The sequence below is a fragment of the Serinus canaria genome, chromosome 1 (genome assembly GCF_022539315.1).
Source record: "Serinus canaria isolate serCan28SL12 chromosome 1, serCan2020, whole genome shotgun sequence".
Classification (NCBI taxonomy): domain Eukaryota; kingdom Metazoa; phylum Chordata; class Aves; order Passeriformes; family Fringillidae; genus Serinus; species Serinus canaria.
Window position 1 is genome coordinate 94,847,904 of NC_066313.1, and position 406,662 is coordinate 95,254,565.

General features: G+C 38.9%; 1 protein-coding gene across 5 annotated transcripts; it reads right to left on the minus strand.

The window, feature by feature from the left end:
• Positions 1–87,471: 87,471 nt before the first annotated feature.
• Positions 87,472–329,038, minus strand: MID1 (midline 1). 5 transcript variants are annotated; one of them, XM_030235021.2, is made up of 11 exons: positions 229,985–230,242; positions 184,608–185,323; positions 131,624–131,719; positions 119,288–119,395; positions 115,878–116,026; positions 112,444–112,571; positions 104,221–104,364; positions 95,777–95,938; positions 93,576–93,783; positions 91,599–91,964; positions 87,472–90,958 (listed from the first exon to the last, which is right to left on the minus strand). In XM_030235021.2, the coding sequence occupies exons 2-10, from the start codon at positions 185,265–185,267 to the stop codon at positions 91,616–91,618; spliced, it is 2,004 nt and encodes a 667-aa protein (XP_030090881.1). In that variant the 5' UTR covers positions 185,268–185,323; positions 229,985–230,242; the 3' UTR covers positions 87,472–90,958; positions 91,599–91,615. The 5 variants fall into 5 exon arrangements, with proteins under 5 accessions (XP_030090881.1, XP_050834051.1, XP_030090880.1 ...); XM_050978094.1 differs by lacking the exon at positions 229,985–230,242 and adding an exon at positions 328,919–329,038 and having other exon boundaries at positions 87,472–91,964; XM_030235020.2 differs by lacking the exon at positions 229,985–230,242 and adding an exon at positions 195,497–195,588 and having other exon boundaries at positions 87,472–91,964.
• Positions 329,039–406,662: the final 77,624 nt, after the last annotated feature.

The window sequence follows — 406,662 nt, forward strand, 5'->3', positions numbered from 1 at the left end:
AATCTGGTCAAGTGGAAGGTGTCCCTGCCCACGTCAGGTGGGGTGGAACTGGAGGATCCCTTCCAATCCAAACCATTCTGTGATTTTCTGATTTCATTCTGTGCTGCACCGAAAGCTCGGGGTGTTTAGTGATCCACTGCTCCAGGCTCTAAATTTAGCTGCAGTATTTATTAATCAGAGTTAGGACAGTGAGCAGGGATTTGACAGCTCCAGTGGGCTGGAGCAGCGGGGTCCCGCTAGGTGGCAATCCAGCCCTCGGCAAGGCAGCGGCGGCAGCGCCAGTGCCACCAGCCCTGCTCAGGCTGACAGAGGCCACCGCTGAGTCCTTGCTGTGTGCTGACTTCTCATCCTGGCAGGAATCAAAGCTGTACAATTGTTTGCTCTAAATGTGTAATTTTCCCTATCAATTTTCGTAGATGTGACAATTAAAAGCGATTAAAAATTGTATTTATTTATGTATTTATTTATTTTAGCTATATATATTCTATCAGGAAAGGGAGAGGAAAGAAAGAAACCTTTTCCTTTGTTTGGAATATTTGGCAGGGCTAAAGCACAACTGTCTTCTTTGGCTCCTTAAACCACATATCACATCTGTAAAAACATAGTGGCAAAAGGAGGAAAAAATAATCTGCAATGCTTTCCTGGTGGTTTCTATGAGGCTTTCATGTAAACAATACATTTTCATCAATTATGCATTTAGGTCACAGGAAGAGTTGGTTGAAGGAATTCTTTTGCCATTTCATTGTCGCTGGCAGGAAGAAAATATAGCCAAGCTGATGGAGCTAGAAGAAACACGGTTTTGTTCTTCTGACCTGTTAATTTTCTTCTGCACTTTCTTTACCATCATTCCTATTTGCTTAAGTATGTCCTTCAGCATAGCAATATCTGTGTAGGGAATGCACAGAGGCCCTTTGAGCATGGAAACGTCTTATTTGCAATGGGAATTCTAAAACATGTTCTTATTTATGTTGTTTACATAAAACAACATTAAAGAATTGAGTAAAATGCCTTCCCTGTAAAACATTTGGTCAGATCTGGAAAGCAGCATAAGCTCCTTGGTAGCATTACCATATGTAACCTTTAGGCTTCTGTGCAATTTACAACCCAATGTTACATCCTTAAATATCCTTTTAAAAGTATAATGAGAATTAAGTGCTGAGAAACAGGTTTCACAGTAGCTACCACACAGAGCAGGCAGCAGCTGATATTAGCTAACAAAAAATGCCAGAGAAGACCTTAAGACCTTACCTCTTCCCTATACTGGTAATCACAGACATCTCAGAGCACTTGCTTTCTTTTTTTCTTGTGAAAAATGCCTGAGAACTTGTGGAAATGCTTCTGGTGCTGTGGTGCATCTTCCATGTGCTTAGAAAGGTGAAGAGGAAACACAAAATCAAGGGTCAGGGCTTTTCACTCCTACACCTAAGGAGGCTGACCCCATCCTGAAAACCCTGGCAAAATTAACACATAAAGGCAGGAGGGAGAAAAGAGAGATTGCTGCAATTAGCAGGAGAAGAAAACTCTGCATTCCCATTCCTTCTCCCATCTCTCCTTATGTATTTTATTTGCTTTTTTCAAATGTACAGTATATTACCAGCCTTGGGAACAGGGACAAAAAGGAAGTCTCCCACCTCAGAAGTAAATGCCACTGCAGTTAGAGATTTCCTGTGCATACTGTGGCCAGCACCACGCATTCCTGTGGCCCAGCTTCAGCAGAAAAGGGAAAAGTCTGCTTTTCTCTCTGTTCCTTCCTAACCTGAAAGTCAGGGCTCCAGACTGAGGAGGATCATAGAGCCAGGTGATGCTTTTCCAGTGCATCACTTCTTCCTTGGGTCATGCACCTGAGAGTAAGTAGGTTTGACATTCAGCAGTGCTGGAGCACCAGCTCAGGCTGGGTGACAGAAAGCTGGCTTGGCTAAGACAGACCAAGTTGTCCCACATGCTGGAGGCTGTGTCCATGAGCTGAGGGACTCATGGCAAAGCACAAAATGCTTGTTTAGAGATCTATGGATGGTCTGAAATATGGCCTTAACAGTAGTCAACTTGGACTAGCAACAATCCTCTGTCCTAGAAGTGTGGGGAAAAGATTAGCTGAGAGTAACTGCTGTGCCCACAGAGCAAGAATACCCTGGGACCAGGGCTGGTGTCTTGACATAGCACACATTGCCCTGTACCTGCTTGTTTGGATCAGCATATTTGGCAATGAGTAAATTGCTTCCTGCTGACTCTGAGGGATCCAAAGAGGGGTGATGGAGAATTTGTGAAACATCGTTTGGAGTTGTCAGGGACCAAAGCTCCTTATCACAAAAGAGGTACCTTTACAACCCTGGTCTGAGGTGTCTCCTTGCTGAGAATGAAATACCAAGTATGCCTCTTTAATCCAGAGCAATTTTTATTAATTTGTTTTCATTTTGGAGGTGAAGAGCTAAGCACTACTTCAAAGGTTAAATTTAGCATATTTGTACTATATATGCATAATAATTTCAGATATTTAAATTGATTCTCAAAATAGTCTCACCACTAAGAAGAAAACCTCCTAACTGCCTTAAAAGTAAAATAAAAAAGGTAAATTCTGCTATAATTAAAATTACACATGCAAAAGTTAGCAGTTCTCCTATGTTTATGAAATAAATCTGTCCTATGAGATAGGGAATTTGGAGGCAGGGCTCTTTCATGCCTTCCTCTTAGATGTGTCCTGTTTTCCACAACACTTAAGTATGCATTTCACAGTATGAATGTGACTTTGGCATTGGAAGGGCTGCCAAGGAAAGTGGTGGATGAACCAACCTTGGAAGTGTTTCAGAAATGACTGGATGTGGCACTCAGTTCTATGGTTTAGTTGACATGGTGGCAGTGTTCAGTCAAACATTGGACTCCATGATCTTGGAGGTCTTTTCCAATCTTAATGATTCTATGATTCTGGAGAAACCTCTAGGACTTTCATCTAAAGCCTCTGGTTCTGTAGCTTGCTGGACAGTAAAAATAAAAAATACAAACCAAAAGTTTTATCTGAGACCATCTGCTAATCCTGGTATTCTCCCGAGAATGACCCCTACATCCCTGGACTGCTGACTAGCCTTAGAAAGAAAAGCTGGCATTTCCGAGAGTAAAAGTCTTCATTTCCTTTACTTTTCTTGCAAATACAAAAAAGTGGATCATGTTGAAGTAAAGAAAATCTTTTTGTGACATTTTTGTGAGGAAAAAGCACTCCAAAATATTGCAGTCTACCCCCACCCAAGAATGTAGTTTTATTGCTCAGTCAAAAGCATAAGTCATTTCTACAGCCCCTCTTAACCCCTTACAGGCACTTAGACTCAGATCTTACCATTTCTTCCAAGGCTGTATCTTACTAAATTGTGGGAATGAAGTCTTGTCCTTTGTTAGAGTACTAAGCCATCCATTTACTTTGTAGGGCCTAAGATTTACAGCCTGTTTATGAAAGATAAGAAAAATCAGGCTTTGAAATTCCCACTGACAAAGTTTGCAGTAGAGGAAATATTAGCTTTTCTCTTTTACATATTCTTACTAGGAATTAATTCTGGTTTACTTTGCTCTAAATCCTGTTTACTTTCTGTTTTCCAGCATTGCTAACAGCCAGAAATTACCTTTCACCCTAGAACTGTATTTTTTCTATTTCTGTGCAATAGTATATATTAAAGCATGTTAAGTGCTTTTAAGCTATAGACTGGCAGGTACTATATAAATATTTATCTTTGTTATGATTGCTTAAAGCAGAAGACTCAGAGGTATATAAAAGAAAGAAATAAAATAGCCTCACCTTTTGCCCTTAGTTTTCACATCTATTTCAGTTCAGAAAAAAAAATCCCTCACAGAAAGAAAATATTCAAACAGCCTTGCAGCAAAAAACAAAGATAATTTTACTTCATGATGAATTCCCACATTTGCACTCGCAGATGATTTAATTTTGAAATGGCCTTTGAAACAGTTTATCCCCAAAAAAATGTAGCTGAAGGGGTTCATAACAAAACACCCTTTTTTATTATTTTCTTTGCAATCAATCCATATTCTTTCTTGCTTTTGTTGAAGTGCTGTTTATTCAGACTAGGTGAGCTGGTGGGATGGTGGAAATGGGAAGGATGCCTGTCTTTGGGAAAAAAAAATCTATGTGACACTCAGCAGAATATGTATTTTCTGGACTGTTCTTTTACTATTGTTCCAGGACCACTAAGGTTTACTTACAAACCCAAAAGTTTCAGAGAGGCCAGGTGCCTTATATTATAGGCTTGAGTGTTCCTTCCTGACTGAGTTGCTTTTCCCATTAGAGATTTTTGTCCCATTCCCATTTGAGGTTTGTTTCCTGTTCCTTTTCATTTCACCTTAGCTTTTCATGCAATGACATCCAAATAGAAAGAGACAGTCATTGCCATGGTTTTCACTCTAAAACTGAACTTCCTGGCTTTTATGGCTCATAATCAATCCCATAATGTCCTGTGATTTCTATGTATGAGTGGCAAGAAGTAAAAGGGAGTTTATTTTGCCTGTATGCAGACAGGCCAACTTTCACACATTAGGAGTAGCAACTAATCACCCACAACATTTCCTAAAGTTTATGGTGCTGGCAGACAGCTGTTTTTGTTCCAATGTGATGGTTTCTTTGCAGACTCCTGCTGCCAGCAGTGTCTCAACCACTTTACTAGTGCTCCATGCACCACACATCCTGGACTACTGCCTTTAAAGCTCCTTTCCACTTTATACAAACAAAAGCAAACTAGTCTGCCAACAAATACTAAGACTGACACATTGTTACTGTAGCCATATGCTCTGTGAAAGGGAAATTTCAGTTAGCAACACCTAGAACTGAAAGAACAAAATGATAGTATGGAGGCATGAACCCCAGCTCCTTCAATAAAGATTTTACCCTTTTATTTTGTTTTGATTTTCCCCCCTTTTAAATCTTGGCCCTTGGAAGGATGAAAATTCACTGAAATTACTACTCATTATATAGGAATTTAAAAAAAAGAAGTTACCTATATTCACTGAAAGTTAACCAATGTTACTGTAAATGCATTTGTTCCACGTATGGTGTAAATGTATACAAGTGGGGCCTTGCCTAAGCAATTTTTGATAACGATATGTAACAGCCTTTTAGTATTTGACTTGATTAACATGTAGCTTAAGAGACTGAGGAAAGCATCCATTTGATCTCTGCAATGCTTTGTCCATAATCTCCTATCTGCAAACTTGTTCTGATGCTCCTTGTCTTCAAAGACTTCAAAAGTATGTTCTTGAAGCTGAGAATACACCCCACTGCTGACAGCCCAAGTGGCTGTCTTTAAACAGAACTGGTGTTGGAAGATTGGCATCCTATGCTGTGGATGGTGTGAGGCTGAGCCCACAAAGACCAATCAGCCTGAAGATAAAACCTTCTAGAAAAGAAATACGTGAAAACCTTAAGAAATTCAGCAGAACTCTGAACTGCAGTCAATTACTAAATACAGGAGAAAAAACAAGTGGATTGAGGAAGGAGAAAAATTCCCTTTATCCAATCATTAAACAATCATCTCCAACTAATGAGGTGTAAAACTGAACATTTGAAGTGGATTCACTTTCCTTCTCTCCCACTGATACAGACACATTTGCAATCATGTATATTTGTTCAGTACAGTCATGCTGGTTTTAACTTCCATCTAATTATTATTTATATGATAATAGTTTCTAGGAGCCCAGACACAGAGCAGAAGGCTGCTGTGCTAAATGTAGAACACTTGCAAAAAAATTTATTGAACCACAAAGATGACAGGAAATCCACCCAATAAATTCAGTGTTGGTATGGTAGTTGCTTCTAAATAATCTCCTACCAAAAAAAAAATACAGTAGCAAGCATAATTTACTAAAAATCAAAAGCCCTCACTCTTAAATGTTGCATGATTTGTTGGAGAATCTAAATGCAAGTTACATTTTAAAATTCATTGAAAAGCTTTAAGTATTTTTTAGAAACCTTACAACCACAGGTTCAATAAGTAATGAGTGAAGACATTACTTTATTTGTCTTTTATGTGAGCAATTGTGATTGCATGGAAAGAAAAAGATCAAGTCCCAAATGCAGGAATTTGGGTGAAATTCTGTGGGTCCTCCATTATACAAGAGCTCAAACTTCAGTTATAATGACTTTGTGTTACTTCTAAGGGACATAAATTTAAAGAAACTGAAATAAATGAATAAATACTGCTTCTTTTGGAAGGTATCTAATGCAAAAAAAGAAAACATTGTCCCAAAAGACATGAAAAAGCACTTTTCTCAAGCACTTCTCTCAGGAAAGAGCTGCTTGGCTCTTGCAGAACTGTTGGAAAGGATTATCAGAAACTACTTAATTAGACATCAAGGGATGTCCTTCCTCCAGTGGAGTTTAGATTGGATATTAGGAAAAAATTTCTTCACAGAAAGGTAAGCACCACATTGGAACAGGCTGCCCAGGAAAGTGATGGAATCACCATCCCTGGAAGTGTTCAAAAGGCATGTGGATGTGCACCTGGGGGCACAGTTTAGTGGTGAACTTGGCAGTGCTGGATTAATGGTTGGACTCGATGATCTGAGAGGTCTTGTCCAACCTAAATGGTTCCATGATTCCTCAGGTGGTTTCTCCAGTGACCCAAAGGCACTGGTACAGCTCCTGCCATGCTTCTTTCCATGACAACATTGGATCAACTGCAGTTGGGCAATACCCACTCAACTTTGAACAGCTTTTGGTCCCAGCCACATCCATCACAATGTAGGGCTATGGTGAGGATGGGCTTGATAATCAGGCAGGGGGAAGAAAGAAGACACATCCTAGCCATGTTTTAACTGCTAGCCACAGGATCAGTATAACCAAACTTGTAGGTGCACAGCTGGCTAAATGCAGCAGGCACTGGGAACCACTTTGGCATCAACTAGAGTCCTGTAAAATGCTTTAGTGTATTTCTATTGGGAATGGTGCCTGGTGGCTTGTTTTAGGACTCAGGCCACATTAGGCAGAGCATCACTCTAGACCCTGGAGAGATGAATCCCCTCCAACAAGCCCAGCAAGTGCAGCCTCAGCAGAATTCTACTGGGTGTGATCTGTCTCTGCTCCCCTCCCAGGCTTTGTTTTCAGCCAGTGGGCTGATTTTCCCTTGCCCAAAGGAAGACAAACATCTCTAGTGGTGCTACCTCTGAAACCTCAGGGGAACCCCACTGTTAGCTGTCTGTCTGAGGAAGGTCACTGTGCCTCAGTAGTGGAAACATGGGCTCAGAATTAAAGGCAAGAGTAAAGCTGAGGCCCTCCTATGGGGCCACATAACAACATCCATCCTATGGATCGGCACAAAGCAGGGGTACAGGCAACAGGTAACCCTTGAGAGGGGTTACAAGGGGACAGGTAACCCCTGAGAGGCACCCTTCATGTCAGGCCTCTGACCTGGTTGTGCCTGTGCTCCTTGGATCCTCTTGAAATCAAAGAGGCAGCAAGCCTCTTCTCTGAGCTATCTGCTGGATGCTGTGCTGTTTCTGCTCTGGCTGCCTAGGGAACCAGCATCCCCTGCCTGGAAACATAAAGGTCTTAAATGCCTTAAGTAGATCGTGTGAGAGACTCCCTCCTCTGCTCCACCTCATCAGAGAGTTAGCAATTGGTGGTAACACACACAGGTGAGAGGAGAACAAAGGAAATCTGCTTTATTTCTGGAAGAAGAAAAAGAATGCTCTATTTTTCTTTTAAAGCACGCAGGATTACTGATTCATTTATTCATAGTACTTGGGTTTTAATCTGTCAGGGAATAATGACCCATTATTTTATACTTATGGGAAATGACACTTTCTAGTACCTGGTATTTGCAGCTGTCAAATTATATATGTCAGCATCTGTCACTCTCCAACATTACTTTACGAATCAGTTTTGCATATCCCAATGAGCTTCTACTAGAATGGAGAAAAATATTAACACCTCTTCTGGCAGCTGTACAGACTGACTGCTTTTTTGGCATATTAACTTCTGCTCTGTATAGTCTTACCATATACAGCCTAGGCTGCATTGTTACAAAGGTTGTAACAGGCCTATCAAATACACTAATATACATATTTCTGCTTCAATGGACTATTTTCCTTTCCTAATTTGACTGACTTAATGAAAAGTGAAAATGACAGTGTTAAATAACAGAGAATCACAGAGAATTACAGACTCAGTAAGGCTGGAAGGGAACTCTGGAGATAATCCAGTCCAACCATCCCCAAGGTAGGGTCACCTAATGCAGGTGACACAAGAACATGTCCAGGTAGGTTTTAAATGTCTCCAGAGAGGGATATTCCATGACCTCCTTGGGCAGCCTGTTCCAGTGATTGGCTACCTTCAATGAAAAGAAGTTTCTCCTCATATTGAGGTGAAACTTCTTTTGTTTTAGTTTAAGGCCTTAGCTCCTTGTCCTGTCGCTGGGCACCACCGCAAAAAGTCTGGCACGATCCTCTTGGAGCCCATCTTTGAGATATTTAAATGAATTAATGAGATCTTCCCTCAGTCTTCTCTTCTCCAGATTAAACAGGCCCAGTTCCCTTAGTCTCTGCTCAAGAGAGATATTCCAGACCTCTAATCATCTTCGTGTCTCTCTGCTGGATCCTCTCCTGTAGCTCCTGGACCTGACTTGGAGTATCCAGTTTATAGCTGATCCATACACAGAGGCAAACCCTTTTGTAGATATTCTTTACATGAGCTCACAGAAAGAACCCTTTACTTTGTCACAAATTCTTCATATTTTTCTGCATTGCAAACTGATACAAACTTTAAAAAACAATTTATCTATTGCAACATAGAACAAAGTTTACCTGGACACAATATATCACCACCAAGTGGGTAAGCACGCCATTAGCACAAGGGAACAACTTTCCTGTAAGGCTCATTGCATCACTGTGATTCAAGCAAAACAAAAGCCAGAAGCCAGACAAGTCAAAGAGCAAGGAACAGGTGATGCTGCTCCAGGGAGGAAGTATATTTTTACCATACTAAAAGGCATATTAGTATTTTTTGGTTTCTTTTTTATTTTATTTAAGAGAGACTCCAATGACAGCTCATATTCATCACTAATGAGCTTTCCAGGACTACCCTGGCTTTTGGGCTCTTCATGCAATCCCTGGACCTATCTTAGAGACATGAAACTATCCTCAGGCTAGAAACTTGGACAGGGGCAACATATGGGGCTTTGGTCTAGGCCTTTGCTGTGGATGGACCAATAACCTGTCACCTTGATTTTAGGGAAGATGACTGTGGTATATTGAAGCAACTGTATTTTTTAGTATTGAGTTGTGTGCATTCTAATGTGGTGTGTTAACTTTTCTCACTGGAATTTCTGTGAGGGAGAAGTGTGATTTCCTCAAGCAAGTCATGCAGAGGAAAATTCCTGTTGAACTTTCACGTTCAGACACAGCTGTTCCTTGTATCAGATACAAAACCTAGGTAACTTCACAATCAGTTTGTGTATTTTAAAGAGGATCCTATTTGCTGGGAATCCCTACTCTGATGCATGGGATTTACCAAATCTCAGTACACTATTGGCACTTTACAAGTCTTTAAGCCTATGTGTTTTCCATGGCTAAACATGTGGAAGTGCTCAAGGCCAGGCTGGATGTACCTCTGAGCAACCTGGCCTAGTGAAAGCTGGCCCTGCCCATTCCAGGCCACTGGAACTGGATGATCATTATGGTCCCTTCCAGTCCAAACCATTCTATGGTTCCATGACAGAAACACAGAGTTAGCAACAAGTAGGACTGATCTGCCAGAAGTCTATTCCCACTGTGCTTCTTTTGTAGACCTACTTTTCTACAGTTCAAATAGATGAAAACTGATACACCAAAAAGGGATGAAAGTTACTGCACCTTTCCTTACACCAAATTGAACTTCGTATCAGCACAGCTGAGTCCCAAAGATTTCATAAAGTTTTCTGATGATGAAACTAGTGGATGCCACCCACAGGCAAGAGAAATCTCAGGTAGCTGAGAACCGAAGGACAAAGTAGTGAAACTCATCATCCTGCAGAAAGTCCCAGAAACTAAAGCTGGCTTCTAGTTCCAGTTTCTCATACCCACAAACATCTGTGTCATTACACAATACATTTAATCACAGAAATCATTTAAGTTGTTCCCTTGGTCATACCATTTTAATAATTGAGCAGAAAATCAACTCTGATATGTTTCTTTCCCCATAGTATTACATATGAAACAATATATGTCTGTGAGCTAATAGCCAAAATGGAAAGCCAAGACTAAGAGAGAGCAATACTACAAAGGAAAATAAATCATTGATGTCATTAGTTCACCAAGTACTGCTATTAAAAAAGGAAAATGATTTTCTGAAATTCTTCTGCTGTTTCCCTGGCCAAAGCTGTTTATCAGATTCAAACTGGATATATGAAATTTCTTTATATCCTGAAAGTAAAATTTTTTCAGCAAAATTGATATTCTTAAACAGCATTTCTTGAACTACTTAAGGACTCATAGAATTGTCTGACATATCCTAATAACAGTGATTCCAATTATTTGTTTTGGAGGTTGATTTACAAAAAAAATTTTCCCTAGCCTTTCATTTATGCTTGTATTGAAAAAATAAAAAATAAGTATTCATAGTGACTGGAACATATTTTAGCAATATTCAGATATTAGCCATGGGATTAATCTGACTAAACAGATACCTGCACTGTAGATGTATTCTGTCTCCCAACCAATCAGCTTTTGTTTCCTCAATGTAGAAAGGAAGAGAGGTATTACAGCACAACCCTAAAGGCAGCATCTAAAATACAAATCCAGTGAATCTCACCACACATCCACTTCTCTCTGTTAATGAATGAAGAAACATGATGAGCTGTAAACATCTAATCTGGGACAGAAATCTAAAGTAAACTCAGAGGAATTCTAAGATCGGAAAATACAAAGATTAATGTGCATCGGGTTACCCTCGTGTTTATAGGTGATCAGTTCTGTACTTATACAGAAACCTGAGTACTCAGGGTTCCTTTTTATGGAATACTGTGGGCAGTAGGGATTATGTGAGCAGCATGTTTAACAGGGAATAACAAAGTTTCTAGATCAATAAAAATAAGTAACAAGAAATATCAACAACAGAGATGAGCATAGTGGATAATTGATCTCAGTTGGCAAAGGCTCAAATTAAAGCACTTCAGTGAAATCACCAATAGTAAACCATGAAACCAGAGCCACTGACCTGAAGCACAGGCTAGAACTAGCATCACAGTATTTTTACTCTTCTAAAATGCTTAAAGACAGTCTTTCATGTTTTAGCCATTTGGACATTAATTCACCACGTTTTAGAATGCCTACAAAACCTTTTTCAATTGGGCAAATGACCAAAGTAAAATATAAACCAGCAGTGGCTAATGTAGTTTGTGTGGCATTAAAGAACATGCATGATAAATTTTGGATTTTAAATACAATGAACCAGTCATTTAAATTTAATATAAGCAGCATAATTTAATTCTGCTTCATTAGCTTATATAAACACAATAAAATCTGTCAAATGCAAACAAAGGATCTCCTAGAGGTGATATTTTAATTGTAATAAAACTGTCATCTAGATTAATAGGCCAGCAGAACAATTAATTTCTTCATAGAAGTTAACACCATTCTAGAAAATGAGCTTTAGCTTTAATTTCTCCTGATGCCTTTGTGCTCAGGAAACAAGAACTTTTCTTGCAGTAGAAACAATCTGCTCCATAGCCCATCAGAAGAAAAAGGAGATGGGGTGAAGATCTGGGTTACAGCACGAAGCTCTGCTCCTATTGCTTCCTTTAGACTGTTGCATTTAACATAAATGAGCCTTTAGCTTAGAGATGGGATTTAGGGAAAGATCTTTTAAGCTAGCCAAACATCATCCAATATGCTTTAGCCAGGTAGGAGGAGGGGGTTTTCCCTTATGCCCTCTGCATGGACCAGGGCACCACAAATGCACACTCAGAGTCACCTGGAATATTGCCTCCCACAGGAGTCCCTGTTCCCTCAGATGGGGGGTAAGTTACCATTCAGCAACACACTCACTAACAAAATTGTACCTGCATTTCCTTCTGGTTGCCAGTGGAAAAAATACATTGGTTTTAGGATTTTTTTCTCCTTAAAACCTTAATACAGCTTGTGGCTTATTTTAGTTGGCTGAGAAACAAACCACTCAGCTCTTCCACTGATTGGCTTTAATTGCTTCTCTAGATGCCTTTCAGCTGGTGACTATGAAATATTCACAAGTGATAGAATCTAATTCCAGCTGGGACAGTTGACTATCAGAGTCTAATTTTATTGGATTTACTTCGCCCTCTCTCGTCCATATACATTGGTGCTGCTTTTCCATATTTTATCGCTTCATCTGAGATCCTTTGTAGTCTATAGAGGGGAAAAAGCAGCAAGAGCCTCTTTCATCAGCCTGTTGTGAAAGCACTATCCTGCACCGAAGGGAAAAATCATCTTTCGCGTTAAAGACTTATGTGAAATTGTTTACCTTATCCTTTGAATTTTAATCCCTAAAAGCATTTCTTTCCTAAAAATAGAGCTGCATGCTTTCTAAGCCATTTAGCAGCCAGACAGAAAAACACCCATGTGCCTTTGACTCTGTTTTATTAATATCACACTTAAAAAAGAAATATCTCTGTGCTCTTCTGAGCGACAGAAACAATATAAAGATTTAACAGGGGACAAGAAGCATCGTAATTTCTTTACCAAAGAAAATAATCTGCCACAGATTTTGTGGATGTATTTACAGTTCTTCAAAGCTACTTTTTAAACTGTGTCAGTCCCTTGGATTTCTTCATCCTGGGCTGGCTATCTCTGCTGTATTCAGGGGCCAGTGGCTGCTCTTTTATGTGACTAACTAGGTACCTGTTCCTGCCAAAGCCATTACCCAAAACTTTAATAGCTGAGAAGAAACAGTGGGAGCCTAAATTTCCAAAGGTTGTGATTTCTAATACTAAAACAGCCTCAACATTTCTGACAAGGCCCTCCTGCCTCTATCCCAGAGCCTGCACACTTGTCCCCCAGCTGCAGGGAAGGCTTGGGTCCTGGAGCCAGTGCTGCTCCCTGCACTTGGGGAGGCCAGGGGGGGTTGTTTGCAATGTTGCCCATGGAACAGGTTAGACACATCCTGATGACTGGTATAGCCCCCTGGTGTTTTCTCTCCCTCCCTCAATGCCTAGCCCTCCTTGTCAGGTATTGGGTCTTGGAGAAGAGAGAACATCCTTCTTCCAGTGACCCATGTGTTTTTAACAGAAGAAATGTTCTGGAAGACAAAGTGCTGTATTGGCCTTACTAGAAAAACTAGTAAAGAATTCTTTCACATATGTTAGACACTTAATGAATCAGAGAATGATTTGGGTTGGAGGGGACCTTAAAGAGGATCTAGTTCCAGCCCCCATGCTGTGGGCAGGGACATCTTTTATTAAACAAAGTTGATCAATGCCTGGCCCAACCTGGCTTTGAACACTTTCAGGGATGGAACATCCACAACTTCTCTGTCAATCTGTTCCAGTGCCTCATGACCTGCACTGTAAAAGATTTCTTCCTATCATCTAATCCTAAACCTATCTTCTTTCAGTTTGAAGCCATTCCCCCTTGTCCTGACACTACAAGCCCTTGTAAAAAGTCCTTCTACAGCTTTCTTGCAGGCTCCCTTCAGGTACTAAAGGTACTACTTTAAGGTAAGGTTTCCTTGAAGCCTTCTTTTTTTCATGATAAACAACTCCAAATCTCTCAACCTGTCCTCATGAGAGAGGTGCTCCATCACTCTGATCACCTTCATGACCCTCCTTTGGACCCACTCCAGCAGGTCCAACTAAACCAAAACACTTCCACATCCCTCTGATTTTCATTATTGTGGTTTTCTTGGCCCCCAGAGGACACCTGAAGAATCAAAATTTAAAGGCCAGTGTATTAAAATATCTTACAAGGTTACCAGATCTCTAGCTACCACCCTTATTTTGTAGATGAAGGTAAACACAGTTTGTGCAAATTATAAACCCATAAGAGACAAAGACAATTCTAACAAGTTCAGGATGATGGGTTTCTGTCCTTGAGAAGCACAATCAGCCAGGTGGTGGGCACAGTGGAGTGGGAAGATGACAGCTCCACACCACAGCCAGCCATTGTGCTTCCCCAAAAGCCCTCTCTGGGCTCACCTCCTGGGATGTTGTCTGTGCTCATGTCAGCACTTGCTGGGCTGAGAGGCTGGAACAGGGGCTCAGGTGTTCCTCCTGCTTATCCTGCAGCCCCAGCAGGCACCAGAGCTCCAGCATCACCCCTGTCACGGCCCCAGCCATTCCCAAATGTTTCTGTGTTCACAGAATCCAGGCTAAATCTGTAAGCCATTACAGATAATTTCAGCCTCCAGGGAAAATGTAAAGGTTCTCTCTAAACCGGTCACATTCCAGGTTGAGCTGGGAGTGCAGGAGTACACACTGGCCCATGCCTCTTCCTCTGAGGTGCCTTCAAACATTCTCTACCTGGGGCCGGTCTGCACAGAGAAGTGCAGCCAAGGCCAAGACATCCCCTTTTTGAGGCAGCTGAGTCCCTGAAACAGGTTGGGATCACAAAAGCCCATGAAGTACTCTAACAAAGTCCACCTGGCATATTTTCACATTGACATGATTGTATAGCTTTAGGAAGGGAGTTTGTTTTTAGCTGGCCACTTCAGACAGGAACCTGTATAAACACAGTTCTGTGCAAACATATGTACAGTCTGTGCAAATATTAGGATACTATGCATGCAAACAACCATATCATTCACTTCTCCTCAAAGTAAAAGGTCCCTGGAGCAAACATTGACAATTGCCTTTGTGAGAGCATGATGTCATTTTCTCAGTTGAATTTAAAGGTAATAATGAGCTGCAGTAAAACTTACCTTCCAAAGCTTTGGTTTCAAAATGTATCATCACAGAGACTGTCAGACAGTGGTTAGCTTATATGCGACTGGAAATTGTTTAATACAATAGAATATTTAACAATACAATCAGCTAATGCCTTGCTTTAAACTTTATGAGAGTACTACCAGCTGAAATAAGTTGGTTTAAGTAATTGATATAAAACTATGGAAAACATTTTCCCCTTTCTTTGTGCTCTCCTTTGTTTTCCTGGAGTTTAAAATTACCCTGTTTGAGTGAGCCTTTCATTTAGCAGGAGAGGGATGGAATGGTTCCTGCACCTTTTTGTAGCAGGAAGTAGTACTGTAAATAAAAGCAGCTATAAATTCATTATAAGTGGTTTAAGTTTGTCACATCAAGCTCATCCTAAAATAGCTGTCAGTCATTCATACTCCTGTTGGCATATTACAGTTTTATTCATTGGGAATCTTTAAATGCTCTCTCACATATTTTTGATTTAATGCTAGAATGAAACCAAGCAGTAGGGCAGCAACCAGCCATTTCCAACTGGTTGAAATTCAACATGTTTTTATTCTGATCACTTAACGTAACTTCAAGTCACTTGAAGCACCTGTATAATTAACAGTATGCTTGGCCCTGTTAGGAGGAGTACCAGCAATGATGCCTTAAAGCACTAACACTGGTATTTGTATCTTTTTTTGGCTTTAGAGATGTATCAAGGTCTGCTAAATGTATAACGAAATCCCTACATGCAAACACTTACGGTTCTCCTGTTTATCAGAACCAAGGACATGGGGTTTGTTCTGCAGCTCAGGAGAAATGTCCCTGGCTGTAGCACCCTGGCTATTATGTATCTAGCAAAGAAGAGATTTTTCCTGTTGTAGGACCTCCTGACTGAAGTTAACAGACTGACTTCTTGATCAATATTAATGAGTAGTCTCATCTCTTAGCAGTAGAGAATCATATTTTTGGATCTTTAATGAATGCAAGATATGATGTAAGAGCAGCTCCCACTAAAATAAGTTGAAATTTTTTGTACAGATATCACTGGATCAAGATTTCATCAATATATCACATGTAACTGCTAGCAACAGAATTGAGAAGCAAAGTATTTCCCTCTTCTTTGATAATTTGTGAGGTTATGGTTTATTTTCCATCTAAAAAGGAATTGGAGAATCACATTTACGAAAATTTCCATTGTCCAGTAGCCTGAAGTATTTTTCTTTGGGCAGGGAGCAAAGAAGAAAAAAGGGAAAAAGGAAGAGTAATAAAATGGAAATAGCAGATTTGGTTCTGTTATAGATGCTTAATAGAAAAATTTCAACTTTGCACATGTTCATAGAAATATTTCAGTTTCAGCTGACTTCTGAATGGTTCTCTGGCTGCATGCAAAACCAAATTTAATGGCAAAACTTTCGTTTATGCAAAGGGAGTACAAGAAGGAAACGTAGGTCAAAACCAACAAAACCTAGCTAATATTTCTCCTGTTTTGTTTCACCCCCACCTTTTCATGGCATAGTGCACAGGAAAACTCCTGGACTCAAACCAATCCTCATCCATCATTTAGGAAATGCATGAGCAGGAGTGCTGTGGGAAAATGCAAAGGTCTCTTTTTTTACTTGTACTTGGATTTAACAGATGGGATTTTCCTACTGGATAAGCCAGTGTAAAAAAAAAAAAAAAGCCAACAAAAAACATGGGAAATCTGGGACAAAGTCACTGGAAAACATAATTAAAGAGCACAGATGTATCAAATATTGGGTGTGCTTATAGTAAAGGGCAATGCATTTTTACAGCTTGAGACCTGGGGATTTAATTATTTTCTTAGAAGCCAATTATACCAATGTAAATTGCATTTTAATTAATTCATACATTTTTCCATGGAAGGGTTAGAAAATTCTTTAAAAAAAGTTAAAGGATATATTTAGGAATTTTCAGTTGTTCCAAAATTTTTCTTCTTAATCCAGGACTGGACACACTATAGTTTATCAAATAAATGAATTGAAGGCAGCTTGTGTGTGTTATGTGCTCTGCAGTAGTCAAATGACTGTCAAAAAGAAAAAATAATGTACTTGAAGTAGAAAATACCTTTCTACTAGAGAAAATTAAGGTTCATATGTCACTGAAGTTTATTAAAGCTGGGCTCAATGCCATGTTTTGCCTTGATCCTTCAGATTCCAGTAAAAGATTGATTTTTTCCCCCCAACAATTAAACTCCCCTGCTATTCTTACAATCATGCAGAATGATATTTGTTAGATTAGTAATAAATTGCTTACATTTTTTTCTGAGTATGAGGTCAGTTGATTTTGTAACACTAAGCATTTTCTTTCTTTTCTCTGTCATGTATTTTTGGCTGCTTAAGCCATAGAGAGGCATGTCCTGTATTTGTCCTGTAACAAATTTGCTATTCTTAAGGAAAACCACACTGGCTGTGTTGGAGGTAGAATATGTGGACAGGGGCCACTATTCTGTGGCTTTAGCTTCAACTTTTTCTGGTCATTGCATGCAAAGACAAAAAAATTTGCAGACAAAGCTATTTCTGTGTAAAGCTGAGCTATTTCTCTTTGCATGGAGAATAGAACAAGGCCTCAAGCAGAAAACTCAGCAGTGCTGTGTAGGAAGAAGTTGTATGTGATTAAATGAATGAATGCACAGTTTATTTTTTCCCCTTGTGAAGAGCTACCTGCCATAACCCTTTTACCCTTTAGCTTTATGCCCACTATTCTTGTCTTCCTCTTCTATGCTTTTTTTTACCATTTTCTTTGAATGCTTCATTGGAGTCCTTAGAGGAGATAATTCTTTTGGGCTTGCTCCCTGGGAGTTGCCTGTGATCAGTGCAAGAGGGACAGAGAGCAACAACCCAAGAGGGCAGATCCAGCAGGTCCTAAAACATAGGTCCAAGAGAGGTGGCTGAATTCTCCTCTAAAAGTTTCTGGCATTCATTTAATCAGATGATGAAAGTTTAAGCCAGCCCATTTTTAGGCATATGAAGATGGTTCCCACTTGGACTAAGCAGTATGGGCATAAATAACCTGTCCCAAACTAGTGAAGTAATTCATCTGGGCTTTAGCCAGTCTGAGATACAGAAGTCTGGTTGTTCTAGCAGCTGAGAAGAGCTTCAAAGAAGTTATTTCCCACTTAAATTTTTCAGTCAAATTATGAAGGCTTACAAATTAATAATTCCCAGATGGCATGAGAGGAGTTGCTAATAAAAAATTCTTTTTTCTTCTTCCTTCACCTCTGTAGATTCAAGTAAGACATGGATAGTCAGTTCAGACTAACCATCAGCATCTAATCTTTAAACTGACACAGTTAGATCCATTCTTCAATCATATGCCTAGCTGCAAGAAAGCTTGTGAGCTGATTTGGTGAGTCCCATATGCATAGTGACAGCTGTTTTCTCTCCCGGACAAAATCCATGAAGATAGAATCATTGGATCATTTAGGCTGGAAAAGACCTCTGAGATCATCAAGTCCAACCATTAACAGAGCCCCTGCTTGTTCACCAATAAACCATGATTACAACTGCCACATCCACATGCCTTTTGAACACTCCCAGGGATGGTGATTCCACCACCTCCTGAGCAGCCTGTTCCAATGCCTGATCACTCTTTCACTGAAAAAATTCTTCCTAATATCCAATCTAAACATTCTCTGGCAGAGCTTGAGGCTGTTTAGTTTTGACTTGTCACTTGGGATAAGAAACCAATTCCCACACCTCCTTTCAGGAATTGTTGAGAGTGAGAACATCCCACTGAACCTCCTCTTTTCCAGGCCAAACAAGCACACCTCCCACAGCCACTCCTCATAAGACTCACTCTCTAGACCCTTCACCAGCTCCACTGCCCTTCTCCGGACTCGCTCCTGCACCTCAGTGTCCTTCCCAAATTGAGGGACTCAGAACTGGACGCAGTGTTCAAGGTGTGCCTCTCCAGTGCTGACTACAGGGGGACAAGCACTGGCCTGGTGCTGCTGATCACACTGTTTCTGGTACAGAACATTGGCCTTTTTGGCTACCTGGGTGCTGGCTCATGTACAGCAGCTGTTGATCAGCACCCTCATGTTGTTTTCTGCTGGGCCACTTTCCAGCCACTCTTCCCCCAGTCTATGGTGCTGCATGGTGTTGTTGTGACCCAAATGCAGGACCTGGCACTTCAGCTTATTGAGACCCATACAATTGGCCTCAGCCCACTGATCCAGCCTGTCCAGATCCTTCTGCAGATCTCCCTACTCTCCAGCAGACTGACACTTCCTCCCAACCTGCTGCTGTCTGGACTGTCTTCAATACCCTCATCCAATTAATTGATAACGACATTGAACAGGACTTTTCCCAAAACTGAGCCCTGGGGGGCCACTGATTGGTCTGTGGTGGGAGTCAAAACTAACTGTGTGGAGAGCTCAATGTTTTTTCAATATGTGCTGTCAAGCCTTAATGCAGTCCAACATTTTTGGCCTCTGTCCTGCTGATGGGCAGGTAAGAAATTTCATGCCTTCCTGACATCAGTAGCTGCTGAAGAGGCTGCTGCCCTCTCCTGCCCTTCTCTGCAGCACCTTGCATGTGTTGAGAATTGTGGCTGCACACAAGGAAAGCATTGCTGTTCACACATCTTGGTCTTTGGCTGCTTTCTTCCAGTTAGCGTAGTTGTAAACGTCTTCATTATCTACACACACATACAGAAACTGCAGTAAAGAAATTCCTTCACAGACCAAGTACCAAGAGACCAGGGGTGAAGGACTGAGCTGCTTTGTCTCATGGTTCTTCTGAGCTGGGGGTACTTGAACTGTGAGAGCTTGAGCTGGAGAAAGCCCTGGAGATAAACTTCTGATCTTGCACGGGTTGGGATTGCTGGCTAGGAGATAGCAGATGCCTCTGGCTGGAAAGTGCTCTCCTAAAGACTATTTCAGAATCTTAGGTCATTGCAAACCTTCCATTTACATTCCCTGCCTAAAAGTCTCCCATATGAAATATCTAAGCCTTGCATTAGTAAAGCAGACCTGTGTATAGACTGGGTGCTGAAATTTTCATCCAGAATCTGCTTTGTCTTGTGAATTTTTAATAGCTCATTTACAAAATAAAAGTGGGGATATCAGCTGAATTCCTTGGGGGTTTTTTCCTTTCTTTCTTTTTATTATACAATTCACATGGCTCCAAGACAATTAAAAGAAGACAGACAGAAAACTCCAAAAATTAACACTGCTGCAAATACCAATACAGTCTTCAGTGACTTGAGCTGTGAGGCTCTTCAAGGCATAGGCATATTCTCTTCTGAAATGTATATGTGAAAATGTGTATGTATTTCTTCCCTCCTTAGACAAGTTATTCCCAGCATTGTTGTTTGCATTAAAAATTGTTTTCCTCTTCCTTTGACCATTTTTTTTTTGCATAATCCTTTGAAATAAAGAAATCAGAAAAAAAAGAAAGAAAGAAAAAAAAAAGGAAAAAATTAGAAAAGAATATTGGTAAGGGCTCCTGTTCTGTCATCTGGGGATTATTAGTTTACAAACCCTCAACCTTTGACCTGGCATTTTTGCTGAAGTCTGAGTGAAGAACAAGCTCCCTTTGAAGCTCTCCACATCATGTCCCAAGGAATGCAGGATCGCCAGTGCTCTGACTGCTGAAAGCCTGGATGAGTTATTGTAGCAGGTTTCACTGCCTCATGGCGGGGGCAGGGCTCTTTCCCCCTATGAACAATTAAGAGGGATCCATCTCATCCATTTTTTTCCCTTTGTAAAAGCTGCCTATCTATTCTCAGCATTCATCAAGGAACCCTCCATGGAGACATGCAGGCACCCAGAGAGAACATTTCAGCTGACACAATAGGATGTGCCTGAAGGTGATTATTTTTCTCTGCTGAATGCGGAGAGACACCGTACAGATGATGTCTGATCAGACAAAATCAGCCAAGAAAAGATTCCAGTTTATAGACACAATTTGAAAGAAGGCCAAACACTTAGTTCTTCAGTGTTTGCAATACCTCTCTGTTACCCAGCACTGCCACATTCAGCACTCCAGACAAAGGACTTTGAGATTACTTCTCCAAAAGAAATATATTCATCTGTGTGTTTTTAGCCAAGCTTGGTATAAACCGTTTAAAATATAATCTCGGAGTTTATTTCCTTCTTGTTCCAAATAAGCAAAGAAGGCTGAAGGAGTCTCATTTCTTATCATTTGCAAAAAAACTGGTGAAATCTTGGTTTTCTAAACAAAATTGCTGTTTCACAATTTCTGACACATTTCACAAGAATTCACAGTACTTACAATTGTCTTGAAATCATCCAATATTCAAGATTTTTCTTTTTTTAAAATGAGAAAATAGTGGTTTAGCCATTATGATTGCAGAAAAAAGGTAAAATATGCATATGACTGAAGTGCACTTTAAAATGTAATAAATGTTAGAATAACCTATGTTAATTACATTAATATGTTCACTCTGTTCCATTCCATTTTGTTCTGTTCAGCCTTACTCTATTCTACATATTTAAATTAAGACTCAGCCAGGAGGTAATGTGTACATGTTTTCAGAGCAAGGAATAAATACATTAAAATAAGATCAAGATCACAAGCAGGGCATAGAAAAACAATCATGCATGAAGAAATGAATGTATTCCACAGGAAATATGCAAGAGAAACAGCAGTTCCCCCGTTGCTTCAGTGTGTATCCTATATGCTATTTAAAGGACCTAAATTTTCCCAAAAATACAGATGTCAACAAGCATACTTTTCAGAGATATCTGCTTCATTCCTATGAGCTATTGAAGAAGGAAAAAAGGTATTGAATAAAACAATGAGACCTATTGTTTGGAATAGCATTATCTTTTATAGTCACTTTATTACTGGAAAATTAAAAATTTGTACTTGTTTTAGTCTTTCCTAATTTGAAAAGCACTAAATGGTTACTCTCTCACAAGGACCTAGCAAGTGTATCATACTCTTAAAAACTGGAACTTACTGAATGTGAAAGGAAAGTCCTTTTTTGGAAAGAAAACCGAGTACTTTGGAAAGCAAAAGAGTACTTCCTATTTGTTCCTGCTTTACTCTAAAGGGAATCCTAGTTTAAGGCACTACAATATATGAAGATAGAAGACACAGGGGCAATGGGCACAGGACCAGCACAGCCCTGGATGAGGCAGGAGCGAGGCGTGCACAGACAGCTCGGGTCGCTCCCTCGAGCTGGGACACCATGCAGCTCTTCCCTCCCCACAGCTGCCCTCCCAGCAGCTGTCAGGTGGAATCAGACTTCCAATTTGTAGCACATTCTGAATGACAAATCATCATATGTTTTACCCAGGAGACACCCCCAAACCAGACAGAAATTCCCCAAGTTGCACAAGACAACTTCACTAATGCACTGAGGCTGAAATGGAGACTGCAGACAAATGTGGTAAAAGAGGAAAAAAGCTTAAAAGGAAGCACATTTGGGAGCACTAACAAATGATACAGACATGACAATGAGTGCAGCTGAACACTTTTTAACCAATGGAGAGACTGGGAATAGTAGCAATGTCCCAGGAGACAAAACCCCCACCTTATCTACTAGGATAACTTGGTATTAATATAACTTTACTATAAAATCCAAATAAAAACTGAACAAAGTGGTGACCTGCTATGTTTGTGCTTTTTGGGCAAATGTGCAGTTCTTATCAGAAAGGGGAATAAAAGGCAGTAGATTCAAAGAGAGAGGGTTTTGTGGTAGGTAACTATAATGTATTGATTTTTTTCTTGACCTTGGCCCTTTGACACAATAGGTAGGAAGATGCATGAGAGAGTGAAATTTGATGGCTGGGTTATGCTTTCTGCCATTACCACCATTGCTTTAAAAAGATAAAAGACATTAAAGACTCCTGTCTTTGTTTTACCATTAAATGAAGACTGATGATGGCTCTAAGGTATGATATGGGTAATGTGGATGTGTTGTCTGGAAGTGATTCTGGAATTGGAATTCATCCTACCTGACTTGAAATGCCATATGAACATTGGCAGTACCTGGGTTGCTCACATATTCCTCTTTTCACAGTCAGAGAAAAGAAAAAGGCACTCATGGCTTTTGGCTCTAGTAGCATGTATAGAAACATACCTTTTGAAAGGAATTACCTATTTCCAGATGCATTTCACCTGTTCAGCCCTTCCTAGGTAAGACAGCAAGATGAAAACTCAGATGCAAACATCTGCATCTGGTCAGATAAATCTGCACATCTTATTGACTGAATTTCCAGTGTAATGTGAAAAAAAATGCATTAATGTCTGCAAAGAGAGGAAAGGGTTTAGAAGGCAACTGGAATTTTCAAATATGCCTACCTCATTTAAGAGTACACAAAGCAGTGTACTGGAAAAAAGTCTTCCTTCTGGAATAAGGTACTCAAAATTTTCTCAAACACCTTATTTTATTGTGAATACAGATCACATAAAGAAGAAACAAATCAGTGGCTGTTGTGCTCCTGAATAGTTTATGCAATTTTTCTTTTCAAAAGTCTACCAATTCTTCTACAGGCATTTTGTTTGTTTGCTTGTTTGCTTGTTTGTTTGGTTTTTGTTCCTGACATGTTTCTTAATAACTTTAATTTGTGATTATTATCTCAGTTTAAAACCTGGAGTCCCAATGGAGCAGACAAATGGTTGGTGTAACTCATAGGTTAATGTTGCATACATTGGACATGGTCTCTGAGTGTGGAATTTTTATTGTGACATAGAGAATGCAGTTCTGCTGCTGTGCCTGCCCTGAACTATTGGATGCAGATCCTGGTGTCTTTATTTGCCTTTTCACGCTTGTCACGGAACCATTCCTGTCCTACACTGAGACTTCTTGCAAGAGAAATGCACTTTAAAACATGACACTCACCATTAAAAAGTAATGTACTTTTTACAGTCCTAAAGGAAGTCCCAAGAGATTTAGGCTACCTTTTCTTCTCATCTCAAGGCAGTTTTGTTCATATCTTCCCAATAAACTTTTTTTGTATAATTCTTTGCTTAATATGACTGTACTAAGAAACAGATAAAAATCAATATGGACTGGTTTGAGCACAACACTTAATAATATGAAAGAGTTAAAAGCAATGGAAGAAGGAATTTAAATGGAAGAGGCCAGGTGAAAAAGAAATACAGTGCATCATGCACAGAGAATGTGTTCATTGGAGTAGTCCCAGCTCCAGATCAAAGATATGGCAATAGTGGCTGGAAACCGTAAAGTGTTTTCAGCAGCAAATGTTTCACAAATCCATGCAGGGACATTTAGGACGTTCTTTTTCAGTATCATATTAAAAGAGGAAAAAATACACCAAACAAAAAAAGCCCCTTTAACACAGACTAGAAATTGTTAAACCTCTGATCAAGATTTCCTATATTCTATAAAGTGCTAGAAGGCAGTTGTTTCAAGTACAAATTCTGATGTGAAGGAAAAAAAAGAAAAAGAAAAAACTTGGAATAAATGCTGTCTGCTGAACAGCAGCCAAAAACTGCAGCAGGAGACTTGGTATCAGAAGCATGAGGAATCTCAGATGGGTGCAGAGCAGATCAAGGGAAAAACTTTGAAGCAAGACCTTGTGTCTGTTCACTGTGACCTGGAGTTGCCTTTGGCAGAGGGGGGGAAGAAGTCCAAAGCAAGAACCTGGGCATGCTGGAAAGGTTTCTAGAGTAGGACATGGATAAGGCCTTAGCAGCTGTGTTGACTTTGGCTGTGTGTTTATATGATAACTAGAAATTAATAAACCTGTCAAAAGAAAGGCTGTGGAAGACTAACTGAAAAAGTCTGGTCTTGAGGTTTATACTAAGCTGCCAAGGTAACTTTGGGCTACTGGAACCAAATGTTAGGGAAAGGGGACTTATTTCTGAAATATATCTGCTCTAGCAATGGGCAAAATATGGATGAGCAACCCAGATGAAGGAAAATTACATGCTCTACCAAAGCATGAGAACCTGAGTTTGAAAACTATTACTTAATGGTATTTCAGATTTTAAGTCATCTCACCTAACTTGAGAGAGACTTTCAGGGGCAGATTGTCACTTCAAAAAAATAAGAATTTAGTACGGGAAAAACAGCTGTGGGAGAGGAAGACAGACTTGGATAGTGCATCAATGGAATTTAGATTAAACATATTTAACGAGGTCAAACAATGAATTTTTTATTCAATTGATGTAGAGTGAAATGTATTATCCTGAAATGCTCAGCTACATCCCTCATGGATATTTTTCAGCAGTTTCTTCCAGCTGCTCTCTGGAGCTGAGAAAAAATCTGTATGCTGAACTATTTGGACACATTCCCTTGAAAAATCCCAACAAACATTTGAAAATCCAGTAAATTAAAGTCAGCATCTTTCACCTGAAATTCTTCATATCTGATGAGTATTTGAAAACTAATATAAGGTATGGTTTCTTGGTAGTTCAGACCAGAGTTATATCTGGTCTGCCATCAAAAGTTGCATTTTTTATACCCAGCACCCACTTTGCACATTTGGTTTTGCTATGACTAAATAGGCTGGAATTATCTATTTTGCAGGAAGTTCAGAAAAAACCCAAAAATTTCCATGAAAAGACTCTTCAGTTTCTGGCCAGCACTAACAGTATGAGCTCTGCCACCAATTATCATAAAGCTTGTCTGCCCAGTTTTCTTCTGGCTCATTTTGAGATTTGACCTCCTCTCCATTTTCTGCAAACACAGGTCAGTAGTCAGATGTCTGATACCACTCTGATGTTGGATCTCTTTGCTTACAGCTTTACTTCAGTTATAAGGAGCATGTGCACATCAAAAATGTTTTGAGGTGCCAATAATCACCTTTGCATTTGTCTTCACAACCCTGTGGAGATAAATGAACACACACAAAACATTACCCCAACCAGCCTGAGCTAGTGGGGACTAAGCACAGTCACTATACAAATATCTCAGCAGAGACCATAGAGGTTTGGCAACCTATTCAGCCACCAGAAGAGGCCAAGCCCCTGCTTCAGGAATAAAATCCTCACATTCAGTAAGAAGTCATTTAAAAGGTAATTTTTTAAACCTCAAAATTATCTTGCTCAGCTCTGTTAGTTTCAGCAGTTAGGGGTGGACTAAGTTCACTAAGTTCAGAGGTAGCTATACCGAAACTCCACAAGAAGAAAACCACTCACATGAAATTCAGAGACAACTAATGTCAGGAAATCTTACAGTGATGCTTGTCCCATGAAGATATATGACAAGACTCTCCAGTCAAAGAAGACAAAATTTGTGGAATGAAAAACATCCAAGCAATACTGTATTTGCTTTGCTCTTTGGAAGTCCATCTATTGCCTCTGCATCTCCTAACTTTTACAAAATAAAAATGAAGTTATGCATAGTTTACTTTTATACTGGTTTTGTGATTCTGCTAGTAAATAACAATATCTCTTTTCAGAGAAAATCTTATTTGGATTTTGATGTATTAAATACTCTGTAGAGCAACTTGCTAAGATTCAGTCTGATGACTCAGCATGCTGTAAAAGAGCTGTCTAGGAGTAATGTCTATGAAAGGTATCTTTACCCTCTATTTTTCATATGCCTTCTTTGCTTTCTGGCAGGCAAGCACGTTGGCCAAAACAAACCTTATAGGCTTGACAATGAAAGTCTCTCCAGATTCGACTGGCTCTTTTTAATGGAGCTTGTGCAAAAATTTGGTGTTCAAAACTACAGTTTTTTTCTCCAACTGCTTGGTCTGTTTCCAAGAGGCCAGTGGCAGGGGAACAACATTAGGACCTGCAACTACATCTCCCTCATGCAGTGTTTATACAGACCATCAGTCTTGGCTAGAAATTGATGTTTTTGGTAAAAGAACACATTCCTTGAGTCTGTGCCTTTCCATTAATAAAACCAGAGCATCTTCACAAGTACTGTACCTTTGAGTGAGATTCCTCTCTCCTGACTCTGGATAGAGACTGAAGATATTTGCCTGAGAATACTGAATTGTCTTAAGCTTCATTTACAGTCAACAGAGAAATCATCTGGGGTGTGATTCATCTGGCTTTTTTGAGATTTCACAAAATGATGAATTGCACTTAGATGAACATCCTTCTTTCTACTGACTGCAAAGTGAGCCTGGAATGTTTACCTGGGGTGTTATTACCCAGTGCTATGCTTGTATCATAAAAAGAGGGAAAGCAATGTCTTGTTGGAATAATGCCTTATAATACAAAGGTCGATACTGGAACTTCAGGTCTCATAACTAATATTTCTGAGTGCAAGCCTTACATAGAGGGCTTGGTATTTCTGCTGCCTCCTTTTAACTTGTTTATTGGGTCACTTCTAAGAGGTTATCCGTTGCAACCTCTCTTTTTCTGACTACTGTTGGCCCAATTGTACAAAACGGTAGGATTTGATTCATGACCTTTCTTGACCTCTCATTAGGATTAGAGCTGGGCTCCAGCTTATCAGCAACAGCCTGAAACAATTTTAATCAGTGTTGACCCCCCTCCCAGCCAAGCAAGCAACCCTATTAAAATTAATGAGATGGCAATTCTGTGAGAACAGGCAAGACTGACTGATGGGGAAGCTACCTGATGGCAGCAGAGTCTCTTGGCAAATCAGACACACTCAGGTGTCTTGTCAACTTTGCACTCACTTTATTTTCCCACATGAGCCACCAGAAATAGACACTTCTGCTTCATTCCACCTAGCACTCACTTCCTCTGGGTGAACAACTGCCTGGAGCAATCCAGTCCTATTGCTCTCAAAGGACCATATAGGAATCATGCAGCTATGCCACAGTCATGTAATTCTGACAATCTGAAAGAACAATTTGTAGCACAGTGAGACACAGAGAAAATGCTACAATAGGAGGTGGAATTTTCCTTATTAAAAAAAAATCAACAACATTTTTAAGCTGTGTATTTTTAAAAGCAGAATGTTGATTGTTTATGCCTGTTGATAGTTCACATTACAGTAGTATATCTGCTACTGAAGAAGGTTTGTAAAAATCCTGAGGTAGCAGCGGCATCTCTGGAGAACTGCATTTAAACACTATGTTCTTCTACTTCTCATTTGGTCAAGGTTGTTTTTCTTCAAAGCACATAACAGCAAGGGATTTATTTTCTCTTGAGAAGTAAGAAAATGAAATCTCATAGAAATTCAATCAGATAAAGAAGAAAAATTAGAGTGAAAATTTTTCAAATTCCCATAGATGCTTCTCTGACAGTTTCTTTAAAAAATAATTTGGAAGGATTTCTTTTTTGCACGAGAAGGGAAGCTCTGTCAACACATAGATGTGTTTTCTAACCATTTGGAAATGTTAGGAAATGGACTACAGACTCCATGCATACACAGCCCAGATTTACTTGCTCTGTTATGTCTTCAGTGGCTCAGTTTTCCATCTCATGGGGTATCCTACCAGACAAAAGAGGTCATTTTCAAAGAAGTATCTGAAAGATTCAAGTTCATTAACTCTTGGAGTGAGGTGGGTTAACTTGACTAAAACTAGCAGAAAATGCCTCACATGTTACTCCTGTCTAATTCTGAGCCTTTATTATCTAAAACCCCAGCACATACTGAATGTTGGAAGTTCATGTTTCTTGGCTGATGATAAGTGCCAGTGATTGGAGAATTCCTCTGGTTAGCATCAGGGACAAAGCTGGTGATCTCTGGTTTTCTTCAGCCCTAATCCTTTAGCTGGTCAGGAAAGCTATTTAGAAAAGAAAAAGAAAAAAAATTATTATTATTTATTATTAATAATTATTATTTATTTAGAAAGCTTTAGAGAAGAATACAAGGAAGGGGGACAGAGGCCTCTGTGCTATGCAGCTTTCACATCCTGAGGGAACAATCAGGTAGGCTGCAGGGGACCCTTGAAAGGGTGACATTCACAGCATTATTTTCAGAGCTTTCATGCAGCAGACTGATTCCAAGGCAAACTAGTGGAGAGCTGGAGAAGTAACTCAGAGCAAAAACATTTTATGTTTCTTATCAAACACTTCAAGGTTATCAGAAAGAGTCTCACACATTTGTGCTGTGGGGCTCCATTAAGTGAGATTCCTTCTCCAACAACCCCCAGTGTCCAGAAGTTTATCTCAACAGCTTTTTGCCTGACATTCTAGGTAATTGCACATGACCTAAAAATGGAGAGTGGTGGGGTTTTTTGTTTGTTTGTTTTTAGGGTTTGTTTGTTTGTTTTTATAATTTTAAATTCAGTGAACAATAGGGTTTGCCTTAAATTTTTGAGATTCAGCATCTTACTTGCAGGAGCTGACATTAATTTTTAAATTCTCTGTGGTTTGGGTTACCTTTATGTTTTGTGCATAGGCAGCATAAAAATTGTGCAGGAAGAGGCAAAAATGCAGCTATGGGTTTGTTTTCAATTTTTAAATAAGCTGGAGCATATTTAGACACCAGTACTTTCTGAAGTTGTCTTAAAAAGAAACTTTCTTAAATATTGTAGCAGGTTTTATATTATTTCTGCAAACTCTAAAGAAAAATACCCAAGAACTCTGACGGATGCTGTGACCCTGCAAACTCCCTCACAACCATTACACAGGCAGTTCCACCATCAGAGAAAAAGTATTCTTCAGTATTTCAGACAGAATATTTAGGAATATTCTGGAATATTCCAGACAGAATATTTAGGAATATTTAGGTTCCACAAATGTCACATTAAAAATACTGCAGCTCCATTTGTTTATGATCCATGGAGTAAGCTGGAGCAACCAAACTCAACCTTGATGACAGAAAGAACAGGATGACAGAAGTCACTCCTGAACATAACAGCCTGGGAAATTCCTTAGGAGCAGGCAACAAACAAGCAGAGTCGTGTTTCTTCAATCAGGAAAGATAACAGGACAGCTATAGATAAACATGGAGAACCCAGCCAATCCTGCACAGCATCTAATAATAGTTTGCTTCCTTTACCTGGAGACAACAGGACTGTGTTCTAGAGGGATAAAGCATGGAAGGGATGGAGGCAGAGGGTCACTAAAGCCAGTTTGCTCTATGTTTTATATAATCTCCTTCTTCCTTATGTCTTCCAAATCTGGTTGAATTTGCTTCCTTCAGACTATCTGATACAATCTGCCTATCATCTATATTCTCTCCCTTTTAAAATTAAGACAACTAAAAGAAAGGAACTAATACCCTGATCACTGGGGAGTGGAAAGAGGAGACCTCTGCTGTATAATTGATCTTGGCTTTGTACCAGACCTTTTTCCAACCATCACAAGACTGAGGTGACATGGCCTAACAGAATGAATTCTCTCCCATTGGAAACTGAGCAAAGTTGTTTTGGGAAGGAAACTCTGCAAACAGCACTGGTGACTGCTGTCATTAAGTTGAGCATGAATGTGGAGAGCTTGTTGCACTGTGACTGGGACAAGGGACTGTGAGTGGCTGCCAAGTCACATGGCAGCAGCAGATTCCTCCTATGTCCCTTTTTTACCATTCAGTAAAGCCATCACTCAGGTGTAAGTAAGAAACACTGCTGTGAAGAGTCAAAAGAGAAAGAAGGATGCTAAGAGCAGAGAGCATACCGAAAAATCAGTGAGACATTTCATGCCTGGTTATGTTTCTTCAAAAAAACCCTGCAACATGTCTTTAAACCTACAGGACTCACAGCACAGCTGATGTTGGGAAAAGATATATGTATTTTTGACAAGGCATGCTCAAAGAGCTGTGAGAGAGAGCTGTGGGGTGCTTGTGACAAGCTCCTTCCTGACAGCACCAAAAATTTTAGCACTGCAGCTTCTAGATAGTTGCTTTGACAGAGGGAAGCAGAGTCCCATGGTCACCCCATTAGTGCCTTTCAGAGCCAGGGCAAGACAGCTGAGATTCTGTCAGCATCTGTTGCACTGACACTACAGGAGATTGCAGTGGTAATAAGAATCAACACTGAATATCTTAGAATACAGGAAAAGAAAGCACAGAGTGGTTTAAAATCTTAACATCAATTTGGCTGCTTGGTTCTGAACCAGTATGTGGGTGAACGCAGTCACGAGGGAAGGAGAGCGTGCTAATCAATGCTCTGTTGCTAGTAACTGTTAATAAAGGAAAACCAGAATATTTGTGTTGATTTTTGTGATTAACTCTTACTCTCTTCTTGAAATCACCAATTTCCTGGAGATTTAATGTTCCTGAAACCTGGATAGTTCACTCCGATCTTTTCGAGTAAGATTAGGAGTGGAGGGAATGCATAAAAAGAGTCAGTGTTGATCTGTAATGTCATGTAGTCTTACTGCCTTTCAGTGTCTTAGGAAAAAACCATTGTAAAATATTAAAAGCAGATTGCTTGGGGTTTTTGTTTCATTTTGGTTTTGTTTGTTTTTCTCTTTTTTTTTTTTTTTCCAGTTTTAAGTGCACTAAGTTAAATCATAGTGCATTGGTTTGGCACAGCCTGGTTTTGAGTATCAGGGCGGCCACAAAGATAGCTCCTGTGAGAAGCTGCTGGAAGCTTCCACCGTGTCTGGCAGAGCCAAAGGCTCAGAGCTCTGAAGATGGACATGCTGCTGGCCAAAAGTGGCCCAAAGAGAGAGCCTGGTAATGCCTCTGTGATGACATTTAAGAAGGAAATCAAAACAAAGTAAAAAGTTTTTTGCTTCTAGTCAGAGGAGGAGATGAGAACATGCGAGCAAAAACAACGTGGAGACCCCAAGGTCAGTGGAGAAGGAGGGGCAGGAGCTGCTCCAGGTGCCAGAGCTGACATTCCTCTGCAGGCCGTGGTGAGAACGTGGTGAAGCAGCTCTGCCCCTGCAGCCCCTGGGGATCCACGGGGGATGCAGAGATCCACCCACAGCCCGTGGGGATCCACGGGGGATGCAGAGATCCACCACAGCCCCTGGGGATCCACGGGGGATGAAGAGATCCACCCACAGCCCCTGGGGATCCACGGGGGATGCAGAGATCCACCCAGAGCCCCTGGGGATCCACGGGGGATGCAGAGATCCACCCACAGCCCCTGGGGATCCACGGGGATGCAGAGATCCACCACAGCCTGTGGGGATCCACGGGGGATGCAGAGATCCACCCACAGCCCGTGGGGATCCACGGGGGATGCAGAGATCCACCACAGCCCCTGGGGATCCACGGGGGATGAAGAGATCCACCCACAGCCCCTGGGGATCCACGGGGGATGCAGAGATCCACCCACAGCCCCTGGGGATCCATGGGAGATGAAGAGATCCACCCACAGCCCCTGGGGAGGTGCCCAGGCCCGAACGGGCGGGTGCCTGGAGGGGGCTGTGATCCAGTGGGAGACCCGGTGGAGAGAGGGCCCTGCTGCCAGGCTGGAGCAGCCTGTCCCTGGAGGGCAGCACCCCGTGGGAAGAGAAGCCCACATCGAAGCAGTTTTGGGAGGACTGTGTGCCCGTGAGAGGGAGCCACCCTGCATCAGGTGAGACATGGCTGCTGCTCGTGAGAGAGGACCCACGCCACAGAAGTTCACAGAGAGCTGTCTCCTGTGGGAGGGACCCCAGGCCTCACAGGGGAAGGATTCCTCTCCCCGAGCAGTGGAAGAAAATCTCGGTGATGAACTGACCAAACCCCCAGGCCCTGTCTCCCTGTGCTCTTGGTGGGAAGGAAGGAGAGGCTGGGGGGAAAAGGGTGTTTTAAGGGCTTATTTTACTTCTCATTATCCTCTTCCGATTCTGTTAGTAATAAATTCATTTTACAACTAAAGTTAAGCCTGTTTTGCCCTTGAAATATTTCTCTTGGTCCTTATCTCACTCATGACGCCTTTGTTAATTTTTTTTCTTCTCTCCCTCCTTGCTGCCCCACTGTGGTGTGGGGAGTGTGTGAGCCAGCAACTCTCGTGGGCCTGGTGTTGGTCCTCTGTCAAACCATGACACATAGCATATATCTCACTGAATTTTCTTCTGCTTTATGGTGTTTATGATTTTGGTGGCAATGCAGTTATTTGTATCGCAGAATTAGCTCCAAACAGAACTTAAATTTTTTAGTTCAAAACTCAGACTAGAAATTTGACATTAGTTATCTGTAAAGATGTCTTCAGCAGACAAGAGAAACACACTCAGTATTACCATTTCTCTGTCCTCTAAAGGGTGACCTAATTGTAAAAGGATAGCCAGGTGCCCACTCTGAGCTGAGAACTTGTGTTACCTCTTCACCTGAGATGGGCATCTACTCCCTTGGCCCAAAATACTGGTTTTTACAGAAGCCCTGATGTAACATCCGATTCCAGAAGCTTCTTTTTTATATTATTGAACCCTTTCTTTGTTTTGGTTTCTTTAGAATTTAGCTTCTTTAAGGTATTTGTTCTTTGATTTTGTCACCTACTGTCATTCAGCATGGAAAACATTTTCTCCATGAAACAGTAAGGAGAGGTACTTTGTCTTCTTCCCTTCCCAACACACCCTAAAATCTGCCATAAGTTCTGGCTTCATGTCCTGACATCACAGCCTGGAAAGTCTCAAAGCTGTTAAGGTTTGAGAAGTCAGTGATCCTGAGGATCACTCTTTACTGTCAGGCAGGTAATTGTGTTAGAAAAGGAGAGAGTGCTTGTAAAGACTCTGAGCTTATTCTCTGGGTACAGGAGCTCTGTGGAAGGCTTTTTTTTTTTTTTTTTTTTTTTCCATAGGCAGCACATCCAAATGTTTGATTTTATGTTTTTCTTTGTTTGGATGGAGGGAGATGTAGAGAGATATCTGCCCAGCAGTTCCTTTCCTGTGATGGCCAATTTTATGTGACTTCTGTGTGTGATCATGACAGAGACACCTTCAGCCAGCCAACATGGTGGGACAGCTTCCCCAGGAACTGTGGGAGTGCTTCGTGCCTACACTCACATTGTATTCAAAACTCTTAATCAAAGAAGAATTTATCTTGATTAAAAACAAGTGGTTTGGAATCATAGGCAGTAACAAACAATTTAAACTCATGTTTGAGGCCCAGAGATAGAACAAAGAAAGAAAATACAATGAAAAAATTGTATATACTCTTGTATTCTTTCTTTTATTATTTAGCTTTTTGATTTTAAAAAAGACATTGCTTTCTTAAATTAAAAGGATTTTAGCACATGACAGGATTTAATCTGAGTTTACAGAACCTTTTATGAAAGATTTAGATGCATGTTGCTAAAGGCTGAAGAAAACATGAGGCTTAAAAGCAAGTTGAACAGGAGGAATGCATCAAAGTTCTTGCAGTCTCCTTTAGTTTTCTATGTCTAGTCATTAGTTAAATTCACTTTTTTACTTTTGAAACAAAATTTTCATATAGTTTGAGACAATTTAACTCTCTTGAAGAACAATTCAGTGCCATATGCAGCACAATGCAGAGACAGAGAAATAGATTTTTAATGTCAATGAACTCTCATTTTGTAAAGATTTGATCTTCAAAGTGATCTGCTTTGAAACAATGGGTCTTTATTAGCAATGACTGGTGATCACACAACATATTTTATATATTTATAGAGCTGTACAGCATGTTGCATTAGTGACCATATAACTATGGGATTGGTAGGGATTATAGTCCCTAGTTTGTTACGTGAGGCAACTAAATCCTAGAGATGGTAAGTGACTCATTCAATATTATATACTACACAGAAATAAAGTTTGCCAAAAGATTTTATAATGTTCTAAATGTGAAGGATCAGTTCTGTTAAAGGTAAGTATCATTTTAGTTATCCTAAGAAACAGTTAAGAAACTGGTCCCACTACCCATTAAAAAAATTATACTGAGTACATAAATTATTAAATCAACCTGTAAAACCAATGGTGTGGATGGTAGAACAGTAGGAATGGAAGAAGGACTAATTCATGCGGCATAAAACACTCAATGTTATAAAATCCTACCTAGGACTTCTATAGAAAAAGGTAATGAGATCCACCAGAGACATTCAATCCATGAAACAGCCTCTGCCAAATAGGTGCCTTTGGTCTGAATATGTTTGCAGAGTAAAGTTTTGCAAGTAGTAACAAAAAACTTCCTGAGCCCACAATGTTTATAACTATCTATTCTGAGAATCATTTCATAGCCATAATTGAAACAGTAGATGCAATAATTTCTAGGAAAGCATGCTCTTTGAAATACCATTGTGCATATGAATATCTAAAATGATAAAATAGAAAAATTATCAAACTGTCAGTACATTCAATAAATTAATGTTAAAAGAGTAACAAAAATAGTTGGCATTAAGGAATTTAGTCAATTTATAAGCACAAGAAAAAGTACAAACTCAATGTCCCCAATGTATTAATGTTTTCCAGATGCTGACACTACGTCTTTGATGACTAGACAAATGTTAATTCCAACACAAGTGGCCAACCAATGAAAGAATACAGAAGCCATCCTATTAAACCCGGCCAAACCATAGATGCAGTGCTGACAAGAACATATTTGCTAAGGGAGAATAAAAGGGCCTCAGAGGAAGAGCCAGGAGTTATGTCTCCCTTGTGATAGGCACTGTATACCCTTGTAATAAAGAAGACTGTCTGCAACTCAGCAGTCTTATGTTTCATGCAGCTTGGCTGAACACAGTGAATAATAGGTTACTTTAGCCTTGTGAGGTTCCAATTTTGTACAATTCTTGGAGATTTTAGGAAAAAATCACTGCCCATTTAGCTGCTCATATTAAGAGTTCTGCAGAAGCAAAAGAAAAATTATGCAAATTAATTTTAAATTTTGAAAATAGTTTATATGGATACCTTCTCAAACAGAACACCTACCTGTAAGGATATAACAATACAGAGTTAACATATATGAGGAGGGCCATAGTCCAGTTTTATCAGGCCTCCATTTTGCCAAGATCAAAAATCTTAAGAACAAACTAGTTTATTTACTTCACACAGTACTTTAAAAGAAATGTGAAACTTATTGCCACAGGATATTGTAGAAAATGGAGTCAAATATGACCAGAAAGACAATGAATAAATCAATAAAAGATAATATGTAACCATGAACCCAGGGTAGGTCAAGATGGAAAGAAGGTGTATAATGGCTCAGGTCACTTGTGAGAAGATGGTTTTAGATGTCTGCTTTATGCATGGTTCAGAGTATGCTGAAGTGTACATTCCTGTTTAACCACTGGAGAGCCTTAAGCGACTTCTGAAGATTGTTCAAGTGCCTGAAAGCAAACTGTGCAAACCCACTGGGATAGATTTTATCAGCACAGAAGATCAGTGTTTTTAATGTTTTATGCCCATGTGGCCAAATGGAGAAGCAACAATTGAAAGGTCTTGATAAGAAAATCCTTTAAGTTCCTTGTTTCACCCTCCATGTACCTCACTCTCTAACAAGAAAGAGATATGGAAGTAGCCTTGGCCCTTTATCACAAAGTGCATGTGCTAGTGTCTTTATTCTGCAGCCCATGAAAGAGCCTGTATAAATCGAACTCTTTAAAAATTGTGTTCATAATATAAAAGTCTACATTCTTACTGACATTTTTGCATACAAAGACAATTTCAAATGTAGCTGCATTGCAGTTCTTTGTTAAAACATGAACTTTCCTATCCATTGTAGGAAAATGCATTTAACAATTTGCTTTTTGCAATAATCACTGATTTAGGTAAAGCCTAATATTGCCATGAGTTTCAGTTTAAAATATTCTAAATATTCTTGCTTTCCTTTTTTTTTTTTTATAAAATATTAAGAATCTTTTATTCTTTCGGTGAGTAGTCAGAGTTTACAACTAGGTTTGAAGAACATCCCCACTTTTTTTGAGAAACACCTGCTTTTTCATTTAAGGAGCTCAAACTGTAGTCCAAGTTAATCAGCATATAGATTTGGACATCCAGATGTAGGACATGTTAAATCACTGTGGTTTTTAAGTATACAGGAAATCCTTTTGCAGATGTTCAGTGCATATGGTACTTATGCAGTTCAGTTTAGTTTTCTTTCTACTCTTTCCCCCAAACTTTCTCCCATGCTTTTTGTTTGTATTGTTATATGCCACTTGGATGGCAATGCCAGGGACTTTTGAAGACCATTTTGATGCATAGGTGCACAGTTCTGCATCAGAGGACAACATTTATCCAAGATTTGTGGACAGAAGCAGTAGACATGACACATGGCAGCTTCTTTCTTTTTTTCAGCATCCGTGTAGAGTACGAGAACCCAACAGCACCTAAAACAATTGCATGCCTACATTCAGCAGCTGAGTCCTGCTGTAAGTGTTGGTAACATGTACACCAGTGTACATCTACCTCTGAGCTGGGTGTCTAACTCCACGTTATAGTCCATGGTCAGGACTAGGCAGGACTCCTTCCGCTCTAAAGCTGGCATCTAAAATGCAGAGAGTCACGCCCACAAGATCTGTTTCTCTCCCTTGACTATGAAAGGTGTAAACTCCAAAAGCTAGGTAACATGATTTACACCTCAATGTCCACATAAACTGGTACATTCTGTGAAACCACTGGCCAAGTCAAGTTTTACTTGGTATGAACACATAAAAAATGGTCCTGCATTACTTTGTTTTTATTTAAAATTTTGTATGATTAATTTTGGTAATTCAATTCCTTTACTTCCCCTAATTATGGGAAATAAAATGTTTTCCCCTTTTTCATTCACTTTTTCATTTGGGAAAATGCATTTTTCAGGAGTAAGGAAGTAACCAATCCTAATTGTAAATTATATAAATATTCAGAGTTATTTAACTACTCAGACTTTCACAATCAGTATTAAATTAATGATAGTTTCTCACTACTGAATTTTTCTGTATAATAATATGTTTATATGACATGATGCAAATAGGATTCTACATGGTCTTTACTGGGGAGTATATTCTGCAATTCCTAGGGTACAAGTATTTTACAAACATTGTAGTCTGCAAATGTTTCACAGACTGAATTTTTGTGAGATCACAGAGTAACTGATTATATAAAAGAAGCTCTAATGTACTGCAGCCTTCAGTGCTGCTATATGAAATACGACACACACTTCATGTACTGTATATGAAACATATGCCTGTTCCACCTAAGAATTCAGAGCACAATGCTTTAGTGGTAAACACCTGTTGCTAGTCTATTTAAAGTATGACTATTGGTATCAAAGGATCTGAATCCCTTTACCCTCAGGTGAGACTGTGACATGCTGCTATCCCCATTTTAGTGAACAGGCAGACATCACAGCACAAGCTGGCAAAGTCCCAAGGCCAGAGGTGAAATTGAAGCCAATATGGGCACTGGAAAATTTATAGACTATCCAAACTTGCATCATACATAATCTGAAATTTACTGAATATTTATAGTCTTCTAAATCTCTTTATGACATTGCAATAATCTTAATCTTTGGTACTGGTATTACATGCAAGATAAGGCTTACTATTTAAATTTAATGGTCATCACAATGTATTCACAAAGGAGAAATTTAGAATTGCTCATCTTTTTAAAACAAGTTTGCTTTGTATTATGGGGTTTAATATAAGAAGATATTGAAGTCTATTAATAATGCTGTAAAAAGAATTATTTGGTTTGTATTAGTCTGAATAGATTTGGTCAGGAAATCAGCAATGTTGCAGTGGACTCCCTTTAGGAGCAAAAGGACAAAAAGCTCAGCAGGTCAGCTGGTTTGAGGATGTTTGATCAGTTTACCAGAAAAACTGGCTGAAATAGCAGAGGATCAGACTCAGTAACACAGGAGGCCTTTACTCCTGTGAGAGACTGAAATGTTAATGGTTAATAGCTCAAACAATTAGCCGTTTGCAAAAGCAGCAGAGTGCTCTGCTGATGATGTTCAGGGTAACAGGCCAGGCAGAGGGCATGAGCATCAGAGGAGACAAATCAACCTTTAGCTACCAGTTGGGTTTTAAACCAGGTAAAGGAAGAGGCTGATAAGGTGCCGATCCAGTGAGGTGTGATAGTGCTTTTCATCATGCCAATGTCCCCCTTACACAGGCAGCTCAGGTGTAAAACTGCCCCTTCACCCTGGAGAGATATTAGGACATTCACACATAGGACTGGAGGTATTCATCACTTCTCATGGGCATAACTTGCTCAGATATGTTGGTGTGAGAGGCAGCTGTCATGTCTTAGAAGGTCTCATAAACCATCAGACTCCTAAAGCACCCTTAGGCTCATTTCTCTGGCCTTCCACCAGAGGACTGAGTATCATCCACACACAGTGTGGCACCCCCCAGGGCAGGTACTTGGGCATTCCCACATAAATCTAAGAGTATATTAACCCACTGAACCTGGAGTTTTGTGGGCATCCCCCACCCCTGATGGATCAAGGGAGCAAACAACACTGACCAACAGACATCTAAACTGCAACAATCAAGCCTTGTTGCTGGATCCATGGGAGGTGATATGTTTCTAGTCTTATACTTTCTTTTTCCTTCTTTTTCTCTTTCTTCTCCCATCTTCTTTGCAAAATACATTGTAAGGCAGACTAAAAATTTCCAATTTTCTAGTCAATGCCTTAGTAAGTGCATTGTTTTGTATGGATAAATTGGCTACGTTTAAGTTTTAAGTTAAGTTTGCTAAGTTAGATTTAGTGAAGTGCCTTTCTTTGTTTAGATACTGCTGTAAAATTGCCTAAGTATCTTGTTCTACCTTAATGTTCTTAAGTTTGTAAATAGAAGTTTGTTATTGAAAAAAAAAAAAAACACCAAAAAAACCGAACCCTAAACCTTCCTCTAAATCTGCAGAGCAGACCCAGGCATAACGACTTGTTTGAACCTCCACATTTCCTGTCATTTGATGACTTTCCTTTTTAAACTCCTTAAAGGAGACCTCTTTCATTTTTCTTTGTAGCTTTTTATTTTTGTTTAAATAGGGAAATATTATATTTAAAAGTTTAAGGTGGGCTTCACTGGACTATCTTTTCTTGATTTCTTGCCTTACTTTTTTTGGCATCCTTTTTCTAAGCCAATATTTGTCTATTTCTCATTAACTCTCTCAATTTCATTTAATAGCTTCTCCTTTTAATTTTCTGCATTACTCATTCTTTCAAAGCATTATATATCTGGAGGAGCTGAAATATAATGCAGCTTCAGTGAAGCACTGCAGATTTGAGAAGGAGTTTGCAAAATTAGGAGAGTCACATTCATAAAGAAAATCCAAGACAAGACATTTTTATTAAAACCAAGCCTCTGGGATTTTAATTTTTTTTTTTTTTTTAATCCAGGAGAGAGAAGGATTTCTGGTAAAAATCAGAAGTCAAAGACTACGACTATTTAATTTTTGTAAGGTCAAAAATAAACAAAATCTCCCAGAGACAGACTCAAAACATTGGAACCTTATCCATTCGTGCAGCTTCCCAGCTTCATGTGTTATGAAGTCAAGCAGAGACTCCAGAGCAGGAGCTCCTGTGACAACCCACAAAGTCCTGATCTTTCTGAGTAGGTGGAAATAGAAGATGGGGGATCCAAATGAGTCTATTTGAATGAGAGTCAGTTTGAATGAGTCTGTTCCAGATTCTGTTTCTCATTTACTATTATTTACTATTGAAGTGGTGCAAACTAGAAGAAAGCTCCTTAATGCAGTGTGATAGACATTGGAAGGCCCTTTTTAGATCATTGTCCATAATCAATGAACACCAGAACCTTTTCTAATGTAAGGTAAAGGCAAGAAGCCAACTGCAATAAAAACAGGGTCCAAGCCAAGTCTGAAAAGAATCAGCTGAACCATTGTGCACCACTCAATTCTTGGATACTGCCCTTCTCATGCATATGAGTTGTGCTGATTCTCTGATCACAGCAGAGATCTGACCTATAATGATGCAGAATTTCCACACAAAATATGTGATTATAAGACCTAATGGAACAAACTGCTGAGCAAAATCTGTTGCTCATGACACATATTCAAGAAAAGTGAAAATAGGGTCCTTCATGTATTTGGGAGCAATTCAAAGGAAAATAATAAAAAACCTATGTGCTAGACTTAAGATACAAAAATTGAAAGTTGCTGTAAGAGAATGGAAACAAAAACCTTTAAATCTGGCAGATTTCACTTTTTGTTGTTTTTTGTTTGGTTTGTTAGGGGTTTTTTGTTTGTTTGTTTTGTTGTTTTTTCTTGAAAAGTGATTAAGTGATTTTAAAAAGGGATATTCTAAACAATATTTAAAAATACATCATGCATAAAAAAAATAACACACATGCTTAGAAATCCAACCCAACAGGCCCTGTCCAGGCAAAGGCCCATCCACCAATAGAGTTGTTCTTGCCTTAATAAAGCATGTTGGACTGACCTCTCCTGACTGACATATGGCAGGATGAATATCAAGATTAGGGCATCAAAAAAGGGATAGCATTAGCAACATGCATGCATGTGGGTAAATGTTTAAACTATTTTAGATGATGTAGGGCCTTTTGCTTAGGCCTGCTTCTCCAGAAGTTTTTCCATTGCATCTGTGTCATGCCTGCTGTTCCTTTATAGCTATGATGCATGCCCTGCCATGTCTCAATTGACATGAGGCACCTACCTTTGGGCCAACGTTAGCAACTGATTTTTTTTCTATAGCTCAGACATAATCACCTCAACAGGTTTTAATCCCAGGCTGAATTCAGCCTCCACATTGTCCAGTACATCACTGGAAAAGAGCCACGGGGACGTCACCTGTGTAGTTCTAACAAAATAAATCAAGCAAAAGAGCAGAAACATAACTTAGCAGTAATGAAAGATAAGAAGTCATCTGGGCAAATTGCACTAACCTGCAAAAAAAGAGGTGATGAGAGGATAGTAAGACAAAAACACAAAGCAGAAAGAGCATTTTGTTGATATTTTTTCCTAAACCACATATGAGAGTGCAATAGACTGGTGGAGTTACAAACTTCTGCTCTTGAAAGAAAAGCAGGGGATGGAAGCTCAGCAAGAGTCAGAGGAAACCTGACCCTCTTGCTATTAGGCAGGAGGAGGGGAGTGGAAGATGCCATGGGGAGCAGGGGGAATGGAAACAGGGGTCCCTGCTTGGGGTGGCCAGAGAATCATTTTCCTCCCTCCCTTTCCTAGGTACCTTTATGGAGTCTCTATGAGGGTCTGGAGCTCAAGGGTCAGGAAGGTCTATCTGGGAAGTATGCCCAGAGCAAATCAGTCAAACAAAGGGCTTAAAAAAAATGTCTGTTAAGAAAGAAGGGTAGCTGTAGGTGAATCCCTTCTGCAGGGAATGAGAGTTGTCTATGCCAACCAGACCCATTGCACAGGGAAGTCTGCTGCCTCCCTGGAGCTCAGGGAAGAAATACTTTTAGGAGACTCCCTGGACTGATTTGGTTCTCTGATTATTACCAATTCTGGTTGTCCAGGTCAGCAGTGATGGGGTTGAGGAGAGAAGTTGTAGGACAATTAGAAAAGACTCTGCAGCACTGGGATGACTGGTTGGAGGGACAGGAGCACAGGTAATGTTTTCCTCAAACACTTCAGTAGCAGACAAGAATGCTGAAATGAAGAGGAGAACCCACCTGACCAACAGATGGCTTAAAGGCTGGTGTCATGGGTGGAATTTTGGCTTTTACAGTCAAGGGTTGGTTTACATGGCACCAGGCCTGCTGGAAGCAGATGGCTTTCCTCTGTCTAATAGGGAAAAAAGGAATCTAGCCCATGAGTTGTCAGCACTGATTGAGAGGGCTTTAAACTAGGTTTGAAGGAGAAAGGGGAAAAGACCAGGAGATGAGCCTAGGGATGACATGCCAATGTTGGGGGTGAAACCAATAGCCCAGCTAAAGTGCATCCACAGCCATGCACACAGTATGGGAAACAAACAGGAGGAGCTGGAGACCACTGTGCAGTGGGAAAGGTAGGAAGTAGTCACCATGACGGAAATGTGGGGGATGACTGCAGTGGATGGTTATAAGCTCTCCAAAGGGACAGGCAAGAAAGGAGAGGGAGTGGCTTGGCTCTGTATGCTTGGGAGTGTTTGGACTATATAGAATTCCAGGATGGTAATGACAAGGTTGAGTGCCAATGGGTAAGGATCAGGGGAAAGGTAACAAGGTGCACATCCTGGTGGGGGTCTGTTAGAAGTCCCAATCAGGATGAGGAGCAGATAAAAATTTTATAAACATGCCAGATCACAGTTGCTAGCCACTGTTGTGGGAGACTTTAACTTGCTGGACATCTGCTAGAAACTCAGCTCAGCAGGAAGGAGGAAGTCTAGGAGATTCCTGGAGTGTGTGGAAGATAACTTCCTTACCCAGCTGGCCTTGCTGAACAGGAACTTTCACTGGAACTCAGGAGAAAAAAAGAGAGTTAATGATATTTTGAAGAGAGGGCAATGTTTTTATAAGTACATTAACAACAAAAAGAGGGTAAAGGAAAATCTCCCTCCTTTACTGGCACACAGGGAAATGCAACTCAGCATGAAGAAAAGATGGAGGTACTTCCTGCCTTCTTTATCTCAGTCTTTGACAGGAAGACAGGTTATCCTCAGGACTGGTAGACAGGGATGGGGAGCAGAATAGACACCCTGTAATCCAGAAGGATATAGTTAGTGACCTACTCAGCCACTCAGAAATCTATGGGGCCAGATGGGATCCACATGAGGGTACTAAAGAAGCTATCAGAACAACTCACCAAGTCACTCTCTATCATTTATTGTCAGTTCTGGCTCACTGGGGAGGTCCTGGATGACTGGAGGTTGGCCAATGTGACAACCATCCACAAGAAGAGCCAGAAGGAGGATCTGGGTAATTACAGGCCTGTCAGCCTGATCTTGGTGTGGGGAAGATTATGGAGAAGCTCATCGTGAGCGCCATCACATGGGACATACAGGACAGCCAGGGGATCAGGCTCAACCAGCAGAGGTTTGGGAAAGGCAGGTCCTTTAGGAAAGGCTTGACCAACCCAATCTCCTTTTATGTGATCTACCTAGTGGATGAAGGGAAGGCTGTGGATGTTATTTACCTGGACTTAATAAAGCCTTCAATACTGTCTCAGGGCATTCTCCTTGAGAAACCTGCAACCCATGGACTGGTGCATTCTCTGCTGGGCTAAAAAACCAGGCCAAGACCAATTGCACCAGGCCAAGACCAATTGCAGAGGTTCAATAAGGCAAAGTGATGGGTCCTGCACTTCAGTCACAATAACTCCATGTATAGCTACAGGCCTGGGGAAGACTGGCTGGGAAGCTGCCCAGCAGAAAAGGTACTGGGGGTGCTGGTTGACAGGCAGCTGAACATGAGCCCTAATTGTGCTCAAGAAGGCTGATGGCATCCTGGCCAGTAAATAGTGCAGTCACCAGGACTAGGGGGTCAGTGATTGTCTACCTGTACTCAGAACTGGTGAGGCCCAACTTTGAGTCCTGTGTCCAGTTCTGGGCCTCTCACTACAAGAATTGAGGTGCTGGAGAGTGTCCAGAGAAAGACAATGGAGCCAGTAAAGGGTCTGACACAAGTCCTATGAGGAGCAGTTGAGGGAGCTGGGGTTGTTTAGCCTGCAGAAAAGGAGGCTCAGGGGTGATCTTATGACTTTACAAACACTCAAAAAGAGGTTAGAGCAAGATGGGGGTTGACCTCTTCTTCCAGGCTCCTAGAGACAGGACAAGAAGAAACAGCTCAAGCTGTGCCAAGGGAGGTTTAGATTAGATACCAGGAAAAATTTCTTCACTGGAACTGTGGTTAATCATTGGAACTGCCCAGAGATTTGGTGGAGTCAGCATCCCTGGAAGTGTGTAAGAAACGACTGGATGTGACAGTGCTATGATTTAGCTGACACTATGTCCTAGGGTGACGATAGGATGCTTGTATCCCCATTTGTGTGTGCTGTTTATGGTGGATATTATGTTCTGTGCCTTCAAGATTGGCTCTGAAGAGTGAATGTTTTGTTTTGGTTTCTTATCAGCCACTCCCCCATGGCCAGCGGGACATACAGATGGGACAGTAAATAATGCTGCTTTTCCTTTTCACCTGGCTTTTGCTTTGCTCTTGCTTCTGCTTTGCTTCTGCTTGCTCTGCTTTTTTGCTTCTTCTCATTACTTAGTTTAGCTAAACAGTCCAAATTTCTTCCTGGACTGTTTCTCCTTTCCTGTTTTGGACCTACTTGAACCTGCTCTGGACTGGGACCTGGGAAACACGGAGAGTTTGCACCCTGTGGCTGCAGCAGCTACCCCAGCACTGGGACTGATAACAGAGTGACCACCGCAGGAGAGACTTTCTGAATTTGTCATCTTTTTCAGAGTGGTGAAAGAGTGGTGTCATCTGGTATTGTTCATTTTGTGTTGAACCGGTTGGGGGGAGGGGCCGTGTGAGTTTGCTTTCTGGAGGGGCCCCCCTTTGGGGATTCTCTCCCAAATTTGTCCTAAACCAGGACACACTAGTGTTTAGTCAAAGGTTGGGCTCGATGATCTTTGAGGCATTTTCCAACCCTAATGATTCTATTCTATAATGATAATTATATTATATTATATTATAGTAGATTATAGTATATTAGATTAGTAGATATATGATATTATAGTATATTATATGATATGATATTATATTAGATGATATTATATTATATTATGATTATATTAGATTATATTATATTATATTATATTATATATACTATAATATTATTATAATTATAATATAAATTATATAATATTATATTCTATTATATAATTATATTCTATTATATAATTGTATTCTATTATAATTTTATAATTTTACAAGGAAAACCTTCTGTGAAAGTATAAAACAGAAGAACTGAAGACCGGGAGACTCTCATATTTTCAATGTTTGGTATATTATATCTGCTATTTGGTTGTGTAGACTAGTCTGAAGACCAGGTGGCACTTCTGATAAAATTTCACATAGCACTAGGTCCCTAGTTATTCATAAAAGGTCACAGAAACAAAGGTAGGTTGACTGAAGGAAAGTAACAGAGATATTCATGTAAGGAAGTGTGCAGGACAGATGCATGAATATTATTAGAAAAATTCATGGTGTGTCCCCATGGTGAAATGAGCAGCAGGTGCAGGGTTGCTGCAAGGGAAATTAAACAGGCAGTTTGAAAGGGCAGATAGATAGCATAGCCCTGGGACACATTCATAATAGCAGAGGAGATGTGAATGTTCCCTTACCACATGCAATTACACTCTGCTGATTTGAAAACAACTGATTTTATTGTGAAAAATAAAGTCATAAGTGGCCAGAGAGCCAAAAGAACACTGTTGAAAATTTCTGAGTACCTTTTTTTTTTTATTAAATGGAAGCGCCAGACAAGTTTGGAGGTATTAAACCAGGGCTTCAGGAAAGGCATTATTCTTATCTTGTGGGACAGGAGCAGTCAAGAGTTCTAGTTTAACAAAACTCCCAAAAGCTAGAGGAAATTTTTTTTCTTCATAGAAAGCAGTTATTGGAAAGGACTAGGAAGATGCGAATAGCACTGGTACCTCTGCAGAACGAATACTTCAGTGTAAGTGTTTCTTAAATGTTTCCAACACATTAATCCTATAAGGTGGTAAATGAAATCCTTTTTTAATGAAGGCCAAATACTGCTTCCCAAGAGATAAACTGAGAATAAATTCACTGATCTCAGTGGAGCTAGTGTGGATTATAGAATCGTGTCATGAAATGAAAGTTCAGTTTGGCTCTTTCTCAGCTAAGCAAGGGAAATGTCAACTTTATAAATGAAACCAGCCGCATAGCAACAGCCTGGTTTCCCTTATCCAGCACAGACTCTGCTTCTAATTTCCATTTGTATTAAGGAAGTTTTATTTGGGTCATTAAGCATTTTTGTATCAGCACATCTGCCTTTGACTACAGAAACCAGCGATATGGCTTCCAAAACTAGCAGTAAAGGAAGAAAAAGGAAGATCGAGGAGAACAGCTTTAAAACATCGTAAAATGTGTTAGTTATTACTAATTATTTTAATCCATATATTAACTGGCTGAAAATACAAGATGAGTTGCAAGATTTTATAAATACATCAAAGACTTCTAGTTACATCAAAAGGCATTCACATTCTTTATCTATTATGCTTAGGGCTTAAGGTTTCCTATTCAAACCAGTTGTCATTTTTTCCTTTGAAGAGCAGATGCTCTAAAAGAGCATTGATACTTCAAAAGAATGTACCTTGTACATCAAGTAACACTTACTAAAAATTTTGTCTTCTGTTCTCTCTGTATTTTGCAGAAGAGGAACATGGAACTTACTAATACTTTTTGTCAAAAACTCCATCACCATTATGTTAAATAGAAAATGTCTCATCTTTTGCTCCCCTCCAGTCCATCCTATACTTGTTTGAGAAATAGGAAAGGTCTGTATTCACACTAAGCTGGACAGAGGAGCAAGACTTCATTGCCCTTACACTAGTTTGTGTTGCTAAGCCTCACACAATAGGTGTGGGGAACTTCACTGGTGTGAAGTCACACTGCACTTTTAGTTCTGGAATGACTGGTACATTGGAGAAGGTAAGAATCACCTGAAGCTGAAATCAAACCAATGTTTTTGAGAAATTTCCCACAAGATTTCAGTGAACTTTGAATCATTCCCCCAAATACCTCATAAATCAAGCAAAAAAGAGAATTACATTGTAGAAATGTTACGAGATAAGGGTAAATATGATGCTTTTTTTCATCAGAGAATACTAAAATGGCCATAGATTTTGGAATACAGAATTGCCAGGGAACATAACTAATGAGTGGGAGACAATAAACATGTAGAGAAAGTTATATGACTGTACAGGCAGAGCAAACCAAACCAAAACTTGACAAATGGGCAATCCTTCTGAAGAAAGGTTGCTACAAAAATTGTGGACCAAAGTCATCTTAATTTAAGTTAAAATAGAGGGCAATGCCCACAGAGTGGCTGTTTGGTTTGGATGTTAGAAAACCCTGGCAGGCAGGATGTATGAAAAATGTAGGAGGGCAGTCGAGTGCTGGAACAGGTGCATGGAGACACTGTGATAAATCCCTCTCCAGAGGGATGTGACAATGCCAGGTCTAATTACTGACAGTGGCCCAGCTACTTGAGCTAAATGGTTCCAGAGGCTTCCTCCAAACAGCGTTTCTACAATTGCTTTGGTGACTGAAGGGCAGCATCTGCTTAGGATTACCATGTGTTTTCTTGGAATGGATCTTGCTTAAAGTATGGCAATACTTTGTTCACATTGAACGTGAAAGGGCAGGTCAGGTGTACTGGGGTGTGTTTGTAATCAATACAAACCTGCCACTTTATTGGCATTCTGTTCCAAATTTGTGTAGTAAAAAGCTTCCAGTCAGCATTTCCCAGTGTCCTTGACACCTATGGAAAGGTTTCAAAAGGATTTTCAATTCCAGGAATTACACCTTTAAGTACAGATGGGAGCTGGTCTTCTAAGCACTAGCAGTTTCTCCAGCCACCCATAATAGTGTATTTCTTACCTGCTGTACTGATTATTCTGGAGAAATTGCTAATCCTAAGAGGGAAATGATCATTAAAAGGAAACACAGGTATTTCATATTTGTTAACACAGGTATTTCATATTTGTTATCAGCTTTTATTTATGCCACTCCAACTTCTTATTAGAAAAACTAGCTACCAGCTTCAACCCTCTGCAAGAGTTACCTCATTTTTTGCAGCTCTAGCCTAGAGCAGTCTGAAAGATATTCAAAGTGTATTCAAAATGTACAACATATCCAGTAATTAAAAAAAAAAATTACAGACAGGATTACTGTGAACACCTAGTGTAATGTAAATTCTTCACTGAGTTAATTTCTTCTTGAAAATGATGCATACATTTCAGAAGAGCATGCAGTCTTGATTTTAAAACTGCTGCTGTTGTAGAAACTCACATTATTCTAAAAAACTGTCCAGGAGTTCAACTATTTTGGTGAACTTACCTCTATTTTGTACTGTATTTATAATTTGATTTTATTTTCTTTCATCTTGCTTTCAGTGTATTTTGTTATATCAAATGTTGTCTTTGTGTGAACAATGTCTAAACATTGCCGCTTAGGTTGGTTTTCAAAGAATTCATAAAAGCACATGTTAACAATATGATATTGTGTCTTATGTGCTTGAAATTACACAAATGCTTTAAACACTGAATAGGAAAGACAGTTCAGGTTTCTCTTCTCTCTATTATTGCAATTAAATGAAGATCAAACAAACTCGACTGAGAAATGAAATCCATGACAAAAAAGCACAGTACATGTACAAAAAGCCATTCCCATGAGTTTAAAATGACATTAACACTGGCTGGCTCATTGTTAATTTATATCAAAGGCAATATTTATATCAAAGGCATCCGGGGCAATTCAGTCAATAGGAGATCAGAGTTTTGTCCAAGCTATTTAACTCTACAAGTTTAGAAAGGGAGGATCCCAGTGGTACTTCTCTTCTGAGTGATGAGCAGAGGTTTAACCTTGTGACTCATAGCAAGTTTAAAGCAGACTGTGTCCCCAGATCCCCACTTCTCACATTCCCACTCCCACTTGTTAAGAATAGCATGTGTAAATAGTAAGAAAATAAATGAGCAAATGACTTGGTTCATGTTCCCACTAATGTATGAAAAGAGCTATGATTTGTCTGTATAAATGTATTAACCAAGGAAATCCCAGGGTGGAAAAAAGTGTTATTTGGGTTAAAGAACTTAGATAACCTGGCTGTAACAAAGCTTGTAGTGATAATTAGAACACTTCTAGACATTATTACAGTGAAGATCCATAATAACTTTCTACTTGGAGGCATTAAGGCAAAAAAAAATCTAATTAGCTGAAAAATTGAGCTTGATCAATTATAAACCTATGGGGTTACATGATGTGATTGCCAGCAATGACAAGGGACTGAAATTATTGAAGTCTCTCTGATGCTTTGATTTTTACTGGAATAGTTCAACCCTTCTCAGTTGTTCTCCTGCCTGTGAGAGAGATTGCACCCTGTGTACTCATGGTATTGGAAGAAAACAAGACTGACAGTTTTGCAAGACATGTCAGTTCATTGCATCATGTTCCTCTTTGGTTCAAGTCCTCCAAAGAATTAACTCTATCATTCTCTTTTCACAGCAAAGTATGCACCTCTCCAAGACTGCTGTGAGTCTCTAGAATTGTGTTCAATAGGTTGGTGTAAATCTGTAGGTACATTTCTACTCTGCCTCACCTCGTCCACTGTTATGATGATCCTCTTGGATCTCTTCCAACTCAGAATATTCTGTGATTCCATGATTCTGAAATAATGACATTGCTCAAGATTTGCAGAGATTTCTTTCAGCAGCGATTTCCCCCACATTTTCCTGATGGAAAGTAAAGTTCCCTTTCCTTTATTTCATTGCCATGGGTACACATATTCCATTTCGGCATGTTCAGAGTATGACATCCCATCACCTGTACCTCTTACCTTAGACAATAAGGCCAGCTGCCCATCTGCACCTTCACTGGCTCAGGTGTCCTCCTGCAACAGAGCTCCTCTGAGCCTCAAGGATTCCAAAGATCCCTGTGACCATGTGTTTTCCTGATATTGTCTTCCATAGGGCTTATCAAACATGTTAAAGGTGACACCAAAGAGGCAGACACAGCAGACATGACATTGACATTTTGTAAGTACTTTGGAACATCTCAGAGAAGATAAGACATTCCAACCTGACAAAACCTTTGGCAAAGGACATAGACACAAAATATCCTGTGCCTCTTCTAAGTTCACACATGTGAAAATGATAACCTGTGGCATATTTAGTAGTTTATATTTACTCTCTCACTTCTACCTTATTATATGGAGTCACACCCATAAATTTTCATTAAAACAAGGCCATAAAGGAGTACAAAAGAGTGGCTGAAAAAAGTTTTATCCCTCATACTTTCCTTAATTTGAGGACACTGCAACTAAGATATTTTGAGATAGGACAGAATAGGAAATTTGTCTTATTATATCTTGTTGTATTTTAAATTGGGATGGAAAAAATTACCCTGGAAAATGCGTTGGGTATGGTATCATTCAAATCTGCTTTAAACAGGATCAGATAACTAGGTAGGAAAAAACTACCTGCAATCTGTAAAGCCTTGTGTGTAATTACTTATCATATTTTACCCCATGAAATAATGAGGTGAATCACCAAAATAGTAGACTAGATGCATAAAATAAAGCAACAATTTCTCTTTAATTGATTATGCCTTATTTTACTGCAAACAGCTTGGGGTTTTTCTGTTGGCCACCTCTAATATTCTTTCTCCAAGCTTGTAGAATCCATTCATTTGAAGGGGACATAAGCCTCCCTAGAGTCATGAAGTTGAAGAGGTTACAGAATTTAATCAGCTTGTTTACATTATTTATTTTTTTAATTTTTAAATTTTCTCTGTCATTCTCCCAGGGCATTATGGCAGTAAAGATTTTCCAGATAAAGCTGCCAAGCCTGAGTTTTCAAAACTTCTCCCTTCACAGCTCAGGATAAATTCCACTATGGTTTTACTGAGGAGATTCCAGATTAAAAGAAGAATCATTTCAATGTGTAAAATCTGTAATGGAAAAAGGGCTGAACTTGATGTGGAGTTAGGATATGTCCTTGGTTTTTTGGTTGGTCTGCATGGGACATATCTCAGACACTATCCTCCTGGTGCTTAGAGCTCCACTGTTATGGAGGCTCCTGCTTCCCAAGAAGGCTCTCCACAGAGTCCACACGCCTTTCTTACCTCTCCTCCCGCAGCCCTCCTGGACAGGCAGTGACTGGGGCTGCCATGCAAGATTTACCCAGGAGATACTGTTATTCTTTTTCCTCCATATCTAACATTACTGACTGACATGGCAGAGAAGATTTTGGGAAGACAGGCATAGGGGAGAACATACAAGTGTGACATGTAGGGAGCTCATGGGAAAAGATAAAGAGCCCCTTTTTGGCTCCTAAAGTATAACAAGAAACTAAGCAAAACAAACCAAGAAAGTGTTAGAGAAAGTCAGAAGAATTGTACTCCAAAAGTAGAATTGCAGTCTCTGATGCAGAGATTTGGGACTTCACAGTGTGTAGCCCATGACTGGGCTAACGTCAAAACCACGGCTGTTTGTGGAGTAACGACCATCTGAGGAGCAGCCTTCTAGTGCTGCAAGCTGTAAAAGCTGCAGATGTCAGGAGTACCTTAAAGGGAAATGGCCTTAAGAATGAAGTGTTTGGAGAAATCTTGTTGAGACATACCACACTGAAGATAAATCAATGCAATCATTCCTGGAAAGCCTGGCTGACAAATTTCCCTATCGCATAGTTTGTGGGGATAGCATAAAATGTTTCCTGCCTTACTGATGCAAACATTCCGGGTAATTTCAGTAAGACCCAGGCTAAATCTTGGAATGAAAAAAATAGGATTGAGCCAGGAGTTTCCTGGTGCTTATGAAAATCCCCCAGGAGTCAGAAGGAAAATAATAGCTGTATTAAGGTAGCCTAGAATGTGAGAGATAATGCTTGATATGGACTTTTCAGGGGAATTTCAAAATTGATTCAAGAGGTTTCTGATTAGATTCACTCGCTGCAGAGTGCAATTCCTACAATACTGTAGTGATTTTGGCTGGATAGGTTTTCCTCCATATTAAGAAAACAGCTTTCTAAAAGACAAAAATGACACATGAATGAATATGGCATACAGTAATTGAAAAATGATGTGTCTCAGTGACCCATACATGAAGCTGATGTGGCTAGACTTATTTACAAACTGTTTTAGGACTTCAGCAGAGATGATACAGTTACTTATCACAGATAATAAATACATATATATACTGAGAAGGAGTTTAGATTCAGCTGCAAAACTACTGAACTTCTCATGACAGCATAGATCTTCTGGAAAGTTTCTGTGTCTTCCAACCAGTGGTAAACCATAGCAATGCTTAAGCAAAGGGGCCAGCTGCCATTTATCCCATTTAGGGAATGTGACTATCCATACATATTGAAAGTATTTTTTTAATGCTGAAAGTGTAATTCTTTCAGGACAAAACCACTGTTCACAAAAAGTTATCTGTTTTGAGGCAACCTGGTGCCTCTAAAATGCAAGTTGCCAGAAGTTGCTGGCAGTGAGCTGGATGTAAATGAGAGCTGAGGGGAATTCCTGGAGGAGCTGGGCTCCAAAGGGGCAGCATGGAAAGAGAGCATCTGGTGGTGGGAACTGTGACCCCAGTCACTGTGAGCCACACATAGGGAGCCATCCCCCAGTCACATCCTTTCAAAGGAGAAGATCAGAAATTCCTGTTATGAACTTCCTTTAGGGCTTCAGTAAACACTGAGACTTTTCTTCTCATCCTGTTGAATACACTGCAGAAACAGAAGATGTCTCAGGGCCCCTTGGGAATGCTTGTTGGCTATCTGAGCACAGACACAGGATTATATAGCTGTGGGTATGGAGTCATTGCTCTGATCAGTTTTATTTTATTGGTTACATGTAAGGTTGTGTCATGCTGGTTGCTCAGCTGAAGCCACACAGTAAGAATTAAAATAGAAAAGATGCAGCATTCAGGACACAGTGTCCAGAGGTAATTATTTTGGTCCAGTCAAAACATGACATTTTTCCTAAGAAATGAGGAGGATAAAGACAACGCTTTTCCCCACGGTACCTTTCTGTGCTTCTGCTGCAACAATTGAGTTAATCTATCACATCTGCTGTGCATCCTAACAAGGGAGGGTAGTCAGGATCCTTACCCAACTCATCCAAGAGCAAGAGGCCTGAGATATTTCTTTCTATATCTCTGCAAGCAAAATCTTTAGTATGGCTGAGGAATGTGACTGGACTGTGACTTACATCCTAGACCTTTTCTTTTTATCTACAAGCAGTCAATATGGGAAATTAGTTTTAAAATTAGCTAGATTAGTTTTCTAGCTTTCCCATTCCAACAGCCATAATAGTCTTTGTTTTTTTCACAGAATTCCTAACCTGAAGACCAGTGATTAGTGTGTACCCCACTGGCATTTGTCTATACATCCAAGGCACCATCAGGCAAGGAAATAAGAGCGTAATCCAAAATTAATCAATTAAATGAAAAAGGGTCAGAAACTACTGTAAGTTTTTTTTAGTAAGCTTGAATTTTGAAGATGAGAGTTTGAATTTTTAGGCTTTCAGGTTACTAACTTTGACTTCTGGGAAAAAAAAAAAAAAAGAATCTAACCCTCCAAATAGTTTCAACCTAAGTAGAAAAAGAAATTTTTGGCTCACAGCTTCTAAAAGGATAATTCAGCCTAATCCAATCTTCAGGAGTAACTAAAATTGTGATGCCAAATTTCTGTTTCTAACACAAATTGTTTTGTTATGCCAAAAATGTGTCTTGAAGAATTAATCTGCCTGAGGTTAAAATGTTTACCCTGATTTACAATGTTTGGTTAAAAAGGAATTTAGGCCAATGACAAGCAAAGCAGGGTGTAATTTAACTTAAAAAGAAGTTACTATAATGCTGAAAACCTCTCTGAGAGACTTTGGATATATAAAAGATAAAGGGAAATGCTGACAAACCAGAACTATCACAATGCCAGAGAGTAAAATGGTCTTAAATAATGTGCATATTTGGTGAGGTATTCTTTTTATAATTGACAGTGGAAACGTGTATACTTTGCAAATTCTAATCATGGCAAGTGCTGCAAGATCAGCAAAGGTTTATATATAACTTCATCTGCATAAAGCAACTGCAGTGAGCTACATCCCATCTAAAATTAATGAATTTACAGATCAAACCCAGTATTCAAACACATGTATTTAAGTGCCTTCCCTTCTCTCTCTCTCTGAGTAAGGTGTTACAGTGTGTTAAACCCAGTATCTAGAATTACTTTTCCTCAGCTGAATAGCTCTTGAGGTCCAGGGAAGGGGGAAGTTCAGCTGCCTGAAGAGACCTTTTGAGATGGTAAATATTTCCTGTACTTAGATATTTTCAATTATTCTACACAGCTCGAGCTGCTGCTGCAGAATATCATGGGCTCAATCTGCCAGTCCCCAGTGGTGGCAGCCTTGGGTGCCATGGGCCATCTCACTTGGCACTGACAGCCTGACTGGGTAACTGAGTCTCACCTTTTGTTTACTGGGGTTTGCAGGGGCTCAATTCAGTTGTATGAACAAAGGTGGGCTTAAAATAGGCTATTTCAGAGCACTCAGGATGTCAGGAGAATCTACTCAGGTGCTACAAATATGGGTCAGACCTCAGGGGACAGCCATGCTGTGCTGGCCAGGCAGCAGCAGAAAGGCAAAATGTCTTACCTAGGTCATTTTAAAAGGCACTGGGTGCTAAGCTGGGGCAACTGAATGGAGCTGTCAATTTTCATTAACTCTAACAGGAACACAAGAATCTGGAACTGAATTTCTGTCTGTGTCTTGTGTTTAAGTTGGTTATCTAAACTCCCTCCATGACCAGCAGAGAGATGTTTCCAGGGTCACTTGCCTTAGACGTTTATTTCAATGTGGAACAAATCTTTATGCAGAAAATCCTCCTCACCCACTCTGTGTTGATCAAATGGGGGACCTATAGGAAAGGCTGCAGGAAAACAACAAAGGGGAGATGAAAAAAAAAGCCAACTACATTGTGTAGTATTTTTTCAGAATGTCATTTTATTAGTTCAGATAAGGTCTATTGAGTTCACTGGAAAATCTTTTAAGTTTTAATGAAAACAATTGTAGGTCCAAAGAAACTTCAGGTCAATTAATTCAAAAGAGGTTTTATGCAATAATACACCAGTCTATTCTGCTTTTATAGCCCACCTGTTTTAAGTGAAATAGTTGGTGGGCCTGTATTTGCAACACAGTGAATTTCTGGGCAATTGTTACAGGACCATATTTCAGTACCTGAATTTTTTTGTCTTTTATGTTCTTAACCTAGAGATTAAATTGACCAGTTCTGTTCCTCTACATTCACTGTCATTGTCAGAAAAAGCAGGGATATGTAAAGTCTCCTGCATGAGCAGGTCAGTTCAGAACTGAACCTCAGGTTATTGCTGCTGCCAAGCTATAGTAACCTTTTTTCAAGATTCGTTCTTCCCTTAAAAGAATTTTCAGGACAGAATCTGTGTTTCCACCTTCTAAAACTGAAATTTGGTATGGGAGTGGTGTTGCTATTTGTTTATTTTGGATTTTTTTAACTGAGAAACCCAGATAATTTTGTGACTGCTTCTGGACCACAATTTGATTACAAGTCTTTGTAAGAGGTAAGAACCATAGCAGAAATTGAAGGAGTTGTCTTTGGTTAATGTTGGGTTTTTTTTACACAGAAAAAAAAATCCAAAAGAAAAAGCTGCTTGCGGTGGAAAATACAATCTCTGCCTCTCTCTCTAAAACACAGATCTAAAAATTGTTATTCCAGCTCTCTGGTATTTGAGTAGCTGCACAGTTTAGGCTGAATATTGTCTTTTAGCTAAAACATACAGTTTCTAGGTGCCAGACAGCTAATAAAAGAAATTGACTTATACTGCTGTACTGAATTAAATTAAATTGCTGTGTTAACTAATTTTCCTCTGTACTCCAGATTAGATTGCTATGGATTTTCCATAAAAATACTGAATGTCATCTGTATTTTAGTACTAGTCCAGACTCATCCTGACTCAGCTGTGAAGAATTTTACTGTCAGAAAGACCTCACACTATTTAATCAAATGTGTTCACAAAACACAGTACTTCAAGTGACTTCTAAGTATGCTATGGTCACAATAGGTAAATAGCACACATTGTTTGGGTTTACATACATTTTTAATGCTATTTATCAGAAAGGGGTATGATATTATTTCACAGGTGAAGGGCTTTCAGTAGGTTTTAATAAGTTCAGTGTTACAATTTACTGTGAAATTGTAATTGTTTCATGCCAAGAGCATAATCACTGTGAGAATAGGAGTGGGATTTGATAAAATATAAATTTGAGGGAATAAATTGTACATGGAGTTAGCAGTAGGGCCTGGCTAGAAATGAGCATCTTAGCTTTACCTTTTAGGAAAAGGAGAATACTTAATTTTGATTCAGAGCAGATTCATGTTTCAGCTAAAACTTCAGGCCTCCTTTTGATCCATTTGAATATGACAAAGGACTTCACTGGGTAAGACAGCAGCTGAAAATAAACCCTTCATTATTATTTGCTTTCCCACAGTGATCACCCAGTAACCAGAGAAAGTGCCTTTGCAGGCTGCACTGCAGGCCAGGAGAACAGGGCAGCCCATCCCTGGCTGGTGTGAGAAACAACTGCTCACGTGGAAAATTTAAAAAGGTTTATTAAACCTTAACAAAAATACAACAAAGGACTACATAAAGAAAAAGCTGCAGCACTAGGAACTGCCCCTCATGCATACGATGCAGCCAGTTTGTCTTCAGGATGGATGCTCAGTCTTTTATACCCCTGGGGGTTGCATCAGCCAGCCCTGGCCCCTCCCAAAGTCTGTCAGTCAGCTCTTCTTTGCCATTTACCAGTGGAGATTGCTTTCTTGTGACTTCATTGCAGGTCAGGTGTTACCATGCCACACCCCCTGAGCACCAAGCTTTTCCATTCCCCCTGCCCCATGCAAGGGACACATGTGCACACCTTGTTTTTACCTGTGCTAGACCACCCAGGCTGTCTGATGGTCACAATACAGGGGGGGAAAGGGAACCATGGGGAGAACAGAGGGCATCTAAACTACAATAGCATAGCTATTCATCACTAAAGCTTTTCTTAATATTCACACAATAGTTATCTTTTAATTGTGAGAGCCAATCATCTCATTATCCAGCTGTAATACTGGGACCTCCTCAGGGGAGAATCCATGGCATGGAACACCAGCCCTGAGGAGGAGCTGCCTTGGTGCCTTTCAGGGCAGCTACCTGAAATTGCTCTTGGCAGCACATTTCACAGGGACCAATAACATTTAATTCCCAATGTGGACAGCACCAGCAGCTGTGCAGTCATGCTCAGTTACATCCCCTCCCCTTTATGAGTTGTGCCTGTATTGGCTCAGTCCTGAAATCTCAGTTTGATGTTCTGATGTGAGAGCAGAAGCTGAACTGAATTGTGCAATGCTGAAAGGAATACCCACAGTGTGCCAGTTTGCCAGATTGCTGTGTCCTACCTCAGCCTTTCCTCCAGACAGGGTGATTGCATTCTGCTTATAAAAATAGCCCCTAAATTTGTTTTAAACTCACTTTTGGAAACATTGCCCTTATGTAATAATAATTTTGCAAAACACATGTAACTGTGTTTGAGCCCCAAGCACTATCTTTTTGTCCCTGAAGGTTGGATTTCCAGTAGTTGAAGAGTAAATCCCCACCTCCATACCTGATATATTTCAGTTTATCATCAGTTTTTCACTTGCCAATGCATATAAATGAAGACCTAGGGAAACCTTTTCAGGATGCTAATGGGGAACTGTCTGGTTTGGCAGTGCTAGCAGAGTGCAAGGCCAGAGCAGAAAAGGAGGAAATTAGTCTTTCACCCTGGGAAAGCATTGCCTACTGATACAAGGAGCCATCTAATCTCAGTAGCCTTTTTAAACAGTTTACATGAAAAGAAAAAAAAAAACCCCGAAACCCAACAAACAGAGGGAAGAAAGGAAGAAAGGGATTTCTGTTGCAAATTGACAGGAATGGTTGTATTGAGTTTCTGCCGATAAAATCTCTCCACAGCAAAGAGTTACAAGGAACAAAAGAGGCTTTTAGAAGAAGAGAAATGAGGACATAATGATAGGCTAAATATGCAAGCAAACTTCTCCAAACTTACCTGAGTATTTATAATTTATCTGCATAAGCAACACATCTACATGGGTTTTTTCTCAATTATTTTGGTCAGGTTTTTTTACCTGTATGTGACTCAGCTATTTATGAGTGTCCAAAAGAGAGATTGTGCTCTACAGTCAGAGATAACTGAAACCCACTAGGATGTTTTAAAAGTGAATTTAAAAATCTGGGTTACTATACCAGCAGTCTGTTAGCAAGTGCAAGTTAGTATAAGACAGGCCATACAAATAACATTTATATATAATAATGCAAGTGTTTGTCTGTCCTGCAACAGCAGTATGCAAAATGGAAGGCATTTGAGAAATCCCTGAAATAAAGAATAATATACTTAATGCCAATAGACTGCAGAGAAGAGAGAAAAACTTCTAAATGATCTTTTGGACATGAAATTAATATTCAATGGAAAATGGTAAAACCCTGAAGTTTAAAAAAATACAAATCTAAAATATCTTCCATCTTTCTGGAACCATTCAGGTCAGAGATATCTTCACTTATGAATATTCATCCACTGACACTCACTGGGTCAGTAAAGCAGTGAATATAATTTGATAAACTGCATAAAGGATAACACACAAAATCTGAGAATGTAATTATTGACTATTATTTCCTAAAGCAGTGAGAATGCCAAAGAAATATGAGAAGAAGACTTTAACCATTCAAAAAGGTACATCATGACCTGGGATATGTAAACTAGATGTTCTGCCCCCAGGAACATACAGGACCCATGATTCCACAACATGAAATCTCTGGCAGCAATATTGGCTGCAGGTATTCTCATTATTATCTTTTCCTGATTTTGCCTGCACATTTTCTTGAAATCCAGTGGGGAGCCAATCATTCAAAGGTAATGGAAAGTTTTTAAGGTTTGGCTTTTTTTGGTGGGATTTTGTTTGTTTGTTTAACTTCAGAACAGCTGTACAAAGACCGAAGCGTGAGCTGCTACTACCAATTTTCACTTTGTATTAGGAAATCTATTAGCTTGTATCTAAAGGCTTGATATAGCAAAACTGTTGTCTTATTGAGAGCAAAGACATTGAATGAAATAAATGCATTAAAACTGGTAAAACTGGTAAAAAATAGGCACCCAGAAACATTCTAAAGATTTGAATACTATCTTGGTCCTTTGCCCTCAGTCAACCACTTTACATCCTTAAATATGCAATTCCAGTGAATGCTTCTTCATCCTTCACTGATAATAGTTCTGAGTTTAAAATTACTTTTAAAAGGGAAGTTTTACATTCTTTATGGCTCCAAGGATTGGTGTGAGAACTTCAAAAGCTAATTTTATGCTTTCAAGAAAATTCCCAGCATACAAGAGTCTTCCTTGCCTATTGCAGTGTGATGTCGCCTACCAGATGTATTTCGCTCATCAGAAATGTTTCTCTAGGCTTCTACCCTGCAAAGCCAAACTGACCCATTGCATCTCAGAGCTTGGTGTTGCCCAGTTGTTTTTGGTGTTCTGGGCATGACAAAACTGGACCAGTAACCTGTTTAGAAATGCTCCTTTGGAAAACAAATTTCCTCAGGGGCAGCCAGCCATCTTAAAGCCTTATCTAACATGACAAATGTGCAACATAAATAATTTTCATAATAATTGCAGGGATTAGAAAATAATTATTATGTTCAAAGAGAAACGTCTGGAGATAGATAAAACCCATGTTTATTGACTCTGGATTTTGGTAAGTTCTGTAAGGGTTTCCTACTGTTAAATTTCAACTAAAAAGCTGTTGGCTGTCAATGGGGATGCTTTTCTTCTAAATAGGATCATGCACAGACACAAATTCCTTTTCATCTATTTTGTTCCAAACTGGATGATCCATTGCTAAGGAACTATTCCCAGCTGGTGCTTATGATTAACAAACTTTATCCAGGTGTCAGTTTTACCACAGTTTTTTTTTTTTTTATCTTGCAACTCCTGACTGCCCATCAGAGTCTTACTTCTCTTCTGTATGGAGATACTTTTGACTGTTTCTGGGTCAAGGTCAAGCAGAATTCTTGCCTGTAAACACATCTATTTCCTGAAGAGAAATACAACATCCTCCTAATGATATAGTACTTCTGAATGCTACTCAAGATTTTCAGAGAACTACTGGCTTTCTAGACAAATTCAGTTACATCTTATCTGTATTATTTTTCAATAAACAAATGGGAGTTTATATTCTTTCCAGAGCTCTGTATTTTTTTCATATTTATGTATTAATGTTACTCTCACTGTCTTTATTAATTGTCATCTTTCCAATAGCCATTAATTCTGTACATGCCACAAACATCTTTTTGCAAGGAGTTTCAAATATAGTTTAGAGATACACTGCAATGTATAGAAAAGTGCTTAATTTGATGAATTATTCATTATTTATTGCAATAATTAACTCAGACAAGTGGAAAAGAGAAGATGCAAATGCAGACATCATGATAAATAGGTGGTATAGCATACAAGAGGTACTAATTCAAACTCTGAAACAATGCAATTCAGATGTGAAATGAAGCAGAGACAATATATAGTAAGGAGCAGATGGAATTGATGTATCTCAGAACAAATCATCATAGGAAACATTTGGAAATGATCAGGAAAAACAAACAAAGAGGTTGCCTTAAATCAGAGAGTTTGCTAATCACAAGCTATTGATTAAAAGAAGCTGGAAAACAGAACTATTGTGAACAAAAATGGTAGACAGTCCAGATCATCAATAAAAATAATAACATAAAAAAGCTGTGGTACCTCTACACTCTGAAAATGAATAGCTTCTCTGAAGTATCTTTGACACATTCACTGAGAAGATATTCCAGGTCTTCACTCTACATTTCAGATTATGTTCTGAAAGCCAAGCATCTCACATATATGTAACACCTTACATAACTTCCTGCTTTGGGTCTTCACTGATCCTAGCCCTGTCTCCTCTGTGGTTCTCAGACAGGGATTTTCTGAATGATCCTGGAATGTACACAAAACTTTTTTTTTTTTTCCTTCGGCTGTATGTCTCATTATTTTGAAATTCTGCATGTTTTTAGGATGCCTAGATGAAAGATACTAAAGGAATATATTCAACAGAAGACATTTTATATGAGCAAAGAAAGGTAGCTTTAAGTAACAACTATTTTAAGATTTATATATAATTTAAATAGTCGAGTCAAATAAAACTAATTAGGTCTCAGTTATTATTTCGTTTCTTTACCAAATTTATAGTTCCCACATGTGAAATTTGTCAGTCTTATGAGAATAGCCAAAATGGCCCTAAGTACCTTGGGTTTAACTTGAATTTAAATGCTCTGAAGTGCCTATTTTTATAGAAATAAAATCTCTTCAGGGTTAGCTTATTTTTTCAATTTGACATTTTTTTTTATATGTAGTATTTTAGTCCATATGCTTCAGATCTCTTTTTCTAATTTAGCTTTAGTAAAGTGGCAAGTATTGGTCTATAAAACTTTACTGTAGGAAAAAAAGTCTAAGGAAAATATTTTCAGCAGCAAAGAACTATGAAAAGTCTGAGATAGGTACCACAGTCTGGGCCAGACATTGTTGTCTTCATCAAAATTTGTTGTAATGGGAATGGAGAGAATGATATTTTGGATCACATTGATATTCACATGACCAGAGTTCATTTCAGTTTGCTTTCTAAGTTTACTGTGATGCTCAGGGTTACTCATCTGCCAGTGATGTGTTGCCATATAATGGAAGCAGTAACAATGCTGTGAAGAAAGCTACCCTGTGTCCAGCAGTTTGTTACCAGGATCCTGTGCTGGTGTAGCCTCTGCTGCCCTGTGAGAACCATGTTTATTAGCACTGTGCATTGAGACACACAATTCAGCCATGGCAGGAGAAATTAGTGGTTTTGCTTGCTCTATCAATCAGATTGTTGTTCAAAACCACCACCTGTCTGGAGCAGTAGGGTAGCTGTAGGTAGTTAATGTGGAAGGTGAAGGGTGTCTGATAAACACAGCTCTTTCACAGGAGAATGGAATAGTTTATTTGGGTCTGTATTTTTATATGCTTTTACTTTAGTGCTTTTCTTATCTTCTTAAAACCTTTACTGGTCATAACAAGAAAGGGGACTGGGATTAGGAAATTTTACAGCTGCATTTTAAGAACTTCCTCAACCAGCATCTTCAAGAAACTGTTCCAGAGGGACTTTGGAGACACATTTATTTCCAGATAGTTCCTGTTTGCTCTTGCTCTGATTGGGTATTCCCAGCAAGGAATGAGCTTAGAAAAGAAGAAATACAAAACTAATTTAGTTCAGTGAAAGAGACTTGGATGTTCTGCCAAAGGAAACTGTAATAGAAATTATTTGTAAGAATACTCTAAGCAGGAAAAATCCTCCTAGAATTCACTATAATGGATGTGTCCAATGCTGAGGTGCTAGTTATACCTTTATCAATGAACTACACAGAAGATAAGGAAACAAAAGGAAAGAATTTTTTGTACCCTTTTGCTTCAAAATCTGTATTAATAGATTTATTCACTGTAACTGTTTCTGTTGTCTTGGTCTGATGTACACAAATAACATAAATTATTTCTTTTAAGATTTCTGGGAGGGAAGGCAAATGTTGTCCAAAATATAGGGAAGAAAATGCAATGATCCTGGCCATTCTGGTCTGCAAATGATTTAACTGAATGTGGTACAGGCATTTAAATTCAGAGAAACCATTTCTGTGGTTACTGCATTCACAGCCAGTATTGGAAGTTTTTCTCTGTTCTTTTCTTTATCTCCAGATTCCATCTAGTTATACTTTGAGAAATGCTAGAAAATTGAAGAATAACCCATTATTATTCTTTCTACTTTCAACTAACTGTCAATCAAATTTCCCACACAATTCTCCCTGATCTTCTTCCTGCTCCCATAGAAAGTATTTGGCTTGTTAAAATTTATTTTTTTCCCTGCAACATTGTTAAAACATGTATGATTCCATCCTTTCAGCTTGTAATGACCACAATTCCAGTTGAAGGTCATTTTGAAGCATTTTTTTCCAAAAGAAGGAGCATGGTGTTATTTTCCCAACTATGCATTGGAAAAAACAAGTTTATTCCAAACTAAATAAGACCGTACTACAACAAAATGTTTTTTCCACCAGATTTTCTCTTCCATCCTTATCCATAAAGAATTTTTTTTTTTCAGATAGGGAATCTTATCTTTGCTTCATTTGATTCACAGTTCTATAAGTATAAATCTAATATATAAAAGCAAAACATTTCTTAATGCAGTAAAGCAGAATACTTATTTTTAATACTTTTTATTTGTAATGTTTTTTTCCTTGAATCTCGATGTCAGAATTATTGCCTGCTCATTGAGCAGTGAAATGCATAAAAGGTAAGACTTATGGCTGCCTGGTAGCAAGATACTTCTCTCCTACTGCTTCATGAGATAATGATTGCTTATTAAAAATGTCTATAATGGGAGGTGTCTGCCTCTGAGGAGAAAGGGAGCTGGCCCTTAGTTCCCAGACTGTTGGAAAAGCAGATACATGTGAAGTGGAACATCCCCAGCTCTGCAACTGAGTTTATCTGAGAAAGCAAACCTCAAGCTTCAGGTATGCGATGTGTGGCAGCAGCCCTGAGCAGACAGTGGTGTCCACTCTTGGCAAGGAGAAGCTGATTTGCACCAAGGCTTCCTGGGGGATTTTCTCACTCACAGCCCACCTTTTGCAGGGTAGCACTGCTGGGCATCACCCTCTGTCCACGGAGTGAAGAGGCAGAGGGTCACTGCTCTGGAAGCTACTGATGCCATGGGACAGCAGGGAGTTCAGTGTGGCAGCCCCGAGGCACTCAGAGCTGGCACAAAGGAAACCTTTGGAGAGTAGATCAAGGGCTGATTTTTGTCATGCATTTCTGACAGAATTCCTCAGATATACTATTCTGCAGCTTGCACAATAGAGGTTAGGGTCTGTGCCTGTGTAGGAATGATGCTGTTAGAACATATCCAGACTTTATGTTTTCCCTTATTCTTTGTTGGGAAGCTGCTCAGAGGGGAACAACGCTAAGCTGAAAGCTGAGCTCTTTTCTTAGAGAGCTGAGCATGTGCAGACAAGCATAATATTGACTGTAAAGAACTCACTACGTCCATTACCACGAGAAAAATCTCCTTCCCATGTCTTTTTCAGGTCTCACAATTGCAAAGGAAACCCAAGTCATGCAACAATAAAAAATTAATGTACTATTTACCTGATATTCACCATTATATGTCATCAAATACAGCATTACACTCCATCTCCAGACCTTAAATCTTTAATAAATTTGTAGTTTGTTGATTTTTTTTTCTCATTACAGACAGAATTTTACATCTCTGTTACTCTTTGGTTTAAAATGAAAAAAAACACAAGCTTGTCTTGCCCCAGATTAGGACCACATTTTAACTCTGTCAGACCAACAGGCGCCTATTAAAAAGTCAGCATAAGCAGAAAATGAAACATCTCTGTCACTTCTCAATAACCACCAAATAAAAACCTTAACATATTTTTTTTTCTAAGCCTTTGATGCAGCCTGATATGTGCTGATACTATCTCCTAATCTAAAGAGAATCTTTTTACTTGCCCCATTGCTGTCACTTGGGAGAGGAGCTACCACTGGGACACAACAGCCTCTTCAAGGGACCATAGGAGAGTGACTCTGCTGCTTTATTTAACAGCCTTCCTGAGGGCAAAAGTCAATGTCCACTGAGCGTATGCTACCTACTGGTCTTGGCAGATTCTACATAAGGAGACAGGCCACCAGGGTAAGGAGAGGTGCTACAGGCAGAAGAGGATGCATATGTTGATATGACAAATTTGATTTTGAACAAAGGCAGACTCTAAACACAAAACCAAAAGCTTACAGATGGATGGTTTTACTGATGCAATGACTAAGTACAGGCAAATTTATGAGATGTTATGACATGTTTTTTGTTGAAGTAAAAGATGTGAGTGGTAGATAAGAAATTATTATCAGGAACAAAACCTAAGTTCCCAGCTCAAGGTACTGGGAACCTTTACCATGAAACCAAAAGAAGGATAGAAACTGTCATGGCCAATTAAAAGAGCCTCCTACTGCTTGTGTTTAATGTTAAAAAATCATGATACATCCACAGGGAGACAGCTGTTAGATGCTCAGAGATACTGTTACTGACCTCAGTAGGAAAGGTTAACATGGACCATGAACCTGAATATCATCAGTGTGCTTGGGATAATGAAAGCCATATGGCACAATCAATGCTTCAAGGAAGTTTAATTTTAATGAAAGATCTGAAAGGCTCAGGACAGAGCCCTGAGGCTCACTGACACTCAGAGAACTTACAACTGAAAAAAGCTTGATCAGCACTGGAACTGAAAGGGTGGTTTTAGAGTAACCAAATCTCATTCCAGCCCATGGAGCTTCTCAGACAACTGCTGAAGTGATGCCAAAGGCAGCTGTTCAGCTGAACAAACCTGAGGAAAATCTGAGGAATGTCACTCAAGATCCTTGTTCCTTACAACAACTGTCCAAAAAATACAACTGCACCTTGTTATACGCTAGACAAATGGTCAGTTTGAGCATATGTTAAAGGATGTGTGGAAGAAAAGACCATAAAAAAATAAGTGTACATTTTAATGAACTATGGGAGACACTAAAAGCTTGGTTCCAGTCATAATGAAAGCTTCATATCAGGCTTGGAATTCTGGTGGGAATCCAGAATGACTCACTGAACTAATAAAACTGAGAGTTTTCAATGTGGTTTCCTTCTCTAACAGTTGAAACTCTTAAATTAGGCTCATCAAGCATGAATAAACAATCTTTTCCCACCCTAAGAATTAATTCCCTAGCTGCTGGTTCCTTACCTGACCAAAGCACACATTACATTGTGTTACTGACAGACAATAAATGTATGGACATAGTAGCTCTGGTTTGAACTCTGTTGCAGACCCCCAGCAGGGACACTTTGGGTGTTTTTACTTCTATGTTAAGAGTCACATAATTTAAGCTATGCACATTGTGTTGCATTCCTGAGCATTCAGAAGGTCAATAAACTTTTTCTTCTGCTGAGGCCTATTTCTATGACTGTGCTGTTCAACTCTGCCACTAAGATTTTTTAAAGGCTCTGAGGTCAATAGAAAGCAAGGCTGAGCTACACAATTTAAAGAGGGTTGTATGGGGTACAGTCATTAACAGATAAGGAAATAACTAATTTGACTGGACCTTAATTTCAGTTCACTGGAATCTCTCAGATATAATATTTTCTGTCAATGACTTTCAAAGATCATGACACGCTGTAAGAAAATTGCTTCAGAAATACTATTTCAGTATTTCTGATAGGATACAAGAATCTCTGTAAATCTCAGAATCCCAAAGTAGAAATAAAAAATAGCACCATGATTCCTTGGATATACTGTTCACTAATTAACAACCATCCTGTTTTGGAGAACATAACAGGCAATTGCAAATTCAGTGTTAGACTTGCCATATATATTTTCCATGGATAAATTTAGTAGGTAAGATTTTTTGTAAATTATTGGTGCTGTGCATCTGTTGTCTTTGTTTGCTTGCTAATTAAGATTTTGGGGCTTTTTTCCCTGAACAACTCAGAAAACACAGATGAGATATTTTTCTTATATTTGTAAATCGGTAAGGAATCTTTCAGAAAAAAAAAAAAGTTTTAGATAATAGCAATAAGAAAGTTTACAGTTTTAATGTAACCTAATATTACTAGAATGTTCTCAGGAATATTGCAGTGGTGACTGGATTGGTAATACCTACTGTATCATCATTACACCATTTGTACACCATTATAATACATAATAAGAAACAAGCTGCAAGCAAGCCCTGCAGTTTGGCTTTCCTGACTGCATGCCAGCCCAGTTTCTGCAGAGAAGGTGGTGAGGGGTTCCTTTCTCTCCAGGATCCAGTGTATAGGGTGCTCTCATTAGATGTGCCAGCTGCTCAAACAGGAAACACCTGTGATTCCAGAGCCTTCAGTTGGCTGTAGGAGCCACATAACCACTACTCCAGTTGCCCAAAGGAAGGAGATTATTTCAGGCACTAAATGCCCTTTTCCCAGGACACCTATTGCAGAAGTATCTCCTTAGGCAAATACAGACACTGATGCTCTGCCAGACAGGTCTGTCTTTGGTACCACAGTGCTGGCAGTGGAAACTCCTGTCTGAAAGCCTAAAGTGACCCCATACAGGGTCTAGGTCCCTTCAGGCCTCTAAATGAGCTCTGTAAATTTGGCTGTGGGCTTTTGGGCACTGTGGTAACACCTGCCACATCTCTGTGGGTCCCAAGCTGAATGCCTTATCGGATGTTTCCTCACACGCAAGGCATATTTGTGTGCATGTGCATGCGTTATCCTTTATTTGATCCCTTATTTATATGCAAAAGTATCTTCAATATAACTACATTTTAAACCTGCTCTTCATAGAGCAGGTTAAAAATGTAGTTATATTGAAGATACTTTTGTACAGGCAAAAGAGCAAGGACAAGACTTTGAGCAGTGTTTCAAACAGGTTAGCTTGAGTCCATTTCTCTGTAAGCATACATAAAATATATGATGGCATGACATGAAAATGCCAGCACTTTTAGAGAGGGGCTTGTCAGATGACCAGAATGGAAACTGAACTAGTTATGAAGGTCATGTGCAGCTAGCAAAGGCAGCCAAAAGACACAGCACTTGGTGCAGCAGATGATGCAAAGGAGTGCACGAGAGGAGGACAGAAGCCCTTTACACAACATGGCACAAGGCATGGTCCCAGCACACCATGCCCAGGTGGTAGGAAGAGCAAGTTCTTACATGCAGCCCATGTGCATGGGGAAGGCTCTAAGTCTACAGGGAAAGGAGCTGGGAGAAGACGTCAGCAGGATGCATGGCCTCAGGGATGATGAGAAAGAGGGAAAATTGTAGACTGGCTTTTCTATACTCATCCCTGGTGAGACACCTCTAGAATGCCAGGTCCAGTTCTGGGCTCCTCAGTATATAAGGGATACATGGAGACTCTGGAGTGAGCCCAGCAAAGGGGCTACAAAGGTGACTAAGACTGGCATCTTCCATTTGAGGAGTTGTTGAGAACTGGACTTAGTGGTCTTAAAGGTCTTTTCCTGTGGGAGCTCAGCACATCACTCCTGATGTCCAGAGCCATCAAGAGAACCCTTGGGGGGCTCGGGGGTCTTGAAATGTTGCCAAAAGCACTTGGTGGCTTGATTTTGATCCATCTAGGGATGCGCCACCGATGTGTGAGGAGATGGAACCTGTGGGAATTACTCGGGTGTGAATGGCGAAGGGAAAACTTAGTTATAGGGTAAATTACAGATTTTGGGGTTTTGGTACAGGGGGGTTATGGAGACAAGATGGAGGAAACAAGGCATGTCACAAGACTCTTCTTTCTTCTTCTTGTCGTCCATCTTCTGCTGTGGTGTTGGCACTTGGGGATTGGTCTGGGGTAAGAATGTATCCGGTGACGAGGGTGATAGGTATTGGGGATAAAAAGTAAATATGATATATGTAGTTTTTGTTATAAAAGATGTGCCCGCCTTTGGGGAAGGTCAGAGTGCCTTTGGCTGCCGTGCTGTCAGATCCCAGTCGGGCAGAGAAGGGACTTTATAGATAAGATATAATAAGCAATTCTGAAGACCAAAAAACCTAGAGTCCAGACTCATCGTTTGAGACACAGCCTGCCAGAACCATCCTAAGCGTGTGTGGGAGCAGAGACGAAGAGCCGAACCCCAAATTTTCCAACCAAAAATATTCCATGATTCTATGATTTTACTCAGCTCAGAGATGAGAAAGCCCAGGGAATCTTGTCCTTGTATGTAAATACCAGTTGGGGGAGTAAAGAAGGAGGAGCCAGACTCTGCTTTGTGATGCCCAGTGACAAGACAAGAGGCAGTGGGCACAAACTAGAGCACAGGAAATTCTGTATAAAGATAAGAAAATACTTTCTTCCTTTGGATGTCATCTGGCACAGTTTGCCCAGAGTTGCTTTGGAAACATCCAAAACGTGACTGGACATGGCCTGGCAGACTCTGCTCTGAGTGGAATTTTTAGGTAAGATGAAAATGCTCCATTCCAAACACCACTGCTCTGATATACCTACTTAAGTCAAATGATATTATTTTTTGGAAATATGGTAATTGAAAAAATGTCTGCAAGAAAGCCTTATGACACAGAGCATTAATTTTGCACTTATCATACCTGTGTTTGCTGATGTATGTGTTATTTTTTTGCACAAATGGAAGCTGATGTATGTGTTATTTTTTTGCACATATGGAAGCACCCATGCATAAATTGCTGCTAACAGGAAGTACTGATATGCTCACAAATAATGCAAACACACATAGGCATGTCTTTAAATATTTATTAGCTAATTTCTTATCTTGAATTTGTAAATTATCTAAGAAAATGGCACTCAAGCCTTCTTTGGTGTCACTTTCCAATGATAAATAAAAATATTTGCTAGCAATAATGAAGGGCCATACAACAAAAGATACCTGATAATTATCTCTGGTGCAGCAGTCTTTTTCTTTTTTTTTTTTTTTTTTTTTTTTTTTCTAAAACTGAGTGATATTAAAAGCTGCATTTTTGCGTATTAAACATTTTCTTGTTCAGTGAGAGATTCCAGTCAATACCCCATACAGAGGTTAGGAAAAAAAAAAAAAAAAGAAAAATATCTCATGCAATTTTTAAAGGATACCAAGCAATCCAATCTCACTAGGAAGGGATTTCTCCACCAGCTAAGAAAGTATTCATTTTTGGGTCAGCTTGTCTGCAGCTGAGGGCTTTTAATATTTCAGCTGAGTTCACCAGGCAGTGTGTTGCCACAGTCTTTAACAATTACCAGAAGGAATGCAGGAACAGACAAAGCATCTGTTTTTCAGCACTTACCTACATAATAGCATTCTGAAAAACACAGGTATGTGCAGCCCTGAACTCTTACTGCAGTATCTAGGACAGAGAGGCCGAGACCATGGCTTTCTTTCCTCTTTATATCCCTTTTGCTATTTATTTGCCATTTCTCTTATAAAGTATTTTTGGTTATAGCCTGTGCTCAGCTAATTTTGTTTGCTTCTTCTATGTTGCAAATACTTTTTTTATTTCTTGCTTCTCCTATTCTTCCCAGTGTCTCAACCTGCTAAACTTTTGATTTTTATCTGCTTCTGTTGCAACACCTATTGATTTTTGACCATGATTTTGAAACCTTGCTGTGACCCTTCTCTTCCTCCCGTGGAAGGGATGATTCAGAAACAGATTAAAAGCTGCTCTCTGCCCAGGTGTGTGTCCAGAGTCTCTGTATGAGGTCAAGACAGTAGCTGTAATTAGGGATCTCCAGCATAAGGAGCACCGCAATAAAAAATGTACTATAAAAGTATTTGGGGAAAAAAATGGATACTTAAAAACTTCCTTGAAAAGGGAGTCCTATGGGATAACAGAACAAAGAGACAGAATAAGGATGAAGAAAACATGTCTGTGGAGAACAGAAGTGCCTGCAGGGACATGTTTTAAGAAGGAAGATATGTGAGTGGAGTAGGAACTAACAAAAAGAATTATTCCCATCTGCCTTTCCTCTGATGGTAAAGAAAGGTCAAAGATATATTCTTTGGCACATTGTTAGAAGAAAAGTAACTCAAAATTAGAGGTGAAAATTATGGCAGATTTACAACATAGTTATTAAAAAACTCAATCAAAGCTGTGAAGAGCCACAGGGTAACAAAGAAGGGCAGCCATTGCTGACAGCAGCTGGATTTACTTTTGCTAAAAAGGAATGCCTCTTGTTCCTGAGCACAAGGCAGATTTTTTTACTTCCTTGTGCCCTGTAGCTCAGCTCGCTGGAAGAATTCAGGATTGCTTTGCAGTCATTTCAATTAAGATTTTGAACTTGCTGAAAATATTCTTTCAAAATAACAAAAAGGTGTAAAAGGTGAAGGAAATTTTAAGAAAGCTTTGGAGTTAAAAGTGTAGTTTTAATTCCTTATGATGTCTATAATTTCTTCTGTAATTACAGGTGGTAGAGATATAAAGACGACTATCAGCTAAAGTTATCTAGAAGGCTAATTGTCTCCTGAAATCACACAAAGAAAACTTTTGCATATGGCAAAATCCTGGCATGTTCTTTAGCTGTCCTGTCATTAGTCCTGTTATCCCAACGATGTACCAGCCTAATTTGGTTTTGGTATGTTTTCAGATGCAAATATAAAAACAATGGACCCAGACTTTGGTCTTTCATGCTGAGGCTGGGTTTTTTTTATGTTTCACACCAATTGTTGCAGGATGTCCAAGGAAGCTGGTTGGAGAACAGCCCTGTTCCAGGGTTAATACTCCTGATCCAAGCTGCCCACAGGAACAGGCTCAGTTATCCTGCCAGAAAAACTTTGTACTCTCCCAGCAGTGCCTGGCCCCAGCAGGGTTCTTTTCATGGTCCCAGGAAACACTGATTCCCGGACAAATTCTTCATCCCTTCTGCAGCTCTTTAACCTCCCATTGCATGACTCCAAGCAGGGATTCAGGAGTCTTGCCAGTCTTGGTATTGCCTTGCTACATAACCCACCACAAAATGGGGTGATCTCAGTTCCTTGGGTCTGGTCTCTTTCCTGAAGGTGAACACAGCTTTGCTGGGAACACCAATGCCTTTCTGTGCACATTCCATAGCTGAAATGTTAGGAAAATAACTAAATACTTTTTCCCTTCTGATTTTTTGGCAGTGTGATGACTAGGGATGGATACACCATCCCTAGAAATGAGAAACTGTGGACTGTAGGGAACTCTATACATGACACATCTATGTAAAAGCTCTCTTTGTCCCTGAGATTGTGTCTGTCTGCTTGTCTGTCTCTCTGTCTGTCTGTCTGTCTATCTATCTATCTATCTATCTATCTATCTATCTATCTATCTATCTATCTATCTATATCTATCTCTATATCTGACTCTATCTGTGATCTGTATTTTGATTTCTCCTTAAGTATAGCATGACCAACAACCAGTAGAGGCCAGTTACAGCAGACATTCGAAGATTGAGTGCCCTTGAACCAAACCTAAGACCAACCTGCAAAGAACTCTCAACATATTTTGCAGAAGAAGTAAACTAAATGTGACAGGAACTCACAGGGGCAGAAAACTTTCAGTTGGTCTGGTAGGTATTAACCACCTCACTACCCCAGCATAATGAAACTCCATTAAGCAAAATGAAACTCTAGAAGCCCCTAGGATTATGTGAGCTGCCTTCTACAAAGCAGATTTGTCTTCTCCCTGACTGTTAAAAGCCAGAGGAAAAACTACTGTCTGCAGCTATGGAAATGATCAACATCTCCAAAGAAGCTTGTTTCTCAGGCTCCCTGAAAACAGGCCTCATTTCAAAAAGAAAAAGGAAGTTAGAAAAGCTACATCCCACATTTCCCTGTCTCCAGTCTGGGAAAATTGATGAGTGGCAGAGTATGCAAAGCACTTTACATCTGCCATCATTCTTTGTAACTGGGTTGACTTGGTTCTCAAGGAACTATGATATTATTGAGGACAAAAACATCCTAAAGTTCCTGTTGTTTGGCTATCTGCAGCTTCAGAACAACAGAGCAGAGTCACTGCCCCTGGAGGAATTGGCATTAGTGTGGTTTCAATTTTAATTACTTAACAAAAGCCAGTGATACATGATGGATGTCTTTCTACCATAAATGCTCTTTTTTTTTTTTCATCTTTTCAAAATAAAAAAATGTAATTTGTGCTGTAAAGTGATATCAGACCCACAGAAAGCTGATGGTGATTTGACATAACCAGTACTATCCTAAGATTGCTTTTCTTTCAGAGAAATTGAGAGATTTAGAAAAATCTAGAGATTTAAATCTAGACATTTAGGAAAAGTCAGTGAATCAGATTATCCATGCCAGACTTCATTGATGTTATCTGGAAAAAAAAGAAGTAACTAGCTAAATACCAGACTCTTCTATTTATAAGGCTGGATAGAAGCAGATGTATTTGACATTTGTGTGGACAATTGATGTCAGTGTGCAAAATGCCTTATTTTAATCACCAGGAATAAAATTAATCCCATCTAGTTTAACATGATTCAAAATAAAGTTGTGAGTTTGGCTAATCATCCAGACTCCTGTATTCTGTGGAGATTTATAGACATTCATGAAAGGTGATTCATTCCACCCTGGATATTCAGTAGCAGTTGGAATAATCACTCTTTAGAGGTGTCTGTCCTTTTCCCTTGGCTATAGCAGAAAGCTAAGTGCTAGTTTAGGCTAAATGATTAGCATTTAATTGGAAGGCAAGATTAATCCCAGTTCATTTTAAAAAAATCCCTGGCTACAACAGGCTTAATCCTGTCCCATGAATTTGGAAGCATACTTTACTATTGCCTAAAGGTGGAAATGAAGTGTGTTTGAAGCTATGGAACACAAAGACAGATTTCTGCCTAGTACTGAGTTACTGGAACCACATTAACCCTTTATCCCAACTTTCTCCCTGGTTCCAATTTGCAGAGATGATTGGTTTGAAACCTGGATTTTACTTTTCAGTGGTGACAATTTGCTGGGTTTTACAGAAATGCAAAGATAGCCAAGGCAAAGGCCTTCAGTGACAATAAGCCTTTTTTTTTTTTTTTTTATTCCCTTACTCAGGGGCTTCATGTGGAGAAGGATGATGATTATCCTTCTTTTTCAGAGCATAAGACTGAACCACAGACATTAAAGCCATGACCTATCTTGCAGGTTTAGGATTAAATATTATTCTAGACTGAGACAGGACTTCAAAAATTATGAACCAGTTGGTTGCCTGATCAAGAATATCATATGAAAATGTTTGCATATCACTCTACCTTCTGCTTCTAGCCTTTTCTTCCTTCCACTCTTGCCTTTCATCTTTACCTCATACACAATTCTCAGAGTACTTTTACAGTTCTGAATTCCCTCCCAAATTCTTCTTCCAGTGAGAAGCCACTTTGATCACGATACTAAAATTAATTTTTCTATAATGGTACATTAAATTGCAATTGTGTAGTACTGAGTTTGGATCACAATCCTTCCTAATTTTCTTCTGGTGCTTCCTACCATCGTTATGCAGCAGCAGCAGAAGTGAATCACTGACCCTTCCTAGGGGAGAGTCATATAACACAGCTTCAGGTTTCTATTACTGAGTTTTATAACAGTATTAAGGTAAGAATCTGCTGCTGACCTGATATGCAGGACAAAATCTTGCCACTTAATAAAGCTATCAAACATTCTGGATTTTTCCCATGTAAGACATCAAAATTACAACAATAGCTGAACGTCCCTGGCACTACAAGGTAGCATTTAATGCCATTATACAGAATAATGCTGTTTGTCCATAGATTTTATAATCCTGGAAGATGCTGTGTCTGGAAAGTGGTTTCATGGCAATTCAATATGTCCTAGATATTGCCATCAAAGATTAAAGATCACTCTATCAACAGTGCTTGTTAGGGAAAAACACCTGGTGTCTATGCAGCAAAGGTTATTCTATTTCCCTTTCACAGTAGAGGTTTTCAGTCTTAACAATGGACTAGCTTCTTATAGCTGAGATTAAACCTGAGAATATGACAAGCAGAGCAAGGTGCTCCTCTGTTTATTGAATTATCTGGTGATTTAAAGAGAAAGATAAAAAGATAATTCTTCCCCCAATGTTTCTCTTTTTTTCCCAAAAAATCATATGTATAATGCCAAATTCTAAAACATTATTCTTCTAAAGATTTTTCCACTTGAATTTTTCAGGTATACCTGTCTCTCCAAAAAAAGCAATTTTTAATTTGTTTAAATCTTGAATTTTGTGTTTTCACATGCAGCTGAAACTAGATTAATTAAAAGTGGAATTAAGGTAAGACTTATTTTTCAAATCCATTATTCTATTACATTAATCACTGCAACAATTTCAATATAAAGACTCTCCTACTGAAACCTTCAAAACCACCTCTGATTGGCCCAGAGACACTGGAAAAAAAAGAAAAAGAAAAAGAATATTAGCCTTCCTTAATTTAAACAGCTTCTCAATGAAAATGGTGAGATTGATAGTAACTAGAACACATTTAAGAATGTTTGTAATGTTCTAGCACTTCATTATTCATGGCAATCACATGCCTTTCCAGTTTTTAGCATTAAGTTATTCTCAAACCAACTTTGAATAATTTGTGAGCATTTTGAATGCATTTTTCTTTAGCATTTTCCATTTTCTTTTCAAGCACAAAAAAAAAAAAAAAAAAAAAATTTCTCCAAAACAGACTGTGGAGTCTTGTTGCCAGGACACTTAAGAACATGTGAGTTTTTTGAAATCTGTTTTATGAAGACTTTGCTTGTGTTTGACTTACATTGATGGATGAGATGTTAATTGGTTGGAACATATGGATAGAGAAGACCCACACTTGGGAATGTCTTCTGTAAGCCTGCCTCAGCTGGAAAGTGAATGGCTCTTCTAGCATGGGAGTTACAAAAAAACAAATGCAACTCCCTGCTTCCACTTTGCCTCCTAACCTTGTACATTAACTTGGGAAAGTCTGGAGTTAGCACAGCTCTAGACACACCAGACCACAAGTGGCTTGGATATGGCCAGATACAAAACTGGGCTTTTGCCAAAGAGGACATCCAGCAAATGATGGTGTAATGGGTCCTTGCCAGGCAGACGCTCCCTGCTAGCGCTGATGGTGACACACTGATGTCACTCGTGTTCATCCCACACGTGCAGGGTCCCCAGCTGTGGGAGCTGCCTGGGTGGTGCTGCTGCAGAGACAAGGGGCTGCTGCAGAGGGGTCTTCCCTCAGGGTTCTCCAGGCTGTGAGCAGATGGGACAGCCAGCCAGGGGTCTGGCTGCATCCTGAGCAGAGCAGGGGGTGCAGAAAGGGCCCTTGGCCTTTCTCAGGCAGAGCACCTGGTCCCCCAGTGAATGCAAATCCATCTCCTGGCCTGCAACATGTGTAGAGCAGAGCAGCAGTCCTCTGTGCACCTCCAGTCACTGCAGTAAGAGAGAGCTGGACTTCAATTAATAAATCACATGACAGAGGTGGAGGAATCCGTGCCTTCTGCTTTATACTTCTCCATGTATGATAAAAGCTGCCAACTGACTTCTTCTGTGTAAGTAAAAATAACTTTAGGTTTTTATTTCTTTTTCCTTATGCATATTCTTTTCTGATTCTAAGATTCTCCATTTGCATCACAGTGCTATCCTAATTCCCAATGTTATGAGATTATTTTCACATGTTCTTTTTTCTTCTGAGATTAAGCTAGTGATTCATTGTATCCACAAAAGTCCTTTTCTAAACTCAGACCAGTATTTGAATCCCTTTTTCTTTGCTCCCTGACTTTTAAAAACTTGAGAGAGCACCAGTAGTTCAAATGCAAGTAGCAGTGCTGGGAATGGTTTCTGACTCACTGTAATTACTGGAGCAAAGGCAGTTTAATTGAGATACTGATAAATCTGCTCCAAGGAGTATATAGCAAAGGGAAAAGATTCTCCTCCTCCCTCCTCCTATATGTAAAAATAACCGTATTCTAAAAGGGCAGGAACACAAAAAAGAAAAAAAAGGGCTTTTTTTTTTTTCTCTTAGCCTGAGCTTCAAGATGATATGCCCAAGAGGGCCTACCAAAAACAGGGAACCAAAGTTCAGCTGTAGCATAAAACTGAACAAGCCTAGATTCCATTAAAATGACAAAATTAAGGTCAATTAATTTAGGTCAGCCAAGGAATGACCCAGTTGTTAACTATGGGCCATTTCCTACATCTAGAGTATCTGACCTGCTGCTCTGGAGAAGCCAAGTCTCCCATAGATTCTGTGGCACATATGCCAGTCCCTGTAGCTATCTCCTAAGCTCTGGGGTTTCCCAAATGTCAATAGATGCCAATGCTTAGGCATCTTAGTCACATACATGTGGGCATTTAGGTGTCTTAGGCTGGAACTGGACATCTCATAGAATATCTGTATCCTCTTTCATCTCTCTGGAATCATGGGGTGACTTTTTTTGTGGTTTAAATTGCATATAAAGGTGAAGAAAGCATTTAGCAGTTATTGGAAAATGAATCACACCATTTTTTTTAGAATAACAGTCATCACTGCCAGCCCTTTATGTGCCTTTTCTTGTAAAATAAATTGGCAAGCACACCTAGAAAATAGCTTCAAAATGAGTGTAAGTTAATAGGCATTTGTCAAGAACAAATATATCTGACAAATTGTGTTTCCTTTCCTTACAGCAGGGTAAGCAGAAGCAGGGAGAGCCAAGAGGCAGTACTTGTCACATAGTTAGTTCTCAGTGAGGCTTCTGGCACTGTGACCTGTGGGCAATTTTACAAACAAACAAGGGAAATGTTACCAGACTGAAACGAGCACAAGCAGGTATAGGAGCTGCTGGGAAAACTCTGCTCAGAGAGAAGCTGTCAGCAAGTACATTGTCACAACAGTGGCACTGATGGCTGTTTGTCAGAGGAAGAGAAGGTTCCTCTCAGGCTTAACATTTTTCCATTAGCTCCCAGCCACCTCAAAATGTGGAACAGAGGATATGCTTATTATTTTTGCAGCTGATGCAGGTTGTAAATTCACTGCAGCACAGGACTGAAAACAAACATGATCCTGATGAGGTGGGATTAAATCCACACATGTTCCTGACAAGGTGAAGACAGAGTGGAGTTACTCTCCCGAGTCCACGGGGGTTGCAGAGGCTGTGAGGGGTGTGTTATTCACCTTTGACGTGGTGTCATGAGAAAGGCAAGCACCATATTAGGGTTTGAAGACTTGAATGATTGTTTTTATCCTTTTGCTCCAAGCAGCTGATAAAGTCTTGGACTGAATTTTGTATTCACTTTGGGACATTGCCTGTCACCGACATGTTTTATGAAAAATCCTTTCCTTAGGATTTTTCCCCTCCTGAGAAACTGAGAGGCCTCAGGAACAAACTGTAAACAATTCTTATCTGCTGCTGTGGAATGCAGCAGGGAAAATCTGTGATTGGCCTCCTCATGCTGTTTGCAATTAAGAGCCTATCACAGTTCACCTGTCCGGCCGGGCTCGGTCTGAGAGAAGACCTTTGTTTTCACATTCCTATTCTATTCTTAGCTTAGCCTTGTAGTGAAATCCTTTCCTCTATTCTTTTAGTATAGTTTTAATATATTATCTATCATATAATAATAAATCAAGCCTTCTGATACATGGAGTCAACTTTCTCGTCTCTTCCCTCATCCTGTGACCCGTGTGAACGAGAAAACAATTGCCCTTGTAGCAAAAGCAATGTAGGATGAATTGAAAAGAATCCATAGGGAAGCAATGCAAATGATGAAAAATCTCAAAAAACATGACTTATTGGAGAAGACTGAAAAAAGACTGGGGACATTACAGCTACAACAGAGAAAAAAAGCTGGGGAGGTGGAATTGGTCTTCAGACACAGCAAGGAAGGCATTGCCTGACTGCCCTGTTTGGGTGCTGGAAGTTCAGCACCTCCCCTGACAAGAGCAAGGATATTCAGCATTTCCAGCCCTTGGGGCCTGGCCTAGCCCTCTTGGGAGAGCTGATGGGACATCAGAACAGGACTGCAATAATTGTAGGCTGACAATTTGCCTTGACTAAAGTGATCATAAAACACACTAATTCAAGTAACAATTAACTATGTATCATGTCATGCTTCTGCCAGGAGAGAAGTGTACCATTTATAGATCCTGTGTCACTGCTGGCTCTTATACTTTATATATATATTTTTTTTTTCAATAATAAAAGGTGAATAAATAGGTGTGGTTCTTCTAGAGTGAACTTGATGAGTAGTTCTGAGCAAGTTTAGATGGGTATCTCTGAGGCAAGGCTTTGGGAATGTGATGGAAAGCTGTCTTTCAGTTAAAAGTAATTTTTTAATACTGCTACTTGGAATTTATGACTCAGAGATAATCCCGAAACTATGTTGATTCAGTAAGAGAAAAAAATCCTCTAAACTTCATTTCACTCATCTTTCCCACAGCACATTAATCCCAGTAAAATCCCTCTTTGTTCTCTCCTTACCTGTGCATCCTTGCAAATTTAGCTTTGCTGTTATTTCCCCTGACTTCCATAGTTCTACACCACAAAATCATTTTGCTTCAGAATTGTTTCAGTTCCTATGAAGTTATGTGGAGGAGAAAGCTTGTTTGAGAAGGGGTGAGGGGTTTTGTTTCAGGAAGTCACCTTGATCTAATGTGAAGGTGTGAGGCTGGTAGCCCTCCCCTTCCCTTTGCCAGCAAGGCTGTTATCCTTGATTGTAAAAAGTCAGAAAGCCACCCATTGGTGGTCTGTTGTTTTTCCTCACTATAGTCTTCCCTGTTTTCCTCAGGGTTACCTCTGGGATACATTTCTGGACACCTGCCTCCCTTTGAATATGCCCTGAGATCTCCCTTCAATGGGAATTCCTTAGCAGGGCTATGATTCAGTTATTTGTCTGTTGACAATTATCTTAAACTGAGATTAGATAAGGTTTAATTATCACTCCTGGTTTTTTTAAGATCTATTCTGCCCAAAATAAAATCACTACTGAAATTCACCGGTTTACTTCAGCAGAAATTAAGCAGTAGAGTTAACATTCTTTATTACAAAAATCAAGACACATTCATACAATCCAAAACTTGCTAATAAATTGCTATTTCTTTTCATAGCCACAATTTCCTTAGCCCAGCAAAAGCAAATCACTGACAGATGGTCAAAGCACCATCTTTTATAACCCAAATAATCTAGATTACACATTCATTTTTATATATCCCACAATACATCTGTAGTATCTTATTCCAATAACTAAACATCAGTTCATTTACATTTACATAAATTCCATATTTTAACACCATTCAGAGCACAATAACTTTACAAAGATTTTGTCAAATTCCTTTTGAATTACAGTGAGTGTGGTTACATTCACCAGCTTCTTTGACAGTGACACCTCACCAATGCCTTGGCAGAACTTCCTCATCCCCCAACATCAAACATCTTCACCACCCTTCAGACACATTCCATTCCAGCAATTCAGCACAAAACCATCTGAATTTTACCATCACTGCTTCTGCCACACCAGCCCACCAAGCTCCCAAACCAAGAGGCCCCAGTACCTATCAAGTTACACAATTTACCAAAAAACTTTAGCTGTTTCAACTAGAGACAGAAAAAAGCATCTCCACATTCTTTACCATGCTGGTGGAAGAGCCCAGATTTTATGAGGAGATAGGACTAATTCCATGCTTCTATGGATTGGGAAATACCTAAGGATGTAAGGCCTTGCTTGCACATAAATTAAGATTGTAGGCAGATGGAGATTTAGGTACCAGAGACAGAGGAACATTTTTGTTCAAATAATTAAAATTAACAGAAGTAATAAATCATGTTGGCACAACCTGTAAAAATAAGTTACAATTTAAAAGCTGTCTCCATTTAAATACTCATCAATGGTACAAATCCAACAGTAAGAAGACTCATTTTACTGAAGGTTTCCATGTTGTGCTGTTTTCTGTTCCCAGTTCTTTCTTTCTTGATTTGTATTTCTGTTCCATCATTTTCTGATGCTGCTTCCAACTCCCAGACCCCTAAGCAGTATGAGCCAGTGCAGTTTCACAAGCTAATCCCATATTCTCTGTGGATAGAAATCCTCACAGAGTCCCTCCAAAGCACACCAGGCTATCTCAGTCACCCTTCACCATGACTTTAACCCCACCAACTCTCTCTGTGTCTCACCTTTTACAAAATATTTCCCTAGTTTGAGTGACTTTCAGACAGTTTTCCTTATTTGACCTTCCTGGATTGTTAATCCTTTCCCCAACAGAAAGTGCTTCCTTCAGAAACTTTCACCTTTTATTTGAGAATTCTTTTTTCTATCAGCCTGAAGAGCATCAACAATCTTAACTTCAAAATTTCTTCAGCCTGAGTCATTTCCTTCCCTTTTATGAACAAGCAGTTAACAATACTTTGCATGTGAAGGTTTTTCTGAACTGTGCACTCTATTAACCTGAAGAATGAAGCAGACCTCACCACAGCATCATTGGATAAATACTCATGTTGTTTAGAAATAGATAAAATGAAACCTCAGAAAGTGACCTATACAATACAGAGAGGTGAGTCTAAGCTAAAATCCTGGAAAAAGGGATATTTACATCCATCTACAGAATATTTTTTTCTTCTCATTTTCTGGAAGGCCGCCATCCAAAACAATCTACCATGAATATCAAAAGGCTTTCCAGTTATCCCTCAGAGAACCATCCCCATTTCCTTTGCAGAAGATTTAAATAAACAACATAAAAAAACCAAGTATTTTTGACCTCAGCATCCAACTTATGTGTTAAAGAGCCAACGCTTCTCAGCTATATCTTATGCATTCTTTTAACTGTTGGCTATTTCTCTGTTAGAAGACAGTTTTGCTGAGGAGCTCTTGGTTCTTTAACACAACAAAATCATTTGGCCCAGGATATGCTATTAATGTGTGGCATTTTTCAGCATTGGGTAAGCAAATCAATTTAGAATCCAACATACCTGTGCATAGGATCAGTGCAATAGAGGGCATATGAGCACATAAAATCTCAAGCCAGTTTGTTTTGTAGGAAAATAAAAGTTTATTTATTCGTTGATGCTGCCTGAATGGCTGTTTTACTGAAGCATTATTATAAATGTCTTCTTTTGAAAAAACGGGGCTCAGTTGCTAGAACACTCCTTGTTGAGAGATGTCTTTGAGAGATTTATTATGACTTTGACCTACAATATTTCACCTGATTCATATTTAAGAGGCAAAATGTAGGCTTCACCGAGGCCAGTGAAAAATTGCCTTCGTACTTCAGCATAGTAAGGATTTTAAGACAGGAGATGTCTATAAATTCTTGTATTATATCCAAAGAAATGGATTCTCTCTGTAATCACCACTATAAAAATGTCAATATTCCATTTTCTAAATATATAGAGTGGTAGTCACTTGATCTGACTTTAGCTATCTAAAAGACAGATACCAAATACACTCTAGCTGTCTGTGACTCCTCATATGACCAATGGCAAAAGTTCAGGCGTGGAGTGAGATTCTCCCTGTTCTGAGTTAGGAGGCTAGAACACCTGGAATGAACATTTGCAGGTGCTGTTTGCTTCCCATTCCTTATGGATGATGCCTAGAAAACATGCTTATGCCTAGGTGACTAATACTTGCTCGTTTAGACTGAAGTGTGATTAATTTCACACACAAAACTTCCTCTCGAATCAGCAAGGTTTCTTTATTCCTCTTTCCATCCCATAAAGTAAACTTCTTGATTTCTATAGACCTAACTGTTCATAAAAGGGCTAACTGAATTTATTCTTGTACCAATTTTAACTTTCATTCAGAACTGTGTCTCTCCTTTCCTGGGGCTATCCCTAATCATATATTTAAAAGCACAGCCACTTTGTTATCTCTATTCAGACAGTAATGGCTACACTGCCACATTTACATCTCCTCTTATCACCTAAGCTCTTCCTTGGCTTTCTCTTAAGATGAGCCTTTATCTGATCCTGTGTTATTGAATATCATATTTTCTTTTAGACCAGAATTTTGCAGTCTTCCAGATGAGTGTCTACCAGGCTCACTGCACTGTGGTATCAATGCTTTCTGGTTTTACCTTCCTAGGTCTATTTCCCAGGGATGTTCTTTCTGCCTTTAACTTTTATTTCTCTCTTTCACTGTCTGAGTTCCAGTCATGATAAATCCTTCACTTTGTTTCTATTAATCTGCAACTGTTCTAAAAGTAGCAGATTAAAAATATGTCAGATATGTAAGTTGTAACAAATAAAAGTTTTGCACACTGAGGTTTTTTTGGATTTCCTTTAGTTTTTTTTTCTTTGTTAGTTTTTGCATTTTTTCGCTATGACAATGAAGATCAGTGGTATGAGCCTTCGTGCAATGGAATTTGACAATTTTTTCTTCCCACTTGTCAAACTTTTAGGAGAATGAGAAGAAAAATTGTGGGAAAATGATTTTTCACTCTTCAAATGAAGAAGAAGTTGCTGCCTGCCTACAAGAACTGCCAATTCTGACATATAAGGAGGCAGCTTTCCATGCTTCCATGGAAACGTGGAAAAATGTATCCATCCTCCTCATGCAGACCTTCCTATGAAGATGAATAACAGTTAAAATTTTCCCTTTCATCCTTTTGGACATGCCCTTAGAAAATGTGCCATCCTTATAACCTGTCCTGCAGCAGATTTCACTTTCTTTTCCTGACTGTGGCAGAAGCAGGAGAAGCTACTTAAGAAATGTCTGGACCTTGTTACTGGAGCCAGTTCAGCCTCTCTTTCTGTGGGGTAAGGTTCTATCCCAGAGAAGCCTGCTTAAAACTTCATACTGTAATTCTGTTGCCACACAAGATGTGGCCATCCTGTGCCTTTACTGTTCCTGCCATGAGAGATGTCAGGGAAGAATTAGAGATGGAGACCTTTGGGAGCTGGCTTGCTTCTCCTTCTACTTGTGGGGAAGCAGGAATAACTGGGACAGTGGGGACACTGGGGTGAGTTGTACCCATATACACCAACCAGACCCTCAGCATGATTTGCAGAGCTTTTGAATTCCAAAAACAGATAAAAGTTTGTCAGGATTTAGGGCTTCTCTGTGCATGATAACCAGCACGAGTACGAGTCCTTGAAAATATTTTCCTTTCCCTATACCAAGTAGCAGCTTTGTAGCTGATTGATCACTTTTTTTTTTTTTTTTTTTTTAATGCTACATGTTTCTACTGGCACAGTTAAATACACATGAAAGCATTCATAACTTGATGAGTAACTGCCAGCCTTAAAACTGGTTAATGGCTTATGCAGACTTCAAGATTATTGAGAATGCTGTGCTTGTTCATATGAAATTTCTTCATCCTGAGAGATTTCCAAGAAATACTAATATGGAGCGGTGACTTCATAAAAATGGAAAGACAAATCATTCCTGTTTCATCCCTCCCATGGAAGGAAGTAGGAAAATATGAATTATTGATAGTGAAGAAATAAATTTTTTCTTCTCTTTTTGTGTATGTAATTTAAAGGTTTATCCTAATTTCCTCATTTTTCACATCTTTTAGAATTTGCAGCATAACTCAGGACACTTTCTTAATAATAAACCCTCTTTGCCTAAATATATGCAATGTAGTAATTCTATGACTACCCTGTTAGAAGGGAAACAGTATTATTCTATTCTGAACTCAATCTGTACCTGTTCTGGGTCCTAAATTGTTCCTCATCTCCACTCTCTACCATAACCTGTTGACATTACATCAGCAATGTTTGTTTTAAAAACATTTTTGTTTGACTAAAACCTAATATGTAAAAAAGCCCCACCAACTTTAAGAAATGTTCAAGGAGCATGTGGATGTAAACTGATGGAAAAATTGAGACAGAGGCCACAGTCACCAGAAGAAATTAAAAGAATATGTTACTGATTGTATAAAGGAACAAATCTCAATTTGCTCATTTCTAATTCTGGGTTGTGTGTGCCACTGGTTGTAAATATTAATGCAACAGAGGCTTTTCACATCTTCCTATACCTACAAATCTGAATGAATCTATTTCATTCTGTGGCCATCACTACCTACTTGCATGAACAAGACAACAGAAATATAGATCAAACAATCCACTACTGGTGGAAGATGTTCTTACTATGTTGGCACCACCTTCACACCTGCCACAGGGAGGACTTTCTTGCTGTTCCATAAGGGAATAAAATCCCAATAGCATAAGGGATTGGAATCTATGCTTCCCAAGAGAGACACTAGACACATACTTCTAGGCTATGAACTACTGTTAGTGAGGACACACAACTTAGTAATAAAAAAGAAACCCCAAACCCCCAAACTGACATTAATGAGGTTGAGTATATAAATTACTGCTATTAAAGGGAGCTGGTTCCAGGGTTATCCTAAAATAATCTGCTATCTTTCTGCTTGTGCTCCTTAATCAGGTCTCCTAGTGCTGTTTTAATTAGAGAGAAATGCTATTAAGCCCAGCATAATGAAACCAAATAATTCAGTAATTGTAGAAGAGTGACAGGTTTATCTGCATTCCTTCTTTAAATTATGCTTCAAAAATATTCTCAACATTCAAGTTACCATATTGCATTAGTATTTTGACTTCTCGTTTAATTTCTTGTCCACATCCTGTAAACGGTAATTCTAAAAAAAATAAAAAAATAAAGCCAACTTTTTGAAGCTCACACTTCTTGCCTCTCTAATATTTAAAAATTAAAAATGAGACTGAAAACAAAAGAAAGGTAAAGAAAGAAGAATATCAGAGAAACATTTTCAAGTGGAATTGTCCATTTTCTAAGTAAAATAAAAAAGAGGGTGAAGTAAAAAATTGCTAATGAAAACTTTTCCCATCCTGTCATGTAGACAGGATCCCTGCCTTTTAAAGGTTTGATGATAAACTATTGTAAGGGTTCACTCCTAATTACTGTCTGTCCACATGTATTAACAAGAAATGAGGTGCTATTCCTTAAGAGGAAATATCTCCATGAATTTAAATAACTATATCAATTAGGACAGTTAAAGGAAGCAGAGTTCTAAACTTTAGCTATTATCCCTTTTTAAATGGAAGTCCAAGAACAATAGTCTAATGCCAGGGCATTATATCATAACTTGTGTATCTCAAGATTTTATTAAAGTAACACAGCACCTGCTAAGAGAATTGTTCCCACACTTGGAAGAAACAGGAAAGCATTGCCTGAACAATTCACCCAAGAAGAATGTTACTAAGCCATACATTTTAAAAGAACCAGACATTTTAAAACACACCTGTGCTGGCCATGGGAAATAGCTCATGAGAAACTGCAGTTTTGCTAGCAGCTAAAGTGCTTTCTCCAAAGACATGATTTACTGGGAAGTCTGAGCTGTTCTCACAGGGGCTCCTGCTCCACTTGGGTTTGACTCTTTGGAAAGTGAAGATTCATGGACTTGTACCTACCTCTGTGTAAATCAGGACTATCTCCTTTGAAGTCAGCAGATGTAAAAATCTGTGTGAATAAAGGAGGATCAAGGCCTGAGGCTGTCATCCCTGCCCTGCTGCTTTTATTCAGGTTAGGCTTTCAAATATGTAATTGCAATATTATTTTTCCTGTCATTTGGGAATGTGGGTTGAGGCTGAGCTGGAACAAAAAATGAATAGGTGCAGGCTTGCTCTGCAATGCTGTAGCATGGTGCCAAGGAAGGCAGTGGTGCCAGGTTTTCAGCTGCCTTGTCACTCTGAGTGATCTCTCTCAGCATTGTTCCAGAACTCCCTCTTTTGCTTCTCCATCCCTCTCTCAGGCAGCAGCACTAATGCCACTGGTGATCCCACTGTAGCAGAAGATTTCACGACTTCCTAATATATTGTTGCACTTCTAAGCCAGAACTGCCTCAACAGTGATGGTTTTCTAGCCCATATCTTTCCTATATCACCCTTGTGTAATGTGTATGTCCCTCACCTTTAACTGGTATCATAATTTGTGCTGGAGTTCCTTACTCAAAACAGGATGAATTCCACCTGAGAAAGTTACACACTTGGCCAACATCTTAGGCATCAGTCCTCATGCTGGAGGGGAGGCTGTAAAGGTTGTGATTGCAGCTGAGGTGTTCAGCGACCTGCCAGAGGCACATGATATGGCAGGGCTTGCTAAAATTAGTAACATGATGAATGATTGTATTATTTACAGTCTCATTAACTGGGCCTGCACTTGAATCAGAAAACCAATTAAAAAAATTAAAGCAACAGAATATTCCACTCAAAGAGTGGAGTTAATGCAAAAGCCTACCTCAGAAGAAAACACTTGCACCTGCACTGTTCAACTCCCACATGAATGACAATTTAATGTGTTCTGGCACAGAGATTTGATTTATGTACACAGATGCCCTAAATGTCACAGTCCAAACCAAGGGTCTAGCCCACACTGAAAGCATTGTTAACATCATTGCTCTTTAGTCTCCTAATTTTTTACTATATCAAGTACTAAATCAATAGTTAAAATGTAAAGAGGGTTTCTTTAATTTCAGAAAGCATATTAAATACAAATAGCTCAACATCAGCACTTGGAAGTGAGTGGGATTTTTCTCAAGAAAAATGTGGAGAAGACAAAAACATTGTGCTCATTTCTATATGGCAAGCAACTCTGTAAGACAGGAAAATACTGTATTTTACATCTATCTCAAGACACACTGCCAGTATTCTAAAAATCAGCATGTGAAAATTCATGATAAATGGTGTCACAGTTAAACTCCCAGCACACCACTCCATAAGCAACTTGTGCACATTTTTGTTTATCACCAGCTTCCCCAAGCTGCCCCCCTCAAGGCTTTCAGGCCAGGTGTGCCCTGGCCAGTCACTGAGGTACTGGTGTGAACTTCCTGCGTGGGTCAGCTCTTCTTCACTCCTCAACCACAAACTAAAACAGCCTTCCCAGCTAAAATGAAAACCCTCAGTTTTGGTGACACAGATGAGAGCCACTAGCAATCCTCACTTTGTTTCTTTTCATGGACTTATCTGAAAATTGCGCTGCTGCAACTAAAAACAGAATCTGCTAACTACTAGACATCTGTTTTATAAGAAAAAATTTAAAAATAAATATTTACTGTATCACTAAATAATATTTTAATGGTATCTCCCACAGTCCTTCATGGTGCTATAAAGGCTGGCCATCTCAAAATGAACTGGTTAAGGAGGTAATTTTAATTTGTGCTCTCAATAGTGTCCCATTGCATTTTCTAATGTAAAAAGAATATAGTGTTTGCAATTAAGACACAGGCCTAAAACAGATGATGCACACTGGTGTTTAGTGACCTACTATTGCTAAAATAATGAAAAATGTGTTTTCACCTGTACTTGCAGATTTCCTTTCCTTTCCTGCTTTTCCCAGTGTACCCAGACCTGAGAGACTGTTACGCGTCTTACCCCTGGGACCCTCTGCTAACTGAGAGTCTCTTTGTTGAGCAATTGAAAAATGGGATACCCAAAACTCATAAAAATAAACTAATGGCAGAAAAACAGCAACCTTATTGCTCTCTGAAAGCCAACAATGGGAAATACAGTAGACTGGAGACAGCCTACTAAATAATTTATGACATACAGCCCGTTTCAGAACAATTTTTTTTCCCTGTTAGGTGTGCATTTACACATAAAAGTCACACACATGGAAAATCTTATCTGGTCTAAGAGAAAAATAGTCCCCCACCCTTCCATTTCCTCAAGCTCAACACTACTGTGAGCTGCTACTATCTTCTAAAGAGATTGTGCTATTGTTTGCCCTAATTCTGCTGAATCCCAAATTGGGTTTTAAGTACACTTTTGAAACAATCATTATACCAACACAGGCTTTATCTACCACTTTCATTGCTTGCATCTCAGCAGATTATTCCTCAAAAATCTGCATTTGTTAAACACAGCATTACACAATGTTACTTCATTCCTAGTCACAAAACTTTCAAAAAAAGGGAGAAGTCCTCATCTAAGACCACATGCTACATTAAAATACCATATTTTGTGTTTATACAAGGATTACTTGTTCCCCCAGATTTCAGTTCATTACTATGGACCATGCAAAATGCCACAGACCACAGAAGCTACATTTTCAAATGGAAATTTTTATTGATTAATCAGGCATTGAATCAAGTATTGTAAAATAAACAGATTTTGTTTGTTAAAAAATGTCCAGAAGAATACTATTCATAGCAAACTTGTTTCCTCATTGTCATACAGAATACGAAATTTTCCAAGAAACAAGAAAAAAGGAACACCTGACTAATTGCTGTCACTTTGTCTGTGTATATACATATGTGTGTGTATACACAAATTACACACTGTACTTGTGCATATGCTGGTGTGTGAATACCCATACATATGTGTACATATATACACAAACATATATGCACAGAGTACTGACTGAGTTAATAGGACATGGGAGAAATGTGGCTTAGCTCCAAATGAAGTATTCTGTGTTAAAATAAAGATGGTACAGCAAGGTCTGTAGATGAAAGACCATCCTTTTTCCATTGGCCTAAACCACAATCTGTCTTTAGGCTCATGCTCTATCTTTACAATGAAAATATGTCAAATCATTTGGGACCTCTCCAAATTCACGGTATTATTTCCATCCAGCTCAATCTCTGCCAACATTGTATAAGCAAACACTGAGCAGTGTTTTCAGTTTATCCACTACTGAAATCAGCTTCTAGATCTAATATTTGTTGCAAAAGAGAAGACACACAGCCTTGCTACATGTACTTTGGTAATTCACTCTTTCCTTTTAGGCAGAAACTTGGCAATAACCCTAGAATAAAAGTCCTTTCTTCATGCATCCTTTTATCACTGCTTTGCATCAGATATCTTCTGTCAACTCATTTTCAAAATTTTCATACCATCTCAGCTAGCTCCCAAACATCTCAGGCCAGGTCATCTGGGCATTGTATATCAGATTGTACCAGTAGCATGGTACTCAGATTTAAAATGTGATGCTTGGGGACTGATTTACTTTTTCATTTTTGAGGGTATACGTTTCTTGATTATTAATGACACTATGATACACAGTGAGGTTCACTATATGTACACACTTTGTCTTTTTATGTCTACTTGGGAAAGATCAGTGGCTCCTACCTGTGAACTATGCCCAGCTGAAAGCCATGGTATCAGCAATGTACTGCCAGATTTTTCTCCGTTTAATTCAGCAGTTAGCAGGGCATGTAAAGGGAAATCAAAGAAACATGGAAAGGCATTTATTTTCTATTAAAAAAACCCCAAACAAATAAACAGGCATGTACATATTCTCCTCATCTTGTTTATAAATTTTTGATATAATCATAAGGCAAACTGTAGTAGAGCTTTGTACCTGGAGAATCAGTATTTAAAAAATCTGAAGCTGAGCTTGGGACCATTTTAGTTTGGACCCGTTACTGAACAAAGTGCATTAAAGCATCTTTTTCAAAAGACACCTAAAGCATGGTTATAAATTACAGAGCAAATCTTTAAAGCTGATATTCAATTTATCTTTTCTCCACACAGGCAGATATTCACCACTTGCATAGTAACAACAAAACACTGCAGGAAAACCATTCTTTTAAAGTTGTCATATGCCTCAATCATCTCCCAAAATGATCATTTGTACATAAACACTGCAATAATTACAAAAAGCTTTTATCTGTAAAGGGAAAGAGAAAAAAAATGCACCTGATTCAGCTCTGAGATAGAGTACATAGAACCTCTATTGCCTTCACTGAAGCTCTTCTACCAACACCAGGAAGAACACAGGGTCTCCCTGTGCAGATTTCTACGGCTGCTGAAAGCTTACTCGTTACTTTTCATTCACAAAGTGAACTGTGCTTTCCCAAACAACCTGGGACAATGATAATTGTGAGCAAACTCCAGCTGCAGTGTTTCTCCATACAGCACATGCAAAACAGATTTCCTTGCTTTGTTATAGACACTACACAGTGCATGACAATGAAACATTTGTATTTCATTTAAAACCAATGGTAAAGTGGCGCATGTCTCACTTCTGAGTAGTTGGCTGGGCTTGCTATGTTGAACCTTGTAAAATCAGCAATAAGCATTCACATGTCTGCCATCAGAACCGTGACATCTTCTATTACAATCAATCCTTAAATGATGCCTGCCGTGCTGTATCAAATTAGTCTACAGTCAGACCTTGGATTGGCTGTTCTCCTCCAGTGCTGCTGATTCTCAGGGATGGTATCGGTCTTCCACATCCTCAGTGAGTCTATAATGCTTCCCAAAGATGAAAGTGAAGCACTGGTAGATGGGAATAGTGCCATCAATAAAATAAATCACCAGATGATTTATCCACTCACATTTCTAGGAGATACTCCACATGTTTTTTATGAACAGAGAGAGCATTGCCCTGTGAACAGAAGTAAATTAAACTTTATTCTTTTGCTGGGTTGGTGAGCTCCACTTCCTCGCTTGCTTATTTTTGTTCTTTTGGTCTGCACATTCCCATGTGCAAAGTAGAAATTGAGAGCTCTCACACTCAACAAGGCTGGTAAGGAGAGAACTAATGTTGGTACAAGTAAAACCTGCAGTATACTGACTTGTCCACTATGCAGTTTTCATCTGTCCAATTTTCTTCTATTATCCACTGTAAAATAAAATTATTCAAAAGGCTAATGAAACTTTAATTAACAGGACCACCAATGTGCAAAAAAACCCCGCCCCCAAAAAAACAAGAAGTCACTTCCCAGATGTCCATACTAGGCTTTCACTTTTCTCTTTTTTTTCATTTTTATAAATAATTTATAAATCTTCCTGTAAGAGATGAAATACAAAAACCAACCAAACAAAACCAACTGGAAAAAAAAAAGTTCTAAGATATTAAAGCCACATCTTGTCCTTCAGTACAAAATACACAGGAAGAGATTTTCTTTCCTTGTCAGTTTTGCCCAAATTTGGCAGCATTGTCTGGGATGCCACGTGGATCCGCCAGCTCTGGGTGAGCTCCTGGTGGCCCCGCCGGGCCGCCCTGGGAAGATGTGCCCTCCTACCTTTTGGCTTTGGGCAGTCACGCCAGCTGCTCGGAGGAGTCTAGGTGGTCAGGGATAGGCAAGCCAGTTATAATGGTCAAACATTTATTCCACACCGTGAACGTGGGGCACACTGGCTGGCCAAATGTAATGTCAAAAGTGTAAAGGTGTAGGGAGTTCAAAGCATCATAAAAGGCAAGGGAACCGTTGTCGTAGTCCAGCAAAATCCCGACCCGCCGGAGGTGAGGCGCGGGCTCGATGGGTATTTCTTTGCTGTTGTGCCGCACCACCCACGTGTTATTGCAGCGGCAAAGCACCCAGGAGGCAGAATTCTTTCCAATCCACTCGTGCTTCGGTGCTGACTTGTAGGAAATACCAATAGCATACCTGCAAAACAAAAGAACATCTCAAGGAAACAAATGCTTCCTGCCATTTTGTCTCTCAGTGAAGTCAAATGTTAGCCCAGAGGACTTGCTGGAATGCCCCTGCCTCTTACTGCCGTGAGTTAAGCTCTAATTAAATGATGTTTCACCACAACATCTGCACAGGCTTAATTAATGCTTTGTCTCTTTTGGGTCTGAGAGGTCAGGGAAATTCATGGTATTATTTCTAGTTTGGCAGCTATGGAAATTTTTTTGAGGGCTTGTTTCTGATATTGAAAAGGAAGATTGTTGAATACTCAGCAACTCAGGGTTTAAATCACTGGACCTCAAATTTCCATTTCCAACAGATGAATAGAGAGGAATTCATTGATTTTAAAATACGCTGCTATCTGTCAGCTAATCTGATCTCTCCTTGCTCCTTTAATATGTGGCCATGAAGAAGGAATGCAAGAGTAAACATCAAAGGACACATGAAACATCTCTCTCCACGCTCCCTACCCCCCATTTTGCCATTTTCAAATATGTTTTGCCAGATGTTGGTGTGGTTTTCAGATTCAAATGAACATTTTTGAGACTGGGTTTCAGGCCAAGTTAAGCAACTGTAGGTGAAGACATTTGCTCTGCAAACCATAATTTATGGCAAGATGTGCAGGGCAGAAGGATTGTGAAAATATTCTCATTAAAGGATACTGAGGAAAAATACCTGATTTGTCATGTATAACAGAAATGTAAAAGTTCCTCACGTTCTAGAGACACTGCAGTATTTGTTGGACTTTCAACCAACAGAGATTAATCTGCCATAAGGTTTTTTTCCCTCATTCCTTAGCACTGGCACAGACAAACAGCATTTTACTTCTTTGAGACAGAGGGAAATACCTGAAGACCCCACTGATTTTTCCACTCCATTAACTTTCATAGTGATGCCTTTGAATACCAAAGGATAACATCTCTTCCATTGACTAAAGGCCCTCTGAAATACACCCCTGTATGACACAGAGGATCATTCAGGAGTGAAGGAAAGCAGTCTTCTGTTTCCTGCCCCTTGCTTCATTCCCTGGGGCACAGACCTACAGCTCTGCTGCTTCATGTCCCCTTCCCAAAAGCAAATCTGACCTCTGCCCCTGTTAAACTGGATCATCAAGTTGTCCTCAGTTTTATTTATTTTTCGTAGTGAAGGACAGAAAATCTTATACATTTAGTAGAGAAGTGATCACATTTACAAAGTTATCTATGTAAACAAGATGAAAGTTTTTGATCCCTCTAATTAGAAAAAAATAATTATTAAAAATACAATTAATAATTAATAAAATATAATTAATAAAAATCTTAATATAGACTGTATGTAGGTTTAAAAAAACAACCAACCCCAGCTGTGGAGTAAAAGTCCTGTGAAGGCTACTAAATACAAAGATGCATAATCTGACAGATTTATTTCTGGACTCCAAAAGTGCTGGAGATTGGGAAGCTCATCTGACAAGCTATTTGAAAATACATGCTTGGCCTGCTCTTATAGAATTCCTGATGTCTCTGCTCCTGGTCTCTGTCAGAGAAACTGTGCCAGCACCTGTGTGGTGGGAACCAGTGCTTCTTTCCACATCTATTTTTATATACGTACCACGTGCTCCCGCTTATCACCACTTCCCAGTAGTGCCGCCCGCTGTCGATGAACACGTTGCCAGCTACGCCGTAGCTCCCCTGGCTCGTGAATCGCTCTGGGGTGTGACTCTTTTTGGATGAGGTTTCATCCCGTTCCACTGTCAAGTTATCATGAGACACTTTCAATTTTCTATGAGCAGATTTGGGGTCCAGTTTAAATGGCTGACCTGGAGATGCAGAGACAAAGATGACAGAAGAATGGTTTGGCTTTGATTTTTAAAAGGAGAGTGGATTAGCAAGCCTCTAAGAAGCCCACAGGATTACATAACCATATTAATTTCCTCCTCTCAAACATTCTTGAGACAGACTAACCTATCCTGCTCCCTGCAGTAGCTAGTTTCTATTGCATTGTCAGTTTACTGTCAACTTCATTGTGCACTAACTTCCCCGTATTGATAATCCCTGAAAAGAGCCCTGCATAATCATCGTGTCCATTATCTCTGACCTAGAGGTAACCAGAATCCTCTAATTCTTGCATGTAATTGAAACCAATATACATGCTAATAAAGGTCTGAGGGTTGCTTTTTTCACAGCATATTAGATTTAGAATAACTTGTGTTCTAATAATTCTCTAGGGGCAAGGCTCCATAATAACATCTTCATCATTCCTACAAAAAGTATGTTATCAAATCCCACAAAATGAGTTTGAAAATAAGAACAACTAGACTTGTCTCTTTGTTCACTGACAGCTTTATTTGTTACAAGCACAGTCAACAATTCAGGATTGCTTTGGAAGGATGCCCATGTGGTGCTGGATACTGTGCATTAAAAGGAAGGAAGTGAACTGTAACTTGGTCCAAATAATATGGTGCAATAACATTACTCAGGCTGTTGCTCTTGGCATGTATCTTCGGCTGTAGCACAAGGTTTGTAGACAATAACAGGAAGCTTTTTAGTAAACCAAACCTTGTAGATATATAAAGCCCACCACAATTCTGACAGGCTTGCTCATTGTGTCAGAAAGCAGAATGCTCATTTACCTCCACCAAGAGACAACTAGAAAAGTACAACTCCACAAGTGGTCCAGAAAAGCACTTTCCTCTTCCTACTGGCTTTCATATCAAGGGGAAAAACATGTAATCAGAAGATTTGTTGGCATGCACAGAAAATTTAAATTAGATCTCTCATGAAGCCTGTGTGAGGCATTGGCGCATGTACATAAAATAAGATGTAGACTGTTCAGGGTTATCTACTTTTGCAATGTGCATTCAGCTACATATTATGACCAAACTTAGAATAAACCCATCGCAAAGTACTTGGGAACTATTTCTTACTACCTGACAGCAGTAACAGCCTCCTGCCTGCCTTTCTGACTCCTTAGTAGCCTTTGTTCCCTTGAGCAGAATCTGAAGGATGTCTCTCTGTACTAAATTGTATCTGGTCACATCACACAGGTTAATAGCAAAGAGGACGAAATCAGAAAGATGTACATGCCATTCTCATCAGACTCCTTCTTGCCCCTCTTCAAGCATCCTCCCCTACAATAAGCAGGTTTCAGAAGATGAATAAATTCCAGTGTTTTTTTCCCAGCCCTCAGAACTGCCCATGATGGCTACATGACTGAAGGATTAGCTTGTGCAAGAGGAAAAAACAGCTGAAAACTAGTCTTAAAAGTGCTATTCTACATCTGCTAATAATTTGAGTAACCATTGTTTTTTTGAAGTGGGATCTCTGCTAGTCTATCACCTTGCTGAACTCCATAAAAAATGAGGGGGTTGAAGCTAAGTTTTCCAATGTCCTAAAAAAGAGATAATTTTGGAGGATAAATTAGACTAGCAATTATCTTATAAACACTACAAAAATAAAATGTTTTACTGCAAACATAAGAAAAGTTTTTGCTTTGTAGAGGAAAAAGAATAGAGAGGATATTAAAACAAAACCACGAAAGAGTATTTTCAACCATTTCACGTATAGTGGTTTCATTCCTATGTGATATTTCCAGCGACCAAACTACAGATGTATCTCTCAAAAAAACCCCCAACATATTTTCTGCTCTAAAGAAGACTAAGGCAACCTTGAATTATATTAAATAAGTAGCTTTCATTTTGGAAACCACTTTAAAAAGTTGAACTTCTCTGTCCACTTGTATTTTCCGAAGATCAGACCTAAAAAGGAAGGCCAGAAAGGAGAGGACTCCGTGCATCCTGATCTGTTACTCACTGTTTGTCTTGAGCTTGCCAGGCTCGCTGCTGCGGCTGCCAGCCTGATTAATGGCCTTGACAATGAAGATGTACTTCGTGCCACTCTGTAACCCATGCACCGTGTAGTGGTTTTGTTTGATATTAGGAACAATCATCCAGCTGTCGGCTGAGTTGCATAAACCTGCAGTTTTGAACAGAGCACATCAGTCATAGCACATGAAACATACAGAGGGACATATAGAGCATTCCCAGGCACCCAATGACCAATATGAGCTCTGCATCTGTGCCTTTTAAAGCGTTGTTACATTTACTGAGCCACTGCTCAAAGCCGCTAATTCATTTTATCAACCCGCAGCCAAGGCACCTTTTAAATTCTTGCCATGTGAAGTGAACCATAAAAAGTGGGCATTTAAGAAATGGCTCAGTGGAGACACTAGCAGTCTGAGATTTTTCATATCCCAGCACAAGGAATTCTTTATTGCTTAAGAAGGGGAGGATTATGGAGATCCCATCAATCTACTGTTTGGATTAATGAACTCAGTTTAAACCTCAGAAAACGAACGTGAGCAGTAAAGCCAGGAGGGCTGGGGAGGCACCTTTGCTGACAGTCCCCAGGTATGCATTCTTCAGAACCTGAAGCAAATCATGGGAGGCCAAACAGGGTAGAGCATGGGCTTCAGGGAAACCTTTGGCTCTTGCACTTCAGACTTTGCCAGAAAGTAATCTAAGCCAGTAAATTTAATGGATGCAACTTTTTGATTTATGTCCTCATGCTGAGATGCCAGCTGGGAAAGAGATGGAAAATTTTCCATTTATAAACTTTTTTGGTTTATATTTGGTTTACATTTGATGCCTACCACACAAGTATAACACACAGGAAATAAGTAAAATAAGTCAGTACCAAGATCATAAACAAATCAGGAAAATACCCTATTAAAATGAACTTTTTAATCTTCATAAGTTTTTCCTACTGTGATATAAATGCAATGGCAGTCAATCACCCATACATACAGTTCCATCACTGTATATTTAGAACAGCTCCTGGTCTAATGGATTCCCCAGCCTCTTATTGTAGATGTTTACATAAAGAAAAAAATTTTACATTTATGAGGAGTATATATCTATTCACAACATTTTATATGGTTATACAGCCAGAAATAGACAGATGCAAGTGGAAGTGTAGGGATGTGTGCACATATCCAGGGTTGGAAAATGTAACAGAGAAAGGCTGACAGACTTCTTGGCCTCTGTCTTTACTGGGCACAGAACACATTATGGAAGCTGATGTTGTTTACAGACAGCTTTCAGCTTTTAACAAATGTTCTAACAGCAAACTACTCATGAAGACAATCTTTTACAACTCAGTAGTAATTCATCTTTTCACATGAGAAAATTTGAAAACTTTAGTAAAATAAAATGTAAAGGCTACTGGTTACAAAACTTGAAAGAAACAGATCTGTGATACAGGTTTTCAAACTCATAGACAATTCATGGCCGTACAGTGAGATTCCTTCCTAATGTGATATGTGCTTTTCATAAAGATCATTAGAAACATAATTTAAATTCCAAATTTCAATCTAAGTATTATGATGTTTGTGTCTCAAAATTCTCTTGCAGTACAAAGCATTTTGTAGAGGCAGGTAGAACAGAGATTCATCCTGCTGTGCAAATGGGTAACTATGGGACAGTTTCAGGTTAGATTTATACTATCTTGCCACCTAATGAAAAGCTACAATGCCTAACTTATTTTTCTGTGCTCTGAGGAAAGGCAGAAAAGAATAAGTAGTTTCTTTCACTTTCCCAGTTGTGAACATCCTTCCAACTGCAAATGCCTCTTTTTTTCTTGTCCACAGAGGAAGCCTAGGTGATCAGCATAGGTGAGATCTCAAATTTCAGATATCTAAAATGATGTGAGATGAGTCACCCTATAGATAATTTATATAGATATATATATACGATTGTATAGAACAATTATCTGCCTTTTTCACAAAGAGAAAGAACCCACTTTATACCCCATGGTAACCCCACCACTTGTAGTGAACTGCTTAAGGCAACATCCGTCCATGTCTTCTCTCACTGAACCTTACACACCAAATTACTTTTATTTTTTTAGGCTGTGTGTCAATGGGTTTCCTATGAGGAAGAAAGAAAGTAAAGGAAGCAGCTTCCTGACATAAAATATTTCACTGACTATTCAGAGGAAATCTCATCTTTTCCCAGTTTGCCACAGATATTAATTGCACACTCCTGTACCTGAACCAACACATTGACTTTGCATTGAGACTATCCCTTACTGGTGTTATTGCAAAATAAATTAAAGTATGTTAAAATAAAACAAAATTAAGCACTGGTTTTGAAAGAAATTTAATATGATCAAGGAGTGTTTAACTAAAATGCCTCTGATAGGATATCAAATAACATATGACAATAAGCAGGATGGATATAGACAGTGGTCCTAGAATGTCTTCTCCAAGCACATGCACACTTTGAAAGCAAGTTCTGTAGTATGTATAAGCCATACATAAACTGACCATCATGCAGACATAGAAATGCCTAGAGTTTTGCTAACTCATCTAGAAACTAGTTTTGTATTATTCACTACAACTCTCTAATGGGCACATATTTTTAAGACTTTCATTACACTTTCCATTACACTTTGTAAGGAGCAATCAGAGGCTGATTGCTCCTCAACAAAGTATAAAACTTTGATCCAAATAAGTAAAGGAACTGTTGCATTGCTATGAGTCTCCTCTCGTGTTCATCCCCTCCTTCTGGGTATGTGGATTTATACATACCAAATAATCACTGAAGGCCTTACCTACCCTAGACCTTCTGCACAGTCAATAGAGAGATCCATTGGAAAGTTAACATTTGATGGCCAAGGTCAAAATAGAGTATTTCATTTGAATTCTATTTCATACAGGAAAGATTATCTCCAAATGTGGCCATGACCTACCTCATGTTCTAGAGGAAAGCTCTATCCTCTTTGATGACAGAATAGGTCTTAGGTTTCTTTTCTTTGTCCTTCCACTCTTAGGCATCCCAGACTACTAATGTGCAATAAATGCTGGATGTGCAGTGACTGACTCGGCTTTTTTACTTGACAAACCTTGTTGTCTTAAAAAGCTCAGCTCTTGCCTATGCACCAAAGGGCCCAATGTGTTCTTGTGTTTTCTGACTGTAAGCTCTTTGATAACAGGCTTTAAATTGTACTTTGATTCAAAAATCCTGGGAATGAAGTACTGATGATGCCAAACTACAAGTCCAAACTCCTTCAAAAGGGAGAATAGTTACTCGTGGCAGCCAAGTTAAGCATTTACTTATGAAAGAATAATTTGTCACTGCATCAAAGGAATTTGTCTCCAGTTATGCCCTGTCAGGACAGCCTTTCTTCTCTGAATACAAAAGAATATGATTAAGGAAGTTCAGGGAAATGAGCAAGCAGCCTGATCACACTGGCATCCAGGGGAAGTGTTTGCCCTCTCAGTCCCCTGCAGGTGGCAGCAGGTGAAGTGGAAAAGTACACATCTCCTCACTGGTGCAACAGCAGGAGCCAAGGGTCTCCTATTGTACCCACTCCTAATCCAGGCTGCATTCAGGTTTCTTGTTTCAAAAACCCAGGGCTTTTTACAGGGTTATGCAGATGGTAAAACAATGTATTTTAAAACTGTAGCCTACAAAAATGTAGAGAATTTAAATTACATCCTGGAACGGTGCAGTGAGCACAGTGACGTCCATACAGGATGTGTGAGTTTTCAAAACAAGTTTCTCAGAGTCTGGAGGCAATAATTTGTAAAGCTATTTCCCTGGTGTTGGCTGTTGATGCACTTTAAAAAACAGATGGGAAAAATCCCAAGGTGTAAATCCTCCTAAAATTTACACTAATAGATTTTAATAAAATATATTTTCTTGAAAACTGGAAAAGGAGCACAAAAGTCATCGGAAGGTTATTTAATCTCTTGAGCATTTTAATTATTGTAAAATGTTTTATTTAAATAAATTATTACCAATTCAAATGGGTAAAGCAAATAAGTTGGTGAAAGTAACAAATAGCTCTCCACCACCACTCTTCATTCCCATCTGAAAAAAAATTGTAGGATTTCTGAAAAACAGATATTTTTTTTTTTAAGAAACACAGTCTTTTTATACTTTTAAAGATGCAGAAATTTTCCTGGTTTTATCCCAAATTTGTTTTTGTGCCATTAAAAATTCTCACTAAAATCTCTAGTAGAAATCTGAAGATTGTAAGGAATCTTATTACATTTTATTTTTATCAAAATAAAACTTCCAGAAAGAGGCAAAGTCTAGAATATTAAAAAATATTTGGTGAATCATAAATTCACTATTTTTCATGGAAGCTTGGGCTCCTATTGTCTTAGGTCCTTCCAAAAACTTTTATCCTCTCTCAAAGGAAGAGAAGTCCAGTAACAATCAAAAGGTTCTGACAGTAGTACACTGTATCCTTCACAGAGTGATTTTTTAGAAATTAGACTATATAACTAATTATCCCTGATTTCTTTTACAAGGTAAGAGAGAATGATTTGCTGCTCTTCATCAAGAAGGGAGAGATGTAATTTTCTTGAAGAATCTTGCATCAGAGCTAGAGAAAAATTTGAACCATCCTGAAACACACTTTAACAAATCCATGATGTTAAAAAAGGGCATACTCAATGAATACTTCAAAATCTATTGAAATGGGATAATGAAATTATAATGCATGTTAGTTAGCTCGTGACAAAGTAATCTTAAAAGCTTTTACTGTATTCAGATTGCAGGTGATTAGCTGCCTCTCAGAAATGCAAATGTACAAATGGTATAACTCTGAGGACAACTGCTTTAGTAAAAGCCTACTTAATCTAGAGCTCCCTATTGCTCTTATGCACAGAGCAGGTCTGCCAAGCATTCAATAGCCAAGAAGTTTGGCCACATTTGGAAATAATCTTTCCTGTATGAAATAGAATTCAAATGAAATACTCTATTTGGACCTTGGCCATCAAATGTTAACTTTCCAATTTTTCAGTTAATAAAAAAGAATATAGTTGGTTATGTTGGATAGAAAGTATACTAAAAAAACATAGCATTGCTTGTTTTTGTTACTGAATTCTTAGCAATCTCTGGATGATATATGCCTCTGGTGGGGGAAATGTACTGTGAGTGGAAAGTGCAGTCAGGCTGGCTGTGTGGTTTAAGAAACAGATTCCAAAATAACAGCCTCCATTAGCACGGTAGGTGGGTATGTATGCAAAGTGATTCCTATTGTCTCCAGGGAAAAAGCTTGTGGGTTTAATGCACTACTTCAGCTACTCCCTGGTGGCTAATTCATAGCTAAAAAACCACGGAACTGAAGTCAATCTATGAGCCTGTTTACATTATCTGCTATATGCAACACACAATACCAATGGGAATTTTTGGGATGTGACAGAGAAATAAAAATACAGTTATGTGCAACAGCATGCATATGCCACAAATTCGAGGAAATTTTTGCTAACCCAGAGTCTAAAACTGGATTAAAAAAAAAAAACCCAAAACACAAACCTATCTTCAGTTCATCAAAATTTGAAGGCTGCAGTGCAGCACCTGTTAATGCCACTTAGAGTGAGAGCAGCTCTCTGTGTGCAACAGCACTACCAAGGTACACTGTGATATTCCAAGAACAGCCTTGGAAAGCCATTTGTAACAGGTGTGATGTGAAATCCTTCTGCGGGATCAAGAATAGAATGTAACAAAGTGAATAAACATCAGAGGAGTGTTCTGAGGATGGGATTGACAGGGCAAGAAGAAACAATCTCAAGTTGAAGCAGGGGAGGTTTAGACTGGATATTAGGAAAATTTTTTTTCATGGAAAGGCTGGTCAAGCATTGGAACAGCCTGTCTGGGGAAGGGATGGTGTCACCATTCCTGGAGAGATTGAAAAGTCATGTGGATGTGACATTTAGGGCCATGTTTTAGTGGTGGACGGCAGTGTTAATGGATGGACTCAATGATCTTAGAGGTCTTTTCCAACCTAAGTGGTCCTATAATTCTATGATGTTAGTGGGTAAATCTCCAATACCAGTGTAATTTGAAATGACCTGTGAGAATCTCATATTTTAGAAACCCAGACAGATTTATAACATGTTGGCAGGAAGATCACCATTGGAGGGGTTCAAATCTATATTAAATAATGGAATTTTAAAAAAGGCTTTACAGCATTTAGAAAGGACTTTCACATATACTTACACATGCATGTATTTAATGTGGGTTAACATTATAGCTTTAAATTAAGCCAGGAACTGCATAGGAACTGGCTCTGTTAAAAAAAGCCCCAAAACAAAAATCCAAACAAAACAAAATAAAAACCAAAAATACCACCAAAAAAAGGAGTTATTTTTTCATTTCTTTCTACTTTCATTTAAGGTCTTCAGAGCATTTTGTAAACAAAGTTTCTTACAGTGTTAATTTGTTTACTCTTCAAAGCTTTAATTAACTATTTTTGCAAAATGATAATATGAAAGTTCAGACTGCATACCGAGCACCTCATGCTATGCTTGACAATTATAGTGCATCCCTGAAAGCAGACTTATTGATATGTGTTTTTCAGATCAAAGCTTTCACCTCCACATGGGAAACCTACACTACAGCCTAAAATAGAAATGCCTTGTTATTTATTCACTAGTAAGCAAGGAGTAAAATCCCACATCCCAAGGCTGTGGAAATGGCACACCTTTTGCTGCTGCCATGTTCATACATAATGCCAATAATTGACTTGCACAGCATAAAGCCATAGATAAAAATGGACTAGAAAACAAGCAACACCAGTTTATCATTGTCGTTTCTGCTTGGTAGTGATTTATCAGAGAATGTTTTCCTTCCTTATCTACCTTGCTTCAATTTTTGAAAAATTACTATTAGACTTTTTTATTATCTAGCTTGCTCAGATGTAGAAGCATGTGTTGAAATTTATTTGGTCTTTCCAACAGCCTTAAATTTTGCAGTGTGTACTTCAAAACAGACTCTTAAGGGAAACACTAAATGGAGGTTTTGACAAAACATTTATCAAATTCTCAATAATCCATCTTCTTTTTTCAGTCAGTCCTGAATACTGTAATACATTCACAGTATGCTACTTTTAAAAGGTATTAAGATGCCAGCACATGAATCCTCAGATTTCCTTTCAGATGGCTTCGAAAATAAACTCCTGCTCAGTGCTGGAGAAGATGAGGTGCACACAGTAACAGAGGAGTCAGTGGGAGAGTTTGGCTCAGTACTCAAACTTGCCATCGACCATACCATTTCTCTACTGACATAAAGCATGCAAACATGCCCACATCATCAAAGTATCTCAACAAATTTTCTTCTGACAAAACAGTTTTGCAAGAAGAAAAGCATTTCTGCCCTGTCTCACAACTAAGCCTATCTAGCTCAGTGCATGGCCAGGGTATTTGATGGTGGGGAAAGATGAGGGTGTACAAAGGTTTCAAGGAACAGGGAAAGCACACACTGATCATTTCTCACCTTGCTCTCCCAGGCATCAACAGCTTACAGCTCTGGCACTTCCAGAGCAACTTCATTGCACTTCATTGCTCTCAGTGTATTTTTCTTGCATGATCTGTCCAGGCATCTCTTGAACTCAAAACCACACCAACCCCCTATGGTGATGGGTTCCCTATCTAAATATGTGTTGACTTGAACAAACTCCACATTTTGATTGATTTGGCTCATTTCAGAATCCAAGTCTGTGTCAGCTAGTGGTATTTCCATTAAATATACAGCAACAAGGAAGAAGTTGAATAACTTCTCCAAATTCATAGTCAATGACCCCAATGATTGCAGAACACCAAATCCAGAAATGTTGACTTCCTGACCAAAGATTAGACAACACATTTTTTTTCTGTGAGGAGTAGTTATTTTACAATAAAGCGATCCAAAATCTAATTAGGTAAATTCAGCCATTAAAAAGTCACAGACTCAAAACATAGAGTGTACTCATAAAAAATGTGTTATAATACAAAATATACAATGTTTGTTAATCTCGTTTTAAATAAAACCAAGTTAGCTTGTTGTTCCACTGATGTTTTCCGACTTAGCCTGTAGTTCACTGAGACCTCTGCTTTGTAGCCTTGAAGATAATAAAAATCAGAGGGAAGGACTTAATCTGTATTTCAGACAAAGGTCCAGATGTCAAGTTTATATAAATGACAATGGGGCTGCACTTCCAACTAATGACCAGTTCAACACAGGCTCCCATGTGCCCACTGCCTGATTAGTGCTGAGAATAGAACTGAGATCTTTGAACTTGCTACATCTGCAAAAAGGGACTTGGGATGCCTTTTATTGGTTTGGATTGAAAATTTTGGCTTTAAACCTTTCTAGAAAATAATTTTTCCCTTTGTTCTTGACATAGGAGTGTATTTATCTTTAAAGGCACTTGGTTTTCATAGAAACCATGAGAGAACACCAAGAAAAGAGAAGGTTTATACTCACTAACAACGTTGGCTTGTCCAGTGAAGATGGTGTACTGCAGCTCGTAGGAAACCACACAGAACTCATCGTCTGATGTCCAGTGCACAGTAATGGTATCATAGGAGGCTGTGCAGAGCTCTTCTCGAATGGTGGGTGGGTTGGGAGCTGTGAGATACAACACAGCAGGCACAGTCAGTGAAGTGTTCCCCCTCTCCCCTGAGATTAGGGGATGTAGTTGATGTGTGAGATTGTAGAGGTACCACCCAACAGACTTTTCAACAACTTTTCGCTAATTCCAGTGCTAGCTTTGATTATCAATTAACTGCTAGGAAGGAATTCCTAATAACAACATAACAACCTAGGAACTCCAGATTTTGAAAATATTTTGTAGTAAAGTAGCTTTAGTTCCAGATGCCATGGGACAAGTGATGTATCTGTGTCACATTAGATGGATACAATGACAAGTTACTTTTTCTAAGATTGTTCTGATCATTTCACCTAACTTATCAAAATTTCATTGAAGCATAGCAAGAGGCGGGGGTCAACACTCTTCACTGTTGTTTTGAAAGCAGTTTTCCCAGCCTATCTTACCAGAGATTGCCATTAGTGGTATTGTGGTGGTGCATCCTTCCTGGCCCAGCTCTAGGCTGCACTATGATCTGTCATTCATTAGCAACAGGTATTTTAAAAGTATAATTTTAGGGAAGATGCCAACACTCATACTTTCATGCCAAATTTTCTCCTCTCTCCATTTTTATTGATTTTCTAGCTATCCTTTCTAACATAAGTATATAAAATATCTGCTGGTTATAAAATTCACATTTTGCAGCATTAAAAAAGGAGTTCTTATCATAACATAATGACTGTATGAATATTACAAGCAAATAGTCTCCCAGGAGCCCTCTGTCTCTTTTTTTATAATCAACAGGCAAAATTTTTGTGTAGCAAGATGTACAATCTTTTCCCATATTAACACATGAGTTTGTTCTAATGACCTATTTAAAATGAAACTTGAAGCAAATTAGTGGGGTCTAATTTTCCTGTTTGCAATCTTTAAAAAGCCAAACACCTAAGTAACAAAGAAATGAGTCTCTCTTCCTGAGGGATGTTCCTGCATGCTTGTCTCAGTGGGAGCTTCATTCCAAATCATCTTCCCTACAAGCCACATCATGAAAAGAGTCACAAATCCTTTTGCTTTAACAGTGTTTCTCCCAGCTGTCACAGAGAGAAGAAGGGGAGCACTCAAGCTGAAACAACCAAATTATGCCTGAATTAAAGGAAAAGGAAGGCAACTATGAATGTTTGCGGTTTGGTTTTGAGTTTCTTTCTCTATCAGCTCCTTAACCTCTGATAGCCACAAATAATAGCCTCAAAAAAAGTCCCTCTGAAGGAATTCCACCTTTACTTTTGCAAGATCTTGTTTTTGTGAAACATCTATTTTTTTCCATCAAGAATTTTTATAGATCATGCCTCTGGCTTACTGATGTGTGTTCCCAAGGATTAGAGTGCAGACAGGTTCCCAAGCAGCCTCTTTTAACCAAGGGGCTTAAGGAAAAGTTCAAATGTGTTTCATGATATGACCATGGTTTGATCTTTTTATGATCATGAATGAATCACAGAAGCCTACCAATGCTTTTTTTTAACTTGTCAGAGAAACCCTTGGGACAGAAGGGCACTAATGAAAAGAAATACAGATGAACTCATGTAAGAAGAGCTATCTGTGAGAAGAATATAATCAAAATGTGGGAGAAAAAATGGTCCACAGTTTTCTGAAAAGATTAATGATAATATCAGCTATTTTCCAAAAATGTATCCTGTAGAACAATCACTGGGGGTTTTAATTTTTGTTTCTTATTTCTAGCTGGGGCTTCATTTCAATATTTTGCCTGTCCTTCAATGGCTAAACAAAAACTGGAACAAGTGCTAATAACAAATATATAAGTAGATCAATTATTATTTGTCTGATGGTGTTCAACTAAAGTTTTCTTCTGTCATCTCCTGCACCCAACAGCAAAGCATTTTACTTGAGAAATGTATTTGTTATTATTTCAACACAAAAAAGAAAAAATAATTTATAGAAAACAAGATATACAGAAGGTTTAATTAATTGCAAACTGCATTTCAATAACACCTAAGAATCTTCAACTTCTTTGAAAATGGCATCCTAATTTTGCTCTTCATGGGCACACCTGGCCTTATAGCTGAAAATCTACAGGCCTTCATGTAATGAAAATGTCTGAAAGAAATTTTACCTAAGACATATTTTCCCTGGCTCTTGTGATTAACCCACACTTACCTGAGACTATACTGCATGAATTCAGCTCTTTGGCAACATTCATGTCATCAACCACTCAGAATAAAACAAATCCACCTGCTTCACCTACAGAAAGGCAGACAACTCTACATTCAGATGTTTTATTATGACAAAATAATGTAGCTGTCCGATGGCCAAATTCATCATTCCACAGCACACACTCCTTTAGAGAGTGTAAATTTGTAATGCAATTAAAGAGATTGACCTCAACCAGTTAGCTTCATTCAGTACTGCATTTGGCAGTGTGTGATTTGGTGAATTATTGAGTTCACCAGTACTGGTGCAGGGCTCTGTGCCATGGGAACCTCCTCAAAGATTCCAGGAATCTCAAGGCTGTACCAGCAGGTTCTTCTTCCTGGCTCAGTTGTGCTTCACCACTGCTCCAGAGGGGAAGCCCAGCATGCTTCCAGCACAGCAGTGGAAGACACAATGCACTTCTCCATAGAGGATCAGAGCACATGTCTGGGAGTGGTAACTGCTTCAGACCCTCAGACTGTCATTCACCAGTTTGTGAATCAACACTCTCTCACAAGACAGAAGAATCATTGCTGAAGGCTGTTTTACTTCATTTTAGCTCAAAACTGAGTAAACACACTTAAAAACTCAGTAACCACACCTAAAATGCCTGAAAGGCACCAATATTAGAAATGCAGTTCCTTAAATTTGCTCTCAGGAGTAACTGATCTCAAGAGCATAACTACTCCCTTTCAACCCTTTCAGCTAAAGGCATCTTTCTTTCCATGTCATCTGCATGGCTTTTGCTCTGAAGCAGAACTGATGGCTCACAAGGTCTGCACACCTGAGGGACACTTTAGGGACACTGCCACTTCTCCCTGGTGAATTCCAGCATTAATGCAGTGCCTCCTGGATGTCTATTGAGCTACTATCTAAATCTTCTCAGCACAAGGTCACAGACATTGACTAAAACAACCTCAAATTAATTTTGTTTGCTCAGTTTCTCTCTCCCTGCTGTCATGCAGTGACTGACTTTGTAAAGATTCCTTATGGATTTTGATGCTGAGAATCAAGACCTAAAAGAAGACTTAAGTAATCTGCTTGAATTAATGGTGCTAGAAATATCCATATTGCTGGTATGACTGTGAGGGAGTTGCAGAGCTGCTCTGAACCTCTCTTTTAGATATTCATCACTGATTCCATCTTGTATCATGACACTAGGCTGAATCAGCATGGAGGAACTGGAAAGCACAGTTACATCCGATGTGGATACAAATTTTATGTATTATTAACTTGTCATGTGTGAGTTGGTCATACATACAAACCATCTCAACCTGGTCTTTTGGCAGACCAGGACTGCTCAAAGCCAACAGAATGAGAAGAGATTACATGAGCATTGTCTGGAATTGGTCTTTGATCTTTCAGTGCTGAAAGGGTTAAGCAGTAAGACAGGTTATCAAGAGTTTCCAGAGCAAAGTTCTTTCTCTGTGAAAAAATTGCTGGCATATGCTAGGCAATACATATTTCTTTTTGCAGTTGTAGGTGAAGTGATGGATGAAAAAAACTTATCATCATTTCAGATAGGATTTCTGAAGTAGGGCAAATTGCAAGGTCAAAGAATGGATGCTCCTGCAATTGATTTCAAAGTATTAGGACACAAAGCAAGCATTTTTGATTCACAATGGACAAAAAGAGTCCTTATGACAGTAATATTGTGCAGAGAGTTTGCAAGTCATAGATATTGCCTGGGTCTAGCTAGATACATGTCTAGAGAAAGATGGTTTCCAGATGAAGAGCTTGAGCAACTGTTAAGATAAGAATGCTTTCAAAAGACATCAAGGCTATATATAGAGAGAATAGAGCAGTCAGATGAAGATTAAAAGTATTGTTTTAATATACTGAGCTTGATATCTCAATGTCTGGCTGGCAACTTTCAAAAAGATACCAGAGATTTTATTTGGATAGCAGAAGCTTTGGGCAGACATCTACGTAAATGATAAGCACAAACTAGTTAAATTTATTTCTTCAGTAAAGAAATAGCCTAGGAAGAAAGAAAGATAAGGTTGGGGATATGGAAATTGAAGAAGATCTGACAAATATTACACCGGGAAGAACCAAAGGAGAAAAAAAATCTCCAGGAGACAGCCAAGGTCAATTGTTTCTAAAGCAACTGACAGCAGAGATAATGAAGCTGGAATTTAGGTTTTGACATTTTGTTCAGAAGCAGTACAGATGACAGTCATAAGGTAGGCTTCTTCACTTGATTCACAGCATAGATCTCTGGCTAGGATGTACAAATGGTCTTCGTTTTACTTAACTGTGAAACGTGATAAAAGTAAAGCCTAATTCACTCTGTCACAAAGGGTTCGGCTTATGATCTATGAAAATTCCATCCACCAATCTGAAAGGAGTAATATAAAGCTTTCTCTGGAGTTTCTGGACAACAGTAGAGAATAATCAAATGCATTTTACTCTTGGAATTATATATATGTGTATATATATATATATATATATATGTATACCTATATCTCATGTATACTTATTTACATATATTTACATAAATGTATTTTAACTGTCTGCATAGGTTGCATTTTCTGCTCAGATAATTTGAACATGTGCTTTGCATTTTGCCACTGCAGCCATATGCTATCTATTAATGTGAAGAAAAGCCAGTTAGAACTGTTTTTCACTGGGCATCAAGGATAAAAATGATTGGTTAGGAAAAAAGAACACTAAAATGCTTGATATGTATGCAAGTTTCCTTAGACTGCATTGTGAGCAATTTTTAAGACTGTGGATGAGTTAGGAAAAAGTCAGAGGAGGACCTGTTTAAATGACACAGTCATCATGATGGATCACAGAAAATATCTTTGTAGCAAGACAACCCCTCATTTTGGTACAGAAATAACCTTTGCTTTCTGCAGTGCATAGCAATTCAGCTGATAATATTGACATATGATGTACAAAGGGGAGAAGACCTGAGGGATGCAGGAACAGACTGCTAGGCAGAATTAACCTCATATAACTTCACAGATCTAAACCACAGCTATCTGCATTTGAACAAGTGCATCTATCCTCTGGAGACAACTGGCAACTCCAGAATGAAGTCAAGTACCTCAATGCATGTTCCTCAAAACGAGATGGTTATTTCTGTCTTTGATCATAAAGGAAGATGAGACTGATTATTTTAGAAGTCAATTGCTAGATTAGGGTGAATGAGTCAGGTTTTTTGTTATAATCATTAATTTCCTTGGATTTTCGTAAATTTAGGGTGAAGGCTCAACATGATGGCAAAATTCCTGCAAATTTAGAGAGAGGCAGACAACATAACTTTTCACTGGCACTGTGTGAGAAGCTGAAATTGCTCTTATCACATTATTGTTGTGTTTTATTTACTTGAATATGTGTTAGACACTGATTGTATTCATCTGTCACACAGTGACAAAGAAATTCCTTTCAGATATAATTTCTCTTTTAGATGTGGAAAGAATCCCACAGCCCTGTCAGGCAAGAGTGCTGCTGCCCTGTGCATCCCCCCAGTCTTGTGATTCTTAGTATTAATCTATTTGCTATTTATAGAATCAGAGAATCAGAGAATACTTTGGACTGGGAGGAACCTTCCAAGGTCATCCGGCTCAATCTCCAGACAGTGAACAGGGACAGGTTGCTCAGAGTTCTGCCCAACTTGACCTTGAATGTTCCCAGGGATGGAACCTATACAGCCTCTCTGCTCCAATGTCTCACCACCTTAATTTTAAAGATTTTTTTCCTTATATGTAGTATGAACTTACCCTCATTTGGTTTAGATCCATTACCCCATGTCCTTTCTCAACAGACACTACTAAAATGTTTTAAGTGCTGAAAGACCACAATGAGATCTCCTTGGATCCCTCTCATCTGCAGGCTGAACAACCCTAACTTTCTCAACTTTTCCTTTGAAGAAAAGCCAGAAGCCAGTCCTCTGCTTGGAAAAGATAGTGGTTGGCAATGAGGAGGCTGCACCTCACATTCTCTTGAACTAACAAAAGTATATCCTCTGAAAACTGAGACAAGTGAATGGACCCAGGAAGTGTTTTCCAATGCTTTTCTAGCAGTGCTTTGTGCCTTTCATTACAAATTCTTGCTGCTAACAGCAGATGCTTAAAGACGCTGCAGAATAAAAACCTACCACATCTCTTCTGTTTTCAATTGAGCTGGAATGAATTGTTCTAATTCTGGCATTGAAATCAAAACACCCTAAATTACAGTAATTTGTTTCTCTTTGTGAGTCATTGTACACTCTGAGACTACACATTACTCAGGCTTTCAGTAAGGGTCTAATCCTGTGGGCTTCCTCAGGCCAAAGGCGAGGTGGGGCTCTGCTGTGTGGAGATCCCACCCCACAGCTCAGAGCACAGCACACACTCTCTAGCTCCAGACACAGCCAGATCCTCCAGTTCTGTGATGGGGAAAATTCACAGCACATGAGAAAACATCTTCCACTGCTGAGCCTGTGATGTTGATTGCTTGAGCAGCTTCTGATTGCTCTTAGGAACTCTGCCAGGCAGCAATCTGCTGCAGCAAGGAGGCAGCCCCAAGGGAGAGGGTAACACCTGGAGCATCCATCTCCTGGGAAATAGGGTTTGGTCTCTGCTCTCCCTCCTTTGGCTGCTCCAGGCTGAGCTCCAGCTGTTCTTTCACTGCACTCTGCTGCAGTGGCTTTTAATCATTTCTTAAACCTACTTCCTCACACTCTGGTGGTAAAGAATGCAAGGAGATGAGGTGGGAAATGCATTCCAGTTGTTTGAAGCACCCAATGCCCCCTGGGGTGTTCTGGGGCCATTGGAGGTAAAATATTCAGGATTAAGAGGGAGAGTGTATTTGGTTTATGTATCAATGTTTTGGAAGTGGCTGGACTGTAAGGATTATCTCTGTCAGGAAAGATCAGGAGCCGACTCAGTATCAGACACAGTCAGTTCTAAGATCCATCTGCCACTGTCCAAAGCTGAGCCCATCACTGGTGCTGACAGTGCCTCTGTGGTAGCACTTTAAAGAAAGGGGAAGAAAGGCTGTGCAGCAGTGGGGGCAGAGAGAGTGAGAAAATGTGATAGGAACAGCCCTGCAGATGCCAAGAATGGTGAAGAAGGAGGGAGAAGAGGTGCCCCAGGTGCTGGAGCAGAAATTCCCCTGCAGCCTGTGGTGAAGGCTGTGGTGATGCAGGCTGTTTCCCTGTAGCCCACACAAGACTACAGTGAAGGAGATGTCCAGCTGCAGCCATGGAGGACCCACACTGGAGCAAGCTAGAGGAAACTGCAGCCTGCAGAGAGAGTACCACACAGGATAAAGGTTTCTTACAGGAACTGTGGCCCATGGAGGACTCACACTGCAGCAGTCCACTCCTGAAGGACTCCTCTGGCAGAAAGGACCCACTCTGGAGCAGTTGCTGGAGAATGGCACCCTGTTGGAAGGGCCCATGTTGGAGAAGTTCATGAAGAGCTGCATTCTGTGGGAGAAAGCCCATGCCAGAACAGGGGAAGGGCACCAGGAAGAAGGAGTGGCAGAGATGATGTGTGATGAACTGACCACAGCCTCCATTCTTCATCCCCACGTACCACTTGGTGGGGAGCAGGTAGAAGAGCTGGGAGTGAAGTTGAGCCCAAGAAAGATGGAGTGGGGAAAAGTTTTTTGTTAGATTTACTTTTATGTCTCAGTGTCCTAGTTTTACAATTAATTTGCAATAAATTACATTTATCCTCCCCTAGCTGAGTTTGTTTTGCCTGTAGCAGTAATTCTTGAGTGATCTCCTTGTCCTTATCTCAACCCATGAGCTTTTCATCTTATTTTCTCCCCTTACTGAGGAGATGGAGTGAGAATGGCTTGATGAGCACCTGGCAACCAGCCAAAGTTACAACCACAGGGAGAACTGAAGAAAATCCTATCACTACAATTTTATGAGGAATATATAATAGTAGCACCTCAAGAAAAAAAAAAAGTACCTGTAAGGTAATCAAGGCATTCCAACAATTTCTTCTCCCTGGTAAAATCAAGTGCGAAAGTATCAAAAGTATCATTGAGATTAATTTCAGGAATTAGAACCTGGGAGGATGCAGTTGCCATGGAAACTCTGTAACGAAAAGAAAAATGTCTTTTAGCACTCAGAACACAATGTCTTTTATATCAAGGTAGACTTGATCAATATGGTTGTTATAGCTTCTCAAAGTCTTGATAAAATATACACATATTTTAATTATATGGTTTAAGTTAGGAACTTCTCCTGCCACTTTTATTTTTGACAGCAAGATCTCCAATAATTTTTTTTTTGTACTGAACTTAGGCCTATCATGCAGCATCAGATGAGATTTTAACAAAATATTGGCCATGCAACAGTATCCCCTGAATTCTTTTTAATCACCCATGGAACCAAAGAAGAAGGAGCTCTATAATTAGCTGTGTTTAAGCAATCCTGACAGATGCTGAATCTCTCCCAGCCCTTGTTTTCCCAAGCAGTTTCTTGCTCCAGGCACGCCTTGGCACTGCTGTCCCAAGAGCTTGGTGCAGTCCCTGCAGCTCCTCAGCTGCTCACCACAGCACTGCTGCTAACTTCAAAAGGCACAGGAGGGAGATAAAACAAATAGATGTCAGCATGGTTTATTTTAAAAGGCTTTTCCCTACAAAGCATGTGTGCATACTTATATTTCCTCCAAAATGGAAAAGTTTCCTCACCTGCCTCATTTCAGGAGCTACATTTACATTTTCTCTGTCCAGATGTACTAATATAAAGAGATTAACTTTCACAAGAAAAATGCATTTTCCAGTCCATTCAGCCTGGTTTCACCAAATGCATATTTCTGGAGAGCTGGATACTGGATGTGTTTACAAAAAGTTTGACTGGTTTAAGGAGAGAGATCACTAAACCTTATGCTATACAACAGAAATTGGGCAAATATTTCAGTTTGGAGATAAACAGACAACTATGCATGCAATCTATGTCTGTTATCTGTCATTTATGAAATCTCTGATCAAAATATTTGATTGCTCCAATTTAAAGTTTTCCCATATAATTCTTTTTCTGTAGACTGGACTGAAATGACTCCAAGGTTTACTGAGGACTATTTTTTCACATATTTTTTGTGTAGTATTTTAGGGAAAGACAATAAGGAAAGTCGAAACCAGAGCTGTACATCTCATTGTCTTCAACATAGTTTTCAAAAGCTGAGCTGAGGAGGTTTCCTGGTAAATATTCTTGTTATACAGTTTCTGTTGCAGCTGTGAATGTAGAACTCAGTTTAAAGTAGTTCCTAGGACAGATTTTTTTTTGTAAATTTTTTTTTATATCAGCAGGCCTTTTTGGACTGCTGTAGGGAATATGCAAAAAGTGCTCTGCATTTACATGTGTTACAATCAGTTTTTGGTGAGATCAACAATTCAAAATTTCAGACACCATGTCTCCATATTAGGTTCAGAGAATTGAATTTTGTCCTGTAATACTGCCTACTGTTGACGCTGTAAACACTGACACTGTACTTGATTGGAAAGGGTTTTTCTAGGATAAATGTATTTTATCCACTGCAAATAATGCACAACTTAATCATCAGAGTGAATGTAGTGAGTTTGCTTGTGCAATTACCTGTTGTGCTTACAACAGAAAATATTTTACGGCAATTACTTTGAAATGTGTGGATGAAGAAATGCAATGAGCATGATTTCAGGAGACTTCTTTAGCTGCTGGAGCTCAGAGCCCTGGTGAGGCTGTTACATGAGCAGTCTAAAAGCAAACAAAATGTTGCTCACCACAGGAGAGCTAAGAGAGTTACTTGTGAGGAATAATTTATAATTCCATTTAGCCTCTTTTTCCATTTGCAATTTGTCTGCAAGCACTTGGTATCTTTTTTACCCTTGATTCACTGCTTGGAATGATTCTCTGATTTTCAGGGTGTTCCCAGCCATCTCATTGCAGACAGAAATCTGTGATAGCCAAGAATTGTTTGATTGGGCACATATGTCAGCTTGTCTCATTTCTGCTCTCCCAGTGTCTCTCCTGTGAAATTATTGTATCTATGATGCAATTGTTCATGCTTACAAGTTCAAAACAGAGCTTCTCTGAATATTCTGTGGTAGTCAGTTAGAAAGCCCTGTGTCTCCACAAGTTTCTGCCCTACTGCTGCTTCTGCCGAACACTGAAAAAAAGGCAGAGCCCACCTTCAGCCTTTGATACTCATAGTTTCACTACTGCCTTCAACTGGGATGCCACAATGTTGCTTGGTGACAGAATATAAACCACAGTCTGAGAGACAGCATATAACCCACTGCCTTGCCTGGCTTTGTCTTTTTGAACTGATTCTCTGTTCTCTGAATCTGTAATGGGCAACCCAGTATTGCTGGATTATTTATAAATTGGTAATCAGCTTTGATGAAGATTGATGCAGCACACCAGAGTAAGGGAAAGACTTTAAAAAATGTGTAATAGGAGCAGGGAGTTTCACGTTTTGAATTTGGGGAAATTGTCTGGAAAATGTGAAGATATAATGTGAACCCAGAAATAAAAAAATAATTATTAAAAAAAAGCTATTTTAAAAAAATTTAAAAGAGCGTACTTTTGATGTCTTTCTTTTTTTGTCCATATTCTCCTCCCTTTAAACTTTTAAAATTTTTAAAAAAATAATTTCTGATTGCTAAACAGCTGATATTCCAGCAGAATATTTTTTCTTCAGAAAGTCCTGCTGAAATTCAATGGGTATGTTTCAGCATTCACATAGTTGCACTGAAAACCAGACCAAATTTTCTGATAGCATGGTCCTTGTCTTTTGGGTCCTGGATACATCTGGCATGCTGAAGAGGAGCCAGGATCCTGAAAGGAATAGAGATTCCCTGCACCCAGGAGCCCAACACAACAATTGATGTAACTTCCTAACCTCCTGGACTATTGAATCTTCATCTCTTCAAGATGCACGGTGGAGGTTCACAAAGTCACAAATTTCATTATCTTTTGCTTTCTATTTTATAAAGAATATAAATCCATTAATATCATTCCCAGTTTCTCTTCTAATGAATGCACTGACTGCCTGATTTCTTTCCCAATTCTTTCTCAGAATTTTTCATGAAGCAGGAATTTCAGTTATAAAACCCATTTTTAAAGTGTGTTTAAAATCAGACATCTGCTTGGCAACCATGCTAACTCTTTCACTTGTGCATGTTGTTATCATTGTAACTCTTAATTTGCCCCCTTTTTTGACTGCTCCCTTTCTCAAAGGGATGTTTAGATTTAGCACTACAGTAAGGTTCTTTTCAATCTGGTATAGCACAAAGTTGCATTTTGGGGCAATATGTCAACGACCACATCTCTGATGTGACAAGACAACACAGCAGCTATGGCAACCCATCTGCCTTAGAGTGAAGTTTTTCCTTTTATTGGGAGGAGCATCTCCCTTACCTTTCAGTGATGTTTTTGGCAGTTTGCAGGAAGCGAGCGTGGTCGTTCTCCTTCAGTGACTGCTCAGCCTGAGAGATGAGGGACGTCGAGCGCTCGATGCACTGCTTGCAGTTCGCAATCTGCTGAGCCAGTTTTCTCAACCTCACCACCTCGAGTGGAAGCACAGGAAAGCAGTCATGTCTCTAAGGTCACAAATCATGGTTGGGTTTGCAATTCAGAGGTAAATCTGGGCTAAAGGAGGAGTTAAGATGAATGGCTTTGGTGACAAGCTAAGTGGTGAACCCCATCTAGCCATGTAACATTTTAATAAGGGACAGGCACAGTCTTTCTGCCTGAATATTTTCCACATGGAAAACAACGGGGGAGAGCCAAAACAAGCACAGCTGGCCTATTTTCCAGCAAAAGGAACGTCATTTCCTGGTAATTTCTGCTTACATGATAACTAAGGTCTATTTAGATAACCATTTCCCAGAAATTATGAGATCTGTGTTAAAGGCTACTTATAGATTAACTAGATTTTTTTCTATTAATTGAGTTTCATAAAAAAAAAGAAAACTGAAAATAAAAGTTAACAGAAAAAGACTGTTCAGTTCTGTTAACAATAAGTGCCTGACCTCATTATGTGCTTTAAGTAAAACAGGGTGTTTTCTTGTTGGATATTTTTAACTGGACAAAAGCACAGTAGTGCTGGAGTTCTGATTATTATTACTGCAAACATATGTGCTGGAGATAAACACAGTAGATGTGACTGTATGCATTAGCAAAAAGGTTAGGGAAGGGTACAGTCCTCCATTTAAAGATAATGTTGGCTAACAAAACTTTCAGGAACTACAATAGTTCCTGAAAGGTCTGGGAGTCCTTTCCTTTGTTATCACATCAGGATCATAGTTTGAACAGGAGTAAGAAAAAGGAAGGAAATTAAATAACTCTGGAGTTTAGAAAGGCACATTAAGACCCAGTTACATGCAAAATGAGGTAACTAACAACCAAGTGGGTTGGCAGAAATGTCCAAATTTATAATCAAGATAATATTCCCAATCTCAGGAATTAGGGCACAGGCTATGAAGTTGTTGATTTGACTTTTAGATATATTTGCATCCTAAGCAGTGATGAGGGTATCTTAGTGCAGCTATCTAACAACAGAAACAAGTAGGAATATAAACATTTAAAAAACTCTCCAGAAAAAGATACTGGTCAAATGATTTGTGTCATGTCACTGACATGTTTTATGAAAAATCCTTTCCTTAGGATTTTTTCCCTCCTGAGAAGCTGAGAGGCCTCAGGAACAAACTGTAAACAATGATTATCTGCTGCTGTGGAATGCAACAGGGGAATCTGTGATTGGCCTCATCAGGCTGTTTGCAATTATGGGCCAATCACAGATCACCTGTCCGGCCGGTCAAGACTTTGTTATTCATTCCTTTTCTATTCTTAGCTTAGCCTTGTAGTGAGATCCTTTCCTCTATTCTTTTACTATAGTTTTAATATATTATCTATCATATAATAATAAATCAAGCCTTCTGAAACATGGAGTCAACTTTCTCATCTCTTCCCTCATCCTGGAACCCTTGTGGACGTTACCACAGTGTCATGTGATATTTGTATGTCTTTAAAGATAGAAACAGCATAGAGAAGAGAATGCTGGGAACACCCAGATTTTGGTAATGCTAATGATTTGATCAGCTTCTAGGATGAACTAATGCTTGATTGATTCTTTCTTTTATCTTCAAGAAGAGGAAGATGATAAATTGAGAAAAAGGAAGAGTGTCATCTCACTCAGTCCCCTCCTATTTCTGCAATGGTAGGAATGACATCTGCCCTAGGATTGTTTTACCTTGTTGATATTTGCTTCTTTCCTGTTACATGTTCTGTGGGATTTTATAGGGGTTGGGTGATAGGTGAGATTAAGTGTGGAGCTGCACAGGGTGTTCAGACTTGTGTATAACTGAAGCTGCAGCCCTGCAGGCACAGCTAGAACTTAGTATGTGTTTCCAGCTCTGTAGCCACACCTACAGTCCTGTAGAGAAATTTGTCATGCTCTACCTTCCAGAAAGACTCTGGAAAGCCATAGGCCCTCTTCAAGGAAGATACATTGGGTAGAACTTCCTGTGGCTTTTCACATGGGTCTCTTGAGACCTTAAAATGTTTCAACATATATCACATTTGAATCAAAGCATTGCAGACCTCCTCTGGACCTCCACTGATATAACGATCAGCTCAACAAAGCAGAACAAAGAATGGGGACAGATTCTGATAACTGCTCTATTCAAATAAATTGGAGCCAATTGTATTACAAATCTTCTGTGCTAATGGAAATTAGAATAATTTTTGCAAGCAACAGAGTTTTTAAAAGCAATGTGTATAATGCACAAATCCAGACGAATGGTAGGTTTTCTACTTCATTGGTAGCACACCTGGTATCTCTGCATAGAGGAAAGGAGTTGAAACAAAAATAAAGAAATAAAGGCCATCTATTTCAATTGAAGGGAATTATATTTTGTTAACAGCACGACGAAATTCAGGTTTTTTCACACAGTGTACAGGACCTGTGGTTTCAAATGTGTTTAAATTAGCCCTTGTCTACAGAGTTTTCATTTCAAGTTAATTGGAATATCTTGACATCCACATGAACCATTTAACCTGCTCTTGACTTTATTCCTTTCCTGAGCTTTTCCCACACAAGAAGAATGAATATCTGACTTAGTTACTTTAGGAGTTAAACAGTAAACACCATGTACCTAGAAAATAAAAACATTAATTAAACTGTAGTGCATTTCTGAGTTAACAATTAGTAGAAAAATACGTTGAAACTTAGGTATCCGAGATTTTTCCTGCTCAATGTGTTTGCCACTAATAATCATGGAACTTTGGGAATTAGAAATGCACACCTAATTTAATTTATTTCACGCTTTTGAATATCTTTTTTTTGTAAATAACTTAAGACTTCATATCCTCATGAATGACAATGACTGGAACAAAATATTAATGGATAGTATTTGAATAAAATTTAAAGTACCTAGAAAAAAAAAGATAATTGTGAGACATGATTCTACATGCTGTAACATTTTGTGAAAGTTAAAAGTTTGGGGTAACTACTGTCAGGCACATCACAGAGTGAAGGAAACATTAGGTGGCCATAATTTTCCATTTACTGATCATGACAAAATTTCTGGTTTTATCCTTAAAACCCATAATCACCTGTAGTAAGAGAAATACCAAATAAACAGTTGAAGTCTAGAGTTCTAGTCTTCAGGGATTTCATTCTTCTTTACATGAAAGTATCAGTCAGTAGCCAAGAACTACATAAGGACTTTTACAAATTTCTATCAATAATATCTGCAGTCAAGAAGGCTGCAACCAAAAGGAAACAATGTTGACCTACTTGTGATCTAAAGAAGAAAAGCTTTTACCTTTCCTTCTTTGATTTTGGTTCCAATTATTTGCCGTCTTTGCTGGATTATTTCAATGAGCTGGTCACATTCTTCCATCAGCTTGGTTTCTTGCCGGGATGCATTTACCTATGAAGCAAAACCTTATGATTAGCAAAACTTTTTTTTGACATTTTCCTTTTCTATCTTCAAACTTAAAAACTGCATTTTCTAAAATATTTGGTTTGGCATTTTTTTTTCTCCTTTCTGTGTAAAATCTGTGTTATTTTCAGTCCCCTCTTTTGGATTTTGCGAAGTACTGAATTGAGTACTGCAATGTATTGTTTGCAGGAGGCAGCACTTGCAAATAAACAATCAGGTGTTTCTAGCTCAAGTGAGCAAAGTCTGGTTTGGTGAGTATTGGGTGGTGTCAGCTCTAACACACCCCAGTGAGAAGCGGGGTCTCTTCAGGAGGTGTTTCACACATCGCGGTTTGCAGCCATACGAAGCTGCAGTGAACACCAGCGTGCTCAAGGGCACAAATACTGGATCAGAGAGTCCATCCCCTCACTGCTGCTGGTGCCAGCATCTGATAATAAAGAATGTCAGGAGGAAAGAAGTCCCAACACATGTGATGACTCCCATGAGTGCTTTCTCATCCCCCAGCCATTTGTAGCTCCGTCTTCTTGAACCAGACATGTTATACATCATTACTAATATTCAGAAGAATTAAATAACATGGATTTATTTAGTGTCTCCTTCACATCCTGGAAACTTTTGGAATCTGTATCATTCTGCAGAAATGAGCACCACAGCTTAACTCACAGTGAAGTGAACAACCGGCTCCTTTCAGGAAGATTTGAAACTATCTCCTTCCAGCTGCATTTAATGATCCAAAGTCCTTTAACTGGAAAGGGAAGTGAACTACTGATACCATATATATCCACATACTGGTTCCTTAGAGATTCAAGCTATCAAAGATCCACGTGACAATCCCTAGACATGTGTTGACTGTCTTAATTATTCCTGCTTTACCTCAGCATTGAGTCAGATAGAAAATAGTTAGATAGAAAATGCTCATGTAGTATTCTAGAGGATAAATATATGAGGAAATGAAATATTTTTAGAGCAAAACCCCTCACAAATATTAACTTTCTGTAGAAAATGCTGACTTTTGTTAAAAAAAGAAAGAAGAAAACTTGTAATAGGAAAGTTTGGGTTCTCAGATGAATATGTTCTGTTTCTGAAGCAGACTGATTTTTTCATTGCAAAGTCAACATTCTATACAACCAGAAGAAAGTACTTCCCCTCCAGCAGTTGTATGTTTAGCTTACATGTATGTGTAAAGAGTCAGAAAAAAAGTAAAATGTTCTAATCATGTCTAGAATATTAAAAAGGAAAGAACTTATCTCAGAGCTATGTTTCCATTTGCACTTTGCTAAAAGAGGGTAAGAAGGTAAAACAGCTTTCATCCCTGCTAATTGCCTCCACAGCCATGTCACCTTTTCTACTGGGATAGTAAGAGTCAGTGGTGAAGAACAGCAAGGATTACTTTCAGGTGACAAGTAACTATATTGCTAGCCTTGGTTGTTTTTTCAGTCTGATGAGCCCCATAATTCTGCATCAGTATTGCTTTCTTTCCTTCCAACAATGTGTTTAAACATGCATTTACCTGTAAGCACATTATGGAGCTCATTAAGCTTAAGCAAATGCTGATGTATCTAAATTTGGAAAAGAACCAATTTTACAAATAACCTTCTTTTGTGAAACACACAGCATCCTCCAGGTAAAGACAGGACTGTTTATAAAGATCTGCTTTCATCAAGGTCTTGGATTATCTTTCTCAAATCTTCATAAAATTAAAGTTTGTTTGCACATTTTAGAGGCTTAATTATTAACTAAGACATCAAGATTATGAAGAGAGAATATATTTGTTTCTGGAAGGGGTCAGATGTGATTGCAAATGCTGGTGAAGATGTAGAAGGTATCCCTGTTATGCTGGTTTAGGTGCCCATGGTTCTTGCATTTTCTATTTGCTCTGCCTGGCTTCTCACCACAGTCCATGAGGAGAGAGAGCATGAAACAGCTCACCCAAAGCCTCTAGCAGTGCCACTGCCTCTCCACTGATAGCTCAGGTAACCTAAAAAAGTTAGTCAGTCTGCTCCGTCCCTCCTATTCCCTTTGTTCTTGTTGTCCCAGTACCTCAGCTGCATCACACATCTTACTTTGGCATGAAACTCTGCAGAGCTGCTTTCAACCAGCTGTACCATGCACTGGTTTCCTGGCCCTGACTTAGGTTTACTACTGGATTGAAATTCCACCAAAGAGCAGGGATCCTAGACAGGCTCAGCCCAGGGCAGTGATCACATCACTGCATGTGGGCACAGCTCCTGTGTCAATACCAAGGTCGGCCCATGCCACAGCCAACTCCAGCACTTAATTACAGGAACACTTTTGGCACTTCATTATGGTAACACTTGATGGGATTTTTGAGTAGCTTCCACTCAAAGTGTTACTTCTAACACCACTTACATCACCAATTTGCTTTGTCAAGAAGATGTAATTAATTTTTGGGATAACTGTCATGAAACATAAAGTTACAGGAAGGTTAAGTCAACATTGTTTCATTTAATACTCTGGTTGATTTGAATAATAATGTATTAATTGGATCTTAACCTAAAAAGCTCTAGACTAAGAAAAATAAAATGCTTGGAAAAAAATCTCTGGATTTCTTTATGCACTGAGTACAGACTTCTCTTTTTCTTTGAAATCTGAAAAGTATACTCTTTTTTAACTCCATTTGAAGACATTTCCAACTTTCTAACTTGGACAAGCTTGTTAAAAATGAAAATAATATTCCAAAATTATATTACACATCTGAGCTTTGTATGAAAAAAAATCCCTCAGCATTTAATCTAGGGGCTTTTCTTAAGCTGAAATACTCCTTAATCATTTTTTCAGCCCCCAAAGCCTCTGATTCAATAATAACTTTATAATTGAGCAGATGCCTAATTTTAAGTGCACTACATTAGCCGTGGCCCTAAAGGAACTATTTGTGAGATTACCATTAAATATTATTTACTTGTGTGTTCCCAAGGAGTCATGTGTCAGACCAAAGAGCCACAGTCATGGACCAGGGCTCCACTGTACAGGTGCTGCAAACACAACAGAATGAGGCTTTTCCTTCTGCTTGAGTCCTTTGACAAACAGCAGCCTTGACAATAATTTCCAGCCGGGCTGGCCAAGGAATGTGAGTTCTGTCTGGTGAAAATATTTGAGGTTTTACATTCAACATTTTTTCCACATTAAAAAACAAACCCTCTTTCCAAGGAGTTTGTTAAAAGAGACTGATAGCTGCCTTATAAAGTCTGGTGACTGTGTCACACACTTTGTGAAAGTTTACAAATCATAGAGAGAGCTGACTTCAGTCTGGGCTCCCTCCACCCAAGATGAAGGCTGATTCTTTAATTTGAGGTATCTGTTGCCTGAGAGTTTATGCTAGACTTGGTGACACCTCTCTATGGAAAATTTCACTTTGAATACAATTAGTTTTGGCATCAACAAGTTCCTTAAAAATCCATGTCCAGAAATACTTTGAACCTAAAGCTTTCTGCTTTATTGGTATCTTTTTTATAAATTTCTTTTCCACGCCAGGTAAAATCGACTAGGAGGCCTTATGATTTAGTGAGAACTATGACATCTACAAAGAAAAAGGACAGATTCCAGTTCTCCTGATTTTGTAGGGAATTTATTCCCATTTCTTTAACACACACAGACCTCAAATAGTTTACTGAAAAAACCCAACAACCTCACAAATTCCAGGTTTCTTTCCAGGTTTTCCAGACATATGGATAGGGACTGTTGCCCTTTGCCTCAGGAAGTAGGTGTGGTTAAAAAAAGAAGAGAAATGGGGGTTCCTCAGATGTCTGCCAGGGAGCTGGAAACAGCAAGCCCTCTCAGCCCAAAGGGGAGAGCAGGCCAGCTGTTCCCAGCTCCACAAGCTGAGAACTGATTTGGAAAGTGTTCTGCTCTCTGTGGAGGCTTCCTGGGCTTTCATCTTCAGAGACCCGAGTTAAATTGCAGCTTAGCTCACAAGAAAATGAATGTGGTGGTTTCAAAGTCCCCAGCAGATGTTTGGGAAATCACAAAAACTAGAGAATGGCTAGAGATTTGAGGTTACAGTGGAGCTTCTATGGTTAATTTAAAGGCAAACAGAATCAGAGGGCTGGATCATACCCATGAAAACTTCCTCAACTAATACACTGAAACAAAGGATTTCTTTAGTGTCTCAGAAGAATTTTCCTTGCAATAGCAAAACTCTTCCTCTGAGATTCCTTCTAGGTGAGGCAAGTCTCCCCACAAGTGGAAATCTTCATGTGTCTTTTTGGCAAACTATCTCTAAATGACAAGCAAAATAAGACATCTTAAATTAGAGGGGGTCTGCTTTTTGGGACTATGCTCTCCATGATAAATTCATCAAAACCAATTTTCATTTCCTATTCATCAGCTGATTATGCAAAATGGAAGAAAGTAGGTTGTAGAAAGAGTCTGATCCTTGGAAATTGAGGAATGAATTTGAGTTTCAGCTTCATGATTTAAAAATGGTTTAAATTTCTTAAAAAAATAAACTCTTTGCAGCTGTGGCTGTACAGGTAAAAGAAGAGGTATCAATTTTTCTTTATGTGTTTGAGTTGATAGTTATAGAATGACTATATACTATGGCTATAGTTATATGTATTCACAACAATTACTGTATACTCAAAAGAAGACAAAAATATCAGAAAAATAAACTGAATTATTCCACTCAAAACCTGTTGAATCATTGCCACATACTTCACTTTTTATTTGAGCCTGAATTTCTTCTTGCACCAAACCCAGAAACTGAGATGAAAAAAACCTAACATTTTTACATATAATGGCTGGTACCTATTTGCTCTAGGAAAACTTTCTTCATTGTCATGTAGATGGGGAGCACATTTTCTTGGATCTAGTGCATTCCCTAGATGAACTAAAGGATTATACTCTTCTAAAGAGAGAGGCCTGTTTATTTTACTCCATGTTGTAAAGTGAGTAACTTTTCTTTATAGAGCCAGAGTACACTGAAGTATTATTTTAACATCATCCATATGTAATTTATTTATTTAATGGAAATACAAAGGATAATCATTAACGAACATTTATGAAAAAATTTCTTCCCTTTCTTTTTATGGCCATGAGAGTCATGGATTCAAACTTCCTTTATTTCATGTGTGATGTTATGGGTTGTTCAACTTAGTCTTCTACGGAGCAGAAGCAGAACTCTTGGGAAATAACTTTTCAGGTTTTTCCTAGTCTAAGAGTACATCTGATTTTATCTGTGATGACAAACCATGCCTTTGGAAATATGTGATATTAATCAGCTTGCCATCTGAGTATAATTTTTTTTAGTTTGAAATGGTGTAAAAAAAAAAAAAAAAAAGGTCATCTTCCATTTCAAGTGTGCCAGAGGCTTTGTTTTTGTTTGCATTCCACATCTATCTCTAACCAGGAGACCTGTGTTTAGAGGCAGTCTCAGAGCAGGTTAAACAAAGGTCAGTGCAAAAATATGCCATCTTACTCTGGCTACGTAGGAATTCTGTGAATGAAGGATTGATTAGGTCAGGAGAGCTAAACCACTTTGGGTCCAGCAGATAAGATTATCTGCCCCAATCCTGACTAAAAGTAAACCTTTCTTAGAAGACTGAAGTACTCATTTTACTTACTAAAATATTGTTTTGAAGTTTTTTGTCCCACTGTACTTTGAAGCACATTGGTGAGAAACTAACCAGCAAGACACCTAGAAGTCCTCTAGTGACATTTACAATTTCATCCTAAAAGAAAAAAAACCCCAGAAATTCATGGGGAAAAAAAATTTCTAGCAATCTAATTATTTTCACTCATTTTTTTTTCACTTTGTTAGACCTTTCTTTAAACCTAAAAAATGAAAATACTTCTTAATTGAGCAATATTTAATTATTTATTATTTTAGTTATTCCATATTGAGCAAAATATTCCACTTCATGTGTTTCACATAGGATAGAAAAACAAAAACTATCAAATAATCACTGAAGTTCAAAGGATTGCCCATCCTTTCATGATGTTGAAACCAGTGTACTTGTAAACAATAGTTCAATACCTAAAACTATCATCCAGGATCCAGGGTCTTTAGCTTAGTGTTTAACATGCTCACAAGAGGACCAGTGCCTTTGGTCTCCCTGCTGCTCTAGTTGCTCTTTAGCTGTTTAGGTTAGGCAGAAAAAGGAGGAATTCAAGGGTATTTTGTCCCCATGATGATGAATGACTCAGAGATAGAAGGATCCATAGCTTGACAACATTTTGACTGAAAAGTTACAGTCTCTGATAGCAGGCACAAAATATTACCTGCTGCATTAATTTACCAGTTTATAGTGAACTAAGCTTCATTTACAAGTCTAAGGTCAAAGTCTTGCAAAAATATCAGTCTATCAAAAATCTGAACATCTGACTATGAGAGAAAGGGAGAGGGAGCAAATCAGGACTGGCCACCTTAGCAAGCAGTGAAAAACTCTGCTATTAGTTTATATACAGTCTCTGTGACCTGTTACCATAACTACAACTCCAATTTACAGAAGATACAAAACAGTTGTAGGGGCAATAACATATTCCAGCTCATGCCTAATCTCTACATAAAATGTATACATAAATGCTGCAGTTCCATATTTGTATAGGACCAATTCTACATTTAATTAGTAAGTTTTGAAATCAATTTAATAATTCTTTAGTCAAATAGTATTTGACTATTAGGCTCCAGCTTACTAGGCATGCAACTTAGGACATCCTGGAATGAATATTCTGTATCACTATATGGTATGCAGCATATTTTGTCAGTTTTTATTTCTAAAGTTTCTCTTTTCAGAAGCTACATAAATTTAAGACTCTGATGAAAGCTTACCTGAGATTTCCATTGAATGAAATCAACTTTTATGAGAGTGGAATTAAAAGTAAAATGAAAGTAATTAGAAGTCAAAATAGATTATGCCACATATTCAATCAAGATAATGTTAACAGAGAAAGCATCTTGTACCTTCTCTCATTAGAAACTGTCTTAGAAAAAACAAATGATGTAAACTCCATCTTAAGGTTTTATGCATGTGATCAGGTTTGCTATTAGTATCTTACTGAGAGTTAGAACTCCTAATTTCCTTCAACTCTTATTTTTCTGCCTATTTCAAAAATCAAAAAATACCATTTACTTTTAGCACTTAAATATAGCAAATAAATGTAGCTGCTGAACAAGCATCTTCACAAAAATGGAAGATAGCAGGGCAGAGGAAAAAGCCAATTTCTGTGGAGTTCCTTTCCACGTTATCTGCCAAGTTATCACACATATTCCACAAGGATGGTAAACACCTAACTCATTGCTCCTTTCCTAGGAAAAAAATCCCTAGCAAAGTAAATGCCTTATTCCAAAGACTTGGTATTACTCTGCAGGCCATTTACTGCAATTCAGACACCAGGATTTATATACAGGCTTTCTAACTAAATTTTCCTATTGAGAACTTCTCAGTTTACTTGAGTTTTGACAAAAATAATCCCAAATCTCAAGGAGTGAGTACCATGAAAATTTGTGAAAACAGAGTATTCAGTGTTTTTTATAGTGACAGACAAAGCCTCTTTATTTTTCAAGGGTCCTTTGAGAACTGTATTGACAGCTGAGTTTTGATTTTGCTGTCTCTCAAGGAACAGAAATGCCATGCAAAAATTGATGGAGACATTTTGTTGCAAAAGTTGAATGAGCTATCTTGTCGCTAAAGTCTTTCTAGAAACTCAACATTCCACTATTATTAAATTTTCCTGTTTGGCTCATTTCATCTTTATCAGCCATGCAAAAAAATAGCAACAGCAAGATTTTTTTAGGTGCTGCCATCTTCTCTTCATTGGTTTTGCACTACTGCTTCACACTGAAATGTAAAATGTATGTGATAAGTGTGAGTGCTGAGAATCTGTGCCACTGAAATAAAGGTTCTTTCAATGAACCACTTTTTATTCAGGTGATTATATAATATGACTATAAAAAAAACCACCATTTAGTGCTCACAAACCCATTTTTTCACTGGGAACTTTACACTGAGATTTTGCCGGCAGCAGATCTTTAGAAGTGAGCTAGAAATGGAGCATTTCTATTACATACAAAGAGCAAAGGATGCAGCACTTCGAGGGTTACACAACCAGAGGAAAACGCCTCCTCCTTATGCAACCCAAAATTATTTTACAGTATTGTCCAGAATCTGCTTCCTATGACGTTTGGCGAATTCAAAACAAAACAAAACAAACAGAAAGACTGAGATACAGATGCTACAAAGTTGTCTGCAAGCAAAACCTATTTCCTTTCTCCTCCCCCCTAGATAATTGCTCCAATTTCTCCTCCAGCTGAGTTCAGATTATGTTTCTGTCTAACCGACGAGAAGCTTTATGGTATTGACGATATAACAGATATTTAATCATGCATTTCCTAAAAGAGATGAGAAAAAAACCCAAAACCAAGACTCAAATTGCTTAGAAACAAAGTAACTGGCATAAGAGGCTCATGCCCAAATTTGTGCCTTATGTCAGTGAATGCTACGGTCTAAAAGACTTCTGCAGAAACTTCACACAGTCACAGAGTGGAAATTATGACAAAGAAGGAAATTTTCTATGTCACAGCACCTGCACAGGATGCAGCCCCCATCACCTGGCATGTGGCAGGTGTGCCAGGGAGGTGGCAGTGCTGCAGGGCTCACAGGCAGGGCCACACCTGCCCTGACCCAGGGACACCTGGAGGTGGGCTGGTGTGGCCACAGGGCTGCTGCCACCCAGAGATTCATCCTGGGCTGCCAATCCCAATTTTACAACACTGTGTTTGGAAGATTTGTACAAGGCCCCTGCAGAAAATTTAAAGATAAAATTATCCAAGACAGTTTTTAACGCTTTTAAAAAAGGTTTCTACAGATCCTATCAGAAGGTGAACGCTGTGAACTAGGACTACAAAGAAATACATATCCAAGTAGTAGTCATTCCCGATCCACTCTCTCAGTTAGTGGAGAAAGCTCTGTTTTATCCCATGGATCAGTTTATCATTTTATGCAGCCCACCCTGCTGCTGTCCCAGGGGAGGCAGCCCCGGGTGCCTTCCCTGCAGAGAGAGTGGCAGAGCTGCCCTGCCAGCTGCCCTGGGCAAGGGGGTGCTCTGCAGAAAGCAGCCAGGCCAGAAGTATGAGGTTGAGGATTTGCCATGGGCTCTAAGGAAGGGAAAAAAAGCTTTCCTGATTACCAGCCTTCGGGGTTTCTGCAAAACCAAGTAATGACAGACAGGATTACAGAGGAAGGGAGAATGGAAAGACAGAAAAATTAGTGTAAAATGAAAAACAGGTTAGAGATGTGTCTGAAAGATGAGTAGAACAAGTGTGTGAGTGTGCTGCTAAACAAACTGAAAGGTTTGGGACAGAAAAGAGTGTTAGAGTCTCAAGCAATCACATTTCAGGGTGTGGTTTCCTTTGAGAAAATGGAATTTTAAAAACTGTTGCCATAAGTAAATAAACTAATCAATGTTAGGCATGAAAGCAGACATTCAGATACTAAAATTATTATTATTATTATTATTAATTTAAAATTCTTAATATAATATCTTAATTAAAGCAGTAAAGAATACAGGTTTAGCTTGATTTATTCACAAAGATTTTCTCGCTGTTATGACCAGAATCACCCATAAGAATGCAAGACTGGAAGAGAACTTCTTGAGGCTCCCAAGATCAGGTCCTCCATCAACATAAATCCTGTCATAAATTTATAAACTCCATCTAAAAATAGACAAGATTCATGTCTCCACTGCTGTGATGAGAGGCCAAACCAGATACCCCTCCCCAGTGGCTGGAAGGCCTCACGCTTCCAGCTTATCAACATCACTGATCAGTCCTTGTGTACTCATGGAGGAAAAACAATGAAAATAAGTGTTTCAGAAAGAAATAGGCATTGGTTTTAAAAAAGAGAGAGATTGGGATTGGCCTTTGCTCTGGATGACAGTACAGCTGGGCAGGATGCATGGCAGGATGACTAATCTGCCATAAAGGTGGTTCCTGGGAAGCCACTGACTGCTCACTTGAGATGAGCAACATCTTTGGGACAACGTTTGGTTTGGCTGGCAAGGATCAATTTACTCAAAACACACAGAGCCTGCTTTCCGTTCGTTTTTGGACACATCAGCTTTTGCTCCATATCAAACCAAAAAAGACATTTTTTTTTCATTTATCATGTAACATTGAATTTTTTTGGCTTATGACATGATAAAGGCTTAAAAAATATGTTACTGTTTATAGCTACAAATAAATGTTAGTGAGCTTGACTTTTAAGTTTATATCAGAGTAAAGTCTTGGTAACTTTAATACAAGGAATAATAATAATTTCCTTTCCTTCCTTGTTTTTCGAAGTTCAAACTATATCTGAAACTGAAAGCTTATTTCTTTTTTTTTTTTAAACCAGTTTTAAAGCCCCCAAAACCTAAATCAAAATGATTTCAAATTAGGTAAGAAAAATCAAAGTAGGTTACAAAAGTCTTTAAATTTACTACTTATATTTTTATATGTTTACAAATGATGTGCAATGTATTTTACATTATTACCTGTAATAAATCTAATAATGAAAAAGAAAGCATTTGCTGTAAAAATAACTTCCTTTTCAGTTTCAACATTTCAGTGGGTTCATATGTCAAAACTAATACAGTATTGAACTTTCCCTAATATTTTGTAATTTTAAATTTGAATTGTTAAGGTTTTAGCCAATATAGTGTTTCATTTAATTTTTAATTCAGGTTCCTGTATTGGGTTGAATTTCTCTCCTGAACAACCAAGAAGAGAAAGAATGCATTGACTTTTCAAAAATCTATCTAAGTCACATTTTCTCCAGTGCCAGAGATATGCACATCATATCTGAAATTTTCACAGGGCTCTGAGAAACAGAGATAACTTCAAAGTTTACTTCCCCATCCCCACTTGCCCAATTTCCAGCACGGCCGAGGTCCAAGGTTTGACTGAAGCTCATTTCTTAATATTTAGCTAATTTAAATGCTAATTAGACTAATTTGATGAATAAAACATGGTAGGAATTAATTAACAACTATGTTGTGATTGCTTTATGTCTACAGAGAAATTTTCTAACACAGGACTCCAGGGACAGCAGCGCATCTGTTACCGGTTGAACAAGTCGGATTCTTTGTAACACTAAACTGAGAGCTGGTAAAATATTGCAGAACTGCAGAGCAGACTGAGGAGCAATTTCAAGTGTTTCAGATCTAGCACATCTTGGACACAGGCCACCAGTGAAGAAGAAGAGGCTTTATGCTGTCCTGAGCCCATCTGCTTCACGGGGTTTGCCCTGAGCTTTAGACGCAGAGGAAGAAATTGTGCCTTATCTGACTCTCAATACCCACTAAAGTCATTCCAGCTGTTCTGCCTGGTGTTATTGGTGCCTTTATAAAGGAATTAAACCATTCACCTAATGTCTCATTCTGTGGGTAGGCTTTTATGGTTTTATTGAGCTCTGTGAAGCTGGTGAGGCTCCAGAGAAGTGGAGCAGATACAGAGATAAAATAATCTCTTTAGAAGAATTGCTTGGCTTTGGTTGGTTGGTTGGCTTGGCTTTGGTTGGTTGGTTGGCTTGTTTCTTGAGTTTGTTTCCTTTTTTGTTTTGGTTTTGTTTACTTATGCCTTTTTTGGGTGAACTTTTTTTCACCTTTTCTAGGGGGGAAAGTATAGGTTCAGATCCCACCGTGTTAAAGATTTTTTTTTTTATTATCAGAGTGGAATATGTAAGTGGAGCAACTAAAAGACTTGTAAGAACCTGCCTTCTTTGGAAGATAAATGTATTTCATATAGGACATTTGAGTACAGATATGTATTTAGGTAATTAATTCCTACTAAAAAGAAAAGAAAATTAAAACCAGCATTAAATAGAAACCTAAATGAGGTTGGGAATCTGGGTGTTCCTATTTTTTGCCTTCATTTTCGACCTGTAAATATTTCTCTATCTCACAAAGGATCCAGAAAGACAAATGTTACAGGTAATAAGTGATGTGTTCAAGGAAAGTAGCAGCGGAGGCGATAGAAACACACCATAATTAAAACAGGACAGAAAGGAATGTAAAGGAGGTTATCTATATTGAGAATAGCACTTATCAGTGAAAAAGCTTTAAATCAGTTTACCATAATTTAAATTAATTTATTCTCTTGTTTATTTGGCTTTATTTATTTTTGTTGGGGTTTTGTTTGTTTTTTGTTTAAATATTTGCTCCTGGATGCTGGAAATGAATGTTATTAAGTTTACCAGAATTTCTAATGGAGGCCATACTCACTTCTACATGTTGACAGGTCTGAATGAGTTTTGCCAGAAGAGTTTCCAGTTCAGTGTTCCTCTTAATAAGGTTGGTGAGGTTACTCTCCAAATTTTGCTGTAAAAATAAAAGAAAAAAAAAATTTCAAAGAATTTAATACTTTGGTGAATATTTGAAAAATCAAATTACACAGATATGAACATGAGAGTTTCATATTGATATGTTTCATTACACGTTTGATTAGATTAGATGTTTTGTTTGTGCAAGACAAGAGAGCAAAAAAGTTCAAGAAAAGAGTGAATTCTGGAAAATGGGTTTTTTAAGGACCTAATGATAATTAGATTAAGCAAGTAGTTTTATTCAGGAGTAAAAAAATGAGTAAGGAGAAGACCAGAAAAGTCAAGAACATTTCCCCAAAATAAATATTTATTTTTACTGAGAACATTTTTGACTCCTTATTTCCTGCTTTCAGTCTAACATCTGAATTTAAAACCCGGCTGCTAACTGAGGTGTCAGAGCTGGTCATCACTTTCTTCTTAGGATTTGAAATGCTGGAGGTATTTTGATCTATTTGATTTTATTCCCTCATTCAGCAGAGTTGTATTTTTTAATAAATAATTCAAAAGAAAAACATCATTTCTATGGATAAGAATGAAATACCTGCTCACAAACTCTGCCTGCACTAACTGTTCTTAAGAGAGAACTTGTGGCACGTTTCTGTGTTTATCAACTGATTATAGCTGCCATAAATATCTGCAGCTGTGGTGGAGCAAAGTCCTGCCCAGCTCACAGATCTGAGGCTGCTGGCTCCCTGCAATTGCATGGGAGATTGAGATCTAACAACCAACGTTTCAGCCTCCCTTCTCCTCCCTGCATCCACAGGAGGAGAACCCAAGCACAAGGGGCAGGTCTGTGACAGCTCTGACCCACTCCCTGCAGTTACTGAACAGGAGTACCAGGAGTCCTGTGCTTCTCTCCTGACAAGGGCTGCAAGTGTCTCTGCACAACTTTCATTAATTTCAACCCTCCTCATCTTTTATTAATGACCTTCTTTTCTTCACACTACTACTTTCCCTCTGGTGTATCTATTCTATCATTTCAGTCCCTGCAGCTACCATTAACTTACCTGACTTGTATAATCCTCCCCAACTCCCACCTCCATACACACATTTTGTGTGTGTGTGTGTGTGTTTTCTGGTGTTGTTATTCCCTGCCTATTTCATGCTGTTTAAAACACCTTGTTCTTTGCCCTCCCTTTCTCCAGCCATGCAGCTCCCTTCCCATTTTTGCATGTGGCTACAAACAAATGAAGGTGGCAGTATTGAATTGCTGAATGATTCACACTTTGGCATGTACCAGGGTTGATGCTGTAAGCACTGGAGAGCCAGTCAGTTCTGTTCCACTAAGGAAAACACAACATTTTGGTGGCTTTTACGTATATGATCCTTCCAAGAAGCATGATGGCTGCTTGAAGTACATGGTTTTGGTGTTTTCTTCCCAGCAGAGCCATGCATATTGTGTATGACAAGCTCTGGCTGTAAAAATACCTTCTACACTACATTTATTTCGTAGCCCATTAAAACAAAGGGTAACAAGAACAGGCATTTTTACCAAACTGTTTGTGCTGGATCTTACATTTCTATAAGCCACACTGTGAACAATTTTAATTGCAAAGGCATGCTGGCTGTGCTGTCAGATGTCCCTTTGTAGCACTGAGGCTCACAGGCAAAGTCAAAATATCATATATAGTTACAATATTAGATAACTTTTGCCTTCAATGAACAGTTCTTTAAGATGATTCAAATGAGCAAATACACTTGAAATTTTATTTATAAAACTTCTTAATCTTATACATTAATGTTTTATATGTTTTAATATTTTACACTAAAATGTTTCCATGGAAATTGCGTATTCTTGATGGAGGTTATCTAATTTAAAATGTTTTATTGAACAAAGAAAATACTAGCAGTTGGTACCTATATATACTAAGAAGAAAAAATGTATTCAAAAGGGTTGTGGAACACTACAACGATTTCAAATGACTGAAAGTTATTTCTTTTCAGCTAAAGCCATTAATATAACAAGAGTCAGCATTTTTCTCTGAAACAAAAATGTGTTGACCCATAGATTATATATACATTATTATATTATAAATATTTCCAAAATCTGGATATAGTAATCTATATTCCTGTATATATATATAGGATGAAAAATAAAATCTTAGAATAAGCTTCCTATCCAGTGACTATAAATATAAACCCATATATATTATTATGGGTTCACACAGGTCTCTTGAGATCTTCTGCATTTCCTGACCATGAAAACGGAAGAAAACTACGAAACAAGTGAGTTGCCTTAGAGAAATTTGAGTTAATCCATTCCCATGTTCTATCTCCTTGAATTGTGTAATAAAGCCTGGAATTTTGTTTCCATGCAGTTTGGTATGCAAGAGATTGGTTTTTTTTTAAAGTCAAGAATAATCAGAATTTTGTTAAATTTTTGTTGAAGAACATCAGTTTCTATTAATGCTTTATCAGATGACAAGTACCTGGCGGCTGCTGTCTGAAATTAATGTCAATCTTTCCAGTTTCACTAGGACAGTACTGAATGGGAGCTCTTAAAAGTGGCCTGATTAGAAAGTTTTAAAGCTCATAAAAATTGATCAATTCCTGCAGTATGTTTACCCAGATTTTCTCTTGGCAGTATCTTCCTCTAGTACCTTCCCCTATTATTTTCTCAGACAGACCATGGAGCCACTTTAGCTACCACGTGATAGTAATGTTGCAGAGTTTGAGCTCTGCCCTCTTTCTATACTCCATGTAGGGTGACACAGAAAAGGCCTGAACATTTAAATTTCAGAAACAGATGTTTGCTCAGAGACTTTCCAAAGTGTTGCAACCTCATTTCTCATCCACACCAGGAACTTCCCCAGTTGCGTAAGACAATGCTGCCGGATTTGGAGGTCCAGCCAACTTGGAAAATTAATTTAGTTGTTGTAGACCAGAATTCCTGGGAGAGCGAATTCTAGCCAGGTTTGAAGTCTGAAGAAAGTGTGCTCTCACATTATGATGAGTACAAGTGAAAATGAGAATCAGAATAACCAGACTCCAAGTACCTTCCTTCTTCCCACCTAATCTTCTGCTGCTGTTCTGCTGGGCACACCAAATTACAATTGTATTTTTGGTAATGATCTAGGTAAATCACAATTTCTTAAACATTCACACCTTCATTTTTCTTATCTTTTTTTGTCAGTTGCTAATTTTCATTGTTATCTGTCTACTAAAAACTGATCTTAGAAACTCTGGTGTTGTTTTTTAAAGAAGCACAATAGTTGCTCTGCCTTTCCTCTGTGGACAAGCTTCATGTATGTTAACTCAGTAGATGCAAACTGCTCTCAAAAAGCAAAACCAAGGCTGAATGCTTCCTGACTTCCCAATGTAGATCTAGCCCAAGATCTTTACATTCCATGCATGTTTTGAAACTGTTTTTACAACAGTATAAAGTGAAAAGAATACTTACTGTCCATTTAGCACGGTCTGACAATTATACAACATAAATATTCCTATAATCTTGGGAAAAATCCAAGTAGATGAAACTCCAGACATGTAATTGAAAAGGACAGTTAAGGATGATGTTTCATTTTGACTCTGCATGCCTATAAAATGATATGATCCAGGGACAGGAGTCTAAGTTGGAAAAATTAATGCCAAAAACTAGAGGAAGGCAACTCAGTATTGATCACATTTTTTAAGCTGCTGTCTAGTTCATGAACACGTTGCTGCTGAAGTCATGATCATGTTGCAGCAATGATTGCGTGAGGCTTGTGCCCTGATTGAAGTGGGAGGTCAGACTGGATGATCATAATGGTCTCTTCCAGTCTTTAAACCTACCAGTCTATGAAAACCAAATGTGAACCCATGCCCTTTGCCAAATTAACAGTCTCACGCAAAGCATTGCTTGTCTAAAATAAGAAAGTAGCACAAACAGATAATCCTAAGCTACTATGAGTTGGAAATGCTGTCAAAATAAATTAATGTAAGCTTCTAAAGAAGAGAAATGCTGAGTCGTGTGCTCCTGGCTTACGTCACCAACAAAATAACAAAGCATTCCCAAAATCATCTTCTCAGAGACATTTTCCATAAAAAATGTCTATTTAAAAAGCCAAAAAATAAAACAGATAGCTATCAGGTACAATGAAATTTTCAATTCCTTTTGAAGTAAAGAAACGGTATTTTTCTTATTAAAAATTCTGTTCTTTCTCCTACTGGTAAATATAAGCAGTCATTTGAATTTTCCACTCACTGCTTACTGGAAAGGTTTGAGAACTGATACACTGAAACTGCTGCACATGCTAAGACATGCACTGCGGGATTCTATGCGTAACAATAGTGCTGACCACCATTTTTATCAAATCCACCATGACCAAAGCCTCAGCAAACACTGACTGCAGCCTGCATTTCCTTTGATCCTAGTGTAGAACTGACCAGAGTAAAGCACATTTTAAGGCTATCTCCTGGTTTAAAGAAAACAACTTTGCATAGTGGAATTTGATTTTAGTAATTACATAGGTTTCTTGAGAACCACTGCCCCCCTCCCATCACCTCTTTACAAACAGTCAAAATGAAACAGTTTATACATTTCAGACTGGGTTAGTAAAGAGTATAACTTAAAGCCACACAGTTACACTGCTGTAGATGAGGAATAAAACATCACAAAGCACAAGTGTGATCGCAATTCTAACTTAAACCAGCAGGAACAGCAGGGTGGTGTTGACATGGCAGATCAATCTTTAGTACTTGCAGGCTGGTTAGAGATCATAAATGCACTCCCTGTCACTAACACAGTCCAAACAAACATATCTTCACTGAAATATTTTCCTCCAAATTCAAAGGCATTATCCTGCATGTGCTCCAGTTATATTTTCACCTCGTCATAGTGACATACCCCATGAACTAGTCCTGTTGCCTCCAGGACTTGTGTCTAACCTATTAAAAAAGTTGCCAATCAAATCCAGAATAACTGCCAGAATATCAAGCGTGGTTTTGAGCCAGGTTTGGAGTATATGTGAGCTTAATGCTTCATTTGGTGTTCTTTATTTCAATGGACATGCCAGGTGCACATGGAAAAACTTAAGCTAATTTTTATTCTATGTACTTGTCCTGAAACAGATGACTACTCTTCTGTAGCATTCATGTGATCAAGTCTGTATTTCTCCATCCAGGGAATAGTAACACTTTAATAGGAATGATTGACCTCAAGTCTCAAATGTGCAGAGCCTGACAACTGCACTCCACATTCCTATGTGTAAAGAAATAACAGCTATGATGTCAACAGACTCCTGGGAACTAAGATTTTTACCTCAAGTGATTATAATATTTCACAAGGAAGGACTCATGAGATACTGAACTGTTAATTAATTGTCCAGGACTATTTTTATTAAAAGTGCAATGAAAATATCTGCATGGGAAGCCATTATGACTCAATAAGTTGAGTATTGAATATTTCCATATTTCATAGGAATGTCACAATTTTTCATTAATCTCTATTTAATATGGGACATTGTGGAAATTGAAGGAAATCCAAGCACTTGAAATCCTTGACCACATAAAATCTTTATTAACTGAGAAAACAATATTCTAGGGAGAACCTCCAGTTGCACTCCTGTGTCTCTGCAAAGCCATGCCCTCAAATATACCAGAGGTTCCTGCCATTTGTAAGTGCAGTTCTGGCCTTTTGTTTAACTACATCAATCTGTCTTGTGAGTTGCTTTTCAGAATTCCTCCACTGCCTTCTTCTCTTTTGGAAAAAGAGAAATTTCATACCTGGGGCCTCTGAGGAAAAAGAACAGGACAAGAGCTGTATATGTATAGCACCCTATAGCAAAAGTTTTCCATTGATGTGTACTATAAGTTTGGAAAAGAAACAATGCATACACTTAAAAACTATTTGCCTATAGCAGGGACAATGTTTATCCTGAACACAGGTCAATGAAACTTTCACTGCATACTTATTTTCATAGTTATTTTTTTATTGTAACAGAAGGACATATAAAAATCAACTGAAAATAGCATTTTCTCTTAAAGGCTTTCAAACTTGTTAAAAGAATTTTGTTCCAGTTTAGATAGTGACAAAACTGACTATAGGGCTGGGATTCTTTTTTTTTCAGTTAAGCTATTAGAAGTTAACAAATGTTAACTTGGTTGGGATCTGGGGGGGTGTTTCAGTTCTTTTTTAAATGAGTCATTAATCAAAGAAGGACCAGAATAATAATCACGAATCAAGGATCAAGAAGGAATAGATTTAACATCTTACCACATTAAAAACTAAAATACAGTTTGTACTGATAATGTTAATAAAGGTTTGCAAAAGTGTAAAAATATGTTTGAGACCACAAAATATTTGACCTTTTTTTCCCCGCCTCAGTGCAGGAGTCAAACTGGAAGCTGAAGTGTTAAAAGAGCAAAACAAATACCAGACACCTGAATTTAATGCATGTCATTAAAGACTTATTGTGTCGAGCTAGAGGGCTTATAAACTCATTCTTTTCCCCATGGGCTAATCCAGTGCAATGAAGGGGGTTAAGGACAACTTGAACTATTGCACAGCTGTCCTGCAGCACCCTAGCTAAATGTACTTCCAGCCTCCCAGGACACAGAATGTATTTAAGACCAGGAGTTCAACACAAGCTCCTGCCCACAAGATGCATAATGTAATCCTGCTCAAGAAAGATCTGGGAAGTATTCATTCCAAAATCTGAAATTCCAAGTTTTCCACCCAACTAATGACAGGCATCTATACAAAAACAAAACAAAACTACTATCTAAAGAACCAAAATTTATGCAGTGTTATTAAAGTCTGGATTTCTACAGATGTCTGCCTAAACATTTCTGAAAGTTATATTTACTTAAGAGGTTTTATTGTGGAAAAAAATCTGGGTTTAATCAGTCAATACATATTACTGCATTTTGTGGTTGAAAAATTCCATCTTATCTAAGCTGGTATGTGTAGAAACAATTCAGTATTATGCAAAGCTGGCAGGTTAGAAAGGGCAGATGGATAGGTAAGAAATGGAGCAGGTCAATGTGGTGATTTGGTCTGCATTAGGTAACAGTGGTGGAGTTGTCACAAGCCCAATTCAGCTCTTTCAGCTGGCCTGTAATAAAGCTGACACTGGAGGCAGCTGCAGCCTTCTGCATTTGTTTCTCTGTACAGCAAACAGCACACTGAAGAATAACTATTGATTGCCCTCCCGAGGATATTAATTGTCCATCCAGACAATGAAGCTGTGGGTCCATCTCCTGGCACAGCTAGAAGGTCTGGCACAGCCAGGACTCACACCAGCCTTGTGGGCTTGCAGCACTTGGGCTAACTCAGAGCACCAGCAGCTCCTATCCAAAGTGTGAGAGGGGCTGTCTGGGCAGCTCCAGTGCAGGGAGGAAACAGGTGCATCAGTGAACACCACATAGTCCCAGCTGTTGCCCCAGCAGCACAGTAGGAGCCACAGAGGCACCACTGGTAAACCCAAGGGAAGCCAGAGAGCTGTGCCTCTTTGGGAAAATGCTGACCCCACTGTCCAACGTCATGGTGCATGAGGCAAGTGTCACCAGAACAGCTAAGCAGAAACCCCAGTTCTGGCACAGGGTGAAGTATACTAATCAAAGCACCACTTACAATTGTGTTTTATGGGGGTTTGTTTCTTGTGTTTATGAACTCTCTGAAATGCTGCCAAGAAGCACACCATGAGCTAGTTATGACCCTCTAGAGCACTCTGCTTTTTCCTCACTGAAGTCACTGAAAGCTCTGCCTTTTGCTTGCAGTGAATATACCATATACCACACCTTGCAGACTACAAACCATAAAAAGTTGGCATCTGTTCAGTTTGGTGCTCATTCTGTCACATGCTCAATGCCTTGCTGCCCATGGTTAGAGCTTGCTCTAGACAGAAGTGTAAATCTGTTTTCTTCTCCTCATTTGCTCTATTGCCTATTCAGCAAACTAAAACCATCTACTAGATTGAATCAATGCCCTCCCTGAAGGAAGTTTGGTGTGGGGAACTTGAGTTTCCCACAGTTTTCAAGTTTAGATAAAAGTTCAACTTTTTAAAGTAGAAGGCTTAAACATTCATCTAAAATACCTGTCAACCTGATAATATAATTTATCAGTATTTTTCTATAGAAAGGCAGGTCTCACATTTAAGGGTTACTAAAATAATTATCTTGATGCTTTGGACTGGCTACCTAGAACAGAGGCTAGACAGAGTTAGAGATGAAAGTAGATATTTATTAAAGGTCTTCAATAGATACACCTTGGGCAGTGCAAAAGCCTGACAGAGGATGGAAAATGTCCACCCAAGATGGACAATGGTCATGAGTTTTTCAGGATATTTGTTTTTAAACAGCAGCTTTGCTGTATCTTTATAAAAAGACATAAAATATTAAGAAGAATAAAAAGGATCTAACAATATATTTAAAGGATTTTTTATTATTTAAATTATGAAAAATATCTAGAAAGAATAAAAGCAACCAGATCAGATTCCTTGATATTACCATTTTATATTATTCATGCACCTGGAGCATTTATAATGTGTAAAATATTGATTTATAATTATTATATTTATAATATAATTATTATAATTTATTATAAACTATAATTATAATTATTATTATTTATAATGTGTAAAATATTGATTTCTCAATAAATATTGTAAAACTGCCTCCTTTACTATTATTTTAAATGTAGTTCCCTGTAGGGAATATGATGTGCATTGGGTTGTCTACAGTACATACACATTTAGAAAAAAATATGCTGTCTAAAATGGAAAGGCCACATTTATGAGGGACAATATTGTTTGTTCAGAATTTGCCATTACTTTATTCTCTAACTCTGACTAGCCTCTATTCTAGGCAGCCAGTCCAAGGCATCAATCTTTGGCTCAGATTTCAGGTACAGAGATGCTATTATATTTAAATCTTTGACTTTATAATTTTCTGTGGATAAAACCAGACAGCAACATTACTCTTAGTAGAATTACATACTTAGAGACTTACTAAAAGAATATGATGGTGGTGAGCTGAGCTTAAACTAAACAGGGAGTATAAATTGAAAGATACAGATCATGACTTGGAAGCAGATTTTGTTTCATATTTCTGTCATTGTCAGGTGAAATTTCTGTTCTGACCTGCCTAGTCTTTATTGCCAATACTTCCTCAGAGATCAGCTTAAGAGTTCAAATTCACTAACCACCATTACCACAACCAAAAAAACCCACCCCAAACCTAAAAAAGACAAAAATTAAACCAAAACACCAACAAAGCCCCCAAGAGTTTTAGCTGAAAACCTAAAGTTCTGAGTATATTTTAAATACTGATGGACTAGAAAAATAACCATGACAAATCCAGCACTTAATTTTCCCCTTGCATTTTGCAACTGATAAATGAAAGAAAACCATACCAAGAAGACACTCAGCAGGCAGAAGTATCATCCTCTCTCATTTGGTGTACAATGCTAAAGGCTTTTCCTTCCCTTACCTCATCAGAGCATCCAGCTCCATTCCCAGACATCCTGATCTCCCTTACTACTCCTACTTCCAAAACATGCTCATGATTTTGCTCCATTTTTTTGCTGGTCATGCTGTGATCTGTCCAGCTGCTGCTACAACATGCCACTCACCTCCTGCTAGACTTTATGAACCTGAGTGGAACTCAGTTTCTGGCTCTTGGTTTGCTGGCAGTGTATGGTGCCAAGAGTTTCTGGGAGGAAGGTCTGGAAGTAATGTGGATGCTCAAGAAAATCCTCAAAGGGTGAGGGATGCATGCTACAGACAGCAGAACAGCTGAAGAAATACCTCCTTCCCATGCTATGATACTATCTATCACTCCCTTATAGAGTGCACTTTCACAAAGAAATGAAATAATCCATTCAGTGATAATCCAACTATAATTTGAGAGGCCAGTAAAGCAGGGACACATTATTTTTCAGCAGTCCTCAATAATGTATATGCAATGATTAAAGAACTGAGCCAGCCAGAAGCAAACACTCAATGTGGAAGCCACAGCTGACCTGCCTGTCACTTACCTCAGCTCTGCAGGCAATCACAGACGTGTTTCACTTTACTAATGTGAATGTATCAATTTGTATGAACTAATGAGTTGTTCATGCAAGTATAAGGAATTGCATGAGGATACTTCAAAGCAGTGAGTTTTGGCTCAAGAACTATGTTTGCAAGTACTCTTGTATTTTTTTGCTGTGCTCCTATAATCACTTGCAGGATGCCCAACCATAAAACGGAACTCAAGCCAATTCTACTCCATCAATAATTGAGATCCCATGACTTTATACTGAACATTCTTTTCTATTTTTTTATTTCTGATTACACAGAGTTTGAAAAGTAAAACAGAAATAAATTTTCTGTGAGTTAAGTATTAGTGGATTACGTCAGAATGTTTGTGATATCACCACAGAACTCTGGTTCCACAACACATTTAAAAAATACATTAAAAATAAATCTTATGCTGTAGTTTGCAAGGTGATAGATTATATCATATAAAATCAAAGGATTTTTTAGGGAAAAGAGTGCAAGTACAAGCCTAGATATGTGCACCTGTAAGATTTCAAACTGAAAAACACAGGTCTGTTTCAATTTCTAAAACATTATTTTGTACTCTTCTGAGTTAGAACTTTGCTTTCTTGACATTTCAGATTTCCACCTGAAAGGCAAAACACAAGGGAAAGGCCTGTGTGCTTTCTAAGAGAACTGGAAAAATCATAACAGCCTGCATCTTCTAACAGGAAAAGACTTTGAACATTTTTACTAATGAAATAAGGATGGATTTTCTATTTATGGCCTTAATATTGAACACAGAAATTTGCACTAGTTAACTTAGTAAATCTGTCATCAGAAAAGAGAGCATTTAATCCTCAGAAAACAAAAGCAATTTATAAGTGCATATATATATATAGATATATATATATATATATGTATATATACGCACTAGATTTCAACAAATGCTCAATTAAGAACAAAATATTTACGAATAATAGAGAATAAAACACCTGAATCCACAGTCCCTTTTCTATAAGAACAGCAAGTGACAGGTATAGCCCAACCTTTCTCTATGATATTAAAAAGTTTGGCTGAATCATCATAATTTTAAGGGGCCATGTTGCTGGTACCTTTTCTTCCTCCAAAATGCCAAATGCAAAAATGATGGTCCTCTAGAGGTGTGATCAATGAAGCAAATGCCAGATTCTGCACCTAGGACAGAGTAACCCGGGCTGTGTGTACGGGCTGGGGAATGAGAAGCTGGAGAGCAAAGCCATGAAAAGGGAACTGGGGGCCCTGGTCAATGGCAAGTTGAACATGAGTCAGCAGTGCCCTGGCAGCCAGGAAGGCCAACCCTGTCCTGGGGTGTGGTTGCATTTCTCTTCACAGAGAAAAGCAAGGCACAGCTTCCCAAGGATATTTTCTGGGAATTGCAGCAGGGAACCTCAGAGGAAGAAAAACCAATCCTTATCTCAATTGCTGCGCCTGTGTTTGTGCACAAGTGGAATGCATTGTGGAAGATTGTTTACCTGAAGGGAATTGGTAATTGGATTCTGGTGTGAGTGTTGTGTTTTCTTGACCAATCTCTGCAAGCTGTGTCCTGTCAGCCAGGAAACAGTCGCGAGGTCTGGTTGAGTTGAGCGCTTGTGCAGTTTCAGTTAGATGTAGTGTAATATAATAGAGAATAATATAGTATAATTAAGTAATTAATTAACCCCTGATATCAATGGAGTCCTCCCTGTCATTTCTTCCTGCTCAGGGGCCCCTTGCGAATCTCATACTGGGGGCATCAGGCACAGCATCACCAGCTGGGTAAGGGAGGGGATTGTCCTGCACTGGGGCAGCCTCAGCTTGAGTGCTGGGAGCAGTTTGGGTGCCACAATATCAAAAACACATCAAGTTATTAGAGGCAGTCCAAAGTAAGACCATGAGGACGGTGAAGAACCTTGAGGAGAAGCTGTATGAGGAGCAGCTGAGGACACTTGGTCTGTTCAGCCTGGAGAAGAGGAGGCTGAGGGGAAACCTCATTGTGGTTATCAGCATCCTCACAAGGGGAAGCAGAGGGGCAGGTACCAATCTCTTCACTCTCATGACCAGTGACAGCCCTCAAGGAAGCAGCATGAAGCTGGGTCAGGAGAGGTTTAGTTTGAATATTAGTAAAAGTTTTTTCAACCAGAGGGTGGTTGGGCCATGGAACAGGCTGCCCAAGGAAGTGGTCACAGCACCCAGTTTGACAGAGATCAACAACTGTTTGAACCATGCTCTCAGGCACATACAAGGTGGGACTGTTGGGGTGTCCTGTACAGGGCCAGAGTTAGACTCAATGACCATTTTGGGTCCCTTCCAACTCAGATTTTATGACTTTTGAATGATTTACTAAGAATCTTAAAATGTTTCATCTTATGCATTCTAGCATATCTAAACTGAGGATGCAAAACTGAGCTAGTCTTACATGGCCTGCTGTTCATCTTTACATCAGGTGGGATAACAGTAGTAAAACATAGAAACAGCTTGCCTGAACCCTCCCATATAGTATAGCTTTGCTTATTTTTCTGCAAACATTGTAACCATAATACGACAGGCATTCAGGTAATGAAAAATAAATGAATTCACATTTTGCTGAAAAGACTAGCAATTTAGAGAGAAGTGCAAATCCCATTATTCCTACAAAAAGAGGGAGATCTTAACATTTCATTTGACACATTTACATAATGTGACCAATTTATAACGACTTCCTCCAGACAAATTATTCATTTGATTTATGACAGCCTTTGAAGTTTTGCCTATTATCAAGGCTACCAAAATATTTCTGCTGAAAACATGAGTCATTGTTGATTATGTAAGTATGCTTTTCATGGCACTTTGGGAAGATATTAAAACTGTAAAGCACATGGAAGTCTCAACTTGAGGCCTTCAATTAATTCAGTTTGATTTTGATCTCAGACAAAGTTTTCTTTGGAGAAAAGATATGAACTTTATTTACCCAGTACATTATTTCTGTATTTTCTACATCCATTGTTTCTGAGAGATGAGCCTACAGATGTTGTGAGAAGAACCTTCTCTTTAGCCACATAAAACATACACAAAAAGGCATACATCTCTACAGGTGCTCATGCATGCTCTGTAAAGTGAAAAGAATGAGTAATGCAATGTGCAAGGCGTATAGAGAGAGAACAGATTATTCTCTGATGTTTCTAAAGAACATGGTCATCAATAACATTTTGAGGTCACAAAGTACTGATTGAGTGCTGAGCCTGATTTCATGTACAACAACTTTTAATTTCCTCATTTTTTCATTGACTGGAGTAAGATCTCCTCTCCCTGGATAAGTGAAGGCTCAAGGCACCTCATAAGAATATCCCTGTATTTCAAGGGCACCTACAAACAGACTGTCTATTCACAAGCAGCCACACAGAGAAGATAAGAAGAAAAGGGTATTAGTTGCACTGGGAGATATTTCACCTCAATGTAAAAAATACATGTTTTACCGTGGGAACAATCATTTACTAAGGTAGCCTCTCTAGGGACAAGGGAGAGTCCTCATTGCTGGAAGTCTTCAAGATGCAATTGGACAGATAGTCTGCACAGTCACCTAGGTTTCCTTTTACAGGAAAGTTTGATCATCTTGGGAGGTCCCTTCCAAAGTGTGGTGCTCTACAATTGCTGATTCATTAACCACTCTTATTAGTTAATGAACTGTATCTGTAACTGATTCATTCTTTTAAGTATGGCCCTCTGTGCACGTGCGTGGCATGTGTGTACATATGGATTTGTTTTAGCAAACCCTCCAGTGAAATCAACCTACTGGTTAGCTTGGCCTTTCATTCTAGCTTGCTGAGCTTCATGGCTTTATTTTGAGCTAATTTGCCCAGTCTGAAACTATTTCAATTATGCAACTGTTCCTTGATTTTGAACACTACAGTGCCATTAACAAAGTTAGTTACGTACAGGAGAGGAGAACTGGCATCTCTCTAATTCCTACTGGCCTGACACTTTCCTATATTTCCAGATGCTTGGAAAATAAAGCCTGGTATGACTTGCAAACCTTCAGAATGCCAGACTTTCCCAGAGTGAGGGGTTTTGACTCCTTAGTTCTGCGCACAAGCTGGTTCACCCCGTGCATAAACACGCAAGTCTGTGAGATGGCCAAGAAATAATTGTGCAAATAGCTGAGAAGGGGCCAGGAGAACCATGCCCTATATTGCCTTTGTAACTATGTCAAGAGAGGCTCTACTCTCTAAATTGCTCTTACACTCTGATAAGAAAAACAAGTTGATTTTGGTAAGCCTTTCACTTTGTTGTAACTGTTTATGCAGGAGATGGGACATACATTTTAGAAATTACATATTCTAGATAATATTATTGAATATTGAAATGACAGTTCCATTGACTTCCATTTTTTGCATTTCTTTCTGCCAGAGTGGTTCCTATTAAATATATAAAATTAGCTTTTACCCATGAATTTTGTAATTAATAAGGAACTTATTTTACTTTATAACTCAATATCTCTTTTTTCTTTGTTTTCATAACAATGTATTGGTTCATGAAGTCAACAGTGATGCAAATCTTCCATAGTCTTTGTTTCCATAGTAACTACCTCCAAGAGAAAGAACCAAATCACGTGCCTAGTACATGAGGCCCTAAAATGCTTTAAATTGCTCAATTAACTAATTAAAAAAAAAATAAACTGATAAGACAAAAATTTTTAATAGAGACAGAGGCATAATAAAGCCTACTTTGTTCTTTCCCTATATGAATTTCAATTACTTTTACAAGAGAAAGACATCCTGATCCTTATTTTATAGATTAGTCAATTTCCCTAAGATAAATGCCCTTAATCAAATATGCAGTAAAAGCTAAGCTAGTTTTCCCACTGAGTCAATGGGCTTTGAATGAGAGTCATCAGAAGCCAGTAAAGTTAGGAAGGCCCCTCCCACTATGGACACTAAATACTGGCAAAATTTTTGTTCAGACAAGTAGTCTGGGTGCTCAAGCAAATTATTATTACTTGTATGTTAGAGTGGTGTCAGCTATTTCTCAAACAATCTATACATGATTACTGAAGACAGCAGAAGCAAAGATTCCTAGGTTTGACAAAACAGGTAGTTTGCCCTTGCCACAGTCTATTGACATGTGATCAAAAAGAAAACTTACTGGATGAACGTTCTGAATTAAGACTTCTAAAACTAGCCCCTTAAAAACATGCTACCAAAAAAAAAAAAAAAAACAAACCAAAAAAACCCCAAAAAACTCAAACCAAAACCACCCTGCCTTGCTTCTGAATGTAATTTTGAAACTGTGCGTCTAAAAAAGAAGATTTCAATAGTTCTTGATGGGTTTGTCCAGACCTTTAAGGCTGTCCATTCTCATTATTAAATATGTGCTGTGGTATGTCTCCACTCTGTGACACTAGCTGCTGGGTGCTCTTCAAAGTAAATAGAAGTCTGCTTTGTTTCATCTTGCTGAGTTCCCTAGAGGTAACCTCAGAAATGTCTTAAGTACAAATGAATTTTTACATCAAAAATGTTTTTGAGGCTCAGGGTCAAACAACTAGCATGAAAATCAAATGTGAATGAAAGAGAAGGGAAATGAAAGAAAAGAGAATCACAATAAAAGCAGTGGATTTCGCAACTTGGTGAATTTCTTTAAGCAAACTCTGTATTTTGGAAAAGCAGCTGTTAACACTGACAGCTGCAGAAAAGCACCCACGGATCCTGTGGACAAGGAGCTGGCCACGTGCTCTCACAGCAAAGGTGGCTGCTGATGCCTTGAAGGTGTTTAAATGGTGAAGAGGTTGCACAAAGAGGCTGTGAGTTTCTATCCTTGAAGACAGCCAAAATAGTCACTAGGCAACCTGCCCTCATTGTGTAAAGGGCTGCTGACTAGATAACTTCCAGAGGTCTCTTTCAACATAAATTATTCTCTAATTCTGTAATGAAGACACTTATTTTTATAAATCATAAATATTACTGAAATTCTGAAAATCTATAGATAAATTAGTTGAGCCATAAATAATTTTTTATATAAAGAACCTAATGAAATATATTTTTAGAAGCCAAGTTTATCATATATGACTTATAGCACAAGTGACAATGTTTTGTACATTTGACAGCACTATTCAAAGTATGTTCTAAAGCATGAGTGAATAATATGGATATCTGACTTTTCTATTACCCTCATTTAATCTATTCTTTGAGTTTTTATTTTCTGCATGATATCAGGATCCAGTGAATAAAATTATTTCTGGGTAGTATACAGTTACAGAAACATCACATCTTTTCTGCTTCACCTGGAATCTTTGACAAAGAACACGACTGCAATTTATTAAGGGAAATTTTCAGTTTTCAGTGCACTTGTGAAAGATAAACAAAACAGAACAGGAATTGCAAGGCCTCTTCAGCCTTACCTATTTTATGTATTCTACTAAATAGAAAAATCTGATTTATTTTCTGTCATTCAGCATTGGTTGAGGAGTCTAACCAGGGGTGGAAGAGCTGCCACTCTTTTTTCAGGACTTAGTCTGCCAGCACATGCATCAGACAGTTGTGGTTCAGTGCTCCTGGGCTGAGCTAATGGGGATGAAAGTTTCAAAGACCTTTAAATTAAAAACCCATTAATGGAGAGGACAGATTCAGACTTGCTTTTAACTGCTTTTAACATTTACTTGCTTGATATGAAAGCTGTAGGGCAAAAGGAAGATAAGGCATTAAAATGTGTGTGGATTGCTTTACGTAGAAGTACAAAAGAAATTAACATAATTTAGTCCTATCAGTGTTAGAAAACTGTAAAGACAGAACCACCTACATGAATTACAATGCTTATGTAAAACTTATGCCTACTTCTCAGTTTTCCTTGCATAGCCTGGCTGCCCTGGTTTTCTTTTCCCCATTAAATTGTGGGGTTTTTTTTTCTTTCACAGTCAAAAATGATACTTGGCTGAAGTGAAATCCTTAAATCTTTTGAGGGTATACAGTATGTGTCTCCTAATTAGGACATCTGGTAATAACACAATTTTAAAAAGGACTGAAGAAAGGGGAAAGAAGTACTACATCATGCTTTGTACTGAAATAATGTCCCAATTAAATAAAAATACAAGCTAAAAATCACACGCTCTTCATTTTTCCCTAGAGGTTTTGCAAAAGGCTAAATGCATTTTCAGTTTAGACCCCCAGATTTAAAAAAAATGGTGTTCTATTATGCATCAGAGCTGTAATTAGTCATTTTGATAATGACAATGGAGTTTATCATTTCACACCAGGCTGATCATCACTTGAAACCATTTATTTCAGCTCAGTACATCCCCTGCTAATTGGAATGTTTTGCTAGTGGTGTGTTCCCATTAAGATGCAGTCTTGTTGTTAAGGCCATTAGGTTTGACCTCTTCCCTTGAATCCAGCCCAGGAAATGGCCATCTGGAATCCATGCATATGGATAGCTGGATTCAGATACACCAACTACTATTGTCCTGTTCCTCAGTGAGTTATAGGTGAAATAAAAGAATTAGTATGCCAAATGTTGTAGTCTCTCTTGCATGAGGTCAGATTCTGCAATTACTGTGCTCATACCTGGCCCTGGAATGCACAGAATTTATAATGTCTGCCTGCAGCAAGTTTTTAAAAGTAGTTTTGCTATATACAAAGGGCTAAACCCAGGCATTAGTTGAATGTTAGGAATCAGATAATTTTCAGAGATGTAGCTCAGTTCATAACTTATCCTCAGCTATTTAGAACATATTTCAGACTTTTTAAAGCTATTACTCATATCAGCAGGGATTGTAGTTTCATCTACAGTTATAAAGATTTGACGTTTCCCATTATTAGCTCCTTATTTCACATACTGCAATGTCAAACTTCAGTTATATCAGATTAAAGTTTCCAGCTGCAGCATTTCCTTGGCCTGATTATATTTAATTTTCATTTTTATAGAAATGTCAGATAAAATCACCAGCTAATTTTACAAAACAAGTTACAGAAAATATGTTGCCATCCGTGATTAAAAGTCATGCTCTGCTGCTTCAGTGCTTTGAAATCTGGACTTTGGCAGGGGAGGTTTTTGTGCCAGGTGTATGCCTTTTTGCCTTTGGCTGCCAGTCCTTCCAAATTCAAACAAGAGCTGAAAAAAACTGTACATCACAATTTTGTAACTAAAAATTCTGAGGACTGACAACACCAGCTGAGTTCCAGACTCCCAGCTGGCCACATGGGACGTTTACTATCATGGTACAGGTCAGAAGTCATTAAAATATCCTTGTAATAACTTCTCCCACCTGATGACCTAAGGCAGGGTTATATTCCAGATCTAAAAGCAGAATTTGTCTCTCCTTGCCCCGAGTTTCCCTCCCTTGAGAACACACTTGTTAACGCAGAGAAGTTCAACTGAAAATTAGAATGGAACAAGCACTGTAAGTTAGAAATAGAGAAAGGAGTATGACAAATAGATGGAATTAGGCAGACTAGAAATGGATTAAAAATGCTCCTGTTGAGGCTAGAGGAGGTGCTGGGAAGAAATGGGGATGGATAACTGAAAAAGCAGAGCGAGCAAGAGAGTCACTATGAAAAAGGGTCCTGAGACTGCGAGATAGGTGAGCCAGAAGCCTCAAATGAAAGAGTAAAATAATAATGTAGACACTGCAAATGATAACCCCAGGAATGAAAAAAGGGTGGAGATGGTGGAAAGGTAAGGTGATGGGAAGAAGAAACAGCAGAAGAAGGACCAATGAAAAGTCAGCATAGCGAGATGAGGATATACAAATGGGAATTACTGTGTTGGGTAAACAGCTGGGAAAATAAAGCCTTGCAGGGTAGAACCACTGGGGCAAGAGACCAGAGAGGGCAGAGTCCTGAGCAGAACAGTGGTCTGTGGGATGGCAGGGGCTTACCGAATATAGCTGAGCATCCATGGAGGTCCGAGCAGTCTGGGAACCAAAGGAAAAGGTTCAGAATAAATACAGATGTAGAAGCAGGAAAATACTAATCTGGGGACATGGATGCTGACCATGTACTGGAAAACTGGAAAAGGATCTGAGCAGGCAAGGTGTTGGAGACTGGGTGTCAGGAAAGAGGAAGACCAAGTCTAAGAAAGGAAGATGGGAGTTAGAAATTAGACTCTGTCAGAGGGAAAGGCCTCTAGGTGAATAATTTAGCAGGACTTTGTGAGGGTTTATTTTACAGGGAAAATGTCTGCACCAGATAACTTTCTAATAAATCTCAAATGATCCCTATGATATCAGCTATATTTTCCCATTTAGTAAAACATTTCCATCTGCCAGCAGATGTGTAATCATATATTACAACAGAATCACATAAATGAGACCAACAGAGACAACTTGTCCCTCACCAGAGAGTCTGGTTTTTATTGTTTCTCACAAATCTTTTTTCGGCCTTGGGAATATTTCTTATGTGCAAAATGTGAGAAGTAAAAACCAGAAATGGTCCAGTGGTTGTCTTTGGAATTGCTGCTCTTTTGTAGGCACTTAAAAAGGCAAACATCAAAGGATCCTTTACTCTTCTGAATTATCAACTTGTGATTTCTATGAGTATTGCTATTGATTTAGGTAGGATTTCACCCTTTCATTGTTTGTAAAAGAAACTGAAAAAAAGCACTTGTTCTCCCAATCCAGCTTTTAATTAACAAAAGACTGCAATGTTAATGTGATTATTTGGGCTTTCATTTGCTAAGGACACCTCATTGTAAGGATCAAGACTTTTGTAGGTTTTTTTCCTTTTTTTTTCTGACATTACCAATAAAAGAAGAAGTTAAAGTGGTTTCATTTCCCATATGCACTCATGTCAAAAATGTGTTTTCTCATTTTTATGGTTTAACCCCAGCTGTTGTCTGAGTACCAGCAGCCAGGTTGGACAGGAGCTCAGAAATCATGTGGTCCAAACTTTCCTGGCAAAGGCACAGTCTAGACAAGATGGTCCAGCACCCCAACCTGCAGAATCTTAAAACTGTCCAGCACTGGGAAGTCCAACACCACTTCCCTGAGGAGATTATTCCAATTGCTGATTGTGAAAAATTTTCCTTTCATGTCTAATCAGAATCTCCCCAGTAGTAACTTGTACCCACTATCCCTCATTTTTCCATTGGACTGCTTGTAAAAAGAAGTCTCTATCTTCTTTGTGGTCACCTTTTAAATACTGAAACATGATGATAAGGTCTGTCTTAAGCCTTCTTTTCACAAGGCTAAACAAACCCACTTAGCTGACGTGAAATCCTTAATTCTTTTGAAGATCTACAGTATGGGTCTCCTAATTAACAATCCAATAGAAAATAAGTTTTAAAAAAGACTGGCGAAAGAGTAAAGAAAGTTCTTGTTTTAGACTAAGCACTACTTAGCAACAACAAGTTATCAGCGTGTTATCAACATCATTCTCACACTAAATCCAAAATGTAGCACTGTACCAGCCTGACTCTGCCAGCTGGCTTTAGAGATATTTTAGTATTTAACACTTGTCATATGTAAAAGGTGAAATGTTCTCCTCCAATACTTTTATTCAGTGCTAGCCATTTCTCTTACCCTGCTAGATATTGCTGTTTGTTCAAGGAATACTTTTCTTCCATTGTCTGGAAGAAAAACTGTTTTTGAAAACAAAATTCATATGCCTGGCTAAACCCACACAGAGAAATCCCAGCAAATCCCAATTCTCTTGTGAAAAAAATACTTAGGCAGAGCAAGATTTACCCCTTCTTTAAAAGATTCTGAAAATGGCATAGTGCACATGGCATAATGAGCATACTTTTAAAAGCAACAGATTTACTATGTTACTTTCTTACTAGTCTTAAGGAAGAAACATTCCTGACTGGCAACATCCAGAAAAGAAAAGAAGAAGAAATCATTGTGAGAGCTGCATTATTTTGAGCACAGACTGGTAGGAAAAAGCCCCTACAGTTTTTAATGTAAGTTATTTCTTGACTTTTATTCCCAGGAGTGATGTTTATTCTATGGCCTTTGCCACTTCACATCACTGAGTATTTCAGTTTTTTCACCTATAAAAGAAAAAGAAAAGAAACATTGGCTCAACTCTCTTTCATGAGAAAATACAAAACTGGCCTCAGGGCAGTACCCAGAAGCCTTCCACAGCCACCCTTCATGTACTGGGACTTGCTGGTTCTCATGGGGTGGGAACAGGCACTACAAATGTCCTGGCCATCTTTACCTTTTAGTTCTCCCCATTGGATGGGACTGGTTATATACAAATAATATAAACAACACTGAGTATGAAGACTCCTGTAGTCTCTAATATGATACTGTCACTTTCTGGCTGCAATGACAAGGCCAGTTTAAGAAATATGGGTTTGCCCACGCCACTACTCTTGTCCTACTGCCAACCACCACTCTGCAGCTACACTGTAAGCCAGGTGTGGGTTAAACCTCTGGAACAAAGTAGGAAATAAGAATTTTCCTTTAAACATGTATGAGAGATCTAGTTTGCAACATCTCCACAGACACTTGCAGCAGAAAAACTGAGGAGTTGATGAGCTGTGACAGAGCAGGAAGAGTGAGGTGCTGAAGGGGCAGAAGTTGCCAGGTGGTCTCCAGGCCAAGGGCAGCATCTCGTGGATTCACTACAGGGTAATCCTGACTCACTAAATCCCTTTAGCACTTTAAAATGCACTCACATAGAGCACTATTTTCACTGATATTGTGATATTAAAAGGAGAGTAATTTATTAACAAAAAATGGAAAGTCAGCACCTCATACTACATGTGATGATAAAAAAAAGGGAGGGAAGAGAGCAACAGTACAACTGTTGCAAGTTTTCAGGAATCTCATGCTGAGGTGTGTGATCATATCTGTTTGGTCAAACATTATTCAATGTGCAAAACAGCCAGTCAACTGCAGATGCAAATTAATGTTACTTACTGATTGCATCTGATAATTTAGTGATGTTCTATTTACTTATTTTGAACTGGCATGATGACTTCTGCTAGAAATCTCTTTCTTCTCTTCTATTTTAAAGTTACATATGTGGCCAAAACGTTCGCTTTACTTCAAATTACAAAAAAATTCTTTCATTTACTGAAACCACTTATTTCACATGACAACTGGGAATGTATTTATTATGGGATAAGTACATACTTGTGTCCAGGAAACTGAGTTATAAATGCAGGTTTCCTTACCTGGCCTGCCATGGCACTACAGAGTGATACTGCCACAGCTCCTGAATTCTCAGCAAGTTCTGGACTCCAGGGTGGGGTTAGTTCCTTGGTGAGAAAGAAATTAATTGATACAGATAGAGTTTATGGCATCCTTGCATCTTTTATTTACAGCAGATGCAATTCTAAAGAGAGGAAGGAATTAGATAGCTAAGTCAGTGTGTGGTATGTGACTCAGAGACTGGTTCTGAAATTCCAGAAAAGACTCCCTCAGTATAAAAATCTACATTGTTTTTCAGAGTAGAGGAAGGACTCTGTTCAAGCTCTTTTCTCCAGACAGAGAAAAGCTCTTAGTTTTATCAGCCTTACTTTTTTTCCCCCCTTCTTTTTTGGCAGCTAGTGACTTAATTTCAGAAGTTATTAAAATAACTTCAGAATATGCCATTGTTAAAAGGGTCATTCTTGCTCTCACCCTTTCATCAGCACTACAGCATGTGGGGCATATAGCCAAGTACACCATAATATTAATCTTACTGAAAGCAAATCCTTCTCCAAGGTGTGTGACTGCAGCAGCCAGCAAAGCGAGGAGGTGGATAACAAGCTATCATGAGGCAAGTAGTGAAACAGAACCATCTTTCCTATTAATGAGGTCTCAAATTACCTGAAATTACTCACAAAACTTCTCTAAATGACAATTTCCTCACAAGTTTCTAGAGCCTACACTATTTTCTTTAGGCTTGTGACTGCTGAAAGTCTTGCAGCTCCTCTGAAAACTAAGTAACTTTTACTCAGAAATGTAAATGTTTAGTTTTTCCAGATGCCTTGGATTTGAAGGACACATTTCCAAGGCATAGATTAAATAACCAAAAACCCAAACAAAACAAAAACATAAACTAAAAGCCCATTGGAAAAAGTAAAGGTTGAGTTAAATTTCAGCTCCTCAAAAGTATTTTATTTGCATTATATTATTTTTCTGACTAAGCAAACTACAGCTGTAGAATGATGAGTATCCTCAGAACATCTGTCTCTTGAAATACTGGGCGATGCAGAAAAATTCAGAAACTACAGAAATATTTTAAACAGCTGCTCCCTGGGTAAAAATGGTTCAAATTGTGTAGAGTTGTACTGGTGAAAGAGGGAAGAGGAGGGAGTTAAAAAGTAGGTTCTTTAGCATTCTTCAGGGAGATAATATAGTGGATAGTGAAGAAAACTCTTGCTTCCTACAGGGTTTCATTTAAATTCAACTTTCTTTCTAACTTTGACCTGACTGCCTATAATACCTCCATGCTATCTTCCACATCTACAGTAGTTGCAAACTGAATGTCTAACTTTAAATAGAGACAGAAGTCCCCTATATGCTTAAGTCCTCCAAATTTCATTGAAATTTCTTGCTGAATGGGAGAGTGAGAGCTCTGTTACTGATCCTGTTGAGGAGGAAAACCATGGTGTGAACTGAGCTGACTCAGGGCAGGCTGAAGCATTCATGTGCCCTGGACACCTCCCTGCTTGCCCAGCTGGTAGCCCATGCAAAGGAAGAGGGATTGAGGACATTTACAGGTTTTCAAGAAAGCATAGCAAGGGAGGAAAACTGAACCCATGGAGCATGAGAAGAAACTGGATTTATTCAGAGCAGTAATTGAGGAAAAAGCTGCTCTGTTTGTAGCTTTGTTGGCTCTGCTGCCCATAGAGCTTGCTTTGTAATGCACTTGCCACTTTTCCGGGGACTCCAGCCTGGACTGGGGCTGGGTTAAGAACACCAGGAAAGGAGCTATATTCTAGCCACAGGAGAAGTAAAAGCAAAGAATAAATTCTTGTCAGAATTCCTGAGCATCAACTTGCTCTCAAGGCAAAAAGTGTGGTATTGAGCCCAGCTGGAAAGTGCTGCAGTGAATACTGGTTGTATCCCAAAAATACTGCAGGGTGCCACTATAAATGACTGCATAATACACCAAAATAAATATGATACTGTGTGCTGTGCATTATTACAGGTCACACTGCATTGCAATAGGATACTGCAGTATCACTAGCTGCAACAGGATAAGTAAAAGCACAGTTTATGACAGATTACAGAAAAGTAATTCAGTGAATGCACCTTTATATTTTTAGTGCATTTTTCTATTAGCACAGTTTCACACTCATATTTGCAATGTTTGTGTGCCTGTCAAATTTGGGAAATGAGTATAAATTACCAAAAAAGGTCCAAATTATCAAAAAAATGCATTTACATCTATGGATCAGCCCATTTCCTCTAAGCTCTTTTAAAGAAGGTTCACAAGAACTGTTCTATCCTACTTTAGCTGTACTTCAGCTAATTCCTTTCAAACTATAATGCCAAGAACTCAGCAAATTCTTTAAATCTTGGTAGGGAGACTTTGCCATTTGTGGTGACAGTGCTCCATTTTTACACTGCAGGTGGGAAAGAGTCTTTTTGTCACCTCTTGGAATGGCTCAGAGGGCTCAGGCTGGGATTCATCAAGTTGGATAAGCATGTGCTCACTCTTAAGTTCCCTCATAATTATAAGGACTGTTACTCAGCACCAGGAATCCATCTGAACTACACCACCCTACAACATGCAAAGTCCAAAAAATAAACACAGAAAGCAAATAAATAGTCAATTAATCAATGAATATGCTGATTTTCAACATCTTTTTCATAAGAAAGGACCAAACAGTAAATTTTGAGTCTGCTAATGCCCCTTTCCTTCTTCAATGTATGAAACATTTATCTGTAAATAAAATGTCACTAGTGAATAACTGTGAAATTAAAAGAAAGTTATAGTAATTAAAAGCAGAGCTGAGCACTGGAATATTCCCTCCAGGGACACTTATTCAAATACTGCCTTTTTAAAATGTTAGAGAATTTAGGTTAGAACATAAATAGTGATAATTATCCATAGCTCACAGATGATTAATTGATTACTGATGAGTGATAGCTGGTTAAAATTAAACTAATTTATCAACTTTATATATAAATATTATAGAGCAAACTTTTAAAGCCATAATTCATGATTAGAGAACTGTTCCAAATGTTCATAAGCCAAAAAATCATGAAAACAGCATTTAGAAATGTGTTTGCTGAAGCTTTTAATACTTACTATATTGTTATATGGTGGATCCAAAGCTGAAATAAGTCATTAGTTTTGAAATACCTGTGATAAAGCAATTGATTTATCAGAAAATGAAGTGACATACTGCATTCTTTCCTCTCTCTCCCACTACAGAGTTGTGTCCCATATGAGAAGTCTGCTCTGCTAGATACTGTATGAATACAAGACAAAAATGTAGTCTCACCCCAAAAGTAGCTAAACATTTCAAGCAAGGAGCTTGCTTAAAAGACCAAAAATGGATGCCATCTTTTATTATAATTATTTTTAAATTCTTTGACATATGACATCCTGAAAAGGCAAAAATTTAGACTTCACTGCTTTGGAAGTGCTGTCTTTGAGCCTGGAGTAACCTTGCCCTGAAACACTGAGCATTTTTCTAGGTAAGAGGATGAAATATGAAAAACAGATATTTATTTGGAAAATGGCAGCACTGAGACAATGACAAGATCAAGGGAGAAGAAGCAGCAAAGTACCACCATAGAGGCTGTTCAAAGGAATCCTGGGAAGCTGAAACTTGGTGAACATCAAAACAGAAAGATTCTAAAGTGATGGCAAAGTAACATGGCTGAGTCAATACCTGGGACAGGCAATTTTGACAGGAGTACCTTGGACAATAAGGAACAAAATGAGCTGAGAACCAAATTCACGAGAAGGCAAGAGTAGGAGCCTATGTGGGGAATGATCAGTGTATAGACAAGCAAGAACTTGAGCATGTGAGAACCTGCATGAGAAAATGAAAGGCTGAAGATACAAAAAAAGTCAGTCTGTCTGAAAAGATTGTTTTAGATAGACACGTACATATTCATACACAAATATGTGATATCTACCTGTGTATATATATATATATATATATATAGACACATACACAGACACTTGCCAGTGTCAGGTCAGAAATATCTTGAAAAAATGAAAAACCTTCTGGAAATGTCCCATTCTATGGATGCTCCATCCTTTCAAGTGTTCAAGGCCAGGTGGGATGGGGTATTGAGCAACCTGATCTGATGGGGAGGCATCCCTGCCCATGGTGGGGTCAGAGGGTTAGGTCCCTTCAAACTCAAGCCCTCTTGTGATTCCATGAATGCAGATTGTTCTGCCCACGTGACTGCCTGTTTTCCTGCAGATTGCAGTAGTTTTTATTTTTGTTCCAAGCTGTGTTTGTTTCTGCCCAGCTCTTTCGCCTTCAGACCTTGCTCCTGACTGATCTCAACTGCAATAAGCTAAAGCCAAGCATGCTGATGAGCAGCCCAGCCTGAGTGTACAGGATGCTGAGAAGTGACTCTCAGAGAGAGATGTCAAGCCTCCCAAATGTCAGTAAAGGTCATAGTGTCAAAAATGTTAAAAATTAGTTTCTTAGATGCACATTCTTTGAGGGGAAGTTTTAAAGAGTGGTAGACAGATGGGGGCAAGGAAACAGTTGTCATTGCTGAGGAAGGAAGCCCATGTCGTTTAAAGAACAAAAGAAAGTGTGGGAGCACAGGGAGGCAAATGAGAATGAGAGAAACCACAGCTGGCTGAATGTATTCTAGCAAAAAATAAATGAAGATTGTAGAGTTTCATAAGAATGATGGTAGAAAGGTAACTGAATTAACTGAATACACTGGTCAGAAACTTCATAGGATAGGCAAAAAGTAGGCTTTAGCTTTTACATTTTCTATTGGCCCCAAGATGACTCTTTTGGACATGTACAAGGAACTATGCTTCCTTTCCTGAATTGCAGTGCAACTTTTTTATCATGTATGAGTGGTGTGACAGATCCATGTTCCACCTGTGATTTCAATGTTTATAAATAGTTATAGATTGAGCACCTAGTGTACGAAACATATACTTGAACTTTGACATTCCATATTACTGATTGGAACAAGTTTTCTTTAGTGTCAATTAAGAATCCACCTGTAACAGGAGCATGCAGTTCCCTAGTCCTTCACAAAATTCTCCCCTTATACATGTGTTCACTAACATATATATAACATATATATAAGGGGGCAGAAACAGTTGTGAACTTCCAACACAGAGTTCTCCCTAATCATTACTGAAGAATACAAAGATTATTCTGGATCCCCGTTTTCTTTCAAGAAATTTCTGGCTTTCTGCAGAAATGTTATTAAAAATGGACCATACCTGGAAAAAAAAAAACAAACAAAACCAAAAAAATCCAACTACCAGCATACAAAGAAACCTGCAATAGAAACTTCATGCTCAAAATTGTACTTGTCCCTGCTTCCAGTCCCATACAAGATCCTATCACCTTGCTATCTATACACGTCTGTAATAACAGTTCTGTAAAGATAGGTAAGGTTCACCTTTGGACTCTTTTCTTTGCAGCACAGATTGGAATGCATTAATTAAGAAAAAATAAATCAGCTAAAAACCAGCAAATTGTCTCTATTTGGAAGTTACATTGGAATGGAAATTGAATCTTTGTGACCTAATACTGCATTTAAGTGACAGGAGATTCAGTTACTGGGTCTGAAATAATAAAAAAAAACCCTGTTAAAGTGAATTGCAGCATTAAAAGTGGACCTGTGCCCAGGCATCTGACTATATTTAATTTGAAGGTTTTGGGCAGGTTTTTTTTTTTTTGGTTTTAAGGTGTTGTTTTTTTTTTTTTTTTTATGTTGAAAAGAAGATAATTAATTGAATATTAAGATCAAAAATGGCAGAACATTATCCAATTTTATTTCACTCTGTCTTAGCTTTGTTTTAAATAAAGTAATTTAATAATGAATTTCTAATATAATATAAATAATAACTGTTTCCAATGCTTATCTCATGTTCTTTATGAAAATAAAAGAATACAAAATTACTATCATTATCTCCTGATGTTTTTGGCTCTTGATCAAAGATAAACCTAATCTGATCTGCCTGTGCCCTATCCTGAGATTTTCTACTGGGAGTTGCACTGCAGCATTCATCATTTGTAAAGTTTCACGTTGCTGTTTTTGTTCTAGTAAAGCATAATGCTTTTTCAAACTTCTAAGATATTTCTATCTAACATAATTAAAACTAAAGCATTTGTTCACCTTCTCTGTTTGAAATAAAGACTGAACCCTTTGGAATAAAACAGGTGATCAAAATCTGAAACCTAGACAGGAATCCAGAATTTTTTTTCCTTTACTTGAGGGAACATTGTTTACTAGCTAGAATATCAGCACAATACTTGTACTTAACAGAAAAAAAACCCCTGGGCTCCATCTCAAGATTTGCCAACCACTGTGGATGAGAAAAACGCAATGCTTTCTGCTCTTGCTTTAAACTAAGGGTAAGGTCACAAAAACTGCAGTAGATTTGGTTTTGAAGTGCTTCAAGGAGAGAGCACAATAGAAGTCGTGAAAGAACATTTGTGGTGGTTCTGCAGTGTCAAGTTGCTTTTGCTTCACACCATGGTTTTCTTTCAAGTTCCATCAAAGCTTTTCTCTCATGCTGCCTAAATTCTGCTAGCACCTTAATTCAAAAGTTTAGATAGATAATCTAGCTTAAAAAGTTCAGTAAAAGTCAAGAAAGGCTGTAGCTTAAAGTAATTTTCACTCTCCAAAATTCTCCAAGAGTAATGCTAACCCAGTGAGTGAAAGAGTTGATTTCCAGGTCCAATCCACAATGCAGTACAAATCCTGTATCATCTCTGTGATCTCTGCTGCAAGTTTTGATGGTGACTTACAGGAATAAATAGTCCCAGCTAGAAGTAACAGGCTGCATCTCTAGTTTTCATGTTGTTAATAAATTTGAGACATGCTACACTCTTACTTTGCAAGGACAACTTACAAGACACAAAAGTGCTACCTGTAATACTGTAGAGGGATCCTGGTCCAGGCAATTATTAAGATTCACTAGTTTTTTTTTAATTTAAACTCAATACACCAAGACATTTAAATTATGAAAAAATAAACACTTGTTTTTTTCATTTTTCACATAAATCTGTCCTCCTTAATGCAGCCCTCTACTTAAAACAGTATTTTCTTTTCTTCCTAACATGCATAAGTAGGTTTGTTATCTGGAGAAAAATATGCCAAACAGAAAGGCACGCTTTCAGTTTGTTGTTTCTTGTACTGTGGTAAAAAGTGCTGGATGGAGACATTGCTGGAAAATATTACTGTTTAACACTTCTATTTAGTGCTTTGAAATGGTAGCCCTGAACTTTATCCCATAAATCCTCATATGTGTGATCCTTACTCCTGCAAGTAGAACAACTGGACAGAGAAACAAATCACTATTTACCATATATTTCCATTACATGGGGCTGATAAACTATATTGCTTCTAACTATTTGTGCTTCTTCCTTCTTAAAAGCTTTGACATAACGTGTTCAGTTTTTAAAAGTTCCATTCTACACAGTAACCACAAAACACAGGATAACTTTTATTTGCAAGCAACATGCATTGAACTGCAGCGATCTCTTCCAGGTAAGGGTGCCATCACAGTTATCCCACCTTGTGGAACCTAAGCATACTGAAGGGTCAGGTTATCCATAAGTGCTGAAAAAACCGCTTCCCATTATCCCTAGCCTAGGGCAACAAACAGATACCACAAATTATCCAGTGCATTCATGAAAGAAGTTTATTTTTTGAATATATAACCTTTTTTTCAACCTTTTAATCCTGATAGTTTCTATGCTGTACAAGTGCAGTATAAAATTATATGTGAATTAATTATGAAATTATCAAATAAATACTGCAACTAAACATCCATCTTTAAGAGTCTCAAAGCAGAAATCTTCTACATTACAGAATGATGTTCACAGAATCACAGAGTGGTTTGAAGGGACCTTGTTCCATCCTCCCTGCCATGGGCAGGGACATCTTCCATTAGACCATGCTGCTCAAACCCTGTCCAGCCTGGCTCTGAATACTTCCAGCAATGCAGCATCCATGATTTCTGTGGGCAACAACTTCCAGCGTCTCACCAACCTCCTACAAAAGAATTTTCTTCTGATATCTAAGCTAAACCTACTCTTAGTTGAAAGCCATTTCCCTTTGTCCTACCACTACACACACTGGTAAAAAGTCCCTCTCCAGCTTTCCTGCAGGCTCTTGTTAGGTACTGGAAGGCTGCTGTGAGGTCTACCCAGAGCTTTCTCTTCTCCAGGCTGAACAGCCCCAGTTCTCTCAGCCTGTCTGCATAGCTGAGGTGCTCCAGCCCTCTGGATTTTGGTGATCCCCTCTGGACCCACTCCAGCTGCTCCTGGCTGGTACCAATGTGGAACAACAGCAGCAGCAGGTATTAGTCACTGGGCTGTATGAGGGTTGGCATTCAGCCAGTGACACCCATGACACAAATCCTGGTAAGCAGTACCTCTCTCTCGAGCCCATGGGTGCCTCCATGTGTCCCTGGCAGAAGAGTCACCCACTGCTCAAACCAGTGCCCCTTTCTCAGTGCACAGGTTGTTACACAGGGAGCAGATGGAGCTGCCTTGCTCAGTTCCAGCAGCAATCCTGATCTGACAGGTCTTTCCTCTTCACTCTCCAGAGCAGTAAAGTGGTTCTGTGATGGCACCTCAGCCTTCAGGGGAACTGTCATCCTCCTGCAGGTCCTTGCCTGTCCAAACTTCCATTCTTCTTCATTCCTGCCCTCCTCTCTCTGGGTGCTGGTAGGGGAGCCCTTGCCTGTTTGGCCATGGGCTGTGGGTCCCTGCAGAATGTGCTTGGAACCAGCTGTCTAACACCTTCTCAGTGTCCCCAACACTCTGCAGCCTTCATTCCATTTCTGCAGCTCACCCACCAACCCCAAAAGCACAGACACTGCAGCTTCCACTAAAAACCGGTGTTAAAAACTGGATTGTAATTTTAAGAGGTTATAGCCAGAGTAGAAAAATCCAGGGTGGTATTAGTTCTGATTCCCTAAACACAACCCACAGCACTTACAGTAAAACTTAATTTGGTGACTTTGGCTAATATTTTTTAGGTTATCGAAAGTAATTTGAAAGTTTCTCACTAAATGACATGTCTATATTCCCTGAGTTCTTCAGTGGATTTCAGAGACGTAAACACATTTTACACCCAGAGATACCTTACAGACTGAAATTGAGCCAGATGTCTCCTGCTGTACTCTTAGGGCCCCAACAGCACAGAAAGTGTGGTGCTGTCAGTGAATTAACTTTAGATTTGACCTACAGAGGCAGGTCTCTATGGGGTAATGTTAAGCAATTCACTATAGGCTCATTGAATCCTGAGGTCTCTTGCAGACAAAGCTGTCAAATTGCAAAGGTGCTTTGTGAAATCAGCTATTGTACATCAGACACTAAACTGAGACTCCAGTTCTCATCCTATGCCAAGTTCTCAGACACGAACAGCTCATGTTTAACTTCATAAAGACCTTTTTTTTTGACAGCAGGACAGACTCAGATTGTCACTGGAAGTAAAAGGTTTACAAAAGTTCTATTAGACATTAATGCTAGCCCGGGGATCTTTAGCTCTTGAATGACATGAAAAAAATATGGCAAACACAGAAAACCACTTTACATAATGACAGTTCCATATCTTGTAAGCAAAAGGGCATTCTGCTAAAGGGCAAGTTCCTGCTCCCATTTATGTGAACAGCACAATTTCCATGAACAAGTCTGGGGCCTTTATACAGCTTTTATTTACCTTTTCTTCTGTATTTTGTAGACTGGTTTTCATTCTTCCCTATCTTTCTCTCTTTTCTATTTTTTTACAAGTTAACTGAGCAAAATATAAGTCCTGAAATACTTTTAAATTACAGTAAAACAAGACCTTTCACTAATTAATTTATATTTCTTAAAAGTAAACAGCCCTTCCCTTCAGACAAATTATAGGCAAGTTATGCTCAGAGACATCAACCGCAGGACAATGAAACCTGATGTTTTCCAGATAAAAGGTCAATAAATAACTAATATGCCCACCAAATATCTGCCTCAGAAGCATCATATTATTATAACTTATTATATCTTATTATTAAGAATCTGTATTAGAACCAGGAATTTCTGAAACATAGCAATTACTGTCTTTTCACATGAAATTTGAAAGTAAAAAATGCATTAGGATGCTCAAAAGAAATGTATAAATATATACTGTAAAACTTAAAATACTTGATTATCTTTATCTTAACTCAGGATAAAAGAATACTGTTTCAAAAGGGAAAAAATAGTTTTAAAGAGACATCAATCCTTGTTCTTTAAAGTAGACACTAAATATATTGTGTCTCTTATAACTCAGTATATTAAATCATTCCAGAAATTCAAATTCCTACTGAAATAGTGTTGCATGAATTGGAAACATTAGCAGGAAGACAGGATGCATTTTACAACTATTTTTACAATAGCTTGGTAGGCTACTAGTTTATGAATAAAATAAAAATAATGAAATGGAGAAATAAAGAATGAAATAAAGGTCATATATAAGCTTTAAATATTCACTAGAATTATTTCCTCAACAGGGCTAGTTTTTCTAGTGAAGCAACTCCACAGTGTCAAGTCAGTCAGCAGAAGTAAAATAGACCACTTTTACTATGCAAAACCTCATGGCAGTTACAAAGTTGGTGGTTTTGTTTCCACCTACGTCTATTGCAATATGGACAATCCAGAGGGCCAGAAGTTTGGGTTATGTAGAAGAGTTGTTGCTAGGCAAAAATTTCCTGAGGAAACACACTGATTAGTGGCTGTATATTCAATAAATCTGAATAATTGAAGGTATATAGAATTTCTAGGGCTGCAAAGGCCATGTGGGCACTGTGTGACCCTTGCCAGGGACTTTCTGAAGGCTTATTATATAGTAGAAACTGAATATATAATATAGCTCATGTTCAGGAGGACTGGGATGTCCTGACAGCATCAGAATTCCCATGCACAGGTGAAGAACAGCATGCACATGCCTGGGTAGTAATTGTTGGAAATCTCAAATATGTTTAGGGTTCCAGATGAAGAGCAGCCAAATTCATGCAAGACCCAGATTTTCCAATTCATGCAACACTATTTTAGTAGAAATTTGAATTTCTAGAATGACTTCTTATTATATCTGGTCACTGAGTTACAAGAGACACAATATAGCTAGTGTCTACATTAAAGCACGTAAGCCATTAGACTTACCATCTGGAAATTCTGGCCTTAAAAATTTGCAGAAACCAGGAGAGGACTCACCTCTAAAACCTCAGAAAACCTGAGCATATGGGAGCTTTTTATTACAAACTTGTCAGGGCTTAGAATGTGAAAAAGACATCATAATCATGAATACTGACGAACAACAGTTAGCCAGAATCAGAGAACCACAGTAGGTTCCTTGAGCCCTTCTCACCCATGAAATCCACTTGAGCAGAATGGACAAGGCTAGTAGAAAATGTTCTTATGCTCTGATGCAGAGTTGACACAGAAAAAGTGCATTTTTAGCATACAAGATAAATTCAGATGAAAAGCTGAGTAAAAACTAGCACTGTAGTTGCTCATCAGTAAGAAGTTCCACTTACACTAATAAGGTGCTGTTTTGCAGAAATGGATAAGTGCCACCCACTATCTACTAGAGTATCAATATCTCCTGAAAAGTGTTAACTCACAACTTCCCTCACTGGGAATGGACCCCTGACTCACAGGCTATAACTATAGAATACAGAATTTTAAATTGCCCATTCTAACTTTATTCTCTATTTCAAAATCAAAATTTTGCTACTGTAAATTTCTACTTAAATAAGAAAAAAACCACAGAAAATAAAAGTTTAGACAGAAGTCCTTGTAGACTTTAAACTCTATTGCTTCTCAGAAGGAGAGGCTTATTGTGGTAGCAGTTAGTTTAAATGAAGATAAATCAACCAAAAATTTGAACTAATCAGAAAAACAACTTTTAAAATACTGCTTATTATTTGGATAATTTTAATTCCCAGGACTTTACTCTATGGTCTGGTGTTCAGACCTCTAAGCTTCTTGATTTTAGCTACAATGAAAGTGAAAACACAGAGGACAAAAGAACTCTTGGCATTTGGCATGTTCTAAAACTATCAAAAATCAGTAGTTGGGAATCAGCCCTTTCCCAAAGCATCACAGTACTTACTGACATTTCTTGATTGTTCTGAAAACCTTGGCATCCAAAAATCTCCCTCTCCTCTACTATGTTGAGGGACCTGGTATTGTGTTCCACAGGACTTGGCAGCATCTCTCCTGGTCCCTTCTGCTGCTTAACTGCAGGCTGCCCTGTGGTGCCCAAATCAGACACACATCAGGCTCCATGGCACACTTCCAGTGAGAAGCCTTTGAGCAATTCAGATCTTTAGTGTGTGGTTCACAAACAAGAGCAGCCCTGCAGAGCTCTGAGGCTGAAATAATGCTCACAGGGATGAGCTGCTGATAGAGTTTCCTAATGCCTGTAGTACAAACCAGGCAAAAGCAGCTGTGTACTTCTGTACAGAAAACCTGCCTTACATGAACGTATATAACATTGCTGTGTTGCTGGTGGTGTGCAAAAAAACAACAATGAAATGTTTCCTTCTTCTTTCTCCAGTTACTATTAATTTGTAGTGCCAAAATACAGATCAGAGTGATAACTCAAGCAAACGCTAAAAACGCTGAGAGAACAGCACAGTTATTTTCTGCAAACTCTGTGGGAAGCTTCTAAACCTGAGATTTAACCTTAGGATTTGCAAAATTATACAAAAATGATTTAAATAGCTCTGTTTAAGGAAGTTGGCCCACTAGTGTTTGTGACTAAATTGCAGTTGGCCAGTTGATTAAAGACAGAGTTATCCAGAAATGACTGGATTTGGGGACCACAAAAATCCAGCCCCAGCAGCTGGGCCGGAATAGGCCAAACTTTGACCATTGCTCTTTAGTAATAAGTGTCCTGATTAATGATCTTTGAATGTCAACAGCTGGGATCAGATGGAACACAAGCAAAAGCAAGCAATGGATATGAGGAAACAAAGATGGAATGTTGCAAAGATATTAGTGATCAAAACTGGACTGACCACAAATCCCAAACCAGGCTGCGAGAACAAAAGAGCATTTTAATGGGTGGAAATTATTTGTAATATATTATTCTCCTCACATAATAAAGAGGAAATCTCTTTTTTCCTTTTTACTGTTGTCTTATATATTGGATTGAAACACTTCCTTCTGGTCCTCTCTGCCAAATCTCAGTATCAGAGGAAATATCAGCTCACTATTGTTACTATATAAATTAGTTGAACTTCATCTAAGACCAGTCTGTAGAACTACTGTGCCAAAAAGGAAAAAAAAAAAATTGTATTCCCTTAACTCACTACATCTCTGTTTTAAATAAACCTGAGCAGAAAATGAGATTCATTTGGAGAATGCAAAGGGCTATAAAGTGCTAAATAAGGCAGTACAGAGAAATCAGCCTCTGCAGGTGTTTAAGCTCCACATGGGCCAGACTCAGTCACTGTCATACTGGATACAACCTGACTCTGCACTACGTAAGGCTGGGACTGTAATTGATTTTCTGGGTCAGCAGCCAATCTGAAATACTGGAGACAAAACATGGCTGTTTCTTTGGTCCCTGCTCTAGACTGGGAAAAGAGCAAGCTTGACCCAAGGTTCCCATTTCTCTGGGAGAGAATGAATATCCAGGGTCTCTGGACAACCAAGCCAGGAGGGCAAAGACGGGCAATGATGTCAAAGCAGTGTCAGCAGCAGTGTGAGTGCCAAGGCTGTGTGCTGCAGGGACTTGGTGGGACAAAGCAGCTCAGACAGCAGGCTGAGAACCCCAGAGCCCACCACCTCTGCCTGGCTGGGCCCCAGAGATGGGGCCAGAAACAAGAACAGCTTGCTCCAAATTCCCTCCAACTTTCTCCTCAGAGACATTGTCCTTTTGTAGAGGGAGGTTCTGTTTCCAGGGCCCTCATGATGAGATTAAAAACTAAATTCCATAATCCCTGAGCTAGTGGGCAAAAGAGGGGTAACATGATTAGAGTTTAACTCCAGGCTACTTTTTCCTTACCTCAAACAAATTCTGCCCTTCTGCTAAAAAGTGGAAACAGCTTTAGGATCAAAACTCCATTTGTGATGAATTTGCAGTCACTAAAATGTTACCCAACTCTGTTGACTAAATCGCAGGATAAGGCCGGTCTGATCCTTCCATTAAGTTCAAGATTATGCCAGCATGTTCTCAGTGACTTTACAGAGCTTCACAGCAGCCAAATAATCTGACCAAAGAGGCCAAAGCTGAAGTCATCAACAAGTAATTTGAAAAAAATTGAAGTTGTTAAGCAACTGCTACAACATTTTTGGGGTATGGCACAGGATAGAGGCACTTAATTGTCTCCAGCAATGATGGTATTGCATATGAAATCCAGGATAATGGTAAAGCTTATTGTGAGCTGAGAGCACTTGGCAACAAATTATTTCAGTCTCTCACTAAGATTGTAGCACAAATGACAGCACTCTGTCATTTGACAAACCTCTAAGAAGACATGAATATTTGTTTTTCTAGATCTGATATAGCTTTGGGTTCACTAAGCTACATAAACAAATGAAACTCATTAAATCCATGACGAATTTACAAATCCCACCCTGCCTATTTCTCTTTAACTTCCCTTTGTGGCAGCTCAAACTCAGGAGACATCAGTCTGTTGCTAGAGTAGATTTATGTTTCTGGAACACCCACCTGAGGTGGAATGTTACCTCTAATAACTATTTTCTATTTCCATACAAAAGGATGTTCATTGATCAATACTGAGCAACAGAAGGATACAGAAGGCTCATTTTTTCTTCAAGTGCCAAAATACAGACTTTTTCCAAGTATATACATAAAATAGGAATTCCCACCTAACTTTGAACTATTTCTTCTTAGTATTTTTCATGTTCTTTCCACATCAAAGTTGTTAAATTGGTCTGGAAACTTTACTATTGAATATGTTGATCTTTAATCTCAACATTTTCTTTCTGTCTTTAGCAAATTATTTATTTTTTTTTCATCAAAACTTTGAAATTTCTCTGTTTGTTCCTTTCCCCAAGCCCCTTTTCCAATTAGTTCTGCTGGCAGCTGTTCCTTCTGCAAGTTTGCCTGTAACTGCTATGCATTAAGGAAGAAAAAAAAGAAAAAAAAAGAAAAAAGAAAACACCACTCCCCCCCCCCAAAAAAAAAAAAAAAAAAAGAAAAAGAAAAAGAAAAAGAAAAAAATGAAGAAAAAAAAAGAAAAAAAAAAAGAAAAGAAAGAAAAAAAGGAAGGAGTTGGCTTCATCTGATCAGCCATCCCAGAGCTGAAGGGTTAGGTAACTCCTTTAGGGACATATAAAGTTAAATATTGATGGATATCCAATTATGAAGCCATGATATTCACTATTATGAATTAATTCACTATTATCATATTGGAAACACAGCCCCATGAGATTTGCTTAGCCTATGAAGGAACACAAACGTTGTTAAACTAAAGCATGCTCTAAGCTGCAATATTTTATGTAGGCTTGATTAGAATGGGCATACTAAGGTTTATTAAGCATAAACTTTTAAAAGGCTCAGATTTGGCCAAAATGCAAATTTTTCTCTCCTGAAATTAGAATTTAATTTGAGTTCACTTTTAAAACAAATTAGAAACATAACCTGCTTTTTTATGAGACTGGGTGACCCCAGTTTTAGTTTGAGTTTTGTAATCACAAAAGTGATGGTGGTAGTCACTTCATCACAGCTCTCAGCACTTTAATGGCATTTTGTTTGACCTTGAACTGCCTTACAAGGACAATGGTGTGCTCATCACGGAAGTTTTTACAGTTGTTTGAGCTGTGTGTTGAATTTCCCTGTGCCAGCCTGGGTCCTGACAGCTCTTGCAAACTCATCATGCAAGAGGCCAACTTTGCTGCCTTCCCCCAGCTGGAGAAGGTGCTTGCAGTTACAGTCAAGCTTCCACACAGTCCTGACAGCAATATTCCCAATGTTTTTGTAAGGGAGCAGGCAGGGAGGACGAGTCAGCTCTGGGCATGAGGCTGCAGAGGTACCCTTGCCTGATCAGGGGTTGTGACTCTTCTGACCCTGATGGTGGCAAAGCTGTGGCTCCTGCAGGCTCCCTGTGGTGGGCCCACTTTTCTTGGTGACCTAGTCACTGCAGAGAGTGGTGGAGAATTTTTCTGATGTAATGTATTCAAGTTTTCTCATCCTGTCCTCCCCTTGCCATCCCAACAGGCTTTCCAGCATGGCTTGGATTAGCCTTAAGTTCTTGTGGTTTCTTGTTTCAGATTTTGGTCTGGCCATTTGTCATCCTGGTTCTGTTTCTCCTCTCTCTGTTCTTAGAATGACAGAACACAGGATCACCTCTTTGGATAAGATTATAAATGCTTTGCTGTTGAATTGCCAGTAATGAGTCTCTGCCAAATTTATACTCTAAAATTCCCCAAGCAGCAATTTAATTACATTATTTTGGATACGGCACCATAGCAGCTGCATTCATTTGATGAGGATTCATTATGGTTCATGGTGAAAACAATGGCAAATTAGCTCTGGTGTGTTTTGGAATTTGCTCTTTATTTAGTTTAGAATAACCCTGTTTCACTGAGCATGACTCCCAAGCCCATATGATCCTGCAGTCTGTGAGAAAGTGGTAAAGCTCTGACAAAAGTTTTTAAAAATCAGATATATCTACACCTGTTGCAGCTCAGCTGTTGAACTCCTGCTGGTTTGTGGTTAAAAGGGAATTACCAGACAGATCCATTCTACTGTGTTTCAAAGAATATTACAGGACTATTTCCAGTCATGTGTATAAATCAAAATAAATACATAAATAAAAAAAAATCTTCAGTCTTGCCCATATTTTTTACTGATTAATCTTTTCAGCAGAAAAGTTTTATATCCCTACCAGAAATCTAGTATGGGTTCTCAAGGAAATCAAAACCAAATGATTTCTACAACTACTTCCAAGCTCAAACTTAAGCCAGCTTTATGAAGTATTTGTTTAACATTTTTCAAACTCTCTGGAGGATTTATAGTAAATTAGGGGGTGGCATGATGCCTAATCATAGGGCAAAATACACAGCTATGGTATAAAAACCTCCTAAGATCAAATTTGTTCTCCTACCACTATTCTAAATGAAAGCCACAGCTTCACACTAAAAGCTTTTGCCAGAATGCCAGCATCATGTGAAGGGCATAACTTCTGCAGGAAATTTTTGTACTGAAAGAAGTCTTTCTACAGATTTAGGTATAGTACCACTTTTGTTTCTCCACTTTATTTTGATTTGTTTATCCATACTGGTAATTTCAATGGTAAAAATAATTTTTGGCCATTTAAGAACACAAGGAAAAAGAAAGTTTCAGCTTTCTTAAAATTGTTTTCAGCTTTCTTAAAATTGTATCATATTTGTACATCTTAACCAGTCTATGCTGATAAAGAGAACAACCCTTAACAGAGTTGGACATGGAGAAGTTGCTGTGTCCCCTTTTGTTATACTCTGTTAAGGGCTGTAGGTGGAATAGCTTCTCCTTCCTTAGGATAATATTTAAAGTTCATTCAATCACTTTCCTTCCTGTCCTAATCTGTCAGATCCTTGTCTTTACTTTGTACCACAACCAGACTAAATCTGACCCAACATTGCATAATTTCAACTTGCTAGACACCCAGGAAATTATTCACTTATTTATCCAGAATTATGGGTTTTGGTTTTTGATTTTGAGAGCTGGCATAGCTCGGGTGGAATTGAGCAGGCAGGGCATAGGAGGTGGGGATGAACTGCTACAGGGAGGGGAAAATGGTGGATGCACAGGAACCAGCCACCAAATTGTTATAGCTGCAGGGAAATTGTATTTAAGGCAACTAATTTGTGCATTTACTATCAGCATCTAGAGCAGCAGTCTTCCTATAGTACACTTGTGCAGTCCATGGAGACTGCTGGGTGCCTGAAGGGGGAGGATATGGACCAGCCTCAGTGCTCCCACCTCAGCTGTGCCTGCTCCCCTGCACTGCAGGGGCTGCTCATGGCCAGCAGAAAATGCAGGGAATCACTTCACCAAAGGGGGCACATCTACTGCAGCTGCTCCAGTGGGACAATAGCAGCATGCACAGAAGAAAGGGAGAGCAACATCATCAGAAAGAACAATTTTTGGTGGAAGCCATTATGTTCAATTAGTTCAGTTATCCCATAATATACCTTCAGTGCTAAGAGTATAATTAACAAAAATCTTAAATTGTCAATGATAAACAAACAATAAATAAATAAATAATAATTTTGAAATCCCATAACATTTGTTGAAGCAATGTGGGATTTTGGTGGTTTGCCTGAGGCCAGAATTTGATATATACTATAAACATAATATAAAGCAAAATTAGTAATAGAGCCAAATTTTTAAGACTGAACAGGACACCTGCTGCTACCAAAGTGATACTGCTTCACAACACTAGAAAAGAATTACATGACTTCTGAATCCTAAACAAGAATACTGAAATTATATATGGCATGTATTAGAAAACAAAACACCAAAGCTGCAAAACACTTCTCTTTTACCCAGCACGCCCAGTTTAAAACTGCTTTCCATTATGGAAGCACTTGGCTTCTTTGGGCTTTAGGACAGACTTTCCCTATGAATTTTTCTGTAGAAATAGTTACTCAGAGAGAGCAGCCTGGAGACACACAGCTTCCAAGATTGGATATTTATTTTCCTGACCTTGCAGACCTCCTTGGGAAGGAAATGAGTTCCTCCAAGGAAAACACATGGCAGCAGATTCTTGTTCTGCAGGCAGGAGTCATTCAATGAGGCACTCCAGTCTGGAACCTCAGGGTGAACCAGGGCTCCTACCATGTCTGCAACACATCAGAAAAAACCCCAAACCAAACCACATGAACAAACATGATTCCCCTCTTTACCTTCTGTTGTTTTCTTCCTTAATGTGACAGTTCCATTGCAAACTGTTTCAGAATCATTACAAAATAAGCTCTCTCACATCTGAATTTGTGACAATCATTTACCTGTAACACAACAATTTACTTGTACTCCTATACTGCACTCAACTCTGCACACAATAGGTGCAAAAACTAGACTAAAAAAATCCTAATTTATTCAAAATTATTTTAATACTTATCTGAAGCTTTCACTGTTGAAATGAAGTATTATGAGATTTTATAGTAGAACTCCAAATTGGTTTTATTTGCTGTTTGGGTTTTTTTTATTATTTTTCCTTCAGTGTAGTAGTGACTTATTTGACAGAAAAATTACCTTGCCTTCAAGTGAGAGTATGCTAAATTATTTAGGCAGAGCAAGAATCCATTTAAAACTACTCAAAGTTCAGAATTCATTTACATGTTTTTCATTTTTTCAGAAAAATGTTTTACTAGCTTATCATTCTCTTTACCCAACCTTTTCTAACAAAAGACATTGCCAGAAAATTAACCTAAAGAGGTAGTTTTACTCAGAGTAATTCACTGCATGTTCAGACAAATGTTTTCAACTAGTATAAATTTGAATAAAGCTGAAAGTAATCAAGGAAAGTAATGGGGGGAAAAAGGTTCCTCTGATAATATTCTTACTCCAAAAGAACTACAGTCATTAATTGCATTCTGCCTGCATAAGAATTTTAGTGCATCAAAATTTCAGCAGTGTGTGTCTACCAAGTCTGAAAAAAAGCTAATTCAGCAAAGGCAAAAAAAGTGCAAAACCACAAAAAGGCTTCATGGTGCTGCTCTGTTTGGTGGATTTGACTGGAAAGGTCAGGTTTTCCTCAAGAGTGATCATAAGCAATGCTCAAAAGAGGGTGAAAACATTTTTGTATGGCTAATATAATGCCTTTTCCCCCACAAGCTCCAGCATGTTTTTGAAGTTGAAGGTTGTAATAAAAGGCAGGGCCAAGAACAATGTATGGCCATATTTAAGGGGCACAGGCAAGAAAAGACTCAACAATCACATAAATCACCCAAAGTTTGCATGACCTCAGATGCCATGAGGCATCTCATGGGTCCTTTTGGTAGGTGAGCACCTTATTGACCCTTGGGCTGAAGAAGGGCCTCAGTGCAGGAGCTCTCTCACATGACAGATTTTTCAGTGCAGTTGAAATGAGTTCTGTTTTAAAACGAGATGAGCTGTAACCCTCAGTGCCAGCCTTCCAACAGCAAGCACTTACACAGCAAATGCAGCTCACCCCTGCCAAGCTGAAGAGCACTCTGTGCAATGGGAGAATCCCAGCACTGGTGGGGCCATCCTGGAGTGACCCATGCCCCAGCAGTCACTGCCTACACAGGGGGAGCAGGCATGGTCATCCAGTCAGCAGGAGATCCTGCTGCAAAAACACAGGAGCTTTCACTACCAAGCATTCACTTCTATCCTTCTCTTTCTTATCTGTACATATATTCTCCTCCCTTTTCTAGTTTACAGACCATAGTCCATTTTCTTATATTGGGAAATGCATTGAAAAAGTCTATTTTTGGATTGAGAATTTTAAAGTACTCTTTTTTTTAAACTACATTCAGATATCATTTGCAGTATTTTAACAGTTACTTGAATCATTCCTTTGAAGGGATTTCTTGCATTCATGTGTTCCAAGCCTTTGGACAAGAAATAAAATATTTTAAATACCTATTCAGATTAACCTTCATTCAGATCAGAATAGTCTCTTCTCTTTAGTAACTTATTATTAGGATAGATATTGTTCAAATTCAGTTTGAATGAGTTATAATCTCCATATGCTGCTCTCTTAATTTGAAAATAAGTTTTGCACACGCTGTCATTAGCTATAGCTTAACGAATCTGCTTAATGCTTCTACCACAAGACACACATGTTGTGAACAGTCGCTCATCTCTAATCTCCTTCAAAGTTTGACAGAATCCTAACAAATAACAAAACTTGGGTTTATAGTCCCACATTTCAGAATAGTCAGGACATCTCCAAAAATGCAGATGCATTTCAGGGGGAAGGCTACTGAAGTGTGGGAACCTATGGAAGATCCAGCTGGTCCTAGAGCAAAGCACTGGGTGCTTACCAAGGCAATATTAACCTGTATAATACAGGTCCAACACAGCTTTTTCTTTTTTACTTCCTCACTGGAAGTTTTTATTTCTCCAGTAGTTAATGAAAGATAATGTGTTTTCTATTTTACTTTTGCTAATTTTAACTGTCAACCAGATCTACATGTAGAAAATTTCTCTGACATTCAAACACATTACAAGCTTGAATGGACATTATTATTCATAGACAGCATGATGTCTCAATCACCATGACCTGCATGGGGAAACAGGAGAGTTTGAAAAGCCTTATATTTTGTTGTATATGTGTGGATAGTTCAAAAGAAAAGAGAAAAGCTGGAATATTTTAACTGGGGAAGCATTTATTTTTTCTTCATTTGCTTCAAATTAGCCATTGCCTCACCCAACTCTGATACTCTATGTTAAGAAATCTTTCAGTACTATCTGCTATCAGAGATGTTCCAGCTAATTTGTAATCAAACACGTTGGTGTTTATCTTCTGAGGCAGAAATAGAAGTTTAATATCTATAAAGTACTTCAAAATGTGCATGAATTACTGGTAGAATTATAGTAAACAATTAAAAAAATTGCTGTAGTGCTTAGTGTTTTAGGCATACCCCTGAACAAGAGGTATTTGAACTACCCCATCCTGATATGTCTTGGGCTGCAAGAGCTCTACCCCCCAGCCCCTCACTCCCATCCCTTCACTCAGCCTAAGAGCAGACTGATGCTCCCATCCTCATCTGTCCTGGTATTAGCAATGATTTATCACCCACAACTGCTGAGCCTACAGTAAACAATGGTGAAAGAAATGATTAATTAAGTATGGCACTAGGAAGTAATTGCATCAAAAAGGCTACACATTTTGCTATTTATTGTAATGAGCTGATACATAATTTAGATTAAAGATCTCATTGTACTGTGATTTTATTTTCCTTTTATTTTGAATAAATCTTTCAAAAATAATTTGCTATCAAACCCAAAATGTCATTAAGAAATTAAAGCTGAAACACTTATAAGACAGATGAAAATCTGTTTCTCAGGGCATACCAAAGATTCTCTCACATTTTTGATTTTATTTTTTTTTTTCAAATTTAGGGTGTGTAGGTTTCAGTCAATTAAGAGTACTGTTATAGCAGTAACTAATATCAGTTTCAACATCAGAGTAACTAACATCAGTTTCAACTTCAGAAGTAATTTATTAGACTGGCACATAAGGAAGGACATACAGAGCAAGAACTGCAGTTGCATCTCTTCTCTTGGATCAAGAGCACAAGAATCCAGGCTTTTCAACCTAAGGACAAGGGGAGGTGGGGCTATTGTATTTCAAACCATAATAATTATATGAAATCAAATAGGAGTGCTTCCACTGGATAGTGAAACTAGCCAATATTAATTTCAAACATTCTTTTAATCTTGGCCTTTACATGATGCAAAGAGCTCACGTCAATATTACTATAACCATATAAAATGCCTATGCACCTGTCATGCTTGCTGCTGTTTTTTGTTCTAAGGATGGCTGAATGAATATTCCTTGAAGCTGGGATTACAACTCAAGTACTTGTACAAGACCTTACATTATGGGACTTTCTGTTTCAATTGAGCCTTTGGGGATTACCATAGTAGAAATAAATAAATTAATTTATATACTTGATAGATGTAGTTGGCAGAGGGGATGGTATTTGTGACTTTTAGACAATTGCTAGAGGGGAATTGTCTAAAAGTCACAAATACCCACAAAGATTTTCTTTTTGTTTTTTTGTTTAAAAAACCCTCAACTGGCATGTAAATCTGAAACTTTATATATTATATTATTCCATCAACTTATCCTTGACTTTCAAACCTTCAGCCTTTGATTTCTGCAGCCACTCTTCTCTGGGCCATTAAAAGGCCATGGACAAAGGGTAATTTAGAAGACCATAAATAACAAAGGAAACAGCCATATGCAATCTAGCTACTTTTCTCATCTGTGCTGAATTTGATTTCTCTCACGATGTGAAATATAATTATAGGATCATACTGCTACTTTATGTTAATATGGTCAATGTACTCTCAGGAATCTGAAATTGCAAAGTTTCAAAAAATAAGACTGAGACTACATTTAGACAGGAAATTTACAGTTCTCAAGATATGCAAGGTTTGTGAGCATGGAAAAAAATCCCAAACCACTACACATGGTTTCAGTTGAACTGACAGAACTTTGTTCATGTAATAAACATAAAAATATAAATAGCCTAAAAATTTTGGAAGTGTGATATTAATAATTGAGATGAACAGGGGAAAACATTTCTGCATGACCATATGCCTGTCTATGGACTCGTTGCTTTTGTCTTTTTCTGCCCCTCTGTGATTTTCAGTGGTCAGAATCTCAGGGAGCTCTTATGGAGAATTACAGTACATGTGCAAACACAGGTGCTACAGGGGGCAAAGAATTTTCTAAATTTTGAAAGTGCAGTCCTAGCTACCACAAAGAATCATATCTTGTCAACTGGGAACAGCTGGAAATGGATTATTCATCTTTAAAGGAGGGGATCTGTAAGGTACAAAAGCAACCCAAAGGTCCAGTTGTTCAAGCACATCTGGCTGAGGCACTGAAATAACCCTGCAGATGCAGCCCTTCCACCCTTGTAAACTGAGATATTGCATAGGACCAACATGCCACACAAATAAGAAATATCTAAAAAACTAATATTACTACTCCAGCCTGTAGAAATTAAAAAAGAAAAAGCTATCATAAAAATCAATCCTGCTGGCACCATCAAGGCTAATCATCTATAAAGTCTGTGATATATATTACATGTTTATTAGCTAACCAAGATATTCTTAGCATTCTACTGGTGAAAACAATGTACATTCAACTAAGCATTTGATCTGCAAAAGGGTAAGGATTACTTAAATAAGTGTTTTCAGAAGATGTAAGAATAACTCCGTATAGTCACACTATGATAAAATTAACTTTTTCCTTGCTCCTGCTTTAATTTTCGTTGGCTTGAGACAAATGGAAAATAGATTTGTGAGAGCAGCATTATAAATGAGATGTGAAAGCTGTGAAGGACAGGAATCTCCTTGCCTCAGGTTCCTAGTGTGGGTGTTTTCTCTCAAGGGCAAAAATGTCCTCCCAGCAAAAGAAAATACTTCTTGGTGGGACAGCCAAGGGACACCCACAGAGATGGGAGTCTGGATGACTGGTTTTGGAGAGAGGTAAATACAGATGGGAGAGAAAGGAAGCTCAGTCATATCACCCATATCCAGTTTTGAGTCCAAAGTGTGCTTTAGCAACCCTACCCAGCTTTCCAGTCCATGACCTTCTGCAGGAGTTTCCCTTGCCATGAACTACTCAGGCTTTCCAAATTAGGCACCATTTCTGTTTGTTATAAACCCTGTGTAAGGTTCCCAGTGCTAATGATACACACAAGTATTGCTGTTTTGATAGGAAGTGTACATTTTACTTAAGAAAGAGGGTCAAAGTAAAACATAACAGATATACAGTTGTTAAGCCCAAAATTGGAAGGTTTACTGGGATCATTGCTAAATTTGTGTGTATTTTAAGATCAGAAAAAGTAAAACAAAAAAAGATGTCATGAAAATTATTCAACATAAGATTGAGAGCTAGTCTGGCTTCCCTAGAAACCAGGGTCATGAGAAGAAAGATAATAATGCTATACTATTCACAATTTTGATTAATTCTTTCATTTTTCCTGAATAGACAAGACCTTCAACACCATCATTTCCACTAAAATTGAAGGAAATAAGTAGTATGTGAAAGACTTGCCAACTATTAAATTTTTGAAATTAAGTTTTAAAAAATTGGCTTATATTACTTGAAGGAACTTGGGCAGATAAAACCTCCTAATCTCATAGTACTTTGAACTATTGTAAAATAATAATGCATTATCCACAGTCATATACATGAAGAAGTTCAAAATGTGTCTAAAATAAACACATACACACACTCTCCCCTGATAAAAGACTAATTTTGGTATTCTGTATTCATACTTTCTGTTATCCTTCTAGACTCTGAAAAGAAATACCAAACGGAGGAAAAAGACAAAGCAGATATTTGCAAATACTGAAGCATAGCCAATTAGTTATATTTTTGCATCTATTTCTGGGTTAAATAATTAAGTAATATCAAATAATATTCCATCATAATCACTGTGACCATTCATCATTTTAATTTCATAAAAATTTGTACATGGAAATATCTATCAAGCAGTATCTAACCTAATAATAATAATAAGATGATGCATCTAATTTAATAATAATGAAAGTCCATGAGCTCTACACTTTGCCAGGTTGGATATGATGTTCCAACTATATATTAAACTTGCACTACTCTCAATCTGTTACAACCAATATAAAGGAAGGTGCCATTTATCTAAATGTTCAATAGCACACATCATCATTACTCTGACATACAATGTCTTTATATATTGATGCTGAATTGAGTTTTGTCTTTTTGCTTTTCTATATTCTCTGTATTCTTTACATATAGTTTTGCAGCTCTGTAGCTGTATTCTTGTATTCATAGCTAGCACTTTACCTACTCTATTAGACAGAAAGACAAAATAAATTCCCCAATGGCTCCAAGCCCTGGGGTCTACGTTTAGATTCTCTGGGAAGCCAAGGCTGAAACCAGCTCCTGAGACACATTTTTATAAACAAAGTTTAGTTCCTATCTAAGGTGGGGAGGAATTCAGAAAAGGGTAGAAGCAGGGAAGAATTACCTCATTATTTCAGTCTCTAACTGGGGATTCGTGTCAGTTATGCTAATTTGCTAAACACGTAAAAAATGTACGCACTCTATGTTAAGTGTGCATCTTTGGTGCTTTCCACCTAGTGAGTTGTGCACCTATGGATCCACAGATCCTTAAAATGGTAACTCCTTTTTATCACCTAACTGGGTCTGGCTTGTGCTTTTAGGACAAACAAAAAGGCATCAGTATCACTTGGATTTTATTAAAATAGCTTGCATTGAATAGAAAGTTAGTAAAGTTAAGGGTATGCAGAGAAACTGTAAATTTAGATATGAAAAGACTCAGCTATTATGAAGGATAAATACATAGAATTGTAAAAATAGAAAACAAGCATATCTATTGATGTATAATTTTAATACATATATGACTTTTGACTTTGATTATACTTTTACTGACCTACACATATATATGAAACTGTACAATTTTGCTTAAAAAACAGGCATATGTTTCTTCAAATTCAAGAATCTAGATATTCCTTAAGTTAGACATTGCTGAAAATTACCCATATTTCTATGCTAGACAACTCTACATAGACACAAATGCCAATATATGGTATTATGCAATTTTAGTATTGGTTTTATATACTGACACAAGCACTGTAAATACAGGCATAGGACATATGTAGATATATATTTGCATATATATGTGCATGATATATTTATATGAAAGTCCAGAAAACAATGTTCCTGTATTTTCAAGCCCACTGCTGTAGGAATACATATTTTTTAATTCTGGATTCTTATAATATCACAATCTATCAATTAATTATGAACTGAGATTATAAAATAATGCCATATAAAAATAGTTGGAGAGTTTAAACACATATTTTTCCAGAATCTTTGCCAAGTTACTTAAACATGAGAAATTTTTCAATCTGTAATATGCATATAATGGAAGCAGACATATTTGTAGTAGCTATGGACTTGACAAAGTCTCCTACCTCAAAGGTTTAGAAAAGATTAATTCATTCCTCCCCATGTGGAAACAATTCCTATTCCTTTAATGTTTGTGAGTAGCTGAATTGACACACAATAGAAAAAGTAATCTTTGTATCCTGAATCAACAGATTAGAAAAAATAGATGTGCATGGATTCTATCAGTAAAACTATCTGGAAACCAGACAAACAAGAAGCTCCTCTTGTTTCTGGAATTGCTGAGTGCTATTCAGAGAGCTGCCCTGCTTCAATAAACATGCCCAAAACAACTCAGCATTAACAAATTTCAAACAAAAATATGGTGAACCAAAGCTAAGCTACAACAGTTTGATTCAGCAAAAGACCTTTCTTGACCAAGCATTAGAAAAGTTGTGCCAAAACTATTTTTGGCAAGAAGATATATGTTAGAGGCTAAATTCTAAGTAAATATGAAGACAAATAAAAAAATTAGTTTCAATGGTGTTATGCTGGATTTACACCATTTCAAAATACATCTTACCATCTATCTTTCTCTTGTGTTATAACTCCTCATGGCTCTTTGCTAATATTAAATAAGTAATATATTTCCATCCACACCTTATACATTTGTTCTTCCTCAAATATTCTCTCTTGTTCAAGATCAATCTTATCTGACTGGGTTTTTTCCTCATGTTCATGAGTTTAAGTACATCTATCAAAAAATAGTAATTTTATTAACTTTTTCTGAAAGAAAAAAATTTTTAAAAGTATGTTTAAATTGTTATTTTCTTTTTTTTTTTTTTTTTTTGCAACAAGAAAAGAAAATGAAGAATCAATATCAAAATTAACCATAAATATTTTTTGAGGTAATATGATGTGGTAAGCACAGCCATTTATTCTTTCTATATTAAAAACCTTGATTCTTTTTGCTGTTAAAAATTATTTTTATCACAATTTTGATCACCACAAGATAAATCTTTTGTATTACCAGTATATTTCCTATATTTTCTCTTCTCAGCTTTGGTCATGGTTTATTGCTTTTTCCATTACTAATATGCATCTGTTTATGATCAACTTTAAAAAGAAAAATAAAAACCAAACCAAAGCACATCTCTAAGCACTAGACCAACAGCGAGCATGAAGGTGGTATCGTGGCTGTGCAGCTAAGCTAGAAAGGATTGCCCCTCAAGGAACACAAATGCCCTCAATTCCCCCTGCCCCAGTAGAGGATGAGAAATAGAAGCACCTCTCAGGGCTGAGATATCATTGCCAAAGGAAAGCACTTTCTCATTTTGAGATGTCCGCTATTGTTACAGTCGCTGTTAAACACACTTCAGTGTAGGCGCCTCTGCTGGACCAGAGTACAGAACTCCTAATTAAGGAGCTTCATTTTTGCCACAAAAGGAGCTAGATTGTAATGGAATCTTTTGTCCTATGCTTAATGGGGGGTGAGACATTATTTAAACCACTGGCAACACCACTGCAAGAAAATGTGAGCAATTAGCATAGCTTAACACCAATTGCTGTTGTTAGTACCAGTAGTGTGTTGATTTAAAAAGAAAAAAATCAAAAGAGTCACCTTAAGTGTGTTAGCTTTTCTTTTTGAAAGGTAACATTAACCACACATTTTTTTAACTGATCCACCATACTATTGGCTATCTTATTCTTTCAGATTTTTTTTAAAGATTTTAAGTAGCTTTATCAAACCCCATGACCAAAAAGTCACAGCAGCAAAATAGCAAGCAACAACTCATTTTCTCAAGTGGGGATTTTCTAATACATTTTAGTATTTAATTTGCATGGTTTAGGTGCACATTACCTGTAAGTTAGTAAAGCCCATCTGCAATCTCATGTCTAAGAAGATGTAAAGACCAGTGATTCAGGAGATCATATCACCCTTAAAGAAGGAAGAGGAAGAGGCCTGAATGTGGAAATGGACGTGAAATTTTTGACCATCAGCTACCAAATGCTGGTGGAACTGGTATCGCTCCTACTTCTGAGGGATAAATGCCAGTTTACAGAACTGAAAATCTCATTTTCTAAGATTGATTTGTAAACCAAAACTAACTCCTGTAATGGAAGAGGTTACAAGAAAAGGAAAAATGTTACTTTCAGATTACCTACTTGTGAACAGAGAATGGATGCTGGATCTGCATGGAAACCGTTTGGACTAATGTTCCCGGAACAGAGCCTAAATGTGTCGTACATGTGGCGTAATTGGCATGACTGATGTCATCACTGGCCTTAGCAACATGAAATTTGTGACTAAGATGATAGGAACAGGATTTCACATGGACTACCCATCGAGTGTGCAAAAGTCTTTAATACAGTTTGGGTTCAAAGAAATTCTTCATCTCAAAAAAATCATACAAATAATATAAATAATGCTAGGAGTTGTCATTCTGAGACAAGAGCTATTTGGCTCAAGTCTACACAAACCATTAAATGAGTACTTTAATTAGTCTTCAAAGTGGCTAGTGTAAAAACTTCAGTATGCTTAGAACTTCAGTTGCCTTACTTTTAGGTTAGCTAAGCTAGGTGACATCCAATGTGAATGTTATTTGTCTTTTTGAGCTTCAAAGCTTGCTTAGTCATCTTTGCACAGAAAAGACACAGATCATGCAAATAATACACTCATTTTATTCCTATTGACAGTACTGAGTCAAAGATCACAAGGGAAAAGACAGGCCTTTTAAAGTCTTCTTTCAAGACTTGCATTATCTATATGCAACAAGACCAAAAAATGTTTACTCCTTTTTTTGTACATCATCAAAAAATGCTTATCCAGTATGTAATGTTGAAGGTCTTTCATATTAAGTAGTCTATTCCTACTGGTATAAAGTTAGTAATCAACACATTATTATGCCACTAGATAGTAGCACCTGTTAAGGATGTAAACCCACTGGATTAATAAAAAGCACAGTAAATCCAGGCAGCTATCCACCTTTATGGCCCATGCTAATGTTATCCGACAAAACTATTAAAATAAGAAATTAGTTCGGAAACAAAAGAAAGCAAAAATAACAACTTTTTGGTAAACAAAAAAGTCTTTAAGAGATGAAAGGAAGTTACCAGGTCCAGCTAAAGAAGTGTCTTCCGTTTTGTTAATATGAATATGATGTGCATGTTTGCAAAGCGTAGAGGTGCAAAGCCTGCACAGAATGTGTGTGCAGATTTCACCAGCGAGCACCTAAAGTTATCACAGACATGAGTGCAGCCACACACTTCAATCTGAAAGTACTTAAGTTAGTTAAACCTATAATTCAGCTTTTTTCCTCATTCAAAATGCTGTTTGGGAAGGCTGGCAGAAGAGCCTTGCTCTCCACGCTTGTGATTTTTTGGACTGCAGTCCATGTTTAAAAATTCCACCCACGGCTGCACACAGGCACAGGCAGACCATCCGGAGGGAGTGGGTGGAGGAAAGAGGGGGATGCCTAATGCCTGCCTTGGCTTTGCAGCAGCGCAGGAATCAGCATGAGAGAAATATACACCCAGGTGGGTGTGAGGTCACCTGCCTTGGCCTCGATGTTCAGCAGGAGCTCTGCCTCTGCTGGCAGCCTGAAGAGCCTCCAGAGCACCCTGAGACCTGGCTGCCCACTGCCACCTCGCCCAGGGTGTCCTGCTCAGGACCAGGCTGTGGGAGCCTCCCAGCTACCTGGCAGGAGATGTTAAAGAAACTTGTGGAACCGTGGGAATGCTGCAGGATCAGAAACAATTTTGGCTTCATTACTAGGATTGCACTGCCTGCGAGCCTGGTGGGAGGCAGTGCAGGAAGAGCAGAGGCGGCGTTTGGCTTCCCTGGCTGGATGGGCAGCTGGCATCCCTGAAGCCAGCACAGATAAATGCATCTCCTGTTAGTGGTGATGTGAAGGGCTTTTCACAATGAAAGGAACCTAATGAAAAATGATCAACAGCAAAGCATGTGCAAAGAATGCATGACATTTCAATCAGTGTCTGTGTATGGGTAGTCAGTGCGAAACCTAACCAGCCGCAGGTAGGTAAGAAAATTCACCTGAACAGTACTTTGCACTGCATATTCCTTATGATAGCTTTAGAGAAACCCAAACACAAGCGAGGAACTTTTTTCTTAAGTAAAATCTGGCACCTTTTACATGGTGAGCAAACGTTCATACAGACCTGTATGTGTCTTATATGATTAGAGCGCACAACTGCCTTTCCCAGCTGCTGCTGGAATGAGGACTTCAGCATGCAACCAAAAGGTATTTTCCTTCCCAACCACACACTGCTTGGCTAAAAAAAAAAGATAGGTAACACTGACCTTTAGCTTGTCATAGCGGTCACTTAAAGCTGCCACCTGATGGTCACGGTGTCGCCCGACCAGTTTACACAAGGCACAAATTAACTGGTCATCAGTCACACAGTACATGTTCACTTTCTCGTCCTCATGCTCCAAGCACATTAATCCCCTGATGTGAGAGTCCGGGATAGGCTCGATGAGACGGTGGCCGGTGAACGGCTTCTTGTTGGGGTGAGTGGCTTTCAGGCACTCCTCGCAGTAGGACACCTCGCAGGTAACGCAGGTTTTCACCGCCTCCTGGGCAGGGTCCTGGTCGCAGAACTGGCAGAGCACCTTCTCGCAGGACGACATGCTGTTGTTATCGAACGCCCGCTCCCGGCGGGTCTCGCTGGGGGAGTTGGGCCCACTGACGGAGGCTTTCTGAAACCTGTCGATGATGTTCTGCAGGGTGACGTTGCGCTTGAGCCCGTCTAGACCGCGCTGGCTGAGGGTGATGACATAGCGGCAGGTCGGGCACTGGAAGGCGGTGATAGACTCCACCGGCTCGTTGGTGGCGCAGTGGGAGACCAGGATGCGGTGCGCGCAGTTGAAGCAGAGGCTGTGAGCGCAAGGCAGCAGCAGCGGGTCTTCAAACAGCTCCAGACAGATAGGGCAGGTCAGTTCTGACTCCAGTGTTTCCATCTTCAGGCAAAGCTTTCCTGTGGCGTCAGCGAAATCCAGGGAAGCTGATCAGCTATCTGGAAACACACGTAAAATTCGATTAGGCAAGAGAAAACATGAGGGGTCAGCCATGGGGGGTTGTCAACTTTCGCCACTGCTCCCTGGTCTGTCAACCCACCATGCCAGGCGGGAGAGCAATCAAAAGTTTTGAACCTGCACATACACACATCAAGGTATTGAAACTCTTTTATTCTATCCCCCCCACCTTCTGTTCATGTAAGAATGAAAAAACCCAAATGTTCCTAATTTTTTTCTCTTTCCTTTATCTTTATGCAATCAAGGAAAACAGCAGATGTTTCCGTGCATTATTAAAAGGCAAAATGATGAACTTCAAAAGGCTATTACAGCAAAATTAGATTTCTTTTGCAGATGCTGCTTTTGGCTTCCCTTATCTATTACTAAAACTTAAAAAAAAAAAAAATTCCTTCAGTTTTGTATGGCATTGTGCAAGGATTAGTCCAGAGTATTATAACTCACAAATTTAAAATCTCTATTAGCATTGAGTTATTTTATCAGATTGAAATTTTCAATTGCTACTATAGCAATAGCACAGCATTTAGAGTACATGTCTGTGTTTATTTGTGAAAATATATATATGGATTTAAACACAAGAAATAATGTTTCTAGCATGTAATAGCCTACATATATGTATGATATATATCATATACACTCCTATGTATTTCAAAAATACATGCAGCAGTATTTATGGGCACCTATATTTTTGTGCATATATACCTGTATACATATGCCAAAAAGTATATCCTATACATGTTTGTAGTAAGATTAATATAGCCACAGGAGCACAATGTTGTAACTGAAATGCTTAAATGAAGATGAATTAGGTACATGACAAACAGTAGCTTAGCCCAAATTAGCGATGATCCCAATCTCTAATACAAGAAAAGCCTCTAGACAGTAAGACAGTGAAATGTGTGATTTGCTTGGGAGGAGTTGGTGTAAGTATCCACTTTTGTATGAGTACTCTCTACTGCTAAAACATACAAACTATAGCTTGCTTTAGTGACCTTATTAAACCCCTGAAGCGGATTTGGACTAGAATCAAGGATTTTTTGAATGGAGGGCATGGGATTTTCTGGAGAAGGCAGTGTTATACCCCCATCAGAGATCAACTGAAACTTCATTTTGCTTCTTTTCCTGTGCTCAGTGTTACGGAGAATGGTTTTGAAAGAGTCGCCCTACGCGACTCTCCCTGCCTAAGCTCCCGTCAAGGGCCCGTCACTGCCGCAAGCAGACAAGTCAGTGAAGCAGAAGCAAAGGCTATGCTTCACACTCACAGAGCTGTACCTCTTCACAGTACAATCTATTTAAGCTTTGTTGCTCATAACTGAGGATGGCTTCAGATGGCACAGCTGCATCGTCTTTACACTGTAAAGTCATTGTTCTGTTGTGTGAACTCTTGACTCCTCCCCTGGCCAGGGAAAAAGACAGAAGGACAAGAATCCTCCACAAACAAACCTTGACTCATTAAGGGTGAGAAAAGCCCAGGACTCATTAGCAGCCTTGGGAACCAAGCAGACTTGAATCTTCTGTACTTCATGACAATTAGTGTGGGGAGCATGGTGGCAGTGACAGGAATGCTACCTATAACCCCAACATGAACCAAAGCAAAAGGGAAAGTTCAGCTAGCAGAGGCAAGGTTCAGACTTCACCATTGGTATTTAGTCCTCCTTGCTGTGTGGGAAGAGCAGCAAGGTGTCCGTTCCAGAGGTATGCCTAGAAATGAGGATACTTTGCCTCTTTGCACTAATGCGTCCTTTTATTCTGCCAAGAAATCTGAGCATTTAAAAAATGCACTGACCCCATCACGAAATTTGCTTTCCTGCATCTTCCATGATGCTGATCTTTTTTGAAATAAAGTTCAGTTTGCCAAAGACTAATTCATTTATTGCTATCCATCAGCTGCCATAATTGCACGGTGCATCTGGTCAAAATTAAACGTCTGGAAATTTAATATAAGCAGGAAGACAACTCCCTTCTCAGCCATAGCCATACAGCACAGAAGAGATTAAAGCCTTTTCTGCAAATGAAGACCAGTTTGTCTTTCCTCCTCTTCACTCTCTGTCTCACAGAAGTCCCAAAAGATCAAAATCTCATTCACATTGTTTGAATCCCTTCCACACCACAACTGTCTACCTCATCATCCTCTTATCCTGCAGGCTGAATACTGCACTGGAAAAGGGAGAAGGGGATTTGGGTTTGGCAGGAGACAATGTTTAAAAAGACAAACTAATAATTTCTCATCTATTGGCAGCCCTGTGAAAACCTGCCAGCTTTTAAGGTTTGTTTCTCAGAACCATGTTCAGAATACAGGGCTTTCTTCAATGCTAATCTCTCTGTACAAAATTCCTTCTCCTCCTCCATGTGCCAAACAGTTTCATTCATTCCGTTTCCTTCTTTAAGTACTTTTTTTTTTAAAGCAAAGGCTTCTTTATGGTACTCATATCAAAGAGATGTATAGATAAACAGCTAGAAGCAGCAGAAAAACATTTGCATCACTGCCTCATAGAAAGATGTTTGAATCACCATCGGGTCTCTACACAAATACCACCATCTCAATTGATGACTAACTCTAATCTATCTGACCTGAATGAGCAGCAGCTGAGCCCTAACTAATGCTATTCAGTATGAGCAAGGGTGCCAAAATCTGATCTCAGACTGTAAACATCTTGGAATAAGAATCTATCTTCCAAGGTAAACAAAGCTGAGCACACTGATAGAAACCAAAAAAATTACATTTCCCCCTTTTCTTTTGCAGTTGCAGTAAGTCAAAACACAGCACATCTAGGACTGAATAATGAATCCTTTGAGAGCTGCTCACCAAAGACAGGCTGCATTTTCTGGACAATCAAATGATTAATCCATTGAATTTCTGCTTTCACTATTAAGTAAGTGCCTAAAGTACAGATCAGTGTGCTGATGATCCAGCTACAAAATCTTTCAAACTCACTGGCCCTTGCCTTAAGGTTTCATATTGAGTTTGGGTTTTTCTTTCTTCCTTCAGAATGGCAGAGAATCCACAGCTACAGAAAACTGGAAGATTAGGCAGAAACACAGCATGCATTGTTTATGTATGCATATGGTTGTATTCCATATTCAACCTACCTCAAAAACTGAAAAGCATTTAGCCTCCAGACGCAGAAAGGAATGAAGGAATTTCAAGTACACAATCTCCTATTTGCAAAAATATGGAATTACTGGCAGAAAATTATATTACCAAAATGTCATTGAAATGACAAGAGTTATTTTTCTACCCACAGGAGGTAATTTTAAGAGCAGATATCAAAATAAAAGAGATTGTCAAAACAAATGTTATTTAAAAACAAAAATATACTTAAGTAACTTTGAATTTATGACATCCCCCCAGGCACATAATGATTAGTTATGCAGTATATTGTAAACATACACTAAATAAAATCCCAACATCAATCTAGTTTATTGCAAGATTCTACTAGCACTAGTGCAATTAGCATCTCTGCACCTCTGCTTAAACATGACATATTTTGTAGGTGGCATTAACACCTTAATTTGCCAAAATATAGTCCAGCAGCAACTGGGATAACTTCTGAGATAACAGATTTAGGAAGGGAAAAAAAAGTTACTGCAAAGGAGCAATTGCAATCAGGGAAGAAAGGAGTGAGAGTATGTGAGAGAAACAGCTCTGCAGACAACAAGGACAGAGAATAGGGGGAGGGAGGAGGTGCTCCAGGTGCAGATTTCCCTGCAACTTGAAAGGAATAAGATGAATGGGTCTTTACAAACAGATGGTGTGAATCTGCTTATAGATAGGGCCCAAGGACTTGTAGGTAGGGAAGTAACAGGAGAAATCATGAGTTTCAGAAAATGCTACTAACTGACATGGAAAGCTGCTCAGCCAAGGTCGTGCTAAATTTCTGAACTTTGAGAAGAAGAACAAAGATTTAATAGAGCTGTTCTACAAAGGGTGTGTGGGGGTTTGTGTGTGCATGTTAAGGGGAACATATAATAGGTGAATTGGGAAGTCTGCACCTTCCAAATGCCTTAGCCAATGGGGAAATGGAGACGGTGATGTGGCCAGGAAAATTGGGCTGAAAAGGAGGCTACGTCCTCCAACAATTTGAGACCCCATGGAGAAATTCCCTATGGCCTCTCCCTTTGTTCATGAATAAAGTTACAGGACACTTCTGCTGCGTTTCTGGACGTAAACCTCTGGCAATGTGAATTTTCCACACAAACCCATGGTGAAGACCATGATGAGACAGGCTGTCCCCCTGCAGCTGCTCATGGTGGAGCTGAGATCCACCTGCAGCCCTTCAGTTCTGCAAGATTTCACACCAGAACAAGTGAAAGTCAAAAGGAGTCTGTGACCCTGTGGGAAGCCCATACTGGAGCAGATTCCTGGCAGGACTTGTGACCCTGTGATGGACTTGTGTTGGAACAGCCTGTTCCTGAAGGACTGCACATTGTGTAAGGGACCCACACTGAAGAGTTTGTGAAGAACTGCACTCTATGAGAAAAACTCATGTTGCAAAAGTTCCTGTAGGAAGTGCTGTCTCCTATGGGATGGACCCCACACCAGAGCAGGTGAAGAGGGTGGAGTCCTCCATCCGAGGAGGAAGGGGCGGCAGAAAAAATGTGTGACCCCCATTCCCCATCTCCTACTGCAGCTAGGGAGAGCAAGCAGAAAAATCAGAAGTGAAATTAAGCCTGGGAAGAAGGGGTGGAGGAGAAGGTATTTTATTTTTCATTACCTGATTCTGATTTGATTGGTAAAAAGTTAATTTTCCCAAGTCAATTCTGTTTTGCCTATGACAGTAACTGGTGAGTGATCTCTCTGTGTCCTTAGCCTGACCCATCAGCCTTTTATTGTATTTATTTTCCTTGCTCAGCTGAGGAGAGGAATAACAGAGCAGCTTTGATCAGCACTTGGCATCCAGCCAGGGTTGACTCACCACCAGTATAAAACTACACTTATAAATGAATGTGTCAAAAATTCTAGTATATTGAGATCAGTTTTGGTCAGTAAAACACCACAGAATTCCCTGCACACTGAATAAATCCCTAGATACTACAATCAAATTAACAGACAATGTTGTAGCATGCCACACAGTGTCTCCTGCTCTTCTTCTATTCCAGCTGGTTCTACAACCATCAGGAGAGGGGAGAACAGAATCTACCAAGAGTGGAAAGGCAGTGGGAAACAATGTCCTACAAGACTTCACTTTCTGCTGTTGTAAAGGTGGAGCTTATGGCATGAATAAAGCTGTTTCATTTTAATTGTAGTGAACTCGGTCCTGTTGTAAGAAGAAGCAGCTGTAGGCCATTTTAGAAATTTTAAGCATCTTACTAACTGGGTCAAAGAGTTGGACTGGTGACATGTACCAAAATTCCTTTAAAATCCTCTCTGGTAGAATCACAGTTTGCAGTGGTTTGGTGAATTATAGGCAGAATATGCCTAAGCAGGCTTGAATAGCATTTTCTGTAGTCATGTTTTCTAACAATTCACTGTGTTAAGACTGCTATGGAATGGCTGCTACAGTAAGGCCATTTCAATCCTGGTCCTCCAAACTCATATACAGGATGAACACAAGACCACTGGCTAATTTAAAGATTGAACACCTGAAGACTAACATTTTGTTGAAAACACTTGGCAACTTTTTCAGATAGAAAATGAAATTTATTAAAATGCCACTATACGAATATGAAATGTAATACAAAATGTAAGTATGCAATGCAATAAAATAAGTCATGCCTGCATACATATGTCCATACATATATGTATCCTAGTTTTATAGTACAAGGTGAGTTGCAGTCAGCACCCACACTATTCCTGAGTAATCCATGGAATGCAGGTTACTAAAAGAATTTTGCAATCTTCTATCATTTTCTAGGATATACACAAAATTGTCTGGGGAACTTCTCTTTCCAACAAATGAATGTGATTGTTCCACAGCCCATTCAATCAACATTTCAAATGCAATCACACCAATGAACTCCTGCATAGCCTAGGTGGTCCTCAGTCCATTACAGATTTTACCTCCTGCAGCAAGATATTGAAGCTTGTGGGTACCCATGATGTTAGCAATTGCCAACAGCAGAGCTACTGAGATATTAATGTAAATAGTGGTTTGTGTCAGTAGTGCAAAAAGAACTAATAATCCAACATCAGATTTGTTTTTAGAAATATTTAATGGAAACTTCTGTAGCAGTAAAGAAAGCAAGCTGCACACACCCTGAAGCAAGCAAATACTTGTTTTCCCACTGGCTTTTATCAAAGCAGTGAGAATATTAAAAAATATTCAAAGGACAGTGTCTGTTCAATCGCTCCCGATATGCAAAAAGAATTGATCAGCATGAAAGAAAATTCCTAGTTCACCTTCTTCATACATTTTCACTGACAGAAGAATGATCATCTGCCTTGTCTAGAAGTTACATGCAGTGTTTCCATAATGTTGAGATAGTTGTTTGCAATATTTAAATTATATCAATGCAAGAAAAGCACACCTGCTATGCTGTTTGCAGTGTTATAGACCCTTGACAACATCCCTTTCTGGTTGAAACATGGTAGTAGGAGAATATATTTTTGAAAAGATGAATCCTGTTATGTTATTCAGTGAGACAAGAACATCTCACAGAATTAAAGTTTTTTTGGCACAACATCATATGTTCCTGCTCATGGGAGACAGAACAAGAACTAAGGCTCAAAAACTAACAGACTACAAAAAAATCTTGACCTGTAAATCCCAAAGCAATCAATGAGCTGCTGATTTAATATTATATATAGTAATATATTAGATACAATATTACACATGCACATAAACCTATAGTACCATACACTTGGAATGCTTTTTGGTCTTTATTTTTCATGTTCTTGCAACTCCTGGATCTTTACATTCTTTAGATAGAAGATTTAATGTTTCCTCAAAATTCTTCAGGGGAAGGAAACCAATTAATTGTTTAATCTTTAGCACATGTGAATCAGCACTGACCTCCAATTAAATTTATGGTTGAGGGTCTATTCCAAAAATCCCCTCAACTAAATTCTAACTCTCCATTTGAGAAAATAGCATTTATTCTGGGGTATATCATTGCTGTATCGGAACAAATATCAAGTTCACGTCTTGGTCTGATACTGGCAGCACAGAAAACAACAACTGGAGCAACCTCAAAAACTCACCAAAGGGGAAAAATTGCTTTGTACCACACCACTCTTTTTTCCTCACTCATTTCAAGCTAACAGCTTCTTGATATAGATGTCACTTCACAACAAAAGGAAGGTAAAATAATTTTACCCACCCAAACCCACCAGTTTTCATAAGGTTTTGGTTGCAGGGTAGAGCTGAAAATCTCCCACATTTCCCCAGCTTGTGTAATGCCTAAGGTTACACTGTATACCCTGAATTTTAACATAGACTATGCAGCAACAGAAGTACTCAGAAATTATGTGTTCCAACACATTCTTTTTAGTCACAATGGGTCACACACAGATATGGTAGTGCAGCTTGGAAATTCTGTAGCTGTTAAGCTACTGCGAATTTTCAGAGGTGGCAGAAAGAAATTCTTGCATTCTCTTCCCACCAAGTTGTTCTATGAATTCCTTCCCCACAGCTAAGGGAATCAGGGGTACTAAAGTTCACAATCACTGTCTTCACCTAGATAATCACATTTTAATTTCTCACAGAAGGATAACCTGCTATTCTTATGCTTTCTTATCTGAGAGACATCTTTCTTATCTGGGTCTGCTTTCTTATCAGAGAGAGCATTTGAAATAACAGCAATAATTCCCAGGAACTAGTACATATATAAGATGTGACCTCAACCCACCACATAGAGCTCCAAACTTAAACTATTTGCAAGATGTACTTTTGGTGAACTAAAGCTCCTTAGATTTATAATCACATTACAAAATACATAGTGTTAAACTCTCACTGTCCTGTTCTCTGGTCCTCATATGCAATCTTCAAAAAAGCCTATAAAAATTTTTTTTAAAGGAATGAGCACATTTTCATAGAGTTCAACTCTGCAGATATACAAAGAATATAGATTCTGGCCATTACAAAAAAAAAAAACCCACCCTACTCTCTAACACTTAAGAGCTCCTTCTAATTTATGCCTGCTGTACTCTCAGTACACTGAACTCCCTAAGACCATTGGTGTATTTAAAATTCAAGATTTTAATTAGGTCATTAATTAGCTGTGAACCATGGGAAGATGGAAGGTAAGGAAGAAGTCATATCTGTGGTCTGAAGGTTATCTGTTTTAGATCCCTGGCAGAAACCTCTCACCAGTGGAGGAAACACCCAGCTCAGGCTTCCTGGGTCTGAAAATAATAAAATGGGAATCAGCAGGAGGACTACTCCATTAGGAAGGAGAATCTTCACCCAGGCCCTTGCCAGACCCTGAGTCCTGCTCTGAGAGGAGTCTTACTGGTAAGACACAGTAAGACAGATCTCGTGTCTTACTGGTGTCACCAGGGCCACCATGGGCACGTTTCTGCCACCACAGCTTGGGGTACCAGGCTCCTGTTCACCATGATTTTTAGGAGCATTCTTCAGCTCGGTAGTCCAGAGCAGAAATCTGCAAGTACCTGTTAGCAAATCACTCAGTGAAAAAATGAGAATGCAGTTCTTCTCTCTTGCTGCATATAGTGGTTCCTAAATGCAAGTGGTGGCTTCCATTTGAACAGGTCTCTATTGGGTCCCTTGGAAATCAATGGAAAGAAATGGCCATCTCTAAAGCCATCTGATTCAGACTACGAGATTTTCTTTAGCATTAAGTGATCTGTGCTTTCTAGATCTGTTTATTTTATTCCAGGTATGAAAGGTACTTTAGAATCTATGAAATTAAGACTACATCAACTAACAAGCAACTCTTTCCAGTGCTCTTGAACTGTAAAAAGAGAAAACAGAGAATCTAACATCTATTCTTTTTGATTCTTATGTGCTCAATGATTACTTGTTTAGCCAAATTTGCTTCCAATAAATATCATCAATTAGGCCTAATTTCTATGGTTTTCTAGTTAAAAATCCAAGAGGAAACACAGAAAACTGAGTTGAGTTGCAGGAGAATGATCGCAGAGCAACCTCTTTCCAGCTGACACAACTGAGCAGGGATTTTTCTGGATTTGGATGGTTCTGCTTCTGAACTACTGTATCAATACCACCAATAGGTCTCTCAAATAAAAGGCTCTTAGTATCACTCACAAAATAGCTTAGTAGCTTTTAAGAGAGAATGGAAAGAGAAAACAATAGCTTAATTATTACATCCCTTTAGATGTTTTTCATCAAAAAAAGCCTCACAGTTTATCTCAAAAATAATAGAACAAAATTGTACATTTCCTGTCAGCTGGCAAGCAGGTCAGTGTGACTGTAATAACTAGAGTAGTACTTGAGAAAGAGTTACTGGTATGCATCTGCACAACTTCCAGCTTTTTCTTCCAGCAGCTTCATAAGCACCTACTTTCAAACATCACTGAATGCCATCTTATCCTCAGAAAACTGCTTTTCTTGAAATACATTACTGGGAAAATCACATGATGATTCTGTACCTATGAGCTACACATGCTGCTAATTCTCCTAAATGTGTGCTGCATTTTGTGGGCTTTAGTGAATACAGAATTTGCACGCAAAATAACCATGGTGGCCAGGCCATCAGTCTGAGCACACTGGCACCAAATGCACATCCTTTAAAAAACATCACCTCTCAGCCATCCTACATGAAACATCTCTTTGCTTTAGGTTATGTAACTTCACCATTTACAAATAAATAAATAAATGGAATTTGAAAGACTTTGCTCAAGGACTGAAGCAGGCATCAGGGAATGATTGTATTCTTTAAATTTTTCTCATGTAAACATGTATCTCAGCCTTCATCTGTTATTTTAAAAACAGAATCATAATGTTCCAGATGTTGTTAACACTATGCAGATGCTAATGCCCCTTTATCTCTCTAACTGGTTTTATGACAACTAACAAGACAATAAGTCCTTGTTTGAAAACACACGATGAAAAATGTCCCATTTTTTCCAGACTTTCCAGTACCAAAAAGAGAAATCATCACAGACACAGAGCAAACCTCAACTCCTCCCTAGGACTGCTAAACACATTATAAAATACTTCCTAAATGACTTGCGATGGCAAGCGTACACATATGCATCTGCTCCACTCCCACAAAGCCACCAGCCGCATACCCACCACTGGATCCCGCCCTACATCTTCCGTGGGAAACATTGCTGCGGAGACAGGGACCACGCTGACCCTCCAGAAACCACCAGCAGCCCAGCTGGGACAGGCAGCAGCCCCCAGCAGTGTCCCAGTAGTCCTGTGGCAGCACTGACTGCGTCTGCGACTGCAAGACAGTTGTGACTGAAACACAACAGGAAAATCTCCCCTACAATTGCAGGAAAACCTGCTCCACCTAACTGCCTCCGCCAGGATCCGAGCTCCTGAGGCCAGCCCTTCGTGCTGCACCCACAGCAAAACACCTCCTCTCCCTCCCAAGGGCCAGCCTTGGTGGGGGGAAGGCAGGAAGAGATGGATCTTCTTGCAGAGCATCCCAGCAAGCCCCCAAGAGCTGTGGTGGGACAGTGCTGACCCGTGGCTTGGGTGAGGGCGAGCTCAGCCCTGGGGGCAATTAGCCCAGAGCGAGGGCTGGCAGCACTCAGCAACAGGAGGCTGGCTTGGACTGGCCAAACCTGCCATGCCCAAAAGGAACAGTTCCACATTTGCTGGTCTCCAGAACTCTGCACGGCAGACTTGTGGCAAATAATCACTTATTTTTTAGTGCTTTCTCCAAATATTATTCAAAAATATAACAGTGCAAAGTCTAGCGGGAGTTTGCTAAAAGTGGGGACAATTTGAGAGAGTACAGCACCTGTGTGAAAGACTTCCTACAAACACCACAGAGACCCTCCTGTTTTGAGATTCACCAGGTGAAACACAAGATGATAGCAGTTGCTTAATTTTTTTTTTTAATTTTTTCTTAACTTGTATGTAAACAGCAAACTGCAGCAGGAAACTGGAAATGCTTTACCAAAGTGCCCAGGAGGAATCCTGACTGAGTCACACCAGACATTTGGTCTCCAACAAAGGTGTTAAAAAATCACACAAAGTGGAAACAGCAGGAAAGAATTACTTCCTTGTGTTCTCTGTTTTTCATGTTGCAATGCCCTCTTTCATACAATGGAAACACAACAAAGTGAAATAAAACATACCTCAGACATCTGAGCATAAGATTGCACACCCACATTTGTCTTAGGTTTTTCTTCCATGGAAGAGCCTTCACTTTGTTCTTTTGAAGCAATAAACAACTGTTGTGATTATTTAATGTCCTATTCATTTCATTTCTTTGAAACAATAGACCAGAGACCTCATACGAATGCACGTTCTTCATAATGTTTTTAAAGCTTTTTGCTGGCAACTTCTGTTAACTTTTGTGTGGAATTGCAGCTTCTAACAGGTAAACTGAGCATGCAGAAAGCAAGACAGATGTGCAGAGGGATTATGATTATTAGAACCCTTTTCCATGACGTTAAATGTCCATGGATAACCTACAGTCAAGTCAAGTTATAAGCAGCCCAGCAGGAGCCACAGCACAAGTCCTAGACAGAAGAATTTTAGATTCTTCAACACATATCCTGTCCTTGATCTTTTATTAAACAGCATCAGGAGTTTCTTCAGATGGTCTATCCAGCCATACTGGCTTATAGTCCTCCAGATGCATTTGTGATCAACCAGCTCAGAGGATTCTTGATTCTATGATTATCAGATGCTGTCCTGCTGCTCTTTTTGTCCATATTATAGTTGCTCTGCCTTTTCATGCCCTTTGCTTGCAGCAGCCAGGCACAGTCTGAAGCAGTTTCAATGAACAAACAATTTTTTTTTATGTAAATGTTCTTCTTAATCAATCATAAAAGTGATACCAATCATAAAAGTGATACCAATTCAAATAATCTCAATTTTGCTGATACAACTGCCTTAATTCCTGCATGAGTTTTACTTTAGTTTGAGGATAACACTGCATGTGTTACAGTAGACAACACAGATTTCAGAGCTGAGTATCCCCATGTGATGGTTTGTCAGCAAAGGCTTCAGAATACTTTCACTGGTTTTGCACTTGTATGCACATATACACAAGTACACAAGAGAATAATTATGAGTTCAAACCCATGGCCTCATGAAGTTGTACTTGTGTCACTCATGATGCCAGCTTTTTTGAGTTATCATTCAAAAACCTTACCTTAAGATAATCAAGTCATCTAACAAACATCCTCTGCCACACTAATCTCCCTTCTTTCACTTTTCAGCTCAAGTGTGAATGATAAAATATATGTCTTCTAGCCTTCCTCCTCTTCAAGATCTATTGAAATTCATGAAAACCTCAATAGAAGTGTCTTTAGACATGAAGCTGGATTCTCATATAGCAGAAGGACTGCGACACATGACTGAATATAATCAAATTACCACAGTTTAACAAGATAACATCTCTAGTGCTCAGAGCCAACACAGCTGTGCATTTGTGCTCTTATGATCCCCACCAAGAGCTTTGGAAACAAAAGTTACTTCAGCACCAATAGCTCCTTTCTGCTGAAACTTACCACCTTCACCACAGAATCAGTAGATTAAGTGCTGAACCACAGCTTGTGTGTTTCTTTGCATGGTATAAACTACAAAAAATGATTGCTAAAGGTGTGTATGGTTGCAGTAAGTTACAGCACTGAAAAGAAGCGGGTAGCTTGTGACAGTAATTTCTTAAACTATGTCAAAATATTCACTAGATATCAACTGGCAACATCCCTAGTTCAAACAGGAGGTGAAGAAATTCAGTCCAAGACTCTGAGCTAATATATTACTAGAGAGATAAATTACTGTATCTAAATTTAATATAGATTAAAGCTAGGAGACTTAAAGAAAATCTATCTATTGACTCTATGTAAAATTATTCTTTCACCATGTGTGGGTCCTAAAATTATGTATTTCTGATGCTAGGGTCACTAAACTGTGTCATTTTGCTGTGCAGCCACTGTTTCTGCCAAATTCAGTCAGCTCTTCATGGTAAAAGTTTGATCAGCATGATGCTGTTTCCTAGGGAAGCATCAGGAGTATCATGCTTTGCATTCTGCATGCCTCACAGCTTTACAGTTACAGTGTTATTCTGGTGACAATGCTCCTGGCAATCAAGAAACAGCACCTTAGGAGCTGAAGCAGATCAACAGAATAGAAACAAGCAAGTGCCCAGTTAGGTTACAAGAAATCCTGTTTCCAGAAAATATTCAAAGTGCTAGAAAAAGACAATACCAGGACTGACGGTGAGAAGCAACTTAGATGGGGCACAGAATCATAATCCAGTGTTAATCCTGAAATTCACCAACCCACAAGCATCCAGCACAGCTTTTTGCTGGGTTCCATTGTGTTGCTTGTATGTCGGGCATAGATATTTTCATAAAAACAGTTGGACATGAAAACTGGTCCATGTGGTTCTTGAGAAAGCCAAAAAGTAAGATTTTTCTCTTGCTAGTTTGGAAATACTAATATGCAGTTACCAAATGTCATTTTTACTGCCTTGCCTTCTGCCCTCAAAAGAGAATTCTCTATGCCATTCCAGTTTGCAGAATAGAAATACAATCTTTCTTTTATAGTTCATTTTCTGTGCAATTTTATCTTATTTTGATGGACAGGGAACATAAATTTTTAGATTGATAGGTGCTGCTGCTGGGCACTTATTCCAAACAATCAGTCCACTGTCTTCAGAAAGCAGATACCATAGTGTAGTATAATGGATACCACAGTGTAGTATAATTGAAACTGTAATATTAACAAATGGAAAAAATATGCTAATGTCTGCAGTTTGTAACTTTTCCACAGGCAAGAACAATCACATAAATTACTTGTTCTATACAGCCAATCATAGGATTCTATGATGAAGAAAATCAACAACAGTGGATTGGTTAAAAATAGTATCTCTCCTGTCTTTCCTCTCTTGCCATATGGTCAGTCAGCACAGAGGGGCTGATCCAAATGGCATTAGCAACTCACGTTTTTCTGAACAGGGCCAGAGGAAGAGCAGCCTCACTGCTGTTGTTTAACAGCATGTCTGAGATGTAGGGTTTTCCTGCTCCAGGCAAATAGCTTCAGTACATTTCTGACTAGCCACATCCTCTGCTCAATCCAAGTGAAGAAAGTGGAGAAAATACTGGTGTCCCTCTCTTCAAGTCAGTATCTGCACCTTGCAATTCTTTTTGCACACTAAGGACATAAAAGGAAAAAAGAAAGGGAGCCTGGCTTTTTGGAAAAATTAAGAAATATCATGTCAACAAGAGTGATTCATGCGATACAATTTGAGCAATTTCTTAGTATGAAATTATTTCATATGAATGCTAAGTGCTAATTTGCCCTCAAATAGTTGTTTAATATTGCTCTTGAGCTTTAATTGCTCTTTGAGCTTTAAACCTCCTCTAGTGTCATTGATGCAACTCACTGTATGCAGGTATGCCATTTCCCCTTCATTTGTATCTAAATATCATTTGAATTTGAACCAATAAGCCAACTATAAATGACCCACCATTGAGGGAATGATCATTGCAGGAGTATGAAAACATCAATTGAACCTGACTATCAAATAAGATTTGAAGAATATCAGTGTGCAAGGACATGTTTAAAAACAGAGGGTGGGGGGAACCAGCCCAGTCAAAAGCACGGGAACATGATCCTTTTATCCTTTTTATGTTTTCTCCTGCAAATATACAAAAGGATGGTTTACCTTGTCAATCTCATCACATGGAAGGTTTTCTATTGAAAAGATAAGAAAATAGTTGTCTTTTCCTTTGTTGTTAACTGCTTTTTAGCAGTATGATGCCAAAACAAACCTAAGCTGATGCTTACTTAATGTGGAACCTGGAGTTTTTAAACACATCTTCTGAAGTCTAAGTCTCTTCTATAGTACTGAAAAGGCAATTAATCCCAAAATGTGGAGAGGATATTGGGATCTAAAATCTAGACAGTCTTAAAACTTTGAAAGGTTTAGAGATCAGTCTTAATTTTGAGGCTCTTGGCTACATCTAAATCCTCCACTGTTTTATATTTAAAAAATTACAGGTTTTTGAGCAAAACAGGTAGATTAGTGTCTTTGGTGGAGATGCTTTACAAAGAGCATGACTGATTATGATTTCCTCTCTATGTGATCCGATTCTGAAAACTGGGATAGAGACTTTTTTGAACTTGACAAACACTGCATGAATCTGGACATATTTTTATACCATGGCCACAGGAAACTGCATTAGAGAAGAAATTTAAATTTGTTTTCTTAAGCATTGAAATATAGCCCTTAGTATTATGGGAAGATTATGTGGTATTCACGAGAGGTAGTATGAATGTACAGTTTAATTAACTGCAAGTATATTTTAGCTTCACACTCAGCTCCCACTTTTGCTGAAACCTCAGTTCTGTTTCCATTCAAAAACAGAGTTCAACAGCTTTCTTTTGAAGGGAACATCTTACTGAAAGCAGTAGTGGCAGTTGCTCTGCAGACACTAAGAGATAGCATCAGATACAAGAATTTCTTGGGAATGCTAAATAAAGTTAAGTACATAGACAAATACTTAGAGGATTAGAATCAAACAAGTTTATGCTAATGAAATAATCTTAGGTCCTGAGGGTATTGTCTTCCAGTGATATTCATATATTACCTGTAGCAGGATATTTTAAAATAAATGAGGATCATTAACAAATTAAAATGGATAGCCTTGAAAAGTATTAGTAAAGCTGTGCTTTTTAATAGAGAACATTAACTTATGAAAAACAAAGCAAAACATCAGAGGACCCAAATCCTTATTTACCACCACAGGGCCTGTTAAGTGAATTAATTGCATTTTAGATTTCTAAAAATTTCAGGATAGAGACCCTTGATGTGCAGAGAAACACAAGATGTGTTATTTTCCTAATAGTTTGTCAAGTGAAGACTCAAGAGAATAACTATTTACAAATGCAAGTGTGCAAAAGAAAAAGACTCTGGATATTCAATGCTGTCAGTGGAAAACAACTTGCTTAAAGCATAAAAATTATATACTTAGTCAACAGTTAGTTCAAGGACTAACTCTTGTAACATCACATAAGATGAATTTAAACACAGACTGTCAGAGACTGCTAAAGAAAACATCTCCACAAAGGCAGGCCTTTCCAGTTATGTTTGATTTATGGGTTGATTCAGGTTTTTTTTTGATTCTTCAATGAAACATAAATCACTGTAACCCATTATGTACTATTTTTGTTGCACTAATTACCTGCTCATCTGATTTCTCTTCCATTCAAAACCAAAATGGTTTGAATTCGCAAGCCAATATGGATTGCAGAGAACATTCTTACAAGGTTCAAGTTTTAATTAATGAGCCACAAGAGCCAGGAACACTTGTTAAACAAATATCTCTAATTAATCCCATCACTTACTCTCTCCCTTAGTACTCCTGATCAGCAAGAAATTAAATAAGCACCAAGTCTCGGACAACACAGCAATCACTTTTTTCCTGTTTATTATTAAATCTCTAATTATCTGGCAACTTTCCTCTTGTGCCATACTCTACTCCTTATATTTTTGTCAGTGTCTTCTTCAGGGTGGTGCACCTGCATCTGGACAAAAATAAGCACAACTGACTGTCAAATTTCAGATTATGGATTCATGCAAGTATTCCTTCCCATCACCCTGAAAGAAGAGTCTGTCACTCTAGTTGTATGCTCTCCAGAGCTCCTGCAGTTCTCAGTACCTCTATCATTATAGTCCATGCCATGGAGTTTTCCCAAAAAGTAAGGCTGACAAATAGATGAAGAAAGGATATATTTTTTGTTAGAAAGGATATATTTATTTAATATAATATTTTGTAACTTTCTGTTCTTCAAAAGAATCTTCTACTACTGTAACCTATCATAAAATACAATGTAAATTACAAAAAAAAGCATGATAAGAAACTGTGCTTTTGTATTCAAGCAAGAGAAAGGGAAAAGCTTACATAAAAACCAAGTCTAGCAGGTAAGCCAAAGAACAAAGGCCCCCATATTGACTCAAGAAAAAAACCAACACCAGATGGCTATTAAGCAGTAGCAATATCTTTAGGAAAGAATTTTCATGAAACTTCCAGGTCTTGAGCATGGTATTTTTCAGACTAAAAGGAATGGCAAAGTCCTTTAACTGGTAGGGGTGTTATATAGTTAACGTTTCTGTGAATGAACAGGTCACCACCCAGGCAATATTTTTTAAAAGCTAAAGTTCCTACAGGACTGCTGTCGTGGTTTGAGAGGAAATGAAGTTTCTTGTGATGGTGTGGTCAAGCCAATCGGTGTTCAGATTTTAATATTGGCACCTGGTTTGTCCACTGAGGGCATGGATACGCCTCTGAGAACACAGGGGGTTAAAAGCTGTGAACGCCCAGGGGAATTTCCTCTTTGAGTTCCGCTTTGGGACTGAGCAGACCCTCAACCCTCCCTGCCCGGCTTTGAGCTGGGCAGGGGGGGGGAGGGGAGCCATGTGGCCGGAGAGAGGTAGGCCAGGCCTGGGCCCAAGGGTGGAGGAGAACATTGCAAGGGCTTCGGGCAGCTATTCCCCATTTTTCCCCCCCCAGAGAGTGGGAGAGAGAGAGAGCCGGCGCCAGTGATAGCGCTGCCGGCGTGAAGGAGAAGGGGGGGGTGCCCAGCAGGGCAGCCAGGCGTGGGAGTTCATGGAGCAAACTGGCAGAGCCTGGGACTTTTAACCCTTCTGAGGAAGATGGGAACCTTGCAAATGCTGATTCCTCCTGAAGTTGATGAGATTGAGAGGATGTTGAGAAGAATTCTAGGTGGGAGGAGATGATGGAGTGGCGCTTGGCTGGACTTTCCTTGTATATCCACAGCAGAACCACTGGTGTTCCTGTGCCACAGAGACTGCATTCCAGGGGGAGGCGATGGCTCAGAGCCAGGAGAGTGCAGTGATGTGGAGGAGTGAACAGAGACGACGGGTGAGGAGGGTGGTGGTGGTGCCCTCCGTCTTCAAAGAAGAAGAAGAAGAAGATGATCTCTGTTCAAGAGACCCCTCGGCCCCAGGGGGTGAAATTTGGGGGGGACAAGTGTCCCAAAAGGAGAAGGACTGTGCTCTCTTTGGAACTGGACAAAGTATCCTTAAAGGGAAAAACCCTAGAAGCAGCTCTGATCCATGTGCAGTGGTGAGAGCACTGGACATGGAAGGAAGAGGTCACGTGTGGTGCAAGAGGGACTCCTCTCTTCTCGAGGAACTGAGAATTGGTTATCTAAAGGGTGGTAATGGAGTTGGAAATTTGGTGGGGGGAGGAGGAAGAATTTGGAAGGTTTTCATCTTGTGTTCTATGTGTTTTGTGTGTTTTCCCTTGTAGCTTTAGGTTAATAAATGTTTTTTCCCTTTCAACCTCAAGTTGGAGCCTGCTTTGCTCTGTCTCTGATCGCATCTCACAGTGGGTGCCAGGGAAGGAGGTGATCTCGTGGGGGCGCTGGCATTGCGCCAGGCTCAAACGATGACAACTGGTATTAACATGCCACAGAATACCAGTTGAGAATAATACATATTGCAGCCATTAATTTTAATCTCCTTGAACCTGAGATTTTTAATACACATATATCATTTCATAGGGAGCAGCCACACTAGATTAACAAAATGTTCTCTTCAGTTACCATGGAAAGGCTATGTCTCATAGAAGATGGGTGAGGTAAAAAAAACTGAGGAACAAACCTATTACTGGCTGATCCTCTCCCAGGAATGCCCACTCTAATGTGGTGGAACAGCCATCCATGTGCCCATCTTCTATTAGTTGTTCCTTTGAAAGTTTTTTTGTACTTTAGCCCTTTATAAGAAGCCATTGCAGTGAGATCCAGAGTCAATTTTAAGTTTTGGACTTGCTGAGCAATAAATTAACAAATCTCTCCCAGACAAAAACCAGCAAAAAAACCTTGCCCCCCAAAAACCCATTGCCATTAGTGCTTTACGTAGTGAAGATTCAAAGAATTGGGATCTTGACTCTATGCTTTTCATATTTGTTTCAAATTCAATTTTCCATTCCAGGTAACATTTTTTTGCCAAACTATCATCAATTTATCCTACCTAGCTCTCTTTAAAGCAAATAGACAAAGCACAAGCCCCTTGAGAACTAAGTTACTGGGCTGTTTTCAGTTGCCAGTAGAGATGGCTGCTATGCTCTGCAATTCTCCTCTCCACTTGTCAGTCCTGTATATGTTATCAGCTCAGGAATGCAATAACTTTTCTTCTCTTTTCCTTTCCTACCTTCTTGATCTAATTAATGCCAACCAGAATAAATGTGTCTTTGTGAGCCAGTCAGACGTAGTAGTGGCTGCTGTGGGTAGCAGCTCCAGGTGGCACTTTGTGCCCCTCCAGATTTCACAAAGCAGCAAAACAGGTTCAGCAACATCTGACATCTGAGTGTGACTTGGGAGAAAGAGAGGAGGGGAGAAAAAAGACAGGACAGGCAAAACAACCCACCTTTGATCACTTTGCACTAATATCTATGAATCTGTTATATATTCAAGAACATGATGATTTTTGTTTGACAATGAGATAATAATTGCAGGATCACACCACAACATTATTTCTGTAACAAGCAAAAGGAATCTGTGCAAAAGCTTGAATAATGGACACAATGCACTTATTAAGCAGCAGCCAGCCTACAGGGACTTCTTTTCTGGGAAACCAATCTGGCTGGCAGCTAACTCTCCCTGACAGGAGACACACTGTATTAGTCTTAAAACTACATTCTCTTATAGGTGGATGTAAGGACATAAACATAATTTTCTAGCTACCTTTGTTTCCTGCTGGATCAATCTAATAGTATCTTCTTCTTGCATTTGTCCTAGATGAAAAAATTCTCGTAGCAGAACATGAACACTCATCACCTCCCTTCCAGCAACAAGAAACGATGAAAAGATGTTGTATTACTTGAGATGCTGGAGAAAAGAAGTAGCTACAATACACCAGAAAGAACAGTTTGCTGCCACTGGGAGTTAGAGCAGATCAGCTATAGCCCATGAGAGTGATGTGTTAAGGGCTCTTCTCCTGCACTGAGTTTTGCAGTTGTTTTCTACCCCTACCAATTTCTTTGTCAGCACAAGAGATCCACACCCAAAATGGTGTCAGAATCATCATCTGCCAGGGAGTCTCACCTGGAATAGAAGTCCATTATTTGATCCATTCATTCCATGATAAGATTTCTTGCAGCTTCTTTTTCCACTTTCAGTTAGGAAAAGACAACTTCAGTCATCTCTAATGCCACAGACAGGATGAGCCAGACTAGTGTGGGATGACTATACTGTCAAGAAACCAGTCTGAGAAAGGGCAAATGGGAGAGGAGGCTGGCCAAATGGGGCAGGCAGGTGGCCTGTGTCAAAGAACATATAGCTGAGTTCCTCTAGACATGACAGAACAAAACCTTATTTTTAGCCATTTAAAGCTAGACAAAATTTTAGCCACCTTTTTCAGGTTCTGTCTAGAAAATTGAGTGAATCAGGCACTACAGACTGGGATGGGATAAATCTTCCTTGGGGGATAGGTCTCCAAAATAGGTAACCTGAATGTGTCTTTATTGGTAACCATCTCTTACACTAAAAACTCAGAGAACAACAGTACAGCCAGGATGCTCTGGGTTCTTGACCATCAGACAGCTAAACCAGCCCTCTCTGGAAGAGCTGGGAGTGTGTAAAGGCAGTGAAACATAGAGCTCATATCCAGTTTATATCACTTCCTTCAAACCCTGCTCAGGGTTCCTGGATTACCATTAGGAAAGGATGATCCAGCATTTCTTCAAGACTTTCACAAAGACCAGACCTGCTGAAGCCAAGAAGAAATGGACAGAACTTGTTTCAACATACATTTCCTCTTTCTGCTAATCTTGCAAATGCACTTGGAAGACTTCCAGTGCAGTGGTGATGGGAAATTCCACCTCAATGATGTAAAAATACCTCCACAAACCAGAGCAAGAAATTAAGTCTGCTTTCATTATCTCTACCCAATTTTAAATAACATCTAAAATACTTGTTAAAGCTGCTCTTATTTCCAGGTTGTAAGAACCAAGCCTTAAAACCACTATTTTTTTTTGCTTGTCTTTCAACTCAAGTTAGCGATGTTGCATATGCAAAAGGGTTACATATGTACACCTTATTTATAGTATTTTCTAAGTGCTCTCTTTCCTAAATTATGTACACCACTAGAAAATAAAGATGAGTATAAATTCCTGACAAGAAGTGTGGCAGAGCTCCTGTATAAATGACATAAACTAGAAGTGGAAAATTAGGTGGTAGCAACAAAGCCTGTTAACTTTCCAACTCGTATTGGGGTGTCTATAAGTCAATGAAACAACATGATTCCTAAAGCAGAGGGAAGGCCAGATACAGAACTATTATTCAGAGAAAGACTCTGTGTAAAAAGCAACTTTTGCAGCTCTAGATATGAGGATACAGAATCAATTAGTTTGGAAAAGACCTCTGAGATCATTGAGTCCAAGCCATGACCCAACACCACCTTGTCCACTAGACCCAGGCACTGCATTTCCTTAAACACCTCTGGGGAGGGTGGCTCCACCCCTCCCTGGGCAGCCTATTCCAATGCCCAATTCCCCTTTCTGTGAAAACTTTCTTCCTAATGTCCACCTAAACCTCCCCTAGCGTGGCTAAAGACTGTTGTGACTCAAGTGCAGGACCCAGCTCTTGGTCTTGTTGAACCTCATACCATTGGCCTCAGCCCATCAATGCAGGAGCCTGTCCAGAACTCTCTGTAGAGTTTTCCATCCTCCAGCAGATCAACACCCTTGTCCAACTAGGTGTCATCTGCAAGTTGACTGAGGGTGGCCTCAATCCCCTCATCCAGCTCATTGATACACATATCAAAACTGTCCCCCTGCTGAGCCCTGGGAAATGCCACTGGTGATTGTCCCCCAGCTGGATGAACTCCATTCAGCACCACTCTCCAGGCTGGTCATCCAGACATTTCTTTCACCCAGAGGAGAAGTGCACCTGTTCATGCCATGGCCAGCCAGGTTCTCCAGGAGGATACTGTCAAAGCTTAATTGAAGTCCAGGTAAACATCCACAGCCTTTCCCTCATCCACCAGGCAGGTCAGCTTTTCACAGAAGGAGATCAGGTTGGTCATGCAGGACCTGCCTTTCCTAAACCCACACTGGCTGGGCCAGATGCCCCAGTTGTTCTGTAGGTGCCACATGATGGCCCTCAAGATGATCTGCTCCACTTGGTGCTTCACTGGCACCAAGGTCACACTGGCATTACCCCTTTGCTCGGGAAGCTGAGTGTACTAGACAGTCAATGGGATATTTTATGTAAAAGATGAGAAACCAAAACATTTTCCTCACATTAGCATGTAAAAAGCCCTGAGAGATGAAATATTTTAGCGACCATGCATGGATTCAAAAGGCAGCAGCACAGCCATCAGTTACTTTAATGTTTAATGGTGAAAGAGGATTTAATGCTATCCTCAGTGACTCCTTTTTCAGGTAACAAGAGAAAAAGTGATTTTTCTCCACACTGATTTTTTAAAGTAATTTAGGAGCAATTGTATATAAACAAATCTACACAATAAACAAGGAAATAATAGAGCAATATATATCAGAATTACCAGCAGGGGAAAGGGGAAAAGTACTTTTTTCTCCATATTCACATTCAAGAATAAGTTATTCTGTCACTAGTGCTAATCTCCTTTGACATAAAGAACCTGCTTTAAAAATGACACCCGGCATCTAAGGAGGCAGATTAAAAAGTCCACCAAGTGGTTCACCAGGAGCCCTGCTATCACTACTAAGGTTATTATTTCAGGATAAATCCTGTCTCATTTACAAACTTCCTTCCCCTTCTCCTCCCCCAGGGGTGACTTTTGATTTCACAATTTGTTTTCTCTTTAGAGTAGTGATAGGGGGGAGCTCTCTTGTGAGGAACTCAGAAATTGTAAGACTGGCTGAGCTTACTGAAGGAAGCTTTGTTCTCTCCTTTTCCTTCCTCCTGGGGCAAGCTGAGTTTTTCCCTTTTTTCCTCTGCTTTCCCCTCCTTCCTTTTGAAATTCAGCTCATCGAACATCAGCCATACATTCACAAACCCTCCTCTTCTCCACCCCCTCAACTCCACACCCACAGCCTGGCACATCAACACCCAGAAGCAATTGCCTGAATGGGTGATTTTTAATCACTGTCTTGAGTGGCAGCACAGGGATTAGGCTGTGGTCCATTTGAGTAATAGCTTTAAAACACCTTAGCCCCCTGAAGTGCTCAACTCTAAGCCTTTTTCTTCTGCTATGTCTAGCCTGTATCTTGCAAAAATCTACAGTGATAGGTGCAATGCATAGTTTTTGATCTGCAGATCATTACAGAAATGTAATTAACTGGCACACCGTTTTAAAAAACCCGGTAACTAACCTTTCTGTTCAGAATGCAATAATGCAGAATGAAAAACTTCCTTTATAATGAAGAAAGCATATGCTATTTCCTTTGTTACTTAAGACAATGTTTTTGCTTATTCCTAGATCAACTGATAGCAATTATTTATTTTATTGCTGAAGGTCTTTATACTACCCTATCATCTCCATTACAGCTTTGGAAGGGATCAGATATAAATAGATGTTTGAAGGTGTTGACAAAGGCATCTTCTTAATTTAGCATGGCTTCTGACTTGATGGCCACACCTAACAATATACTATGTGGCCAGATTCTGCTGCACTGATTGTTTTAATAAGCCAGTGCAAATCACTGCTACCATAATGCAATTCCTCCTACTGAGGATTTTTTTCCAGCAGCATCAGTATCTTTGCTATTTGTAATGCAGAATGGTCTATCCTCTCTGAGAAGAAAGGCATCCCATGCAGCAGGTATGGTTTGTCTTTGCAAAATTTCCATAAATGTTTGTGCTTTTTAAAATGAAGGAATTTGCTGATTTCATTTTTTTTAAAGCCAAGTTTATACTCCATGCCTCTTTTACTTCATTAGTGCCAGTATGCCTCAAAATGAGTCTTATTGCCAAGATCAGCACTGTGTTAAGTGTCTGATGGTGAGTTAATAAAAAAGGGACTAAACTGAGACCACTGAGCTCTTTCAATTGTCATCTAAATCAGATTATAACCTAGGCTTTTCAAAGGTGAATGGAATGCTGTAGACTAAATATCCAGCATCACTTACATTAAATCCCCCAGGAGCAAAACATTTTGAACTCCTTAGGAAGCAAAGAAAGTTAATACTTCATTTTGCTGGAATTTTATCACACACCCAAAGTACAGAATATCTTTAGCAAAGAAATTATTCCTTTCAGCGCTTGTATTATTGAATATTATTTTTAAATATTGAAGGGCTAATAAAATCCCATATATTTTTCAGACCTATGGCTTGTATCATGTTTGTACTTGGGTGGTATAATAAGAATTAGCATTTCCTGGAAATGAAAGCACAAAAACTTGATTCTAAAAATACAGTTCTTGTCTTCCTGAGTGCTTTATTATGAAATCAAACTGGGCTTAGCTACAATCTCTAGGTGGAAGGTGGCCTAGACCATTTGTACATAATCAGAATGCGATCAAAGTGGTTTATAATTATGAACCACATAAATAACTACATGGTGTTATCAGTCTACCTTTAGATGTTCTCTCTTTCACTTGTGTGAAAAATTCATATTCTGTGCTTACAAGGAAAAAGCAACAAAACCCCCAAACTCTTGCTTTGTGAGAAAGCCTTGAAATGAGAAATACAGTGAAAAATTTCAAAGTAAGTGACTGACCACAACACCCAGAATGATTATCACTTACCTAAACCAATAAAGCAAATTATATTATTCAGATCTTATACACCAGTAATAGGGAAACGTTTCTGACAGTATTATGAACAGAATTATTCATGTCTATGCCACTACTAATGGTCTGAACAGTGAAAATTAGACATATGAAACCCGAGTCCTCAATCAGTGAGTGATGTAAATTTTTCAGCTACATTTGCTTAGCACCTCTCCCCTAAAAAGTCAGACAAGAAAAACTCCATGTCACATATGTTGCATCAGGAACATGGAGATTCTATTTCAAATGCCAAGCAAAACAAAGTTTTAAATAATATAAAGGAGAGAGAGGAGAATATAAACAATTCAAACGTAATACTTCACCATCCACTTGAGATTCTATGATAAACATCTTTCTTTACTTTGAGTCAGACCTGTTCACAAGGGCTTGAAAAGTTTTCTTCTGTCTAGTTTGAAGATAAATATCACCCTATTGTGGCAGATTAAATTAGTTCTCAGGATCAGTTTCTTTTTTGGTACAGACACCCAGTACATTGAATGGTGCTTGTTCTTAGGACAAAACATTTTGAACACACAATCTTTTAAAGCATTCTCTTATATATATATTTTATTCTACTGCCTCATATATTAAAGAATGAGGGCATAATTTCAACTTGAAGATTTCAGAAGCAAATATCGGTCTAAATCAGAAAAATGACTTTGCAAAAATATGTAGTTAAGATATAGGGGGAAAGGGTGTCTTTTTATGGGCAGTGTTAGCAAATCTCCCTTGGGTTTCCTGTCTGCCTTTCTCAGATGCTTGGGGAGGGGAAAGGAGTTCTGAGATGGTGCAGCCTCTGGAACAGGCCAACTCTTCCAGGACAGCTGGTTAGTGAATAGGTTACCAGACTGCTGTTGGGGAGAATGGCTCCAATAATCAATAAAATAACACTTTTGCCAATCTGTTGTCTGGCAACACTGTTTTCTCACCACCCTCTTTGAAGATATTTCTGTATCTGTCAAGCTGGACACACCACTACAGACAGAAGTCTCAACATAAGGTTTATTGGTGGGTATTACCTGATGTTTTTTAAGTTAGGAGCATGTCTGACAGTTAAACTAATAATAAGGTTGGATTTCCAAGTGGGAAGTGGTAGATAAATTTTCTTACACAAGTCACTGTTTTTCTTAGAGAACAAAATATAGATACAGAGACCTATCTGAACTCTCAAATTAGGATCTTTAGATTTTTTTTTTCTGAGTCAGACAGGATGTGTCTTGGAATGGTTTTGGTTATGATATTGGTTTATAATATGAATGGGAAATTGAAGGCAAATTAATTTTTTTCCTTTCTTATTGTTATACTTTTATTTTTAAAAAAGGCATATGACAGCATATGTTTTTTATATAACCAGTTTGTGTCCATTTTTTTTGAGAAGTTCTAAGTAGCCTTTAAAAACCAGATCCATTTAATATGTTTCTAGTGACCTTGAAAATACAGGGTGTTCATTCTCCCCATCATCTTGAGTGAGGAAAAATGAAACTACAGTCACATAGCCAAAAGCTGCTATGTGACTGTAGTTTCTGTATAGATTGTAGACTGCTATGCCCATGTGTGCTATGACATTTCCAGTGCTCAGTATAGCACCATCTCCTTCCTGAATCAAAGTTCTCTCATAGTCATCTCTAAAACTCAGTTAAAAATCAGAATTGAATGGATGCAGCTCTTCTAAATGATAGCCTAGTCCTTCGAAGTTTGATTTTCTTCCTTATCAGAGTCATACCACAGGCTTCATATTTTCCTGCAGCATAAATTGGTATAAATTCTAAAATAACAAGGCTTTAGTGAAACATAAAATGATCACATCTCTAGGTAGCTCTTTGCTGCTGGCCATTCCTTAGAGTCTTTGCCATGCATGGCTCATTACACAGGAAACAGTTCTCGTTTTCTTGCACCCTACCCCCAGTTTGTATGTACCATTCCTTCATGGATCATAACATCTGCCTTTTTATTCCTGGATTTTAAACCATCAAACTGCTAAAAACATTTTAGTATTTCTTGGAATTATGGGCATTTAATCACTACATTCAAGCAGCCAAACAGATCAGATGATATATGATGGCTGGTTGAACAGAGAACACTTTTTCATCTTTTTCTCAGTGTTACAAATGCAGGAAAAACATAAGGTGTCATTTTGAAGGCTATAAAGAAAGCAGCATTCAAGCATAACTTCAAAAAGAGTTTTAGCCATTGAACCTCAGCAGCTGAGGGCAACAAAAATTTCCCATGGATTTAAAATTCATAGAACTGGCAATCTTTTGTAGAGACAAGGGGTAAAGTTCATGCGCTTCATAGCTCCACTAACTCCAAGGAACAACAGTGCCTTTATGTACTCCTGAGCTTTTCTATAGAAGAGATCTTTCCCTGGTTAGCTGAGATAAGAAATAATGCAATGCAGATACAATCTGAGATACAATGTGCTTCTTCTGAGAAGCATAACATCCTGAACACATTCATAATCTTGGCCAGCAGATATTCCGCAACTTTGGTTGAGTTACAATGTTTTAACAGTAAAACACCCGTTTCCCACCTTGAAGAAACACTAGCTGCCTTTTGCAGTTCAGCTCCCTGTTAACTATGGAAAGAGACAGCTCTAATCAGAATGAGTGCCTGGGAAGACAGAGCAAAGTCTGAATAATCAGGCCCCAGTAGGGGTCTGACAACAAAGCCCAGAGAGGAAGTTAAAAGGATTAGCACTATAAGGCTGTTCAGCATTAGTACTCCTTTCTCCCAGTCTGACCCATACCCATCTTCCTCCTGCTAAGCCTGTCCTTCATAATTTTTATGGTGCTCAAAATACCCAAGTTCACTCGTGTAGAACTTCACCTCCTCACTTGAGGAGCAGCCACACCTCTGTGCCCTGTAAGCCCCTGAGCGTGGCTGGCTCATTAGCTGGATCTGCAGTGCCAGCACCGTCACTCAGGATGAGCCTGGCTTGGAGAGCTGCATTAGGGAAATGAGCAGTACAAATGCTAATTCAAGGATATCTGTGCCCTTGCAAGGTGGGAGCTGTGCTTGCTGTATATCTTCCTGGTAGTGCTTTTGTTCATGGGAAGGTTTTTAAGCAACCTCCCAATCCTCTCCATTAATCAGGCTAGGAGTCACATCCCTGACTAATGATGGAGTGCATGAAGCCTCATCCTCTCAGATTTAATAGCATAGATGATGAGCTTTAGATGAGCACTTAATAATGACCTTCTGCTGCTAATGAAGTCTTTGGGGCCTGACTATAAGGAGTACACATGGGTAAAAAAAACTCGAATAATCTGGGTGTTGGGTTCTCGGCATCAATCATTTCATTCTCCTGATCTGCTCTTAATTGGTCCAACATGACCTGTTAATGTGGATACAGGCAGTGAGTGTGCCAAAACCTTCAGGAAAATATGACCAAAAATTTAAATGTGGGAAAGATTGGAAAGTAGGAAATGTGGAGTTTCAGAAATAGAATATACAGGAAAATGTGAAATAATGGGAATGAGTAGGAAAAGACAGGAGATGTTAATAACTGCAGTCCTGGTTTATGAAGATAAAAATGTGTGGTATGAGGCAGGTAACATTTCCTTCCACAGGTAAGGTTCCCATTAGGATTTTTCCAGGTGTAATACATGTCTCAACCATAATTACATTCTGGATGGGAGAAATGCTTCTGAAGTCAACATTTTTGAAATTAAATTGTTAGTTTGTGCCCTCATTCAGTTCATTGTGATGAAATACCATTAAGCACTTCAAATTCTGGTAAAGAAATCATCTCTGGCTGCCAGGAGACTGCAGTACCACTCTGCTAACCTTGGTTGATCACACTCTCTATAAAGGCTGAAATTCATCTCACCTGATTTTAGATCAGAAAAACAACATAAAGCAGGATTTTGCTGCATGTCTTATACAGCCATCTTTGAATAGGCTATAACAAATGTCAGGGAAAACAAAGCCTCCTCTAAATAATATTAAATTTCTGTTCATCTGATGAAGTAGAGGCATCTAAAATGCAGAAGCCTATAGATGACAATATCCTTGTAATCCTGGGATCCTTTCCTACTCAACAGGCATTTCAAGAAATCATTTTATCTTACAGTTTTTTATGGTTTTAGTGCGAAGAAAATCTTATTCCTGAAGAACCTATATCCATGGAGTACAAAAGAAGCTAGTAGCAAGTGGGCTAAAACATAGATATGCCCATTGTCAGAAGACTCCCATCACAAAAGTACAGTGTATCCTGAGAATTCCCAGTTAAATCAGTACACTTCCTGGAATGTAGTCATGCATGGTTTAGAATCAAATTTAGAATGCTTCATTAAAGGAGGGAATCTCACAATATTACTTAAAACATGACCTAAATAAACCAAAAGAAAAAAATTCATATAATAAAATTCTTTCCAACCCAACCCAAAGTTCATATACTCCAGCACCCCTGCTATGGTCACCAACATCAACAGATGACATTGCTCAAAGCCCCCTCCAGCCTGACCTAGAGCACTTCTAGCGATGGAACATCCAAAACTTCTCTGGACAACCTGTTTGAGTGTCTCACCACCCTTATAAATAAAAAAAAAATTCTTCCTTATAGCCAATCTAAATGCATTTTTACAATTTAAAACTGTTGCCCCTTGTCCTATGACCACACACTCTTCAGCTGTCTTGTAGGACCCCTTAAATTATTGAAAGGCCACAATAAATTCTTCTCTGAGCCTTCTTTATTCCAGGCTGAACAATCTCAATTCTCTCAGCCTGTCCTCACAGCAGAGGTGCTCCACTCTGATCATTTTTGTGACCCTCCTCCAGACCTGCTTCAACAGGTGCATGTTTTTCCTGTTTTGGGAATTTCAGAGCTGGATGCAATGCTCCAGGTGAGGTCTCACCAGAGCAGAGCAGAGCAGAGGGGCAAAATCACCTCCATGGACCTGTTTTTGATGCAGCCCAGGAAGCAGTTGGACTCCTGGGCTGCAAGGGCAGACTGCCACTTCATATCCAGCTTCTCATCCACCAGTATCCCAAAGTACCTGTCCATAGCCTTGCTCTCAATCCATCCATCCCGCAGTTTGTCTTGACACTGGGCATTGTCCTGATTTGATTAAGTTCATATTGCTTTACTCCTCTAGCCCGTCAAGCTCCCTCTGGACGGTATCCCCTTCCCTCATTTATATTAAATGAGTTACTGAATTTCTTGCAAATTTTTAATTATATGCAAATTCCTATCAATGCCTTTTACATCTGTGTAATAACACACTTGGATTTTCTGTTGAAGTTGGTTTTAAAAGTTATGTCTTTTATAGGCAGCACAATCTTTTGCTGTCTCATTTTATATAAATACTATTCATGTCTTAAAAGAAATACCAAACCACTACCATTTTAATCTTTTTAAATAAGGATGAGGGGAGAACACAGGAAACTAAGAATACTATTGCATTTAAGGCTAGCATGAGGTTCTTATTTTCTTTAAAATACCTTCTGAAGATGCCTTTTCTCAACACCCTGTTTCTTCATGCTGTATTGACCTTGCTGAAACACTAACACAGTAAACCTTCACTTACCCTGACTTCTCAGAGAACAGCAAATGCTCAATATTATTTTCATTATTCTGTATTGTTATGCCTAGATCAAACCTATGTTACAAAATATCTTTAACCACAATCTATTTAAAGTCTTTCACCACTTTTCTTCCTTATTTAAGTGAATATTCAACATAGCACCAGAAGGCTTCAGCTCTTTATTTCAATCCATCCATCATTTGAAGAGAGATTGGACAGATGATAAAGATTAGTTATGCAAGGTATTTTTGGGAAAGACATGATTCTGCAGGTCCCTTCTTATATATCTCCTCCCTTTTTGGTAAAATTAATAAGCTACATATTTAGACCCAGACACCTAAAATTCAGTTAAAAAAGGTAGATCAACTCATGCTCAACTCATGGATTAAAAATTTTCCCTTCATTGTTTTTTCACATCAGTTTTCAGACTGAAGTTCCTGTGTTTGTTCCCAAGTTTTGCTGGAGCAGTTGCTGAGGTTTCTGTACCTAAGCTGCTCCCTGATGCTTTCCACTTAAATGCAGGAAGTCTTTGCTGAACTTCTGGGCACTCTGGAGGGAAGTATAAACAGGTATTAGAAAACTAGCAGCATGAATTGATTTAGACTGTGTCCTCTCCCTGAGGTGAATAAAAAGCATATAGTGGCTGACATGAAAGTAGAACAGGCTACGTTGTTAGATTGGGAGAACTGGAGGTCACCACCCAAACAAGCTGAATAATAAACTCCTCAGTTGCAGTGTGGACATATGGAAATGTAACAGACTACAGACTGACCCAAGTCCAGGATTCCTGGCCCAGCACATTTGCATTTAAAAGATAAAGATAAATCTGCAGAATATTAAAAACACAACCTTGTACCAAACCTTTGAAATGATGCTTTAAACCACAGCCAAGTTTTGGCATGGTAAAACATCTGTGAATTATTTCATCCACTGAAATAAAATGCTCTGAATCTTTGGAAAACATGGTCAGTTCATTTTACATGCACAGAGTTAAACTGATAACACATCTAGAGGCTAGACAGAAATTTCAATGGCCCGATTTGGAGATTTAGGTTGTTTTATGGAGCATCTTTTCTTAGTATGAGCATTGTCAACTTCCTATTATCATTTGCGATTTCCCCCAATTCACCCCAAATTTCTCTGCTAGTGCAAGAACACTAGCAATTTGTCTCCCTCATTCTGAGCTGTTCTGGAGGCTTTTATGGCTTTTCATGTTTTGTACCATGTCCCTTAAATATTTTCAGAGATACTATGATACTGATTTCATTACTTGTATAATTAAGATTTGGAGAACGGATGTTCCTTGAGCCCTTTTGAGCTACTGGAATTTGTTTTTCCCATTCTCTTTACCTCTGTCAAATTTCTTCTGCCCACATAACAAAGTAGTGTGGCAAAAATTAATTTAATTCATACAAACAGGCTTATACCAAGATTCTTCTTATATTTTCTATTTTAAAAAACTGGAGTCTTTCAACAACAATAAAGTAGAAACAAAACCCTCAAATACTATAGTTCACCTATGTGCCAATTTGCATCTTGTCTCTGAAACAAGAGTTGACAAGTCCAACATATGTGAGAAATAGCTGCTATTCAAAGTTAAGCTCTGGAGATGGTGACTGACATGGAGCCAGGCATTCCTTTAGCCAAGGGAATTATCAACTATAGACCAGCCAAAATAAACTCAGAAATTTCCTCGGGGTGTTAATCACTCTGAGTATCGTTCTTTCCCACACACTGGGCAAAGTTTCTTGACCTTCTGATTTTTGAGGAAAATCACCCCTATTAATTAAATAATTTGTCCATTATCACCTGAAGACATATGTAACCTTTTCACCCCACACACTAAGTAAATAAATGTCTATTGTAAATATGAGCAAATCCCCAAGCTTGTTTCATTTCCTGCAGTGCATGTGCCATCCCAGTACTGCTTAGTGTAGATCTGCACAACATAACACATAAACACATCTTTTAAATCTCCTATGAATGTCTTTGCACAGAACTTTCAAATGAAACAGTCCAAAGCTAGGAAAATTAATTGTAATTGACCTTACAGCTATAATGCCTGGACTTATACCTGGCCTGAAGTACAGCACTGCACATCTCTCCATATCATACCACTCAGGTTATATACCTTCCATGGTGTGTTTTACTGCAGTGACAACATCAAATGTCTTTATCACAAAAAAATAGCTTTTCCCATGGAACTGCAATCATGAAATTGTGGGGGTAAGCTTTGGAATTGTCACTTCTGCAGGGTGAATCTTTATTCATGCAGTGGAAGATCTAGAAACTCATTAGAAGTAATGTTCTCACAAGTGGAACGAAACCCTTCTTTAACAGCATCATATGGCAAATATTATTCTCAAAATTTTTTCATTGATGCTGCCCTAGAAGCTCAGCTAACAAATTTCTGAAATGAAGATGCCTAAAGTTATTGGTATATTTGACTTTTTAGAGGATTGCATGTACCTCCAGCCCTCATGGACAAGGTTTTATCATCTGGTAGAGACCATTTATTTGCACACACTATATAATGACCTCAAGACTGAAAAAGTCAGAAGCCTTATAGTTTGATGAGAAAACTAAGCCTTATATTTTAGTTACTTTTTACAGACATTAAAATACCCAACACGCCAGAACACTCTTATGAATTTTAAAAAGACACTGCAAAGAAAGGCTTGCTAGGAAAATAGTTTTCCAGAGGATTTATAAAACAAAACTCCATTGATCATCCCATTACATCTTAACACTGCAATGCAAATGTGAAGAACAAGCACCATTGGGAATGGTTCTTTCAAGAAGAAAAAGACCAGACTGTTTCAATGGAGGTTGTAAGTATTTAACCCCCTTTGTAAGCCTTCAGAGGTCTTCTTTATCCTCTTTACCTTTTTGTCTTCTACCTTCTTTCTCTTTGCCTCCAAGTTCTTGACGTTTCTGTACTATTCCTCATTTTCATTTGTGCTTACCAAGGCACAAATTTGACTGAATGACAATTTTGACTGACTTTGTCCCACTGAAAAAATCCTATTTTCATCCTCAAGATTTTCAAACAAAGTTCATTCTCAATTTCTGGATAAAGCCTGCTTCCTCTGGTTTCCTAATGCAGTTGGAAGAAGACAGATGGTTAATCTTTTCCTTCTCTGCAGAGTTCCTCCTGGTCTCCTCTCCTACACAATTGTTTTCCCTCTGTGCCTCTCTCATGTACTTTATTTTCTAAGTTGCCTAGTCTAGTCTCAGGAATGTATCCTGATATTTTAAAATGTACTTCTCTCAAGAAAAGTAGAGCTGCTTCTCCTGCAGCAGCTATTCTCCTATTATGTAGAAATAACACAAAGAACCAGACCTTCCCCTTTCTTTTCTCTTCCCCTTCCTTTAACCCAGGTACCTCAAAAAAAGCAAACACACTTAGACATTCCTTGGCATGGCACCAACCAATGGCACAAACATCTGCCAAAAGGTGTTCAGAAAAGCTAGAATAATTTTTCCATCTTAGGATTTTTCAAGAAAAATTTGCAAATCCAGTCCAGTGTTAGAAGGACAGGAAAAGAGGGGCAAAATCAGTTTTCTTCTCCTTTGTCATGATCAAGCTTCCAGCTTCACAATGATAAGGCCAGGAGTTATACCTCAATGATGAGGTTAAATGCAGGTTTGAAAAAGGGGAGGGATTGTTGTCTCAATTCCTGTCTCTTTCCCCTTCTCAGAACCTTACAGTTCTGAGAAGTATAGTGTTGTTCAGATATCTGGGGAAGGAGCAGGAGGCAAAAAAACTGGGGACAGAGAAGTGAGGAGGCAGTAACAGAAAATCTAGAGCAGTGTCAGGGAGGGGGGCAGCAAGGCCCAATACCAAGAGCTAAAAAAAAATAAATCATTGGACTAACAAAGCGTACAGGAATTAGTCTGAAAACTCAAGGGAACATTAGGCAAAAAATCAGCACCATTGGTTATTAGTCTCTTTTGGTGCATACCTGCATCATCAGCTCAAGATAAATGGGGAAATAAAGTGCATTTCTCTATAAACCTCTTTTCTCCAGTAACAGTTTCCAGATTTTCAAGACCAAAATGACACAATCTGTCTTCCTAAAGCTAACTTTTCTACAATATTTAGTGGTATAAAATAATAGAAAAACAATAGAAAACAGCATGGAAATAGACAAATTAGACAAAATCCATGATCTAATACCCCAGGACTTCTGGTCCAGAAAGACAGATGAGGCTTGAGAAATAACTAAAGCCCTTTGTGAGTAATCATGCAATAAGATGAACTTTAAAACACGGAAAATCTGGGGGCTTGTTTTTGTTTTGTTATACTGGCAAGGAAGTCCCTCTTGGAGACTGTAAAGCAACTTTATCAACTAAGCCATAACGTGAGGTTAAACAAAGATAAATGTAATGTTCTGTACTTGGCAAGAAGTAATCCCAAGCAGCAGCACAAGCTGGGGGTGATGGGCTGGAGCAGAATCTGCTGAAAGGGACCTGGGGGCAGGGGCAGGCAGTGAGCTGGCTGGGAGCCAGCAGTGTGTCCTGCAGGGAAGGTGGCCAGCAGCCTCCTGGGCTACTCCAGAGAGAGTGCAGTCAGCAACCCAAGAAAGGTGGCTATTCACTCCACTTACAAGGCCACACCTGGAATACTGTGACCACTTTCATCCCTCAGCTGGAGAACTTGAGAAGGGCCCAGCAGAGGCCACTGGGATTATTGGGGTGTTATAGCACTTGACATATAAAGGAAGGTTGAAGGAAACAGGTTTACTCTGACTGGAGAACAGAAGGTTCAAAGGAGATCTAATCACACTCTTTGACTAGCTATAAAGTTAGTTATAGAGGAAACAGCTGCTCTCTAGACAAGGATGCCTGCTGACAGAAGAAAGGCAATGGGCATAAAGTACTGCAAGAGAAATTCTGTCTAGATGGAAGGAGAAAGAAAGAAAGAAGAAGATTGGAAGAGGCTGTCAGGAATGCAGTGGACTATTCTCAATATTGTTTGAGATTCTTAAATAATATTGAGAATCTCAATATTGGAAATATTGAGAAATTCTCAATATTTTTTGAGGAAATTGCTGTAGCAACCTGTGCTGAAGAGAAGATTGGGCCAGATAATCTCCAGAGCACAGTGAGAACTTTCCTTGAATCCCTTCACAGCCTTTCTAGCTGTGTGAATCGTCTTGTCAGCCCACAATCATCATCTTCCTCATGCACGAGGCTTTTGCTACTCTGGAGATACGTGATATTTATTTCCAGTCTTTGCTAATCCTTCATAAGCAGTTTACACTTTAGTTCCATTTAAAAGAAGGAGGCACATGGGAGGCAATAGCAGACTCCTAGCCTGACAATTTCTCTTGCAGTTGAGGCATTCAAGGAGAGTTAAATTGCAGGAGGATTTTTTAACCTTCAGTAATAAGGCTTAATTAGGGATCAAGAGCAAATGTTATAGCAAAGAAGAGGCACCTCTGAACACACATTCATATTGAGCTTTTGTTCCAATTAAGCTGGTTAACAAGGGATGTAAGAGCATTTGCATCTGAAGTATGCTCAAAGAATTCAGATAGCTATTACAATTTTTAATTTTACTTGAGCTGAGAATTCTGAGTAAGAGGGACCTTCTGAAAATTAGATGTATTTGTGCAGAAATGGTGAAGAACTTGTACAGGTTTTACTTGGCTCATTTTGACACTGAAAGGAAAAAGCTCATGCTGAAACTCAAGAATAAATTTCTTATTATTCAAGAAAATAGGAATTTTTAAAAAGTTGTAAAAAAAAATGGGAAAGAAAGCCTGTTTTTTGCTCTCAAACTAGCACCTGACCTGTTCAGCATTTGTCACTAAAGATGTATTTGAATAAATATAATAAAAAACTGTTTTCAACAGAGGATCCACCTGACCTTCTCAATAACACTGACTTTAGCAGAAGCAAAATCGGGCTACCCAGTTTGGACCAAGAAATGTTGAGAAGTAAAAGGGGAAACCTTGACATACCGTACATTTGTTAAACACAGGAAGAGGCATAGCTGTGAGAAGATAGGTAAAGCTGAGGAACAGATGGAGTTTTCCTTTGCTAACATTTACCAAAATACTGTAACAGCAACATTTTTCCATTAGAGCAAAGAACTGTAACATCTAATTCCCTGGTTGTTCCCTGATGTACCACAACTTGAGCACTGGCAAATGTCTTACAAGTCCAGATGGCAGCAGAGGGAAAAACCAACATGAACATAAATATGAAGGAAAGGGCTTGTGATTTTGACAAAGACTAAAAAAAAACCACCTAATTTTTCCCAAGAGAAATACTGAGGACTTTGAATGAGACTTTACCTTTCAGGGAAGAATATGGTGTGTTTCCTTTAAGCCACTCTATTTTACATAAGCATCTGGGTAAAGTTAAAAATGCAGGGTCTTAGCAATTAAAAACCTCCGTGGAAAAGGTGTACATGGTTACATATGTTAGCACAGTTATTTTGTATCCATGAACTTTAGTGATTTTTAAATACAAAGGGGACAAGATGCTTTTCAGAATTTGCAGCTGTAATTTTGCTGTGACTAAATTTACTCATTTTTGTTACACAGAGGACATATATGAAAGGGAAGCTGGTTTTGGGAGGTTTTTGTTTTGTATCAGTTTTCCCCAGATCTCTAGAATTAGCCTGAAGGATCCTTTTAGAGAGCAAGTAAATATATAAAATATTAGGACAACACTGCAATGCAAAAAGGATGCTAAATTGCTCATCCAAGGAGATGACATAACAAATACTGACATAATTTCCAAGCAGCAAAGCAAAACTAGGTCAAATCACATTGACCTATCTAACATAATAAGCCCTTTTTTTCAGCTTTTTACAATGTAGACTGTGTCTCCAGGCATTAATGTCCCCTGTTATCAATGTATAGTGTTGTCACTCTGCTTTAATGTCTTATCACCATGTTGTGTTAATTAGACCAAAACAATACAGTGCACTTTTGAACTGCTTAAATCCCAGTTTGAAATCTCTGTCTAAACTATAATTCTGAGGTTTCCCAGTTAGAAATGAAGTCATTAATCATCTACCTGTTTCAATGGGTGCTGGTGGGATAGGGCAAGTTTTGACCTGTATGGGTAAAACTGAGGCTTCCTGAGTTGCTCCAAACAAGGCCCACGTGGCTGGAACCTCTCAAGGAGGAAATGCAGGCTGGTATCGATGGCATTTGGTACAAGGCACAGCCAGAGAACACAATCTCTTGAGTATTGCATGGACAAACCTGGTCTGTGCTTGACAACATGGCCCTGCCCAAGAGCATTGTCCGCCTGCACTGCCCTGAAAGGAATAATCCTTTTCCTTGCCCAGGGCAGCCTTCCCTTCCCCTGTTCTCGTTGTTCCTCCACACAGGATCAACAAGAACAGGAGATCAGTTTACAACACACATATTTTTCAGTGAGATTATTTACAGAGTCGTGCAGGCTCATGCCTACAGCCTCTTGCAATTCCAACAAGAACAGCAGCAGGAGTAGTAAGAGAGAGATCTGTCTGTATCCCTGCATCCAGAGCTGAGGTGGAACCAGAGACTGGGCTGAAGGCTTGAGACCTCACTGCCCAGGGAGATGGAGCTGGTTCCAAAGGAGGACAAAAGCAGAGGCAGACCTTGGTGGCCCACAAAGGAGAAGGTGTCAATAGAGTGTACATCTTCCATGTAAAATACATACAGATTTTGCAATAAGGGCACAATATTAGGGAAGGAATACCAGTACAATCCAATGATAAAACCAAAACGCCATCCCAAACTTTTGAAGCTTGCTTGGTGATGAAGAGCTCCTTGAAACTGGGGTGCTGGTTGCTTTTCTGATGGAGTGGCTAGATTTGGCAAATCCAATTCAAAATGTAAGTTATGAAAAAGTGTTTCTTCTTTCTTTTTGTTTTTCATGTCTCCAATTACCTCTCAGGAAAAGAATTCCCCAAGCTAATACACAAAACAAGCCAAATTAAAAAGAAAAAAAAAAAAGAAGAAAACCAACAAAAACCAAACCAAAAAAATCCTACCGCAAAGAAAAATCCAAAACCCCAAATGAAAACAAAATAAAAACCAAAATGCATCATGTTTCCATATGGAATAACTACTAAAAAAAATGGAATTTAAGAAAAATTTTGCCATAAAATATTGATTTCCCAGTTTTTTTGAAAGAAAACACCAGTCTCAGCTAGTGCCTCAAATAAAGGGTAAAAAAAAAAAAAAAAAAAAAAGAGAAAGAGAGATCCCAGAGATGGTGTGGAGGGGGAGGGAGGGTCTCATCTAAGCAAGCTGTCACTTCACCTGAGTCTGCAAAGTGCATGTGCATCAGCTTGCCAGAACCACAAATGAGTCTGCCCTACCACTGTGGTGTGTGTGTGGGGAGGGGATCTCTCTAAGCTCCTGCTGCAGTTGTTCAGTAATTAAATACTTGCAGCCCCAAAGAGAGAAGTCAATGCCATTAGTCCTGGGCACCTGCTCAGGCACTGGGGCCCCACAGGTGCACAGGACAGCCTGGGTGAAGAGTGATAGGAAGATGTTGCTGCCACCAAAGGCATGAGAAATATGTTTGCCTTCCTGATCCAAAATGTGGGGCAACTGCCATAACCTGTCCCCAGCTCCTTTCTGGGGCCATAAAATGTTCCTCCATAAATATTTTCCTCAAAGACTATCACACTACAATAAAAAAATCCTATAAGCCCCATGGATCTCCTCATTTACTGTCCTTTTATTCCTTTTACAGGAATAAACCCCTGGAATTTCTTTCATTTGTTTGACATATTTGTTTTACTTTTGTTTATCTTAAAATTGTTCTTGCACCCAGTTATCTCAACACTTATTCAATCAACAAAGTTGATAAAACGTTTTGGGCCAAACAAACATTGCTTCTTTGCCAGCTTTTTTCTCCTCCCACATCCCCCCGGGGAAGATATAAATACTAATGATAAAAAAACATGACATGACAGCAAATGGGAAAGAATTTTAAAGAATTAAGAACTATTTTTACTGTTTAGAAAAGAGATCAAAATCAGCTTCCCACCCTTTAGCGCTTTTCCCAGCTTTCAGACAGGCTGGATTCTGCACGGCAAGCCAGGGATCTCAGGGATATGCAGTAATTCCTTACAGCTTGCTAAAGCATTACAGGCTGTAAGCTGCACGACTGTAATAAAGACTTTGAACCAAAAACAGGCTAAAGAATGAAATACCCTACAAAGTCTGAAATTCACTTCAAACAAACTCCAGCACACATCCAAAAGGCAATTAGTACAACTGTGTGTGAATACTTGTCCGCTCCTTTCTCTCCACTCAGTCTTCACCCACAGACAAATTAAACAGTTTCTCCAAATGCTGAAGCATTTTTTGAGCCTCAGCAGATTCCCTGAGCATTTACCACCGCCAGCTCCTCGTTCCCAGCCTTTCATTTTCCTTGAGCCCAGGCTCCAGCAGACCCCTTACCTCTCGTGCTACTCTGTGGAGGGACTCTGAGGTCTGACAACTTTTTGCAGTGCTCAGAAGCTGTTGAGCCCCTCTGGGCACTGCCTGCTTCCCTGTCCCTTGCCAGTGGGGAAGCCCTGAGACCAGGCAGCAGTGGGAAGCCGGCAGCCAGCGCAGCAGAGGGCTGGGCAGGCGGGAGGGAGGGAGCTGGAGACAGACCTCATCAAAGGTAGGAGGCCTAGTGGGGATCATGGAGACAGAGATACACATCTAAATAATTCAGGCACTAATAAAAGCTTTAGGTTGGGCTCTGTTCAAGACGTGAAATGAAGCTGAATTTTGATGTATTTCAGGCTTCCATCAATGCAGAATGTGGTGTTACTTAATAACCTGACACTGAAAAACCAACATTATTTTAAAAGTATTCCGCATGAAGTTAATGAGGAAAATGGATATGGATATTTACAACTTTAGGTTGAAATTCTATCATGGGAAAATTTTGAGAGCTTCAAGTCTGACCTCTGCAGGTAGCCTGCTGAAATAGGAGCGGGATCCTGGGACTGCAAATTGCACACAAAACTCTTACAAATCAGGGAAAGGTAATGCATCAGATGCACTACTTAACATCACATCGTCATCAGTGCCTCCTGAAGCCATATTTTAAAAACACAACTGTATCATCCCATCGATGATAATTTGGCACCTGCAAATGCTTCTTCTGCAAACTGCATAGACAGTGCAGCACCACAGGAAAAAGCACATCCAGCAAATATTTTTACATTCAAAAGTGTAAATGGGTTATGTTCTGCTTTTTATTATCCCTCCCCGTTCCTCACCCATCTTCCACACGACCTACTCTTGCAGAGCTACAGAAACAAGCATTACTTTGATAACATTCATTTGTGTTTTGCAAAGCTGATGTTTTTAAATGCCCTGATTGGTGCCACCTTTTTCTAATCAGAACCAACCACTCTAACAAGCTACCCTTTGTCAGGGGAACCCATCCCCTCTGTTCCCACCAACCTACAGCACATGTTGCTATAGCTACCCTGCATGTCTATTTACCACACAAGTGATCAAAGGGAGCAGACAACACACATGCACACACACAAAAAAACTCCTCACCAGGCCCCCTACCCAGCAATGTCCAGCCACTAATTAACCCAGCCTGCCGACTCTGTACACCTGTTTTCTTTATTCTGCACGGTACACACAAAATAAAGGGCAGCATTCTTTAAGATGCTCTTTCTTCCCTTACAGGCCAAATAAACAACAAACATCCCAGGATGAACTCTATAAGATAAGGCAAAGGATTACAGGACTTCAGGATAAAAATACAACTTTTGTACAGAAGAACGCATTAGGAATTTTAAAAGGTATGCAAAAAAAAAAAAAATAGGAAATAAGAAACACATGCTAAAAACTTAAACAGCTGAAAGGAAAGGGGGTGATTTTGAATTTTGCATATGTTTTGCACCGAAATTGTATACAGCCTTTGTTCACTTGGTGAATTATATGCACACTAAAAGCCATACGACTGCAGACATGATAAGTAATTGTAATGATTTTATGTATCTTAGAAACACAGTTTTTCATTTTTAGGTGGCCTGTCAGTTAACAGTTGTTTAGTTGAACCTCTTTGTGTGACAAAGGGCTCAAGGCTCAAGACTGCCTCGATCAAAGTCAATGGTACTTCAATGGGAAGAGGCCAAAATAAGGAGCTGCATTTTTTGTCAATGACACTCCTGCGAGCTGCACTTCAGGGATATATTGTGGTTGAAAGGGAATGGAAATGAAGTATTAAAATTCATCAAACATTTGATTTTCTGTGAAGTAGGCTTAGGAAACAAAACAGAGCCCACAGTGCCCTCTCCAGTTCTGCGGCAAACTCAGGGAATCCAGCCTCATAACTGTGTCCAGCCTCACAAAAACTCCACCTTCATGAAGGCTATGTGCCTATTTAGGAGTTTCCATCACTTGCAAATTTCCTTACTTTATAAATAAGAAATTGAACTTAGTACTCTGCAAAGCCAAAAAAAAAAAAAAAAGTGTAAAAGTGTTACTTGCAAAGGCTTTTTTCTTGTCTGATAGTTGTTTGTTTTTGTATTTTTTTTTGCAACTATGTAAGATACCTTTAAAATTTGCACATCTGCTTCCTAACATTAGTCTTACAGCACACACAAAAGGGTATATTTCCTGTGGATGTTTAAACTTTTACTGGTACATTGTGATCAGTATAGTATCCCAGATGGGATAGAAATGTTCCTTTTTTGGAACATTTTTGGTTGTTGAACCTTATTAGTCCAACAAATAAGGTTGGTTTGAGATTATTCCATGAGACAGCAAGAAGACATCTCTTGCTGAGGTTTTCAATGATCAGCTACAAATGACTGCTTCTTTATACTCTCTCATTTACAGATCTCAGCTCAGTATTTACACCAACCCCTGTGACCTGCTGGAGACTATTAGACTGGCACAGTAGTAAAGTAGGTTGAATCTCATCAACAGGCTGCATATTATGTTTCTGCAGTAATTCCTCCACATCTATAGGGAAAATTAGTGCATTTTTCTTTCTATGTGCTATGGTTCTGTAGCTGTGGGCTGCCCTTGGGTCAGATCAGTCATCAGCATTGTACATGGTTTCATTCCAACACCTGCAGTACATTTCCATGTGCCTATATCCTTGATGGTTAACTCTGCAACACCAAATTGAGCCATAGGTCCTACCAAGAGCCTCTCAAAGTGGGAGCACTCACTCCCAAAGCCTGTGAAGAGGAAGGAGTTAACCCACTCCCTCCCAGCTGGTGTAAGGATGAGGAAAGGATCACCAAGGAAGGGCAGAGAAAGCAACAGGACAGATAGGGAGAGATGATTATAAGGTGGAAGAGAAGGTTAAAAAGAGCTCTCTGTGTCTCTGAATACGAGGGCCACGGAAAAGTCACCCTCCGCATATAACTCTCCCTTAACAATTTCCAACTAGAAGCAGGAATGAAGGCTCCAGCTTCACATGACTTGCCTGCTTCTAAGTGTCTGCTGTAATGGATTTCCTAAAGGTTTTATACAGTTCCTTCATGGCCCATCACAACCTTCAATTCCCACTGAAACGGGAGTTCTGCTGACAGGGGCTGATGCCCACAGTCGCTCAGCCTCACCGTGACATCCAGCTCCCCGGATGGTGTCCCTCGGGCCCTAGCAGTGCCCACGGAATTTCCCGGCCAAACTGAAAGTATTTGTGCTCTGCAAGCCAGCCGAAGGCAGAGGAACAGCGCCGAAGTGTTCCCTGGGCCCGGGGAGAGGAGCGGCGCTCAGGGCAGGTGCTGGAACAAACCCGGAGCGCGGCTGCGGCGGGCGCGCCCCCGAGGAGCGCGGCGGGAGCGCGCACCCCCCGGGACGGGCCGGGCCCGGCAAGAACAAGCCCGCCTGTGCCTGCCCCTCTCTTTGGGATGGAATGTCTCCCCATCCCTCCTCCTCTTCTGGAGGGTACGTGTGTGTCTTAGCATTCCCCCTCCGCCCCCATTCTCTATTAGGCTTCTTCGCCTTGCTCTTTTAACCCACCACTTATGAACCTTCATTAGCCCTGAAGCCTAATCTCTAGGTAGAAATATTTCAGGAGAGTGAAGTGCACGTTTCACAGAACATTTTACACTTTATTATTGCCGTCCTGTAACATTTCTGCTTCTTTTGCACTCCTCGTTGGTAACCCCCTGTGCCAAAGTACCCTCTTGTGGTGATAATGATTTTTGATGACTACGTGCATCCAGCTGACCAGCTTGGGTATATAAAATGCCCTTCATTGTGCTTTGCAAGGACAAGAATTTCTCTCTCTTTGAAGAGTTATAAAAAGTGGTGATTTTGCTAGTGGGAGCAAGAAATACCTTTCTTCTTTAATCACCTGCAGTTTTCTTCACCCTTCCTCATCTCCTGTAACTTAGAGAAAACTGGCAAGGAAGCTGGAATTTCCCAGCATGGTTTCAGAAAGCGAGTGTAAAACAAATGTTCCATTTGCACTACAGGTGCAAAATCCTCACACATGCATTTCCTGGACATGTACTGTAAAAGTCCCCCTGAGAACTGAATGAATGACACCCACACAGAAAACCTAGATAACTCCTTATTACCTCTTATTTACCTATTGCCTACCCCAAAAAATTACATATTATGAGAAAGTTAAGGAAGTGGACTGGCTTTTTAAACTGGGACAAATCTTTGACTCAGTCATAAGATACAGCCAGTTGTTCTTCCTCTCACAAGACTCTTGTAAGTGTACATTGTTGCTGTAAAACTATGAAAAACAAGAATCAAAACCATTTTGTCACTGTGCTTTATCTGTGAGAATGAAAATAAAAGCGCCTATTGTCTCCTCAGGTGAATAGAAGTCTTTAAAAAACCCCTAATTTGAATAATCTTAGAAAAAAAAAAATCCCTAGAAAACCCATCTCAAAGTACTTTTGTGAAGCTGCAAGACAGCTTGAAACTACTACGTTTTAAAACAATCAGAAGATTAAAGCACTGGCAGGCAAGGAACTCACGCAGAGCTGTTTAATAAATTATCCTTGGGCTGAATTATTGGCATATTTAGGCTTATAACACAGCAAGTTCCGTCCTTCCGCATGTCACAACCAGGGCTGCGAGACAGCCTACACAATGCACTTAAACCATGGCAAACTGGAATTGATTTACATAGCTCGCAAACCGCTTCCATGCTCCCCACGAGTCCAAAACGTACCATGACTTGCATGGCATCCCTTCCCTGCCTACCGGGAGAATCGGGGAGGCAGGGATGCCTCCCCCGGGGGAGGTGGGAGGAGATATTTTTTTTTTCCCCCACCCGGAAACTTACAATTATAAGAAGAAAATAAAGAGCGGGGGGAAAAAGCAGCGGAGATGGGCAGGGGTTGGGAGCGGTAGTAGCCGGAGCCGGCGGGCAGTGGCTCCTTACCTGCCTCATGGTGAGATTCCCATCATCCATCCAGCCGGCCAGGGGCTGCTCACTCCGCGCTGCTGTCGGCAGGGCACAAATCCATCAAGTTTCCCACCGTAAGCAAGTTTCCCTCCCTCCTCTTTCCTGTCTATTATTTCCCCCCTCCCTTTTTATTCTTGGCTAGGGGGGAGCCCTAAGACAATGTCAAGTTTCCCAACCTTCTTTGCCCAGCCTATGAAAAGTCGGCGGCGGGGAGGCAACTGTCCGCCTGGCTCTGATTTCAAACCCAGCCCAGGGATGGAGCAGCTGCCTCTGGAATGGCCTCGCCAATCAGGGGGAAGGGGAGGGCGGCAGAGCGCATAAAGGCTGCTGCCTACACGCGGATTAGGAAAGCTTTCAAGGATTTAAAAGACTGAAAGCAGCTGGAAACAGTGTCTAGGGCTACAAAGAGGGAAGTCAATTTGCGGTGTAAGAGATTATTCCCATTCTCATGTAACTGCTCCGGGTCTGCTCGAAGCTTAGCAGACTCCCAGGCAAGGATATGTAAATGTCCAGCTGAAATTACCGCACCATCACAGTGATGCAGGAACGCTCGACAGCCGCCCGGTAAAGTGGCAGCATCCCGTCTCCAGAAGCACCGATTTCCTCATGTCAGATTAAAAGGAAAATTACATAATGACAAGAGCAGGAAGTTAAATTCCGTTTGCCGTTTACATTAAGGGCAAGCGCCTGTCTGTTGGAAGGAACTAAAATATATGTGTGGGTCCGTAGGCTATGGAAATGTTTTGTTGCAAAGTTTTATTTGCTTCAGTGGCAAACTTTAATCACCCCTAGCCTCAGTTCATTGTCTGCTTTCCCTTCTTTAGGGAGGGTGGTTTCCTCATTCCTGAAGCTGAGTTTTTCATGCACGATAACACTGTACTCAAAATGCAACTTCAAAGAAAAAAAAGAGTGCGTTTTGTTTTGTTTAGTTTTTTAAGGAGATCAGCTGCTATCTGCTGCCCCTCGCTGGCTTTCATTAAAATCAACAAAGAAAAGACAAATTCAAAAATCTCAAATCTGAAGTGCCGTTGCTGTTTGAGTTACACCTTTCATAGAATTATATAATTATTTGCATTGGAAGGGACTTTGAAAAAAAAATTAGTTCCAAATTTCTGGAGTTAAAAAAAAAAAAAAGCAAATAAAAAGCAAAAACTAGAAAAGTGCAAGCCTGCAAATTCATTCCAGCCAATCTTCTCCAAAGTGGAGAATGCTTCTAACTTACTATCAGCTCAGAAGCCTGTTAGTCATTCTGTTCCGCTCTTAGTGGAAATCTGTCTTTTGATCTTAGGGAACAATCAGGCAAATCTGATGCCTGAAGTCCCAATATCATGAATTTGCTTCTGCAATGGCTTTATCTACCAATGAAAAAATTAGTCAGTAGCAATAAAAACCCTTAGCAGTTCAAGTAATCTTATTGAATTGAGTTACAGAAAAAAAAAAAAAGTTACAATGATGTGTTCCCAGGATTTTAATTAAAAGTTTCCAAAAATAGATTTCCTTTTAAGTTATGATAAGCTCCAGCAGTGGGTATGACACAGGGAAAGAAAGAAAAGATCTGAAATATGTACTTATTTGTTTTTCCATTTAAAGACAACAATGATTTTTCTTACAACTGCAACAAATAAAGGAGATTGCATAATATTGACACCATCTAGATCAGAAGCATGGCACTGATGGAGAGAAAACTTGACTGAAATCTCTACTGGAATTTATCCAGGTCCAACTTTGTTCTTGCCTGGTCTGTGTCCTCAGAAGGAAGGGTCCAATTATATGCTTTAATGTACAACACCAACCATCTCCAGGGATCAATGTAACAGCTGCATGAGGATAAGACCAACCATTCTTTGTAGCCAATGTGGAGACAAGTGAGTGATGCCCCAGTGATGGTCTAATGCTGCCCACTTGCACCACAGCCTGAAGCAGCTGCAATGCAGAGTGAGGTGCATTAAGAGCACCTAACAGCAATGCTTGTCCTCTGTTCCCCAGGCATAGCTGGGGGACACGTGTCACTTGAAATGAGTATGTGGCATGTGAAGACCTTTTACTACTTTAAATCTGGGAGAATCCTCTCCAGGATGCATTCAAAGGAAATATAAATTTATTTTTTCAAAGTAATTAGAACATTAGGGGTAAACTACCCTGGTGAAGAGGATGTAGTAAAAAGTTTAAAACTTACAAAATTAGTAAGGTTTATAAAAGATTCACGCAAAATCCCTATATTTGATTTCAGGGTTTTAAGAAGGGGATTGTTAGGACAGCTTCAGAGTTTCACATGGGAACAGAGCAAAAGTTTCTGTAAGAACTCAAATATTACAAAGATAAAACAACTGTGTAACTTTTCTAGAAGTGCAGATACCTTTTCTTGTACAACATGCACAATTTACAGAACTGGATGGGTACTTCATTTTACTGAAAACCCAGCAGAATGTGGCATCAAAAATGAGTGGATTGTTTAGGATGAAAACTGATTTCTAGTCTTAGCAAAAAAAATGAAACCATTAAAACTGATGACCTATGTTCAGGGTGGGGTGTGGATTACATTTTTTTAATCCAGAGTCACAGAGCTCCTATTCTATTTATGCCATTCACTTTCCACCTTTGAGGAATGTATTTCGTGATTAACCCACATTCAGCTGGAGTTTTATGGTGTAGTACAGTTTTTTGGTAGTCCAGACCAAGATGAATGTAATAATACCACTGCACCCCTTGCACCAGCTGCAGGGGGTGCAGTGGTGTTATTGCACACAGTGGATTCAGAAAACTAGGTCCTGCTCTTCACTTTCTAGAGTATACTGAGTGGAACAAGAGGAAAAGAGAGGATCTATATCTGAAGTGGTTTTGAGGATAGTCAGCATCCAATGGCTCAGATAAACAGGTAGATATGAGGAAAAGGAATTGCTGTCTGGGATAGAAGAAGAGTGGTGCTGGTTTTTACACCTTCCTCTGAAAATCAGATTTCCTATCTATAACCCAAATGTATGTGTGTGCATGAGAAAGCCCTGTGGTGTTTGGGGAAGTGAAAGGAGACTCTATCCCTGACAGAGGAAAGCTTTACAGTCTGCTTGGTGGAACCAGAGGAGGTAAGAGCAGCCAGAGAAGCTGATGCCAGGTGTAAGTTCAGACATCAGTGGGAGCAAAGACCTGTATTAGCCAGACCAAAGTCATGGTAGGGCAATAGTTTTAAAGGATTCTTATTGAATTAATCCAGGTTAAAAGTAAAATGTCTACAAGCACACCAAGCCATTGGCAGTTTTATGTTATGTGAACCCTGGTTATCAGCAGTAATGGTCACATATTCTTTTTATCAAACCCCTTGGAGTTCTGAGTGACACCAGCAGACACACAAATACCGAAGTAGCTCTGACCTTGCTGCTCACTGTGGATGCCTGCCACAGCCCTCATCACACACCAAGCACCTCCCAGACACAAAGGGCAGACACACAAGCCCTCCCTCCAGCCTCATGTCTCAAGCATTATGTTGTCCCCTTCACTAAAGCAAAATCAAGGCAGGATAACTTTAGCTGGGCTTCCCTTGTTGGCAGCATTGATCAGGAAGTTCTTCAGCGTGGTTCATGCTGTTCTGCTCTAGACTTGGTAAAAGTAGTCAGCAGGCACTTGAGAGAATTCAGGCTGTTGGGTTCTAACTAAAAATACTGCTTCCTTTTGCTACTTAAGACAAAGATACAATGTTAGAATGTGTTGTGAGCCAGTATAGGTAGTCAAAAAGCTTTGAGAGTTCCTATAAATGTGCAGAAAACCCCACCTCTGTAATACCAGCTACAAATTTTACATTATGTAAAAATACCACACTTTTTTTTCAAAGACATAGTAAATTAGGTGTTGAGTGCTCTTTGTCAGCACATCAACTATTTCTTAAAATGTTCATCTAAATTTAGTGGGAAGAGGCTTAGTTCAGTGCTTATCAATGCAGTGTGCAGTTTTGAAGGTTTTAAGTTGTGGCAAGGCAAAGACAAAAATCTTGATACCAAAAATTTATCACTGTTTCAGAATCTGAAATTTTGCTCACTGTTTTTTTAACTAAACCTTCCTTATCTACTTTCATTGTTTCTAATAAATTACCAAACACAGGAATTATTTTGAACTGGGATCAAATGCAAAACAGCCTAATGTGGGCTCACTCAGTTGCTGGAGTTTTTTTGGGGTAATACAGTTTACGTAGTCCAGATCAAGATAAGTCTGCATCAGCTGCAGGGGGAGCACAGGACAGGAAGTGGCAAAAATTACTTTCTCTCATTAGCTGAATTCCAGCTGCCTTAGAAATCCTCCTGGGCCCAGAGAATTTAATATACGCTGAAGACAGAGAACCACTCCATTTCTTTTACTGAGCTGTGCCAAACAAAGACAGACCAGACCCCAGGATTTGATTATATGGTAGGAGTAAAAGAGTTGCAGCAGAGAAATATATGACCCAGCATATAGGTTAGAAAGAAACAACCCTAGTTTGAAAATGAGCATCTTCAGGTATGAACTCAATCACAAATATTTGCAATATAGACAACTAATAGAGACATGCTTTTCAGAATAAGACAAGCAGCTAGACCTCTGCACTTCGGGAGAAAAATGTAATATTCACACCCAAAATATTAGCATTGAAATTAATTTTTAAACATTTTTATAGTCCCTCCCTTGGCAGTGTTAAATTGGCACCTGCAGGAAGAGTAGGATGTCCAGAATACAAAATACTTCTTAATAATCCCATATAACACTAGAATACTTAAAGCAACACTGGCATGTAAAAATAACCTCCAGAAGAACTGGCACAAAATATGAGGTTGCAAGATGAAGACAAATTTATCAGAAGACTGTATATAAAAGAAGAGGAAAAATGCTGAGATACCCCAAATGTGGAGAACTGTTCTCAAGATGTGAATATTATCATGCAATGATTTCAAGTGATATAGTTAATATTTGTAATTGTAAGACTGTAGAGGGCTTGGATCTCACCAAGCAGTACTTATCTTCTTTTATAAACATTGCTGCAGTGAATGCAGGAAGACAAACTGACTGTGTTGGCAGAATGTCTGAATCATGGCATCTAAATGCACACACATTTTCTGACAGAATTTTAAAACTAGGACCAGCAGTGTCAGACATCCTTACATGTACACATACACACTGAAAGCCACAGTGCACAAAGGTGTCCTTTAGGTGGATTTTTGGGGAATTCATTGCCTTTCAAGACTCAGCCTTTTGGAAGGGTATCAGTAAAACAGGCAGATGTGAGGAAGATCAGGGCATCCTTCAGTCCTCTTGGTGGAGCAACCCTTAGAAGACCATTCACCCTTTACAGAATCACTCAAGGTGCTCTGATCTCACTTGGGACTGCACCAGCTACAGGCAAGAGAGAAGGGAAGATATCTTCAGGACAGCTTCTTTCTCCAAAGCCTATGCAACCTGTGTAATCCTCAGCTCAAACAGACACAAAGGTGGTTAAACAATTATCCATCTGCACTTGCCTTAGGACTACACTGACTAGACTTTTTGATTAAGGCTTTTTAATCAAAAGAATAATATCTGCTGGATTTCATTTTACTACATCTGCTATGGGGCAGACACTTGATCTGCTAGGCTGAACAAGCTGGTGCACAGTCATGTGTAATAAATTAGTGATCAGAAGACTGATAGTCTATTCTAAAATTCTAAGGAAGTATAGTAAGCTAAAAACACTAACAAAGAAGGATGCTACAAGGGTTCAGAATTTCTAAAACATCTGTTCTCTAGTATATATAAATGCTGAATTAAATGGAAATCATAATTAGTTTACCACTATTTTTCCATTTGATTTACTAGGATTTTACAATTAGGTGTTACTTCAGTGATAATTATACTTCATTACTCTTAGAAGTAGTAGATAATAGTTAAATTACTGATTTGTTTTAATATTCCAGTCCTTAGAAGCCTCCATGAAGAAAATAATTTTAAAGTAAGAAGTCAGGCATTGCCTTATGTATCTGTGACCTCTATTAGCATAGAAAAAAAGAGAGTAAATTTATTCCATTTCATTTTGTACCAACTGCTTATTTAGTGACCAATTGCAAAAGTCAGTCATGAAGAGATTCAAGATAAGCAAATAAAGATTTGAGCAAACAGCAGAAGTTATAACAAACGTGCCTTTGTCAGTCAAACATCAAACAGTACCTGTCAAAATCAATACTTTTCTCCTGTTCCAGGAGATATATCCAAACACATGATCACACAGGCTTGAGGGAGAGTCATCTGGCCACAATTTCACTAAAACAAGTTAAAGCCTAAACTGATAAATTGTCACTTGAAGCAAGCAGGCATCTACTCAAATTCCCATTATCCTCGTGTTAGCTGAGATCATCAAACCATGCAAATCCTTCTTTTTGAAATAAAAGCCCCTAAACCACAGGTCTAGCAAAAAAAGCACATAACACTCACAATTGAGTCACTCTGCTCTAAAACAGTTTTTCTTCAACCTGCATACAACAGGTTAGATATATCATATGCCATGCACAAATGTGTCAGAAGTGAGAAACTCTAAGCACTGTTGAGACTGCCAAGTCCAGGAAGAATTATAGATTGACTCTGTGTTGCAAAACTTTCCAAAGCAGAAGAAATGTTGGTGTTTTAATATCTTGTCAATCTCACCTGGGACAAAGCATTAACAGGAAAAACTGGGATATTTCTGCATAATTTTTAATTCCTCATATTTCTTGTTCTCAGAACACATTTGATATTTCAATCTTCTGTTGTATTTTCCTGGAATGACACTACATAGTTCTGGTTGTACAGAGGTAAAAAAGTTAGCTCAGGTATCTCTTTAAAAATCCCAGGATTTTGTCACTGAAGGGACAACCAACCAATATTTTGCTAACCTCAAATCAGTATTTCAGCTAAGATCAATGGGGCCAAAGTTGTCTAAAAGCTCAAGTCAGACTAAAGTATTGTTAATTCATTTTTCTAGTCATTAAAGTTTGCCAACAGTCTGCACTATCTCAAGGAAATTAATTTAATAAGAAGACCACTTCTTGCAGTCGAAATTCCTGAGAATATTTTTGCAGAGAGTTCTCACTTTTCTCTTTTTTCCAGTGTCCTGGCTACCAATGCCAGCCCCACGACCCATGGAAAAAAGGCTTCTGTGAAACTGACAGCCTGCTGGAATGGGAGGTACTAAAGTTACCTGTCAGCCATGCAGCAAGGGCGTCACATGGAAAACTTGTGTAGTGTTGTGATTCGGAATCATATCTTAAACACTGGAAATATGAACTGCAGCCTGAAAATTGCTTGTGCCCAGGGTGCAAGGTGTTTCATCTCCTTCACTGGAATTCTCAGACTGGGTATTCAAGCTGTCTTTATACTGCTGAGGGCAATAAAGGAGATAATAAATCTATAAATGCTAAAACACCTTTGAACATTGCTGTAATCAGGGCAGCACAGTCTCTGCCATAAGAAGTAATGAAAGACACAATAAGACTAATCTTTGTAGATGTAACTGCAAGTTTCTGGATAAATCTAAGTATTTAGAATACAAAAGTGTGTATTAACCAGACACAACAATCAGACAACTGAAATTATTTCTAGAAAAGTGTGTGAGTCTGTGTATGTTTGTGCATGTAGACATCCATGAATGTGTAGAGAAATGTGTTCAAATTCTTCAAGAAAAATTCAAGGTAAATGCTTGGACTTTCTCAGGGAAAGAAAAAATGGGTCTTAAAGTGCTCTTCCCTACAACTGAACAAAGTATTTCTCTACTCAAGATACTAGTGGATTGCAGTGTTGGTGGTGAGATGAGGTAGTAGGGGTGGGCTGGGGAATGACAGCAAAAACCTTAACCCAAATCCCAAATCCTTAAACTCTGGGCAGGAAAACCGCTTTATACAGCTGAGAATTTGCTAACATATGTGACTCATGATTCTACTCACAAGCTTCTGAAGTTCACTGGGGTTACCATCAAGGTCAGGTTACCTATGAAATATCAGATTACTACACCTTCCCACTGCTTCAGAGAAACCCTTGGTACTGACCATGTAATATATTTATGTGGGAAGGTTAACACCAAAACCATCACATTCCTCTAATTTCAAATGAGAAAAACAGGCAAAGAATTTAGAAGAAAATCAAAAGAACCTTTTTATGAGAGGATTTTAAATTAAGCAATTCAAGGATGTGGGCAGATATCACGAAGCATTAGTCACAGAAGTTAAGTTGGAGACAGTTTCAGAAAGTCTTTGCTTATCACATTAATGTTTTTTCTCACCAGGAGCATTGCTTAAAACCAGCTAAGGAGGTTTTCAAACTGGTGTGTTTATAAATAGGCTCACCCTGGGAGGACTGGTCTGGTTGGGCCTCACACTTCTATCTGTGTCTAGCAGCCCTTTTAAACTTTTAAACCATTTTCAGATGGCACTTTTATGAGTCCCTGTACTTCGTTCCTTTTACTTACAGGAACATACAGTGTAGGTTTACCAGTCTCCAAAATAATTTTTACTTCTTTAGCTCACATTTCCAGAGGTGTCACCTATTCAGTCCTCCCTTTTTGTTAAATGGCACTGGCAATAAAAGACAAAGACTGCAAAGATAGCATGTTTCTCCAGGTTCCAAGCAAACCACTTTTATAATCTGAACCTTTGATTCTCTTTTTATATGATGCCCTTATAAAAAAAACCCACTAAAATAAAAAAAGCAGACTGGTCCATGAAAACTATGTTTTCATAGTTGGTGATAAACATTTTCATAAACATATTCAAAAAATCTGAAGTAACCCAGAAAATCCGATTCAGGTAAGACTCATGGAAAGTGAAGCCCAGCAAAGAAATAAAATGCTTAGGCATTAATTTTTTGCATCTTCTATTTTCAGAGGTTATTATTAGTTTGCATTTATCACTTCAATGCTGAAATTAGCAGATATTGTCCAGAGTCTTACTTCTTAAATACACATGCTTATTTGCAGGGAGACTCAACCCCTGCCTGTAACACACTCTCCAACATCATTATTTTACACCAACAGCAGAGGGAAAAAAAGCACAGAAGTAGCTGCTACTGCACATCAGCCCAATGATCAAGGTTAATGCATGCCTTCTAAACTATTTCATGCAGATTTTGATCCCTAGGGCCACACTGTCACATATGTTCATATTCTCTCTCCTTCTTGTTCAGACATCTCCCTTAGCTGTAATTTTGCTGTAATTCACTATGAAACTGCAATGATATGCAAAGGTCCTAACCCGCATTTCATAAAGCCTTTTCCACATCTCTTGGGCACAAAGAAGGTTCTTTATGTCAATGGGAATGCACAGTGATGTCCTGAATCCTGTCATCTTCAGCAATCCAAGCTTTTGGTGCTCTCACTTTCCCATCTATCACCTAAAATTAACAACTAATAACTTGATACTTTATGATGCTGCAGAGCAAAATGAGACAGGAAGACCCCTCAGCACGTACAGAGGAGTTAAGCTGAGTTGTGCAGTCATGTGGCTCAATTACCAAATCACTTGGCAACAACTGATTTTGCTTTCCTCCTTCTGCATGTCTCCACAGAGTGGAAGCACATGTAGACAGTGTACTGCACTTCACACTGAAGTGAGAGAGAAAAAAAGAATCACACTAAGGATTCAAAAATGAAAGACTCTCATGATTTAAACACAATTTTCATATTTCTTTTATCACATAATTTACTGGGACTACCTGCTTCTCAAAGTATTTAATTGGGTGGAAAAACATAATACACCACAAGAAAAGGACAAAAAACAGAGTCCTTTGGGAAAAGATGATGAAATTTAAGCAGGGGATCTTTCCAGGCCATCCCAACATTCTGAGCCCTAAAGGCTGTGGGGCACAGAAATAACTCCACAGAAAATTTCACCTGCCATATCCTTATATTAGACCTTAGAAGTGTAAAGCTCTGGCCACTGACAGCTTCAAAGCTGAAAAAGAAGGGAGACCATCTGAAACACAACATCTAAAACAAGAGAAGCTGTCTCTACAGTCAGAAAAATCATTACTGTAAAAGCTTTATGAAATTTGAAATCCTGCAAATAAAGTAAATGGAACAACTCACAGTTTTTTAGATTGATACTGCTGCAAGGAGGGGATCTGTACTTGCCTTATTTTGGGTGTCTTCCTTTGAGTTCTCATGTTCAATCCTTTTGGGAAACTTTTCCCTTTGTGTAGGCTTTGTTTAGCCACCACAATCCACTAAAATTTTCAGCACACTTAACTGAGGGTGGTTATTATGGGCGTGCTGTAGGTGAGCAGTGATGTGTGTCCACCACCCTGCTCTCTCCAGTGACTTCTCGAACCCATTAACCTTTTGCTTTTTGCTAAATCAAACTGATATATAAAAATAATGTAGTAGAGCAAGGAGAAATCAGACAGTAGACAGGTGATCTTGAGTCTCAAGCATTTTTATGCATTTGTTTTTCAGTGGGGCCATTTCCAAGAGCTAATATTATCAGCATTTTACAAATATTAGCAGGGCATTTGATGCACATATTGTGGAGATGTTGCAGCGTCTCACACAGGTGATAAGGGGTTGCTATGGTTACCATATTATCTTAAGCTGAATACTTAATAGGTTCATAAAATACATATTCTTACTGGTTATTTGCAATATTAGTTGCCAAACAGGCATTAGGTTATGCAACCCTTTCCCTTTTTGTCATGGACTTTCTACTCCTTATCTTTCAAATATAGTGCATTTTGATACTGTTTAGAGAAAGGAGAGGTCACAAACCATTTTCCTTCTGCTGAAAAGGGGACAAGTTAGGTAGCTCATTATCTAGCCTGTTTATAATTAAGTCCAAAAATAACTGCTCCACTGTACTGGAATTGTGAGAAGTTTTATTTCAGAGGATTTAATGAGTCATGGAAACATGTTTAAAAGTCTGCACTAAACAAAGAACTAAACATTAGGGTGGCAATAGACCATATAGCTTTTAATGGTCTGAACTCTTTGTCTCACAATCGGACACAGACCCGGGATTGTCCCATCACCAACATGTCATCCAGTGTTCCTTTCAGATGGGTTCCTTTTTTGCCAGTGAATCTGAAGGTGATATTTTTGAAGCCTATTATCAAGTATGCAAACTGGGGGGAAAATGTGTCACATCAAATCACGACCGTTTACTAAGATATTACTCATGGGCAAATGCTTTCATGCACTGCCTACTTAGAAGGGCAGGTTGAATGGAGTTACTGGAAAGGCACCAAATTTCAAATTTTTATACTTGTTTGTACTCTTCATGATGCAATTAAAGGGAGGTTTTAACACCTTATTTTAATTTGACTTCCTAATTTGGTTTAATAAGATACATAGAATGTAAATAAACATAAGGTTTCCTAATTTTTTATTATCATCAAGACACCAATGTTTTATCTTTCTCTGGGTAACTGTGATCATTATGTAACTGCTACCTTAATATTGAAAATTTCCAATGACATCTGATACAGTCATAGGATGGAACCCTGCTATTATGAAACTCAAATTTTTAAAAATGGTCCAATTTTTACTGAGGTAAATAGGAGTAGGATTACATCCATATGCAATTGATAACCTGACTGTAGTCAGGGTAAACAAAATGAATCTTTCAAGCTTGGCTAATAATTTAGTTGGATATATTTGAACACCTGTTACTATAATAGTGTTTGTAATCAGTTCAGTTTGGAGTAAAATTGAGCAAGAGCAAATGTGCTTGCAACTTCCAGATACAGCTTTCACAGCTTGTATCCAAAGAGATTCCTGGGAAATGAATTAGTATTTTGCAGTCTGAGGCAGCAAATTTTATAGCAGGTCTGAGCAACAGGGTTGGAATTCATGGAAGATAATATATTGAGCAGATCTAAGTACTGAATAGACACTTTACTTATGTATTTTGAAGTGCAGAATGTTGTATATTTCTGGAACGAAAAATGGACATAACATGTTGTACTTGCAAGGTGTTACCATGTTAACAACTAGAGAACCTTCTGTTAAAACTATTAATATGTGGCTTACCACTTCATAAAAGCTTGAAGTCACAATGCAACAACAATAAGCACATGTGGTACACATGAAGTCAGCCTGCAAACACAATAATAGGCATTCAGCAAGAGGCGTTTTTGTACTGTAGTTAGCTGAGGTAAAATTGTCATGCTTGTTCTACAATCACCACTTGTGTTACCTACAAAATAAACCCACCCATACTCACTCTGTGTTTGGGCTCCTTTCTGAAGTGCAAGAGAGGTTTTTGTTGCCTCCTTGCTCTTCAGCACACACCAAACCTGACCTGGGAAGTCTGAAGGTGATGTTGAAGTCATCTGCCAGAAGGCTTAGCAAATTTAAGGAAATCTGCTCCCAAAGCTGCAGCTGACCCTCTGTTTACCAAGATAGACATCATCTATCATAATGATTCTGTCACTGGTGTCAGTATCTGGGTAATTGTAGCACTTACAGGGTAAGTGCAGGAATAAACATGCAAAAGTAGATGGGGTGATAAATTATGAGACAGATGGGAAGAGGAAAAACTTCAAGAATTTAATGTAAATCATAGAATCATTTAAGTTGGAAAATACCTTTAAGGTCGAGTCCAGTTATTAACACAACACGGCACAGCCAAGCCCACTTCTAAACTGTGTCCCTATGCAGGGTAGGTATTTTTGTGCACTTTTAAATGCCCCCAAGGATGGCGACTCCACCACTTCCCTGTCCCAGTACTTGAGTACCCGCACACCTATGTTAAAACAGAACAAAGAGCTCGGGAATACCAAGCTGGTGCATACACATAAAGTGAGAAGTGGGGCCGGGAGGGGATCAGAGGCGCGGTGGCAAAGCTGAGTGTAGCCCCAAGATCTTCTGAATTCAGTGCTCAGCAGCTGTAAAAGCAGCATGAATAGTCTGTCATTTTAATGTCTCCCTGATGATTCAGATAAAGCAGGAAGCTGTTGGTGTCTTTCAGATAAGCATATATATCAGTTTCATAGCATTTGCAGAAGAGAAATTTCTATTAAGCTTTAATAAGTGCAATAAGTGTCCGGGTCCGGGACAGCCCCGGCGGCCGCCGCTCCCTCCGCCCGCCCCGCTGGGCACAACCCGCGCCGCTCCCGCACCCAGCGGCTCAGAACCGAGCGGGAGCCTCTCTGCGAGGCACATGTGACACCAGCTTCTTGTAGAAACTGCACAAACTTTCTATTTGCAGGGAAAATCTGAACAGTTTTTGGTTACTTCTCAGCTAAACTTCAGTTTCAAACTTAGCAACCATAAGATACATTTTTAAAAACCACGTACAGCTGGCAGTTCTTTCATCTTTGACACTGTGAGATCCACTTCTTCCGAAGATGACATGAACTCCACTTCTAAACTTTTCTGATGCTAAAGCTGATTTCTCCACATAAAGAGAAGACAGCTTAGGTTCAAACCAGCAGCTGCTTTTCACCTAGCTTTAATGGCTCTGGAGGAAAGACACTATTGCTGCATGCCAGGAGTTGCATTTTATGCCCCAGCATTACCATATCTGTGAAGTCTCTGTGTTGTAATTCCTCTGTATTTAGCGTCTTTAAAGGCCACAAGTTTGCATACTTGAAATTTGTGATATATTTTCTTCCCAGCATATGCCCACCCCCTTGGGACACAAGAGTTTTTGTTAAGGACCAGCTTTCTGCTTGCAAAAATAAAATTAAATCACTGAACTCTGACCATTAATGCAGAGTGTGTTCCACACTAGCCTATAGCAACAGAATATCCTGACAGTCAGCATAAGGGGGGATAAATCACCAGCAAGTAAATCTTGGGATAACTCAAACTATTCACTTGGATATCAATCCATCTTGGTCATTTTCATATTCCTTCTGTCATTCCTAATTTAACATGTACATTTTTCTTTCCCTTCAAAAGTCATAAGCAGTAAGCACAAATGCTGAATTTTTGTATCAGACAAAAAAACAAGTTTTGAATGTCATGTCCAGACAGGTGAGAAATGTGTTCAATACCAGGGCAGCTATCATATAAAATGACTCTGTGGAAACATTATTATTCTACTAATTATTACATCCTCCAAGGTCCATGCTAAAACCAGGTCTCCTCATAATGAAACAAACTTTTATCCCCATCTGCACTCACAGATTTCTGTTGCTCATTTCTTCCTAGATACAGAAATAGCAAATACTATGAAATTTTGGCATATATCCCCCTATTTCCACCTTTATGAATAATCATCTTCGTATTATTTGTGGATGTGAACAGGTTGAGTCTTTACCACTCTGCTTGGAAAACATGCAAACCTAAAAGTATATATCCAAGTTTGACCTCCTCTTGGAGATAGATATATTCATCTTACAAATGCCTTGCACTCCCCACTACAAAAAACAATACAGCCTAACCTTCAGATGAAACTTCCTCTCCAAGCTCATCCATTCACAGTACTTCCTCCTAGGAAGTCCTCTATCTTAATTCAATTAATTCTTCCTTCAACTCACACTTCCTTTATGTTAGGGGTAGGGAATGAAAGTGCATTTGCCACAACAATTCAGCAGAACTTTAGCAGCTTTGGGCAAGCAAGTGATACAAGAGCATCCTGCCACTCCTGTGTGTGTCCAAGAGCAAGGGTGCTGACAAATTATTAGCTGATATCATACTGTTCTTATTTTCAGTCTTATGAAAAAGACTTCTCAAATGAGAACAAATTTTATTCAACTGAGGTTTTAATATTTCTCTGTATCTTATCAGCTCTGGCATTAATATGATGTTGTAGTGATTTAGCTTAGGAGTGTGGGAATTGCTGAGGGATGTGCTTATTTTTCTAACAAAAGTTCAGGCATGCTATTATTAGCAATCTCTGGTATGTCATCAGTGTCAAAGGTCAAATGCTTTCTTGAAATGTTTAGGAATCAAGTGTGCTCTGAATCTGAGGAGTCTTGTTGGCTCTGCCATCACATGCACACACAGCAGCATGCTACTAAAGGACTCCCTCTTGCCACAATGCTCTTGAACACTCCCAGTGCATCTGTTCTGAGAGTGTTCAAGTTCTCAACAGGACAAATATTGACTTCAGAGAGCAGACTAACCTTGCCAGCCAGTATTGCACAAACATTGGACCTGGGAGCCTGAACTGGACCTATTTTAGAGACCATTTAACATCACATACAGCTCCTTGCATGCCTAATTGTACCTGCCAGTTTAGTACCTAAATTATGCTCAGCCAGCTGCCTTAGTGTGTCACCAAGAACACAAAGTCAAATAAGACACACAGGGGGTATTGACATAAATTTCTTCAAGCAATTGTTACATTAAGTAGATCAAGAAGAGGATGTTCCTGACCACTCCCAAGATCTGTCTCTGAGTGCAGCACAGATCTACCACATCACTCTGAGAGCTGGCTCTCAACAGCCCTGTGCTTCCTCACAGACTTTTGGATTAAACTTTCCCTGTCACATTTTATGAAGAGGGTGACCAATGTGAAAATCAAACCTGAGAGAAGTAGCCATTCTTTCATTTAAAACTGGCAATAGATTTTTCAACCAAAAATTTTCTTGTCTTTGTCATCAGGGTCATCTACAGAAAATATAAATGGCAGTAGCAAGCCCAAGCCTTTTCTTTCCCAAGAAAAGGGTTAAGTAATATAATAATTTCATCAGAAGCAGTGGCCATCTGTTATGCTTTATAAAAAGACTGGCAAACAATGTTAAAAACATCCATTACATGAAATAGAGAAGAGAAAAATATGTTTATTTAGCAAATGTTAATGTTTCTGAAAGATGTTTGATTAGAGTCTGGAATTTATCATCATTTGCTAGAGCTCAGGCTAGAAGCCTAGCACCATCAACACATACTGTCAACAGGCATTAGCAAACAGTTTCATCTCCATGTGAAAAAAGCAGTGATTAACCTCTTCCAACTACATCATTAGGTGTATCATCCTCCACAAAACTTAATATATGCTTTGTTACATCCTCTTCCAAGAAGTATCTGTCCAATTTCTTAGTAATTTTTTTCCCCTGTGTAGTCTAAAGACTTAAAAAAACAGTCTTTAGAAGCAAAAAGACAGGAGGGCTTTCTTGTAAAAAACAAGTCTTTAAACCTTCACAGGAAAATTTCATGCAAGAAGAAAGAGTAATGTGATTATGAATGAGAAGAAAACTGAAATGATTTATTTATTAAAAAAAGGCAATGTCAAAAAGCATGTAATGCAAGAGCAAAACTGAAAGTAAACTATGGTTTCTATTTTGAATGTTTGCTTCTCAACAAATAGATAAATACTTAAAAAAACCCCAAACCACAGGATAGTGGAGCTTGCCTGCTGCTGTGGCTGCCAGATATCATAATGGATATTCTAATGGAGAAAAGAGAATGATGCTAAATTGTTTTGGTGCTGTTTTGCTACAACTTTACATAAAGAAAGCAATGGCTTTTGTGCTGGGAAAAGGAGGGGGACAGGGGAAGAGCAGACACATACCTTTATTAAAATGTGTATACACATATAACAACCTTTGAATCAAAGGGTAATGTCAACTACCTGGTTCATGAATAATGCAGTATTTCCCCAAAACCAGAAACTTGTGGGAGAAGCAAAGCAGAAGGATAGCAGGGGTATATATAATGGGGAAAACTTTCCCACATGTGTTTCATTCTTTACTCACACAAGACAAAAAACTAAAATTTTATTTTGCATATTGTAGGCAAAAGGGTTGAAGCCAAGCTCTATCATTTGACTTAATTTGAAATAATTGGGAATCAAAAAACTTTCAGGACAAAATTTTCCCTGTAGCAATCTACCTGCTCATGGATTGGTTTATAACACCTCCAGAGTGTTACCACACCACACCTTGAGGTGAGTTTGTCCTGCACAGGTCCTGACTGAGAGATCCTTGATGAGGAATGATACTCATCAGGCCAGGAACCCTGCACACATGGCTGAGAAAACCATGTAAGTTTTATGATCTCTCTCTTCAGAGCACATTACTGCTTTCTGATGGCTTCTGAATTTCTTGTTACTCATTGCACATTTTTGACTTATACCTACCTGTCTTGAAACACATTAAAAGGGCTGTAAGATTTTATTTCCTCCCAGACAAAGCAAAAATTAAACATAGCAGGCTTTAATGTTTGAATCCTTTTCAAGGGAATGAGGATACACTAGGGGCCGTGGGGAGGGACATGTGCTTTGTGAATGAAAAGAGCACATGGAAATGCTTTTATCCCATTAGCACAGGCACTGAGGTTGCTCCAACACAGCTGCAGCTGTTGGAGAAGAGTGTGCAGGCTGAGATGAGCTCATGGTTGGGTCCAAATGGGACAAGGGTCTTGCTCTCTTTTCAAGGACAATCACCAAAGAAGAACAAGCTGTCCACTGTATTGTCCCTCCATCTCTGTTCTTTAATTTTCTAGGAATTTAATGCCAAGCAGCCACTCATAACCAATTTTGGCCCCATCTGTGCCCATGAGTCATTAACTTTTGCACAGTGTCTCACATCTTGTTGCCATTTGACACGCCACAACCATCAAATTAACCCCACGCAATGCTTGAGTGAGCAGCTATAACCATATAGAAACCTGGAGCACAAACAGCAATCCCCAACACACAGAGCATGGGAGCAGTACCATCTCCTGTCACTGGACTATGTATATTCTTGGTCATGTGTCTGAGAGAACATTCAAACACTACTTTAACTGAGATGTTACTCTGTGGGATAATGAGGCGTTGCCATTCCTTACAGTTCTGTCACAAGGCTCAGGCTATTTGATCTTTTCTGTGAAGCCTCAGCTCCAGATACCAAATCATTATGTGAGAACTGAAGATTTATTTTCTTTTTTGAAAGGGATTTAGCCTTTAGACTGTTACAGAGAGAGAGCTGACAGTCTGACCTGAATATAACCCCTACAATTTGAAAGCCAGAGGCTAGAAAAAAGGAATGCAGAATTGTCTTTAACATGTTATGATTTTTAACCTAAAATATTATGATTGTGAAAAAGGTGGAGTCTGGCAGGAGGTTAATGCTTTTTGAAAGCTAGCTCTCCTCTACAGGTAAGAAAAGACCTCATTTTGTGCTCATGCCAGCCTAGGCAGAGAGCTCCTGGAAGGGATAATATGCCTTGTGATAGCCAGAAGGGTGCTGCAAGCTCCCTTCCTACGCAGAGGAGGTTGTGCAAAGCATGCTAACTTTCAGGTTAAGTACCTGTTGCTTTAAACAGCCTGCTGACTCCTTGGCATTCATTAGATTTAGCTCAGGCTTTGCAACGTCTTTGAGTGGAAGGGACTGCAGAAATCTTTGTTCATGACCTGTCCCATTTCCCACATTTGCTATTTGGAAGGGGAGATATCAAAAGGACACTAACCACATTGATCCTGAATGCATTCCCTTCTGGAAAAAGCAGTTAACTGTACAGTCAAAGTTATCTCAGCATTTTAAGACTTTCATTACCTGCCCTGATGACTTTCCTAAGCCCATCACTGACAAACTCTTTTGTGTAACCACATGTGTGTGTACATTTCTGGGAGTTACATTTTCTCTTTTTTATGCCAGTATCACACAAAGCACACAAACCATGGCAGCCAGCTCTGGGTGCATAAGGGAAGCAGACAGCTGGTGGGGGCTGGAGAGCAGCTTTGTCCTTGCTGCCTGGTTTGCCAGGAGGTGATAGGTGCCAGTGGGTGTCCCACAGGAGCTCTGAAGGAGCAGCTATGCCCAGGGAAAGCTGCTCCTTCAGAGCTGGGTCCCACACCTCAGCCCTTCATGCCAACAGCTTCACTCAATAGCTGGAGCAGACAACAAGACCCTTTTCCCAGAGGTCCTGCCTTGACCTCCTTTCCAACTTTTCTTTTTCTCCCAGTGCTTCTCCTTAGAGCAGCACCCTGACCCCACTCCGCTTCATGAGATGGCTTTTGCCTGTGACCACTGGTATGATCTGAAAAGTAAGGCAATTGTTCCCTTAACTCTAACTAAAACACTACAGTTTAGAAACCTCTGGGCTTCTTATCATACCTCCTCATTTTATTTTTATTTCAGCTCCCACTGCAATACCAAGTGCAAAATTACAGATTAAGAGGCAGTCTTGGATGAGTCAATGGGGCAAAATGGGCCCTAGTCACTACATGGTTAAAAAACCTGGGTCCTGCAGCACCAGTATTGCTAGCCTTCACCCCCACCTAGAATAACAGGCAGGAAGGATATGTGAACAGAGTTATACAGATATGTATAAAAAGCAAGTAAGCATGCAAGAAAGCAGTTCAACTAATCAATTAAAGCAGGCCTGTTAAATAACCATATATTAGAATAGTAAAAGTAGTGTGTGATTGTCTGTATTGATTCTTGTAGGTATGTAATCTTATTATCATGATAATTACTTAAGAATACCTGCCATTTTCCTGTGTACTGTAAGGCAGAGACTAAATAGGAAGAAAACCCTGATTGCATCCAAGTTATTCCTCCCAGACTACAAAAGTGGCAATCTCCTGGCACTGCCCCAAATCAAATCCTATCACTCCAAATGCAGTAGCAGACAGATACACATGTTATTGCTTATTTTTATAGTGAAAATACTGAGTGTATAATTCCAGAAGCCTTCTATTAAATGTTTTAACAAATTAAACAATTAAGTAAATATAATCAGATAAATCTGATCTTGATGTCAGTAATATGAAGAGAGACTGGTAAACAATGAGAACTATGCAGTCACTGCAAGAAATCTTACTCACAAATTGATTTAGAGGGGAAATTACAGGCACATGCAACTATCATGTTGCATCAGAAACAGATTATGAGAACCCACAAATTCTAAAATTGTTCAGTTGGTGAAGTAAGGAATTTCCGGCTAAATACATTATCTCCAGACAATGACTGCCCCTTTTCCCTTAAAAACTTCACTTTATTTGGGCTCCAGAGGCTTATCAACTCTTGCATCCTTTCAGCTACCCCAAATCTCACTATGAGCTTCACAGAGGAATCTCCTTGCTCAGCATTTCCCCTGTGGTTGGGTTCTTATTGCAGTTCTTCATTGCTCCGTGGAGCTTGATCCATGTGCCTTGCTGCTCAAGGCACTGGGGACTTGAGTAAGGGTAGCATGGTGAGGGTTTACCCACATCATGGCAAGAAGCACTGGAGGAGGAGCCCAATATGTTGGATGCACTCATAAGGCAGTGCTATGCTCAAGTTAAATGTGACAATATTGGCTCTGAATTCAAGCTCCCCACAAGATCTGTCAGCTCAGGTCCCGAGTGCACAGAGACAAAGACAACTCGGATGTCTCTGCTCAGGCAGCACAGGTGCCTAAAGAAGGTACTAGAAAACTGCCCACCTTGCTTAGCTGCTTAGGAGGGTTTTTCCTCCAAATGACTGAACATATCCCACCACATAAGTATGATATCACAACTAGACTAAAGTGTTTCACACTGGAAGGCCAAAGCTGAGAAGACATTCTGTTTTTCAAAACTAACACCCAGGTCTTGCTGAATGCTCAGGAGACAAGGCCTAAGGGAAAAAAAGTCAACAGTGTTAAGAAAGTGGATTAAAAAATTCTCAAAATTTTGGTGTCATCTTTTATGTGTGTAAGAGACAGGGAGAAAAAGGAAGCAGAAAAAAATTATAACATCAGTATTCCTGGCCATTATTGCTTTTCTTTTATTAAATGCTCATTGGAATGCTTTGTATCTCCTGCTAAGCACCTAATACCTTCTCAGCCTTCCTTCAGGTTCCATGTGCTAGCAGTATCTCATTTATGTCCTTGTAAGGTGCTTTGAGCAGTAACAAGTATGAAAGGTGCTATAGAAAACCCTACTCTGTTCTCTCATATCCTAGCTAACTTTCAGAACCAAAATACTGCACTTGGATGCACACATGCAGCTTTGGCTGTAGCCATTGGGAGTTTTCTGCCTATATCTGCAGGGATAACATGGACCTTTATGCTTTTAAACTGCTCAGATACTGGGACTGAGGAGGATGGGGGTGGGGTCCTTTCCCCTTGGATTAGTCTTTAAAAAATTCCTGCATCATACTGCATCCATTTGAAGCCCTTAAATGTTCATATTCACAGCAGTCCTCTGGGTCACCTGCCATGGAAAAAAAATTTCCCTGGACAAAAAGGTATTAAAATATTTTATTACAGAAATATACTTTTCAGGCCTTAAACCAGATTAAATATATGAGAATTCCTAGAAGTCTATATTGTTCCCCTCAGGGATGCCAGACTTTATTTACAAAGCTTATATATTGCTGTAGCAAGGAGATTTCATGGATGGAAACTGCTCAGGGCATAATGATGGATGGGTGGATGGCAGTGAATGGGAAAAAAAGCACATAGAAGCTCCACCTGGCTGAATAGCATTAAGATTCCCCATGGGAGTCATATGAGGATGCAAGGTTTTTCTCTACTGTTTGCTTTAAAATGCCATACATGCATACATACATATATACATAAATGAAATCACTCACAGCACTCAATAATTTATTTGCTTCATAGTGGCTGTGAATGTGCTAGAATAATGAACCACCCTATGGGTGACAGTATTCACTACCAGTGATTCCACACTATTTTAGCTTTGCAGTAAGATAGCTTATTCTTTGTTTCTTTTGAAAGATCAAAAAAATGGACACGTATAGCCCTGCTTTAGAATCATGTTTTGTTGCTTGCTTTTCCCAGTATTAAAAAGGGTCAACAAATACCTTTCCTTAATGGCTACAATTTCAAGGGCAGAAGTAAATCTAGCATAACAAGGATTCCTAATTCTAAAGATGTTAATGGCAAATAATCACACGTGTGTAAATAATTAATTGCTTTCTTGCAAACAAGTCCAGGTTTTTCATTCTTTGTTAGTGACCCCAAGGATTGTTTTTTCTATGAGAAATAGAAACATTTAGGATTGGATCTTCCTAGTCCATGACTAATTTATAGGCTCTTGTGGTGTCAGGTGCAAAGATTCAAGATTCAATTTATGACCCCAGGCAATTCCCACTTTAAAAGATGATGCAGGTATTCTGCAGAAATAAATAGAGGAAAACATTAATGGTGTAAAACCAACAGTAGTATCCCCTATGGAGGTCATATCTTTCAAATTCATAGAGACACATCAAGATATTGAATGCCTTTTGTACTGGTCTGGAAAGAACATAAAGCCCTCTAATGATCTCCTACAAAAAAAACCCAGAGAGAATTAACACCACTTCATTTTTCATGCTGAACAGTATCAGCTACAGCTGGTTGGGGTTTTTTTGGCCTGCTTTTCCCCAGCATTTTCTTTGTTGTTTGGTTTTGATTTTGGTGTTTTTTGGTTGTTTTTTTTTTGTTGTTGTTGTTTCATGTTTTTGTTTGTTTGTTTGTTTTTGTTTTGTTTTGCTGGTTTGCTTGTTTGTTTGGGGCTTTTTTGTTTGTTTTTTTAACTTTAAATTTTTTCAATTTGATCTAGCATTTCCAAGCCTACAGCTCTCTACAAAGATGACAACATAGAAATGGAATAACAAAAAGTCAGACATCTAACAAAATAAAATCACTTTCCCCCATTTATTACTTTTTCCAGATAGATCACCAACCACATAAATATTTACTTTCTGTGTGTATGCAGCTCAATGGCTGCATTGTTAATGACTACAGTTCTACTCAAACAAATGTGTCTTGTTAATAAGTCCCCACCTGCTCCCCCAATGTCTCCCTGGGACTGATTCTAGGAAAACCTCCTCTCATGGGGGAGAGAGGAGCATATGTGAAGGATGTCCTGACCTCTGATCATGAACACTAGAGACCTACTTGGCTCAGAAATTCCAGAATCAGATCAAAACACTGAACCTCTTTGTTATCCTTTCTGTACAGTGGGAGCACTTTGTACAGATTTCCTTATGCTGAAAAATACTGTGCAAATGCGAGTTAATTACATGTAACTACTTGAATACTTCCAGGAGGATGACTGATAATGGGGATTTAACAAATGATGAATTCTGTGTATGAGACATAACATTTTTATCTCTTTTCCTATTTGAAATTCATTGTAAGCACTTACATGGAAAAGCCATACTACTGCAGAAAACATTTCTTCACTCTTAGGACTTGCAAATTCAGTATCTTAAGAAAATGCTGTTCACATAGTTTCACGACATTTTAATATTTTGCTTTGCTTCTTGATTGCATTCACTTGAATTTGGTATTTAATCTAAGAACTCAAGAAATCCTGAGAAAATATTGTTCTAAGACTGCTGAAAATAGGTACCATATCTTTCCAGAGAAAAACAGGTTATACATTAATATACACTTTTTACTGTTAACAATTAATTTCAAGAGTGATGAAGTATTTTACATGTGTCTCCTCTTTAAAAACGTTTGGAGTCTATGTGTGTAGGGATGGTATTTTATGTTCTTTAAATGTCAAGATAGTTCTGCAGACTTTAACATTATAATGACACCAAATTTAAATCATTAAAGAAGAGATTTATCTCACATTTTAAACACTGAAATTAGGGGTTAAATCTAAGTACGTGAGCTTCTTCTATAATGCAGAAAGACACAAACCTCCATAAGGCACGTATGAAAGACTTATCCTTTAGAATTAACAATGAAACAATCTGTCATTTTGATTCATGGAGGTTAGCAAAGATAAATCCCCATTTTTAATTAGTTATCCAGGATGGATATCAGAAGGAAAAAAGTAACAAGGAATAATATAAAACATATTAGTAATATGAATCTAACAAAAGAAGAAACAGAGCCCAAGCACAGTTTGCTCTGTTGATGTTCAAGAGGAGGTAAGGTTGAAGTTAAAATCATCTAGATTAGAAAAGTTATCATCATGTTAGAAAAGTTTCCTTGTGGATTTAGAGAGAACCGTTTCCAGCACTACTCTCTATAGCTAAGAAAATATCCGAACTCCAGATTCAAAAATCATCTCAAGAATCAGTGTTTAAAGGTTTAGGATGCTTTGTCTTCTATTTGCTAGCCTCTAAAACTGAGATTTTTAGCTTTAGTCTTGTTACTCATCCAAACAGCCATTTTCAGCTACCACATGACATCTGTAGCCTGCAGTAGCCTCAGTGGGAGCTCTATCAGTGTGTGTTTAGGCTTAAAAAAAACTGTACCCATCAATTTCTATGTACTTAGGTCAAGAAATGTGGTAGCATCCACATTAATGCAATATGGCAACTGCAGATAGCTGCTGAATTTTTTGAATGCCTGGCTTCACAAAGATTAAAATTGCTCTTTTTTAGCCTAAGATATTTCAAGTTCTATATGTCAAGACAATTTCTATCACTCCATAGTTCAAGGCATGATTTTTTTTTTTTTAATGATGGCAAACATTACAGCTTCAATAGTCTTATAGGCTTGCTTTCCACAAAAGTTCTCAATACAAATTCTCACCATTCATCTGAAACTTACAGTATATTTAGAAATGCAATTAAAATGTTTTTATAATTCTGTACAGAGTAATTCTTTTATTTAGTGACCTGAGTTGAAAGGAGCAGGGTGGTTTTGTGCTAGAAACATGAGCATGAAGTGAATATTTAATACCAAGAAAATAAACCTCTAAATAAGAGTCCAGACTGTCACTAAAGCCTACAACAGTGGATTGCATATAATGCAGCCTTTGAGAGGATATAAGAAATAACAAGACATTGGCAGGCAAGCAGACCAAGGGAGCTTCCTGGATCTTTTCCACTAATAAATTCTCTTAATTTTGGCAAGAGGTATCTGTAATTTCTAAGTGGTTTTGATCTCAGGGAAACTTTCCTGCATTTCTGCAGTGAGAGAAGACTTTCTGTATGGGAGGCCATGATATCAGTCCCTTCGGGTAGAGGGCCAGGATTGAATTCAACACTCACACAGTGACTGGTACTGGTTTCAAAGACAGTTCTTATCTCTTCTTCTCAGAAACCAAGCAGAAAATCACAATGTTGTGCTTGATGACAGTAGAAAATATAAGGTCATAAATTGCTCCCTGTTTTGCTCAGATGCCAATTCCACACAACAAAACAGATGTTTTTCTCTCTGTCGCCACCAGCAGCTCTTACACCAGCTATCATGAAAGCAAGGACAGAAATTACACAGTGTACATGTTATTTTATTCTGCACTTTTATTCTGCATACTTGTGATAGTGGGAACATATAATAAGGGAGATAATTTTCTGGTTTCATTCCATAAAATAAACATTTTTCTCACTAAAATCAAACATTTCATAACAAAGTTTTCCTTTTGAAAATAATAATAAATATACACCTAACATTTCCATCTACATAGTATTGTGTATATTTTGCAGCAGTGAAAGATGTACAGCAAGGAATCAAATATGGAAAAATTCTAAACGTTTCCTTGTCCCACCGGGTGTTAGTCCTCAGGCAGGCCAGCTTTTGAAAACAATATTTGATAGTATTCAAGGAATTTTAAAACATATCTGTAAGGAGAAAGTTGATTTTTACTTGTAAAATAAATTAGCTGCAGACTAGCTAGCTTTTAAACAAAATATCAGGAGAGACATTGTTACCAGAGATGAAGTCCTGCCCAGCAGGTTACTCAACTACAAAGGCATACTTAAATTGTGCTTATCCCAATTCCATGTGGGCTCCTGTGGAGAGATTCCTGGGGCTGCATACATGTGGAACTAATCAATCAGATAAAAACATCCACAGCTCTTAAAAAGTATATTCTGTGCTCAATGTGATTTTGGCACAAATGTGTTATTTAATATCATACCTGATCCAGGTTACAAATTGGCTGCATCAACAAAGATGCTTTGCTACCTCAGGTGTTCTACACGTGGCCAAACAGTTTTTAACTAACTTCCCTCATTAGAGCAATTATTAAGGTCTTAGCTTTAACAGAGCTATAGAAAATAGCTATTGAGGAACCTGTACTTGCTTGGCAAAAAATCTCTGGGGTTGGAGGACAGGCACCAGTACCTCGTTATGTGCTCCTGGCTAATTAAGATGTTGACTGAGCCTATGCTAATCAAGGTTCATCAAACTATGCTTAATTATTATGTAAATTGGTAAACCCTTCCACAATTGCCCTACCATCTGAACTCTAGCAATGGGCCCCAAAACAGACAATGACTTCTGGCTTATGTTTTAAGTTGGAGAAATAATTTTCTGAAAACAAAGGAATTGGGAGGTGGAGTGCAAATGTATATTGTTACAAAATACACACGGACACATTAGACAAACATTATAGATATGCATAACAATGTGACAGCTTAAAGATGTGTCAGCAAAAGGACTTCATGTGAATGACACATAACAAAAGGAAAGCATTTTTTTTCCTCAGGTTAATTTCTCAGAGGTGATGGTCCCATGCAAATGACAAAGAGGTACATCTAGAAGTCAGTTCTAACCATTTAAGAGAGAAGTTATGCCAAATTAGATTAATAGAATATTATTATAGATATCTTGAAAAAACTGTTGTTAAACCTCTTTTAGTCTGAGCATATATTAACAGAACTTAGAATAACCTTAGGAAAGTGTAATATTCAGATGACCCGAGACATAATGAGCATGCCTGATGTTTTCTATCAACTAGTCCTAGAGGTTACCAGCTCAGCATCTTACCAAGGCCACATGGATCAGTCCAAGGAGACTGTCTCCCCTTGGCTAGGGGTTTATACAACACTTAAATAATTGAGATAAGGTCTATATAGGTCTCAGTTATTTACAAAACCAATGAAGAGTCCTAATTTAAGCATTCAAAATAGGTGCCTTCTGAAGATAGGACAAATACAATTTCCTTCTTCCTTCCTGCTTTCCTTTTTCCTCCTATAATGAACAGGAACACTTTAATGTTCGTCCATAATAACCCTTTTGTTGCAATAGTTGTGACATAATAAAAACATGTAATAAAACCAGCAATTATTCAGATTGTGGGTGGCTGGCTGCAGACAGGCTAGCTGCAAAAGCTGTCACTATAGCCAATGATCACTGAGTCCACATGAGCAGTGAAATGAGAAGAACTTCTGAGATGGCCTCCCTACTGAGGGGTCTATGCAGAGGGGCCTCACTTCAGAGGCCCTGGCAGAGCTACTTCTCCAGAAAGGCAAGGTGTCACAATGTCCTGTGTCACCTCTCAGTCCCATGGGGGTGTCTGAGGTACCTTACGGCATCTCTGGTGGCACCAGATTCCTGTGTGTGGGCAAGAGAATACACTTCATGTGTCAGCTGGCACTTGAGCTGAATCACATGTGGACATTTATGCACACTGAATGCCAACCAGGTTGTATTGCATCTTCTCCCAGCTTTCACTCACTGTCCTCTCAGCACCTACTGACATTTCAAAACACTTTCTAGGAAAGCTATTGAGCAAAAGGTGTAGACTACAGAAATATTTATAAAATGGAGTAGCACCCAGTGCAAAATCTAGTATTTAAGAGAGGAGCAGAGGCAGTCAAAATTCATTGTTCCTTCATTTGCCTCCTGAGAATGCTCTGAACATCCTTGAGGTCCCAAAGCCTCAGTTCTTACATCAGTTCTTACACCAGTTCTACATTGAGTTTGCACTGGGTAAGAAGGACTAACTCAGGAAAAAAAATCCTGCATTTTTGTAACATAGATGAGTTTTGACTGACAGTTGACCCTTAGCTTCCTTTATTTAGCACTGATCTATGATACTCCTATTCATGGAAGTAAAAATAATCCATTTAACTATTCTGTCTGTATACAATCCAGAAAACTTCAAAAGTCCTTACAAATCTCCACAGATGTCAGCTAATAATGTACTAGGCTTGGACAGACTCAGGTATTGTTGGAAGCTAAAAGTTCTTTCCCCTTAGGAAATCACTGGTGGTCTTTCCCAAAGTGTCAACCAAAAGATCCTTAAAATTTCAGTCACTTCTAATTGGATAAGACCACACATCTCTCACTTCACTCTGCATCAGCTATGACAGAGCATCCTGCCCAGTCTGACACACCCTGTGGGCTGAATTTTTTTACTTTTAATGGACCAAAAGCCAATCTCTAAAAACCTGGAGGTTTATTATGGAAAACTAATACTACTTTTCTATAAAGAACTGAGATTTCAAAGGTGAAGATTACTTAAATCCAACCAGGAGGCACAACACACTTGTAAACGTTGCAACTTTTCAAAAATGAAGGATTGTGGCCATATATTATTGAAGCACACCCCAGTGAGAGAGTGGGATGTGTGTGAACTCTTCAAACCTTAGCCATATATCACTACATCCCCCATAGATCATACAATAAAACCATCCTGCAGGTGATCTCCTAATCAGCAGTTCAATATCTGCCTGTTTACAATGGATTGAAAACCAAGAAAATCCCAGGATAGAGAGCAGACTGTGATTCTGATGTGCATAACATAATGATGCACCAGCAATCATGCAGATTTCCATCACAAAGTTTTGAAAGTTACAGAGACATATCTAGAAACTATAAGTTTCATTGAAATATATACAGAAAAATGCTCCATGTGTTCTATGTTCTATTACTCCATGAGTAAAAAAATATCGAATTGGTAACTGACCACTTTTACAGTGTTTTTTTAAAAAAATGATAAATGATGATTTTAAAGCAGCATTCAACATCTCTTGTTTTGTCAGGCAAGTGGGATCTGTGCTTGCTAATTCCTATCCTTTCCCACCAGACTGAACCTCCTGCTGCTTGCTGTTTGCAACATGGCAGCTTCCCAGGAGAGCCCAGGTGTGTTTTCCTCCTGTTAAGAATAAAACAAGTAGAATCCCTCTGGAGTATGCTTAGCCTAACTTAGTGACATTCACTTCAGGTAGTAATTCCTAGGAAGATGGGCAGCCTTCAGCTCTAAGTGTAAGATTTGTGAATCCTCTAACAATCCTAGTAACAAACATAGAAAGTGTTTGGTTAACATGGAAGATGTTTGGTGTTTGCATGAGTCTTTTCAGATCTGTTCCAAGAACTGATCTCACAGTGGGGCAAGCTAGAGTACAAGGGAAAGAATACTAACAAAACCAGCTGGGAAAAATCTGCAGTGTGCCAAGTACATCTTAATAAATTTTCATTAATGTTTATACATGCATATATAAGTATATATGTAAATAATATAGAAGACACACCTTTTTTTCTTGTTGGGGTTTGTTGGGTTTTTTTGTTTTTTTTTTTTTTTTTTTTTTCTCTACATGGTGTTTATGTGACATTTGGACCAAGAAATGTGAAAAAACTCACCAAAAAACCACCAAGCTCCAGCACAGCACCAGTGTGGCAGGTCCACAATTTCTTTTACAGAAATGTTTATGTGTTTTGAGAATCAATATTACTGTTTTGATCTGCATAAACCTTTCAGTTGTGACAAACAGCAGATAGCTAATGACTGCTGGAACCTGTTTAGATGGCTCTAATTTTATAAATCAATGTTATGTTTCTTATGTGTTTCTCTCTACCTTTGGAATTTTGTTCTGCTCTAACTTCATGAAAGACATTTATTGCCAAGATTTACATCTTTATGCATAAATGTGATGTTGGTGGTGATCAAGGCCCTTTTTACAGTAATAATTGCCATATAAAAGTCCATGTATCTCTGCTCTTAAAAATTGATGGGATGGACAATTCTCTGTTTCAGCTAATTTCAGGACTCTTTGGCAAAACAATTTTAGTATGTTTCCTTTACCATGCAAAACTATAAAATCAGTTTTGAGTTCTGTTAGGTTAGATGCCCATTTTTTTCTCCAAAATAAAATTTGGAAATTTAGAATTCAAGAAAACTACAAAAGAACTAGCAGCAAATACATCTCTTTTATCTCTGTAAACTAAAGGATGCTGTTGAACAGTTTAGAAACACTGAACCAGAGTAATTTCTCTTTTAGAGAACTGAGGAGCCTTAACTGGTGAATCAATTGCCAGAGAAGGCATCCTGCTTCTTGTTTGCTTGCAGTGCAGCAAAGGATGTGAAATAAGCATTGCACCCTGGAGATACTGTTACCTTTGGCTACATGCAACCAGGAGAAGCCTAACCAGAAGCAGCAGTTTATTGTCATTTGCTAGGACTGACACTTATCACTAAGAGTAGGCACAAGTATGTGACAAAGACCTCCCTAAATTAACTTTTATTTTAAAGGTAAGGAGTACCTCATAGTTACAGTGGTATTTCAAGAGTCATGGCCATATCTAGTGGTGCAACACAAAGAGATTAATCAAGTTTCCCTTGTTTCTAAAGCTGTTAATAAGCTAAAGAGAAGGAACATTTTTATTATAACTCCTAAACACTGCTGTCACATTCTTATATTAATACTGCATTCGTATGTTAAATCACTGAATTTTTCTATCCTTGGGCCCCTCTAGCAGATCTCATTAGTGGCTGTTTTTGTGGAGATTTTTGTTTTTAAGCCAAAAGAGAACCATAGTAACTGTGCATTTCCCAAACCATTTCATTCATGAATGGGAAATGAGTCTCCAAATCTTTACTCACATGAGTAACCACATTGATATCCTTGGGCTTTCCATTATTAGCAGCTAGAACTGTGAGTGTAAATCTCCAGGATTTGGATGTGGCACTTCATTACTTCATAGGAGTGAAATCTGTAGCTGAAATCAATAGCTAAGCATGTGAGGCATACAAAAGATACACATTCTTTCATGGAGGTCTGATTGCAATGCATCTCTCAATTTTGTTTCGGCATCAACAAATAAGCATATCATTGTAAAGAGACACACAGACTGCAGGCAGTAATTACAAAGACACATTTTAGATAGACGTTCTAGCCTCAATAGAGGAGTTGGGAATAGTCCATCAGAAAGAGCAGAATAATAGTGAAAAAGGTCAACACTTCTTGAAAAACTAACATAGTAAGTCAGAGACCAAGTTTTTGGTTCTCTGTCAATCAGTAGTGTAACTGTTGTCAATCATTCCCTCTTACCTTGTTTGTGATTTTTGAATGGGCACAAAAGAAACTTTTGTTGGTAATTATGGTCTTTACAATTCATCTGAGTCACAGGCAGGATTTTCAGAGCCTGCCTGAGGAATAGGCATGGTGTACCCCAAGCTGCGCTCACGTATGTCCGACCAATTCAAGCTAAAGTTTCCCACGATAATATGAAAGGAAATAAAAGATTCTGACCAACACAAGTCACTATTCTAGAAAGAACAAAAGGAACAGGATAGCCAGGATCTTCTGGTTTAGCAGTCTTTTTTTGTTTTTTTTTTTTTTTTCTTTTAAGACAATAATATGATAACTTTTCCTTTGGAAGGGTGCAGTTAGACAGGATATGCACCTGTGCATCTGGATCTTCTGAAAGAGTATTTCTATTCTCTGCCTAACCACATGCTTCTCATTACACTGATATTCTGCTAAAATTTACAGCCAAGAATTAAGGCTTCTTCATTTATTTTTTTAATTCCTGAATTCCCCTAAGATTTTTTTCTTTCCTCAAAGAAAGAAACCAAAATTCTTCCACAGATAGATTTTTGTTTTGTTTTCTTTGTCTATCAACTTATCTCGGCCCTGCTGAAAACATGAAAAGATTTGTGAAGAAAGGTTCTCACATAAAACCCAGTTTTGGAGTTGACTCAGCAAAGTAACAGATCTGATAACATCAAAGCAAGAACATCTGAAACTAAGAATTAGGCAGAACAGATTTTTCAACAAATTGCAGCCTCTATAAATTTACCCATTTCCAAGCAGCCAAGTCTGTTTATTTGCTTATTTTCCTAGCTTTGCCGAAAGAAAGGCTCGAACAACTTTGGGAAAATAACAGCAAAGTTGTTGAGCGGAAAGCAGCCGCTGTGCTGTAAACAGTGCCTCTCCCCAAACTGCAGCTGCACAAAGCAGAGACAATGCAGGGACCCTCAGCATCATTAACCAACTTCCCTTCCTCACCAAACAGCCGCTTCGATAAAGCAATCACAATAGCATCAAGGAACAGTAGAACAAGGGAAAAAAAAATAACCTTACCAGCTTCTCCTACAGTACACAGCTGAAAGGAAAACAAAACCCCCAGCTGCCGTTTCGCATGCAATTGGTCTCTGAGAATGAACTGACTGAAAGAACTATGAAAGGCTAAAGTCTTTCGGCCCCTCTGTTCAGCCTCTCTTCAGCTCCCACTCTCCGAGCTTCCTCACAAAGCCATTCTCCTGCTCCCTAATCCTCGCCCAGGAAAAAGCAGCGCGCACCAAATGACTTCAGCAGGAGCGATGCTCGGGGGGTGGGGGAAGAAGAGATGCTGGCACGGCTCAGCCCCAGCCCCGCCGCTCAGCATCCCCGGGGAGGGCAGCCACCAGCGCCAGGCACCGGGACAGAACACACACCACACACAGAACACCGGACAGAACACCCCCCGCACACACAGCACGACGGGACAAGGCACGGGAAAGTGCCCATCTCCGGCCATCACCCTCCGGGCCACTCATTTCTGAAATGAGAACACCCCTGGGCGCTCGCATGCATCTCAGTTAGCCTACACTGAAGTAATTGGGCTTTTTTCCTCCTTTTTAAAATGACCACGTGACTTCCTAAAGCTCTTGTTGGGCCTTGGATGTTCTTTTTCACAAAAAAACGGGCAAGTAAATCTAAAATATTGCAAACAGAAAAAAACCCAAACAACCCAACAAAGATGTTCCCCCAGAAAATCAATGCCAAAATTATAAGAAAAGAGACCCCAACAGACACAAAATCAATAACATTATGAGGCACCATATTAAAAAGCCATTGGTGCCCTGCTGAAATGCTTCTGATAGCTAAAATCAGAACAAGTAATTGCATTTTTTACAATGAAAAAAGGATTCTATCTTCATTTCCAGTTTATGTAAAAAGAGACAACATTTTTAATACAAATTATCTTGAAAACATGAGATAGATATTGAGATAACATCCCCTGCCTACGCTCTGCTTTTCAAGAAAGCATTAAATCTCTGTTAAAGAAACACTGTTGTCATAATAGTTTTTAGCACAAGTTTTACTTGTCCACAAGATGCAAAGAACTCAGAAACAGGCAGCTGCCACAATGTAAATCTAAGACCTAGAAAAGCAGATGGCATAATTTCACATCTTAAATGTTGGCTGTGAGCCTTCCAGTAATAATTTATAAGGAGACTTCCTCCTGCCTGTTCCTCTGCTTGGCAGCATGCTGTTTGAGCCTTTCAAACAAAATAAATAGACTTCAAGCCACCAGCTTCACACACACTAACACTTACCAATGCTATTTCAACCTGACACAAGCTGACTTTGTTCCTCTGTGACCCTGGAGAGAAAACCAAGGTGACAGGTTGATGGATGGGACCTCTTTTCACAATGTGGGTTGTGACTTCACAGCCCTGTCTCCCCATTATTGCTCAGCTGAAGGAGGAGACAGGAGCAGAGGAGAATCTTCCACCATACAGAGCCATTTTAACAGTGAACCAAATGTGCAATAAATGCCTGGAACACATTTTCCTACCTCAAAAATGTGAATTTAAGGGAATCCCTTTCTGCTTTTCTTGGAGTTCGGGTCTGAGAGCAGAAGGAAAAGGCTCCAAGAGGAGGAATTAATCCAAATTGTTTATTTCAGACATATTTTAGTTTAAGAAAATAGCAACATCACCAGAGAACAAAGGAAAGAAGGAAGGAAAGAAAGAATTAGGTTTGTTTCAATTATGACCAAAGAACACTTTGACTGTGACTTTTGTGAATTATGTCTTCACTCAGCTAATTCAGTTATTGAACCATGAATCTTGAACAATTCTGTACTGGACAAAGGTCTCACTGCAGTAATCTGAGGCAAACAACTGCAATGTGAGGTCTTTTATTTATTACCTAAAAGACATCATAAAGTATCAGAGGATTCATATATCTTAAAATTGGTTGTCTGCAAATTCAGTATTTGAATGTAGATTCTCTGCTAAAATTATTTCAGAAATCTTTTTACAACATTAACATATTTAGCATAAAAATCCTCCCAGATTTCACAGAACTCTTCAGGAAGAAATTGCCTTTCCATGAAAAGAGTTGAAAAAGGAAGATGGTGAATGAACTCTGAAATATAAAGCTCCACCTCCACAGGCCTGAGCTCATTAACAGATATCCCAATGCCTGAAGTTGGCCTCTGATTTCCTTAGAGAGGAGCACAGGCTGGTAATATGTCTCAGTCTTTGTTTCTGATTGTTCATAGGATCAGATGGGTTCACCATGAATACTGGAGGGTGCAGATCTCTGATTTTGCAGGTGAATACTGGGGCCAAATGACCTGCCTCTAGGAAGTCCCTGGCAGAGAGCCAAACAAACTTCTGCTGTTCCAGAACAGATCACCCCAGCTCCAGTGACCTTCATGCTCCAGATGATTTCTGAATCCAGGGCCTGGTCTACTCATGTTTGAGATAAAGCTTAATATGGTCTGCATTTGTAACTTGTAACACAAATTATTTCTAGTTTGGGATTTGATATTCACAAATCTGTCAAAAAAAAAAAAAAAAAAAAAAAAGGGCTCCTGTGCATTCTTCAAAAAAATTGTACTGTCTTTTCAAAAAGATGCACTTTGTTTCAGATAACCAAATGTAAGTGCTTCCATATTTACAAATATTTTTGTTTGAATAGAATTAGAATATCTGTGAGGTAGTACCAAATTTATGATATTGAAAGATAATCAAACAAAAGACAGAAATTGACTAAATGACTGATATTCCAAAAAAACCATCAAAATCTGACAGATTTATACAGAAGAATATCAGCAATTTTTGTTTCATCAATTCAAGTCCAATTTTAGTTTGGGGTTTTTTGTTGTTTTTTGTTTCTTTGTTTGTTTGTTTTTGTGGTGGTGGTGGTTTTGGTTTTTTTTTTTTTTTTTTTTTTGGGTTGTTTGATGGTTTGTTTTTCTTAAGAACCACCTTAGAATTACACTTTTGTTTTAGGTGACCCCAATGGGGACTCTAGCATGGTGAAAGTAACATGGTATGAATTTCACCCTTTGAAAAGAAGTTTTAAAAGATGTACTTGTGAACCATTTATATCCCAATTACAGCTTCTAAACTGCTACCATGGCTTCTTTGCTTCTCCCTAGCAATCTGAGAGCATTCCCATTGTAAAGAAGGAAGTATCTTAAACATTTTAGAAACAATAAGGCCTCTTCACAGACCACTTGATAGAAATACATTACCTCTAAATAAAAAGTTTTCCACCATGCAGCAGGTGGTTAACTATGCCATGCACAAATGAGATGAGCTCTACTGACCAAAAGGAAGAATGAAGCATGATAAATGCAACCAACCTTTGTACTTGGAAGCTTGCATAGAGGAACAGAAAATTCACAATAGGAAAGCTATGGGCCGTAAAATTTTGGAAGAGCTCATTTTTTTCATTCTTGTAGGAGAATGTAACTTTCAGACTCATGATAAATATCTGCAGGCAGTCTGAGCTTTAGGAAATAGCAGCAGGTTTGCACGCTCTGCTCTGTAAGGTTTTCTCTGCTTGCTCACAACTATGTCCTCTGATCTGTATAATCTGTCCAGAGCACCCTTTTTTTTTTTTTTGCACAACATTTACTCCTTTCCCTGTTTCTAGGATTAACAAAAAGCACAAGGCTCTTGGATAAGGCTTTCATTTGGAGAACAGCCATACATGTTTAATAGCAATCATAAGAGCAGTTCGAAGAATCTTTTCTACAAGCAGAGTGGTGCAGGCAATTGCACTGGAAGATTCCAGCAAAACTAAAGATTCCTGATTCTTTGAAACTTGCTGGTGAGTGCACTCTGATTAGTACAATCTACTGCAGCTCTTTGATTTATTTTTTTTTACCCTAAACTTCCAGTAATTCTTAAAAGCAGTGTAAAAAATGGAATCATAGAAAGAGCTGGGTTGGAAGGGACCTTAAAGATCATCTGGATCATCTGGAGACGGCATATTTTTATAAACAGAAGGAAATGCACATTTTAAAGATATACCATGTGACTTTTAAGCATTTGATTGAGAAACATGAGTTCCATAGTCAGCAGATGCTCTAAGAGTACACTTTCTAATGGGCTCCTTACCACGGTAAATTAATTTTATAAGTTTACTATTCAGTGGTAATGTTGCTTAATGATCTATGCTTATATAGCACATGTATGTCAAATTTCAGGGATATTCTTTATCTATTTGACCAGTTTTCTTCTGAGAAAGCAGTGGAGTGGCAGCTCTGCAAACTGAAAGAGGAATGAGCTGGCAAAAAGGAGGGAAGGAATTAGCAATGAGAGGAGAACACAGTAAAAAAACATACTTGGTTTAAAAAGGAGAGAAATTAAAAACTCTGATCATTTGAGTCACTTGAGCAAGAATGTTACTGAAGCCAATGTTTCACTTTGTCAATGGCTATCTAATGGCATTTCCCTGGGGTTTGATCTCCATGGGTTCAGCCTAAACCCACTCTCCACTTTTGTTTCAGAGCTGGATGAAAGCAAGGATTCAGCAGTGCAGCTGGGTTTACATTAGGAGTGTGTGTGAAGCTGAGGATGTCTAGCTTGGAACTTCAAAGTGCATCAGCCAACGCTGGTGCTTCAGCCTGCAAACTTCAGTAAACATGTCAGTCTTCCTAAAGTTAGATGGAACAGCAAGATTAAAACAGCCAAGTAAAAGAACAGCATGGGGCCTGCACAGCACTGAATCTTCACTCCTCCTTCAGCAACAAGATACAAGGAGCAAAAAAGAGGCTTTCTGTAAATTTGGCAAGCAAACACATTCTGAGTGCCTTTCCAGGGGCTTTGGCAGGTATGGCATGCTGGTCAAAGATAAGCCAACACTGTAATTTGGGACAGTGGGGTACACCTCTCATGCAGCCAGGAAAAATTCCCATAATCCAACCCATCTTCCACAGCTTCTGCACCTACCTAGGGATGAGTGGGCAGCACGGGGTCAGGAGACATCCATGCTATGGACATTCCCTGGTATTTTTTAAAGATGAGATATTGTCATCCCAACTGTGCTACAGACAGGCTGACACGAGCAGGCACACAGACACAGGCATTGAGGAGACTGGAAGGCCTTTAAAGCACAACCATCAGGACTTTTGTAACCCCTTTAGCATATAAAGACAAACATCTGCTAAAAAGTTCTTAGGCTTGGAGCCTCAGACTGTTAAGTTTTTTGGAGGAGACACATGTATTTTCCCTGTAGTTCAGAGGTTTGCAGCACAGCTGGAATTCCAACTTTTGAATATTACTACAGTGAAAACATATACACAATGATTTAAATAGTGATATTCTTGTCCATTTTTCCAAAACAAAGAGAAATTAATAGAGTTAACTAGGGTATATTTGGGAAATGTGGGGAGAAGAAAGGAGTAAAGAGGGGTACAGACATATGGTATAAATAGCCTATGGGAAACTGCCCTGCAAACTGCTGCAAACACAAGCATCATCAATGCCTTGTAGTTAATCAGACTCCATACAAGAAATCTTCTTATACAAACAAGAATTTTTAGTACTGAACTGGAACAAAAGCACTGTTGCAGATTTACTCCCTCATTAAAGATTCCTCCCAGGAATTATCATCATATTCATATGACAAGAAAAAATAACATATGACTTTATCTGGACATTATCCAATAATGTATGCAAGAAAAGTAGTAGAATATTAGGTGTGAGAAATGCCTGAGTTAATACCATGCACTGCTCTTGCTGTGAGAAAATGTGGGAATTTTTTTTTCCAGCAAAATAGTGTAAAATAAACCTGTTACAATGCAGGACAAATTTCAGAGTATATAATAAATGGCAGAGGATTCAGAAAGCAGTAATATTTCCTAAAACTGAAATAAGAAGGGGAGGCACTTGAAAAGACAACTTTGAAAGGCTGGAGCACCCACTTTCCTGTTTGAGTACACAGGGAACTCTCATTCCAGGTACAGCAATTGCTGGGTCTCTGTAACATCTCAGCAGCAATCTCCATCCCTCCTTCAGAGGCCACTTCATCCTCAGTGCCCCAGCTGAGACACATATGATGAGGAAGAGGATGGCATACCTGATGGTCAAACATAAGGGAAACCTCTGACCATTGCAAAAGGGAGCCTCAAGCTGAATCACCAAGCACAAGTAACCTCAGCAAATTATTTTTGACCACATATAAACTTCAAGGGCACATTCCTTTATATCTCCCATACAGATTTATGCAGTCAAATTGCCTAAAATATAACATAATTTGGGTTTTAAGCTCTTATAACATTTTATGTTATTCTTCTGCTCAGGCTTCTCCAACCAATCTGTTTTTCCTCTCAAATGATGTATTTCCCTTCTGCATTTATTTTGTGGTTTTTGACTGACTAATTCTCTTTCTCCTATAGCAGCTTACTGATGCAATTCAGCATAATCATAGTAGTCAGAAATTTTATTATACTCAGCCATATGTTTCCTTCCACCTAAAGGAACTCCACTAAAGAATAAGTTTTATTACGAACAGCATAAACTTTGTGCTAGGGTCAAACCTAACTTGAATTAATGGACAACAACTAAAAAACTGACTGTCCAAAGTTTATCGTCTGTAGTGAAGAGAAAAATGTCATGAGAAAGGCCAGAGTATAACCTCTGCAGCAACAGGTAAACAACATTCTCTCTCGTACCAGCTGGATGATGCAGTGAGCTGGCAGATACTTACGTAACCCAGCTATTTTCAAAAAAACCTGAATCCCTCCTCTGTGCAGGTATGATCTTGCCCTTTTAAAATCCCCTGGGAGCAGGCTTGATAGTTTCTGCGCAGCTGTTTGTGGAACCAGCAGGGTTGACTCGGTGTAAATGGAGCTGCCTGTGGAATGCAGGGGATCAGCCGCACAGGAGCGAAGGGAGCGCTGACACCTCCAGACGCGGATGTCGGGAAGGTCCAGCCGAGGCCAGCGCCGGCGGCTCCCTGCCCGCGCTGCCTTGGGAAGAGGAGAGGCTCCCTCCTATGGCTAAACCGCGCACGGCTGGGAGCCCCGCCGCGACAAGGAGGGCTCAGGCAGAAAGTCGAGAAAGAAAGAAAACTATAAAAAAATCTCACTATTACATATGCGAGGCACACGTAGTAGGGAAATCCAGAAACCCGTATTTTGCAGGCACACAAAAAGATGCTATAATGATGTAATAACAATAATAATAATAATAATAATAATAATAATAATAATAATAATAATAATAATAATAATAATAATAATAATAATAATAATAATAATAATGGCATGAATCTGAGATTTCTAGCTAAACACCTCACACTTCCCTACATAAATTATTTTTAAAAAATAATTTTTATGCTTTTGTAATATTTTAATAGCTAAAATAGCATGGCAGTCAGACAATGGACACCTTTCTGGGATAAATATGAGCTAGAGAATCATAATGAAGACACATTGCACAAAACAACAAACGTGTCTAACATTTTCTCAAATCCTGTAGGCATGTATGAAGCACAACACCAGAAACAAATAATGTACGTGATTGGATCCCTACTTATGACCTTATCTTATGATCTACATTCTTATATTTTACTTTATTTTTTTTCTTACACTGGAAAGCCAAGGTTCTGATACTACAAACTTGGACTGAATGGTTCAGAAGCACAGGCTTACTTATCTAAAGAAATAGCAACTGTATCCTGAGTCCAATAATGCCACTTGCCTAAAGAACATAAGCATTCCAAGAAGAGGGGAAACAATGCTTAAGACAATATTCAAGTTATTAACTTTTGACTTGAAACAGGTTGTGGTTTTTAAATTTCCTTTATTACAATTACAGCAAGTAAACTCTTTCACCAACTCTCTCTGGGCAGCTCAGCTTACCTTCAAGCCTACCAGACCTAAAATGAGTTGTCACAAGTTCTTGGTTTCCATTGCTTTTATGGCAATAGTATTTATCACGTAAAAGAAAAACAAAAAATCATGGATAGCATGCTTGGAGAAATAATACTAATTCCTCTAAATTAATAATGCATTGTTTTACTGATGAAAAAAAAGGCACGGTGGCAAAAAATGCTTTCCTTTAATTTGTTTCCCATTTTAAGAGGATCTAATCTAAGAGAATGTGACCAAGTACAATTAACAACCTCTTGACTGCTAAAATTTTATTGTGGTATACTCAGCACCTGCACTAGCACACTTTTCATTAATGGACTACAGTAAATGTTTATACAACTACCAGGAGAGTTTATTAATGTGAACAAAAATTCTAGCAGATAGATCATCCTTTGCAGCAATTAACCTCTACAGTAAAATGCAGTCTGACATATACACAGTTCTCTGAGGCACCTTAGATTAATGAAAAGGGGGATATAAAATCAACCTTGATCTTGTGGTAAGAAATCCCTTTTGTCTTACATGCCAGCTTTTTTTTGTAGAGTTTAAACTATTACAGCTTTCATGAAAAATAAAAAGAACAGCTTTAATTTTCAAATAAATAATAAATTCCTCTGCAGGTAAACTTAATATTCTCTGCATGTGAGTGGAAATTGAAGAAGATCTGGGAAAAGCTACACAGAGATGCTCTAAGACACAGTAACTACAAGAAGTAATCTGGGGCTGGATAGAAACCTTCATGTCTGGAAAGTACCAGATTTCAAAGTCTTTCAGTCTGTCTTCCCCACCTTCTCTTATTCAAAGATGTAAAGAACAAATGAATCTAATCCTCAGACTCTAAATCTTCTCTGAGCAAAATTCAGTTTGAGCTGTTAAGTACCATGGACACTAGAACAGGAAGTAAAAACACTGCAAAATATTGTACCCTGGGAATGTCCCATTTTTCTGTAATGCAGTTATTTGATTTGTTTTCCATGTGATGAAGGGAACAATATTGAAGCAACTTTTATATAAAATATTCAAAACATGTTGGTTTTCAGTTGTGTGTCATTTCAACCCACACAGTAACCTCATGCTGGCACCAACTCAACAACAAGATGTGGCATCTCTCATTCATATAAATAGTCCTGAATTAAACAAGGGTACTGGAAGGAACCTAGATCAATCACACATGAAACTTCCCAATTCCATGAATAACCTTTACTAAATAGTTCAGACACCCTGGGGTATTTTTCTGATGATGATGATATTATTTTATTCCCCTGCATACATGGACTTACTGCATGTACATATGCACATATGCATACATACATATGTGCAACCATATCACAGGACTTACACTAGAAATCACTACAGAAAAAACATCCCTTTATATTTTTTTAATTGCCAGGGAAGCTTGACAGCATTCCTCTATTTTTCTCTCCTCAAGATTTCAGAGTTTTTAGAACAAGTGAAGTCTTGAATATGCACCTGATTTGAATAAGAATGGGGGTGAATATACTCTTTGGCAGTAGCAGTGCCTCCAAAGGCAAATGTTTGCTCCTATTCCCGATTTTCTTGCCGAAAGCCAAGCTCTGAGCCTTGCACTCAGGCTGGGAGTCTGCTGAGCCCATTTCAGCTGGGCTGGCAGGGGTCTTGCTCCCCAAGGGAGGAGGTCAGTCCCATGGAGCAGAGGGCAGGGGAGCTGCAGGGTGACCCCAGACCCCAGACATTGTGCTCAGGGGCTGGAAGGCAGCTCCTCTTATGCAGGATCATGCAGTGAACCCGCCCGACGTGTCTGGCAGACAGAGGTCACCTTCCATGGTGGGGGTTCATTCACACAGGCAAATCTCCTCCTCTGAATATTTCTGTCATTTGAATAGCAACTGTGACAACAGGAATGGTTCACTGGAGACACTTGGGGTACTGATGAACTCATTTTCAAAGAGCATTCGAAAAAGAGACATAATTGTGGGTGCCTTGCCCTTAACAGAAAACTGAATCACACAACATGTGATGCTCCTCACAAATAAAAGCAGTGTGTAGCAGTAGAAAAGATATTGTGGAGAGAGAGACTATGTGTTAATACACATTTTGAAGTTTGCACTTCATCTCTATTGCTATTGTGTGCTTCCACTGTGACCTTGGATAATCCTGATCTCACTGTTCTTTCCTTACCTGTCCTTATAGTGGAGTTTTTGTTCTCTCAAAAGAGAAGCATTGTTAAGAAAAACAATTAAGCTTTAAGGGATATCCAGCTATGCTGTGGAGGAGTATCATAAGCTTTTGAGTCTGTAAATAAAAGATATATATAAGAAGATTACCCTACAAAGTCTATATTATCCTGATATCCCTTGATTTTTAGTTGTTCTTGTTCTATTTGAACTATTTAAAGAAAGTAATCATGAAGCTACCAGCTCTATTATTGGTATCTTAAGAAATAAATTGGTGGGTAGAGCTGTTTCCACTCTTTAGAATTATTTAGCACTTTTATTTTCTCACCAGGGAAGTTAACCGTATCTTTCAGAAATTATTTCTACACCAGCAGTTGGAAAAGTATCAAAAAAAGATGTTCATTGCTGTTTTCCTTTTATTGCTGATCTTTTCATAGAATGAATAGAAATACCCATAAATTAGAAGAAAGATTTATAGGATATAGTATCTAGCACAGTATGAAATATCCAATTGTTTTGCCTACACAGAATTCCATTTCTAAACAATTCACTTACAATTAATAATATACTGAAATCGTATTCAACAAATCATGCTGTCTTCAGAGAGAAAGGTGATGTGTTTGACTGCCCAGTTTTAGCAGTATCCCAGAGCCAGATGTGCCAGTAGTTCCTCCCTATTCACTGGCCCAGTACTGGCAGCTTCTTGACAGACATCACACACCATTGGTAGTACTACAAAGCAAAATCTGGGGGTGAACAGACAGTCTGAAGACATCCCCAGGAGCCAGCAGATTGAACATCATCTAGACAAAAAGCTGCTGGAAGCCTTATTGTTGCATTCAGTGGGGACAGCACCATATTCTGTGCCCAAGCAGGCATACACTGCCTTTACCAGCTCTGCTCCTGCACACACAGACATCCTGAAGCAGCAGCAGAGAGGGTGTTGAAGCAGTTCCAGTGTTCAATCAGTTGCTGATCTGCACTGTGAAAACCTGCAGAGTTCATAGACCTGGTGTACAAGTTACAGAGCTATTTCTGATTCATATGACAATTAGCTCTAGGCCTTCTTAGCCTTCAACCCTGTAATACACTTAAAAATCCTACTTCTCTTAAACACTGTTAGGATCACTGAAGGATTTGCCCTCTATGGCAAACTATAAAAAAGCTGTGACTACCAAAGCCCACCCCCACCCCAAGTATGCCTCCAGGATTTCTGGAATTTGGGCTTTGAGTTAAGCCCCCTGACAGGACCTTGAGATAAGATAACGTTGTACTATTGTCCAGTTATCTCAGGTCTAAGGAGAAGTAAACAAGGCTGGGGGATGCCATAGCCCACAGGCTCATTTGCTGAGGCCAGATTTTCACACTCCTTCCCTGCCAGTCAAGGGGGAGGAGGAGTTTTTGAGTGAGTGATGGTGAAAGCTCTGGCCCACATAAGATAGAAGGAGTGACACCCTCCAGCAGAGGCTGTGGGCTGGGCTAAGTAAGCAGACCCTGAGGAGATGGGATGGTGCTTTTTATCATGTGAAGTTTCTTCCCTGACACAAACTGTCCCAGTTGAAAGACTTCCCCACCCCAGGAAGGTCACACAGCACATTTATGTGAGAGGCAGCTGTCATGTCTTAGAAAGGATCATCAATGATCAAAGACCCTCAAAGTGCCCCTAGACTCGTTCCTGAGGCCTTCCACCAGAAAACTGACTGTGATCCACAAAGGTGGCAACAGATCCAGTCTTGCAAAAGGCAGTGTAAATCTTCCCTGACCCTGCAGGGGTGGTGCTTGTGTGTACCCACATACACCTGAGCACATTAACCCACTGGATTCCATGTTTTGGGGGACCCCCCTGGCCAAGAAGACCAGAAGGAGAGGATCAATGGGATGCCACTGGATCCACAGGGATGGTGACTACCTTTCTACTCTAATCTGTCTCTCTGTCACCCTCTTTCTTTGCCCTCTCCCTCTCTTCTCCTATTTTTCTATTGCTCTACTTCCCATTTACTGTTAAATAAAATCCACAACGATGACTTCAGCCTGGGGTCTCCTTTGCAAATTAATTTGTGCAGAGGCATATCTCACTAATCCTAGTAATCAGATCATAAAAAATATCCAATATATACACAACTTAAGTGAAAAAAAATACCCTCTTCTTTCCCTTTCTTCTCATTTCCCACTATCCCTTAAGAGCCAACACCTCCATGGGCATGGAATATTTGTTAGATCAGAATTTCCAATGAACCTTTTCCAGCAAACCTTTTGTACAACCTTTTGAAGCCGTACACTGCAGTAGGAGTTTGGGTTAAAAAAAGCAAGACTGTAAATTCCTAGATCTTCAGTTTTAGTCTGTGAAAGAGCCATCTACTAAGCTTGTACAGTGTCTAGAATAATGTGCTTTTCAAGTACAATATAATATACAAATAATATCAAATCATGCAGTATAATATTATCAATAATAAGACAAAGCACTTGAGTTAGAGCCAAAATTGATATTTAGGTGAGTAATGTAATGAGATTTATGGGTTTACATCCTCCTCTTTAACAAGAAAGCCATCTGTGAAAAGGCATATACCTACTCTTCCTATTAGAGTTGTGTCACTGACAGGGACTACAAAGAAAAAAGAGGCAGGAAATGCAATTCATACTCTCAGCAGATATATCTAATGATGCTGTATGAGGCATGGATGATCTGTGGTGCTGAGAGGTATATTAGTGTGCAATGTCTGCTTTTCCTAAAGCATTGGCTGTTGCTCAAGTGGAAATACAATTACATTTTTCAACAAGGGAAGATCATCTATGTGCCAATAGTGGCTCTGGTACACAGAAATAATCAGGAATTTTGGATATTAAATACTCTTCATCAGGAAATTATTGTTTCAAAATATTTATTCAAAAAGACAAACATTTCATGAAGATATCTAGCTTGCAGTTTGGAGTATGAATCTCCACATCTGAAGTGACTGTCATAAGGACAAGCTATTCTAAGGGTTTTTACCCCTTCTGGGGAACAGCCTAAAAATACTCTTCCGGTTTTTTCTTTTTTTTTTTTTTTGAATCTCAGAAGATTTTAATGGGATGGGAAAATTGTTTCCTGCCCAGCTCTCATGGTGAGTGGCTGGCAAACGATAGCAATACACAGAATGCAAACAGCTGGATTCAATCACTGCACTTTGTATTTCCATGAAATGGGATTGTGGATGCACCAGGTACTCTAAAAACCAGTAAAGAGAGTTCTTGCAGACTCCAGGACAGGCATCTGGCATTAACAGAGTTCTGAGACTGTGGGGGAACATGGCACATCACACACCCAACTGATGAATCAATTAATCACACTGTAATTAACATGGATGTGTAACGACCTGTGCTTTGTTGTCTTTAGAGGTATTCAGATACCAGAAGACACAGCAAATTCTTGAACTGTCCTACTGAGATGTTGGTACTTGAAACCAAAGTCACTGCCACACCTTTCTAAAAATACAAATATGTGTTTCCACAGTGAAGCTATTTTTAGGAGGAACATTGCCTAACATGTGTCACCAACAGCACCATTTGGTGGAAAAATCACTCCATGTAAAAGAAGACATCTACAGAAAGATGTACAGATTCAAACTCAAAAGAAATGCATTCTTACCCTCCAGTCCTCTTGTCCTCTAAAATTCATTATTTTTACTATCATGTATATCTATCCCATCACATGATTTAATGGATTGGATAAGTGTTTTCACATCATTTTATAAAAGAATGATATTTTCAAAGTGATGTTTTATTATTTTTTTCACTGACGGTGTTATCAAATGAAAGATCAAGAAGTGGATGAAGCTTAAAAAATAAACATATTACAAATCTCTGCAATTGTCAGCTTTGCTAAGTCACACACACATAAATTGAAATTTTATAGACATGGGAAAAGTTGTGTTAGCTGAAGGGGTTTTGTAAGCTTACTTAAATAACATGTTTTATATCATCAGTCAGGTTCCAACAAAAATATGTGATTTCAAATTAAAAAAAAAAGAACTAAAGGAAGTCCTTTTTCATGTAGGTTGGTAGCTTATGGACAAGCAAGAGGTTAGTCTAGATTGGCTTCTAGACTTCCTTCCAACCTGAGTTTTGCCATGATCTAATCAACTGGTTTTTTTTAAGCTTAAAGCCTCTGAAAAGAATAAACTAGTAATTAGACTCCTATAATTATATTTAATTAAAAAAACCAAAAGGAAGATTTTAAAGGCAGAATAATTTCAACAGCAGCAATGTGCAACACAACCACAGCACAGCCTGCAGTGCTGCTCCACTCAGGTAACTGGACAGCTCACCCCAGCAGCAGGAGCTGGGTGTGCCTGTGGAGAGATCCACTGGGATTGTTCCAAGGGCCTCTCACAGTCACCCCTTCTGCCCCAGCTCATGACCACCCACTGACCCCAAGTTTTTAAACAAATGTTATAACTGGAGCAGGGGTGGAAACCCATTTGTAGGCTTGGGAATGTGTTATCAGGATATGTTACTGCAAGTCTGGATGAGACAAATCGACTTTTAGAACAGATTTCCTAATGTGGGCAGGATTTTATAAGAATGGACTAGACACATTTGTTTCCACTTAAAGGTGGAGAATTAATTCCTAAGAATAGCAGTTACTAAAAAAATTTAACAATATTCCACTGAATGAAAAAGGCCTTATAATTATGAAATAATAATTTCCTGTTTGAATAAACCAAGTCTATATAATGGCATATAATGAAGACTGAAGCTAAAATGCAGTAGCTTTTGTCTGAAAGCATTAAAGGGAAGGATTTCTGAAGAAGCTTTACAGAAAACAGCACTGAAAAAGCAGGAAAGCAATGCTTCAGTCATTGGGCATTCTTACAGCTTCTCTATGCAAGCCTGTCTTCTCATAGTTTCTCTCCTACACTCAGGTAAAGTGTACGGTATGCAGAAAAACAAAGAACTAAAATTGTTAACAGAATCCTATCAGCCCTTGTTTGATTTGTGTGTATGTGGAAAATAAAATAGCATGATGATGTTATAGATCCAGCAGAATTTGATTTCAACAAAAGCTGAACAAAGCATAAACAGGTCACAGAGAATCTACTGAATTGCTGTCCTGCACAATCACTCATCTCCACCAGGAGTCCCATGTTTTATATCTACACCTCGCCTGAAAAATATTTTGTTCTTCTGCTGCCTTGTACCTCCTTTTGCAACATACAGAGTAAGGAAAAACAATGAAAAAAGGGAGAGGGCATGCTGGAGATTTGGGGATACAGAATGATCTCTCTGACAAATCTGCTCATAATGGATGAAAACGCAGAGCAAATGACTTAAGGAGTTTGTTTCCTCACAAACATATTTAGTGTATTTTCCCCATCTCACATGAATCTACTATGTACTATTTAAAGTGAATTGTTTTATTACCTTTATCTGTGCACGGTAATTACATCTGATGTTTTACATTTAACTCCTTCCTAAAACAGCATTTTTGTGTGACTTTAGAGAACACATGTACATTGCAGGAAGTAATTCAGCAATTCAGAAAATTATTCAATTGCTCAATTCAAAAAAATGTTTCCTCATTCCAGAGAATGTAACTAAAGCTAGAAGTATATGCATGATAGACTACTCTTGTTATGAGTTTTGCCACTCACTTACTGCATTTTTTACTCATAATTACTTCATTTACCTGTCTAAAGTAGTAAGCATATGACAGAAGGTGATCTGATTAATGCTCAATACTTATGAACTAAAAATACCTTGGACTCATGTCCAAAAGCTCCAGTCAGGATATAATCACCATTTTGCTGATTCTTAAAATATATTCAGAGAGCAGTGTCCTTGCCCCATGCTACAACATCATGCATACATACTACAGTTAAAAATATCATGAACAAGAAAGGGAAATAAGGGAAATATAATTTTTCTAAACAGATTAAGATGTCTTTATTAGCACAAAGTGTCAATGACCTCTCTCTATTGCTGACACACTAACCATCTTTCATGTACTTCCCAGGAGCTGGGAGAACAGTGATTCTACATGTAGTTTTTATAACACATAACTTCAAATAAGCTATTGAATGGCTGCACTACAAATTTTAAACATCTGCATCCCCACTCCATTCACAAATTTAGCCAGGTCTTCAAACAGATTCCTATATGAAAGACTCTCTTCCTTTAAAGTTCCCAGTTCAAGGAAAGTCTTTGGCACATGAATGTAAAAAATCCAATAGAAACGAAAAACATGTTTTACAAGAGCAGCTCAGAAAAGAAGACCATGTCTTTGATTATGAAATTCAAAAAGTAGATACCTAGTAGCCTTGAATTGTGATCCTACCAATATTAGTCCACAGAGCAGAGCATACAGTGTGAGTAAACTATGTGTCAGAATAGCCTTCAAGAAGCACTGAAAAGAGAGAACATTGAAGAATAACAAAGCACCATTATTATTTCTCCAATTTTACAGCAAATTACAGGTATTTATGGAGCCCAGCACTCCAAAAAAAAGTAGGCAACCCTTGAAAACAATGTTGAAATGCAGAACTAGGGGGTACCTGCATGATTCTCTAACCCCTCCTGAGTACTTAAATTTGCTTAACTGCAAAGAAAGACTATGAGCTCCTTTAATTTCCTATTTAATCTTCTACAGATGAACTGTACTCTAAAAGCAGACTCTAGAATTTCTTCTAAAGATTTGGATAGTATTTATGTATTAAAAATATTTTATGTAATTTGGGACTTTTAGAACTTCAACAGAGAAACACCTGTTAGTATCTAGAAAGATGATAGCATTGAAGCACTTTCATTCTAATGTTTGGGAGCCAGAAGACCTACCTTTAATAAAATAACTATAACAGTCCAGAAAAAAGAAAAAAGAACAACATAATTCAAATTAAAAAGAAAGTCTGCATGGCTCCATGAGCTGTCTTTTACAGATTTCATTACTTACATGAGCAATGACTCATTAAAAGTCTAACTAATAGCCAGTATCTGTAGGACCTCTTGTCTTAGTAAAATACCTCCATGCCTTTGAAAAATGCATATACATATGACTTAAAATGAAACACCTGTTGTGGGATCACAGAATCAATCAGGGTGGAAAAGACCTCCAAGACTGAGTCCAATCTTTGACCAACCACCCCCTCAACTACATCATGGCACAGACTGCCACATCCAGCTGTTTCTTGAACACCTCCAGGTGACTCCACCACCTCCCTGGGCAGCCCATTCCAACAGTTAACCTGTCTGTGAAGAAATTTCTCCTAATGTCCAATCTGAACCTCTGGCACAGCTTGAGACGGTGTCCTCTTGTCCTGTCACTGCTGCCTGGGAGGGGAGGCCGACCCTCAACTGTCTGTAACCTTACAGGTGGTTGTACAGAGTGATAAGGTCTTTCCTGAGCCTCCTCTTCTCCAGGCTAAACAATTCCAGCTACCTCAGCCACTCCTTGTGTGAGTCACTCTCTAGACCCTTCTCCAGCTTCATTGCTCTTCTCTGGACGTATCAGACACATCCTGAACAAACAATGGTGAAATATGACTCTAGTCATTGCTAAGAAAAGAAATACACACAAACAAGAGAAGAAATTTAAAGTACTCTCTCTTAACAAAAACTCTTCATCTGAGGCATTATTCTGAAGTATCCTATGACATCGTGCAAACCAACCAAAAATATGAGGAGAGGAGAAATAATCAAGGATACAAGCTAGTACAAAATTGGTTTTTCTGAGAAGGAAAATTTGTGGTCCAGGCACATGACTTGTAGCCAGGAAATCTGGCTTTTATTCTCAGAACTCCCAGATTCCTTGGCCCTTTCAAAAAAGTCCTTCCAAAGCTGCAAATCCAGAAATAAATTAGAAAAAACAAAAGGATGGTGATGGAAAAAAGACCAACCAAAACAAAACTGGCTGTGTTAATCCAAATTCTTTGATATTCCAAATACCATTGTGGATACCTGGTTAAAGCAGCTTGTTCCCTGGCAGTCATGGCTTTCTGTGTGACTGTCACCTAATGCATGGCCTCTGAATGTGCTGGCTTTGTGCCACGAGCCCCTGCACATCCAGCTGGTACCCCAGAACCACAGACACAGGAGTGTGTAAATATGCAGACAGACAGACATGGAAAACAGCAGCAGGTACTTGAAATTGTATACAATTTCAGCAGACATGGAACAGCAGCAGGTACTTGAAATTGTATACAAAATTGTTCCTTTCTTACCAAGGAATGATAACTTATACTAAGGATGTAATCAGATTTTACACATCTGTGCAGCAAATTGGTCATGGCAATGACTCCAGACTATCTGCCACAACCCAAGTTTGAGACTAGCTGCTGTGGGAAAGGCTCCTCTCCAATTTTAACCAGAAATTCTCTTTCAGCCTTGGTTTTTCCAAAGTAATTTGTGAAAGTAATTCCTTTTTAGCATGATATAGTTATGCTAGTAGGCATTTACCACAGAGAAATCTTCTCTTTGAAAATGTCCTGGATGCCAACAGTGATGAGGTGAGAGCAGAACTCCTGGAGAGTCAAGGCTCTTCATTACTTAAATTTGTTTAAAAGTTCTAAATATTAAATGGCTTGGGACATTTTTGTATGAACCTGCATCTTGTGAAGAAAATACAAAATATTTCATGCCAAATGTAATGTCAACCCCCCCATGAGAAAATAGACATTTTAAAGCTTTTACTCTTCTACTAGATGACCTCTTATGCACTTAATCTTAGAAATCTTTCTAATTCTTAAAGCAGAAGTTATTAACTTTCATTTCTTGAGCCTTTAAAAACTAAATTTTGCTAAAATTCTAATGGAATAATTTTCAGTTGTGATAAATAATCTCTTATTTTAATCTACTGAATTTCCTTTCTCTCTCTTTTCTTTTTTTCTTTTTTCTTTTTGGCTGAGCTGAGAGGGTCATAAGATACATTCAATTCAGTGTTTCCACCATGAACCAGGAAGAGTTGCCAAAGACAGAAACACAAATAAAGAAAAGGCTGCTCCTCTCCAGCTCTCCAGCTGTCAGGACAGTAAGTTTAGGATTACAGGGCTAAGTACTGAATCCTATTGAAGAGTCAAAGTTGTTTTTGTAACCACTTCAGATAAAAAAATCTGCAAAGGAATGTATTCAACAGCATTTATGAGCCTGGGTTTCAGTAAAATTAATAAATATTCCTCATTTTAGAAATCAATCAATTGCAGTGAAGAGTCTTGCCTGTACTAAAATGAAATATGTATAAGTAATCCCTGATTTTCAGCCCTGTATTTCCATAAGCTGTTCAGCTCCATGGCAAGGCCAGCACACAGATACAAGCAAACACCACCTCTCTGAAGATAAACAGGAAAGGTCTGTGATTTTATAGTTTATTAGCCTTTGAAAATTAAGTAGAATAAGCATTTTTTGTGTTGTTAAAGAGATGCCATTTGGGAAATACTCCTTTGCCCAAGAGAAAAGAATCAAAAGCAAAAATTAGGGAAAAGTGGTCAATTTTCCTAAAAATAGGCTTTATATCTGAATATATAACACTGCACTTAATGAGAAGGAAAAAAAAATTACTGTAATGCCAAAATTTCCAGTGTAGTCTTCTGTCACATGAACTGTTCTTATTCAGAGTGTGTACTACTCTGAAATTATTAAAGCAAGAATGACAAAAACCCGATAGAACTCCCAAGGAAAGGGTTAAGAAATAAGAAAAGGAAATATTTTATTCTTTTAAATATTCTAAATAACCACAAATTAAAGATACATTCCACTGAACCGGCCATAAGCAACCAGAGTACCACGCTGGTCACGGCTTATGTTTCCCATGCTTCAAAGCACCAAGCTTACTAAAACATGAAAAAGCTGAGCTGGCCATCAGATCACCATTTCACTTTAAACCAAGTGAGAGGGAAAAATTGTCTGGCACCAATGATCTTGATTTATGCACTTTGTAGTGTTTGTGCTCTCTGTATGAAAACTGGGAGCCGCACGATCGCTTGCACTGAAGTAAGTATTCCTCAAGATTTATTTATTTCTTCAAAAATACTGAGAGGAAACAATGTATGTCTGTAACTGCATGCACTTCCCAAGCACATTTAATAACCATTTCTGCTGCTCTCTTCTGATTATTATAAATAAACTGACAACTAATATTTGTGCCTTCAAATTATATTCTTGTATTATTGCGACCAAGGACTCTGCTCTTGGATGTTATTCTGGTAATATTTTGGATGCCTGTACTTCTGAAAACTTTTCCCAGCCTGAATACTTCTTATTCAGAATGAAACCAACGGCAGCTCCCTGGGCAAGTAAAAGATCTATGGCCACTTACTGTTCACAATTTCCAAGGTTTAAACACAGTTTAAAGAGCAGCTTCTCCTCTGCTCTCCCTAAATCATTCTCCAGAAATGTTTTCTTTATAGTGGCAGTTAATGAATGTTTTTTAAAGAATATTTGGAGAAAAATATTCACAACAAAGCAGGCAGAAAGAATGGCAGCAGTTTCATGTAATCAACATTTCTGAGATCATTAAGGTTGACTGCAAAGTTGGACTTCAGCTCTTGCAAATCCACAGAAAGCTTGTAGGGATTAAAGTTGACAGTGCATAGAAATGGTTTGGCTGGTCATGCAAAGTCATCTTATATTTTACTAGCTGGTCACTAAAGCTGTGCAAAAACTAGTGTAACTGCTTAAATGTCATTTTTTTTCTTTTTATACAATGTTCACTATCTTGTAGAAAATCATACAAACAAACATCACAGTTAGAGGTGCCAGATCCTGTCCCAGCTGTAATCACAAGCAATGCAACACAATGTTTCAGTGTGCCAGCTGGCACTTTCTGTGCCAAACAGAAGCATCATGGTTTTCAGACACTGCTGCAAATCATTTGGATGGAAGTTTTTGGTTCTCCATGATGCAGATGCAAAGAAAAATCTGTCTGTTTGATTTTCCCTGAATTCTTTCCTGACAGAAAATGCTGCCTGTACATTCTTGTCAGAATGTTGGATAAGATCTTCATAGCAGGGCACAGATATCTCCCAGTGACAGAAACAAGAGTTTAATCGTTCCTTTTCATGGAATCAAAAATAAGACCAAGACTTGGGCAAAACGAGACAGGGCTGCAAAACATCCTATCTGTCAGTTTCTGATGTCTGGATTGCAATGATCACAGCTGAAATTCTAGTGACTTGAGGAACATGTGTCAACTGAATGTTTCTTGTTTAGTATTGCTTTCTATTTCAAAGCACATAGCAAACTGCCACAGATGTTAAAATCTTCTCAAATTTCATGCACTTGTGCTTAGCTGAATTATTTCCTGTGAAAGATCCTTGACACTTTATTTAATATTTTTGTTTTGCTCTGCAGAAAATACAGACATGAGATGGAAAGATTTTTTTAAACATGTTTATTTCTTTCCTGAGGCTTTAAACTTTATTTCCCAATTTCCTCAGCCCATAGCTTTGTTTCCTCACTGTAAACTAAAGAGCAGTGGACATTTTGTCAAATAATTTTCACATGAAATTATTTTGCCTTTTTTCTCTTCCCACTGTTTAAAAACTGTACATCTATCTTTAGTTAAACTAGAATGCTATTCCAACTGGATGGGATACACTGTCACTCCTGAAGTTGCTCCAGGTCATGAAGAATAATGGGAAATCTTAACAGAAACTTCAGTGGCAGCTGGAAGGAGCCTGTGATGTGCACACTAATGGCTTTCTTTAAGCAGTGCCAAGGTCAATTATATGTTCCAGATTTGATTATTTGAGCTTATTCATAACATTGCACTATTTCAAAAGCAGATACACAACAAAATGTAGTAATAAACCAGAGAAATTTTGGTTCAGGAGCAAAGGTATGTGTGTGGGGTCAGCTCCTCCCTCTACCACAGGCTGTCAGTGTGGCATTAGGCAACTTGCCTTGGTCCAAATTCACAGTCTATATCTTGAGTTAATAAGAGGCAGTGGGAAATAAATTCAGTGGAGAAATGGCAAACAAAGCACCTGAGGATCCATCCAACTGTACCTTGCAGTTACTGTTCCAATATTCACATATTCTTTTGTGTATTAAAAGAGCAAAAGCCTCAAGATAAACATATATGCAGAAAATAAAAATACAGAACTATATTGCCAGCAGCACATTCTGCTGTAATAATCTCAAGCATCCACTGGAATGATGGGAAATTATCAATATTAGTCAGGAATAATTTTATATGTCATCAATCTTTGCATATTAATGTATACTTAATAGCTGTAAACCAATACTGTTGGCTATATAAGCTGGTGGTAAGAAGTACAACCAGAAACTGAAATAAAGAGAACTATCAGACAGATGTACTGAAGGAAAGAGAGGTGGTACAACAGTTCCTGTCATTGGCACCAGCTGTGAAATACCAGCCCTTTTGTAGCCTGGGAAAAATTAGAAAATCAGAAGCAACAAATTTTAATCAGTCTGGCTGAACATTGCATTATTCTGTTCAAGAGAAGAAGGTTACAGACCTTTATCATTAGGCAAGGATAGACCTTTAGGTCCAATTTTTCAGTTACTTCACTCCTCCAGGAGGAAAACAACACGGGAAGAATAAGAAAACCTATGAATAGTTAAGCATAAGTGCAGCTGATCCTCTATAAAAGCATGTGAAAAATGTAGTGAAAAGTCCAACACTTCTTTCACAACCTCCCAGAAAGCATAGAGGCTGAATAGCAAAAGCTGTTCAATACTCAGATTTAAGGAGAAAGAAAGGAAAGGGGAATGAATTTCCTTTAACCTGCAGTCAATATGCAGTATAAGCAATTTTCTTTGAGATTTAAGTGGAATTTACAGTATCATAAGCCTTCCCTTGTGGGTCCAGCCCTTTAGTCCACTAAAACATCATTGCAGTTTAGCTCTATTGGCATTTTCAGACGAGGAGCTAACCACTGAAGTACTTAGTGAGCGGAGTTTTTTCTCAAAGGGCAGAATTTCAAACTGAAAGATGTTTTGGCTTCAAAGAAAAATGAAAAGCACTTAATTTGTCTACTCAGAAGCACTTTTGAAAATACACGAACAAGGATTCCCCAGAGAAGCAGTCTGTAATTACTCAGATGTCCTGAGGATGCCTGGGATGTCTGCCCCTCCAAGAAAAGCACAGATAATCCCAAACCTATGCCAAAGCTTCCTATTGCTGTTTGTGAAGTCAAATTTATGAGATTTGAAGCTGGTCTGAGTAAGTTTTTAAAATATATTTCTATAGTCCCGTCACACGATCCTAGCTCACAATTTTCACTTTCAAATCAACTTTTTCCCATGGGAAGTGAAAAATAAAACCTGAAGATTTTTACATATTTCATGTGTGGAAAAATCTGAAATCTATTAAACTGTTTAAAAAAGGTAGAAAACAAAGATTTTTATGTTTATAAACAATTTAATTAAAAATTACTCCATGCAGGTGATAGTTTTTCAACTAGCAATACACATATAGGTATCAATTAAATATAGTTTTTATTTTGGAGGGGTTTTTTTTAATATATTTACAAGCCTAATTAGCTCCCTGATTTCTCTAACTGTGGCCATGGATCTCAAGCAATCTGCAAATTTCTCTTTTCAATGACTTGTCAGTGCCTGCCCACTTGTACAAAAATCAGCAGAACAGGATCCTAGGTCAACAACTAACAATGGCATCTTCTGTTTTCTACAATTCCTGACCCTATCTTGCATTCCTAAAATGCAATGGGGACTTTAGATACTCAAATCTTCTTACTTGCCAAAAGCAGAATAAAAGCAACGTGCTGTCAGCATGTTTTCCCTCTCTGTTTGAATGTAGCAATTTAATCACTTTCAGGAAATTCTCCAAAGTGATGAGCTTAGAAACAAGGGGTCTGATTCTCTTATTTCTCCCTCCAGAGTACTTTAATGGTACATAGACATTATTTGTATTCATATATTAATTTCCAGGTTAAGAGCAAGCAGGCTTTTCTTGGAAGAGCATTGTGTTTTGCTAGCAATTTAAAGCTAGTGAGTGCAGATGATTTCTCAGGGATTCCATTTTGGCCCTTCCTCTCAGGGAGGCACACGTTACCCCTGCCTCACCATGTGCAGCTGCTGCCCCAGCTAGGGCAGGGATCCCAGTGGAGACCCTGTGGGAGCTCACAGGCAGATCACAGCATCCTGCTGGGGCAGCCACATGGCTCCCACTCTTCTGCCCAGGGCATTCCTACTACAAATTCCACAGAAATGCTTCCCCTTCCAGGGCTGCCTGGTTGAAAGAGGCCATAAGGTTTTGAAGTTACCACAAAGATAATGGCAAAGAACATATTCCATAAAGATGGAACCAGGCTGAAAACACCTGATCAACCTGAGAGAGCAGAAAGAGGAAAACAATGTAATGCCCAGACCTTGTCCTGCCTTGATGAGCACAAAGTCCTGAGTCCTCATTTTCATGGGTAACTGGAGAAGCAAAAGAATGCAGTGTGGGTCAAACAAGTTAGGAACAAATCCCAACAAAGACTATGGCTCCCTGAACCTGCTCAGAAAGTTCAGCTACTGCAGCAGTACTAATACAACTTTCTGCAAAACTCCTCTTCCCATCCTTCTGCTTTTTTTTCAGAGAATGAGAAAAACTAGGATGTTCCCCCAGGTGAAAGAACTCTAATGAAGCAAGTAGGTACTGCTCATTATATTTCAGTTCCTGAGCATCTCCAACTTAATTTTGGTGCTGAATGGGATGCATTCAGTAGGAATCTTCCTCCTTTGAAAATGTCGCCGTCACTGATGAAAAGGACAGAGAAGATAAACATCACAAAATGCTATCGGGGTAAATGTAGGGGATATATATTAACTTTGATGTAAGCCTTTTATGGCATCACATAAAAATAAATGATCTTAAAAGTTAATACCAATCACCAAGCACATATATGTGAAATCACAAGAGCCATCAGTGAGTTACAGATCTCTATCTGAGTAACAGTACCCACGTGCTGTATCTCTGGATAAATCATATTTACATAATCTGGCTGTGCTCCCTTGCACATATCTCTGCAAAGCATCATTTCATTATCAAGACTGTTTCTTCCCTGTGAAATGTAAATCTTGCAATAGGGGCCTGCTGAGAGGCAGGGCTGAGTGCAATGTGACTCCACCATGCTAATTAACTAACAGGCAGGCTCAATCTCACAGTAAATGTCAATCCATGTGATTAGAGAAATTGCAGCACTGGCATTTTCTTTACTGCCTAAGGAAATCTACTTCAGAGCCATTCTTTACTTTAAATGCCAAACTATAGCACACTCTCTAGTCCTAGGCTACCATTCTCACTTACTCTATCACTACCCTGATTTGTTAATTTTTTCCTTTTTAAAAGTCAGATATTACAAGATAACATTATAGTATGTGTATACTTATATAGGTATAATAGGTGACATTATCAAGATGCATAATATAACACAAGTTTTCCTGAAAATTATACAATTAAACATAAGACAAAAGAAGATATTAAAACAAGATACTAGAAAGAAAGCACATTGCAACAAAAACAGGCTTCATGAGGAGAATAGAATAACTTAGAGCTCTCTCTGGTGTGTGTCAGAAAAAGACATGGCCTAATACATAAAGTCAACCACTATTATTATCTATCCCAGGAATGATTTAGGATCATTTTCTTGCAGTTCAAAGAGTGCAAGCATGTAATTTTGAAGCCATCAGCTTGCTCTTTTTTCCCCCTACTGTCTGAAAGCATTTTTCACAAATATTTTGTTACCAAAGCTTTCAAACAAAACAGCTGCAAGCTCAGATACTTGTCCTTTTCTTCACAGGGAAGAGAGAAGGCAAGACCAGTACAGCCTGTAGGTAAATATGTCAAGCCTCAAATTCCAATCCCAGATTCTTTCCACACCAGTCCCATCTTTACATTTGTGTCAGGATCCCCACTTCCATGAAGTTCCTACAGGAAAAGTGGGTCAGGCTCAGGAGCCATCATTTAGCATTGATGGAAGTCACTTCTGATAAACAGAAAAGTGACATTTGGTTTTATCTGTAGCTCTTCAGGTTACAGACATCAATTCCCTTCTGCACACACATAGAGGTTCCCAGAAGAAAGCAAGCAGGGCATGCAGGCACAGAGAGAGGTGCTGTGCCCTCCCCTGGCCCATGTCACCAAGGGCTGAGAGGCACAACTCAGACTTTAAAGTACAGCCCTGGGGCCTGATCACAGCTGTGACAGGAAGGGGACACAGTCACCCAGAGCTTCTTCAAATGCTTTTGTTTAATCAGGAATGGATGAACATTGTATGGGATGTGCCTTTAATTCAGTGCCTTGCAAAAAGACACTTTCATTGATTCTGACAGATATTGGTTTCAAGTATAGTGCCTGCCTGAGTTTGTTCCTCCTGAAGGTTTGCTCCATTTCTGTTTTAAAGCCAAACTATTTTTCATGTTTAATTCCTAAGTCTTATGCCAAAATGGGAAACTCAAAGCAAGATCTGACCATTTTTACTGGTCAGATATTGAATTTTAAGGCTTCAGACCAGTCTAGCTTTTGCATGCTTTGTTGGTTGGTGAATAAAAGTAGAAAGGAATCTTCTCTCCAAAACTTCTGTGCTGTACTTCCTCTTTCTCCTTGCAATTTGATCTCACTTAGACCACACATAATACCACCCTCTTATCTCTCTTTACTCTTGTCATGGATTAGCCCCAGCCAACCACCAAGCTCTATGGAAATGACAGCTCACTCCCCCACCAGCAGGAGCAGGGAGAGAATGGGAAGGGTAAAAGATAGAAAACTCAAGGGTTGAGATAATCACAGTTTGATAGGAAAAGTAAAAGCTGCACACATAAACAAAGCAAAACCAAGAATTCATTCACTACTTCCCATGGGCAAGCAGGTGTTCAGACCTCTCCAGGAGAGCCTACCATGTGTCACAGTGACTTGGGAAGATAAACACCATTACTCCAAATTTCCCCCTTCCTTCTTCTTGCCCCCACTTTATATGCTGAGCATGATGTCAGATGGTCTGGAATATCCCTTTGGTCAGCTGGGGTCACCTGTCCTGGCTGAGTCTCCTCCCCATCTCCCATGCATCACCAAGGTCCCCACCAGCATGGCAGCAGGAAAGGCAGAAAAGGCCTTGGCTGTGTGCAAGCCCTGCTCAGCAATAACAAAGGCATTTCTGTGTTATCAGTCCTGTGTTCAGCACAAATACAAAACAAGCCCCACTGCAGCCACTGTGAAGAATGTCAACTCTGCTCCAGCCAAAACCAGCACAAGTGCTTGTGATTTCAGTCTCTCTCAGCAACCAAACCCTTATTCACTCACATCACTCCTGGAACCATGCATCACCTAACAGACTTTTCAGGAATGGTCTTTGATCCCTCTCCTGGAAGGCCCACATTTGGGTTATGTTGCATACACTGGTAAGAATCTTGATCTTCTCAACTTTTTACCTCTGAGGAAGGGAAAGAGCTCAGCAGACTAGCTCTTATTTCACAGTCAATGAGGAAACTGGTTACACACATGAAAAAAAAAGTTGATCAAAACAAGCCAGATAAACTAGCAGCAGGTCCACATAGAAAAGTGATCTTTCACTCAAAATCTACTTGACAAATCTACCAGAAAGAGAAATTTTCCAAGTATGCTGATATGCACTAAAGTGTCATGATTGTTTCCACTAGCTTCTCACTCGGTTTCAGACAGAAATATATAAATTTTTTCCTGAAGTAAACATACCCTTTTCTCTCTTCTAGTCCCAAAATATTAAGATAATATCCAGCCCTCGGGAAAAAGAAATGAGCACTTTCCTTCTCTTCTAATTAATGGGTATCACCATGTCTTGAAGACTCCTCTTGTCAAAACATGTGTAACTTGTAGCAGTTTGCTATTAGTAATGATGTTAACAATGACCTGTCAAATTAACTAGAAACAAGTGAATTAGGATTGCTTGTGAAACAGACAGAAAGCCTGATGGGAATGTCAAAACTAACAGAATAGTTTCAACTCTGGTGGTCTTCTAGGATTATAGATGACATACTTTGAAAGGTCAGAAACAGTTAATCAGCTTAACATAGAAGACTTGACCAGAATTGTCACTTCAGAAAGATTTCTAAACATTATACATGCCTTGGTTTAAAAAAAAAAAAAAAACAAACCAAAAAAGTGCTTATTATGAAAAATCTCTTCAGTGCATTTTGACATATTCTGTTATAATCATATTTCTGTACCACAGACCTGTCTAGACATTAAAATACATCTGGAGTTTAGAAGGACCATTATTCATTACAGCAATTCACCACCACCTCACCAAAGTAACTCTTACATTCCTTAATTGAATGAATAGAAGCTTGAAGTTAACAAAATAATTCTTGAACCCAGGGTTTTCTTTAGAAAATAGAGGGTGTTCCAGTACATATTTCTACTTAAAGGCAAGTAACATCTGCTAAAAAAAAAAAAAAAAACCAACATTAAAAGGGAGCTTTGGGAGCATACACACAAAGATCTGAATGTAAACCCCTGTTTTGAAAGCATAGCTGCTAATCTCCTGCCTAGAAGGAATGCTCTTCTTTGTCCATTCTTGTTTTAAATACAGATACATAACAGTAAAAAAAAAACCCAAACCAAAAAACCACCATCCCCTAAAGTACATATTTTAATATCTACATCAGTGAAAGAATCTACGTTTTTTACATAAATGTAATACTGTCAAATCTGCAGATTTAAATTATGTGTTTTCTTAAAATAACATTTCATATTAAAATATATTGGCATGTCACTGCCAACAATACTATAAATCAACAGAATTTTAATATTATATTTCTTAATAAATTATTAAATACAAATTTACCTTTATTTTCAATAGCTGCAATAGCTTTAGAAAGACATATTCTCACACTATCTGGATTTTACATAAGCACCCCAAAACATTCCACTTTTCACTGTCTTAAAAGTAGAGAAGCAGGCTGAGGTTTATGTCTAAAGACCTGACTCTGGGTCACAAAAGGAGAATTCAAAAGACAGAGGCAGAGTTAGTTGCTAAGAGACCACAGCTACTGAACACATGCTGTTATCTAATGGCATGCAATGGAGGCTTTGCAGTGAGAGAATGTGTAATGTATCTCTGTGTACCAATAACTCCTGTCATTTACTGAGGGCAAAATACCATAATAATAGTGCAGGAGGCCCCTCATTGTAAGCTGAACCATACAAATGCTTTAAAAAACCCAATCCAAAAACAAAACCAACAAAAAAAATTCCCCCCTCAAAGTTGTGAGGACTAAGCCCCCTTGAATTTATTGTTATTTCTTTGTGTGCTTTTAAGTTACTAAATTATGAGTTTGATTACATAATTCACATCTCTGTTACTAATTTGTTGATATGAATCCATATCTTATAATCAGCAGTATAAATTCCAATGACATTGAAGCATAGAGAAGAAAGGAGTCTGTACCAGCCTGATCATTCCAGAACTAAAATGTTTGAATGTGATGTTCAGATAATAGAATACAACCTTTTTCTGCAACAAGCTTTGAACTGGCAGAGTCCTTTTTAGGAAAAGCCAGCTTTGGGCTTCACCCTGAATACAAGGCAGCACAATGCTGGAAGCATGGAAAAGGCAAACTATTTCAACATTTACCAGGTTCAGATTACAAAACCCAAAAGCTTTTTTAAAAATTCTATTTAGAAATTTATTTTCCATATTTATACTGCTTATTGAACTTAAAAGTTTCACTAAAAGTTTCACTGCAGGTATCTCAGGAATATCCTGTGGAGAACAGATGGTGCTTCTGCAGCTCCTTTGCTCCAAAAAGTTTCAGAAATGCTTTTTTCTGAAGCAAAGCATTCCTTCTGTCTCCCATATCACTTCTTCTTACTCCTCAAAATGTTAATCTGTCTGAACTTGCAGAAGAATAGGCAGTTGAGGAGCTGTGAGCAAAGCCAGCCATGCTCAGCTAAGCCATTCCTGCTCAAGCACTCTGCCTGTAACTAGACTCAGCATCCTTTCACAAGTATGTCTGTCCTCTGGCTATAAAAGGCCAGTGCAAGACTAGCTGAAACCAACCACTAAAGTTCTCTATAATGAAACAAAATTAATTCCACATGTACTGTCATAATCATAGAAGAGTTCAGGCCATCTAGTCCAGCCTCCCTGAAATGAGCAGAGACCTCTTCAAGCTGCTCAGAGCCCCATCCACTCTGTCTTTGAATGTCTCCAGGGATGAGGCATCTACCACCTCTCTGGGCAGCCTGTTCCACCATCACCACTCCCAGTTTAAGAATCATCTTGTGTCTGTGCTGAATCTACTCACTGTTAGTTTAAACCTTTGCCCCTTGTCCTACCAAATGTGAATGTGGATAAGGTAACACATGGGCTTCCCAAGATCCAGGACACAGATGTTCACCCTGTTACTTACATTTATTTATGAAATTTATGCAACTTAACTCCAGCAAAAACAGGTAGGATGCTTACAGAATAAAAACTAAACCAGGCTGTTTCCATTCTTTTCCCTTGCAACAACACACTAAAAAGGCAGCTTTAAGGTTTCTTACACAAAGCCTGTGCAGAGCCTTTTCCCAGCACTGCTCTGCCCCATGCCAGGGGCCTTTTCCAGAACAGAGCCTCCAGAAAGAAAGTGAAGCCCTTGTTCCTGGAATGGGAATAATGATGCTCCCTTGAAGATGTGAATCTGCTCTAGTTATTCATCCACAGAGTGAATATTTGCTTCTTAGCAAAATTATTGAACTAATAAAGTGTAATTGTTTATTTGCAGCTATTGTGGTCAGTAACAAATCCAGCTTGCATGAATGTGCACTCTATTCTTATGCCAAAATTCTCAAATAAACAAAACATTGTGACATTCTTCCCTTAATGTGTGTGTTTAATTACTGATAAAAGAAATGGGAGTTATAAATGTGAACTAAAGAAAATTCTGTGTATTCATCTAAATTCCATGAGGTTATTTCCCTCCCCACAAATTCCTGAAGCAGTAAATTTAATTGCTGTTTCCTTCAAATATTCAAAATAGAGGAGGCAGAATTTTCAACCTGTTCAATTCTAGTACCTTTTTTGCTCACTCAAAAATGTTAACTAAAACTTCTGGGAAAAAATTAAATACCCCTATGCCTAGAATTTGGATCAGTGTCCACAATCAAGATAGAAAAAGGTGCAGAAAGGCAGAAACCTTTCCCACTCAAACACCAAACTCATAATGAAAAGGCAATGAACCATGTATTTAATTTTTGAGTATATTCAATCAGAATATTAAAATGCATTCTGATTATAAGATGCAGCTAAAAATCCCCATCTGCCTTATATCCATAAAATCTTTAAGTGATTTAATAAGTCAACAGGATTTCCAAATTAAACTTACAAATACTTATGTATAATCAACAAAATCAGCACATGCATGTGTATGTATATGCTTGAGCATTTTAAACAGAACAGCTTTTATCTGTGAATAAATTCATTATGAATGGTAGTCTTCCAAGAGTTATGTTTGCAAGAGCTATAATCGTGGTTCTGACTCCACTATAGTCATTTGAAAACCTCCATTTGCTTTTAAAAGGTTCATCTCTCTTCCAAGGGCACTAAACATAAATAGGTTTGGAACTATAAGTATTCTTAGATGAATATAAGAATAAGAGCAATGTAAATACAGGCATGAAAGTAAGACCCAGTGACCTGAGTTTCCATTTCTATCTCCAAACAGTCACCACTTCAGAAAAGGGCAGATCATTGCAGATCATCAAATAAATTCTATAAATTATATTACTCTATTGTGAGGCACTATCCCCACGTTTTCTGTCCTCTGGTAATGTTTTTCACAGTGCTAAAGAGATTTGCTCCAGAAAGCATCTGTTATTTTGCATTTCAGTAATCATTTAAATTGAGAAAATATATGTTTGTTCCAACAGAAATAAAAGCCTGACATAAGGTTTGGGATTCATTTGGTGTTTTTGAGTTAAGGAGAGTAGCATGATTTTCTTAATCTTAGTGTAGAGATTGAGACTATGAGGAAAAAGGTGTGCTTGGATAGAGTAGACCATGAAAAGCACACCTTGGAGGATTGAGCCTGTTGCACAGAACCACATTACACACATAGCATGCATTCTTTGTAATAAAGATCTACATTTCAAAGAAGCAGTTAAAGCCTTTCCTGAGCAGGTTGCAAATCCCTCTAAGAGTTGCACAAACCGAAGCCACTTTGACCTCTCTGTGATGGATTGCTCGTGGAAGGTTTTCTAAGGAATTTGAGTGCCAACACCTGTTCCAGTGAAAAAGGGGCTCACAGTTTCTGGCTCTGGAAATTCAATTTCATAGAAAAGGGTCTTTGACTTTTGGTCTTGAATTGTCATTTTCCAAAATTTGACACTAAATGCAATAATCCAGACATGTGAAAAAACCTACTAGAATCTACACAAAATGCTATTAAGTTAGAGGCTTCCTAATAAAAAATTAGAATTATATTTTCATTCTATGCCATAGAATGAAAGAATATTTCTGACTTTCCATTGATTTATATGTCTCTTTGTAACAAATGAAAAATGAAAATTCCATTGGTGATACATTATAAATATATACTATTTATACTGTATCACCAATGGAATTTACAGCACTTGCTAAACAACTTGAAAATGAAAATAAATAAACTTTTTTTCAATCTGTTATCACTTACCCTTTTCTTTTGTCTAGGATATGTAGTACAAATATGTGATTACCTCTGATCTCTGAAAGCAAGAGCTGTTTTCTACCAATGTATGTAATCTCTGTAGCCAGTTCAATCTAAAAAATTTTCTCTCCCTTACCTCAGTGTCATGTAATTTTTGAAAGACTATAAAAACAGGCAATCAATTAATTTAATTTACAATTTAGAAAGTGCTTAATAAGTAGTCTCTTTTTTTGTTTTCAAAAAATTGTTGCTTTCAGCAGAAGTGTCCATGGAATTATGCATTTGGTGGGGGTTCATACTTTAGGAAAATGCTAGCAATATGCATGTTCTGGCTCTCCTACTTGAGTTAACAATAGCAACTACACCATTTCAAGGACAAGCATTCTCCTTGCTCCTGGCTCCCTAGAAAAGGGGGCACAAAACTCCAGTTAATCCCACTGGCAGAAAGAAAAACTCTGGGGGGCCCTGAAACGATGCTCAGCCAGACCTTTGAAATCCCCACCATGAGTTTCCTCCACAGCTCTTGGGGTGCTTCCAAAGGCAGGAATTCCCTTTGGCCTTCACTGTTCCCTGCTGTGGACACAGAGAGCCAGAGAGCAGAGCCCTCCTGGCCCAGCCTCCGAGCCCAGGGCAGGCAGGTCCTGCACAGAGCACAGGTGGTACCAGCAAAGGTCCGGCAGTGGAGCATCCTCACACACGAGCTGGACCAAGGAGCAGCTCAGGGCACAGGGAGGTGCAGGCCACTTGTGACTCATCATTCAGGTGAAATAAAGCTAAGAAATATGTCCACAACTGAAAAGGTAGCAAGAAATTGTTGATGCTTTGAACCCAGTGCTCTCGCAGGCTTCTACAAGCTTCAATATCTGAGAGTAAGTAGCAGACAGGATAGAGAATGGAGAAATGATTTCCTGCTCTTGCTGATGCCCATTTATTTAAGAGTCCAGAACAAACCCAGATGCTGCTTATTCTTACATTTTGGTTACCTAATCTTGAATTTCATTATTAAATCTCTAAGTAATAGTGATTCAGGGATGCATTCCAAGGATTACCTGAGAATATACTCTGAGCAAAGCTACTAACTGGAAGAGAGTGAGAAAGTTTGAAGTGCTAATAGGAGAAAGACAAACAGTAAGATACTGAAAGCAGCAGCATTAACTAATCTCAGAGAGAAAACACTTATCTTTAATGAACAAATAGCAGGGACAAAAGGCAGGGGCATGCACTAGTCATAACAATTACATCAAGAGTCTCTCTGTCGCTAGCTGTCACAAAGACCAAAGAGGATCAGAGCAGATTTATTGCTGGGCTCTGTAGAGGCTAATCACTAATTCTTGCTGATAGTTTGAAATGTTTTGGATGGTTGATTTTGTTCTATTACCAGAGAGAAGCCATCAGCCACTCCAGAGAAAACAAACACTTTGTGGCAGATACAATATTCCTGATCAATTACCAGGCAGCACAAGGATGTGGCTCAGCTGCTCATCATTTCAGTTATTCACCAGCAGATGGGACTTAGAGCACATTAGTGTTTCAGTCACCATCCTTATGTACTTCATAAGAAAAACCCAATAAACAAACTAAAAACATTCAAGAAAGCTCATATATATTTTTTTTTTTGACAAATGCATTCCAATTCTGAGAGGTCTGAGTGTCTAAGGGAATGACAAACTGATTCAATAGCTCCTCACTGCTTGAATTTGAGCTGACTTTTGCCACAGTCCATGTTTGGCCCCTTCATCAATTTCTGTTCTGTATGAAATCAGATTCATGCTGTGAGTAGCTATTGAATCAGTTTGTCTTTCACTTTAGCACCTGTGGAATTAACTAATTAACTGATGTTCAACACTCAAAAATCCAACAAAACAAAACAAAAACATACCGACAAAAGAACAAAAAAAAAAAACCAAAAAAAACAAAAAAGGCAAAACAAAACAAACAAAAAACCCCAAATCAACCAATCAAGTAAAAAAATCAACAAATCTCAGTCATAAAAGCAGCAGCACAGGCCCCCCAACCCCCTGCAGCCTCCATGCTTGAGCCCCAGCTAATGATGAGCAAGCAGCTCTGCTCTTTGCCTTTTCAGAGAAAAGAGCTTCAACAAGTTGCTATGTCAAGAGCTTGCCAGAGGCAAGAACAATGGTGCAAAATATTCATAACTACGTGTTGCACATGAGGCACCAAGAAAGAATCAGTTTATTAGTGTTGTCAATCTACTTTGACAAGCACTGGGAAGTCTACAATGAAAGGCTTTGTTTCTTCACTTTTTATGAGGCACCTAATTGTCAGGGCTATTTTTACTCTGGGTGTCTTACAGTTTGATGTTGAATACAACCAAGCTCCCAGACTCCATTTAAGCCCATGTGCATACAATCCCATACTCCCACCATGCCTAAGTGACTGCTCAGTTTCAGATTACTGCCAATTAAAACACAGAAGAAGAAGAAGAGGTCCAGGAAGGAGATCACATTTCACCAAGGTGGGACACATATTATTCTATTTAAAATGACTGTAGATGTACTTGAGACAAGGAAAGCTGTGAGATTTACATTTTAGGAGAAGGAATCAATTATCTTGCTGCTCAAGGAAAAGAAGGATTTAAAAGAACTCATGTGGCAAAGTGGAAGACATCATCTTTCACTGCATCAGATTATGGGCAGAGCAAGAAAGAAAACCAACAGGAGAATGAGCCTAGAATGAGGAGTAAGAGAGTACTTTACCTCCTGGACAACTATTTATTTCTAAAAAAATAAATCAATAGAAAGGAAAAAACCAAAACAAAACCAACAAACCAATGTCTATACAGATACTGTTCTTATTAACCAAAATCTGAAATTTTGATGTAAATTATTTGCAAAATAATTCCACCATGGAAAACCTCTCTTGTTCACACTATTGATTTAGTAACACAAGGTCTTTATTTTTGCTCAATTTGACCTCAAGCCCTGCAGTCAATTTGTATTTTTTAGTGAGAATAGATGTTCTGCTTCTCTGACTGGACTCCATACTTCTATCCACAGGTTTGTTTCCCATGCAGAGAAATACAAGATGCTTTTTCACTAATTTCCTGTTGTATTGTTGTAACATAACCAAAAAGTCACACAGTTAGGTCTTAACCCCTATTGATACCTTTTTTCTCTTTTCACTAGAGACGTAGTAAAAAATAATAAAAAGCAGGCAGATAAATGCTGTTATTGAATTTTGAACATAATTTAGCTGGATTTCAGGTTTTGTTTCTAGAAACTCTAGGAAAATTAGAAGGGTTTCAAGAATGCAAAGCATACACTGTCAGAACATAACAGAAGAGGAGTGAACTGCTTAAAATCCATACACAGCCAATTAACTTATATGGCACACAAATGATTACAGATGTTTCAAAAATGTAACCTTTTCCCTGCTCATGTTTAGAATTCACACTGACAAAATTCCCACCTCAAGTTCCAGCTGCTTTGAGGAGGCTCCTCAAATGGTGTGCACAGATATAACATGCAAATGCTTGCATTAATTAATTAAGCAATGTTGTGTGGCTGAAGTTGTGAGAGTAACTAGTTCATCAGTCTCAGGAGCAGTGTGTGACATGCTGAGAATGCTCCCCAGCACAGGCTTCACCCAGGACTGCTGTGTTTTCATTCCCCAGCAAAGCACAGCAACAGTAATCCTGCCTCATCATCCTAATATTTAACAGCTGCAAATTTCAACTCCTTATCATTCATTTATCTGCATCTTGTTGTTTTCTGGTGGAAATTTTAACCCCTCCATAGAGCCACTGCAGAATTGTATAGCATGGGTGGATTTAGGCACAAAGGTCATCTGGGCCAACCTCCAGACTAAAGCAGGAATAATCAAACCTTCTAATCCTGCCATGCCAGAGGCCATGCCTTCCAAAGAGAGTTTGTCTCACAGAAGGCTCCCCACTTCTCTGCAAAACAGCATCTCAGTGAGGGACACATTTTCTCCATGTCTTGAAAACAACCACAGGGCTGGATTAAGTGATGCTAATGGGAAGTCCCACATCTAATGTGGAGGCGTGGGAGGGAAGATGGAGGAGAAATAAAGCAGAATCCCATTCTGTTTCATCCTGATCCAGTGAAAAGAGAGGAGGAAGACAGCAGCCACATGAAGGAGCAAGAGGGAACACAGAAACCAAAAGCCTGTGTGAGGAAACCAATTCCAGCTCCCCAAATCTGGTGTCATCCAGAGTGCAAATATCCTTTAACACAGCACTGCTTGGCCTCCCCTCTCCTCTGCCAGGTCTCAGAGCTGCTTCCCATGTGATGCTGGTGGGAGTGCAGCATGGTGGGAGTGCAGCATGGACACCCCCTCAAGTCCTGAAATGGGAGAGCCCTGTCAGGAGCACAGCTCCAAGGGGCTGGGACAGAACATGCTGGGAAGCTGCCTGCTGAAGGTAAGGCAGCTGTGGGGCAATACCAACCACAGAGACACACTGACCACAAGGGCCTCTCCTCCCCTCTGCACTTTTGTCCTCTTGAATGGCTTTCACTTCTTTTGTACTGCACAAGGAATGGCAATATTTGACCTAATAATCCATAACTGTTTATCAGAGTCGTTACAAAGACAAAAAATAATTTTCCTCATTTATCCCGGTGCTCTTGATGCTCTTGATGTTGGCCCATTTTTATTTTCATGTACAAAACTAAGCACTGTCTGGTGTAATAGAAATGAGACTCATAATATTACTTGCAATGAATAGTTTAAGCTGGAAAAAACCTCCCACTTCAGCAATAAATTATCTCCAAGAGTAATTTTGTTGCCTCACACTACAACACTGCCTCCTAAGCGCAACATTTTCTCTTAAATAAGAGAAATAGTCGAAAGAGAATATTTCTGCAAGATCAGTTCCTCCTGCTTTGAGAAACAGAAGTCTCAGCTTCCCAGTGACATTTGACATTTTATGAATGTTTCAGTATTTTGCTGCCATAAATGATCCATTATTTTATACAAAAGCTGCACTGAGCAAGGACCACCTTTTGAATGTCCCACATAACCATCAATAAAAAGGTCCTTAAAAGTCTCTTTTTGTGCAGTGTGCATTTGATCATGGTAACTTCCCAAATGCTGAATTTCTAATATGAAGTCAGGCTTGTCTCCCCCTCATTCTCCAGGCAATCTGGACTAAAAATGATTTCCATTATCAGTTGTCAAGTCTTCATACAGAAGAAAAGTCATAAAAAAACCCCAAGAGAAAACACTTAAAGAGACCTTGTGAATGAGAAAGACCATGATTTACTTTTGATAACAGAATGATTTTGACTCTAGTATGTGGTTGCCTTCAGCCCCTATGGTCATCTCAAGGGTGCTATTTGGATTCTCAATAAAGCTAGCTTAACAAAGAAAGGCAGAGAAATATCCTTGCAATAATAAAAAGAAAATGATGGCTCAGACCAACATTAAGTCTAGTCAGCCTTTTAAAATAATAATATTTTCAGACCCATCAAAGTAAGTGCTATATTATAAATGGAACTTATATTAAGATACAAAATAAAAATAAAATAAAAAAAGCCCAGAGAGCACTTAAATATTCTTTCATTGTTTTCTTCAGATCATTCTACTAGATGTACAATTTCTGATGTTCTTAAACTGAGTGGAGGCTCTGCAAATCCTGGCGGAATCTCCGTGGCTCAAACAAGCAAACCCAGCCCACTGTCCCTTCCCCAGGCAACAAGTTACTTCCAGTTAACCTGAGATACCAAGCAGCACTAACACCAGTGTGATGGAAAACAAGGATTTTAGAACTCCACAGATCTCCTGGCTGGTTATGGCCTTTTTTGACCTACAGTCTTAGAGGAAAAGTTCTCTCCTTCTAGCAGAGAAGGTTGTGAAAATGACCCTTTTTTAAAAACACTTGTGTTGATCTTATTTGTGTTTAGAGAAAGTATCAGATGTGGGCATGGGACTTCCCCTTGGGAATCTACCAGCAAAACAAATCCTCAAGACACACATTGATCAATGGAATGAATTCAGTGTGTCCCCTGCATTCATGGATAATAACAATGTCATGACATTTTGCTTTCTAGAGAAATAGTGATCTCTCTCTTTCCTAAGTGACTGACCCAAAGCCAGCATAATCTAAATTATTCCAGGGAAAGCTTTCAATATTTTCTCTTTATAGGCAATAAGATTGCAAAGACTAGCCCATGCTTCTTTTTATCTGTAGAAATGTACAACTGAGTCACTTCTAATTTCAGGCAGCAATGCCAATGCTACACATGTATCCATTCAAATTATTTTCTGTAAATTTCAATCTTTTTGATGTTTTTGTTGTATTGTCAGGAGACCTAGAAAGACTGGCTAGCAGGCAGAGCATCTTAGTGCTATTGCCTGTTAGAACCTCTTTATTCTGTTTTTGTCTCTAGTCCTGAACCTCTGTTGAATGTCTATGTATTTCTAAATTTTTCTTGGAGGACCTTTCATGGATGACCTTGCAGAACCTGCTCCCTTTCCATCTTTCTGGCAGGTATGCCCTGAACATTTCTGTACCTGTCACTCCTTTTCACCACTGCATCACCTGCCATGTTCTTCAGGGTTCTTTTCAGCAGTTTTGAACAGACTCCACTCTTCTTTCAATTAATGTACAAACCAGACACCTTCTGAACCCATGGGTAATTTCAAGGACTCTGGAGATGAAGATTTGGTTTCAGGACTTGCCTGATTCATGTTTTTCCTTCTTTCTTCCTTGTGTAAATCTGTATATTTGCCTGGCTTGTTGTTCACTTCTCCAATTCTTCTAAGCAAATTTAAGTTCTTTCAGAACTTTTAAGTTCTCTAGTAGTATTTTCTACAAATTTTAGCAGCCACTTGCATCTGCCTCTGTTTGAATTGTATAGGGCATTTCAGATTAAGCTGGGATGAGAAAAGCTACAGAAAGATAAGCATATTGGAAAGATTTGTGTTGGTTTTATACTGTGCTGAACTTCTTCCCTACCACAGCTTAAGGAAAAGGAGGCAAATCTAGACAAAAGCTCATTAAATTATGCCAGGCTACTTCTTAGACACTGTCTTATGTTGTATGACATAAAGTCCATTTCTTTCATTGCTTTTTACATTTCCTAATTTTGTTAACTGCTGGGAATAGGAGTTCCTATTCCATGTGAAGGCTTATAGGAAGAACATTCAGAGTGATAATGAGGCCAGCAAATCTATGCTAAATTAACTTGAGAAAACCATGATGTTGTTGTAGCAAGACTGGGTTTTCAATTAAATGTGATTAAGAAAATAACTACTGCCTTACAGTGTAAGTCTAGCATCAGAATCTGTCAGACTTTAGAGAAACATCACAGATAAAGAATAGAGAATTCCTTTTATTGTTGTTGCTGTTGTTATTAGGGAACCTCTCTTCTCAAAAAATTCTGGTTTTTATTTTTTTTGCTTTTTTTTTTCAACAAATTTAATTTAAGACAGACTAGACAAGGAATGTCAGATCAGGCTACAAACATAAAAGTGTGAGAAAATATATTTGTCATGATCAGTTTAATTAGGCTACCTGGCAGTGCACCCAGACCCATATGGGAAATACAATTTTATCACCAAGAGCTCCAGAAGAGTAGACCAGGTCTCTGGCTAACCTATCCTTCCACCTAAGCAAACCAATAATATGAGCAATTATGGTTTCATATACCTGTAAAAATAACAAGCATCACACTTAAGTAAAATAAAAGTAGGCAAGTTAATCTGAAGCTTCACCAACATAGGCTTTTAGAGCTGAAGGTAACCAGCATTTCCAAGCTGTTGAGGAGCTCAGTGCCACCCCTCCAGCCCTTACACTCTTGGTACCACACAGGGCTCTCACACATGCATGACATCTGACAGTCACAACAGGTAAACAACAGGGCACAGCCACACTTGAGTTTAGTCAAAATTATATTTATAAAATCCCTTTTACTAATGGAAAAAACCCACAAAAATTGTAATCCTTGTGTGGTCTAAAAGTTATCTCAGTTATTGGTTTATAGATGATTTTACTGGCTAGCAGTTTCTCATTTCAAGTCGATTTGTAAAATTCAAATCATATCTGCATACATCTTACTAACCTTTAAACTGAAGTTATTACATAAGACCTTGAAAAATTGCTTGTAATTAAAACACAAGTGGAATCTTAAATCAAGCTTTGGAAATTCAGTTGAAATTAAACTGTAATGAACCTGTATTTTTACAGATTTTTTTTTACTTTCAACCTATAGTTTGCCACCTCTGCTTAAATTCCTTTCCAAAGCTATACAAAAGCTGAGCTGTTAATGGTTTATTGTTGTGTAAACTGTATTAATAAACTATGCATTTGTGTTTTTTCTTCAACTAGGAAGTCTGTTTTATAGATTCCAACTTTTTCTATTTACATGTTTATTTATTTGCATCAGTCATAAAAATAAATTATGCAGTTCATAGAAATAACCTGAATACTATTTTAAGGATCACAAATATACTGTCACCCAAAATGTGGGATTGGGAAGTTCTGCTTCAACTCACTACCTTCCACACATAATAGGCAGCAGTTCTGGTTACAAAAAAATTTACAGCACATTAGAACAGTAAAAAAAGGAAGAGGAAAGTGCCTTTCTTAGCTTTCCCATGTTATAGATTCAAATCTGAGAAGATTACAGCCTCGGGTGTACAAAGGGTCACCATTTTAGGGACGAAATTATGACCCCGTGAAGTGTGTCCAGCCAGCAGGAAAACTCATTACTCACTTCTGAAAACTGAAGCATTTGGCTCAAAGTCACCCTGAGAGTCAATAATGCAGCCAGGTAGCAATCCATGCTTCCCTCACCCCAGTCCAGCTTGCAGAGTGAAATTATCTTCTCAGTTAAATACAATATTGAACCCCAGTCCCATTTGCTGTTCTTTTTCCTGACTGAGGTTGTTTTCACTGTCCCTTACAACAATCACTGTAGATGCAGCCAAGAGCAGTGATACTTCCAAAGGCTTTATAGTGAAATATTCACCAGGTATGCTACTGCTGTTCATTGCCTTGCTGGAGCTGAAAAATCCAGAATGGGTAAATTCCAGTGTTTGGGACACAGTGCCTACAGTTATAGGAGTCCATTAAATGACCCTGAGATTGTGCCTGTGGCCACCCTGTTTCAGAGAGCACGAGAAGTTAGCAATGTGAGTGTGAGATATTCCACACCTGTTTGCCTGTGCCAGAGGACAATCCCTTGCAGGGATTATCCCTGGCTCATCCTGGTGCCCAAACCACACCTGGGAATAAGGAAGGCAGCATTAGTTTGCCAGGTCAAAACCACATTCAGGTCCTTCCCCATTAGCAGAGACCTGCTCTGGCCTCCTGCAGGCCCCTTCTTCAGGGGTGAATTTCTGTCCGAGCTAAAGAAAGATCATTTCCCTTGATCTCAAATTTCTAACAGCCCTAATGGATCAAATAGGAGCTGCAGCAGTGTAATAACTTGATTCCTTCTCAGTCACTAGGAAATCAGGTTTTTTTATCCTAACTCTGTTCACAGTTTTGTGAGAAACAACCAGATCTATAATTTTTGGTGCTTCCAAATTAAGGGAAAGAAAAGAGCTGTTCTGCAACGTGGCCATTAATAATGGGGAAAAAAAATTGCCAAAATACTTAGTTCCTCAAATCACAGGCACCCAAATGAAATCACCCATAGAAAGGTGAAAATCCTTTGATTTCAGAGCAGGAGGAAAGGCATACATCAGTTTTGATCTTGCTGGCACCTTCCATGTACTTTCTATTACTCTGCATTCCCAGTACTTCTATTCATAAGGGCTGGGAGGGAAGAAAAAAATACAGAGAGAGCAAGACCGTTTTCCTCAGTCAGATAAGAACAAAGAACTCACACCCACATGGAGAGGCTGCTTTTTATAACAAACACACCTCCTAAAAGTGAATGATTTTCCATTTGACACAGGAGGAGCGACAGAGGCACCGCCGAAACACACAGTGCCATCTAACGGAGGAACAGCCTGGTGTAACCCGAGCATCCCAACCGGGAAAAACAAAAAGTCCACACCGGATCTCTGACAAGCCACAAGCACACCAGGAACTTTTCAACCAGTAAGTGATTCCTGACAAAAACATCACCTCTAGGTTTAGCATTTTTAAATAATCAGGCTGCAGACATGGGTAATTGCAGCAAACCCAGGGGCTGAAGCTGCATTCCCTTGTTCCAGGGTGCACGACAGCAGGGTACCAAAGGAAAGCACACCAACACAGGCTGGTGGCACATTCCAAAAGGGACATGTGCCAGACACCTACAGAAGGCTGGAGGAAAAATAATTAAGCTTCAGTGTTGCTCTCCTCTCCCCCAAAATCAGCCCTCCCACGAGGCAGTGGCAGCACACAGCACCCTGCCATGGGCTGCCTCCGCTTGGGGCTCTTGCAAGACCCACCATGGATGGTAACTCTACATCAGGAAAAAAACTGGTTCCTTCTATAAATACAGTTTTGTGGGAATGAAATGGTAATGAAAATTCCTTATATGGCTTTTCAAACCCAAATCATGCCATAGCTGGGAGGGGATTTGCAGGGGGTGGTAAATTAAACACTTATTTTTAACTGCTGGTGGTTAAAAAATAAAGAGAAATAGAAGAGAGGTTAAAAAAAAAAAAAGTCAAAAGAAACAATGCCTGCATTCTGGACAGGTAACACAAATTACAATGGTACTTGAATTCCAAAATTCTCAAGCCTTAGAAAAATGTCTTAGGAAGGCAATACAAATTGAAGTTCATTATACAAATAAAAAGAATGCTGAACATTTGTATGACACACACAAAAAAAAAAGCATAAGAAATAAACTTTTCTCAGTGGAAGATTCATTAAAAATACCCCTATATTAGAATGATACCAGGAGACTAATTTTGAGAAAATTTTAATCCTTAATTCTCTAATTAATTTTAGTGTTTGAAATTTCATATAAATACACAGGGTAAAATAATTTGGCATTTTAAAAGTGCATAATATCCTCATGGTAGTTAGCAGAATATTTTGCAAATTCAGATGGTGAGATATATAATGATATCAGCATATATGACTAATTTGTAACTCACACCTGGGCTGCCACATCCTTCTAGAAATTATAAGGAAGCTCTTTATTTCAAAGAGGTTCTTTAAGTCCAGTGATAGCAAACTTATATGCCACATTTTATTCAAGGCTGATTAAATCTTTATTTACTTTCAAAACTAAGCTCAAAGAACCACAATTACACATTTTGTATGCATACATGTACAAAACATTGTCTCACTTTAGTGGTTTCACATTTCTTGTTTATAAAACACTGAAAGTACAAACCTATATGTTTCAGCCCTCTTTTTCTTTTCCTTTACATATATGAGGAAACAAGAATTTAGCAGAAAGAATTAGAAGTTCCATGTAAAAAAAAATTATTTCATAAATACTGTAATAGATAAGGATCACAGAATCATTTGGTTGGCTAAAAAATTCTATAAATAAATAGAAAAAATATAATTTTATATTTTTTATAATTCTATAAATAAATAGAAAAAAAAATTATAAATTTTATAAATATTTGAGATCTAAAAATGGCAAGGCAGTTTGAAATTAACTAAAACCAAATGTATAAATGCTTTCAGTGTAACTGCAAATTTAACAGCAAACTATGTTATTATTGACTGAAATAGAACTCTTTTTTACATTAATAAAAGCATATGTTCAACCATGGAAAAGAAATGTATGTTCCCATATGTGCATGCCTGACTGTGTTAGAGATAAGATGATGTTAAAGTAATTTAACCAGTCCATGAGGCTTCAGCTCCTGTTTACCCTAAAGCTCATCTTCACATCATCCTTCCCACTTGCTCAGCACAGGGATTCTCTGGTAATGTGGTTGCCCCTACAAGGGATTTATTTTCTCCCCACTGGTACATGGCATGATTCCACTGGGAACATTTACTTCATTGCTGCTATCACCAGTTGATTTTTTTTTAATCATTCCCAGTACTGGGAAGCTCTTCCTTAGTAATCAGGACTAGACAATGTTTTCTTGGTATTTTCCAGGGAGATTTTTGATGGAAGTATGGAGAAAAAAAACCACAATAATGTCAAGTTTCTTGTCATTAGCAGGCTGACCCTGGCTTAACTTCACTTGTGGATTCTCCATCTCCTATCCCCCCCAGCACAGGGGTTGGGGAATGGGTGTTGCAGTGAGTTCATCAGGTGTCTCTGACACTCCTTCCTCCTCAGGGGGAGGACCCCTCACACTCTTTCCCACCATGGCTCCTTTCTGCTGGCTGAAGCTCTTCACAAACTGCCCCAGTGTGGGTCCCTTCCATGAGGTGCATTCCTTCAGGAATATGCTCCAGTGTGGTCCCCCCAGGGTCACAGCCTCCTTTGGGCACCTGCCTCTGATGGTGTGGGGTCCTCCACAGGCTGCAGGCAGGTTCTGCTCCAGCAGGGATCTTGGTGGGCTGCAGGGCACGGCTGCCTCAGCATGGTCTGCAACACAGGCTGCCAATGAATCTCAGTTCTGGCACCTGAGGTACCTTTCCTCTTCTTCACTGACCTTGGTGTCTGCAGGTCTCTTTCTATCAGAGATTCTCACTCCTCTCTGGCTGCAATTGCTGGTGCAGTAACATCTTTCCCCTTCTTAGTAAGTTAGCCCAGAGGTGCTGCCACTGCCAGTGATGGACTCAGCCAGCTGCAGGTCCATCTTTGAGGAAGCTGAACGTGGGGAATCTTATAGCAGCTTCTCACAGAAGCCATACACCACCAAAAGCTTTTCCTTATAAACACCACAGCCTCCTTTTCTCACCTCCACCCTCCCACAGGCAAGGATATCATCTTCTGTTCACTCTGGGCAGATTGGCTTGTGTTACCCAACAGTTTTCACAAGGGACAGGATGAATGGAATAGGATGCACCATGCAATATTTCCACCAAACTTCTCCATGGTACAGCCTTGCCATCATGCAGAGCTGTCCAGGACAGGGAAGAGGTGCTGGAAGGCAGTCCTGCCTCAGCATTACTGCTCACCACAGTGCCCTGGCATGCCTGTGCCCCATGCTACCTCAAATGGAGGCAGCCAGCTACCCAGCCCCCTGCTGTGCCCCACCCCAGGCATGCAGAGCAGTCCCCAGTATCAGTCATGGGCCACAGGCACTCTCTGTGTGCCACTGCAGCTCAGAGCTCACTGCTGGTGGAGGTGCTTCACCTCTGCCAGCAGAGGTTACCTTTAACATGGTGATACATTCACCAAGGGATGGTTGGCTTGGATGGATGATCTAGTGGTCAGTGCTCCTGCTTACTGATTTAACAGTTGAGCTGGCCAGAAGACCAAATGGCTTTCCCTAAGTGATTCAGTAAGCCAGGGCCACGCTTCTTATTAACACCCACAGTATTTCCTACTACCACCTTTAGCCCTGAATAGCAAAGCTGCCTTTCCAGAAAACCAAGAAGCTGAGAAACCTATTGTACATTAAATTTCAATGAGTGAACAAACTGTAGAGTGTGAAAGTGCAGAATATTGACAGATAAATCCTGAAAGAATAAAGGACAAGAGGTGTTTAAAAACCAACAAAAATATAAAATCTGTACCGTTACCTATTTTAGGAAGAGACATAAAATACTTTTTCAAGATAAGAGATGAAAAAGCTACATTGATCCACATTTATCCTCAATTACTTCTGGGACGTGAGGGTCCAGCTTCTTGTTTCATCTGGCAGAATTCTTTTATGAAAAGTCAATTAAATTTTCTCTTGGTTGAAACATTGTGCCTTTTTGTAACATCTCTGTCCCTTACTTCCCTGTTTCTCAGATTCTCCCCTGAAAAGTCAAGATAATGAATGTTTCCTTTTCTCCTACCCTTTATCTGATATGGCTTTCAAGTTCTGAGGAAGCACATCATAGAAAGTGACTAACAGGAGAAAACCTAAAGCCTTATTCTCAGCAATTCCTCTAGACACTACTAGGGAGTTCAGAATATGAAAGGTTGAATACCTCTTCCTTAATAAAACAGAGGTTAACAAGACCATAAACCACTATCCCTAAGTTCAAACGTTCTTTCAGTATTACTGCAGTGATAAATAAAACATCCCCAGCATTAAAGTTCCCATCGTTTAGGCCTTTCCTCTTGATGTTTGCAGTGTGTTTATCAAACTAAAAAGAGTTCATAAAGGAGTTCCAGGCTCCAGCTATCAAGTCAATACTCTTCCCCGTAAACACAACATCAAAAAGCCAAACTGTTTTAAATACACTAGACTATAAAGTTTTCTTTTCATTTGTTATCTCTCTTGCACCTGCTCTAAATACTTCTTAGCCTAATTGATGGTCTCTAAACAATCAATGTTTATATTCACTTTGGAGCTGCTTCAGAAGGAAGATAATAGTCACTGTTTGTTTTCCTTCTGTGTCCTGGGTGTCACTCAGAGCCACATTGAATGGAAACTTGATTTCCATTGCAGACACTGGCAGGAGAGTCCTGCACCCACCACAGACATTTGTTGTCTGACTCTGGTTAACAATTCACATATTAACCATGTTACTTTACCTGCCTTTTATGTTCAAGCCTTTTTATTGCATTCCAGTAAACCCAACCACCTTCGGGCAACAGCATCATAGAGGCTCATAAACCCTGGCCTGAGGCCAACCACTCCTACCCCAGCTCCCTGGGACTGTCACCCAAGGAAGTGAACTGTTTGTCCCTGGGGCTTCACTCCCCTAACTCACCTACTGGATGGACCGTGGGGTTGGTTTGCACCTCATAGCCCTGGGGGCAAATGACCCAGGAGCACTGTATTTAGTGGGACCTGAACTCTGCTTCCCCACCGCTGGCATCATACAGCCTCTGAAGAGTTAGAGCTTCTCATCTCCATGGCCCAGGCTCCCAGAGTGGGTCACAAGGAACAGGAGACAATCACAAGCTTTGAATACATTCCCTACACTTCAAACCTGAGTCTGCAGAGCACTCAACAGAATAAGAAAAACTAATGTCGTGTAGTTGAATGATACACCATGAAGAGGAAAAGAAAATGGAGAGGCCCTGTCTGGTGTTTTGATAGGAAGAATTTCCATATCAGTTTAATCATTCACTCTTCAGTAGGAATCAAGTTCAAAAAAGAGGGAAAACAAAGAAAAAAGGTAAAATTTTTAGCTCCTTTGTGACAAAAATGTAGCAATCTCTGGAGAATGTTAATGCTGCAAAATATAAAATATTAATTTTATTACTCAGTGTGCTTCATCAGTGCAGGTGGAATTTCATTTCTCCAGTGGTCAAGTTCAGCTGACAACCCACTGAGTAAATACCACATAGGAAGCTGGGGAGCAGTGGCAGCTTGGAAAATCTCCATCAGCCCAGGAGAGGGGCAAAGAAGACAGGCACCAACAGGCTCAGTGCTTGCACAGTTCAGACTTTGAACTCATATGCACCCAAAAAGACAATAGGGACCTTTAGCCCCTGAGCTGAGGGCTCATCATGGAATGATGAGCCAAAATACTGTCAGGAATGATCTCTCAAAACTGGGACAGGCAAAGGTGTCTTGGCACAGCCCAGCAGCAGCTCTCTTGAACTTCAGTTCTGCTTCTAGGGCACCTCCATATGGCCAGGCACCACTTCTCAAGGGAAGCTGGATGGTCATTCACAACACATTGCTGTACATGCATCGTTCAGTAATTTTATCTCTGCAGTTTGAAAACAAAGACCTCTCTTTAGCAAACAAGAAATTAAGACCAATGATATTTAAATTCCCAAAGAAAGTGTGGTTCCCAGGGAAATTTTGCTTTCCAGTATCAGGTCATGGTTAAGGTAACATTTTCATCACTGCAGATTTACAGTTTCTCAGTTACATGTTTCTCAACAAGACATTTTCCAGCATTATCAAAGAAAATGCAGTGATACCTAGATAGCATGCCAGCATCCTCTCTTAAGAAACACTTCCCACAGACCAAGAATGATGGAGGTGCAGAATTCTTTGCAAAAGTTCCCTTAATTATCTCTCAACTCTACCCTTCCCAAACTGGGAGGCAAATGACAGGCAGTGTCATTTCATTCATAAAATGACAATTTTCAGAAAGCATGCAATGAAGGTACAGATATTGCCAAAAGTATGCCTACTTAACAAGTGTTTTTTAATGAATGCAAAAAGAGACCAAAAAAGCTTCTTTCTCAAAAGGGTGCTGTTAATGTTTCTCTTATGATCTGAGTGAAAACATGAGAAAATAGTGATTTCAGCTGTGAGGTTTTTGTGGTTTAGATAAACATTCTTGCTGTTAGAGAATTGATGTCTGACAAATTTCATTCCTTGATTTATCACATTTCACACAAAAATTCATCTAATTGCATATTGTTATTTTTTGCATTTACAGTACTATCATTGTAGCCCACCATGATTACAGCACCTGTGAAACTCAGTGCCTGGGGGAAAACTACCTTAATACCTTCTCCTTTCTGTTAGGGGAGTAATTCAATATGTTTACCTTCCTGAGCACTGTCATTTTATACAACCAAAGCTACATGTTTCCTGCTGAAACACTGCAAGAAACATTCTTACATTGTGCTTGCTTAATATGCTGGGTAATTCACTGGGGGAAAGAAAAGTATTAAAAAAAAATATAAAAGGATACTCATTTTACTTTCAGGCAGAAAATCCTTTTTACTTCTTATTAGGCTTTTATTTTAATTATTTAAATAAAACCCCTCTCTTCTACAGTTTGGGGGGTACTTTAATAAGAAATTAGCAATCAAATAATCAAGTTTATTTGTAAGGATTTCCATATTGATTCAGTTACATTTTATTTTTTTGCTAGTCACCCTCACAGCCTATGGAAACTTACAGTACTTCCTGTTATGATTATTATACAGAACTTGTAAAAGACCAAAGAAGCATGGAAATTTCATTTGTTTCCCTCATCAAGTAAAGATTCAAATTCTGCATTTTATTATGCATGCACAGCTTCTCTTTCTACTCAGTGGAACTGAGGGCCAAGTCACATCCCTATTTATTCTACGATCTTATTCAAACATAATTCAAAGCATATCTTTCCTCTACAACTCTATAAACAATGAAAAGAATTGTCAACTTTGGTTTTCAGACTTTGAAACAGATCACTGACTTGACAGTGCTTAGAGAGTGTGCTTAAAACTGACTAAAGCTACAACTTGAGAGAACATGCTTTCAAACTCTCCTTGTTGTCTTTCTCACAATCACACTGCAAAAATCAAAGATGACTACCCAGCAACAAATATTCCTCTTGAATCTGCTTATCTAGATTTTATCCATTAAAACTGCTACAATTTGACGGAGCAAAATGATGTCATTTAATGAATACAGACATAATCAAAATCTGCTTTTTTATTTTTGAAAACCCCAAACAGATAACAAGGGTAGAAGGAAAAATATGAAAATATATGGAAGATGGCCTGTTTGTGAGGCAGCTTTGGACTTAAAGGAATCCAAAGTTAGTTCCATAAATCTAGGAGTCTCATTTTCACTTGAAAATAAGCCTCAAAGTCTTTTGCCCTTTGCTGAAGATCGTTATCAAAGTGCTTATGAATGGAAAAAACTGCTAATATTAAAAGACTGTTCAGCTGGGGTCCACTTAAGCATTTTCACTGATGGACACACAAACCTGTGTACTCACATCTTCACATACATTCATCTTTTTTAAGAGTGCAAATCAGAAGATTTGGGTGCATGAAGACAAGGACAGCGCTAGAATCTTCTGGGGATGAGTAGCTCAATCCTACAGAGTGTGGCTGTTGTGGATTAACACCAGTGGGCAGGTGAGCACCACACAGTCAGCAGCACCACCCTCACTGGGATGGGGGAAGAAGAAAGGAAAAAAAGACAAACCAACAAGAAAACACAAGATTAAACAAATAAAAAATTATATAATTGAATAACTGGAAGAAAAGGGGGAGGGAGACTGGAGAAAACAAGCAATGCAAAGGCAATCACTCACCACTTCCTGTGGGTAGACTGATGCCTAGAGAATTCCTGAGCTAAAGATAGCTAATTCCCTATATCTCCCTATTTTCCCTTTTATTGGGAGGCATGAATTTACATGCCATGGGATGTCTCTTTGGATGGTTCAGGTCATCTGCCTGGTTGTGAACATTCACCCTCAATCTATTCACTGCGGTGTCAGAGTGAGAAACAGAGCAGACCTTGATGCTGTACAAACATTGCTCAGCACCAGCTAGAGTATTAAGAATGTTATCAGTTCTATTTCAGTCAAAATTCTGAAACACAGAGCTGCCATGAAAAAAAAAAATCTATTCTACTCTAGCCAGGGCCAGTGCTAAGGTGTAATTACTTTCATCAATCTTGAGTTATATTCAGAAGAAAAAGAACAAAAAAGAATGTCTCCTAAGGCATTACAAATTCTGGCAAGCAGCTGAGCTGGTATGTTTCTTAGTTTTTTGGCAATAGACTGTACCCTTCTCTAGTAATTTAGAGGGACCAAAATACCCAACCACTTTTGCAAATGTTCACTTTGATTACACCATCCCTAAACTTTTAAAGGCAGCCTGGGTTTGTGTATTTTTTAGAGCTATAGTACATATCAGTAGGAACTCAGAGGCTTACTTCAAGACAATATTTCTTATCTGTGAGAAACTTCATAAAGCATATGCCTGCACATTTGGGATAGAATTTTGTGGTGTTGCAACTTCCACAGCCTGTTCACTGCTCTAATAGGCAGGACACTTGTAGAATTAGCAGTACCAAAGACTCCAGCCTTTCCCCTGCCAACCTCAGGACAAAAATCATCATGTGCTCCCACAATTTACTGGAGGCAAGTTTGGAATTTCAGAAATGGCATGAGTTTAAATACAACACACTTTCTAGACAGTTCCTCCCATTCAACCTGACTGATGCACAGAGAGTGTTCACTCAGTCTGATAGCATCCCTGTCTAGCAAGGAGAATTAAGTGGAACTGCTATTTCATGAGAAGCAGATACATTTGTAAGAGCCCTGCCAAATTTCCTATCTGAGGTCTAAAAGGACAGGCTGATGAAAGATAATCTGGAACCATTTCCCCTTTGCTAACTGGTCAGGGGAAAAGCAGTTGTCACTCATCACTTTTTTCTTCTGCAGAAGACCCTTGTCTGCAAGCCTTCCCTCTTCCCACCTACAGCTGAGAGAGACCTGCCTGTTTACCCTGGAGAGAATACAAAGAACATATCCAGCCCTCTCTTACCTATCCCACCACCAGCACTTGTACTTTTCTCCCTGCCTGAAGTATCTCTTAGCTGAATCCAACAGAGGAGATAGATAAAACCTTTCATATGCAGCTGCCACAGCTAAGGTGAAGAACAGATGCCTCAAGGAAGGAGCTAAAGATGATCCCATCAAGTAAAGGACAGTGAGGATCCAGAAGTTCTGGGTTTGAAAATACAGGACAAAAATGTGAAGAAGCAGAGAAATAATGCAACTAATAAATGCTAGGAGGTCCAAAGAGATGGAGTAGCTTTCCCCAGATGGGTACAAAGGAGTTGCTACCCACAGCAGATTTCTGAAGGAGGCTTGGATTGGAGTAATTTGAACATATCAAGTAACAAATTTCTAAATTGCAAATTTGGCAACGACATTACAGATTTTAGGAAGCTGGTCTACCACTAAAAAGGAAAAAAAAACCCTTATGGTACATTAGCCTTTTATAGATCATAAAAATATATATTTGTTGAGATAACAGACATGTTGGTCCAGAAGGATTAAGTGCCCTACCCATTTTACTTCGAGGGCCACTAAGTTACAAAGAAATTCTCAGACTGCCACAGGAAAGAAAGCTTACCTTTAAACTTATTACTTTGTTGGCAGTCACAATTCCTGTTTCAAAAATACATTCCTAGGCACCAGTGGGGGAGTCTTGACAGACTCCCAGAAAGGCAGTGAGCCAACTTGTAGTTATTTTAAAGAATGCATCAGTTGTCTACAATTTTGCACCCTGGTACAGATCCTGTTTGTCTGAAAAGGATCCAGGCCATGTAAAAACGGTCTGTTGGACAAAGTCCAGAGTTTTACAGACTAAAAAGCACATAATTTTACAACATTCCACCTCAAATCTTGCATGAAAATGCTGGTTAGCAAATTGTGATAGGTAAAGGGAGGCAAGCAACTTTTAACATTGTCAAAACATTTTTGGGTCAATCTCAAGACTGGGGGAAAAGCAATATCAGCATTGTGGGAAAAGCAAAATGGAAAAGTAACATCTATAAATATTTTGTGTTCTAGTCTTTCTGCATCCTTGCAGTGACACTTTACCCTGGTACACTTACAGGGAGGTATTACTCCGATATTTTCAGGTTACAATGTATAGCCTCCTTGCCATCTGTTCAGAATTCAGATGAACAAAATCACCTAGCTGCCAGTAGGGTCTGTTAAGCTATTCTGCACAACTATTGAGAATCAAATATGAGGCTTCAGTTCTAAGAAGACCTTCTTACTTTCCTTGCCATGAGCAGACCTACTGACCTTCACAGGACTATGCTATATAGTCAAGTTAAGCAAGTGTGTAAAAGTTTGCAAGTTCAGACCATTAGATCCCTGTTCTGGTCCTCATGACCTAACATAGCAAGTAATATTCACAATAAAATGGAGTCCTTTCCAATTGTTAAACACTGAGACTTTGTGTGCAAGATACGCAATTTCTTTGCACCCCTTAGTTCTGAGAGAAAGTCCTTCAATGCTGCAAGACAGACCAGTGACATGAATTCATCACAGACAGCTTATGTGCAGGCACACTTGTTGTAGGCACAGCTCCCCACTGCAGTGGGAGTGGCATGATACCTTTCTCAGCATGACCATACATGCACACAGCTGAAAAACAACAGGTAAAGCTGCTCCATTCAAAGAAACTTGTTCCTCACAGGCTACAAGCCTTGCTTAGCCAGAGGTCAAGTTTACCAAATAAATGAGTTTTCAGCAAAGAGTGATCAGGTTTACTAAAAGAGGGAATCACAGCCTGAACAAAACCACCATCTGCATGAGTGAGGACAAATGCTCAGGGCCCCAGACAAGGAGACAGGCTGACAAAGCTGTGGATAAATCAGGATGCCATCCTATTCAAAAAGGAGGACTCAAAAGAGATATTGGTGCCCTGTTATTAATCCAGTCAGTTTTGAGTGGTAGATCATAGAGTAAAGCTGGTAGTTCATGTGGTTAGGGGCCCTCATGTTAAAAGCCATTTGAACTGGTTCCAACAGCATTGTATAAGAAGCTGCCAGTTGTACCAGTCTGACATAAAACAAGGTCCCTTCATCTTCCCTTATAGAGCAGTTGCTGCAGAGCTATTTGCCTTATAGGACCACATTTGCCTGCTTCATTAATGGTGCCATAATTCCAGCGGACTAGGGTATTTTCAAAAGTTACTGCAAAGAAAGGAGGCACAGGAAAAATTACTTTTTAGACAAAATACTTTCTATCAACAAACGTAAAACTAGACCAAAAGGTTTTCCTTTCAGAATTGCCTCATTATACACCTAGATAAATCTATGGTGTTCTGAAGCAGAGAAAGACAAAGGAAAGGAAGACTCACTCACTTCAGACTCTGATAAAATACTTACAAAAGTCACTTCAGATGTGTGCTCTGAGTTGTTCTGACAAAAAAAGAACTCAGATAATTATACAAAATACAACATTAGAAGATGCCAGGAACAGCTCAAAGCAGCCAGAGACTGGGTCACTTATTGAAGACATAACAGACTTGGGGTTAAAATCCCATATCAGAGCAAATTCATATGCACTTTTGAAGCCTGCTTCTCTGTTCCTTCTCCACACCCTCCATTTTAATGGCTGTTCTGAAGACTGAAGAGCCTTTTTATAGTAGAGGTGTTGTCAAAATTAATCTATTCTTCCAAGAAAATATTTTCACCAACTCATGCTTTCAACCAGAAACAGTAGATGAAAACAAACTAATAAAACAACACAAACCAGAAATAAATAACTCACAGGGGCTTCAGCAAATATGGAACATGGCTATTTGCCACAATTCTGAGTAAGTGCTGAGATGTTCAAGCTACAGGCAAGCTACAAAGCCCAGAGTGGGTTCTAATGTCACCCTTGTAATAGAGGCACCACAGCGATCAACTTTTTTCTCTTTTTCATAACAAAGACCAGTCATGTAATTGGTGGGACATTTGCAATTTCAGAGTTTGTTATTTCTTGTGCTTTGAACAGTGATTCCATCCCTAGTTAAACTGTCACACAGCTCCCCCAAATCCCAAATGCATGCATATTTTCAAACTAAACACAACAAAAAACCACCTCAATCTGAAAACTCTCTGACAATAGAGTTGGAGGAAGTAGTTCATTTACTCTGACTGCTGTATATTTGGCACAACCTGGTGCTTCTGCATCAGCACAACTGTCAAAATGCAAGTCAGAATTGAGAGATGGAAACTCCACTATGTCATCACATCCGCGCCACTGCTCCTCTCAGATCTGCTTTCTGAAGAGCCTTCAAACATTTTGCAGACCTCATTTGCCAACAGTTGAGTACACAGTGCTTCACCACTTCCCTTGAAAGGCTACTCCATAAATGTTAGTCATAAACTGAAGAGGAATTTATAATTGGATACAGATCTCTCCCAAAAATTGTCACACACCATATATTAATTTCTGTGTGCTGATCAGTGCAGTTTGAATGCTTCTGTAATATTCATTCAACACTCTTTGGTACATGATGGGATGAAATACTGTAAATAATTCCTCTTTTGTGCTTTTGAAACCTTTTCAGACAGTTGTATTCCTTATAGCAGCTAAACAGTGCACTGCAAAAGCAACACCATAGTACCTATTGTTTCAGTTTATGAGCTTGCATCTTAATTCTAGAACAACATACATGATGAATAATCTCTCTTGAAACAAAAAGATGTTTTGTTTTTTTTGTGGAAAGGCAGAAGAACAAATGTCATTATGCTCTATAAGACACGTGAACAGTGGGGTTCAGCACTGCAGTATTTTTCACTTAGGGAGTCAAAAGGGAAGTGTACTTACCATTGCAATTGTAAATTAGATTGGAATTATACTTATCTTACATTAGGCTGAAAAAACAAACATGCTATAGAAGGGAAAAAAAATACAGTCTTAATATTAGATATTCTATTACTTCAGTCTTCTGCACCTGAGATCCCTTCCTTTAAGAATAAAGTTGGAAGTCACTTTGGAGAGAAGCCAGCTGTCTGGAATCCTTTGTCCAAAATCAAATGTGGGCTTCTAACAAGTCATAACAGAAAAAGGCAAGATCCTTTCACTTTTTATAGTATCTTAAAAGCTCCTTTCTTCCTGCAGTTTCACAGAAACTTAAAAGACAAATTAAACCAGTGCAATTGAGAGCAGAAAAGTCATGCTTCATTTTCAAATGTTCAACATAACCTATAGTAGCTAACACTGAACATAAGAAAAAAGTTCTATCCATCTGAGAGCATGAAAAACAACAGCAGGTAGTAAAAAGTGAATATAAGAAGCAATAGAAAAAATGCCTTCAGCTATTGCATGTATTTGCTACCGTTGATGAATTTTGATAATATAGAGAGATTCCATTAGGCACCTGCAAGTTTTAAAAATGAGGTCAGTCTCACTTTACATGGACTATTCTATTAACTTATGTGTTCAGAGCCCTGAAATCTTGTGGTCCCATGAACATGGGATTCTCTGCTCCCCATAGTTCATAAATTAACCCTTTTCCTCTAGGAATTGCAGGCAGACTAATATTGCTGCTTTGAAAACATTGATCATTCTGAGAAAGCAACCTTTAGCTGCAGCTGATGTATCACCAGAAAGAATACTCCAAGGGACTTAGACGTTATGATTGCAAGAGCACAGAAGAATAGACCTTGGGAACAGTCTCTCCTTGATGGGAATGTGTAATGCTGTCACCTTCCCAGCACTCTGCTCAGCAAATACATCCCCATTCACCCTCTTCTGAAAAACACAGAGTGCCTTAAACATGAGGCCTGGGAACCAGGGGTGAACAGCAGTGACTTCTTCAGAGTCTGCACCAAAAAATTACTGTGAAAGACTGATTAATTTGGACAAAATTTGTTTTCTATAAATCCAATAAAGACATAAATCAGGTTCTATGCTTATACAAACATCTCAGTACCTGGTTGCTATCTCTACCGATTCATAATTCAAGAGACCCAAGTTAATGAAAATGCCAGAAGCCTACGGAGGCACCTACCTTTACAGAGCTGTTAAGGCTTTTGAAAGCCTGTTTTGATTTAGTTTTCCACCTGTCACATTTGCAGCCTCCACGTGGGTGGAAAAATTCCATGATTTCTTGGCTCAACATCCGCCTGATGTAAAATGTAGGAGTGACATTAGCTAGACCCACAACTCAGGGTACCCCTTCCTTTGGTGACAGCTCTCTCCAGAGGACCACAAAGTCCTGAGTTTTGTGACATTGTTCTTCCAGTGACACAGGCACTCCAGGAGGGAATGAGTTTATATTTACACAGGTATGTCACCTTGTGGCCATAGCACTGCCTCTTTAGGAGAGGGAATGTTTCCAGTACACATCTTGCATTTCCTGGGCAAATTAGTGAAACCTAAAGCATCTCTTCTTGGGCTTATAAAACAATGAGCTTCATCCAGCTCTTGAGAGAGTGGTAACTAGCAACCACACCTGGAAGAAAATTGCAAGCTAACAAAACTATGCACTGGCACTAAAGAAATTAGTGAAGTTTCTGGATATCAGAAGAGGGCAGCCCATCATTCCCTGTAATGGGGATGTTGTAGGTCTTGGTCTGGGATAGTGACTGCAACAGGCACAAAGCTTAACATCACACCTCACACACCTTGAAGTCTAGCAAAACCTGGTTGCAGCACACATCCTTCTCAATCTAGTGTTAAATTATTTCAGTGGAGGAAAAATGTTGAGACAGTTTTTTACAAAGTACAGAATGTTTTTTATTGAATATTGGTTCCATACTTGCACATTATTGTCCAGATTTTCTTTTTCAGAATATTAAACCATGAAAACCCCTGACCCAGTCCTGATCTAGGAGAAATATTGAACCTTGCTCAAAAGAATGTCATCTTTCAAACAAGGTTTAGCTTTAGATATAGCCTGTCCAAACATTTTAAAGAGTATTTTCCTCTAGGCAAGACCTCAAAAGCTGGGTTGGAATAGACATATGGCTATACAGTTGCCTAAAGTTACTGAATATTTTAGTAGCCTGGTTCCATTTAATTTTAGCAAATTATTTTTAGATGGAAAACTTCTAAACCTCAGAAAGAAAGTATAGTGAAGTTGCCTGTGACTATGAAATAATACGCTTCTCTCCCGAAAACACAGTAATTAATGGTTGTAGTAAATATTGCCATCACAAACCAAGTATTTTTCCTAACAGTTACACATTGGCTGCCCGAGACAACGTTCCTTTCCTCTGTGCTCAGAATAAGGATTGAATTAAGACAGAAACCACTGTGGAAGACAGTAAATTTCCAACAGGAATGAGCAGAATGCATTATGGCATCCCTTTTGCAAGATGGAGTCCCCAGTCAACCACAGTCTTTGCCCAGAGAACTGTAAAATTCACAGTGACTTTCTTGCCACTCTGCTTAAATACTGGCCTGGAGAAGAGTTCTGAAGAACAGCCCCAGCTAGGGAAGGAGCAGTGAAGCATATTCAGGCTCTGCCACTGAGAGCTGTCTTTGAACAGTGTGGTAGAAAGCACATTACTGCACCCATTACTCTACCCATTACTGGGTAGAAACCCACCATTACTGCAAATTGCCTTTTGTTCTGTGAGCAGATACCTCTGCTGTAACACCTTTGCACCCTCCAAATCAGAGTGGAGTATTCAAAGACAAGTGAACAGACGGACTGATTCAAATGGATGACTGTGATAGTAAAAGGGTTTACTGCTAATAAAAATATTCACCTATATTTTAAAATCACAGTATGAGATAATTTCTGGTTTTAGGAAGCTCAACAGTTCAGCATTTATCATTTCATGAATTAGACACTAACAAGTAATTTAACCATCATTAAGGAACTCATTTAGTAAACAAACCTCACGAATCCTGATCTCACAAAATAGCTAACCTCAGAAATGCTGACTCATGAGGAGGTTATGGGAAGTATCAAGGAGAAGAAATTAACCTCACTCCCATTTCCCTGTTTTTCTATTTTTAAATTCTCCTTTTCCTGGATCACTGCCTTTAATCTGAAACGTTATTGATTGAATTCTATGCCTTGTACTCTCACAGAGAAATTAATGGATATAGCACTGCAGTGAACAGCATTGACTGACAGTAATCAATGACTCAGCACTGCCACACAAGCAGGGGAGACATTTGTGGCCCACAGCACATCAATAACACATTTTACACAACAAACCAAATTGGTTCTCCAAGAAGAGCCTTGTTATATAACTATCCAATCTACCTCCTACTTCGATTCAGCGCTGAGGGGAGCAGCCTCCTCTCCTTCATTAACATAATCCCCACATTTGTTTAAAGTAGTTATGTTCTTGCTTACTTTACATCAACAGAGATTGTGCTGTTCCAGTTTTCATGGCTACATCACATGACCTACATAGTGAGAGAAAAAGGAGTGTATTTTGTAGAGTAAATGGCAGTGGTTTAAGGCATCATTTCCACACGTGTAACTATTCACACTTTTACCATTATTTTATTAGATTTGTATTCATTCATGTAATCTCTGTATTTGGGGTTACTCAATACTAATGTTGAAATGGGAATCTTGTCAATAACTCTTGAAACTGATAATGGGTAGAAGCTAAAGTAACATAGCCATTCAGAGTTCCCAAACTCTAAAGCATTGAGTTTATGGTACTGGAATCAGGAAAAGAGAGTAGCAGTAGGTCCCAGTCTGAGGCTGAACCTGCTCTTCCTTACAGGTGAGGGCCAGCTGTGACACCAGTCTCACTGCTGATCTGCTAGCACCTGACTGGAGTATGGAAACTGGTGGCATAGAGAAGGCATGAAAGGAAAACACAGGCCCAGCTTAAGCACTGCTAAGGAGTTGGGACATGGACATGAGACAGGTTGGGGTCTGATATTGGAATAGATTTCCAGATTTCATGCTAGGGACACAGCCAAAGTCATAGCAAGCAACTACAGCTGTAATTCTGAAAATCTTTGTGGAGTCCTGCTCACCCTAAGGATCAACTACTCTTAGATCCTCCACAAAAAATATTTTGTTCAGTCTGAAAAATCTCCAAAGACTGACCTGGCAGCTTCTTTGGTTAACTCAACACAGTGATTAAATACAAGCTGTAGAGTTCTTCCTAGACTCTAATGAAACCCACCATTAATGCAAATTGCCTTTTGTTCCATCCTCGGAGATGAAGAACAATTAATTACTGTCACATTTACAGCTATGTCTGTGTTATTTATTCTCTCTTCTAGACAGCAATTTACCAAGCTGAGCTCATGCAAGGAAATCCAAAGAGCTGCCAGATTCAGGGGTGGCTGCTGCAACTGGATGTGTTCACCTTTTGTTCTCTTATGAAGGCAGCAGTGGGCAGCAGGAAAAGCTCAGCTCCTCCTTGGACCTCTGGGTGAAGGCAGATGGGCAGAATATTGGTTCATAAGATGCTAGTACAGGACACACTGGGAAGCCAGATTTTCCATAAAACACACTCAGTTCCTGCAATCTGTGTCACATTTTCTTAGCACAATTTTTGGTTTGCTTTCCATTAGTCTCTCTCTAGTTTGTTTCCGTATTTCTTAAAGTATCACGTACAAAACTGGGTGAACAATTCAGGATGGCATTTATCACAACAGAACAGGGCAAAATGGTTACTTCTCATCCTCTTGTTGGTAATACCTTCAGTAATGACTCCCAGAATGGCTTTTCCATTTCAGCATTTTGCCTCATCAGCAACTTGCATTCATTTTCTAATTTGTGGTAGCCCACAGATACTCCTGCTGACTGAATTATTCCCCATTTTCTATAAATAAATTATATTTTCTTCTCTGACTATAGAAACTCATTGCTTCTTTTGATTCCATTATATCTTCTTGATTTCAGACCAGCTTGCCAGCTAGTGAAATAACTTTCAAATTTAGTTCTACCTCCCTCAGCCTGGGTGTTGTACTGGAAACTTGGCAGATGACACTGACTCCATCAATTAAACTTTTTGGTTTTGCAAGCCCTTTCTAGAGAGCTTTTTGTTTTAATTTTTATTATATTATAGCAATTCTGCATACCAACTTTAAAATGTCTGTGGGGGAATAAAGGCCTTTCAGCTGATGATTCTGCTCAACTGTAATCTTCCATTTTCTCCTTGTGTTTTGTTGCTTTAGTTCTCATGTGGCAGAAAGAATGTCCAAATTGAATGCCTCATGGTACAGAAACACATGAACTAAACCCTCAAGGCACATTAGCTTAACCTCCAAAATTAAAATGCAAGCTAACAACTGTAAGTCATTTCACTCACTTTCATTAATCCAAACCAAAGTAATATGTTTGTGCATTCCATCCATGTGGAAAGATGCAGGCTAGAACCAACATGGCAGGTCTCTGAAACAGCAATGTACCTATGGGGTATTGCTGAAAATTGCTGAGATTAGCAGCTAAACTTATTTCCAAATCCAGGTAACATTTTTCATTAAAGAGAGCACTCTAGAGCATATGAAGATATATCAAAATGCATGTTGTTTCTTACAAGTATCCCATTCATGCCATAAATGGGGTGAGATTCTAGGATGAACGGTCTCAGGCTTTAATAATTTTGTTTTCTATCAGGTGCATTTCTTTGTTCTCATTATCATTGTCTGACATATGGATGAATATAATCCTTCCTTTTGTATTGATATTTGTGTGACTCCCTCCAAACCATTGAAAACCCACTCAAATATTGAATACTTGCAAGTCTAGACATGAACTTGTCACTTTTCTGTGTATACCTTATATGTCATTCTTTAGGACATGCACTTTATTATAAACCCAACTTAAGATTTATCTATTGAACCAATCATACATGCTCACTGGGTCCAGTGATTCACATCATGTACAAACTGAACACATTAAGCAACACATGTGCAATAAAAGCAAACAGACCTTTGCAGTCTAAGCTTGCATTAATGGTGCTGGCATGGCAACATATCAAAGGCAAAATGCAACATGGCCAGAATTTCCCACTGGAGTGTTAAGCACAGCTGCATAACTTTGAACCCACAACCAATAGGATATCTCAAACCACCCTGGGTACATTGCTGGACTTAAGGTAAGAATTCATAACCAACTGCTAATGCCTGAACTCCCCAGCTAAAATTGGATGGAATTTCCCTCTGAGGAGGAAACGAAGATATGAAGAGTATAGTAAAACAACTACTCATTTTACAGAATTAACACAGCAGGAACATTAATGTTGTTTCATACATAGTGAAATTAAATTTGTCCAAAAAAAAAAATCCACCTTAGGAGGCTGGATCTGAGGTTTTATATGGAATTTTCCAGGCTAGGCAGCTACAAAACAGAAACATTAGAAACTCAGCAGCATGAGCACATGCATCTCTGGAGGAGCACAGCAGACAAATCATGACACTTTCAGACTGACACCCTGAGCACTCTGCAATCCAGTGTGTGTCACCAAGCAGAGCCCTCTCAGCCATTGCAATGACTGGAACTCTGCATAAAGGGTCAAAAATGGCCTTTCTTTCATAACACTGAATGTGAACATTATGAATGCTAAATGAAGCTGAACTTAATATAATGATATCTAATAAAAGCAAATGCTTTTTTTTAATATGCCTTCTCCCTAAATCCAGCTTTCAGAGGACCAATACAAAAACAGCGTTAAAAAAAATACTAAAGAAAAGAGAGGGTACAACTTAACTTCTACCCTCTAATGAAACCTTAAATAGAAAATCTTAATTTGTTCAAGGAAAATCCTGAGTATTAACTGATTTACCTAAAAGCAAGTACCAATTATTCTAGTCTTTGTGCACACAATCACGTGAAAATAGTTACTTTACCAAAAAAAACCCAAAAACAGCAGAGATTGTAGATGCACATGAAATTGAACGTGTGTTCCAATCATAGATACAGACAGATTAGGAAACATGCATCTGCCTTTGTACAGACTTTTAGACTCAAGTATATTTCTAGATACCTTGTTGAACAAAAAATATATTTAATGTGGAAAAAATATTAAATTATGGCATCACATAGAATTTGCAATGAAATATTTTCTTCCCTTGATTACTTGCTACACCATCAAAATCTAGATTTAATATTAATGTTTTCAATGAAAGAAAAAAAAAAAAAAGAAAACAGCAGGGAAATACATCCTAAGCAGCTGGTAAACTCAGACCCTAACACAGGTTGCATATTTTTAATATCTCACCCTTATGAGTCTCAAAGCCGTGTGTACTCCAAAGCTCCAACCCTTATAGATGGTTTTGAAACCTAACTTGGAATTAACACAGGAAAAAAATAGATTTAAAGGATAAGCCTTCATAAATAAGACTCCTTGCAGGATAACACAGGACTATAGAATTTGCGGAGGCTTAATTTTCAGCCCATTTCCTCAACTTTTTGGAATGAATAAACACACAGGAAGATAGGATAAAAACTTCACATCTTCATCACAGGCTTTTCATCCTTTAAACTTCCCAACCCTTTTAAATAAAATACTTGCACTTTTCCTGTCCTACACAATTACATTACACAATGGTGAACAAATATACAGGTGTCACAGACTTCTAATCCAGAGCACAGTTGAATGTTCTCTCATCTAAGAAAATGCCTTTTAAGCCATTCCTCAGCTTCACACTGTCCAGCTTTTTGCCTCCTTCATTTTCATGACTCTTAAGTACTTATGCTCACAGGAGCTGTAATGAATGCAATGCTAGGCCAGAGGTTTCTCAGGGGGAACACCCCATCTCATTTTTAGGTTGTGGTTGCAGACTGCAATCATCATAGCTGTATCCTGAAAGTAGCACAGCAGAACCAAGCAAGGCTCTGCATATGAGGACAGCTGCTGGACTAGAAAGCCCAGCCCAGATTTGGAATAATGTTTTTAACTTTAAATTCCAAATACATTTAACAAAGGCTGGAATGGAAGAAGAGGAGCAAGTTTTTAAAAAGGTTAAAAAAAATTAGGCAACACACCTTTTTGTGGCTCACATGATCTCTGGAGAGCAGCATTAGGCAGATGAACTGGACAGACAGATAAAGATGCCCTTCCTATAATAACTGATAAATCTTCAAAGCAAGTGTATTTCACTTTATGCAACACAGTGAATTCTACAGAAAAAGTGATTTTGCCTTGCTCCCTAGACACCCATCTCCACCTTGAGTTATTCTTAGAGCTCTTGCTTAGAGCTCTTCAACTGCAGATGGCAATTTTCAATTAGGTATGTGCTTCAGGGGAAATAAGGAATTTACTAAGGTCACTTAAGGGCAATGAAATCACACATGCCATATAAAATGCTTACACTACAAAATGATAGCATAATGGAATGGTAAAGCCTTTAACAAAATCATAAAGGGAGCATGCAGCTACAGCATGTTCCTTTATTATTTCAAGCTCTCCAGTTGCACCTTTGAAAGGTTAGTCTTTTTTTTTTAAATTTTATTGAATATGTGTAAAGAGACCAGGAAAAAACATGATGTACCAAACTGCCTCCTGACAATGTGTAAGGGCACTCAGCTTCAAATTATAAGCAAATCAGAAATTGAAAGCAAAAATAGGGTGATGGGTGCAAGTCAAGCAAGCCTATAAAAAAGTGTCCTAACTTTCTTTTTGGATGAGCAGGTTACTAAATGTGGGAAAACATTGAAGAAAGACATTTAGTATGTTCTTTCATTTCTAAACAAAAATTTTATACTACTATATTCTAAATACTTAAAACAATTTCTGATTTAAAAGTGACAAATCAATAAGAGTTCCCATGAGCCATCAGTAACACAGAAAGGCAGAAGATAATGTTGGTTCATTACCAGCACTATCAAGCCCAAGTATTTCTGCTTTCCTTCAGTCTTGTCTCAGTTACACAACTAAAGCTGGCACCACAGGTGTGTGCACAGACTTGATGTGCTCATTGCCTTCACCTGGGTTCAACACATTCATCCTCAGAATAAACACTCCAACACAACACCATTACTGCTCTCTGAACACAGTTCTGCCATTAAAATTAATACAAAGGAATCCTTCAATGAATGAGAAAAAAAAAAAACTTTAAACAGGGTAGAATGCCTTTAGTTCTTTTTTTTTTAATCAGTGACTAAAGCTCATCACCTTTTAACATGGGTTAGAGACCCATGCCTAGGGTAGCAGGCTGACTTGCAGGAGCTCAGGCCAGAGAATGGTCCATCCATTATTATTACTTTTCATTGGGATAAAAATATTTTTAATTTTATTTACTTTTAAATTCTTTTCACACCATAAACAAGGATGACATTTCCCTGGGGGATATCTCCCAGGCATCAGTTCTGGCCTGAAAAAATTTGCTTTTTGCGCATCCAGGTTAATGGAAACTTGTGCCGCACCACAGGCGCAGCACCAAACTGAGGTAAAGCCCCGGGGCAGACACTGGTTTTAGGCAAGTCCCCCTGATTCTGCAAGCTCTGAAACCACATCATTACACATCTCCTGTGTGTGGCAGAGGCGGGCACTGTGGCTGGAAGGAGTGAGAACCAACTCCTCCCCTTGTGTCCCTCGGAAGGGTCACGGCCACAAAGCTCACCAAGGGGCGGGCAGGCTGCAGGCTGCCAGCCCTGCCCCAGCATGGCCACATGGCTCTACTCACATCCTGGGACACAGCAAGCTCATGCCAACTCCAGATACCCTGCAGAGACTTTGAACCACGTTTCCACCTGGCTTGGTACTGGGAAATGAAAAGACCATTAGTGATTGCAACATAGCCAGACAAACTGATGGGGGCAATGCAATTTCCTGCAGAGACATGAAAAAGGTGATTTAAGAGCAGGTTTCCCTGGAGCCCACTCTTGCCCTTTAAATTTATGCTTTACTAACAGCCCTGTTAAAAGTTCTTTCTCTGTACTCCTTTCCAATTCAAAATAATAAAGATATTCCACAAAACCACCAGGATGAGAAATGCAACAAGTGAAATTTATGGTTCTGGTCCACCAGCCTTGCTTTCTTTGTGGCTTCACCACAACCAAAGATGATTCATCACAATTCATCACAATAAACCCATTAGCTTCAGCCCTGAAATAGGTATTAGGACTTGCTATGTACTTTGTGGTGTTGAAGCTCCTATAAAAGTTTCTACTGAAACTACTCTAGCTATATTGTAGCATTCCCATTAAAACCTCACTCAACATTTAAAGTCAGGAGTTAGCAAAAATCTTACACAGAAATCAATGAGAATCTTTATGAGCATAAGTGACTTTTAATTCTTTCTTTATTCTGAATTAATTTTAAGGAGGTAATACTATATTACTAATCTCAGGGAGACATTAATTCATAAAAGTCACAGCTATTTAGAAGGAAGAGTGTTTTTAAATAATAAACATCTTCATTGTAAGCTTCTAACCTACCAGGACTTTTACTTTCCCACTAGGAAAGATGTAGCTACATCTCCCATAATGAGTGCATTCACACGCCTGTGCACACATAAATATGAATAACCATGAAAATAAGAGGAAAGTAATCATATATCTATTAGTCTCTAATTTCAGAAAATCAAAAATCACTCTGGAAATGCACTCTGACTAGCACTCTGCAACTTTTTTTTTCCTTAGAAGATACTAAAAGAGATCAACTGAAAACATTTTTCCACTCCTATGTAATACACCATAATGGCAGAAAACTTAAATAAAGTTCCACAATGAACATGCTGCTACTTAACAGTAACTGTCCTGATGGACTGCACACCAGTATTCTTACAGCTTGCACACCAGTATTCTTACAGCTTGAGACCTATTGGAAAGTAGTTTTCAACTTTGTTTTTCATTATGCCCTGACTAAAATCTGCAGGGTAAAATTTCTCCCTCTTTGTGAGGCTTTTAGTGAAAACCTGTTTCAAAAATGTTATCATACTGCAGAAATACTTCCTAAGAAATACAAATCCTTGTTTTGAACTGGGTAATCTCCATTGTAGTAGAACCTGTTTAACTTAAATTTCCTATAACAGTACCTGAAGTTTATTTTTTAACTCACTGCAAAATCTTTATTGCTACAGGAACTCCCTGTATCGTAACAAACACATTCCAGCTACTCTGATTTAGCTGCATTCACACACATCCAAACAAAATACACCAAAACCCTAAACACGGTAAAGAAGGGCACCTTTTGCAATATGTATACATTAAAATTTTAAAAAATACCAAATAACAAACACTTCAAGAACTTCTTTGCCCAGATATACCAGCATGATAACGCCGCGGATTTGCAGCGCTTCAGCCAACAGACCAAAGCATCTCAGCTTTATTTCCAATCTCGGCTCACATCTGCGTTCCATCAGAGCTAAGAAAGTTTGCGGATCTCTACAGTAAAACGAAGGTGCATCCGACTTAGGAGCACACGGAATGTCAGACAAGTTGCGGGAGCTGCTCCCGCAGCACCGCCCGCTCTGCCCCGCAGCCCGCACGGAGCCCACCAGCCGTTCTACAGGGAACAGCACTTAGAAGGGCAAACCTCGCTCCGAGCCTCTCCGCACCCCGACTCCGCCACCCCGCAGCTGCGAGGATCCGCCTGACATACCTGCTTCTCCATTTTTCTCCCCGGCAGTTTTTTCCCTTTTCCCGAGGCCGAAGAAGCGGGGACAGTCCTTCCCTGGCGGGCGCTGCGCTGCGGCCGCCGGGGGCTGCGCTCGGGCCGCTCTGCCCCGCCCGCCGCGCAGCGCGCTCGCCCCTCTCGCAGGCTCACAGCCCTGCCCGAGGGCTCCCCTAGGTCGGACAGGTTTCCTTATATAGGTAAACACAAATTGCATTCCTGGTGACAGAAACTAACTGGAAGTAAGCTTAATTTAGTTAACTCCACAGATACCAAATGGGTGCGAGCCCCTGAAGTTTGCTTAGCGCAGCGCGGGGAAGGGACTTCAGATGGGAGAACAGCTTCCCTGTGCTAGTTCAGCACTTATGCAGTCATCCCATTACTTAAAGCCATAGCAATACCGAGTACTAGTTCATATTACATTAAACACTAGACGATTTTACAGAACACTGAGCCTGCATTCTCATCCTAGAAAACTGGAGGTGACAAAGGTATATATGTACTACAAGGTGACAAAGGTTTGTGCACACACCTTCTAAAAATGTTAAAATAATTTCCGCAATATGGAAGTTTCCATATAAAGACAATCATATTTCAAGTGTTAAGTGAAAAGGTTAGAAAATTAGGATTTCGCTACTGATACCAATGGAAAGATGCAGTGTAGGAAAAACTTGTTTTGCTTTTTCCAGGTTCATTTTCTATACAATGTAATAGTTAAGTATTTGGTGACAGATCTGTCTTTGTCAGAGATGTGTAATTACAATATATTAACAGACACACCCCTACCTAAACAGGGAAACAGAGATAGAGGAAGTACCAAGAACAAGCCTATGCTGCACTCCACAGAGCAATGACATCTGTATTTCACATATTTTTTTCATTACCTTGACTGCTCACTACTTGCTAACCCTTTTCTGCAAATACAACTTGTTTGTCCAAAAGAACTTCAGCAGCCAGATAATTAATTAATTAATTACAGGGAAAATCATGTAATATGTGTCACTTTGTTATATTCAGGCAAGATTCCCAATTAGTTATGGCTTTTCTACAAGCTGAAACACTGCTGATAAGCAGGGGGAATTAGACAGCAAAAAGCATGAGGGTAGGGAAAAAAAGCAATAAAAAAATGATTAGGGAGCACAAAAATATACGTGAAAATGAGAAAATGTTCAAGATTTGATAAGATTATGAGAAGCTGACTTTAAAAATCTACAATGAGCTCTAAAATATACAATTATTTTTCATTCTGTCCCCCAGATATATCATCTATAACTCAAAATGCACATGAGACACAAATTTGACTTCCTGGTGACCTATGAAGTGTTAGAAACCCCAGTGTACCACCCAAAAGCTGGAAATCATAATTATCCATTGGACTACAGCATTTTTTATTGCTGCCCAATATATGACTTGAAGATCATTAAATAATATACTGCACAGAAAAGCTATTCCTAATGTCCAGTCCTAATGGTTTCAATACTTCTTTAGTTATAATATTCCTCTTTCCCTGAGGCATAAACATTCAGCCTCATGATACTGAAGGAGTTTGGCTTAGAAGTTGAGAAAAATGAAAAACAATACCAATAAAAGTTGTAAGACACTCAATAAATACATCTAAAATAGTCTCTCTATACAGTGCATAGGGAATCAGGAATGTGTGGCCAGGGGCTTGGTGTAATGATCTTCATTTAGTTCTTTTGGGACAGATAACTCACTTGTGGCTCCACTGCATAAGAAGAGGATCTTGGCCTCTCCAAGTTCATGCTCCTGTGACAAAGCATTTGCACTGGACTGCACAGCCAAGTATTCCCTTACCACCATGATCTCATGACCAGTTCCTGAATGAGTATCAGGTTTTTTGCATGAGTCAAGCCAATTAAAATTCATCAGATTCCCAAAACTGCAACAACAAAGGAATTTTAAGAGGGCTACTAGGCTCATAGTAGATTAGATAGTAGATATTACTTTAAGTATGGTTGACAGTCTGTCCTTAGACTAGCACTTTTTCTGTTAGTCAGCCCAGACCCACAATAAACATCATGTTCATTTATCTAAAATACTCCCTCAGTTAAGGATTTTCCCACCATTTCTTCAGTGCCCATACATGGGCTTTATTTACCCTAGTCTCAAGCTGAAAACTCACCTAACTTTCATACTCTATACCTGACATACCTGTTTACCTCCATCTCTTTACCCAAACGTCATATTGAGAATCAGTCAAGGGATCTAGGCTCTCAGAGCCAGGCATGAAATCTCTTTCTTTACTTCCTGGCCCCCAAGCTGTGATTTCATTAGAATGCTGGCAAAAGCATGAAAAGTTTCCCCAAGTCTTGCATATGCTACTTTTGTAAGAGAGAATCTCTTTGCTTAAGCAATGCTTGTAATAAAATAATCATTTCTTCCTCAAAAATAAATTAGAATGAAATGTATTTGTATTTTCAATGCATGTCTCTGCTAAAGCATCAACAGTAGTTAATCATAATAATAGATGTCATCGTCAGATCTTTTTTATTTCTGAGTTCTTTATTTTTTTAAGAAAACTCTATATCATTCTCAAGCAATTCAGCTAATTCTTGAAGCTGAGGGTAACTTAGACTTATTACCCCCATTTACTGTGCTGTCACAGATAAATATCTTCATGTAATGCTAAGACTAATTGTGCTGAAATCATCTTCTCCTTTTCCTCAGGAAGAGGTCTGTACAATACAGAATACAAGAAAATTTGAGCTTGTATTCTGCATCAGAGGGTATAAGAAAAGATCTGAATAGACCTCTGGAATATGTTTGGTTTAATGCTAGGAATCTAAAAAATCATTAGAAATTCATGCAATTGATGACAAAGAGTTATTTTCTTCACTGCTGTGCTCCAAGCTGCCCCCAGCAAAAGCCCAGCATTAAAGACACTCTCATTCAGTGTGTCACTAGCTTGTTTCCTGTGCACAATCCATACAAACAGTTTAGTTATTTTAGTCCCTGCTGTTAAGATAGTAACTATTTGTAAGCCAAATGACCTTTGTTCAGCAGAGCCAAGAATCACAGTCCTGGGCAGACCCTTGGTTATAGATCAGTGTGATACTGCCTTTCTCTTCACTTCCATTTGCATGCCCTACTAGCCATACTTGCTACATCTCAAAAAGTGCTTTGTAAGAAATACTTTCTCTTCTGGAAACACTGATGGATTTTCCCTCTTCCACTTCTTGCCATTTTTAAATACACAGTAATGTCACTCTTTGTCTTCTTGTGCCAGAAATGGAAACCTAGGGTAAATTTTCATGGTGAATTTTGATTGAATGGAATAGGTGAGGGCAGTACACCAAGAAATGTACATGAAACAAGTAATGTCAGTTTCCAACCGTCTTGCCATGAGTCTCTAAATATCTGCCTTCAGCTTTTTCCCTATTAAATGTTCAGGGTGAAACACAGCAGGTTTAGTCTCCTTTCAATGAATTCTTACTCAGTAACAAGGTTTGCTTCTGAAGTTCTTTTTAGGCTGAAATTGTCCACACTTGAGTGGCTAAATAAATTGGCTCAATTTATCCAGGTAAGTATAAAGCAACAGAGTTCTCTCAGGTTTCACTGCACAGCGCACAGTGCTGCACATTTTCCAGAATCAAGCTGTTCATGCATTCTCAAAGTTCTGATTTCTTCCATGCCATAGTAACACTTCCTTTCACTTTGATACAGGCAAGATTTCAAACCTCATCTTGGTATCTGCATCTTTACATCTTTAGTTTCCCTCAGAGATGTGCATCACTGACATCCCACAATGTATGTTCTGTTTGTGGGGTGGAACCAGATCATTCATTCAATGGTTTATTGTTTGTTCTCAGCTACATTACCCAGCCCTCAATCAGGTAACGTGCTCAGCTAGAATGGCAGCAGTGAGTACCTGACAAATGAGGTAGATTCAGTTCTAACAGCCTTTGTTTCACATACAAGTCTCTCCAAAGATATGCAATATCATAGGGCATCTCTCTTTCTACATCAAATGGTTTTAAGATTAAAAACCTAAACCCCAGAATACATATCTGTGTACAAGTCTGCAAGTGCTTTTTCTTTACTGCCATTAAATGGTTTATACATGCAGGATGATAATGTTGCATTTTAAGATACAGTGGCAGTACACAGATACACAAATACACAGATACACAAATACACAGATACACTCAGACTTTTAGTTTAAAACCTGAAAAAACTATGAACAAAGTGCCCTGATGCTGGGTGTGGCCTTCCCCAGGCAAGCTAAGTGCTGGAGAAACCCAACTGAGTGGATTTGTCTGGGACAGAGTTAACTTTCTTCTGAGGGGCCAGTGTGGTTCTGTGTTTTGGCTTTGTGGCTGAAACTGTGTTGATAAAATACTTTTATCTGGCTGTTACTGAAGAGTGCTTGCACCACCTCAACACACAAAGTTTCCTTTTTTTCTTACACTGCCCCACTCCAGTGAGAAGGTCACCAGTGGGCAAGGAAAAGGGAGTGGACACTACCAGTAACTACAGCTGACCCATGCTGGCCAAAGAGTTGTTTCATACCATCTAAAAACTATTTATAAAAACCCAAGACTTACTAACAAGTGGGATGGCTTCCTGAGGTAGCCATTGCTTGGAGACTGGCTGGACGTCGGCTTTTCTTGCACTGTGGTGACTGTGTTGCTGTGCTTCCCACCACACTCACCTATTAACTGTCTTTGTCTTGGCCCATGAATTTTCTGACTTCTGTTTTTGCTATTTTCTTCCCATATCTCACTGGGGTGGGGGTGAGAAAGTGAAGTGTTCAGTCCAAGACTAACAGCAGAGAAGTTTTGGAAATTTCTCTTTACTACTACTCATCAGTTATTTGCTTTTGCCTCACAGAAGATATTTCAGAGCAGCTTGTATAAATGCTTCCATCTCATTTCACAGAAAAGTAAAAATCTGTCATGCTACATTGCCCTCTGCAGTGGCCCTCTGAAGTCATTTGACTTCACCTTGAAATGCACTAGAGGCACCTAAATGACAGTCACACATCTGAGAAACAGCTGAAGTTGTTGTCTCTCAGCCACAGGTTCCTTGGCTATAACCATGTGCACACAGGAACTCCAGGGAAAACCACAAGATTTCCAGGTCAGCAGGTACCCTGGCCACAGACTGGGGCCTGAGAGCTGTGTAGCCACAGACTGTAATTTATTCACTCAGCTAACAAAAGGCACAGGACTTTCCTTGTCTTCCAGCAAAGGCGAACGAAAAGTTATTGTAAGAACCTGCATTTGTTCAACAGTCAGGCTGAAAATGAAAGTAGTCAAAAAAGAAGAAACTAAAAGGTTAAGTTATTCAGAAGCAGTAACTCAACTGCACATACTGTGGGCAGCTGAGCATGTACCTTATCTGGGGAACACTCGCTGAATGAATCAGTTAACTTTATGATACAACCCTTACTTTTTATTATTTCCTGATCTGGTGTTCAATTTTACAGCCTTAATGCAAGAACTTCGTTAATAAAGCATTACTTATAAAATTTGACCACATTACTTAACCTTTATACAGAAACAAAGATGTCAAAACAAGTTAAGGCCAATGACTGAGGGTATTATTTTTAACCATGGGAAATGAATTGAGCTTTCTTCCTCACCAGTCTTTCAAAATGCATCATTAAATCAATGTAACACAACAAGTTGCTATCTTTACCCTTGTACCACGTGTTCTTCAGGTTTCAGTAACACACATTAGACAAGAGCTTTATGATTTCATTAAATACATCTTAAACTCAGGGTTGTGGTATTAGATGAAGCCATTAGCACACAATCCAGCATAAAAGCAATTTGCTTCTGTAGAATTTAAATACTTTATCTGGAAAAGTTAATGAAGTAATTATAATGTTGTTATTAATGAAGATTAGAGATGGATTTAAATGGAATTTGGAAAATAAACCAGACAATTAAACAGGCTTTCAGACTGTGTAAATTCCTAAGGGTCTGGGGAAAAAACTCTCAGAATACCTATACAAAGAAGGACATTTGGAAAACACTTAGTTCTTAATGCATAGAATTCCAGACAGCAGAAATTATCTTCATGTCAACATCAACACTGGGGACTTCAAGCACTGTGATGCTTAATGCTGACCAGCTGTGCTTGAAGCTTTGTTTTCAAAGCTTCAAGCAGTCCTCTCATGATGTCTTTAACTGCAGCACCTTCCATATTAAGCATACTATTCTGATGATGGGTTAGTAGAAATGTTATTAATGTTTGAACTGACATAACTATCAGATTAGTCAAATCAGAAACACAATTTTACATGGAGGAGAAGGATGCTGCTGCAAATGAAAAAGTCATTGGCAGATGAATTTTCGTATTTCATCCCATGTAATACTGCAGAAAATGGAAGAAAGCATGTGCACTGGAAAATGCTGGAAAATGAGCCCAGAGAGGTGCTCCAGAGCAGGAGTGGGCAGGAAGGGCAGTGCAGGACTGCATGTTCCCTTGCTTGCCATCAGGGCAGCATCAAACCCATAGTTTGTTGAATCACTTTCCCTGGTGCATTTGGAGGACTCACAGCTTGGCAGCTGCACGAATTCACTTTACCTGACTACAAAGGTGAAGTACTGAAAATTGGAGCCCAGCCACCATAAGCCCTTCTGTGGTTTCTGGAAGAAAAATATTGCTGTTTCTCGGGCTGTGAATAAGTGGATCACCTGAGAGAGGTGCACCTCTCTGAACCCTTCAGAGGGTGACCACACACATGGCTTAGAGTGCCAGTTACATTCCTTAAATTGGGAGATATGACTGCTGGCCACAGAGCATGTGAAAATGAGTGACATGGCTAAGAAAATATTGAATAAAATGAATAGTAACAGATTATGTGGCTCAAACAGCACCATTTCTTGGTAGAACACATGGACTAGATCCATCCTTAGTTTTAAACAGTCCATATCTTTAAGGCTAACTCTGTGTATAACAACATCAAAACTTAGGGAAAGACAGTAAAGGCCAGAGAAAAATTTGCACTCTGGGAGATTGGAGTATTTAAAGGGAGTGTGGATTTTTTAAATTTAAAATCCTTTGTTGTGTGGAAAACCTGAAACACTGGCCAATAGCAAGTTTTGTCATGGAGTTCCCAGATGAGGAAAAGGACGGAAATCATTCAGCAGCACTTAAGGAGAAAGTGTGTGGATTGCAAAATCAAAGGTTTTTAATAAAAAGTGGTCTGTCCCAGCCACTACTTAAGGTAAACAGTGAACTCTTTTGTTCCAGAACTTATTGAAAATAACTAGTCAAAATGCATTTTTAGATTTTGTGTCTAAACAAACAAAAATCAGAGATATTACTCAGATCTGTTCTGAAAGAACACATACTCAAAGAACTGTACTTAAGAGTAGGGGGGTAATAAATCATGCATACACATGACAGCTGAGGCCTCACTTAGGATATCCTCTGACCTTCTCACTGAGAAGATGAGAGAGCAGCAAAGATGAAGAACATTAAGAAAGCTGTAAGCTGCAAGGAACAAGATGGAAAGGAAATGTAGTTTAAACAAAATATAGAACTTTTAAGAAGTTTTTGAGAGAAACAAGATAAAAGAGAGAGACTTGATTGTGGTTGTTCAAGGAAAATGTTCACCTAAAATATGACAAATTTAGATTAGATGTGAGGACAAATCTCCAAATAAGAGTTATTCATCAATAGAGAAGTCTGCCAAGAGAAACTTCTGGGATATCAGAAGAGGAAATGCTTAAAGGAAGATTAGATAGTATACTCAAAATAGTGAAGCAGATAAACCTGTAAAATATGCAAAAGACTGGAGTGGATAGCTTCTTTTAGCCTATACTAACTTCTTTCAGCCTATGCTTTGGAGTCTTTGTTTAGGACTTTAACATATAAAAATTCTTTTCTAGTATTTGGCTTGTGAAAGGAGTAAAGATCCAGTTCTGCAAAGCCTCAAGCATTTTAAAATTTCCTAGCTATGCAAGTAGCCTCTCTGAATTCAGTTTAACTTAGTTCATATTATTATATACATATAATATAGAGTGGCCAGAAATACTCCCTAACTACCTTAATAAAAACTATTTTGACAGAAAGCAAAGAATTGTAGCTGAAGACTGGCAGATAGGAAAAACAGGCAAATTTTCGCTACTCTACAGAAAATATGTTTCCTCCATTATTCCATTGTCTCCTCCTACCCAAGGCTTTCTGATGAGTGACACCTGGACCCCCTTAAACTGGTGTCTTCTTCCCAAGGATTTCATTACTTTTACCCATGAACACTCTTCTGACATAGATTTAAATGTTACTAAATACCAAGTTCAGGAGATCCACAGGAAATAAAAGGGGGAGGCTTTATCATGCCAGACCACTCCATCATTATTCTGCTCTTTTGGCCCTGCCACAAAGCACCTACACTGCCAGCCACAAACCCAGGCAAAGGGAAACCAATGCCTGATGCCTCAGGTCTTAGCTTTTATATTTTTCAGATTCTGTACTGCTTTTGCGTGTAGTTCTGATCTTCATATTAGGGAATAGTAAGCTCTCTTCACAGAGTAGGTATACAAAACAATTCCTTTCCTAGCTGGGGACCAAGGACAAAGGATCCAAATCTCAGGCTCAAGAGCATAAACAATGGCAGAATGAAGAGAGAAAAACAAGAAGGACGGGACTTCATAACTTGAAGTTGTAGTTGGACAATTAACTCCAATATGCTAATGGACCAGAACTTATAAAGGTGTGAGATGAGACCTTGTGACCTGTTTTCCATTTTGTGGCCATTTTGGGTTCATCTTGGGTGTAGCCCTGGCTGTGCTCTCGTGCTGCCCAAGGTGTATCCATTGAGGCCTTTTAATAAATCCCTACTTTATTCTTTAACTCCATCTAGGCTCTGTTCTAGGTCAGCCTTCACAAGGCTTCACCCAGTCAGGCTGCTTGCTCTCTCAAGCAGCATTTAACACCCAGTGCAGTAGGCTGGGATGGGGAGTAATTAAGCTTAAACTCATTTGTCAAGGCAGGTGCTGCACATGGCTCTCAGGTATTACACATGGCACAACAATCAGCTCTGGGTACATGGAAGCCACCTCACCCTATAGCAGCATCCTCTGTAATCAGATCCCTGCCATAGGAAAGGTTCACCCAGATCCAGAATACAGCTGCCTCCACTTCTGAGCTATGGGCTGTTGCTGTATTTGAAGTCAGCACTTCCAGGGCTCGGTTTAGCTCAGCTATTTTAGGCATCTGCTTTAGGAATCATGCCCTCTAAGTGCCTGTTTTTCTCTGGGGACTGTAAAGTGAATATTGATCGTTGGCTCAGACACTTTGTCAGCTGATTCCCACCTCTAGATATTTATTTTTCTGTAAAATTTGGCATCACCTTACCAACTACAGCAAGCAGTCAGGCAGTAGTAGAAAAGTAGCAGATCTGTCACTGGAGGAATAGAAGCAAATCATCAAATAACCTCTAACCAGTCATCTTCACTGCCAGGATCCCTGGAGATGTTATGTGCAATAAAGAAAGTCTAGCTATTTGTTCTTGTAACTAAATATAATCACATCTGTAAGCATTTGGTGGGTAGAAGCTGGCTGCTTAGATTACTTTTTAGTTTTTTAATATTTTTTTGTTTAACTTCACTGGAGTGCTGACTGTTCTATTTTTTTTAGTAGCGAGAAGCAATAAGCTACCATTTTTTTCTTGTCTTTTTCTTTTTCAAAGCCCTCCTGAAACACACTGCACTCTTCTAGGAAACTAATAGGTCTGTAAATGTTGTTTCAGGCCCACAGTTTGACCAATTCTAAAAGGAATTAGAGCTGTATGAATAATTAAAAATAATTCCTCTGTTAAAAAAATCTACAGACTATTGCACAAACATGTTGGCCCAACCCATGTTAATCACAAAGGTGAGGAATAAACGCTCAATTAATGGCATATACAGAAAAAGAAGTTTAATTAAAATCTAACTGTTAAGTAACAGTCTGTGAGCTGATATACAGCTAGGAAAATGTAGTCATTGTCCTTGGGGTTCCATTATCCTGGCAACAGCATCTACTTTTTTCCCTTTCCTATTTCCTCTGTTGCTTAAACACCTCTTGTTACTCTCTCTTCCAGTAATATTGAAGGTGTAATTGAAGGAAGAAGTGGATAAAATTGTTCAGCCCATTATGGAAAATGCTGCAGTACATTTTTAATGAATTTGGAAATACTACCAGTTGTGTCTAAAAATTGAAAGGTAGTAGTATCTTGTTTTCAAACCAGGAGTTTTGAGTTTAAAACAGTGCTAGAATGGCAGCCTTCATGGAATCAAAACCCAATTTTGTTTCCTTTGAGAACTCATATGTCAGGGAAATTGGGAGAGTTTAAAGAAATATCTGTTTTTTATGGCTAGAGATACCACAACAACCTAAAGTGCTTAGAAATCTCTGTGAGCAAGACCAAAATCTCTGTGAGAAGTGAAAGTAACTTTCATTCCCTGAAAAGTTCACTCTTCTGTATTGGAATATAAGCTTTCTGCATGCTTTGTCTCCAGCCATGATTGAAATAAAACCTGACAGGATCTGCTGGGACTTGAAACATACACTCTAAAGAGAAGCATCAGAATTTACATAAAACATTTAAATACTGATTTCATTTTGCATAAAAAAATTATTTATTCCACTGTTGAAGTAATTAAATGTACTTCAATAAACACACTACGAAATGGCATCAAGTTACACTTGCCCTTCTTTAAGTAGCTGTGCTTCAATGGCCTCTCTCCTCCTGTTCAAAGGGCAGGTGCTTGAAGGTGACTTGCACTTTAAAAAAGGAAAAAAATATTATTCATTCTTCATGGTGTTGAAAATCTTAAATAGGAAGGATAATAATAGCAGATACTTTGACATTTTCATTGGTTGTAGTCTTAGAAGAAGCTAATTCTTTTAGGTACTTGGACCAGTACCTATAGATTTATATATGAAACACTATTATTTGGGGTCATTCAATAATGAGGAAATGATAGTGTGACATTGGAAACAAGGTATCATAGAGCAGAAAGGGAGTCGAAGCTTTAGCTGTTTATATTTATTGAGTGCTACTACTTATAATAATTTCATAAGGTTTGCAATATTAACAGTCATCTCAAGTGAAGTTCCAGTTCAGTTAAACCTGCTCCATGCATGGCATTTTCTTCACTTTCCAATTCTTTATCTGAGCAACTTTTTATAATAGCCATGTCCACAGCAGACTTCTAAAAAGTGAAAATCAGCAGGAGATTCACCCATCAACATTTGAAAATGAGACCTTGTATCAGGATTATTCAAAAAATTATATTTCAGTTGATGCTCAGACCACAAGAGAGCTTTGCACCTTGCTCTCTTCCAGGTCTATAACATCTCCCACACTTCCAAGAAGGGATTCCCAGCACCCTTCTCCTCTTCACTCTTTTTCTCAGTACAAGGAGTAGAGCAGTATGTGCCTTTCTCCTGAGCAGCCTCAGTACAACAGCCCAAATGGTTTCAGCAGGTGGTGTGCTCTCTCACCAGCTGGACCAGCTGTTTGTCTGTGTGGGTGGGGATGTGTATATAGGCTCAAGATTCTTATTGATCCTAGGTGGAAAGGCAGCTCCTTACCCTTACCTTTTCATGTGCCTGCAACGTATTTCTGGTTTGCCAGAAACTGGAAGAACCAGTCACCCATTACTGCTGGGTGGGAGTGCTGGTAGATGTGGTGACCCAGCTGTTTGTTTGTTGAGAGGCTACTGAGCTGTTTGGAAAGGAGGTGATACTGCTGACCTTGGCTTCACCTCTGCAGGGTTCAGCTGGCACAGATATGGTACATTATGGCTTCATATAGAACCTAACATCTAAAATTAAAAAATTAGCAGAGGGAGCACTTTTTTTGCTGTCTACAGCAGCATACGAATAGTAGCAGCAATGGGGAAATTCTGCACAAGAGGAACAGGCTGCACAATGGCTTTTTTTGAAAGTTATATGGATTAACCTGAAAACACTTTCCAATATTCATCATACTTACATATTAAACAATTTCTTGGCTCAACCCACCTTATCATATTTGCTCCCAAGGTATGGAAGTAACAGATAATTAAGCTCAAGAAGTGTTCAGGCTCAAGGTTTATTCCTGGACAATGCCTTCAGGAAAGCTGGGAGAAGGCAGCTTTTGGAGAATGGTGATGCTAACATGCAGGAAAAAGAAGAGAGTTACAGTGTTACTCATGTACAGAAGACAGCTTTTGAGATGTAATTCCACTGTTAAAACTCAGGGGAGACAGTTCAGGTGGTGAACTGTGATGTCTCTATAATCATCCACAGTGTACATTTCCTTGAGGTCCTGCAGCAGGTTGTGCACATATTTTCAAACCATGTGTCTGATTTTTTCTTCCCTGTAAGTATGAGCTATATGATACATGTGACAAGCCAGCTCATTAGCATGACAGCAAGGTGCCCCAGTGTGTTTGATACCACAGTTTTAAGACCTGGATGACAGTAAGGTGCTAGTAAATAGATAACAAAGCTAATAATTTTCTGCTTCCCTTTAATTCGGGACAGCGAAGACTTTAGAGTTAGTTGGGAATTTTTCTTTTTTTCTTTTTTTCCTTCTTTCTGGTTTCTGTCATTCTGTGGTATGAAGTATGCATCCCTTGGAATTCTTCTTCAGAAACATGTCAGCTTGAGGTTTCTTCTATTTCCAGTGAACAAGAAGATAATTGAAACCCTTCCTGAGTTACAGCTATGTTTCCTGCTGGAGACAGTGACAGATCCAACCAAGCAGAGAGAACGAATGAAATGCAAAGGAACATTTGCTGTTTTATTCCCTTCATGTTTTTAACATACACAGGAATTCCCTGGACCAGACTACAGGTTCTAAGAGGCAAATAGCAAGAGATGCCTGAAAAACAGACAGGAGCAGAAACCTCTTAATTTTTCTGCAGCCTGTGAAAGCTCTAAACCCATCATCTACAACAAAGCACACCAGCCTGGCTGCTGAGGGGCAAGGAGGGAGGCAGATCCAGTGGCCATTCACCACCTGGTTTCTCTGCTGAAAGCCATCACAGTTACCTGCCCTTTGTAGCAGTGGGTTGGTTTGTGCCAGGAACACCTGCCTGGGATGAGTGGTGTGGTTATCCCCACTGTGGGGATTGCCTGGCTTTCCAGCTGCTTCTCTGAGAATCTGGGGTCTTCTCTGCTTAGTCCTTTATGGTGGAACCTTCATTTCCCCTTGTATCTGCATCCATAGACCGGGAGAATACAATGTAAAGCCCACCTGTGAGACATGGCAGCTACAGAAATCTGGTGAGACCAGAGGGTATAATAGGTTTTTGTCTGATGTGATGGGACACTCAGACTGTGCTGGTAGCAACTAGCTGGGCTGGATTTTGTTTCTTCATTGCAAATGGAAATGTTTATATTTCTAAGAAACAAAAAAAATTCCACTTAAAGAAAAAGAATATGTTGGAAAGTGTTTCCCAGACTCCAGACAGACTCTTCTGTCAAAGGAAAAAACCAGCTGCTGGGTAGGGAATACAGAGCTGTCAAATCTGTAGCCATGTTATGCCCATTGTGCACCCCTTTGGAAAGGAATCTGTTGGCAAGCAGCAGCACAAATTTGCTGCCCCCTGGGGTGTCCAGCAGAGAGCAGGGCAGCCAGAACAGCAGTGCTGTGCTTAGCAGGAGTGGACTCTGTGGGAGCTGGCAGGGTGTGCTTGAGCTCAGCAAGGAGCTTGCACAGCCTGTCCTTGGATGTAGGATGCGTCTCTTATGTGATTGGATACCTATATTTTTATAAGGGTTGGATATGTAAACTTTAAACCAATGCAAATTATGAAAATTCCACCTTTGGGTTCGCTACCAAATTCATGCACAGGCTATCCTAAATACAGGTAAGATTTCTCTTTGATTGCAACATACAAAATACTGATAACTATATTTTACATGATGATAAAAGTGCACTTTTTTTCCCCCCATTTTGATATTGATAAAGAAAGATCATATTGTTTCTGTCTTACACTGGAATCATATTCAAATATTCATGAACAAATAAAGCATCATTATTCAATTTTTTAAGCTGTATTGAGCTGTTTGCAAAATGATTCAAGATTTTATAATGCTTCTTTTACATTTACCCTGCCGAAATTCTCATGAAATAAAAACAAGGAAAAAGAATATTGCCAAATTACTTGGATATTTTTACAGTAATAAAGACTGTACTCTGCTATGAGCTAGGAAGACAAGAGATGTAGCTTTCACAGTCTCAGACTAAACACTGAGTCCCTCTTTTTGGCTTCTGTTTAAAAACTCTAATTGATTAGAAGAGAAAGATGGAAAGAAAAGATTTCATAATTTAACACACCAGTGTAAAATCAGCTTTTTGATTACAAATGTAGCACTTGCATTTCTTAAATGTACGTTCTTTTTAGCATAAGTTGCGTTACTAAATGCATAGCCTAATGTGTAGGGATGTGAGTGGATAATAAACTAGGAGTAAATTTGAAAGCATAACATAAAAAGTAAAAGAGGGAGACAGGCCTGCATATAATTTATAGCCTCAAAAATGTATTCCATTTTTTTTCCCGTAAAATAGATGGGGGAAGAGAATGGCATATTTTCTTTACATTGTGTTCCAAAAATTAGAAAATAGTTGGAGCTTTTTCTGACTGTTATGAAGCAACTTACTGGGTGCTGGAAGTAGAGAAGGGAAGCATCAGCTGTTTTTAAGAAACTTATTGCTCTCAGTTCAGACAGTGTTTGAATGCTTATGAATCCACTTCCTGACAGGACACATTTAGCAAGGAAAAACTCTGTGGGAATCACCCAGTCACTAACAGGACAGTTATACCTGTCCACAGCAGAAGCAAGACAATGCTTTGAGTGATGTGCTAGTGCAGAAGCATCATTTCTGTATTTTAGAATTACAGGCCATAATTGCAGACCAGTAAATGCAATCTCAGGACTAGGATTTAATTCTCATGATTGGTCTTTGTAGTCCAGTTTTTAGTCCTATAGGATCACACATTTGGTAAATTTGAAGCAGAACTGCTCTCTTGGGGATGTCTACCTTTAACTGAGTTGGCTCAGGTGTGCAAGATGTACATCAAGCAATATCTATCTGAGCTTCAGTTACCAGACTTCTTTGGTAAACTCTGCACTCCATGGGTTTGATAATGTCATAACCCTTCATATTTGCATACTGCTAGTTAGATATTCCTGCTGAAACATCTCTAAGTGACAAGCAGTCATCATTGTGACTCCCATACATACTGTTTCCAGCCTGTCCTTTGTAGTATCCCCTTTTTATTGACCTGGTAGTTCATGGTTCACACTTTCAAACACATATCAGGTAGATACTGCATCAGCCTACTTGTACACTTCAAAAAGCAGCAATGTTCCCATGGAGTGCAACTGCAGAATCCTGGTCTCCCACTGGCACAATAGCCTGGGGCTTAATATTAGAGCTTAATTTGTTTTACATATGGAAGACTTTATAAATGTACCATACATATTTCCATGCTGTGGTTGGATTTTATGGAAAGACTGCAGAACTAGGCGATAAAAAATATAATGTAATTTCTGAGCAATTCACTATAAACTGAATGTTGGAGAAAAGTCTTTGCCTAAACAAGAGCACCAATAATGCTCACAGACTATAGGGGCACAGAAATCATATAGAAGCAAGAGAAAAAGCCACCTACATTAAGTCCCAGGAGGAGAAACACTGCATTTTATCATGAAAAAGTCATTTCAGCATGCTGTGCAATAGGCAGCACAGCAATAAATGTCATTTAGATGCCACTGAAAGAATTGTTTCCATCATCAGTGCTGGTTCACCTTCACTGCACCTCTTTGTCCACTGTTCTGCTACCTTCAAATCTCATCCAATAGAGCAGACACCATCTCAGCCTTCAGTGCACAAAGCAGCCTCATGCTACCTGAGAACAGGGACAGGCATCTCTGGAATACACGTACAGAAACTTGCTGCTCCCCCAGCCTCCCATCAAGCAAAGTTATTTAGAGGTTTTTAAAGGTGTAAATGTAGTACTTCCTGACTGTCCACTTGTTACTACTTTAATTTCTCCACTAAATTACTTCACAGCCTACACATATGTTATTGGAATTTACACCTTGGTGGAAAGCACGCCTGGGGAGGCCAAGAGAAGCCATTTATTTACACTTGCTTTCTACTTCATTCAGCCTGCTCTTTCCTCATTTTGTCTCTAGTTTCCTCTCTTTATTTACCTTCATTTTCTGCTTCCCTCACCTGTTTACATCAGGAAGGAGAAAGGCCACAATGAGATAATTAGATTTAAATTGTCCCACCGCACTTGATGTTGCAAGTGGCTGAAAAAAGCACCTTTCTCTGGGACTCAGCTGTATTTATTTTTCACCCCTTGCAGCAGCAGTAACACTGTTTCTCTCAGATTTATTTTCCATCTCCCTGGCTGCCCTGGAAAGCTGTGCCCCTGTCAGTCAGAGCCAGAGTGATGCTTGGATTCTTTGGGATGATGTCCCCGTGATTACGGGTGGTGGGCAGCAGAAGATAACTGAGTCTCCAAAGGTCATGAGTGAAGCCCCAGGTAGCAGCTAGGAGAAGGACAGGATGATATGAAATCCTGCTCATCTTCCACAACTACTTCCCTTCCCCTTATTGGTTCTCACAGATGGGGAGCCCAGGACCTCTATGCTGCCCCATGCATTAAAAACATGCTCTGCACCTGACCTTTGCCTCCCTCCTGTCTCCATGGGGCAATTATTCATGGTTTTCTGAAATATTTTTAGGTGGATCAATATTTTAGTCCATTATTATGAAAACCAAAGCAGGTATATTGCTATTAAATGTTTTGTTTTGTTTCCCAGGAGAGCTCATTCTTTTTTCATGCTTCTAATTAATTTTAGAGATGCTAACAGGAACATCCCTGGCCTTGCAACAACACCCATCTCCTAGCAGACCAGCTGCCTCTTTTCTCTTGGAGTTTGTGGCTCTCACTGCCATTTTCAGAGTTTCATTGCTGCCAGATTTTGGGCTTGTAAACATCATTCTCATTTTCCCTGTCTCTTTGTTTATTACTTATAATAAGTATTATTGCAAGCTGTTCCTCTCATACAGAACTTTATAAATTGGTCTTAGTACTCCTGGATTAAGCTTTTCAGCAAATGTGAATGATAAACCTTCCTGTACATACAAAGTCAGCTGTAGTTCCAGTCAGGTTTTCCACACGGACCTCTCTTAAAATTTATTTTAAAGCTAATGTGGTATTTGTTTCATATGGTTTTGGGATGAGAGTTTTCATATGACACCTTCAGGCTCTGTACCATACAGTCCAATATGCACTTGGGCTACATTTGCTTTAGGGAGTCAAACCACCCATTTTTCACTCTTGTCCTTCTGACTGAGTAATTTGCCAGAAGCAACAAGGAGAACCAGAGGTGTATAACTAGCCTGAAAGAAAATTAGATGATCCATTTCTGGTGTAATCTCTCTTTCTATTATTCTGGAGCATTTCAAACAGATAAAAACCCACTCCATTTCCATTTGCAAAGCTTGTATGTCATCCCTATCACTGCCCACAACAGCTTTGATCCCTTGGAAGCTAACTTCCACTCAGGAAATAAAACTATCAACCTCAAGAGGAACAGGTGTGCAAAATGCAATCAGTGGGTAACCATGGGTTTGGAAATCCCACACATAGGGAAGGAGAGCAGAGCAAAACATGACAATGACAAGGAGAGCAGCAAAGCCAAATGTGAGTAGCTACTGAGGTGTTCCAAGGCTGTGATCCAGCACAAGTTGCAGCTCTGCCATGAAGAGGCAGCGCTGCCCTTGTCCCTGCCACCAGAGCTGGAGCCCAAATGGCCCCTCAATGGGACATTTTTTCCCTTTCTTCAGGGAAGCATTTGAGCTGGAAGGCAATGCTCCTGGGTGAATTTGCTTACAAAGAACTGTTCCTTGACCTTCCTTCACTCTGGAGCATCACATGAGCTGGTGCCAACAAAAGAAATTAAGTGGAAGCAAGGATTTTGTGCACCCTCCTTTTAATCTTTGTGGGGATTGATCCTACGGCAAATGATGGCACAAACCAGTAATTGGCAGGAATTTTTTGAAATTCCTCTCTTCTTTGTAAAATTTGATGCCAGACAGAGAGAAAAGAGGGAGATAAACACATACATAGTTCAGGATATTTACACATAACATTATATTAATGTAATAGATGTCAAAAATCCAGATATTTAATTTTATCATACTTCATCTTTAGCTCCTATGAATCCTGAGAAATAGGTACCAACCTTCAGCTCAAAACTCCTTTTTCACCCACTCAGCTTGTGCAACCACTGTAATTTCTGTAGACTTAGTTTTCCATAATGAATTTTACATAATGTAAAACTTTTTTGTTCTCTTGCTTTTCTTTAGGCTTTGTGCTGGTAAATAAATTGCAACTAACAGTGAAGACATAACTGAAGACCTCAAAGTATTACTTTTATAATCTGCTAATACAAATGATTCTGAAGCCAATAGCAAACCTCAGTCTTACTTGTGGGTCCCACTTCTGCTGGTCTGTAACCACCCTTGCAGGAGGACTGGATGACTGCAGAGACAGCCCAGTGTGCAGGGGCAGCCAGGCAGGGAGGCTGGCTCAGGTGCCACAGGCACAGCCAGAGTGTCATTCTCCTCAGCCTAGCATGCCAAGCAAGAGGAGTGTGAGCAACAGGAGCAGAGCTGCACCCCAGTCTGTGCAGCTGCTCATGCAAGACTCTCCACGGGCAGGAACCCTGACATCTAAGTTCACCCTTTGCTTGCATCCTACCAGTTTAAGACATCCAGATTTCTTAACTTGGCCACTCAGTTCTCAATACTTTGACATGTTTTCTATATCCATAAATTTTATTCACACTGCTTTTATATTTATTTATTCCATTTTTTAAAAAACAATATTTCGTAGTCTTGACCTGTAACTCATCTCTGCAAAACCCTATTTGAAACACTTCTATTCAATGATAAATTTTCCATGACACCACTTTTGGTGTATACCAGCTACCAAGTGTCTAAATTCATTTAATTTACACTTAATCAATATCAGATAGTGTTGACTTCTAATCACAATAACATGCAGTTCAGGGCTTTATGAAAGGCACTCTCTATGGTATGTAAACAATTGCTTTAAGGAAGCAAACTTATCTCATCAGAGGAATGAAACCAGATCTGCAAGCCATAAAGGCTGGTTGACTCATATTCCCATCTTTTGAATTGTAATGAATTAAACCCCATATCAGCATTCTGATGTTCACCCTGCTGTCTAGGACTGACGACAGCCTGGTTGGTCTAATAGCTTCAGTTATTCTGCCTGCCCTTTTCAGCCCTTGTATTACCTTAGCACACACCCTCCTGCCTCTTTGCCATCAGGTGGATAACTATGGGCTTTTATTTGAATCATATGGTATTAATAGATTCATTCATTTTCATAGTTATAAGGAAACACATAGGCTTTTCCATATCCTTCACAATATCTTTTTCTGAATATCTGTTTTATCAATTGAAGTAGTATCATGGAAGGCAGAAATTGCTATGGCTCTAGCACATACAAAAATTCTAATGTAGCATGACTATTCAAAATCCTAGCCACAGAAATGTTTTATTCAAGGTACAGTAATATAAGGATTAATACCTGGTTTTTCAAACAGCCACACTCAACTTCAAAATGGATGGAATACAAATACTATAAAGTATACGACTTTCAAACAGTGACAACAAAACAAAATCTTTTTTCTAAGTTGTTTTTGCCATAACCACAAGAGTACAATTATGCAGAAAGTCTAATTTCCAGCTTAGCATACTAGAGGGCACAAGCCAAAAAAAGAAGCTCTTAGAGCGACTGACAGAGAGTTAATGCCTCCCATCTGTAGGCATGCAACTCCACAGCAGTATCAGAAAACAATTCACAATGTTAGCACTTCATTTCCAGCTGCCATTTAAAAAGACCGAGTCCATTTAGTCCACCTGACCCTCAGCTATGTCAGATTCATTCAGCTTTGTTTGGAAAGATCCTCTGTACATTTTGCTTTAAGGGCACAGGAAGCCTAAAAAGAAAAAGTTCAAAACATCTGACAAAACTTTCTGTCATTTAATTTTCACTGAAGAGAGATGCAATGGTTAAAATTTAGCCACATCATATTTTGGTATTAGCCATAGCATTTTGAATTAACTGCAACCTATTCAAAATCTGGTATTTTCAATTAACTGGAGCTTATTCACATCTGGCAAGCCAGCAAACAGAGCAGGAGAGTGTTACAGCAGCTTAGCAGAAGCCTGCCATGAATACACATTTGGACAGCCTGGGAGAGCATCAATGTCATTCTGGGAATGTTCCTGGCATGGTGAAAGAAAAACATCAAAGACATTACTGATTTAAAACTGCCTCCAAGAGTGCAATCTGTAGTGACAGGAAATGGAAAAATTAGTCTCAAAGGGACTGTGAAGAAAGAGCTAGTCCAGAATGATAGTGGGTTCCACACACACAGCTTATGTTTTGTCACAAAAGCAAAATAATGTGCTTTCTTTTGGCTGAAACTCAGAAATAAGTCTTCAGGGCAGCTCAAAAACTGCAGGAACCAAACCAAGTTTGGAAGGGACAGTGCAAAAAGGAAGCCTTGTCATCTGCATGGTACATCTAATATTTTAAAAGGCTACTGTAGCCTAGATACCAGCATTTTAAAAACAACAAAAGACTAATAAGGTCTGAAGATGGAACCCAAAAGAGCTATTAGAATGAAAAAAAGCTGAGCAGAATAACTATCTGTGAGCTCTGCCTGAGACTACTCCAAACATGCCAAAATAGTACTTGTGGTAACCCAGCAGTGCCTTTTCGAAGTTGACACTGCCTTGGTGTGATTGATGGAATCAAAAGCTTCCAATAAACACAGGGAAGAATAAGGACACAACTTTGATCCTAGGGTAGGCAGAGGACTATTATAGTCCATGGAATTACTGTGCATGATTCCCATGCCTAAGGCACAAAGGCAAATTCTCAAGTATATGTTATTAAGGTTTAATTGGAAGAATTAATTGACAGAGGGTTTTGCAGTAGGAAAATCTATTTATAAGATGTGTTTTGTAAACCATGGAAACAGACTCTTAAGTTCCTTTAGCAGTTTTCAAGCTGAACAACCTAGCTGCTGCTAAAATGTATTTTGGGGAAACAGTTTAAGTATTAAGGGACAATATACATAGTAAATTTCTTGTTACAGCCTGAATCCAATCACTACACAGTGCCCTGTAAGAGCACTTCAGTAAAATATATCATGCTGTTTACTCTTTATTATTAGAATAATTTTTGCTCCACAAAAATTAGTTTCTTATAGGGAAGACAGGATATTGGTTACACTCCCACTTGGCTCCTCACTTCTAGGGCATTCCCCTTTGTCCTAGGCCACCCAGAGATTAAGTCCTTGAAAAAGTGGAAGGAGACTCACTCCACTAAATTTCATGAGCTTCAATGAACTCTTACAACTTGCAGGGACTGTGAGAATGGTGTAAAAGAGTTGTAGTAAGGCTGAATTTTTGATCTACCACTCCTTGTTGATTCACATGATCTATTCCTATAGAAACTAAATAATATGTATACACAGTCAATTCTTGTATCCCTGTTATGTTTTGGACGTATCAACACAGAAAGCAACAACCAAGAGTTTTGGGAGGTAAACTGATTTTCATATGTATTTCCTTGGGACATAGGTACTTATTTTTACAGCTCACCAAACAAACTGTAGATCTGGGGTATTTTTGGCTATGTCTTGGATTTGTCTGCCAAATTTATAATCACTTTTAGGTTTCCCATGTGTCCAAAAGATAATTCCAAACAGCTGCAGTATTTGACCCAGGGGGCCTGTACGACCACATCAAGAAACTCCAAGGAAGAAAAAGAGCATATGCTACAAGATGGCAGTGGTTGGGGAGTAAGTGTGCATTTGGGATACAGACAGCCTGGAAAGCCAAGGGGATCATTCTTGCTGAGAGTCAGACTGTGCCAATGATCAGGCCAAATGCAATCACAGCCTGAATGGCAGAGGGGGAGAGCGGCTGTGTTAAGAGACATAGGACACTGGACCACATCCTGCATTTAGTTCCACTTGGAAAATCCAGGGCAGCCAAGGAGGGAACATGATTTAGAAATACTATAACCATGTGTGACTACTAAATGGCCTAGGTAGACAGCTTACATGTTTAAAAAAAATCTGGACAAACCCAAATCTTTGCATATATGCTGAGCAACATGGGCAAATTTCTTCATCATTTAGATCTCTTGAGCAAATGGGTACATAACAATATCTCCAGTCACAAAAAGTCAAAGGACACAAGAGATAATATTAAAAGAAAGACAAAATTACCTGGTTTCCACCAGCAAATCTGCACCTATTATCACAATGTCTTTTTTTGATATCCTGAAGCAAGAAGAGGCAAACAGAAGTCACTGAGAGCAAATTGTACAATAGATATGCTTTTCTACAGCAGTGCCCTTGCAGTTGCCAGGGCAGAGGTGTTGTACTTTGCATTAAAAAACCTTCTTTTTCTCACAGTACAAATATTACAAAATTCTGGGCCAGGGTGCAAACGAAGCCAAGCATATTTTAGTCTGACTCATGTTAAGTCAGGTTTTTTTCTATTCAAACTGATTGGCAGTAAAGTCCAAGTTTCCTAATTGTTTTAGGCAACCTTCTCAAGATTAGCTGCTGTGTTTTACCTGTAATTTACCTAAACCAAGCATAGATTTCAATTCCCTGACCTTTTAAAAAGAAATTTGTACATTAATCCAATTTGGTTATGCAATGCCATTTTTCCTACCCAGTGGGGAGTTTTTATATCGTGTTGGGACATTTAACATTGAATTACATAGAAAGTGTTGCCTGAACATGATATTGTAGTAGATCTTCAGACAATGAAAACATTATGAAACCTTTATGGGCATCATTCCCACCAGAAAATATTTTCCATATTAAATGTTGCTGTAGTTTTACTCCAAAGTGCAATCAATATTATTAAACAAAAAGTAAATATAAATGTATTTTCCAAAGAGTTGATAAAAAAGGACAGGTGTATTACACATATATGACTCTAAAACAAAGGGCTACATGAATCTTTAGATTTTAATTATTTTTTGCAATACTGTGCTTAAAAAAAGCATTCCACCACCACAAAACTGAGGGGAAATCAATTCAGGTGGGAGAATTTTTGAGATCACAAGGACCAAAGTTACTAAAACAGGCAGAGACATAAACAGGTATAATATAATTAGTACATAAATATTGGTGTATTGCCATTTTTAGACCATCATAGTAATTTTTTAAGAGTCTTGATCAGTGTAACCGAATTGTTGGTAATGTGCAATAAAATATAAAGTAAACTGCTGCCCAGGCTATCCAAAATCATCTCCTCTTCATCAGTCCCATACTCTGACCTTTCTTACATTCCTGAATGCATCAGCAGACTAGATTTGGGATTAAGAGATTCAGACCAAATTGAAGCATGGCAGGTCCTTTGACTTTAGGTGATGCTCTAACATGTACCTTCATACTCACAGAACTGCATGCTTAGAGTGTCTTCATCCACCTTTAAGCCTTTAAACCTGCCCTCAACCACACTGATTGAGCACAATCTCTTTTGCCTCTTCATAGGCAAGCTCCAGGGACACAGCCAAGAAGTGGGGAAACCCAGGGCTCTAGTTCAGCACATTATTTCTGTTGCTGTCTCCAAAGTAAGCATTTGAAGAGAATGAAAATATGCAAGTGGTAAATAGCACTAACAGTGGTAACAGCAGGACATCTAAAACCTTCTGCTTCTACACTTACTGAGAACCCTCAGTTCCTACTAATTGTCCCAGGGCCTCAAAAAGTGTTCTCAGAACATTCTTCAGAACCTGTTCCAGTAAAATACCGAAACAAGTTGCCCACAGAGGTGATGGATGCCTGATCCTTAAAAACATTCAACATGAGGTTGGATGGGATTCTGAACAACATGGTTTAGTTGAAGAAGTCCCCTCTCATTGCTGGGGTTTTGGACTAGGTGACCTTTAAAAGGTCCCTTCCAACTATTCTATGATTCTATGAACATGCAAAGATGAATGTAGGAGTTTATTTTTTAATGGAAGTAGCTGTTGTTGTGAACATCTGAGTCAAGATACTGTTTTCTTTAGTTCACATGGGCTTTTTCCCCCATTACTTTAGCATGAGAGCTGTGCCTTTCTTTAAAATGTAACTTAAAAGATTTTCAGCAGGTGTGATAATTTGTGTACATTTGATATAATTAATTACTCTATGTTTTTAAACAGACACTATAGGTACACTTTTTGCTAAGCAAACCTGAAAAACCAGTAATATGAAATAGCAATAGCAGAAGTCGATCATTTGAAAGAAAAATGAAAATTTTCTTAAGTAATTCTGGCAAATTCCAGTCACAGAGAGGAAAAAAACTTTTCATATGTAACAGTGATTTTCTACTGTAACATAATCTTGAGAAAATAGGGAAAACTCATTAGTAATTTAAAAATAATATTAAGAAACGGCTCATTTCAGTTGTCTGAAAAGGCACTCCATCTTCCCTGCTGCATTCAGTTTCCCCTATTGCACAAAAGTAACACACTAAAAAAGTTATGAGGACTCAACTTTACTTTCAGTATCGATTATTTCAGGAAGGAGATGAATTTAATAGATTATGGAGAAGAATTTATCATACCATTTTCTAGGCATGAGATGGAAAATTTTTGTCCCATTTATGCACTAGTATAAGTTCCTTTTTAAAACATTATGTCTATATATATAGTTAGATAGATATAGATAAAGATATAGAATCCATGGTTTCATAATATTTTCCCTTCTTTACCTCATATGGAAGGGAAACTCTGAGACACAACTTACTGAACAGGGCAGATGATCAGATTCAGCCATGGGACATAAAACAAAACTTGCCAACAGTTGCCAATGTTTCAGCTTTTTAACCTATCTCCAGCAAAGGGAATGCAGCAGAAGTTGAGGAAAGATGAGGACAATGTGGCTGAAGTAATTTGCTGCAGAAAGCAGACATAGTGACTCTAAGCTGAGGGAGGCTGAGTGACAGACATTGCATGACAAGACAACGCCAATTTTCTCATACAACTCAAACACAAAAATTTAAAACTGGCAAGAACTTGAGGATATTTTTGCAGCTTCGAAACTGAGGAACATAAAGGGAGTAGATGTTGCCATTGTTGTAAACTAAAGGTACCAGGAGATAGAGGCAAAACATAGTTAACCCCTTTGCCAACTCCAGCATCTTATCCTGGATTTCTTTAAGCTTTTCTCTGCCCTAGTTCATGAAGATGAATACAGGCAACATGAAACCACACAAAACCTCTGGTTACATCCCTGGTGGCTGCAGAATTGTAGAGGTGGGCACATTTATAAAGTTGGAGGCAAGGCACTCTTGCCATTACTGTCACCTGGATGTTAATATTGCCAGCAATGTATAGCTGGATTGCGGCACAGCCCATCACATCTGCACGCTAAGAGTGAGCAATCTTTTAAGAGCTTAACCTGCACAAACAAGGATCTATTTATTAGTCATATCATAAAAATATTATGTGCCTTCCTAAGCAGCTTGAGACAGAAATCCAAAATACATCAACACTTGAGAATCTGATGAGCAATCAAATACTAATACAGAAGCGTTTGCCTCCACCCAAAATTGCTAAATACTGAGGGTCTTGTTGTAATAGTACCATAGTACAGAGTTTTAGAATTATGCTTCTTTAGGTTACTATTTTTGTGGTGAGAAGACTGATAATTCCTGTCAGCCATCCTGGGTCTTATTGCTTTTGTAGTTAGAAGTCGAAAAGAGTTTACTCAATAAATTAGTAGTTAATTTTAACTCCCTTTTTTGCAAGTTTGGGGTCAGCAAACACATGTAATTTTATTTGCTTCCACAGATTGCTTTTCCTTTTGTTGTGCTTCAGTAAAATGTCATGGTACAGCTCTGGGTATTTGCTCAGTTGTAATGAATTAAGTGATTGAACACAGGATTTTAATAAACCTACAAAAAGAACAGCAGAAAACTTCATAGTGGTGCAGTCAGACCCCACTAACTCTTAATAAAAATGCACCCTTAATAATTTTTGTCCAAGCTGATACCTGTGAACATCTCAATGCATCTTTAAAGAAATAAAAAACAACCCCAAAGCTTTCAAACAGGTTAGATCAACAATAGCATTTGTCACCTGGTGTTTCCCTTATTTCTTTCCCTTCTTTCTGTATCTTCTTGTGCATTTGACATGCCAAACCAAGAGGATGACCTCCTCAACTGACATGGGTCCCTGAGCTGCCCAAGGGCAGGGAAACCCTAACAAATCCATTCCCTGACTGATGGGAGAGTTACAACAGGATAACAGAGTAATGGCATGGTAGGATTCCCCTTGAGTGCATTTCTTGCCTTGCACTTTTCAGTTTATGCAAGACATTGCATAACTTCAAAATTCGTTGAACTGCAAATAAAGCCACTTTTTGGTGAATTATATGAAATATGATCCACAGCAGGAATATTATATTATGTTAATAAGGTAACAATATGGTTTTATGACTTGGGAGCTCTAATACCACACTATTTCTAAGTCCTTGATATTTGCAGGTTTTCTATCATTTATATAATATATTCAGTATATTGTGTTATAAATCCTCTTGAACTCAATTGCAGTTTAAGGACTGCAAAATAAAATTTACAAATACTCAACATAACTTATCCAGTGTAGCTGAATTAGCATCTGTCTGCATATGGGAAGTTCAGCAGAGTAACTCTGTGTGCAGTTGCCCCAGGTGTGATTGCTCGGGTCAGGGCTGTTCCGAGGTGCAGGATGTGATGCATCTCAGATAGAAGGTAGATGCCACAAAATGGGAAGATTCAGTCTTATCTCAGCCATAGGAGTGCTACTGCTTGAGCTCAGTAAACCAAAGATTCCAAACTACCCTTTCATACCTTAGAATTATAAAGCATAAGACACTCAGATGTGAACCTCATTGTTAATATAAAACTACCAAATGCTAAAATGGCTGAGCTGAAATTTGTGAGAAAAAGGTCAATTACAGGACTGCATCCCTGTGAAGAGACCATATCTGACCTATTTCTAGATCTCCTCACAGATGTCAGTAAAACCAAAGCTTAGTTGGTACATTTCTTCCCAGATACCCATTGACAGTAATTTGACTCTGAAAAAAAGATTTTAGAGGATTGAATTGACCAAGAAGCTCACTCGACAGTGCTATGCTTATGATAATTATACAAAAGTAGGTCACGACATCACTACAGGTGAAAACTCTTCTGAATGAAGGAGATCTATGAGGAAAATGGAAATTTGCAGAAATCAGTTGAAACACTTATGCTAGACATAAAAAGCTACACAGCTTCATATAGAAGTCCTACTAGATACTAACCTATTAAATCACTTCTGTGGCTTTTCTACCATGAATACTTTGATATGGATATCCACAACACCATCATATCATACCAATCTCTAAATCAAATGTATGCTGAGGAACTCCATAGCTGACATTCTCAGTAGAACCCTATTGTTATTGCCAATTGCTTTAAACACACTATAAAAGTTCAGTGGAAATCAAGCTCTATTTGTACTCCATTAACTGCTTTGGTAGAGACCGCCTTTGCTCAGGGCTCAAGCTCAGCAGGAGAACAGAAAAGGCATCTTAAGTAATTTTTTCAGTATATATCTAAGTATAGTATTCTTTAACCATCATTACCACCATGGAAATCTAAATGACACAAGGTTGCTGAAGTGAAATAGTTACAACTTTTTACTCACACACATAGTTTGCTTTATAACGCATTTAAAAGATTATTTTTTTAACATTCATGCAGTTATGAACATTTTTTATCTCAATGTATTTTTAAAAGACTCCAGCTTAGGATCTACTCATGTAAATTTCCACCTCATCTTTTACAATTACTGCAACAAAGCTGAACAATTTCCCCACATTATCAGTTATTATTCTGTTCAGTCACAGAATGAAACAAAGAGACTCAAGTGCTGCAAGCATCCTTTTGCAAACAGCTTGACAACTCTACAAACTGGTTGAAAGTTAGTAGAGTACAGTTTATTTTTAGGACAACTTCAGTTTTCCTTATTGGAATTCTATTTCTTGCTGTCTAAAGAATACAATTCTGATCACTGCAACCAATTAGTAACTGAAAGTAAACAGAAGAAGAAAGACAGCAGTTATTAACTTTATTTGCACGGCTAGGGAAGGAAAGAATTACCTAAGGCTTCATTCATTTTTCCATTAAGGCCTAATTTAAGACATTGACTCATAAATACATTTTAGAAGAACAATTTACAAGTAGAAATTAGTCTCCAAATGCTTCAAAAATAAGTCAATTGCAACAACAAATTACTGAATACCCAAAGGATGTCTGATTCCCTTATTTTCCAGCACCTACCATTGGAATTCATACTCAGGGGGATGACACAGATACATTACCTACAACACTGCATTTTTGATTTATTTTTCTGTATTTACAAAGTTATATTCCTTCACATAAGACTGACTAACAATGTCACAGGTGGATGACATACAAAAGTGGGTTATTTCAGCAGAATGTTGACAACATTTTCTTAAATGACAGCACCAGAACCCACCCCTAATTCTGAAGGACATTGAGACAGCTCTCACCCATTCAGTTCCCTTCAATGTCTCAGTTTTTCCTAATTTAATATTAAAGGGTGCCCAAAGCATCACACTGTGTTGTTTGGTTTTAAGCTTGAACAAAAGTAGGAAAAAAAATGCAGAGATTTTTGCACACTTGTATATCATGAAGATACTACTTTTTATGGTCTTCCAGGTAAATGCAGGCAAAATGTGGATTAAAGACTCTCACCTCACTTTAGCCTCTGGCCTGGATATTCAGTCAAAATCCAACAGGAAACTGAATAAGAATATCAAGGAAAATTAACTTTCAGTTTTCTATAGTGGGCTAAGCATGAGTGCAGACTGTTTAAGAGTTTGACTAGCAGAGTATCCTCTTTCACTGTTTCACTTGGGAAAAAACAAAAATATCTTTAAGATGTCATACGGCCAGATATTTGACAATTTGAAATTAAGATGGTTGTTTCTGACTCTGCAGAAGTCTGAATTCCACTGTATTATCAATTTACATGAAGAGAAATTGAAAAATGTCATGTCCAGACCAGAGGGCAGGACAACAGTCTTCAGTCAAAAGAGAAAACATGTCAGCTTCTGAGATGTTAATATCTAAACAACCTTGCACATTGATTTTTGCAGCTACAAGGAAAACTCTATCTCTCCCATAAGTCAAACAGCAAAATTTTAACCCTTGCAAAGGCATCTGTGATTATTTGTTAGATTGTAGATAGGTTAAGTAACTTCTTCACATAGATTCCAAATTTATTTAAATGTTTCCCAATTAAGGTGTCAAATTTGAACAGAGTTTATGATCCTTAGCATCCTTCTTAGGTTATGAGATCAAAACAAAGCATGTAGAAAACTGAAAAATAAGCAGAAATGTACTCCTACCTCTCTTTAGTCATTACATTAAATTACTTTCATTTAAATGTTTAGAGAGAGGTTATTTTAAATGTTCAAAAAGTTAAAAAGTGTGCATACCTTCTACCTGCCTAACCAAAAAGGAATGAAGTTAATAATCTTTTATTTAATGTTGTACTTCTTTACTGGAATGCTTCCACCATACTTTACAAACAGTATTGAAAATGTATCAGGTAACACTCCAGAGACTCAGCAAAAATGACTTGCACAGTAGAGGCTCTTTTCTCATAAAGCTGGAGAGGACCTCAACCCTGCCATATACCTGGAGACATTTAGAATATTCTCCCCATAAGAGGAGAAAGCCTAAAATGGTTTTATAAATTTCAATTATTATACTCATACATCTGTGTCTGTAGTTGTGTCTAGACATAGAGATACACATTTAGTCTGCATCTGTAATATATGGTAATATACATACACCTCATGGATTTGTATACATATCACGCACACTCTCACAAACACTTGGCATTTTAATATCTTCCCTCATAACTCAGCATGGTGCAAAACTTTCTTAGCCATGTGATTTTGTCTTTTTAAGTACACAAAGAAAAGCATGAAGTAACTTAACATCAAAATGATCTCCTGGAAAACTAATCTTTTACTTGTAAAAAAAGTGTTCAGGAGATGGTCATTTTTCCATATTCTTGCTCTCCAAGGCTGCACACATTCTCTCTGCCACAAGTTTCTTCCTAATTTTAACATTTTCACAGGCATCTGTGATTTTTTTTTTTTTGTTAGATAGTAGATGGGTTAAGCAACCTCTTCACATAGATTCCAAATTTATTTAAATGTTTCCCAGTTAAGATGTCAAATTAAGGGTCTCAAAAATAGATCTCTGTTTCAAAGTGAGGTTATGCTACACTAGCATTTTCACTGCTCAGCAAGTACTAGTGACCACCCTTCTCACCAAACTTCCTTGTCTCAATTTTTCCTCTATTGACCAGCTTCATTTGGCTTCATCAATGCAGTCAGTATTATCTTGCTTCATCACTACTGTCACTCTCACCTTTCAAATTGTTTTTCTTTTCTCTCCTTTTCGCCAGCACCTATTGCTTCCCCTTCTCCAGGTATTACTACTCTTGTTCTTAGCTTAAAAGTTGTGCCTCCCAAAGTGCATGCACAACTTTCAGGGACACTTCATGTCCCTGGCATTCCCTCTCAGATCTACCTGTCAGCAGAGACCTCAGTGACCAGCACTCACCCTTCCTTCAAGCCATTCTCTCCACCAGCACTCCGTTTCTGCCACCCCTGTCCCATGAGGTGATGCAGTACTGCATGCACTGATTGCAGTTTCCATGCCTGCTTCCCCAGGGATTGCTAAGTTTGGCACCTTGTGATAGACAAGACACCTTGAGACAGGCATCTGCCTTGTAGGTACTTGACTCTGAGCTCTTTCCACCTAGGCTTCATGGCCCTGAATTCTCAACTCTGTAATTGAAAATAATTTCCCCTCCCCTCTTAACAATTAAGAGACTGCATTGCTAATGTTTGTGGAAGAGTGCTGCCTCTCCAGTGATGAAACTGATTGGGAACAAAGAGCACACTTCACCTCCAGACAGGAGAAACAATGGATTTACTGTTGTATCCCTGTGTACTACTTAGCATCTCCAGGTGCCTACCTTAAGATTTCACTGAATTTTGCTAAAACTGTTAGGTTTACTTTTCTGACTAATCAGTTTTCTATTCTTACTCCTTTGTAACTGATTAAAAAGGTTTTATGAAAAATTTCTGGCAAATACACCCACAACTCCCGTGATACCTCTGCACACCCAGGCTGGCAAAGCATAGCTGTGAATGGGGACAGGCAGGTCTGATGCAAAATGCATTCATTGATGGCTACTCTCATTTGTTCTAATGGATTTATGCTCAGGATTATTTGGCTCATTAGAACAAGCGAGAATCTGCCACAGTGTCCCTAATCTTGGTTAGCAGATGTCTGTCTTTGGACCATATGTTGGGTGTAATCACTTTCAGTTGCCATTTCTACTGCATGGTGAGCAATTTGGCAAATACTTCCTCTCATATGAGAGGCATCTGGCACAGACAAAAGCAAACCCTGTGGATTTTTCTACCAAACAGAAAGATATTGAAAACAAATTATGAATATCAAAGACTGTATCTGGAATGGGCAGATAGTGTTTCCACAGCTATTTGCATATTTGTCTTCAGTTATTCAGTTTTCTGTATGCATAAAATTCATTATTATAGAAAATTCATGATCTACAGAAACATTGTGATGTGTGACTACACAGAAAGTGAACAACAATTTCATCATGACTTTCATTAAAGCATTGGTACTTATGTTGTTCTGGGTTTCAAGATATCCCCCCACCTGCCATACAGTGGAATTGTAATTCATGCCAACAATTTGCACTTCACTATCACCAGAGTGTGTTGGTCTTTCTGTATCTCTTCTGTATCTTTTGATTATGAGCACTAAATAAGTAAATCTTATAGAAAATTAGTAATTAAGGATATGGAATAAAGTCAGCTCTGTGAAGTGTTAAATGTTTGGGATGAAACACATGAGGATAGTGAAACTGCTCATAAATATTCCTCCCAGTTTCTTTTGACAAATTTCAAATATTTCTCAGAATTCAGACTTAATTTCTTTCAGTCTTGACAAATACATTTGCTAGATGAACCTAAACCAAACACAGTGTTATTCACACTGCTTCCTCCTACTTGGTCCTCATGTTCCACGTCAGGTGTTACCATTGCTACTGCACTATAAAAACACTGATATTTCATTCAGCAATGATTAGTAGCAAGTTGCCCTTTAGGGTTTCTTTTTGCTTTAAGGTGCTTTGTTGCTAGAGGAATGCTTCTTTCAGACACAATATACAAATTCATTTTGATGCCCAATAAGGCAAATAGCATTTGTAGCATTTATAGTATTTTAAATAATTCTTTTTAAAAAATTATAGCATTTTAAATAAATCTTCCCATTCTGCCACTCAGTAAAAACCTGCTGTGTTACTGGCATAGCTGTGAGTACCTTACGGTCTTCTGCCAACTCATCTATGCCAGTGGCACAACTTATTTCAGCACCTCTTTGACCAATATGATTGTTATTCCAAAAGAAATGTGGTCTGTGGGAACAACTTCTGCTCAAGAATCTGATTTCCTGATTGAGGCTCAAATTCCAATTTCCAAGCAAAGTGACATAAATCCAGTGTAATATCAAACATCAGGATGATTCCACATCCCATACCTATAGAGGAAAGTCACTTGGTAGATTGCACACAAATGAAAATGAGAACAGAATCTGAACTGCTGATGAGAGAGCACCACAAAGATTCATTTGTTCAAAACCTCAAAAATTGCAGCCAGACTTTACTCAGCATGTGTAAAGGTGGCAGACATATGCCAACATTTAGAACAAACACATTTGCTGATGTTTTAATCAAATCTTGGTTCAAATTTAATTGAAATAAGCTTAAGAATTCTCAACATCATTAATTGTTCAGTTCTGTGTGTACAGCATGGATGGAAGGAAAGAGACACATGCTGATGAGGGCATATTAGGGAAAGCATCCAAGGAGCTTGTTTCCTTAGCAATTTACAAAGCAAATTAAGGTAATGTGAAACTTCAAATCTTACAATATCTGCTTTATTAGACTTTAGTTTCTTGTTACTCTTTTCTCATTAGAAAACTCTTTTAAACACTAAAGCCTCTATATAACTCCTCCACCTCTTTCAAATCCCTTTCTCTAAACTCTAAGTCATGTAGTAGGCTTCAAGCTTGGTACATGAATTAGCTCCTTGTGATACTGTCCCACAGAGGGTATTTTACTGATCTAATAAAACCACAATGAAATTACTGTACACTGCCTAATACTGAAGCCAAGTTATTGATTTTTAGGGCTTCATTTCCAACCCTAAAGTGGCAGCATTCTTGAAATCCATGCATCTATACGTGTCTTTGGCAAAGAACCAGACAGCCATAGGGACACACTGTTCAAGCATTACATTTTCACCACTGCTCCAAGAGCCAGGAAATGATGTGTGCCTGTGGGTATATATAGTATAGATGCCACCCAACCCTACTCCACCTCTCCAATTATTTTATTGAACTGGTTTTTTTAAGCATTGAGATGCCAGGACAGTAAGAAGAATGATGGTGCCTCAGTGGGGACATGACAAAAAAGTAATTTTGTACTATAATTTGATGTCAGTGCCAAAGTGTCACTTATTCAGGTTGAGGGGCTTGAGAGGAAGATTAAGTATCTGATTAAAAAAATCCACAACTCAGCTGGTCTTGTCTGTGCTACAATACTAATTTCCACTTTAACTTTGCTTCAATATAAGGAAATGTTGGAAATTTCGCCTGTGAATATTTGCTCATGAGGGATTTTTTACCATAGTGACTGGATCCATGACTGATCCAAAAAATTGCCTTAATTTCAATAAACTTGAAAGTGCAAGAGTTCATTCATACAATTAATTGGTGGAAAATTTTGTAATATACTATTAGAGGAAGATTTCAATGTTCACATATATTATAAAGCTTCCAGAGAACATAAAATAATAAAGCAGAAAGTATGCATAGGAAAAATAAGGTCAAGAACTCATATCCCATCCTGAAATGTATTCCTAAAGGAATAGCTTAAGTGCTGTATGAAACTGAACTACATACTTCCCTTTTCTTTTAACCCTCTGAAAGCAATTGAATATTAGAAGAGAAAGAGTTAGTGGCAAAGTGTGTAGTACAAAGTTAAATAGAAGAAACAAAGTAAAGTGAAGATAATAACAACAGTTGAACTTTTGTGGAACTTGGAGCTCTAATGTAATTTTCCTAATTTAGTTTTCTTGTTCATTTAAATTCTCTTATTTCCAGAAAAGCATTGAAAATCATTTGATTTCACATTTTTCCAACCAGTCTTTCACTCACAACAACATATTAATGTCTGTAAGGAGGCTTAGATTTTTATATGAAAACAAGATTTTGGCCTGTATGGATTAATAGAGAAGGTCCTCAATTTGTACAAAAATTACATACACATATCAAACAAGGTCTTCTACCTTCTTGCTACCTAGACACAGATTAGCCACTATTACTTAGCAGCCTCATGAAAGTACCAGCTGAATATGCAGTACTCAAGAGATGGGAAAAAATCATGTGTATAAAATGAATACATAAAGAGAGTCTCAGAGGTATTAATGGGAGTAGAAATAAAAAGCTAGCAGAAGACATTTTGCACAAGTTTTTAGAAGCCACTAATAGTGAAACAAACTGTTCTGTCATGGGGGTGTACAGCCTAAAGGCATGCCTCCAGGGTATCCACTCAATTATGATGATGGTTGACATGAAAATAAATGTCACTTGTTCTCTTCTGCTTATAGAAAAACTTGCCTGCCAAAATTGTTAAAGCACCAGAATCAAGTTTGGACAAAAAATACAGGAGCTGTAATGGCTCATCATGGGAAGAAGTGAGTTATGCTATTATCTTCTAGCAAATCTCTCAATCTTTGCTTAGGAAACCTGTTTGGTTTTCAGGCATGACCTTTTTTGTCTTCTAAGTACAAGAGCTGTCTGCAAATCTCTCAAAATACTTTTCATAATGGTCCCATCACTCTGTGTATTATGCAAATATTTTCCCCTTCTCCAATTCTAGAGCCTGTGCTGTTATTTCAATCAAATGTTTACCTTTCCATATGGGAGGAAAAGATTAAGGAAAACTCAAGTCATATCTCAAGTGCTCATTCTCCCACTGTCACTCATAATATTATGTACAAATCAAAGCAAAGTGGATTTTGAGTCTGGAAACTCCCATGTATAATTTTCTTATTAAGACTGAAAGTCAGACATTCAGGAATTATCTGCAGTTCAAAGCTCCCTTTATTTTATAATGCTTGCAACATTTCTTCCTTACTTATTAGGAAATCAACTGAAGAACAGCTATCTAAAATTGGGAGCCATAATCTTTTGATGGAAAATCAGAGACCAGTAGGCTGTCTTCCATAGGCAACAGTAATCTCAGTCCATCCATTCTGAAGATTTACAGCAGCAAGAGTGGATTAACAGGATTCTAACTCTAGAAATTACCTCTCTATTTCACTTAATTAGACTCTGAATTCAATATAGAATTCCATGTTGAGCAAGCAAAAATAAGCTAACAAATATGCAGCCTGTCAGTTCTTGTGAACCCAGACTGCAGAGAGTTGACAGCATATAGTCTCTCATACAGCAAGGAAAATTACAGATTGTAGCATGAAAGATTACATATTGTTAAGCAGTGTCAAACCACGTTGGCAGTTCTCACATGTCAAATGTGTAATTACATAAGGATTATTGCTAGAAAAGCACAAGATCTGGGTGATTTGAGCTGAGTGCCAACTCAGCCATTCATTTGAAAACTCTTAGGGTATATATGTAGTTTGGACTAAAAAACCACTGTGTTTCAATGAATTTGATTTTTCTTTGGGTGATTCTTGCAATGTAGCACTGATGCCATATTACCATCTCTAAAGAACTCTCCTCCAACCTGAAAGCATCATCCTGTGAATGTCTGAGTTTGAAGGCATGCACACACAGGAGCCCACTGATTCTGGGGTGCTACACCAGCACCCGTAGGCTAGCATGAAACAAAGTAGCCTTTACTTCAGCTTTTCTTGCCTTTGTCAGTACAAAGCAGAGTTAAAATTCTATTTTGAATAGGATGTTCACATTTATGATTTTCAGTGGTGCTATGTAAGGCTACTACCCACATTCAACTGCCACAGGTATGGCAAAATAATACAGGGAGGAGAAATGAAAAAGAACTTTGTAGAGAGATGCAATTGGACCAGCTGGGGATCAGGAAGAGAAATGAAACCTGTTATAAGGCTAAATTTCATAAAAATGGCTGAGCTGGCAGACAGACCTCACTGCCACCTGCACTGGTGTATTTCTGGTCCTGTGACTAAATGTGAATTTACAGGGCCCTGTGAACTAATAGGTGACCTCTGCCTGAATTTTAAGAGTCACTTGCTACAAGCAGAAGTTACTAACATTTTATTCAATTTAAAAACTTGTGAATATTATCCCAAACACTTTGTTGTAAATACATAAATTATAGATGTTGCTTTTAGGGCAAAATAAATGTCTACTTCTTCACAGGATAAACCTCATTACCTCATCAATCAGAACTTAAAACAAATGAAGAAGAACTCGAATCTTCACAGGTGTTATCAAAAGAGAAAAAAAAAAAAGGAAAATCAGAACCCAACCAACAAATAGAATCTGTTCTTGGAAAAATCCTCATTTCTCTCCAACCAGGATTTTCAAGGCTATTTAGTCAGGGCTGGAAGCTGAATCCAAGTTAACACCAGAATTTTCAGGCTTCTTCCTTGCAGGCTGGTATCTTGGAAGCACAGACAATGGTCTGCCATCATCTGCCTTCTCCTGCTGCTGTCTTCACTCCAGGATGTCTCACCAAGAGCAGTGGCAGGTGCCACACAAGCCAGAGGAATCAATCTCCATCTCCAAAACAGACTCACTGTGTGAGCATGCCAAGGGACATTGCCTCTTTCTTTTTCCAAGATATATCTGGCAACAATTCTCACTTCAAAGCCAGTTTTCTGGGAAGGCAGGTTACGATTTTCCTTGAACTCCCCTGATGATGTGAATTTGTTGTTTTGCACTGTGTTAGTGGGCACTTCCAGCAAAGCACAATTTCTCAGCTGCACTCCCTGGCAATGGGCTGGGACATGGTCTGAATGAAGATTGCCAAGAGCTTGGCTCAGTTACTCCCACAGTGTCGAATACCATCTGGGAGGGCATGCACCCTAGGGGAGTCATCCCCTCTTTCAACTGCTGTCCCAAATTAACAGGATCTGCCACAGTCTCATATACCCTGTGTAATATCTGTCAACTGCATAAGGCTGTGAATATATTAGGGAGCCCCATAGTGTGTAGGAAAATAATTATACCCAAATTGATCATTTGTATCTAGTATTGTCAAGATAACTCACCAAATCATCCTATTTTCCAAAAATCATGGAACCAGATTTACCCCTTTAACAGTTTGCTTTCATTAGAAGAGCTCATTCAAAGGTAAATAGAACTTATCTCCCTAGTAGAATTTTGTTATTAAAAATATATTGCCTGTATTAACAGGGCAGCCATGAGCAGCCTTGTCTCAGACCATTTTTCCTATGATGAGGATCTCCTAGCAGCTTGGGGTTTTCAGGGCCATATGTCAGACCCAGTGTTTGAGCACCCCTACACAAAGGACACATGTCCTTACCAGCTTGCTCAAGGCTCTTTTTAGTCTTTTTAGTGAGTATCTCTGGGACTGGAGTTTCATGGACTTTCCAATTTGTATCATCATAATCAAGATTTCCCTCATTCCACCTTGTGTTGTCTTCCTCTTCTATCAATGAAACCACTGGTAGAAATTTGGTCATGTAGCAGGAAAATTAAATTTTTATCCTAAAGCCATTCACATTTAGACATCAATGCTTTTAGGAAAGCAGTTATTTTAGTGATGTTTTAAAGTCATGTATAAAACATAATGAGTACCACTAGAATACTAGTTTTCCACAATATTGATAAAATATTTTTCCACAATATTTTTTACAAAAATTTGGCATTTCATATTGGTTAACTCAATTAAATTCATTTTTAGGTGTGTGCTAGAGTGCATAGAAGTCTATATATTTATGCTTATAGGGTTATTTGACTAAATGAGGTCTAATATCTTCTGCATCTTACGTGAAGGCTGCTTTGCAGTAAAAAGAAGCCTTTTTCTACATTACATGTTTGGTCTAAGTTCACAGAAGGATAGCATGAGATGCTTCAGAGAGAATTTAGATGTAACTAATAGGAAAAAAAAAGTAAGACTTAACAGAAATTATCTGGTATGTCTCATCTTTTTTTTTCCAGGACTATGATGTACTTCAGTGAGAAGCTATACACAGCCCACAAAAAGGAAAAAAAAATCATTCTAAGGCTTCTTTGGAACTCATGGCATTGGTCTTAAAAAGTGAAGAAGGTGTAATCAGTGTGGCTGGCAGATGGGCAGAAGCTCAGGGAGGAAACACCAGATCCTGATGGAACAGACACTCAACACCTAAGGCCAGTGCTGTGCATGGTCCTCTCGTGCTGCCCCTTGTGCCACCAGACCCTTTTGCCTTTCTCTCTGGCTGATCCCTGCTGGGTGCACCAAGCCACAGCCACCTCGTGGACACCTGTGTGCCCAGGGCCAGGGACCTGCCTTGGGGCATGGTGTCATTCCAGTGAGACCATGGCAGTCCTACTCCCAGGCAGGAGCTTCTCTTCTAGTACATCCTCAAATTTGTAAATCCTCAGCCTAAAGAATGTATGACAAATTGCCTGGCCCTTTTACACCCTTGATTTGCCAGAAAGATGCCTTAAATGTCAATATTTGATATGATTCTTTGTAGAGGCCATTTCTAACAGGCTTGCAAATGGTGAATTGTCTCAGGATCATAGTTTGGGGATCACTACCTTAATATTGAAATTCTTAGGTAAATATATCTAATAAATAACAGGGTTATGTTCCCATGATATTTGTCAAACTACTGCTCTGTTCAGTCTGCTCATCAGCCACATTCCTCTTTTTTCCACTGCTCTGAGTATGAGGCACTTTCAGCAGAGGATTTCTTACTCAGTATTTATAGCTCATATAAACCCTCTATTGTTCCTTTACACATGATAAAAATATTTAAGGATCGGCAATTACATTCAGTTTAATAGGTATCCTCAACAGTCATTGTGATTTGATAGAGAAAATAATTGTCCTGTACTTCTAGCCTGAGCTTGTCTGACTTTTGTAAAGATCAGCTCTCATTACCCCGTGATTCCACAAGCTTCTGTAAGTCCTTGATGGAACTTTCTTTAATAAAGACCCTTTCCAAACTCAACAATTCTTTTCAAAAGCTTCAGAGTTGACAGACTTCAAGAACTCAAGAACAAATAGAACAAGCATAGCAAAATTCCAGCTGCAGGCTGTAACAAAGAAATAACGAATTACAACAACTACTGACTCCCTTAAAATTAGCTCAAGTCTTCACATATCCACATATTTCCAATTTTGCTATAAAAAACAAAGGCTGGTTATTAGTTTCTATGTCTATGTTTATTTTCTGAATTTTAAACATAGAGTTCTGCCAACAAACTGAAGGAACAGTTAAATAAAAACAAAGAAAAAAAATTAACCTTTTAGAAATTATTTGCATAGTTTGTGATTTTCAGATTCACCAAGGTTTCTGGGGATAAGTTTTTATCTTGACCCTCACGAAACAGTTTCTATAAGTTTATAGGCTCAGGAATTATCATGAGTTTTCATGAGTGTTCAGATGTCTCAGAGCATCAGATTTATAAAGTCTAAAAGGGGAAAAAAATTTATATAAAGTGCTTTGTTCTGTTGGAAAAATAAAAAAGCTTCTATTGAGTGTCTTATGTGCAACTACCTACACAGCTCAATATTTGCCAATTGGAACTGCTGGAGGTTCATTTAATATTAATGTCATTTTGATATCTGCTTATTAATTTACTAGTTGCTTTCAAATTCTTTTTTATTTGTCCCTCGTGTACTTTGTAGCATACTGAGTTACTTTCTGTTCATAAATAACAAATGTATGTGTGTTCTGCAGGGATGTGGGACCCTCATGGAAGCAACTCTGCTACGCATCAGGGGGACAGGAGAACTTGCAGACAGTAGTTCATATCTGGCTGTCTTTAAACTTACAGAGTGTATGTAAATGCATGGTTCAGATTAGTTTTATTGACCAAAAGTGTAAATGATAGGGGTTTCCAGATATTCAGTGTTCCTGACCATATTTGCCTTGAATATTTGTTGGTTTTTCCCACAAGCTTCTTAGAAAACCCTCCACAAACAATATGTTTCTCAGCTAAAGAATTTTTCAGTCTTACTACAGTGCAGATTTCTTCACATTTTTTTTTTCTAAACCTGTTCCAGTACACTAATACCAATTAATACAGTCTTTAGTTCCTTTGGTATTCCCAGTACAGCACAAGAAACTTTGAATTACATCTCTATGAAACCAATGTTACTTTGATAAATGAAGCATTTTCTCATCAGCAAAAAGTACTCATGCATATGATAAAATCTCCAGCAGGGTTAGCAGCTGTTTATTAATGGCTGTTGGCTTGTTGATACAGACATTTATGTTTAAACATGAGCCAACACATTACTGCAATGGGTATATCTGCTCCTGTGTTTTCCATTTCACCCAGGCATATCAGATCATATTCCTGTTTCTTTTACCATTTGAGTCATTGCAGACTGGGAGCTAGTCCTATTAAACTCAAGCAACCACACCAGTGTAACACTAGATAAAAATGAGAAAACAGACAAAGCCCATATTTTTCATGCACAAGCATTTACCATACATTATGGGTGCTTTATGCTTTTTCTGTTCATTTTCTAGTTACATTTTCTGAGATCTGATACACTAAAGTATTCAAAATTATATTGATGAATTATTCAACAACTCTCTTAACTATGATTTATCTGAAAGCAGAAAGAATTCATCACCAGCAGAGCTAAAATAAACACACTCTTATGACTCTAAGATTAAATTACTGATATAAACAGAATCTGAAATTCCTTCATACAGCTCTCTACATGAACATCAGCAGAGAAAGGAATATTTTCTTGTAGGGGCTGCAAGAGTGCAGAGACCATTTCTTAGCAAAGATAATACTTCTTTCACAAGGGTAGCAGAAAAACTATGTATCTAAATATTTCCTCCAGTTGTATTTCTCACAATAAATGGTGACACAAATGGGAATTTACTGGTAGCGCTAAAGGTTTCATATAAAGCAGTTAATAAAAAGTGCAGTTTACCAAGGTTCTCTTGATGCCAGTTTTCAGCAATGAGTAAAATCTGTAGTATACAGGAGTTATATATTTTTTTATTTAACTTCACCTGGTGTGCTTTTAGTTGGCCCCTGAGGAACAAGTTACAACCAGTGAATCCAGGCATCCCCTGGGTCCTGTAACCAGGGGTACACAGTTCAGCTTTAGTTCTATGCTTCATAATTAGGCATCCATGATGAATACACACACGAGATTGAAACACAGGATTCCATTGTGCTTTCACTTATTTGCAAACCCAAAAAGTTTATTTTTAAGCTCAGCATTGTATAGAGGGTCTTTTCTTTCCCTCCTGTCACATGAAATGCCAGAGAGGGATGGTTATTCTGGAAGGCCTTTTTTGTTAAATGTGAACAGCAAAGAAATTAAATCTCAGGCCAAACATTCTAGGATTTGAAACAGGAAAAAAAATTATAAAAAGCCAAAAACAAAACAAAATTCTTTTTCTGCATTAGGAGTTTTAAAGAAATTAATGCAATTCTACTGACTAACTTCATACTTATGATAGCATAAGAAAGTGTAGGACTGGTGGATTTACAGTGCATTGCATTGGGTTAGTGCTCTTCTTTCTGTTTTTGTAGATTTTCCTGTCGGTTTCAAGAAGCTCTCACAGCTCCACATATATCTGTCAGATCTAGGTCTGACTTTCAGGCATGTGAGCTGTTTAAATTCACAGCCTAAATTAAGTCAAACATCTAGTGACTGGTGAAAAGTTATTATCATTGAATATAAACGTGTTGTCTTTTTCAAAAAAGATTTTTTTCTCAGTTATCTTTCCAAAGTTTTCATAGTATTAGTCAAAGTCTGATTTATCAAAACACAGCTGCTGGTAGAAAAGACAAATATGTATTTTTAGTGTAATTTGAAAATATTAGAACTTTAAAAGCAACTCTCTAGGACATCATGTTTGGCTACAAGTTGATACTCTCACAAAATACTTTTTAAAGTACATTTTTAATCTAGAAAGTTTATATCTCAACTACTTCATCTCTGCTATATTCCTCATCTACTTGCTGGAATAACCACATCCACATGACTGTTTTCATCTTGTCTCAACTCTTCTCAAACTCCCTCACCCTATAAATTTCCACAGCCTTTAACAATGGTACTTCTATCTGGGATATTATTTTAGATATGACTGAGATACTCATCATAATAGCAGTAAGAGCTGTAAGCCTTTTAAAATCTTGCACAAAATCCTGCTCTTTCAATTTAAGATATTACTCCTTTACCTCTTTCACAACCTTCCTCTCCAGAGCTTAGCCTTGGGACATATGAGAAATATTTAGTCAGTTGAAGTGTTAGACTGGCACATTTCCTAGAACAGAAAATAAAATACTTCAGCTTCTGAAATAAACAAAAAAGAGCAAGCAACAAGCTGTGTGTTTTAGACATTGTGAAATCCTGGATTTTATGTGACCTTTCTCCTCTTCTGGAGCGTACACTGGGGCACAAATTCTCCTTCCTGATGAAGCACAAATGCCTATACAGCAGAGGGTTTCAGAAGCAATGAAAAGCAATTTTTTATCATATTAGCTCCTACAATAGTATGCCTCCCAAGGAAATATTTTCCTTTAAAGTTATTACTGCAAAATATTAAAGGCATGTTTAACTTTATATTAATCAGTAGTCCCGTTGTCTTCAAGGGCAGTTTCTTTAAAATTACAGCTTACATTTTTTTCCCTTGTTACACACAGATGCTTCTCCGCAGTAGTAGAAGACATCAGGAAAGAAAAATGAAATTTCTCTCTAAATGGATATGTTAAAATGCAATGTCTGAATTGACAGGACCTTCTGTGCTTTAGAATTAAGAAATGGAGAAAGTGTACTTAAAAAAGATAACTTCAGCAAAATGTATCCCCAAACTTATAATCCTCCTTAGTGCAGATATGTGGCAACCTTTTTTTCCTAGAAAGAGGAGAGTTTATTTCTCTTTTAAGATTTTAAATTATTTTTCATGAGCTCCCAAATGTCAGTTTATGTTTAATAATAGTCCAGCCTTCAAAAGTTCCCTCTGGTATTGGAAGAACAAAACACAGAGAAAGTAAATTCTCAATATGCAAGCTAACATAATAAAATCAGACCTTTATTATGCACATCAAGTTTTGTTAGATTATAAACTGACATATAAAATTTTCATCCTTATAATCTATAAGAAAAAATGATTTCAAAGATGGCAAAAGACACCTTCTGACATTGAGTGTAATCCAGGTTTTCCAGATATTTTGCTGACTTTCAACTGTCAGCATTAAAACAAATAATAATAAATAATCAAAATTGAGTTTTTCTATTTTTGCAAGACCACAATCAGAAAGAAAGAGAAAAAAAGCAACAATAACCATAAAACCTTTAACTTGACCATGAAGTATTTTTGCCTTACTTAATCAAAAGTTCTGAAAGCCATAGAAGTCTTAACCTGCTATACTTAATCTTTAGATTTGGACCTAGTTCAGAGCTTTACTAATGGACTTTATTGTTCTTCCTCTTCTTAAAATTAAAATTTAAAAGAAGGGGAGAAAGGAATTAAATAAAGCATTTTCCAAAGAGATGTCTAAGGGTTTTTTTTTAATTTATTACTTTGTGGCAACAAAACAATTCTAGAGGAAAACAAACCAAAATCTCTAACAGAAAGAAACTGTGTAATACAAATTAATGTAGGTATTTTGTCATTCACATTCTCTTGAAACAAATTTATGCCATATTTTATTAAGATCCTTGGGTTTATTTATTTCAGAGTAAATTAGCAAGCCTTGAGGCTTGCGGCTTGTACTTTATTTTTCTCTCCTAATAGCAGCTACACAAGGTAACATCATTTTTAAATGCCCTCTTCCCAAAGTCTGTTCGGGTCGACATTTATCATTTGCATATATAACTAAAATTTGGAACACCAAAGTGCTGCACTTTTTGATGAAAAACTGGAAAGTTTGTTTTAGGAGCCTCTGAACAAGGATTCAGTTTGAATCTGAAGCTTTCACAGAATTCTTATTGTCTCTGCTAAATCATCTGCTCTGGAGTCACAGTTCAACAGCTGTGATAGGGATTCACAGTGGCTAAAGCAGTATTTAGGGGAAATGTGAGTCTCACTCTAATGTATGTCATACATTAGAGTGGAAAGCATGAAACATCCATTTATAAAAATCTATTTTTCCTGTGACAGAGGTAAATCAAAACTCGAGAGTGTATGTAACAGCTGTGATGCATTTAATGAACTGTTCTATCCTGTTTAAACTTGTTTTGAAATAATGTCTGAGAGGTGGAACTGGTATAAAGGGGGTTTGACTGAAAAATATTTCCTTTACAGAATGATGAGGCAAAACACTAGAACTACCTTCCTATGTTAAACACTGCTACCTTCCTATGTTAAACAAAGTAAGCCATACCACTAGGAAGGCATCAATCACTTTTTTTTCTTGTTCCTAATTATATTAAATGAAAGAGAACTACATTTTTGACACAAGCACAACTGTAAAAGTTTGATGGTCTTAATAAACAAGAGCTAATTAAAGCACTATGAAAGACTGTAGCAGAATGGTAATTTTGGTCCATTCAGTTCAAATCTCTGCTGATTTAGAAGACAGTTTGATTCCTTTTTTGCATTCTTTAGCTAGGACTTGTGCAAGCAAATATGAATAATAGAGGAATACTATTACTGCAGGTTTGGAAGACAGCTGAAAGCAAAAAACACTACAAATGAAGCAGTGCAGATCAGATTTCTGAAAGAATTGTTTTTCTAAGCATGACTGAAGAATTAACATTGGAAACAAATGTTAAAAGCTTGAACAGTTCTGTGTCTTTATCTAGGTTAGATTATACCAATGTAAGTTGAAAATTAGTCAAACAAATTAATCCTGTGTACCTAAGCATCACTGAAAACAGAATTAAAAGACTTGAGATGTATTTCTTTTTTAAATGCAGGATTTACATTTAAGATATTATTGACACTATTTTAAGGTATTGACACTATTTTTATTGACACTATTTTAAGGTATTATTGACACTATTTTTAAGGTATTGACACTATTTTAAGGTTAAGACTAGTTTGGAGAAATAATATTTGTCCAGTTTTGCCCAGACAATCATGTTGCACATTTTCATCACTGAAATGTACAATATTATAGGGGAATATTTACTTTGCATACTTTAGTTTACTTGGGCCTGCTCACATACCCTGGGCTTCTGGAAAGAGAATTTTGAAGGAAGTCCGTCCTAACAGGCTGGGTCAGTTGTAAACTGCATCCATCAGGATACTGCAGAGTGGCTTCAATGGAAAGTATAACCCAATAAACTGCTTTTGTGTCTACCTGTTAGTTGCTGCAGAGCTGAGCTGTGCCTGGCCTAAAGGATCTCTGGGACAAAAGGATACCAGAGGCTGAGACAAAAATGAACCATTTTGTGGAACAAGCCCCCCATATATACCCAAGCAAATTGATGACCATAAAATATTTCTGCACCAGCTTTGTTGAGGACATAAACTTTATCCTTACACAGTCTATGCAAAGCCATGCACAGAGGCCAAGATATCAAAGGCAGGAGAGGTGCACAATTAACCTAACAGCCCCTTTTCCCTTTTCTGCCTCCAAGAAAATGGTTCTAAGCAAGGTCTGACTCTCCTACTCCCAAAAGAGTCACCATGGCTACTCAGCAGCAGAGGCAGAGCTGGCTTTCTCTGCCTGCCCACGACATCCCATTCAGTCCCAGGCTATCCCCAAAAGAGGATCCCTACTTTGGATACTGCATTTGCAGAGGCAGGACTCCAGAGCACAAAGGTTAACCACTGCCTGGAAGAGGCATTGTCCACCCAGTCAGCCTAATGTTCAAAAGTTGGCTAGAGCTGCAATTTTTGTGCAGTGCTCCACCCACGTGGCAGCAGCAAGAGATTCTTCCAAAGCACCCAGGAGCCATCAGGTGTGGTATTGTTCACAAGGGTCCCAGGATGAGGGAAGAGATGAGAAAGTTGACTCCATGTATCAGAAGGCTTGATTTATTATTTTATGATATATAATATATTAAAACTATACTAAAGGAATAGAAGAAAGGATTTCATCAGGAGGCTAAGCTAAGAATAGAAAAGGAATGAATAACAAAGGTTTGTCTCTGACTGAGACAGTCTGGGCAGGTGAACTGTGATTGGCCCTTAATTGGAAACGACCAGATGAGACCAATCACAGATTCCCCCTGTTGCATTCCACAGCAGCAGGTAATCATTGTTTACAGTTTGTTCCTGAGGCCTCTCAGCTTCTCAGGAGGGAAAAATCCTAAGGAAAGGATTTTTCATAGAACATGTCGGTGACAATCAGGCGCCATGTAGCTTAGGATTTTAAGGTTCTGTGTTTTAAGCAGGATTAGCTATGGAAGACTTAACGGCATTTCTCAGGGGAAGACAGCAAGGGAAAGCATGCATCACATTTAGGCTTAAGATAGACTAGGCAGGCATTGGATGGGGATTTTTCACTGATTGTGCTTCAATTGTCCACCAAGATTCATCTCGAACTCTGATTAGCAAGTAAGAACAAGAGGCATCTGAATTATTGGTTTAATTGAAGCACCTGAAATATAAGGTAATCCAGCAGGAATGGAGAGTCTCCATGCAAGTAAACATGTGTTGGCTGACACACAGCTAGCAAGGAGTAAGAAAACTAGTGGTCTTGTAAGGGTACTGTAAGATAAAGACTTCAGGGTACAAATTTATGGCTTAAATTAGTCAATAGGATGTATGGTTTTAAGGGTGGGATGATGGCTTATCACTTTGGGCATGCAGAATCAGATGAATTGTCTGCTGTCCTCTTTAGCTACTTGGGACTCAGCAGAATTAGGATCCCCTGGTGGTATTCTCATGTTCTATACCATGTAAACTTAGGTTACACTACACACCATTCTCACTCTTTTATTCCAGCTGAATTGTAAATTTGACAAAATTGTTTCACAATAAATTCACAGATGTCACAGAGAACTTTCACTCATTTTAAATCACAGAATCATCCAGGATTTCTCTCACTGAGAAATCCAACAGTAAAAAGCTATGAGCAACAGCAAAAAAAAAACCAAAAAACCCACAACTTTCCACGGAAGTATCAAAATAATGGTTTTTATATAATACACACTCCTACTGGAAGCATGTCAGAGTTTATGTATCTCACACCAGAGGAAAGGCAATTAATTTCTCATTCTAGATTCATGCTAGAGCCTGTTCCAAATAATTCAGCTTTAATGGGAACTTACTGATTTAAGTCGAGGGGTCAAGGGCAACGTGATCTTTGGCATGACATTTCTCTGTAAACCATTCTGTCTTGTAAAACCATAATCCATTCTGAACTACAAAAATTGGCACAACTTTTCAACCCTGGCCTAAGAGGCTCAAAAAGTTCAAATGACTGTTTTATTCCCAGCAAGACAGGACAGGCCAGAGAGCTGTAAGTGCAGTGAATAACTATGCTCTTTTTGTAATGCCTGCAGTCACATTAAGGACACTATCTTCTCCAGAGGCAGGGGATTCTGGCGTCTTGGAAAACTTTACAAGAACATTTAATCTCCTGTTTTGATTCAGCCTATTTAAATCATATTTTTTTAATAAAATGACTGATGTTTTATGAGAAAGCAGACATGAGTTAGATATGCCACATGACAGAAGCTAAAAAAGCAGCTTTGGTTTAATTTTATTTCATTTTGAAGTAACATGACATACAAAAAGCTGTGATCACTTCAGTCACTTAAATATGAAAAACAGTAGGCAATTTGGGGTAATTTAAAGGAACTACTATCTCAGGATTTCTAGCAATGCACAAAAAAGATAGAAATGTCAGACAGAATAATCTACTGATGCTCATTAATAACTTCACATCAGTGAGTTGTATCTGTATGTGAGAAATACTTGCTCTCATAGGTGACATCTCAGGTTATATCTGATCAGGGAACTTGAGAATGTTTCCCTGCTTTACATTTGTCTCCCTGGCCCAGACTATTTCTTATAAGGACAGAACCCAAATAAACAACATCATTTCCCACTTTCCACAGAAAGGAAACCCAAATACAGGGGTCAGACAAGATACAAGTGATGCATGGACCAGAACCACAGGGCATCCGTGGTATGCTCCAGCAGAAAAGTTAGACACTGCTTTGAAATATTAGTAGGATGTTCCAAGGACATAGGAAACTAACTGAAGAAAACTCATTTGGTTTGTAATGTCTGAGGTGCCCATCAAAAGTGAGTTTCCCAATATCAGCTTGTCACAAGACCCAGCCTCTCAGAATGGGGCTCTGCAGGAAGAAACCTCACTCAGGCAAAGATTTGGCTATCAACCTTTGAAAAATTCTTCAATATCCACTTTCTAGTCAATAAAAAAAAAAGCTAGAATAACTTGGAGCACAGGCATCATGATAGGTACATCCCGCAACTCAGAGAGCTAAGCTAATTTAATTTTATCCCTTCTTTAATGTATCAAGTGAAGGAATCCCCTAATCAGTGAAATATAATATTAAAGCAAAATAGAAGCTTCAATATTAACCCAATGTAGCATATACAAAACTTCACAAACCACAGTTCTGGGTTCCCAGGTTTTCCGAATTCAAAACCACATGGGTTTCAACTTTCAAATCATAATATTATTTCATTATGCTGAAATATTTAAGATGTTACTACATTTCCTCTTCAGTCTTGGAGACATATGGAAGAAAAAGAGGAGAAACTACCAAAGAGATGAGTGGGAATTATTATAGCACTGCTCAACAAATAGTACCATCACCATTTAAAACTGGCTCTTTTCTGTGCATGCCAAATGAGACAAGGCTTTCAAATTTCAAAATTAGAGCTTCTATTGGGAGTTTTATTTCATTTTTGTTCCTTGCTTTTGTCCCTGTGTCACTGTAACCCTATTACATCTGAACTTACTAACAGCTTCACTTCAACAAATGAAGGAGAGAAATACTCTTTTCTTTTTGTCTGGCCTCTGAAACAGTTTTTAATGCCTCCCTTATCTATATGCATTGTTTATAAATATGTATTATTCAGTACCTAATTTGGATAGTGATGGACCAAAAGAATTTTCATGGATCCCATTTATAGCAGCTCAGAGAAAATTACTTTGTCAGAGACACCACTGACACTATCACTGAAGAAGTTATTTGTACTAAGCAATGGGTAAAAAATCTCAAGGACATCTGCTTAAAATACCTATGTGTGTATTAGAATAAAACTAACAGAAGTATAGAAATTGCTTCCTTAGAAATTTAAGGCAGATTTAGTGAGCTTTAGTCAAATCAATATTGTTACCAGAACAAATATTCTGGTTACATTGGTTTAGAGATTTGTTTTGCTGCAAAGTTCCACAGGAAGATTCCCAGCTACCCCATTTATTTGCAGGACTATGTGCAGGAATATTAGTTTTTCCCATGCTGAATTACAACTGCAGAGAGGAAAGGTCTTTCCATTTAGAAGACTATTCAGCATAAACTGCTGCAAGAAGTCTTCCTTTGAAACTTTATTTCATTTTTGTTTAATTTTGTTTGGTCGATATGAAATTTGAATAAAGATGTGAAAGCCTTATGGGAAAATCTGTGGTGCTTCTAGTCTGTAAATGACAGTTTTAAGCCTCTTATTTTTCTTTTTTATTCCCTTTGTTACCATACTATTGTAAAAAGCTCTGGGGAATGGATCCATCCCCTAAAACCCTGAAGGAATCTTAGCTATTTGCTGAGCACACACACAGTACACAGTCAGCATTTGTCTTGTGCAGTGCAAGGTTGCCTCTCTTCACAAATGCAGAAATATACTTTATGTCTACAGACATCTACAAAAACATCTATAAAGGTCTTTGATAATTTCAACCAAGTGCCCAAGATGTGATGAGACAGATCTCCGATATGTCTCCTAACTCAGTGACCCGTTGCAACCAGCAAACATGGCCCTGTGCACTTTTTTCCATTAAGGAGCTCACCACCCCAGCATCAGCTAAATCAGCTCCATCCTGAGGCTTTACTTCACTTCTCACCTGGACTTTCAGGGAATTTTGGTGTGGACCCATAGATCTCTGCTATTTCATTCCAAGTGCAGGCTCAGCAGAGTGACTGAGCACGGTGGTTATCCTGAAAGGATCAGTACCTAAAGGATGTGCAGGAGGTTTTGGTGCATGATCCCCCAGTCCAGCATCAACCCAGCTCGTTCCAAATCAGAAACACTACACTTGGCAGTGAATTTGGCTGCTTTGCTCCTGGAATAGAGACTGGCCACCTTCCAAGGTATCCTGCAGTCCTAAAGGAGATCTGCTATTCTGCTGTGAGTCATGGGGACTTGTGATTTTCCCTACAGACATCAGAATTGTAGGAATACATTACTTCTCCTACATCGTGTCCCCTGGCTCTGTCTGTCTGTGTGTATGAGCACAGGAAAATGTCAATAATTCATCTAGTACTAAATAGTTGACCCAGTTTTTTAGTTTATAAATTGACCTTGTGCCTTCCTCCAGGGGCTCTGTGAAGTCCAGCACCTTTTTTGTCAGACAGCCATACAGATGGGGCAGCCAACCAGTGGTTATGGTTTGAGAGAGTGGTGAAAAGGGAAAGCCGCCCCTTTTCTGGTAAGATTTCACTTTTTGGTGACAAGGCATAAAGTTGGCTTGAGACTTTGTGGTGTAATGCAAACTGAACAAAATTACTGGATCTTGGAAGGGCTGAAAGGTACTCACAACCATCTCTCATTCCAATAAAGGGTCTCAGCCTTCAACTTCTCCAAACTGAACTGAGCTGGTGACAGTGACTCAGGGGAGATGGTGAGAATGCCTGCCACAGGAGGCACAACTCACATACATCCCATGGGTGGACAAGACACAGGTTGCTGGAGGTGACAGTGCTGGCAGACATGGTGCCACCCTGACAACACACTGGGAGAAATGGATCTCCAGGAAAGGCTGCCAATGAACACTGCACACAATCTCAGGCTCCATCCCTGGGGATGCACAATGCCACAAACTGTGGATGGCTCATCTGCACTCACAGGAGGCAAAATGCTGATTAGCAGTTTCAGCTTTTTCAGTCTGGATCTCAACTGGGATAGTGTTCAAAGGCAGAAACATGACAGACTAAAAATAGCTGTCAAAAGGAGAAGTTGGAATCTGGTGTAGTGTCTGGGGTTATTCAGGATTGTGAATGTGTGATGAGAGTCTAGGGAATTACAGGCCTAACTCTCTTAAGGCAGTCCTCCCGAGACAAACAGTAAAAATCCTGTGATAGGAAATTAAAACATCAAATTGGAGCCGAATCATCTCAGTGGTTTGAGAAAAGAGCTGAATACCTTGACTTTCCCTTTTATAATTTGCTCTTGATTAAAAAGAGGGTGAATTACGCATCTGTGTGACTAGATTCTATTCAGACAGTATAGGAAAGGAAGAAAAAATCAGTTTTAAAGATATTTTAAAATCTAAATGTATTTTGTTCCTTATTTACAGTGACAAAATGATTACATTACAAAAGCAAAGGCTGATATGCTTAGTTTTATTACCATAGTGACATATTTTCCTCAGTTCACATACCAACTTTTCTACAGCAGCACACTTTATAGAAGAGGCTGCAGCACACCAGAAAATATCGCTGGTTGAAGTGCACCCTGCTAACAACCACCTCTCTACTACACACTAGAAGAATTGAGAAATTAAAGATCTTTGCCTCTTCCCATTAGAGAAGATGTCCAAAGTAAACCACGAGTTGCCAACAGCTTTCCTTTTAGGGTTTGAGCCACACTCATCCAAAGCCCCCAGTGTTTGCCCTCCTTTTGCTTTATTAACCTATCAAAGTCTCAGAGAGCGCATCTGTGCACAAGCTTGAACTGGCCAGGGATGTGCTGACAGCTTATCCTGTGGCCAAACATAGCATTAGTTCTTCATTCTGCAGGGCTCCAAGCCTCCCCCACACAGCTATGAATGCAGCTCTCTGCAGGAGCACAAGCCCCAGCTCCCACTGCTGCCCTTCCCATTTGAGATGGTATTTGGTGTAACTCCATCCTGTCCACTGTCCTAAAACTGTTTCTGTGTTCAGACATTCTGTGTTCAAGCATCAGCAAACTTTGTGGGGAAATTCCAGGATGGGACAGCTGTTTCTGCTTCATTTCAGAGAATTTTAAGAGACACTGTTGAAGCTGTGGAAACAAACAAGGACCTCTTTAGAAGGTCTGACTTATCATATAGCTATTAAATGTGGACTGACCACTATTAATCCACAGAAAATTTGTACAAATCTCTTGCAATAAGAAAATAGGTGTGGAGGAAATAGCAGCTTTGCAAAATTGAAGCTTGTGTTTAATTTTCTAACAGGCAAGTTTATGAACCTGACTCCTATAATTAATGCCTATATGCACAGTTCCTTGTCCTGAGCTCCATCCAATACAAACACTGGGTTTCCAGCAGAGGAGAGAGCTGTGATATGTGCTGCAGCAAGAAGGCCAAGCACCAGGGAAGAGTGCACACTACCCAGATGGTGCAGAATGTACAAGACAACCTTGCTGCCTCTCCCATAAAAGATGTGTTTATTTTAGTAGGTAGGTCTTGATCTAGGAAAAGAATGGGGAAGCAATGGTATATTGCCCAGATATAGCCTGGAAATTCGTTTCATTTAGCCTCTGACATCTTCCTCTCCTGACTTAGAACTGAGCTTATTAAAAGAGTATGTGTAAGATATATAAATAGATGGTTAAAAATATATATATGGATATATATTTGGATTGATACAGTTTTCCAGTTGATTTAGGTTTGTTCCTTTCTACACAACAGTTGCTGCTGTCATTCCTTCATCTTTCTCCTCTGCTCTCATTACTCCTCTCCATCACATTTGTCCTCTTGCCATTTTCATTCTAAACTGGATGAAAAACAAAAAACATTTATTCCCAATGTATTAAAAGCAATAAAAATGTTCATGAAAAATAAATTCTCACCAATACATAGTAGCTTGCTATATATAACTATAATCACTGCATATAAAGCCTATCTTTAAAAAGTTCTAAAAACAGTGGGATTTTTCCACAACTTTCATTTGTCATTGACATTAGCCCTGCTACAAAAAGCAAAATGACTATAAATAAACTAGTCAATATCTTGAAAGGGAAAACTATTAGAGCTAGCTATGGAGTGTTTAGGTTTTCACTCCTGAGGCTATACAACAGTAAGCCTCCTATTAAAGTTGTGTTTTCTGAGATCCCAGTGAACTGCATGAAATTCCAAAGATGTAGCCCATGGCTTGCTTTTTTAACATTTTATGTACTTGTTTGCATGTAAAAAGAAAATGCCCCTTTCAGCTTTTGCAGTCTGGCTCTCAGAGAGGATCACCAAAAATTTTCCCATAGAGGCGAATAATTTATAACATCAGTCAATGAGCAACTGGGTCTAGGTGCAAGGGACACCAGATAATGAATCTAAATGCCTGAGATTTGCCAATAGCTTTTTACTTTATGACTTTGGGCAAAATATTTCACTTTTTTTTACTTTATGACTTTTGGCAGAGCATCTCACTATTCTTTATGTACATATGTAGAATCATTTCTGACTGCCTGCTACCAGAATTTAACTGATAGCATATGAAATACTTAAATCGTGTTTAGTATAACAAAGTTGATTCTAAGATTTCAAAAGCTGAGATCAGAGTCAAATTGAATTTGCTTTTCAGCTATGGGGAAAAAGAAAAAGAAATTGTATTATATGCTGAACAACACACCATCACTTTGCATGTTGAAAGATTGTCTCCTTAGCACTATGATTTAGTTTAAATCAAATTTTAAAGCAAATTTTCTGGATAAGCAACCCACTCTTCATAAATATGAGCAGTATTTGCTATCAGGCAAGATAAATCCATGGTGCTATAAGTGAACCTTTCTTTAAGGTCAAAGCCATCCCTCTGGCTATTGCTTGCAAAATGTGCAAGACAGAGGAATTGTACACATTTATTTTTTCTATTCTATTTCTCTCTCTGTCTTTTTAACTTGTTTGACCACCCTAGGCTCAAAGCTTGCATTTGCAGATGAGTACACTTTCCAGGTGGCTTCCCCCAGCCTTTCTAATGGGAGAAGTTTTCTCTTTAAAGTGTATACAAACCATCACTTAAGTCTAAAGAAAAACATTGGCTGAGTGATGTCAGTTTTACGATGCTGTTTATTACCAGCTATATAATCCCAGTTTGAGGCAAGGATTACTCAGCATTTACAGATAATCCACTCAGATCACTGCTATACCAAATGAGGACAGCGCAAGCTTATAGCAATTTGATCACTTTAGTTTCAATAATCATTTCACAGAAGAAAACTACAAAGTGACACTAACATATGACTTTAATAAAAATAATAAGTTTCTTTTAGCTCTCATGTTGAAAGCCACGAGGTGAAAGGTAGAGAACACAAAGCTCATTCAGAAGTACAAGGAAATTGGCAATACCAAGCATCTCCTGTGTTTCTACAGCCTCTGCAGAATCAGGGTCACTTCACACATCAGCCTTCCAGCAAATCAGATCAGTGAAACTGAAACTGAGTATTAATGAAAATTCAGAAATAATGTCATATACTGAGATTTACTCAGCCACATCAAGCACATTTTTAGAAGCCATGGCTAACTAGATGTGACAGAAATAGTGTCTTCATTGCTAAGTTTACAATCTGATTTGTCACATGATTTAGGAAGTAAAGGACCCTATATGTTAGGACACAAATATACTGAATGCCTTTCCCTAGTTTTCAGGCAGATATTATTATAAACAGGTCAGACACCACCCCTGTGGCTCCCCAGGCAGTGTCACGGAGCTCATCACAGGATGTGGGTTGTGAACATCTGCCTAAAAAAAAAGAGCCAAAAGCCAAGTGAACAAGTTTTACAAATATTCCAACAAAAGCTGCAATACATGAATCACCAGAAAACTGAACTTGCAAGTGACAAAGAAAGAGCAATTTGGCATATGCAAAATAGGGCATGCTGACAAAGATAAAGAGAAACCTTCAAGTGGGACTGGGGAGACAGGCATGAACTGCTCATAAAATTCCTCTCCTACCCACCCTCATATGAGAAGTACAGTACAAGTTATTCCTACCTCTACAATATCTCTTTCACTTAAAAGTTCATTTTCTTTAATAGCTGGGATAAATTCCTTGCTCACAAGAGTCACTAGCTTGCTCTCCTAGCCCTAGCTCTGCTGTGCAAGCAAACAGCTAGCACTGAATAATTTAGGGGGGGTTACTTGGAGAAGCAGGGTGGAGGAAGGTAAAGAAAGCTAATAACTCCAGCAATCCCCCTCAATCATCTCCTAAAAAGGGTCAAAGAGCATCTGCCCTGAAAAATCCAGGCCATGTCTTGCCTGAATTCCTGACATTTGCAGAATTCCAGACACGATTAAAAGACCATTAATGACAAGGAAAAGCACTGACCATGTGCAATACAAACAGCAATTCTCAAAACCATTGCCAAGTTTATGTCCCAGGGATGCACACCTTGTTAAGTGAAATGGGTCTGATAAGCAAAGTATGGCAGCTAAGGAAAGCAAAGCATGGCAAAAGATCTCTTTGGTGAGCTCTCTCCCTTGGGCTGCCAGGAGGTGCAGGAGATTCCACAAGGCTGAAGTCATCTAAGCTGAGAGAAGGTCCTCAGTGTGGGAATGACACACCTTCATTATCACCAGTCTCCAGCTTGAGAGGAAACCCCCCTACCAGCTAGGGAGTTATCTGTACCTTCTCCTAAGCTTTTCTCCTCTTCTCTCACTCCTTCAGTAAATCACATTATCAATGAAAACACAAACAAAACCCAATTTAGACCAGAAGAATCTTTCCTTTTCCTTTTTTTTTTTTCCTTTATTCTTAAAAAGAGAGCCAGCAGAATTTCAAACATCTTATGGCTGGTGATGAGAACATGAAGAGAACATTTCACAGTATGTGGCAAACATAAATTTTTAATTTAAAGCATGTAGATGCTTCATGAAAACAAAATTCCTTCTGGTACAGGCTAAAATGGTTACAGAATCCTGAAAACCAGTACCAGCCATATACATACTTGTGTGACAGGAGGCAAGCTGTCACCAGTTTGAAGGCAGTGACTGGATCCATAATCTTAAATTAATGTATATGGGGTTAATTCACTTAATGCATTCAACTTATGTATGTTATATCAAAGAACATCTTTTCTTAATTGCCATAACTGCCAGGAGGCACTCAGTAACATATTAAGATGCCAGCTACAATCCACAGTTTGCACCTCTGAAAGACTATTGAAATCATTATGAAAGGTACAAAAGAAAGGATTTGAGGCAGTGAAAATATCTTCAAGAGACAGACATAGAGACTGAGCTTAACAAGGAGAAGATTGACAGATGACATGGCTGCATGCAGTTATGTCACAGAGAAAAACAGGAGGCTCATTAATTGAAGAGCATAATCCTCACTGGTCAGAAGCTGATGCCAGATAAAGTTAAATTGAAAGTAATCATGTGTTTGGACTTTGTCAATCATCAACAAAAAGCTATCAAAGCAAACCTTCCCTAATGTCAGATCAAAACCGGATGCCTTTTTGGAGGGCATGTTGAAGTTAAACAGGAAGCAATGTGTTCAGCATGGATAAGGGGATGAAGTGGAGCAGCCTGTCAGATACAGAGAGCAGACCACACTATGGCCTTCCAGCTCAGGCTTCATGACTCTCCAAGTTGTTTTGGTGGACTTGGTCAGACACTGCCATCAGCCACTTTTGTGCATTTCACAAGCCTGGCTTGACCTCCACGTACACTCTGGCCTGCACTATGCATTCTTTGCATTAGCCTTCCCTCAGCCTGTGTCAGAGGCAATTTGTTAATTCACCAAAAATTCATTTGAACAAATTTAGCAAAAATAAAGACAAATAAATCAGCCCTGAAACCTGTGGCTGAGAAGCTAATTTTCAAAGTATGTGTAAGTTGGTGACATGAAAATCAATTTTCTCTGGAATGTGCTTCTCCTCAGCAAGGGCTACTTCAATGCCAATGTGCTTTCTCACGTCATCTGGTTTGGCTGTGATACTATTAAATGGAAGTGGCAATGGCTAAAAATGCTAATTTTCTGATGTGAATGAGCAGGGTTTAAGGTCTAGGAGGGTTTATTGGCCTTAATATGCGTATTTGGAAGAAACAAGACCTGAAATTTTCAGTGTAGAAACCAGGGAACATTAGATTACAGTGATTGAGAAAAACAGCTGGGAAAAGATTCAGAGACTTGAAAACACAACTATGATAAAGCTGTAAGTGCAATTCTGAGAAAAGACAAACCAAGCGAACAAAATAACCAAAACAACCAAATATCAATGGAATTGCAAGAAATGGGGCAGGGGGAAATCAAGCCTCATCCCTGCCATGGGCTTCCTGCAGGGCAGCACAATGCAAAACGTCCCTTTCCCTCAGGGCAGGCACTGGGAACACATGGGGAAAAGCAGCAGCAAAACTCCAGCAAGGCTGGGAGCCCCGGGAGCTGACACAGTCTGCTCCAAGCACCAGCCCAAGAAATTCCTGCCAACAGTGTGTGTGCTCTCTCGAGGGGATTGGGGCTGCACGTGCTGCCCTTTAAGGATACAGGACATATTTGTGTCCAAACATTTGAGATGCCACTCTTTAGACCTAAGCACAACAGGAGAGAGTGGGAAAAAGAAGAGGAAGAGGAAGAGGAAGAGGAAAAGGAAAAGGAAAAGGAAAAGGAAAAGGAAAAGGAAAAGGGGAAAAGGAAAAGGAAAAAGGAAAAAGGAAAAGAAAAGAGGGAAGGGAAGGGGAAGGGAAAGGGAAGGGAAGGGAAGGGAAGGGAAGGGAAGGGAAGGGAAGGGAAGGGAAGGGAAGGGAAGGGAAGGGAAGGGAAGGGAAGGGAAGGGAAGGGAAGGGAAGGGAAGGGAAGGGAAGGGAAGGGAAGGGAAGGGAAGAGGAAGGGAAGGGAAGGGAAGGGAAGGGAAGGGAAGGGAAGGGGAAGGGAAGGGAAGGGAAGGGAGAGGGGAAGGGAAGGGAAGGGGAAGGGAAGGGAAAGGGAAGGGAAGGGAAGGGAGGAAGGGAAGGGAAGGGGAGGGAAGGGAAGGGAAGGGAAGGGAAGGGAATGGGAAGGGAGACGGGAAGGGAAGGGAAGGGAAGGGAAGGGGAAGGGAAGGGAAGGGAAGGGAAGGGAAGGGAAGGGAAGGGAAGGGAAGGGAAGGGAAGGGAAGGGACAGGGAAGGGAAGGGAAGGGAAGGGAAGGGAAGGGAAGGGAAGGGAAGAGGGAAGGGAAGGGAAGGGAAGGGAAGGGAAGAAAAAGAAGAAAAAGAAAAAGAAAAAAAAGAAAAGAAAGAAAAGAAAAGAAAAGAAAAGAAAAGAAAAGAAAAGAAAAGAAAAAGAAAGGAAAAGAAAAGAAAAGAAAGAGAAAAGAAAAGAAAAGAAACAGAAACGAAGAAGAACAGGAAAAGAGAAAGACAGAACTTAAATATATATATATATATATATAAGACACACGCAACAGAAAGAAGAAGGAATCAGGAGGGAAAGGAATATATGATGAGAAATCTTTCTGTTCTCTCTAAGCCCACAAATCCTCAGGACCACCCTGGATATAAGTGAAAACATGCCAAAAAGAAAAGAGGAAATGCTTTTCACAGAGCTGTTACATTTCACCTCTCAGCTTTAGAAATGCCAGGCTGCCATTTACAGAACTTATATAAGTACTTTTCTTACCCTCAATTTTCTTTAGTCATGAATCATTTTACAATAGCAATCTATTTTTAAAAATTATGGCAAGAATCAGCTTATAGAAAGCAGCATCTGTCATATCTATTCCTAAATGCAAATTTGTTTCATCCCATTCTGAATCCTGGTTTGTAAACAAATCCATAAATCCATTTTGACAATGTCATCAGATCAAGCACTGTTTTATTCAGGGGTGCAGGAGGACATGACAGGACAAGAAAAAACTTCAGAAGAATAACAGAAGACTAAATTTTTTTAAATAAAGTGAGAGGAAACATGAACAGTTCAGTGAAAAATAGTTATTAAAACCCACACCAATTCATTTCTTCATATCCAGCAGCATTGAACTGAGCCTGTTTCCACCAGGTGTGAAGGTTTTCTGTATTCCACATGGGGAAAAAAAATACCTTCCCAATTACACAGCTATGATTTATTTTGGTGAGGGTTTTTTTGGTTTGGGTTTTTTGGGATTTTGTTTTGTGGGTTTTTGGTTTCAGTTTTTTTGTGCCAAATCCAATACAGAAAATTAGTCACCACCCTTCATTCATCTGTGGGGAAAAACTTGAAACATGGTAATTTCCTTTGGTTGAGGACAAGGAGAGAGCCTGCAATACAAAAGAGTAAATTCACAGTACCCGTGGTCTGAATGCATGTGATTCATGAGATATTCATATGGGGCTAAAACACACACATGCCCTACATATTGATATCTGGCAAGGGGCTACGTGACATTTTCCATCCTAAAAGATTTCTGGAAGATTTTATAAATATTACTTTCATTTAAAATGAAAAAAAAATAGCAACAACAACAAAACCAGAGGTGTTACAATTAAAAAGAAAAGTCCTGGATTAGGGAAAATGCCTTTTTCATGCTGTGAAGTTTAGTTAAACTAGGAATTTTCACAACTCTGTATGTATCCTCACAGGCTTTTCTAGGGAAACTCCATGTCAAGAGCAATAAGTCACACAGGGACATTTGGAGTGTGCCTATACCAGTAAGCGACAGAAGGGGATGCTCCCAGGCACTAAAATTTGGCCAGGTGTATCATTTACTTCTGGCTGGTTTTGGCTTACACTGTGGGGAACACTCACAGACTGTTTCCTGGGGTGATTTGGGAGTCAGCTTGGGTCCTTTGCTAGCAGGTGGTCTGCATGTCTGTTTTGGAGGGTTGGAGTTACCAGCACAGCTGAGAGATGCTGCCCAGGCAATGGCTGGCCCTGCTGAGTGCACCAGTCCAGGCCAGTGCCAGGCTGACTCCTAAGCAATCACCCTCTGTGAGCAGCACGTCGAGAGCTGCTCTTTTTATCATCAGAGAATGAAAGTCTCCACATGAGCTGTCTCAAGCTTTTCCCACAATCTCTCATGCAGACCCAGGGCTTCCCACATCCTCTAGGATGAGGAAGGAGGAGAATGCTCAGCTCCCTGTTCCCTGCCCACAGACCCCACACGGAGCCCAGAGTACCCCTTGGCCAACTGTTGGACAACTTCACTCATCCCCTCATTCCTAGCAGCAGAAAGCACAACAGGAGTAACTTGCTCAGTGCTTAAATAAAAAGTTACATATGCTATGGGAGTGATTATAGTTTGACAACACACATTTCACTTTACTTTTTATCCTAATGTTGGAAACTTTGCACCAATTCTTTATAAAATTTATGATATTTTGGCTGAAAAAGCAAATGTCTGTGAAAGTTACGAAATGCCACATTGAGATTTCTGTGCAAACATTATATATCTACATCTCTGATGCAACTTTCCTCCTAAACCAGTTCCTCCCACCCCCTTTCAAATTCCTCACTGCCAAATAAATGTATTTCCAGCTGTATCTGTGGGAAACAAATAGTGTCATGCAATGAATGACCAGCTAGGAAATGCACACCTGTCATAAACTAAAGCGCATCTCGTGGGATATATTGTATTCCATTCCCAGCTTACCAAGAGAGGATACAATGAAAAAATGGATTGGTGTCAAATGCCAGATGTTTTCAAGCCTCTCTAATTAGGTAAAAATTAAACAACTGCTATGTCCTATATTATAGATATTTTGCAGATGTGTAATTCACATAAACATGAAGTCTGATTTTCATTTACACAGAGGCCTCTTTACACTGCTTTGGCATCACAACATTGCTTAATATTGGCCTAGTTACTCATGTTTGCATTTAAAGTTCTTTTTTTTTTTAACTGAGAGAGTAAAATAATCAATTTCACATAAGCATCCCAGGATAAAGCCCACAGTATGATGGGGATGACTTTAGCAAGGAGTCTTGAGGGATACCAGAAGGAAAAAGAAGTCATATTCTCTTTTAGTTCTTATATTCCATACAGAACAAGTCTGCTGAGAATGACTTAGGTTCAATTCATCTTTACTGTACAACTTTACAAATGTCATTGCATATTTAATTGCAACTGTGATTAATTTGCTCATGAGGAACACAAAATACTAAGCTGTTTCCATCACCTGCTTAGCCCTTCTCCTCGGGCTCTGCACGAAACCCAAAGCTGAAGAACATCTAGGGAAAAAAATAATCAAATAAATCTTGTTTGTACCAAAACAATGGCAGTTTCTCATCTTCCAGATTAAGTTAAGAGGAAAATTATCATTAGTTAAGGTAAAGGGGATAAAACTTTAGTATAAAAAAAATATTCAATATTGAACTTAATTAACTACTTAATTCTAACAATCTGGGGGGAGGGGGGGGAGAGAGTTCCTGTGTTTTTCCTTAATAAGAGGGCTGGTTTATCTATCACACACTGTTACCATATATGAAGAGCTATGAGATGAAGGATAAATTGGTGCAAATAGTTCTGCTCACAGGAACTCAATATGATTTCTCTGTACCTTCATCCCAAGTAACAGTGGCCAGAACTTGCTATAGTCAGATACACATTTGTAACCATAACAATTAAGTCGTTTTCTAAAAGAAAGAATATCTGTTTTACAAAGTACTAAAGATGGGAACGTGATTGACAATGATTATCAGCATCTGACTTCAACTATTTCAAATACGAGTTTTCTCATTCTCCTCAGACATGGATGTTTGTGTTAGCACTGCAACTGCAACACAGCCCCTCCACTGGGGACTGCTGCTGGGAGGAAAAGCCTGATAAACCATATGGTTAAGAGAAAGAATGCCTGGACTGAAAATTATTATTACTACAGAAGATTAGACAAACACATTCACAGTGTATCATTTCGCCCTTGGAGAAGATTCAAGCATGGTTATTAATGTATTTGATTTCTTTCTCAGTATTCCTGAATTATTATTTGTCTTTTAGCCATCTGGTCAATTGTTAATTTTCCTTAGAGATGGGAAATCACACCATGTGCTTATGGTAACCATCATTTTGGTAACTATTTTTTTTTGCTATTATAGGCAGTATCTGTCCAAACGACATTGCACTAGTTGAAAGCATTTGTCTCAAAATCTAACAAGACATCATGTGATAATCCTGATTAAAATGTTGGAAGTTTTCTTGCTATATTACAAATTGCTCAGAGAAAGTGGCTGTTGGTCTGACCCCCATGTTCAGCTCTATTTGGAAGAGAGTTTTGTGAACTGCAGAGATGTCTGGTTTCTTGCTTAATTTCTTGTTCATTTTGTGAATAAATTTAAAATTACCAGGAGGGGATTGTTTTTCACATAAGGATGAAGGCTGCCACCTGTTCATGGACAGCATATGCAGCAGTAACCTCAAATATGGCCTGACAAGGCAAGGAGAGCCCAGGAGACATCAACAGTTGGTCTACAAACACCATCCCAGTAAGCCAAGACACTGTGCAATATGCATATCGAATAAGTATGTCCAATACTATGTAACATACCCTAAAAATCACACATAAATCCTATTCCTCCTGATGTAGTCTAAGATGTAGGGCTTGTCAATGTCTATGATGTTGTCTTGGGTTGGAAAGACAGGTGTCTGCTAAGGAAGGCAGGAGCCTCCCCTGAAATGGAAAAATGTAAACATCTCCCTCTGAATTGCTATAAATTTGAAATTAAGGGGAGCTCTTGGGCAAAATATAGGGGAGCAGGAATAACAGTTCTTTACTAGGGAATAATATTAAAAAAAACCCCAAACAAATAAACAATGCAGTAAACTAAAGCAGCACTGACAGAGTCAGAATTCAACCTGACACCCTGTTGGTCAGGGTGTTGGTAGCAGTCCAATTGGAATTGTGCTGCAGTCCTCCTGGAGTGTCAGGCGTGGTTCTGTTGGAGCAGGGATCCTGTAGAAAAGTGCAGTCTTCCTCTGAAGATCCAGTGGAAGAGGCAGCTGTTCCTCTGGGAAATCCAGTGGAGAAGCAGTGCAGTTACTCCAGAATCTCCAGACTATATCCAGGTAGGAATGCTTGGCCCCTGCCTCTGGGCAGAGCATCTCCCAATGGGATGCTGTAGTTCTTATCAGTCATGCAATGACATTCAATAGCCCGTTATCAGCAGATGTCTCTCTGAAGGGAGGAGTGGTTGTAGAAGAGATAAGGAAAACTGCTCACTTAACAGAAGACAACTGCCATACAGATGGCAAATAGAACACCATTTGTTTGGCAATTCAGGACAGATGTCAATACTTTCATTTCTTTTATGCAACTTTTCTCTCATTTACTTACTTGTTATGTGTCCATCTCTCTCTTCTCTCTCTCTTCTTTTCCAAACTTTTATTTAATACTTTCTCTGGCACTTGTTAACCTTTACTTTAATCATCTTTCTTCCTTGTGAAAGAATGGGGATAACTTCATGGCACGGTGCAGCGCTATCCAAATGCACTTGTGCAGGCTCTGGACTGGATTCATTAGCGTGCACTCCCAGACTAAAGTTCATTTGCTAGACACACATCAGAGAGTTGGGCATGTGGTGGCCATGCCTTGGCGTTCCGTGTTCGGTGTTTCAGTGATACCTTGCTGCACCTCGCTGTGTCAGCAGACACTGAGCACACCTGCCTGAGATGGTCAGACTAAGGATCACCATGTTTTTTATTGAAACAATAGGCATCCTCAATTCACTTAGGCATGAAAAAAGCTGCAAAATTATAATGCTAGTTGAGATATAGGTCACAGGATCAGAACAAATTACACAGGCACTGTCCCTTCTATATCCTGCTCTCAACAACATCAGCAAGGAACAATTAAATCCCAGTTACAAATGGGCAGTATCCATCTTAGAAACACTTTACTCAGTGGATTCATTGAAGAGGGCAAAAGACTGATAGCTGCATGTATTGCCATCTTTCAAAAGAGCTTAGCACTTAGGTAGGATGTATTTGAGAGAACTTGCCCTAGGAGCTGTGGTCAAGGGGATCACAGAGGAAGGAGGAAGGGGCTGCTCCACCCCCTTCACAGCAGGTAGCCCACCACCTCCAGGTTCCAAAAGGATGCTCCCAATCTGGCCCCATGCCTGCCTAGCTGTGCCTCCCAAGGCTGTCTGATGACAGAAAGCTGCTCCAAGAGGAGTCCCACATTATGGGGAGCAAGCTGAAATACACACCTACTTCATATTGGAGCAGGAGAATTTCTTTCATTTTCCACTTGTGCAGGAAAACTACATTTGTTTGAACATGGAAGACAGATGCATGGCTGAGCTGGGGCTGCTGGAAACTCCTCACAAACCTCTGCATCACTCAGTGATTTGGGAAATATCAGTAAGGCTTTATAGGATAGTAGGTATTCAGGTAGGGGAAAGGAAGTTTACCAGCAGTGTTGAACAGTGGGGACAGAGACCTCCATCTCTCCCCATTGAAAGCCAACCCATTAAATTATTCCTCTCTATTCCAGCACAGGAACAGCTCTTGCCTCTCCTATAGCCAGAAGGTACTTTGTGCTCTAACCAGAGTGCCCTTACCCCCCCACAGACCAGACACCCTGATTCCCTGTCTCTGCTCCTCACCATCCTGCCCATTCTCACCAAGGAAAGCATTTCCTTCCTCCAGTAAGAGTCCCCTTCTTTCCCTTGCTCACCCCTCACACCACTCCTTCCTACACCCCTGTACTTCCAGCAGCACTGACACAACTGGGAAAGAAGCTGTGAAAAATGTTGTCCTTGTACCATGGGGAGAAGGAAGCCAGAATCAGGAGAGTCCCATAGCTTGGACCTGAGGATCCTGCTACCCCACCAAAGATGGGAACCAGTCCCCACTCATCCTGCAGTGCCCAGCTCCCCTGGGGCTTCTTCCTGGTGTAGCTGCACCAGCATGACAAGGCATTTGGTAAACAGATACTCTTCCAAAAGGTGTTCTTCAGCAAGAACACCACAGGCAGCCAGCAGTCACCATCTCCTCATTCCTCTTCATCTCTGTAGACAACTGCCTTAGGCAATCACATCATTTAAAGAGCCCTATGATTTTACTTCCATTTACTCCTTTTCCCAGCAATTCACTGACCCCCTGGCCACCCAGACACCTCTCCCCTGAGCATTCCCAGCCAGGAAAAACTGCAGCTTGGGAGCCTCAGAACAGACCCAGCTTTTAAGATACAGCGGCAGCAACAACAAAATTATTTGGAAAGGGTTTTAAGTACATCTGGTGCTCTAATGAGTTTGTAACATGGCCTCTTCAATGCAACTGAGGGGACAGAAGTGAGCAGGAATCAAAGGATCCCTTTGTCCCATGGGAGCACAAAATACAATATATCACCAAACCTCAACTGTTTTAATAGCTTCCCTTCCCAAACACACCCTGGGCCTTGTAAAGCAAAAAGAGTCATTAGACCATTGGCCTCACCTTAAGGAAGTTTACTGTTGATCTGTAATCTCTTGGGTTTTATCTCTGAGAAAAGAGCAGTGGCACGTCTGGAAGAACCTCTGTCTACGTCAGTCCCCACAGCCCTGTTTGCTTACCCCCACTGTGAGCCTCCTCAAGAGCTAAACTGCAAACAAACCAGCTCCTACTTTCAATAAAATTCAAAGAAAATCTTCATTGAGATGTACCGGGAGTCTTAAGTGTCAAAACAAAACCTTTGTGTTCCAGTCCTTAGCTTGGGGATTTAAATGGGGTGCCTATTTCTTTAACTTTCTGTTTTTAAAGAGCATTCTAGTTCTTACTGCATCAGTATTTGTATTCTGAATATGTTCATTCCTATCACAAAGGAGGAACAGATGGACTTTCTGCCCATTATTGTAAAGCAATTTAGCTCTCTCACATTGACTGGGTCAATACTGAACTCCTGAGCTGGAATGCTATCAGAGAGTGAGGCCCTCTCAGAAATCCTTTCCTCAAAACCACAATATTTCATGATGTGTGTAGCTCTGAATGTCTTAAATGAAGCATTCAAGTGTAAAGAAGATAGGGACCTTGGAATTTGGTCTGTGATTAGGAGCACCTTTCTATTGGATTGGTCAATTATCACACATCACCTCCCAAGTAAAATAGATCACTAATCTTTTTGCATGAAGGTGTATCTGCATTCTAGCAATACAAAGATTAATCAGAAAAAAAAAACCCTTCTGAAACCTGTGTTACTAAATCACAAAGAGGAAACAAAATTAAAAAGTTTAACAAAGATTGTTTTACCTAAGCTTGTTCAATTAGAAAAAAAAACCAAAACAGGTGGATATATGACAGCTATAATTTATATAAATGATGTTTTTAATTTCAACTCAACATATAGGTATCTTCTTTGTAAGTCTGATGAAATCTTAAAAAAAAAAAAAATCTGCTTATCAAGTTCATCATGCACAGAACCAGAAATAAATGGTTTTAAACTGAAGTAGATGAGGTTCATGTTAGATGGGAGGTTCTGTAAAGCATTTGAGAAAGATGATTACCTAAGGAAACTCAGAGATTTCTATCACTATAATTACTACAAGAGCAAGTTAGACAAATTTGACAAGACATATATAATATATTCATCCAGGACTTCTTGGCTCAGGAAGGAACAAAAAAATTATTCAGTGCAGATCATTGTTCTGTGTTATCACCTAAGTGATATTAATTTTTAATTACACAGTATTTACTACCTAGCATTTAAGAAACATGTAACACGTGTTTGTATTTTTGCAGCTTCCTTTCTTATTTGACAAATAAGAAAACAGCAGAAAAATTGTTTCATTACAGCCCTTAACAAATCTATAGCAAAGTCAACAATTCAGGAGTTTCAGCACCCATTCTCATGTCCATTGGTGGGATTTAATGGCTCTTCATAAAGGGCTAGCAAACACAGATTGGTTTCTAGAGACACTACCCAGAAATTCTTTGCTCTTGGTGCATTGTTTCAAATGAAATATCATTTAAAGCAAGTTTTATTCATTTTAACTGTGGCAGCTGAACTTGCAATAATATTCCCCCTACCACCATCTTGAGACCACAAAAGAAGTCTCAGGAGACTTCAATCAACAACTGCATGAGCTGACTGTGGTGATGCTACATGTCACGTGTGGTGGAACAGGGAAATGCAGAACTAGGGTTTTACATGCAGATTTGAAGGGGAAAAATAATTTAAAATCTCTTTTAGGGCTTTGTGCAACATTAGCATCTTATCTGATTCAAAATACATTTTTCAGATTTTATCAAAGTACCTAATATCAAGTCATTAAAAAGAATTTTTTTTTTTTTTTGATCCTATGCTTCCCCTTACTTTTTCTTCAAAAGCAACATGGTCAGTAAGTGTTGGGCTTTGATTTTGTTGTCAGTAAGCCAACACTTACTGACCATGATTTTCAACATGGTCAGTAAGTGTTGGCTCTTTGATTAGAGCTCAACTCTGCACTTGTTTTTTAGAAAACAAACATACTTTCAAATCTTTAGAAATGGTTTATTATTTAAAAAATTGTATTTGACACATGAATCGTGATAAAGTGTACTAAAACAAAGCACAGATAATGATGAATTGTGCACAGATAATAAAGAACTTGCAGACAAAAAGCTTCAAAAGCAAAAATGAAATAAGAAGAATTGAAAAGCTGTTAATAGTACATATGGAAAGTTCTGAGATAAGATAAACCTGAAATACTTCAAAGTGTGCATTAAAGTGAATGAAACAACCTTCACTTTACTCTGCTTCTTCAGCATCATTGGTTTAGAGTCCTTCCTGGCTATGTGCACCCTAGGAGTATATTCTCCTGAAAAGCAGTTTGCTGAATTGAACACTGGGAGGGTGGAAAAACTCATTATTTTATTAGGAACCTGAACTTCTTGGATCTGTCCCTTTGGTTACATTTGTCAAGGAGCAAAATGCACTGGAAGAATAATTTAAAAATCAAGAAACATTTTTCCAGCAGTGACATAATTTTCCATTTTGGTTATAAATGTTTTAAGGTATTTCTAGGTTTGCTGTCATAGCTCTTTGTTTTAGTACCATCATTGTATCCTATCACATAATAAATATTAGCATGCACAATGTATCAGTTTGTATAAACTGCTGTACATATTTCAACACCTACCTTCAGTAGCCTGGTCCAAGTATTGAGTTAATCATACCTGTACCAAAGCCTGTACATTTGAGCTTTTGCATTTTTTAGTTGTCTCTAAGTTGTACTTAATCCAACTCCTCCATAAGACAATCCTCATTGAGAGTGCCAGTGAAGAATGTTCCCAGGAGTACAGAGTGTGTGGAAGCTGAGGTTCACATTGGTGCAAGGACACCTCAGGCCATACCATATCAGTAGTTTTGGTTCCTGGGCTACACCTGAAAAAGCTGATTTAGGTACTTAGGGCTCAAAGGAAGGAGGAAGAAATGGATTCTTAGGAGCAATACTTACAAACCAACACATTGTGGAGGTTGAGATTTCCTTTACCCATGCACTCCTAAGACCACAGCCTGAAATCCCAGCATGAACTGAGCTCATGTGTCAATGCTAGGGAGCACTGACTTACCCCTTAACAGTACTCCCATTATTGCAATAAAGTCAGCAGTAGTTGTGTCATTGAAGACATGATTAGAGCATTTCTCCATTTGAGCTTTTTTAAGCCACAACTCAAATTTTGTCAGAGGCTGCCATAACCAGGCATTCCTGGCTGGGGAAAGAGACAGACAGACTGACCACTCTCCATTCTTCACATGGATCAGAATAAAAGGCATGCATTGGGACAGGCACATGTGGGACAGCACAATGTGCTGCATTTAAGGAAGGAAAACAGAAGTAAGACCAAGACCTGCTAACACACATTCTGTCAAGAACCTGCTGAGGACAGGTGTGTATGACCAGGAGTCTGGTGTCACAGGCTCCAAGACTAATTATGCCACAGAACACAGTGAACAATTTTGTAGCTCTGTGTCAACATGTAACTTTTTCAAGCTGTAAAACTGAGATAGTTCAATCAAGCTAATCTGTAAAGTATTTTGATATCTAGGGAAGTGCATGCTATGGAGGAGCTCACATTATCTTGCACTTGCTTTGAATGGGAACTGGATCTAGCTCATGTTGCAATTCATTTGGGTTGGCTGTTTTGGAGGTGCCCAGCACTAAAAGTCATGGCAGGCCTGGGCTGTTTGGGAACCAACCTGGTAGGAGCAGCCTTGTCTGCTTAAGAGAGATTTTGGGTGATGAGATCCAGCATGGTGCACGTGCGTGTGAAGTTGCCCTCCCACGGAAAGCATCAGCCTCCCGGATCTGGAGGGATGAGAGGTGCAGAAGGTCTCACTCAGCACCACAGAGGTGCAAGCAGGGGTCAATTGTGGCTTCACTACTCCTGAGACCAGGACTGCTAAGTTTTGTTTCCCACAAATATCCCAGCAGCAGCATTTCACTCTTCCCCTTCAGGCAGTCTGACTGCGGCCCAATGCTGCTGAGGGAGGGGAGAATAAGGAGGGGAGGGAATGGATGCTGTTACATAAATGCTTCCATAGGCCTGACTACTGTTTCCTGGGAAAGGAAACACCATTCATCAAGTCTGTAATGAACTGACATCTCATCAGCAGGGGAAACAAGAGGAAGGTACTTGTAAAGGGAGAAATCTGTCCCTCTACATACAAGAACTGTTTTCCTTTGCATGCCTAATCTGTGAGGTGACTAAAGTTTCACCCACTAGTGCTATAATACTCACATGGGAAACATTAAGTTAAATATTACAAAATTAAAGTGTAAGAGTTATTGGAAACTAGAGCCGAACAAAATATTAGAATTTTCATCCTGGGGGAAATTCTAACATTTCAACATTTGTTTTCATCCAAAATTAGAATGGAAATGTTGAAATACCTCTTATTTCAGAGAATGAACATGTTCTCAGCTACTTTAACATTAAAATGAATTTGACAAAGGTGTTACAACACCTCCTGGGAATTGTTGTTAAGGTATTTTGTACTTAGAACCGTGTTAACAAGGGATATTTCATTTGGGTTATTGAACCCAAACTGTAAAAAAATGCTTGGGGTCAGGCAGAACTTTCATTTGATTTTTGTTTCCTTTGAGGTTATTTAACCCTTGTATTCCCTTTAACAAATGAAAAAAAAAAACCCAAACACCAAACAAACAAAAAAGACAGAGAAAAAAATCTTGTTCTGTTCTGAAAAGGAAACAAATTTTGCAACCATTCAGTTTGAAGATATTCAAGAGTCTTCTGGATTTTATATCTGATCCTCATATATGGTTCTTTTTATGGACAAACTTCAAAATGAAAAAACTAATTTTGTTTCACATGTTCTTGCCCAGAGTAATTATTAATACAGACTCAACAAGTTACTTCAGTTGATCCACAACTGAATTCATCATGACAATAAATCACTGAAAAAAAATCTATCTCATTTTTTAAAATACCTTCCTTGGCTTCCTCCTTTGGTTGTGTGCCCATAGCTGGTCTTCAAGCCATGAAGCTGAAATCTTCTCATGGTACTCTTCAACACTGACACCTTAGCAAGCAGCATCCTGGAAACTTACTATTTTTTTCTCTTCAGGAGGAATAATTCTTTTGTCTTGATATTGTGTTCCTGGGTGCTGCTTGCTGGGTAGGTCATTTCTTTTATTGGAGTATTGCTGGCATGCTGGCTGGAGTCTGCAGACTTAGTAAGTGATGGAAGTATGAGCAGAATGGAAAAACCTCAGGGAAAAAATGCTCTTATGGAGGTGGAAAGGTATCTTGCTGTAATTAAAAGCACACAAAAGCACTTGAGAAGCAAAAAGGGGGGAACCCACTGTTCAGATTCATTTTGCAGATTTAATCAGACTAGAAATTTTACAAATTTAATCAGACTAGAAATTTTCCACTTACTCAGATCATCCATTGATCTTCTGATGTTAGTTTAGTTGGCTGGTATTTTCTAAGGTCTCAGGCCATTTTTTTCCTATTAAATAAATAGGACCTAAGACCTCAGATGTCTATATACCCACATTTTTTTTAAATTCCTGTCCATTTTTTTTTTTTTTTTTTTTGCTGTTCTCATACAAAGGCTAAAGGTTAGGGTTTTAGTTTAAACATAATATTTTCATGGTTCATAAGAAAATCTGTATTGGTTTACATTTTTGGCAACTTTCACAATACCCTAGTGACTCCTAGAAGTCCTTGTACTTTCCTGCTGGTGAGAGATACTTTCCATAAAATAACACAGTATAAAAATAGTAATTAGTAACTCACTGTGATGTATTTTCTTAAGGTGCAGAGAGTGTATACAAAGGAATAAATATATTCAGTGCCCAGTTTTGTGGCCATGTCTTCTGGTTAAAAATTATTATGTTGTAAAAATGTACTTTAAAATCAGCATTGGAAGTTCCACTAATGGGAAAGACGGGAAATAATCCTAGTTGCTTGTAATGTCCTATATCCCCTACATCTGACAGACAACAACTACTCAGCCTTTAAAAAGGATTTAAATAGGATTTTAAAGGGTCTTTTCACTGCAGAAAAGTCCCACTTTGAAAGCAGCTCTAAAAATATTTCTAGAAATTCCAGGTCTCTGCTCTGACACATTATCTAGGTTGATACCTGCATAAAGTGTATTTAAAGGCTGCAGATATTTTATATTCAGCATACTGATGCAAAAGAATTTTTCATATTGTTTTTTCTTCCTGAAGGATGTTTGAGTTGTCAGAAAAGTGTGGATTCAGCAAATTCTAAGTAATGCACATGAAAAGCCAAGCCCACACACCACACCTCTGCACAGTGCTGCCCAACTGAGCTCAGATCTCGAAGATGCCTTACATACAGGTAAAGTCTCTGTGACTGGGAAAGGTTAGTGACTGATGGGAAATGGGCTGGCCCTCACACACACTGCCTGAGCTGAAGATGGACATTGGGATGAAAGGTCACCCTGCCCAAATTACAGGAATTCTTCTAAGCTAAATTCGTGCCCTGCATCCCTTTGCTGACTGTGCAGATACAGAAGAGTGGTGTTTGTTCCCAACAGAGTTTTAACTTCACAGCCCTGAAACAAACTCTGCTTGCTGCCACGAGCCTTCCTAGGCACAGAAGCTGAGCCTGGCTCAGCTAGGTTAGACTGAGGAAGGCTCAGCTAGGTTAGACTGAGGAAGGCTCAGCTGGGTTAGACTGAGAAAGGCTCAAGTCTTTGCAAATGATCCTTGTCTTGCTGAATTTGCGATGGTGTTTCTGCAGGACCATACAAGCCCAGTTTGTGTTTGAATCTCTGAGAAAGGTAAATTAAAAGTAGTGTTGCAGGGGGTTTTCTTGTGGCTATTCAATATTGATAAATGTATTATTGTCTTTTTATGGAATTCACCTGAAGAAAGAAATGGAATTTTATTCCATTAAAGCTTTTAGAATATCTCAGAATTATTTTTCTCCACCAAATCCCTTTGAATGTTCACTCAAATTAATTCACTCTAAGATTGGAATACATTAACAGACTGAAAATATTTTAAATTTTATGTGCCTGTCTTTACCAAACACCGTCAAGAAGAAGTCTACATTCATCTACAGAACAAAAACAGACAACAAAAACAAATGTTCCAATAGTGTGAGACATAGATTTTACAGAAATATACCCTATAACATATAATATATGTCAACAAGAAAAAAAAGTTGATTGATTTTCTGTACATATTCAGTACAGACAAATTTCCTAATAGTTTCTTAAGTTGCTTGAAAAGATGTCTATCAAAAATTACATCCAGAGGCATCTCATTTTACTTTGAAATAGAAAGCAGAGCTGCAATAAAAGATATGGAGCAAAAGGCAATACTGGTAAATTTTCACACAAAAATTTCACCCATAGATCCAAAGCAAGTACTAATATATACATTTAAAAGATGGAAAAATGCATAAGCAAGTAAAAAGGAGCATTTGCTTAGGTTTTTCAATTCCTTTCTGCTGGATTTCCACTTGGATGTGTACTCCAGTCGCTGTAAGGACCACAAGTAAAACAGTAAAGTCAAGTACTAAAGCAGATTAAATACAGTGAAATGGTGAAGATTATGAATGGAAACTGTACATTGAAGTGTGCAAGGGAACACTGGGTGGCAAGCTTTAAAGGAAATTATTATTAGCAGGGTAATATTAAGAGAATCTAAGGCAAATGCTGCAGTTTCATGAAGTGCAATTAACTACTTTAATATTTTTATCAGTATGTGAAATGAAAAAAAATCAAAATCCTACTTAGCAGAAAATAAACTCCCAACAACAGAACTTTACATGATTCTCTAGGAAGAGCAATAGCACGTGTTCATCAGAGACTGTGCAATTCTCACAGGTAAAAGCCCAAAGCCAATAGCTTTGTCACACTGAAAAAGAAAAAACACAACTGTTCCTAGGCTGGACATGAATACTAGGGGTTGTACAGTTACAGCCTATTGACAAATTGCCACAGATTTTGAGAGAGGCAGGAGCAGACCAGAACTGTTTTAGCTAAAAAGAATGAATACCAAACTATCCCTTATACTCATATATTCTGTTTTACTTCTTGTATTCCAAATTCCTGTCCCTTTATTTAAAATATTTCCACTGCTCAAATTTTTCTAATCTTTCTTTCTTTTATAGCTACTTTGTCTGGACATGCTGAACAAGTTATTCCTATTTATTGACTTCAGTCTGTGAGGCAAATTCTGAACATGCCAAAACGACTCAGAGAGATTGAGTCAGACAATGTGTCTGGTATCATATTTTGCAGAATACTTAAGTTACACATGTAAACACACATACATGCTGTGAGCTAATTTTTTGAGATATGTTCATTTTAATTTTGTTTCCAAATTCAAGTATTTCCAAAAAAATCATGTGTCCTTTAATCTACTGATCAAGCAACCATGAGTACAAAATGAGTATTGTATATAGTCTGTGTCGTATCAGAACCAGTTGGCTTGAAAATTTCTCTAGGGATGAATGAGGGAAAAAAATCCTTTGAAATAAAACAATTCTAAGAATCCAGTATGACTCTTAATGAAAATCTTTCATAATGATTTCACAACCTAGGTCATATTATATCTGAAATGATAAGCCATATTATATTTGAAAAGATATGGGGAAAGCAGTAAAAATCAAAGCCAAGCGTAGTAATTCATCAGTTCCAAAAGATTAAATACTTAAGAAACCATTGCCATGAAAGGAAACTTGCTGGAATGAGGGAAGAATATCAGATTTGTTTCATCTTCCAATATTCTATGTATGAAAGAAAAATTGTTCTTTTCATAATGCAACTTCAATTGCACAATTTAAAACAGTTCCAGAACAAACAGTATGCAGTCAAGAGTCCCAACAGGTATTTATTGCTATGCACTTACATATGAGCTCAGATACTTGAATATTCTGCTTTTAAGGGAAGAAAAATAACTGCAGCTTTTTACATGAAGAATTTCCATGTAACTAAGCATTAAAGATTTTTTTTATCCCTTTATTTCTGTAAAATGCTGCACATTTCCATCTTATATAATGTGAAAGCACAAATCCACCAATACAAAGAGTTGCCTGAATGATTCCAAACAGCTATTCCTTTCTGTTCCAGCCAAGGTAAAGTTGCCTTGGGAAGCAACAGCAGCTTTGGTACCATACAGAAAAAAAATATATCCACAGAGAAAGCATCTTTGCCCCTCCCAAAGCCAGATTTTGCTCAGAAAAAGCAAAAATCCAAAGCATCATTGAAAAGAAGGTAAGTATCTTGTCTCTGCAATCAAGTTTGGAAATTCTAGATCATCTAAGTATTGAGAGAGGAGATCCTGCCTAATCCTCAAACTATCAATTCTTCCTTACTACTGAACTGAAAAGTATTTTAGCCTTTGCAAAAGCCAGTTCCTATATTTTTCACTTCAAATACCTCTTCCATTTTGCAATTTGAATTCTTCCTACCATTTGCAGCCTTTTGAACTTCATTGTGGATACTGCTCAGACTTCCTTTGCTCTTATTCTTAACCTTTCTTCCATCCTCTCTCCTATTATTTTTCACAAAGGCAAGACCACAAAGGCACAAAGGCTGAGATTTTAAATCTGAAACACTTCTGCAGAGCTACATCTTCCAGAGAGGCATTTGGGCAGCTTGATAGTGTGCCCTTAACAATAACAGTTATTAGGAGCTGCATTGCAGGAGCTCATTTTCAGTTAACAGTCTGTCTAAGCTCCTGTAAAACTGCTACGTTATAAATCACTTCACTCTGTTATTATAAAAACGGGGTAGCAGACAATTAGCAATATAATTATAGAATTATTATGCTCCACAAATTATACACCCAGGCCCCCAACACATGTAGCTGCAGGGCCCCAGTGCAGCCAGGGAATTTTTTTCTTCTAAAGAAACAGATGTGTCAAGACAGATCAGAAAGTTTTTGCAGATACATATGATTTTAGGGTTTTTTAAAATTTTTTTTTCTTTAGCTGCCAAATCTCTTTTATCTTTTGAGATGTCTTCTCTAAGAAAATGTACAAATCAAGATATGGTAAACATGTAAATGAAGTCTGTGAAGTTCAGCTTAAGATTCCAAAATTTAGCAAGCCTAGTTTGCATCTTGAAGTGAGGATGCTTGTGTGACACAAAGATGAGCCCAGCATTACAGAGGGAGCTGAAGGCCAGCTGGCTTCTTCTCTCAGAAGAAATCCCTCGGAATGCTGAGCATGTCCAAGCTCATAAGCTCTGAAGAAGCTCATAAGCTCTGAAGAAGACTGGAGTCACTTTCTGATGGCAGGGCAGCAGCTAAGGACCCTCTTCTGCAGAGCTGGGGCCACCAAGCCTGCCTGCTACTCACTGGCTGCCCCAGGACAATAAAATACAGCACTTTTCCCAAAAGCTTAGCTAAGCCTCGTTAACCAAAAAGGGTTCTGAGACAAAACTGTTGGCTATTTTGTACACGTGCCTAGTTAAAGTGAGCAGTATACCTGACTTCTCTTTACAAGAACACAAACATGAACATAGGTAGCCAGAGAAACTAACCCACTGACGTGCAAGAAAAGTCAGAAATTGGTCATCTTCTACAAAACCTGACATTTCCACAAGGCATTAGGAGCCATCTGAGTTATCTATTCACCTAAACCAATTTGGCACACTACCCTGGCCGTAATCACAAACTTAACACAGAAGGAGATATGTGGAATTGGATCCAATCTTTCCTTTTATGAGAGGAAATTACAATTATTTTTTTGCCCTCATGGTGAGGCAGATGCTGAAGTCTGTTTTAATGATAAAAAGCAGGAGTTACCAGGATGGGTTTACATTCTCAAAGAGCAAAAAACAAAAGCAGCACCTGCTGCATCCCACATCTTTGAGGTATCTTTGAGGAACCAGAGGCACAAAGGACCATGTACAAAGTAAGCAGCATTTCAAACATGTCCAGGGAGAGAGCAGTTTAAAATGCACCAGGATTTCCAGGCTGCAGTGGGGCTGTGGAGTACTTCTGTCAGAAGATCTCCTGTCTCACTGTCTGGGTTCAGTTTTCTACATAGCTCCATGCTATAATTAGTCTGATAGCTGTGCACTTATTTTAATGAGTAGCAAAGCAGCTGCTGGAGTTGCCTATAGCTGAATTGGTATGTCAGCTTACAAATTACAGTTCCATTGCCTACACATTGGAGCTTTAAGTCCTGAAGACATTTCTCTGCAATTTGCTAATTATTGTAATTTTGATAATTTTCCATGACCACCTCTTTACCAAACAAACAATATATTGAAGAGTTTTAATAGTTTAAACTGTCTCAGGAGGTAAAAAGAAAGCATTTAGCACTTCCACCATGGTTTTCAATATGTGAGTACTGAGGGAACAAGTGGATACTCAACTGTTCATTTAGCTGTAAAGAATGGCAGTCTAGCAGAAATGCCTACACAGATGAAGAGACAATTTTATTATAAGGAAATGAATTCTCAGTCTGTTCTTCTTCCAGAAATTTGTTATTTTTTTTCTCATTATTTTTTTAATGCCCAAAGAAAAGCAGCTTCTTCAAGCATCCCCTACTGGCAGCCGCTGAGTGGCACAGCCCTGCTCCAGCAGGAAGCCCCTGAATGAGGAGCTCAGGAATCTGCTTTGATCCATCAAACCTTCAATGGCCTTCACCCACTCTCACTTTCTGCAGCTCAAGCCCTCATCACTCTGTCACCCCCACTATATATTCAGTAGAATTCCTGTCAGGGGTATGACTGCACCCCAAAGATGGATTTCAGAGAGATTGGCACTGTGCTTCAGCTGTGGACATCTATTTTAAAAAGCCAACACCAGCATGCCCCAGACAGTTGTAATGTGACTTCCTATTTTAACCTTATCAGCTTCACCATGGTCCAAAATAGCAGACAGCACCTCAGCAGCACGGGGACCTTGGCACTCAGTGGTGTTGAGCTGTTATTCCATCGCTGCCCGGGGTCAGGACACCACAGCGAGTTTTCCAGGGATCAAATCTAG

Coding starts and splice junctions, on each gene's coding strand:
- MID1 (XM_050978094.1), bottom strand. CDS start 185,267: ATGGAAACACTGGAGTCAGAACTGACCTGCCCTATCTGTCTGGAGCTG. Junction 119,396..131,623: donor AGACCTGTCAACATGTAGAA/GTGAGTATGGCC, acceptor TTTGCTTCATAG/GTAAATGCATCCCGGCAAGA. Junction 91,965..93,575: donor GTGATAAGCGGGAGCACGTG/GTACGTATATAA, acceptor TTTGTTTTGCAG/GTATGCTATTGGTATTTCCT.